Below are 576,716 nucleotides of genomic sequence, written 5' to 3'. Positions count from 1 at the left end.
CCTCCCTGCCCCTTCTGAAGGACATGCCACCTCTCCACGGTCCTGGTCCCATTTTGAGTAGCTGATTCTCTCACTTCGCCTGGGTGCCACTGGGCTTCCTACTGACTCTGTTCAGGGGAGCTTGCAGGTCCACGCCCTGCAAAAGGAGGAGGTTTGTGGGTGCTTGAACACCTGTTCACTGGGACTGCTAAAGTCCCTTCCAATCTAGTTTCCATGAGGAATACTTATTCTTCCTATTATGATGACTTTGACTTTACTCCTTGAGAAATAATGACCCTAGCCTTATCTTATCACAGTACACTCACCTTTTCCTGGCCTGGCTTCTTCGTGACAAAGGGTCTCACACTAACAGACAACACCTCTGCTTGAGCCATCCCAATGAGTGACACCGTTGTCACTTACTACCTTCCTACTGTCAAGTTTCTTCCTGGACTTTGAGGGTGAAGAGATATCTATGAAACACCTAGAATTCCAGAGGGAGCCACTTCCCTTACCATTGAAAAGCCAGCCATCTATTCTGGAATAGGAGTCCCGCAGCAGTAGACCTGGTGAAGGGCTTGACCTGACTGCTGGTAACAGGAGGACTGCTGCTCCCTAGGCAGGGAGGAAGAGGTGAGGGTAGCACTGCCACCTCTTGGAGACTTAGGTGGCCCCGAGAAGTCCTCACATAAGACATTGTGTTATCATAAAGTGGATGAAGAAAGACTGCTAGACCAGGCTGAAGAAGAAAAAGCATGATAAATCAGAAAATAATGATGCTAGGCCGGGCACAGTGGCTCATGCCTGTAATCCCAGCACTTTAGGAGACTGAGGCGGGTGGATCACCTGAGGTCAGGAGTTCGAGACCCACCTGGCCAACATGGTGAAACTCCATCTCTACTAAAAACACAAAAATTAGCCAGGTGTGATGGTGCACACCTGTAATCCCAGCTACTCAGGAGGCTGAGACAGGAAAATTGCTTGAACCTGGGAGGCAGAGGTTGCAATGAGCCGAGATTGTGCCACTGCACTCTAGCAGCCTGAGTGACAGAGTGAGACTCTGTCTCAAAAAAAAAAAGAGAAGAAAAGAATGATTGATTGAATGAGTTGAATGAGTATGACTATAAAAGGTCTAGAGTGAACAAAATAAAAGGCAAATCTTTTTTGTAATTATTTTTTTTGAAACAGGGTCTCTGTCACTCATGCTGGACCAGTGGTGAAATCACGGTTCACTGTGGCCTCAACCTCCCTGGCTCAAGGATTCCAGCACCTCCGCTTCCATAGTAGCTGGAACTATGGGCATGCACCACCACACCTGGATTTTTTTTTTTTTTTTTAAGTAGTAAAGATCTGGGACACCCTGTGTTGCCCAGGCTGGTCTCAAACCCCTGAGCTCAAGCGATCTTCCTGCCTCAGCATCCCAAAGTGCTGGAATTGAGCCACTGCACCCAGCTTAAAAGGCAAATCTATTGGGTGTTGCTTAAACAATCCTATTTAATTTATTCCACCAGTCAATCAATATGTATTAAGCACCGAGAATCAGTTCAGTGCTAGATGGTGAATCAGATAATAACAGTCCTGGCTCCCATGGGGATTATAGTGTTGGGAGAAAGAGACATTTAAAAATAATTATCCATGTACTTATACAACATTAAGTAGGAAAAGTGCAAGGTGCTATGCGCATGTGTAGCCTCAGTCATGGCCTGGGGAGGGGGCAAGGAAGGTGTCCCTGAGGAAGTGATGCTTCTACAAATGGGAAGCAGAAGGAGGCACTTAGCAGGTGTGGAGGGCGCAGGGGAGGAGCCTGTGGGAGGCTCTAAGAAGGAAGCAGGCTGGTGTGTTCTAGCAATTACAGCAAGGCCAGTGCTCTGTGGAGGGGTGAGCCAGAGAGACAGGGCCCTGCAGAAGAGACGAGCAGGAGAGACAGATAACCCTGGCCTCCCTTGCAGGACTCATGATGACTTAAGTCTTTACCCTAAAGATAATGGGAAGCCCGTCCAGATTCCAGCAGAGTGACTCCAGACTTGACCTCTAGTGCTGCTGTGTGGGGAAAAGGATTGCAGAGGGACACAGGTGGATGAGGGAAAACTCATTACAAGTAATTCCAGTGAGAGGTGAAGCTAGGTGGCTTGGGCTGGGAAAATGACTCTAGACTGATTCAAGAAACACTAGGTGCAAATGCAACCCAGATCATGTGCTTCCTCGCTTTCAGAACCATTCAATCAGTGGCTTTCCATCACGCTAGAATAAACATTCAAACTCCTTATCACAAGACACAGACCCTCGGATGATCTGGCCCCTGCATATCTCTCCAGCTTTACCGATACTGCTCCCCCACTGCTCACCACACTGTAGCAGTAGCCCATCGCTTGTTTCATTTCTTGAATTCTCCAAGTACCTTCCCTGTTATCCTTGTGGGGATTATAGTATTAGGAGAAACAGACAAGTTTGTTTGTTTGTTTTGAGACAGAGTTTCACTGTTGTTGCCCCAGGCTGGAGTGCAATGGTGCGATCTCAGCTCACTGCAACCTCTGCCTCCTGGGTTCAAGCGATGCTCCTGCCTCAGCCTCATGAGTAGCTGGGATTGCAGGCATGCGCCACCATGCCCGGCTAATTTTGTATTTTTAATAGAGTGGGGTTTCTCCATGTTGGTCAGGCTGGTCTCAAACTCCCAACTTCAGGTGATCCGCCAGCTTCGGCCTCCCAAAGTGCTGGGATTACAGGCATGAGCCCGGCCGAGACAGACATTAAAAATAATTATCCAAGTACCTACACCACACTAAGGAGGAAAACTGCAGGATGCTATGAGCGTGTGTAACTGCAGCCATGACCTGGGGAGGGGGCAAGGAAAGTGTCCCCAAGGAAGTGACGCTTCTACAAACTGGAAGCAGAAGGAAGCACTCCATGCATTTGTCTTCCACGTTTTCTCAAGGATGCATCCTCACTATTGATGTCCCACAATCTCATGTCCTCAAGGAGGTCACCTCTGTCCTCCATGTCCAAAGTACCCCCTTATCCCCTCTGTTCTCTGTTTCATTTATTCATTCATTCTATACCTATTTATTAAGCACCTACTATGTATGAAGCACTGGAAGATACATAGGTGAAAATAACAGTCTCTATTCTGGGAATCCTTCCTTGCCTGTACCAGGTGAAAAAAATTTCTGCCCTTAACAGGGTTTACATTCTAATAGAGGGGATGGCAGAGGGAGTGCACTTTAAAAACTGCAAACTTAAGGCCAGGTGAAGTAGTTCACACCTATAATCCAAGCACTTTGAGAGACTGAGATGGGAGGATTGCTTGAGTCCAGGAGTTCAAGACCAGCCTGGGCAACATAGCAAGACCCGCCCCCCGCCATCTCTACCAAAAAAAAAATTAATTAGCAGGCGTGGTTGTGCATACCTGCAGTCCCAGCTATTCAGGATGCTGAGGCAGGAGGATCGCTTGACCCCAGGAGTTTAAGGTTGCAGTGAGCTGTGATAGCACCACGGCACTCCAGCCTGGGTGACAGAGCAAGAGCCTGTCTCAAAACAAAACAAAACAAAAAAATGCAAACTTAATGTGTAAATTATAAATAGACTATGGGTACGTTAGAAGGTCAAAGGAGCTATGAACATAAGGGAGAAGGGGAAATGGGAGAGGCAGAATGGAGTGAGCTGTAATTTGAAACAGGAAAAATAGGGTAAGCTTCCTTAAAAAGAGGACACTGAGCAAAGACTTGATAGAAATGATAGTTACCCCCAAGTTGGCTTCCCTCACAGCATTTATTACAATTTCTAATGATCTATTGGTTTCTTTGTTTGGGTTTTGTCTACCTCCCTCACCCCACCTCACACACAATGGAATGTAAGTTCCATCAGGGCAGGGGCTATTGTGTGTCCTGTTCATTCTTGTATTCTTAGACCTTGGTGCAAACATTCTGTGTTAGAATGAGTCAATACATGAAAGAAGCAATGGTTAAAGTGTTCTCTCACTAGCTTCCATGCATTACTAAAAATACCGAGCAAGTGAAATCAAGGTGCTTGGTCAGAACCAACGCTGATGATTGATTGTCCCGGGTGCCCAGTATTTCTTTGGCACAGAATCATGGTAGCAAAGGCTTTTGTCTGCCTGCACATATTCTCCTTCTTCATCTTTCTGCTAACAAATTCTTCTTTGTTGTGGGAATCCTTCCTTACCTCCACCAGGTGAACATACTCCTTAGATTGGCCAAAGTTTTTCACTACTATGGCTACAAGAATGGACCCTAGCATGGGTATGTGGCCCAAACAGGGCTGGTGAGGAACTCCAGAAGCTGCACGGGATTCATAGGGGAAAGGCTCTCTTTTTTTTCCCTGGGAGTCCTCTTTACAAACAATGCAACCCGCCTGCTCTTCATTCTCTGCCTGAGAATGAACTCAATGCAGAAGATAACAGTGGCAAAAGAAGAACAAGAGAGATGGATTTATAATTGTCTGATATGAACTCCTGAATCCATTCTTTCCCAAAGCCAAGTTCACGCTTTTTTTTTTTTTTTTTTTTTGAGACAGAGTCTTGCTCTGTTGCCCAGGCTGGAGTGCAGTGATGCAATCTCGGCTCACTGAAACCTCTGCCTTCCGGGTTCAAGTGATTCTCCTGCCTCAGCGTCCCGAGTAGCCAGGACTATAGGCATGCGCCACGATGCCCGGCCTCTATTTTTAGTAGAGATGGGGTTTCACCATGTTGGCCAGGCTGGTCTCAAACTCCTGACCTCAAGTGATCTGCCTGCCTCGGCTTCCCAAAGTGCTGGGATTACAGGCCACTGCACCTGGCCCAAGTTCACACTTTGAACTTCTCAGCTAGGTGGGAACTTAGAGTCTTTATCAAATAAATAAAGTTGCCACTTACAACTAGAATCTTTATTAAATATATCTATCAACCAAAAGTTTAAGAAGATATAATCAGGAAACTAAGAGGGTATTTTTTTTTCTTCTTTAAACTATTCATCTTCTAATGAAACAAGTAAGTGCTGAGTTAACATCTGATGGCCTGGTTATAATGTGATCATGATGAATTCTGTACAAAATAAAGATCTGTGCATTCAATGCATTCTATTGTCTACTGTTCCCCAGTTCTGTGTTAGGAGCTGGGTATAGAATGTGGTGTGACAGACAAATCTTTGTCCTTGTTTGGCGAATATAAACAGTAATAAATTTCATGTGAGATGGTAGAAATGAAGCAGCTCCAGATGTACTGGCAGCTGAAGTAGGGAGCCCAGCCTAGCCAGCAGGGATCAGAGGGGGTGCTCAGGGGACCCCTCAAGGGGAAGGGATGGCCTAATGCAAGATCTGACTGAACTATTACTAGGATTTTCTCAGAGGAAGGCAGAGGAAAGTGGGTGGGGGAAGGGTTTTAGTCGGAGAGAAGGGCATCTCAAAGACATAGAGCCAGGAGGATCTTAGGTCAGTGGTGTTCATGTGTGATGATAACTGCAGAGTCTTGGGGAACATCACAGAACCACACAGACCTTGTAAAGGTCACATATTCAAGCTGCAGCATCTACACCTGGTTACACTTCACCTTGTCAAATCACACACTCACAATTTTATCCCACATTCTATCTTTTCCCATTTTTTTATTAAACATATATAATTAGGATGGGTCACTTATGAAGAATAGTATTTAGTAGTCTCATCACAGAATAATACAAATGAACACATTTCTATCAAAAGCTGTAAATGGCCAGGCACAGTGACTCACAGCTGTAATCCCAGCACTTTGGGAGGCCGAGGTGGGCAGGTCACTTGAGGTCAGGAGTTCAAGACCAGCCTGGCCAACATGGCGAAACCCCTTCTCTACTAAAAATACAAAAACTAGCCAGGCATGGTGGTGCGTGTCTGTAGTCCCAGCTACTCAGGAGGCTGAGGCAGGACAATCTCTTGAACCTGGAAAGCGGAGGTTGCAGTGAACCGAGATCATGTCACTGCACTCCAGCCAGGGTGACAGAGTGAGACCCTTTCTCAAAAGAAAAAAACAAAAATACAGATTCCTTGGTCCCATTCCTGACTTACTTAAAATCAGAATTTCTAGGGATGGGACTTTGGAATTTGTATTTTAAAAAAATAAATAAATAAAGCTGTAATGTCCTAACATACAAGCTGTGTTTATAACTTTATTGAAGTAATTCCTATATAATCTTTCTGAAGACAAGGCTTCAGCTGCATGGCATGTAATCTAAACTAGACAAAGGTTATACTTCCCACCCTCTATAGAAACTTACAATCATATATTCCAATAATAAGATTCTGTAGAGATGAAGTGGTTGTTTTGTATAACAAGATCGTATATCTTCCAGCTAGAATAAAATGAGGTTTTGAAAACAAAGTAATTACATTGTTAAATGGGACATAGAAAAGACATTTCGCCTCCTAAGAATGTTTGTTATGAATTTAAACAGAAAATATTTTTATGGGAACAGCAATAATAAGTTATGAACAATTCTATTTTGAAAAGTTTTTTTAATGAATCAATGTTTTTGCTTGCAAAGAACATTCTTCTAACTTGATATGTTAATGTTCTATAATATATCTTTTAGTTGAAATATTGCATCACTCACTACTTCTATTTTGCCTAGCAAAGGACAAATCATTTTAATTTTGTGCAAACCACACATCTGTTTTATATGAGAGATCACTATTTCTCACTTGCTAAAAATATATACAAGACAAAAACAGCCTCCCAAAAACTACCCGGCTACACATTTAGCCCTACTACAAACATTCTGTGGTCCTTGAATTGAGCAAATCACCAACTAAATTGGCAAATGTTAATATTGCTGTCTGCTTTTCATAGAAAGAAGTGCTCTGTTTCTGTTGGACACGTTTTCAGGAAAGTGAGGTAATCCTCAATTTTTCCCTAGGAAAGTAAGCCTGGGGCATGCTCAGAAGTGGCTTGGTGAGGCCATTGTTTGAAGGTAAAAGGAGGTGGTTAGTGGTATGATGAAACTGAGATAAGACTGAACGCAAAGGCAATCAGTAAGAATGTTCAAAGTCATTGACGTCAATTAGACTTTTACCGAAGAAATGACTATAGTATGTGGCCTCTGGATTAATAAATCATTATTGATCAAACAGCTCTTCCTTCCCCTTCTCACCACCTGGCCGTTCAAATAAAAAGTACCTTCTTCCTTATGCCCCAAGTCCAAAAAAAAAAAAAAAAAAAAAAAGGAAAGGGGAGTGTTTTAAAATACTTCCAATCTTTTCCTATACTGGTTGTAAAACATGATCTGAATGTCCTTCAATATCTACTTCTTGAAGGCAATCAAAAAATAAATTAAGTGAATTGACGGGATGTCTTTGCCAATGCTCACATTTCATGTCATATGTTTGTGATCACAATTATGCCGAAGACCAGTGCTCTCATTCCTTCCCTGAAGCTGTGGTTCCTCAAGTATGAAGGGAATGAGTTACATTCCTTGTAGGTTCTAGCCATTTCCCGTTTCTCAATTAAGAAACTTGCAGGTTACTGGGCCGGGCGCAGTGGCTCATGTCTGTAATCCCAGCACTGTAGGACGCCAAGGGAGGAGGACTGCTTGAGTCAATACTAGCCTGGGCAGCATAGTAAGACCTCATCTCTACAAAAGATAAAAAATTAACCAGGCATAGTGGCATACACCTGTGGTCCTAGCTACTCAGGAGGCTGAAGCAGGAGAACTGCTTGAGCCCAGGAGTTCGAGGCTGCAGTGAGCTGTGATTGTGCCACTGCAGTCCAGCCTACGCAACAGAGCAAGACCCTATCTCAAAAAAAGAAAAAAAAGAAAAGAAAAAGGAAAGAAAGAAACAGCGATTACTAACAACCTGGGCTTCTGGAACTTCCTGATCTTTCCCCTAGTACCTGACAGAGAAAGTAGCCCCCAAAGACATTAAATGAAAAGCGGGAAGAGCTGAGATCTTAGGAAAATCTTGGCTTAATGAAATCACTCTAGTATGCCAGAGATACATTGGAAAATATTTTGTTCTCTTTATCACTTATTCAGCAGCTTATTTGTTAATTATTTTGTAATTACTAATTAGTTCGTCCTCTCCCAATTTCACTTCACTGTTTTGCATTGACTAAGACGAGAAGATGCATTTTGTCTACTTTACATTAGTGAAACTGAGAGCCAAGAGATTTCACTGAAGTAGTCAATGCTATGACACTGGGGATGGAAGTAGCCCTAACCCCAATTCTGGTCATGCTTTCTATGTGGAATCTCTGAATTCATAATGGTAATACCTCATATTTACATAGCATTTTCATAGTTTCCAAATGCCTTCAGTGGGTTTGTCTTATTTAATCTGAACAATAGCCCCCTGAAAAATACAGCAGACACTATTCATTCCCATATTCGGAGGAGAAAAATGAGACTTCAGAGAGTCTATGTAAGAACCCAGATCTGGTTCCAAATCAAAAGATTTGAAGCTTTAGGTCTAAATAATGTCATGCCCTGAAAGAAAATTCAAATGAATCCACTTTTTGCCATCACCACAGCCCAAATTATGGCCCATATCATCATCATTTTGATTCTCACAGTTCTGACTTGTAATTACATCATCTCTTACATCGACTCTTTTTTTTTTTTTTTTTTTGAGACAGAGTCTCGCCCTGTCACCTAGGCTGAAATGCAGTGGTATGATCTTGGCTCACTGCAACGTCCGCCTCCCAGGTTCAAGTGATTCTCCTTCCCCAGCCTCCCGAGTAGCTGGGATTACAGGCGTGTGCCACTACACCCAGCTAATTTTTGTATTTTTAGTAGAGACGGGATTTCACTATGTTGGTCAGGCTGGTCTCGAACTCTTGATCTCGTAATCTGCCCTCCTCAGCCTCCCAAAGTGCTGGGATTACAGGCGTGAACCACCGCGCCCAGCCACATCGACTCTTACATAGTCATCTTTGACTCTTACAGTTCTGACATGATGCCCCTCCCTGTCTCCATTCTTCCCCTTAAGGCATGCACTGCCAGCTGATCTTTTGATGCTATTTGTCAGATCATATTACTGCCTTGCTTGGAACCCTCCAACAACTTCTTTCTTATTGCAGGTAGAATTAATCTAAGCTCCTCACCATGGCCTAAATGTCTTCCATGATCTACCTCCGGAGCACCTCTCCAATTTCAGGTGGTGCCTGCCGCATGGGTCCTCTCTGCTCTTGAGCACAGTAAACTAACTCATTCCACTTGAGAGCCAGTGCACGTGTTCTTCTGTTTGCCTAGAACATGAGTTCCTGGGTCCCAGGGCTCCTCATCATTCAGGCCAGTTCACATGTCATGTCCAGGCCTTCCTTGACTAAATCACTCTCCTTTACCCTATTACCTGGTAGGATTTCTTGATAGCATGGCTATCTGGAATTATCTTACTTGTTTATTTTCTCTTTCCCCTCTCCACACACATGTCCTATTTCCTAGTATCTTTTATTCCTAGCATCTTGACCTAGTATGTAATTGACATCCAATATAATCTTTTGAATGAATTTGTGAAAAACATATGGTATGCATTTTTATATCTATGCTATAGATGTACCTAACTATTTAATTGTATGGACACAAATCATGTATTTTATTAATTCCCAGCTTATGGACAATTGGGGTGTTTGTAATTTTTGCTACTATAAGCCACATAGAAACAGACAGCTTTGTTCTTACAACTTTGTGCATTTGTTCCATTCTGTAGGGTCAATAGGGACACAGGTTTTGAATCTTTTTTTTTTTTTTTTTTTTTTTTGAGATGGAGTCTCGCTCTGTCGCCCCAGGCTGGAATGCAGTGGTGCGATCTCAACTAACTGCAACTTCTGCCTCCCCCGTTCAAGCAATTCTCTTGCCTCACCCTCCCAAGTAGCTGGGAATACAGACACCCGCCACCACACCCAGCTAATCTTTTGTATTTTTAGTAGAGACAGGTTTTCACCATGTTAGCTAGGATGGTCTCGATCTCTTGACCTCATGATCCACCCGCCTCGGCCTCCCAAAGTGCTGGGATTACAGGTGTGAGCCACTGTGCTGGGCCAAGGTTTTGAGTTTTGACAGCTACTACCAAATAAGTAATATAGTTTTTCTTTTCAAATTGAATTCTTTCCTTCCTCTTCTAATATCGCCTATTAATACATACAAATAAGGCTTTCTTTATCAACAAAAATGATATATCAGCTTTCCATTTTATCATGTGGACAAAATTCCACAGTGTCAATTGATTTGTCACACGATTCCATGTCATGATCAGGAGTAATACATACATACTAAAAACTTTGTAAAACTTAACTTGTGAACTTTTTTATGAGAAATCGCTAAGCAAATTTACACATTTTCAATCGCCTATTGAGGCTCTAATTCTTCCTGGTTTTATTTTGCTGTGCCCAGTCATCTCTTAATAGTATTTAAATCACTTAGAAAGACTCTAGTCTGTAAATCTGATTTTTATTGCTTTTATAATTACCCCCCAAAATGACAGAAAAAGAAAAGAAACTGTAATACTTGAAGAATTAACAAAATTGACTGCATTATCTTGCCCAATTAACTCTTGTTTCTGAAGCCTGCGAGAACTCCTCAAGAGCTTTGTCAATCAGGTTTAAATCTCAGGTAAATCCAAATTCTCATTTAAAGTATTCAAAAGAAAATTAAGCATCAATATGGCCTCACACTTGCCCTGCTGGGAGAGCTGGCACTCTCCAATTTCAATTACTCAGTTTCTTTTCATGAAATGTGTTTTTAAATCTCAGGGGAATATAATCTTTTGTGGTTAGATTGATCTCACTTGTGAAGAAAGTTCTCTACAACTTTGCCGAGGTTGCTTGCTAGTGCCAAAACGACATTGCAACACCTTAACTCTCCTTCCCCTTAATGCAAGCCACCATTTGTTTTTTTGTTTTGTTTTGTTTTGAGACAGGGTATTGCTCTGTTGCCCAGGCTGGAGTGCAGTGGTCCCATCACAGCTCACTGCAGCCTCAACTTCCTGAGTTCAAACAATCCTCCCACCTCAGCCGCTCAAGTAGCTGGGACTACAGACATGTATACCAGGTCTGGCTAATTTTTTATTTTTTATAGAGATGAGATCTCACTATGTTACCCAGGCTGGTCTCAAACTCCTGGGTTCAAGTGATTCTCTCACCTGGGCCTCCCAAAATTCTGGGATTACAAGTGTGAGCCACCACACCCACAGACCGCCTTTTGATCACATGTTCATCATGCAAATGGATAAACAGCGCAATTTTGCACTGGTATTTGTGATATAAACATTATTGCTCACACTGAAAATTTGGAGTTAACCAAAGTTCCAATCAACTAGTTGTTTGCTCCTCCTTGAAACAGGTGGAAAAAAAAATAAAGACCAAGGTTTCAGTGCTAAATAGTTGGTTCCCATATGAGATATATTTTTGGTACTGAATTTTTTAAAATTTCTTGAAAAAACAGTTTTAGTCTTTTTTCTAAGTGACAGTTAATAAAACACAAATTCATATTACTAATAAGTAATTTAGTTATTTTTTAAATCTTCCTTTGGTATATCAGGGTCAAAATGTGATTGGTTGGTTGATTTCTTTGTTGTTTTTTCTAAATGTATATATTCTATACTAGAGGTACCCACTGAATTCAAATGGTTCTAAATTGCTGTGGTCTTTCCTAGTCATATGACTTGAACCTTAGTCTCTACTGTGAAGTGAAAACAAAATGGAAGTAAATGACCTCAAAACTGCCCCATGGGCCGGAAGCAGTGGCTCACGCCTGTAATCCCAGCTCTTTGGGAGGCTGAGGTGGGCAGATCACGAGGTCAGGATATCGAGACCATCCTGGCTAACATGGTGAAACCCCGTCTCTACTAAAAATACAAAAAATTAGCCAGTCGTGGTGGTGGGCGACTGTAGTCCCAGCTACTTGGGGGGCTGAGGCAGGAAAATTGCTCAAACCCAGGAGGCGGAGGCTGCAGTGAGCCGAGATCACGCCACTGCACTCCAGCCTGGTGATAGAGCGAGACTCTGTCTCAAAAAGGAAAACAAACAAACAAACAAACAAACAAACTTCCCCATGGCCAGGAGGGCTAACACTTGAGCAATCTCAGGAGCCCAGGACCAACCAGTGTTTAAAGACTTCCCCATGAGATGTGGGGCATTTGCCACAGCTGGGAAAGATGTGAGCTGAATTTCTCACTGTGATTCAGAACTTACTGGCCATTCCAGATTAGTACAAAAATTCAAAGGAACACGTCCTTTGAACATAAAAATCCCATCTTCCATTTGTAAAGAAAACCCCGAAATATGCTTTTTCTCTGCCATTAAAGTTCTGACTGTACTTAGAAAATGATCTTTACTCCTGGTCTATAGAGTTCTAGTTAAATTTTTAACAGTATCCCTAAAACACAAAAATTTGTATCTCTTATTTTGAAATCTTCTAAGAAAATCATTTTCATTCATTATGAAGGTGTTGGACTGGACACATGTAAAGTTCTTTCTTGCTCTAGTCTCTGCTGTTCCTTTGTGCTCATCCAATAAGCACTTACTAGGCATTTTTTGTGTACCAATAACATACAAGATGTCTTGAGATATTTAAAAGGATAAAGCCCTTGAGAAGCATACACTACCTGTTTTCACTCCAATTTTATTCCTACACACACAATGCAAGTATGTGCCTCTTAAACTTCCCCAGCCTTATCAGCTGTCAACCTTTCACCTAAAAGTTTTCAAACACATTTCCATTTTCCTGCGCCCAAGAACCCCTTATATCACTGAGTTCTAAGTCTTTATTTACTGCCAGAATTATATCAGAGAATCTTGACTCTTTCACTTTTGTTGCGAAACTTCAGGTTGACTCTTGAGGTAGGAAAATTACTGAGAACTTACCATTTGATCCTCATAATAGCACGGTGACCCTGGAGACACCAATCCAATGATTCAACACCACTGGGCGCTTTTTTCTGAACTTACAGTGCTCACAGAGATCACAGTCTAATGAGAGAGAGAGGCAGTTCAAATAAAATGGGAACAATAGGAGCTTTAGGAGCCAGAGGAGGAATCTCTGCTTCAGAGGGGATGCCACGATCTGGGGAGGCTTTTGGTGGAACAGGGCCCGAGCTGAGGTTGGAACAAGATGTATGTATTGATTGACTATAGGGAGAAAGGTAAGCAGAAAGAGTACAAATGCATTCCAAACAAGGGAAGCAACAGTCATTCAACAAATATTTGTATTAGACACTACAGACCTAGTGGTGCCAATATAATCCATTAATTACATTTATGTTTGGGGTTACAAAGGCACAGAACAGATTATAGCCAGGCTACCACACTTTCTGAACCCTACTCTGTTGCCAAGTGATGTTCTAAGCATTATATTTATAATTCCTCACAACTAATAAGGAAACAGGCACAGAGAGGCCAAGTTGCTTGCCTGCAGTTACACAGCTGGTAAAGAATAGAGCCAAATTCAAACCCAGACAGACTGACTCTTAACCATAAAAAACAGAAATCAGTAGTTGGAGGAGGAGTGGGATCTAGATGGACCAAGGAAAGTTTTGATAAAATGGTGATGGAATAATTAGTAGGACTTAACCAGATAAGGAGATGGAAGAAGAATGCGCCAAGGGAAGTACAGCCCTGGAGGGATTACTTCTTTTCTGACCACTGCACCCCACCACCAAGTCTGTTATAGATATGCTGCTGCTGAGCTCTTAGAGCAATGAGGCTGCAGAGCTTTGGAGATTTTATTCTAACAACAAAGAGCACCCAGTGAAAAGCTTTAAGAAGAACAAGATTAAATTTGTACTTTTAAGAGATCACTGTCGCTGTTGAATGGAGAACACATTGGATGGAGGCAAGATTAGGGGCAGGAAAACTAGTCAGAACGCTATTTTAGTTGAATTCGATTAAGATGTGGTGGTGGCTTCCATCGGAGTGGTGGCACAGAAAGGTATTAGACAGATTTGAAAAAAAAAAACATAGGAGGTAAAAAAAAATAGGAGGTGCACTAAAAAGGAAACACAGGAGAAGAAACAGGTTTGCAAGGAAGAGCATGACATGATCATATGGTTCTGTATGACCCCAGTGAAGGGTGAGTATCAGTGTGGATGCATTTTGGAGAGGTGAGACTAGAGAAAGGCAGTCCCTAGACCATGAAAGGCCTTGTGTGTTAAGCTAAGGAGTATAAATTTCCTCCTGAAAGCTAAGATCTGTGACGACACGTTTTCTTTTTCTGTGTAAATTGCATATATATATATATATTCTATATATATTCTATATATATATTCTATATATATTCTATATATATTCTATATATATATTCTATATATATTCTATATATATACTATATATATATTCTATATATATTCTATATATATTCTCTATATATATTCTATATATATTCTATATATATATTCTATATATATTCTATATATATATTCTATATATATTCTATATATATTCTATATATATATTCTATATATATTCTATATATATTCTATATATATATTCTATATATATTCTATATATATATTCTATATATATTCTATATATATATTCTATATATATTCTATATATATATTCTATATATATTCTATATATATATTCTATATATATTCTATATATATATTCTATATATATTCTATATATATATTCTATATATATTCTATATATATATTCTATATATATTCTATATATATATTCTATATATATTCTATATATATATTCTATATATATTCTATATATATATTCTATATATATTCTATATATATTCTATATATATTCTATATATATATATATATATATATATATATTCTGAACAATTTTAGATTTACAGATAAACTCTAAAAATGGTCTGGTCCAGATAGTTCCTGTGTATCCTTCACTCAGTTTTTCCTAATGTTAAGATCTTTTTTTGTTTTGTTTTGAGACAGGGTCTCTCTCTATCGCCCAAGCTGTAGTGCAGTGGCACGATCACAGCTACTGCAGCCTGGACCTGCCAGGCTCAAGCGATCCTTCCATTTCAGCCTCCCGAGCAGCTGGGACTACAGGCAGGTGCCACCATGCTAGGCTAATTTTCTTACTTTTTGTAGAGAGAGAATCTCTACACAGGAAGACTGACCTGAAGGCTCACCAGTGTCTTTATCCACCAGGTATCATGGGATATCACATTGTGTTAAAAGGGTGGTAAAACAACATCCATTCTGACCCTACTGTCTAATTGAGAATTTGTAAGTTTTTTACAGTGGCCAGATTTACCTGATCATTACCATTATAATGGTCAGATTAATCATGATCTCATAGCAATTTTTTGAATTCTACATTTTAAGTATTATTCCCAGTGAATGAAAAACCTCTATTTTCACTCAGCAAAGGTAATGTCTGGATCATAACAATTTCCCAATTCTATCTAAATATTAATTTTAGTAGACAATCTTATAACTTAAATCTATTTCTTAGGAGAGGAACAATAAGTACTTCTTTTTAGACATGGTTTCTTATGAGTATTAAAAATAAGATAAAATAACTTTTTCATCATTAGTTTTAGAAACCATATATGAAATGGCACATTTTCATAAGTAGAGTTCCTTTGCCAAGATGCCTTAGTCTTGCAGGGTGGAGGAACAGAGAATGAGCCAGAGGCTTAGAAACTACTGAAGCACTGAAGTTAAAATTTGGTTCATTGATACAGTCTGGTGATATCAATTGGTAATTACACTTTTTGGATAAATGTCAGAATAAAACATATAGATAATTGTATGTTTCCTGATCTAGTTAAAGTGTAATGTTCTAAAGAGCGCTCTTCCCAATAAACATTCTCTTATTACAATTACAAAAAAATCCAAAAGAAAAATAAAAAGGGAGAGGGGAAAAAAAAAATCCCAGAATAGGAACGCAGAGGACAAGATGGGCAGCAGCAGAGAGACCAGATTGGGGACTATTACAGGAAAGAGTTCAGGGGAAAGATGCTGGTGGCCTGAACTTGATAACAGAGAGATGTAAGAAGAGATCCTTGTGGATGGAATTCACAGGCCATGGAAACTGACTAGATAGAGGGCTCAAGAGGAGAGAAGAGTTTCTGGCTTCTGTCTTAGCAACTTGTGGGTGGTGGTACCATTCATAGAACCAGGGAGCCCCAAAGGAACAGCAGGTTTGAGGAGAGGGATGAATTTAGCTGTGGACTCACAGGCAATGGGATATTGCCTCTGATACTGCTGCTTCTCTTCAGTCCTTTCTAACCTTACGCTTTTAGGTGATCTTCCTCTTTTTGCTGTAATTCTCTGACCACTTATTCAACATTCTTTTCTAAAATTCTTAATTATGCCTCCTGTAGATCCTGTATTATCATGAAATAGTGAGTATTCAGATTGCCGCCTTTGTTTCTAGCTTCATGACCATGATACATTTGTTAAAACCAAAACCAACATTGGTACACTACTATTAAATAAACTCAGTTTTCACCAATTTTTTTCACAAATGTTGGGTTTTTCCTGTTCCAGGATCCAGTCCAGGATAGGTTTCTCTACTTTTCATGGGAAAAGCAGAGTGCAAAATTCTCAGCCTACCTTTGCCACTTCCCAGAAATATAAATTTAAAATTAAATAAAAAGCTCTGAAATGTATCTTCATTCATGAAATAAAAATAATATTAATACGACTTCTACTTTATCCAGATCATTTTGTAAGAATCACAAATGTAGTATATGGGTGCCCTGAAACACTTTGAAATATTTAAAGCTGTACAAACATAAGGCTGAATTTTTGTGAGTTAATTCTGATTCTATCATTTACTGCTGATAGGAGTAGAACTGGGATGTGGTTGAATAACACAACTAGATAATCAAAGCATTATGTATGTTTGGCTTAGAAATATACTTTTTGAGAACATTTATATTTAAATACAGGTTCAGTTATGCAGGATGAATAAGTTCTGGAGATGTAATGTATAGCCTGGTGACTATAGTCAATAATACTGTATCATGTACTTGAAATTTGCTAAGAGAGTTGATCTTAAGTGTAAAATAAACTATGTGAGGTGATGGGCAAGTTAATCAGCTTGATTGTGCTAATTATTTAACAATGTATACATCTATCAAAACATTATGTTTAATGCTTTAAATATATACAATTGGCTGCACGTGGTGTCTCACGCCTATAGTCCCAGCTACTCGGGAGGCTGAGACAGGAGGATCTCTTGAGCCCAGGAGTTCGAGGCAACAGTGAGCGATGATCATGCCACTACACTCCAACCTGGGCGACAGTAACACCCTGTCACTAAATAAATAAACAAATACAAGTTTTATTTGTTAAGTATACCTCAATAAAGCCACAAGTAGGGGAAGAAAGAAAAAAAATAAATAGGAGTATATGCAGTATCTATATTTATATAGATACATCCATATTTATATACAAATCCTGGCAATTTAGTTCAAACAAAATATTTATATGCATATATTCTTTGTGTGTGGTGTGTGTGTGTGTGTGTGTGTGTGTGTGTGTGTGTGTGTTTGTTTTTCTTTTTTCTTTTTTTTTTTGAGACTGAGTCTTGCTCTGTCACCCAGGCTGGAGTGCAATGACCCCATCTCGGCTCACTGCAACCTCTGCCTCCCAGATTCAAGCGATTCTCCTGTCTCAGCCTCCCACGTAGCTGGGACTACAAGCACACACCACCAAACATGGCTAATTTTGGTATTTTTTGTAGAGATGGGGTTTCACCATGTTGGCCAGGCTGGTCTCGAACTCCTGACCTCAGGTGATCCACCTGTCTCAGCTTCACAAATTGCTGGGATTACAGGCGTGAGTCTCCAAGCCCAGCCTCATATATTATTTTTTTAGAATAGCTAAGACCACAACACTATGCCCAACTAATTTTTTAATTTTTTTGTAGAAGCAGGGTCTCCCTATGTTTCCTAGGCCGGTCTCAAACTCCTGACCTTAAACAATCTCCTGCTTATGCCTCCCAAAGATATTTATAAATTCTAGCGATTTAGTTCAAAAAATATGGATGCCAAACTGAAGACACACCCAGAAGGTGCTAAGATGCCCATTCTCTTCCTTCTGATCCCACTCAGCTCCTTTCTATGAACAATTTCATCCTGGGAAAGAACAAGCCAATGCCCACCTTCATTCCCCAAGCCAAGGACACCCACCCTTTCTCCAAGGCTCCTTCAGATGGCTTCAGTATGTGGGTTTCAGAAAACCACTTAATGAGATGCAATGAGAAGAACAGCATGAAAGTTCATAAATCTTTACCTACTTGAGCACGCCCCTGAAAAACAAATTAAGCCAACTCTTATATGAGCTGTTAACAGATGTGACAGCAAGATGTGCTTGCAGCAATAAAGCAGAATGCCCATCAGAAGAAAACCATTTCACATCTATAACTAACTGCCACATCAGCCTCCTCACCTGCTTCCTTCCTCAGCCTTTGACCTGCTGGATAGCTCCTCTTAGATGACTATATCCAATGAAACAACAATATCTTCAATTTCAAGCCGAATATATAGTCTGTGTCTACAAGGGCGTAAAATTCATGTCACTTGCTTTCCGAGGCTTCTTATCTTCTTACTGTCATTTTCCCTTTGCTCACGTTTTTCTCAACCCTAATTTTTACTTATTTTTGATCTTATGATGTGTGTACCTTCATAAACCATCCTTGTAAACCATGTTTTTATGGTAGGCAGACTATCATAAAACAATCTTTGTGAACTATCTTCACAAATCCTTTTAGGAACAAGACAAAGTAAAATGTATAAGTGAACAAGAACAAATAAATAGATAAATAATTGGCACTATGTTCACTTTTCTTTCCCCAAGGTTCAGCCATTTTCCTTTCCCAAGGCATGAGCGCCACATAGAGTTTTCAGCATCCGTCTCTCCCTGCCCCGACCCTCCCCGCCCCGACCCTCCCCGCGAAAATACATATTCACCCCCCTCATGACAAATATATATGTAACTTCCTGCCTAAGTACTATCTATAATTCATCTTCACAAATGTCATCTTATTTCATCTTCCCCAGGCTCAGAAAAGTTAACGTATTTAAGTATATTCAGAATAAGTGGAGGAACCCAAATTTGAACCCTGGTCTATCTGACTCAAAATTTTATGGTCTTTCCACCGCTCCACCCAACTTTCTGATCTCAGGGGGTGTGACATGTACCAGGATTGAAACACTACACTGTGAGCCTCTCATCCTTGTTTATTTCCAGTGCCACCCTTGCTGGAATCAGCCTGGGTGACATTTCTGCAGCCTGTCTCCTCGTCTCCATAAATCCTCTGTCTCCAGCTTCCAACTTTCTCTTACTACAGGCAGTGTAAAACACTTTGCCAAAAAAGAAATTTATCCATGACATTCTGCGGAGTATTCAATTCCTGTGCCCAGGCTATTCTGTAATCTACCAATATCAGTTTGAATTTAAGAGATGACTTCATTTTTTTTTTACTCTAGACCTCAATTCTCAATTCTTCCTTGAATTTTCAGATCTCTGTGGAATATCTCTACTGGCTATTTTTATTATTACCCTAAACTTCAGTTTGTATTCCCTATAATTAATCTCCCTTTATCTATTCTATCAGTGAGATAAGATTTCCATTCTCCTAGAATAAACATTTTAGATTCCTTGTGTGTGTGTAGACAAAATGGAACTAGTGAGTTTAATGGTCACTCAATGCATCAAAACATATTTTAGATTAGCCACTTCAGCACATGCCTCCACATTAGTCAAAAACAGACTTCCAGAATATTATTCAGTCATTAAAATAATTAAGTACTGATATATGCTACACAGTGAATGAATCTTGAGAACATTATGCCAAATGAAAGAAGTCAGACACAAAAGGTCACAAGCTGTATGAGTCTATTTGTATGAAACATCCAGAATCCATGAATCCATAGAGACAGAACACAGATTGGTGATTTCCAGAGCTGGAGAGAGAGAACAGGGAGCAACTGCTTTTAATAGGTAAGGAGTTTGTGAACGTACTAAATACCACTGAATTGTTCACTTTAAAATGGTTCATTATGGCCAGGCATGGTGGCTCACGCCTGTAATCCCAACACTTTGGGAAGCTGAGGCGGGCAGATCGCTTGAACTCAGGAGCTCGAGACCAGCCTAAGAAACACAGTGAAACCTCATCTTATTGAAAAAATATATTTAATAAATAAATAAAATGGTTCATTTTATGTTATATAAATTTCACTTCAATAAACTATTTTTTTAAATAAGCTTCCAGCAAGTGCACGAACCTCCAATAGCTTCCTATTTCATTTTATTCTATCCTCGACTGACAGAGTCATAAATACCCCTACACATCAACACTCACCTCCTCAACAAACTTCACAAGTGCCCACCTGGCCTTATCTCTCGGGCCAGGAGTCTCAATGTCCACCTAAAATTCTCCAACGTCCATCCCAAGCCTCCTTCAGCTTGTTCTTGCTTCTCTATGCATCTCTCTTTTCTGAACTCTTTCTGCATTCAAAAGAAGACATACATGCAGCTTGCAACCATAGGAAAAAAAATCTCGACGTCACTGATCATTAGAGAATGCAAATCAAAACCTCAATGAGATACCATCTCACACGAGTCAGAATGGTGATTATTAAAAAGTCAAAACATAACAGGGCCAGGCACAATGGTTCACACCTGTAATCCCAGCACTTTGGGAGGCCAAGGCAGGCAGATCACTTGTGGCAAGGAGTTCAAGACCAGCCAGGGCAATGTGACGAACCCCTTCTCCACTAAAAATACCAAAATTAGCCGGACATGGTGGTGCACGCCTGTAGTCCTAGCTACTCAGGAGTCTGAGGCATGAGAATCACTTGAACCCAGGAGGTGGAGGCTGTAGTGAGCTGATACCATGCCAATGCACTCCAGCCTGGGCGACAGAGCAAGGCCCTGTCTCAAAAAATATATAAAAAATAAAAAAACATGCTGGCGAGATTGCAGAGAAAAGGGAATGCTTATACACTGTCGGTGGACGTGTAAGTCAGTTCAGCCTTTGTGGAAGACAGTGCGGTGATTCCTCAAAGACCTAAAAACAGAAATACCATTTGACCCAACAATCTCATTACTGGGAATACACCCAAAGGAATATAAATCTTTCTATCATAAAGATATGTGTATGGTCATTGCAGCAGTACTCACAAAAGCAAAGGCATGGAATCAACCTAAATGCCTATCAATGGCAGGCTGCATAAAGAAAATGTGGCACATATACACCGTGGAATACTATGCAGCCATTAGAAAGAACAAGATGGTGTCCTTTGCAGGGTCATGGACGGAGCTGTAGGCCATTGTCCTAAGCAAACCAATATAGGAACAGAAAACCAAATACAGCATGTTCTCACATATAAGTGAGAGCTAAATAATGAGAACACATGGACACATAGAGTGGAACAACACACACTGGGGACTATCAGAGGGTGGAGAGGGGGAGAAGGGAGTGGATCAGGAAAAGTAACTAAGGGATACTAGGCTTAATATTTGGGTGAAAAAATAATCTGTACAGCAAACCCCCATGACACAAGTTTACCCATATAACAAACTTGCACATGTACCACTGAACTTAAAATAAAAGTTAAAGATAAAAAATAGCATGTAGTGTTTTAATTTGATACACATTATATGTATTGCCTAACCAGATCATAAATTTCTTTTAAGGCAAAATACCATGTCAGATACGTCATTGATTCTCACACTGCCTATTTTACTCTTGGGAATACAGGAAGGACTTAATAAATGCTTCATTGATTACTCATTAACTACTACTCAGGAAAGTTAATCATCTGTTTCACCCACTTCTCCTGCTAAGCTATAGTTTACCCTTTGTTTGGTGCAATTCCCAACTCGCTCTTTTCACTCCCTTGTTTAGTAAGAAATCATTTCTCTAATTTATTAGGGAAATGGACTAACTACATGCCACTGAGAAAGAAACACCACTAATACACCCAGTCCCAGAATCTAGGAGATGGGGTAAGAATGGTGATTTGCAGTAGCCATCTTTCCTTCATAGGGAATTTCTGAAACTGCAGCCCTTGTATTTGTTGTGTTCTGTAGAAAGAACAGATAGTTACAAATGGAAAGACTAATACAGATCTATGAAACTAAGCTTAGGAAATAACACTTTAATATATGCCCCCTCAACTAAAGAACAAAAATAAATAAATAAATCATTAATTGAAAACAATCATTTGTCCTACCAACTTCCTTTCACAAACCTCTTCACCCTCCCTTGTCCCATATATTTATTGTGTGGCATAAGGGGGAAACATTACTATGCTGAAGCTTTTATATAAGTGGTTCTGCTTGAGTAAAAGGGGGACATATGGAAATCAGCTAACAGCAAGAGTTCAAAGAGGGAAGCTGGAGGAGGAGGAGACATATTGGCTCTGGATTTGGGACATCCCAATGCGTAAATGTTTATAAGCCCAATAAGAACAAAGACCTGAATACACCTTCCAGTTTTAAGTAGCTTTCTTTTTTGAGAAGCAAGAAGCGATCATGGCTGTTTGTGCTGGGCTATATAGCAAAGGTCGAGAATGTCAGTAGGAGCAAGATATAGACAATTACATGAAATAGACATAGATCCAAACACAGTGGGACTCTGATAAAGATTAAAATCAGCATAATAAAGAAAGCCTAATTATCTAATATCAGAGATTGCCATTTTCATGGCATCATGATTATGTCATTGTGTTTCTATAATACATGCTGGTAAAGTCCATAACTTTGTTGTTTTATATATTATATATGTATTTTCTTTCCAGGATCAAGCTTCTTCTTTTAAAAACGTATTTTTAATGTTATATTTCATGAACAATTCCAGTCTGGCTTCAGAGCAACATTTTTCCACCCACATGGGAAACTGTGCCAAACCTTCAAGGTTTTGCAATACTCTTTTGTAGTATTCCTTTTATCAGGAAATCAAGTAAATATTAATTTTTTTCAAAAGAGAGAAGTATGTTTCCCTGCCAAACACCCAAGTTACAGTGTGATATAATATGAGCTATCAACACATTCTGTATGTTTTCCAAAGACTTCAATCGAGATACCACGGTAGCCGTTTGCTTCAGTGAGGGCTCACAAGTCGAATTAAGGGCTGAATTTATTCCAGAACCCTTAAACTTTTTTTTTTTTTTCGGGGTGGGGGGATGGAGTTTTGCTCATTGCCTAGGCTGGAGTACAATGGCGCAATGTTAGCTCACCGCAACCTCCACCTCCCAGGTTCAAGCAATTCTCCTGCCTCAGCCTCCCGAGTAGCTGGGATTACAGGCATGTGCCACCACGCCCGGCTAGTTTTGTACTTCTAGTAGAGACAGGGTTTCTCCATGTTGGTCAGGCTGGTCTCAAACTCCCGACCTCAGGTGATTCAACTGCCTCAGCCACCCAAAGTGCTGGGATTACAGGCATGAGTCACTGCACCTGGCAACCCTTAAACCTTTTCATAAACAAATAAACACATAGTTTAAGACTCTTGATATCTTTTTTCCTAACCATTCATAGCGTCAATAATTTCATTTTTCACAATCCCCAGATTTCTAAAATGCAGTAGTTATTAGACATCCTGCAGTGGGCTAAGAACCCATCCTACAGTGGGGCCATTTTTTCAACACGGACTATCTATACCGTAAAAAAAAAAAAAAAAAAAAAAATACAGGTTTGAAAGTAGAAATGACCTGGTCTCAATTCACAGACAGGACATTACTTCTAAGAACTACAAAGTGCCTTTATTTTTTGAGGTTTAAATACATTTTAAAGGCACCATAGTGTTGGTTCAAAGAAGAAGAAAGAGAAGGAGATTATTAAAAGGACGTTGGGTGAAATAAGAAAAAAGTCAGAAAAGAAGGATTGCCAAGAAATTTAGTCTCTAGGACACACTGGAGGCTTGAGATTAAGTTTTATTTCTCTCCAAAATTTCCGGATGGAATTGCATCTGTAGGAATCCTGGCTCAGATGAGTCCTCTTGGAAAATCAATATATCATAAAATCCAGAATTATTTAAGTTTTAAACACCATCAACATCAAACCAACACCGACTAAAAACTAAATAAGTGGACATGCAATTCACTGGAGACAACCACAACCAACACCATGTGCAGCTCAACTCAGAACTCGCTGAGGGAAGAATTATTCTCCCACAATTTAGACTAACAAATCCACATTCTTAAAGTTTCTCAGACGTCTAATTAAAAGAAGCCCTCTTGGATGATAGAAATATGCCTATGCGTATAATGACTCATTCTATGGCATATCATTTTAAGCCTGTAACTCATTATCAGTTAAATAACATAGGGTCTGGAATGCAATGATAGATGTTAAGGCTGGCAAAGGAATGAGGCCTCACACTAGCAACTGTGTGTGTGCATGTGTATGTGTGCATATGTATGTGTGTGTTTGTCCCACCCATGAATATAGTAGTGTTGACAAATGAAACCATTTGGAGCATTCGTTTTCTGAAGTTCCTTGTTTGATCAGGCCACAGTAGCTATTTGATTAAGCCATTATAGGCCTCCCTATTTGCCAATGAGGAAATCGTGATGAACAATGAAGGCTTTTTCAAGACCACACATAGAAACATGTAACATCCCTGCAGAAACTGAGCTCAACCTTGGGAAAAAGAAATCATCCAACATTTGTCAGACTCATTTGTCCATTCACTACAAAATGCCTATTAAGCACAACCCCAGCAAGTTGTGTATTCAGCAAGTGTTGGGCATCCAGCCACTATGTAACCTGGCCCAAACTACTCAGAAGAAAACCATCCTGGGGGCTAAGAGGCAGAGCACCAATGCTTCTGATTGGTAGCTGCAGCTGTGAAACACCTTGTAAAAGAAACAGTGGGCAAACCTGAGAGCAATGCAATTTATTCCTTTCACAGCAAATAGTATGAATTACCACTTGATAGTCAATCATTTCCTTAGACTTACACAGTCTCCCAGGACAGGACAAGGTAGTGATCATGAACAGAGGACAGATGGCATCCTTCTCCATATGAAAATGGAGTCCAATCGGATGTTAATTTTTTTTTCTCTTTTCAGACAGAGTCTTACTCTTTTGCCCGGGCTGGAATACAGTGGTATCATCACAGCTCACCGTAACCTCAAACTCCTGAGCTCAAGTGATCCTCCAGCCTCAGCCTCCCAAGTAGCTGGGACTACAGGCATGTACCACCACACCTGATTTTTTTTTTATTTTTTTGTAGAGATGGGGTCTCACTATCTTGCCCAGGCTGGCCTTGAACTCCTGGGCTCAAGTGATCCTCTCAACTCAGCCTCCCAAAGTGTTGGGATTATAGGCATGAACCACAGCACCCAGCATTTTTTTTTTTTTTTTTGACAGAGTCTTGCTCTGTTACCAGGCTGGAATGCAGTGGCACGATCTCTGCTCACTGCAACCTCCCCCTCCTGAGTTCAAGCGATTCTCCTGCCTCATACTCCCGAGTAGCTGGGACTACAGGCGTGCACCAAACACCCAGTTAATTTTTGTATTTTTAGTAGAGATGGGGTTTTACCATGCTGGCCAGGCTGGTCTCGAACTCCTGACCTCGTGATCTGCCCGTCTTGGCCTCCCAAAGTGCTTTGATTACAGGCGTGAGCCACCGCACCTGGCCTGCACCCAGCCTTATGTTATTTTAGACGACTTGTTTGAACATCAGAAACTTATTTTCTTTAATCCTGAGGAGCAAATGAGTTTACAGTATTACACTCCGAAGAGATTGTAAATTCTACTTGGTAGATGAAGAGAAAGAGAGGAGTGACTTGTCTTTGGGCATAGTGTCAATTAACAGAAAACTCCATGCAAATAAAAAATACCCATAAGATTTTCATCCCACTCTTTCAGATGCAGAGGAAAAGTCTAAATCATAGTTGTAAGCTTGTAAATATTAAGGCTATGCATATGGCTGTAATAGTAGTTTCTATATGAGGTCAATTTGCCACATTCAAATTTTTATTAAGTACTGCATTGCTATCACATAAAGACAGAGCGTATGTAAAGAATCCATAGAATTGTAAATTTTAAATGAGTAGATTGTATGATATGTGAATTATATCTCACTGAAGACTGAGAACCAAAGTTGAAGAACCAATGCTTCCAGATTAAAAGGGCCCACCAAGTACCCAGTAAATAAATTTAAAATGTCCTCTCCTAAACCATCTCATTGGAAAATTTCCAAACCCTAAGGATAAAAAGAAGACTTGATAATCTTACAGAGGCTGGGTACGGTGGCTCATGCCTGTAATCCCAGCACTTTGGGAGGCTGCGGTGGGCAGATCACCTATGTCAGGAGTTGGAGACCAACCTGGCCAACATGGTGAAACCCCGTCTCTACTAAAAGTACAAAAATTACCCGGGCATGGTGGCAGGCACCTGTAATCTCCGCTACTCGGCAGGCTGAGACAGGAGAATCACATGAACCCGGGAGACAGATTTTGTAGTGATCCGAGATCATGCCACTGTACTCCAGCCTGAGTGATAGAGCGAGACCGCGTCTCAAAAAAAAAAAGAAAATCTTACAGAGATTCTCATCTGCAAAAGAATGAGAATCACGCTCATGTAGGATGGCTCACTGGCCCTGGACACCTGAAGACACTGGGACATGGTTTTCATTGCTTTGAGGGAAAATGATTTTTGACATAGAATTCTTTATCCAACAGAACTATAAACCAAATATAAATCAAGGAGGACTAAAAACATTTTCCTCTAAGGCAATGTTTGTTAGAAGGTTTCTTAAGGATTTACTACACAAAGTGTGGATGAAAAAAAAAGCAAGAAAAGAAGAAAATACAAGATTTAGAAAACAGTCAATTCAACCTAGCAGAACAAAAGAGAGAAGTCCCAAATGCCAGCTGGGGAACTGCCTTGGAGTGGGGTGGGGAGGACCAACCAGATTGCAGCCAAAGGACAGACGGCTCCTAGAAAGTATCTAAGAATATTCCCTTTATTCCATGAACTGGCTGCAATGTTTCAGAAATAAAAGCAAATTACATATGGGATAAAAGTAGATAAAGATGTAAGTTTTTTAAATCCTCACATCTCATAACAGGCATTTCCAATAATAGGAAGTCAGGCCAGGCATGGTGATTCACACCTACAATCCCAGCACTTTGGGTAGCCGATGCAGAGGATCACTTGGGCTCAGGAGTTTGAGACCACCCTAGGCAACAAGGTGAGACCCTCTATCTCTCCAAAAATATCAAAAAATTAGCCGAGTGTGGTGACACATGCCACCGCAGATACAAGGGACGTTGAGGCAGGAGGATCACTTGAGCCCAGGAGGTCAAGGCTACAGTGAGCCAAGATCACACCATTGCACCCCAGCCTGGGCAACCGAGTGAGACCCTGTTTCAAAAATAAATAAAGAAACAAAAGTAAAAATTAGAAAAAAATAAAACAAGATGAGGAGCTTGTAAACCCAAACTTAGGGGTGTAATCAAAATATACACATCAACTATGGAACTTGGTAAACTGAAATAAATGTTAAAAATGATATCTCCAGGCTGAGCATGGTGGCTCACGCCTGTAATTCCCAGCACTTTGGGAGGACAAGGCAGGCGGATCACGAGGTCAGGAGTTCGAGACCAGCCTGGCCAACACAGTGAAACCCTGTCTCTACTAAAAATACAAAAATTAGCCAGGTGTGGTGTGGGCACCTGTAGACCCAGCTACTCTGGAGGCTGAGGCAGGAGAATTGCTTGAACCAGGGAGGCAGAGGTTGCAAGTGAGCCAAGCTCATGCCATTGCATTCCAGCCTAGGCAACAAGAGCAAGACTCCATCTCAAAAAAAAAAAAAAAGATACATCCCTTCCCCTAAAAAAAGGTGTAGTGGGTGATTAATTTGATTCTAATTTGGTTAATTCTGCCTAAAAATAAAGCAAAGTTGTATAAAAGAGGTAATATTTGAGCTAAACCCTAAATTATTGGTAGGATTTTGATGGAGAAAGGAAAAGCTGTATTCTAGCTTATCCTAAAATGTATTCTACAAAAGGACAATCATTTGTAGGCATGCAAACCAAAAGCCAATTACACCTTCCAGAAAGGAACTATTATTTTTTAAATACTCATCTGAAAAGAAGAAATATTCAGAATATTTTATGCTAAGCTCAGACTTACTTGTACCAGAAAATACTTTCTGAGCTTGTGAGTCACTTAGTTACTTAAAGAATAAAATTCTGAAAGAAACAAGATTATATTGTGTGTCAGTGACCATGAAGGTTGAATTCATTTACCTAGAACAGTTTCTGTTGACTTAACTATGCTTTAAGTTTACTTCTCTAATTCTGTAATGAAAGTAGCAGAGCTGGTTACAGGGAAAATGTTCATAGTGAATCACAGTTTGAGTGCTTTTGTTCTTTTTATTATTTTTTTCTTAGAGCATGTCTTGGTAATTTCTAACTCCAAGCTTATTTTATTGAAGTCTTCAATTTATAACTAAATCTGTTATTATGCCAACAAACTTGATCTACATATTTTATTTATTTATCATTGATTTTTTAAAAGAAATGAGGTTTTTCTAACCAAAGTCAATTTGGAGTCAAAATAGATGATATACACTAAAATTTCATGAGGAGTTTTCTATGAAGTCATTTGAGGAAACAAAAATCACAAGAACTTTTGAATTAAAACAAGTTTATTTTTGTTGCCAAATATTTTTAAAATAATAATTCTGCTTTTTAGCACCTGTGTGCTTTTTAGTCAAACACACCAAAACGCCACCAGGTTGAGAGGAGCAATCTGAATACTTTAAAAGCTTTAAAAAATAGATTTAGCAGGTAATTATGATTTTTATATCATAAAATTTTATTAAAATCTCCTCTGTCTCTTGTTTATTCTTCCACTTTACATGTTTAATCTCAACTGCCTTCACATATCAACCTCATTTACTCAAGCAGAGATAAGACCAGCGGGAAAGAGAAAAACGTACCTTATTATTTCAAGTCGACAAATAGTTATTGAGTGCCTATCTTGTACAGAACTATGCTAGGTGCTCTGGAGAATATGAAAGTAGCATGATACCTGACCTTTGTCCTCATCCTTGTATAGAGAGATCAAATCAGTGGGGCATTGCAAAACAGTGCAATATGAGAATAAATGTTCATGGCATGGGAGGGGCACAGACAGGAACTCACAGATTCAGATAAGGAAGGGCTCAGGTTGAGCTACAGTGGAGGGAAATGATGGCCTCCAGAGAAGATCTCGGCCTTGGGGGATGAGTTTAAAGGGTCAGATGGGTAGAGAGGATAAGCAAGCCCAGGCAGTGACATGAGCACAGATGCAGAGACAGGAAGGGGTAGATTGTATTTGAAGTTCTAGTTTGGCCAAACTGAGATAAACTCACCATTAGGGAGAGTGGGATAAGGTTGGAGTAGTTAGGAGCAACTTTGCAGGCAGTCTTAGAAGTATTATGCAGGCAATAGAAAACCATTCAAATGTTGTGAGATGGAAGATGACCCAGCAAAACCAACTTTTGGGCACATTCCTACTGCAACTCTGTACAGAGGAATATTATAGAAGTGTAGGATAGAAGGGTATTTGACTTTCCAGATGTGAGGTGATGGGAATTTAAATCATTAAAAATACTTAACTAGGAGGCCATTGGGCTAAGATGGCTCCAGTGCCTTGGGTTCCGACATAAGCAAACCAAATCCCAATTTGATGTAAACAATAAAGCAAAATCTAAGCTTAACCAATTAGAAACCACCAAATAACCTTTAGCTAGAAATCTGACCAATCAGAAACCACCAACTGACCTCTAACTAGGGACTTTTCACATTGGCTAATCAAATGTTTTCTCTGTCTTGCTTCCAAGAATACTTGATGTTTCCTCTCTCACACACTTCCCACACCTCATGGAGTGCTGAACCACTTGAGGTCTGATGATGCTCAATTCATGAATTGCTGAATGCTTAAATTCATTAAAATTTTAATATGACTAAATGTATCTTTTAACACAATTATGGTTGGTGGTAGTAGAAAAAAATAGAAAAGAAAAAAATGGAAAAAAAGAAAAAACAAGAAAAGAAGCCAGGCATGGTGGCTCCTGCCTATAATAATTCCAATTCTTCAGAAGGACAAGACGGGAGGATTTCTTGAAGCCAGGAGTTTGAGACCAGCCTGGGCAACACAGTGAGATCCCGTCTCTACAAAAAATTTAAAAAAAATTAAAAATTAGCAAGGCATGGTGGCATGTGCCTATAGTCCTAGCTACTCAGGAGTCTGAGGCAAGAGGATCACTTGAGCCCAGGAGTTCAAGGCTGCAGTGAACTGTGATGGCACCACTGTACCCTAGCCTGGGCAACAGAGCAAGACCCTGTCTCTAAAAAAATAAAAGATACTAAAAAATAAAAAAACAAGGAAAGAATCAATTGGATCTGTGTATTGACTAATTTGAGACAGCTCTTAGATGTATTCATAAACGTAACTATAAACTCCAATCAATATGTCCAAAACTAAGCTCAGAATCTCCGTTCATCCAAACCTATTCTTCCTCTCGTTTCTCTATCTCAGTAAGTGGTACCTTTATTCTTCCAGTTGCCCAAACCAGAAACTAAAATGGAAGATGTTGCCTCGTCACTCTTCCCTTCCCACAGCCCCATCTCTAATATATCACCAGGTTATAATATTTCTCTATTATTTCTCAAGTCCACCCACTTCTTTCCAACTTTTTGCTATTTCCCTCATCAAGGCCACTGTCAGTTCTTGTGTGAATTATCACAGGACTCCTAAGACATCTCCCTGCCATTCACTATTATTAAAAAGACAACAACAACAAAAAAAAACAGATGATGGTGAGGATACTGAGAAAAGGGAACTCTTACACACTGTTGATCAGAATGTAAGTTAATACAATCACTGTGGAAAACAGTATGGGAATTTCTCAAAAAACTAAAAATATAACGACCATAAAATCCAACGTTTCCACTACTGGGTATCTACTCAAAGGAAAGGAAATCAGTTTATCAAAGGGATACCTAAACACACATGTTACATGTTTATCACAGCACTATTCATGATAGAAAAGATATGGAATCAACCTACATGTCCATCAATGGATGAGTGGATAAAGAAAATATGGTACATATACGCTATGGAATACTATTTGACCACAAAAAAGAATGACAACATGTCATCTACAGCAACATGGATGGAACTAGAGGCCATCATGTTAAGTAACATAAGCCAGGGTGGAAGGACAAACACTACATGCTCTCACTTATATATAAGAGCTAAAAACTTGATCCCATGAACATAGAGAATAAAATGATAGACACCGGAGAGTGAGAAGGAGGCAGGAATGAAGAAAGGTTGGTTATGGGTACACACATAGGGTTAGATAGAAAACTAAGTTCTAATGTTTGATAGCAACCTAGGGTAACTATACTTAGCAACAATATTATGTATATGTCAAAGAAACCAGAAGAGAGGACTCAAAATGATACCAACACAAAAATGATAAACACTCAGGTGATAGATGCCCCAAATACCCTGAAAACTCTCAGGTGATGACAGATACTCCAAATACCCTTACTTAATCATTACATAGTCTATGCATGTAACAAACACTCATATGTATCCCATAGATATGTACATTATTATATATCAATAAAGGGGAAAAAAATCTCCCTGCCTTATCCCACTGTTCCCCTACCCATTTTCAAAACCATAGCCAGAATTATATTTCTCAATAATGTCAATCTGATATCAGCAACATTGCAACTTAAGCTACTCACATGTGCAAATAAAATGTAGCTTCTTTATTTTCTTTAATCTTCATGGGTCCTCATCCAACAGAATAGTGGAAGAGAGTATAAAGCAGTTAAACCTGCCAATAGAGGGCACTTTCATTTCCTCTGTTTTTTTTAATACTGAAATATTCAGTCTCCATAGAGACTGTCAAAAATTGCCAATGCCAACTATATTGCAAGTTGTCACGGCCAGGTATTGGGAAAAGTTTTCAATTAGCAATAATTACTCCTGGATAAACCTCATTGGCTACAATACTGTCACTGCATGAAGCTCATTTCTTCTATTTTTAAGTCTTTTTAAAGTTGTTCTAACTTCCCTGGAATTTTGTTGTAACTCACAGCCTTCCTCTCTCTCATCCTTTCATCAACAATATCAATCCTATACCCTCTGGGAATCTTTATCCCACACATTGAAAAGATGAGGTTCCCCTAGGTGATGATTTCTCAGTAGTACTTCCCTATTCAATCATCAATCCACTAAATATACTTCATTTTGTGTGTAAAACTTGGCTTATTTGGAAATACCCAAGTCAAGACTGTTCCCTGTCATACAAGTTATGTAACTGATGCCTGGGTACTTTGTGACCTGGTGAAACCAGTAAATTAGCCCTTTAAAGATTCCAAAATCTTACCAGGGACAGCAATGAGATGGCCTCCAAGAATTCTGAACAAGAACGTTAAGATTATTCTGTGAATACTAGATTTTTTTTTTTTTTGAGACGGAGTCTCGCTGTGTCGTGAATACTAGATATTTTTTGGTGTTGCAGATTTTTGCTTTTTTCTGAAAAAAGTAATAAGCTTATTGTAAGATGAATCCTATATTTGAAAATCAACATGAATGGAGGCATAATAGCTATTAGTTTTGCCCATCTGCCACTCTTTCTCCGCTTTTCCTTCTGTGAACAGGCACCACCAACTTCACAACAGGGTTTTATGGGACTCATCTTGGAGTCTCATCTCTTCCTGGACACAGCAATTGGTTCAGGGGTGGACGCATGAACCAAAAAGAACTACTGGGAATCTTCCCAAAATGTCTCTGCCGGGCTGCCAAAAGAAGAAGAATCTCTTATTTCTCGAGTCACTAAATCAAGGGCTGCCTGCCAGACATGTCATCCTCTCCCTCACCTCCTCCACGAGGGAGAGAGTCAGGCTGCCATGGAAGAGAATGGAGCTGGCTTCAGAAGGAGGCAGAGACGAGACAGACAAATAGAGAGGCCAGACATCATTCAGGTTCTCAGTTCCAGTTGTCACTAAAGCCAGTGAGACATTTTAATCTGGTTCCATTTGTCAGTGCATTTCCTTTTGTTGTTTAAGCTAAGGTGGGCTTCTATCACCACAACCAAGAGTCTTAACAATTCAGGATGAAAGTGAGGATACACAAAATCAGAACCTTGGTAATACTAGTGTTTGTTTCTTTGGATAAACAAGCAAATGCTGCAAAAGAACTCTAGAACTTCTTCCCATTCACCACAAAATGTAAAGAGATACTTTCACTTTCTTATGAAGTTTCTCATTCACTTGTCATTATCTGATACCCACACAATATCAAAGACTTGCAGTGTCTTTCTTACATTGTTCCTATTATTACATATTCAAAAAAAATCTTGTTTTAACTTTTCTTAGTACATTATCGTATCAGTACCTTTGCATTTAAAAAAACAAACTTTAAGAAATGATTAACAATTTCTAATGCAAGATACCGGTTTCTCTCATTCCCAGGAGAAGGAGAAGATGAATGCCTCATAATAGGATTTAGAGAGAAAGAAAAAACAGCTTTCCTTAGGCTGTTTCGACACATTGACATGAGAGATCGCGCTGCCTGATCTCAGCAGGGAAGAGCTTGAGGAAGGCAGGAGATGGGCTAGGAAACAATGGAGACAAACGAGGTGCATTTGCGAAGACCCCCACCATGGGTTCTCCTTGCACAGTTTCTTCAGTTGATTTGGAATGCTATAAATTTCTGGAACACCAGACACACCCAGGTTCCAGTGCAAGTACAAAAACATATCCCACGCCAAATCCAAATTATTTTTGTATCATCTACCATTTGAGATTATGCCCTGTTCTTCCCCTTTCCCTCAGAGCAGATAAGCAAGAATCAACTGTGTAGTTATTAACTAAGAAAAAGAAAATGGGATGAATGGGTTGATGGGAGATGCTGCAGGGTCACAATGGACGACTGAGCAGAAGACTGTTTGGTATCACATCCCCAGCTCGATCAGTGGCTTATGCAAGAGACTGAGTAACTGCTTACCTAATTTTACTGCTAGGTGAGAACAACATGTCCTTCCTCCTTCCTAGCATGCTATGAAAACTAAAGAGATAACATCTTAAAATACTTAAATACTTGGAAAAAAATGATAGCATAGAAACATGATATTACCACCACACTCCAAGGTAGCATATATTTTCTTCATACACAGTACAAAAATTTTCCATAACAGACCCCCCAAAATTTGAAAAGCCAAGGAATTCCTACTTGCTTTGTGAGTAAATCTCTTATCAAGAGCTTAGAGAATGTAAAATTCATTGTGCACATGTACCCTAAAACTTAAAGTATAATAAAAAAAAAAATTACGGAATTTTTGTTAGTACTCTGTGTGTCATAATTGGGATTATATTTTTAAATAAGTTATCTTTTAGAGATATATTCAAAATACTTATAAGTGATATAATGTCTGGTGTTTTCTTCAAACTAATCCAGGAGAAAGGAAGAAAAACAGCATGGTAGTATAGATAAAATAATTGGACAGAGTTTATAATTATGGAAGCTGGGTGATGCATATCTGGGGATGAATTATATAATTTCTCATATTTTGTATATATTTAAATTTTTCATAATAAAAACATTTGAAATGCTAAAAAAGTTAAAGTAAAAAATAAAACAAAAAAAAGAGAATGTAAAATTTAACCCTCTGCTATGTGCACTTATTTGATTTCAATAAATGTTACACATATTCAAGTGAGAAGAATATTTGATCAAACACTTTAACCAAGGATTAAAATGAAGTCTTTATAAATTATATATGAACGTTCCCTTAGTTTTGGAGGAAATAAAAAAGTATAATTTCAGGGTTTTTTTATTCTAACTCTATTTTGGAATTTCAAAGTCACTGATACCTTTAAAAGATATATATTTTTTAAAACTTATCTAAAAGGCAAATATGACATGGTCCTTACTACATAAGATGAAGGACTTTAGTGGCTTCTAGACTTGTACATAAGAAATTGAAATTTTAACTTCTAAATTTCAAGTTCAGATCTATTAATCACAATTGCAAAGTTCCAGGAAGAATTTTATGCAAAGTGCTGTAGATACCTAAATATGGATTAGGTCGGAATTAAATCTATTTCAAGTTAAGTGCCAACTCTAATCACTTGTTAGTCATTTCTAGAACCCTGTATTTAAAAAATTCTGAGGTCACATCTAGTTTTAGCAATACAGAATACTGTGATCAATTGACAATGTCTGCCACAGGCTCAGAAATGGGACATGGTGAGCACGGTGACATCAATGCATTGTATGTGCCGTCTCTGGGGTATAAAGCAATTGTCCCTTAATATAGTAACACTTTCATTGTTAGTGATTACTGTCTAACTCAGAAGTTATTTGAATTAGTCACTGTTCTCCAAAAAAAAAAAAAAAAAAAAAAACAATATATAGGATGGAAGGAGAGAGAGAGAGAGAGAGAGAGAGAGAGAGAGAGAGATTTATTTTAAGGAATTAGCTCACACAATTCTGAGGGCTGGCAAGTCTGAAAATTTAGAGGGGAGCCCAGCAGGCTGGAGACCCAGAGAAAAGCTGATGTTGTAGTTTAAGTCCAAAGGCTGTCCAGAGGCAGAATCCCTTCTCCCCCAGGGGAACCTCAGTCTTTTCTCTTAAGGTCTTCAACTGATTGGATGAGGCCCCCCAACCTCACGGAGAGAAATCTGCCTTACTCAAAGTCCACTCATTTAAATGTTAATCACATCTTTAAAAAAATCTTCACAGCAACATCCAGACTCCTGTTTGACACAAATCTGGGTACCATGGCCTACCCATGTTGATATAAAAACTTAAACATCACAGCATTAAGAGTTATTTCTTGGCCGGGCACAGTGGCTCATGCCTGTAATCCTAGCACTTTGGGAGGCCGAGGTGGGCAGATCACCTGAGGTCAGGAGTTCAAGACCAGCCTGGCCAACATGGCAAAACCCCATCTCTACTAAAAATACAAAAATTAGCCTGGCATGGCGGTGGGCACCTGTAATCTCAGCTACTCGGGAGGCTGAGGTAGGAGAACGACTTGAACCCAGGAGGTGGAGGTTACAGTGAGCCGAGATCGCGCCATTGCACTCCAGCCTGGGCTACAAGAGCAAAAACTCTGTCTCAAAAGAAAAAAAAAAGAGTTATTTCTTTGTTGACAATGTACTAAGTGCAGATCTCATGTTCTTGACATTGCCCAAACAGAATCATCTCACTATTTCTCACGATGATCCTCTGATGAGTGTATTATTATCCACTCTTCATAGATAAGCAAAGCAAGCCAAGATGTTAAGCAACTTTTCCAAGGCCAAGAACTAATCAGTTGAGAGAAGTCTTGCTAAAATAATGCTGTTTCAATGTTTCTCCAACCTCACTGTTTTAAATAGCATTTCTCTACATATCTACATAGCCTACATATATATATATACACACACATATATATACACATATATACACACACATGTATACACACATATACACATGTATACACACACATACACATGTATACACACACATACACGTGTATACACACACATACACGTGTATACACACACATACACGTATATACACACACATACACATGTATATACATGTATACACATGTATATACACACGTATACACATGTATATACACACATGTATACACATGTGTATACACACATGTATATACACATATATACATATATACACATATATACACGTGTGTATATACACGTGTGTATATACACGTGTGTATATACACACATATATATATATACACACACATATATATACACATATATATATATTTTTTGGAGACAGGGTCTCACTTTGTCATGCAGGCTGGAGAGCAGTGGTGTGATCACAGCTCACTGAAGCCTCGACCTCCTGGGTTCAGGCTATCCTCCCATCTCAGCCCCACAAGCAGCTGAGACCACAGGCATGTACCACAACACCCGGCTAATATTTTTTTTTATTATTATTTTTGGTAGAGAAGGAATCCCCCTATGTTGTCCAGGCTGGTCTTGAACTCCTGGGCTCAAATGATCCTCCCATCTAAGCTTCCCAAAGTGCTAGGTTTACAGGTGTGAGCCACCGTGCCCGACCCTCTACATAACCTCTCCAAAACCTCCCTAATTGCTTTACTCTCCCTCTGCATATGAATATACATAGGTCTATTCCATTTCATACTGTACTTAAACAACATGGGTGTTTCCCTACTAAAACCTTTCTGATTGCACCCAATTTCTTAAACGCTGCCTCTGCTTCCCCATCTCTCACTCCCCTTCTGCCACAGGATTCAAAACTCAGGAGTGATGGCTGAAGGCGAAAGCTCAGATTCTCTCCTCAGTTGCACTTCTGCGCTCTCTCTTGGTACCACTTGGCACTACGGACGCCCTTTACCCCTTGAGACACTCTCTCTCCCCTCCATGGCTGCCAGGAAAGTCCCACACACTCCTTCTCTGTTTGTGACCATTTTCTGTTTCCTTCAATGGAGCCATTCTTAATCTTGGCTTTCTACACACCTGGAATGTCTCTGCATCCTCTTCTCCAGGGTTCAGCAAGCTTTCTGTAAAGGACCAAATGGTAAGCACTTTAGCCTTTGCAGGTCATAGGGTCTCTGCTACAAGTGCTCTCCTCTATTTTATCTCAAATGTATCTGACCCCAGACAATACTAAAAGGATGGGTGCGACTGTGTTTCAATAAAACTTTATTTATTGGCACTAAACTTGAATTTCATGTAATTTTTATGTGTCACAAAATATTATTCTCTTAAAACAATTTCTCCATGATTTAAAGGCCATTCTTAGCTCACAGGCCATATTAAAACAGATAATGTACTGGGCAGTAGATTGCCAACACCTACATTATAAACCCTAAATCATCTTTAAAATCTAGGTCAAATTCAACCTCCTCCCTAGAGCCTTCTGTAAGTACTCTAGGGTAAAGTGACATCTTCTGCCTCTAAGTAAACACATCTGATAACTCTCATTATTATCTGTTTCATATTCTCTATTGTCCCCTGACCTCTAAAACAAGGTTAGGTCGGGGCGCACAGTGGCTCACGCCCATAATGCCAGCACTTTGGGAGGCCAAGGCAGGCAGATTGCTTGAGATCAGGAGTTCGAGACCAGCCTGGCCAATATGGTGAAACCCTGTCTCTGCTAAAAATACAAAAAAAAAAATTAGCTAGGCATGGTGGTGGTCGCCTGTAATCCCAGCTACTCAGGAGGCTGAGGCAGGAGAATTGCTTGAACCTAGAAGGCAAAGGTTGCAGTGAGCTAGGATGGCGCCACTACACTCCAGCCCGGGTGACAGAACGAGACTCCTCTCAAAATAAAAATAAAATAAAATTAAAATTTAAAATAAAACAAGGTTAAATATTTTACTGATTTTACACTTTTCACGCATACAAATCCTCTCTCTCTCAGATTGCAAAAAACCTTAAGAACCGAAACAATGTCTTCCATTTATATATCCTTCATGGTGCCTTGCAGATTGTAAGTCTTCAATAAATTCTGGTTTGTAATACAATGTTAATATTAAAAATACATATAAATATATATGTAAATACATATAAATACGTGTGTGTATATATATATACGTGTGTGTGTGTGTGTATATATATATATATATATATATATATATATATATATACACATTTTTTTTTTTGAGACAGAGTCTCACTCTTGCCCAGGCTGGAGTGCGGTGGCACAATCTCGGCTCACTGCAACCTCTATCTCCTGGGTTTAAGCGATTCTCATGCCTCAGCCTCGTGAGTAGCTCACATTACAGGTGTGTGCCTCTATACCGGCTAATTTTTGTATTTTTGGTAGAGACGGTGTTTCGCCATGTTGGCCAGGCTGGTCTCCAACTCCTGGCCTCAAGTGATCCTCCCGCCTCAGCCTCCCGAAGTGCTGGGATTACAGGCATTGAGCCACTACACCAAAATACATATATTTTAAAAGACTATGTTGTCCAAATAAACTTCTCTCTTGCACAATACATTGAGTGAATGGAGGTCTAAATGCCCGCTTTATATCAGGTACTGATAAAAGCTTTTATATACATTAATACATTATTTCAATTAACTGTCATGACAGTCCAGTGATGTAGGCAGCATTATCTCCCTTTTACCAAAGAGGAAGCTGAGGCTCCAAGGCAATTGAATTGCCCATGTCATCGAGATCTTCTAACTTTGAACTCCACACCTCTACATTTGCTTCAGTTCAGAAGGAAGAATTAAAAAGACTTTTTTCTAATAATCGTAATTATTATCATCCCTTTAGGAAGCATATGGCCATGGATGAAGAGGATGAAAGCAAGTGTAAAGTTCAAAAATGCTCAAGGAACTTATTTTACCCAGGCTCCTCTACTCGAAATCACTTCCATCCTTGACCTCCCAATCCCATCTATCACCAATTGCTGATTCCAGCTCAGTGCTACCCACTTCACTCTGCTCTGCTAAATACTAATTTGTCTTCCCATCTCAAGTCATGCCTCCTTCCCATTCATTCTTCACTCTGTTATCAGAATGACCCTTCTAAAACACAAATTTGTTCATATTACTTTGCTGCTTAAGCCCTGCAAAGATGTCCTTTTGCCCGTAGAAGGAGTCTACACCACTTGAAACGGTACATAAAGCTCTCCACATCTGCCGGGTGCAGTGGCTCACGCCTGTAATCCCAGCACTTTGGGAGGCTGAGGCAGCAGGATCACCTGAAGTCAGGAGTTCAAGACCAGCCTGGACAACATGGAGAAACCCTGTCTCTACTAAAAATACAAAAAATTAGCTGGGCATGGTAGCACATGCCTGTAATCCCAGCTACTCCAGAGGCTGAGACAGGAGAATCACTTGAACCCTGGAGACAGAGGTTGCAGTGAGTCAAGATCACGCCACTGCACTCCAGTGAGGGTTACAGAGCAAGACTCTGTCTCCAAAAAAAAAAAAAAAAAAAAATTCTCCACATCTGGACCCTACCCCTGACCCCCACCTCACCTGACCCCTCATGTGCCTTCATGCTCGGTGCTCCAAGTTCTCACAGTTGCTCCATCAGGCCATAGACACTGTACTCAACCACCGCTCTCATGTCTGTTCTCTTCAGTAAATGGGAAGACAAAGGGAGACCTGGATATGAGTGGCAGCAAGAGCACCATGACAAAGGCACAGGGTCCCATGCCTTGGAGCCCATGGCTTAGAATTCTCTTCTCCTTCTTCTTTACCTGGCTAATCTTCACTCTGCAAGGCTCATCTTTTGAATAAATTAATGAAGACTTCCTCTTCTCTTCTGACCATAACACCATTCTCTGATAGACGTTTCTGCCTTTATATTATTTTACCAATCCACATCCATCTCTTTTATCTTGTTTTACAAAGAAATCTACCTCTACACATTTAGTCACCTGATTACTAATCTGCTCTCCCAATGTATATGCTGCTGCTGAAGGAGCTGTTAGTGTTTCCTTCATCTGCCCACTGTTTATGATCCAAGGTAACCAGGTGGAGCACATCAAAAAGTTCTAGAAGAAAAATTCTGTATTGACCAGGTGGGGTTTCTCACACCTGTAATCCTAGCACTTTGGGAGGCCGAGGCGGGTGGATCACTTGAGGTCAGGAGTTCAAGACCAGGCTAGCCAACATGGCAAAACCCCATCTCTACTGAAAAATACAAAAATTAGCCGGGCGTGGTGGTGCATGCCTCTAATCTCAGCTACTCAGGAGGCTGAGGCAGAAGAATGCTTGAACCCAGGAGGCAGATGTTGCAGTGAGCCAAGAACGTGCCACTGCACTCTAGCCTGGACAACAGAGCAAGACTCTGTAAAAACAAACAAACAAACAAACAAACAAACAAAAACCTCTCTGTATTTACATCTCCTACAGACAACATGACCAGTCTGCCTATCAAATGAGTATATTCTTTACTCAGAATACTCCCTTATGATTTCCCCACAACCCCCAACACCACCAACAATTCAATATTCTTCCAGGACCTTAGGGACCCAAGTCATTCAAGTGGACCACCACTTGTAGTAGACACAGAGGCACCACCGAATCTCCTTTCAAGAAAGGATTTACTGCCCAGCTATAGGGGTGTTATCAGCAGAATGACTACAGGTATCAGCTCCTCCAGGAGAGAACCCTTTTGACTGAGGTCAGGCCCTTCCCATGGCAGCCCACATGTGCTGACTAAGAAAGGCAGGGATGTAAAGACTCAGTCATTTGGGCCAAACATGGGACAACTCTGGTAGGCAGTGCTCACTCCAGAGCTTCCTGCTGGGTTGGCCAAGGCTTAATGGGGTCTATATTGCACAGTCATGCATCGCTTAAAGACGGGGATACATCCTGAGAAATACATCAAGTCATCAGGCTATTTCATTGTTATGCAAACATCACAGAGCAGGAGTCCCCAACCTCAGGGGCCATGGATCAGTACCAGTTCGTGGCCTGTTAGGAACCAGGCCACACGGCAGGTGGTGAGCAGCAGACAGGTGAGCATTACCGCCCGAGCTCCACCTCCTGTCAGACCAGCAGTGGCATTAGACTCTCATAGGAGCAGGAACCCTATTGTGAACTGCACATGCGAGGGATCTAGGTTGCATGTTCCTTATGAGAATCTAACTAATGCCTGATGATCTAAGGTGGAACAGTTTCATCCCAGTACCCTCTTCCCCACCATCTGTGGAAAAATTGTCTCCTACAAAACAGGTCCCTGGTGCCAAAAAGGTTGGGTTCCACTGTCATAGAGTGTACTTACACAAACCTAGATGGTATAGCCTATTGCTCCTAGGCTACAAACCTGTACAGCATGTTACTGTACTGAATACTGTAGGCAGTTATAAGACAATAGTAAGTATGTGTGTATCTAAACATAAAAGAGGTACAGACTGTGTACAGTGGCTCACACCTGTAATCCCAACACTTTGGGTAGCTGAGACAGAAGTATTGCTTGAGCACAGGAGTCTGAGACCAGCCTGAGCAACATAGTGAGACCCTGTCTCTACTTTAAAAAAAAGAAAAGAAAAGGTACAGTAAAAATATAGTATAAAAAAGATAAAAAATAGTACACCTATATAGGGCACTTACCATGAATGGAACTTGCAGGACTAGAAGTTGCTCTGGTTGAATCAGTGAGTGGTGAGTGAATGTGAAGGTCTAGGACTTTACTGTACACTACTGTAGATTTTATAAACACTGGACACTCAGGCTACACTAATTTTTTTTCTTTTTTTTTTTTTGAGACGGAGTCTCACCCTGTCACCCAGGCTGGAGTGCAGTGGCGTGATCTCGGCTCACTGCAACCTCCACCTCCTGGGTTCAAGCAATTCTCTGCCTCAGCCTCCCAAGTAGCTGGGATTACAAATGCCCACCACCACGCCTGGCTAATTTTTTGTATTTTTAGTAGAGATGGGGTTTCACCATCTTGGCCAGGCTGGTCTCGAACTCCTGACCTCATGATCCACCCCCTCCCTTGGCCTCCCAAAGTGCTGGGATTACAGGCATCAGCCACCATGCCCAGCCTACACTAAATTTATTTAAAAATATTTTCTTTCTTCAATAATAAATTAACCTAAGCTTACCATAACTTTTTCACTTTATAAACTTTTTAACTTTCTGACTCTTTTTAATAACACTTAGCTTAAAACACAAACACATTGCATAGCTATAAAAACTATTTTTTTCTTTATAGCTTTATTCTATAACCTTTTTTCTATTTAAAACTTTTTTCTTTTTACTTTTTAAATTTTTTGTTAAAAACTAAGACACTGGTCATGCGTAGTGGCTCATGCCTGTAATCCCAGCACTTTGGGAGGCTGAGGCAGGTAGATCACTTGAGGCCAGGAGTTCAAGACCAGCCTGGCCAACATAGGGAAACCCCATCTCTACTAAAAATACAAAAAATTAGTTGGGCATGGTGGTGCACACCTGTAATCCTAGCTACTTGGGAGGCTAAGGCACGAGAATCACTTGAACCCTGGAGGCAGAGGTTGCAGTGAGCTGAGATCGCACCACTGCACTTCAGCCTGGGCAATAGAGTAAGACTCTGTCTCAAAAATTAAAAAATAAGACACAAACACACACATTAGCCTAGGCCTACATAGGGCCAGGATCGTCAATATCACTGTCTTCCACCTCCATATCTTGTCCCACTGGAAGATCTTCAGGACAATAACACCAGTGGAGCTGTCATCTCCTATAATGGCAAAGCCTTCTTCTGGAATACCTCCTGAAAGACCAGTCAGAGGCTGTTTTATAGTTAACTTTTTTTTTTAAAAAAGTAGAAGGAGTACATTCTAAAATAATAATAAAAAACATAATATAGTAAATATATAAACCAGTAACATAGTCATTTATCTATAATTATCAAGTATTATGTACTGTACATAATTTTGTGTGCTATACTTTTACGTGCCTGGCAGAGCAGTAGGTTTGTTTATATCAGCATCAGCACAAACACATGAGTAATGCGTTACTCTACGACATTGGAATGGCTACAGCGTCACTAGGTAATAGGACTCTTTTAGCTTCATTATAACCTTACGGGACCACCATTGCATATGCAGTCCAATGTTAACCAAAATGTCATTATGCAGGGCATAACTGTAGTTTGATCTCTTCCTCTGCCCATTTCTGGTTTTTTCCACTATTCTTTCTCAAGTGTGAATTCCCGATAAACATCTTGCACATCTCAGTGGCTGTTTCCAGAAACCCTGAGCTGCAACAGCACTTCATCAAAAGGTGGCATGATAAGCATGGCAACTGGTTCTAAAGTCCCAGAAAAAAAAAAAAAAAAAAAAAAAAAAAAACATGCATCTTAGTGGAAGAGACCATTTGGCTCTCTTTCTGATATATACACCACTCATCCCTGCCAAAAGTGAGACAATCTCTTCAGATTACAGAGATCAATAGCCAGTAAGCCTTCTTTCTTTAGTCAATCAATCCACTGCACAATGCATTGTTATCACTCCCAACTACACCTATGTGGCCAAGACTTCTGCGACAATTCCCCACCCCCACCCTCTGCAAGTACGCCCATGCTCTACCTAATAACATCATATGCAGAAATGGTCCCCTGGGAGAGTGACGAGCCAGAACAGGGATCAGTGATCTTCCTCCCCATTCAGAAGGTTTTTACAAGTGTGTTAGGCAGATCCATCCTGCAAACTCAGAGAAAATTAAAAAAAAAATAAAAATAAAAATAAAATTCTCATTAGTTTGCATTTCAGGATTCACGCTGACAATTTCCCATTTTCCTATTCTGACTCAAAGCGCCTCACTGGGACATGATACTTGCATTCATTTCCTAGGGCTGCCATAGCAAAGGAGCACAGAGACCTGGCGCTATGGCTCATGCCTGTAATCCCAGCACATTGGGAGGCCAAGGTGGGCTGATGGCTTGAGCCCAGGAGTCCAAGACCAGTCTGGGCAACGTAGTGAGACCCCATCTCTACAAAAAATAAAAATAAAAAATCAGCCAGACGTAGTGGCATGTACTGGTAGTCCCAGCTACTCAGGAGGCTGAAGCAGGAGGATCAAGCCTGGGAGGTCAACAGTGCGGTGAGCCACAATTGCACCACTGCACTCCAGTCTGGGTGACAGAGTAAGACCCTGTTTCAAAAAATAATAATTATAAGCAGCACCAACTAGGTCACTTTAAACAACAGACATGTATTCTTTCACAGTTCTGGAGGCTAGACAGCCACATGTGTGGTGTCTGCAGGGTCATGCTTTCTACGAAGGCTCCAGGGGAGAATCTTCTTTGGCCTCTTCCTAATTTCTGGTGGTTACCAGCAAACCATGGTATTCCTTGGCTTACAGCTGTAGCATTATCCGTAATCAAGTGGCTGCCTCCTGTGTGTGTGTGGCAGAGGTGGATGCATACACCTCATCACATGATATTCTCTCTATGTGTGCCTAAGGTCTCTTTTCCTCAAAAGGACACCAGTCATATTGGATTTAGGGCTGACTGTACTCCAGTACAATCTCTGGGTTTTTGTTTTTGTTTTTGTTTTTGCTTTTTTCATATTTTTTAGAGACAGGTTCTCACTATGTTGTCCAGACTAGTCTTGGACTCCTGAGCTTAAGCAATCCTCCCACCTCAGCCTCACAAAGTGCTAGGATTACAGGGGTGAGCCACTGTGCCTGGCCTCCAATATGATCTCATTTTAACTTGATTACATCTTCTCAGCCTTATTTCCAAGTAAGGTCACAGTCACAGGTACTAGAAGTTAAAAATTAAACATACTTTATTCCCCCTGTCTGGAAACTGCCAATAAACATAACTTTTTGAGGGACACAAATTCAACCCACAACAATACTACATTAGCACAACCGTGAAATTCTTTATTGGATGCAATTCTCATATTTGCTATTTCCTGATACCATTAATAGGAGACTTCAGGAACTACACACATACATATGTGCATACACAAACACACACACACACACACACACACACAGACACTTTGGCCTCCACCCAAAAGACTGACCAGTTAGGCCTAGAACAAGGGAGGGGCCGATTTTAGAACAATTCTAACCTTAGTTTGTCAATACTACTAGCCTTGTACCCTGAAATGGTATAGTACCTGAAGTTTAAGAATCATGCCCATGACATTTTGTTGAAATTTATCACGCTTGTAGTTACAATCCATTAAATCTACTTATCTGACCTTGATAAAACTAAACCAAGGCCGAGCGTGGTGGCTCACGCCTGTAATCCCAACACTTTGGGAGGCTGAGGAGGGCTGATCACAAGGTCAAAAGTTCGAGACCATCCTGGCCAACTTGGTGTAACCCCTTCTCTACTAAAAATACAAAAATTAGCCAGGCATGGTGGTGGACACCTGTAATCCCAGCTGCTCAGGAGGCTGAGGCAGGAGAATCACTTGAACCGGGAGGCGGAGGTTGCAGTGAGCCGAGATCATGCCACTGCACTCCAGCCTGGCAACAGAGCAAGACTCCATCTCAAAAAAAAAGAAAAAAGAAAAAACTTTACTAAACTTTTACTAAACTTCACTAAAGCTTGTATTTGATTTGTTTTTCTAGTAGAGTGATGGATTTCCACTGATCATATTCATTTTCCTGGTTGGCCTGGATCAGGGCTGTCATGCCAGGCCATAGAATAAAGTTGACTGGCCCGTATGTGACCTCACCTGCTCCATCCTCCTACTGACTGAGCTATTTGTCATGAATTAAGTTGTGTTCTCCTTAAGGTTACATGCAAAACTGACTTTCATTTGAAAGCACTTTCAGTGTATAATACAAGTGACATATTTCCTTTAAAGGACATCACTGTGAACATTATTAACAAGAGCTGTTTTTTTGAAGCATTCCCCAGTTGTCTGTCAGGTCACTGAGTTTTCACATGCTGATCTAAAATTCAATCAAGCCATGACATGTTTCATTTTACAGAAGAAACTAGCCAGGACCGGTGGAGTGGTTCATGCCTGTAAATCCAGCACTTTGGAAGGTCAAGGCCAGAGAATCACTTGAGCCCAGGGGTTCAAGACCAGCCTAGGCAACAACTACTTCTTTCTATGAAATTTACTTCAGAGAGTTTGCTTTCCTCTGTAAAAAAACAACCATCACAGGTAGATATTTAAAATATATCTATCTAGCTAGTGTGTTAAATATAAACATCATAGGTACAAAAAATCATTACAATGGGAAAGATAAGGCTGAAGGCAGGAACATTAGAAAAATGCAAATAACGTTAACATAGGCACATAACAAAGAAAGGGGCCATTTTTAAAAAGGCTCATTTCAACCTCATCGCCATTCATCATGTGTTTATGTTCAGCATGTATTTTAGCGCCACATAATGTTAAGGACCGCTGAGACAATAACAGACGATTCTGAACTTCAGTCTTATTCACAGATTAAAAATGTAATGAATACCATGTCAGTCTGATTTCTGATACAATTTTTTTTATTATTTTTTATTTTTTGAGGCAGAATCTCACTCTGTTACCCAGGCTGGAGTGCAGTGGCTATTCACAGACACAATCACTACACGGTACAGATTCTAACTCCTGGGCTCAAGCAATCCTCCTGCTTCAGCCTTCCAAGTAGCTGGGACTACAGGCATGCCCCACGTACCCGGCTGTCTTTCTGATACAATCTTGATAGGTACATAATAAAATGCAAGCAAATCCATACGTGGATATTTTTTATATGAATCTTTTGACAAACCCCTAAATGTAGATACCTTATTTTATTTTATTTTGTTTTATTTTTGAGATGGAGTCTTGCTCTGTCACCCAGGCTGGAACACAGTGGCACAATCTCGGCTTACTGCAGCCTCTGTGGCCTCCCCGGTTCAAGCAATTCTCCTGCCTCAGCCTCCCAAGGTTCTGGGACTACAGGCACATACCACCATGCTCAACTAATTTTTGTATTTTTAGTAGAAATGGAGTTTTACCATGTTAGCCAGCTGGTCTCGAACTCCTGACCTCAAGTGATCCACCTGCCTCGGCCTCCCAAAGTGCTGGTATTATAGGCGTGAGCCACCACACCCAGCCCATAGATACCTAATTTTAAAAAGGGAGAAACGTGGCACTTAGAAGTCAAAACTTGGCCAGGCGCGGTGGCTCATGCCTATAATCCCAGCACTTTGGGAGGCTGAGGTGGGCAGATCACGAGATCAGGAGATCGAGACAATCCTGGGTAACACGGTGAAACCCCACCTCTACTAAAAATACAAAAAATTAGCCGGGTGTTGTGGCACATGCCTGTAATCCCAGCTACTCAGGAGGCTGAGGCAGGAGAATTGCTTGAACCCAGGAGGTGGAGGTTGCAGTGAGCCGAGATCATGCCACCGCCCTCCAGCCTGGGTGACAAGAGGGAAAATCTGTTTAAAAAAAAAAAAAAAAGTAAGTCAAAACTTAAACAGATTGTCGAATTAGCACACGGAAATATATTCATTCATTCATTCATTCATTCATTCAGTTGATGTGTTTATTAGCAAAGATTTTTTTTTGCCTTCTACTCTGTTCCAGCCACTGAGCTAAATACAATGGGAGAGGGGAGGCATGTCAAATAGAACACAGTCTTTATCCTTAAAGTGCCAGATGCTTTTCTAAGTTTTAAAATGTATTATCTTTTTCATTTTCGTACTAATTCTCATAGTAAATCAGGGGCAGGGCAGTTTTTGTGGAGCATGAAACTCATACAATTTGAGGAATACACTTCAAGGAAAAGAATAGCATTAACCACTGCAATGCAATGCATTCTGTGTACCATTTTTCCCACGGGGCTTACAGTCTAGGCAGGAAGACAGACTGAGTAAATAGCTAATACGTGCTTAGAAAGATATATTGGTTCATCCTCAAATATTTATGCACACACACTACGTACAAGACATTCTTTTAGGTGCTTGGGATAAACAAAGATCCCTGCCCTTGTGAAGTTTCCATTCTAGCAAGAGAGATTTCTTTTAATGTAGTGAATAAATTAATGATATAGTATTAGAGGTTAATAAGTGCAATTTTTTAAAACTACTAAAGGATAAGAGGGAGATATGGAAAACAGATTGTAGTTTTAAGTAGCATAATCAGGGGAGATCTCATTGCCAGGTGATATTTCAGCAAAGATTTGAAAGAGCCAAATGTCACAACATGGATATCTGGGGGAAGAAGTTTAGGCACAGGAATAGGCATGTGCTTAAGATACAGCAAGAAGGAGGTGAGCTGCTGAGGAACTGATGAAGAGAATGGCAGGAGATAAGTATGAAAGTTAAGGGAGTCAGGGGATTGTTGTAAAACCATGTGAAGAATTTGTTTTTTACTATGAGATAAGGAGATATTGGAGGCAAAAGAGTAACAAGATCTGACCTACAATTTCAAAATGTCACCCTGGCTACTGTGTTGAATTTCTGGTAGCTCAGACCAGAATGGCAACAATGCAGATGATGAGAAATGCTAAGATCCTAGATATGCTTTGAAAGTAAAGCCAACAAGATTTGTTGGGGAGAGATAATGGGGTGTGAGACAAAAGGAGGAGTCAAGAATGACTCCAGGGTTTTGATCTGAGCCACTGGAAGGATAGAATTGCCTTTAAACAGGCAGGTTTTGAGAAGAAGCAGGAAGTCATTCATCTTGGGATATGTTATGTTTGAGATGTCTCCAAGATACCCAAGTAGAAATATCAACTAGGCACTTGAGTACATGAGTCTGGAATACAGGAGATACTGATTTGACGGAGTATCATGGAAGAGATGAAAAGGTGTGCCTGCCCTGGCCCACTCTGGAGGAATCAGTAAAAGCTGCCTACAGTGGAGGATACTCAATCAGAGGCCTTTGGTATAAAGGTCTTCCAAAGAGAAGTTCCCTCAAATCCTCACCCTGGAAGTTTTAAGACTAGTGGTTAGTCATGAAGACTATGTTGAATACAAAATACTGTGTTACTCAAAAACAAAAGATATGAAGGAAAAGGGAAATAAAAGAGTCCTGAGGGGAGGAAAACTGAGCTGGCTGCTTTCATCCTTTACTTTGTCATCACTTGGTCAGACAGAGATTGGATGCTTATGTCTTTGCCATACCAAGCTCACCTCCCATCCTGGACTCACCAATGTCTCCCCTTGCTCCTCACTCCCCTTACTCCTCACAAGTCTTTCTAAGGAAGCAGAAGTTCCACAATTCAGGACTCAGCAATGCTGACCTGCTCCCCGGGAAGGAAGATACATAAACCCCTGGTTAAGACAAGATGCAAAGTTCAAGGGCAAGAGAGGTTGTCCAGTGAATAATTTTCACAGATGAGGACTATAAATTATCTTCAGTATAAGGACGGCTCCTGTCCTATTCCTTCTATGCACTCTCTCTTCAAAACCCTTCACTCTCTGGCAATAAACCTGAAAAACAGGCCTTGTGACATTTGTTGTTCTATTCTTTTCCCCATATGTTTGCTGCATGTGATCATCCTGGTATCCTTGGTTACTTCTGCAATATTCAAGAGGCCCTCAAATGAACACAATAAGCCAATAAGTGGGTACAGCTACAAATAAATAGCTGTTGTCCGTAAGATTTTTTTCTCTGAGCACAGGAGATAGACTCAGGGGGCTCTAAGCAAACATCCCATTTATTCAACAAACATTTATCAACCATTTCCTACATTTGAGGAACTGTGCTAGGCCCTGGGGAGAGGATTCAAAGATGAACAGACATATTTCTGACCCTGAGGTCCTTTCAGGGCAGAGACACCATCCTTTTTCAAGCTCCACACCTGCTGTGGTTGCCTTTTCTCAGGTCATAAATCTTCGCCCTGGCCCAGCAAGTTTCCAGGCATAAAGAAACCATGCATGTTACTAGGTCATGCTATCTACTATAAAGTGGTAGGTCTCAACTGGAGATGATTTTGCCCCCCACGGGGCACTGGGCAATCAATGTCTGGAGATGTTTTTGGTTTTCCCAACTCGGGGTACTGGTAGGATTAGGGGGTGGTGTTGCTACTGTCATCTAGTGGGTACTCAGTCAGGGTGCTGCTAAACATCCTACAATGCACAGAACAGTTCCTATCCCCCACAACAAAAAATATCCAGCCCAAATGTCAATAGTGTTGAGACTGAGGCTGCTCTTTAGGGTCTTCATTTTAGCTATTTTGTCCTTATAACATGTGCCACTTTATTCAGCTACTTATTCTCTTAGCAACAGCAGTGCTAAGAAAGGCTCATGCCTGGCATTAAGATGCGGAAAGTAGGAAAAAAAGGAAGGAAGTGTATCCTCCTCCCACCTCTTGCTAGTGGCCAGCTGGAGGTCTTCCCAGGATTTATTTTGTCCTCTCTAACCAGGCCTAGAAAACTGCAGAAGGCCAGGTGCGGTGGCTCATGCCTGTAATCCCAGCACTTCGGGAGGCTGAGGCGGGTGGATCACTTGCGGTCAGGAGTTCAAGACCAGCCTGGCCAACATGGTGAAACCTGTGGTGCACACTTGTAATCTTAGCTACTCCGAAGTCTAAGGCAGGAGAACCGCTTGAACCCGGGAGGCAGAGGTTGCAGTGAGCCAAGATCGTTCCACTGCACTCCAGCCTGGGATACAGAGTGAAACTCTGTCTCAAAAAAAAAAAAAAAAAAAAAAGAAGCATTTTTCCTTAGGCAAGGCTGAAAGAGAAAAGAAATATTCCTGCCTCTAGGCTGGTAGGTAAAGGAGTTTGAAAAAGTTTTATTTAAAATATAGGCAATTTAACTGATTTATTTAAAAGTAGGAGTGGGTTGTGTGAAAAACAATAGATTTTCCTGCACAGAAAAAGAAAGGATCATCTCTAACTTTAATAAAAGTAATGACTCACCATTGCTCAAATTTAGAGAAAAACAAGCTGTCTGTATGTCACACATTATTTCCTGTCTATCCAGATGAGAACAGAAGCTCTTCAGTTCAGCTGAGCCAACCAAGAACGTGTCAATTCTCAGCCTTATTACCAGCTCTTCTTTATCTTATCTTTGAAAAGTCAGGCCAAATCCAAAAAGATACATCTGTTCTTCTACCCTTGCAACAGTAAAGTCATGGGAGCAGGGATGTAGGAAGCCACGGCAAGGAGGTCTCCATCCAGTAGGTGGCCCGGGATGAAGGCCGTGTTGGGGCTAAACCACACTCTGGAATTCTGTCAGCAAATTCCTCGCTGTGTGAACTTGAGCAAGCCATTCACCTTTCTTAAGCCATTTTCTTGATATTTCACAGAGACTCACCAAGTATTCAACGAGAACATGTAAGTGAAATGCTTCACAAAATGCCTGGTAAATAATAGATGCTTAGAAAATGGTAGAGAGAGAAAAGAGCAGTCTCTGCCCTTTAATGTACCTGTTTTTGCCCTCAAATCTAGATGCCATTCCTATAATTTGATAACTTTTCCTCAGACTTTCCAGAAGTAGAATTCCTTCCAGTTCATTAACAACATCCTCTGTCTCTTATACTAAGGACATATTTGGCTTCCTTTTGATTGCATAAGTATTTCTTAAAAGACACCTTGGGAGAGATGACATGTTTAAAATGCAGTGGAGTAACCTGCTCATAAACTCTGAGGCCCTGAACAAGGTGAGAACATGACAAATGAACAGGGATTATGTGCTGCATCGCACGAGAGTTCCAAAACAGGAAAATTGACTTTACTGGGTGCGGCTCTACAGTCATATAACATGGTTTACAGTTTAAAATATCGACTATAAAAGCCAACTCAGAGTGAGTTTTGGGTTGGTCATAACCACTGCAAAAAAAAAAAAAAAAAAAAAAAAAACCATTCACACTGAGAGCGACCTTTATACCTGTTTGGGTTTCTTAGTAACTTATTTTAACAGATTGTCTATACAAGATGGAGTTTTATGACTGGTATCAGTTCAAAGGTGGAGAAAATGTGAACCAAGTGTGTTTAGCTATATTTTCCAGTGCATTTATTTCTCATGAAATGTAACAACAGATGGACTCCTGGAGTATGGAATTTCCTTTCTTTTCGAAAGGAATAAGTACCCAACAAGCAAAAACTATAAAATGAATGTCACTGTTCTTCCAATTGTCCCAATGGGGAAGATACTGTTTAAAAAGCATTCACTCCAGTTAGCGAACAAAAAATAACAACCTGTACCAAGCCATTTTCTTTCCCCCAAGCCCATTGTCTCTAAAGATGCTCATCTTTCGCCTTCAAGCCCTTTTCACAGGTGCAGAAACGTAAAATGCAGAAATGAAGTCTAGGACTATAGATTGTCAATCAGTAAACAAGGAGAGATGTGAGAAATTAGATTCTGTCATAGAAACAAATAATCACATTGGGAGAGTGGAAACGATGATTATTTCCTTGCTAATCATCCTCCTTGAAAAAGATACCTATAAATTAATATGCATTTGATATGGATTATTTTTGACCCGTATGCATTTCAGGAAATAAAAACTGGATTCAGAAAGGCCTGTGAGGCCCAGTGCGGTGGCTCTCACCTGTAATCCCAGCACTTTGGGAGGCCAAGGTGGGTGGATGACCTGAGGTCAGGAGTTTGAGACCAGCCTGGCCGACATGGTAAAACCCCGTCTCTACTAAAAATACAAAAATTTGCCAGGCGTGGTGGCACGCACCTATAGTCCCAGCTACTCGGGAGGCTGAGGCAGGAGAATCACTTGAACCTGGGAGGCGAAGGTTGCAGTGAACCGGGATCATGCCACTACACTCCAGCCTGGGCGACAGAGCAAGACTCTGTCTAAAAAAAAAAAAAGAAAGAAAGAAAAGCCTGTGAGTTGAGGGGAAGGGGTGGTAAATAAGGCTATCCTCTGGGTAAAAGCTCTCAAAGCAAAAAGCTGTCACAGGTCCTCTGCTACATGCTAGTCAAGAGCAACCCAAGATTGAGAGGAGAAATACCTCAACTCCTCCAAAGAACTGCTTCTCCCCACTAGCACCTTCATGGCTAGGAGGTGGGAGGGAGGGTGTTAAGTCAGCTCAGCTGGTATCTTGCTCGGTTTTGCATTTGCATGCATCTGTATCCTCTTTTGTTTCCCCGGAAGTGGAAGTTATTAAAGTATCACAAGAATGCTGGGTCTCACAATGTTCCTGTCTGCCCTGTTCAAGGAAGTAGGCAGAATAGTACACTGGTCCCTGTTCTTGGAAAATTTGCAGCACAAAGAAAAGAAAGAAAAAAAACAGAAAAGATGAGATAAACCCTGATTAAGCAGACAAGCTTCATAATGTTTATCCAAATTAAATCTCTTCACATTGGTGTTTACCCATCATTAATTCTTATGTAATCACATTAGAGGAAAAACGCCTTGCATTAGTGGATGCTGATATTGGCCTTATGAAAGCGAGTTACCTTTTCTTATAGCAAATCTGTAGCAAGCCAATACGGAGGCTCCAGTCAGTTTATCAAAAGTTATCAGTCAAATGGAGTCAGAGGACAGTTCTAATAGAGACTCAAGGATGAAAGAAGAAAATCTGAAAAGAATCACTTTGAAAAGCTTGAGAGCCATTAGATTTGTGAGACCCAGAGCTAGGAAGACAGTAAAAACTGGGAAAACCTGTGATTTTTTTTGATGGGGGACATTTCTTTTTCCTGCCTTTTGTCTGTGAAAATGGCACTTTTGGCTAACAGCTCCAGAACTGCAGGAGGAATGATACATGCAAATGGTTTGCTTCTCATCCCATCTCTCTCTCATGCTTCAGTTCAGCAAAGCAACCCAAGTATCGGCACGAAAATAAGACAACCTAGCCTCCCACTTTGCTTGAATGATTTCCATATCCAGTAGGACAAGTTCTCCTGGGACAGGCCTGTAACCACAGGCACATGTCTCACCCTGTTAAGACGCAACAGCAGGTAAAGCAACCTGAACTCCTCACAGTAGAATCGGGTACACAAACTCACACCCACGCGCAAAAGTGAGGGAAGGCAACCTGGACAAAACTTTCCATCATTTGCTTCCAAAGCAGATATTCCTCAGGGGGAAGGGCGCAGGGAGGGCAGCTCCACGGACAGAGGCGTGCCCAAACCTTTCCACTTGCTTTGTTGTTCTACCTCTGAGCATTCGAGCAGGAATCTGAACCAGATGTGGGGTTAAAAGCATCACTTTGGAAGTTTCTGGGAATGAAAAATGACCTCCTCTCAAAAGAATTTTTTTTTCTACTTTGCTCTTTGTTTAAGTTTCCCTTTTATGGTACTTTCTTTTCTCCCCTCTTTCTCTTAAACCCACTGCACTCCTCTCATTTGGAGCTATCCATTGACACAGGTCGTCCCTCAATCTCTTATTACCCACACTGAAAGTTTCTCTTCTACTGGTGAATAAAACTGGTTCATTCTAGGACATCACCATTGTCCAGTTCTGTTTGTCACATTTTAACTCTTTACTGAGTCACAGGGCCTGGGTAGGACAGGGGACCTTGGTTAACCACTCTGTCATTAATTCAGGCAACAAATATAGAGCATAGTAATAAACAACATGGGCTTGGGACAAAGAACAGAAATGGTTTTAGATTCCAGGTCCAACACTTCACTAGCTGTGTGACCATGGTCATGTCCATGAATATCTTTAAGCCTCAGTTTCCTCACAACATATGGACATAATATACTGTTTGTTACTTTCCACCTGGATTGTTATGAGAATTAAATAAGGTAATGTATGCAAAGCAGTTAGCATAGTGCCTGGCATACAGGAAGCTGAGTAATAGAGGCCATTATCAGCATCATCACAACCATCATTGTTACTAAGCTACACACAGTGCCATGCCAGACAATGGGAAAGAAACATGAATAAGGTTCTGCCACCAAGAAGCTCATAGTCTACTCTTAGACACACACACACATGCTCTAATCCCAGCACTTTGGGAGGCTGAGACAGGTGGATTGCTTGAGGCCAGGAGTTCAAGACCAGCCTGGGAAACATAGTGAGATCCTGTCTCTACAGGGGACAAAAAAAAAAAAAAAAAAAAAAAAAAAAAAAAAGTTTTTTTAAAGAAACAAACACATACTTATTACAGGTCTTTTAAAATTTGTCTAGCAGGTTTTCCAATATTTACTGGAAACCCTCCCCCACCTGCCACACACACAAAAGAAAGACACAGACATGTAAACAAATAATAATATAACAAACTCAATCTGACCTTCTGCCCCCATTTTTCTGAATTCCTTATATTCAAAAAGGTACAGAGCTATGCCTTTGGATCAATGAACTGAAGCTAATTTTTTTTTTTTTTTTTTTTTTTTTTTTTTACTCAACACACTCCCCAAACCACTATCTGTTATTATTTTATTTTTCTCATGAATAGGAACCACCCATGAGAAAATATGCTGCTTTGGAAATCATAAGAAGCTCATTCTCTGGGTTCAAATAAAACCACTACAAATCAGAACAGCAGATTTAGGACCTCCCACCCCAATTCAACATACCCACAATTCCATTAAACCTAGGCAGCTTCTAAAAATCTGATATTAGTGGCCAACATGGCTGGCTCTCAGAATTGTTAATCACGTTAGTAAATGAATCATTCACTAAAGAGATCAGGGCTGGTATTCTGACACTAATTCCCAAAATGCAGAATACAAAACTGAATCATATCTGCCATTTTTAGGTGACTCTGGCCGTGGGCTTAGATTACCAAGCTTTGACAAAATACTGAATTTTTTCTCTGTCGTGCCTTAAGCTTTTTATCATGATAACAAGGTATGCTTTTGTTGCAATGTAGCTGGAAAAAAAAAACAAAAAAAATCTTAAAAATTTTTCCACATCTACATGCTCCAAATTTTTGTAGAAGTCTTTATGACTGTTACTTTGATGTATATGCCAAACAGGATAAACCCATGAAAGGCAACACTGCTAATGAACACAAGGAACTTTATGTAATTGTAATAGCCCGTTTGGCTAGTTTTATGGGTGTGTGTACATTCAATTTTGAGTTGAGCAATATCCAATTTGGCAATGAGATAGAATAATATAAGTCTTTCTGCTTGTTTGTTTTAATTACTAACAACCAGAGAAAAACTATTCACAGCAGCCAAAAGAATTCAAATCAGAAATGAACTTTGCTACTTGCAGACTGCCATTAATATGCCTACAATGGATGTCATTTATTTGGGAATTGCAAAAGTCATAAGGGGCAAATGTGGAGATGCGATAAATGAGGAACACAAGTATAGGTAGATACTACATTTTTTTGAATAATGAAACCACTTTCTTTCCAAGTTGTAAAGGAAGTCCCAGTAATAGTCATCATTCATTCAGGGATACCTATTGCGTGCTATTGTCCAGGTGTGTTCTAGGTGCTGGAGATAGCACAATGAACAAGTAGGCAAAATACCCTTTACAGAACTTACATTTTAATGAGCAATACACAAAATAAACAAGACACCAGCCTATGCAACACAGCAAAATCCCTTCTCTACCAAAAAAAAAAAAAAAAAAAAAACCACTAGCTAGACATGGCGGCATGTGCCTGTAGTTCCAGCTACTCAGGAGGCTGAGGTGAGAGGATCACCGGAACCCAGGAGGTTGAGGCTACAGTGAGCCACGATCACACCACTGCACTCCAGCCTGGGCAATAGAGCAAGACTCTGTCTCAAGAAGAAAACAAAAAGCAAATAAATCATTAAAAGTTTAATTTCAGGTAGTAGAGTGCTGTCAAGACAGCTAGTTGGAGGGTGGCTCTGGAAGAGCTGACATTTGAGCAGGGATCTGAGTGGCATTGGGTGGGGGAGGGCACAGCCATGCTGGAATCTGGTAGGAGAACATTCCAAGTAGAGGAAACAGCAAGAGTAAAGGTCCAGGGGCAGGAATCCACTGAGTGTTCAAGGAATATCCAGGAGCCAGTGAGGATGGAGCATTGTGAATCGAGGAGAGAGGTAGGAAGTAAGATCAGAGGTCTTGACGGGGCTGGGAACACACAGGACATTGTGGGGGTGCAGAGACATTTGGATTTTAATCTAAGTGTAATGGAAGCCATGGAAGGGTTTTATGAAGATGAGGGATGAGATCAGATTTCTGCTCTCATGACATTGTTCTGGCTTCTGTGTGTGGATAGTCTCAAGAATAAAAGCCACAAGCCCAGTTAAGAGGTTATGAAAAGAGTTAGGCAAGAGATAATGACGGCTCAGACCAGGGGCTTTATAAGGAGCACTATAAAGGCATCAAATCCAAAAAGTTACACATTGAGGCAATAAGCGATGCAATAGAAGTTGAGTGCAGTGGCACACACTTATAGTCCAAGCTACTTGGGAGACTGAGAAAGGAGACTCACTGGAACCCAGGAGTTTGAAGCTGTAGTGAGCTATAAGCACGCCACTGCACTCCAGCCTGGGCAACAGACTGAGACCCTGTATCTAAAAATAAGGCTAGGAGAGGTGGCTCACGCCTGTAATCCCAGCGCTTTGGGAGGCCAAGGCAGGTAGATCACTTGAGGTCGAGACCAGCCTGGCTAACATGGCGAAACCCCATCTCTACTAAAAATACAAAAATTAGCCAGGCGTGGTGGTACACGCCTGTAGTCCCAACTACTCAGGAGGCTGAGGCAGGAGAATCACTTGAACCCCGGAGGCGAAGGCTGCAGTAAGCCAAGATCGCACCACTGCATTCCAGCCTGGGTGACAAGAGTGAGACTCTGTCTCAAAAAAAAAATAAGAAAAAAGATATACAGTAGATAAAAGTCAAGAACCAACGTTTCCCCTAAAACTGTATTCATTAATGGCTATATCTACTGTACCTAAAAAGGTGCTCAAAAATGTTTGTTAAATGAACCAACTGACCTCAGAGTTGGCAAACATAAACTCCACTCATTTATGTTGTACCTAACAGTTCTTTGCCTTGGTCTTACTTTCAGATACATAGCGGTGGTCAGTAAGAAAATAATGGGGATAAAATACCCTGCCACAGTCTTCAGTGGGCAATCACAAGTCATGCAGTTATAAATAGCTCCAGTTGACTTTATATGGAGGTGTGTGTAAGTGAAATAAAAGTTGTCCTCAGCCAGTCACAGTAGCTCACACCTATAATCCCAGCACTTTGGGAGGCCAAGGAGAGAGGATCACTTAAGCCCAGGAGTTCAAAACTAGCCTGGGCAACACAGGGATACCTCATCTTTACAAAAATAAAAAATAAAAATTAGCCAGGCATAGTGGTGCACCCTGTGATCCCAGGTACTTGGGAAGCTGAGGTGGGAGGATTGCTTGAGCCCAGGAGATCGAGTCTACAGTGAGCCACGATTGTGCCAATGCACTCCAGCCTGGGTGACAGAGTGGGACTCTATCTCAAAAAATAAAATAAAATAAAAGTTGTCCTCTCCTTCAGGGCTCCAATTTTTGCTTAGATTTTATTTAATAGGCTCCTCATTGCCTACTGAGTAGAATTCATACTCCTGGGCCTGGTATTTAAAGTCTTCCATATTCTATATACCCACCCCTCTTACTTCCACAACTTTCACTTTGAACGCCTTATATTCCAGTCAAATTGAATTGCTCATTGTTGATGCCCTGTAAGTTTCTTTTCTGCTTCCATATCTTTGCCAATGCTGGGGATTTCCTCCTCCACCATTCTCCAATTATCCTTCACAAGATCTGGTTCAATCTTCCTAACTTTTTGCTCAACAATATCCCCTCGCTTCAAATCTTTCCGTCAAGGTTGAATTTCTAAAAATTGACACCCTACAAACTGGAGGGGAGATCCACCCATCTGCCAGTTACTTTGTCGTGTGTGTGTTTTTAGGGCAAAGAGGAGCCTTGCACAAGTCATTGGCTAATGCGTGTCAGGAAAAGCCCAGACAGGGGTTCGTCTTCTTTTCCTGTCTCTATCATAGAAGGAAGAGTCTGGTTCCATGCTGCATTAAACTCCACTTCTTGATGCAAAAGTTAGACTGAAACAAGCTAAGAACAACCACAGACCAATTTTTCTAGCCTATCTGAACTCACAGGCCTTAGCATAAGTCAAGAGGCACAAGTTTAGACCTAGCCACATCTCCTTTCCAACACAACAGACATCTTTATGAACTTGTAAGTTTCTTGATCTCAGTTACCTCATCTGTAAAAATAGGGAGAATCATTCCACCTACCTCACAAGGCTTGTTTTGCAAATTAAGTTAGTTAACATAAGTAACAGTGTCTAGCATATGTGTTTGATTTACCATTCATATCAGGTCTTTTCTGGGAGGGACAGAAGCCATATAACTAACTACTCACAATTGTTGATACAGATAAATACCATCTTTTTGGTAGTCAGATGTTGTCCAGCCCTAGAGGAGGGTCAAAACTACTTAAATTTTGCATCTTTACAAGAACTTAAATTCCAGCCACTGATGAACGTAAATTCACACAGGCCTGTGAACTATGCTACATGCCAGTCAGTCCAAATACCCACCCTATCTAAAGCTACTGCTATATAAATGGGCACTGCAAATGGGCATCCCCAGTGACTCATAGAACACACAAACACAATCAAAGCAGGTCACAGAAGTTCAAAGGGAGAAGCTAATGCTCTATGGCTTCTGTGAGCAATGGTTCTCATAGACCTGTTGGACTCCTAGCAGAAGATGCATGACCAAAAGAATCCCACCCCACTCCTTGGAGCCCCATTACCAGCATTTCTCTCCTCCATCATCCATAGCCATACTGTGGTGTCCTATACTGTATGCCACCTTCTAGAAGGTAAGTTTAAGCCTTAAAGTAAGGCTTAAAATACACCCCCTGCATGTGAGTCACTCATACTCTGGTAGTAGGAAGTCCTTTCAGTAAAGGCAGCTCACCATCACTGTGGAGAATATATATTTCCTTGTTCATTGTCTTGCTTTTCCACATAACCTACTCTCATACCTCAGGCTCTGGTATTTATTTGTGCTGTACATCAGTTCTAATGCCTATACTTCAAACACCTCCTGTTTTGATGATGACCATAACAATGATGAGGATGATGATGATGATGGTGATGGTGAGGATGATGGTGGTGATGGTGATAATATTGAACACTTACTATGACCCAGAGACTATGCTCAGTGACTCATAAATATAGCTCCTCACAGCAACCTAATGAATAAGGTATTATTATTCTCACTTAACTCATGAAGAAACTGGGGCTTAGAAAGGTTATATAACTTGATGAAGTCACTTAGTCAGGAAGTGACAGAGCCAGAACTTAAGCTTAGAACAATCTGGTCCACAGCCCATAACCTTAACTGCTTTAGTTTCCTTTCTCTTTTTTTTTTTTTTTTAATTTATAGGTTTTTTCGTTTTTGTTGCTGTTGTTTGTTTGTTTGTTTGTTTTTTGAGACGGAGTCTTCCTCTTGTTGCCCAGGCAACAAGATCGTGCAATGGCACAATCTTGGTTCAATGCAACCTCCGTCTCCCAGGTGCAAGCAATTATCCTGCCTCAGCCTCTGGAGTAGCTGGGATTACAGGCGCCCACCACTACACTCGGCTAATTTTTGTATTTTTAGTAGGGGCAGGGCTTCGCCATGTCGGCCAGGCTAGTCTTAAACTCCTGACCTCGCGATCCGCCTGCCTCGGCCTCCCAAAGTGCTCGGATTACAGGTGTAAGCCACTGTACCCGGCTTTTTTTTTTTTTTTGAGACGGAGTCTCGCTTTGTTGCCAGGCTGGAGTGCAGTGGCACCATCCCCCTCACCACATCCTCCGTCTCCTGGATTCAAGTGATTCTCGTGCCTCAGCCTCAGGAGCAGCTGGGATTACAGGCATGCGCCACTACCGCCTGGCTAATTTTTGTATGTTTTGTACATGAGCCACCATGCCCGGCTTTTTTTTTTTTTTTTTTTTTTTTTTTTTTTTTTTTTTTTTTTTTTTGAGATGGAGTCTTGTTATGTCACCCAGGCTGGAGTGCAGTGGCACCATCTTGGCTCACTGCAACCTCTGCCTCCCGGGTTCAAGCGATTCTCTTGCCTCAGGCTTCCGAGTAGCTGGGATTACAGGCGTCAGCCACCAAGCCTAGCTCATTTTTTTGTATTTTTTGTAGAGACGGGGTTTCACCATATTGGCCAGGCTAGTCTCGAACTCCTGACCTTAAGTGATCCGCCCGCCTCCGCCTCCTAAAGTGCTGGGATTATAGGCGTGAGCTTACTGTACCCAGCCCTTTCTCCCTTTTAGATGACCCGTTTTCACCCACGTCTTGATCCCACCCTGCCTATTGACATGTCCCTCAGTTTGGACACATTTGCCACAGGCCAGTATATTTCTTGGGTCTAACCAGAGAGAGAAGCCTACCTCTGACTTCTCCATCAGGGAAGACGGACCAGGCAACGAAACAGAATTACATAGTTGTTGTATATGCTTATTCCTGGGAAACCTTATATTGGAGCATAGCTAACTCAATACTTATGGCCAGCATACTTCTTTTTCTGACATCTAATATAGACGTAAAAAAGCTATGTAACTCTTTCCAGCCCCCTTTAAGACAAGAATACCCATATGGAACACATCTAACCAATAAGAAGCAAGTGGAAGTCTAAAAGGAGTGAACAAGCTTCTAAAAAAACATCTATTATCTTCATAAAAAGGAAACAAGGTCAGGGCGAGGCACGGTGGCTCACTCCTGTAATCCCAGCACTTTGGGAGGCCAAGGTGGGCAGATTACTTGAGGTCTTGAGGTCAGGAGTTTAACACCAACCTGGCCAACATGGTGAAACCCCGTCTCTAAAAAAATTCAAAATTAGCTGGGCATGGTGGCCTGCACCTGTAATCCCAGCTGCTCAGGAGGCTGAGGCAGGAGAATCATTTGAACCTGGGAGGCAGAGGTTGCAGTGAACCAAGATCGTGCCACTGCACTCTAGCCTGAGCAACAGAGGGAGACTCCATCTCAAAAAAAAAAAAAAAAAGAAAAAAAAAAAAGCTTGGGAAACGGGGTCACTAGTTCTGACCCATTGCCCTTGTTGCCTTGAATACAGATGTGATACCCAGGAACAAAGCAACCATCTTTTTTTTTTTCTTTTTTCTAGGTTCAGGGGTACATGTGTAGGTTTGTTATATAGGTAAATTGTGTGTTGCAAAATAATCTGTATTACCATAATCTGCATTACTATGATTATTACCCCTGGTACACTGATAATATTAGCATAGTACTCAATAGGTAGTTGTTTTGATCCTCTCCCTCTGCCCTCAAGTAGGCCCAGAGATGTTCTTCCTTTCTTTATGTCCATATGTACTGAAAGTTTAGCTCCCACTTATAAGTCAGAACATGCAGTATTTGGTTTTCTGTCCCTATATTAGTTTGTGTAGGTTAATGGCCTCCAGTTCTATCCATGTTGCTGCAAAGGACACGATCTTATTCTTTTTTGTGGCTGCATAGTATTCCATGGTGTATATGTACCACATTTTTTTTATCCAGTCTACCACTAATGGGCATTTAGGTTGATCCCATGTCTTCGTTATTATGAATAATGCTGCAATGAACATATGCGTGCATGTATCTTTGTAGTAGGATGATTTATATTCCTTTGGGTATATACCCAGTAATGGGATTGCTGGGTTGAATGGTAATTCTATTTTAAGTTCTTTGAGAAATAGCCAAACTTCTCTCCACAATGGCTGAACTAATTTACATTCCTATCAGCAGTGTATAAGCATTCCCTTTTCTTCACAACCTCGCCAGCATTGTTATTTTTTGACGTTTTAATAATAGCCATTCTGACCTGTGTGAGATGGTATCTCATTGTGGTTTTGATTTGCATTTCTCTAATGATTAGTGAGGTTTAGAATTTTTTCATATGCTTATTGGCCACATGTATGTCTTCTTTTGAAAAGTGTCTGTTCATGTCCTTTGCCCACTTTTTATTGGGGTTCTTTGGGTTTTACTAGCAAATTTGTTTATGTTCCTTATAGGTTCGGATACTAGACCATTGTCAGATGCATAGTTTGCAGATATTTTCCCCCATTCCATAGGTTGTCGATTTACTATATTTATAGTTTCTTTTGCTGTGCAGAAGCTCTTTAATTTAATTAGGGCCCATTCATCAATTTTTGTTTTTGTTGCAATTGCTTTTGGCATCCTCGGCATGAAATATTTGCCAGATCCAATGTCCAGAATGGTATTTCCTAGGTTATTCTCCAGGGTTTTATAGTTTTAGGTTTTATATTCAAGTCTTTAATACTTTTTGGGTTGATTTTTACTTATAAGGAAGGGGTCCAGTTTCAATCTTCTGCATATGACTAGCCATTCGCCTGGCACCATTTATTGAATAGGAAGTCCATTCCCCATTGCTTGTTTTTGTCAGCATTGTCAAAGATCATAGTTGTAGGTGTGCAGCCTTATTTCTGGGCTCTCTATTCTTTCCATTGGTCTACGTGTCTGTTTTTGTACTCGGTACCATGCTGTTTTGGTTACCGTAGCCCCCTATAGTATAGTTTGAAGTTGGGTAACGTGATGTCTCCAGCTTTGTTCTTTTCGGTTAGGATTAACTTGGGGTCTTTTCTGGTTCCAAATGAATCTTAAAATAGTTTTTTCTAGTTCTGTGAAAAATATCACTGGTAATTCGATAGAAATAGCATTGAATCTGTAAATTGCTTTGGGCAGTATGGCCATTTTAACAATATTGAGTCTTCCTATCCATGAACATAGAATGTTTTTCCGTTTGTTTGTGTCGTCTCTGATTTCTTTGAGCAGTATTTTGTAATTCTCATTGCAGAGATCTTTTACCTCCTCCTTTAGCTGTATTTCTAGCTATTTTATTTTTCTTGTGGCTACCGTGAATGGGGTTGTGTTCTTGATTTGGCTCTCAGCATGGATGTTGTTAGTGTATAGAACTGCTATGGATTTTTGTACATTGATTTTGTATCCTGAAGCTTTGCTGAAGTTGTTTATCAGATCAAGGAGCTTTTGCGCAGAGACTGTGGGGTTTTCTAGGTACAGAGTCATATCATCTACAAACAGGGAGAGTTTGACTTCCTGTCTTCCTATTTAGATGCCTTTTATTTCTTTCTCTTGCCTGATTGCTCCAGCTAGGACTTCCAGTGCTATGTAGAATAGGAGTGGTGAGATGGGGCATTCTTCTCTTGTTCCAGTTTTCAAGGGAAATGCTTCCAGCTTTTGCCCATTCAGTATAATGTTAGTTGTGGCAACCATCTTGAGACAATGAGTCAGCATGCCAATATACTGAGGATGTTGGATCAGAAATTTACAAAGAATCTTGGATTTTGGCCAGGCATGGTAGCTCATGCCTGTAATCCCAACACTTTGAGGGGCTGAGGCAGGAGGATCACTTGAGCCTCACCAGCAAAGAGAGACCTCATCTCTACCAAAAAAAAATTTTTTTTTAATTAGCCAGGCACAGTGTGATCATGCCACTGCACTCCAGTCTTGGTGACAGAGTGATATCCTGTCTCAAAAAACCAAACCCAAAAAACGAAATGAAACAATCTTGGACTTTGAAGACATTGTTGCACTTTTGCTGACCTATTTGTTCTTTTGTTTGTTTTGTTTTATACAGACAGAGTCTCACTTTGTCGCCCAGGCTGGAGTGCAATGGTGCAATCTCAGCTCACTGTAACCTCAACCTTCCAGGTTCAAGTGATTCTCCTGCCTCAGCCTCCCGAGTAGCTGGAACTACAGGCATACACTACCACACCCGGCTACTTTTTGTATTTTTAGTAGAGATGGGGTTTCACCATATTGGCCAGGCTGGTCTCAAACTCCTGACCTCAAGTGATCCACCCACCTCAGCCTCCCAAAGTGCTGGGATTACAGACATGAGCCACCATGCCCAACCCTGCTCACCTATTTGTAAGTGAAATAATTAAACGTGTTTATGCTTAAACCAGTCAGGTTCACATACTTGCAACATAAACATTCCTTACTGATATGAGAGTAAAAAATAAATGGCTTGTATTATATATTAACAAGTCTTTCTAAGAAATCCTTTGCTAGCTTCTAAATGTACTAAGTTAAAACTTCTAGGGGTGGCCATATGGGTTCTGGGCTAAAAGGAGCCTAATACCCTTACTACAGTGACTCCAGTGCAATCTCAATAAAGTTCAATTGTATCAGGCCAGGGACTGTGGCTCACACCTGTAATCCCAGCACTTTGGGATGCCGATGCAGGCGGATCATTTGAGGCCAGAAGTTTGAGACCAGCCTAGTCAACATGGTAAAACCTTGTCTCTACTAAAAACACAAAAATTAGCAGGGGGCCGGGCATGCAGTGGCTCACGCCTGTAATCCCAGTACTCTGGGAAGCTGAGGTGGGCAGAACACTTGAGGTCAGGAGTTCAGGACCAGCCTGGGCAACATGGTAAAACCCTGTCTCCACCAAAAAATACAAAAATTAGCTGAGCATGGTGGTGTGTGCCTGTAGTCCAAGCTACTCGGGATGCTGAGGCAGGAGAATCACTTGAACCCAGGAGTTGGAGGTTGCAGTGAGCCAAGATCTTGCCACTGCATTTCAGCCTGGGTGACAGAGCAAAACCCTGTCAAAAAAAAAAAAGAAAAAAAAAAACAGAAAAAAGCTCAATTGTATCAAATTGTATATGGTACAATGAATGAAGGGAAATATAAGTTCAAACAAATATACTCACCTGTATGAATTTAAGCTACACAATACCACATAAAAATAGCAAGTAATATCCACATGGGGAAAAAATAGCAAGTAATATCCAGGACTCAGAGCCAGAAACCTGGGCTCTGATCCCTGTCTTGCTGTCTTGGGCATATTGTTTAAGCCTCTAGGCCTCCGTATCCTCATTTGTGAAATGAGACGGGGAACCAGGAAACTTCTTGAGGCAGAGGCAGATCTAGAACACTTCAGTTCTTTGATTCTGTGTATTTTCCCACTCTAAGATAAAAACACATGGCTTTGAGGTCAGTAAACTTTCCTTTACCCTAGCAAGAGCATGAAAATACAACCTTCTATCTCTACTTTCTGGATGCATTGAGTGCAAAGGTAAATATTCCTTAGCAAATTACATGGTAAAATTGCAGCAGAAGGATCTGCTGACAGTGTACATCATTATCCGAAGTTAGACCAAATCATAAGACAGACAGAATCAGTGTTTATTTCTTGAAACTTCTTTGTGACATAGGGCAGCCAGGGACCTCATCTGCTCCATATCAAGAGACTCACAGAGAGGACCTATCTGAGTCAGGGGTTACATAACCAGAATCGAAGCTGCCCCAGGGTCACCTCATAGAGCAAATTTTTCCTCTGCCACCTCTGCCATAGTACCTGTCATCTTCCATTCTAAATCTACCTAGCCATCCCTTGCCCCAAACAAAATTAATTTCATCTCATTTTCCCTTCTAGGTCACTGTTCTCTGCTTCCAAGTTGATATAACTAGATTACCACATAAACTAATCCCATGCCATTACATCAAAAGGAGAATTCTGGCCCCAAAGATAATGTTAAACCAAGAAAAACAAAACAAAAAAAAAAGGTGTAAAATATATCTGAGTGATAAATGCAAGAAAATCAAAAATCTCAAAATCGTAAAATCCTGTCACTCAATTCTTCCATATTCTTTCTTTATATAAAATAACATGATTTAGTTCTATAAGTAGTTGTTGAAGACTTTCTATATTGAAAGTTGTTTCTAGACACTTCAGGGAGCTTGCAGATAGATGAATAACATAGGTTCTCTAACATCGAGGAAATTAAACTTTATTATCAGGGTAATTATATAAATAGCTCTAATATATGACAATTCAGAAAGCAATATGGAAATATCAGGAGGAAGGAATTAATTTCCACTGAAAACATTTTAAAAGGCTTCAAAGAAGAACTAGAACCTAGGATGAGATGGCATAGGCTGGTAGTCCCAGCTACTCAGGAGGCTCAGACAGGAGGATTACTTGAGCCCAGGAGTTTGAGGCCAGGCTGGGTGACATAACAAGACCCCCATCTTGAAAAAAAAAATTAATTAACTTAAAAAAATAAAGCCTGGATGGATGTAGTCAATGGTTCATGTTTATGTTGTATTCTGAAATATGTTTTCCTGCTTCTCAAAAGTCCCAAATTGCCCAGAACATAACTTAGATCAACAAGTAAAGAAACTAAATTGGTATTTTGAATGAGCTCGCCAGGATCTCAGTGGCATAACAAGATTTAACTCTTAAGAAAGGGCTTTGTTGCCTACCCATCACATATGACAAAGGTAAGCAAGGAAAGAGAATGTTGAACCCAAAGCCCTTCCCAAATCCTACCAGCAAGAAAGACCTCCCAGAAGCTCAGGTCCCAAAGACCTCGACTCAACAGTCATTTCTTTCATTCCCAGATTTCTTCCTCCCTCAACTCACACCTCCTATCACCTCCTTCATACCCTTCCTAGCCAGTATTCTGGCTTTTGCTTTTTTTTTTTTTTTTCGATGGAGTCTCACTCTGTCACCCAGGCTGGAATGCAGTGGCATGATCTCGGCTCACTGCAACCTCCACCTCCCAGGTTCAAGCGATTCTCATGCCTCACCCTCCCAAGTAGCTGGGATTACAGATGTGCACCACCACGCCCGGCTAATTTTTGTATTTTTAGTAGAGATGGGGTTTCACCATGTTGGCCAGGCTGGTCTCAAATTCCCGACCTCAGGTGATCCACCTGCCTCAGCCTCCCAAAGTGCTGGGATTACAGGCCTGAGCCACTGCGCCCAGCCTGGCCTTTGCTTCTGATATGCTTCTTCCCATTGCTTCCATGTGTCATGTTGATTTAAAAAAAAAAAATCATGTTGTAAGGTGCTGTCCTTTATAGGAAACAATAATGAAAATTAAAAAATAAGAAAAAATAAATGGTTCTGTCTAATGCTAAAGCAGTGAGCGGCCAAGAAGCTATAAAGATCTGTTTAGAATCATGACCACTTAGCAGGCTCAAGGACACTAGGACTTTATGACCATTAATTAGTTTATCCTCCCTGAGTCCCTCTAAGGCATCTCTTATTATCTCCATTTGACAAATAGAACAAAACTAAAATGCAGAGAAATTGACTAATTGACTGAGTTGCAATAAGGGGAAGAAGATGCAGGAAGACTATTAAAAAGCAAGTCCTATAATGAAACTTGAAGATTCTGAATCCATGCCGGGATTTCTGCAACATATTAGCATCTAAGCTTTTTGAAGCTGGGAGATTCTTGGAGAGTCTCTCATTTACTTACCTCCATTTTCCAAACCAGAAAATTAAGGCCTGCAGAGATACAGATTAGCTGAAAGTCACACTGTGACTTAGAAGACTCCAACCCAGGCATCCTGGCCCCAGAGACAGTTCTCTTTTCTCCACATTGAGGAAACCCAGGGCTGGAGACATGAAGTCACACAAGTTGCTGATGGCAGAGCTATACAAGAGCCCCAGGAGAGACACAACAACAGATGTATGCTTTCCACACTGTACAAAGATGCCTGGCTAAGGAGGCCAGCTATGCCTAAAATCCAAACCACATGCTCTTGGTCAAGCTATATTCTCTGGAATAAGAATCCACCCGTCTGGGATATATCCATCTGTCTGCCCACAGGGCTGCCACCAAGAGAGAAGGTACCTTCTAATATGCACTAAGGCTCGGTAAAGACTAGCAGCAGCTCTGAGCCCAAGTCTCTTGTCTCTTTTTCTAGTGCTAAATAAGAAAATAAGTTGTCTTCAGAATATGGAAAAAGGAAAACTAAGAATGGTAGGTAGCTTCTAACTTGCCTGCCAAGTTAGGCTACTAAATTGCCTGGCTTTAAAACTTGAGGGATACTTTGTTTTCGGGGTTTTTTTGTTTGTTTGTTTGTTTTTTGTTTTGAGATGGAGTCTCGCTCTGTCACCCAGGCTGGAGTGCAGTGGCGTGATATCAGCTCACTACAACCTCCACCTCCCGGGTTCAAGTGATTCCCCTGCCTCAGCCTCCTGAGTAGCTGGGATTACAGGCGCCTGCCACCACGCCCGGCTAATTTTTGTATTTTTAGTGGAGACGGGATTTCACCATGTTGATCAGGCTGGTCTCAAACTCCTGACCTCATGATCCACCCGCCTCGGCCTCCCAAAGTGCTGGGATTACAGGCGTGAGCCACCACGCCTTGCCCAGGATACTTCATTCATGTTACGATATAACATACTCTAAATGTAGTACAGTTGAATTGACTGTATATAACTAAATCTGTCTGGGATGTTTTTAAACACTTTCTGGAAAGTGTGTGCAATTGGTCTCAATTTTACAGAAAAAAAGATGTCAGAATAAGTCTTTAACAATTGTAAGTGGGTGCAACCTCCTCTGCACCTACCCTGCCTGATTGCAACTGATCCTTGATCTAACTAAGACCAAAGGTGGGACAAAAGGAGAGAAACCTATACCCATTTGCTCTGGAGGCACAACTGACAGAAGAGATTTTTCCACCTTGACTAGAGGCCTGGCTACTCCCTCTTTTTTAGCACAGGCTCTCCTTGAAGGTGCCACCCTCCCGTGGCTACAGCCCCTATTATGGTTGTCTTGGATCTCCTGACATCCAGGCTCAACCCACTCCAGTGCAATCAGGCTGGTAGATGAACAGTATGAGAGTTTCAACACAAGGAGTGAGAGTGAAAGGAGAGTCAAAACAAATCTGAGATTTCTAACTTGAGCAACTGGGTATGGGGCGATGCCAATAACAAAAATGGAGGAAGGAGGAAGAGGAGAGTTTTGAAATGAAAGAAAATGAATTCTGCTTTGGGAAAATTAATATCCAACTGGAAATGAAAGTCTGAAGCTCAGAACAATGCAGGAGTTATCTCGCTCCCCTAGGACAGGGGCCATGAGGGTGTCTTCTCTCTATCTTTACATTGTACACAGGGCCCACTATCTCAGAATATTTGTTGAAAGAGAAGGAGGGAGGGAGGGAAGTAGGAAGACCACTTTCGATTGCTTCAATTATCTATGACTATATCACAAGCAATCCCCAAACTGAGTGGACTGGAACAACAATGTATTATTTCTCATGATTCTAAGGACTAGAGGAGGGGTTCTGCTTCATATTGTGATCACCAGGGCACTAGGATAGCTGGGACATCCAAAATGGCCTCGTTCATGTGCCTGGCAAAGGGTACAGATGCCAGCTGGGGGCCCAATGGGCCTGTCAGCTGGGAGACTACATTTCTCCCCCATGGGCCTTTCTATGTGGCAGCTTGGACATCTCCACATCTGGCAGCACAGTTCTAAGAAACAGTCTCCCAGCCAGGACAACATAGCAAGATCCCTTGTCTCTACAAAAAATTTCTAAAAATTAGCAAGGCGTAGTGGCACAGGCCTGTAGTCCCAGCTATTCGGGAGGCTGAGGAAGGAGAATCACTTGAGCCCAGGAAGTCGAGGCTGCAGTGAGCTAGGATCACACCACTGCACCCCAGCCTGGGTGACACAGTGAGACCCTGTCTCAAAATAAATAAATAAAAGTCTTCTAAGGGAATAAATCCAAAAGTGCAAGTGCTTACTGTGCTTCCTCTCACATTTTCTGCTAATGTACTATTGTCCAAGCTAGTTAAATGGCCATGCTGCAATCAGAGTGAGAGGGAAGTACACAAGGGCATGAATATCAGGAAGCATGGTTCACTGGGGGCCACCAAGACAACTCTTAGCTCACCTTCCAAAGGAATTAAGAGCTCTCCTCTGCCCATTAATAGCACATCCAGTCTTTTTTAAAAAGGGCCTCAGGCTGGGTGCAGTGGCTCATGCCTGTAATCCCAGCACTTTGGGAGACCAAGGCGGGAGGATCACTTGAGGTTGGGAGTTTGAGACCAGCCTGTCCAACATGGTGAAACCCCATCTCTACAAAAAATACAAAAATTAGCCAGACGTGGTAGTGCATGCCTGTAATCCCAGCTACTCAGGAGGCTGAAGCAGGTGAATCGCTTGAACCCGAGAGGCAGTGGTTGCAGTGAGCTGAGATCACCCCACTGCATTCCAGCCTGGGTGACAGAGTGAGACCCCATCTCAAAAATAAATAAATAAATAGGGGTTCAAAATCTGATCCAACCTCATCACTCACTTTCCCACATGAGCTCCTGGATGGACTAGACTTCTTAGAATCCTGGACTCTGTGACTGGAAAGAATCCCTAAATTTTCCCTGTGCATTCACACACACACCAGTCTCAGTCCCACCTTTGCTACTTTTCTCAGATCCTTCTTCTTAAGCCTTTAAGACCCGGCTTTTTGTTTCTTTGTATCCTCCTCTGAGATCAAAACCTTTAACTACCTTGCTCTTTAAAGAGGCTTATCATGACTTCACACAAAATGTATTTTGTACTTAAGGACTAAATAAAAGAAATTAAGAGTTATTGAAAGGCAAGTTGTTATGTAGCGGGCTCTGGAAACAGACAGACCTAGGATTGAGTCCTGGCTCTGCCACTTAACCAGCCACGTGACTCTGCACTAACATTGTGTTCTTGTCATTTTCCTGAGCCTCAATTTCCTCATGTGTAAAACGAGGGTTTTAAGAGTAGTTACTTCGAGGCTGGGTCTGGTGGCTCACACCTGTAATCCCAACACTTTGGGAGGCCGAGTGGGGAGGATAGTTTGAGTTCAGAAGTTTAAGACCAGTCTGGACAATATAGCAAAACCCCATCTCTACAAAAAATATATACAAAAACTAGCCAGGCATGGTGGCACCCACCTGTAGTCTTAGCTACTCAGGAGGCTGGGGTGGGAGGATGGCTTGAGCCCTGGGAGGTCAAAACTGCAGTGAGCCTTGATCACACCACATGCTCCAGCCTGGGCAACAGAGTGAGACCTTGTCTCAAAACAAAAACAAAAGAGTAGATACTTGAAATGATTATTGAAAGGACGGACTGTGATAACAAATGTCAAGTCTTTATCATGATGTCTGACATAGGCGAGCACCGAATACATGTTAGCTCTTAATATCCGAAGGAAATATGCACTGTGGAGTCAATCGCCTATGAACAAAGAGTTCACAATGGGACTGTCTCACTAACAGACCAAATTCTCAATGTAAAGAGACCTAAAAATAAGAGATGTGTATGTATGCGTGCATCTGTGTGTGTGTGCGTGTGTGTGTGTGTGTACTTGGAGGACCAGGTTAGGATTGAATGGTTCAACAAATAGAAAGTTCAGGTGCAGAACAGGCTGAAATAGTGCTCAAACGACCTCGTCAATACTCGGGTTTTGTTGGTTTGTGTTTGTCTTTGTTGTTTTCTCTTGTTTCTGTCTTTTGGTTCCGCTCTGCTTTGCTCATGGGTGGTCCCCCAGGAGGCTCCCCATAGCAGCAAGCCAGTCTTAGTAGTATTGTTTTTATGCTCCCTTATTTGTTTTTGTTGTTTGTTTGTTTGTTTGTTTGTCTTTTGAGATGGACTCTCACTCTATCGCCCAGGCTGGAGTGCAATGGCACGATCTTGGCTCACTGCAACTTCTGCCTCCCAGGTTCAAGCAATTCTCCTGCCTCAGCCTCCCAAGTAGCTGAGACTACAGGTGCATGCCACCACATCCGGCTAATTTTTGTGTTCTTAGTAGAGACGGGGTGTCACTGTTGGCCCGGCTGGTCTCAAACTCCCAACCTTAGGTGATCCACCTGCCTTGGCCTCCCAAAGTGCTAGGATTACAGACGTGAGCCACCACACCCGGCCAATGCCCCTTTATTTGTAAATCCTTTGAGGAAACAGTGTGAGTTTCTCAGAAGTCTCAGCCAGAGAATTATTGCATCAAGATGGCTATGTTTGGAACACAAGCCCATCACTGAGCCAGTCATTGTAGCCAGGGAAATTTTCTGATGAGGCCTGTGTGGAACAGCGCCTGAATCATGTTCTGAGCACACAAGATGAGAATGAGAGAATGTGATGGCCAGGAAAGAATCAGGCGACTACTACCAGAAGAATAATGCTTGAGTGGAGGTGAAATAACATGCTCCCCAACACTGTCTACAGTGTTCTCTAAGTAATTGCTTTTTTCTGTGAGTAATTCCTAAGTTTTCACTACTAGGAATAGTACTAATTAGTTCTATAATTCATTTACTCTTTTGTGTAAAATGAATTATGCACTAAAGAGTAATAATGCAAATTATTATATAAATAACACTATTATTATTTCTAATAGTGAAAACTTTGAAATTCCTCACAAAAGAGTAAAATGAATTATAGAATATGAATGTAATACAAAAAGAATAATTCTAAATAAAAATTTGAATTAATTGGGAAAATTAACACTATGCTAAGAGAAAGAAGCCAGAATATTAATACAAACACACATACACACGCATACACACACACACTACTGTCCTTAAATGCTAACAGTGAACAGAAACTATTGTGACAGTACCAGAAACTGTCTAGCCTGGTTGAACTAGAGAAGAGAGGAAAAGAAGAAAGCTACAAGAAAAAACATAAGAACACTGTTAATCACACCAGAAAAAAACACAGGGGCTGTTTAAAGGGAAGTAAGTCTTCTTTTGCCTATTTTTTTTTCTTTTTTCTTTTTTTTTTTTAAGAGACAGAGTCTAACAATGTTGGCCAGGCTGGTCTTGAACTCCTGGCCTCAAGCAATCCTCCCCTCCTGCCTCAGCCTCCTGAGTGGCTGGGATTACAGGCGGGAGTCACCACGCCCAGCTTGCCCGTCTATTAATATATTTTTAATGTTGTCATAGTCAAAGAAGACATGCCCTAAGCCTGTGTCGGCTTCTTTTTCCCTCATCTTCCAATAGGGAATGCATGGAAGACATCAAATTCCTGTCTCAGAAATAGCCTTCAGGTTGTTTTTGTTTTTTGGGTTTCTTTTAGTTTTAAATTTATGTGTACATGTGGTGAGGACACTTAAGATCTACTCTCAGCAAATTTCAAGTTTATAATACATTATTATTAACTATAGTCACCATGCTGCACATTAGATCTCCAGAATTCAGGGTTTTTTTGTAGGGTTTTTTTGAGACAGAGTCTTGCTGTGTCACCCAGGCTGGGATGCAGTGGTGCCATCACAGCCCACTGCATCCTGGACCTCCTGTGCTCAAGCGATCCTCCTGCCTCAGCCTCCCAAAGTGCTGAGATTATAGGCACGAGCCACCACACCCAACCTGAATTCAGGGGTTATTTTAAAAAGAAAATTGTTACATCAAAACAACAAGTTGCACACCTTAACTATACCATTTTTTAAATCAAAAGTGTCTCTATTTGAAGATTGCAAAATTATTATTTAGAAATGCTAAGAAAAACACACCAAATCTCTTATATTTAATAACTGAGTTTAAAAAGGTTACAGGACAATAAGTCAAATATCAATTTTAATTGTATTTATGAGCAGTAAGCAATGAAATAAATTTAAAAATTATAATAACATCAAAAACATAAAATATATAAGTTCTTTTTTTTTTTTTTTTAGTAACTTCACCTTTTGTTTTCAATTCAAGGGGTACATGTTCAGGTTTGGTACCTGGGTATATTGTGTGATGCTGAGGTTTGGGGAATGAATGATCCTATCACCCAGGGAGTGGGCATAGTACCCAAGTGAGTTTTTCAACCCTTCTCCACCTCCTTCCCCTCCCCCTCTAGCAGTCCCCGGTGTCTATTGCTGCCATCTTTATGTCCATGAATGGCCAATGTTTAGTTCCCACTTACAAATGAGAACATGCGGTATTTGGTTTTCTGTTCCTGCGTTAATTTGCTTAGAATAATGGCCTCCAGCTGCATCACGTTGCTGCAAAGGACGTAATTTTGTTCTTTTTATGATTGCATAGATACAATTTTTACTTGTCAATTGTACCTCCAAAAGCTGGTAAAATGGGAGCGTATATGCCGTTTCTACAGGAAGTTCAACACTATACATTGACGTGTGAAGCAATAAAGACATAGAAAGGTTAACAAAGAATTAAGGATGCCGCCTAGATCTGTGTTCACCATCCTTGCCCTTCTGAAACATTTAAGGACTCCTCCTCACACTCACACGCTAACGCTAATTATCTTTTTTTTTTTTTTTTTTTTTTTTTTTTTTTTTTTTTTGAGACTAGGTTTTGCTCTATTGCCCAGGCTGGAGTGCAGCAGTGCTATCACAGCACAGCTCACTGCAGCTTTGAAGTTCTCGGCTTAAAGAAACCTCCTGCCTCAGTCCCCTGAGTAGCTGGGACTACAGGCACACGCCACCATGGTGGGCTAATTTATTTATTTATTTTTTTATCTGTAGAGACAGACTCTTGCTATTTTTATTTTTTGTAGAGACAGTCTTGAACTCCTAGCCCTCAAGGGATCCTCCTACCTCAGACTCCCAAAGGGCTGAGATTATAGGCCTCACACATGAATTATATATTGATGTGAAAACATATTGAGAAGAACTTGTGACTTCAGTACTGCTTTGGTAGCCTGTATTTTATTAATCACATCCACAGTCTTTATTCTTCTTCTTTTTTTTTTTTTTTTTTTTTTTTTTGAGATGGCGTCTGACTGTGTCACCCAGGCTGGAGTGCAGTGGCACGATCTTGCTCACTGAAACCTCTGCCTCCCGGGTTCAAGTGATTCTCCCGCCTCAGCCACCCGAGTAGCTGGGATTACAGGTGCACGCCATCGTGCCTGGCTAATGTTTGAGTTTTTTTGTAGAGACGGGGTTTCACCATGTTGGTCAGTCTGGTCTCAAACTCCTGAACTCAGGTGATCCACCCGCCTCGGCTTCCCAAAATGCTGGGATTACAGGCGTGAGCCACTGCACCTAGACGATATTGTCTTTTTTTTTTTTTTTTTTTTTTTAGACGGAGTCTCGCTGTCTCGCAGGCTGGAGTGCAGTGGCACGATCTCGGCTCACTGCAAGCTCCACCTCCCGGGTTCACACCATTCTCCCGCCTCAGCCTCCCGAGTAGCTGGGACTGCAGGCGCCCGCCACCACGCTCGGCTAATTTTTTATATTTTCAGTAGAGACGGGGTTTCACTGTGTTAGCCAGGATGGTCTTGATCTCCTGACCTCGTGATCCGCCCGCCTCGGCCTCCCAAAGTGCTGGAATTACAGGCGTGAGCCACCGCGCCCAGCCGATGTTGTCAGTTTTTAACAAACTCCCCCAGGATCTACGCCTTCTTATGTTCTCCCTTTTATCTTTTTCATCCCGACCAAGGTGAAAACCAAGCAACCTCCAAACCCCATTGGCATTGGTGCTCATGAGCCAATAAGAAAACATTTTCAAGAATGGGGATGGAGATAGGTCTAGTCCTTCTCTGGCCACACTGCTTTTTTAATAGTGGCATTCTAAAGGCAAGGCTTTCCCCTTCCTGACTTCTTTTGTGTAGAAACCCAAGTGATGACTTTTACGGTAGATATTTCAAACCAAGTGAAAAAGAGATTGTGACATTGAAGATGATGTCATCTTAGACTCCTGACAGACAGTAGATCTTCCACCAGGAATTCAGCCACCAGTGAGACTCCTGTCAGCCAGCAGGCCTTCCTTTTAGAGATTTATTGAATGTGTTTGTGGTTTTGGGTTTGTTTGTTTGTTTCTCCCAGCAATTTCCTTGGATGAATTTCCTTGAGACAGCCCCAAGTCCCCGCCATGTATGCCTGCTGGCTCTGAATCCCATTTAAACCAATATCAAGACCAACCTTCTTTCTTGAGTTGAATTGAGATTTTTTTAATCCCCTAGGGGTAGTGTGATACTTAACATATTGTCCAGATCAGAATATGCTGGGACAAGAGGCATAAACCAGGCCTTTTCTGAGCAAATAAGGACATATGATCACTAACTGTAGGCCCTACCACAGAGCCTTGCCCATAATAGATGCTCAGTAAGTATGACATCACTGATTGGGCCTATATGCATTGTGTTATTTTCCTGATGTTCAGTGAATGCCACAGTGCACTTTAAAGTTCCTTTGTTGTTGTCGTTGTTTTGTTTTGCTTTCTTCTGTTTCGTAACTCCAGTTACACGCAGCCAGATATGATAGCAGGTTCTTTCTTGACCAATCTTAAACTGCCCCCACCAAACCTTTTTCCAAAAAGATACCTTTCTTTAAATACATCACCATCTGTGATGTTAAACTACAAGAATGCATTCATCCAGTCGATCATCATATAGTCAGCACTTATCATACACCAAGCCGTGTGCAAGGAAAGGGAATACAACCATGAACATGATAGATGGATGGTTAGTCCCTGTCCTCCCAGAACTTGCAGTGCAGGTCTGCTGTAGGGAACACATAGGTAAGTAGGTGATTACAATAGAGTGTAGGAATTGCTCAGATGGTAAACCATAGTGGACAATGCGATGTCCCAAAACTCTTTTTCCCAAGTTCCACACACACACACACCTACCACCTTGAGCCGGAAATGTCAGCATTGTCCATTACTGTCACTCTTCCTCACTCTATTCTCATCACAAAGTCCAATGTGGCACTAAGTTCATTCAATTCTACCTCCTAAATATTTCTCAAATCTCTTCACTTGACTTCTTCCTACTGTATTTTTCCCCATGAAAGGAATTTAGCTATTAAGCATCCCCAGACTTCTAAAATCTGATTGTAGGAGTATTACAGTAATCCACGCCCAAGATGGTATCCAGAATAGGGAAGTAGCAATGAGGATGAAGAGAAGTGAATAGACCCATAGAATGTTTAGGAAGCAGAATTGATTGACCATAATTATTAATTGAAAGGGATGGTGGGAAATAGAGACAGAGGGTGAGGATGATGCCCAGATTTCCAGCTTGAATTCCTCAGTGGGTAGTGACGAATACAGAAGAAAATATGATCCTGAAAAAAAAACAAAATGAATGTAATGAATTCAAGCTTTTGAACATATTGTGTATTTTAATGCCTTTGGTCATTCAAGTGGAGAAGGCCTACACTGGTCTAGTTCTCAAGAGAAAGATATCATTTGTAACTAGATTTTATTGAAGGCATAGAAATGGATGTCAAGGGAGTGAGTTGAGTAAAAAAAAAACAAAAAACAACAGCATTAGAATGAATCACAAAGAAAACCAACACTAAAGAAAAATCACAAAAAAAGACTAAGAAGTAGAGTAGATTCTCAGGAAAACCAAATGAAGCATTTCCAGAAGAAGAAAGTGGTCAACAGTGTCAACATTGCCAAGAAATCAAATAATGTAAGAGCAGAAAAGTGAACACTAGAGTCAGCAATGTTCATTATCTGAGATTGATTTTTCAAAATCAAATGATGGCAGGCCTATTAGGTCCAGAGCCTTCTTTGAAGGACATAGAGATTTGCAGCTCAGAGTCCCTGCTTATCAGGAACTAATCATCTAGTTTACATGCAAAACCACAGAAACAGAGGAAATTGTGGAAACTCTCCCTCCTTCCTCCTTGATTAAAAAAAAATTATATAAATTCTACAGTGTGTGAGCCTAATAAATGGTACAAATATCTCAAGTTCTCTAGAATTAATACTATAGATCAGGAAAGTCATTCCTTTTCTGGAATCTACATTTTAAAATTATTAACACTCTGGAGTATTTCCAGTTAACATGGTCAAGTTAGAGAATAATTTACCATGTTAATATAAGAAGTAATTTAAGAATCTGGGTTGTATGTGGGTTAGTCAAGATAGCTATGATAGTATACATCAAATATTTGAGGAGCTTTGGTATAGAAAGATGATATTTCTTTTGTATTGTTCCTGAGGACAGACCAAAAACAAAGGGGCAGAAATTATCTGGGAGAGAGAGAAAACAAAGGAATGGGTTGGGGCCAGAGAAGGAAAGAAATTCTTATCAATAATAGCTGTCTAAAAATGCAGTGAGTTACCATGTGTGTTTTCCAACTTGGAAACCACTGGGCCACTGAGGAGAGAACCCCCTGGCGCCCGGCAGCCACTATGACCAGGCCCTTGTGGTCTGGGCCCTTCAGCACTTTGGCCTTACACCCTTCCCCATAACCTTGTCCTGCCCCAATCTCATGGACAGCCTGTGCAAGGGGGCTGGGCTTCATCAGGGGGTACAGCGTGGAGGAAGAGGCTTTTTGTAAAAGAAATTTCTGCACTTTGAAACTGTCCTCTAAGAGAATAAGCACTTCCTGTTCTTCCAGGTCCAGGTCCACCTCCTGTCCTGTGCCAGCGCCTGGGTGCCTCCCGTCCTTACCCCTCTCAACGTTTCTACCATCCAGCGTTGAGTGTGTATGTGTGTGTGTAACTCATAAATATACTCATAAGGGACACCTTAAAAAAAAAAAAGGAGAGGTCAAAGCAGAGGTTGAAGGGTAAGCGGCAGGGTGAAAAGTTGGGCTTGGGATCCTGCAAGATGCCTTCTAACCGCAAGATTCTGTGATTCCAGTTTAAAATGGTCCCTTTCTTCCAACATGGTCAAAAAAGTCTTGAAGAAGGGTTGGCCGGGCCTGGTGGCTCACGTCTGTAATCCCAGCACTTTGAAAGGCCAAAGCAGGCTGATCACTTGAGGTCAGGAGTTCAAGACCAGCCTGGCCAACATAGTGAAACCCCATCTCTAGTAAAAATACAAAAATTAGCTAGGCATGGTGGCACGTGCCTGTAATCCCAGCTACTCGAGAAACTGAGGCACGAGAATCACTTGAACCCAGGAGGCAGAGGTTGCAGTGAGCCAAGATCACGCCACTGCTCTCCAGCCTGGGCGACAGAGCAAGACTCCGTCTCAAAAAAAAAAAAAAAGAAGAAGGGTGATGTCCAATCTAGCCTTGGAAAATGATGAGGATTTTGATGGGTGAACAAGAGGAGGAAGGGCATTTTATGTAAGAGGATAATAGGCCTGTCTTGCCAGAGCTGACTGTTCACTAGAGGCTGGAAATTCATCAGAACCACACTGACAAAAGCTTTCTTTTGTTTTCTTTTTTCTGTTTTTTTGTTTGTTTGTTTGTTTGTTTGTGATGGAGTGTCACTCTGTCGCCCAAGCTGGAGTGCAGTAGTATGATCTCGGCTCACTGCAACCTCCACCTCCCAGGTTCAAGCGATTCTCCTGCGTCAGCCTTCCAAGCAGCTGGAATTACAGGCATGCGCCACCATGCCCAGCTAATTTTTGTATTTTTAGTAGAGATGGGGTTTCACCATGTTGGCCAGGCTAGTCTCAAACTCCTGACCTCAAGTGATCCTCCTGCTTTGGCCTCCCAAAGTGGTGGGATTACAGGCGTAAGCCACCATGCCCAGCCGACAAAACTTTCAATGCCTGGATGAGAAATCTCAGCAAAATCTTTTAGGTGACAAGGAGTTATTGAAGACATTTGTGGAAGAAAATGTTAATACAATTCAATTATGCAGAGTTTCAAGGAAGATTGTTCTGGCATGTACATGGGAGGGACTAGCAATAAGTGAGACTGAAAAATAGCAGGGGATTATTAGGAGGGATAAGAAGATAAGACTGGCTGGGTGTGGTGGCTCACACCTGTAATCCCAGCACTTTGGGAGGCTGAGGCGAGTAGATCACCTGAGGTCGGGAGTTCAAGACCAGCCTGACCAACATGGAGAAACCCTGTCTCTACTAAAAACACAAAATTAGCCAGGCATAGTGGCGCATGCCTGTAATCCCAGCTACTCAGGAGACTGAGGCAGGAGAATTGCTTGAACCCAGGAGGCGGAGGTTGCAGTGAGCAGAGATCGCACCGTTGCACTACAGCCTGGGCAACAAGAGCAAAACTCCATCTCAAAAAAAAAAAAGAAAGAAAAGAAAAGAAGACCTCAAACTCAGGGAACGGGGAAAAATGAATAAAGCTTAAAATGAGGAAAACTTTGGGAAAGAGGAATCCACAGCACTCGGTGACTGGTTATATTGGGAAAGAGGCAGAGGGAAAAATCAGATGAGTGAATGAATGAAAAGATTTGAGTCCGAGTAAAAGGGACAGAGAGAGAAGTGCCATTAAAACAACAAGGTCGGGAGTCTAACCTGAGAGGCAAGTCATGCCCCTCGATGTGGGAAGCCAGGCTAAGGAGAACCCTGGCCAAGACACTGTCTCGGAGTCGCATAGTGTCTCACTAGCATCCAGTGGAATATTACCAGCTGCTATCTCGGAGGAAATTGGGCTCCTTGCTTTTCTAAATGAGCCAAGCTGTTGTGTTGGCAACCAACACACATGACAGGCACTTAGCCAAGCAGAAAGCAACAGGTTTAAAACATGTGAGTGTGTAGATAAACCATCTCCAGCCCTTAAATCCCTGCTAAAGGGAATTCACAGAGCCAGATGAAAAAGAAAACTCCCCATACTCCTAATGCTGTCTGATAGAAAAACATGTATAAATCTATGATGAGATTTACTTTCTGGCTGAGAAATAGGGCAGAGAGGAATACTTTAAAGCAAAGGCATTTTTTTTTTTTGAGGTAATACTTGAGATAATATTAGGGGAAAAACTCTTCAACAACTTAAGCCCAGGCTATGTAGAAAAAGTAAATATAGATGCAGAGCAGGTGAATTTGAACAATGTGGAGAACTAGACTGGATCATTCAAGCTCCTAAAGCTGCTTTTTTCTCTACAGTGGTTAGTTTCATTTTGTTTCAATTTGTTTTTGCTTGGATTATCCGGACAATTGCCTCAACTCTCCATTTCACTCTGTTTCTATAGACATAGTCCTCTAAGTGTTCTATTTTTATCTTGCTTGAATAAGGAATGAATACAATGGAGCTCATTGAAATGAACCTCACTGAAAGGATTAAGCCAGTTGAAAGGATTTGTTTCCTGCACATCCTATATTTTCCATGATGCAGAAAAATGAGCAATTCTCTGCCCTTGGTCTGCCCTCTCCATTAACAATGCTTCCCTCCTCGGAGGCAAGGGTAAAGCAGAAAGCAACATTTGGACAAATATTCATGTCGATAAGAACAAAATGAAACAACAGCAGCCTGGGAAAGCATATCTAATTGACTAAGTCATGCAACCCCAGTCCCTGGCTCTCGAAGTTCCCTGGAAGGCTGAGCAGGGTTTCCCCTGCATGGTAGCTTTTCCTAAACAAATCTGAAAATCAATGATTCCCTTCAGTTCTCTGGGTCAACACAGACTACAGCCAGAGGTTCTGAGCTGGAGGTGTTTGTGTCGTGAGCTCTGGATACAAATGGAGGTCAGTGGCTAGAAATGGCTAGAAGCTTTGGGAGGCAGTTTTCTTCCTTAGCTGTCTTTTGGCCTGGTGACCTTCGGCTTTGGTTTTCCTCTCCTTACAAAACCCACTCTTCCTTTTAAATAAGCTTAAGACAACCCAGGTGCTTCTTAAATATTGTTTCACAGAAAAGAAGCATTTTTCTATTTATAGGAAGAGAAAAGGTGTTGTGAAAGGACTGAACAGCTTCCAGCTGCTGTTGAGGAAGGGAGGCAAGGTGCAGGATGGGGACTTCCCCCCTCCAGACTCTCGTCCCTGGGACTGGACTCCTCCATGGAGCTGAAAATTCCAACTCAGAGAGAATGCTCTGTCCCTGCCTTACTGCCAGAGTGTGAACTGAGACTAAACACACACGAATCACTTTAAGATCTTGGAATCCCTGTTACTTAAAGATGGGAGAGACTGAGGCACTCTGGGTTTATGACCTCCCAGCTAAAAGACTTTCTGCCACAGATTTTATATCCAGCAGCCATTTCAGAATGGTTTAAAGCAGGCAATATGGTTGGGAGGTCAGGCACATGGCTTGTCCCAAAGCTGAGTTTTCACAGCAATCACACTGTTTTTATTTAGATTGGATTTTACAATCAACAAAACTTGCAAAAATCCCTAAAGATGCCTTTACTTAAAATTCATATAAGAGAATACTGCCGGGCACAGTGGCTCATGCCTGTATTCCCAATATTTTGGGAGGCCAAGGCAGGAGGATTGCTTGAGGCCAGGAGTTCAAGACCAGCCTGTCAAACATAGTAAGACCCCATCTCTATTTTAAAAAAGAAAAAAAGGCCAGGCACAGTGGCTCATGCCTGTAATCCCAGCACATTGGGAGGCCAAAGCGGGCAGATCACCTGAGGTCAGGAGTTCAAAACCAGCGTGACCAATATGATGAAACTCTGTCTTTACTAAAAATACAAAAATTAGCCTAGTGTAGTGGCATGTGCCTGTAATCCCAGCTACTCGAGAGGCTGAGACAGGAGAATAGCTTGAACCTGGGAGGCAGAGGTTGCAGTGAGCCAAGATTGAGCCATTGCATTCCAACCTGAGCAACAAGAGCAAAACTCCATCTCCAAAAAAAAAAAAAGGCCACATACAGTGGCTCATGCCTATTATCCCAGCACTTTGGGAGGCCAAGGCAGGAGGATCGATTGAGCCCAGGAGTTCAAGACCAGCCTGGGCATCATAGTGAGACACAGTCTCATTTAAAAAAAAAAAAAAAGAAAGAAAGAAAGAAAAAGAAAAAAAAGATCAAGAATATACCAATAGTCCATATTAGTAATTATGATGATTGTTGTTATTGTTATGACTACTATGGGGAGGGGGGTTACAAAGCTGACTGAGTACGGGTTAAAGCCTTCCCAAGCCACAGGTTATTACCCAAAAATAGAACATAAAGAAAAATCCTTATGAAATGGTGCCCAGATTCCATTTAAAGACGTGTAGGCCAGGTGCTGTGGCTCACGCCTGTAAATCCTAGCACTTTGGGAGGCCAAGGCAGGTGTATCACTCACGATCAGGAGTCTGAGACCAGCCTGGACAACATGGTGAAGCCCGTTTCCACTAAAAATACAAAAATTAGCCAGGCTTGGTGGTGCACACCTGTAATTCCAACTACTCAAGAGGCTGAGGTAGGAGAATTACTTGAACCCAAGAGGCAGAGGTTGCAATGAGCCGAGATCGCACCACTGCACTCCAGCCTGGACGACAGAACGAGATTCCGTCTCAAAAAAAAAAAAAAAAAGAATAAAAGAAAGACAGGTAAACCTCAGAGAAATGACTGGGCTGGGAAGGAAGCAGCCTATTTATGACAGCCACGCACTTTACAAAAGCTCTCAGTGGGGGACGACAAGGCAAGCAAAGAAAGAACTTTCTTAAGTAAATATGAAATCAATTAAAGGAACAGATCCCTGGAAATAAATCATTTACAGAAACAGGTCCCACCTGTGGTTTCTAACACAAAATACACTGAATGCTCTACCTCAAGTCACTAAATGAAAACGGATTCCAAAGTAATTCAGTCTCTATACATGGTGAGTAAGAGGCGAGCTGCTAAAGCAAACCCTGCAAAACAAAGGTTTTCAAGATATCAAATCCATAGCCTTTCTTATCACAAAAGAGGTGAATGAATATGATGGTATTCTTACAGCATGTTTGCCATAGCATTTGTCAGGGAGTTATCCTGTGCAAAGGTAAGGTTTGGTATGCAGTGTCATTATTTTCCCACCTACTTCTGTCACAAGGTCTACTTAAAGGGCAGTTTCTTTCCTTAGTTCTTTAAATGCTTCCAAAAAGATATCTTAAGGTCAAGAAACTCCAGCAATGTGCAAATATCTTTCGGGAGTCGTCGATTTCCCCCTAGTACCATTAGGGGAAATGTTATTGTAGGCAGTCTACAGCAAGTTAATGGAGGGTCAAGTTTCTGTTTACTTTGGGACAGTATTAGTAATCGGAACCAGGAGGAAGGAGGCCTGGCGGCACAGGAGCACAGCATTCTTGGTCAGGCTGCCTTCGTTTGCTAGTTCGGATTCCAGAGTATGTTGAAATGATATTTCACATTCAATATTTGGAGAAAAAAACATATATATATATATTTACATACACACATACACACACACGCACATACACACACACATATATATAGTATCTATTTTGCTCTCCTTTCAAGACTTTTAGCCTTTCCACATTGGCAAAGGCTGGATTATAAGATTTGGATTCATTAGTGTTGCAACAACTCTGAGATTTGGTAGCTGAGGATTTTTTGTATTCTTTGCAAATTAGTCATAACGAGATGGGGTTTGATGACATTTTTCTCCTCAAACAGCCTCTTAGTAACCAAAGTTCAATAACAGATTAATACTCCTTTATCCAAACAAATTAAACAAATTCCGGAATATTTGGCTACATACTGGTACGTTCAACAAATATTTATTTGGTGCCGATCATGTACCTGGCACTAAGCAAGGCACTGAGGGGACAAAAGTGAACAAGACAAACTAGTGCTTATGAAGAGGCAGCAAGAGGAGTGTCTTTGCAGAGATGGAACAGTTCTATGTCCCAATTGCGGTGGATACATGAACCTGTACAAGGGGTACAAGATCGTAGAACCACACATATGTGCACACACACACTCACACATACACACAAGTGTATGTAAACTGGTGAAACATCAGAAAGGTCCTATAAGTCTAAACAATGGTATTATATCAATGTCGGTTTCTGAATTTTGATAATGTACAATAGTTATATAAAAATGTAATTCTTTTGAGAAACTAGATAAAGGGTACATAGAGGTATTTATATTATCATTTTAATTTCTTTTTTTTTTTTTTTTTGAGATAGAGTTTTGCTTTTGTCGCCCATGGCAATGTGCGACAAAGTGCAATGGCACAATCTCAGGTCACTGCAACCTCTGCCTCCTGGGTTCAAGCAATTCTTCTGCCTCAGCCTCCCGAGTAGCTGGGATTACAGGTACCGGCCACCATGCCTGGCTAATTTTTTGTATTTTTAGTACAGATGGGGTTTCACCATGTCGGCTAGGCTGGTCTTGAACTCCTGACCTCACTTCATCCACCTGCCTCAGTCTCCCAAAGTGCTGGGATTACAGGCGTGAGCCACCGCGCCCAGCCTATCATTTCAATTTCTTATGACCCTGAAGTTATTTCAAAATAAACTATTAATTTTTAAAAAGACTAGTCTTTGCTCTCACGGAGCTTGCATTCTAGTGGGAGAAACAGATAACTAACAAGTAGACAAAATAATCCCCAAATTACTTTATGTAGTGTGAAGAACATTGTTTAACAAGTGCCATGATATGAAATAATAAAAGATCCCATCCTTATCAAAGGACAATCAGAGAAGAGCTCTGTGAGGATAAGACATTCAAGCTGAGACCTAAAAAATAAGAAAGAGCCAGCCAGGCTTAGAGAGACGACCAGGAAACACAGAAGAACCTATCTAGTTTAAATCGTTAGAATGACCTTTGAAATTGTGACTTTATTAAGACAAAGTCTTGAAGGGTAGCCAGAGTTTGATGAGACGACCTTAGATTATTGGGAGGGTTGTGGTCCTAACAGAAAGCAAGAATATAAAAAGAATGCAAATACCTCTCGAGTACAATTGTCTTTAGCTCCAATAGAGTGCAGGACATTTAAGTGTCTTAAGAGTCAACAACATGCAAAATTCAATCAAGTGCTGAAAGCAGGTGGAGTAGATGGAAGAATTAGGAAACAGCTCTTGAAATCAGAGTTTAGGAATCTGAAACCACTCCTACTACAAATAGGATCACAGAGTCTCAGAGTCTTCAAGAGTGCATTTAGCCACACACATGCAGCTATGACTGTAGAGGAAAAAATATTTTGAGATATAATCTTGTCCACAGAGCATAAGCACCTTCCAGCCCTAAAAAAGTCTCCAATTATGTAGAGAAATGACCAAGCACAGTGGCTCATTCCTGTAATCGCAGCAATTTGGGAGGCTGAGGTGGGCCGATCGCTTGAGCCCAGAAGTTCAAGACCAGCCTGGGCAACATGGCAAAACCCATCTCTACTAAAAATACAAAAATTACCAGACATGTTCCTGTGTGCCTGTAGTCCCAGCTACTTGGGAGGCTGAGGTGGGATCACCTGAGCCTGGAGAGGCTGAGGCTGCAGTGAGCCATGTTCGTGCCACTGCCCTCCAGCCTGGGCACAGAATGAGATCCTGTCTCTAAATAAATAAATAAATAAATCATGCAACTGTAGCATTTAATAGGAAAATCACAAATATTAAATTATTTTTGTTTTTGTTTTTGTTGTTGTTTTGTTTTTTGAGATGGAGTCTCGATCAGCCACACAGGCTAGAGTGCAGTGGCACGACCTCGGCTCACTGCAACCACCGTCTCCTGGGTTCAAGCAATTCTCCAATCCCAGCCTCCAGAGTAGCTGGGATTACAGGCACCCGCCATCATGCCTGACTAATTTTTGTATTTTAGTAGAGATGGGGTTTCTTCATGTTGGCCAGGCTGGTCATGAACTCCTGACCTCAAGTGATCTGCCCACCTCAGCCTCCCAAATTGCTAGGATTACAGGCGTGAGCCACCATGCCCAGCCCAAATATTAAATTATAAATGCAGTTTTAAATGTTTAAAAGTCTTCATTTAACAAGCTTCATTTAAATTTCTATAAAAGTTATATAAGGCCGGGCACGGTGGCTCACGCCTGTAATCCCAGCACTTTGGGAAGCCAAGGCGGGCAGATCACCTGAGGTCAGGAGATCAAGACCAGCCTGGCCAACATGATGAAACCCCATCTCTACCAAAAATACAAAAATTAGCTGGGCATAGTGGCGGGCACCTGTAATCCCAGCTACTCAGGAGGCTGAGGCCGGAGAATCACTTGAACCTGGGAGGCAGAGGTTGCAGTGACCAGAGATTGTGCCACTGCACTCCAGCCTGGGCGACAAGAGTGAAACTCCGTCTCAAAAAATAATAATAATAAAATAAAGTGATATAAAATTTGCTAGTCTTTTAGTAGAATAAGATTTAGAAAGTTACATTAGCAAGGTGGCCAACCAGAAGCCATTAGTGCTTATTCCCATAGCAAAGCCAAAACAAAACAACAAATAAGTAACTATATTTTGATGAAAATAACTAAAGGAGAGTACCAGAGTATATCAAAGGAGTGGCAGAAACCCTGTAGAGCACAGAAACTCAGGATAGCCACATAAAGAATAGAAGGAAAGGCCGGGCGCCGTGGCTTATGCCTGTAATCCCAACACTTTGCGAGGCCAAGGCGGGCAGATCACCTGAGGTCAGGAGTTTGAGACCAGCCTGGCCAATATAGTGAAACCCTGTCTCTACTAAAAATACAAAAATTAGCCAGGCGTAGTGGCACACTGCTGCAGACCCAGCTACTCAGGAGGCTGAGACAGGAGAATCGCTTGAACCCGGGAGGCAGAGGTTGTAGTGAGCCAAGATTGCACCACTGCACTCCAGCCTGGGCAACAGAGTGAGACTCCATCTCAAAAAAAAAAAAAAAAAAAGAGTGGAAGGAAACATCCGACCTTCACCACCTCATCTACACCACTGCATCTACTTGAAACCAGAGCCACCACACCCTTCCTAACCAGTGCACTGTGACCCATCTGCAGATGAAAGTCTTTCTCTATGAAAGCCTTTCTCTATGAAAGCCACTCTGTAACATTTGGAAGATGTGATCCTTCCAGCAATGCATGGACATCAAAACAGGACATAAGAAACGTGAAAAAGCAAGGAAATATGATACCACCAAAGGAACATAAAAACTCTACAGTAATTGACCCCAAAGTAAAAGAAATTTATGAAGTGCTTGAAAAGAAATTCAAAATAATGATCTTAAGGAAATTCAGCAAGATACAAGAGAATACAGATAATTCAACAAAACCAGGAAAACAACTCATAATCTGAATGAGGAATTTAACAAAGAGATAGATATTATTATAAAAAGAACTGAACAGAAATCTTGGAGCTAAAGAATTCAATGAACAAATATAGGAAAACTTCAACAGCAGACTAGATTAAGCAGAAGAAAAAATCTCTGAACTTGAAGATACATCATTTGAAATTACCCAGTAGGAAAGGGAAAAAAAAAGAAAAAAGAATGACAAACAGTGAAGTCAGCCTATGGAACTTACAGGACACCATTAAGTGAGCAAGTATTTACATTATGGGACTTACAGGAGGAAATGAGATAAAGATAGGGACAGAATGCTTATTTAATGAAACGATTACAGAAGTTAAACTAAGCTTAAGGAAAAAACAGGTACTTATAATTAATAATTTAAATGTATAGTTTATAAATTTAATTTTAATATATTAGATATTAATTTTCATATATCTGGAGTAAACTCTGAATAATCTTTTCTCTGCATAAAAACCACCCTCAAAAACAAACTTTCATATTTAAAGCTTTAGTATAAAGATACTGAAAAGATTTCCACAGAGTAGCAGAGTAGCAGGCCCTATGAGCCCTGGAAAAAAGTTGTGATGTGGATCCTTTTGGAATAATAGAACCATCCAACTTTTTTCTATGTATCAAAGGGTGTTATTTGTCCTGAGGACATCTGAGGAGCTGAAATGCCAAATTCGAGGTGTTCTCTTTTAAAAAACAAACAAAAACTTCCATAACCAGAATTTTTCCAAAGTCATCACAATTTATTCCAAGCAAATGTTGTATACGTTTGCTTTATTATGTCTCTTCTTACATCAAAGTGTAAGTTTTTTTTTTTTTAACCTATCTGTTTTCCCACAAAACCATGAGCTCCTATTCATCTTTGTATCCCAGGGACTATGACACTGTGAGCATCTTAAAGTGAATAAAAAACTGCCACAGATGTCTCTCATGGACCTGAGATTAAGTCTAAGATTTCCTTTCCACCAGCCTCTTCAAAAACACAGACACCAACCCAGTTGGCTTCATGCCTTAGCTTCCTAGATTCATCCAATCTTATTTGGATCTCTGACCTGCTTTTATATTGTTTACACTGGCCCTGACCTGGCACTCACTGCCTTAGGACACAGTTTCTGGCATTTTCCCACTGACTCCACCCATCCCAACCGCAGAACCAAATCTGTCAAGGAAGAGCATCAGACAGTCAGAGATTGAAAGAATGTCTGGAAATAATAGTGGTTTAATAAGTATTTAAAGACTAAGGTCAGCTGAGTGTGGTGGCTCACACCTGTAATTCCAACATTTTGGGAGGCCAAGGTGGGAGGATTGCTTGAGCCCAGGAGTTTGAGAGCAGCCCAAGCAACATAGGAAGACCCTGTCTCTATAAAAAATAAAAATTGTCTGGGTGTGGTGACAAGCACCTATAGTCCTAGCTACTTGAGAGGCTGAGGCGAGAGGATTGCTTGAGTCCAGAAGTTTGAAGTTGTAGTGAGCTATGATCCCACCACTGCACTCCAGCCTGAGTGACAGTGAGACCCTGTCTCTAAAAATAATAATAATAATAATAACTAAAGTCATTAAATACTCATCTAACATTTCTGGAACACCTACCATGTCCAAGGTACTCTGCTGGGAAGGGGAATTTTTTTTTTTTTTTTTTTTTTTTTGAGACAGAGTCTCACACTGTCGCCTAGGCTGGAGTGCAGTGGCACAATCTCGGCTCACTGCAACCTCTGCCTCCAGAGTTCAAGCAATTCTCCTGCCTCAGCCTCCTGTGTAGCTGGGATTACAGGTGCCCACCACTACGCCTGGCTAATGTTTGTATTTTTAGTAGAGACGGGGTTTCACCATGTTGACCAGACTGATCTCAAACTCCAGACCTCAAGTGATCTGCCCGCCTCAGCCTCCCAAAGTGCTGGGATTACAGGCGTGAGCCACCGCGCCCAGACAGAAAAGGAATTAAAAAAAAATAGTAAGATGAAATTCCTACAATCAAGAAAATAGTGAACAATAGTAGTGCTCTTATAGGCCCGGTGTGGTGGCTCATGCCTGTAATCCCAGCACTTTGGGAGGCAGAGGCGAGCAGATCTCTTTCAGCCCAGAAGTTTGAGAACAGCCTGAGAAACATGGCAAAACCCCATCTCTACAAAACAAATAAAAAAACATAAAAAAGAAGTGCTGTTATAGAGATATATATGAAGTATCATAACGTCACATAACACATCCTGAATTGGGGGGAGAGCATAATACAGAAAACATTTCTCATGGACTGTAGCCTTAAGCTAAATTGCAGTGGCTAGATCCACATGGTTTTGTGACTGCTTCCATGTCAGGGAAGAAAAGAGGTCTACAATGACCTAGGGAATCGTGTTTGATGATGCCATCCACTGAGATTGGGAATATAGAAGGATGTGCTGCTGGTCTTCAGGCCATATTGATGAATTTAGTTTGGGACATGATGAGTTTGAGATGCATATGGGATAATCCAGTGGAGATGTTCAATATGTGATTGGCTAAAAGAGTCTACTGTTTAGAAAAACTCTATGGACTGGGGTTATATATTTGGGAGTCATCGGCATACACAGCCTTGAGAGTGAATAAACTGTCCCAGGAATAACATGAACAACGGGAAGAGAAGAAAGCAAGAGTGGTACTCGGGGGCCCATCCACACGGAAGGGCTAAGCAGAGGAAGAGGAAGTTAGTAGGGGACCAAGAAGAGCAACCAGAGATGGAAAAAAAAAAAATCAGAAGAATGCTGTGGTGGACACTGTTGGTTTCCTAACAAGTGTCAATTCCCTGCACTCCTTCACATAATTCCTACCCACATGAAGTCCATGGGCCTCTAAGGAAGTTGAATGTCTCTAGTTCCAAGAGGTGACCTGATTTGTCTAAAAATAATCCCACCCCCTTTGCTGGTGACTGCAAGGAGCTGGTGACCTCATGAGATTCAAGAAAAGTTTGACGGGGATTCAGACAAATTCTTCATTACTTTGTTGGAAGAACTCTTAGCAATTATACTTTTCCTTCTTCAGATGTCATCCTAGATAAATACGAAGCCTAGACTTGCTGCAGCTCTCTCTCCCTGCCAATCAGAGAAGAAAGCCATACGAAGGAAGAAAGCCAAAACTGGAGAATCCCAGACATCTGGAGCTGGAGCCAAGCCTGATGCTTGCTCTACCTCTAGATTTCTATTTACATGAATCTATGAAGTTCCTTATTGCTTAAACCAATTTGGGTCGAGTTTTCTGTTACTTTCGTCCAAACCAGAGCTAACTGATACAGTAGTGTCACTGAAACCAAAGGAGGTGAGAGCTCCTGCAGGAAGTGATCAAGAGTGTTGAGCGGTGCCTAGAGGCCAGGTGATGAAGGGCCTGAAATGCATCCAAAGAATGTAGTAAGCAGAAGGCCTTGAAGGAGCAGTTTCAGAAGTGGAGGCTGTGGTGGGGTAGGGCCCACATAGCAGCGGGTGGAGAACTGAATGGGAAGTGAGCACTTAGCAATTTCTCTTTAGCAAAGCTTGACTGCAATGTGAAGAAAAGGAAGAAACCATAGCTATAAAGGAATATCATGTCAAGCAAGATTTTTGTTTGTTTATTTGGGAAATGAGAGCTAGTCAACACGTGGATCTCCAAGTTTCTTGCCATTACCATATTCTCTCCTTCCCCTCAAGTTCATGGGGAATCTCAGAGAAGAGAAAAGTTTACTTCTCACCCTAGATTCAGCTGGAAAACTTTGGAAAAGTCAAAAGTAGCACCTCCACATTTCATATTTCAATCTTTGCAGTCAATACCCAAGACCCCAAATACGAAGAACGAGTCTCCTAAGGCAATTCACTAGAAGAAAAGAAAGCAATTGAAGAAGCATGTATAAGAAAGTTCATGATAACATATTTTGTAGCTGAAATCTTGGAGGAGTTTCTAAATGATTTATTAATAGAGATATGATAAAACCAAAAAAAAGTGCAGTAGATAGTATTTTATTGATTACTTAATTTGCAGCATTTAAAATGAATGAGCAGCAGCCTGGGCAACAAAGAAAGACCCCATGTCTACAAAAAATACATGAGTGTAGTGGTGCATGCCTGTAGTCCCAGCTACTTGCGAGGCTAAGGCAGGAGGATTGCCCGAGCTTGGAAGGTTGAGGCTGCAGTGAGCCAAGGTCATGCCACTGCACTCCAGTCTGGGCAACAAATAGTGAGAGACCCTGTCTCAAAAAAAAAAAAAGGGATTAGCTGGATTTCTGTACACTGTTATGGAAAAAAACAAGTGAAAGCATTAAGTTATAGAAAAAATATGTGTGATATAATCCCATATATGAAATTCAAAAGATAGAATTGTTTGTACTTACACAGAGAGAAAATAGAAAATAGATCAGGAATGTAGAACAAAGTATTATCAGTGGTTACTTCTGGTGAGGAAAGTAGCATTTGAGGTACAGGGCAGAGAGTGAATTTTAGGAGGCAATTCCATAGGTGTCATATATTTTTTGTAAGTTAAATTTTTACAAAAAGTATTTTTAGTTATTTTTTACATGAAAAATGAAAAATAATTGCATGAAGAAAACTGAAGCAGTTGGAAAGCAGAAACTAAAGTTGTACCAACCAGGATCACATTCCTTTTCTTTTTTTTTTTTTTGAGGCTGAGTCTTGCTCTGTTGCCCAGGCTGGAGTGCAGTGGCATGATCTCCGCTCACTCGATCATCTGCCCCCCAGGTTCAAGCAATTTGGGAGTTTCTTTTTTTTTTCCAGAGTTCAAGTGATTCTCCTGCCTTAGCCTCCCAAGTAGCTGGGATTACAGGCACATGCCACCACACCCAGCTAGTATTTTATAATTTTGGTAGAGATGGGGTTTCATCAGGTTAGCCAGGCTGGTCTCGAACTCCTCCCCTCAAGTGATCTGCCCGCCTCAGTCTCCCAAAGTGCTGGGATTACAGGTATGAACCACCATGCCCAGCCACATTCTTCTTTAACAGTAAAAAAGTAAAGACTACAAAATTGATAATTTTTAATGTCTTTATTTTATGTTACTAATGCCAAAAAGGTACAGTTTTGTATGGTATTTTTCGGAACATTTTTAAATTAATTACTTGTTCGATATATGTAAAACTATTGGCATCAAGTTGAGTTTATATAAAGTAATTCCATACTCACCATCTGGTTAAATATGGCATCATTTATTTTCAAATGGTAAGGCCGCTCAAATGAAACTGGTTGCTGTTTCATAAAGTCTTATTCAAGGCGGGGCGCGGTGGCTCACCCTGTAATCCCACCACTTTGGGAAGCCGAGGCAGGCTGGTCACGAGGTCAGGAGTTCGAGACCAGCCTGGCCAACATGGTGAAACCCTGTCTCTACTAAAAATACAAAAATTAGCCAGGCACGGTGGCTCATGCCTGTAATCCCAGTTACTTGGGAGGCTGAGGCAGGAGAATCGCTTGAACCCAGGAGGCAGAGGTCGCAGTGAGCCGAGATCACGCCATTGCACTCCAGCCTGGGTGACAGAGCAAGACTCCATCTCAAAGAACAAGAAAAGAGTCTTATCTGAGCACTTTGGCATTTGTGAAATATATAATGTGAGGCTGGCTGGGGGACCAAGAGCCTCAACCTGGTCCTGAAATGAATCTATCTCATCAGTAGGTCAAATGATTCAGCTGCATTCTCCTATAACTTGGTCATTCACGCAGGAAGTAAGAGTAAGTCAAAATGTGAGTAGGACTTTCTGTGGGTTTGTTTTTTTTTTTTTTTGGTGGGGGGTGGTGGAGCGGGGGGAACAGGGTCTCACTGTGTTACCCAGGCTGGTCTGGAACTACTAGGCTGAAGCAGTCCTCCCATCTCTGCTTCACAAGTAGCTGGGATTACAGGTGCTCCACTATATCTGGATCTGTGATTTCTGAATCAAACATTGTCCAAATAGGCTGCACATTGTGGCTAATGCCTGTAATCCCAACACTTTGGGAGGCTGAGGTAGGAGGACTGCTTGAGGCCAGGCATTCAAGACCAGCCTGGGCGACAAAGAGAGGCCCCATCTCTAAAAAAAATTTTAAAAATTGGCTAGGCATAGTGACTCATGCCTGTAATCCCATCACTTTGGGAGGCTGAGGTGGGTGGATCACCTGAGGTCGGGAGTTCCAGACCAGCCTGGTCAACATGGTAAAACCCTGTCTCTACTAAAAATACAAAATTAGCCGGGCATGGTGGCACATGCCTGTAATCCCAGCTACTTGGGAGGCTGAAGCAGGAGAATCGCTTGAACCCGGGAGGTGGAGGTTGCAGTGAGTCAAGATCATGCCATTGCACTCCAGCCTTGGTAACAAGCGTGAAACTCCATCTCAAAAAAAAAAAAAATTAAAAATTAAAAATAAGCCAGGCATGGTGGAAAATGCTGGTAGTCCCAGCTACTCAGGAGACTGAGGTAGGAAGATCGTTTGAGCCCAAGAGTTCAAGGTTACAGTGAGCTATGATCACACCACTGCACTCCAGCCTGGGTCACAGAGTAAGGAGATGCTGTATCAACAAATAAATAAATAAATAAATAATTTTTAAAAAGGGCTCAAATAGGTGGTTTCAATCAACAAAAACCATCAAAACCATCAAACACCTAAGAAGTAAGACACTGAGGACCCGATGCTCAGATAAGCATTTGTGCACCTTTTGTATAAACATACAGCTACTTTATAAATATATTGTCAAGAAACCTTCTATTTATATGCAATGAACATATAGTGATTATTTTAAATCTAACATATCTTTTAAAAGCATATGCAGGCATACTTCAGAGATATTGTAGGTTTAGTTCCAGATCACTGCAATAAAACAAATATTGCAATAAAGCAAGTCACAGAAACTTTTTGGTTTCCCAGTGCATATAAAAGTTATGTTTCCATTATACCGTAGTCTATTAAGTGTGCAATAGCATTACGTCTATAAAAAACAACATACATACCTTAATTTAAAAATACTTTATTGCTAAGAAATGCTGATGATTATCTAATCTTCACAAGTTACAATATTTTTCCTGGTGGAGGGTCTTGCCTTAATGCTTAATGATCAGGGTGCTGGTTGCTTAAGGTTGGGGTGGCTGTGGCAATTTATTAAAATAAGACACATATGAAGTTTGCTGCACCAATTGACTGTTCCTTTCATGAAAGATTTCTCTGTAGCATGCAATCCTGTTTCATAGCATTAACCACAGAACAACTTCTTTCCAAGTTGCAGTCTATCCTCTCAAACCCTTCTGGCTGCTTTATCGACTAAGGTTATGTAATATTCTAAATCGTTTGTTGTCATTTCAAGAATGTTCACAGCATATTCACCAGGAGCAGATTTCATCTCAAGAAACCACTTTCTTTGCTCATCCATAAGAAGAAATTCCTTATCCATTCAAGTTTTATCATGAGATTTCAGCAATTCAGTCAGATTTTCAGGCTCCACTTCTAATTCCAGTTCTTTTGCTATTTCCATCACATCTGCAGTTCCCTCCTCCACTGAAAACTTTAATCTCCAAAGTCATTCAGGAGGATCAGGATTGATTTCTTCTGAACTTCTGTTAATGTTGATGTTTTTACCTCCTCCCATGAGTCATGAATATTGTGATAATAATAATAAATACTACTATTATATTATATTATTTATAAAATAATAATAATAGTCAAACATATATTGAGTATATACCACAAACAGAGCTGGTCATATAAAGTAAACAGAATCAATAAGACCTCTATCCTCTAGGAGCTTCTAAATTTTAGAAATTGACAAATATTATCTAAGAAAAATCAAGTCTCCTGTCTCAATACCAGATAGCTTTAATTTTCAATTTTTAGAGTTACTTCTACAAAGAAATAAACAAGTTGAATTTTAGGTTTTCCTATTAGAAACTAAATTGAAAAGTTTTTTTAAATCATTTTAAACATTTCTCCATATATATATATATTTTTTTTATTTATTTATTTTTTTTTTTTTAAGACAGAGCCTTGCTTTGTTGCCCAGGCTGGAGTGCAGTGGCATGATCTCGGCTCACTGCAACCTCCGACTCCTGGGCTCAAGCGATTCTCCCACCTCAGCCTCCTGAGTAGCAGAGACTACAGGCACATGCCACCATGCCTGGCTAGTTTTTGTATTTTTTGTAGAGACAGAGTTTCGCCATGTTGCCCAAGCTGGTCTCAGACTCCTGAGCTCAAGTGATCTGCCCACCTCGGCCTCCCAAAGTTCTGGGATTACCCCCAGTAAATTCTTTACACCTACATACACAGGGTTCAGTAAGATATTTTAAAAATCACTGTCTAATGTCACTACAGCATCATTTTTTGGTTTTGTCTTGTTGTTTGTGTTTTTTTAGAGACGGGGTCTCACTGTCACTCAGACTGAAGTGCAGTGACACTATTATAGCTCACTGCAGCCTCAAACTCCTGGGCTCAGGTGATCCTCCCACTTCAGCCTCTGGAGTGGCTGAATTACAGGCATGCACCACCACACCCAGCTACAGCATCATATTTAAAGGAAAATATAAAATTGACATGTTCCATAAGATCAAACAGAAGCAAACTCAATTTTTTTAAATATAAAATTCACATAATAGGCCAGGCATGGTGGCTTACATCTGTAATCCCAGCATTTTGGGAAGCCAAGGCAGGCAGATCACCCGAGGTCAGGCGTTTGAGACCAGCCTGGTGAAACCCCATCTCTACTAAATATACAAAATTAGCCTGGCTTGGTGGCGGGTGCCTGTAATCTCAGCTACTTAGGAGGCTGAGGCAGGAAGAATCCCTTGAACCCAGGAGATGGAGGTTGCAGTAAGCTGAGATCGTGTCATTGCATTCTAGCCTGGGTGACAGAGTGAGTCTCAAAAATAATAATAATAATAATAATAAAATAAAATTCACATAATAATACCATTCAGTCTATCCAAATTCTTAATAAAATGGTTCTGTGATTTTTTTCCACTGCTGCTATTACAAACTGGATGGTATTTATATAAATTTCTTTATTACTTTAGAAGTATATTTCTTATATTTATTCACTTATCATCATCATTCAAATTTAAGTTCTTTAAAACTAGAGAATTTTTCTTCTGATAGCTGTTAACTGCAGTACAGAAAACCATCATTGGCTATAAATTACATCTTACCCCCATAAAACCAGATTTTGTTGAAGAACTACAGGAAGAAAGACAATGTCACATATTCTCTCCACAAGCTCTGTATTTGGTGAATTTTGCTTTAAAATATTCTAATAATGCTGAATATTAACTATAGGTTGTAATTTGATATCCATGACTTTGTAACAATTGGCATAACAGTCAGAAGCTGTCTCCAAAGAAACCAACCAATGGTCCAAGAACAGGAACACAAAAACATGGGCTGAAATTCATGCTTAAGATACTTTCTTTGTAATACTTCCAAAGATTAGCATGAAGAAGTGACCCTGGAAGAGACAGATGGACAAGGAATTTACCCCTATTTAAGAGATGGAAAATACGTGGACTACAAAGTAGTCTCCTGACCACAGAGTCACATAAATTGTTGGATACATGACTGGGACAAGAACGCAATTCTCCATATTCCCAGCACCTGCCACAATAACACGCAGGGAAGGGACGTTAAAAAATAGAGATGGGCTCAATTGTCACTCGCACACACCCTCCGAGAAGCCAGTTGTGGTGGCTCACGCCTGTAATCCCAGCACTTTGGGAGGCTGAGATGGGCAGATCACTTGAGGTCAGGAGTCTGAGACCAGCCTGGCCAACATGGTGAAGCCCCGTCTCTACTAAAAATATAAAAATTAGCTAGGCATGGTGGCAGGCGCCTGTAATTCCAGCTACTTGGGAGGCTGAGGCAGGAGAATCACTTGAACCCGGGAGGTGGAAGTTGCAGTGAGCCAGAGGTTGCAGTGAGCTGAGATTGCACCATTGCACTCCAGCCTGGGTGACAAGACTGAAACTCTGTCTCAAAAAAAAATAAACATAAAAAATAAAAAGAAAAGAAAAAAAGACAAATTAGGCACGGCAGCACAAGCCTGTGGTCCCACCCAATAGGGAGGCTGAGGTGGGAGGATTGCTTGAGCCTGGAGGTCGAGGCTGCAGTGAGCCATGATCATGCCACTGCACTCCAGCCTGAGTGACAGAGCAAGACCCTGTCTCAAAAAAAAAAAAAAAGACATAAAGTGAACATTTTTTATTTATTCTATTTCTAATATTTATCCATATGTTTAGCCAGAATATATATATATATATTTTTTTTTTTTTTTTTTGAGACGGAGTCTCGCTCTGTCGCCCAGGCTGGAGTGCAGTGGCGGGATCTCGGCTCACTGCAAGCTCCGCCTCCCGGGTTCACGCCATTCTCCTGCCTCAGCCTCCCAAGTAGCTGGGACTACAGGCGCCCGCCACTACGCCCGGCTAATTTTTTTGTATTTTTAGTAGAGACGGGGTTTCACCGTTTTAGCCGGGATGGTCTCGATCTCCTGACCTCGTGATCCGCCCGCCCCGGCCTCCCAAAGTGCTGGGATTACAGGCGTGAGCCACCGCGCCCGGCCTAGCCAGAATATATTTATCTAAATCTGTTTGTCTTTTTAAAGTATGAACCTAAGAAATGCTTTTTTTACATAAAAGTAAAAAGTAACATTAATTCCTAAATGTAGTCAATTATTGGGGTTTTTGATTGATTGTACTCCATATAACATAAATTCTGTGTTTTAAAAAAAGAGTAAAACTAAGCAATACTTTGTTATAACAATAAAATAACTTTAGACAAAGCAGAGGCCACAATCATAACAATTTTTCAACCTTCTCTGTGCATTTCTTAGTATAACATTTAACTAGTTTATTCTCAGCATTTTTTTCCATTTGTTGTAATTCAATAATGGGCTGGGCTCTAGGAAAAATAGAAAATGAAATATGGTCCTAATAAATTTAAATTTGAAATACTAAAATGGAATGTCCCATGAGTACAGTTTTTGTCCCCTCAAAGCAGGGCTACTTTTGATGTCATGGGAGAGTTCAGACAGCGGGAATACAGGGGCAAGGAAGAAAAGGAGAAAGGACGGACAATGACTAGAAGTTGGCATCACATTTCAAAACTTGGGTGCTGAATTGCTCTTGCAGCCCTAAAATTATATTCTGAAATTCAAGAAGCTGCTGATTCTGAATATACTTGAAAGGAAAACAGCCAGGACCTCAAACCCTTGAGGACTTTCATTGATAATCAGTAGAAAGGGTTTAAAGGATCAGAGAGATCTAGAGATACGGGTAATATGTTGAATCATGTGAATTGTGATAAAAAATGTAAGAAGCCACTTCTATATAGACAACATTCCAGAAAAACAATAGAATTAGGCAGAGAGAACAGTGTAATGATCCAACTTTGGAAAAAAGTGAAAAGTGGCTTTTTCTAAACAAAATTTTTAGTATATCTGAAGCAGTTTTATTTTTAGCTGTAAACATATATAATAATAAACACCAGTGTTTGCTCCTCTGTCAATCAAGATAAAAAGTAGAAATTTATATTCTCGGCCTTTTGCTTCTAATTTTAAGCTTTCAGGAAATTATACAATTTGTCCCAGATTGATCCAAAAACGAGTGTCATGGAGCAAATTCGACATGGCAGGCTCATGACAAAATCACCAAATCTCAGGCTGTCATCTTTCCCACAACCATGGTTCCTCTTGGCTTGTCTAGTCTTTCCCAGGAAGACTTTGACAGGGCAGAGGGGATTTTTACTCTTGAATTGTGCCTTCCAGGGAGATCCAAGGGCTGCTCTAAAGACTATATTGTCTTCCCTGCATCTCATTCCCTGCCTGGATGATTAGATTCACTACAGCTCAAGGTTCGCAGAACCAAAACTTACAGTGAAAAATGTGCCTTGCAAGTTGGATTTAGGCTAGATCAACTCCAACTCCTGCCCGTAGGAGGTGTGTGAAAAGAATGCAGACCAAAGGCCGGGCACAGTGGCTCAAGCCTGTAATCCCAGCACTTTGGAAGGCCGAGGTGGGCGGATCACGACGTCAGGAGATCAAGACCATCCTGGCCAACATGGTGAAACCCCTGTCTCTACTGAAAATACAAAAAATTAGCCAGGCCTCGTGGCAGGCGCCTGTAGTCCCAGCTATGCGGGAGGCTGAGGCAGGAGAATGGCGTGAACTCGGGAGGTGGAGCTTGCGGTGAGCCAAGATCGCGCCACTGCACTCCAGCCTGGGTGACAGAGTGAGACTCTGTCTCAAAAAAAAAAAAAAAAAAAAAAAAAAAAAAAAAAAAAAAAAGAATGCAGACCGTAGAGTCAATCCTCAGGCAGCTGGACGCAATGCCAAGAGTTTCCCAAAACACTGGGAATTCAAAAGCATTCATTGGTGTCCCATATTGATAAGAAACCACGATAGTGACTGCATGTTAAGCTGTTGGGAGAGAATGAATGATTAAATCACACTAAACCATTTAAATGATAGGTTAGTAACAGGACAGGTATTTCTAGGTCCTGGCTGCACAGTGGAGTCATATAGGGAAGTTACAGCGAACTAAGCCAGGACGGTATTTCCATCTTGTCTAATTTGGCCATTTAAGGTCTTCCACCTTGTCACCACCTCAGGGGGTGGGGCAGTGGGGAGAGAGAGAGAATATAAAAGAAAAAAGAGGCTGGGTGCGATGGCTCACACCTGTAATCCTAGCACTTTGGGAGGCCGAGGCGGGCAGATCACCTGAGGTCAGGAGTTCGAGACTAGCCTGACCAACACAGTGAAACCCTGTCTCTACTAAAAGTACAGAATTAGCCGGGCGTAGTGGTATATGCCTGTAATCCCAGCTACTTGGGAGGCTGAGGCAGGCAAATCGCTTGAACTCAGGAGGCAGGTGAATTGCTTGAACTGCAATGAGCCGAGATCACGTCATTGCACTCCAGCCTGGAAACAGGAGTGAAACTAAGTCTCAAAAAAAATAAATAAATAAATAAAAATAAAATACAATAAAAAGAAGGAAAAGAAAAAAGAGAGATTGAAAGTAGAAACAAAGTAATCTAATTACATCAATCACTTTTCTCTGTTGAAGAAGTAAAAAAGTCAGCTTGTATATTTATATCTATTCCAGCACCTGTTTAATGTTTTATCATGCGGTGTTTCAATAAAAGTAAATACATCAGAAGACCATTTGAATACCAAAGGAGATCTGAAGAGCTACAGCATAACCCAAAACCCTTCAAAATTGGTTTGGCAGCTGGGCCTGGTGGCTCATGCCTATAATCCCAGCACTTTGGGGGGCCAAGGCCGGTGGATCGCTTGAGCACAGGAGTTCAAGACCACCCTGGGGAACATCACGAAACCCCATCTCTACAAATACTTTTTTGTATTTTTTGCCACCGGGCATGGTGGCACATGATTGTAATCGCAGCTACTCAGGAGACTGAAGTGAGAGGATCAATGAAGCCTGGCAGGTCGAGGCTGCAGTTAGATGGTACTGCTGTACTCCAGCCTGGGTTACAGAATGAGACCCTGTCTTTAAAAAAAAAAAAAAACATATATATATATATATATATATATATATATATATATATGTTTGGCACACTGCACTAACATTTTTTTATTTTAAAAAACCCTTACGTCTAGTCTTAATGAGTTTCATAAAGAATAACTAGAATTTTTTTTAACAATTTTTTTTTTTTTTTTTTTTTGAGACGGAGTCTCGCTCTCACCCAGGCTAGAGTGCAGTGGCGTGATCTCGGCTCACTGCAAGCTCCGCCCTCCCCCCGCCCCCCAACCCCGGGTTCATGCCATTCTCCTGCCTCAGCCTCCCAAGTAGCTGGGACTACAGGCGCCCGCCACCAAGCCCGGCTAATTTTTTTGTATTTTTAGTAGAGACGGGGTTTCACCGTGTTTGCTGAGATGGTCTCGATCTCCTGACCTCATGATCCGCCCGCCTTGGCCTCCCAAAGTGCTGAGATTACAGGCGTGAGCCACAGCGCCCAGCCAACAATTTGATTTTTTTAAGGATCGGGAGATTCTGGGGAAAATTGCATCTTTTAGGAGACTTCTTAACGTCTATCTCATAAAATAACCTCTTACGGGCTGCCAAATATATCACTACAGGTGTGACTCAAAGATCTTCTGTTGTCTAACACAAATAACTAGGAAATAATTGAACTTTTGGAATTGCAGATGACGTTAGAATCTCTATTTTGAAAGAGAGGAAGAGAGGTATGGTTAATATCCCAAAACAGGTTGAGTGCAGTGGCTGATGCCCGTAATCCCAGCACTTTGGGAGACTGAGGTGGGTGGATCACTTGAGGTCAGGAGTTCAAGACCAGCCTGGCCAACATGGTGAAATCCTGTCTCTGCTAAAAATAAAAAATTAGCCGGGTGTAGTGGTGGGTGCCTGTAATTCCAGCTGCTCGGGAGGTGGAGGCTGCAGTGAGCCGAGATCATGCCACTGCACTCCAGCCTGGACGACAGAGCAAGACTCCATCTTGGAAAAAAAATTATTTTTAATATATATATATATTTTAATATATATTAAATATATATTATATATATTAAAGATATATATATTAAATATATATTTAATATATATAATATATATTAAATATATATTTAATATATATTATATATATTATATATTTTTAATATATATTATATATATTTTTAATATATATATTATATATTTTTAAATATATTTAATATATATATTTTTAATATATATATTATATATTTTTTAATATATTTAATATATATATTTTTAATATATATAATATATATTTTTTATGTATATCTAAAATATATATAAATATATATCTAAACTATATATCTAAAATATATATATCTAAACTATATATATATCTAAAATATATATAAATATATATCTAAAAAAATATATATATATATATATATCCCAAAACAACCACAAATGGTAAGTGTATGTCAGGCCCAGTCACCATCCTAAGTGCTTTACGTATGTTATCACATTTAATCTTTACAGTTACCTGTAGGGCAGGTATTACTTTCCCCCCTCTACAGGTGAGAAAACAGGAGCTTATAAAGATTAAGTACCTTATGCAAGTCAATCCCATTAGTAAGTGGACTGAACTCAAATTTATGTGGCTGTGTTCTTAGCCACTATACTTCCTCATAAATCAGGTTCCGCAAGGGAAAAACACACTCACTCAGAGATGCGCTCTCAGACATGCATGTTATTCACAGAACCAAGGAATCTTGGAGTGATCATCCCTACTGTATTTTAATTACCCCAATATTCCAGACATTAATTCTATTAAATATCTAGTCTCAGCTTTCTGTTAGTAAGTTTAGTGAGAAAAAGAAAAGTGCAAAAATAAGTCTAGGTTATCACAGAATATCTTTTTGTGATATTCCTGGTACCTGTACACTTATCTGGAAGAAGGTAGGGGAGAGAATAACTAAGTAAGCATCTCATAAAGTAATATAAAATTAGTTCTATTCTTCAGCTGCAAATAAATCAGTTCTAAGACAAGGAGTTACCTCATAGTAATGGAATTACGCCTTTAGAGTTACTCCCCATACATGGAGAAAGAATAATCGTGCTTATGAGCCCCACACCACAGGAAATATTGGAATATGGTCAATAAAATAGTGATGTTTTTCTCATTTGCATACAGAGACTATAGGACCATACATCAAAATTTATGAGCCTCAATTACTCAACGTTGGAGAGGCAAGCAAGTTAATCTCAACTGGGAAACACAGTCCCACAAATTGTGTATTGTTAAACATATTTTCAAGGACACTAGGGACAACAGTCAGAAGCAGAAATTAAAGAACAAATTAGGGGCTGGGCACGGTGGCTCACACCTGTAATCCCAACACTTTGGGAGGCTGAGGCAGGTGGATCACTTGAGGTCACGAGTTCAAGACCAGACTGACCAACATAGCGAAACCCTGTCTCTGCTAAAAATACAAAATTAACCGGGCATGGTGGTGCATGCCTATAATCCCAGCTACTCAGGAGGCTGAGGCAGGAGACTCGCTTGAACCCAGTAGGTGGAGCTTGCAGTGAGCCGAGATTGTGCCACTGTACTCCTGCCTGGGCAATATAGTGAGACCCCAACTGTACAAAAAAAAAAAATCATAAAAAGAGAAAAAGAGAATATTACTAAAGAGCTAAATTCTCATCTTCCATATCAGGAAGTAAGTAGACAATATCTTAACTGAAAGCTCTTGATATAGCACTATAAGTAATAAGCAGTTGCTCAGTGACGTGGCTATAATTCTCAAAAGTAACAACTAAAAGTTTGAAAGAGGATGCTTCTAAAGAGCCTAAAAATGGAGAAGAGAGGCAGGCAGGTGAGAACTGGTTTTCTTACTTCTTGTAGGATTATTTAACTCTTTAAACTATAAGCATTAATAACTCTAATAAAAATAAAATGTTTTAAATTAAGGTGGATTTTCATCTTTTATACAAGGAAAAGTAAATGAAAGTCTAATGGCCTAAGAGGAGAAAAAAATTATCATAAACTGGGAAGTGTCTGAAAGTGAGCAAATAAGGGAAAGACCATTTTAACTTGAAGAAAGCATGTTTCAAAGCTGGTAGACTAATCCTTTCCTCAGATATCATCCAAAGCCAACAAGAAGAGCAAGAAGCAATAAAAACTTCCTCACCAGTGAAACCGATAGACATCTGTAGCCCGAAACAGTAAAATGCAAAGACCCAACACTCGTGGAGAAGCAGTAACTAGCGTGGCCCAGAGCACGAAGTGAAACCTAAGAGCCTAGACTAGAAGCTAGTATGTTGGCCCTCAGGCTCAAGAACTAGAAGCATCAGATACTGAAGATGGTGACAGAGAGGGTGTTGCTGAAAAGAGAGGGCTTCACTGAAAGTCTATACAAAGAGCATTTGGACTCCAGACCCCAACTCTCCCCTCTGCAGTCAAGGGTCTACCCCTCCCCACCTTCACAAGAGGTAGGAGGTTTATTCTCTGGAGCCACTGAACCAAGCTTGAGATGCCTAATCGTTGGGCAGTAGGCACTGTGTAGGGCAGAGCTCAGGTGCTGAAAGCAAAGTAGAGGCATTAAGTAAAACTCTGTGTACAGAACCACATGATACCAGCCCTGGTCCAGTGGCTCATGCCTGTAATCCCAGCACTTTGGGAGGCCGAGGTGGGAGGATCACCTGAGGCCAGGAGTTCAAGACCAGCCTGGCCAACATGGTGAAACCCCATCTTTACTAAAACTACAAAAATTAGCCAGACGTGGTGGCACGTAATCCCAGTGACTCAGGAGGCTGAGGCGGGGGAATCATTTGAATCCAGGAGGCGGAGGTTGCAGTGAGCCAAGATCACGCCATTGCACTCCAGCCTGTACAACAGAGCGAGACTCGGTATCAAAAAAAAAGAACCACATGATCCCAGCCCAGCTCCAAGGATATCTGCAAACCTCTATGAAAACCTCTACTCCCTTCAAAGAGGAGCACCCAAGAACAGTAAGCACTGTAAACACCCTTCCTATGGAGCCCAAGAAACAGTGAACATCTCAGGGCAACTATGATGCCCCAAAGACAAGAGGCCCATTCTCAAACTTTTTAGACTGCCTACATTAGCCCCTTTTGTCCCCACCCCAAAAAATGACACACTGCATTTCCTAACAAGAGATGAGTAGGGACCCTGGCCATTTTTCATTTAGTTTAGAAAAAAACAACACAGATGTATGTTTTTCTTGCATCCAAGCATTGTGGTTGTCACACTTGTCATTGTTCAAACTATTTCTTCTGCCACAAGTGCCCTCCAGCCCCTCATCTTCCTGGTAAAACCTTCATTCCAAGAACACCCAGAAAGTTGTCTTCTTTCTCTAGTTTTCCTTTTTTCTCTTCCACTTGGCAGAATTAATTACTCTTGCATGTTTATTCCCATAGATCTTTCAGCTTACCTTCAAGACAGCACTTTGTTCTACTGTACCCTTGTCATTACCTTGGGTGTGTGTATCTGTACTGGATTACGAACTCCTTGGTGAAAAAAAAAAATGTGTCCTATCCTTCCTTGAATCGCCAATATCTCCAATCTCTTGGATCAAAGTCTGATGAGAATCAGCTAGTGCCATCAAAGGACTCGCTATCATCTTCCAGGAATTCCACAAAGCCTGAGGAGCTGCCTAACACTAAATATATTTATTACTTTTGTGTAATAAAAACCATGAAAGTTTTTTTTTTTTGGAGACAGAGTTTTGCGCTTGTCACCCAGGCTGGAGTGATATGGCGCGATCTCAGCTCACTGCAACCTCTGCCTCCTGGGTTCAAGCGATTCTCCTGCCTCAGCCTCCCAAGTAGCTGCGACTATAGACACACGCCACCATGCCCGGCTAATTTTTGTACTTTTAGTAGAGACAGGGTTTCACCATGTTGGCCAGTCTGGTCTTGAACTCCTGACCTCAAGTGATCCACCTGCCTTGGCCTCCCAAAGTGCTGGGATTACAGGCATGAGCCACTGTGCCCAGCCTGAAAGTTTCTTTAAGCTAGAAATAACACCCTAGAAATATATGTACCCATGAGCTTCACTTTCATTCTTGGGGAAAAAATCACCACCCAATCAATTCAGGAAACACTTTTAAGAAAGCTTGGTCCTGAATAATAAGCAGCATGGTTCCTAATAACTAACCTGTTTGGATCATCTAGTTCCCCACATCAGAGGGACAGTTTTGGGAGAATAAGAAGGGGAATTTAACAAAGCCCCTGTCAGCATCTTAGAAAGTATGGGACATGCTTGTAACCACATGCTGGTTGTCTGACTACACAAGGAAGGCCTGGAAGAAGCGATCTATAGGACTTTCTCTATGGCCTATGCTCTAGACCTTATTGTGTTTTTTGTTTGTTTGTTTTGTTTTTTTTCACTTGCTCAATCTCTTTATTTAGTGGCACACATAGAATGAATGAATTAGCTCTTACTTGCAGCATACTTAATAAGTCTGATCTTGCTTATAGAAATTGGATCTTAATATTTCATTCTAGGCTGGGCGCGGTGACTCACGCCTGTAATCCCAGCACTTTGGGAGGCCGGGGCGGGCGGATCACGAGGTCAGGAGATCGAGACCATCCTGGCTAACGCGGTGAAACCCCATCTCTACTAAAAATACAAAAAATTAGCCGGGCGCGGTGGCGGGCGCCTGTAGTCCCAGCTACTCGGGAGGCTGAGGCAGGAGAATGGCGTGAACCCGGGAGGCGGAGCTTGCAGTGAGCCGAGATCGCGCCACCGCACTCCAGCCTGGGCGACAGAGTGAGACTCCGTCTCAAAAAAAAATAAATTAAAAAAAAAAATACATTTCATTCTCAGAATACTTCAAAACGTAAGCCACAGTTTTTCTTTCAAGGATGTGGAAAGCATTCCTCATTCAAATCTGATTAATGGTTTTATAAAGTATGTACCTCATTTTTATTAGACATTATCTTCATGCTGGATTCTAATATTCTTTTTGATGGTGATGTGTTCAACGACAGAAACTTATAGAGAGAAAATTCCTTCTCAATTTATAAACAAAAATTTTAAAAGCAGCATTTTTGATGTGGTAGGAAGATATTTATGACAAAAGCAGCTACTGCCCTAAACTGGCAAAAACAACAAAAGAACAAACTGTTATTTAACCTTTAAATAACGAGTCTCTATTTGCTATAAATCTACAAATATTTTAAATATATTTCCTCCTACTGCAATAAAAATTAAGATAACTCTCTGTTTAACAGTTTTTGAAGAGTTAATTTTATAAGGAAATAAAAAAGATTGACTTGCCTCCTGAATGTCCAGTGATAAACTGAACCCTAATTTCCCTACCTCAACAACATAAAAATGATGTAAAGTGGATCAAAGTACGTAACGTTAATATTAAAAATGCTTCTTCATATGGTCTTTCACTAAAATAATCAACGTAAAAATAATGTAAAAATGTGTTTTTGCTTGAAGATGTAGTGAACGTTCAAGGAATCACAATTTTTGAGCTTTTACATCCAGAGTACTATACTATGTGAAAATACTACAGTGTCTAGGCCTTATTGTTAACAGCAGAACTACTCTTAGTGTGTTTAGCCCTGGAGGATCACAGCAGAGGCCAATGAGAAACATCCCACTTGATATTGCCACAGTCCAGAGCAGTTGGACCCTTTCAAACAATTCCCTTTGACAATGAGCTCACCATTAAAAATCTTAACACAAGAGGTAACCAACATCCCTCCTGAGAGGGATGCATTAAATACACAGAAAGGAAGAATTTACAGTACAGGAACTAGGAGTAACAGAACAATCTGAAAGGGAGTTTAAAATAAGTTTGGAGCTGGGAGAGGTAGCAAGAAGCTGTAGTCCCAACTACTGGGAGGCTGAGGCAGGAGGATTGCTAGAGCCCAGAAGTGCAAATTCAGCCTGGACAACATAGCAAGACCCTGTCTCAATTTTAAAAAGAATACAAAGGCGTGCAGTGAAAAGAGCATTACATCATCCTGGACAAATCACTTTAAATGATAATATTAATAACTTTGTTTGAAATGTGTATAGAGCTTGAGAAAGAATAGAATCTACAAGGCAAGAACAGGACATTATTTTTTAAATTATCTCCATATTTTTAAATGGGCTAAATGAAATAGTAGAGATGAAAATATTGAGGCTGGGCACAGTGGCTCACACCTGTAATCCCAACACTTTTCAAGGCCAAGGTGGGTGGATCATGAAGTCAGGAGTTTGAGACCAGCCTGGCCAATGTGGAGAAACCCTGTCTCTACTAAAAATACAAAAATTAGCCGAGTGTGGTGGCGCGTGCCTGTAATCCCAGCTGCTTGGGAAGCTGAGACAGGAGAATCACTTGAACTCAGGAGGCAGAGGTTGCAGTGAACCAAGATTGCTCCAGTTCAGGCGACAGAGTGAGACTCTGACTCAAAAAAAAAAAAAAAAAAAAAAAAAAAAGAAAAGAAAAGAAAAAAGAAAGGAAAATATAGTCACTTGGATTTTCAAACTTTTCTATAGGTAGAACATTATTCTCGGGCCTGGTACAAAATATAGCTTTTGGACTCCATGTACATTCAGCTTTTTTTTTTTTTTTTTTTTTTGAGACAGGTTCTCACCCTGTCACCCAGGCTGGAGTTCAGTGGCACGATCATGGCTCACTGCAGCTTCAACCTCTTGGGCTCAGGCAATCCTCCCATTTCAGCCTCCCATGCAGCTGGGACTACAGGCATGAGCCACCTTAGTGTCATATTCAGCTAATTTTTTTTTTTCTTCAGTTGAGATGAAGTCTCACTTTGTCTCAAACTTCTGGTCTTGAACTCCTGAGCTCAAGCAAACCTCCCGCCTCAGCCTCCCAAAGTGCTGGGATTACAGGCATAAGCCACCACACCTAGACCCTGCATTCAGTTTCAAAGAATCTTTAACAGAGTTCTCCAGCCTGGATTCCTCACTAGGGTTCCTTCTCATACAACATTTCCAAGAAATTGTTGCATGCTACCATGTGACCAGCATTAAGCTGGAGGGGAGGGGAGTGGTAATAAAATGAAGGCCAGCCTCTGCCCTTGAAGAATTTACTGTCTAGTAAGAAAGTGATTTCTGTGAGAGAGGTACAAGAATCGAATATATTCTAATGATGAAACCTGTCATTGTAACAGTTACCACGTGCCCAGCTCTATATAAAATGCCCACTCTATTGCATTTTGTAATCCTCATAACACTATAAGATCCGTATTATCATCCCCATTTTACCATGGAGAAAACAGGTGCTCAGAATGTAATAGTAACTTTCCCAGGTCAAACGAACAGTAAATTTTAGAGTTAGAATTTCAACCCATGTCTTCTGACCCCAGCACCACCCACCCACCTCCTCTTTTTTTGCTATACTTGACTGCATTTGCACAAAATGCTTTCAGGTGCTCGCTTCAGCAGCACATCTACTTAAATTGGAACAATACAGAGATTAGCATGACCCCTGGGCAAGGATGACACACAAATTCATGAAGCATTCCATAAAAAGAAAACAAAAAGTAAAGATGCTTTTGGAGCTTGCAGGAAGGAGAAATGGTTTGACCTCATAAAAGTCTCTGTCTTCCTCTTAATAGGACCCCTTTTTTTCTACACCATAATAAAACAATCATCACTCAAAGCATAATGTTTTGTCTAAAAAGTCAATAAATTATGCATAAGTCATGGTTCCAACTTATAAGGAGCTTCTACTTTAGATAGAGAGAAAGTGAAGAGAAAACTGTATCTTGTGTAAATATTATAATATGTAAATAATATATGTGTAATGTATAAAAATGAATGCTAAGAAGAACAGTAAAGATAGTCAAATAGTCAAAGAAAGGAGCATGAAGGAAAGGACAGGAGAAGAAAAGCAAAGGAGCCAAAGAAGAATAGAAAGATCATAGTGGGCCAGGTGCAGTGGATCGCGCCTGTAATCCCAGCACTTTGGGAGGCAGAGGTGGGTGGATCACCTGAGGTCGGGAGTTTGAGACCAGCCTGGCTAACATGATGAAACCCCATCTCTACTGAAAATACAAAAATTACCCGGGCATGGTGGCAGGTGCCTGTAATCTCAGCTACTCGGGAGGCTGACACAGGAGAATCACTTGAACCTGGGAAGCAGAGATTGCAGTGAGCCGAGATTAAGCCACTGCACTCCAGCCTGGGCAACAAGAGTAAAACTCCATCTAAAAAAAAAAAAAATAGTCGTAGGGAAGTCGACTCAAAGGTTTGGGAAATTTAATCCCTGTGTTCACATGAACATCGGCAGTTTTTCAATCCTGGCTCTTCTATTTACCAACTGTTTGAAAGGTATTATTAACCTCTGAACCTCAAGTGTCAATTTCTTTATCTCTCAAATGGGGCTAAGAATTCCAGCTTACAAGGAGCCTCTACTTTAGATAGAAAGTGGGGGGGGGATCTATAATCATGTGTTATTATTATATTTATATAAAATTTATGCAATATAAATATTATGCAGGCTTTTGTCAGAACTAAATGAGATACTTTATGTGACACGCTCAGTGCCCTACACATCCCCAGAAGTCAACAAATGTCAGAAATACACATGTATATTATTCCATCAAAAGCTGAGAAAATTGAGGGAAATGTAATTATAGCCTTCTAGAATATGAAGGGTTTTGAAAGAAAAGATGATAACTGTTTTCCATGTTCACAGAGGAGATAACCAAAAAAAAAAAAAAAAAGGATTTAAATTAATGTGATAGGAGTATCAGAGGTTGGAATACATTTCAGAGAGTTGGAAGCGGGGGCAGGTTATTAAATGAGAAGAGATTGCTGTCTCTTTGGACACATTTTAGAGAAGGCCTTCGTAAGGCAGGGGGGATAGATTCCTTCTAGGACTAAGACGATAGGATTCTGTGAATATATAAGTTGGTATTTGCCAATAAAAACTTCCTCCTGTGTGGCCCTTTTTATCCAATAATGATTTCCTGGTCTACTTTGGCTGCCAAATGTATCCAAAATGTAATCAGTGTGTAGATTCATAAGTGAAATTGCAAGCTTTAGAAATCATGGCTAATGCTCTAATCATTTGTAGTAGAGTTTTAAAGCCAGCCAGTGTTTAAGGGGTATTGGGTTTTAAACTCAGCTGTAGTTTTGTTTTAACCTTTTCTCCTTCCAAAGCCTCAGATTTCAGCAAGAATCCTCTTCCTCAAGCACTTTCTTTTCTCATTAGAATTACTCCCAATTTCATCTTGAGTCAAAGTAAAATTTCACAACTCTGGGCCTCCAGGGTATCAACCAAATCAAACCACTCCCGCTACAACCTAATTCTCTTACACTTTTTCTAACCAGGAAAAACTACTAACCTCTGTTAATCCCCGCATCAAGAGCATCAGCTGCTCGGCCTTAACGCTTTGAGATGCCGAAGTAGAGACAGGCTGACCTGGCAGAGTCCAGCCAGGTGAGGCAAGGAAGGACCCAGCAGCAGGCAGCAGAAACTGGACTTCCAGGCACTAGGTTCTCTCTGGAACTAATTTGCCTGTGACCTAAACCTTCCCACTTTGAATGTGCAAGTCCCTGAATCTAGTTTGTCAGGCTGATAGCTGCCTCCTGTGTCTGCTTCTCTTATTTTCTGCTTTTGCTTAACCCCAGTCCTAACCTCTGGCTCTCTAGCAGTCCCTGGAATACCCTCACTTCCAGTCCTGATGGCCCCCTGGTATTCCTGATTTTGGAGCTTAGCATGGCTAGGAAGGAAGATTTCACGCCAGCATTTTCCAAATGCCTTCTGCACGACGCCAGTGTAGACATGCTCCTCAGACTAAATTCTCTTACAGATTCACTATGTGCAATAGCCCCATAAAGGTCTAGGACACCCTAGAGGACACCATAGAGGTCTAGAAATTAAGGGAGAGAAAATGACCTGTTTTTAAGTTTGTCTAACCCAGGGTTTTCCTGGCTAGATTGAATGGCTATTCTTTGGCCAAAATGTCTACTTCTCCCACATTAATCTCTTCCATCTAAATAGTGATTTAGGATTCATACGGGGCTCAAACCTTGGCTCTAAGACATACCACCTCTGGGTCCAAGTCACAAGTTCACCTCCTCAACCACAGTTTCCATATCAGAAAATCAATGCTAACATGAATTTATATCAGTATCACCTTGGGTTGTTATGAGAATAAGATGCCTTTCCAGCATGTAGTAAGCTCTCATTTAACGCTCTATTTTTACTTATTTCTCTCCATGACCACCACAATCCTTCTAGATAAAGTTCTACCCACTCTAGATTACTGTATCCAATTCCAGCCAGCCTCCCTGCTTCGGGTGTCTTTTCTGCTCCAGTGATTCCTGCATACTGTTGCCAAAGAATCATTACAAAATACTGCTTTTCTCAGGTCCTATGTTCTTTTCTTTTTTTGTTTTGTTTTGTTTTGTTTTGTTTTTGCTTTGTTTTGTTTTGTTTTTTTGAGATGGGTCTCGCTCTGTCACCCAGGCTGGAGTGCAGAGGCATGATCTCCACTCACTGCAACCTCTGCCTCCTGGGTTCAAGCAATTCTTGATTCCCAGGTCCAGCTACTCGTTTCTGCCTCCCGAGTAGCTAGGATGACAGGCACCCGCCACTATGTCCGGCTAATTTTTGTATTTTTAGTAGACACGGGGTTTCGCCATGTTGGTCAGGCTGGTCTCGAATTGCTGACCTCAGATGATCCTCCCACCTCAGCATCCCAAAATGCTGGGATTACAGGCATGAGTCACTGCACCCGGCTGAGTCCCTGTGTTCTGAAGTCTTTAAAAATAAGTGGGCCAGGTGCAGTGGCTCCATGCCTGTAATCCTAGCACTTTAGGAGGTCAAGGTGGCAAGATTGCTTGAGCACAGAAGTTTGAGATCAGCCTGGGCAACATAGCAAAGTGCATCTCTACAAAAAAATTTAAAAATTCACCAGGCATGATGACATATGCCTGCAATCCCCGCTACTGGGAGGCTGAGGTAGAAGGATCGCTTGAGCCTGGAGTTTGAGGTTACAGCGAGCCATGATTATACCACTGCACTCCAGCCTGGGTGACAAAGTAAGACCCTGTCTCTTTAAAAAAATAAATAAATGAAAGAAAATAAAAGAAAGTAAATTAAATTAGGTCCAGACTCCTCTGCCTGACTATGAAAGTTCTCTGAGTTCTCTGTTCTTCTTCCTCCCTGCCTGGCTACCAAAGCCCCGCATTACCAGAGTCAAGTCTCCCTCTCTGCCTTATCTTCCAACACAAGCACACTGTCCCTTCACATACCGGTCCTGTGGAAAACATGCTTTTTTTTTCCTTAATTTTTTTTTAATTTTTTTATTCTGGGCTGGGCACGGTGGATCACGCCTTTAATCCCAGCAATTTGGGAAGCCAAGAAGGACAGATCTTTTGAGCTCAGGAGTTCCAGACCAGGCTGGGCAACATGGTGAAACCCTGTCTCTACAAATAATGCAAAAATTAGACAGGTGTGGTGGCACGTGCCTGTAGTCCCAGCTATGCGGGAGGCTGAAGTGGGAGGATGGGTTGAGCCCAGGAGGTTGAGGTTGCGGTGAGATCATGCCACTGCGCTCCAGCCTGGGCTGGACCCTGTCTCAAAATATATATATATTTTATTTATTTATTTATTTATTTATTTATATTCTATATATATTCTGTATATATATTCTATATATATTCTGTATATATATTCTATATATATTCTGTATATATATTCTGTATATATTCTGTATATATATTCTGTATATATTCTGTATATATATTCTGTATATATTCTATATATTCTATATAGATTCTATATAGATTCTATATATTCTATATAGATATTCTATAGATATTCTATATAGATATTCTATAGATATTCTATATAGATATTCTATAGATATTCTATATAGATATTCTATATATTCTATATAGATATTCTATATATTCTATATAGATATTCTATATAGATATTCTATATATTCTATATAGATATTCTATATAGATATTCTATATATTCTATATAGATATTCTATATAGATATTCTATATAGATATATTCATTCAAACAAAAATTTGAATGTTTGTGGGTATATAGTAGGTCTATATATTTATGGAGTACATGGAAAATGTGCTTCTTTAATTCACGTGTTTGGTGAAGCATTCCTGAACTACACTGGTCCATACAGACCACTTCCTTCTTTCAACGTCCTGTGGTCTGTTCCACACAATTTAGCCCTTAATTATATGCTGTCTTCCATACTCCACTAATTGTTTCCTGTATCTTAGTTTCATCTTCTCAAATACGTTGTAAACAACTTGAGGGCAGGGACCACATCGCACACTTTTCTTCTTAATAACCCGAGACAGGCACACGAGTCAGGCACTTAATTCGTCTTTGTCAATTAACTGAAAGTTAGTCTAACCAGACTGCCAAGGAGAGATCACAGGACTTGTACGTAATTGGTCTACACAACTTGAAATACCCTCAGGTAACCCACGCTTCTTACATGTATGTTTTTGTTGAACCTAATTTACCTGTTGTCTAAATATTCCCATGCTTTAGCAACCTTTCAGCATATCGATTTAAGGGTTGAAAATATTGATATTCCAAGATCCACATCCCCTGTGACTTGTTTATAAATAGTAATGAGGGATGAGAGCCCAATTCAGCTTCTCCCAGCTCTTTCGGGAGCTGCACTTCTGTCTTGGGAAGTTTATGCAAATGATTCAATGAGTTGGTGGGAGACTTAATTACTCTCTAGTGAAAACCAGACTGCTCATTACCATCTGTTTCTTCAGGGAGAGCCAGCCACCACACAGTAATCTGCTGTAAAGCTGCAATCCCAGTGGTAAAGTACTTTGCCATCCTTGGATGAAAGGAAACGTACTGGTCGAGACACTATTATTATTGTCATAAATAATGGTGCTTTGTATTTTATCAAAGGAGCTCAGAGTGACTTGCAAACATCAACTAATTAATCCTTTAAAAAAAAACTGTGAAGTAGGTAAAAGGGAGATATTATTATCCCCATTACATGGCAAGGGAGACTGAGACACTGATGAATTCATCGACTTACCCAGTCACATGTCATAGTCAGAAATAGAACCCAGGTCTCCCGGCACCCCCTTTGAACAGACCACACTGCTTCTTGTAAAGTATTAAAAAAACAAAGCTTGATTTATGACATATAAAAATAAACCTTGAGAAATTAAACCACATCTAACCTTTCAATAACTGTCATGTAATAAAACAGTAGACGTGGGAAAAACAACATCTTGAAGGAAAGATGTGTGGGTAGAACAGTTTAATAAATACAATGCTTTAATCAAAACTTTCCAAAAGGAACTGGTGACTCTTTAAGGAATCTGATATTTAATCATTGCTGTTCTAATGGTTTAAAACAAAGAGGTATAATCCACCGAGTTTTAAACAGAAACTAGTCTAACAAGTTCTATACTTTATTTTTGAACTCTATTTCCTTATTTTCCCGTGTTCTCAAGAACATTTTTAAAGTTTATCCATGTGATGCAAATGTCACGTGGAAGATATAAATACTACTCTTCAGATATTTTGCATTCTTCCTGATTCAAAGTCATAGTTAATATTAATGCAATTCAAAAAATTGACAAAAAACTGTGTCTCCAAGGAAACTAGTGGAGGAGGGGGAGAGAGATATGAATCTGTGATTTGATTAATAATTAGACACTCAGCCATTTTGTCACTCTCCATATCATCCACGAATATGCCATCATGTCCATGGCAGAGCCAGCAAATCTCCAAATAACCAGAAACCTCTAGCAGGTGACTCTAAGCGAGTTGTATTTTTTTTTTTTTTTTTTTTTTTTTGAGAGAGTCTAACTCTGTTAACCAGGCCGAAGTGCAGTGGCCAGATCTTGGCTCCCCGCAACATACGCCTCCCGAGTTCAAGCGATTCTCCTGCCTCAACCACCCAGGTAGATGGGATTACAGGCGCCTGCCACTACACCTGGCTAATTTTTGTATTCTTAGTAGAGACTTTTTATAGAGAATTTGTAGTGACTTTTTATATAGAATTGCTTGGATTACTGTATCATCTTGTAAAAATTCTATGAAGCAAATACCAAGAAATAGAATTCTATGTAGGGCAATTCTGAAATTAAAAAATTACCAAAAGGGTATGGGAATTGATTAAATTAAAACAGGGGCCGGGCACGATGGCTCAAGCCTGTAAACCTAACCCTTTGGGAGTCCAAGATGGGTGGATCACCTGACGTCAGGAGTTTGAAACCAGCCTGGCCAACATGGTGAGCCCATCTCTATAAAAATATAAAAATTAGCCGGGCATGGTAGCGGGCACCTGTAATCCCAGCTACTCGGGAGGCCAAAGCAAGAGAATCGCTTGAACCTGGCAGGCAGAGGCTGCAGTGAGCTGAGATCGCACCACTGCACCCCAGCCTGGGCTACAAGAGTGAAACTCCTTCTCAAAAAAAAAAAAAAAGAAAAGGGAAATTAAGGTCCTGCAGGGTGCAGTGGCTCACACTGTAATCCCAGTGCTTTGGGGAGCAGAAACGAGAGGATCCCTTGAGCCCAGGAGTTCGAGACCAGCCTGGGCAACTTAGCAAGACCCTATCTAGGCTGGACGTGATGGCTCACACCTGTAATCCCAGCACTTTGGAAGGCCAAAGTGGGTGGATGACCTGATGTCAGAAGTTCAAGACCAGCCTGGCCAACATGGTGAAACACCACCTCTACTAAAAAAGTACAAAAAATGGCCAGGTGCAGTGGCTTGTGCCTGTAATCCCAACACTTTGGGAGGCCAAAGACAGCAGATCACCTGAGGTCAGGAGTTCAAGACAAGCCTGAACAACATGGAGAAACCCCATCTCTACTAAAAATACAAAAATTAGCTCAGTGTGGTGCCGCATGCCTATAATCCCAGCCACTCGGGAGGCTGAGACAGGAGAATCACCTGAACCCGCAAGGCAGAGGTTGCGGTGAACTGAGATCATGCCATTGCACTCCAGTCTGGGCAACAAGAGTGAAACTCTGTCTTAAAAAAAAAAAAAAAATTAGCCGGGCATGGTGGTGCATGCCTGTAATCCCAGCTATTTAGGAGGCTGAGGCAGGAGAACCGCTTGAACCTGGGAGGCAGAGGTTGCAATGAGCCAGGATCGCACCACTGCACTCCAGCCTGGGCAACAGAGTGAGAATCTATCTCAAAAAAAAAAAAAAAAAAAAAAAAGGCCTTATCGCTACAAAAAAAAAAATTAAAAATTAGTCAGTCATGGTGGCACATGCCTATACTATATTCCCAGCTGCTCAAAAGGCTGACATGAAAGGATCGCTTGAGCCCAGGAATTTGAGGTTACAGTGAGCTACAATCGAACCACTGCACTCCAGCCTAGGCAACAGAGCAAGATCCTGTCTCTAAAAAACTAATAATAATAATAGTAATGATAATAACAAATTGAGGTGCTGTGAAAAGTCCTGACATATCATCAGACACCTTTTGGAAGTTGAGGCATTATTCAACAGAATTTTCTTTTCTTTTCTTTTTTTCTTTTGAGATGGAGTTTCACTCTTGTTGCCCAGGCTGGAGTGCAATAGCACAATCTCCACTCACTGCAACCTCTGCCTCCCGGGTTCAAGCGATTCTCCTGCCTCAGCCTCCCAACTAGTTGGGATTACAGGCATGGACCACTATGCCCGGCTAATTCTGTATTTTTAGTAGAGACTGGAGTTTCACCATATTGGTCAGGCTGGTCTTGAACTCCTGACCTAAGGTGATCCCCCCCGGGGCCTCAGCCTCCAAAAGTGCTGGGATTACAGGCGTGAGCCACTGCACCCGGCTTCAACAGAATTTTCTAGGAACATTATTCAGTTTCCAATCAAGAAGAAATTTTCAGTCATTTCTTTTGACTAACCCATCATGTCCATATTTAGACCTTTCTCTAGTGCTTATCACTAAAGTACCTATGTCCTCAGGAAGAGATATTATAATGAAAATCACAGCCAGTTGTTAAGAAGCCCTGCTGGGCCTATGCACCAATGACCAGATTAAGGATGAGGACCTATGAACTTTAATCCTGTCACTCACCTATTGGATAGCCATCGGCAATTTACCTTACCCTATTGTGCTCATGTTTCCATTTAAAAAAAAAAAGAAGAAGGAGGAGGAGGAGAAGAAGAAGAAGCCAAGCGCAGTGGCTCAAGCCAGCACTTTGGGAGGCTGAGGCTGGCAGATTACCTGAGGTCAGGAGTTCAAAACCAGTCTGGCCAACACGGTGAAACCCCGTCTCTACTAAAAATACCAAAATTAGCCGGGCTTGGTGGCTCACTCCTGTAATCTCAGTACTTTGGTAGGCCGAGGCAGGCGGATTACGAGGTCAAGAGATCGAGACCATCCATCCTGGCCAACATGGTGAAATCCCATCTCTACTGAAAATACAAAAATTAGCTGGATGTGGTGGCACGTGCCTGTAATCCCAGCTAATTTGGAGGCTAAGGTAGGAGAATCGCTTGCACCCAGGAGGCGGAGGTTGCAGTGAGCCGAGATCGTGCCACTGCACTCCAGCGTGTCAACACAGAGAGACTCTGTCCCAAAAAAAAAAAAAAAAAAAAAAAAAAAAGAATCAAAACAGTACTTTTACCAGTGAAAAAAATGTTAGGCATTTGTGGGGCTAACTTAGTTCAAGTGCCTGAAAGCCTTTACAAAATGGACGTTTTATGCAAAAACAAAACAGAAAGAAGAAGGAAAGTCAGATTAGTGCCAACAGATACTTCATCACCTTCAGCTGCTTGATAATATTCTTTATAGGATACCTTCTCCAGTCAACAATAGAAAAGCAATACCTCCAAAATACATTTAAATCTATAAAAAGGAACTGATAGAATCTACTGCTTCAAGCAAAATCAAATATAAAGAACTGACAACATTCCACTTCGAAAATAAAATTTTTGTTACTATGGGCTTATCTGTGCTAATTCCCACTCTTTGCTGATAAAAAGGTAACCCATCAGGATTTAAACATTTCTTCAAACCAAGCAACCTGTTGAACAACTTCTTAATGTGCCTATCAATCATCTGGTGATAAGAAGAGTTTGCATTTATATTAGCTAGTTGCTAAAATAAATATGAGTTACTATAACTAATTCAATCAACAATGGGACTTCAGAGGTCAGCAGAGAAATAATCAAACAATAAGTATGAATAGGTTGTAATTTTTCTGATTAACAAATGTTCTCCTTGTCATAGGATGTTAAGAGCTGCTTAAAGCGCTCGGGTAAATTTAGAATGTATGTATTTACCTTGGAGGGGTCTGTGTGCACACTCCCAATTAGAAACCCATGAGCCTGTAAGTTTTGCAGACACCAGGTTTTGCTTTCGGAAAACGTGTCTCTATATGGTATTTATTTTTAACAGGCTCCAGTGCCACAATTGATAGAAACCAACAAAGATCAGATAAAATCCCAGCCCCACTTTTTAAAGACATTCATACTAGACTATTCCAAAAGTATTTTAGAAACCAGTTGATGTGTTAAAATTTGATAATTCTTTCTTCTTTTCCCAATTAGAATTACATTCTTTACCATGGAGGGGAAGAAAGATACTTGGATCCTGAGTCAGGATTTGTCCCCCTCCAAACAACCAATGTCAGTTGGAGAGCTGAAGGGTAAGGTCAAAAAGTTGATCATATCTTATTGTCATCACACGTTTACAATCTGACCAAAATGTAAGATCTAGGTTTCTACTGCTCTTGATTCCTCATATCTACTACTGTCCCGTTTTAAACCCAGAGAAGTACAGCAGCAGTAGCAAATAACGTTCAGATGCAAAATAGAGCAGTAAGGGTAAACGTTTGGGGGTTAGGCAGTGGAATTAACAAAAGCAAAAAATAAAGGAAACAAACAAATGGGAACTAAAGGTATCAGTGATTAATCAAATAAGAATAATTTCGGCCGGGCACGGTGGCTCACGCCTGTAATCCCAGCACTTTGGGAGGCAGAGGTGGGCGGATCACGAGGTCAGGAGATCGAGACCATCCTGGCTAACACGGTGAAACCTCGTCTCTACTAAAAATACAAAAAATTAGCCGGGCATGGTGGCAGGCGCCTGTAGTCCAAGCTACTTGGGAGGCTGAGGCAGGAGAATGGCGTGAACCCAGGAGGCGGAGCTTGCAGTAAGCCGAGATCGCACCACTGCACTCCAGCCTGGGCGACAGAGCGAGACTCCGTCTCAAAAAAATAAATAAATAAATAAATAAATAAAATAATAATAATTTCTGCCTTTAGTTTAGACACATAACTTCATTGCGATCCCAAATTCTAATGTTTTTAAACAGCTGGTTGGTTTAGCCTTCTCTTGGCCATAATAATTTACCATGGAGTTTTAGGGCTAACTAAAAGAATGAATGGAATGAATGAATTGGATGAATGACAGTGGTTGACTTCATATACTGATGCTTGAGGCATCATTGTAGATTCCTGCAGAGAAATTCAGGTGGACAAAAACCCCCTCCTTTTAGGAACATGGGCTCATTTCAAGCATTTAAGAGTGATTGGGATTAAGGTCTCAGAAATACAGAAAACTGAAAAATGTGCCACGTGACATGTATAAAGGAAGCAACTGACACAAAATGACTGTTAAATGCCTAGCTATGAAAGCATAAATGTCATTAGACAGTCAGCTTCTTCTCTGGAAACTAGATTTTAATAGGTTTTTGATTGACACCTTTCTTCTTGTTTCTTTATTACTCACACCTTGGAGGGATTTGCTTTCAAAAGGATTTGCTTAAATTTCCCCCTCAAAATCCAATTTGCAAATACACCTGCAATTGCATTTTCAATATGTACAGTCACACAGGTGCTATCTTTTGCATGCGAAAGAGTCCAAGCTAATAAGTCTGCCCAGGGCAACCCAGCCAACCCAGCCACACATCAGAGTCCAGGGGACTGATTCCTGCAGCAGGGAAAGGAGTGGAAGAATTGAGGCCATTAGTTAGCTCCCCTGGGCTGAAAGTCCACTTGGAGTGAATTTGGAATTATAGACATACCTTCCTATAATTTAAGTGTTGGGCCTGAACTCTGAATAAATAGATCAAATTTAGGTTTCAGTTTCACTGGAGAAAAATCTGTCCAGAAAATATTTTCCCGATACTTGGGAAAAAGATATGAGTTGAAATGACCATGGACTATTGAATCCACAGTTTTAAACTGTTTTCTGTAGCAGTTCAAAATGGTAAACTCTGATTGTGCATATTCAGTGACTTTTCATCAGTCAACAAATATTTTTGAATGCCTAGTGTGTGCCTAGCTTGCATCAGGAGCAGAAAGAAATAAAAGGAAGCACCGATCTCAGTGAAGAAGGCTGAATTATATCTATTAATAACCAAATCTGTGTAGCACAGATTCAACCTAGTTGTTAGAAATGAAAAGCTGTGACAGCACGCTGCCACGCCGACGCAGACCACTCTCTGCATGCCAGCCCGCCCGCACCCACCATGGCCACAGTTCAGCAGCTGGAAGGAAGATGGCGCCTGGTGGACAGCAAAGGCTTTGATGAATACATGAAGGAGCTAGGAGTGGGAATAGCTTTGCGAAAAATGGGCGCAATGGCCAAGCCAGATTGTATTGTCACTTGTGATGGCAAAAACCTCACCATAAAAACTGAGAGCACTTTGAAAACAACACAGTTTTCTTGTCCCCTGGGAGAGAAGTTTGAAGAAACCACAGCTGATGGCAGAAAAACTCAGACTGTCTGCAACTTTACAGATGGTGCATTGGTTCAGCATCAGGAGTGGGATGGGAAGGAAAGCACAATAACAAGAAAATTGAAAGATGGGAAATTAGTGGTGGAGTGTGTCATGAACCATGTCGCCTGTACTCGGATCTATGAAAAAGTAGAATAAAAATTCCATCATCACTTTGGACAGGAGTTAACTAAGAGAATGACCAAGCTCAGTTCAATGAGCAAATCTCCATACTGTTTCTTTTTTTTTTTTCCATTACTGCGTTCAATTATCTTTATCACGAACATTTTACATGCAGCTATTTCAAAGTGTGTTGGATTAATTAGGATCATCCCTTTGGTTAATAAATAAATGCGTTTGTGCTAATAAAAAAAGAAAAAGAAAAAGAAAAAAAGAAAAAAAGAAATGAAAAGCTGTATAAAACGACTTAGGATTCCATTGCAGTAAGAACCTTATATAATCTTAGAGGAAAACAGGGCCATCTTTTAAATTTTATTTAAAGCTAAGCATACAGTTGGCATTTACTAACTGAATTATAATAATTTTAAGCACTGGATTTTATTCCAACTAACTTTATTATTGACTAGGCCAGATTGACTATTAGTTTTCAATTAATCTAACAATTACAAGAGTAGATTATAAAAGTATAATATTCCTACCCTTGAAACTTCCTACAGCACTCCTGATTCAGAAGTTCTTTTTGCTGTTCGTTTGCTTTTTTGAGACAGAGTTTCGCTGTTGTTGCCCAGGCTGGAGTGCAATGGCATGATCTCAGCTCACCGCAAACTCCACCTCCCAGGTACAAGTGATTCTCCAGCCTCAGCCTCCCAAGTAGCTGGGATTACAGGTACGCACCACCACGCCTAGCTAATTTTGTATTTTTAGTAGAAACGGGGTTTCTCCATGTTGGTCAGGCTGGTCTCGAACTCCCAACCTCAGGTGATCTGCCCTGCTCGGCCTCCCAAAGTGCTGGGATTACGGGCGTGAGCCACCACGCCCAGCCTAGGAGTTCTTTATTAAAAGATGAAGATATATTTTTTTCCTTGCTAATCAATAAGATAATACACTTCGAATGTTTACTTTCCTCTGTATAGGTCTAAACTATAATGTCTGATATTTCCGAATTACAACCATTTCCATGTTTAGAATATTTTCTTTTTTTCCTTTCTCAGACTCCAAATAATTCCTACTTCCTTTCTCTGCACTATCCCTGCCCTGATACTAATAGTCTGGGGCACCTTCAGTTTTTGGTTTTTTTCTTCTCCTATCCAGTCTACCCCAAGAAGTTTTTTGTTTTGTTTTGTTTTGGAGATGGAGTCTTACTGTGTCACCCAGGCTGGAGTGCAATGGCATGATCTCAGCTCACTGCAAAGTCCACCTCCCAGATTCAAGGGATTCTCCAACCTCAGCCTCCCAAGTAGCTGGGATTACAGGTGTGCACCACCACGCCCAGCTAATTTTTGTATTCTTAGTAGAGATGGGGTTTCACCATGTTAGCCAGGCTGGTCTTGAACCCCTGACCTCAAGTGATCCACTCATCTTGACCTCCCAAAGTGCTGGGATTCAGGTATGAGCCACACACCCGGCTCCATCCCTGAGAAATCTTAAAATCTACATTCACACAATTGCCATTTTATATCACAGCAGTAAAATACCTTTGGTACCTAGCATTCAACAATAGCTTTGTGATTACAAGTGAGGGTGTGGGAGGGAGAGGAAGGCAAAGTGTATTCATTTGTCACATTATCCCAAAAAGAAATATTTACTTTTTTTTTTTTTTTTTTTTTGAGGCGGAGTCTCACTCTGTCGCCCAGGCTGGAGTGCAGTGGCGCGATCTCGGCTCACTGCAAGCTCCGCCTCCCGGGTTCATGCCATTCTCTTGCCTCAGCCTCCCAAGTAGCTGGGACTACAGGCGCCCGCCACAACGCCCGGCTAATTTTTTGTATTTTTAGTAGAGACGGGGTTTCACCGTGTAAGCCAGGATGGTCTCGATCTCCTGACCTCATGATCCGCCCGCCTCAGCCTTCCAAAGTGCTGGGATTACAAGCGTGAGCTACCAAGCCCAGCCTATTTACATTTTTAAAGAAAGCTGATTATTTCCAAAAAGAGAATAAGAAAGAGGAATTTAGCAAGTTCTCATTTTAGCTCAAGGTAATTTTTCTTTCTACAGGACGTTTGTCTCATGTGAACAATTCTTACATGAAATTTCTTTTAATACATTATAAAATTTCTATTTCTTCATTATATCCATGATAGCCATTTCTTTTTTGTTTGTTTTGAGACAGGGTCTCACTCTGTCACCCAGGCTGGGGTAAAGTGGTGTGATCAAGGCTCACTGCAGCCTCAGTGACGTGGGAGTGGGATTGGGAGGCTGAGGTGGGAGGTGGTCCTGGGATTACAGGCACACACCACCACGCCCAGCTAATTTTTGTATTTTTAGTAGAGACAGGGTTTCACCATGTTGGCCAGGCTGGTCTCAAACTCCTGACCTCAAGTGATCCACCCGCCTCAGCCTCCCAAAGTGTTGGGATTACAGTCATGAGCTACCGCACCCAGCCGATAGCCATTTCTTCATAACATCTGGTTCAAGTTCAGATATTACCAGAAAGTTGATTATTTTCTGTTTTTTGTTGTTGTTGCTGTTGTTTTTTTTGTTTGTTTGTTTTACTAGCAATGCTCTATTTAACATTTAAAAAGTTTAAAATAGGCCAGGCACAGTGGCTCACACCTGTAATCTCACCATTTGGGAGGCCAAGGCTGGAGGATCACTTGAGGTCAGGAGTTGGAGACCAGCCTGGCCAACATGATGAAACCCCATCTCTACTAAAAATACAAAAATTAGCCGGGCATGGTGGCACGCACTTGTAATCCCAGCTACTGGGGTGGCTGAGGCAGGAGAATCACTTGAACCTGGGAGGCGGAGGTTGTGGTGAGTCGAATCGAGCCACCATACTCCAGCCTGAGCAACAGGGAGAGACTCTGGCTGAAACAAACAAACAAAAAAGTTTAAAACGATTCTAAAAACAACTGGATATAGTCTTTCTGTTTAGCTCATGTATTTTATTTTGTATTTATTTTGTATTTATTTTGTTTTTTAGAGACAGGGTCTCACTCTGTTGCACAGGCTGGAGTGCAGTGGCCTGATCATAGATCATAATTCATTGCAGCCTCAAATTTCTGGGCCCACCTCAAACCTCCTGAGGTGGATTTGCCACCATGCCACGCTAATTTTTTTAGTTTTTGTAGAGACAGGGTCTCATTATGTTACTTAGGCTGATCTCAAACTCTTGGGCTCAAAGGATCCTTCTGGCTCAGCACCCCAAACTGCTGGGATTACAGGCATGAGCCACCTGTGCCTGGCTAGCTTGCATATTTTAATGTTGCCGTTATATCCAATACTGTAAATAAATTCTAAGGGCTCCACAAACCCTTGGGGCTGGTGTGTTTGCACATATTCTTACCTTACTCCTGGAGTCTGCCTCTATTGTTAGACTTATCACTCTCTATTGTCATGGGTATTTGTCTATCCCACTAGATTGAGAGCTCCTTGAGGGCAAGACCTGTGGTTAGCATCAGATCAGGTTCTAAGGAGATAATTCGCAGGTGTTTGGGGAGTAAGTAAGTGAATTCCTTTGTGTTTGAGTGCACTGGAAGATTGTTCTCACCCACATTCCTCTTCCACTCCCTCTTTGCTCTCCATATACCATCTGATCTCCCTTCATTTTCCTGTGCGCAGCCCCCTGCTTCTCTCCCAGCGTAGGCCTACTCCTGACTTTCTGATCTCTCCGCTCGCAGTGCTGGAGACTTCAGGCTGGAAGCCTCAGGGAAGGCCTGCCCTGGGTGGCTCACCACAATTATGTGAGTTGCTAATCTTGATGTCATTGCTTGTCCTTTGGATATCTAAGGTGTCCCACTAAATAAGATCACTAAGTGACCTTTAAGATTCCTAACAATTCCAGGATTGTAAGATAAAAGAATTCAGGTCTATTCATTTTCATAGAAATTCCTGCTTCTGATACCAATGAAGTAGCAAGTCCTTGTCCTTTAGAGTCAGTCTACAAGTCAACCGTGGAAGGCAGGGAGGAAAATGTAGGCTCTAAAGAGAAGAGTAAAAATACATAGACAACATGGACGGATAGTCAGACTCACTCCCAATCTCTGCCAAAATTTGAACTCATCCTTCTCCCTTGTCCCTTTGCCGACCCTGGAAGGAATTTACACTAAATGTTTGGACTATCTGCCCAGGTATCAGAATTGCCTGGAACACTTGTTAAAATTCAAATTCCTGAGGCTCCTGCTGTACTCTTTGGAGGCTGGGGGCAGCACACCCCAAATTCTGAGTCACCGAGGCTGGAATGGTGCCAGGAATGCAGATGTTTAACTAGTTCCTCCAATGATGACACCTGGCCAGATTTAGAAACCAGGGACCTAGGGCAAGACTCACTAAAAAAATGCCAAGACCTTACCTCCTCCAAGGCTCCTGCAATCTGCCAGTAAGTAGATTTTGAGTAACTGAGGAGCTTTAACACTTGGCTATTAGATTAAAGTGGGTTTTGGTAGAGTGGTCAGAAACAAATAGGAGACGGCAAAGAGTTGAACTCAGCTGGGAAAAATCTAATGAGCTTTTTTGTTGTTGTTTTAAAGAATATACAATATGGCCAGGTGTGGTGGCTCACCCCTGTAATCCCAGCACTTTGGGAGGCTGAGGCAGATGGATCACCTAAGGTCAGGAGTTTGAGACCAGCCTGACCAGTATGGTGAAACCCTGTCTCTACTAAAAATACAAAAGTTAGCTGGGAGTTGTGGCAGGCTTCTGTAGTCCCAGCTACTAGGGAGGCTGAGACAGGAGAATTGTTGAACCCGGGAGGCAGAGGTTGCAGTGAGCTGAGATCACACCACTGCACTCCAGCCTGGGCGACTGAGTGAGACTCCATCTCAAAAAGAAAAACAACAACAACAACAAAAAATTAGCCAAGTGTGGTGGTGCATGCCTGTAATCCCAGCTACATGGGAGGCTAAGGCAGGAGAATCACTTGAACCTGGAGGCAGAGGTTCCAGTGAGCTGAGATCATGCCACTGTACTCCAACCTGGGTGATGAGTGAAACTCTGTCTCAAAAAATATATAAAAATTAAAAAATAAAAAATATATATACAATATGATTTGGTGACACAAAGAGGCCTCCACAGGCTGGAGAAAGGACCCCATCCAAGCGTAAGCATCAGAAAAGCAGGTTGTGTTTGTCTGAATGAAGAGGATGAGAGGGGTTTAAGAACATGGGAGCAATTACAGCACAGCCATGAAATCAAACATGAAAAAATTGGAAGGCATTTTTTCAACAAAAATCTAATAAGCACCCATCTGCCACGTTCTAAGGTGCTAAGCTTAGGTGCTCAGGGCTCAAGGCCCTCCACGCATGGTCCTTGCCTTAAAGAAACATAACCCAGTGAAAACCTCTGATATCAGCCAAAAGCAATTAAAGCACTTAAGGCCAACTTCATTTTACAGAAGAACATCAGGAATGGAGCATCTAGGAATTTCTCATTTAAGCTCCAGGATTCTGATTCCCCGACGGGGAGATGAAGTAGTTGCTTTGGCCGGGCACGGTGGCTCACGCCTGTAATCCCAGCACTTTGGGAGGCCAAGGCAGGCGGATCATGAGGTCAGGAGATGGAGACCACCCTGGCTAACACGGTGAAACCCTGTCTCTATTAAAAATACAAAAAATTAGCCGGGCGAGGTGGCGGGCCCCTGTAGTCCCAGCTACGCGGGAGGCTGAGGCAGGAGAATGGCGTGAACCCCGGGGGGCAGAGCCTCCAGTGAGCCAAGATTGTGCCACTGTACTCCAGCCTTGGTGACAGCGAGACTCTGTCTCAAAAAAAAAAAAAAAAAAAAAGAAAAGGTAAGCTAAATGAAAAGTTCAGACTGGGTAGAATGGCTCACACTTGTAATCTCAGCCCTTTGGAAGGCCCAGGTGGGAGGATCACTTGAGCCCAGGAGTTCAACACCAGCCTGGGCAACTTAGTGAAAACCTGTTTGTACAAAAAAAAAAAAAAATAGTTGATTTTAAATTTAAAAATGTTATCCACTGTCTTGTCCTTTAAATAAATAAATAAATAAATAAATAATATAAAAATTTTAGCTGGACATCATGGCCATGTTGATAGTCCTAGCTGCTCAGGAGGCTGAGCTGGGAGGATCCCTTGACCCCAGGAAGTCAAGGCTCTAGTGACCCGAGTACACCACTGCACTCCAGCCTGGGTGACAGAAGGAGACCCTGTTTCAAAAAGAAAAGAAAAGTTCACTTAGTTTCTCTTGGTCAAAGAGGTAAAGGGAAATGTTTTTTTCACGATGCGTCAATTCATGTCTTTTTTTCTTTTTTGAGATGGAGTCTCGCTCTGTTGCCCAGGCTGGATACAGTGGTGCAATCTCAGCTCACTGCAACCTCCACCTCCCGGGTTCAAACTATTCTCCTGCCTCAGCCTCCTAGGTAGCTGGGATTACAGGTGCCCACCACCACGCCCAGCTTTTTTTTTTTTTTTTTTTTTTTTTGTATTTTTAGCAGAGACGGGGTTTCACCATGTTGGTCAGGCAGGTCTTGAACTCCTGACCTCAGGATCCACCCACCTCAGCCTCCCAAAGTGCTGGGATTACAGACGTGAGCCACGTCGCCCGGCCCAATTCATGTCTTTATCACCTTTCCCCCTTTTATTTTTTTTCCTTTTGGTGGAGATGGTTTCCTCTTGTTGCTCCAGTCGATCTCAAGGGATCCGCCAGCTTGGGCCTCCCAAAATGCCAAGGGATCAGCCAACCAGCCTGGGCCTCTCACCACACCCAGCTCTCTCACGTTTTTCAATAGGCTCCTGGTTTCCCTGACTCTGGCCCTTCCTGTAAACCTAACATAGTAATCCAACATTAATTGTCCTTGTTCAAAAACGTTCCCTTGCTACCCAGTACAGAACAAAATGAAACAAGTAAAAAAAACTGAAAAAATTAAACTTGTGGCCAGATGCAGTGGCTCATGCCTGTAATCCCAGCACTTTGGGAGGCCGAGGCAGACGAATCACTTGATGTCGGGAGTTCGAGACCAGCCTGACCAACATGGAGAAACCCCGTCTCTACTAAAACTACAAAAACTAGCCGGGCGCGGTGGTGTGCGCCTGTAATCTTAGCTACTCAGGAGGCTGAGGCAGGAGAGTCGCTTGAACCCGGGAGGCAGAGGTTGCAGTGAGCAGAGATTGCACCATTACACTCTAGCCTGGGCAACAAGAGTAAAACTCGTCTAAAAAATAATAATAAAATAAAATAAATAAAATAAAAATCAAGTTTAAGGTGTTTTAATTAACTTTCGCATCTACAACATCAATGACGTTCACTGTACACAGGCAAATTCTAAATAATTAAGTAGTATTGAATAATGAAAACAATTGAGAGGGTCTCTCCTTATAAGTGACAATGCCATCAGTCAGATTTCCGTAATAACTAACATTTTACTGTGGGCTGTGTGCAAATGATTTGAACATAACATTTATGTCTGAAATAAAACTCTTCAATTGCTTCTTCCACCAAGAAAAAAAAAAAGGCTGGGGAAAGAAAACATCTAATTTTAATGCAACACTAAATCCAAAGGCAGTACAGCTGTTTGGTTTTGGTTGTTTAGCTCAGCTGTTTTATTCTGAGAAAAGCACAGCTGCCCTTTGATGTTGTCTGTTATTCAAGACTGTACTTTAGGAGGGTTAAATGTATGAGAGCTCACAGACCATTGGTAGGTTTAGTTTCTCCTCTTGCTATAGTGCTATTTATTGGTCTTCCTTCTTTAAGTTTTAACATAGCCTAACATAGGCTATGTTAAAACTTAAAGGCAAACTCTTTCCCTTGAATTTTGCCTTTCTCTTCAGAATTCTGCTCCCAAGAGCAGCACTGTGGGTGGAAGGATAAGTTAGTACTTTTTTTTAAGAACAATTTTGAGAACCTATTCAGATTTAAAATGACCTTTTTTTTATTATTTATTTATTTATTTATTTATTTTAGAGACGGGGTTTCGCTCTTGTTGCCCAGGCTGGAGTGCAATGGCGAGATCTCGGCTCACCGCAAACTCCGCCTCCCAGGTTCAAGCAATTCTCCAGCCTCACCCTCCCAAGTAGCTGGGATTACAGGCACACACCACCACGCCTGGCTAATTTTTTTGTATTTTTAGTAGAGACAGGGTCTCACCATGTTGGCCAGGCTGGTCTCAAACTCCTGACCTCAAGTGATCCACCCGCCTCAGCTCCCAATGTTCTGGGATTACAGGCATTAGCCACCATGCCTGGCTAAAATATATCATCCATATTTGGATGATATTTAAAAACTATTAGCTGGGCATGGTGGCACATGGCTGTAATTCTAGCCACTCAGGAGGCTAAGGCAGGAGGATCCCTTGTGCCCAGGAGTTTGAGGCTGCAGTCATCTTTAAGTGGTACATACTAAAATGTATATATTCTTTTCTTTTTTTTTTTTTTTTTCCGAGATGGAGTCTCACTCTGTCACCCTGGTTGGAGTGCAATGGTACGATATCTGCTCACCGCAACCTCCACCTCCCGGGTTCAAGCAATTCTCCTGCCTCAGCTCCTGAGAAGCTGGGATTACAAGCGCCCACCACCACTCCTGGCTTATTTTTGTATTTTTAGTAGAGATGGGGTTTCACCATGTTGGCCAAGCTGGTTTTGAACTCCTGACCTCAAATGACCCGCCCTCCTTGGCCTCCCAAAGTGCTGGGATTATAGGCGTGAGCCACTGCACCTGGCCTACATACTAAAATATTTACAAATGAAATTATATGGTGTCTGAGGTTTGCTTTCAAATAATCTAGGGGAGGGAAGACAGGGAAGAGTTGAGAGTACAGGTAGATTAAAGTTGGCTGAGAGTTGATCATTGTAAAAGCTGGGTAAAGAGGGTGAGTATTCATTATACTTTTCTATTTTTATATTTGTTGCAAACTTCCATAATAAAGAGGTTTGGTTTTTGTTGTTGTTTTGTTTTTTGAGACAGAGTCTCATTCTGTCACCCAGGCTGGAGTGTAGTGTCGTGATCTCAACTCACTGCAACCTCTGCCTCCTGGGCTCAAGTGATCCTCCCACCTTAGCCTCCCCAGTAGCTGGGATTTACAGGCACCAAGTCACCACACCTGGCTACTTTCTGTATTTTTGTAGAGACAGGGTTTCGCCATGTGGCCCAGGGTGGTCTCCAACTCCTGGGCTGAAGGGATCTGCCTCGGCCTCTCAAAGTGCTGGGATTACAGGTGTGAGTCACCATGCTCAACCCATAAAAAAGGTTTTAAATATGATAAATTTAAAAACATGAATGTTTAAATACCTTGATCCCTGGTTCCTCATTTAGCGATCTATCCTACAGAAATACTCAAACACAGGCCAGGCTGCAGTGGCTCACACCTATAATCCCAGCACTTTGGGAGGCTGAGGTGGGTGGATCACTTGAGCCCAGGAGTTCAAGACCAGCCTGGGCAACATGGCAAAACCCTGTCTGTACAAAAATGCAAAAATTAGTCAGGCACTGTGGTGTGCACCTGTAGTCCTAGCTACTCAGGAGGCTGAGGTAGGAGGATCACTTGAGTCTAGGATTTTGAGGCTGCAGTGAACCATGATCACACCACTGCACTCCAGCCTGAGGGACAGAACGAAAGCCCATTTCAAAAAAAAAAAACACATGCACACATTGTGGAAAAAGATGTTTCCTTTGACATTGTCTGTAACAGCAAATAACTGGAAACTGGATTCATGTCCAACAATGGAGGAATGGTTAAAATTAACTGTAATTCATTCAACTGGGTATTTTTATGACCTCCCACCCCCAACTTAGAGTTGGTTAATAAAGGATAATGCTAATAAAAGTTAGAAGATACTACCTATGAGGACACCGAATGACATCCCAAGGAGGAAATCTCTAACTGAAGAGAGGTCTGACAGTACACTGAGGGAAGGTGCAATACCAAGCCCCTAAAAGGGGAGTAAATAATCTACTTGGAAATCTTATGGATCACTATGCCAGCAATCCTGATGACTCAGAACAGGAGAGTGCTGACAAACGCAGGGTGATGTCACCATTTCCTGCCTCAGGAAGTCGGCTAGAAGGGGAGGAGAGGCCTGTGGCAGGTAAAGATCAAAGGCCTGGAAGCATTGTTCTCTCCCTTTATTCCTGCCTCTCTGTAGGTATAATCACCAGAAATGTACTTATTACCTTCTCACAGTCACTTGTCTTATTTGGCTTGGATGAAGGCTTTTTCGAGTGGACAAAGCACTTGCTTGAAATCCTCCCAAGCTCCAGGGTTTTATCTTGGCAGCTCTGATCCTCCACTATCCCTCAAGAGACAGTCAAGATCGGCGCATCTCTCTCTGGGCAGGTGAATCCACTTACCATGGTCTTAACAGGGCTCACCTGCTACTCTTGGCAGGCTCAGGCTGGCTGCACCTTGGAACAGACTCCCGCCCTAAAGGGAGCCTGGGGAGCCCTCTAGATGAGCTGAGAGTTCCCTTCATGTCTTGTTTCCTTAATTCCCGGATTCTGATGGGCTTCCCTATATAGAGCATGCCTCTTGAAACAGGTATGCTACTGTAGAAAGAGTCAATGAGGGCCGGGCTTGGTGGCTCACGCCTGTTATCCCAACACTTTGGGAGGCTGAGGTGGGCAGATCACCTGAAGTCGGGAGTTCAAGACCAGCCTGGCCAACATGGTGAAACCCCATCTCTACTAAAAATACAAAAGTTAGCTGGGCATGGTGGCGCACACCTGTAGTCCCAGCTACTCGGGAGGCTGAGGGAGGAGAATCGCTTGAACCAGGGGGGCAGAGGCTGCAGTGAGCTGCGATGGTGCCACTGCACTCCAGCCTGGGTGACAGAATGAGACTCCGACTCAAAAAACAAAAAAAGAGTCAATGAGTTCAAATCAGAACAGCCTGCTCTGTCTCTTACTGGCTGTGTTTCCATGAGGAAAATGAGTTCCTTAACCTTCCTGGGCGTTATTGTTCTCATCTATAAATTTGCTACAGTAAGAAGTGAATTATAGGATTATAGTAAGGGAAGTCATGTGTGTTAAAGGGCTCAAGGGCCTGACACAGTACCCTGGCAAATCGTATGTTAGTTATGTCAGGAAAAACTGCCTGCGTTTCAGCACCCTGTGACCACCAACCTTACAAGATTACATCTAGTCACCTGACTAGTGACCCCAAATTCATTTGACTACCACTTTCCCCCAAAACAGCCCCTTGCTGTTTATTACGACAGTTCTTCTCTTGGTCACTGTTTATTGTGTCATTATTGTGTCATCTTTGATTAATGGTGTCTATAGCCATGCTATGATGGCTACACCTCTCAAAGTAATTATAGAGGTACAGTGGCCAGGCACCACGGCTCATGCCTTGTAATCTCAGCACTTTGGAAGGGCAAGGTGGGAGGATTGCTTGAGCCAAGGAGTTTGAGACCAGCCTGGGCTAGTGAGACCCTCATCTCTATTATTAAAAAAGAGAAAAAGAAAAAAATAAAAATGACATATAGTTATGGAAAACAAATTGTTGATTTTTTCAAAAAGAAAGACAGTATCACTTTCCTCTTAGCTAACACTCAATCCAGGAAGACCTGAGACAAGGATGCAGGCCCCTGAGTGTTCCAGCTCTTTGTTGCTTCAGATCTTCCCAGTTACTGGGCCACACACATCTACTCAGGGAATAAGCCACTTGCCAAGGTCCAGTTTCCACTGGGCCAGAGTCAGATTATCAGTAATGGCTACATACGAAACTTACCTCCAGAAAAATGTGTAGATCCTTGCTTTACATCTGTGTAATTAAATGTGCCATCCAGGGAAGGTTTTTTCCCCTAAAAATAACAAACAGGCACCTCCAAAAATGAACTTAGGCCTTTAACGCTTAACAGAAAAAAAAGTCTACCTTTTTTTTGAGACATGGTCTTGCTCTGTGACCCAGGCTGGCATACAGTGGTACCATCACGGCTCACTGAAGGCTCAACTTCCAGGGCTCAAGCAATCCTCCCACCTCAGCACCCCCAGTAGCTGGGACTACAGGCGTGTCCTACAATACTGGGCTAATTTTTTTACTTTTTTGTAGAGACAGGGTCTCCCTATGTTGCCTAGGCTGGTCTTGAACCCTTGAGCTCAAGGGATCCTCCTGCTGTGGCCTCCCTAAGTGCCAGGATTGCAGGTGTGAGCCACCACACCCAGCCAAAAGTCTACTTTTTTTAGTCCATTCACGTTTAGTGTAACAATTGATATGGTAGGATTTAGGTTAACCATTTTACTATTTTTTTCTCTTTTTTCCCACTGATGTTTTGTATCTCTCTTCTTACTTCCCTGCTTTCTAAGTATTTGAATATTTCTTTAAAATTCTATTTTATCTATCTGCTTTTTAGTTATGTCTCATTGTATTTTTTTACTGTTTTCTTGGAGATTACTATAAAAATATATATGTATATATGTGTATATATATGTATATATATGTGTATATATATGTGTATATATATATGTATATATATGTGTATATATATGTGTATATATATGTGTATATATATGTGTATATATATGTATATATATGTGTATATATATGTGTATATATATGTGTATATATATATTTTTTTAAATATATATTTTTTTAAGACAAAGTCACTCTGTCACCCAAGCTGGAGTGTAGTGGTGTGGTCACGTCTCACTGCAACCTCCACCTCTGGGCTCAATGGATCCTGCCACCCCAGCATCCTGAGTAGCTGGGACTACAGGCTCATGCCACCATGCCCAGCTAATTTTCTTATTTTTTGTAGAAATGAGGTCTATGTTGCCCAGGCTGGTCTCGGACTCCTGGACTCAAGCAACCCTCCTGCCTTGACCTCCCAAAGTGCTGGGATTACAGGTGTGAGCCACTGCATCCAGCCTATAACTTTACAGAAAGTTTACCTTTTATTTAACTTTTCACAATGTAAAGTTAATACCGAACTACTTCATGTAAAATCTGGAAACCTTCGAAACATACAAGTCCATTCACCATCTCTCTGCTTTTTTGCTATGGTTGTCAAATGTATTACATCTATTAGAACCCCCACAGACAATGTTATCATTTTTTCTTTAAACACTCATAAAAAGTTTAAATAAATTAGCTCAAAAAAGTAACATTCATAAAATATCTCTAATTTTCTTAAAGGAAAATATTCTTAGTAAAATGCCTGGAAGATCTAAGTACTTTGTATCTATCTATCACAATATTTAGTTCCTTCTTATTACCCCCAAGTAACTGGCTCTGCTTTTATTATTTTTAATTTTCAGTCTTTTAGACCTTGTTTATCTGATGCCATTCCAGGATTATACGTAGTTGAAAAAAGAAAAACAAAACAAAACATAAAATCTCTTCATTTGTTTCGCTTTTGGTCAAAACATTTGCATTGTCAGTAATGTCATAACAATCACGTTTTCAAGGCAGGAAACTAAACACATCTTTCAACAAAGAAATACCTCACATTCTGATAGGTAAGCCTTACGGGGAGAGTCTTTGATGGTCTATTGGCCCTTCCCATTTTTATAACAATCTACTCATTTGGTGGACATTTTTATGACAACCAAGACAGCATTCAAGACATCTGGAGTATAGAATGCTACAATTATAAAAGTACTCAATTAAAATTCTTATTTATGTTCGTGTAAAATGTATGAAATGTTCTGGAGAAACAGGCTGGGAAGATAACTATCTTCGCAAGCTCCTATTACAGTGATGACAAGTGTAATTTGGTACTGCAGTTCTATAAAAGCTTTGCTTCTCCGCCACCTCTTACAAGCCCTGCATAAGGTGAGGCAGAAAAAGGAGCCCCATCACTCACTCTGGCTCTATCACCTGGGTTTTTACCCACAGGTGAACAAAAGCTCCACAATTCACTTGAAGTCATGTAAGTCCAGGTGAATCCGGAACCCAAGAAAAATTAATAGTCAAAGAGGAATCAGTGACATTTTCAACAAAATGTACACTCCCAAAGCCTTTTGTGTTTGGGGGGGAATTATTGCGCTTGTTTTAGTTTTTTTGTTTCTGGTTTTGTGTCATTTTTAAGAGATGGGGAAGGAAAACCCTTTTCTCTGGAGAAATAAAGAAATTCTGTCCAGATGGGGTGGCTCATGCCTGTAATCCTAGCACTTTGGGAGGCCGAGGCAGGCGGATCACCTGAGATTGGGAGTTTGAGAGCAGCCTGGCCAACACGGTGAAACTCCGTCTCTACTAAAAATACAAAAATTAGCTGGGCATGGTGGCGTGCACCTGTAATCCCAGCTACTCGGAAGCCTAAGGCAGGAGAATCACTTGAACCCTGGAGGTGAAGTTTGCAGTGAACCAAGATCACGCTATTGCACTCCAGCCTGGACGGCAAGAGTGAGACTCTGTCTCAAAAAAAAGTAAAGCTCTATATCCTTGACCACACAGTTTCTATATCCACACAGAAACTGGGCAGGCATGGTGGCTCACACCTGTAATCCCAACACTTTGGGAGGCCGAGGCAGGCTGATTATGAGGTCAAGAGATGGAGACCATCCTGGCCAACATGGTGAAGCCCCATCTCTACTAAAAATACAAAAAATTAACTGGGTGTGGTGGTGGGCACCTGTAGTCCCAGCTACTTGGGAGGCTGAGGCAGGAGAATCACTGGAACCCGGGAGTCAGAGGTTGCAGTGAGCCGAGATCATGCCACTGCACTCCATTTTGGTAACAGAGTGAGACTCTGTCTCAAAAAAAAAAAAGAAAAGAAAAAGAAAATTTGCTGTACTTACCATCTTTTTTCATTTAGTGCTTTCACGTAGATGTCTCCTCAGGTAGACACAGGGATAAGATACTAATCTAATACACAATGATATGAGGGCCAATTAATCATTCCATTTTGTTTCAGAGTTGTGACTTCTTAGATAAAATATTCTATGTAAACACACAAAATATATGATTAACTTTGCTCATTTTAGGGTCAAAGAGGAAAAAAATCACTTTATTTCTTTTTTAAGTCTTCATTCCTTTCACGCACATAAGAAACTGATGTACTTAGCAAGGTGTGTTCATTTAGGTCCAGAAGATTTCAGAGGTGGCCTTGAATCCTATTATATAGATCCTAGTGTAACCATTATTCAGCAAAGCAGTATTGTCAAAAACATTTTTCAATTTATTTATATCCAAACTTTAAAATGCTCTCATATTGATTTTAAGGCATTTCCAACTGCAACACAGAACAATAGATTTTCAATAGCTTCTGGTGAGAATTCATGAACAGTGTTTACATTTTTTCACTCAGATGACCCTAATTTGCTGAGGTACCTAAGATTATGAGCTGTTTTTACAGATCCCTTTATTTAGTCAACATGTACTTACTGAACATTTACTGTGTGCCAAGTCCAGTGTGGAAAATACAGAAACACAGAGACAAATGATTCTTTCCCGTGCTTTTATTTCTTTTTTCTTTTCTTTTTTTTTTTTTAATCTTTTTTTTTTTTTTTTTGAGACAGAGTCTCACTCTGTCACCCAGGCTGGAGGGCAGTGGTGAGATCTTGGCCCACCTCCACCTCCTGAGTTGAAGCGATTCTTCTGCCTCAGACCCCCGAGTAGCTGGGATTACAGGCGCCCGCCACCACAGCTGGCTAATTTTTGTATTTTTACTAGAGACAAGGTTTCACCATGTTGGTCAGGCTGGTCTCAAACTCCTGACCTTGTGATCTGCCCGCCTCGGCCTCCCAAAGTGCTGGGATTATAGGCGTGAGCCACCGCACCCAGCCCTCTGTTTTATCTCTATCTTTCATGTTAAATGTTTTGTTCAGATATCTGTTATTTCTTAGTTGTCTGTTAATATTTATTTTTATTTTTATTTATTTATTTATTTGTGAGATGGAGTTTCACTCTTGTTGCCCAAGCTGGAGTGCAATGGCACGATCTCGGCTCACTGCAACCTCTGCCTCCCAGGTTCAAGCGATTCTCCTGCCTCAGCCTCCGGAGTACCTGGGATTACATGCGCCCACCACCACGCCCAGCTAATTTTTGTATTTTTAGTAGAGACAAGGTTTCACCATGTTGGCCAGGCTGGTCTCGAACTCCTGACCTCAGGTGATCCACCCACCTCAGCCTCCCAAAGTTCTGGGATTACAGGTGTGAGCCACTGTGGCCTGCCATCTGTTAATATTTAATAGTGAAGGACCAAAGAGTTGATTGGAAGCGCTGGACACATGTGTGGGTCTAGTCATCTGTGGGTTTCTCTGTGAATGATCTGGCTGGGCCATTTTATTGGAGAACTTGGGATTTTCCATATATTTAGTTATTTCTCTTGGACTGGTCCATTCCAAAGACTCTTTCAGCCTCCTACCTTGATAAAGACTTGGTCTCCAGCACTCTGGGAACCAAGGGAAGAAGAGAAAAAATCTCAGCCTCCTAAACAATTTAAAGAGCCTTACCAGTTATCTTAAATTGCACTAATGCTATAGTTTCTTTTTTGAGGCCTAACAAATACACTGTATTTTACATTATCAGAATGTAATTTACATTAATTACTATGTTAATGAGTACATAAAACATTCTTTTGCATAAAAAAGCTTAGCCTCCAATATGCATACATTCATTTAATCCTCCTAATTTTCTGTTTGGCATTCCTGCCCTCAACTGGGGCTTGTTTTTTTTTTTTTTTTTTTGGAGGCGGAGTCTCACTCTGTTGCCTAGGCTGGAGTGCAGTGGCGCAATCTCGGCTCGCTGCAACCTCCACACCTCCCAGGTTCAAGCGATTTCTCCTGCCTCAGCCTCCTGAATAGCTGGGACCGCAGGCGCCTGCCACCACGCCTGGCTAATTTTTGTATTTTTAGTAGAGACGGGGTTTCATCATGTTGGCCAGGCTGGTCTTGAACACCTGGCCTCATGTGATCCTCCTGACTTGGCCTCCCAAAGTGCTGGAATTACAGGCATGAGCCACCGTACTAGAAACTGGGGCTTGTTTACTCTGTTTAGAAATACTGTATCTTTCCCCTCTCCAGAAAATAAGCCTATAAATCCTCACTTTTCCACTGGGTGGGGACTGATTATTCCCTATCCAAAGTGTGTTTTTGTTGGGGTTCGAAGAGAAGTGGGGAACTAAGGAATGAACAACTTAGACAAACTGTTAACAGTCTTTTGGTTTTTTTTTTGTTTAAATTTATTTATTGCAGAACACCTCAGAGACTTTATTATTCCAGCATGTGTTGTGAATCTTCTAGATTTGGCAGGTCCTTGTTTAACCATAGGGCCCTTTTCCTACAGGTGTGTCCGAGGAATTCATCTGAGAGAAATACTGCATTAGATGCTTAAAATAGGTGAAGATCTCTTGAAACTTTAGATAGGAAGAGGTGCCACCACTTGACTCCATGGCATGTCTTTGGAGGTTCCTGGGACAGTACTCAGGAGTTTGGACACTGTCATCTTTATTCATCCAATTTTGTCCTGGGCAAGATCTTGCTGGTTGAAACGAAGTGATTTGGGGGTTGTTTCCTTCATCAAAGAAGCTGTTGAATAGTTCTGAAGGCTAGATCTTTACCTAGAAGTCTATGCGAGTTTCTATTCAATATCTATCTACTCCTACTGTTTCTTTGTAAACAAACTATAGCGATTAGACAAAAATTGGGCAGTACGCCAAGTTCCAATTGGCAAGATTATGTGAGTGGATATATACATATACATATATACATATATATATATGTATATATAGTCATTCAAATGTCTTTGGGTACCAAATAGCATTAAGCTTTAACCTTCATATTTAAGAATATTACCATTTATATGACACCAAATGCCTTCATGGGGTGACATGCACTGAGAGGGTCAGATGGAATAAAGATTGCTGATTTACAAACAAAAATGAAACTTCTGAGTTTTCATGTAACAAACTCTTCCAATCGTATATAGCTTTTATGGGATTTATTGTGCTTTTCTTCTTTTTATTTTTTTGAGACGAGGTCTCATTCTGTTGCTCAGGCTGGAGTGCAGTGGTGTGAATACAGCTCCCTGCAATCTCAGCCTCCTGGGCTCAAACGATCCTCCCACTCAGTCTCCAGGTAGCTGAGTCAACAAGCACGAGGCACGCACCAACCTAATTTTTTTAGTTTTTATAGAGACAGGGTCTCCTGGGCCCAAGCAGTCCTCCTGCCTTGACTTCCCAAAGTGCTGGGATTACAGGCATGAGCCACCATATTTTTTGTCTTAATAGTCACTGTTAAAACAGTTACAAATTTCCAGGTTTTGTCACCTATAACTTCAGTATGAGTAATTTTTAAAAAAGTCTCCCATTGATTAGTTTCACACTGTAGTCAAGAATCTAACCAAAGATGGAATTTGGTTAACTTCAAAGTAGGGACCAGATTTAGTAATAGAGAATAAAGCCCTTCTTTGTTACATTACAGCCCACGAGTTAATCCAAAAAGTTCTGGTGGGCTTAATTACAGATAGGAAAAGGAATTTAGCTAGATTTTTAAAAATATTTTTATGTAGGCAGGCCAGGTCATGTTTATCTAAGGATTCTCTAATTGGATGCCATGAAGTGACATGCTTAATGTGAGCTGCAATATAAGAATGAAATGACAACATGAAGTAGAACAAGATAACTTAGTAGTGGGGAGAATAAAAATTAACTGAAGATAGTTAACCCCAAAACATTACTTATTTGAAATCAAGTCACATAATTGCACTTGGAACCTGGTATATTGCTCAATTTTTGTCTAATTGCTGTAGCTCGTTTACAGATAAACAGTCAGAATATGTTTGAACCCAGATAGTCATTAAATGAGCATAACAATGATAAGCAATTAAATTATTTGCAACTTTGAAAAGTTGGTTAGGCATAGTTGCCTTTTGAAAATCATTTTCCCTTGAAAACTCACTAATACTGTTTAAAAATACACAAGGTATTACATGTTTGCTTGCATTATAATCACAGTTTCATGTTCACATACCTTATCAAAAATCCAACACCAACACTGTATCAACAGTGCAACATGAAGAGGAAATTTGGCAAACATTAGATGTATTCAATTGCTGCAGTGGCTTAAGTCAATTCACACAGAAATAGGAGGTAATTTTTTGACATCTCCTTATCAATCAATTAGAGCTGAATCACAAAAAGAATCTAAGAAGTTTCAGGGCAGGGGTGGACACAGTAGCTCACGCCTGTAATCACAAGTTGGGAAGTCAAGGTGGAGGGATCCCTTGATCCCAGGAGTTCAAGACCAGCCTGGGCAACACAGGGAGGCTCCCGTCTTCAGACACACACAAAATTAGCCAGGCATGATGACTCACACCTGTAGTCCCAGGTACTTGGGAGACTTAGATGGCCGGATTGCTTGAACCTGGGAGGTCAAGGCTGGAGTGAGCCACGGTCATGCCATGCACTCCAGCCTGGGTGACAGAGCAAGACCCTGTCTCAAAAAGAAAAAGAAATAAAAGAGAAGAAAAGAAAGAAAAGACAAAGGGAGGAAAGAGGGAAGGAAGGAAGGAAGAAAGCGAGGAAGGGAGGGAGGGAGGGAGGGAAAAAGCTGTGGCAAAGGAATGAAGTGTGTAATATTCTTGAGCTAGATATTACTCCAATGATTAGGAAGAGTGAGGAGTCAAATAATGAGGCTAAATAAACATGTTGCCAAAATACATAACTGCAGTTTTTTACTTCAGATCTGAGAACATTGGGGATCCCTCCCCCATACCATTTATTGTGGGAATATGTAATAGTGATACTGATTTTTCTTCACTTTTTTGGAGTGCAGTGGTGCGATCTCGGCTCACTGCAACCTCCACCTCCCAGGTTCAAGTGATTCTCCTGCCTCAGCCTCCCAAGTAGCTGGGATTACAGGTGCATGCCACCATGCCCAGCTAATTTTTGTATTTTTAGTAGAGATAGGGTTTTGTCATGTTGGCCAGGCTGGTCTCGAACTCCGACCTCAGGTAATCCACTTGCCTCAGCCTCCCAAAGTGCTGGGAATACAGGCATGAGCCACCATGCCTGGCTTTTCTTCACTTTTTTTAAACTAACGCTTTTCTTTTAGTAGTTGTAGATTTACTGAAGTATTGCAGATAATAGAATTCCTCTAACCCCATTCCCAGTTTCCCAGGGGGAAACAGCTTACATTAGTATGATATTAACAGCTTACATTAGTATGATACATTTGTCACAATCAATGAATTAATATGGACACATTACAGCCGAAAAGGGCATGGTGGCTCACACCTATAATCCCAGGATTTTAGGAGGGGAAGGTGGGTAGATCACTTGAGGTCAGGAGTTTGAGACCAGCCTGGCCAACATGGTATAAAACCCTGTCTCTACAAAAAATACAAAACTTGCCGGGCGCAGTAGCTCACTCCTGTAATCCCAGTACTTTGGGAGGCTGAGGCGGGCAGATCATGAGGTCATGAGATCGAGACCATCCTGGCTAACACGGTGAAACCCCGTCTCTACTAAAAATACAAAAATTAGCTAGCTGTGGTGGCGGGCACCTGTAGTTCCAGCTACTCGGGAGGCTGAGGCAGGAGAATGGCGTGAACCCAGGAGGCGGAGCTTGCAGTGAGCCAAGATCGCGCCACTGCACTCCAGCCTGGGCGACAGAGCGAGACTCCATCTCAAAAAAAAAATAAATAAATACAAAAATTAGCCGGGTGGCACACACTTGTAATCCCAGCTACTTCGACGGGCAGGCAGGGAGGTGCTGAGGTGAAAGTATCACTTGAACCCAGGAGGCAGAGGTTGCAGTGAGCCAAGATCACGCCACTGCATTCCAGCCTGGGCTACAGAGCGAGACTCCATCTCAAAAAAAAAAAAAAAAAAGATACATTAGTGAAATTCTATACTTTATTCAAATTTCCTCCATTCTCCCCCAGTGCCCTCCTTCTGTGCTAGAATCCCATCCACATGCCACATGACATTGTATCGTCATGTCTCTTGACTTTGACAATCTGTCAGACTTTGTGTTTGATGGCCTGATAGTTTGAGGAATACTTATCAGGTATTTTGTAGAATATCCCTCAATTGCAGTTTGTCTGATGTGTTTCTCATGATCACGCTGGGGTACATGTTTTCAGAAGGAGAAGCAAAGTTCCATTTTCATCACATCATATCAAGGGTACACACTATCAGCGTGACTTATCACTGCTGAGGTGGACCTTGATCAACTGGTTGAGGTGGTGAGGGCAGACTTACCCACTGTAAAGCTACTCTTCCTCCTCTCCTCCTTTCCACAAGGTAATCTTTGGAAGGAAGTCACTATATGTAGCCCACACTGAAGAGTAGACAGTTTTCTTCCACTCTTTGAGGGTGAGGTATCTAAAAAACTTACTTGGAGTCATTCGGCACAGATCTCTCTCTTCTGTTTATGCAACCATTTATATCAGTACAGACAAAGGGATAGTTTATACTGTATTATAATGCAATCCTGCTTTACTTTGTTGCTGACATACCCCGATTATTGTAGGGTTCTTTTTTTTTTTTTGACAGGAAGTCTCACTCTTGTCCCCCAGGCTGGAGTGCAATGGCACAATCTTGGCTCACTGCAACCTCTGCCTCCTGGGTTCAAGCGATTCTCCTGCCTCAGCCTCCCGAGTAGCTGGGATTACAGACACCTGCCACCACGCCCGGCTACTTTTTGTATTTTTAGTAGAGACGGGGTTTCACCATGTTGGCCAGGCTAGTCTTGAACTCCTGACCTCAGGTGATCTGCCCGCCTCAGCCTCCCAAAGTGCTGGGATTACAGGCATGAGCCACCGCGCCCGGCCGGGTTTTTTCATCGCTTCCTATATTCCTTCTGATATACCACTTTCTCACACTACAGGATGCTCCGGACTTGCATGTTTCCCACTCCAATCTTAGAATCAGCTGTTTCTCTAAGGAGCTCATTTTTTAAAAATTGGACAATGGTATTAGAAACCAAGATCTAGGAAACCGTCATTCTCAGCAAACTAACACAAGAACAGAAAACCAAACACCGCATGTTCTCACTCGTAAGTGGGAATTGAACAATGAGAACACATGGAGATAGGGAGGGGAACATCACACACTGGGGCCTGTCATGGGGTTGGGGGCTAGAGGACGGGTAGCATTAGAAGAAATACCTAATGTAGATGACGGGTTGATGGGTGCAGCAAACCACCACAGCACGTGTATACCTATGTAACAAACCTGCACATTCTGCACATGTACCCCAGAACTTAAAGCATAATTAAAAATAATAATAATAAACAAATAAAAACAAAACCTAGGCCTGGCGCAGTGGCTCACGCCTGTAATCCCAGTGCTTTGGGAGACCAAGGCTGGTGGATCACTTGAAGCCAGGAGTTTGAGACCAGCCTGGCCAACATGGTGAAATCCCATCACTACAAAAAACACAAAAATTAGCCGGGCATGGTGGCACGTGCCTGTAATCCCAGCTACTCAGAAGGCTGAAGCAGGACAATCCCTTGAACCCAAGGCAGAGGTTGCTGTGAGCCACGATTACGCCACTGCACTCCAGCCTGTGTGATAGTGTCAAAAAAAAAAAAAACACAAGATGTAGGTTCTAGGTGTACTTGTTGCTGCGGAATAAAACCAAATCCTAATGATTTTTTTAAGTGTTACACCAATTCTTCTTGTTTGCCTCTGATGACACAGCCTCCAGACTAGCACATGCAAGTTAACTCTCTATGGTGTTTTCAACTAAGGATGCTTAAGGTCTCGTGCATTACGTGGCCAGATAAGTATTCGTGAATTATGACTCCCTTTATGCTAATTTAAAAAATAAATCCCCCAGCTGGGCGCAGTGGCTCACGCCTGTAATCCTAGCACTTTGGGAGGCTGAGGTGGGTGGATCACGAGGTCAGTTCACAAGACCAGCCTGGCCAATATGGTGAAAGCCCACCTCTACTAAAAATACAAAAATTAGCCAGGCGTGGTGACGTGCGCCCGTAATCTCAACCACTCGGGATGCTGAGACAGGATAATCACTTGAACCTGGGAGGCAGAGGTTGCAGTGAGCCGATATTGCGCCACTGCACTCCAGCCTGGGTGACAGAGCGAGACTCCGTCTCAAAAAATAAATCCCCGTCTTATGTAGGTACGGGTTCAATGTGGCTCCTCTACAAATGTGTGGAATTGATTTCTCACTAACCGCCCTGATCAGACTCTTTATTGCAGGTAAAGAAGAAAAGCACCACATACATCTTTTAGGCACTTTTTATTTTCCAAAAAAAAAATTGTCGTTAATATATAAACATCTCATTCTCTCAAAAAATTCTACAACTATACAGCTGTTTGCTCCATTATTTGCATAGGAAATGACCACAATACAAAAATAAGAGGGAAAAAGAAGCAAAACAGCAACCGATTTCTGCTTTTCATGTAGGTGTGTTTCCACGTATAAACATTTTGAAGCCTCTTACAAAATTATTTACATCGTTTGTCATCTATTTACATCTTTTAAGAGCAACTTTTCTAACAAACAAAACTATAATTTATCAAGTTATGAAAATTGTCTTCTAAAAAAACTTACTATATTACCACAAAATAAATAAAGATAAACAATATTTTAAAAACAAAATTAAATTTTCATTTCAATTAAGACCCCTTTTGGCATTTTGCTTATTTATTCTGCCCTTTGGTTAACAGCATCAGCATCACATTACTATTTTATATTGCATATATGTAGCATTTGCTTCCTTAAGTTTTCAACATATCATTTATATTTAAAGGCAGACACTGAGTCAGTATTAATAGATTAACTAAACTGCACTGTAATTTAGATAAAATTACTGTGTCTCACTGTGTATTACATGCAAAATCCACATAAATTGTCATTTAACCAACAGTACTGCACGAGCGAACATCTCGATATATGAAAACTGCATCATCAATTCAACGTTTTGGTACTTGAAACTGCATCATAAATGCAACATTGTCATATGTGAAAACGACACCCTAAGTCCTTCTTTTTAAAAATGACATTGCGTTTAGCTTATTGTAAGAGGTTGAACTTTTGTATTTTGTAACTATCTTTAAGCTCTTCAGTTTATAATTCATATAAAATGCCTTTTGTATTTAAAATAATCCTATTTTAATCAGTGCATGAAATTTGCTTTTTTAAAGTTCATTTGAATGATTATTCCTTCCCTCTAAAGAAATGATTTTGGTAATGTTGAGAGGTACCTTACCACAAATCCTAACTGTAAGTGTATTCATGGTTATTTTCAAAAGAATTATGACTCTTCCCCAAAAGAATCCTAAAAAACTTGTAATAAACCTATAAAGCTGATTTGCATATTTACAAAATTTTGAATAGCAAATATAGGCAACTCATATATGTATATAATTTTTAAAAACCCACACATTTGTTCAATGGCTATTTGTGAATTGCCAGGTATACTGTATCTCTAAGGAATTACCTACTATTGAAAAAAACTACTCAATGCCAAGTAAAATCTTGACATACAATCCATTCTTCTTCTGGTGCCTGCCAACTGATTTGTTTACTGAACACTGTCACATTAAATGATGGTGCCTAGGTAAAAACGCTGCACACACTCCCCTCCACCCCCACCCCTTACCCATGTTGAGACGTGGCTGCCTGTCATGAGATGAGATCTGCTTGAGTAAAGCCATATACATTACAGCAAGCATTCCAGATTCTTAAAATGACCAAACACTTTGGTATTAATACAATGTATTCCCTGTTTTCTCAAATATACAAAATATACATTTCCAGTTTTAGTTGTGGTTTTCTTGCTTTTGTTTGTTTTTGTTGTTTTTACACAGGAATAGTTAGGTCTGTCATTTGAGGGAGCCCAGGGGACCTGGAACGGGTCACACGGGCAGTGCTCAGTTCTGGTGCCTCTTCATATGCAGGGCCAGGTGGTCAGAGCGCGAGAAGCTGCGGTTGCACACCCCGCACTGGAAGGGCTTGGCGCCTGTGTGCTTCCGGTAGTGGCGGGTCAGCTCATCCGATCGCGCGAACCTCCAGTCGCAGCCTTCCCAGGTACACTTGTATGGCTTTTCACCTGTGACAACGAACAAAGGAGGTAAAGCGGCCTGCTTGTAATGCAAACATCCTAGATAACACCGGAGAAGGAATTTCAAAGAAAAAAAAAATCTTGGCCAAGCGAAAGAAGGAAAGCTCATGAATTCCATTATGAGTAAATACATATCAAAGCCACTCAAAGTAAGCTAGTTAAGAGTTATTTCTTATAACCTCCAAGTATTTTTTACCTCATAAAGAAAAAAGCATTTTGTGTACCTTTGAACAACTGAAGAATAACAATTTTAGACAAGTACAAAACGAATCAGTGCCCTTATTTTTATGTACTCCTACACACATAAATCCAGGAAATGACTAGATGAGCCTGAGTGGCTTTATCATTATTGTGCAAATACAGTTTCTATACCAACAAACCCAAATTAAATTATTATAGGACTAATGGCTGTAAGGTGGGTGAGGGAGGAAAAAATTCAGAAGCTGTTGCACGAATCACCTATACATTGAATTTCATGTACCACAACTGCTTAACCAGAAACTGGTCCTAGATGTTTCTAAATTAGCCAGACAGAAGCTTGCAGCTCATCAATCAGTTCACTTGAAAACATGGCCTCCAAAATGGACTATTAGGGCATTCACTCTTTGAGAGTCACACACACCTTCACACACCTTCCTTTTGCAGATTGAAGCAAAATAGTCTGGTACTGATAACTTCACATTGGTAAAAAAAAAAGACCATGAAACAACTGTAAAAACTGACATTTGTTGACTTGTATTTAGTTTTTCTTTGTCATGTGTTACACCCAAAATTCATTCCATAAACAATTCGCCAAGCATCTATTATAGGCCAGGAACTGTCCCAAATACTTGTGATACAATGGCTAACAAAATAAAAACAGTTGGCCTCATGGAGCTTACATGTGTAATATACATCTAAAAGTCTGAAATTGTTCAACCTACCCATTCCATTCTTTCACAGTTCTCTTCCCTTGAGTATTGAGTTGGTATGTTCCTCCCTCCCATCCTGTAATGTATATTATTCCTAATGCTCCCCAAAGCTTGCCAGCTGTTTAACTTTCAAAACCACTAAATATTCATAATGTAGTCTTAATTCTCTGTTTGTGAAGAATCCTACTGGAGATCATATATTCCAGTAGGAATAAATGCCAAAACGTTCTTTCAGTGAGCATTAACTAGCAGTTCCTACATTTATGATTTTATAATTTTCTATGAATTTTTTATAAGAATTCGTGAGATAAATTTGTATATTAAAGTATTACTGGCTTACTGCTGAGTTTTATATAGATACTTTTTCACCTCTTAAATTCCCTTAAAAAAATGTTTCCTTCTGAAAGGGAGGAACCTCAGAGTTGCTTTGAACACTTGTTTAGTTCTGACGAAACAGAAACTGCACAACCTTTCTGCCTAATTTAGCAGTATCATGTTCAGGAAGTTGTAGGATTAACCAAGTCAGTCTAAACTTTAAAAGACCCTGTCCTCATCAACTGAGATTTCTACAATTTGTGGTTAATATATTTTTGTTGTCATGATAACCACTCTGACTCTCAGACAAAGAAGAAAGTGCCAAAACAGACGACATGAAAGTGGTCCCAATTTTTTTTCCCTTGAGAGTTCACCTACATTTCCCATGGTATGGATTGCTGTGCCATACTTCCTCTCTTCTCTCCTCTGCCTCTGACCCAGACAGTTTTTGTTTTAATTCCCTTTCTGGTTCCTATCAATCCACTTTAAAAATGAACATCTCAATTCTAGAAGTTTTTTCTCCCCTCATAGTAGATTCTAACCAGAAATTTAACCTAAGACACTCAAGCCATTTACAAAACAAAGTATAAATCACGTTCTGTCACTTACAATCACATAAAATGTCTGATATATAGAAATATTTTAACACCAGTAGTAAATATAGCTATCACATTTGTAGATGTAAATTGATCACAAAAAAAATTTTTGCACAGTACTATTAGTTTTTGTTCCCTGTGAAAAATAAACCACAGAAACAAACATATTGGTTAAATACTTTACTGTCATTTAATGGAAAGAAAAAGTTATTTCTGATGTCTGAGACAAGGAAAAAAATTCCTATAGTGCTCCCAATTTTAAAAGAAATCATTCTAGTCTTTTGAATTTAATAATTAAATAGCAGAACTGAATTTTCAGAGTTTATGTAAGAAACAAGGGACACTAGACTCTTTTTGTTCACTATTTTTATTGGCTATGAAGCAATAAACTGCACCAGTATTTTTTAAAGTTTACTTTACTGATTGCTTGAAATACGGTAGCCATTAAAGTTTCTAAAACATTTGGGGTTTTGCTCTCAATTTATGCACATCTATAGAGTATTCAGCCAAGAATACTACCAGTGTCTGGAATGTTAGTTACTGGGGCCAAGTCTTACCATAAAAGTAAGGACAACTATCCCCCCACTTGGGGCAGTTTCTATGGGATTTGTTCAAGTGTCAACACCGTTCAAGTAAAACATCGTAGAGGAAACTGGTACCCAATTTCTGGCCAAACAGCAGACTTGGGCCTTTCTTCCTCAGCCAGAAACACTATGCACAGTACTTCTGGGAAACCAAACTGACTTCCTTTAAGTTATATTTCAACAGGATAGAGCTTTCAAAAGTTTAATTGGATTTTTACAGAATCTCTTTCCAATACCACCAATTTAAAATATTTAGTTAAGCTCTTTCAACATCAACTGTATTTTTAAGTTCTCATGCTGTTAACGTGAAACTTTCCAAAGGCAAAAAGAAAAAAGTGACAAGTTTGTACAGCACAGAAAACAAGCTCCCACTTTATCTCAAAGTATGTGTTTTCTCATTCTGTTTTTAAATTACAGGAGTATTTTGCTAGAATCTCTAATCTTTGAAAACTATGTTCAAGTTAAACATGCATACTATCCACGCTGATAAAGTCATTAACATACTTTACAAAAATGTTAAGCAGAAACATTACCGGTAAAAGGAAAAGGGAGCAGGCACCAGCAGCCATGGAGCACATACTCCAGAGCGAGGTACTTCTCATTATCTCGCTTCCTCACAATAACCCCGTAGAGTTAGAAGCAAAACGATGAGCTCCACATTAAGAATCCTGGTCTGCCACTTTTCCTTAATGTCTCACTTAAATCTTCCATTAGCAAACACTAATACACTCTCTTTGAACGATTTAAGGAACACATACATATTGTTCAAATTCATTTCCAGATTCTAAAGCCACTTGCGAAGGTCAGCTAAGGAATGGCTTAATGGACTCACAGCAAGCCTTGAACCCCAGACGATCTGAAACAGAGAGCACAACCTGGCAGTGCCAGCCTCTGTGGGGCCTGTGGGGTCCTGAGCACTGTTCAGGTATTGCCAATTCCCAGGTATCACCTAACGATAGCTCCTTTCCCCCAGGGTAAGTGAATTTCAGTGGGTTAGTGGAACATGTTTGTAAGCCATTTTAAAAATCCTCAGCAACAAACTGAAAATTGTCCTTTTTTTTCCCCCCTCTGAATGACTTCTGAACCTATCACAATGGAATGGGAAGTTTCTCTGCTCTGCTGAACACATTCAATAGACATACCAAGGCCTTTCCCTAAAATGTTCTACATAGATTCTTCTAACAAAAGAATAAAAATCACTGATAAAATATTTATCTTAAAATAGTTATTTTAGATAATGTTTTAAAAGTTTATTGCAGCAAATTTACACATCGGTTTCCTTCCTGGTGACTAAAAGACAACTCAATCAATATCTGATAAAGCTAAAATATCATGAGAATTAAAGTCACTGTTTATTAGTGAAGGTGTAACCTGTACTAAATGCCTTGCAAAACTCAAATAAGACTTGGTTTCTGGCCTCAAAGAACTTAAAATCTTGTATCTTGTTCTGCGAACCTAAACAATCCAAACTTTTAAAGTAGAATAAATTATTTCAACCTAATCTAAACTCTTAGAACTTAAGAGTCCTTGAAGCTCAAAATGGGCTCTTATTTCAAGAGGAAAATATTTTCATGCAATTCAATAATAATTAGATTTTTCCCATCATTTGAGACTTACGAAATTTAGTCTCTGAAATAGGCTCATATTAGATTTGCTTCTAAAAATCAAAAGGGAGAAAAATAGGAAACACTTATTAAAGAAATTCATAGGAAAATGATTTAGATATCTAAGAAAAGAGATAAAGTAGGAGGATGATTTTAGCTCACTAATTCATATTTTTACGTCTATGCCAGTAATTTTCCATCAAAAACCTTTCTATTAAAACTCATTGTCACACATTTCCTATACTTGGAACAGAAGGTCCATATCAAAGATTAGTATTATTAGCATTTGTAAATGCATCTAATTATTTACCAGATAACACCATCAATATTGTGCCCATTCAACCTAAGGAAGCTGATTGCCAAAAACAAAAACAAAAGCAACAAAAGAGAAATTCCTTTCTCTCCTCAATTTATATTTATCACTTTCTTTAAAATCCGATACCTCACTCCTTCTAGAAAGCCTCTGAACAGACCAGGAGAGATCATTTCACTTCTCTGTATCCCCATCACTGAAATTTCTGTTGAGCTATCAATTTGCACTTGCACATATACTGCTTTAGGAAGGCTTCAAATAGTTGTATTTTGCCTCCTTAACTAGCTTTTAAAGTTCCTCAAGGGCAGAGACTATCTTCTATTCCTGCTGTAATGCCACACTTTCCCTAATGCATCTTGAAAACAACTCAGTTATTCTGATTAAAGAAAAGGAGGGAAGGCATAAAAGGTTCTTGTGAGGCTGTCAGCTTTTTATTCTTCTGTGGACCCTCCTGCAGCAGGGCTTTTGCCTGGCTTTGCCCTGCCCAGGACCACTGAGAGTAATCTGGTAATACGCATTTAGGTGAGAACCATGTTTTGAGCCACTTCCAGAGAAAATAATCGAATGAGTTATTGTCCATTCTGAAGTTATACAGGGATAAACTCTGTTTAAACAAATTGTCTTAGGTAGAACTGGACTGGACTTCAGGAAAGCCAAGACATACTAGAGCCCCTAGCACTGGTCAAAGGCAGCGAGGGGACTTCTCCCAGGGCCAGAAAGCACTGATCTGCCAAACCCAGAGAGGGAATGGGTGGGATCACGATGTCAGGGGTTACACTTACAGTCTACATCCTAGCAGAGATTTGGAATCTCTGGGCTCCTAAACTACTGCTACTTCTCCTCTGGGTTCCCAGTAAACATTATGAAGACTATCCCCTGTCATTAATAGAGTTAATGAAATCAAATACCAATTCTTCCGTCTCCTGATAACGAGACAACACTCGGATTCACTTTCTTATAATGGGAGTTCGCACTGACGTTAAAGTGTCAATGAGGAATTTCACCTTTTCTTTTTGTAAGCAAAACAGAAAAATCCTCTATTTTCATTTTTTCCCAGTATGGAATGAGTACTAGATAACCTTCCCTTTAATTTGCACTTCACATGGTGACCCTGACCAGTAGGTCTCCTCCCAACTCGTAAAGGTTTACCTTTTCATAAAGTAGCCAAAAATAAATTTATTCTTCTATATAGATATTTTTAGGTAAAAGTTACCTACTGTGCACTTCTAAAACTGTAACTTATCCTTAATAAGAGTTGTTGTTTGAGATCCTTGAATATAAATAATACTGGCTAACAGACTAGGAATGCTGCTACGGAGATACTTTTACTAAAGTAGGACATTATTTCTAATCTTTCACTAGAAACGATGTAGGCCATCAAGTAAACAGCTACTACATTCTATAGAACCAAAAATATCTGCCAAATTCTTGGGTGACTGTATTATTATTTTTTAAAAACATTACTCTCTACTTTCAAGACTAATTATTTCTATCTCCACTCCAGCAATTCTATTTAGTCTATGAACAAAAGGGCAAGAAGAGATTATTCATCTTTGGATTCTCCACAAAACCAGTAAAAAATATTTGCTGAATCAAATTATACTTAACTTTTGATAAGCTTTATCATCTCTAAACAATGTTTAATCAATTTCCTATGTAAATGTTTCTCAGAAGAAAGAACAAGTCCTAGAAGCAAAGTTTAATCTTCCCAGTGAGTCATTAAAAAGAAATTGCTTCTAAGCTTTCATGCTCATAAATACCTTTCCTGGGGTCTGAACCAGCAAGTCTCTTAAGCTACTACTTTAAAAAAAAATTGTTTGAAATTATCAATACACAAAATAAATTTCAAAGCTGCAAATGAAAAAAAAATGGAAAAGAATGAAAAGAATGTTTAATAAAATCTAATACTAAAGGCTAATAAATGTGATACTTCCTCTGCAATAGTTTTCAAATAGAGACTCAAAAAACCACTGAGTCCTAAATCTCTTCCTGCAAAAAAGATTTTGCCTGTGTTATCTCTACCAATAAAACAGGTTACACATTTAACCACTATTATTTCTCGATTCACATTGTAAGATCTCCATCCATTAAGGCCCAGAGTGAAAACCTTTGTATACAGTTTTCCTAAAAAGCCTTTTACCCTTTTCCCACAGTTCCACAAAAAGAAGAGTAACTTATGTTCAGAACACTGAATGTTGCTTTTAGTAAGTACCTGCAATGAAAATATCTTTATTGTCAATATTATCGATTTTTTATTTTTTATTATTATTATTTTTTCAGATGGAGTCTTGCTCTGTTGTCCGGGCTGGAGTGTGGTGGCATGATCTTGGCTCACCACAACCTCTGCCTCCCAGGTTCAAGCAATTCTCCTGCATCAGGCTCCCAAGTAGCTGGGACTATAGGCATGTGCCACCATGCCCAGCTAATTTTTGTATTTTTAGTAGAGACAGGGTTTCACTATGTTGGCCAGGCTGGTCTCGAACCCCTGAACTCAGGTGATCCACCTGCCTCCGCCTCCCAAAGAGCTGGGATTACAGGCGTGAGCCGCCACCGCGCCCAGCCAAATATTATCGAGATTTTAAAACCAAAAGCTATGTTTAATATATTCCATGAAAAATGACTTTGGAGCAAAGACCTAGAAAGGAATTTTTTTTTTTTTTTTTTTTTTTGAGATGGAGTCTCACTCTGTTGCCCAGGCTGGAGTGCAGTGGCACGATCTCAGCTCACTGCAACCTCCGCCTCGTGGGTTCAAACGAGTCTCTTGCCTCAGCCTCCTGAGTAACTGGGACTACAGGCATGTGCCACCACGCCTGACTAATTTTTGTATTTTTAGTGGAGATGGGGTTTTGCCTTGTTGGCCAGGCTGGTCTCGAACCCCTAAACTCAGGTGATCCACCTGCTTCGGCCTCCCAAGTGCCAGAATTACAGGTGTGGGCCACTGTGCCAGGCCCTAGAAAAGAAATTCATATCTAAGGATCTTTTAGTACCCAAACTGAAAGTCAATATATTCAGCAGCAAATCTCAAGTACAGATTATACGAAGTATAACTAATAACATCTTACTACACATGTCAGTAGGCAATAAAGTCTTCTGCAAAAGACAGTAAGGCAGAAAATGGGAATGTAACCCCTTTACAAACTAGGCTTCCACTAAAAATCTTTCCAGGACTTAATGTGGAAATCTTTCCTAAACAGGGAATCTTGAACACAGTGCTTTAAGAGTCCATTTTGTGAGTCTGGCGTGGTGGCTCACGCCTGTAATCCCAGCACTTTGGGAGGCTGGGGCGGGTGGATCATCTGAGGTCAGGAGTTCGAGACCAGCCTGGCCAACATGGTGAAACCCCGTCTCCACTAAAAATACAAAAATTAGCCGGGCGTGGTGGCAGGCGCCTGTAATCCCAGCTACTTGAGAGGCTGAGGCAGGAGAATCGCTTGAACCTGGGAGGTGGAGGTTGCAGTGAGCCGAGATCGCACCATTGCACTCCAGCCTGGGGACGAAAGCGAGACTTCATCTCAAAAAAAAAAAAAAAAGAAGAGTGAATTTTGTGTTCCTATGTTATTTGTACAATGTTTCCATTTTCTCCTACGGGCGTGTTTCAAATTGTCCTTTTCCATTGTCAATCTCCAGTAAGCCACTCTGGGATCACTTAGTACACACAGAGTCCAATGCATGGAGTCTGGGTCTGAGGAATACTTGAGCCAAGTGTGTGTTGTTCAAAGACTTTCTTTGTACAAATGCTAATTTCTTGCCCTGTTCCAGATAGCTGAAACGGGGGAAAAAAAAGAAAGAAAAAATCTAGAAACGTTACCGTACCCTGATTTCCCAACAGCTTTTCCATATTCTCTAAGGTTAAGTGTATATCCACGCACATGAAGGGAACCGCTAGGACTTCAAACATCTGTGTTGAGTTCATGGTTTACTTTTTCAGAACTTTTTCTCTGGTAAGAACTTTTTAAATTTCTACAAATTTTTGTTTGAAGATACAGTCAATATATTTTCCTACTGATTTCAACTTGCCTCAAACCTTTGCAAACTTAGACATTATTTTAAATGTTCATTATATTAAAGAAAAAAGTAAGGTATGTGAGCATATAATACTGGTTGCAATAGACAGTTTATCAGTCATGTTGATTTATAAAGACAAAACAGTATACTTGGGAGCAACTTTAGAGTAATAGCAATGTGTTCCGCCCCTTGTAGACATCATGAGGCATACAAATTTCAGTACAATGTTCATTTAAATGCTGTTAAAAGTACAAATATTTTGAATTGGAAATACACCACTCATTGACATTGTTACCTAGAAGCAGCCATAATTATTTCTCACCAAAGGCATGATAAATGTATACACACACATACTACAAATAATACATGCGAACATCCACATCTATAAGGGGTGCTTCTACAGGCCTTATGCTATACTATGTATGTACAGATATAAATAAAATATAATTATTCCCTAGAATAGAAGCAAATGTTTCCAGTATTGTCTAATCACACAAAGAAGACAGAACTTTGTATTATTTATATGCGATTTCCTGATAAAGAAATCAAAGTATATGAACTTAGAAGACTTGAATGCTATACTTCTGGTTTAAGAAACTGATATATCATCTACTCTGTCATCTCAGATTACTTAAAAAGTTCTATTTTGTTAAGACTATTATTTGCTTAGGTTCAATTTGCAACCCAAGTTAAAGAAGCACTTCCAATCTAAAAATCCAGAAGAAGTAATTAAACTCAGATGTAGGCTGTTTTCATTGCCTAAATTATTTTTAAAACATAAGGTAACTTGACATTTTAAAGCAATTACAATTATTTTCCAAAGAAATGCTAGGGTGCTTCACATTCTGCCTGTAAAACGACAATCATTTAAAGAGTATTTTATGTCATCAACTGTTGTGTGGTTTTTAAAGTCCTCTGATCAACGGTCCGAGAGGGAGGAGGAGGACAGAAAGAAAACCAAAAAAAGCTATTACATAAGAGAAGTAATTTAGAAAAACTGTCCTAACTGTTCTACCTGGGCCTTAAAGGGAAAGAAAAAAAAAAAACACCTTTGCTGGCTTCAGATACATTCATTTAAAAACAACAGGCGGGCAGGGTGGGGAGGATGCAATGAGAGAACAGGTAATTTTAAAAGGCATTGTCTAGAAATGAGAAATGAGGAGAAAACAACCTCAATGCTCTATGATTACCCAAGAACAGGTTTAGCCAGATGAACAAGTCTGCTACAAACCCTCCCCAAGGCATTTGAAAGACTATCAAACAAAACTTTATTAAACTGGATTACATGTTCTCATTCATTAGATGTTGAAGGCCACAATGTTTATGGTCAGGTGAAAAAGCTGATGCAAGGGACCCAAACCAGGTCTCGGTCTTCTTTTCAGTCTGTTTTTATTAGTACAAGCATTGTTAAGACAACCCACGATTAAATGTATTTGCCGGCAGGTCAAGTTCCTGAATCGCAGGTATAAGCATTCAGGGCACTAAACCCTGACGGGGTGAAAGGCTATTCAGATATGGGTTTGACTACATCCCTGCAATAAGTAGTTGATTACATCGTTATATGCAATTGTGCTCTTTTATTAGGAGACTTTAAACCCAGGAAAATGTGTTCCCTCCTATCTCTCAAGGACTTCCAAAAGTGAAAAAAACAATAGTTCAAATGTCTTTATATTTCCATTTATATTCTGTAAAAGGACATTTTGGTATTTCTACATGGAATATTTTCCTGGCACTTGTCATTTGTATTTTGAAAACTTTAAGTTGGAGTTTTTATAACATGCTTAATTCATTTGTGTTTAACTATAAAAATTTCTACCTTGGGCTGCCTATGAAGGATCCTTCCTCTTATGTAATCAGTTTGTCTCCATGCAAAAACCTCAGGCCAAAACAGCCCGCTCATTTCATAGATAAATACATAAGATGCCTTCTCCTTAAAAGCAGTTTCTCAAAAAGCCCTGGAATCTACAACATTGTCATCGGATTTTAGTAAGTAGTGTTTATCACTGGGATATCAAGCAATGCTTCCTAACATGCATACAAAATGTCTGCAACCATATTCCTCTTAGGGCTCTACCTCAGCACTGACCTTTGTTCAAAGGCTTTTACTTTTTAATGCAGCAGTTAGAGATAACTACTTCATTTATCAAAACTCAATTTCCATAGTAACATCTAGCCTCGGGAGATTCAAGTCCTCACACTAATCCAACAACCCATTCAAAGGAACTGTTGAATACTTTGGTTTCCATAGCAATGATGGAATAATACATTTTGCTAGGTCATTGCTTTTATTAGCAAACTTATTCTCTGAACTTTAGGTAAGGCTGTATTTATTGAGGGAAAAAAACACAATCACTTTATATAAGTTCTTTTCTTTAGGGCTGCTCTTTTAAGAAAATCGCAAATAGTAACCATCTATATATTTGACAATATTTGGAGTATTTGGGGGGCCTTTAAAGTATGCCACCTGGTTTCATCTTAAAATGGCTTCTGATATAATTTTAAAGTTTAAAAGCTCTTAAAAGTGCTGGTCGGGCGCGGTGGCTCACGCCTGTAATCCCAGCACTTTGGGAGGCCGAGGCAGGTGGATAAAGATGTCAGGAGTTGGAGACCAGCCTGGCCAACATGGTGAAACCCCATCTCTACTAGAGATACAAAAATCAACTGGGCATGGTGGTGGGGGCCTGTAATCCCAGCTACTCGGGAGGCTGAAGCAGGAGAATCGCTTGAACCTGGGAGGCAGAGGTTGCAGTGAACTGAGATCACACCACTGCACTACAGCCTGGCAACAGAGCAAGACTCCATCTCAAAAAAAGTGACTGCTATAGATTGAACAAAGCAAATACAAAAGTAGAGGAGCTAAACTTAAAAGCATATGTAAACAAGAATGAATGTAAGCTAGAATAAAGATCAAGTCTCTCACACATACCAAGTTTAGGCTGGGGCTTGTAACCCATTTCTGACCACCTGATTTTAACACTGCAATTTCAGCACTACCTTTCATCAAGCACAGAAAACATACTAAACACAGATATTTTAACCTAGAGGTGAAACTAACGTTTTCACCAATTATGCAGTACACTCCAAATGGGAAAGTTTTTAAGAGTTTAAAATGGCTTTCTCAGAGCAAAATTATTTGCTATGGAAGAAAATGAGTTTTGTTTTGTTTTTTTTCCTTCAAAACACTGCCAGTATAAGTTTTAAAATCCATTAGTAAACATCGCTGTTTACATTTTTGGGTAATCAACTCTGAGCGGTGACAGGGCAAGAAGGCCTTAGTGAGGGAACATCACCGGCCTTCCTGGAACCAGATTTCTCATGGAACTGAATTCTGAACCAAGCCTGTGCTGAAAAGGTAGGCTATTTAAAAAAAAAAAAAAAAACAAAGTTGACAGGAGAAGAGATCAAACACGTGTTAGCTTTTAAAAGGATGAATACCACTTACACTATTTACACAACTCACAGAATTAACAAGAAAATTACATACCAGTGTGAGTCCTCAGGTGAGCTTTTAAATGAGAAGACTTGGTATAAACTTTTGTGCAACCTAAAATAAAGGAGAACAGCATGTCATTTTGGAGATCCTTTTGAAATCTTTACATTTGATGATTCAGTGTTTAAAATCTGGCTTTAAAGAAGAAATCTCTCATGCTAGATGAGATTATTTGAAGCTTCAGTTTTAAAAGTTTTAAAGAGCCCTCCCCCATTACCTTATTAAAGGCATGAAGTGATTTGTTTTATGTATCACTTTAACAGGAAAGAATACAGATAATCAAGCCAAACTACAAATGGAAAATTTGTGTTTATATTCCAGTAGGTGCTGTACTTCCGTATTAAGAGCTGCTATATGTTTTTTTAAAAATTTTAATGGCTCTAGAGCTGACAGTACTAAGCCATTATCCAAGATGACTGTAATTTTCTGTACTCCCACATTTCTTCTTTTTTCATTTAGCACGTCATGCCATATCATGTATCAGAGTCAATAAATTTTGCCATGTATTAATCATAAACTAGCTTTCCCAGTAACTTGTAAATATATTCCATGTATTGTCTTCAACTTATACTTTGGGCCATGTATGTCATTCAAAACTGAGCATATGCTCACGTGCCATCAAAACCATTCTTAAATCTGTCTTGTAGACAGTCTTGTACCTAACATCAAGCTAGCTGCCTGCAACCTCCACTTCACCACCAAACCTTATTTTCCCCCACCCTACTTTAATCTCTTTCTGGGGCACTTAATTTAGAATTAAAAACTGCAATTTATTCAATTGCCATTTTAAAGTAACTCTGGCCTAACTCGAAATAATATGTATTAGAAATTCAAATCTGTTTTAATATTAAAGAAAAAAAAATCCAAGGGAACTTTTTCCAGAATATTCTAGCCAAGTTTTTGATGCATAACATAAGCAACAGACAACTAACTGGTTTACATACCAAAGTTAAAGCACAGAGATAGGATAGAGAAAAAAAAAAAGGTAATTTTTTTTTTTTTTACTGTCAAGTACAACTTTCCTATTTAAAGCCATGAGGTTGAAAAGGGCACGCGCGTGCACACACGCACACGCGCGCGCACACAGACACACACACACACACACTACATCTATTGATGCTTCAACCAGGTAAGAGCACATACCAGGGTAATCGCAGTAGTGGATGCGTCGTTTCTCCAAATCGGGGTTACTCCTTCTATTGTATCTGACAGGTTGGATGTTTTGTGAGTTAACTGGCAGGGTGGTGGGTAAATTTGGATTGTGAATTGCCAGTTTAGAAGCAATTGTAGCAGCATAGGATGGAGGTGGGGTTAAATTCTGGAGCATCTCTGCTTGTCTATCTGGACTTCCAGGCTCTGAGCTTGGTGGTGACGGGGGAAAGTAAGTGGCCTGTTGTGGAAGAAACTGACTTGGCATTGTGTATGTGCAAGGGGGCATGCCCTGGAATTGTTTCACTGCAGTCTGCGGAACAGCAGAGGTGTGTGTGTTAAGGCCTGCCATGGCAGCTGACATAGAAACATTAAGAGTGTCCATTGCTGCTGTCTGATTTGTAGAACTGGGCATATCTAGATCCGGTGTATTCAGTAGCTGGTACAGGTGGCCCTGCTGGGTAGGGACAGAAAGATGAAGATCTGGTGTAGGAAGTTCTTGTTTGATGAAAATATTGTTCACCTCTGGAGCTGCGGTCTGGTGTGAGCTGAATATACTGGTGAACTCAGGGAGGGCCTGGGTCGGGGCCGGAGGAGGGGCAGTCGTTTCACTCTGGTGGCTGAAAATGGCAACAGGTTCTGTCTTGATGTGTGTTACGCACGGTCTCTGGGATTTGTAGAGGCCAGTTCTCAGGTGAGTGATGTCAGGGAGGAAGACGTTCATGTTGATACTGTAAGGTAACCCTTCAGTGTCAGTGAAGAACTGGTCTACGACTGAGGCACTGTCTCGTCTATACTTTTTATGCTCTGGAATTATAGGAACTGGAGGAAGCTGAGGTGTCAGATACTTCTCCATTTCACATCTTGTCTAAAAAAGAAGAGATATAAAATGCATAATCCACCTGATTCACCATCTCGGGAAGAACGAACAATCGGCGCCTACTAAAAATTCCCCCAATCCCTGTGTAAGGTACTAGGGCAAACTCCTCAGTGTTGCTTATAAACATATCAGGCTTATTTTGTCGATTGTGTAATAACTGGTTGACCAAAACCTTATGAAACTCTGTGTAACTGGTAAAACTGCTCCCCCAATCACCCCCAAAAGTGAAAGACGCAAATCAAGAATAAAAAAGAAAGCAAACTTAAAACATTCCATTCTGATGCAATAACAAGGTACCATCACCCCTGTACAAGCAGGATTCCCTGCCCCATTACACAGTTAAGTTTGCAATTAGAGTACAGTATTGAAATGTTGCCAAACTACCTCAATTCTGTTTAAGTCACAAACATTAAAAAGCGTGGTTTTTTTTAATAGAAAAAACGATGCAAACCTTTAAAATATTGCACAGGTTTCTTTTCTTGACTAGATACTTCAAAAGTAATATAAAAATATTATTTGGCTATTTCAGTGTCTTTTCTTGTTTACAGTTCAATGAGAAATTAAACACAACGTTCTAAGCAAAACCTTGTATCCACTGAAACAAAACAATTTCACATTCAATATTTGATCTAAATGTTGATTTTCATCAGCAGATCCTGTAATTGGTTAATATGATAATGAAATGTTCCTATTCATATCCCTATCTAAAACAGATCTTTAATTACCTAGGGGAAAATCACTCCCTTGGTAGAGTGCTGCTAAGGAGCCCGTGGGTGGGGAGGCTGCTGTATCCCTAGCACAGTCATCAGCAAAACATTTATCATGTCCTTCTCAGTGGGCCAATGCTACATTCCCCCCTACTCTGTAAAAAGCTCAGTCATCCCTTATCTTCTTAGTGCCTCCAGAGCAGAAAATTGACAAACTGAAATAACCAAATACTTTTCAAACGGTGATCTCTTTTCTAGGCTATAAACCAGCTTGTAACAAGTCGCCTCAAGCCTTTTCCAGCTATCTTCTCTCCTAGTATAACTTAAGCCTACATTTTTTAACACTGAAAAGGAAATTTCGAAAGATAAGAAAACCAACTAGATGGAATGGCGCATATATTAGCTGTGGCACCTTAACAGGTAAATAAGACAGTCATTTTCTGCTACTACTTCATTTCAAATGCGTTTCATCTCGGACCTTGGTGTGGATGCGGACGGGGTTTCCCGGATAGACATGATTTAAAAATAAAAATTAACGCTCTCATCATGTGAGTCACATCTCTGACAAACGCCACTGCCCTCTCACAGCAAGACCCTGGCAGACCCCACGGAGTAGGCGCTGGGTAGCAAATATACGACACGCCAAAGAGCTACTAAATGAAGTGTCTTGAAATAAACTGAACTAAACCCTTTCGTGCACTGCGCTCCCGCGGCGGTTAGTGGTTTCTGATTTTAGCTCTTCCAGCTGTTTGCATGTGGGTATGTTTCCAATTTTTTTTTCCTTGGGACAGGCTAAAAGTCCCGGGAAGTTTTTTCTGGGCTATATGACTCCCTGCGTGGGCGAAAGAAACAGGCGGTTGCTCTAATTCGGCTGCTGGGCAAGTGTAAAAGCCAACTGCCAGCTTTCAACGCGGCTCCGGGAGGAAATTTACGTGCACACGAAGAAAACAACACCCCCGGTCTTTTTTTTTTTTTTTTTTTTTTAAGGAAAAATAAGCGCTCCGACACAACCTTAGCTTTCCTAACTCTCATTTTCCAAACGCGGCCCGCAATCGCTTCTAAAGCAGGTTGAGCCACCGGGTATGAAACCTTGGGGAACCTCTCCCCAGCACCCCAATTTGCGTTTCTACTTAACCCGAGACGATGGGGATGGGGGGGAGGGCTCCAATGCCTTGGCATTGGAGAGCGGTACAGGCGAAGGCGTAATTTAAGTAAAACTGAGCGTAAGGTACAAGGTTTCGTCCCTCAAGTGTAAGAAAAACAACTAAGGTGCGCGTGAGCACCCAGTTCCCTCCCTCTTACCTCTCCCAGGCCGACCCGCCGGGGCAGATTCCCCTCCATCCTTCCCACCCCCGGCCCCCCCCCCCATTTACTCTCAGCGAAACGCGGGGCCCCGGCCAGGCGTGCAGGGCGGGGCTGCCCACCCAGCACCGGCTCCGGTGCGCCCCGACGCACGCCCCAGCCTGGAGCGGCCCCTGTCGCCCGCGAGTCGCAGCAACGGGACACGCCCGAGCCCGGGAGTGCTGCGGTGGGAGGGGAGCGGCTCTTCCTACCTGGACCAGGTCCTCTGGAGGCAGCCGCGGGCCGGTGGCGGGCGGCTGGGCCGGCTGCGGGGCCTGCGCGGGCGCGGGCTGCGCCTGCGGGCGGTGGTGCGCGTGCTTCAGCTCCTCGCCGGGGAAGAGCGCCGCGTCGCGGGCCGGATTCGCGGCGCCCAGCACCGGCTTGAGCTGCGCGAACACCGGCTCGTCCTGCGGCGCCGGCGGCTGGGGCACGGGTCCCAGGCGGGCGCTCATGCTCAGCACCCTTGTAGCCATGGGCACTCGGGGGCGCAGCTCCAGGCGCGGGTCGGGCGCACTTCCCACCTCGCCCACGCTGGCTTGGGTCGGCGAGCTCAGCGCGGGGCTGCCGGCGGAGGAGGGGAGGTTTCGGGTGGACTCCTCAGACAGCGGCAGGCAGTTTTCGAAGGCGCGCACGAAAAGCAAAACTCTTCCGCTCTTCCACACGTAAACGCCAACGTCCTCCGGGCGGCCACTTTCTCCCGCCCCGCCCCACCGTGCTCTCAGGCTCTCCGGAGCCCGCTCCCGCCACCGCCGACCTCCGCGAGAGAACCGCGAGCGCACGTACCTGCCCCGCGACTACTGACACTTGACGCCCGCCTCTATTTCACCCAACTCCGGGGGGGCGGGGCCCGATCGCCTGATTGGCAGCGCCGCCGCGAATCCCGAGGCCCCGAGGCCGGCCAGGCCTGAGCGGCCAGCCTATGAGCAGGGAGAGAGGCAGCCAGGGCCCCGCCTCCGTCGGCCCGACCGCACCCCTCTCGGGCCACGAGCTTCGCGCGCAGGGCGGCCGCGCAGTTTGTACACAACTTCTCTGACAGATTGGGCTGGCGGAGCCGGGGGCGGAGGGAAGTAGCGGAGCGGGTGGAATCTGGGAAGAGGGGGAATTAGGGTGGAGACGCGGAGGGAGATCTCTTCGCACTGTTCTCTGCCAGGATTAGGAAGAAAAAGAGTATTGCACGTCTTAGGTGTTGTGCAAGGACCTGAAACTCAAAAGCTGAAACCCAGAAGGCAGCTAGGTAGGGGCGCTGAGGCTTTTAGAGATTTGTCTAATGAGTGTGTACTTTTAAATATCCAAAATGTACTTCTCTTTAGCAGAAAACTAGGGGCGGTGTGATAAACAAATTTAAAACAGCTCTTGTCCCTGTGTATCTTTAGCAGTGAGTGTATCCGTTTAACAAGGCAAATTCAGAATGCCTGAATAAAAGATTTGATGGCAAGCGTTTTTTCAGATCCTTGCATAAAAGCCTGGGTTTTTCCCACTCCTTCAGGATTTTAATTGCTAGACGTTTTCCCACACATTTCTACTTCCCATCCGTGTGTGGGGAGGAGGGCTTGGGCCATATGAATTTTGAAGTTTCTAATATTTAAGCCGTGTTGATTCTAGCCGAAGCATGGAATCTAATTTAAGCACGACTAGCTCAAACGTGTATTTAAATAGACATTACATCTTTGACTTATTTTTGCTAGCACTGTATGTTCAAAAAATGGACTTTAATATTTACAAAGCAGAAACCTAGCACATTTACCTCACATTGTGGCACCTTTTCCTACGAAGAGACAATCAAAAAGCCGCAAACATAGACACAGAGCAGCTCTGAAAACTGGGAATCCAAATTTGTTGGAAAGTAATAGCCAAATATATTACCATCCATTTACTATGTTGTTATAATGGGAGGGTGAATTTTTGCCAGCAATCACCTAAGGAAACCACTTCCCTTAATCCTTAATGTTCTTGTACATGATTTTATCTGGCTTATTGGGAGGACGGAACAATAAACTGCAATAAAAATGCCTGTGATATTACTACAAATGTACATATGTTGACACACAATATACCATTAGACAGTTTTACATATACCACAGCCTATTCATCACTTCAGAGTAAAACAGCTTTAAAAAAAAGTCTTGGATAAAAACGTTCACTTCAAAGAGTGTATCTATCAAAGGTATGGATCTCATTTTCAATGGGTAGAAAATTAATATGCACATAAAGAAATGTATTTATTATTAGAAAATATAAAATTATGCTGTAAACTGGGTTTTTCTCCTTTTCCTTCTCTTCCTGTTGACACATGATTCATTTTTATAGCTGTGATCACTGCCTTCAGAGAATGGCTGATGACTACTTTCATGTTATCAAAGTATTATTTAATAAGTGCTTTTGCAAGTTTTTCTCTAACCAAGCAGCCCCATGCTGTCCATCTTCATCTTTAAAAAGCTGTCCTGCTTTTCTCTAATGTAAAACCTATCATGTAATTAATTAGCTTAGAAACAGATTATAGAATTAGGATGGGATTTAATGTAACTCTTTTAAAAAATTGAGCTTTGAAAGATTTTTAGTTACTTAATTCTGATAACATCAAACCTAAATGTGATGTAGATAATTCTTAATAGAACTTTTGTGCTCTTGTAACTTTAAGCTAAATCTAACTTAGATTTAATACATTCGGTAGCTGTATCTTAATGTGCTTTTAAACCTATCTAGACCTTTCCTTTTGTCTTTTTACGAGAGCTTCAGTGGCCCGGTCTTTCAACCTAAGTTTTCACTGCAATAAAATCCATGTATTTTACTGGAAATGCTTCTATAATTTCACACCACTTTTTAACATGCTTTCATTTACAAAAGCTTTTTCATTGCAAAAAAAAAACCATACAACTAAGTTTTTAATATTTTTAGTCTTGTTAATTTTTCATATTTCCACTTTTCATAATATAGATATGAAGCTAGCGTTGGGGTTCTTATAGTAACTGAATATATTCCTTTTTGCTCCAATACAGTAGCAGGTTTTAAAATTCCATTTTGGGCATAAAGATTCATGAAATAGGGCTGCCACTTTTAAGTAATAGTTTCTCTGAAATGCCCTGCTCTGCAGTCTCACAGAAAATAACTAGCTTAGCACTGTACAATAGTACGGAAATTGGAAAGTAATCCTTTTCGGAGACATTTGCCATGTGATTCTGAACATATAAAGAACATGTTCGACCAAGTTTCCTTGCTGTTGCTTTTAACATAAATGCTACAGCTGCAAACCTGTTTCACCGACTTAGTAAAAAGGGTTAAAACTTGATAAATATTTTTCAAATGTTCCAGGTTCTACATTGGCTTGAAGCCAGACAGTGTGAATGGACAGATCCTCAATTACTTTGAACTTTCTAGTTCTTTGCATTCCTTCCCGCTTAGTAGTGCTGTACCATTAGGGAAGATAGGAGAAAACAAAAAACAAATGTCAGGTTTCAGAAATCAATTAGTGGCCTGGCAGTGGTGTGTTAACTGAACTGTGCCAAAACAGGGGATTCTGAGGGAATGAAATAAAAATGTTGAGTAGTCAAGTTAGGTAGGAGGGTAAGCATAGAAGCAGTGTGCATGCTTAAGTCCTTAGTCACTGGGCAACACAGATTTAGTCTTAGAATAAACCATAAGTGTCACTATCTTTACGGGAATAAATACGGATGAATATGCGGGGGCTGAACAGGCATTCAATGTTGGGGGAGGGGGTTTGAAGGAGGCAGTGGAAAAAAATAGATAAATAGCTTCTGAATGATGAGATGAGGGAAATATGAAGCTATCACTAGGGCAATGTTCACACAACGACACGGCAAAAGGAATATCTAAATTCAGTTGTTTGGCAAATCTAAATTCAGTTGTTTGGCAAAAACGTCACAGCTTGAAATTAAGAGGTATAGAGTATCACAGCCAACAAAACTGTATTCACTTTGAGTAGAAAAATATTCATAGAATATTTATTTCTGCCAAATCAGTATCAAATTGCCAAGTGATCTTGGGCCACAGAAAAAAGAACAAGAATAAAAATGAAAAATAAAGCTTTATACGGGAGCACACTCTTCTCTAGGGTAAGATTATTTAATTAAAGTGACTTTTTGGTAGTCATTGATTGCACACCCCTGTTAGAATCTGTATCAGTGAAAACTTAAAACTATTGTAATTATTGTCCTCTCCAACATTTCACATCTGTAGTCTTTGTATTTTTTCATTAATGGCAACCACCTAAAGCCACACATCAGAAAAAAAGTCATTAAGGAAATAGCCTGATAAATAGAAGCTTCAACTGAGATTAGTTGGAATTTAAAGCATTTTGACTCAAAAGATTACGAGACAAGAGAGAAGATGCTCTGTTCATTGCTTTTGTGATGAAAAAATATGCAGTTTAAATAAGACTAAATACTTCTATTTATATTAATTAAAATTATGTCTTAAGACAACAATTTAATATTTTATTTTTGTAATGTCTCTTGCCTCCAGTTCTTAAGAAATTACATTTTATATTTCAGTTTGGATTTTTAAATGTGTTCTTCTTAAAATATTTCATAAAACTCCCTTTATGCACTTATTCCTAAGGGTACTATAATTTATCTAGCCTAATTTTAAAACTCTAATAATATCCAAAAAAACAGGAGAGTTTTACCTTTTGGAGAGACTGGGATTGCTTTTTCCACCTTGTTAGTATAATAAGTAGACAAAAGTGACATAAATATAAATGCCTGGAACCAAGTTATAGGCCAAGCGTATTGTAGCTTAAACTGCACAGTATTTAAATTCTGACTCGAAACATGATAGGCAAGGTTAAAAGAAAGGTCTGAGCTAAAGTGGTTACACCAAACAATCTTTTAGAACATTAGGGAGGTCTCATCATCAGCATCACAATGGGCAGTGTTTTGAGCCGATTGCTGTTCATGTTATGACAAAAGCTGTAATGTACCAGGCTGTGGGGAACACCCTGTGAATGCTCAAATGAACCGTGCATGGGTCACACGGAAATACTCTTTTAGATGTTGATTTATAGATGAAGTGTGTAAAAGTAGTGCTAAAAGCAATGTGAGTTCTTCATGCCTTAACTTCCATACACTGTTGATGGTTGTGTAAACTTTAAAACTTTGGGGAAGGACAATTTGACAATAAGTATGAAAAAGGCTAAAATGTAAATAACTTTGAAAATGATAGATAATTCCTCTTCTAGGAAAGGTGTATGTGTATATATATACACACACACACATATATATACACATATATATATATATATACACACACACATATATCTTTATATATAAAATTGGGCCAGGCATGGTGGCTCACACCTATAATCCCAGCCCTTTGGGAGACTAAGATGGGAGGATTGCTTGAGGCCAGGAGCTGGAGACCAGCTTGAGCAACATAGTGAGACCCTATCTCTACAAAAATGTTTAATATTAACCAGGCATGGTGATGTATGCCGGTAGTCCCAGCTACTTGGAAGGCTGAGGCAGGAGGATTACTTGAGCCCAGGAGTTCAAGGTTACTGTGAGCTATGATCACACCACTGCACTCCAGCCTGGGTGACAGAGCAAGACCCTGTCTCAAATAATAATAATTAATTTAAATTAAAATAAAATTGGAAATAACCTAGGTTAGGTGTCCAACATTAGGGGAGTAGTTAAGCAATACATCCATACCATGGCTACTGTTATGCCACCAAAAAGTTGAGTAGTTGGAAAAAAAGGGGAAAAATTCTTATTATTAAGGAACATTTAGTGACATGGGAAAACATTCATGCTATGTATAGTCAAAGAAAGGGGTTTTATAAATATGTACCCACAAAGATGAAAAGAAAATACCAAACATGGATGTATTTTGGTGGCCCTCGTTAGATGGTTATATTATAGGTTACTGCTGGGCGCGGTGGCTCACGCCTGTAATCCCAACACTTTGGGAGGCCAACACGGGTAGATCACCTGAGGTCAAGAGTTCGAGACCAGCCTGGCCAACATGGGGAAACCCTGTCCCTACTAAAAGTAAAAAAATTAGCCGGGCATGGTGACGTGCGCCTGTAATCCCAGCTACTCAGGCGCCTGAGACAGGAGAATCACTTGAGCCCGGGAGGCAGAGGTTGCGGTGAGCTGAGATTGCACCACTGCATTCCATCCTGGGTGACAGAGCAAGACTCCATCTCAAAAAAAAAAAAAAAAAAATTATGGGTCATTATTCACTTCTGGATACTTTTCAGTATTTTCTAGATTTTCTACAATTGCTATGTATTCCATTTGTAATCAGAATAAATAGTTTAAATGAAAACATAAATAAATATTACCTTTCTACAGCTAAGGGTTAGTTGGAACTGAAGTAGTTGATGATCAAATGATTTTCCATTTGAAGCCAGTAAAGTGTACCTACAACTTGCCAATACTCTGTACTGGGAAAACATGTAAACTTTCTTAACCAAGCTGCTAGATTTTCAGGAATTTCACTGCAGAATGAAGAAGCTGAAGAGAGATTACAAAGGGGAGTTTGAAGTTCAAAAGGGATAATATAGGGAATGTCTGAAATATAAATATGCTTTAATTCATTTCCTAAGTGATCAGCAAGACTTCCTCTACACTTATTTTTACTCTGTTATTTTGGGTATCTCATTTTACTTTGTTGCTCTGTTTTCTCATATTAAATAAAATAGGCTGCTTACACTGATTTGACAAAATGCATAGACTCTTAAAACCAGGTAAAGTTTATATGCATCTTTAAAGAGGTGTTTGTGTTTGGGTTTTTAAATTCTAAAATACTCACATAGAAGATTTGGCATGAAATAGTTTCAAATGGGATGTTATCTTTCTTTCTCTCTCGCTTTTTTTTTTTTTTTTTTTGAGACAGGGTCTTGCTGTGTTGCTCAGGCTGCAGTGCAGTGACACAAACATGGCTCACTGCAGCTCCAGCCTCCTGGGTTCAAGTGATCCTCCCACCTCAGTTTCTCCAGTAGGTGGGACCACAGGCCCCACCACGTCAAGCTAAATTTTTTTATTTTTTGTGGAAACGGGGTTTCTCTGTGTGGCCCAGGATGGTCTCGAACTCCTGAGCTCAAGCAATCCTCCTGCCTCAGCCTCTCAAAGTTCTGAGATTACAGGCTTGAGCCACCATGCCCAGCTCATACTATTGTTTCTCTAAGAGCCTTGTTCTCTTTTCCGGAACATAAAGTTGTTCAAAAGTTATTCCCAAATTTGGTTACTGAGATTTCAGAAATTAAAGTGGAAGGAGGGTGGGGATGGTAGTCTACAAACTTGATATTTAAAACATATTCTAGAGGCGCAGCAAGATGGCTCACACCTATTATCCCAATGCTTTGAAAGGCTGAAGTGGGAGGATTGCTTAAAGCCAGGAGTTCAAGACCAGCCTATGCAACATAGCAAGACCCCAGTCTCTGCAACGAGTAAAAAGAAGAAACTAGCCAGGTGTGGTGGCACACGCCTGTAGTCCCAGCTACTTGGGAAGCTGAGGCAAGAAGATTGCTTGAACTCAAGAGTTTGAGGTTACAGTGAGCCATGATTGTGCCACTGCATTCCAGCCTGGGCAACAGAGCAAGACCCTGTCTCAAAAATAAAACATTTTCTATTAAATATTCAGTAGACGGCTGAATTTCTAAGGACCCGTTCCCACCCCCCAGCTCCCCACTGTCGTGACCACAACTCACACATAAAACATACATATACACCAGTCTTTATTCTAAATTATTCGGAGCATTGGTGCCTGCAAACATTTTTTGAACACTCTGTTCAACAGTGCTCTATGCAGAGCACTGTTGCAGGTCTTAGAAATAAAAAGATGAGCTGGGCACGGTGGCTCACGCCTGTAATCCCAGCACTTTGGGAGGCTGAGGTGGGTGAATCACAAGGTCCGGAGATCGAAACCATCCTGGCTAACACCGTGAAACCCCGTCTCTACTAAAAATACAAAAAATTAGCCGGGCGTGGTGATGGGCGCCTGTAATCCCAGCTACTCGGGAGGCTAAGGCAGGAGAATGGCGTGAACCCGGGAGGCGGAGCTTGCAGTGAGCTGAGATCACGCCAGTGCACTCCAGCCTGGGCGGCAGAGAGAGACTCCATCTCAGAAAAAAAAAAAAAAAGAAATACAAGGATGAATAAGATATAGTCCCTGCCCTAAGCACTGTAAGCATCGCCTGATAGGTAACCTTGCTTCTCAGATGATAGGTAACCTTGCTTCTCAGATATGTTTCATTATTTTCCTCAGTGAGGAAGGAAGTTCAAACTCCTCAGCCTGGGACCTTGTGCTGACCCCAGCCTATCTTCCCAACTTCGTATCTCACTATCCCTCCCCTGCTCTTCTCCCATGAACCTTAGGCTCTAACCGTTTGGATTATTTGTAATTTCCCAAAAGCCCCTTCGGTTCCCTCCAACTCTAATGCCTTTCTTTGAATACATACATCATTGATATTATTTGGCTGTGTCCCCACCTAAATCTCATGTTGAATTGTAGCTCCCATAATTCCCACGTGTCGTGGGAGAAACTCGGTGGGAGGTAATTGAATCATGGGAACGGGTCTTTCCCGTGCTGTTTTTTGTAATAGTGAATAAGTCTCATGAGATCTGATGGTTTTATAAAGGGGAGTTCCCCCTGCACCAGCTCTCTCTTGCCCGCCACCGTGTAAGAAGTCTCTTTGCTCCTCCTTCATCTTCTGCCATGACTGTGAGGCCTTCCCAGCCATGTGGAATTCTGAGTCCATTAAACCTTTTTCCTTTATCAATTACCCAGTCTCAGGCTGGGCCTGGTGACTCTCGCCCGTAATCCCAGCACTTTGGGAGGCCGAGGTGGGTGGATCACTTGAGGTCAGGAGTTTAAGACCAGCCTGGCAAACTTGGCAAAACCCCGTCTCTACTAAAAATACAAAAATTAGCTGGGTGCGGTGGCACGCACCTTTGGTCCCAGCTACTCGGGAGGCTGAAGCAGGAGAATTGCTTGAGCCTGGGAGGCAGAGGCTGCAGTGAACCGAAGTCGCGCCACTGCACTCCAACCTGGGAGACAGAGTGAGACCATATATATACCACAAGGCACGGCTGTAAGCCTACCTTTCTCCCAGGGTCACACCAGCTCTCCCAGAAAGAATTACCCTCTCTGTTGGTTTCTTCTCTTTCCCTTTGTATCCCCAGTAAAGCACTTCTCACCATCTGCCTTATGCCTGTTGCCCCCAACAAATCGAGTGGCCCTGTAGGGAACAAATGATCTTATCTTTGTGTTCCTCCTGATGCTTCCTAGGGTCCCACACAAAATAGACAAGCAATACTTGGTGAACCCCATCTTATTCGTAATAGACATAAGAGGTAAAATTAAAAATAAAAGTTTGAGGTTATGCACAATGGCTCATGCCTGTGATCCCAGCATTTTGGGAGGCCCAGGTGGGAGGGTGGCTTGAGCTCAAAAGTTCAAGACCAGCCTGGGCAATATAGTGAGACCCCATCTCTCCAAAATAAAAATAAATAAATAAATTAGTTGGGCTGGTGGCATTTGCCTATAGTCCCAGCTACTCAGGAGGTGAAGGTTGGGAGGATCGCTTGAGTTTGGGAGGTCAACACTTCAGTGAGCTATGATGATCGCACCACTGCACTCCAGCCTGGGTGACAGAACAAGACCCTGTTTCAAAGTAAATAAATTAAAAAATAAAAATGTGATAGAATGTCAACTAACAATAGAAGAAGAAATAGTAGAGTTAGAAAAATGACTCACGCCTGTAATCCCAGCACTTTGGGAGGCCAAGGCAGGCGGATCACGAGGTCAGGAGATCGAGACCATCCTGGCCAACATGGTAAAACCCTGTCTCTACTAAAAATACAAAAACTAGCTGGTCATGGTGGCATGTGCCTGTAATCCCAGCTAATCAGGAGGCTGAGGCAGGAGAATTACTTGAACCAGGGAGTCGGAGGTTGCAGTGAGCCGAGATTGCGCCATTGCACTCCAGCCTGGCAACAGAGCAAGACCCCATCTCAAAAAAAAAAAAAAAAAAAAGAGAAAAGAAAAAAGAAAAAGAAAAAGAAAAGAAAAGAAAAAGAAAAATCACCATTTTGTAGCCATCGTAGTATTAATTAATTAATTAATTCAAGCAAGAATCAATGGATACTAAAATGACTGGATGAAATTCAGAAGAGGAACAGGCTACATTTACATAGTCTTAAGGTATTTCCCCCACAGATGAGGTATTAATTTCAATGGAAACCAATGATAACAATGGAAGAGCCTGGCCTACACTACCTTAAACAAGTGATCAAAATCAAGATCACCACCAATAGGACAAACTGGCTGGGTGCAGTAGCTCATGCCTGTAATCTTAATGCTTTGAGAGGCTGAGGCAGGAGGATTGCTTGAGCCTAGGAGTTCAAGACCAGCCTGGGCAACATGCTGAGATCTCATCTCTACAAAAAATAAACCAAAAAAAAAAAATTGCCAGGCATGGTAGTGTGCACCTGTAGTCCGAGCTACTTGGGAGGCTAAGGCAGGAGGTTCACTTAAGCCCAGAAGTTCAAGGCTGCAGTGAGCTTAGATCACACCACTGTGCTCTAGCCTAGGCAACAGAGTGAAATACTATCTCTCTAATGAAAGTTTTTTTTTTAAAAAAAACGACAAAATGAGTTTGTCATTGTCACATTATGAGTTTGCCACATTATGAGTTTCCCAGTGTGAACTGAGAAGGATGCAAAATCAATATCCTGATGTGAACTGAGAAATAATGAGGAATTTATGTACATAAATTTCTACAAAAAATTCGTAACGTGAATCTAATCATGAAGAGAGATAAGACAAACCCCAATTGAGGAACATTCTATAAACGAGTGGCTTCCACTCTTTGAAAAAATGTAGATGTCGTAAGAGAAAAAGAAAAGTTCAGGGACTGTTTTGTTTTGTTTGTTTTTGTGAGACAGAGTCTCCCTCTGTCACCCAAGCTGGAGTGCAGTGGAGTGATCTCAGCTCACTGCAACCTCTGCCTCCTGGGTTCAAGTGATTCTCCTGCCTCAGCCTCCCAAGTAGTTGGGATTACAGGCATGCACCACCACACCTGGCTAACTTTTGTATTTTTTAGTAAAGACAGAGTTTCACCATGTTAGTCAGGCTGGTCTTGAACTCCTAACCTCAAGTGATCCACCTGCCCCCAAAGTGCTAGGATTACAGGTATAAGCCACCATGCCCAGTCAGGCACTGTTCCTTTTTAAAGAAATGGGTAATCCTGGGTTTGGTTTAGATGAAGGGCACAATAAATATTTTGGGGTTATTAGCAAAATTTGAGTATGAACTGTATATTAGACAATAAACCAATGCTACATGACTGAACTTGACAATATAACTAGTGTGTAAGAGGGCTGGGCACGGTGGCTCATGCCTGTAATCTAGGCACTTTGGGAGTCTGAGGTGAGTGGATCACTTGAGGTCAGGAGTCAAGAACAGCCTGGCCAACATGGTGAAACCCCGCCTCTACTAAAAAATACAAAAATTAGCCAGGAGTAGGGGTAGGTGCCTGTAATCCCAGCTACTCCAGAGGCTGAAACAGGAGAATTGCTTGAAGTTGGGAGGCAGAGCTTGCAGTGAGCAGAAATCATGCCACTGCGCTCCAGCCTGGGCGACAGTGAGACTCTGTCTCAAAAAAAAAAAAAAAAACAAACAAAAAACCACCAAACAAACAAACAAAATAAAAATAACTAGTTATATAAGAGAATATCCTTTTTTTAAGGATACACACCCTGATTATTCAAAGGAGGTAAAGGCCATGATGTGAGCAATTAACTGTAAATCAGGAGAAAAAAGTCTGTGTGTGTATGTGTGTCTGTGAGAGTGTATTATATGCATACTGAGAGATATAAACAGACATAGAAACAGATATACAGAGAGAGAGGCAGATGTGGCAAAATATTAATGATTAGCAAATCAGGATGAAAGTATATGGGAATTCTTAAAAAAAAAAAAAGTTTAGCCAGACATGGTAGTGTGTGCCTGTAATCCCAGCTACTCGGGAGGCTGAGGCCGGAGAATCCCTTGAACCTGGGAAGCAGAGGTTGCAGTGAGCCAAGATCGTGCCACTGCACTCCAGTGTGGGCGACAGAGCAAGACTCCGTCTCAAAAAAAAAAAAAAAAAAAAAAGAATGGGAATTCTTTGTATTATTCTTGCAACTTTTTCTGTAGGTTTGAAATCATTGTGAAATAAAACTAAAAACAATAAAAGGAATAACGTTTGAAGACTTTATTTTAACAGATGAAATTCTGCTGTCTAGGACTGGTCTTCGAGGATTTGTATTTATAGAAGGTTGAAAGTTAACTTGAAGAAAACCCAGCACTAATCCACACAAGCAATTCCATCTCAGTTCAAACACATCCCTTTCCTCTGTCTTCATGGACTAGTCATTTCTCTGTCATGATGGCCTCGATGTCTTAGGTGCCACCACAGTTACCACAGTTATCAAACTTGTTTTTATTCTACACCCATGGTGCAGTTTCTGCCGTGTAGCACACTAAATGCTTTGAATGTATGAGAATGAAGACAACACACACACACACACACACACACACACACACACACACACACGAGGCTCCAGAGCTTTAAATGAAAATGTCAGAAAGAACATTACTGCCGTTATGTCTTTAAAAAATATTAGGATAGGCCGGGGGCGGTGGCTCATGCCTATAATCCCAGCACTTTGGGAGGCCAAGGCAGGTGGCTCACTTGAGGTCAGGAGTTTGAGACCAGCCTGGCCAACATGGTGAAACCCCATCTCCACTAAAAATACAAAAAAATTAGCTGGGAGTGGTAGTGGGCACTTGTAATCCCAGCTACTAAGGAAGCTGAGGCAGGGGAATCTCTTGAACCCGGGAGGCAGAGGTTGCAGTGAGCCAAAGTCATGCCATTGCACTCCAGCCTGGGCAACAAGAGTGATACTCCGTCACAAGAAAAAAAAAAAAAAGGCCGGGCGCGGTGGGTCACACCTGTAATCCCAGCACTTTAGGAGGCCAAGGCAGGCAGATCACGAGGTCATGAGATCGAGACCATCCTGGCTAACACAGTGAAACTGTGTCTGTACTAAAAATACAAAAAATTAGCCAGGTGTGGTGGCGGGAGCCTGTAGTCCCAGCTACTTGGGAGGCTGAGGCAGGAGAATTGCTTGAACCCGGGAGGCGGAGCTTGCAGTGAGCCGAGATGGCGCCACTGCACTCCAGCCTGGGCGACAGAGCAAGACTCTGTCTCAAAAAAAAAAAAAAAAAAAGGTAAACATAGTAGAGGCAGTGGTAATAATATGCACAATTCAAACAATAAAATATCAATTTTATTTTAATGTAGTTTTGATTAGGTGTTTTTTGTTTTTGTTTTTGTTTTTGTTTTTGAGATGAAGTCTCACTCTGTTGCCCAAGCTGGAGTGCAATGGTGCGATCTCGGCTCACTGCAACCTCCACCTCCCGGGTTCAAGCGATTCTCCTGCCTCAGCCTCCCAAGTAGCTGGGACTACAGGCATGTGCCACCATGACTGGGTAATTTTTGTATTTTTAGTAGAGACGAGGTTTCACTATGTTGGCCAGGCTGGTCTTGAACTCCTGACGTCGTGATCCGCCCGCCTTGGCCTCCCAAAGTGCTGGAATTACAGGCGTGAGCCACCGTGCCCAACCTGGGTTTAATTTTGAAAAGCCAAAAAACCTGCTGTCAAGGACCATGGGGTTTGATCTTAGTGGGGCCATCCCGACATCGCGCTCTGCAATGTGTTTGAGAAGGCAGATCTGAGGTAGCATGAAATAAAGACCCATGCCAGGCACCAGTTGGACTTTAAAGATATATCTTTCAAATGTGAAAAATACTAGATTCTTCTTTTTATGCCACCAGAACGTTTTGAGGAAATGGGATCCTTTTTTTTTTTTTTTTTTGTTTGAGACAGAGTCTTGCTCTGTCGCCCAGGCTGCAGTGCAGTGGTGCGATCTCGACTCACTGCAAGCTCCACCTCCTGGGTTCACGCCATTCTCCTGCCTCAGCCTCCCGAGTAGCTGGGACTACAGGCGTCTGCCACCACCCCCGGCTAATTTTTTTTTTTTTTTGTATTTTTAGTAGAGATGGGGTTTCACCATGTTCGGCAGGATGGTCTCGAACTCCTGACCTTGTGATCCGCCCCCCTCGGCCTCCCAAAGTGCTGGGATTACAGGTGTGAGCCACCGCGCCCGGCAGAAATGAGATCCTTAACACTGTTCACAACATTATTGTTGAGGTTTGGAATCCCAGACATAATGAGCAGGGTGGCCTAATGGCACGTGGCAACAGAAGACAGAGCACACACAAAGGATGATTGAAGAGATGCCGATGCAAATTGCCCACAGCGTGTATGTATGAGGGAGAAAGGAGTCATTGAAGATTTTCCTATGATAAAGTATTTTTAAAACAACCAACAGATACGTACTGGACTCCTATGAGTAAAAACACTGAGAGTCCAGACAAAAGCGAAGCTGCTTCAGTTGAATAGAATCCCATCTAGTTTAAGTTACAATATATACACATGCAAAATACAAAACTTTATCATGTCCCAAATGCATGGTGAACCAGGAAGAGAGAGATCACTGTGGACTTTGATACTTGGATTAACCCTTAAAGAAAGCGCAAGTCTCTGCAAACTGCAAAACGGTAGATAGGAGGAAAGCGGAGGGAATTCCGGGCAAGAACTAGCTTGGTGCTTAGGGTTCAACACAGATTACATAAATTGATGAGAACAATTAGCCCCTAAATGGATCAAATCAGATTTCTCCATGATGTGTAAATAATTTATGTAATAAAGTCCAGGAGAATTTCTAACATAATGGAAAGTCTTGTGAATCAGTGTGATCATAAAGTTAAAAGACATAGCCAGGTGCAGTGGCTCATGCTTGTAGTCCTGGCTACTTGGGAGGCTGAGGCAGGAGGATTGCTTGAGCCTATCAGGTTGAGGCTACAGTGAGCTGTGATCTCACCATTCTCTCCAGCCTGGGTGACAGAGTGAGACTCTATCCCCTGACAAAAAAAAAAAAGTTAAATGATAAGTGACCCCTCTACCCTCAAGTTCCCAAAATAGTAAGTGACTAGGAGAAATTATTTGCAGCAAAAGATTAATATTCACAATCACAAAAGACATTCTTTAAAAAGCTATTTAAAGAAAAAGATAAACTGGCCAGGCATAGTGGCTCACGCATGTAATCCCAGCACTTTGGGAGGCTGAGGCAGGTGGATCACCTGAGGTCAGGAGTTCGAGACCCGCCTGACCAACATGGAGAAACCCTGTCTCTACTAAAAATACAAAAATTAGCCGGGCGCAGTGGCTCACGCCTGTAATCCCAACACTTTGGGAGACTGAGGTGGGCAGATCACAAGGTCAAGAGATTGAAACCATCCTGGCCAACACGGTGAAACACCGTCTCTACTAAAAATACAAAAAAATTAGCTGGGTGTGGTGGCACATGCCTGTAATCCCAGCTACTAGGGAGGCTGAGGCAGGAGAATCACCTAAACCCAGGAGGTGGAGGTTGCAGTGAGCTGAGATCACGCCACTGCACTCCAGCCTGGTGACAGAACGAGACTCCATCTCAGGAAGAAAAAAAAAAATTAGCCAGGTGTGGTGGTGGGTGCCTGTAATCCCAGCTACTTGGGAGGCTGAGGCAGGAGAATTGTTTGAACCCAGGAGGCGGAGGCTGTGGTCAGCCAAGATCGTGCCATTGCACTCCAGCCTGGGCAACGAGCAAAACTCCATCTCAAAAAAAAAAAAAAAAAAAAAGATAATGCGACAAACAAAAAATTAGGCAATAGGAGTAAATAGGCAATTCACAAAAAAGACATACAAATGGCCAATAAACATAGGAAAAGATTTCCAACCCCCTGACTATGAGGAAAATGCAAATTAAAACAGTAATGGAATAGCATTTTGTTCAACTGATGTACAAAAATGAGAAAGATTCCAGGAGGATGTAGAGGAAACTGAAAGTCTCATAATGTCAGTAAAAATATAACTTCTTGTGGACTTTGTAAAATATATATCTGTACAGAGGGCAATTTCATGGATCTGTTAAATATAAAATTTCGGCTGGGTGTGGCGACTCACACCTTTAATCCTAGCACTTTGGGAGGCTGAGGTGGGTGAACTGCTTGAGCTCAGGAGTTTGAGACCAGCCTGAGCAACATGGGCAAAACCCCATCTTTACAAAAATAAAAAATAAAAAAATATATATATGCATACACACACACACACATAAAAGTGTCATACACTTTGACATTCCATTTTTAAGAATTTGTTCCTCAAAATTATTCAAATGTGCACAAAGATAGGCATAGCAGAATGTTTATTGCAGCACTGTTTGTCATAATGAAAAATCAGCAGCCATCTAAATATCCAACAGTAAGTATGTAATGATCAAGTAAATGATTAAGTAAACTCTAGTACATCCACACCATGTACTACTATTCAGCAATTTTTTTTTTGTTGGAGATGGAGTCTGGCTCTGTCACCAGGCTGGAGTGCAGTGGCGCGGTCTCGGCTCACTGCAACCCCCACCAGGCTGGAGTGCAGTGGTACACTCTTGGCTCACTGCAACCTCCGCCTCCCAGGTTCAAGCGATTCTCCTGCCTCTGCCTCCCAAGTAGCTGGGATTACGGGCACGCGCCACCACGCCCAGCTAATTTTTGTATTTTTAGTAGAGATGGAGTTTCACCATGTTGGCCAGGTTGGTCTTGAACTCCTGACCTCATGATCTGCCTGCCTCGGCCTCCCAAAGTGTTGGGATTACAGGCGTGAGCCACCGCACCTGGCCTATTCAGCAATTTTAACAGAATAAAGTGTCTATATCTGTACTGACACAAGAAGATCTCTAGGCTGGGCATGGTGGCTCACGCCTGTAATCCCAGCAGTTTCGGTGGCTGAGGCAAGAGGATTGCTTGAGGCCACAAGTTTGAGACCAGCCAGGCCAACATAGCAAGACCTTGTCTCTATTTTAAAAAATGAATAATAAGGCCAGGCGCGGTGGCTCACGCCTGTAATCCCAGCACTTTGGGAGGCCGAGGTGGGTGGATCACGAGATCAGGAGATCGAGACCATCCTGGCTAACATGGTGAAACTCTGTCTCTACTGAAAATACAAAAAATTAGCCAGGCGTGGTGGCAGGCGCCTGTAGTCCCAGCTACTCGGGAGGCTGAGGCAGGAGAATGGCATGAACCCGGGAGGCAGAGCTTGCAATGAGCAGAGACTGCGCCACTGCACTCCAGCCTGGGCGACAGAGCGAGACTCCATCTCAAAAAAAAAAAAAAAAAAAAAAGAATAATAAATTTTAAAACAATAATACAAATAAAATAAAATAAAGATACAAAGAGAAAGAGAGGCCTTGTGTTTACCTGTTTAAAAAATGTTAGAACCTCACAATAACTGAGTTTAGTTTCTTAATCTACTCCACATATGCTGTAAGATACAAAGCACTGGCAGCAGCTCCTGAAAAGGAACCAGCAGAATGATCAATGTGATGCTTGCTATGTAGCATTTTACAAAGTCAACTTATGAAAGAAAGTCTGATCCTTTCAATTTTCCTGCCCAATTATTTTCGGTTGATATGTCTCTGGAAAATCTCTATCCCTCTCACCATGAATATTTGATTAAGTCTATTCATTTTTTTCCTCCATAAAGCATCCTGGTTTACACTTCGCCTTGTTTGTTTGGTGAGGTGGTTGAATGCATTTGTTTGTATGATCCTGGTAATATGTCATCATTGGAGTTATAATATGTTAATTTTTCAGAAATTTACAAAAACTAAAGAGAGGATACTTAATACCAGTGCCACCTCAATTCAGTGATATCAGTATACAAACACACTGGCCATTGTGACATGTAGCAACAATCCAGTATGTTTAATGTTTAAGAAGCCAAGTCGGCTGGGTGCGGTGGCTCACACCTGTAATCCCAGCACTTTGGGAGGCTGAGGCAGGTAGATCACAAAGTCATGAGTTCGAGACCAGCCTGGCCAATATGGTAAAACCCTGTCTCTACTAAAAATACAAAAATTAGCCGGACGTGGTGTTGGACTCTTGTGGTCTCAGCTACTCGGGAGGCTGAGGCAGGAGAAGCGCTTGAACCTGGGAGGCGGAGATTGCAGTGAGCCAAGATCGTGCCACTGTACTCCAGCTTGGGTGACAGAGCAAGACTCCGTCAAAAAAAAAAAAAAAAAAAAAAAAAGAAGCCAAGTCACATTTTTTTTAAGATGGGATCTTTCTTTGGTATCTAAGCTGGCGTGCAGTGGCGCAATCATAGCTCACTGCAGCCTGGAACTCCTGGGCTCAAGCAATCCTCTTGCCTCAGCCTCCTGAGTGTAGCAAGGACTACAGGCGCATACCACTGCGTCTGGCTAATTTTTAAATTTTTTTGTAGAGACAAGGTCTGTCTTTGTTGCCCAGGCTGGCAAGTCACTTCATAGGAACTCATGTTTTGCAAAGATACAGGCAATAACACATTTTTTATGATAGCTTGGTAAATCTCTTAAAAGGGAGAGGTTTATGGCAGAAATGATAACGCTCTAACTACATGTGTGTGGTTAACTCTGTTTCAGCCATTCAAGTTAACTTCTACCTATATTTATGGGCTTGATTGCATAATGTATGAAGTTTGCAGGAAGTACCTGGAAGATAAGGTTACATAGACAAGTTATTTAAGTTTGAAAATAAACCACAGCTCATGCTGGGAAACTAGTTTATAGACAATTTTGTAACACAAGTGAATACGTCATTCATTTTCTTTTAATATTTTTCTTATCGCATAGTTAACATTAGGAGATTAATCATTGTTTGACTGTGCAGCATAGTAAGTTAACAGAAAAATGTAGCATCAGGGATTGATTAGCTGAAAAGTCAGTGAGTTACATTATAGAAGCGAAGATAAAGACTTGATGATATTTAAACCATCCAAACAAATGGATGATTTGCATATATGATGATGTCCCACTGGACAATGGTTTTCTTCATGAGCGTCATTCAGTAGTAAGACTCAGGTCTACTGACAAATATTGCTTGATCAACATATCATTTGCCGCAAGAAATGACCTTTTATGGTTAATGTGTAACTGATTACTGTTCTTCCTCTATAGTAGCCTACATTTTACAGCAGAGAAATACACTGTGTACACTTAGTGCCCTACAACACTAAAACATGTCAAATGGTGGTGGTATACCTTCATATATTATGATATTTGGCATTGTGCAATGGTTATGACACATTTGCAGTGCGTTCACCCTGTGTTTCAGCTCTTGTTATATGCAATAAAACTTTTGCCACAATATTTAGATACTTAGAAAAATCAAGACTATTTTTCTTACAAATTAAGAAAAGAAGAACTAAAATCTCTCATGGAGGCAATAGAGGTTTGAAAGATAATGTATGTAGAGGAAAAACTACTCCATTCTAATGAAAGCAAATTACCCTACAATCTTTGGTGTGGAAAATTAAAACTAATGACATGTTCACATTATAATGCAAAATTGCCTGTAACCTATTTTCCTAGCATGAGATGCAGCTTTTTTTCAAACGTAAATAATGTGTCCATTTAATAATTTACTCTTCTCCATTACTGCAAAGACAAAAAAAAAAAAAAAGCATTTACAATCGCCACCTTTCTATTCCATTAATTGTCAAGAACAATCCAAGAGAGTTCTGTTATTTTCCCTGTGATAATTTTAACAGATCGAACGATTTTTTTAAAACAGGTATTCATATATCTGAGGGCTCTATCTTTTTAAGTGAATGTAAGTAAAATGTGCCACCTTATTAAGTTGGAAATGACCTGTTATCTGTTATTTCTTGACCTTGCAGAGGTTTACAGTGACAAGTGAATTAACCAGGTGAGGGAGAGGGTTTGCTAGTGACTCAGTCACAGTCTATTGTGTGGGATGGCACCTAGCAAAGCATTTAGATTAGGCTGGGGAGGGAACAAAGCTAGGTACACTCTCTCCAGCTTCAGGTAAACAGGATTATTGTTTTCCATCCCTGCTGTTTGGAATGAATGCAATGCTGCAAAGCTAATTGCTGCCATAATTAGGAAAAAAAAACAAGAAGAAGAAGAAATGACTTGGAATGTGTTAATTCAGTATGCTTTAAACCTCAGAGATATCATTTTTCCTCATACACAGGCGAGGCTGGCTCTATTCATAGCTTTTTAAATGATAAGTTTAAATGTTAACATAATATTGAAAAAAATCCTTGGAAGGTAGCAGTTGGTAAGTACTTGGTGTATACAATGCTGAATGGTGGTCATTATTAGCATTGCAACCAGGTGAGTAGAAAAATCCCATTCTGGGACTTAATACCATGTACAGTAACAAATGCAATCAATTGAAATGTTCCTCTTAGAACAGGCCTTGCTGTGTGCCCAGTCTTTGCCACATACTATTTCATAAAGTATGCAACTTTCAAACCACCTCCACATAAGATTTCACTCTGCTGTTGAGAAATTCTTCCTCATGTCTAAGTAAATCACCCTATCTGCAGTTTAGCAATTCTGTTTCCTCACATCTTCAGCAACATCTAACATTCTGTATTAACATATGTCTTCAGCCGGGTAAAGTGGCTCACACCTGTAATCCCAGCACTTTGGGGGGCTGAGGCAGGTGGATCACAAGGTCAAGAGATCAAGACCATCCTGGCCAACATGGTGAAACCCCATCTGTACTAAAAATACAAAAATTAGCTGGGTGTGGTGGCATATGCCTGTTGTCCCAACTACTCAGGAGGCTGAGGCAGGAGAATCACCTGAACCTGGGAGCCGGAGGTTGCAGTGAGCCGAGGTCGCACCACTGTACTCCAGTCTGGTGACAGAGCAAGACTCCTTCTCAAAACAGAACAAAACAAAAAAACAAAAAACAAACAAAAACAAAAACAAACAAACAAAAACATATATATATATATATATATATATATATATACATGTAAGAAGAGAGATATATATATCTCTCTTCTTACGACAAAAAACTCAGCCTAATACCACAAAATGAACATAGCAGAACTGAAAAAAAATTTCTGTCTCCATATGGTACTCATGTACTCTAATTGGACTGTTGGTTGCAAATTTAAAAATAAAATTTGGGAATCAGAAATTGTTTGAGTTGTGGATTCCTACGTGCTGTTTCTAAATGTAAAGTCTTCGTAAAACGGCCTCCTGAGCTGCCAGCATAATTATGGTGAACAGGTTAGTAAGGACATCTCAGTTAAGGCTCTGCATGTTGTTCTGTGCTTTATAGGGAAAATTAAGCATTTTTGAGATTTAAATCTTATTCTTCATAAGATAACTTTTTTGACCTACATGAACATTAATGAAAGCACTAATAATTATAGCTTTTTGCTGCTTGGCCTAAAACAATCTTTCTACTATAATTAGATTTGAAGGGGAACTAGGAAAGACTTTCCATAAAATGCTGTCACAAATTCCCTCCAAAACTGCTTGCCTGTAATTAAGGTGCATTTACAGATCTGATATTCCTTAAAAGAAACATTAACATCACAAAGACCAATCATTCATGGTCAACAAAGGGGATTCAGATTCTCTGATCAAAGCAGTAATCTCTTTTACAGTTGTTACTTTTGAAGTATCTTCAAACAGAACAAACACACATTGACTAGGTAAACAGGTATAGCTGTGGGCTAATTTGCTGTTTCCAGGATTAGACTGTTTTCCCACAAGACCCAAACATAGTAAGGTATAGCCTGTTTTCCATTCCAAACCCTAAACTGCTGATGCTAAGGAGTAATGTTAAAAGGGAAAAGTCCCAAATATGGTTTTTACTATTAAAACTATAAGGTCATCATATATATCATATATTTATTTCTTTATTTTTATTTATTTATTTTTTTGAGACGGAATTTCGCTCTTGTTGCCCAGGCTGGAGTGCAATGGCATGATCTTCATTCACTGTAACCTCTGCCTCCCAGGTTCAAGCGATTCTCCTGCCTCAGCTTCCCAAGTAGGTGGGATTACAGGCATATGCCACCACGCCTGGCTAATTTTGTATTTTTACTAGAGATGGGGTTTCACTGTGTTGGTCGGGCTGTCTCAAACTCCTGACCTCAGGTGAGATCCACCCACCTTGGCCTCCCAAAGTGCTGGGATTACAGGCGTGAGCCACCGCGCCCGGCTGGTCATCTTATATTTTTAATATAACCTTTCCTTTTTCTCAAAATTGCTTGTTTTAAAAAATGTCAGCAAGCTTTTAAAATGATAAACGGCAGAAAAATACACATTACAGGTGGTTAAGTGAAAGAGTACTGAATTTGGATTGCGAAAATTTGAATTTGAGTTTCACCTTTCTCTAGCTGTAAGGCATTGAGTACATTCCTTAACAACTCAAGACCTTTCCCTGAAAATGTAAAATCGGGATAATAGCACATCCCTAACTAGGCTGTTTGTGAAGGTCACATAATGGACACACCAGGACAGGAGTAGGCCCATTTTAAAAATTAAAGCATTATCCAAATAGGCAGTTTGGAGATTTAAATAAGAATATATGGGTTTTTTTATTTTTGTTTTTGTTTTATTGTTGTTGGTTGGTTTTTTGTTGATGTTGGTTGGTTGGTTGTCGTTGTTGCTGTTTTTGAGACAGGGTCTTACTCCATCCCCTAGGCTGGAGCGCAGGGGTCAGGTGTGATCATGGCTCACTGCAGCCTTGACCTCCTGGGCTCAAGTGATTCTCCTGCCTCAGCCTCCTGAGTAGCTGGGACTATAGGCATGTGCCACTATGACCAGCTAATTTTTTTGTTTTTGGGTTTGTGTGTGTTTTTTTTCTTGTTTACCAGTTTATTATAAAGGACATTATAAAGGTATAGATGAATGGGCAGCTGAAGAGGTACATAGGGTGAGGTCCAGAAGGGTCCCGAGCATAGGAGCTTCTGTTCCCATGAAGTTGGGGTGCACCACTCTTCTGGCATGTGGATGTGTCACCAACCTAGATGCTCACAAAACCCCTTGGCTGCTGCCTAGTGCAATGCTGTAGCCTCATAATGTCCTTAGCATGAGGATTAGCCCTGCCTTCTAGTAACATGACAGCAATCTCATGCCTATTTTTGGAAGCTGCATAATGTAGGGGAGTACAGTCATTTTGATGGACAGCATTCACTTGAGCACCTTTTCCCAGAAGGGCTTTTACAATCTCATCCCGGCCAGCAGAAGCCGCAATTTGAGAGGAGACCAACTTGCATCGTCTTTATCATTCACTGGCACTCCAAGTTGCAACAAAAATTCATCAATTCCTTTATGTCCAGCTGAGCATGCCTAGTGCAATGCTGTTCTGCTGTCCTGGTCAGTTCTAGTAGCTAGGGATTTATCGGCCAGAATACCCTCCTTGAACTCTTCCAGCTTCCTGCTGTAGGCCAGATTGCAGACCATTAGGTTAGACACACACCCCTCCATTTTGCTTTCCCAGGAACTCGTGTGTGTGTGTGTTTTGAGACAGGTTCTCACTCTGTCACCTAGGCTGGGGTGCAATGGCACCATCATGGCTCATCACAGCCTTGACCTCCCGGGCTCAGGTGATCCTTCCACCTCAGCCTCCCGAGTAGCTGGAACTACAGGTGTGTGCCACCATGCCTGCCTGATTTTTTTATTTTTGGTAGAGATGGGGTTTTGCCATGTTGCCTAGGATGGTCTCGAACTCCTGGGCTCGAGCGATCCGCCCACCTCAGTCTCCCAAAGTGCTGGGATTACAGGCATGAGCCAATGAGCCCAGCTAAGAATACACATTTTTAAATCTTATTGTTTCTCTGGATAAACATTCTTGAAGTCCTAATGAGTAAAAAGAAAAAAAAAAACAAAACAAAAAACTTTACCACCTTGTAACAGCTTATATGTTAAACGTGCTTCAGGAAACTCAAGCTCTGTGACTCAAGAATGTTAAACAAGTTTCTTTTCTAAAGTGCTTTGCAGAGCCCTTTAAATCTCCAAAAGAATCACAGTAGTATGAAATGTATGTCAAACATTTGACAGTACAGCTGTTTTATCCTGAGGCTATTGGCGGAACTAGTGTTCCTTCAAAAACACTTTGGGAATTGCTGTCTTTTAGTTGAGTAGTGAGCACTTAGATCCTCAAGCAAATCTATTTTTTTTTTTTAATTCTAAAAAAGCAAGTCTATTTTTTAAGGCTGTACCATTTGGTATAAGATTACAGTTAATGGCCATAGAGTGTCCTAAAGTCAATCGCAGCATAAGGAGTTTGTAAAAATTTGCCACTGTGAGTCTATATATCTAGCAGCTCCACCACTTATAATGAGTGACTTTAGGTAAGGTTTTAAATGTATCTAAGCCTCGGTATTCTCATCTGTAAAACAGGGAGAATATTTACTGCATAGATCGTGGCAAAAATCAAATAAAGGTAGTTGGCACAGTGAGCTTAATAAGTGGTAGATCAAATTTTCTCATTGTTTTAAAGGAAATGTCTAGGTTAAAAGAGTGACCTTCCCTAGGTCACATAGCAACTCAGTGACATTGTTAGAAAGAGACCAGGATTTTGGAAGCTTCTCACTATTGCTTGAATCTACCTCTATTAAGATACTAGAATAGATTATTAAACAAGTGATTTGTAAGAAGAAAAGTAATAACCACTTGAGACCAATGTTATTTCAATACAAATGAGTTGGGCTAAACTAAGACAAGCACTTAAAAAAGAAACAGTGCTATTAAATTGGTAGCCTGGGGGGATGCCAGAGGCATAAGAAAAAAATCTTTGGTGATTCTTTTTCTCCTCCCACCCCCTCCAGGGATGGGGGAGGAATGGAGATTGCTAAGGGAAGGGGGTTTCATCTTTAGTTATTCTGTGGAGTAAGACGGTGAAAGGTGAATTAGCTCACAAGCCTGTACAATTTATTTCTTTTTCTCTTTTGTTGTTGTTTATTTATTTATTTTTTTATGGTGGCGTGGTGGGCGCGAGGGCTCCGAGAATCACTTTTTAAAATCTAGCTGGATGTTCCTAACAATTTATTTATAGCTATTTGAAATAACTGACCCAGAGAGTGATTGATTTCAACTTATAAAGAAATGTTTCACATTTGTCACAAGGCTTCCTATTGGGTTCTCTCTTGACAATTTTTTTTTTTTGAGATGGAGTTTCACTCTTTTTGCCCAAGCTGGACTGCAGTGGCACGATCTCGGCTCACTGCAGCCTCTACGTTCCATCTCAGCCTCCCAAGTAGCTGGGACTACAGGTGCATGCCACCACTTGCGGCTATAGAACCCCATTTTTAGAGATACATGGGGCAAACTAGAACGCATCTATGTAAGGGTGGCCAAGTAGTGAGGAGTTGAGAAGCCAAAGCACACAAAAAGCAAATGATTTTGTGCCATGCATTGGATAAATTCCTATTTATTTATTTATTTTTGAGACGGAGTTTCAATCTTGTTGCCCAGGCTGGAGAGTGCAGTGGCGCGATCTCGGCTCACCGCAACCTCTGCCTCCCGGGTTCAAGTACTTCTCCTGCCTTAGCCTCCTGGGTAGCTGGGATTACAGGCATGTGCCACCACGCCCGGCTAATTTTGTATTTTTCGTAGAGACGGGGGTTTCTCCATGTTGGTCAGGCTGGTCTCGAAGTCCCGCCCTCAGGTGATCTGCCCGCCTAGGCCTCTCACAGTGCTGGGATTACAGGTGTGAGCCACCACGTGCCTGGCCTTGTTTTTTCTTAATTTTTATTTATTTATTTATTTTGAGACAGAGTCTTCTCTGTCGCCCAGGCTGGAGTGCAATGGCGAGATCTTCTTGGCTCACTGCAACCTCCACCTCCCAGCTCAAGTGACTCTCCTGCCTCAGCCTCCCAAGTAGCTGGGATTACAGGCGTGTGCCAACATGCCCGGCTAATTTTTTGTATTTTTTAGTAGAGACAGGTTTAGCCAGGATGGTCTTGATCTCCTGACCTCGTGATCCACCCGGCTCGGCCTCCCAAAGTACTGGGGTTACAGGTGTGAGCCACCAAGCCCGGCTGGATAACTTCTTTCATATGTCTCTGCCTTTAATGCTCTCTATAACCTATTAGGCAGGTACAATTATTACAATTTTCCTCCCCTCCCCCCAAGACAGAATGGGTTCTGGCACCCTGCCTGGAGTGCAGTGACCCAATCACAGCTCACTACAGCCTCCAACTCCTAGGCTCAAGCCATCCTCTGACCTCAGCCTTCCGTGTAGCTGGGATTATAGGAGTACACCACCACACCTGGCTAATTTTAATTTTTTAATAGAGACAGGGTCTTACTGTGTTTGCTCAGGCTGGTCTTCAAATCCTGGGCTCAAGGGATCCTCCTGTCTCAGCCCTGCAAGGTGTTGGAATTACAGTCGTGACCCACAAAGTCTAGCCTAATTCTTTGAATTTTAAAGATGAGTAACTATGGCTTAGAGAGGTTAAGTGGTCACACATGTAGTAAGAGGTGGTGCTGGAATGTAAAACTGGAAATATGAAGACACAGAAAAGGGATTACTTTTAATCACCATAGCTTCTAGAGACACATTAATGCCAATGGATATAGGATCAAAGGAATACTTAGCTGATGGATAGTCCACAAAATAACTGACATGTACTCCAAAAATATCAGTGTTATAAAAGACAGATTGAAGAACTATTCTAGATTAAAGAAGGTATAAGAGGCATGACCACTGAATGCAATGAGTAATCTGAGATTGACTTCTCAACAGAGGGCATATTAGGGCAACTGGGGAAATCTCAATAACATCTTTAGATTAGATAATAGTATTGTATCAATGTTAATTTCCTGATTTTGATCATTGTACTATGCTTATGTAAAAGAATGTTCTTATTCTTAGGAAATGCTCATGAAACATTATCAGTAAAGCAAAATCGTATCTGCAAAGTACTCTTAAAAGGCTCAGGGGAATAAACAAAAGAGACAAGGAAAAGGATAAAGTGATACAATGCAAATATTTGGAGAATCTCAGTAAAGAGCAAATGGTAATTATTTGCATGATTCTTGCAACTTTTTTGTAACTCTGATATTAAGTCAAAATTAGAAGTTTCTAGGCTGGGCTCTGTGGCTCATGCCGGTAATCCCAACACTTTGGGAGGCCAAGGTAGGAGGATCGCTTGAGCCGAGGAGTTTATTACCAGCCTGGACAACGTAGTAAGACCTCGTCTCTACAAAAAACTTAAAAAATTAGCTGGCATGGTGGCATGTACTTGTGGTTCCAGCTACTCGGGAGACTGAGGTGGGAGGACTGTTTGAGCCCAGGACTTAGACCAGGCTGGGCAACATGGTGAGACCCTGTTTTTACTAAAAAAAAAAAAAATTAGCCAGATGTGGTGGCACATGCCTATAGTCCCAGCTTGTTGGGAGTCTGAGGCGAGAGGATCACTTAAGCCCAGGAAGTTGAGGCTGCAGTGAGCCATGATCACGCCACTGTACTCCAGCCTCGGCAACAGAGTAAGACCCTGTCTCAAAATAAAAAAAAGTTTTTAGGGGGCCCCACCTACAGTCCCAGATACTCGGAGGCTGAGGCAGGAGGATCTCTTGATCCCAGGAGTTCAAGTCCACCCTGGGAAGAATAGTGAGACTCCCATCACTCTTTTAAAAAAAAAGTTAGCTGGCTCACACCTGTAATCTCAGCACTTTGGGAGGCCGAAGTGGGCAGATCACCTGAGGTCGGGAGTTCAAGACAAGCCTGGCCAACATGGTGAAACCCTGTTTCTACTAAAAATACAAAAATCAGCTGGGTGTGGTGGTGGGTGCCTGTAATCCCAGCTACTCGGGAGGCTGAGGCAGGAGAATAGCTTCAAGCCAGGAGGCAGAGGTTGCAGTGAGCCAAGATCGTGCCACCGCACTCCAGCCTGGGTGACAGAGTGAGACTTGGTCTCAAAAAAATAAAAATAACAATAAAAATAACAATAAAAAATGTTTAAAAAAACATTAAAAAATATGTAGGGCAGTAGAGCAATGAAAAAAGTTAAGAGGAAATATTCTGTAAACAATGAGTAACACAGGAACTGAGGTAGGAGAGACTTCAGGGATTGTAAAGGCTACAGAGGAAGATTTGCAAATCATTCATGAAAATGCATGACAGCCGGGCACGGTGGCTCATGCCTGTAATCCCAGCACTTTGGGAGGCCGAGGTGGGTGAATCACCTGAGGTCAGGAGTTCAAGACCAGCCTGGCCAATATGGTGAAACCCCATCTCTACTAAAAATACAAAAAAATTAGCTGGGTGTGGTGGCGGGCAGCTGTAATCCCAGCTACTCCAGAGGCTGAGGCAGGAAAATCACTTGAACCCGGGAGGCGGAGGTTGTGGTGAGCCAAGATTGTGCCATTGCACTCCAACCTGGGCAACAAGAGCAAAACTGCGTCTCAAAAGAAAAAAGAAAAGAAAACGCATGACAGTAATTGATGGATTAATCTCTCATTCATTCAGAAAAATACTTTCATCACTTAAATCTTAAAAAAAAAATACAGTTAAGCTTGGGCAACATGGTGAGATGCTGTCTCTACTAAAAGATACCAAAAAAATAGCTGGGTGTGGTGGTTCGTGCTTGTGGTCTCAGCTCCTTGGAGGCTGAGGCAGGAGGATCACTTGAACCCAGGAAGTTGAGGCTGCAGTGAGCCGAGATCATGCCAGTGCACTACAGCCTGGGAAACAGAGTGAGACTCTGTCTCAAAAAAAAAAAAAAAAAAAAAAGGAAAAGAAAAAACAAAATTAAAAAATACAGTTGTACAACAATTAGAATTTATTGATACCTGTTTTTCCAAACTGATGGAGACTTTTTGGTTACATAAATTAGTCTTTACTGACTCTTGGGAGGAACAGTATGTTTGAACAGAGACTAGACAGGTATCTTGAGAAAAGGAAGGGTGAAAAGAACATATTACAATAAATCAAGATATGAGGACAGGCGAGGTGGCTCATGTTTATAATCCCAGCACTTTGGGAGGCTGAGGTAGGAAGATTGCTTAAGCCCAGGAGTTCAAGACCAGCCTAGGCAACACAGTGAGACCCCAGCCCCGCAAAAAAACAAAACAAACAAAAAAAAACAAAAAAAAAAAACAAAAAAAAAACAAATTAGCCAGGCATGGTGGCTTATGCCTGTAGTCCCAGCTACTTGGGAGGCTGAAGCAGGAGAATGGCTTGAGCTGAGGAGCTGGAGGCCACAGTGAGCCATGATCACACCACTGTACTCCAGCCTGGGGGACAGAGACCCAGTATAGAGATTTCATTTTTTTCAAATTATGTTTACTGTTGTAGAGATGTCAAGAGTTCAATAAATAGCACCTCTCTTTTCAGGCAGTGGAAGACAAAAGAGAGATTTAAAATATTACTTTTAAATTTAAAATGTTGGAAGTCATAGTTTATTGTGAAGGCCAAATGGGCTTGAAGCATCCCCACTCCCACCCCCACTGTGTCCTCGACTTACCCACCAGTCACATGGGACGATGAAGACCTGCAACATGGGGAACAAAGAACTGCCCCAGGAATAGACTAGGCTGGTGGCTGGTTCTTTTGTAGAGAAAAACGGACAGGAAAAAGAAGAACTACACAAGTCAGTCCCTCAAAGGAAATGTAGCAATCAGACAGTCAGGAGACAGAAAGAGGCAGGAATATGTGGAAAAATCCACCCTTATGGAAAACAGGTAGAGTTTGGGGGCAGGGGAGAGAGGACACATTTATTTCCCTCTAATATTTTTTTCCTTTCTTTCTATTTTTTTTTTTTTAATTTTACTTTAAGTAAAATAAAAACTTTACTGAAGTTCTGGGATCCATGTGCAGAACGTGCAGGTTTGTTGCATACGTATACACGTGCCATACCGGCTTGCTGCACCTTTTCCTTTCTTTCTTTTCTCTTTCCCACTTCTCCTTCCCCTTCCCTTCCCTTCTCCTCTTCTTTTCTCTTTTCTTTTCCTTTTTAGAGACAAGGTTTCCCTCTGTTGCCCAGGCTGGAGTGCAGTCATAGGATCATAGCTCACTGCATCCTCTACCACCTGGCTCAAGCAATCCTCTCCCCTCAGCCTCCCAAGTATCTGAGACTACATGCACACACCACCAAATCTGGCTAATTTTTAAAATTTTTTGTAGAGATGGGGTCTTGCTACATTGCCCAGGCTGGCCTCAAACTCCTGGCCTCAAGAGATCCTCCGACCTAGGCCTCCCAAAGCACTGGGATTACAGGCATGAGCCACCGTGCCTGGCTTTCCCTCTAATACTTTCTATCTCAAAGAAGAGTAGAGAAAAACAAGACAAAACATGGGACTCAGCTGAACACTGAAGAATGACTTTACGGGAAGGGCTGAGGGAAAAGAGCATTTACACTGGAAGAAGAGAGAGACAAAGGCTTAGGGACTCAGTCGTAGCAGGTGGAGCCAGCGCGCTTTGGGAGATAGTTTTACTTCAGTAATTGAGGAAGGAACCAGGTTGTAATGGGTACATGAGAGTGAAGGAGGGTCTCCTTTCTGTGTTTTCTCTTTTGTCCTTTCCTCAGCTGTTGGTATCTGTTGGGATTTTGTCTTGGGTCTCCTGCATTTCTCAGTCCACATTCTTCAGGGATCATCTCATTGCTGCTCGTGCATCTCAATATAAAGAGTGCAACAAGCACAAAGGGGCTAATCTTGGAAGGAAGAAACTTGTTGTTTTCTGAGATCAGAGAAAAAATATGTTAAGATACTGAGCTGTTTCAGTGCCTAGCAATAACGAGATAGACAATGACCTTCCTTGCTTTTCTGGGTAATGTGGGAGGAGAAAGGATGATCTAATTAGTTTTTAAAATTTGTTTCCAACAAAAATTCAATACAAAAAAATTAAAAGTAAATGTCACTTCCCTTCTTTTCTTTCTTTCTTCCTACCATTGAACAAAATTTGACAGGGGAGTCAATTGTTCTGTGTGCTGGGGATACAGCAGCGACACAGATAAGACTGTTGGCTTTCATGGAATGTATTATATTCTATTTAGATAGGATAGGCAATAAGCAAATAGAAAAGAAAGAAGAAAATTACAGATACTGCTCTAAAGAAAATAAAGAGAGAAATGGACTATAGAGTGATGTGGAGGTATAGGGAGACAGGCTGAACACTAAGCCTCAGAATATTAATTTAAGAAATTATATATCTACATATTGAACACATTATACAATTGAGGTATTTAAAAAACAAATCTAGGGCCGGGCATGATGGCTGATGCCTGTAATCTCAGCACTTTGGGAGGCCGAGGTGGGCAGATCACTTGAGGTCAGGAGCTTGACATGAGACTGGCCAACATGGTGAAACCCCATCTCTACTAAAAATACAAAAATTGGCCAGGCCTGGTGGCATGCACCTGTAATCCCAGCTACTCGGGAGGCTGAGGCAGGAGAATCGCTTGAACCTGGGAGGCAGAGGTTGCAGTGAGCCAAGATCGTGCCACTGCACTCCAGCCTGGGTGACAGAGCGAGACTCCATCTCAAAAAACAAACAAACAAACAAACAACAACAACAACAACAACCCCAACAAATTTAAGATTATTTAGATGACAAAAAAATAATACCAACATTCTATAATTCTGTATATTTCTGCCTAAGGCCATTTACCCCTGATCGTATGAAACCAAAGCAAATAAGAATCAATTTTTTTGGCTGGGTGCTGTGGCTCACACCTGTCATCCCAGCACTTTGGGAGGCTGAGGCAGGTTGATTACGAGGTCAGGAGTTCGAGACCAGCCTGGGCAACATGGTGAAACTCCGTCTCTACTAAAAATACAAAAATTAGCTGGGCGTGGTGGCACGTGCCTGTAGTCCCAGCTACTCGGGAGGCTGAGGCAGGAGGATTACTTGAACCACGGAGTCGGAGGTTGCAGTGAGCTGAGATCACGACACTGCACTCCAGCCTGGTAACAGAGTGAGACTCCATCTCAAAAAAAAAAAAAAAATCAAAAAACATTTTAAGCTCAATTCACCTATCTGTATGACTGTTTGCTAGAACACTCACATGCTAAATTTTATTACACTTTTTTTGAAAGAACAGGCCCATAAAGAATCTGTGACTAAAGACCCCACATGGAGCCAGGTGTGGTGGCTCACTTCTGTAATCCCGGCACTTTAGGAGGCCAAGGCAGGAGGATCCCTTGAGCCCAGGAGTTCAAGACCAGCCTGGGCAACATAGGGAGACTCTGTTTCTATTAAAAAAAAATGAAGATGAAAAAAGTAAAAAAGATAAAAGATTCCACATGGACTGGGTGGAGTGGCTCATGCCTATAATCCCAGCCCTTTGGGAGGCCAAGGCAGGAGGATCCCATGAAGGCAGGAATTTGAGACCAGCCTGGGCAACATAGTGAGACCCGTCTGTACAAAAAATAAAAAAATCAGCTGGGAGTGGTGGCATGGGCCTGTAGTCCTAGCTACTTGGGAGGCTTAAGGCAGGAGGGTTGCTTGAGCCCAGGAGTTCAAGGCTGCAGTGAGCCATGACTGCACTACTGCACTCCAGCCTGGGTGACGGAGCAAGACCCTGTCTCTATTTAAAAACATAAAAATAAAGAAAAGATCCTACAAGGACAAACATTTTCTGGTGTATTTGGCCATATAATTAATTTTGGTTAACTGGATGGACACACCAATTAATTCTATGATTAACAAAAATTCGTAGCTGTGGACATCAGTGCCGCACAAGTAAAGACCTGGCTGCAGTTCCTGCTTGCCCACTGATTCATTGATTCGGCCATCTTGTAGTGTATATTTGTTGTTCTAAGCTCTGAGGATACCAGCAGTCAATATCACAGACGTGTTCTTTGCTCTCCTAGAGTTTGATCTAATGGACACAGCATTTTATCTTTCTTTTAGTCACCAAAGGTAATAGGAATTAGATAAATGTTTTCATTATTTATTTGAGGTCCCTAGCATCATAGCTTTGTTCTTTGCTCTAGCTTCTGGTATTAATGAAAGCGTCACCCCCCCAACCTTTTTTTTTTTTTTTTTGTGATGGAGTCTCGCTCCGTCTCCGAGGCTGGAGTGCAGTGGTGTGATTTTGGCTCACTGCAACCTCTGCATCCCGGGTTCAAGCAATTCTCCTGCCTCAGCCTCCTGAGTAGCTGGGACCATAGGCGCATGCCACCAAGCCCAGGTAATTTTTGTATTTTTAGTAGAGATGGGGTTTCACTGTGTTGGCCAGGTTGGTCTTGAACTCCTGACCTCAGGTGATCCGCCCGCCTTGGCCTCCCAAAGTGCTGGGATTACAGGTGTGAGCCACTGCGCCCGGCTGAGCCTTTTGAATATATCTTTATGTATAAGCATTTGAATATCTATGTAAATAGACTATATATATATTTTTAGAAAATGCCAAAAGAAAGAAATTAACATTTTATAGAGTGTATAGTACATTCCTGGAACTGTGCTAGTAACAGGTAATGATAATGACCCAATCATACTAATAATAGTAAATCAAGATGATCATACCAGAAATAAATGGCAGGAACTGAAAGTAAAAGAGACACATTACGACTCTGATTGCAGTATTAGAAATAAGTGAGGACAGTAATGAGAAAGAAGACATCACTAGTTTATAATGCCTACACATATTTTAGAGCACAATTTAAAATGTTAGTGACATTTCTGCTACATGTTTGCTACATAACATTAACAACTTGCTTAATAAAGCCCTAACAGATGGCATTCAGAAAATTACATATGCTGTGAACTTTGAAAGTTTAGGGGATAAAAATTTAATTTTAGATCCTCTAATTGTTCTATAGTTGTTAAAGAGAAGATAAAGCATGATTAGATATAGAAAAGATATTCAGTATTCAATAATTACATGACATAAAGTAACAAAGTTAAAGAGGAAACAAAAACAGATCCATTATTCTGATTCAGGTACCAATTTGTTAATTAAAGAAATTTTAAAAAGCTTTTTCAAAAATAGAAAGAGAGAGGGAGAGAGGAGAGATAAGAGCAAGAGAGAAAGAGAAATAGGTATCTGAAAAGTACATGGCCTTGGAGAATTTCATAGTGCTTTCTTGAAAATGATGTCAATGGAAATAAATACCAACGATATAAATAAACCCTGTTATTTAAAGACAATGTTTGTAAGGTGATTAGAATGACTTTAATGACGCTTTAAAATGGAATTTCAATTGTATTTCAATGACTTGGTTGAGATATGAGGTACATTCTTTTTAAAAATTTCTTTCATTTTTTTCTTTTTTTTTTTTTTCTGACCAATGGATTCATGTCCTAAGTACATTCTTTTTTCAGAGGGATGTTAAAGTATTCGAAGTCTGAATGATTACTGAATGATTACTCCAGATCACGTTACAATAGCAACACTGGAAATAAATGAAATATAATTTGTGTTGCTGGTATGAGGCTTGAAGGTATTGCGTATAACATGTAAGAACTGGGGAAAAACAACCCTCTGTGAGTGAAACTATGAAGTCATCATTTCCTGGTTTAGAGCAGAGGTATGTAGTCATCAGGAAAGCAGGTTCACTGGCTTCCAGGTCTAGAATAAATTAGCACATGTGAGACAATGTGGTAATGACAGAGGTGGATGGGGATTGCCAATCTGAAATCCATAAAATCAAAGTCTGGAGGAGAATGCATATCTTGGCAGTGTCTAGGGCAGTGGTCTTTAAAAGCTTGTTTTTGGCCATGAACTATAATAAATGCTTTTATTTTATTTAATTATTTTTATAGAGATGAGGTCTTGCTATGTTGTGCAGGCTGGAACTCCTGGGCTCAAGGAATTCTCCTGCCTCAGCCTCCCAAGTAGCTGGGACTACAAGTGTGCCACTGCATCTGGTTAAGAAATACATTTTAGATGGGGCTTGGTGGCTCACACCTGTTAGCTCAACACTTTGGGAGGCTGAGGTGGGAGGATCACTTGAGTCTAGGAATTCGAGACCAGCCTGGGTATCATAATGAGGCCGTGTTTCTACAAAAACAAACAAAAACTTAGCTGGGCATGGTGGCATGCACCTGTGATCCCAGCTACTTGAAAGGCTGAAGTGGGAGGATTGCTTGAGACCCAGAGGTTAAGGTTGCAGTGCGCCATAATTGTACCACTGCACTGCAGCCTGGGCAACAGAGTGAGACCCTGTCTCAAAAACAAAACACCCCCAAAAACCCCTAACATCTTATATTGCGATCTGCTTTCTCGCTTTGTGTGTGTGTATATCAGAAACCTGAGATCTAGAGGATGAGGAGGACTTAGGGGAGGTTAGTATTCTAGGTAGGCAGTATTCTAAGTAGAGAAGGCAGAATGTGGTGAAGAGCCTGAGAAAAGAAACAGCTGGAAGAGTTTAAGGAATTCAAAAAAGGCCACTGAATACCATGGAGGAGCTCAAAAGAAGTTTGGGTTTGGATCAGGCAGGGCCTGTACCCTGTGGCCTGGGCAGTGTTTGCTGGAATGGTGTAGCCCAGTGAGCTGAGTGTAAGCACCTCTTCCTAGCCCCATTTTGGTAGCTCTACGCTGGCCATAGTGGGAGTATTCATTCATTCCATCCTGCCATGAAAATCTAGGCCCCACTATGAAAATCAGGGTCTTTTTTCCTGGGAGCTGATGGTTAAACATTCATGAACACACCTTTGGGGTTATTCTACTACTTTTTAGATTTGTTGCATTTCCCTCCAGGGTTCAGGAGACAGAAACTATCCCCACAAACTAAACACCAGCCCCAAAGTTAATATTATGTCCCTTTTTCTTTTCTTTTCTTTTCTTTTTTTCTCCCTATATCACCTAGGCTAGAGTGCAGTGGCACCATCTTGGCTTACTGCAGCCTCCGCCTTCTGGGTTCAAGTGATTCTCCTGCCTCAGCCTCCCAAGTAGCTGGAACTATTTATATTTTCAGTAGAGATGGGGTTTTGCCATGTTGGCCAGGCTGGTCTCAAACTCCTGATCTCAAGCAATCTTCCCACTCGGACTCCCAAAGTGCTGGGATTACAGGCATGAGCCACTGCTCCCAGCCATTTTTTTTTTTTTTCATTTTTGTCAGCTAACATTCCTTCTCATTTATTGGAATTAAGTTTTGATTTTTTTGAAGGAAAAAATTGTAATGAAATTTTTTTCCTCTGTTTTTGATCTCTTTATTTTACATGACTGGACATTTTAGAAAATTAAGATAAAATTGTGCTTTTACTATGCATTTGAAACTACTTAGTAGTTTTTATGAAGCTATCAACAAGGAACGTAACTGCTGTATTATAAGCTGTGGAACTGAATAATTTAAATGTTTAGAGCTTAAGACTTTTTTTCTTTTCTTATCAAGGGATATGTATGCATTTCCATTATTAGAAGAAAAGTGCATGGATATTTTGTATTGCTTCTGGGTTAAGAAGACAGTCATTTTTATTCTGTTCTATTCATTGCATTTCATTCTATTTGTGACAAAAAAAAATCTGGGAAACTTTTTCTCAACTATAGATGCCCTCCTTAAATATAAAGGAAGTGCCGGACATGGTGACTTATGCCTATAATCCCAGCACTTCGGGAGGCTGAGGCGGGTGGGGTGGATCACCTGAGGTCAGGAGTTCGAGAGCAGCCTGGCCAACATGGTGAAACCCTGTCTCTACTAAAAATTAGCTGGGCGTGCTGGTGGGCGCCTGTAATCCCAGCTACTCAGGAGGCTGAGGCAGGAGAATCACTTGAACCTGGGAGGTGGAGGTTGCAGTGAGTGGAGATTGTGCCACTGAACTCCTGCCTGGGTGACAGAGTGAGACTCCATCTCAAAAAATAAATAAATAAATAAATAAAAATAAAGGAAGCATAGCATATTTAAAATGCAAGAGCTAAAAGGATTGGCTAAATTTAAGATACCTTTAGGAGCTACGGGCTGAGGACAATAAAATATATGTTTTTATGCATCTATTTAGGAAATATTTGTTTATCTTGATGATGTTATGCCAATACGGTAGCTTTTAAGTTATTTCTGAACTTAATAGTCTGTGAAGGCAGTAAGTGAAATATCTTTCTGCAACTATTGCAAACACTCATTATGATCAAAATAGTTAATACTTTAAAAATTTGTTGGTGATGTACAATGTTATGATAAACATTGTGGTGATTGCATTAAGGAATACAGTTTTTCTCTACCTCCCATGCAAGAAACAAATATTTCACATGGGTTTAGTAAAACGCAAGGCTCATCTATTTGATCATTTAAAAATTTTGAATTATATTTATTGAAACATGACATACTGTGCTCTTATACCTCAATTACATTTTGTTCTGTTTTCCAAGTTCATGTCTTATAAATCTCTTGTATAAACTGTAGGTTAAATTCAAAATAAAAAATCACAGTGTAAAAAAAATCCATTCTTTGCTGCGGAGAATGGCATGAGTAAATTTAGGAAGGCCAGTTAGGAGACTACCGAAGAATCCTAGGGAGGAGGACATGATGGCTTGAGCTAAGGTTGTGTTAACAATTCACACACAGGAAATGAAACACACATGTAAAATCAGAGAATTGAAATCTTTAAATTTCAAATTAGAATTGGATATATCAGTGGGAACTCATGAGTTTTTCCCTCTCTTTAAAAACGTATTATTTTACAGCTTTATTAAAAATGCCTCAAAATAAGGAAGGCCTAAAAGCAATTGTCCTTCCCAGTGCCCAGAATGTTCCGTGTTCTGGATTTAGTCAATTGCTTCCTCCTGGCGTCTTTTAGCTTGATTTTCTCTTTCTTGTTTTGCCTGTAGATTGGAAGTTGGATCTGAAGACTCAATTTGATTCAGCTAAAATCTTAAAATTTTTGACAAAAATACTATACATGTATTGCTTTATACTTCACATCACATCACATCACATCAGGAAGCACATAATGTCTGGTTGTCTCATTTTAATGATACTAAGGTTGACTAGTGATTATAGGTGGTTATGGCCTGATATAATATTCCCTATTATCCTTTATCTAATTGTTTTAGCATTCATTGATGTTTGTTAAGTCATTGGCTTCATCAGGGCTTTCTAGATGGTGCCTGCCTGACTGCCTGCCCACCCGCCTACCGTCCTCCTTCTCTCCCTCTTTCCTCCTTTCAAAAAACATCTTTACTGAGGTGCAACTGACATATAATAAACTTCACATTTTGGCCAGGTGAGGTGGCTCACACCTGTAATCCTAGCACTTTGGGAGGCTGAAGTGGATAGATCACTTAAGGCCATGAGTTCGAGACCAGCCTGGCCAACATGGTGAAACCCCGTCTCTACCAAAATACAAAAATTAGCCAGGCGTGGTGGCGGGTGCCTGTAATCCCAGCTACTCAGGAGGCTGAGGCAGGAGAATTGCTTGAACCCAGGAGGCAGAGCTTGCAGTGAGCCGAGATCACGCCATTGCACTCCAGCCTGGGTGACAGAGTGAGACTCCACCTCAAAAAAACAAAACAAAACTGTACATTTTAAAATGTACAATTTGATAAATATTGACAAAGGTATATATCTGTTAAACCATTGCCACAATCAAGACAATGAATATATCCTGTCTTGACATTTCCTTTGCCGTTTTGTGTATTTGAAAATTTTTTTTCTTTTCTGTTTTTTTTTTTTTTTTTTTTGAGACAGAGTCTCACTCTGTCGCCCAGGCTGGAGTGCAGTGGCACGACCTGGGCTCACAGCAGCCTCCGCCTCCCGGTTTCAAGCAATTCTCCTGCCTCAACCTCCCGAGTAGCTGGGATTACAGGCATGCGCCACCACACCCAGCTAATTTTTGTATTTTCAGTAGAGACGGGGTTTTGCCATGTTGGCCAGGCTGGTCTCGAATTCCTGACCTCAGGTGATCCTCCTGCCTAGGCCTCCCAAAGTGCTGGGATTACAGGCGTGAGCCACCATGCCCGGCCGGAAATTTTCACAATCAAAAGTAAAAAAAAATATGAGGCAGATCAACAGGGCTTGGTAATTGAATGCTGGTAGTTAACAAGAGAAGGGTCTTGGATGACTCCTGGTTTTGTGGTATAAGTCACTGAGTAAATAAATGGTAGTACCATTTATTGAAATTGAAAACACTGGAGGAGAAAGTTGGTGAGTTCAGTTTAATACATGTTAAGTTTGAGGTCACAATGGGACATCCAAGTAGAAATGTCAAGTAGGCAGGTGGTTAAAAGGAACCGTCTGAACTGGAGACGTACGTTTGCAAATATTGGCATTTAGTAGCTGAAGCCAGGGTGTAGAAATTATCTGAGAGTAAGTACAGAATGGAATGAATAGGCTTAGAGGGAAAAAAGCTCTGAAAAATTCAGTGTTTTATGATCAGGTAATAGAGGAGGATGAAGGAGAAAAATATGAGTGTATAGTATGGCAGAAGCTAGGAGGAAATAGGGAGAGAAGATGCCAGGTGTGCTGATTCCAATAAGTCATATTCTGTATATCAGTTTTACTTTTCTCTCAGAAGTAATACATAAACATTATGATCTATGCACCAGTAAATATGGGCACACTCCTGAAAGACGTGTCATCTTTAGTGCACTAACAAAATTAAATTTCTGAGCCTGTAAAGCTGAGGACTGGACTGTGAGCTCTGTAAATCAACCAAAGTAAATGATACCACGGGATACTCTTGGTACTAGTTGGCTAGCTTTGTTGGTGACCTCTAAGCCTTAGGAAGTCTTTCTTTAGAGCATTTATAGTATTTATTAATTTTTAAAATGAGTTATATGAAAATAAAATATATTTCTCACTGATATTGGATAGGCTAATATCCACTGCTAGCCTATCCAGTATCAGCGGGAAAGTTGCAATAACCCCAATTTTTTTTTTTTTTTTGAGACAGAGTCTCACTCTGTTGCCCAGGCTGGAGTGCAGTGGTACGATCTCGGTTCACTGCAAGATCCGCCTCCTGGGTTCACTCCATTCTCTTGCCTCAGCCTCCCAAGTAGCTGGGACTTCAGGCACCCGCCACCATGCCTGGCTAATTTTTTGTATTTTTAGTAGAGACGGGGTTTCACTGTGTTAGCCAGGATGGTCTGGCTCTCCTGACCTCGTGATCCACCCGCCTCAGCCTCCCAAAGTGCTGGGATTACAGGCGTGAGCCACCACGCCCAGCCAATAACCCAAATTTTAATCCTGTAAGATTAGGCAAGGGAAAATAAATTCCTGACATCAGTTTCACTTGAGAACATTTCAGATATGAGCAGCAGCTTTTTATTTATTTGTTGTACATGAGAGAGTATTTATTGAAAACATGGTTACTGACAGGAAGCTCCTGGCTGCTCTCTAGTTACAATCTTGGCTCACAACTGGAAGTGCTACGTACTTTTTACCTTCACCCTATTTTATTTTCACCCGAGTTTCCATCCTAGATAGGTAGATCTTATATAAATATATATACACGTGTTCATAAGTATGGCCTATAAATATATAGTACAGTCTTCATTGGGTAGTACCCACCATGCCAGGCCACCAATACTGAATGCCACTGGAGAAGCACCTTTTTCAAACAGCAGTATTTTTAATAAAAGTGAAATGTTTTTTCAAATAATTAAGTGGGAATTCTTACCTTTGTTAAATCTAAGAGGCCCACAGGAGTCTACCACAAAGCTATATAATATAGTAGCCTTTCTGGCTGGGCACGGTGGCTCACATCTGTAATCCAAGCACTTTGGGAGGCCGAGGTGGGTGGATCACTTGAGGTCAGGAGTTCGAGACCGGCCTGGCCAATGTGAAACTCCATCTCTACTAAAAATACAAAAAAATTAGTGAGACATGGTGGCACGTGCCTGTAGTCCCAGCAACTCAGGAGGCTGAGGCAGGAGAATTGCTTGAACCCAGGAGGCAGAGGTTGCAGTGAGCCGAGATCGCGCCACTGCACTCCAGCCTGGGTGACAGAGCGAGACTCCAACTCAAAGAAAAAAAAATACATATATATATATATAGAGAGAGAGAGAGAGAAAGAGAAAGAGAGAGAGAGAGAGACTGAGATAGAGTAGCCTTTCTGTCTCAGGATCTTAGCATAAAAGCGAATCTGGTTCATTAACAACTTCAACCTCCCTAAAGTGTGGGAATCTTCCTTAACATTCCTGATGTATGATTATCCAAGTATGACTTACTGAAATCAGCAAAAGTGGCATCTTCTTTATATATATAGTGCATTTGGAGTACTTGGGTCACTAGCTGATACTTCTTTTTGGAAATTTCTATACTGAGGATGATGAAAGTAAACTTCCTTTGGTGCTTGAGGTATCATAGAATTCTTTTTCAGGGCCCTTTGAGAAGAAGACAAACAATACATAGTTTGAATGCCTTACACATTTTAGATTTTTCTTGTTTGTTCAATGAAAGAATGTATGAATCAATAAAGTGAATACAAGCCATTTAGTTGGTTCTGAAAGCTGAGTATATCCTGTTAACCTGGTAAGAACTATTATAAGAGTCATGGAATTCTTTAGGAGTTAGAGTCATCTCCCACATGGTCTTAGGATTCCTGGTTTTTCACCCAGGTGGCCTGGGTTCAACTACGAGTATGGGAATGCTAAGCTTCTGCAAAAAAAAAAAAACAAAAAAACAAACAAACAAAAAAACAAAGTTTCAGAACCATGAACTTATCTTGAGCAAAAACAATGCAACTATGCTAAGTCCCATAGCCCCCCTACCCACAAAGAAAAGGTGATAGAACAAAATTTTCGCTGGGAGGGTGGCTTGCGCCTCCAATCCCAGCTACTCACTCTGGAGGCTGAAGTGGGAGGATTGCTCAAGGCCAGTAGTTTGATACTAGACTGGGCAACAAAGTGAGACCATATCTAAAAAAAATTAAAAATTTCCCCTGCATTTCTTGCTATTGAAGTGAGCTTGGGAGCCAGGGATAGGAAGCAAGCAATGAGAAGCAGTGTCGTGTACTGGAAAGAGCGTAGCAACTTGGTTCAAATCCACTTCTATTTATCGTGTGTGTGATCTTGGGCCATTTAGTTACCCTTACTGAGTCTCGGTTTTTTTCATTTTAAAAATGAAGATAATGCTTACTTGACAGAGTTACTGTGAAGATTAAATAAAGAGTAGAAAGCATGTAACACAGCAACTGGCTGACAGAATGAGCTTGATAATGGTGGCTATTACACTTGCATTTGGGCAACATTTCATAAAACATTTATCAAGAAAAAATAATGTTATGATTAATTTTTGTTTTTATTATTTTTAAGTAAGAGCCAGGTGTGGTGACTCACACCTGTAATCTCAGCTACTGGGGAGGCTGAGGTGGGAAAATCACTTGAGCCCAGCCTGACCAACATACTGAGACCCCTGTCTCTAAAAAAGTTTAAAAGAAACTAGCCAGGTGTAGTGGTATGCACCTGTAGTTCCAGCTATTTGGGAGGCTAAGGTGGGAGGATCCCTTTTGCCCAGGAGTTTGAGGCTGCATTGAGCTATGATCATGCCACTGCACTCCAGCCTGGGTGACAGTGCAAGACCCTGTTTCTAGATAGATAGATAGATAGATAGATAGATAGATAGATAGATAGATAAACAGATAGATAAATAGAAAATCCATGACCAGGAGAAGATGAGGTAAGGGTTAAAAAGTAAGACAATTCACAATGGCCAAGAGGTAGAAGGAACCCTAGTCTTCATCCAGGACATTTTTGGCTTGTTAAAACTGGGGGTGGGACCAGGTGAGGTGGCTCACGCCTGTCATCCCAGCACTTTTGAGAAGCTGAGGAGGGAGGACTGCTTGAGCCCAGAGTTCAAGACCAGCTTGAGCAACATAGAGAGACTCTGTCTCTAAAAGAAAAAAAACCCAAAAACCAAAAAACTAGGGTTGCGGTGGGGGTGTAACTGGTAGCTAGTGCTGAAGGCCAGGGATGCTGGTATATATTATGACATGCATAGGATTTACCCTATGTCCACCCTTAAGAAAGAATTATCCAGCCCAAAATGTCAATAGTGGGCAGGGTGTGGTGGCTCATGCCTGTAATTCCAGCACTTTGGGAGGCCGAGGCAGGTGGATCACCTGAGGTCAGGAGTTCGAGACCAGCCTGGCCAACATGGTGAAACCCTGTCTCTACTAAAAATACAAAAATCAGCTGGGCGTGGTGGCGGGTGCCTGTAATCCCAGCTACTCGGGAGGCTGAGACAGAAGAACTGTCTGAACCTGGAAGGCGGAGGCTGCAGTGAGCAGAGATTACGCCACTGCACTCCAGCCTGGGCAACAAAGCAAGACTCCGTCTCAAAAAAACAAACAAACAAAATGTCAATAGTGGTTGAAAAACCTGGACATACATATATATGTGTGTGTGTATATATATATTTCTTTCCTTTTTTCCTCTCTCTTGCCTCCTTCCGTTCTTTTAAAGTATACAACTTCAATGAGAAATGGAGCATATTTTATGACAAAAGAAAATCCTATTGATTTTTTTTCTGACTAGAAATCTGATCCATATTGCATCTGGTCCAACAATGTTATGACTGATGTAGCAACAGACTTTCCACCAAATTTTCACTTTACCAATGGAATAGCAGACTTTCTGCCAGATTTTATTGGTTAATGGTAATATAAAATATAAGAAAAAAACAACTTCAAAAGAGTCAACAATCTGTATCCATCTACATGGTATCTGACCACCATTACTGGGCTTTTGAAGTACCTCGTAGTGGACTTCACAAATGATTCTTAATTTTTAAAAATGCAAAGTGTCTTAGTATTTGTGTATGACATTTAAACTCAGAATTTACGTAGTATAGAAAAATACCAAAATATTTATAAGCCACACACTTAAAATGCATTGAACATTTATGAAAGCTCCAAAATTTAAAGCATAGCATATATATTTATTTTATAAAATAGAAAAAAAAATAAAGTATATTGATTGTTCTTTACACATTTTGATTACACTGAATTTGTTAATTTAATATTAGTTCAAATAAACATTGTTATTTAAAAAATGCTGAGTACACGATTAAGCTGAATTTTGTTTTCCATCAGAAAAAGAACTTCAGGAGTATATAATGGTCTACAGGTGCTTCCCATCCAAAACACTAGGTCTTCATCTTTTGTTTCTTAGACCACTCAGGTGCTTCTTTTTTAGTCTGTTTAAAAAAAGAAAAAGAAAATCCAATAAAATGCTTACAAGGAGGACAAGAGAGGCAACTCAGAGAACTATATACATTGAGGTTTTTTTATGTAAGCTATACTAAAAAATTGCTTTTCTTAATTCAGAAAGGATACTTAAGGGCGAAGACTTTGTCTTTTGCCATAAATAATCTCCCACCTGGTAGGTATATGATAGAAAAAACTGTGTTTTCTTGCTCAAAGCCTATACTTAAGATTTTCTGGGGATGCAATTATTTTACGAATTGATTTTATTTTCAAAGAGAATTATAAAAAAATCAAGGACATGACTTCTTTTCAGTTGTCTCATCTATATAGATAATAGATATTCATTCACTCAATAGATATTTATTAAATAATTACTGTATCCAAATTATTGTGTTTTAGATCTTATGAATTTCTAAGTATTTACCAGAGTACTTCTTGGGTTTATTACTCAATCATTTCAGCCTAAAAGGCGACAGGCTGTACAGAATAGAAAGAAAAAGGCAGGGGAGGTGAATTACAGAATAAAACATTCAGAACTTCACTGATTCCAGTCAAAGTTCCTATTTTGGCTGGGCGCGGTGGCTCATGCCTGTAATCCCAGGACTTTGGGAGGTTGAGGTGGGAGGACTGCTTGAGCCCAGGAGTTCGAGACTAGCCTGGGCAACATAGTGAGACCCCATCTCCACGAAAAGAAAAAACAAGTTAGCCAGGCATGGTGGCATGCACCTGTAGTCTCAGTTAACACGGGAGATGGAGGTGAGAAGATCACTTGACGATGGGCGCGGTGGCCCATGCCTGTAATACCAGTACTTTGGGAGGCCAAGGACAGTGGATCACTTGAGGTCAGGAGTTTGAGATCAGCCTGGCCAACATGGTGAAACCCTGTTTCTACTAAAAATACAAAAAATTAGCCAGGCATGGTAGTGCACACCTGTAATCCAAGCTACTCGGGAGGCTGAGACAGGAGAATTGAACCTGGGAGGTGGAGGTTGCAGTGAGCTGAGATTGTGGTATTGCACTCCAGTCTGAGTGACAGAGCAAGACATCATGTAAAAAAAAATCACTTGGGCCCAGGAGGTCAAGGCGGCTGAAGTGAGCTGTGATCATGCCACTACACTCAAGCCTGGACAACAGAGCAAGACTGTCTTAAAAAACAATTGAGAGGAAGGTACAGAGATATCCCATATACTCTCCGGCTCCACACATGCACAGACTCTTCCATTATTAATATCCCTTAGCACAATGGTACATTTGTTACCACTGATGAACCTACACTGACATATTATCACCCTAGGTCCACAGTTTACATTTGGGTTCACTCTTGGTACTATGCATTTTATGGGTTTGGACAAATGTCTATAGACAGGCATCCACCATTATAGTATCATAATAATATATAGTATCACATAATATTTTCACTGCCCTAGAAATCCTCATAGATTTTTGCATCTACATTCATGAGAGATATTGGTCTGTAGTTTTGTTTTCCTCTAATATCTTTGATTTTGGAATTAGGGCAATGCTGGCCTTGCAAAATGAGCTGGGAAGTATTCTCTCTGCTTCTATCTAATGAAAGAGATTGTAGAGAATAGGTACAATTTTAGCTGGGTGCTGTGGCTCACACCGGGAGGCCAAGGCAGGCAGATCACTTGAGTTCAGGAGTTCAAGACCAGTCTGTGCAACATGGCAAAACTCCATCTCTACAAACAATACACAAATTAGCTGGGCATGGTGGCATGCGCCTGTAGTCCCAGCTACTAGGGAGGAAAAAGGGGGAGGGGAGGAGAGGGGAGTGGAGGGGAGGGGAGGGAAGGGAAGGGAAGGGAAGGGATTCAACAGTGAACCCATCTGGGCCTAGTGCTTTCTGTTTTGAAAAGTTATGGAATAAATTCCTTCAATTTTTGTTTTTTCACTTCTGAAAAGAATAATTTTGCAGGGTACAGAATTTTAGGTTGGTGGTTTTGTTCTTTCATAACGTTAAATGTTTCACTCCACTCTTTCCTTGCTTGCATTGTTTCTGAGAAGTCAGATGTAATCCTTACCTTTGCTTCTCTATAGGTAAGGTGTTATTTTCCTCGGGCTTCTTTCAGGATTTTTTCTTTTTCTTTTTTTTTTTTTTTTTTTTTTGAGATAGGCTCTTGCTCTGTTACCCAGGCTGGAGTGGTATGATCATGGCTAACTGTAGCCTCAACCTCTCGGGCTCAAGTGATAGTCCTGCCTCAGCCTTCCGAGTACCTGGGAATATGGGTGCATGCCATCACTCTCAGCTAATTTTTATATTTTTTATAGAGATGGGGTTTTGCCATGTTGCCCAGGCTAGGATTTTGTCTTTATCTCAATTTTCTGTAGTTTGAAAATGATATGCAAATGATATGCCTAAGTATAGTTTTTCGTTTTTTGTTTTTTTCTTTTTGCATTTATCTTTCTCTGGGTCTGTGGTTTGGTGTCTAACATTAGTTTGGGGGAAATTCTGTCACCGTTTCAAATATTTCTTCTCTTCCTTTCTTTCTTCCATCTCCTTCTAATATTTTCTTTTTTTTTTTTTTTTTTTTTTTTTTGAGACAGAGTCTCGCTCTGTCGCCCAGGCTGGAGTGCAGTGGCGCGATCTCGGCTCACTGCAAGCTCCGCCTCCCGGGTTCACGCCATTCTCCTGCCTCAGCCTCCCGAGTAGCTGGGACTACAGGTGCCCGCCACCACGCCCGGCTAATTTTTTGTATTTTTAGTAGAGACGGGGTTTCACCGTGTTAGCCAGGATGGTCTCGATCTCCTGACCTCGTGATCCGCCCGCCTCGGCCTCCCAAAGTGCTGGGATTACAGGCGTGAGCCACCGCGCCCGGCCCTTCTAATATTTTCATTAAATATATGCTATAGCTTTTGTAGTCATCCTTTAGTCCTTGGATATTTGGTGTCTGACATTAGTTTGGGGGAAATTCTGTCATTATTGTTTCAAATATTTCTTCTCTTCCTTTCTTACTTCTCTTTCTAATATTCTCATTAAATATATGCTATAGCTTTTGTAGTCATCCTTTAGTCCTTGGATATTCTCTTTTTTAGAGGTTTCTGTTACAATACCCTTATTATTATTATTATTATTATTATTGGTGGAGACAGGGTCTTGCTCTGTTGCCTAGACTACAGTGCAGTGGCATGATCATGGCTCACTGCAGCCTTGACCTTCTGGGCTCAAGCGATCCTCCCACTTCAGCTCTTCGAGTTGCTGGGACCACAGGTGTGCACCACAGTGCCTGGCTAAGTGTTTTTTTTGTTTTTTTTTGTTTTTTTTGGTGTGTGTGTGTGTGTAGACAGGGTCTCTTATGTTGCCAAGGTTGGTCTGGAACTCGAACTCCTGGGTTCAAGTGATCCTCTCACACTCCCAAAGTGCTGGGATTATAGGCATGAACCACTGTGCCTGGCCTGAAATATTCTCAAGGTTAGAGATTCTTTCTTCAGCAATGTCCACTGTACTAATCAGGTTATCAAATGCATTTGTCATTTATTTTTTTTTCTGAGACAGAGTCTCACTTTGTTGTCCAGGCTGCAGTGCAGTGGCACAATCTCGGCTCACTGCAACCTTGGCCTCCCAGGTTCAAGCAACTCTCCTGCCTCAGCCTCCCAAGTAGCTGGGATTACAGGTGCCTGCCACTACACCCAGCTAGTTTTTGTACTTTTAGTAGAGATGGGGTTTCACCATGTTGGTCAGGCTGGTCTCGACCTCCTGATCTCAGGTGATCTGCTCGCCTCGGCCTCCCAAAGCATTGGGATTACAGGTGTGAGCCACTGCACCCGGCCAGCATTTGTCGTTTCTGTTATAAGCAGTTTTGATCTCTAGTATTTCTCCTTTTTGGGGGGGTTCTTTCTTAGGATTTTCATCTTTCTGCTCACAGTGCCCATCTGTTCTTGCAAGCTGTCTACTTTATCTGTTGCAGCCCTTGGCATACTAATCATAGTTGTTTTAGGTTCTCTGTCTGTTAATTCCAACATTTATGGCACAATTGACTCTGGTTCTGATGCTTGCACTGTCTCTTCAAACTGTGTTTTTTGGTTTTTAGTCTACCTGGTTAAGTTTTTCCTGATAACTGGACATACTGTACTGGGAAAAAGAAACTGCCGTAAATGGGCCTTTGGTAATGTGGTGGTAAGGTGTGGGGGTAGGGAAGTCATCCTATGGTCCTATGATTAGGTCTCAGTCTTTCAGTTAGAGTGTGCCTCTGGAATATGAACTTTACACACGTTTCTCAGTTTTTTTTCCCTTCTTAGGTGGGCCATGATGGCTAGGTGGGCTGGATTGGGTATTGAGTTTTTCCCAGGTCAGTTAGGCTTTGATAAAGCCCCAGCAGGGTAGCTTCTAGTTAAAATAGCTTCTCCTGAAGGGAGACCTTGTTGAGAACTGAGTTCTCTAACATATTTCAAAATGTTCTTTTTTCCCTCCCACTGCTGGAAACGGAAGGGGATTTTTCTCCCAATATTTACTGTAAGAACTAGGTCAAGCTTCTAAAGTTAAAATTCACAAGAGTGTGGGGGTTCCTTCTATGACTGGAGTTTTTAACTTTCAGACTTGTCCATACCTAACTTCTAGCAGTTACATTCAGGTTTTCCTACCCCAGCACTGGTTCCCATCCATGGGATTTTTTGCTCTGATACATCATCATTCTCTGTATTGGCCTATCTGTCCAATTTTGGGGGCAGCAGTTTGCTTTGTGACCTCACTTCTCTTATGTATTTAAGAAAAGTTGGCTGGGTGTGGTGGCTCACGCCTGTAATCCCAGCACTTTGGGAGGCCAAGGTGGGGGGGATCACCTGAGGTCAGGAGTTCGAGACCAGCCTGGCCAACATGGTGAAACCCTTCTCTACTAAAAATACAAAAATTAGCCGGGTGTGGTGGCAGGCACCTGTAATCCCATCTACTTGGGAGGCTGAGGCAGGAGAATCGCTTGAACCTGGGAGGTGGAGGTTGCAGTGAGCTGAGATCACACCATTGCACTCCACCCTGGACAACAAAGAGTGAAAAACTCTGTCTCAAAAAAAAAAAAAAAAAAAAAAAAAAAAAAGAAAAGTTAATGATTTTCCAGCTCAGCTTTTTATTTGTTGTTAAGATAAGGAAAAGTCAGAGTAAAACTAGGGAATTGCATGATTCTTATACAATCAGATAGATTTGGGTGACTGGGAAAGGTGAGCCAGCTAAAAGTCTAGGGCTGTCACTATTCTTGGTCATAGAAGAACATGTATGCCATTGTTCTTTATTTATTTATTTATTTTCAGATGAAGTCTCATTCCGTTGCCCAGGCTGGAGTGCAGTCACGCAATCTCGGCCCACTGCAACCTCCGCCTCCCAGGTTCAAGCAATTCTCCTGCCTCAGCCTCCCGAGTAGCTGGGACTACAGGCATGCACCACCACCCCTGGCTAATTTTTGTATTTTTAATAGAGATGGGGTTTCACCATGTTAGCCAGGCTGGTCTGGAACTCCTGACCTCAGGTGATTCGCCTGCCTCGGCCTCCCAAAGTGCTAGGATTACAGGTGTGAGCCACAGCACCCGGCCACCATTGTTCTTTAAATTGCAGGTCCCAACCCACGGGTAATGAACTCTAGTAGGTAAAAGAACAGAATTTAGAAAAAAAAAAAAAAAAAAACTAGCATAGAAAATATTAGAGTATTGGCCATAGTGGGGGTAAGTTCTGTTTTGAGAAACTGTGTGATCATTACTAGGTCATAACGTAAATTGTTTTCTCAACTGTGACTCCTGGCCAAAAAGGTGAAAGCAACTGCTATAAACTAAGCTACAGATCCTCGGGATTATACCAAAGGATGCAGAATTGGTTTGTACATTTGCATTTCCTCAATGAACTGATACTAAACTTTTTACTACTACTATGTGTTTACAGGGAGAAGGTAAATAAAAACTTTGGCATTAAAAAGGAATCTTAATACTCAAAAAGGACGGTATAAGAATTTCAATGGCAGACAGTTCTTTCTGACTCTCCTTTTATCTGTGTCTGCTACACTGCAGACCATTACTCCCACCCCTAATATGTTTTCTCCTCCTGTTAATGAGACAGATTTGCCACAGTCAAGTGTACCTTGTCTTGGGGATTAACTGCCTTGCTACTTCATAGGGTGACTTTTCAGATGTCTTATCACAACCATTTTAATTTCAAAGTCTGTTCCCATAGGACTAAGATATGTTCCTTATTCCCAGGTTATTTTGGGTGAACTTCACCATCACTGTCATGTTCTAACCACATTTCACTTAGAAGACTGGCCCCTTTAGGATCTGGCCCATACTTACATATCTAATCCTATTTCTTGACACTCTCCAACATGAACTCAATTATTTGTACTTGGGATTAGTTTAATAGCATTTATTTGACTAACTACTCTGTGCCAGTCCTTGTGTTAGGTTCTGGGGATATAAAAATGAATCAAACCCTGTTACAGAGGCTGCTGGGATCACGCCTCGACCTTTTGGCTGAGATCAAGTGCAGAGGTTGCTGGCTGTCTAGCCTATATCTATTTCACCCTTCTTAATAACAGAACTCTGATTTTATCAGTAAAGCAATAGATTCACCCTGTATAAAACATTTATCAGCCTTCCTTGCTGCTAGGTGTGGCCACACGACTAAGTTCTGGCCAATGGGATATAAGCTGAAGATGTTGGGTAGGACTTAGGGAAAAACTCCTTTGGAAAGGGAGACTATTTTCCTCCCTTTTTCTCGCTTCCCGCTTAAAATGCAGACATGATGGCTGAGGCCAGAGCAACCATATTGTGATTCTAAGAACAGATGCCACACTCTAAGGATGGTTGAAGAGAAAGGAAGAGGGAATCTAGGTTCCTGATGACTTCATAGGGCCACATACTTGTCCTGAAATAGTTATCTCCAGGCCTGTATGTGAGAGACTGAACAATTTGCTAAAGCTGCTGAACTAGCAGTGGGACACAATTCCTAAAGATGCTGACTCTTATACTCTTAGTTTATACCATTTATCTTATCTCATGTTGTATCTTCAGCATGCAGGGAAGTGTCTCGCCAGCAGTAGGTGTTCGATGTCATGCCTTCTTTGATTTTTGTGGTTTGAGCACCGTATAGTACAGTGGTTAAAGCACAGGTTCTAGCCATTTATTAATTTTGCAAAGTGGGCAAATCGAGGACTTCTCAGTTACCTCATACATTTTCTCCATAGCATTTGTCATGTTTTCACATCTTATTCAATTTATTTTTTTGTTTGTCGGTTTATAGTCTATCTCTATCCATGAATGTAAGATCCACAGAGGCAGGAATTATTTATATCTCTACTGCTTGGAATAGTACTTGGCACAAAGTAAGTGCTCAATAAACATTTTTCAATGAATGAATGAATGTTTGGGTCTGCTGTGACAGAAGCCTTTCAGTTCTATTTAAGTCTGGGCATAAAGTTTCATGTGAGTCTATTCAAGCCTTTCTACTATGCAAGACAAAAGAGAATTCTACTACAGTAATGCAATAATATGCTTTTAACTAATCAGGCAACATCACCCTTTACAAGCATCAGGGGTAGTACTTGTGATTCTAAGCAACAGCCTGATTTTTGAGTGGAAATGGTAAATAACCAGTAAGGCATGGAAACAGCATATTTTGCTGTATGAACTCAAATTTACTTATATCATTCAAAGATATTTTCAATCCTTCGATTGGTGAACTTTTTCCTTCGGTTATATTATTCTCTGAAATTCAGGTTCTCTGTTAATTACATTAGCATAGAGTATGTCAGAGTGATTTCTCACCTACATTAGTATGTAAGTCTCATCACTACCAAAATTTGAACAGATTCCAAGTAGATAATACTGCTTCTGAAAAGTTTATTTCTGATTTTCATAAAATGTATATTCTTCATTTCCAGATATTTTAGTCAGTAATGTGCTAGCCATTAGTGATAGCCCTGTTCCAAACACTGGAAGTTTCTAAGCTTTTATCAACTCCTGAGATAGATCATGGATCAGTAAACTATGGTCCATGGTCTGTTCTTGTATGGGGTGCATGCTAAGAATGGTTTTGACATTTTTTTTTTTTTTTTTGAGATGGAGTTTGGCTCTTGTTGCCCAGGCTGGAGTGCAACAGTGCGATCTTGTCTCACTGCAACCTCTGCCTCTTGGGTTCAAGCGATTCTCCTGCCTCAGCCTCCCGAGTAGCTAGGATTACAGGCGTGCGCCACCACGCCCGGCTAATTTTGTATTTTTAGTAGAGATGGGGTTTCTCCATGTTGGTCAGGCTGGTCTTGAACTCTCGACCTGAGGTGATCTGCCCGCCTTGGCCTCCCAAAGTGCTGGGATTACAGGCGTGAGCCACTGCGCCTGGCCTAGTTTAAAAGGTAAAAAACAAACGAACAAAGAATATACAATAGAGTTTGCTGGCTCTTGGTAACTGATTGTTAAAATGGGCACAGCAAAATAATTCAGATGTATAATTAACTGATTTTTGGAGAACTGCTTGAACCCAGGAGGTGGAGGCTGCAGTCAGCCAAGATTGCGCCACTGCACTCCAGCCTGGGTGACAGAGTGAGACTCCATCTCAAAAAAAAAAAAAAACAAAAACAAAAATTAACTGCTTTTTATTTTGATAATTCCATTCTTTTAGCTCTTTGATCAGCAGTGTTTCTTTTTTCTATTTTATTAAAGTTACTTCCCTTTATATCCATAAGATGGTGCTTTATATGACAAAATTTGACATTCTGCTTCAGGTATTAATGGGATTAACCATTTAACTGAGTAGGGTCCTTATTTTAAATATAAGGCTTATAGGCTTCATAATATGAAGTGCTTTACAGATATATATAAACTATATATGCATATATATTTTACATACACATTATATATATATATATGTATACAAATTAATAAAAACCTTAAATTGTTAGTGGAGTATTAACAGGCCCTAAAGTATACTATATTCCAGATTTAGGAAAGAGAGCACAAAGCCATTGCAGAAACAAATGACAAGACTAACTGGAAACTTACCAGAAGTAATTTACTATGTTACAAGGTGATTTTGGAAACAAATAACTGATAAGATAGATACTTCTGTGTCACCCAGAATTAGCCAGCTAAAACGTTAATATATAACATGGGGATTATAACCCATTGAGAGGGTTAGTTAAAATTAGAAAGAATGATGACTGATAAATGCAGACATAGTAAGCCTGGCAGATTACTCCTGTAATCTAAAAAAAGAGCTAGAAATTAAGAATCTATTAGTGTTTAACCAGTACCACTTCTCTAAGGAAAAAAAATCTATGTCTGGTAGATATCATTACTTTGTTTTCCAAATAAGATATAAACTGGAAATCAAATAAGTAAATATTGAGAAGTCCTCATAGGCAGGGCCCAACTTAAGTGAGTTTAAGACAGTTGATCTGGCTTTATCACTAACAAAATGTGAAGCTGTCTGAGATCAGTCAGCTTCGTTCCATGCTCACCAAAAAATTCCTGATTTCTAGTTTAGCTCACCAGCTAAATTAAATAACATCAGGAAGAGGTTACAATTAGTGTTCCTGACACTAGAAATTAAAAAATGAATATTTAAAAATGTATATGTAAACAGCTAGATATTTTGAGGTCCGGTCATACTTTGGTGAGATGAGTCTACATTCAACATAAAAAAGTGAGACCGGGCCAGGCGTGGTGGCTTATGCCTGTAATCCCAGCACTTTGGGAGGCCGAGGTGGGCAGATCACTTGAGGTCAAGAGTTCGAGACCAGCATGGCCAATATGGTGAAACCCCGTCTTTACTAAAAACACAAAAATTATTGGGCATGGTGGTGCGTCCCTGTAATCCCAGCTACTCAGGAGGCTGAGGTGGGAGAATTGCTTGAACCCAGGAGACGGAGGTTGCAGTGAGCCGAGTTTGCACCATTGCACTCCAGCCTGGGCGACAGAGCAAGACTCCATTTCAAAAAAAAAAAAAAAAAAGTGAAACCAGAACTTCTAAACACAAATATGACACAGAAGTGTTACAGGTATGTGGAGCTTTTGTTCTCCTCAGTCCCCAGTGCCTGGGGTGGCTGGAGTCCCTTCAATCTACCAGCAAGTTCAGTTATCCTGTTGTGCCATAGAAATATTATAATTTTCCATGTGTGTTATAAAAAATGTTGGGAGGCACAGTGTTAGGACATGATTCTGTGATGACGCTACCCTAGTGTGGCATCCTTGTCACTTGTCTAAACACAACCAATTGTACTCATTATATTACTATATTATAAATAACTGCTACGTTCCATTTTTGATAAAATTATAAACTTTCCCTCATGAATAAATGAGAAAAATTATTTTTGTAACCTACTTACAATTTTTAAATTAAATTAAAAATTTAAATTTATTTTTTATTTTATATTTCATCATTTTATATATATTATTTTGAGACAGGGTCTTGTTCTGCCATCCAGGGTTGAGGGCAGTGGCGTGAACATGGCTCACTGCAGCCCCAACCTCCTGGGCTCATGTGATCCTCCCACCTCAGACTCCCAAGTAGCTTAGCATCATAGGCACATACCACCATGCCTGGCTAATTTAAAAAAAAAATTTTTTTTTTTTTTTTGGTAAAGGTAGGATCTCACAAAAGTTTTTGCCCAGGCTTTAAAAAGTTTTTAAAAAGAAGATTGTGGTAAAATACATATAACATAAGATTTATCCCATTAACTATTTTTATTTTTATTTGAGATGGAGTTTCACTCTTGTTGCCCAGGCTAGAGTGCAACGACGTGATCTCGGCTCATCACAACCTCCCCCTCCCAGGTTCAAGTGATTCTCCTGCCTCAGCCTCGGGATTACAGGCATGCACCACCACGCTTGGCTAATTTTTGTATTTTTAGTAGAGACGGGATTTCTCCATGTTGGTCAGGCTGGTCTCCAACTCCTGATCTCAGGTGATCCCCACACCTTGGCCTCCCAAAGTGCTGGGATTACAGGTGTGAGCCACAGTGCCCGGCCAACCATTTTTAAATGTACATATCAGTGGTATTACTTACATTCACATTACGATGCAACTATCACTACTGTCCATCCATAGAACTCTTTTCATCTTGCTTGACTGAAACTCTCTACTTGTTAAACAATAAATCCCCATACCCCCTAGCCCCTGACAACCACCACTCTACTTTCTGTCTCTATTAATATGACTAGGTATAACCTATCTACTTTTATTTCCCTTTTGTACTATGGGAAAGGATTAACAGATAGTGAATTGGCCAAAGTCAGACGTAAGAATATAGTAAGAAAGGAATAAAGTCTAGATATAGAAAATACATATTAGACATCCTATTCTTCAACAATTAAAAAGGAGCACAAGTTAGAAAATATTTTGTGAATATCACATTTTCTTTTCTTTCTTTTTTTTTTTTTTTGAGACAGAATCTCGCTCTTCACACAGGCTGCAGTGCAGTGGCACAATCTCGGCTCAATGCAACCTCCGCCTCCTGGGTTCAAGTGATTCACTTGTCTCAGCCTCCTGAGTAGCTGGGATTACGGGTGCCTGCCACCACACCTGGCTAATTTTTGTATTTTTAGTAGAGATGAGGTTTCACCATGTTGGCCAGGATGGTCTCAAACTCCTGATCTCAGGTGAGCCGCCCACCTCGGCCTCCCAAAGTGTTGGGAGTACAGGCGTGAGCCACCGCGCCTGGCCAATATCATATTTTCTTTGCTCTTGGAATTTCTAAATAATGCTCATCTTCACTTGTCAAAATCCATGCATTCTTTAAAGCCAAGCTCAAATACTTCCTTTCTGACAAGGCAACCTAGAGTCCTCCAAAACCACAGTGTCTATTCTTTCTCTGAATTTTCATAGCAATTTGTATTTCCTTTAAAGTAGGATACCCAGGCCAGGTGCAGTGGCTGATGACTATAATCCCAGCACTTTGAGATTATAGCCATGGTGGGAGGATTGCTTGAGCCCAGGAGTTCAAGACCAGCCTGAGCAATGCAGTGAGACCCTGTCTCTACAAAAAATAAAGAAAAATAGCTGGGTGTGGTGGTGTGCACATGTGGTCTCAGCTATTTGGGAGGCTGAGTTGGGAGGATCACTTGAGCCTGGGAGATTGAGGCTGCAGTGAGCCGTGTTCATGCCACTGCACTCCAGCCTAGGTGACAGAGCAAGACCGTGTCTCAAAAATAAAACAAAAAAAGTAGGCTAACTGATTTTGCCTTATATTATTGTTTACTAAGCTTGATCCTATAGGAGCAGCAGTTTTAATGCTGATGCTGTCTTAATGATCATCACAGGCTCTTGCATATAGTCAGTAAATGCTTCTTGAATTGACTACACTAATTTTCCTTCCAGGCCAGGTGCGGTGGCTCACACCTGTAATCCCAGCACTTTGGGAGGCCAAGGTGGGTGAATCATCTGAGGTCAGGAGTTTGGAGACCAGCCTGGCCAACATGGTGAAACCCCGTCTCTACAAAAAAATACAAAAAATTAGCGGGGCATGGTGGCATGTGCCTGTAATCCCAACTGCTCAGGAGGCTGAGGCAAGAGAACTGCTTGAACCCAGGAGGCGGAGGTTGCAGTGAGCCAAGACTATGCCACTGCCCTCTAGCTTGGGCGACAGCGTGAGACTCTGTCTCAAAAAAAAAAAAAATTTTTTTTTCTTTCCAGATGACATATAGCTTTCCAAAGCTCTTCTAGGGAATCATGTCGTTCATATAACCACTTATGTATCAATTATATAAACTTAATCTATCTATACAACATATGCTAGCCAATGAGATAACAAATGTAAGTCAAGGCCTGAACTACGTCGTAAACTCACCAAAAATCAGACACTTCACACACTATACACTGGAGGTGCACAATCGTATTGTTTGCTACCATACTTAGAGCCTAAGGCTTTTTTTTTTTTTTTTTTTTTTTTGAGACCAGAGTCTTGCTGTGTCGTCCAGGCTGGAGTGTGGAGGCATGATCTTGGCTCATGCAACCTCCACCTCCCAGGTCCAAGTGATTCTCCTGCCTCAGCCTCCCAGGTAGCTGGGACTACAGGCATGCACCACCACACCTGAATAATTTTGGTATTTTTAGTAGAGACGGGATTTCAGTATGTTGGCCAGGCTGGTCTCGAACTCCTTACCTCAGGTGATCCGTCTGCCTCGGCCTCTCAAAGTGCTGGGATTACAGGTGTGAGCCACTGCGCCCAAGCTCTTTTTTGTTTTAATGCTTACAATCTACTTGGTGAAAAGACTAAAAGTAGAGTTGCTAGTATCTGCATTTTTAATAAGGTATTGAGAAAATAATGACAATGATGTGAATCCTGAGTATAAATTCTATTTTCGAATAGGATGGCAGCAGAAAAGCAGCAAAAGAGTCCCATACTGCTCAGGAAGGAAAGAGGAAAGTTGTTCTAAATCAGATTAGAATAGCTCTAGGTTTTTCTAAGAAAGAGATAAGTGAGGCTGGGAAAAAAGGGATAGCACAGCAAAAAGCTACCTTAAGAGTGAAAGTAGGTGATTAGTGGGAATGAACTGGGTGTTTCTGAATAAAGAAGACTTAAGTTGCCTGTTGCAGAAGTAGCACTAACTAGAGTCATGGGAGGTGAAGCTTTCATTCTCCCTGTAGTTTACTTTAACATTAAAGTTCCCCACCCAGTTTAGAGTTTTAACAGCTAAGAACATAACTAAACTGGGGAGACAAATAACTCCTTTTTTTCTCTTCAGCAAATATTTATTGAGTATCTGCTTTGTTCAGATGCTATGCAAAACAAAAGGAATACAGTTTCTGTCCTTAAGGCACTTACATTCTGTGGTTCAATTAGTTTTTGTTGGTACACTAAGTGCCTGAACAATGACTCTGTCACATATGTCATTTCAAAGGCCAGAGCTTTTCTAAAAAAGGGAATTTTGAGGTTGCCTTCAGATGTAAATATCACTTGTACACTGTAAAACATTTGTATACATATAAAAAAGCACATTAAAAAAAGTCTTGTCAGGTGCTGTGGCTCACGCCTGTAATCCCAACACTTTGGGAAGCCGAGGTGGGCAGATCACGAGGTCAGGAGTTTGAGACCAGCCTGACCAACATGGTGAAACCTTGCCTCTACTGAAAATACAAAAATCAGCTGGGCGTTGTGGCACATGCCTGTAATCCCAGCTACTCAGGAGGATGAGGCAGGAGAATCACTTGAACCTGGGAGGCAGAGGTTGCAGTAAGCTGAGATCACGCCACTGCACTCCAGCCTGGGCGACAGAGTGAGAGACTCCATCTCCAAAAAAAAAAAAAGTCTTCAGAAGAAGACCTAAGTGTCAAAAAAAAAAAAAAAAAAGTCAAGCTCTTATTTCTCCTCCTCTGCGTCACAGCACTGCTCCCACTCCATTACCCAGTTAACAGTAGTTTTGTGTGGCTCGCCTCATATTGTCAATGCATATGGAAACGCTCATCCATCCACCCATCCATCACTGAATTTACTATCAGGGGAAAATACCTATAGCAAATACTTTCAGCCAAAGGATCTGGATTTAGAAATGTTTTCATTTTAGGTATAAAACCATGAGATTATAAAATGATTAGCTCTTACTTCAAATATTAGCGTGGTAAATTCCTTATCAACAAGTTCAGAGAAAATATAAAAAAGTATTCTTATGGAAAATTGAAAATATTCAAAAGAATAACTAAAAATTATGATGCCTGAAGAGAATCATAGCATGCTAGAATAAAAGGAGTCCAGAACTCATTTCATTATAACCTCCCACTTAATTTTATAGATAAGAACACATTGAGAACATTTAATGATTTGCCCCAGGTTATCTAGTCGGTTCACCTTACTAATTCTGCATTAGCTTACAGTCTTTGATTTGACTTGTTTGTAGTATTACCTCTCAGTTTTCATTAGGACATAGCTGAGCTTGTACCTCTTTTGAAAAAAATTTCCCTTATTATTATTTAAAAAGAATTTTATTGTAGAATAAAATAGAAAATCCAGATAAGCAAAAATAAGGAAGGAAGAACTACCCAACTAATATTGAATCTTCTTAATTTTATCATCACTGCATAACCTTATCTGGAGGTACTGGGGAAATCTTATTGTTACTCATGTACTGATTGATTATAGCCGGTATTCCAGAAAATCACAATCAGGTTACCAAGCTAAAGCTAGAAATGCAGAAGGTCAGGGTCAGAAGGAATAGTGCCACTGCCTGGAGCAGAGTAGGATCAGAAAGGCAGATCAGAGAGTGCTGACAGGCTTTAAGTATTCAGCTGTATCTTGTGGTTTTCATCTGACCCTATTTCCCATTAATGTGTATGTATTCAATCTGCTTTCTTCCTATAGATTATAATAGACACAGCATAGTGTCTGCCACAATCTCTGCCCACTCTCTGAGCAAAACCTGCCTAGCCATAGCCCTTAATAAACAGTCCTCGGCAGCTGTATTTGGAACTGTGTGACTCCTGCTCACCATTAAGGGCAGCCATTCTGTAGGCTGGGTAATAAGCTTAGGAAGTCTTGCCAAAAAGGGGTATCACCCAACAAGAATTAGCTATGCCAATTAGATTGTTAGTCTTGGAAAATACAGGGAGAACTACATTATAAGAGAGTAGATGCAGAAAGGATGTACAGAAACCTGTTTCAAGACAAAGGGCTGTGAGCAAGTTAATGAGGAAGTGGAAAACATGAGTAAGCAGAAACTAGAGGAGAAACAAAGAGAAGCTGATGTACTACAGAGGAAAAGATGCATGGACTCAGCCGCCTTGTGTCCAGGCTAGTCAACTGAGCCATCCTGTTTTCTCCCGCCTGTCAGCTTAGTCTACATTACTGCCACACGTATCCTTAAAATAATTGTCCCTTATTTTATTTTATTTTATTTTTTGAGGCAGAGTTTCACTCTCTCGCCAAGGTGGTGAATGCAGTGGTGCCATCGCACCGACAATTCTCCTGCCTGTCTCCCAAGTAGCTGGGACTACAGGCGTGTGCCACCACACCCGGGTAATTTTTGTATTTTTAGTAGGGATAGGGTTTCACCATGTTGGCCAGCCTGGTCTTGAACTCCTGACCTCAGGTGATCCTCCCACTTTGGCCTCCCAAAGTGCTGGGATTAGAGGTGTGAGCCACCATGTCTGCCCAATTGTCTCTTATTTGATCTAAACTGCAACTTTCATTTTTTTAAAAAGGGAGGTTGAATTATATAATCACTAAAAAATCTCTTTCATCCTATTAATCTTCAGTAGCATTATCTGCATGTATAATAAAATGACTGAGATCAGAAGTTCTCATATTTGACTATTATATTCAACTTGGGAGTTAAAAAAATTAAGATTCTGGGGACTCACTGAATCAGAATATCAGAGAAAATCTTTCTGGTTTTGAGTCTCTATGTTTAGCAGATAAAAATCATGTTTCTCCTGAGAAATGAAAGCATGATTGAGAAACCATTTGAAGTAAAATGGAATATTTAATAATGTTACTCCTATTTTAATTCTCTTGCCTTTTAATCTTGATTCTTATTATTTGTTAAAATATATAGTTTTCAATATTTCCTAATTTATTTTCTCTATTTTTAAAAATTGGCACATAATAACTGTACATATTTTTGGTATTTTACCTTTTAATCCAAATTTTTCTTATTTCTTTTTCTTTAATTTCTGTGCACATATATTTTTAGCTAACAATGCATTTCAGTTTATGTTAATTGATTTCACACTTTATGAGGAATTACAGTAAAATATACTATCATCTATAAGATAGGTAATATACACATTTAGAAAATGGATTAATGCAAATCCTTCAAGGTCTTTTCATGAAACATATTTGTGGAATCTACTCATTTCATAAATGTAAAAGGAAAAAATTAACTAAAATACATTTAGTAAGAATCAGGAATATTAAAATTATGAGTTTTAAAAATTGTACTTACAAAGAGTGTTGGTTTAGGTGTAAATATATTGTCTTCATGCTCTTTAGGCACATTCAAAGTCTTTGATTTCTGATTTTCTGTCACATGTTTTGGTTCTGTTTTAGTGAGAAGTAAGCTGTTCTCAGAATGTTTACTATGCATCTTAACGAGAATCTGTTTCATTGCTGCCAATTCCTGTTGATATATGAAAACAGAAGAAAGTAGCAAGAGTGATTTTAGCAAGCAGACTAATAATGATTAATATTAAAATATTTTTAAGTAGAAGAAACAATTATACTACACACATAAGTTGTGAAAATAAAATAGTAATTAGAATCATGCACATGAATCTTTTGATCATTAATACTCATTTAATATAACTGACAATTACAACATTCTATAGTCTAGTGGTTTCCACGTTTTTCTGCACACTGAAATCACCTGTGGAGCTTCAAATATTGCCAGTGATGACTGTGTCCCAACCCCAGAGACTGTGAGATAATTGATGTGGTGTGGCCTGGGCTTTGGAATTTTTTTTTTTTTTTAGATAGGATCTCACTGTCACCCAGGCTGGAGTGCAGTGGTGTGGTCTCGGCTCACTGCAGCCTCTACCTCCTGGGCTCAAGCCATCCTCCTGCCTCAGTGCCTGAGTAGCTGGGACTACAGGCGCATGCCACCACGCCCAGCTAATTTTTTTGTATTTTGGAATTTTTGAAGATCTCAAGTGATTCTAATAGACAGACAAATTTGGGAACCACTGGCATAGCTACCTTCCACTGTAGATGCTCCACATATATTCGCTGAGTAGACTATTTAAGCATTTAACTTTTTCTCTTCTTCTTTTAAACTGTCGCATTTCCTTTGAATTCTTATATAAAGATGGTAGAGAAAAAGAATCCAATCTTGGCTACTAGTCAGCAGTTAAACAGTAAGTTTAATACAGATTCAGGATTTCTTTAGCTGTATTATCCCTTATCCTTTTACAAATGATAAGTGGGGTTGGCTTCAGTTGCCCTTTGAACTAAGAATTAATTGTGATGAACTTTTTGAAGAGATCAAAAATTTCACCCGTTCTTGCTCCCAAGTGTATTTGTCTTTCATATCCATAGACAAATCTTTAGTACATAACACTAGTGGGTATTTATGATTAATTACTAAATTGATACATCATATACAAGTATATGGAGAGATGACAGGCTAAACTCTTCTTAATCTTTATTTATCAGAACAGAACAGTGGTAGGCTATGTAACAGGTAATTTTTTCCTATTATCTTATTGTATCTTCATGCCAAAACACGAAAGTTATGGTGATAGAACAATGTTCTGCTCTCTTCTACTAATCTGTTTATAGACACCAGCTCTGTGTCACAGCAAGTTCCTACAGGCCTTTCTCTTCTGGCTGTCATTAGTTCTATTTAGAACCATCTAACTTGAGTGAGTATTTTAAAGCAGTGTTGCTGAGTTTAAGCCATATAACCTTAATAGATTTTAGGGTTGCGAGACGTGTCAGAAGAAATGGTGTCAGAATCCTTTCTCCTTTCTGCAGTAGTGGGCCTGGCTTGGCCAATGTACATGAGAATGCATATACTTGCAGACATTGCCAATCTGATATATGATTATCTGGGCCATTTGGGGACTCTTTTTGCTTTCAAGATTATGTTGTTTCATTTATATGCTCCACTATGGTGAAGTATATAATTATTGATTTGATGTCAAATGGGTATGGTGTTATGGTAGATTTCAGCTCCTGTTCTACTTACCAAGATAAGTAGAAGGGAAAGCCTATGAAAAGAAAAACTTTCTATCTGAAAGAACATCTCTTTATTAGCCACAACTTTTCTATCTTTGGCATGAAGATAAAATAAGAGCAAAAATCCCCTCCAAAACAATCTAGCACTATTCTACAGATAAATAAGGTAAAGGGGGGTTTAGTGGTCAGGAGATTAGAAGGGAAATTCACATCTTTGCTTTATCCTAAGATCACCCCAGTTTGGGGTGTTGTCACAGTACCACTTTCGTTAATGTGACTGTACAAAAAATATTAGCAGTTTCTGAAATCCAGGCAAAGAACACTTTAAGATCAGCAAAATTCTGTAAAATTCTTATTAGGATAATACAGCTACAGTGGGTACCCAAATAACATTTAGAACACATTTTCAATTTTATTATGTTTGGCTTATATAATGATCCAACTTATATCGATGGTAAATTTGAACCAAGAAAATTCCACTTCAATTTTTTTTTTTTTAGAGACAGGGTCTTGCTCTGTTGTCCATGCTAGAGTGCTATGGTGTGATCACAGTTCATTCAAACCATCCTACCGCCTCAGCCTCCTGAGTAGCTAGGACTACAGGGGCATTCCCCCACACCCAGCTAATTTTTAAATTTTTGGTAGAGATGAGGTCTTACTATGTTGCTCAGGCTGGTCTCTCACTCCTGGCCTTAAGTGATTCTCCAGCCTTGGCCTCCCAAAGTGCTGGGATTATAGGCATGAGCCACTGCACCTGGCTAAGCACATGTAGTGGTACTATTTTAGTATAAAGCTATTAGCAAACGACACATCTATTCTTGACATTATTATTGTTTAAACTTAGGCTGCCTAATCTAGTTCAATGAGCTTTAGTTTTATAATTGATAAAATGTAAGCTTCTGTTACCTTTTAGGATTTTTGCCAGTCTGATAAGGGTTTGTGTATGTTTATTTTGCATTCCTTTTACAGTGAAGTTGAGCAGTTTTTTTTTTTTTTTAATATATTGAAGGTTTTTTTTCAGTTGATTGCCTTGGCCCATTTTTCTACTGAGTGGTCATTTTCTTATACATTTCAAGGAGCTCTTTATATGTTAGGGAAATTAGCCCTTTGTCTTTAATATGAGTGGCAATTTTTCCAGTTTACCTCTTACTTGACTTTGTTTATGACCCCCCCCCCCCGCTTTTTTTTTTTTGTTATGAAGAACATTTGATTGTGATGTAGCAGAATATGTCAATCTTTTCTTCTGTGGTCTTCTCCATGTTTTTTTCCTATATTTTCTTAAGTTACTTTTGTGGTTTTTCTTTTCTTTTTTTTTTTGAGATGGAGTCTCGCTCTGTCATCCAGGCTGGAGTGCAGTGGCAAGATCTCGGCTCACTGCAATCTCCGCCTCCCAGGTTCAAGCAATTCTCTGCCTCAGCCTCCAGAGTAGCTAGGATTACAAGCACCCACAACCACGCTCAGCTAATTTTTGTATTTTTAATAGAGACGGGGTTTCACCATCTTGGCCAGGCTGGTCTTGAAGTCCTGACCTCGTGATCCACTCGCCTCGGCCTCCCAAAGTGCTGGGATTACAGGCGTGAGTCACTGTGCCCAGCCTCTTTTCTTTTTCAAACATATAGATCTTTGATTGGTTTAAAGTTTATCCTGGCTTATGGTAAAACATATGAATACAACATCTGTCCCCTCAAGATGGCTCTCCTATAACAACATCATGTACTGAAGAGACCATTTTTTCCCCCACTGATGCCATCTTTATAATGTACTAAACTGCTGTAAGTATATTATTTATTTATGGACTTTAAAACTCTGTTTCTACAGTCTGTCTATTTATGCACCCATGTCGCACTGTTTTAATGTTTTACTCTTTAATGAATGATGTATTTTTCTGGCTGTATTCTTGGAGATAGGCGTGGGATCATGCTGAAGGGAAAACAAAATTAGAAAGAACTTTTTTTTTTTTTTTTTGAGACGGAGTCTCATTCTGTCGCCCAGGTTGGAGTGCAGTGGTGTGATCTCGGCTCACTGCAACCTCTGCCTCCCAGGTTCAAGCAATTCTCTGCTTCAGTCTCCCAAGTAGCTGGGATTACAGGTGCCCACTACCATGCCCGGCTAATTTTTTGTTATTTTTAGTAGAGACGGGGTTTCACCATCTTGGCCAGGCTGGTCTTGAACTCCTGACCTCATGATTCACCCACCTCAGCCTCCCAAAATGCTGGGATTACAGGTGTGAGCCACCGCACCTGTCCGCAAGAACCTCTTTATTATATTAAGTGTTCACAGCCATGAAAGTATTTGAATATGTCTTACACCGACCTTTTTGACATAAATTGTCCTATCCTAGTTGATGCTACTATTACAATGAAATGATCATGATTCATGAGATCCCAATTCACAAACTGACAAAGCAAACAGGAAACAATCCAACATAACAGGCAATAATTAGAAAACATTTTTGTCACTACGAAGAGAAATCCTTTGGTAAGATGAAATCATTTTGAAGCCCTCTGCTTTGCTTCTAACCTGGTTCGGTTCTTATCCTGTGTCTGGCTTCTGGGTATTGGCTTCATCTCGTATTTCAGATTCCGCTCTCATTGTTTGCATTTGAGTTTGGCATCTCATCTCCCTGCCTTTTGATTCTACTTTCCTCTTCTATAACTATCATTTTTCTGATTGGTCAGTGGGTTTATTTGCAGCATTGCCTCATTATTTGTAAATATTGTTTATTGCAGAGAATGTGACTACAGAAAAGGAAACTGTGATGCTCAAAGAAGAATGTTTTAAGTACTAAGTTTGACTGGATTCTTTTTCTTATACTGTATCTACTGCTCAAAAATCATGCCATTGATTTAGGTTCCTATTTGTACTTCAACTTTCCAACAAATATTTTTTTCCCCTCTTTTCAGAGTTTCTGCCCTTTTGTTTTCTCATTGATAGAAACAATGTACGCCTTTTTCCTTATTACCTAATATTATCTAGCTTCTTAATCGTGTTGTTTGCTGAGATTAATTCTGTACTGACTGCTTTTAAGACTGAAATTTCTTTTTATTGTACACTTTGGCAAGTTCCACTATTTCTTCCACTTCCCTCTCTTTCTCTCCCTTCCCCGCCTCCGGCCTCTACCTCCCTTTCTCCCTTTTTTTTTCTTTTTTTTTTGAGACAGGTTCTTGCTCTGTTGCTCAGGCTGTAGTGCGGTGGTGCAAATATGGCTCACCACAGTGCCTTCACTCTGGGGCTCAAGGGATCCTACTGCTTTAGCCTCCTGAGCCGCTGGCACCACATGCACCTACCACTGTCCCCAGTTAACTTTTTAACTTTTTGTAGAGACTGTGTTACCCAGGCTAGTCTTGAACTCCTTCCTCCCTCATTCTGTTTGTTATTTGATGGCATACAATTTATTAATGTTCTGAGAGGGTGCTGGTGCTGTAAAAGAAACATGCTTTCATGGTATTACTGCTCTGTCTTCTAAAATCAAATTTCTGAAAACTCTGATGCCATCCTGATTCTTTTTTTTTTTTTTTTTGAAATGGAGTCTCGCTCTGTCGCCCAGGCTAGAGTGCAATGCCGTGATCTTGGCTCACTGCAAGCTCTGCCTCCTGGGTTCACGCCATTCCCCTGCCTCAGCCTCCCGAGTAGCTGGGACTACAGGCGCCCGTCACCATGCCCACCTAATTTTTTGTATTTTTAGTAGAGTCAGGGTTTCACTGTGTTAGCCAGGATGCCATCCTGATTCTTTATTTCCTTGTAGGTATTTTCTTTCTTGCGAGAATCTTCTATGTCCTTTGGCTTTCCATCTTTTTACCTTTTTCTAAGTTTTTGGAGGGTTTAACTTTTCCTATATCCCTCTATTGGCAGTTTTACTTATACTTTATTTACTTCATGATTTTGACTTTCGCAATTCTTCAAAATATCACAATTTATTTTTATTTTTATTTTTATTTTCTGGAGACAGGTCTTGCTCTGTCGCCCAGGCTGGAGTGCAGTGGCACAATCTTGGCTTACTACAACCTCCGCCTCCTGGGCTCAAGCGATCCTCCCACCTTAGCCTCCTGAGTAGCTGGGTCTACAGGCATGCACCAACCATGCCCGGCTAATTATTTTTGTATTTTTTTGTATAAATGGGGTTTCGCCATGTTGCCCAGGCTGGACTCAAGCAATCCACTTGCCTTGGCCTCTCAAAATGTGGGGATTACAGGCGTGAGCCACTGCATCTGGCCTACTGATTTTTATATTAGGGAAATATTACTTTTCCAAATCTTTCTGAAGAAATTAATTATAACAATGTGGAAGTTCTTTTCTGCTCCAGAATTTGTTTTTCCCCCAGTTTATCTGTTTATTGCTATTTTTTTCCTTCTATGCTTTTTCTTCCAGTTTCTGATAGTTTTTGGTTGTGTGATCCCATTTATGAATAAAGGACCAGCTCACATGTTTTCTTTCTGCCTTATGGCCTTTTTTATTTTTTCTGAGACAAGGTCTGGCTCTATCACCCAGGCTGGAGTGCAATGGTGCGATTTTGGCTCACCTCTGCCTCCCAGGCTCAAGCAATGGTCCCACCTCAGCCTCCTTGGCAGCTGGAACTCCAGGCATGTACCACCATGCCTGGCTAATTATTTTTTTATTTTTTTATCTTTCATTTTTGTGGAGATGGGGTTTCACCATGTTGCGCAGGCTGGTCTCAAACTTGTGAGTTCAAGTGATCTGCCTGCCTCGGCATCCCAAAGTGGGGCTATTCATCTTAATGACACCATTGAGTACAATCTCTGTGTACGTGGATGCGATAATTTGTGTAGCAGGATTTACCCTAAGGTTCTCAGGCAGAAAGGAAGCTCCCTTCTCAAAATGACAAAATGTAGAGTATTCTAATCTAGAGCTTCGTTTCATTCTGGCAGTTCTAGCCTAGGCCTGGCAGATGCTTCATTAATTTAGAAAGTTATTTTCAAAATATTTTTTAAATTCTGTTTTAAATTTATAGAAATATTATTTGTTCATTGTAAAATTCAAAAACTGTAAAAGTGCCTTCCCTCAATCCTCTTTTCCTTTTACCACTTGTTTAAGACATTGATTGATCGATTGACTGAGACAGGGTCTCACTCTTATGTCCAGGCTGGACTGCAGTGATGCGACTGTAGCTCACTGCAGCCTCAAACTCCCCAGCTTAAGCTATCTTCCCATCTTGGCTTACCAAAGCTCTGGGATTTAAAGTGTGAGCCACTGTGCCCAGCTGAGACAGTTTTAAAAAAATTGAGACGGGGGCTGGGCACGGTGGCTGACGCCTGTAATCCCAGCACTTTGGGAGGCCAAGGTGGGTGGATCACGAGGTCAGGAGATCAAGACCATCCTGGCTAACATGGTGAAACCCCATCTCTACTAAAAACACAAAAAATTAGCCAGGCGAGGTGGCGGGCGCCTGTAGTCCCAACTACTCGGGAGGCTGAGGCAGGAGAATGGCATGAATCCGGGAGGTGGAGGTTGCAGTGAGCCGAGATCGTGCCACTGCACTCCAGCCTGGGCGACAGAGCGAGACTCCATCTAAAAAAAAAAAAAAAAAATTGAGATGGGGGTGTGTTGCCCAGGCTGGTCTTGAATTCCTAGGCTCAAGTGATCCACCTGCCTCAGGCTCCCAAAGTGCTGGGATTACAGGTGTGAGCCACCAAATCTGGCCAGCTGAAACGTTTCAATACTATTCTATAACGTAGTCTGATAAAATCTGATATGCTTTTATACTAACTTGCAGAAAGTTAACAGTACATGTTGTAATTCTAGTATATCAAATACATAATAAAATTACCATTACTATATGAATGAACGAACCATTCATTAACATTAACAAATGAAGAATTGCATCTGATTATACAACTGAAACTTGGACTAAAACTAAAAACTAAATAACAAAAACTATGTTGCAGTATAATAATTACTTTTCAAAATTGAAGAGTTAAGGGCAAGGATGTTCTTGTGAAATTTCCAGATGATGATGATGATGATGACGACTGCATAAACAATCTCTATGAGAGAGATAAACTGTTCTTTTGAATCCAAAAGCATGCATCTTGGCCATTTAATATTAACTATTTGCATAAGTGGTGGCATATTAAAACAGCTCAGCTGTACAGCAGCTGCTTAACAGTATTGCATAGTTGATGCCAATAAATTGCTGAAAGTTGTAAACTCTGCAAAGATGTTGGCAAGGAGACACATAGATAGCATTTCTTGATGAAAATAGCTTTGACAAGCATAATGCAAACTATGTGCTCCACTGGTAAATGGAAGTGCTTTCATATGGGAGTAACAACGCATCGTGACTAGTAAGTCATATAACTCTGTGCATCTCTCTTGAAGTAACACAAGGTAAAAACCAGTCTTGTTTTAAACCAAATACATATATATTTTGGATATTTAAAATTAATTAATTAATTTATTTGAGATGGAGTCTCGCTCTGTCACTCAGGCTGGAGTGCAGTGGCATGATCTTGGCTCACTGCAACCTCCACCTCCCGGGTTCAAACGATTCTCCTACCTCAGTCTCCTGAGTAGCTGGGATTACAGGCATGTGCCACCACACCTGGCTAATTTTTGTGTTTTCAGTAGAGATGGGGTTTCACCAAGTTGGCCAGGCTGGTCTCAAACTCCTGACCTTGGGTGATCCACCCACCTTGGCCTTCCAAAGTGCTGGTATTACAGGTGTGAGCCACCATGCCCAGCTTTAAACTTCATTTAAAAGGTTTTTTTTTTTTTTTTTTGAGATGGAGAGATGGAGTCTTGCTCTGTCACACAGGCTGGAGTGTAGTGGCACGATCTTGGCTCACTGCAACCTCTGCCTCCCAAGTTCAAGCGATTCTCCTGCCTCAGCCTCCTGAGTAGCTGGGACTACAGGTGCACACCACCATACCTGGCTAATTTTTGTATTTTTAGTAGAGACGGGGTTTTCACCATGTTGGCCAGGCTGGTCTCGAACTCCTGGTCTCAGGTGATCCACCTGCCTCGGCCTCCCAAAGTGCTGGGATTACAGGCGTGAGCCACTGTACCTGGCATTTTTTTTTTTTTTTTTTTTTTTTGAGACAGAGTCTTGCTTTGTTGCCCAGGCTGGAATGCAGTGGTGCAATCTCAGCTCACTGCAACCTCTGTCTCCTGGGTTCAAATGATTCTCCTGCCTCAGCCTCCAGAGTAGCTGAGACTACAGGTGTGCACCACCACGCCCAGCTAATTTTTATATTTTTAGTGTACACGGAGTTTCACCATATTGGCCAGTCTGATCTCGAACTCCTGACCTCAAGTGATCCACCTGTGTCAGCCTCCCAAAGTGCTGAGATTACAGGCATGAGCCTCAGTGCCTGGTCGGGCATTTTTTAATAAAGCATTTTATGACGGAAATTTTCAATGACACAAAAATGGAGGGGATAGAATACTGAGTCCCCACTTTCCACTGCGCAACTTCAATTATCAACATTTTGTCAATATTTTCTTTCTCAAATAGCGTTCCTGAGATATAATTCACATACCACACAGTTCATCCATTTGAAGTGTATAATTCAATGGTTTTTAGTATATTCACAGACACATGCAACAATTACCAGTCAATTTTAAAATATTTCCATCATCTCAAAAGAAACAAAAAACAAAAACAAACCAAAACCTAAGAAACTCTGATTGCTTTAACTATACCCTCCTATCCTGCCATGCCCCCATCACTCTAATTCTAAGCTGTCACTAATCAATCTACTTTTTGTCCTTGTAGAATTCCCAGTTCTAGACAGTTCACATCAGTGGAATCATATACCGTCTGCTTTTTTTGTGACTGGCTTCTTTCACTTAGTATAATGTTTTTAAAGTTCATCCATGTTGTACCATCTATCAGTACTTCCTTCCTTTCATGGCAAAATCATATTCCACTGCATGGATATACCAAATTTTGTTTACTCATCAGCTGAAGGACATCTGGGTTATTTCCACTTTTTGGTTACTATGAATAATGTTGCACTCATAAACACTGACACATTTTGAAACAGTGAAAAGTTTTGTGTGTAAATTTTTGTGTGGATATGTTTCAATTTCTTTTGTTTATATACCTGGGCATAGAGCTGCTGGGTTGTATGTAACTCTATGTTTAACTGTTTGAGGAACTACCAGGATTGTTTTGTCAACACTGTTTTATCTATTTCCTTACCAGATTTTCCCCCTGATATATATTAACACATATTCCAGATCTCAGATAATTTCTTTTTCTTTTTTTTGAGATGGAGACTCACTCTGTCACCCAGGCTGGAGTGCAGTGGCATGATTTCCGCTCAGTGCAACCTTCCCCTCCTGGGTTCAAGTGATTCTCCTGCCTCAGCCTCCTGAGTACCTGGGATTACAAGGGTGTGCCACCACTTCTGGCTAATTTTTTGTATTTTTAGTAGAGACAGGGTTTCACCATGTTGGCCAGGTTGGTCTTGAACTCCTGACCTCAAGCAATCTGCCCGCCTCAGCCTCCCAAAGTGCTGGGATTATGGGTGTGAACCACTGTGCCCAGCCTCAGATAATTTCACTTGTAAATACTTCAGTGGGAATTTTTAACAGATAAAAATTTTTTAAAATAGCAAAATATCATTATCCTATTTAACATGATTAAAAATAGTTTAAAAGAAAATATAACTTTAATTCAAAGTCATCCATTCTACACTCTAAATGCTCAACAAGAATTTTAAACTACTATTAAAGCAAATATAATGTATTATTTTTAAAAAGTTACTTTGAATGCAATACCACTATACACTACATAAAGGACAAAACAGATTTTGTACTGCAAATTGTAGAATAGTATTAATATCTGCAACTGCAAACTGCTGTTATCTACAGCCCCTCGATCTCCCTATCTAGATACTTGCTTCCACTTGTAGGGTAACATCACCCTGGGATTGTCTCTTTGCCTCAAAAGAAGTATATACAAATTTTAGGTCTGGAGGGAGGAAGAGAGGGGACAGAAGTGAATGTTCACTGAGTATCTACAATGTACCAGGCTTTGTGCTGAGTATCTTACATAATAATTTAATTCACACTCAAATACCAAGAAGTAGATATTACTTTAATTTTGAAGAGAAGAAACTGAGGCTTCAAAGACTCAAGAAGGGCCAGGTGCGGTGGCTCATGCCTGTAATCTCAGCATTTTAGGAGGCAGAGGCGGGTGGATCACGAGGTCAAGAGATTGAGACCATCCTGGCCAGCATGGTGAAACCCCGTCTCTACTAAAAATACAAAAATTAGCCGGGCCTGGTGGCATGCGCCTGTAGTCCCAGTTACTTGGGAGGCTGAGGCAGGAGAATCACATAAACCCGGGGGGCGGAGGTTGCAGTGAGCCGAGATCACACCACTGCACTCCAGTCTGGCGACAGAGCGAGACTCTGCCTCAAAAAAAAAAAAAAAAAAAAAAATAAATAAATAAATAAATAAATTACAAAAAATAAAAAAAACTCAAGAAGGCCAGGCATGGTGGCTCATGCTTATAATCCCAGCACTTTGGGAGGCCAAGGCAGGTGGATTGCTTGAGTCCAGGAGTTTGAGACCAGCCTGGGCAACATAGCAAGACCCCTTCTCAAAAAAAAAAACAACAAAGGAAAATAAAAAAATTCTAAATAAAAATAAATAAATAAAAAGAAGGCTCAAGAAAATTAACCATGTTCATTTAGCTACTAAGAAGTGAAACAGCATTCAAATTAAGTAAGGCCTTTCTGGGGTCAAAGCTATCATTATACAATAATGCAGATGCCTTCCATCAATGTCTGTGATACACACAATTTCAGGTTTGGAAGAGATCTTCAAGTTATTTAGCCCAGTCTCTCTATACAATTAAGAAATCCCCTCTGACTATATGGCCACCTAGCCCAGGCTTTAAAAATGAAGACACATTAGGTATTAATCTAGGTTTTCCTTACTCAACTATAAAACCAAAACACTCCCGTTTCAAAAAGAAAAAAAAAAAAAAGTAGAACAACAAAACAGGATGTGTCTCCTCATAGCATCTAGCCTTTGGTTTAATTCTGGACTTTGGAGACATGTGTAACAAATCTCTTACTGCCTGTTTTACGTGCCTACTTTGAATTTCTTATCTTTCACTAAGTCTTATCTTCTCTAAACATCCCCAGTTTCATTCATCTCTCTTATGACTGAAAAGAATTCTTTCATCATCCTGTTTTCCTTACATTGAAAATTTTTGGGCCTAGAACAGAATAAAGAAAGAAGTACTGACTAGAGCAGAGCAGGTTTATCTACTTCTTATTCTAATACATTTAAGATGACAGAGGCCGGGCGCGGTGGCTCACGCCTGTAATCCCAGCACTTTGGGAGGCCGAGGCAGGTGGATCAGGAGGTCAGGAGATCGAGACCATCCTGGCTAACAAGGTGAAACCCTGTCTCTACTAAAAATACAAAAAAATTAGCCGGGCGCGGTGGCGGGCGCCTGTAGTCCCAGCTACTCGGGAGGCTGAGGCAGGAGAATGGCGTGAACCCGGGAAGCGGAGCTTGCAGTGAGCCGAGATTGCGCCACTGCAGTCCGCAGTCCGGCCTGGGCGACAGAGCGAGACTCTGTCTCAAAAAAAAAAAAAAAAAAAAAAAAAGATGACAGAAACATTTTTGGAGCTATACCCTATCTATGACTGAAGGCTTAGTGAGAGCTCATGCTTTTATACGAATGATAGCAAATGAGAGACAATTGGGCTGTTACAGCCTCCGGGACATAACTAATCACCTGAAACATTCTTTCACAATCATGGATATGATCTTAGGGTAATTCTCAACAGTGATCCAGATAAGAAGCTATTATTAACACACTGAAGTAGGTTCCTGAATTAAAATCTACTGCTATTGTTGACTTAAAACAGGAGTGTGGGAACCTTAATTCTATTCTGATTGGTTTGCTCAGACCCTTTTGTGCATCTCATTACTGATTACCCTGGACTTCTCACTACTTTCCCCACTCTGCTTTCTGACATTCATGTTTTCTTGATGCCTGGCTTTGTGACCAAGTGCAATTGCTTTCCCTTCTATTAACAGTAGTCATCTGGCTGCTGTCTAGTTTCTGGTCTTAACTTTTTCATCAAAATTTTTTTTTCCTTCTTTTTTGTTTTGTTTTTGAGATAGGGTCTCACTCTTGCCCAGGCTGGAGTGCAGTGGTGCAAGCACAGCTCACTACAGCCTTGAAGTCCCGGGGTCAAGTGGTCCTCCCACCTCAGCCTCCCATGAAGCTGGGACTATAGGCACGAGCCACCACATCTAGCTAATTATTTATTTTAAAAAATTTTTTTTTCTAGAGATGGAGTCTCATTATGTTGACCAGGCTAGTACACAACTCCTGGGCTCCAAGCAATCCTTCTGCCTCAGCCTCCCAAAGTCCTGGGATTATAGGTGTGACCCACTGTGCTGGACCCTGGCCTTTACTATTTCAGTAGTGTTTGATGGGTTTTGTTGCATATTCTTGTTGATTTTCAGCATCAACTTCAGACTTTAAACCCTATCCTCCACTTAGAGCACTGGTTTTCAGAGTATGACTCACTCCAGTGCCTGTACCTTCTCCATGTTGTATTCCAGCCTTCTCTTAGTGTCAGCTCCTTGATACGGGATCAGTGACTTAAGTTTACAACAAGATATTGCCAATATGGTGTCTAACAGAATTATGACTATAATTATCTCATATAATTGTTAATATTGTCTCCTGGCCACCAAATATTTTCTTTTTCTTTTTCTGTTTTTTGAGACGGAGTCTCACCCTGTTGCCCACGCTGGAGTGCAGTAGTGTGATCTTGGCTCACTGCACTGCAAGCTCTGCCTCCCGGGTTCAGCCATTCTCCTGCCTCAGCCTCCCAAGTAGCTGGGACTACAAGGCACCCGCCACCGCCCTGGCTTTTTTTTTTTTTTTTTTTTTTGTATTTTTAGTAGAGACAGGGTTTCACCGTGTTAGCCAGGATGGTCTTGATCTCCTGACCTCGTGATCCCCCTGCTTCGGCCTCCCGAAGTGTTGGGATTACAGGCGTGAGCCACTGCGCCCGGCCTGGCCACCAAATATTTTCAGAGATTATACAGTTTCAGAGATTTTACAGTTTTGTAGTTTTTTTTTGTGTGTGTGTCTCCTTATGTCTCAGAATTGTTTGGTTTGTTATAAGCTGCTACTATTCTAAGATAGTCATATAAGCACAGGGTTAGAAATGATAGCAAGAGAAGTCATTTACTTGCTCCTTACTGACAAAAAAAGGTCAGAGAAATGTACTTTTAATTTAACCGAAAACATATCACAAGCTTCTAAAATGCAGTGGGAAAATACACATTTCATTCTTAAAAAAAGAAACCTAAAAATTGCTAGGTCTATATGTTACATAATAGATGTGAAAATGTGATATAAAAAATTAAAAGGGTATATATGCACAGATAAAATATTTTTATGATGAGATATTAATATATTGGGTCACACAAGACTGAACTGACTTGTAGGATACAACAAAGATATTTATAATTTAAAAGAAGATAATGAAAAGATTAAAGAAGAAATCAAAATACTTACAAAAACCAAAACAATTTTGACATAGTTCTATTAGGTTCTATACAAGCCTATATAAACACAGTGGTCCAGAGAGTACAATCTAAAGGAAATTCAAATGTCTTTTACACAACTCAAAACTGAGGAGAATTAACATTTTACAGAATGAACAACTGTGATTCAGTTGTTGCCTCTGTGAAATGGGTGTAAGAATGAGCTGTTGTGAGGCTTAAATAAAATAAATGAATATAAAAAACTACAAGATAATATATCAATATTAAACACACTTATTATTTACTGAAAAGTATGTATTTTGGGTAAAAAGCCTAATTCCCTCTTGAATCCTAGAAAACATAAGCAAAAGGCCAATTCTCAGCAGAGAAGACTAATTTAAAACTTTTCCTTTCTCTGATTCCTCATTCCCAGATACACTTACTTGAAAGTAATTTGTAACTGGTTCCTAAGTAGGGTAGTATAACATAATTCATCTGAAAGCATTTTAGAGTTTGATAGAAAAAGATTATAAAAATTCAAGATATATTCTCACTGTTAATACAATAGCTTTAGCTTTCTCATAAAGTATGTGTGTAAATTCAACATTTGCAGTATTTTTTGCAACATTTTAGTCCCTAAATTTCTTCAGACCTGAAGTCACACACCCTTACATGGAAAAAAAAAATCTTTCTAAAACTTTATAGGGAAAATATGACTTGTATCATACATGTGTTTTTGGTTTTCACTATAATAATTATCTTTCTCTTTAAAAACACTCATTTATATCCAACAAATCGAAAACAGTTTAACTTGAAGAGCACCACTATGATGAGAAATGTATGTGTGAATCTGAGAAACAAGTATATTTTCATTTAAAGAAAAATTAATTTACCCGCTCAGTAGTTTTTTTTTAGCATGCTGACTGTAAAATTTAACTACATAGGTGCATAAGAAAAACATGTAAAAAGATACTCTTAAGAAAATTTCAAAACAGTTAAGTATGAACCGAAAGAGTGACACACATAAAGAAAAATGCAATTTGTTGGAACTTCTTATGAAGTGGATTGCCTAAGGGGCACTTGGGATGCTGAAATGTCCCTGAAATCTTCCGAGAAATCGCAAAGAACATATGAGTTAGAATCTGGGAACACAAACATACCATAAAAGAATGATAATTATACTGTGATTTCACTTTCAAGAAACCTGGCTAACTGCAGGGTTTGTTTTCTTTTCATTATCTGACATACACTGCTGTAAGAAGAAAGTTATCCAGGATAATAAGAATTAGTCCAATGTTCAGGTAAGTGTGGGGCCTTGTACATTCTAAGTACTTAGTAAGGAGTGGTTGATTAATTCTGGTTAAATACTAACTGAAATGACTGTGGGCCCTGAGAAGTGTTATTGGCAAAAACACTGCAATGAGAGGATAGAAGATATCCCAGGTCTCAGAAACAAATTTTTCTTTTTTCTTTGATACAGTCTCGCTCTGTTGCCCAGGCTGGAGTGCAGTGGTGCAATCATGACTCACTGCAGCCTTGACCTCCTGGGCTTAAAGGATCCTCCCACAACAGCCAACCGAGTAGCTGGTACTACAGGTTTGTGCCACCATGCTAGGGGTCTTGCTGTGTTGCCCAGGCTGGTCTCAAATTCCTAGACTCAAGTAATCCTCCCACCTTGGCCTCCCAAAGTGATGGGATCAGAGGCCTGAGCTACCCTGCCCAGCCAAAACAGATGTTTTATATTCCACAAATATATATGATTCTGTATAAGTGTGATAACCATAGAGGTTGCTGTGCCTACAACTACCATCTCCAAGGTTTTAGGAAGTAGCTCTCCTGTAGACAAACCTTTGGGATATGACTTCCTATGGCCTACTTTCAGTAGTATGTATCTAAAATTGTATGTAAAAGTAGTATGTAAGTAAAATTTCAGTAGTAGTATCTAAAATTGTCCTTGGATACAGGAGAGCTTCTGTGCTTTCTTCAGCTAAAATATTTCAGTATCAGAGTGACACTTATTTTTTGATGACAGTTTCTAAAGCTTTCTATTTGACAGCTTTATATTATTGAAGATTGAAAAGAACAATTAGTTTAAGAAACATCTGAATGAGTACTTATTATCTGCTAAATATTGTGCTAAAGGCTAAAGTACAAAAAGGAATTTGTCAATCTAATGGGTAAGACAGATGCTTAATTACATAGTAATATGAACATTAACAGAAATATTTAAAAAGTTATAGGAATGAGGTAGAAAAGGGTATGTTTTTCTTTGTTGAGGTAGGGAGGGCTTCAAAGGATAGATAATATTTTTTTATTTTTATTTTTTGTGTTTTTTTAGATAGGGTCTAGCTCTGTTACCCAGGCTGGACTGTAGTGGCACGATCACTGCTCACTGCAGCCTCAACCTCTCAGGCCCAAGCAATCCTCTCACCTCAGCTTCCTGAGAAGCTGGGACTACAGACATGTGCCACCATCCCTGGATAATTTTCATATTTTTTGTAGAGACAGTTTCACCATGTTGCCCAGGCTGATCTTGAACTCTTGAGCTCAAGCGATCTGCCTGCCTTGGCCTTCCTAAGTGCTGGGTACAGGTAGGAGCCACCGTGCCCAGTCTCAAATGATAGATAATATTTAAAAAGACCCTTGACACAGAAGGAAATGAGGAAAGGGAACTACATTCATTGAGTTCTGTTATATTCCAGGAACACTGCTATATTAATTCTCACAGAACCTTGCAAAGTAGATATTACCTTTATTTACAGATGAGATAACTGAGTTTAGAGGGGTGAAATTATTGTCTCAAAAATGCACTGCTATTAAGTAGCAGAGCTGGGATATGAATACAAGTCTTGTCTGTCTGACTGCTGGCTTTTTCCATAGTATTTCAAAATGTAGAAGATGTAAGGAATATAAAGGTAATGCCAGTCTTACAATTTAATGAGAGAGTTGAACATATTTATATGTACATATAGTAGAAAGTAGAATGTAATTCTGGATCAGTCTAGTTTCCATCTTCTATGTTTACACCTGGGGTGCTAAGTGCTGCTAAAGAAAAATTACACAGAATGGTACTACTATAAGTACATAACATTTCAACTTGGCAATTCTTTTATGTACATCATTCATTTATTACACAGCTACTTCAAAATTCATTTTTCTCAAAACACTGACTGTACCACATCTCTTTCTATTAGAAAACATCCATTAGATGGGAACTCTCTAAATACTTACCACTAAACCTATAAACTTACTTCTATTTTCACATAATTCTTTTTTCTATTCTTCAAAATGGAAAAGGTAACACTGGTGGTCTAAAGCTGATTCCCATGACTCTGCTATGGATCTCCTTTCCTATCACTTTTGCTCAATTGATTATCTCTTTCTTTTGTGTACTTTTAATGTCTATTTTGCTTCTTCCTGTCACCATTTAAATTGTGTAATCTCTAGCTTTGAGAGGCAAAAGCTTTTTTTTATTTTTATTTTATTTATTTATTTATTTTATTTTATTTTATTTTTTTTGAGACAGAGTCTTGCTCTGTCACCCAGGCTGGAGTGCAGTGGCATGATCTCAGTTCACTGCAACCTCCAACCTCCACCTCCTGGGTTCAAGTGATTCTCCTGCCGCAGGCTCCCGAGTAGCTGGGACTACGGGTGTCTGCCACCACGCCCGGCGAATTTTTGTGTTTTTAGTAGAGACAGGGTTTCACCATGTTGGCCAGGCTGGTCTCGAACTCCTGGCCTCAAGGGATCCACCCACTTCCGCCTCCCAAAGTGTTGGAATTACAAGCGTGAGCCACCGTGCCTGGCTCAGCAAAAGCTCTTGATCTCATGCCCCTTCCTCAATTGTCCTATCTTTTCTTCTTCAAATATTCTAAGGATTGCCTATTTTTCACTGGTATCTGCTTTTTAGCTCCAGCTCCATTGAAACTGCTTTAGCATCTTTTTCTTTTTCTTTTTTTTTTTTGGAGATAGGGCTCTGACTCTGTCACCCAGGGTGGAGTGCAGTGGTACTATCTTGGCTCACTGCAACCTCCACCTCCTGGGCTCAAGCAATTCTCCCAGATCCTCCCACCTCAGCCTCCCAAGTAGCTGGGACTACAGGTGCATGCCCCCAGGCCTGGCTAATTTATGTATCTTTTGTAGAGATGGGGTTTCGCCATGTTGGCCAGGCTGGTCTTGAACTCCTGAGCTCAAGTGATCTGTCTGCCTCAGCCTCCTCAAGTGCTGGGATTACAGGCATGAGCCACCGTGCCGGCCCTTTAGCATCTTATTAAATCCAAATGACTCTTTTTTAAAAATCTTTCTTTGGCCTGACCTCTTGAGAGCACGTCACTGCGTACAACTGGCTCTGTTATGAATGGTTCTCCCTGGGCTTTAGGGACTCTACTCTCTTCCTGATGCTCGTCACTGATGCTGGTCACTCTTCACTCTTCTTTGTGTAAGCACTTTTTCCTATGCCCTTCCCTTAAATGCTGGTACTCATTAAGATTCTGTCACAGGCCTTTTTCTGTTCTTACTCTATATAGTCTCACTAGTTCATTTACTCTATTTCCATGTAAAGTAACATCTTTATGTTGTGACTTTCAAATTTCTATTAACAGATGAATTCTCTTTCTTGGGCACAAGAACCTACATTTCCAACTCTCTAGTGTATATATCCACTTAGATATTTTCTTGAACTTTTCTTCCCCAAACCTCTTTCTTCTAGGTTCTTTGTAGCACCACTAAAGACACAAGCCAAAAACCTAGGCATCAATTCTCATCCCTCCTCTCTTCATCAGTCCCTAATGTACTCAAATCACCAAGGACCGTGATTATGCTTCTTAATTTTCTTTTTTCTTTTTTTGAGACAGAGTCTTGCTCTGTCGTTGCCAAGGCTGCAGTGCAGTGGCACAATCTCAGCTCACTGCAACCTTCGCCTCCCGGGTTCATGCCATTCTCCTGCCTCAGCCTCCCGAGTAGCTGGAACTACAGGCGCCCACCACCATGCCTGGCTAAATTTTTCTATTTTTAGTAGGGACAGGTTTCACTGTGTTAGCCAGGATGGTCTCGATCTCCTGATCTTGTGATCTGCCCGCCTCGGCCTCCGAAAGTGCTGGGATTACAGGCTTGAGCCACCACGCCCGGCCAATTATGCTTCTTAAATAGCTTTCAAATCGGTCCATTTTTGTTTCACCTCATCATCACCAATCTAGTTCAAGACACCACCTTCACTCACTGAAATACTGGAATAGCTTCCTAAGAGGTGTTCTTCCCACTGCCCTTCTACAGCTCCAAGAGCCATGAGAAAAGGGCTTCTACATCAGCTTCTAACGACTGAGCTCAGTATTCTATTAGGCATTTGGCTGATGAAAGATACTTTTCCTACTCTCAAAAGCTTATATTCTAAGGACACGTGGATAAAATATATACAAAGAAAAGCAGAATTAGAATTTCCAAAGGTGATCAGTAAATCTTGTTTCGTTAAGGCAAAGATGAGTGGATAAAAACAGATGAAAACTAAATGCAATTAATGACGATTACTGAGTGATAAGCTCAAGAAAGAAGCCATTTTAAGGAGTCACATTTCTCTTTTTCTAAAAGACAGTGTTGCTGTCACCCAAGCTGGAGGGCAGTGGTGTGATTATGATTCACTGCAGCCTTAACCTCCTGGGCTCAAGCTATCTTTCTGCTTCGACTTCCCCAGTAGCTGGGAACACAGATGTGCACCACCATGCCCAGCTAAATTTTGATTTTTTTGTGAAGATGAGGTCTTCCTAGGTTGTCCAGGCTGGTGCTGAACACCTAGCCTCAAGCGTTCCTCCCACCTTGGCCTTTTTGAGTGCTGGGATTACAAGTGTGAACCACTGCATCGGGCCTGAAATCACATTTCTTATACTCAAATCTTTTCAAAATGAATGTTTTATTTGAAGTCCTGCTACTGTTATCTAAAAGTGAGTTCCTATCAGTTTATCTTTTCCTTTTACCTCTTTTCAATATCTAATTATTTAGGTTTATATTTTATTTACACCTAAGAGGTCTTAATCCGAGTACAAGTGAAGACATTTTAGAGTAAGATAGATTACAACCCACCTGAAGGAAACAGATAAAGTTATTCTGAGGTATCAAAAGTGAAAGAGGAAAAAAAAGATTATAACACCTGGATAAGATATTCAGCTCTGAGTTTTCTGGCAATGAAGACAAAAAGGAAACACATTAAATTACAAAGTTTTCATTTTATGAAAAAAAGAAAGAGGAATATAACTTCACGCCCAGAGGCAAAAATTTTCCTGGAATATACGCAATAATTCATCATGAGTTTTTTTCTGTCTAAATGAGACTAAGGAAAAAGAACCTTAGTTTTGTTTCAGGGAAAAAATGAATTACTTTTAGTTTTGACTACGTAATCACAGTTGAGTTATTTAACTCTTATCAGCATCAGTTTCATCTCTAACAATGAGGACAATGATATTTATCAGTGGACTGTAGTAAAGATTAGATTATGTCATTTATGTGGATGTACTTAGTAGACTGCCTTAGTTTTACAAAACCAAGAGAGATCACACTTTGTTTTGATCTTCTACAAAAGCAGAAGGCATGACATTAAACTGTTCTTTAATAAAATAAATTCTGTGAGGAGAGATATTTTGCCCTTTCCCCCTCTGCTTTATGAACATTTTACTGAATATAGGGACAAAACCTGGAGAATTTAGAATGGAGAAGTGTGGGCAGGTATAAGCTCTCAATTCAATTTATGCACATTTTTAAGTTAGTATTTGTTGTGTAAATCCTTTAACCTAATATATTTACCCAACCCAGTTGAGCTTTGTAGTCTGAAAAGTCAACCTAAAATATCCTATTTCTCTCTACGGCCACCTGCTCTTCACGTTATATCATTCTGAAATTAGTTGTTGAATATATTTTCTCGCAAAAAAAGTTAGGACTAAACATCACCTAATATTCCACTCATAGTTCAAGAAATACTCAATTGTAAGAGATCAATACACATTCCTGGAAATTGTCACACCACACCCTAACTCTTAACATGAGAGAAGATACTTTTAAGCTAATATTTTTGAGCTAACACTAATATAGAAAATAAAAACTCTCTGTGGTCATGCCCCAAATGTTTCTGAATTGTCAACCTAGAATTGTCCTACTTGCTTTTTCTGTTTAACACATATTTTGGAATTATGTAAATGAACTGGTGATCTTACTTCACATTACATGAACACATACAGCCTAATCAGAACTAAGTGACACTGCTAAAAAAAGTTAGAGCTAGGCTGGGTGCAGTGGCTCATGCCTGTAATCCCAGCACTTTGGGAGGCTGAGGCAGGTGGATTGCCTGAGGTCAGGAGTTTGAGACCAGTCTAGCCAACGTGGTGAAACCCCATCTCTACTAAAAATACAAAAAAATTAGCCAGGTGTGGTGGCATGCGCCTGTTAATCCCAGCTACTTGGGGGGCTGAGGCAGGGGAATTGCTTGAACCAGGGAGGTGGAGGTTGCGCTGAGCCGAAATAGCGCCACTGCACTCCAGCCTGGGTGACAGAGCAAGACTCCATCTCAAAACAAAACAAGACAAAACAAAACAAAACAAAACAAAACAACACAACATTAAAGCAAGAGCTGTCCAATGCAAAAAAGAAAATAAGAAACTTTAAAAAGTTCATTTGGTCTCTTTTTGAATCACTCATTTACACTGTCCAAATTTAACTGATTAAAACCAGACTGGTATCAGATAATTTTCCCAGGGTATTGACCAGGGTGAGACAAGCTAGCGGCCTTAGGTAAAGAAGCAGTGGCTCCCAGGGGCCGTCCATGTTCTTTGCCCACTCTGAGAGTAGGCACCTCCTTACATCATGTGTCCTAGATGCCTTGCTTGCCTCACCCTAGTCCCAGCCCTGATTTTCATTTTCAAAAAAAAATCAGAATTATTCTTAACCAATGTTATCTATTGACTATTATGAGGACATGATCCTCTGAACAATCAAGTGAATAAATCAATCCTGTTTCATCAGGTAAATGTTCAAGTGAATGGCCAAGCATTTCTAGGGGGTCACACCAGCTGTTTTCTTTCCATATATGCAATTTGCGGAGGCCTTTGCATGTGTATATATGATGTAAGTTGGTAGTAAATGGTTTCTTAGAAAATGATTAATAACATTAGATTTGTTTTACTAAGCTTTAATTTTTACTTTGCTTTAAAACAAAAAAAGTTGCTTTTCTTTAGATGTTTGGTATCATCAAAAGCTATACAATGTTAAATTATTAAAACATACTTGCCAAAATAAAGATATACTGTCAAATACATAAAAACTGACAATTATCTAAATATGCATCCATACAAATACCAGTAATAACATGTAGTAGTAGGCAATTAATGAGTAGTTTCATCTTGCTAGTGTTTAAATTTCTCCCTCCTTCCCTCCCCTCCTTCGCTTCCTTTCTTCCTTCTTCTTCTTCCTCTCCTTCCCTCTAACCCTCCCTCCCTCTTTCTCTTTCTTTCTTTTTTAAAAGATAGGGTTGCACTACATTGCTCAGGCTGGAGTGCAGTGGCTATTCACAGGTGAGATCAGAGTGCACTATAGTCTCAAACTCCTGTGCTCAAGTGATCCTCCTGCCTTAGCCTCCAGAGTACCTGGGACTACAGGTGTGTGACACTGTGCCCAGCTCTGCTAGAATTTAATTTGCATGCTTAAACGTATTTTCTTCTCAATCCACCACGCAAAGTTTTTTGGTTTTTATTTGGACTCATGAGTAATGTGATTCCAAGTGTTGGAACTGCTCATATATTTTTCAGTGTAGCACATCCCCTTAAAATCAAATGAGAATTGCCATTCTGAAAAAAAAATTAATATCTAGCTTTAAAAAAATGTAGTTGATATGGCTGAATGGTCATCTGTAGTTACTACTCTTAAATATTTAATTTCAAAAACACTTGCGAAAATTCCACATAGTGAATGAATCAGGTTTCCACAGTGAAGAAACAATTACTTGAAAGCAGAATCCTAGGACATAAGTGACAGCAGCGGTGATGGATAAGGTCTAGAATGTCCGAACTCAGAAGAAAGAATAAATATCTTCAGAGAAGCTTTTCCTAGCTCTGTAACCTGTTGTTAGATTGACTTACCTTCCTAAATGTTATCATTACAATCTAGTCCTGGGACACTTTCTCATCCTTTTCACCCATCACATAGAAGACACCTTTAAGAGAACTCACTCCAATGCCATTTCTCAGATACAGACAATCCTCCAATTCTTCTGACACCATCTCTAGGATACGTACCTTTGAACTGCTTCCAGTAATAGTTTCCAGTTCCCCTCTCTCAACAATATTCTCCCAATAATTTCTTCCCAACATCTGGTATACCTCTCCCAGACTAGTATCAGGATACTCATAAACCAATGATATGTTTTAAATGTTTTGTTTTCTGGTCGGGCGCGGTGGCTCACACCTGTAATCCCAGCACTTTGAGGATTGAGGCGGGCAGATCACTTGAGGTCAGGAGTTTAAGATCAGCCTGGCCAACCATGCCGAAACCCAGTCTCTATTAAAAACACAAAAGTTAGATGGCATGGTGGCATGCACCTGTAATCCCGGGTACTCAGGAGGTTAAGCCAAGAGATTCGCTTGAACTCGGAAGGCAGAGGTTGCCGTGAGCCGAGATCATGCCACTGCACTCCAGCCTGGGTGACAGAGCAAGATCCTGTCTCCAAAAAAAAAAAAAAAAAAGTTTCTTTTTCTATTAGAATAACAAAATGGTAAAAAGATGGCTAAGATGAGGCAGTGATAGTTCAGTAGAAAAAAGGCTTTGTGTTAAAAATACCAATGGTTGGTGACGATGCAGAGAAACTGGAACTCTCATTCATCGTAGAGGGGGAATGCAAAAGTATAGTAACTTTGGAAAATTTTGACAGTTGCTTATAAACTTAAACATACACCTGCCATACAATGCAGTAATCATGTTCCTGGGTATTTACCCAAGAGAAATGGAAACTTTTGTTTATATTAAAATGTGTACATTAATTGTTTACAGATATTTTATTCGGAGATGTCCTCAAATGGAAACAACTCAAATGTCCATAAACTGTGAATGAATTAACAAACTGGGTTACATCCATATAATGGCTTATTACTCAGCAATAAAAAGGAAACATATGACTAATGTAGATGTATGTACAGGCTCACACCTGTAATCCCAGCACTTTGGGAGGCTGATGCAGGCGGATCACTTGAGGTCAATATATTATACATCTGTATTGCAACAATATATATGAATTGCAAATGTATTATTGTAACTGAGAAAAGCCAGACTCAAAAGGCTATATACTGATAATTTCACTTTTATAGCATTTTGTAAAAGGTAAACAATAGTTACAGAAAATACACCCGTGGTTGATAGGGCTGGGGGTTGAGGAAAAGGGTCAGCTAAAAAGGGGTAATGAGGGAATTTTGTGGAGTAATAGAACTATTCTATATATTGATTGTGGTGGTGCTGACACAACTGTGTGCATTTGTCAAAAATCACAGACATGTCTGCTAAAAAAGGTTAATTTTATTCTTTGTAGATTATAACTCAATAAACCTTAAAGGAAAAAAACAAAACAAAACAGAACTTATCTCTTAGTTACTAACTGCCATGGGCAAGCCACTTAAAACTCATTTCTCCATCTATAAAATAGGAATTATATTTACTCTAAAAGAATTTTGGTAGGGAACAAATGAAGAAAAGAAAATAATTTTATGAACTTTAAAGCTCAACACAAATTATCTACACTACAGGCACTGGGCATACATTGATAAAGAAGACGAGAGGCACACTAAGGAAATTAACTGTCTAGTTGCAGAATAAGATAAAACAGATTATTATTAAATAATATGGGGAAATTCAGTGACAGATATCAACACAACAAGAAGGGGTTATTCTAGGAATAAGAATTAACTCTAAGAAGTATATCAAAAGTTGAATAAAAAAGGACAAAATTACAGTGAGACATAAATAAGAGAAGTCATTAATGAACATGCACAACTGGGATCCAATAATTTTAACCTGATAGCAGTTTTTAAAAAAGCCTAAAATGATTACAATTATGACAAAATAGGAAAAATACCTCACGATGATTTAGAAGTTGTTCTAAATCTAATGCCATTTGATTCTTCGTCTGTAGTAAAGCTGACTTTTCTTTATTTAAGTTGCTGAAAAAAAAAACCCCAGTTTTAAAAAGTCATTATGTTAGTATAAATATAGTTAATAAATGGTAAATATTAAAAGAATAAACATGAATCTGATGGTTTGAACTAAAGATAAATTTATAGTCCATAAATATTCCAGACCAGCCACTAAAATGTTTGGCCCAATGAATGGCCTATTTTGTCAGAAGATCTTTTTCTTTTCTTTTCCTTTCTTTTTTCTTTTCTTTCTTCCCTCTCCTCTTTTCTTTTCCTTTCTTTTTTCTTTTCTTTCTTCCCTCTCCTCTTTTCTTTCTCTTTCTCTTTTTTTTAAAGAGATGGAGTCTTGCTGTGTTGCCCAGGCTGGAGTGCAGTGGCTACTCACAGACATGGTAACAATGAACTACAGCCTCAAACTCCTGGGCTCAAGCAATCTTCCTGCTTCAGTCTCCTAAGTATCTGGGACTACAGGCATACATCACTGCACCCAGCTTTTCTTCTCTTAAGAATCCATTTGACAACGTAACTGAGATGCTGTCTGAGAATAATTTCCTGCCTAGTATAGGCATAAAATTAATGTTTTAAAGATGACTATTTACTACTAAAATGTAAAAAGATAAAGAAACTCACATAAAAGGTAAGAAGTACTATGTCAGCAAACTATTACAACACAAGATACTAGAAGACAAATTAAAACATCCTTAAAACTGAAAGTAATATTTTACAAACTAAATTATCAGGTATATAATTGAGTTAAGTAAGTGAATCAGGTATTTAGTCTGTGATAAACTTGAAAAAAGAACGTTTGTCTCCAAATTATTAGTTTGATTTTCAATTTCTGGCCTGGCATGGTGGCAATTATCTAATGAATGATTACAATAAAAAAGACAAAATTTGTGAGGGTAAAACTAACAAGAATTGTTTTAAATAGGTAAAAACATTTTTTTTTTTTTTGAGACGGAGTCTCGCTCTGTCACCCAGGCTGGAGTGCAGTGGCGCGATCTCGGCTCACTGCAACCTCTGCCTCCTGGGTTCAACTCATTTTTCTGCCTCAGCTGTCTGAGTGGCTGGGACTACAGGTGTGTGCCACCATGCCCGGCTAATTTTTGTATTTTTAGTAGAGATGGGGTTTCACCATGCTGGCCAGGCTGGTCTCGAATTCCTGACCTCACGTGATCTGCCCACCTCGGCCTCCCGAAGTGCTGGGATTATAGGCGTGAGCCACCGCACCTGGCCGGTAAAAACATTTTTAAAGTTCTACTTAAGTTCTACTTTAAGAAAATGGAGGCAGGGCACACTGGCTCATGCCTGTAATCCTAGCACTTTGGGAGATCGAGGTTGGAGAACTGCATGAGCCCAGGAGTTCGAGCCTAGTCTGGGCAACACAGAGAGACCCCCATCTCTTAAAAAAAAAATGTTAGCCAGGTGTGGAGACATGCACCTTTAGTCCCAGCTACATCAAAGCATGAGGTAGGAGGATCGCTCGAGCCCAGGAGTTTGAGGCTGCAGTGAGCTATGATGCTCCACTGTATTCCAGCCTGGGAGACAGAGTGAGGCTCTCTCAAAAAATAAATAAATAAATAAATAAATAAATAAATAAATAAATAAATAAATGAAAGCCACTAATCTTTAGAATAATATTTGGCAGACTTTTTTTTTTTTTTAATTCAAGAAACAGTAGTAGGCAATCTGCAGCAACTGCTAATTCAAAGGACTTAAGAGGGAAAGCCCACATTCTTCTCCTTCCAAGTAATCGAGAAGGAAGCATCATAGTTTGTCCTCTGAGGAGACGGACTAGATGCAATTTTGACTTCTGTTCCCAACTGTGCCACTGACTCAGACTCAAATGTGTGCTGTAAAGCATAACACATACCACCCCACTGAACCTCAGTTTTTATATCTGTAAAAGTAGAACATAATACTCATGTATGTCAAAGGACTATGTGAATGATTATATAAAGTGTTGAACTCATAAAACTATATAAATGTTATACAGTGTTACTAATTTAGATAAAAAAATAGGCATCAGAGTAAAACAGTAATTAAATGCCAATAAAGGTAAGCAGCTCAGCTGAAAAACAAACTGACTTTTAGAGTTAGGCGCCAGAGATCCCACAAGAGCTGAGGAGTTGAAAAGAACAAAACAGTATAAAGGAAACTGAGTGCCATGTTCTGCTAGAGTCTCCAAAGCATGGTAAGGATCACATGTTTCTCTAACTCTAGAATTCTAACCACCTCTTTAGCTGGAATCACTTTGAAGGCAAAATATTTTTCAAATTTAAATATCCAGTAAATAGGACTAGGAACTTTTAAGGAACATGTATGTGTCTATGTTCATATACATGTATACACTTATAACCACGGTATATAAGCATATACTCACATTCAGTGCATACACACACACACACACATACACACACACACACACACACTCACTCTCTGTTTCAAATACCAACTGGCTCTTCTAAAGAATATGTAGTGTAATCGGAATGGAATGTCGAGGTAATTAAAGGATTTTGACTGGATAATTCTTCACAAATGCTTTTATATTGTCGTGTTTTAACTTTTCAAAAATAAAGTATTCTATAATTAAATAGCAAAACAACCGTATATACATGGAATAAATGGTGGGGGGATAAACTGGCTTACAGAACAATTATGTTGCACCTGTAAGACATGAGTTTATTACAAACAATGTGGACTTCCCAGACAATATTGCTGTGATTACAATATCTGGGCATATATTTTGTCTTCTTTATAATATACTCGAACCACAGGGAGACAACCTTTAACATGTGGGTCTCTAAAACTGAATATGATGATTATTATATTCACTCTTCTTCTAGTATGTATTTACTCAATAGAATTTTAGTCTTCATAAGACATATTTCATAACAGTGGAAACTTACCTTTGAAAATACAAAGCTTCTATGAGTGACTCATAAAACAACTACAAAACAAATCTCCTTGTAAGCACATCTATCTTGAATGGTATATTACACCCATAATTGTTAAATTCACTGTTAATTATTACTTAGAAATTCATGTTTATGGCTCTGTTTCACCTGCAATACGAAAACATTCCTGATATATTGTTCCTTAACTTCCTGGATCAATACACTCTGGGATAGCTTTGTAAGGGAAGTTGGCAATGTAGTCTTATCTTTAACTACCAGTTAAGAATAAACTGAGAACTGACAACAGGCAAAGAAAATTATGCTAATTATTCTCTTTCCAAGCTTCCTTCCTTTCTGAAGTAGAGATCAAACTGTATTACACAGAGTGTCTCTTGTGGCTTGGTGGAAGAAAGTTAACAGTACTATTTTTATAATAAAGTATTACTTTAATGATAGGAGAATTTAAAGCAGTTAATAGTGACATCTCAAATGTTAGCTTTTAATGTGTTTATGATGATTTCATTTTAGTGAATATTTACTCTAGCCTTTCTAGAAATTGAATATATTGTATAAATAGTTGATTTTCAAGGGGTAAGTATGGTATAGTGGTATTGTTTAATTTTCTAAGAAAAGCATACAATTATTCAGTTCTTCAAAGAGTTTTTATTGAATTAGAAAAACATTTAAAAATCATCAATTGATGTAAATATTTTTACAACTAACATCAACACCTAGCAATGAGGAATAGGAATTTTCCTGTTTATGTTTTCTAAGGAACATAATAACTTGATAACGCTTTTGGATGGGCCATCATTAATGTTTAAATTTCAAATAAAAGACAAGGGGAGGGAAGTAACATTTACTGAGATTCTCCTACATGCCAAAGCTTTATATATGCCCCTAAATTTAATTTTCACAACTACCCCTTCGGGTTCATATTAATATCTAATTTTACAGACACATTTACCATAAGGAGAGAAACCAGCCTGATGTGTATTTAAAGCCCAGGATAATTCCACTCTAGGATTTGAAATGCCATTTGCTTCGAGTAGGGATGAAGGAATGTGGGTATACAGAACTGTGATCTATCCTACCATATCTGAATTACTGGCTGAGCTGACTTTTTAATGGCATTGTTACATCACAGCATTTCATTCATGTCACCAGGGTACACCTATAGCAACATCTCAAGTGTTGTAATTAAACTACTGAAAGTATTAATAACTTTTCACTTTAGAAGGTAGTTGCTTCAATTAAGAATAAGATTTCATATCCTGTGAATTATCAGTTCAGAATGTACTAAAATATCACACAATTAATTTATGAAACACAAGACAACATTAAAGGACTCATGTTTAGTACAAAATTTTTCTTGGTAATTAATTCCATAAATGACATGGCCTTTATGAAAACCGTTGCTGTTATTAAGGGAGTCTTAATTTTTGTTGAAATTCAACATATTTTGAGAAATGTTATTTCTCATTTTTAATATAATTTTCAACCAAAAATTTGTTACATGTATGGTAAGTACTAAGAATGGCAAACATTTATTGAACACTGTTGAATATAATGTTTAGGCACTATTATATCTGTGTATATTATGAAGATTATATCATTTATTCCTCAGAACAACCCTATCAATCGGGTGCTGTTAGGACCACTCTCATTATTTTTATTTTTATTTTTTTTTTGAGACAGAGTTTTGCTTTGTCACCCAGGCTGGAGTGCAGTTGCTCATTGCAACCTCCACCTCCCAGGCTCAACTCATCCTCCCACCTCAGCCTCCTGAGTAGCCAGGACTACAGAAGCGTGCCATCACACTGGCAAATTTTTCTGTATTTTTTGTAGAGACAAAACCAAACATGGTTTTGCCATGTTGTCCAGGCTGGTCTCGAACTCCTGGGCTCAGGCAATCTGTCTGCCTCGGCACCACTCTCATTTCACATATGAGGAAACTGGCTGTACTGTGCAATACCACAGCCATTGGCCACTAGGGCAATTAAAATTATCTTTAATTTTAATAAAATTAAAAATAAAATTAAAGATAATTTAAACAATTTAATTTTAATAGAATTAAAAATTTAGTTCCTCAGTAACAGTAGCCACATTTCAAATGCTCAGGTTGGGTGTGGTGGCTCATGCCTGTAATCCCAGCACTTTGGGAGGCCAAGGCCAGCGGATCATTTGAGGTCAGGAGTTCAAGAACACCCTGGCTAACAGGGTGAAACCTCATCTTTACTAAAAACACAAAAATTAGCCGGCTGTGGTGGTGGGTGCTTGTTATCCCAGCTACTCGGGAGGCTGAGACAGGAGAATCGCTTGAACCTGGGAGGTGGAGGTTGCAGTGAGCCGAGATCGCGCCATTGCACTCCAGTCTGGGTGACAAGAGTGAAACTCCGTCTCAAAGAAAAGAAAAGAAAAAAAAGAACAACAACAACAACAACAACAAAACCCCAAAACAAATGCTCAACATCTATATGTGGCTAGCTAGTGGCTACCATACTGGACAGCACTGATGTAGAATTTTTCTTTTTTTGGAGACGGAGTCTGGCTCTGTCGCCCAGGTTGGAGTGCAGTGGCGCAATCTCGGCTCACTGCAAGCTCTGCCTCCCAGGTTCACGCCATTCTCCTGCCTCAGCCTCCCGAGTAGCTGGGACTACAGGCGCCCGCCACTACGCCCGGCTAATTTTTGTATTTTTAGTAGAGACAGGGTTTCACCGTGTTAGCCAGGATGGTCTCGATCTCCTGACCTCGTGATCCGCCCGCCTCGGCCTCCCAAAGTGCTGGGATTACAGACTTGAGCTACCGTGCCCAGCCAGATATGGAATATTTTTATCATTATAGAAAGTTCTATTGGACAACAGAGGTATTAGAGAGTTTAAATTACTTGCCCTAACTCAAAACTAAGTACTGAGTTGAATTTGAAAACTTCCTTTTAAAATCTGTTTTTTAAAAAATTTTATTATAGAATATTTCAGAAGAGAAAATATGTAATAGCAAACCCTGATATATCTATCACCCCGCTTCAACAACGATCAACTCATTAAAGTGCTACTTTTAATCACTATGATACACTACTTTTTTGTTCTCTTCCTTAATTATTTTAGCTAAAGAAATATTATCCCTTATTCAGAATAGAACATAGAGGGGCAGTATAACCTAATGGTTAGGAGAATAGAATTAGCAAGCAGACAGATATAAAATTGAATTCTTACTCTATCACAATGTTGCATGTTCTTAGAGGACAAGTTGCTTAATTTCTCTATGGCTGAATTTGTTCATCTTTATAATTTTCTCCTACAGCTAGCTATTATTTTCTCTATATTAAACATTTTAAGCTACCTTAATTCTTAGTAAAATAAATAATCAAATAAATTTGTTTGGAGATAACTGTGAAAGGAGTAATTTTTTTCCTCAGGATTTTTATATACCTCCTCATCACAAGAAATAATGGTAAAATAAGACATATAAAAGATTCAAATTTTAAGGCCGGGCATGGTGTCTCATGCCTTTAATCCTAGCACTTCGGGAGGCCGAGGAGGGCAGATCATGAGGTCAGGAGTTCAAGACCAGCCTGACCAACATGGTGAAACCCTGTCTCCACTAAAAATACAAAAATTAGCTGGGCGTGGCAGCGTGTGCCTGTAATCCTAGCTACTCAGGAGGCTGAGGCAGGAGAATCACTTGAACCCGGGAGGCAGAGGTTATAGTGAGCAGAGATCACATCATTGCACTCCAGCCTGGGTGACAGTGAGACTCCGTTTCAAAAAAAAAAAAAAGATTCAAAATTTAATTTTAATTTTAATTTTTTTGAGACAGAGTCTCACTCTGTTGCCCAAGCTGGAGTGCAGTGAAATGATCTCAGCTCACTGCAACCTCCGTCTCCCCGGTTCAAGCGATTCTCCTGTCTCAGCCTCCAGAGTGGCTGGGACTACAGGCATGCATCACCATGCTCAGCTAACTTTTGTATTTGTAGTCGAGACAGGGTTTCACTATGTTGGCCAGGCTGGTCTAGAATTCCTGACCTCAGGTGATCTGCCTGCCTCAGCCTCCCAAAGTGCTGGGATTACAGGTGTGAGCCACTGCGCCTGGCCAAAAAATATTCAAATTTAACAGAAATATGTAACATAGGAGGAAAAAATTCTATTTGGGGTTCTTTCTTCAATTTCCCTAAGATAATCAGGTGCCCAGTGAATTGTGAAAGACATAATTTCTATTGTCCCCAAGAACTATTTATAGAACAATTAATTTATTATTGTAGGTTGTATACAGAATTTTTAACTTTAAAATTAATCTAGAAACAAACTTATTTATTTTGACACATTTAAGGTATAAATGTGCTCCTAAATTATTTAAACAAATCATAAAAAATTAAGAACAGGAATAAAGTTCTAGACCAATTATTTTGGTGGGGTAGAAATGAAAGAAGGTAATTACTGTGATTCATTAAAAATAACATTTATACTTTGGAATTAGTTACCAATAGGTTTATATTTTTGTTTGCATACTTTAAGAAACCTGGATTTAACAACCATCTTCTCCTTATTGTTTTCCAATTCCTTGATTTAACCATTTCTATTCCCACTTAATTCTCTGCTTTTACATTGATAATCAGTTAATAATTTACCCATAAAAATCTAAATTATTCTTATAATCTTGGAAATCTAGTAACTAAGCAAACTAACCATCTATCCACAAGTAAAACTGTTTCATTTACACATATCTTCATTCTTTAATTTCAGTTTAAAAAACCAAACTGGTCATAGCAAATTTTTTTTGGATAAGATCTCATACAGAAACAATTACAAATTAAGGAAGTGAAAGAAATTTATTTATTTACACTTAAAAGTTACTTTCATGTAAAAGGTCAGAAGAAAAGCCTAAAAATTCCTTGGAAAAATCAACATAAATCTAAGTAAATGTAAATTTTTTGTTGTTGTTGTTTAAAAAGCCATTTTAACGACACAAATGGCATCTGGTTTTATTCCTCCTCTCCCTCTGGTCAATCTACACCACACTAAAGAGTTCTAGGGAAACAAGGACCAATAGCGGTTGTGTCCTCTAGGATAGATGGAATGTTATGCTCATAAGTGTAACATTGTTATTTCCATGCTAAGACATCTGATCACAGGTGGAATGTGAACACCTGATGTGATGTGACCTTAGTTTTTCTAAGAAAAGTTTAATATTCATTACATTTAAGACACCTTCATTATTTAAATTTTCTGTTCATGATTTACAACCCAAATTCACCTACAGCAGCAATATGGTAACAATGTCTTTATTATTCAAATAAAAGATTTGTAGATGGTTTACCTGACATCTTTCTCAAGTTGTGCAATAGATTCCGTCAGTGAATCAATCTTAGAATCTCTCTGACGCACTGATTCAATGAGATACCTGTAAGGCTGTTGAGTCTGGTTTAATAGCGAATTGGCTCTGTCAAGCTAAAGAAACACAGGTTTCATTAAAATCTAGAAAATGTGACAACAAAATAAAATCATTCAAAATGCTCTAGCACAAATATAGTACAGAAATTCCTTTGACATGAATTATTCTGAAAAGCTTTTCCTGTGTAAATTTGAAGGTTTTAAGAGTGAATCAATATAGCTATTCTTAATAGCAACTATAAACAATAATTTTTTTTGTTTTCTTTTTTTTGAGACAGTCTCGCTCTGTCGCCCAGGCTAGAGTGCAGTGGCGCGATCTCGGCTCACTGCAACCTCCGCCTTCCAGGTTCAAGTGATTCTCCTGCCTCAGCTTTCCGAGTAGCTGGGATTACAGGTGCCTGCTACCATGCCCCACTAATTTTTGTAATTTTAGTAGAGATGGGGTTTCAGCATGTTGGCCAGGCTGGTCTTGAACTCCTGACCTCAGGTGATCGCCCACCTCAGCCTCCCAAAGTGCGGGGACTACGGGTGTGAGCCACCTCGCCTGGCTGAAAAAATTTTAAATAAAATATTAATAGCAATTTTGAGAATGCATAAACTTAAATTTTCTTAGTATTTGTCTTGGTCTGAAAAGCTATATGACATAAAATATATCTTTTTAAAATGGAAACACTTAGCTAAAAGTTAAACTCTTTTATTTCAGCTTTACTTCTACTAAAAATATTCACACCATAATTCAATAATTTTTTCATTTCTTCATATTCCCTTGTTTTAAAAATACATAATTTATATATCCAAATCATTATGTATAAATTTTTGACAAATGTGTTTTAAAATATAATGTAAAATTTACCATTTTAATCATGTGAAAAGTGTACAATTCAGTGGCATTAAGTACATTCATAATGTTGAATAGCTACCACTTCTATTTCCAGAACACTTCCATCAGCCCATATGGAAACTCTGTACCCATTAAACAAAAACTCCCCATTTTCTCCTCCCTCCTGGCCCTAGAAACCTGTATCTTACTTTCTGTCTCTGTGAATTTGCCTATTCCAGATACCTCACATAAGTGGAATAACACAATATTTGTCCTTTGCTGTCTGCTTATTTCACTTAGTGTGACGTTTTCAAAGTTCATCTATGTTGTATCATGTATCAGAACTTCATTCCTTTTAATGGTAAATAATAGTCCACTGTATGTTTATAGTACATTTTGTTTATCCATTGATCTCTTGATGAATACTTGGGTTTCCACTGTTTGGCTATTGTGAATAATGCTGCTATGAACATTGGTGGACAAATACTGTATATCTTGAGTTCTTGTTTCACTTCTGTTGGGTAGCTACCTAGAAGTGGAGTAGAACTGTTAGGTCATATGGTAATTCTATATTTAACTTTTTGAGGAACTGCAACGGTTCCACAGTGGTGATACCATTTTACATTCCTACCAGCAAGAAATTTGATTACAATTTCTCCACATCCTGGCCAAAGCACATTATTTCATGTGCATACTGGGCATTTGTATATCTTCTTTGGAGAGAAGTCTTCCCAAGTCTTTTGCTTGTATTTTAATTGTGATTTTTCTTGTTGTTGTTGCTGAGTTGTAGGAGTTCTCTATATATTCTTAATAATATAGTCTTATTAGATATGTAATTTGCAAATATTTTCTTCCATTTTGTGGGTTGTCTTTTCACTTTCTTGATAATCTTATTTATTTACTTACTTACTTATTTTGAGATGGAGTCTTGCTCTGTCACCCAGGCTGGAGTGCAGTGGTGCGATCTCAGCTCACTGCAACCTCCGCCTCCTGGATTCAAGAAATTCTCTTGCCTCAGCCTTCTGAGTAGCTGGGATTAGAGGCGTGCGCCACCATGCCTGGCTAATTTTCATATTTTTAGTAGATACGGGGTTTCACCATGTTGGCCAGGCTGGTCTCGGATTCCTGACTTCAAGTGATCTGCCTGCCTTGGCCTCCCAAAGTGCTGGGATTACAGGCATGAGCCATTGGGTCCGGCTGATAATCTCCTTTAACTCACAATTTTTTATAATTAGGAAATTCAATTTATCTATTTTATGTTTTTGTGCTTGTCCTTTTGCAGAAATTGCCAAATCCAAGGTTATGATTTTCTCCTATGTTTTCTTCTATGCATTTTATACCTTTAATGCTTAAATTTAGGTCTCTGATCCAGTCTGAGTTAGCTTTTGAATATGGTGTAAGGTAAGGGTCCAACTTCATTCTTTTGCATGTAGATACTCAGTTTTACCAGCCCCATTTGTTGAAAAGACTGGCTTTTCTCCATGAAATGGTCCTAGCACTCTTGTTGAAAACGACTGGCCATATAGGCAAGTGTTTACTTCTGGGCTCTATTCTATTAATATTCCGTGGGTTTTTATGTCCATCCTTATTCTAGTTGCACACTGTTTTGCTGACTGTAACTTTACAGTAAGTTCAGAAATCTGGAAATCTGAGCCCTACAACTTTGTTTTTCCTTTTAAAGATTGTTTTGGCCATTTAGGGTTCCTTGAAATTCCATATGAATTTTAGGATCAGTTTTTCCATTTCTGTAAAAAATGCCATTGGGATTTTGACAGGGACTGAATCTAATTTGTAGAATGTTTTGGGTAGTATTATCATCCTAACAACATTAAATCTTCTAATCCATGAATATGGGATGTCTTGTGTCCATTTGGTTAATTTATTCCTAAATGTTTTCTTCCTTTTTTTTTTTTTGAGACAGGGACTCACTCTGTCACCTAGTCTGGAGTGCAGTGGCAACATCATGGCTCACTGCAGCCTACCTCCTGGGCTCAAGTAATCCTCCCACCTCAGCCTCCTGAGTAGCTGGGACTACAAGCATGAGCCACCATGCCCGGCTAATTTTATTTTATTTTTTATAGAGACAGAGTCTCCCTATGCTGCCCAGGATGGGCTTGAACTCCTGAGCTCAAGCAATTCTTCTGGCCTTGGCCTTTCAAAGTCCAGAGCCATCATGCCTGGCTGTATTTTTTTCTTTTTGATGCTATTGTACATGGAATTGTTTTCTTAATTTCCTTTGTCAGACTGTTCATTGCTAGTGTACTATATACAATTTTATTTTGTGCCTTTTCACATAACCTATACCAGAATCATTTTTCTAGATTGTTAATAGTATGGTATTTATATTATTAGCGGTTACAAAACTGCCTACCAAAGCCAATGTATCATAATTTACACTATGTATAGTAATAAATTATAAGTCAGTATAAACAATATATAAAAATTTACATAATTTATGTTAGCATAAACAATATTACAACAAATCTTTTCAGTGCTGTAGTTTTTTTTCTTAAGTTAGTATTTGCTTTGTTAATTTTTTTTCAGGATAGAAGACACACTAGGCTAAGGGGTATGACTATTTAATGCTCTTAACACACAAGACAAAAGTTTTCTCCCAAAGGATTTTTATCAACTTATATATACACAACCATAGTTTTAAAAAATTTACTTGTTTTTGTTCTTTATTTTTTTTCCTAAGCAAATGGTAATTGTATGTCACTACAAAACTAAATAAAGCATTATCAGTGTCAGCAAGCTCCTACTTTGGTATATAATGAGTTCTTGAAAAAGGTACTCTATAGTTGGATAATCACAACAAAATGGTGGATATCTATTATTAGGGTGAAAGGGTAAGGAAGGGGGTATTTATTACACAAAACAAAATGACAGAATTCCTAACTATTCTATGACCTTTAGATACTATTTGGCGATAAACGTCTAGCCTTTTATATATGTTTAAACATTTTTCCATTCTTTTTGTCATAATTGCTAAAAAGTTCCATTAAAGATTTACTGTTTTCCTGGGACAAGAAATGATTTGTATTTTTTTCCTCAAATGAATTATGTTCATGAGATCTATATACTTTTAAAGTATTAAGACCTTTAAGAGTATACTTTAGCATATCAATTTTTTGGTTTTCCACTCATTTTAATAAAATAATGAGTGATTAGAAGCCCAGGAGCTGAAGAAGCAGGGAACAGTGGGATGGATATAGTGGAAAGCATGGTGGGAGGCAGAAAGAATCAAGGATAGTAATGAGAACATTGTTAAAATGATCAGCCATGAGGTTGGCTGGGTAAGGAGGACACTGAAGCCAAAAGGGGGCTGACCAACTGTTAGAGGATGTCTGCTTGCACATAGAGAACTATTCTGTAAAAGCATTTATTCATCTAAATTGTACAGGAAATTTTCTGATAGTTATATTAACTACAGCCCAGGAAAAAAAATCTTCAAAAAAAAATTAAAAAAAAAAAAAGAAGGAAATGAATAGTGAAAGAAAAGAAGGCTACTTTTTTGGGGGAACACATTTCATTATAGTGAAAGTGGAGCCATAAAGAAAAAAATACCATGAATAGCTTCTATAGTTTGGGTTTTAGAATGTTTTTTTTCTTTGCTTTGGTAATTATTCTTTAAAATATATTACAATGTCACTGGAATCTTATTATTTTACTAAGTTACTTTATGAACATTCAAATATGCAGCTGGACAAAAATAAAACTAAGTTCTACTAACCTGTATAACCAGTTTGTCTAGTCAATTAAATCAAACAATTGCCTTGGCTTTGTTTTCACAGAACTGACCCTGACTGAATAAACTGAACTGACAAGTTGCTTTGTGTTTCAAAGTGCAGAACAGTTCAAGTGTGTGTGTGGGGAAAGGGTGGCAGGGAATAACTAAGAACATTTATGAATTTCAGTTAACTTCTGTCTAGAATGAGCTGTTTAAAACATACCAAATCTAATTTCAATTGCACAAAACATAACAGCAGCAGTCTCAATTATTTTAGTTGCACAAAATATACAGCAGCAGTCTCAATTATTTTAGTTCAATTTTTTCATGAAAGTAGTTACATATATTAGGTTTTAATATATACATATATTTTTTTGAGACAGGATCTCACTCTGTTGCCTAGGCTAGAGTGCAGAGCCACAGCTCACTGCAGCCTCGACCTCCCAGACTCAAGTGATCCTCCTACTTCAGCCTCTTGAGTCGCCAGGACCACAGGCATGCACCACCATGCCCGGCTAAAGGTTTTAGTATTATAAACAAAGTTAAGGGCCAGAAGCCTTACTTTCAAAAGGTATCTTTAACATAAAACCTATAACCGCCTTACTCTGGATAATAAATACTATAATAATGCTGTTAGTGTTACAGATACATTTCTTTATAAACCTGTTTGTAGGCTTCTAAATCCCCAAAGTTGATTTTCATTTGTCAGGAAAAAAGTACATATCTCTGAATAAAAAGTGATGCTAATTCCATGTTTGAAATAAACATAATTTATTAGAATTTAATTCCTTCAATAGAGTTTTCAAAAATCTTTCTGTACCTATAATAATTACTATTCAAAAAGTTTTGCAATTGCTCACATTGCCTATTGTTAGTAATCTTTTTCTTATAGGAAAGCCTTAGTAATTAGTGACTCAGGAATCATATACGTAATAAGTGACTCTAGATAAAACCCATGACACAACATTTTACAGAAGTGTTATTCTTCCTTTGTTTCAATAACCTGTACATATGATTCAGAGAAAAGTAACCCCTGATTAAAACATCATTATATCTTTTGATTCAAGTACTAATTTAACTTAGATGAGAATCTAAAATTACAATTTTTCTCTTAAAATTCAAATAAACTAATATAAAGGTGACTACATTTTGCTGCATGTTTTTCCTACATGTGGAGTTTTTTTCCTTGGGGAGTTTACTTTCACAGAAACTAGAAATGAAGTTCTTTATTGCCAGGAATAAAATGAATACTGCTGAGTGGAATTTAACATTGAGTTGCTTTCTGTCTATAAAATATATGCAAGTGATACTTTCTAGCAGTGGTGGTAGTTTGTACAGAATCAGTCACATATCCTTGCTTAATCTTTTTAATCGTGCTAGGAATGAAAAAGGCCTGCTTGAGGTCCGATAGGGGGGCAACACTTTGGTACAACTTCTCTATGTTCTCAATTGCTGGGGAAAATGTAAAAAAAAATAGTGATTTCTGGCTGGGCGTGGTGGCTCATGCCTGTAATCCCAGCACTTTGGGAAGCCAAGGTGGGTGGATTGCTTGAGGTCAGGAATTTGAGACCAGCCTGGCCAACATGGCAAAACCCCGTCTCTACTAAAAATACAAAAATTAGCCTGGTGTGGTGGCGCATGCCTGTAATCCCAGCTTCTTGGGAGGCTGAGGCACAAGAGCTGCTTGAATCCAGGAGGTGGTTGCAGTGAGCCGAGATCACGCCACTGCACTCCAGCCCGGGTGACAGAGGAAGACTCTGTCTCAAAAAACCCAGAAAAACAAACCAAAAAATAAGTGATTTTTGGGTCCTACTAGTGATTCTGGTGGGCCCCAGTCCTACTGAATCAAAATTTCTCAGGGTTGGGTCTCAGATTCTGATAATCAGCCAGATTTGAAGAATACAGTCCTAGTGATCTTGGACTTGATGTAGGCCACTCCATCCAAATTAGTACGTAAATCATTTTACGTCTTGAACTTGTAATCCTCCCTACTAATACCAGTTCCTTCTCTCATGTTCCCACGTGATTAACATTATCATCTTTAACAGCGGTAATATTTAACTGATACATTTCAACCAATTAAAATATTGGTGAAACTCTGTGTCTCAGGTATGACCTCTTTGTCGCTGGATTACAGGCAGGTCTCAGGAGAGGGGCCACAGGACAGATGAGACTGTGGTGGAACGGACAGTGGGATCTTAGTGTAGAGCTATTTACCAGTGTTTCTGCTAGTATTTTATTATGTCAATAATTAAAGCAAGGACATGGTAGTTGATTATCAGCTCCGCTTTTGGTCTTAAGATCCACAAAGTATGGTCCAAGTAAGGAAAATTCATGAATGGGATGTTAAAATACTTGAGAGTAACCAGCATGGAAGTGATGACTGAAGTCATTGAAGTAGATAGAACTATAGAACATTACTACTTCAAATTGTGGCCCTGCATTCCTTTTTTTTTTTTTTTTTTTTTTTTGAGATAGGGTCTTGCTTTGTCATCCAGGTTGGAGTGCAGTGGCGGAATCATAGTTCACTGCAGAGCTTGTTAAAAATCCAGATTTCTGGACTTCATTCTAGACTTACTTAATCACAACCTCTGAGGGCAGGATCTAGAAGCCTGTTTTACATTTTAAACAAGAATCTTACGTGATTCTTTTTTTTTTTAAGAGGCAAGGTCTTACTCTGTTGCCCAGGCTGAAGTGTGGTGGCATTTCAGCCTCAAACTCCTCGGCTCAAGAGATTTTCCCACTTCAGTCTCTCAGGTGGCTAAAACTATAGTGCATGCCACAACAACTGGCTAATTGTTTTTTTCTTTCTTTCTTTCCCCCCTGCCCGAGATAGGATCTCACTCTGTTGCTCAGGCTGGAGTGCAGTGGCGCAATCACGGCTCACTGCAACCTCTGCCTCCCAGGTTCAAGCAATCCTCCTTCCACTTCAGCCTCCCAAGTAGTTGGGACTATAGGTGTGCGCCACTGCATTCAGCTAAGTTTTGTAGTTTTTTTTTCTTTTTTTAGAGATAGGGTCTTGCTATATTGCCCAGGCTGCTCTTGAACTACTGGCCTCCAGTGATCCATCCTGGCCTCCCAAGTAGCTGGGCTTAGAATTTTATTATTATTTTTTTATTTCAAGAGTTTTTGGAGAACAGGTGGTATTTGGTTACATGATTAAGATCTTTAGTGGTGATTTCTGAGATTTCGGTGCACCCATCACCTGAGCAGTGTACACTGTACCCAATGTGTACCCTTGTATCCTCCACCCTGCTCCCACCCTTCCCCATGAGTCCCCAAAGTCCACTGTATCATTCTTATGCCTTTGCATTCTCATAGCTTAGCTGTGACTTGTAAGTGAGAGCGTATGATGTTTGGTTTTCCATTCCTGAGTTACTTCACTTAGAATAATGGTCTCCAACTCCATCCAGGTTGTGTGAATGCCGTTATTTCATTCCTTTTTATGGCTGAGTAATATTCCATGGTATATATACATACCACATTTTCTTTATCCACTCATTGACTGATGGGCATTTGAGCTGGTTCCATATTTTTGCAATTGTGAATTGTGCTGCTATGAATATGAGTGTGCAAGTATCTTTTTCGTATAATATCTTCTTTTTCTCTGGGCAGATACCCAGTAGTGGGATTGCTGGATCAAATGGTAGATCTACTTTTAGTTCTTTAAGGAAGCTACACAGTTTTCCATATTGGTTGTACTAGTTTACATTCTCACCAGCAGTGAAAAAGTTTTCCCTTTTCACCACATCCATGCCAATATCTATTTTTTAAAAATTTTTTTCATTACGCCATTCTTGCAGGAGTGAGGTGGTATCACTTTGCAGTTTTGATTTGCATCTCCCTGATAATTAGTGATGTTGAGCATTTTTTACATGTTTGTTTGCCATTTGTATATCTTCTTTTGAGAACTGTCTATTCATGTCCTTAGCCCACTTTTTGATGGGGTTTTTTTCTTCCAGCTAGAATTTTTGATGATTCTTATACTCACTGGGCTTGATTCTAGACTTCGTCTAATGTTTTAGAATCTCTCCTGAGGTGTAAGAACAGAGAAAAGGGCAGGCACCCGAGGGACACCTACATTTAAGGGCTAGAAGATGAAGACATCAGCTAAATAGACTAAAGAGCCATCAGAGTTACAGGACGAGAGCCAGGGAGAATTGTGTTGTAATGCCAAAACAGGACAGAATTTCTAGAATATCCATAATGCCATGCCACAGATAGATCAAATTGTATAGGCTCTGAGAAGAAAATGCTGGCCATTCAGAGGTCATTAATGACCACTGAGGAGAGTGTAGCTGACATGGGAGGAGAGAAGAATAAATTAAGCACAAAGATAGGGTATTAACTTTTGAAAGTTGCCTATGCCAATACCACTTCCCCCATGTATGTATGTGTGTCAGTGGTGGTTGGCATTTGGTCACACACACACATACACACACATACTTTGAAGGGGGTACTAAAGAGGAGAAAAAGGGTAAGGAGAGATACTGAAAAAAGGAGACAGATAATAGAATTGATAGCTTTGGGATTAGAAGTGATCTGCAATGGAGATAATGGGAAATAGGATGGAGACAGAAAAATAAAAACACTGGGCAACAGTAGTTAAGGGCCTAGTTGATATTCAATAACATGAATTCATAATGCTTCCAAGCAGGACGAGTCACACAGATTTCCACAAGAATTTTTCAGTATTGTTACTGCAAAACCTAAGAATTTTCTCTCTCTTGCCTTTCTTCCATTAAATATTTATAGGCTAATTATCAGATTGTAAGATAATATGCTAAAGGTAGAAATTGTCAAGAAAAGCCTGCTGTATAAATTTGGCCACAAAGCAATCTAGAGAGATGGTGAATTCTAGTACTCAGATGGCTGACAAAGTCCAAGGATAGGCAGGAAGAAAAGTAAAACGAGGAGGGGCTTGACAGATTGGAAAAATATGGAAGGGCTTTATGAGACAGGGACTTGTAATGAGTCCAAATAAAGTACAAATTTAGTGGGAATGAAAGAACTAGGAGAGCTGGAAGGAAAGGAGATTAGGGTTAGAGAACAGAATTTGAGTTCAAGTGTTTGCAACTTCTTTCTCCTTCAAAGCTACCTTTGAGAAATTAATTTTAATGTGGTTCAACTGTATAACATTGCTGATTGGGATGTGTGTGTGTGTGTATGTATGTGTGTGTATAAAGAATTTGCATTGTGATTTTCAAATAGCTCTGAAACGAAAAAAATTATAGTCACTCATGAGTTTTCGAGGAACAACCGGCAGGTAAAAAATTTAAACAATTACCTTATTTGTTTGACGTATAAACAGAATATAATTTATAAATAAGTCATTGTTTTTCCCACTTCAGTGGTGGTTGGCATTTGGTAATGTGCACATACACACACACACACACACACACACACAAACACACACATTTATATGACCTGGTGTTTGCACCTATACAAGCATGATTTAAATAACAAATACTAGCATACTGTCTGGATCCATATTAACTGAATTTTTTCCCAGAATGAACCATAACCAAGACTTCCTGGATTAAGCACTTGGCAAGGTTAGACACAGAGCTACTACTACAATGAAAGTGAAATGTTTTGTCCATGTAATGAATCAGCCATTCATATGGAAGATAAATGTTATGTCCAACATAATTAAAATATTACTTTATATGTAATTCCATATCAGAACAACCTCAAAAATAAGTAACAGAGTGATAACAGTTAATAATAATTTCTGAGCATCTGCCCTCCCAACTCCAGGTCCTATCTCCATTGCTCTGTTTCCTCCAATCCTAGAGGATCCAGGTGGCTCTGCCACAGCCTCTGTGGCTCTGTGACCTGCAGATACTGGGAGTACTGTAGGGAGGATACCAAGACATGATGGTGGACTGGAGACAGTGTTAGCATACCTCTCCTACTTGGAAAAACAAAGTATGTGTAGAGATTCACACTGTGAACTTTTTTTCACAAGAAGCAACACAAGAATTTAACAGAAGAACTGAAAAAAACCACAGATCCTTTAAAAGAAGTGGTGGCAGCAGCCTACACTGTGAACCAGATGGAAAACTCTGAATCTCCAGAGCATAAGATGGGGAGACTCAGCCACCAGAACACACACTCCCACAGCAAAGCTGGGCAGCCCAGGCCACAGGGGAAGGCCTTAACCCTACTCAGTATGGGAGCCAATTTAGTGAGCGTGGAGAATACATGAGAAGGAGTGGCATCAGGATGTGCTTTGCACGCACTACCAGATTCCAGCGGGGATGGAGGAAAGCCATTCCTGATCCTACCTCACAGAAGTCTGCTCAGTAACTCAGGCTGTAGTAACAGGTTGAAAAGAGCTCCTGAGATTCGCAATATGATTTTAAGTGGAGACTAACCCTGTCGGCCAGAACCAGGGGGCTGGCATGAAGTGTGCTATAGTGCAGAAGTTGGGCGCCCCTGCTTCGCAGGTGGATAGGGAGGGGCATGGCCTGAAAGCCTGGTTTCTATCGCTGGCAGGAAGGCTTACTGCTTGGGGCAGTTTTGTGTTCTAAGTGTAGACTGCCTGGAACACAGCTAGTTGCTGTTAGCAGAATACTGAGGGTATGGGACTTGCTGTGCCAAGTGCATGGGAGCTGAGTGGGCCTTACTGCCTTCTACTACTCCCTCCTGCTCCCACTCCCTGTGTGGATTCTTCTGTGCACCAGAGGCAGCTCTGCTCCCCTCTGGAACATTACCCCAGTGGCCAGAAAGCTGTTCTCTGATCCCCACTGGGGACACTGCTTGTGCTTGTACCTGGAGAGCCTGAGTGAGGACTTGCCTGGTCCAGTCCTCACCAGGCTTTGCCACTTTATGAGCCCTGGTAGCATAACACAATGGACAGGGATATTTGGAGGCTCCATAGCCCCGCCCATTGCCTGAGACCCCAGAGTGCCTGCCCTGGGTAACATAAGGCAAGCACAAATTCCACTACTACCACCGCACCTGGTACTCTTTTGCAAGCACCACCTCCTGGCTGGTAGCCAGGCACAGCCCATTATGACACCTGAAGGCAGAATAACACAGCACTCAGGAAGGAGAAAACTTCTGCATGCCCTCAGCTGTTGCCATTGCCTGCATTGCCTCGGCTAACCAGGAGGTCTTGAGTCTGTCCATGTGCCCAGTACATTACTGCTACTGCTGGCATCTGAGAAAGCCAACACTAAGGTTATTTGTAACTAAGGAAATCTCAGAGTCTACGTCACTCCTCTCCTACCCCCATCAGAACTGGTGCTGGTACCCGCTGCTGGGAGAGTAGAGGACAGGTCACATCACTGGATCCTTGGCGGATATTCTCCAGTACCATCCTGGAGTGTGGGAGTCCCACTGAGCAGCTAGACCCAGAGGAGTAGCAGGATTCACAGTAGTCTGGCCCTCCAGGTAAAGGGGGAGTGCCGCACATTACGGAGGCACCGTGTGGGACAAAAGAAACCAGTCTGCAGGCCTTGAGTCCCTGAACTTTCCACTTGTGGGAAGTTGTTTTTCATCAGAGGCACAGGTGCAGTGCTGGGCTCATAGGGGGAAAGTCTACATGGAACATCAGTATTCCTGCAGATGAAAAGAGATGCCTTTCTGATTTGAACAGCTGGAACAGCAGGTCAGGAGTGTGCCTGGGAGGTGTATTACTTTCCTGTTGGCCTGGAAGGAGAGCTGTGGTGGCTCCCTCCCTTCTCCCTGAAAAGACCTCAGTGCATTTCATACACCTTCCCCAGCTGCTTCTGTCAAGGCTGGGAGCTCTGCTCACTATTAAGTATGGCATTTATCCACCTGCTTTAGTAGAAGCTGGTTTTTACCTATGGGCACCTCCTACTGGCCTCAAGCTTGCACTGTTCAACCATGTGAATAAAATACTGGGGATTTTTTTTTTTTTTCTTAAGGGCACATCACTAGGGAATGAGAGAAGCTTCATGAGACCTCTGCCATTCCAGCCCCACAGGAGACAGTGAACCTGCTCACAAATCCAGCACATCACTACTATCATCAGCATCTGAGAAAGCCATCACACAAAGATTCTCTACAACTAAGGAACTCAGAGTCTTCACACTGAAAATGCTGAGTCAAAGCTAGCTAAGAAACCATAAAGTCACATCCCCAACGAGTAAAAAAAAACTAAAAAAAAAAAAAACTCAGTTGAATTAGAAATAAATAAGTTCCTTCTCACTGGGGTAGACAAAATAGTCTACCCCAATAAGAAGAAACCAGAAAAATAATTCTGGCAATATGAAAAAAACGGGATTATATAACACCCCCAAAAGATCACAACAGCTCTCCAGCAGTGGATCCAAACCAAGATAATACTAGATAAATAATTTGAAATACTAGACAAATAATTTAAAAGGCTGACTAATAAGTTACTCAAGGAGATATGAGAGAAAGGTGAAAACCAACATAAAGAAATTAAAGCTGGGCCGGGCATGGTGGTTCACGCCTGTAATCTCAGCACTTTGGGAGGCCAAGGCAGGTGGATCACCTGAGGTCAGGAGCTTGAGACCAGGTTGGCCAACATGGCAAAACCCTGTCTCTACTAAAAATACAAAAATTAGCTGGGCATGGTGGTGTGTGCCTGTAATCCCAGCCATTTGGGAGACTGAGGTGGGATAATCGCTTGAACCTGGCAGAACAGCTTGAACTGAGGAGACAGAGGTTGCAGTGAGCCGCGATTGTGTCACCGCACTCCAGACGAGGCAACAGAGCAAGACTCCATCTCAAAAAAAAAAAAAAAAAGAGAAAAGAAAAGAAAGAAAGAAATTAAAAGAAATTAAAGCTGGATGCAGTGGCTCATGCACCTGGGGAGGCCGAGGCAAGCGGCTCACTTGAGGCCTGGCCAACATGGCCAACAAGACCAGCCTGGCCAATATGGTGAAACCCCGTCTCTACTAAAAATACTAAAATTAGCCAGGTTTGGTGGTGCACGCCTGTAGTCCCAGCTACTTGGAAGGCTGATGCATGAGAATTGCTTGAGCCTGGGAGGCAGAACACGGGATTTTTAGGGCAGTGAAACTACTCTGTGTGATAATATAATGACAGACACATGTCATTATGCATCTGTCTAAACCCCATAGAATGCACGACACCAGCCAGGCATGGTGGAGTCTTCCTAACTTTTGGCAACTGCTGTTTTACTGACTCCATAGTTTTGTCTTTTCCAGCATGTTACATAGTTGGAATCATACCGTACGTAGCCCTTTCAGATTGTCTTTGCCTATTTTTAAACGTTACCTTTTCTCTTCTGTCCTGTTTTTCCACCCCTTAGATATTATAAGACACAATCTGTTTTTAAAAAAATAAACCCCTGCATTTTCTGAGGAAATATTTCAATGAAAGTTGCTTTATTTGGAACTTAACATTTTACAAATGAGGACACTGAAACCAAAGAAGTTAAAAAACTTTTCCAAATTTACATAGCTAGTAATTGCCAAAGCTGAGATTTGAATCCAGTGAGTCTGGTTCCAGAATCATGTTCAGGCAATACTTGTTACTGCTTCCCAATAACAAAAAATAAGGCAATTATTAAAAATAACCCAGAATGTGAACACAAAAGAATCCCTCTCCCCTACGACCCGAAGATAAATAAGGTGTATTAAAGGCACACGCATGTGTGCACTGATGTGTGTGTACACAGGCACACACACAAATGATAAATAAATGTGACTAATTATCCACAAAGAAATATGCTTCACAACCATTCTTCCATACTAGAGATATCTGATTGCTTTTTGCCTGAATACCTACATTCATGCAGCATCTATAGGTCTGATGCCTTTTTCCTTGCTGATTGGCCACTTTCAGAAGAAACTTAAAAACCACGGCACTCACTTTGAGCCTCCTACATGCCCAGTGGGCTGGGAACTACAGGCAGGATGAACTGTCCGCAATCTTCTTCATTGCTTGTTTTTCTTCATATAACCCGTTAGGTTCTAAATGAGTATATATTTCACTTGACAAAAAATCTCTGTTTCTCCCCAACTCCAGTATGAGCACCAAAGGGCAGGAATTTCTGTGTCTTATTCACTAATCATCCCCAGAACCTAGAACAAATGCCTGGCCCATAATAGGTACTCAATAAATATTTGTTGAAAGAATGAATTTGATATTAGTACTGCTTAACACTTAACAAACATTATTACTAAACATACTTTATTTCTTATGATGAGCTAAATGGCATGACGGGCTAGAACAGTTTACGGTAACACTACTTTTATAAGTTATTCTAAGGCAAGTGCTCTGTGTATAAAAAGCCATAAATAAACAAATTTATTTGAGAAAAAGTAACACGGTTTCTGCAGTGGGAATTCTTGCTATTTATTGCAGTTCCTCAAGAACTATGTAACTGAGTGATTAAAATGTTAACACATAAATAGGAGGCCTTCAAAAAAGTCAACAAAGTTCAAAATAAGATTTTTCAAAGGAAATCACTATTGAATTGGAGGGGTACCTTTTTTTGAAGACGTGGTCTAAACACCTCTCTAGATAAAGAATGAAAGTATTGGGGTTCTCTGAGTCTTAGCCATATAGCTGTATTATAAATAATTCGGAGGAATAGAGTACAGACTAGAATTATTCAAATTTGTAAATGATACTAATTCCAACCAACTAAGAAAACCACAGCCAATTTGTTCAAGATTGCTCAAAGGGGCAGAAAAGGGACAGGACAAAAATATGGGGATACATAACAATTATTTCAGCAGTACGCAGTATTAATTCAAAATGATATAGAGGTTGGATTAGCTTGCTCCTACACATAGTAGACAAACACGTCTAGGAAGCATTCTGGATATTTATACAACAGTCACACCCGATGACTCCATATTTCTCTAGTATCCTTTATAATCATTCTTACTTTTTCACCTTTCTTTTTCAATTCTAAAACTGATTTTTCATGAAGGCTTCCATAAGATGAAAATATTACACATTTATCCAAATGAGTGTTTTCACACATAGGTTGCAAACAGTGTTAAAAAAATAATAATAAAAAAAGAAACAGAACAGAATAGCAACTAATAGAATGTACTGTACATAGTAAGGATATTGTTTCAGATACACACACACACAAATACACAACATATATTTGGGCACTGGGTTGCTATGTAAGGTACACTTCATACTACAGGTCATGGTCAAAAAAGTATGAAAGCTATTCGTTAGCTGGGTGCCGTGGCTCACGCCTGTAATCCCAGCACTTTGGGAGGCCGAGGCGGGCAGATCACCTGAGGTCAGGAGTTCAAGACCAGCCTGGCCAACAGGGTGAAACCCTGTCTCTACTAAAAATACAAAAAATTAGCTGGGTGTGGTGGCACACACCTGTAATCCCAGCTACTGGGGAGGATGAGGCAGGAGAATTGCTTGAGCCCAGGAGGCAGAGGTTGCAGTGAGCCGAGATTGTGCCAGTGCACTCTAGCCTGGCTGACAGAGCGAGACTCTGTCTCAAAAAAAAAAAAAAAAAAAAAAAAAAAAAAAAAGACAGCTATTTGTCTAGGTAGTAGTTACATTTTTAATTATAAAGGATTATATTTACATACAAATCAGCCCCAATCTTCCAAATCAGTCTCAGGTCAACTTTGTGGCCAGTTTTCCAAAAGCTTAATCACTTAGTGAAAATGTGATTTCAAGAATGGTCATATCATATATTACAGTATTCAGTATGTTCTCTGTTTTTCTTCTTCAATATGTTAAATATAGCTAATAACACATCCATCAGGAACCTAAGAGTAGACTGATTGTATTTGAATCATTTTTGTGAATTCTTTGATTCTTCTTTGATATACTTGTTGATATGGTTAGGCTTTGTGTTCCCATCCAAAGTTCATCCTCAACTGTAGTTCCCATAATCCCCACATGTCATCAGAAGAACCTGGTGGGAGGTATTAATCATGGGCGTGGTTACGCTCATGCTGTTCTCGTGACAGTGAGTTCTCACAAAATCTGATGGTTTTATAAGGGGCTTTCCCCCCTTTGTTCTGCACTTCTCCTTGCTGCCGCCATGTGAAGAAAGACATGTTGTTTGCTTACCCTTCCACCATGATTGTAAGTTTCCTGAGGCCTCCCCAGCTCTGTGGATCTGTGAATCAATTAAACCTCTTTCTTTTATAGATAGCAGTCTCAGGTATGTCTTTATTAGCAGCATGAGAATGGCTTAATACAGTAAATCAGTACTGGGTAGTGGGGCACTGATGTGAAGATACTTGAAAATGTGTAAGTGACTTTGGAACCGAGTAACAGGCAGAGATTAGAACAATTTGGAGGGCTCAGAAGAAGACAGGAAAATGTGTGAAAATTTGGAGCCTCCTAGAGACTGGTTGAACTTCCTAGAGCTTTGACCAAAATGCCAATGGTCATATGGACAAAAAGGTCCAGGCTGACTGAGGTAGTTTCAGATGGAGATGAGGAACTTCTTGGGAACTGGAGTAAAGGTCACTCTTGCTATGCAAAGACACTGGTGGCATTTTGCTGCTGCCTTAGAGATCTGTGGAACTTTGAACTTGAGAGAGATGATTTAGGGTATCTGGGGGAAGAAATTTCTTTTTCTTTTTTTTAAATTATACTTTCAGTTTTGGGATACATGTGCAGAACGTGCAGGTTTGTTACACAGGTATACATGTGCCATGGTGGTTTGCTGCACCCATCAACTCGTCTACACTAGGTACTTCTCCTAATGCTATACCTCCCCTAGCTCCCCACCCCGAGACAGGCCCTGGTGTGTGATGTTCCCCTCCCTGTGTCCATGTGTTCTCATTGTTTAACTCCCACTTATGAGTGAGAACACGTGGTGTTTGGTTTTCTGTTCCTGTGTTAGTTTGCTGAGAATGATGGTTTCCAGCTTCATCCATGTTCCTGCAAAGGACATGAACTTTTTTATGGCTACATAGTATTCCATGGTGTATGTGCCTCATTTTCTTTATCCAGCCTATCATTGATGAGCATTTGGGTTGGTTCCAAGTCTTTGCTATTGTGAATAGTGCTGCAATAAATATATGCGTACACGTGTTTTTATATTAGAATGATTTATAATCCTTTGGGTATATACCCAATGATGGGATTGCTGGGTCAAATGGTATTTCTGGTTCTAGATCCTTGAGGAATCGCCACACTATCTTCCACAATGGTTGAACTAATTTACACTCTGGGGGAAAAATTTCTAAGAGGCAAAGCATTCAAGAGGAAGTAGAGCATAAAATTTGGAAAATTTGCAGCCTGCCAATATGATAGAAAAGAAAACCTCATTTTCTGGGGAGAAATTTGAGCCTCTTGCAGAAATTTGCCTATGTAACAAGGAGCAAAATGTTAATTGCCAAGACAATGGTGAAAATGTCTCCAGGGTATGTCAGAGACCTTCACAGCAGCCCCTCCAATCACAGGCCTGGAGCCCTAGGAGAGAAAAATGGTTTCCTGGGGCCAGGCCCAGGGCCCCCCTGCTCTATGCAGCTTCGGGACATGGTGCCCTGCATCCCAGCTGCTTCAGCTCCAGCCATGACTAGAAGGGGCCAATGTACAGCTCGGGCCAATGTACAGCTCAGGCCATTGCTTCAGATGGTGCAAGTCTCAAGCTTTGGCAGCTTCCACGTGGTGTTGGGCATGCAGGTAGGGGTACAGAAGTTAAGAACTGAGGTTTGGAAACCACTGACTAGATTTCAGAGGATGTATGAAAACTCCTGGATGTTCAGGCAGAAGTTTGCTGCAGGGGCAGAGCCCTCATGGAGAACCTCTGCTAGGGCAGTGCGGAAGGGAAATGTGGGGTTGGAGCACCCACAAAAAGTCCACACTAGGACACTGCCTAGTGGAGCCGTGAGAAGACGGCCACCGTCTTCCAGACCCCAGAACTGTAGATCTACTAACACCTTGCACTGTCTGCCTGAAAAGTTGTAGACACTGCCAGCCCATGAAAGCAGCTGGGAGCAGGGCTGAACCATGCAAAGCCACAAGGGCAGAGCTGCCCAAGACCGTGGGAGCCCACCTCTTGCATCAATGTGACCTGGATGTGAGACGTGGAGTCAAAGGAGGTCATTTCGGAGCTTTAAGATTTGACTGTCCTGTTGGATTTTGGACTTAACATGGGGCCTGTAGCCCCTCCATTTTGGCCAGTTTCTCCCACTTGAAATGGGTGTATTTACCCAATGCCTGTACCCCCACTGTATCTAGGAAGTAACTAACTTGCTTTTAATTTTGCAGGCTCATAGGCGGAAGGGACTTGCCTTGTCTCAGATAAGACTTTGGCCTTGGACTTTTGGGTTAATGTTGGAAAGAGTTAAGACTTTGGGGAACTGTTGGAAAGGCATGATTGTGTTTTGAAATATGAGGACATGAGATTTGGGAGGGTCCAGGTGCAGAATGATATGGTTAGGTTTTGTGTCCCCATCCAGATCTCACCCTGAATTGTAGTTCCTAAAATCCCCATGTGTTGTGGGAGGGACCCAGTGGGAAGTAATTAATCATGCGGGCAGTTACCCTCATGCTGTTCTCATGATAGTGAGTGAGTTCTCACAAGGTCTGATGGTTTTTGTAAGGGGCTTTTCCCCCTTTGCTTGGCAGTTCTTGCTGCCACCATGTGAAGAAGGACGTGTTTGCTTCCCCTTTCACCATGACTGTAAGTTTCCTGAGGCCTCCTCAGCCCTGCAGAACTGTGAGTCAATGAAACCTCTTTCCTTCATTGATTACAGTCTCAGGTATGTCTTCATTGGCAGTGTGAGAACGGACTAATACACTTGCCAACCTAATGGAAGCTCACTCAGTTGGAGAGCTTCTTTCAGGCCTCAAGAAGTCTGGACACACTGGCCAACTCAGGGGTTTCATGTTCTGGAAAGTCCAGTTAACCCAAGCAGAACTTATGTGGTTTCATAAAGTGCTATGACTGGCATTAAGTAGGCTCTCAAAATTACTAGCTATTCTTATTTATACATATATATTCGTATAATCATTTTTGTTATATTTACTGAAAATTGATAATAGACTATGATATCATTACTCTTAAATGTTTATATTCATTTTTGTCTTATTATTATTGCTTAGCTTTGGCTTTTTGATTCAACAAATTTATTTTGTCAGTAATTCATATTCTCTAATTTGAATATAACAATTCTGGTTAATTTGAAGCTTTTCTTTGTTTTAAAAAACAGTTTTTCAAAAAATGATCATCACTAATCACCAGAAAAATGCATATCAAAACTACAATGAGGTACCATCTCATACCAATCAGAATAGCTTTTATTAAAAAGTCAAAACTGGTGAGGCTGAGGAGAAAAGGGAATGCTTGTATATTGTTGGTAGGAATGTAAGTCAGTTCAGCCATTGTGGAAAGCAGTTTGGAGATTTCTCAAAGAACTTGAAACACAGCTATCATTCAACCTAGCAATCTCATTACTGGGTATAAACCCAAAGGAACATAAATCATCTACCAAACACATGCACTCACATGCCCATCACAGCACCATTTACAATAATGAAGACATGGAATCAACCTACGTGCCCATAACAATGGATTGGATAAAGAAATTATCATACATATACACCATGGGATACTATGCAGCAATAAAAAAGAATGAAATTGTGTCCTTGCAGCAACACAGATGCAGCTGGAGGCCACTACCCTAAGTGATTTAATGCACAAACAGAAAGCCAAATACTCCATATTTTTACTTATAAGTGGGAACTAAACATTGCATACATATGGACATAAAGATGGGAACAACAGACTCTGGGAACTAGCAATGGGGAGAGGGAGAGGGGGCCAAGGGTTGAAAAACTATTGGGTATGATGCTCACTACCTGGGTGACAGTAGCAATTAAACTCCAAACCTTACCATCACATAATATACCCAGAGAAATACAAAAATCAGCCGGGCACTGTAGCAGGAGCCTGTAATTCCAGCTACTCAGGAGGCTGAGGCAGGAGAATCGCTTGAACCAGGGAGGCAGAGGTTGCAGTGAACCGAGATTATGCCACTGCACTCCAGCCTGGGCAAGAGAGTAAGACTCCATCTCAAAAAAACCAACCAACAAAAAACCCAGATAATAAACCTGCCCATGTACCCCTGAATCTAAAATAAAAGTTGAAATTAAAAAACAAGAACATTCACTGTTTATGTTTTGATCATATAAACACTATTCATCAATGAATACTTGTCTTAATTAAAAAAAATAAAACAAAAATGCAGCTTTTCACTTTTCTCCTAAAATGCTTAGTTTGTATGCAATTAAATACACTTCTGCATTTGATAAGAGCAGAAATTATTTAAATTATTATTAAACATTTTGCTATTGTGTTAAAATTGATTTTATTGTTTATTCTGAATACTTCTTTTTCTTCTTTTTTTTTTTTTAGACAGTCTTGCTCTGTCACCTAGGCTAGAGTCCTGCGGTGGTGCAATCTCAGCTCACTACAACCTCTGCCTCCTGGGTTCAACCGATTCTCATGCCTCAGTCTCCCAAGTAGCTGGGATTACAGGTGCCCACAACCACGCCCAGCTAATTTTTGTATTTTCAGTAGAGACAGGGTTTCACCATGTTGGCCAGGCTGGTCTTCAACTCCTGACCTCAGGTGATCACCCCGCCTCAGCCTCCCAAAGTGCTGGGATTACAGGCATTAGCCACCACACCCGGCTTATTCTGAATACTCCTATATAGGCAAAATCATTATTTACTCCAATTCTGGACCTATTATTTCCTTTAAAAATTGCCAGATTTACAAGAAAAATACTTATTTTATTAATATTATGGCCAGCAAGAGAAAAATAAATGAAACTCTAGAACAGAAATAAGATCCTACATTTACCGAGTGATTAACATATGCCAGTTAGTGTGCTAAGTGCTCATCTTAGATTGAACCCTCTCTCATTTTGGAGCAAACATGCAATATAGTATTATTATTTCCACTTACACTTTGGAAAACTGAGGCTTACAAAAAGATAACTTGCCTAAAGTCATATAACCAGTCTGCCTAACTTGAAAGTTCTTGGCTTTTTCCCCTTTTCCCCTAAACAAACAAGGTAGAACCCTGGGGCATGTCAACACTTAAGACATAATCAGAGAAAAAGAAGTCAACAAAGGAGACTGAGGAGTACGAAGGTAACAAAGTGGTGGGAGGAGACAGCAAGTGAAGATTTGGGAAGAGGGGAGATGACAGAAGATGAGGATGAGAAGTAGATTAGAATCAAATTGGCCATCTATGCCACGCTAAAGAATCTGGACATTGTCTTGTAGGCCATGGGCCTTTAAAAATAAGTCATGATTGACAGCACAGAGGACAGTTTTGGATAGGGAACTTTTAAAAAATTATTAATTTTTAAATTGATACATAATTATATGCATAGGGTATATGTGATATTTTGATACATGCATATGTGAAAATCAAATAGGGATATTTAGGACATCAATAACCTTAAACATTTGTCATTTCTTTGTATTAGGAACATTTCAAATCTTCTAGCTATTTTGAAATATACAATAAATTATTGTAAACTACAGTCATCCTATTGTGCAATTAAACACTACAACTCATTCCTTCTATCTAACTTTATGTTTGCATCCATTAACCACCCTCTCTTCATTCCCCATCTTCACCTTCCCAGGTTCTGGTGACTATTATTCTACTATTATTCTAGTAAGGTAAAGACTTTTGATAGGCTGATGAATTAAAGTTCACTTGCTAAATTAAAAAAAAATTCAGGCAATGTAGTATCTCATCTAAGTGTTATTTTTTAAGCCTTGTATTTCTAGTAATGAAATAAATGCCACTGTTCTTTACTAAACGATATTTTTCTTTTTTTGAGACAGAGTCTTGCTCTGTCACCTGGGCTGGAGTGCAGTGACACAATCTTGGCTCACTGCAACCTCTGCCTCCCAGGCTCAAGCAATTCTCTTGCCTCAGACTCCCAAGTAGCTGGGACTATATGTGCACACCACCACACCCGGATGATTTTTGTATTTTTAGTAGAGACAGGGTTTCATCATGTTGGTCAGGCAGGTCTCGAACTCCTGGCCTCAAGTTATCTGCCTGCCTTGACCTCCCAAAGTGCTGGGATTACAGGTGTGACCCACTGTGCCCAGCCTACTAAAGGATTTTTAATATCAACAAACAGACAAACATTTTGAAAGGCAAAGGAACCCTATAAATCATACTGTTTTTAATCTCTTCTATGAAAATAGCATACATCTTATAATTGCTGTTGATAAAGCCCATGCATGAAAAAATTGGTCTTGGCTGTTCATATTATTACTTCAATTGAGTTTTGAGTATGGCTAGTCCTTCATAGGCTGAGTACAATTGTCATTTAAGTATCTAAAAAGATCACAAGGGATTCGGCATTGAAACAGAAGAAAAACACAGAAACAGAGTTGTGCAATATAGGACAAAAATCACTGCCTAAAGTCTAAAAGAAAGTATGTCTAAAATGAAAAAAATTAAAGTAATAGCAAAGCATTGTATCACAGTTTAATCAGCAGCATCCTCCACTCTTCCTCACAGTGGTACACAAAACAGTGGGTTTTTTTTTTTTTTTTTTACATCATTGAAGTCTTAGAAATATGGTTGACCTTGAAATTTAATCAGATCTAGATTGTTTAGGGCCACATGGTAGGTATGTGAGTCTCCTCCTTTATAATGTTGAGGTGTGGTCCTGTGAGTTGTATGTGCCACAGACTCTTTCCAAGAGACTGAGCTCACTGGGGATGCTGGAAGAACACTCCTAGCAGTTGTTAGAGGCAGAAGAATGGGTCAGGCAACTCAAGGGGCAGAGATAAATGTTTTATTACTTCAAGTACTTACTTTATACCAATAAAGCTCATTTCATATTGCTAATCCATGACTAGTGGTATTTGTGTCCCCTTTGCATGACATATTTTCAGATTTTTTTCATTTTCTGTATGTTTAAACAGAAACACAATCCCATCCTCTCTGTATATGCTGGGTACATGCACACACACAAATATATTAAAACCCAAACAGAGAAACAGAAATTATTCTGCAATTTGTTTTTTGAAAAATCATCAATACAGTATAAATTTCTTTCAAAGTTAATACATATAGGTCTACTTTATTTTACCTATGCACCTTGACGCCTCTTTCAAATCTAGCAATGCCTTCTAGGTACAAAATTCCAGGTAGCTAAACCTTGCCATGTGGTTACTGATGACTGTGCATGTCCCACTTTCTAGACAAGCTTCCTGAAATTAAGTCAGTTGTAAAAGATAAATCTCTGCGTGCTTACAGTAGAAAATAAGGCCTTTGTGAATAAGGTTGGTTATGTTAGAAGTGAAAAACCATGTCTATTTTGTCATCAGTTGTTGAATATAGTGGGAAATTGATAAATATTTACTGAATAACTAGAAGGAGAGCATATATCAAGGTTTGAGGCAGCTAAGAAAGACCAATTCTTAGCTGCCTTACTGTTGGCAGTAATGTGGCACACTTTATGATTCTGGATTTTCTACTGTTTAACAAACTCCACACTGACACTTGACTCTTAACTAAACTTGGCAGTTTCTTGAGAATTAGTGGGTATACACAAATACACAAAAAAGAATAACTTGTTTTCTCTGTTATACTGGACCAACTAATAAAACAACGGTCGAAAGACATTGGACATCATGCAATGAAGGAGATCCCTGACACACAGGAAACAAACAAGGTAAACTCTATGACTGCCTTAGTTTATTGACTAGAGACAGCTTTCAAGCTGTGGTGCTGGGAAGGAGAATTAAGGCAGAGCCTGTCAAATTCCCTGAGTTAAGGAGCTGTTGATAGAAGTAATAACCAAGGTGGTTACAGTTCATATGGGAGACTACTGAAGAAAAGGGAGCTGCAAAGAGACAGAACTCTGACAATTTACAGATAGTGCCCCTTAAGTATTTACCTGGCACAGAACAGTGCATATGTATAAAGACAGGAGACAGAACTACAGACAAGATTGGTAGGAGCAATCTCTGAAGTGAACATGGGCAAGGCATAGTGCTTATTTCCATCAGCCAAAGTAGAAAACCTTACAATTTACAGGACATGGAATACTCAAAGAGTTTGGTTGTAGTAATGGGGGAGAAATTGGCCTTACGATAAACCCTTCTCTGCCTAAAAAAGCTTAAAAGCAAGATTTGGAAGAATCAAACTGTTTCCAAGAAACCTAACTATGTCCCAGAACAAAGCTAACAAAAACATATAGGAATACAAAATATATAGCATCAAGGTAAAATTTACAAGGTCTGGCATCCAGTAAATAATTACTACATATGCAAAGAAGCTGAACAATGTGATATATAATGAGAAAATTCAAATTTATTGAAGGCAGCCATGAAATGACAAAATAATAGAATTAGTAGGCAAGAATATAAAAAAGTTATTGAAATTATATTTCACATATTCCAGAAAATAAAGTTTGAGAATGTTAAGGAGAGACCTAAAAGACACAAAGAAGATCCAATTTGAACTTCTAGAAATGAAAACTACAATATCTGAGATAAAAACTGGATTGAACTGAAAGCAGATTATACAGTGGTGAAAAAAAGATTAGTGAACTGGAAGACACAGTAAAAGAAGCTATTCAAAAGAAAAGCAGAAAAAAGACTGAAAAAAACTGAAGAGAACATCATTTGTTCTGTTGTAGAATAACTTTAAGCAACCTAATATATATCTCATTGAAGTCCTCAAAGGAAGGTGAGAGGATTGAAGTATTTAAAAATTTAAGAAATTTATAAATTTGATAAACTCACATATGTAAGATGTTCAACAAAACCCAAGCATAGGAAACATGAAGAAAACTCCAGAAAGCCAAATGATAATCAAATTGCTTACAGCCAGTGACTAAAAATCTCTTAAAAGCAGCTAAAGAAATACACATTACCTAGAGAGGAACAAAGATAAGGATGACGGCAATATCTTGGCAGAAACGATGCAAACTAGAAGGGAGTGAAGCAGTATCTTTCAACTACTGAAAAAGAGAGAGAGGGAGAGAAAAGTCAACCTCAAATTCCTTACCCAGGGAAAATATCTTTCTAAAAAACAAAGGTGAACCCAGCAAATCCATTCCCAGGTATACACTTAAAAGAAATGAAAACAGGTACTCATACATTTGCTTGTATTTGCGTGTTCATAGCAGCGCTTTTTACAATAGTCAGAAGGTGGAAATAACCTAAATGTTCATCAAAGGATAAATGAATAAACAAATTAAGGTAAATATACACAACAGAATATTATTCGGCCATAAAAAGGGTTAAAGTACTGGATACATGCTACAATATGGATGAACATCAAAAACAGTATGCTCAGTGAAAGAAACCAGACACAAAACGTCACATATTGTATGATTCCATTTATATGAAACATATCCAGATGAAGTAAATCCACAGAAATAAAGTGATTTGGCAGTTGTCAGAGGGTGGGGGCAAAGAGGAGTGGGTATTAAGTGCTTAATGGGTACAAGGTTTTATTCTGGGGTGATGAACATGTTTTAGGACTAGATAGAGATAGTGATTGTACAACACTGTGAATGAATATTAAACGGTTTACTTTAAAATGGTTAATCTTATGTCATGTGAATTTCACCTCAATAAAAAACCCACAAAACCAAAGGTGAAGCACAAGACACCTAAGATAAAGTAGATTTTATCAAAATTAAAGACTTTTGTGCCTTGAAGGACACTAACAAGTGGAGGAAAGACAACCCACACAGAATGGGAGAAAATATTCGCAAATCATGTATTGGATAAAGGTCTAGTGTCCAGAATATATAAAGAACTCTTACAACTCAACAACAGAAAGACAACCCAATTCAAAAGTGGGCAAATGACTCGAACAGACATCTTTCTAAAGAAGATATATAAATGGCCAATAAGAACCCAAAATGATAGTTAACATTATTAACCTAATTAGAGAAATGCAAAGCAAAATCATTAGAAGATACTACTTTGTAATTGCCAGGATGGCTAGAGTTAAAAAAATGAAAAATAAGCATTGGTGAGGATGTGGAAAAATTGGAACCCCTGAAATGGCTGGTGGGAATGTAAAATGGCATAGTCACTACGAAAAACAGTTTTGCAGTTTCTTGAAAAGTGAATCATAGAATTACCATTTCATCTTGAATTCCACTTAACGAGAATTGAAAACAGGTGTTCAAACAAAAAATTTGAACATGAAATGTTCACAGCAGCACTATTCAAAACAGACAAAAATCCATTAACTGATGGATAAACAAAATGTAGTTAATCTGCAAAATGGAATATTATTCAGTCATAAAAAGGAACTGAGCACTGATAGATGGCAAAATACGAACCCTGAAAACATTATGCTAAGTGAAAGGAGCCAGACACAAAAGGCCAAATATTGCATGATTTCATTTATATAACATATCCAGAACAGGCAAATCCATAGAGAGAGAGAGAGCACATTATTGCTTGTGGGGGACTGAGGTGGAGGCGGGAATGGGGAGTCACTGCTTAATGGGTACAGGGTTTCCTTCCCAGGTGATGGAAATGCTCTTTTACTAGATAGTGGTGCTGTGTATGAAACACCATACACATACCATGAGCTACTAAATCGTATACTTTAAAATGGTTAAAATGGTAAATTTTGTTATCTGAATTTTACCACAATAAAAAAAGTAAACTCTTAAATGGCTACTTTCAGTTAATTTGGCCTTATTCCATATCTGTGAGAATTGCATTTTAACCTAGACTTTTGTCAAAAATAGTCAGAAATGTAAAAACAAAAAAACTAAAAATAGGCAAAATAGCAACTTTTTGCTATATACAGAAACAGAATTCATCACCATAGACCTGCTCTATAAAAATTGTTAAAGGAAGTGCATCAACCAGAAGGAATAGATAACAGTTTGAAATTTAGGCCTACAAAAAGGAATAAAGAGCACAAGGTATGGTAACTATTTAAATTTAACATATTTCCCTCATATTATTATATCTCTTTATAAGATTATCACTGTTTATTTCATTTCATTTATTTTTTTTTGAGATGGAGTTTCACTCTTTCGCCCAGGCTGGAGTGAAGTGGCGCGATCTCGGCTCACTGCAACCTCGAACCCCTAGGTTCAAGCTATTCTCCTGCCTCAGCCTCCCGAGTAGCTGGGATTACAGGTGCCTGCTACCACACTAAATTTTGTATTTTTAGTAGAGACAGGGTTTTGCCATGTTGGCCAGGCTGGTTTCAAACTACTGACCTCAGGTGATCCACCTGTCTCAGCCTCTCAAAGTGCTAGGATTACAGGCATGAGCCACTGTGCCCAGCCTGATTATCACTGTTTAAGTAATAATAGCAGTAATGTAGTATGGGAGTTTATATGTGTATAAATAAAATGTACGACAACAAGAACACAAAGGCTGGGGGAACAAATAGAAGAATACTGTTGTAAGGTTCTTATACCATATGTTTTACTAAATATCACTTGGAGCTACATGGTGATAAGTTAAAGATACATATACACTATAATCTAAATCAACCACTGAAATAACAAAGTTATAGCCAATAAGCAACAATAAGATAAAATGAAATAAAAAAATTCAATTAATCCAAAAGAAGACAAGAAAAATAAAGTGAATAAAAAGTAGATGGGCCAAACAGAAAACATTAGCAAGATGAAAAACTTGAACATAACCATATCAATAAATATACTAGATGTTAAGTGTTCTAAAAAAATCTCCAATTGAAAATCATATTTTGTCAGACGGGTTAAAAGAAGAAGGCTGGAAAAACATACACTTTGCTAATGCTAATGTTTTAGTAGTTTTCACTGTAAAAGTTTGACAATAAAAGATGTCAAACAGTTGACAGTTTTTAGTTATACAGTGAAAACTAAAAAATAATAGTATTAAGATAAATTAAAGAAGACGTAAATAAGGGTAAAGATACAGTATGTTCATGGGTCAGAATATTCAATATTAAGATGTCAATTTTCTCTGCTTCATCTATATATTCAACTTACGTAATGTCAACCAAAATCACAGCTAGTTTTTGAAAAAAAAATTAACAAACTGATGATAGAATTCATATAGAAATGCAAAAAAAACACCCAGCTAAACAACTTTGAAAATGAACAGCATTGGAGGACCAATACTATCTGATTTCCAGATATTATAAAGCTACAGCAATCAAGATAGTGTGGTATTGACATAAAGACAGATAACTGGAACAGAGAGTCGAGAACAGTCTCACACATAAATGATTGTTTCTCAACAAATGATGCTACAACAGTTGTGTTTCAATTATGCAAACATATCAATTTCAATCTATATCTTCCACTCAGTATAAAAATTAAACTAAAAATGAATCACAGACCTAAAACTATGAAACATCTAGAATTAAAAATAGACAAAACCCCTTATGACCCTAGGTTAGGCAAAGATATTTAAAATACAACACCAAAGCACAATCCATAAAAGAACAAAGTGATGAACTGTACTTGATAAAAGCATCTCTTCAAAAGACATTGTTGGCTGGGTGGGATGGCTCACACCTGCAATCCCAGCACTTTGGGAAGCCAAGGTGGGAAGATCACTTGAGCCCAGGAGTTCGAGACAACCTGAGCAACATAGTGAGACCTCATCTCTACAAAAAAATAAAAAAAATTAGCCAGGTGTGGTTGCAGGTAACTGCAGTCCTAGTATTTGGGAGGCTAAGGCTCCCAATAGTTTGAGGCTCTTGAGTCCAAGAGTTCGAGGCTGCAATGAGCTATGATTACACCACTGCGCTCCAACCTGGGCAACAGAGTGAGACTCTGTCTCTAAAAATAAATAATAAATAAATAAATAAATAAATAAAAAGACATCATTAAGAGGTGAAAAGATAAGCCACAGGGTGGGAAAAAATATTTGTAAATCATATATCTGATAAATGACTTGTATTTAGGATATATAAATAATACTCAAAACTCAAGAATAAGAGGACAAACAACCTGATAAAACAGACAAAAAATGTGAGGAGACACTTCTCCCAAGAAGATAAACAGAGGGCAAAGAAACTCAAATGAGAAGATCCTCAAAATCATTCGTCATTAGAGAAATGCAAATTAAAACCACACTAATATGCCACTACACACCCATTATAGTGGATAAAAAAACTAACCATATCAAGGCAAGGATGTAGAAAAATTGGAACTTTCATACATTATTGGTGGAAATGTAAAATGGTACAAACATCTGGGAAACAGTTTAGCAGTTTCTTAAGATGTCAAATAGACACCTACGATATGATCCGGCCAGTCTACTCCTAGATATTTACCCAAGAGAAATGAAAGCATACGTCCATACAAAGACTTGTATGTGAATGTTCATCTGAGCTTTATTCAGAAAACTGGAAATGACTCCAATGTCCATCAACAAGTGAATGGATAAACAAACTGTGGTACTTCCACACAACGAAATGTTACTCAGTAATGAAAAAAATGAACTACAAATAAATCTTGAAATAATTATGCAGAGTGAAAGGAGACATTAAAAAAAGCATATACATACTATATGATTCCTCTTATATAAAAGTCTAGGAAATACAAGCTAGGCTTGCTCACGCCTGTAATCCCAGCACTTTGAGAGGCTGAGACAGGTGGATCACAAGGTCAGGAGTTCGAGACCAGCCTGGCCAACATAGTGAAACCCCGCCTCTACTAAAAATACAAAAATTATCCGGGAATGGTGGCACATGGCTGTAGTCCCAGCTACTTGGGAGGCTGAGGCAGGAGAATTGCTTGAACCCAGGAGGCAGAGGTTGTGGTGAGCCAAGATTGCACAACTGCATTCCAGCCTGGGCAACAGAGTGAGGCTCTGTCTCAATAAACAAACAAACAAACAAACAGACAGACAAACAAACTAACTAACTAACTAACCTACAGTAACTGAAAGTAAATCAGTAATTGCTTAGGGACTGAGATGGGGAAGGTTGGGAGGCAAGAATTCCAAAGGGGCATATGGAAACTTTTGGGGAGATATATGTGTTTATTACCTTCATTTTGGTGATAGTTTCATAGGTATATTCATGTGCCAAATGTCAAACTGCACTATACCTTAAATATGTGCAATTTACTGTATATCAATTATACTTCAATAAAGCTGCTAAAAAGGGGAGTATTTGTTTTTATTTTGGGTATTACTTAGCATTGTCATTTTGTCAGTTCACTTATGTACAATCTCAGACATAATCTGAATAGTGTTTAACTCAATGGTAATTCTAACATTAGTTATCAGTATTTCATCTGTGTATTATCAAAAAGGCCAAACTGATTTAAATATTTAACCTGATCCAAAGAATAGAGATCCTGAACCAGCCTAGCCAACATGGTGAAACCTTATCTCTACTAAAAATACAAAAAATTAGCCCAGCGTGGTGGCGTGCACCTGTAATACCAGCTACTCGGGAGGCTGATGCAGGAGAATCACTTGAAACTGGGAGGCAGAGTTGCAGTGAGCCAAGAATGCACCACTGCACTCTAGCCTGGGCGAGAGAGCGAGACTCTGTCTCAAAAATAAATAAATAATAAAATAAAATAAAGAATAAAGATCCTGAGATAATTTCCATCTGTATTATTTCACCATCTATTATGAATAGTCTATTGTTATAACAGCAATCTAATACTAATCATTCATCTAGTTTATATAATTATTTTCAGTGTAAGCAATATAATTTTTGTAAAGCAGAAAAAAGTAAAGTCCATAGAATACTTTAAATATTTTATTTTCAATCTTAAGGGAAAAGTTATATACTGAAGTTGGCATAGATCCTTTAATATAGGGTTACTGATTCTTTCTCCAAATGTCTTATGAAATTTTTTCAAACATACACAAAAGTCCAGAACTCACTACTAAACCTATATGTAAACGTCATCCAACTTCAAACATTATTAACATTTTGTGATTCTTGTTTTATTTGTTAAGCCCTTCCTCCTTTTCTCATGAAATATTTTAAAGCAAATTCCAGGCACCATACCATTTCACATCATAAATATTTCAGCATTTAAGTCTTTTTCTCAATATAAGCCATAGCTTATTTAAAAATGGTTTCATACAAAGTTAATTATACTTAATTATAGGAGCATTTAACACTTAATTTCTTACATTTTCTCCCAACAATTTATAGACGTGTGTTCACATTTAGAAATTCTTTCTTTTTATTTTTGAGACTAGAGTTTCCCTCTGTTGCCCAGGCTGGAGTACGATGGCACGATCTCAGCTCACTGCAACCTCCGCCTCCCAGGCTCAAGTGATTCTCGTGCCTCAGCTTCCCAGGTAGCTGGGATTACAGGCATGTGCCATCATGCCCAGCTAATTTTTGTATTTTTAGTAGAGACAGGGTTCCACCATGTTGGCCAGGCTGGTCTTGAACTCTTGACCTCAAGTGATCCCCCTGCCTTGGCTTCCCAAAGTGCTGGGATTACAGGCATGAGCCAGTGCACCCGGCTTCTTTATTTTTAGAGATGGTGGATCTTGCTTTGTAGCCAAGGCTCAAACTCCTCAGCTCATGTGACTCTCCTGCCTTGGCCTCCGAAAGTGCTGGGATAATAGGCATGAGCCACTGCATCCAGCCCACATTTAGAAATTCTTATTTCAATTAACTGAAATGCTCAGGAAGGCATGTATTTTAATATTTTACTTTTAAAAAATATTTTTGAAAATTACTGTGAAATTAAAGGCAACATGAGGGATCTACAATATATTAGCAAACAGAGGTTTGTTTGTTTGTTTATTATCTTTTCTGCTTCCACCTAGCAGTGTGCTGGACTTGGCTTGCAGCAGCTTGTAGGAGTTCTCTATTATTTCATACAAAGACTTGTACATGAATGTTCATATGAGCTTTATTCCAAAAACTGGAAATGACTCCAATGTCCATCAACAAGTAAATGGATAAACAAACTGGTACATCCACACAAAGAAATTACTCAGCAATGAAAAGAATGAAGTACAAATGAATCCTGAAAATTTTTAGGAATTTTGTGGGCTGGCTATCAAACACAACTAGCATTAAAAACTAAACTAAATTATTTAAATTTATAGTAAAATACATTTTATTAAAAACAAAGGTAAAAACAATCAAATTTGTCAATTTAAAATTATTTTACTATTATCTGTGCTCTTGAGTTTACCTATGTCTGTTGTATCTGTATGGTGCAAACATTAAGTACTGGTATGCTGCTGACAATCTTTACTCCATCTTCAGTAACCTTAGGTTGGTAGTTTGAAGTCAGCCATGGTGGGAGTATTTATAAAAGAGATACAAGCCAATGTTACAAATCAAGCTCTCCCTCATATCCCTCTTGGAAAGCTGGCTGTTAACATTTACCAACACACCACTGTGTCAACCCCAAGCATTAACTATGTGTCAGGAACTGCAATAAAATGAAGTATTTCTGGTCTTTCGAAATTTGAGGATAAAGATCCTCCTAATGTTATAGTATGAAAAGACACTCTAAAGAATATAAACAGATCCTTAAGAAAACAAATAATAAACAACATATATTAATGTTATTTAATGTATGACTTGAAAAAACCCTTTGTTATAAGAGAAATAGTTTTTAAAACTTTTAAAATATTAACTTCTTGGCTGGGTGCAGTGGCACATCTCCAATCCCAGTACTTTCAGAGGCCCTAGGCAGGTGGATCGCTTGAGCCCAGAAGTTCTAGACTAGCCTGGGCAACATGGTGAAACCCTGTCTCTACCAAAAAAATACAAAAATTAGCCAGGCACAGTAGTGCGTAGCTACAGTTCCAGCTACTTGGGAGGCTGAGGAGGGAGGAGTCCTTGACCCTGGGAGGCAGAGGTTGCAATGAACTGTGATCATGCCACTGCACTCCAGTCTGGGCGATAAAGCCAGACCCTGTCTCAGAAAAAAAAAAAAAAAAAAAGAAAGAAACAAAGAAAAAAACGGAAAAACTTCTTATGTTGACACTCAGGAATATTAAATAAATAAATAAAAGGAACATTAGCAAAGTAGTACCTCCGGTTTAAATTGTTTTATGACTCGCATTTCAAAAGTACAGAAAAATAAAATTAGATCTTGACATCAGAAGATGATTAAAAATGCTATGTAAAATGCATACATATATATATATATATATATATATACGTAGTTTAAATGACATAAGGCTAAGAAAAAGAAGCAATATGAGCCTGATTTTCTAAGTGTAAACAAAGTTAAATTTAACAGAGGAGTGATTTCTCATTAAACACAGAGGTAAAAACCAAATCTATCTTAAAAATGATTAGTAAAAAACTTAAAATGTCACCAAAGTTTGCCAAACCTGTTTTACCAGTTGATATTCTCAGAAATCAAAGCTCTGTCTGTCTAGTCTGCATTTATACTTAGTCTGGGCATTTAATCTCCCTTTTGTTCTCAGTTTTGCCATACACTGTAAGTTGTTTTTTATGGCCTTAACATTCAGTTAGTTTCATAAATTGTGAAATCATTTTGTACTAGCAAACAGCTTATTTTAAAACTGCTTAGAAAAATAAAAGAGTTACAAACAATTAAAATGAATACTGTGATTCTTCATATGGGTTTCTTTAAGTTATTTACCTCTTGTGAAAGCTGTGTTACTTGGTCCTTTCGATGTTCCAGATCTTTTAAAATCAGCGAGTTTTGTTTTTCTAATTGAAGCACTCTTCTTGCCAAGTGAACACTAGGCAAATGAAATAAGAAAATTAATGCTTAAAAGTGAAATACTGCCCAAAATATTCAAAATGTGTTTGTGTACTTGAAAATAGACATCATTTCCTAATTATACTTAAATATTAACAGAAAAAATATAGAGTCAAATAATATTTTCAGGCACCAGTAGTGGAAGACCAATACCCCACAACTCAGAATTATGAGAGTAACAACATTAAAACATAACCGTGATAGACTGATTACTGCAGTAACGGTTTTTAGCCCTTGCTATAAAAGTGGAGAGGTAACATTATAACACTTGCTTGAAAAGACCACAATACAGCAATTTACAGCTTGTCTCCACTTTTATAAATATTTTCCAATTACAAATCAGAAAATTAGTTGAAATATTACAAACAATAATTAGCTTATCACTTTGAGAAGTATCAGAGTTTACTTTAAACAACATAATGCATGTTATAATATAAAACAAAAATGAGGTTTTTAATTGAAAGTGGAGATGAAAAAGATATATAAAACTTAGAGAATGTCTATAGTAAAGGCTAAGCTTCTGTACTAAAAGAAAAAAATCACTCCCTCTGATGCTCTGCATTACCATAACTTATTGCACTGACCTTTAGTATTTAAAATTACATATGAAACATCTCAATTCTACTTTTAAGAAACAATTTTAAGAATAAAATCTATTCCTTCTAACTATGGTGGGAGGAAGTGGTATATTTCTTTAAAGAACTGCTAATAATTTTGAGAAGACATATTGCTCCAAAGAACCTCTCTGCATTTCCAGTAACTTAACATTTTCATATTTATCATATTTTCATATTTTATACTAGTTAACCTATTAATCTGTGAATTGCAGAATCCATGGAATCCTAGATGGAATGTTTTATAATGACAAAAAGTAAGATAACTGTGCTTTAAATAAAATCATAGGGCAGAAAAAATTCTATTGTATTTTAATATTTCCCAATATCAGATAAAGAAATGCAGACAACATTCTAAAAAATAATGTTAAGGCCAGGCGCGGTGGCTCATGCCTGCAACCCCAGCACTCTGGGAGGCTGAGGCAGGAGGATCACTTGAGGCCAGGAATTCAAGACCAGTATGGGCAACAGGGTGAGACCCTGCCTCTGCAAAAAATACAAAAATTAGCTGGGCATGATGGTGCATGCCTGTGGTTCCAGCTACTTGGGAGGCTGAGATGGGGGGATCACGTGAGCCCAGGAGTTCGAGGTTACAGTGAGCTAGGATTGTGCCACTGCAATCCAGCCTGGGGTGACACAGAGACCCTGTCTCTAAAAATAATAATAATAATAAATAGTGTTAAATATCATTCTATATATCTATTTCTAAGAACTCATACCAAATAAAAAAGATGAGTTCTGGCAAAAGTTTATAAAGTGATTTGAGTTGCTTGTTTAGATCTAAAATTCTTTCAACTGGCATTAGAGATGGAAAAAGCATACAGTCCTCATTTTTTGACAACCACTTTTTTTTTAAACTTTACTGACATACAATTTTACTGATATGCAACTTAAATATCATAAAGTCCACCAATTTAAAGTGTACAATTCAATGATTTTTAGTATATTTAGAGTTGTGCCACTATCACTATAATCTAATTTTAGAGCATTTTCATTATCTCAAGAAGAATTTCTGTGTCCATTACCAGTCACTCTCCATCCTCCCCACATTCCAACTTCCTCCTTTGCTCCTCAAATTCAACCTTAGGGAACCATTAATCTTTCTCTCTTTATAAATTTTTAAGGAGTTTACAGTTTATGACTATATTGTTCTTCATTTCCCAATAAAAATATACTAAGTTCTCTCTAATTTGACCCTAAAATAACAAGATTTCTACAAATAAAATAAGCCTTAATGTGAATTTTGCATTTAAAATCCGTTGATTCCATTATACGTTTGCAAGCATCAGTTTATCATTAGCTCTATTTTTATTAGGTTAATTAAAAAATCTTGGAGCTATCTTTATTCACATTTTTATTCTTGCTTTCTTACTCTTCATACATGTTAGGTGTTAACTTTTTTTTATCTTTTTGTGTCCCACAGAACTTCACACTAGGGTCACTTAAACATGGTAATTTTTCAATAAATATGTTGAAGGTGTAGAACAAGTATGTGTATACTCAGTATAGAACAATAAACACAATCAAATGCAATTACACAGAACTAGAGTTACAAATGAATGAAATGGAAGACAAAGACATGCAAGAAAATGAGATGCAGAGGTCACATATTACCAACAATCTGAACAAGATAATGACTTGAAGACATCAAGTTTAATAATGTTAAATTGTTCATTTGGTTTGAGTGCTTTTATTTTGTTTGGGAATTCTATAATGTTCTTATACAGATAGGGTGATACCGCTTACCAATAAAAATATCATAAGTCATAAAACACTGACTCAAGAAATTCTTGCCGGGTGAGGTGGCTCACGCCTATAATCCCAGCACTTTGGGAGACTGAGGCAGGCAGATCACCTGAGGTCAGGAGTTCAAGACCAGCCTGGCCAACATGGTGAAACCCTGTCTCTACTAAAAATACAAAAATTAGCTGGGCGTGGTGGCAGGCGCCTGTAATCCCAGCAACTGAGGAGGCTGAGGCAGGAGAATCGCTTGAACCTGGGAGGCGGAGGTTGCAATGAGCTGAGATGGTGCCATCACACTCCAGCCTGGGGGACAAGAGCAAGACTTCATCTCAAAAAAAAGAAATTCTTGGTATGCTAGTGCTTAAGCCTTAACACCAGGACTACTTTCTTCAAAAAGGAATTTCCCTGATTTTGACTGGGAGATTCCAAGTAAGGAAAATCAACTCTAAATAGAAGGAAAGTATCTAAGGTATCTTCAAATTGCTTACAAATATACTCTACAGTGCTTTGATTACTAGTTTATAGTACAATTTTACTGAGAAAAACTTTCTGAGAATTGATGGTGACGGGAAGGACCGTGAGTATTAGTATGACTGTTGATGTCATTTATGATGCATAATGATAATAATGTAGAAGACAACATGGTACAATTGGTCTCCAGTATATATGGGGTTCACATTTTAAAAACTCACCTCTAAGTCAGTTGTAAGAACAGTAAAACACATTTCCTCATATATATATGTATATATATATATATATATGTATATATATGTATATATATGTATATATATGTGTGTGTATATATATATGTATATATATATATATGTGTATATATATATATACACACATATATTAGAAATGGTATTAAAGTTCTCAGTTGCCCTAAAAGACCCATTTAGCCCACTAATGTAGTACAAACACACATACACAGAAAAGAACAAAAGATAATATAAAATCTTTCATTAAAAGATTATACTCAGATTTATTAAGATTGTATTATTAAGGATATAAGAGATTATATTAAGATTTAATGAAAAGAAATATAAAGATATATTTAAGCAAAAGAACACAGCAGAAACAAGAAATATAACTGTTTTTCATCATTATAATACTTACAGTAAAACAAAAACAGTAAAAAAAAATTAGGCCAAGGCAGGCAGATCACTTGAGGCCAGGAGTTTGAGACCAGCCTGGCCAACATGGCAAAACCCCACCTCTACTAAAAACACGAAAATTATCTGGGTGTGGTGGCACACATCTTTTTTTTATTTTAATTTTTATTTTTGAGTTGGAGTCTTGCTCTGTCACCAGGCTGGAGTGCAGTGACGCGATCTCGGCTCACTGCAAGTTCCGCCTCCCGGGTTCGCGCCATTCTCCTGTCTCAGCCTCCTCAGTAGCTGGGACCACAGGTGCCCGCCACTAGGCCCGGCTAATTTTTTGTACTTTTAGTAGAGACAGGGTTTCACCATGTTAGCCAGATGGTCTCGATCTCCTGACCTCGTGATCCGCCCACCTCGGCCTCCCATAGTGCTGGGATTACAGGCGTGAGCCACCACGCCCGGACAGTGGCACACATCTTTAATCCCAGCTACTTGGAACGCTGAGGCACAACAATCTATTGAACCCGGGAGGCAGAGGTTGCAGTAAGCAGTGAGCCAAGATCGTGCCACTGCACTACAGCCTAGGCAACTGAGTGAGACTCTGTTTCAAAAAAAAAAAAAAAGGAAATTACTATTTTTTCTTGGTGATGAATATCAATGACTGCAGAAAAGCAGGGTGAATTAGAAGAAACACACTCATTAATTCATTCGAAAAATATTCATGAACACTTCCTTTGAAGAAACATGTATTAAAAACCTATAATCTGCATAGGCACTGAGAATACATAATATCTACTGGGAAGATCTAATAGTCTACTGAGGAAGACAGGCAAATTTAAAAATTACTGTAGTATGCTAAATGCTAAGAAAAGGCATACCACTAAGGAATAAAAACTATACTAACTAATCTGGTGAAGAAGCAGAGAAACAGCATTTTAGGTAGAGGGAAATGCCTATGTAGAGGATGAAGTGCTAGGGAAAATTCTAAGTAGTAGAGTATAGATCAATAATATATGGTGCATGGTGAGGGTTGAAGCTAGAGAGATATAGGCAGAGATATTTTATGAAAAGCCTTGTATGTTTGGATTTTATCCTGAAGTTGGTTAGACATAACACGATCTGGCCCGCACTTTAGAAAGAGTGCTCTATCAGTAGTGTGCAGGATGGCCTGCAGAAGGAAGAAGACTACAGTCATTTAGAAGGTTATGATCATAATCTAGACCAGTGGTCTTTAAAAGTAGTTATGTGCAAAATTATTTCTTGAACTGTGGGAACTTTTACTTACATTTATTTTAATGTTAAATTATCTTAAGTTTTCATTTGCTGTGTAGGTTTTATATCATTATGTGCATACTATTCATATGATAGCACATGCGTACATAATCTATAAATAAATATGAATACATATGCATATATTGCTGAGTGTGTACTCAAATTTTTTCCCAATAAAAATTCGTATCAAAAAGTTTGGAGACCACTGGTCTAGGTCAGCTTTGTCCAATGGAAATATAATGCAAGCCACATATGCAATTTAAAATTTTCTAGTAGCCACATTAATAAACAGTACAAAGCCCTTACCTCATATGATACCAAAAAATTAATTAGAATGGATCAAAGACCTAAATACAGAAGCTAAAACTATAAACTTTTAGAAGAAAACATATGAGTAAATCCTCACAAAATTAGATTTAGCAAAAGATTCTCAGGGCAGCAAAAGCATAAGTAACAAAAAAAATTGGATAAACTGGACTGCATCAAAATTTTAAAATTCTGGGCTTCAAAATGCACCATTAAGAAAGTAAAAAGATTTTAACCATTTCAGTTTTGTCATGAAAAAGAAAAACAGGGCCGGGTGCGGTGGCTCATGCCTATAATCCCAGCACTTTGGGAGGCTGAGGTGGGCAGATCACTTGAGGTCAGGAGTTCGAGACCAGCCTGGCCAACATGGTGAAACCCCGTCTCTCCTAAAAATACAAAAATTAGCTGGGTGTGGTGGCAGGCGCCTGTAATCCCAGCTACTTAGGAGGCTGAGGCAGGAGAATCACTTGAACCCGGGAGGCGGAGCTTGCAGTGAGCTGAGATTCCACCACTGCACTCCAGCCTGGGCAACAGAGACTCCGTCTCAAAAAAAAAAAAAAAAAAAAAGAGAGAGAAAGAAAAAAGGAAAAAAACAGTGAAAAGACAATCTGCAGAATGGAAGAAAAAATTTCTTATCACATATCAGTTAAGAGACTTGAATCCAGAAAATATAAAAACCTGTTACAGTTCAACAATAAATACCTGGTACAAAGGAGGTACTTAGAAATTATCTATTGAATGAATGAATTCCTGTTCATTCATATCTCCTGTTTCTTCATAACCCAACCAATACTGAGCATTGTCAATCTTTGGAAGTTTTGCTAACCTTATAGATAAACATAAAATCCTGTTTTAAATTAAATTTATTTGTGAGATTAAGCATTGTTTCATGTTTGTCAGACATCTGTATTTCTTACATAGTGAACTGATGTCTATATCCTGTTCCCACTCACTTTCAAATCTGACCTTCATGGTTAGTTTTACTCTATCTCTAAATTATTTAAAAATATCAAGACCCTCTATAATCTCACTGGAACTAACCTTATTTGCCCTTCATGTCTACTCTACTTAACGTCTCACAAATATGTTTTCTGTATTCCTTCCACTGCCTTTTCTTGGTCCTCCAGTCTGAAGATTTTCTTTAAAGGCTCCCGTCGAGTTCCACTTCCTCCATTTTTGACTGTGCCAGCCTTCACAGATCTCTATTCCTCTGACTGACATAGCCTAACCCAACATATGATATAGTACTAAAGTTTATATATTCTTTCATGTATGTTAATCATTTCTCCCTAAACAGATGCAACTCATAAAATGACAGGAGTCTTATCCCCTGTGGTATCTAACTGTAGAGCTTATCAGAGTAGGTACTTAATAAATCTTCTTTTTTTTTTTTCTGGCAGGGTCTCACTCTATTGCCCAGGCCAGGAAGTGCAATGGTGCAAACATGGCTACTGCAGTCTTGACCTCCTGCGCTCAAGTGACCCAGCTCATCCTCCCACATAGCTGGGACCACAGGTGCATTAGGGTGATTGGCTCATTTTTAAAATTTTTGTAGAGGCTGTGTTTCACATTGTTACCCAGGCTAGTCTCAAACTCCTGGGCTCAGGTGATCCTTCCACCTCAGCCTCCTACAGTGCTGGGATTATAGGCGTGAGACATGTGCATAGCGATAAGTACCTCTGGACTGATCTTGTTGTAAGTGCATTTTGTTCAAATGAACACACTGTTAGAAACCATACTCCGAAGTTGCAGCACCTCAACATTAAGGTACACCTATTGCCAATAATGGGCAATTAAAGAAAAAAAATAAAGTACAACTAATGCTCAGTATTAAGCATTGAACTAGCAATTAAAAAGTGCACAAAGAAGAAGGCAAATGTCTTAGATACCAATTCACCACTTCTATATTCAACCTCCTAAAACTTTAAGTGGGCATATTGCTTTGGTGAGTGATTTGGTGCTATAGGTGGATCCTCTTTAGAAGTCTGGGATCTTACAAGTGGGAAGAAAGAAGAGTGTTTAAATGAAATTCAAAACAAGACAAATGAAGAACTGCTCAACTACAGCTGAGTTTATGCCTCCTTAACACAATAAACATACAATGAAAACAAGTCCTAAGATCTTTATTTAAAAAAATTTTTTTTTGAGTTAGAGTTTCGCTCTTGTCGCCCAAGCTGGAGTGCAATGGCGTGACCTGGGCTGACTGCAACCTCTGCCTCCCAGGTTCAAGCAATTCTCCTGCCTCAGTCTCTGGAACAGCTGGGATTACAGGCGCCCACCACTATGCCAACTAATTTTTGTCTTTTTAGTAGAGGTGGGGTTTTGCCATGTTGGCCAGGCTAGTCTCGAACTCCTGACCTCAGGTGATTCACCTGCCTCAGCATCCCAAAGTGCTGGGATTATAGGCGTGAGCCACCGTGCCTGGCCCTGCTAAGATCTTCAAGAAGAATAACTATAAACATGGTCAGGAAAAATGACTCTTGCTAAATGTTATTTTTGGTGTAGAATGTACTGAATTTCTCAAGAAAGCAATGCTTTTTATAAGCTATCTATTGGGACACTTAAATAGATACAATACTTCTTTGTAATTAATACATTAATTGCTTAAATGATTTTCACTTATACCAAGATTAAGTTTGATATCAGCTAGAAACTACCACCACCAGTATATTGGTTGTACACCTAAATATTAAACCAAAATTTCACCTGTTACTTGGTCAAATTAGTATTCCTCCAAGGGTTATCTTTTAGCTCTCTTAGCACTTCTTGATGCCAAATACAGGTTATTGGTTTTGGCTCTGTCCATGGCAGTCTGTATTTCTGATTACTACATACAATTTCCTAACATTTTTAGCCTAGCAAATGTGGACATGACAGAGTTTTGTTTATATCTGAGATATCAAAGCACAATGGAGGATTGACGCTCTGTTCTGGGTTCTTCAGTATTGGTACGGTGTCTTACTATTACCAAAACTCGAAATGAGCAAGAATATGTGAGGCATGCTTATTAGCTATATTAGTTATTTGATCTTTCTCAGTTTTCAGTAGATCAGAGTCCTGTCTCTACTAGCATGGCATCAAAGATGGTTGCAAAGAAGGGGACATGTGCCAGAAGGATCCCACTTTCAAAAAGCTTAAGGCTGGTCCTTATACTATCTACTCAGCTGGAAATGACTAAGGACTAAACAGTGATCTCATGCTGATTATCTGTAGTTACATGAGACTGTCGCTAGTTTCTTCTATAGGCTTACACTTCCAAATTTATCATGAATAGAAAAGCAGCAACTTTTTAAAGAACTATTCCTAAAGCCATCCCAAATGAAATGAGTACAAGTTTCCCCAAGGACAAAAATGAGAACTCATATATATGAGAATAAAGGAAAGGAAAACATGTTTGTCATACACAAAATTTTGCTAGTTTCCTCTGCTTTATTTTTTTTTATTATGAAGTTCAGTAAACTGAAAGTTTTAACTTAAAGCTTTTTATAAAACGAGAGAAACTATAGTACGCAGTAATCTCACAATTTGAAAGGTTTAAGAACGTCAGAACAGTCTCCACATTCAGATTAGCCAAAACAAACACAGAGGCATATACAAAGACCATGTTAGTGCCTGGGTGTCACCATTTAGTGTGGCAGGTTAAAGGGCTTAACCAAAACATGTAACTAGAAAATCATGTTTGCTATTTTCAAAACAATCACAACTGAAAGGAAAACATTACTTCAGATTTTCAAGTTTAGTCAAGGAGAGCCCATTTTATTTTAATCTACTTTAATTGTATAAGCCCTTGTAACTTTCTATAATTGTGTCCCAGAAAGAGTTTTAAAAAATAGGCTGGGTGTGGTGACTCATGCCTATAATTCCAGGACTTTGGGAGGCTGAGGTGGGATGATTGCTTGAGGCCAGGAGCTCCAGACCAGCCTGGGCAACACAGCAAGACCCTGTCTCTACAAAAAAATAAAAAATAAAAAAATTAGCCAGGTACAGCGTGCATGCCTAGCTACTCAGGAAGATAGAAAGGAGGATCACTTCAGCCCAGGAGTTTGAGATGAGAGTGAACTATGATGGTGCCACTGCATTCCGACCTGAGTAACAGAGTGAGACTCTTAAAAATGGACTGATACTAAAGAAAGTTTCATGTTTGGGGGGTATCCCTGCTAATTATTTCAAGAGGCTTCTGTATAATTTTAAAACAATATCGTCTTAAATGAAAACTCAAATTGTGCCTAGTAAAAGATTTCAGAACCCTGGCTTTTCCTCTAAAATTAACTATGTAATTTACTTTAAGAACAAACACATCAAGGTGTAACGACCTAGCACTTACTAAAGATCTACTCTATGTCAGGAACTTCACATCCATTTTCTCATTTTAATTTTGTGGTATTGCCTGGGTTGCAATAGGCAACTAATGATATTTTTCAGTAACTATACAATTAAGTAATGAAAATATAGCACTCAAAAATGGAAGTACTAAAAATTAACGTTTTGGATAACCATTAAAAATGACCTTTCTGAAGAATATCCAATGACATAAGAAAATGTTTACAATGGAATTCTATGACAATAAATTAAACTATTAAATTACAAGCAATAATATCTTAAATAAGAAAGTATATATATATATCTGTATACATTTCCGAGTGGTTATTTTGGATGGTAGGATTACCAGTAATTTTCCAATTTTATGAAATAAACATGGCTTGGTGTGGTGGCTCATGCCTGTAATCCTTGTAGTTTGGGAGGCCGTGGTGGGCAGATTGCCTGAGCTTAGGAGTTTGAGATCACTCGAGACCAGCCTGGACAATATGGTGAAACCCTGTCTCTACTAAAATACAAACAATTAGCCAGGCGTGGTGGCATGCACCTGTAGTCCCAGCTACTTGGGAGGCTGAGGCAGGAGAATTGCTTGAACCTGAGAGGCAGAGGTTATAGTGAGCCGAGATCATGCCACTGCACTCCAGCCTGGGTGACAGAGTGAGTGAGACTCCAACTCCAAAAAATAAAAATAAAAATAAAATAAAATAAACATTACTGTTATAACAAATCAGAAATCTCCTTCCAATTAAATGCTACCCTAAAATATCTAATTCTGGTTGTTGAACATATAAGATTTTAAATCAAATTTAATATGAATGGAATCTATTGTGTAGTAGTTGGAAAATAGGTTCCTTTGAAACTTTAATATATTTTGGTATAGGCTGATGTACAATGAAAACTTTATTTTGCATATAGTTCATTTACTGTTTTGACTGAGTTGTTTTATCATTCGCCTTAAGTTTCCACTGATTTTTTTTTTCTTTTCTTTTTTTGAGAGATGGGAGTCTCTCTATGTTGCCCAGACTGGAGTGCAGTGACTAGTCACAGGTGCAATTATAGTGTACTACAGCTTCAAACTGCTGGTCTCAAGTGATCCTTCTGCCTCAGGCTCCCCAGAAGCTGGGATTACAGGTACATGCCAGTGCGTCTGGCTCCAATCCTTTAATTTCAAATGTGAAGGATTACATATAATTCTCTCAAAGGTTATACTGCTTTTATCTTAAATAAACATAAAAAGAGCGCAAAGCCACCGCTTTCTTTACAAATATCCATTATGAACTCAAATGTGGACTTTGCAAACTTCAGAAATGTATCAGACCCTAACCTGGGATCTTTAGTGCCATTGATCAATTTTGTGCATACAGTAAGCACTCAATAAAAGTTGTTGAATGCATGAAGGAATGCATAAATGTTCTCTTTGGATATCTAGCCTTACTTTCCCGTCATTCAGCTTAGATGACCTGAGAAGCACTTCCTCAAAATAACCCTCTGGCTCACCATGAGAAGAATGCCTGGCACCAGCTGGCAGGAGATATTAATAGCATGCCCATTAGGCACATGTTCAAGGCACATAGATAGCTCAGTGATAGAATCTTTAGAATATTTGGACAGTTAACATTATTTCGAGTATGAATCAGTTGTGGTTCCTTAAATCCTCACTTTAAATATTAAAAACCAACCTCTATTTTTAAAAATTCTTAAAAAAATAGTAATGTGCAACAGCAATAATTGTTTGTGATTCTGAAGAACTCAGCATTTGGGGCTAAGAAAAGCAAAGTTCTAACAGCAGAATTCTTTCTTTTCTGTTTTTCTTTTTTTGGAGACAGAGTCTTACTCTGTCACCCAGGCTGAAGAGTAAGTGGACAATCACGGTTCACTGCTGCCTCGACCTCTTGAGCTCAGGTAATCCTCCCACCTCAGCCTCCTGAGCAGGGTAGCTGGGACTACAGGCAGATGTCCCCATGCCCAGCTAAGTTTTTGTATTTTTTGTAGAGATGGGGTTTTGCCATGTTGCCCAGGCTGTTCTCAAACTCCTGGACTCAAGCAATTTGCCTGCATTGGCCTCTCAAAGTGTTGGGAATACAGGTGTGAGTCACTGCACCCAGCCCTATTTTTTCTTGTAACAAAGATTCTTTTGAAGGATTCAGAGGCCAAAATAGAGAAAAGAATATGACCTTTCCCTTTAAATTTCAAGTTTTAGTATTTTACCTATCATTTACTACTGATAAGTCTCTTACCCACAAAACTATGTTCTATTCTTCCTTAGGCAACATTGGACTAAGAAACAGATATGCTGAAAATTACAAAATATCCTAGGTTACCCATTGTGACTTTTAGAGGAAATGGGAATGGGACTGATTTTTTAAAAATACATAATTCTGAAATATCTGAATCCTCACCAGACAGAATTAAACATTCCAGCTACAAATATATACTTTCTATTCAGCTCGCCTTGATCAAAATTTGGCATATATTTAGTTTAACTGGTAAGAGCCATAAGTTCTAACTATCCTTTTCTTGCTTTCTATAAAGTGCTCTATATTCTACATCACTTTATTTTTTTATTCACCACTATATTAATGAGGATACATCATTTTAGATAGCCATATAGATGTTCTATTTTCTGAGTCATTTTCTTAGTGTACAATGTCTCTAAATGTCTAAATCAGTTCACATAAAAAAAAGCAACTCTGAATTCTCAAACGCTCTGATGAAGAAACAATTTTACTAGGTATCCTGCACTGAGTTAGATAGAGAAAGTGAAAAATAAACAAGAATAAGATGTAGTTGGCACGGCGTGGTAGCTCATGCCTGTAATCCCAGCACTTTGGGAGGCCGAGGTGGGTGGATCACTTGAGGTCAGGAGTTTGAGACCAGCCTGGCCAATACAGTGAAACCCTGTCGCTATTAAAAATACAAAAATTAGCCAGGCATGGTGGCACATGCCTGTAATCCCAGCTACTCGGGAGGCTGAGACAGGAGAATTGCTTGAACCTGGGAGGTGGAGGTTGCAGTGAGCTGAGATCGTGCCACTGCCTCTAGCCTGGGTGACACAGTGAGTCTCTGTCTCAAAAAAAAAAAAAAAAGATGTAGTTGCTAGACTGGGCATGGTGGATCTCTCCTGTGTTTCCAGCACTTTGGAAGGCCGAGGCAGGTGGATCACTTGAGGCCAAGGCCAGGAGTTCAAGACCAGCCTGACCAACATGGTGAAACCCCATCTCTACTAAAAATACAAAAATTAGCAGGGTGTGGTGGTGCACGCCTGTAGTCCCAGCTACTTGGGAGACTGAGGCAGGAGAACTGCTTGAACCTGGAAGGTGGAGGTTGCAGTGAGCTGAGACTGTGCCATTGCACTCCAGGCCTGGGTGACAGAATGAGACTCCATCTCAAAAAAAAAAAAAAAAAAAAATAGGTAGTTGCTGACCTCGAAGAACTTTCCATCTAGATGGGTAAATTACACAGGAAATGATAGCTAATGAGATAAGAGAAATGCTCTGCTGTGTGGTACAGAGAAAACAGTTGCTTTATAGGCAGAGAAATAGGTATATCCACTGCACTTTGGGTAGAGAGGCAAATAAGGCTGGAGAGATAGAGCTACATTATAGAGGCGCGTGGAAGTCTGAAAGAAACATTTAGATTTGATGGATTTGATGTGGTAGTGAATGGGGCCGTGAGATGTTTTTGCAAAGCAGGATAAATTTTCGTGCAAGAGAGGAGTTAGGAATAAAAATCAGGCAGGTCAACTGGAAACCTGATTAATGTAGGTATAATTTTCTGTTAGCATACAGTTGTCTGTTGGTATCCACGGGATGCATGGTTCCAGTGTACATTCTCCACCTCCTGTGGATACCAAAATCCATGAGTGCTCAAGTCCCTTACATACAATTGGTATAATATTTGCATACAACCTACGCATATCCTCCCATATACTTTAAATCATCTCTAGATTACTTATAATACCTAACAAAATGTAAATGCTATGTGAATAACTGTATTAAGGAATAATGACAAGAAAAAAAGTCGGCACATACTCAGCATAGATGCAATCATCCATTCTTTTCGCGAATATTTTTGATAAGCGGTTGGTTGAATTCACACATGTGAAACCCATGGATATAGAGGGCTGACTGTACTTTTAAACATTATCTCACAAGATAACTAGTGGGTCTTCTAAATATTCTCTTGGTTTTGTAAAGCCTTTCATAGTTTCAATTACAATATATGCATTAATTCCAAATCACTCTCCCTAACATGTATGTGAAGGAATGTAGGCAGTTGAATAAAAATGAGAGAAAGAAAAAAAAAAAGCACAATGAATTTTAATCTGAATATTCTTGATACAAAGCATTTGTAGCTCATCTGAAATTAATGTGAAAATAAAAACAAGGTCCTTATCATCGAATCTAATTCTACATAAATTCTTATGCACACTTCTACAAACCACTAAATTTATTTAAATATATATGAAATACATGATTATTAGTGTTTTATTTTGTGAGAAATTTAATATTTATGCAGAGTAAGAATAAAGGACTTTGTCACTGAACTCAGCACATTATCAGAAAGCACAAATGTAATTACATTCATCTTGAGTAGATAAATAAAATAAATATATATTGATTTTACCTTTGCTTTAGTCGTCTTTTGGCTGTTGTGGGAACATTAGCACCATAGCCGTAGGAAAAAAGAACCCTTTCAGCCTCATCTTCATTTTCAACTGGAAAATATTAAAGTGTATAATGTGAAATAACTTTATTTTTCCTTTAAAAAAGATGGCAGAAGTGAAAATAAAGGAGGTTATAACAAATTAGGGAGGATAAAAACATTAGAAAGGGCTAATATGTAATCTTAAACAGCCCATTTGTAAGTAGAAACATATTTCTTAAAGTATATCCTTGCTTGAATTTGCTCCATTTATTTTTGAAATGTATAAGGGATTGCATCATATCATGTTAGGTTTTCTTGTTAAAAAGTATAATAATACATGTATTATTCTGAAGGACTCAAAGGCTTTTTGCATGAAATATGCTATGTAATATAACAAATAATGATAACATATCAAAGTCATCAATTCTGTTCTTGATAAATGATTTTTAAATTAGGACAAATATTATTTTATCAGAACAACTTTATTTTAATTTGCAACAATAAAATTATGTACTTATGTAGGTTACTCTATTAAAAACTGTGCAGCTCTAAGCATGTATTGATGGCCTTACTTTTTTTAAATGTAAAAAAATTATGTGAAAATAATTTACTTTTAAATTCTGCTATTGTCACACTACTTCCCAAAAGGAATTTTAACTAACAGGTTAACATCTTCTGGGTAAAAAACTTGAAATGCAATGACATTTTACTGCAAGTTGGGATTAAAAAAATATATATATATATATATTTTTTGAGATGGAGTTTCGCTCTTGTTGCCCAGGCTGGAGTGTAATGGCGTGATCTCTGCTCACAGCGACCTCTGCCTCCCAGGTTCAAGCGATTCTCCTGCCTCAGCCTCCCCAGTAGCTGGGATTGCAGGTGCCCACCACCAAGCCCGGCTAATTTTTTTTGTATTTTTAGTAGAGACAGGGTTTCGCCATGTTGGCCAGGCTGGTCTCAAACTCCCAACCTCAGGTGATCTGCCTGCCTCAGCCTCCCAAAGTGCTGGGATTACACGTGTGAGCCACCGCACCTGGCCAAAAAACATTTCATCATCAAAAAAAACCCCCAAAACACCAAAAAAAGTATTTCATCAAAGGCTATAGTTTTAATAGCTCAAGTAAAAGCAGTCATTGACATATAAAAACTTTCATAATATTATTTATCACCAGCCATTATTTTAATGTTAAAAAGATATTCACTTTCAGGAATATTTCAGAATTAAAACAAAGCCACATATTTTACAACCATCATGATGTTTCATCTTCTGCATGCCTATCAATGTAATAGGGATACATTTGTTGATTGGCCCTTCTGTAGTAAAGATTTTAGAAACATTTATTAACTGTTTTCTTTTAATTTTGTCCCTATCTTTCATGGTGAATCAGGATTAGCTTTCTGAGGAAGAATTATTAGTTGAGAGAGACACATGGAAGAGATGATACATGCCATTACCAATACTATGATCAGCTAGCAGGTAAGTCCAGATCCAAGATGAGTTCTCCAAATAAGCTCTACTGGAACTAGAGCTAACATTTAGATATGTAACTGACTCTTGTTTCTCCTTAATAGTTCTAAATTCAGAGGAGAGAGGGGTAAATTTAGTTCACATCTCAAAAACCCATAAGTTAGATATTAATGGACATGCTAAATGTGAGTTTAATACTTAATGGATTAATAAATCATGGGATAACTATTCTAGCAGGGATTAATTACAGAAACAATGTATTATACAACTTGGTCAATGCTACTAAAGGGATCTGAACAATGCTATTAAAGAGATCTGAACAATGTGTCTTAGAAGCAGAGCGCAGGGCAACTGCATCTGAGTGCCACTATTTCCCATGCTACAAGGTATAGGGTAGATATGGGGAGACTGAGATTCAGTGAAGGAATAGGAGAGAAGTCCATGTGCAGAAGCATAGACTTGTAAGGTATGTGAAGTTTTAATCCACAGGATTAAGTCCCTTATATAAAATGGTATATATATATATATCTGCATATAACATATCTACACCTTCACATACACTTTAAACCATGTCTGCATCACTTACAATACCTAACACAATGTACATGCTATATATAATAGTTGTTATATTGTATTTTTAAAAATGTATTATTTTTTATTATTGTCTTTTCCCCAATATTTTCAATCCACAGGTGATTAAATCTGAGATGCAGTATCTGCTAATAGAGAGAGCAACTGTACAGAAAAATTAGGAAGTTTCAGGGAAGAAAGAGGAAATGCAAATAATGTTAAATTTTCAGCTGTGCATGGTGGCTTATGCCTATAATCCCAGCGTTTTGGGAGGCCCAGGCAGGGGGATCCCTTGAGGCCAGGAGTTTGAGATCACTCTAGGCAACATAGTGAGACCGTGTCTCTACAAAAAATAATTAGTTGGGCATGATGGCATGTGTCTGTAGTCTCAGCTACTTGGGAGGATGAGGCAGGGGGAATCACTTGAGCCCAGGAGTTTGAGACTGCAGTGAGCTATGATTGTACCACTGCACTCCAGCCTGGGCAACACAGTGAGACCCTGTGTCTAACTATAGAAATTACTAGCCTATTGATAGTAACTGAAGTTGCGGAAAGGGAAAAGATTATCCAGAAGTTAAGTGATGGAAAATAAACAAAGGCAGGTGATTCAAGAAGCAAAGAGAAGGGAGTTCTGAGAAATTCGACAAATGCCTAGTGAAGGTTATAAGTATGATGAGGATGTGTGGCAGGTAACTGAATTTAACAACTAGAAATCTAGGTTGTTTTTTTTTTCTAATATGAGTTTATTTAGCTTTTAGACAATACTTATACTTTTAACAACTTGATGAAATCTTTGAAAACTAAACTCAAATATCCAAATAATACTTATTTGATTACAGAAAGCAATACAAGTATAAATAAGATACTTTAATTTGCTATGGTTACACCTTAATAAATGAAGGCTAATCACCTTCATGTCGGCTAAAATTACCCGAATTAAATGGCAAGCCTTTGAAAATTGTATACAATGTAGTACTAAAAATAGTCTGTTGAAAAAAGTCAGCCGAAATTACCTGAATTAAATGGCAAGCCTTTGAAAATTGTACACAATGTAGTACTAAAAAAAGTCTGTGCTCACTTCTTTGAAATTTTAGTTAATCGATAAGTATTCATTAAATAAGGACAAGGTATATTTTAATTTCCAATGTGAACTGATAGAGAACCTAGTTACTGATCTTCTAGTACAGGTAAATCTATTTTATTTGAAGTTGGTTTAGATAGTATCATAACAAAAATTAATTTCTATTTTTCTGCAGCTTTTAAGAAAATATTTATACATGTGGACACACTGAAAAAATGTACAGTATACATCCATATACTCAACATCTGCAATTTTTTTTTTTTTTGAGACAGAGTCTCATTCTGTCACCCAGACTGGAGTGCAGTGGCGTGAACACAGTCACTGCAGCCTTGACGTTCAGGGCTCAGGCGATCATCCCACCTCACCCTCCCATGTAGCTGGCACCACCATGCCTGGTTCATTTTTTATTTTTTTGTAGAGATGGTCTTGCCAGGTTGCCCCGGCTGGCCTTGAACTTCTGGGCTCAAGCAATCGTCCTGCCTTGGTCTCCCAAAATGCTGGGGTTAAAGGCATGAGCCACTGTGCCTGGCTCCAACATCTGGATTCTAAATCAAACATACTATGTGTTTATTATACATATATCCACCCGTTTCCATGAATGTTTTTTTGATGCATTTCAAAGAAAGTTGTGGACATTTGCACACTTCACTCCTCAACAGTTTAACATGCAAATCATCAATTATAATTCAATATGTATTTACAGTTATTTTCTAAAAAATAAGATTTGTAACTTTCACCATGTATAAATTTTATTTTTATTTTTTAAGTCTACCATTCAACGAGTTTTGAAATGTAAAAGTTTTGAAATGTACAGACATGTGTTTAACACAAACCCTATCAAGATATATAGAACATCTGAATACCCTGGAAAGTTCCATGTCACTTTTCTCAGTTAATTTTTGGTGACAATCATCTTTAGAGACAACTACAGTTCTGATTTTTGTCTTTTTAAAAATAAAAAAAAAAATTTTTACCCCCACCCCTTGATTTTTTTCATCATAGATTACTTCTGTCTCTTCTAGAACTTTATATAATCATATAGTATAATCATACTATATACTATAATCATACAGTATAATCATACTATATACTATAATCATATAGTATAATCATACCATATACTATAATCATATAGTATAATCATACCACATACTATAATCATACAGTATAATCATACTATATTATATAAAGTACACTTTATGTTTTTCAGATTCATCCATGTTGTTAAGTAAGTCAATTGTTTCCTTCCAGTGAGGAGAAGTATTCTACTACATGAATGTATAATGGTTTGATTAACCATTTTCCTTTGAGATACACACCTGGGCTGTTGTCAGTTTTTGACTATTATGAATACATTTCCTATGAACATTCTAGAGGAAATCTTTTAAGGTGCATATGCTTTCTTCTCTCTTGGGTAAGTAACGGAAATGCTGGATCACTGATTAGGTTGTTTAATTATTTTGTAAGAAACTGCCAGTTGCTCCACTTCTCACCAACATTTGGTATAGTCAGTCTTTCTAATTTCAGCCATTCTTGTGGGTATACAGTGGTATCTCACTGGGCTTTTAATCTGCTTTTCCCTCATGACTAGTAATGTTGAATACTTTTATTATGCTTACTTGTCATTCACATGTCTTCCTTTGTGAAGTGTTTAAACCTTTTGCCCATGTTTTAAACAGGACTATTTTTTTTTTAATCACTGAGTTACATGAATTTTTAAATATATATTCTGGTACATTAATTTCCTACTGCTAACGTTAACAGATTGCCAGACTTTATGGTTTAAACAATACAAATTTATTATTTTATAGCTCTACAGGTAGTAAGTCCAAAAATCAGCCTCACTGACCTGAAGTCAATGCTTTGTAGGGCTGGTTCTGTGTGAAGGCTCTATGGTGAAATCTGTTTCCTTGCCTTTTCCAGCTTTTTCAGAGGTTCCAAAGATGAGGACATGGACATCTTTCTTTTCTTTTCTCTTTTCTTTCCTTCCTTCCTTTTCCTTTCTCTTTCCTTCCTTCCTTCCTTCTTCCCTTCCTTTCTTTCCTTCTCTCTTTCTCTTTTTTTCTAGAGATGGGGTCTCACCATGTCAGGCTAATCTTGAACTCCTGAGCTCAAGTGATCCACCTGCCTCAGCCTCCCAAAGTGTTGGAATTACAGGCATGAGTCACTATGCCCAACAGGACATGGACATCTCTAGAAGGATGTTTTTCAGCCCACCACATTTGGGTATCATTTTCTTTTGTTTAATCTATGTTTTGTGAATATTTTCTCCTCAATATTTTCTTATTTTGGGTATCATTCTTTTGTCAGATATAAAATTGTGGTTATTTTCTTTGAGTCTGTGGCTTGGCTATTCATTTCTTAATGGTGTCTTTTGAAGAACAGAAGTTTTAAATTTTGATGACATCTACTTTATCAGTTTTTCTTTTATGATAATTACATTCAAGGGCCATGTCAAAAAAAGTCTTAATGTACTCCACGTTGTAAAGATAACTCACCTATGTTTTCTGTTACATATTTATAGTTTTAGCTATTCCATTTAGGTATCGTCTCAGATTAATATTGGTGTATGGAAGTTTACTTCCATAAAGATGTCCAATTTTTTTTTAGCACCATTTATTGAACAAACTTTCCTTTCTCCATTTGTTTGCTTTGCTGCCTTTGTTAAAAATGAAATTATTATTTAAGTATGGATCTGTTTCTGGGTTTTCTAGTCTGTTTCATTGCTGTATTTGTCTTTCCTTAAGCCAGTACTGTATTATCCTGATATTGAAGCTTTATAGTAAATCTTGAAAACAGGTAGTGCAATTCTTCCAATTTGTTCTTTTTTTTGTGGAGGAGAGGAGGTCACGCTATGTTGCCCAGGCTGGAGTGCAGTGGGTATTCACAGGCATGATCATCGCACCCTACAGGCTTTAACCTCTAAGCTCAAGCAATCCTCCTGCCTCAGCCTCCTAGGTAGCTGGGACTGCAGGAGTGCACCACCACACAGGGCTTCAACTTTTTTCAAGATTGCTTTGGATATTCCAGTCCTCTGCACTCCATATGAATGAAATACAAAAAAGCCTCCTGCCACTGTGACTAGAAGAACACTGAATTGATAGAATTCACAATATATTTCGTGATTTTGGGGGGAGTGGTTCTTTAATTTCTCTTAGCAATGATCTGTAGGGTTTTTTGGCTTAAATTTATTCCTAAGTATTTTGTGTTTTTTGTTGCTACTTACTTCTCCAATTGTTTACTTCTAGTATATTTTTGGGTAATGACTATATATTCTGCTATATTCACTTATCAGGTTTAGTAGTTGTTTGGTAATCTGAAAATAGATTCTTACTATTCCTTTCTGATTTTTATATATATCTTCTCTTATCCTTATCTCACAGGTTAGGAATTCAAATACAGCACTTAATATGTCATATAAATCATGAAAATAGGAAACCCTGTTTTACTCTCCCCCTCAATGGGGAAAGTATTCAATATTTCACCATTAAGTACAATTTTAGCTGTTGGTTTTTATAAATGCCCTTTTTCAGATCGAGGAAGTTCCCTTCTATTCCTAATTTGTTTAGACAAAGGGAAATATGCAAAGTTACGGAGGTAAGAAAGAGTATGAAACTTTCAAAACAATAATATGATATGGAGGGGAATGGCAAGATATGAAAGCAGAAAGATAAACATGAGTCTAATCATGAAGTCATGTAAAGAAATTTGACTTTATTGTCTTAATGAAGACAATAAAAGTCATTAAAGCCAGCATATGATATGAAAATTTGAATGTTACAAAGATTACTTTGACTCCAGTGAAGAAATTGAAGATAAATTTAAAATCTATTGCAGTTATCAGACATTGACCTTGGAAATGGGAAATAGGACAATGATAGGAAAGAAATAAGTTTTTCTTACATTTGGCCTACAAGTAAATACAGTCCTTATGCAAAAATGTGCCTAAAATAATTAGAACCCTACCTAGATTCAAATTCAACTTCAACTGAAGTTTAAACCCATTTTTATAAGAATGCCATGGTTATCTGACTTTTGAACACAAATAATGTACTGTAGCAAACATCACAGCCAATGGTGAAATGTTAATTTAAAATATTTATTAACGTTAGGGATAAGACAGGAAGATAACAAGAGGGGAAAACAAGAAAAAAGGAAAACAGAAATTAAAGATCAAAGATTATAACACAGTACCCTCAAATGAATTTTTATTTGTACTTCAAGACTCATTCCAAGGCTGGGCACAGTGGCTCACGTCTGTAATCCCAGCATTTTGGGAGGTCGAGGCGGGCAGATCACCTGAGGTCGGGAGTTTGAGACCGCCTAACCAACATGGAGAAACCCCGTCTCTACTAAAAATACAAAATGAGCTGGGTGTGGTGGCGCATGCCTGTAATCCCAGCTACCCGGAGGCTGAGGCAGAAGAATCGCTTGAAACCGGGAGGCAGAGGTTGAGGTGAGCTGAGATCACACCGTTGCAATCCAGCCTGGGCAACAAGAGTGAAACTCCGTCTCAAAAAAAAAAAAAAGAAAAAAGAAAAGACTAATTGCAGTGTCATCTCCTCTCTTAGATATGCCTCACCTCCTTTAAAGGTGGGATTAATTAATGATCTCTTTTGTATTTCCACTGAGAACTGCATATTTTTTGCTTATAGCATTTATCTTGCTACTCTAATTATTTGTTATTATGTTCACCTCTCTCAGTAGATTAGAAACCCCTTGAGACGGGAATTATTTCCATGAACTCCTAATCCCCAGTTCCTGACAGATGTAAATACTTAACAATTCTGGAGTAAGTGAATTTGATAAAAAATTGAACAGATAAAAGCTATCATATTTAACCTGTTTCTTTTTTGACTGCAATTTCTAAGATGAAGATGAACAAATATTTGAAATACAGAATTTTATTTAGAAATAGTCACCAATTATATTTTAAGAAAATATACCGAAGTAGTTTTATTTTTTTCTTTTCTTTTTTTTTTGAGACAGTATTACTCTGTTGCCTGAGCTGGAGTACAGTGGCATGATTTCGGCTCAACGCGACCTCTGCCTTCCGGGTTCAAGCAATTCTCCTGCCTCAGCCTCTGGAGTAGCTGGGATTCCCCAGTATCACTCCTGGGTAATTTTTTTTTGTATTTTTAGTAGAGATGGGGTTTTGTCACGTTGGCCAGGCTGGTCTCGAACTCCTGACCTCAAGTGATTTGCCCACCTTGGCCGCCCAAAGTGCTAAGATTACAGGCATGAGCCACCGTGCCTGATCCCAAAGTAGTTTTAGAAATAAGGTCAGGCGTCTTTTGTTGCCAGAAAAAAAAAAGTTGTGCATGTGTGTGTGGGGGAAGACTTACTTTCTGCAGTTTGCATTATTATTTCATCAAGCTCTTTTTCCAGTTTCTCATAAATGTCTAGCCTTGCTTGATGCTCTGAGTTCTGTGCTTGAAGTTCAGTAATGCGTTTTTCAGAAGAGGCTTGGAGACTATAAAATTCTTTGGTTAAAACCTAATAGTGAAAGAGAAGAATTACAAAGGCAGAATTAAACAGGTGCACAGTTAAGACAAAAACATGATGCAAAGACATTCATAGGGCTTTTTTTGTTATTTAAATATTAAGAGAAAGTAGCTCAATTAAGATGACTAATGAGGAAATTAAATATATTTATTTCTAAGGTAAATAATTCAGTTGTTTTTAACTGAAAATTATGAAGTACCTTATCCTTATTTTATAAGCTGAATAAAAAATGAATTTAAAATTAGGAATAATTATAGGAGTAATATTAGCATTTGCTTGTTAGAATTTAAAAAAATACAATGTCATATTTACATAGAGGTCATTTATCTGGCAATCAAAGCCATTTGACAGAGGCTTACAAAGCTGTTTGTAAAAACGATATACTGACAATAAATCCTTCAATTTTCCATCAGAGCTTATTGAATTACCCTTACTATGATCTTAATAACATTTTTGGTTTTCTGAACAGTCATAAATTCAAAGCAGGAAATCAAAAGGTAAATGTGAAGTACTGCTTGAGGCAGTATCAGAAAATGCCTTTGTGAACAACTAAAACACATTAAAAATGAGATGCAAAGGGCATGGAAATTGGAGTCATTTTGTATACAAGCAAAAAATCCTACACTCCAATGGTAATTCATTGAAGGAAACACCATGATGACAACAATAAATTAACTAAAAAAAGAGATGCCTCTAGTGATACGGAAATGTTTTAATGCTTAAATTCCAATTATCTAGAATGCTTACTTATTTTTACAGACTAAATTATGGAGTGGTATTACACCTGCTTTCTAATACAACATAATATACTGTTTCCTGAGAGGCAACAGACTACTACAGTGAAGAATATGGTTTGGAGCCAGAAAAATTTGGATTTCAATATGGCTTTGACACTTACTAGCTGTGATCTTAGGCAATTACTTATTCTTTATAGGCCTACCTTAAAACACTGTTGAAAGAAATTAAATGAGATGATAAATTTACAGTGCTTAGCAGAGTACCTAGAACATAGTGTTGAAAAGTACTATTGCTACTGTAAGAAATATAACTATATGACAATTCTGCATGAAATAGTTCATGCAAATAGAGTTCCACTAATTTAATTATCTTGAATTCTCTACAATTAAACACTTTTAAAGACAACTATTTTCTCTAATGACATAAAGTTCACAATACAAAATGTGTATGATTATATGTTTTCTGTGATGTGGAAAAAGGGAGAAGGAAGACCTATTTACAGTTCTCAATGAGCAGAAATTATAATTTTCCTTAACTTATTTCAGATCATTTCCTTCAATTTTCAGCAAAACTTTCCCCCAAAGTAAACAAAACATTATCCCTCACTCTCCATATACATTCCTTTGGAGAGTGGAGAAGGAATAAAATGGGAACAGCATTTTTATGGTGATTTCCAGTGGCTCTGGTTGGGTCAGAAAAAACAAAATGTGTGTTTTAGCATTATTTCTTCTTTATTCTTGCTTGTTGGGAATGTGTTTTCTAGAAACTTGTTAATTCATTATAAAAAAATCATTACTCAGTGACATTATCTGGGGCTTACATGGAGTTCATTACATTGGGATGTAATTCATTAAGAATCTGGTGGCTGATGAAACTAATTCCACTGTCAAAAGAGAGAATCAGTAAAGGCAGTGTTAAATGACTATTCCCACAGCAGAGCTGATACTTTTTCATTTGTACCCCACCTCCCCCTGCAAAACCACCACACGAAGAAAAACAGGAGAAATGATTAGAGATAAGGAATCAAAATGTTGAAGATGGGATATTTTATAAGATATTATTTTAAGGAGAGATTTAAAAACCATTACGAGAGATGTAATTTAAAAAATATCTTCATAATGTGAAAGAGAGGTCCTGAAAAACTACTGATGTGGGCTATCTCCCAATACCTCTAGTACCCCATATTAGAGAATTTTCTGTTTCTGTGGATTTGTCTGAGTGGTTGTTATAAGTAAACCTATTACTGCTTCTGAAATGCCAAAGAGAACTTGACTGTTGGACCCATGGTAGGCTATAATATTAAGGATTTGTTTTAATAAAAATCAATACATGAACATTTCAGTTTAAATATGGATACATAAAATAAGCCCATTAATTTTAGGAATCCATTAAATATAAAGTTCTCACAGTAAAATTTTCCTTCCTTTGAATAATACATGTATTAACTGAATAATACAAAGATTAAATAATGATAATACAAAATTATAATTTTGCCTTAAACAGAGACAAATATATAAAGCCAACGCTTCTGGGAGCCTTTGCCAATTAATAATTAAGCAAAAATAAATAATCTCCAAATTAACAATCAATGAGAATACTGGGTAAAAGCCCAGAAAAGTCCATTATCTTTACCATGATGAAATTATTTCTCTATAAATTAATTATAAATAAGAATTGTCTTAAAAATACTTTGTAGAATCCCCCCCACCAAAAGATTCAAACTATGATACTACATTATTCTTAATCAAACCATTCATTCATCAAGTATTTATTGAGGATTCATTATGAGAGAGGCACTGTGTTAAGCACTGCTGACACAATGATAAATGAATAATCTCTCTGCTTTCTCAAGGCTTCAGTTTAATAGGGGCACACAACGTTAAGAAATGCCCTCAAGCCTCAGTTTTAACAACCAGAATCTTTAGAACCACAACATTTTTTAGAAAGGTGTTTTTCCATATATGACCTTTAAACAAAGCATAATAATTACTAGTCACCTGCATCCAGAGACCAAGTTGACAGGTCTATGAGAGTCCTTTGCAAACTGCAAGTTGCAATTTTTTGGAGGTTATAAAATCAATTTTGTTTGTAACCAGCTAAAGGCAATAAAAAAAGGATGTGTGGGAGAATCACCTGCAACAGATTATGACTCTACAGCATTTTCCTGAAGAAAGTATAGGAAAAAAGTTTTAAATACTGAACATTGATTTGCTTTATAAGTAGACACCATCTACAAATTTTGCTTGTCTTTTTAAACATACATATATATTTAATATATTTTTATGTTTTTCACTAAGGCTTTATTTTCTGAGGCCCTTTAATTAGTTTCACTAATCAGAGTAATTTCCAGAAGTGTAATCTTGGAGAGATTACTGTAATAAATATTAAATATTGTGGTGGTTAAAAGTATGGGATTTACGCTGGGTGTGGTGGCTCACGCCGGTAATCCCAGCACTTTGGGAGGCTGAGATGTGCGGATCACGAGGTCAGCAGTTCAAGACCACCCTGGCCAACGTGGTGAAACCCTGTCTCCACTAAAAATACAAAAATTAGCCGGGTGTTGTGGTGCGTGCATGTAATCCCAGCTACTCAGGAGACTGAGGCAGGAGAATTGCTTCAACCTGGGAGACAGAGGTTGCGGTGAGCTGAGATCATGCCATCACACTACAGCTTGGGTGACAGATAGAGTGAGACTCTGTCTCCAAAAAAAAAAAAAAGTATGGGATTTAAAGTGAGGTTGGTCAGGTGTTAAGGTCTAATCACAGTTCAGTCACTTACTAGTTGTGCGATATTAAATAATATAACCTCTCTAGAACAAAAAAGTAGAAATAAAACATTAAAATGAGTCAAGGCTGATTTGTTAGTTAACAACCCCCCTTTATGGTGTATTTCTTCAAAATCTTTTATTCTCACCTTAGACATTAAAAAAAAATCCAGTGCATACAGCTGTGTAAAGGAATATTGTCACCTAGTATTATAAGTGTATTTTCTATATTATGTGGTCTTAAAATATCAAATGAATGCCATTAAAAAAGAAATATTTTGCCAGGCATGGTGGCTCACACTTGTAATCCCAGCACTTTGGGAGGACAAGGCAAGTGGATCACCTGAGGTCAGGAGTTTGAGATCAGCATGGCCAACACGGCAAAACCCTGTCTCTACTAAAAATACAAAAATTAGCTGGGTGTGGTAGCGTGCGCCTGTAGTCTCAGTTACTTCAAAGGCTGAGGCACAAGAATCGCTTGAACCTGGGAGGTGGAGGTTGTAGTGAGCCGAGACGGTGCCACTGCACTCCAGCCAGGGTGACAGAGCAGGACTCCTCCTCAAAAAAAAAAAAAAAAAAAAAAAAAGAAATATTTTGATATTTTGGATAAATGACAAATGTATGCAACACATGTATTTCCAAAATAAAGACAAACCAGTTCTATTTTATGATATTTATCCTGTAACTGAATTGCATTATAATTTGGGGGAAACTACTTTAATATCTGATTTTCAATTGAGAAAGGCTTCTAATTGAATAACTTTCAGTTTCTTTGCATTGTAGTTTCTGTTTAATGACCTATAATTTCATATTTTTGTAACTGTAAAATAAACCTTCATATGCAGAAAGGAAAATTGGAAGATTAAAATGCTTGAGTTTATTAGTGGGCACACTATTATGGGATCTGAAAAGTGAAAAAAAAAAAATCTTTTACCCAACAAATAATTATCTTTTGGGAAAGGATACTTCCATTTTCCCGTCATTTCCCAACTTAACTAAAACAAAATTCTATAGCATCAAAACAATATTTTGAGGATTTCTATGAATTGGTACTGAGCATAAATGGTTGTTTTATATGAGCCAAACAGATATAACAACATTATGAAACAGTTGCTATTATTATTCCCAAAGAAAATGAGTATTTTATCCAGAGAGTGGTGAGTAACTGGGTTCAAATCTTAGGTCTGTTGAGCCTAAAGCCCACAGGCCAATCCCTACCCAATACTGCCAGAAGAAATTCTATTTGGGCAGAAAATACCTTACATTTTTCTTTTATGATAAAACTAAGGAGAAAAGTTTTCAAATCCTACCACTGCCTAATAGTAAGGATGTGTATGCTCTGGTTAATTGTCTAGAGCATGCAGTCTAATACCAGAGTCATTAAATACATGTAGCTAATTTTAGATTTAATTTAATTAAGATTAACTAAAGAAGCTTGGTTCCTCAGTGAAGTAGCCATATTTCAAGTGCTAAATGATCACACGTGGCAAGTGGCTACTGAACTGGATATTGCAGATATAGAATATTTGCATCATTACAGAAAGCTCTATTCAAAGCCCTGTTCAAAATTCTTAGTTTCCTGAAGATAGGAATCATTTCTTAAAATTTGTGTAACTGGGCCCAGCACAGTGCTTACTGCCTAATAGACACTCAGTTACAAAGTACTGCATACTATCAATTCAATTAACTATGTGCCAGGTTCTGGCTGAGACCTAGAAGCATATTTTTAAAAAGGTCTTAGTCTAGGGGGGGAGAATGAAGATATAAAAATCACCCATAATTATACCATTTATAGATAAACTTTAATATCTGGATATATTTGGCTGGGCGCGGTGGCTCACGCCTGTAATCCTAGCACTTTGGGAGGCTGAGGCAGGGGGAATCACTTGAGGTCAGGAGCTTGAGATGAGCCTGGCCAACATGGTGAAACCTCGTCTCTACGAAAAACATAAAAACATTAGCTGGGCGTGGTGGTGCACGCCTGTAATCTTAGCTACTCGGGAGGCTGAGGTGGGAGGATGGCTTAAACTGGGGAAGCAGAGGTCGCAGTGAGCCGAGATTGTGACACTGCATTCCAGCCTGGGAGACAGAGTGAGACTGTCTCAAAAAAAAAAAAAAGATTTATTTCCTTCAAATGTTTTTCTATGTATATTGATGATTTTTACTGAACATGTAAACCATAGTCAAGACCATACTAATTTCCTAACTGCATCCTTCATTCCATGTTTTTAATTAGCCTTTTCCCCAAATCTAAAATACCCAAGAACATGCAGTGCATGGACACAGCAAAATACACAATTTATAATATGCTAATTGAAAACTTTATCTACTGTTGGACACTTAAGTTACTTCTAATTTTTACATAATAAATAATGCTGCGACATGCATCATTTATATAAACCTTTATACGTATCTCTATTTCCTTAGATAAAATTCCTTTAAGTAAAATTACTGGATCAGCTTTTTTTCTTTCCATTTTATTTTGGGGGTTTACTTAATATTTAAAAGCTGAGGAAAGATTAATACCACCCACTTGGTATATTGCCTACTGATGCAGAGACTATAGGCTCAGATGCCAACAATCAATTCTTTTTTTTTTTTTTAAAGCCACACAGCCCTTATTTATTAATTATTTTTCCGTAAGTTATTGGGGTACAGGTGGTATTTGGTTACACAAGTTAAGTTCTTTAGCGGTAATTTGTGAGATCCTGGTGCACCCATCAACCGGGGCAGTATACACTGCACTATATTTGTAGTCTTTTACCCTTTCCCTGTTCCACTCTTCCCCCCAAGTACCCAAAGTCCATTGTATCATTCTCATGCCTTTGCGTCCTCATAGCATAGCTCCCACATATCAGTAGAACATGTGACATTTGGTTTTCCATTCCTGAGTTACTTCCCTTAGAATAATAGTCTCCAATCTCATTTAGGTCACTGCAAATGCTGTTAATTCATTCCTTTTTATGGCTGAGCAGTATTCCATCATGTGTGTGTATACACACACACACACACATATACATACACACTACAGTTTCTTTATCCATTCGATTGATAGGCATTTGGGTTGGTTCCACGATTTTGCAATTGTGAATTGTGCTGCTATAAACATGTGTGTGCAAGTATCTTTTTCAAATAATGACTTATTTTCCTTTGGGTAGATGCCCAGTAATGGGATTGCTGGATCAAATGGTAGTTCTACTTTTAGTTCTTTAAGGAATTTCCACACTGTTTTCCATAGCAGCTGTACTAGATTACTTTCCCACCAGAAACGTAGAAGTGTTCCCTGATCGCCGCATCCATGCCAACATCTACTGGTTGGTTTTTTTTTTTTCTTGAGAAGGAGTCTCGCTCTTGTCACCCAGGCTGGAGTGTAGTGGCATGATCTTTGCTCACCGCAACCTCTTCTTCCCGGGTTCCAGTGATTCTCCTGCCTCAGTCTCTCGAGTAGCTTAGATTACAGGCACCTGCCACCATGCCTGGCTAATTTTTTATTTTTAGTAGACAGGGTTTCACATGTTGGCCAGGCTGATCTCGAACTCCTGTCCTCAGGTGATCCGCCTGCCTCGGTCTCCCAAAGTGTTGGGATTACAGGCGTGAGCCACCGTGCCCAGCCTACTGCTTTTTGATTCTTTGATTGTGGCCATTCTTGCAGGAGTAAGGGGGTACTGTATCGTGGTTTTGTTTTGCATTTCCCCAATCATTAGCAATGTTGAGCATTTTTTCATGTTTACTTGCCATTTGTATATCTTCTTTTGAGAATTGTCTATTCATGTCCTAAGCCCACTTTTTGATGGGATTGTTTTTTTTACTGATTTGAGTTCACTGTAGATTCCGGATATTCATCCTTTGTCAGATATATAGATTGTGAAGATTTTTCTCCCACTTTGTGGGTTGTCTGTTTACTCTGTTGACTGTTCCTTTTGCTGTGCGAAAGCTCTTTAATCAGGTCCCAGCTATTTAGCTTTTGTTTGTTTGTTTGTTTTTTGCTTTTTGTTTTGAGACGGAGTTTTGCTCTGGTTGCCCAGGGTGCAGCGGAATGGCGCAATCTCGGTTCACTGCAATGTACGCCTCCCGGGTTCAAGAGATTCTCCTGCCTCAGCCTCCCCAGTAGCTGGGATTACAGGCATGCACCACCACACCTGGCTAATTTTGTCTTTTTAGTAGAGACGGTGTTTCACCATGTTGGTCAGGCTGGTCTTGAACTCCCAACCTCATGTAATCTGCCTGCCTTGGCCTCCCAAAGTGCTGGAATTACAGGCATGAGCCACTGCACCTGGCCAGCTTTGTTTTTATTGCAATTGCTTTTGGGTTTCTGGTCATGGAATCCTTGCCTAAGCCAATGCCTAGAAGGGTTTTCTGATGTTAGGTTCCAGAATTTTTATAGTTTTGGGTCTTAGGTTTAAGTCCTTTATCCATCTTGAGTTGACTTTTGTATAAGGTGAGAGATGAGGATCCAGTTTCATTCTCCCACATGTGGCTAGCTAATTATCCCAGCACCATTTATTGAAAAGGGTGTCCTTTCCCCACTTTGTTTTTGTTTGCTTTGTCAAAGGTCAGTTGGCTGTAAGTATTTGGGTTTATTTCTGGTTCTCTATTCTGTTCCATTGGTCTATGTGCCTATTTTTATACCAGTACCACACTGTTTTGGTGACTATGGCCTTATAGTATAGTTTGACATCAGGTAGTGTGATACCTCCAGATTTGTTCTTTTTGCTTAGTCTTGCTTTGGCTATGCGGGTTCTTTTTTGATTCCACATGAATTTTAGAATTTTTTTTTCTAACTCTGGGAAGAATGATGGTGGTATTTTGATGGGGGTTGCATTAAATTTGTAGATTCTTTTGGCAGTATGGTCATTTTCATAATATTGATTCTACACATCCGTGAGCATGGGATGTGTTTCCATTTGTTTGTGTCATCTATGATTTCTTTCAGCAGTGTTTTGTAGTTTTCCTTGTAAAGGTCTTTCAACTCCTTTGTTAGGAATATTCTTAAGTATTTAATTTTTTGCAGCTATAGTAAAAGGGGTTGAGTTCTTGATTTGACTCTCTGCCTGGTCGCTGTTGGTGTATAGAAGTGCTACTGATTTGTGTACATCAATCTTGTATCCGGAAACTTTGCTGAATTGTTTAATCAGTTCTAGGAGCTTTCTGGAGTAGTACTTAGGGTTTTCAAGGTAAACGATCATATGGTCAGCAAACAGGGACAGTTTGACTTCCTCTTTACTGATTTGGATGCCCTTTATTTCTTTCTCTTGTTTGATTGCTTTGGCTAGGACTTCCAGTACTATATTGAAGAGGAGTGGTGAGAATGGGCATCCTTGCCTTGTTTCAGTTCTCAGCAGGGATGCTTTCAATTTTTCCCCATTCAGTATTATGTTGGCTGTAGGTCTGTTATAGATGGCTTTTATGATGTTAAGGTATGCCGATTTTGCTGAGGGTTTCAATCATAAAGCGATGCTGGATTTTGTCTAACGCTGTTTCTGCATCTATTGAGGTGTAATTTTTGTTTTTAATTCTGTTTATGTGGTTATCACATTTATTGACTTGCATACGTTAAACCATCCAGCATCCCTGGTATGAAACCTACTTGGTCGTGATGGATTATCTTTTTGATATGTTGTTGGATTTGGTTAGCTAGTATTTTGTTAAGGATTTTAGCATTTATGTTCATCAAAGATATCAGTCTGTAGTTTTCTTTTTTGGTTGTATCCTTTCCTGGTTTGGTATTAGGGTGATGCTGGCTTTATAGAATGAATTAGGGAGGGTTCCTTCTTTCTCTATCTTGTGAAATAGTGTCAAAAGGATTGGTACCAATTCTTCTTTGAATGTCTGGTGGAATTCTGCTGTGAATCCATCTGGTCCTGGACTTTATTTTTGGTAATTTTTAAATTACCGTTTCAATCTCGCTGCTTGTTATTGGTCTTTTTAGGGTATCTAATTCTTCTTGATTTAAGCTAGGAGGGTTGTATTTTTTCAAGGAATTTATCCATCTCTTTTAGGTTTTCTAGTTTATGTGTGTAATGATATTCACAGTAGACTTGAATAATCTTTTGTATTTCAGTGGTGTCAGTTGTAATATCTCCTGTTTCATTTCTCAGTGAGGTTATTTGGATTTTCTTCTTTTCTTGGTTAATCTTGTTAATGGTCTATCAATTTTTTTTTTTTTTTTCTGAGATGGAGTTTCGCTCTTGTTGCTCAGGCTGGAATGCAATGGTACGATCTCTGCTTACTGCAACCTCTGCCTCCCAAGCTCCAACAATTCTCCTACCTCAGCCTCCTGAGTAGCTGGGATTACAGGCATGAGCCACATGCCCGGCTTTATTTTTTTTTTTTTTTTGCATTTTTAGTATAGACAGGGTTTCTCCATGTTGGTCAGGCTGGACTCGAACTCCCAACCTCAGGTGATCCGCCCACCTCAGCCTCCCAAAGTGCTGGGATTACAGGCGTGAGCCACCGTGCCTGGCCTGATCTATCAATTTTATTTATCTTTTCAAAGAACCAGCTTTTTGTTTCATTTACCTTGTGTATTTCTTTTTGTTCAAATTTCATTTAGTTCTGCTCTGATCTCGGTTATTTCCTTTCTTCTGCTGGGTTTGGTTTATTCTTGTTTCTCTAGTTCCTTGAGGTGTGACCTTAGATTGTCTGTTTGTGCTCTTTCAGACTTTTTGATGTAGGTGTTTAGGGCCATCAACTTTCCTCTTGGCACTGCCTTAGCTGTATTCCAGAGGTTTGGGTAGGTTGTGTCATTACTGTCATTCAGTTCAAACAATTTTTAAATTTCCATCTTGATTTCATTTTTGACCTGATGCTCATTCAGGAGCAGGTTATTTAACTTCCATGTATTTGTGTGATTCTGAAGGTTCCTTTTGGAGTTGATTTCCAGTTTTATTCCACTGCAGTCTGACAGAGGGCTTGATATAATTTCAATTTTCTTAAATTTATTCAGGCTCATTTTATGGCCTATCAGATGGTCTATCTTGGAGAAAGTTCCATGTGCTGTTGAATAGGATGTGTATTCTGCAGTTGTTCGATGAAATGTTCTGTTTACATCTGTTAAGTCCATTTGTTCCAAGGTACAGTTTAAATCCAGTTAAATCCATTGTTTCTTTGTTGACTTTCTGTCTTAAAGACCTCTCTAGTGCTGTCAGTGGAGTACTGAAGTCCCCCACTATTACTGTGTTGCTGATTATCTCATTTCTTAGGTCTATTAGTAATTGTTTTATAAATTTGGGAGCTCCAGTGTTAGGTCCATTGTGATATTTTCCTGTTGGACAAGGCCTTTTACCATTATATAATGTCCCTCTTTGTCTCTTTTAACCACTGTTGCTTTAAAGTTTTTTTTGTCTGATGTAAGAATAGCTACCCCTGCTCGCTTTTGGTGTTCATTGCATGAAATGCCTTTTTCCACCCCTTTAAGTTTATGTGAGTCCTTATGTGTTAGGTGTGTCTCCTGAAGGCAGCAGATGGTTAGTTTGCAAGTTCTCATCCATTCTGTAGTTCTGCACCTTTTTTAAGTGGAGCATTTAGGCCATTTACATCTAATGTTAGTACTGAAATGTGAGGTACCATTGCATTCATCATGCTTTCTGTTGCATGTGTACTTTTTTTGTTGTTGTTTTTGATTTTTAACTTGTATTTTTGTTTTATAGGTCCTGTGTGATTTATGCTTTGAAGCAATTTTGTTTTGATGTTTCCAGGATTTGTTTCAAGATTTAGAGCTCCTTTGAGCTGTTCTTATAGTGGTGGCTTGGTAATGGTGAATTCTCTCAGCATGTATTTATCTGAAAATGACTGTATCTTTCCTTTATTTATGATGCTTAGTTTCACTAGATACAAAGTTATTGGCTTATAATTGTTTTGTTTGAGGATGCTGAAGATGGGATCCCCAATCCTTTCTAGCTTGTAGGCTTTCTGCTGAGGAATCTGCTGTTAATCTTATAGGTTTTCCTCTATAGGAAAACCTGGTGCTTCTGTCTCACAGCTCTTAAGATTCTTTCCTTCGTCTTAACTTTGGATAACCTGACGACAATGTGCCTAGGCGAAAATCTTTTTGCAATGAATTCCCCAGGTGTTCTTGGTGCTTCTCGTATTTGGATGTCTAGGTCTCTAGCAAGGCCAGGGAAGTTTTCCTCAATTATTCCCCCAAATATGTTTTCCAAGCTTTTAGAATTGTCTTCTTCCTCAGGAACACTGATTACTCTTAGGTTTGGTTGTTTAACATAATCCCAAATTTCTTGGAGGCTTTAGTCATATTTTCATATTCTTTTTTCTTTGTCTTTTTTGGATTGGGTTAATTCGAAGACCTTGTCTTCAAGCTCTGAGTTTCTTTCTTCTACTTGTTCAATTCTATTGCTGAGACTTTCCAGAACATTTCGCATTTTTAAAAGCATGTCCAAAGTTCACTGAATTTTTGATTTTTTTTCTTTTAGCTATTTCCTTGAATATTTCTCCCTTCACTTCTTGTACCATTTTTTGGATTTCCTTGCACTGGGCTTCACCTTTCTCTGGTTCCTCCCTTACTAGCTCAATAACTAACCTCCTAAATTCTTTTTCAGGTAAATTAGGGATTTCTTGGTTTGGATCCACTGCTGGTGAACTAGTGTGATTTTTGGAGGGTCATGAAGAGCCTTGTTTTGTTATATTACCAGGGTTGGTTTTCTGGTTCCTTCTCATTTGGGTAGGCTCTCTCAGAGGGCAAGTCAAGGGCTGAAGGCTGTTGTTCAGGTTCTTTTGTTCCTCACGAAGTGTTCCCTTGATGTAGTACCCTACCCCTTTTCCTGTGGATGTGGCTTCCCGTGAGCCAAAATGCAGTGATTGTTGTCGCTCTTCTGGGTATAGCTACCCAGTGAGTCTACCCAGCTCCAGGCTGGTACTGGGGTTTTCTGCACAGTCTTGTGATGTGAACTGTCTATGGGTCTCTCCATCATGGATACCAGCACCTATTCTGGTGGAGGTGGCCTAGGAGGATTATGGCTGCCTCTGCTGAGTCATGCAGGTTGTCAGGGAAATGGGGGAAAGCCAACAGTCACAGGCCTCACCCAGTTCCCACGAAAACTGAAGGGCTGGTCTCGCTCCCACTGGCTCCCCCCAACACAACAGCCCAAGAGTCTGTTTCCAGGCCCAGAGTGAGTTGGGCTTGAAAACTTGCCCGAGGCTTTCCACCTCCCAGAGTATTTGGGGTGTCTTCCGGGTCCTGCAGGAGCAGTCCGCTTCCTTCAGAGGGTCTGTGGGTCCTCTCAGGATTGCTGGTTTGTTCTTGCAGTCGATCTGGAGCTAAAATTCACAATCTGGATCAACCTTCTAAGGCTTTTAACACAGATTACCATAATGTCCAGAAGGGCTGTTTCATTTTCTAACTCATGAGATTTCCCACTTAAGGGTACTCTTGCCAGCATTTTAAAAACAACACACAGACCTATCTAAAGGTAAAAAAAAAAGTTTAAATTTATAAATTTATATTTTGGTACTTATCAGTGAGAATTCATATTTTCATTTATTTATTTATTAGCAATTTGCATTTCATTTCTTGGAAATGGTCCATTCCTTTTTTTTCCCACTTATTTATGTAGAAGGCGAAGGCATGTCCTCTTGATAAAATATCTTTTAAACTTAAGGACATAAGCCCTTTGTCATATATAACACAAATACTGTTTTTCAGTTTCTATTTTGCCTTTAATATTATATATATTATTTTAAATATTATTTAAGTTTAAATATAAATTTAAAAATTTATGAATTTTATGAATTTATGAATTTTAAAATTTATGAATTTTAAAAACAAATTCAGGTTTTATTTTTCCTATATAATTTCTTTCCTGGCTTTCATCAGATTAACAGATTAATTCCCAAAGTAAACATAAGATATAATTTCATCTGTATTTACTTTAAAAAATTTTTTTGATGTAGTCTTGCTCTGTTGCCAGGCCAGAGTGCAGTGATGTGATCTCAGCTCACTGTGGCCTCGACCTCCTGGGCTTAAGCAATCCTCCCTGTCTCAACCCCCAAGTAGCTGGGACTACAGGTGCATGCCACCACACCTAACTTTTACATTTTTTTAGTAGTAGACGAGGTTTCACCATGTTGGCCAGGCTGGTCTAGAACTCCTGACCTCAGGTGATCCACCTACCTCAGCCTCCAAAAGTGCTGGGATTACAGGCGTGAGTCACTCACTGCCCCTGGATCATCTGTATTTACTTCTAATACCTTTATAGCTACACACACACACACACACACACACACACACACACTATATATATATATAATATATATATTATATATTGTACATATATGCAGCCTAGTAATCCATCTGAGTTTAATTTTGCTATACGGTATGAGGTATTGAGTCAACTATTTTCTCTAAATATTCAAATGATTATCACAGCATCATTTATTGTCCAATCCATACTTTCCCTACTGATTTGAAATATGACCTTTACCATGTATAAATTCTTAAATTTATGTAAATATGTTTTGGGGCTTTACATTTTATACCATTTGTGAACTAATTTTGTGTGCAGTTTAATTATTCTTGCCTCAGAACACACTTTAAAATGTGATATATATTTCCATTATTTCTTTTTAAAAAGTACTTTTAAAAATATTGACTATTCTGTATGTTTTTCCTTCCAGTTGTTCTATAGAATTATTTTCAGTTAAAAAATATGCTGGCATTTGATTAGATAGAAACATATCATATTATTTGATGAAAACTGAAAAAATGTATACTTCATTCCCTCCCAGAAACATGGTGTTTCATTTCACATGTCAGTGAAGTTCTATAGTTTTCTTCGTATACATTCTGCACTGTTCTTATTTAAAATATTCCAAGTCATTATATATTTTTGGTTGCTATTGTGAATGACATCTTTTCTTGCTTTTTTTGTTTCTCAACAATTCTAGTCCTTTTCAGTATACATCTTTCTGAAATACGTATTTCCTTGTTTTTTTTTTTTTTTTTTTTTTGTGCAGGATAGTGATACATCCTATAGGAGAAATAAAGCTCAATATAAATCTTGTACTTAGGGAGTTTACATGCCATGCTAATGTTGAAAGAAAAGCTTGTACATGTACCTCCAATTTTTTCTGATATTTTTCACATTCCAATTGACACTGTGTGAGATTTCTTGCTGTTTCCTCTTGCAGAAGTTGAACACGCTCACTTTCAAAAGATTTTAATTTACTTTGATGGAGAAATTCTGTTACTTTGCTTTCTGTACTAAGTTGTAGTTCTCTGTACCTGAAAGAAGCAGAATGGTTATGACACTCTAAAGAAAGCAGTCTCAATGATTTAAGTAATCATAAACCTTACTTCTATGTTTTCTACTCCCCCATATTTGTGGAGTTAATAATTTATATTTATTCAGCAAAGCTTTTATAAATAATTTAGGTAGGTATATGTATGAAAATAAGTAATTACAGTGAACATATCAATTAACTTTCACCATTCTACCCTTATTTTCATTCTTTCTAGCCAAAATAATTATTTCCTATCATTTTGTAAATGGCAAGAGCAAATTTCAGTTACATTGCTTAGAATGATTTAATTTCTATACTTCTCATAGGCCTTTTTAAATCTATGGCATTGTTTCCCAGCTTGCTATTTCATCCTAAGTCTAAATAATGTCAGATGGAGAAGAAAGCAATGAAATATGCATATTAAACTACAAATTCTTGAAACACTTGCAAAATAAACTTAGTACATATACATATATTTTGATATTACAAGAAAAAAATGTACAAACTGTGAAGATAAATATAGACCTACAAGTAGGCTATTACAACTCAGATAAGGAACATTCTCTTCATTCCATAGGTATAACCGGTAATAAAAACATTTCCACTTAACATATAAATCACCACATACTATAAATTTGAAAATACTTAAGGTTGATTGTGTTCTAACAGAAAAGCAAAATACACATACACTGTATCTTTTCAGGGAGTTATTATGAACCAAGTATAATGCTGGGTATGATATTAAAATTCATTTATTCAAATATTTATTAAGCTAGTCAGTATGCTAGGTAAGGTGTATACATTGGTAGATAAAATATTGTTTTTTAAAAGAACTTATAGTTTTCTGGGGAAAACAGGCAAATAAACACGAAAATTCAATGGTAAGTGCTTCAATAGGGTAATCCCTAGGTTCAGTGGGAACACATATGAAGGAGACCTAACTTGGTTTGTATAGAGGGGTGTGTGTGCGTGTGCGTGTGTGTGTGTGTGTGTGTGTGTAAGGCAGGAGGAGGTAAGGGGTGGGAAGTATTCTAGGGAGAAGAAATGTGAGTTATATGCAGGGCAGTGAAGCAGAGAGCATAGTCTGTTTTATCTATGGTATCTCATTTAATTCTTATAACGGATCTACTAGGTATTTTGCAGATGAAGAACCTGAGGCTCAGAGATGTCAAATAATTTCTTTAATAGGAACACACTGCTAGTAAATTTCAGGATGAAGCCCAATTTTATATTAGACTTCACAGCGATAGTCTTTCTGCTATTACATAATATTCATAACTGACATTTCTGAGGTAAGATAAACTTTAAAATGCTTTTTAAAGGCTATTTCACTCCTGTCAGTGAGTGAAAATACCATTCAAAATATAATCAGAGAAGATAGGCATTAGATATACACCATGGGCTACTTCAAGTCTCAGATCGGTGGAAGTTCCATACAATGCACATTACACATTAATATACAGTAAAGTTTTAAAGTGAATGTCAGTTTTTGTGACTAACTTTTTTGGAAAATCCTGGCATTAATTATATAAAACTTTTTACAATTTTATTAAAAAATACCTTTTTATATAGAAAAACAAACACTGATAAATTTTTTACTGAGACATAATTCATATACCATAAAATTCACTCTTTTAACATACACAGTTCTGTGGTTTTTAGCTTATTTACAAATTTGCACATCATTATCTAATTAAAAGCATTTTAATTACCCTACAAAGTCCCCATGTTCATTAGTCACTCCCTATTCTTCTCTTCATCCAGGCCTGGCAACCACTGATCTACTTTTTGTCTCTAAAAGTTTGCTTACTCTGAACATTTCGTATTAATGGAATCATATAATATGTGGCCTTCTGATGTTTTCAAGGTTCATTCATGTTGTAGAATGAATCAACATTTCATTACTTTTTATAACCGAATAACATTCAAATGTTTAACTACATCACATTTTGCTTATCCATCATCAGTTGATGGACATTTGGGTTGTTTCTGATTTTCGGCTATGATGAATAATGCTACCATGAACATTTATGTACAAGTTTTTGTGTAAACATGAATTCATTTCTCTTGGTTATATACCTAGGAACACAATTGCTATGTCATATGTCACTCTATTTTTAACTTTTTGAGAAACTGCCCAACTTTTTTCCAACAGGGTTGCACCATTTTACATTCCCATCAGCAGTAACGAGGGTGCCAATTTCTCCACATTCTTAACAACACTTATCATTGTCTGCCTTTTGATTATGCATTCTAGTGTGCGTGAAGTGGTAAAAAAAATACCTTTTACTAAAAAAAAGTATTAATTCAACATTTTATGACATACAAATGTCCCTGTACTCTTTGAGGCAAGTTGTTTTATAAATATAAATGAATTAAATGTGTGAAATCAATACTTTCTTTGTATGTGAGACTAGGACATACAGAGACCATATTATGAAATAAATTCTGGATAAGTAATTTAGAATGTGATATTGATCTTTAAGATAATTTATCCTAAAAGATTAAACTGCAAATTTTGCCTTTTTATGGATTCGGGATGTTGCTTCGGATATCACTGCCAACTCCAAATAGGTAATTAAAGACTTAGCTTTTAGCATCACCTGTTTTTATTCATTACATGGCACCTGAAAGTTACTTTTGGCACTAATATTATTTCCTTATATTGAAAAGTTAAACAGTAAACAATATTTAGACATGTAGAATACAGAAAATTTAACAGAAGTTAAACAATAAACCATCTAGGTGGTAACAAGAATTATCTCCTAAAAATTTGAATATAGTCTAAGTTTCATAAACTGAAGCTTTGTAAAATGAAATGGTAATTCTAAAGGACTAGTCTATTTCCATGTTGTTTATGTAAGTGAAAGGATCTGCCTCAAATTATTAAGCCTGTGTAAGTATTTTGTTAAACTGAACTCTGAAAATGTTGAACAAACATAGCTACAAAAGTAGCTCCAACAGTGAGGAACTGATGATGCCCAGGAGCTAGTTTCAGGTAACTCCCACTTAACTTGTTTTGCTAATATAACCCATCACATTTTACTTTGTTGACTCAGACTTCTCATCTCGTACTCTCAATCTGAACATCTTATTTGAGGTAAGTCAGTATTATTCATACATTAACAACTTCACGTTTGATATTCTAATTTATTAGCATAGTAACCTTAAGAGGTAAAATTTTCCACAGAGAATCTCCACCTATTCTCACAACCATCTCATCCCCAGGCCTAAAATTTGGCTCCATTTGTCCTTATGCTACATTTGTAACCGGGTTTTTAGTTTTCATAAGACCCAACCATATACCAAATACTACTTTAAAAATAACAGAAAGGACTAGAACTGATGGTTTGCTCTGAAGGAATATTCACTGCAACAGCACTTCCGGGTTTGGAAGTACAGGGAGAAAAAATGTTAAAGGGTGAAAATCAGCTATTACACAGGGAGCTACAAAGAAAGTAATCCATAAGAAGTGCTCTCAGGCTAGGATGAATTAAACTCCCAGTAGCAGGACATGTTCTGGGATGCTGAGAAATAACCACAGGAGAGACATCAATGTGACAGTGGAGTCTCAGAAACAGGAAAACATATTTGGTAATAAAAGTACTGGATAAAACATCAAATAACAGGTTTTCATAACAAAATTTACATTGGCAGTCTTTACATGTAGACTCTACAGGGGAAGTTTTACTTGTTAGACTCTGATGTATTAAGCCACGCATGTATATGGTTTATTCCCAACTCTTATTAACAAGGTCATCATTGGGTAACACAGTGAAAGACCCATATTTAACCCATTTTAACTGCTTATTTAATCTTTTTTATTTCAATGAGAAACAACTGATTTTTGAATTCTGTACACAAAATGTTCATGGCTTGTATTACATTAAAAATTTTGAACCCAGTTATCAAATCTCATTCGGTAAACAGGTTTTCTAAGGCAGAATACCTAAAAAGTACTAAAACTCAGTGGTGAGGTTCATGTAATGACCAGGGCCAGAATATGGTACTTGCATTAAGAAATTTAACAACTGATCCAGGTTGAAAGTAAGATAGTGCAGCAGCTGAGGCAAAGCATTTATCTGTATGTGGCAGGACAACTGTGTACAGATAAAGAGTATGGGAAGTAAGACCCTGCCCCAAGGTAGACTGGCAAGAGAAGTTAAGCAAAGTCACAAGATCTCCAGTACCAGTAAGGGTTCAGGGAAGGATTTTTAGTATTCAGTTATTAGGCAAATTAACTAATAACAAAGCACTGAAAGATATTTTCAACTTTATGTTGAAATATGGGGAGATGGGTCAATAAAGAAAGAATACTGGAGCTTAGAAGAATACACAGAAGTAGGTAGTCAGAGATAGACTGCTAAGTCTTTTGTGTGGGCAGGAAAGTTTAGTTTTAAACTCCACAAGCAAGTGGGGCAGAGGTTGACAAACTTTCTACACTTGAAAGAACTGTGAAACAAAGATGGGCCTAAATCTCCAGATACATTCAGTCTTTGGTAGATTCAGCTATAAGAAATTGGAGTCGACAAGGACAGAAGCTGATGTGTCTAGTCAACTGAGAATTCAATCTTGCTTATAAGGATAAGCTGTTTATATTTTCATAAATTTTCTTCTCTGCACAAGTAAATATTTTCAAATTTATTTTCAATTCTATAAATAATTTATCAAATCCACTGTGAGGCTAAAAACTCCAAACATTACAAATAAATATTACAGACTTCTTTTCTTTTTTTTTTGTATTTTTTGTAGATACAGGGTCTCACTATGTCGCCCAGGCTGGTGTCGAAATCCTGGGCTCAAGCCATCCTCCTATCTCAGCCTTCCAAAGTGCTGGGATTACAGGTGTGGGTCACTGCACCCAGCCCAGACCTCTATCACTACTCTCAATTCCATTTCTCCTTTGAGAGATAATCACTGTGACTAGTTTTCTGTGTATCTAAGAGGTTTGTTTTTTTTTAAACATGTATGTATATCACATATGAATTGATATATCAGTTTTTTTTTTTTAAACAAATGGCATATCACACATATTCTTCTCTGTAACTTCCTTTTTTCATGTAGACTGTCTTGGGATCCGTTTTTTCCATGTCTATACCTCATTCTTTTCATTTGCTATATAATAGACCACAATGTGGACATAATCATTTAATTAATTCCAATTTATTTAATTCTAAACGGATTAACATTTAGATTGTTTCAAAATGCTTCAAAGCATTATACACAGTGCTTCAAAGATCATCCTAAGAATTGCCTCCCATGCACAAGCAAACATTTAAGAAAGATACCATGAAGTGAAATTGTTGGGTCAAAAGATTTTAAATTTTGATACTGCCATTTTTCCTCTCAAATGGCTACATCAATTTAAAATGCAACTCTAAGTGTATGAAATATGGTTTCTCCATCTCCTCACCAATATTTGATATTATTCTCTATAAATGTTTGCTATGCATATTACATATGAATTATGCTTTCATATAAAATTTGCTCTCCTTCCCCCAATATTATCTTAAAAATCTTCTTATGTTATTAAACCTCCTTCAAAAATAAGATTTTCAATTGGCCTCATAATTTTCCATTCTCAACAATTCTTTCATTGTTAAATAGTTAACCTCTCCCCAATTTCTCACCCATTGTTCACAACAAACAGTATACCTAGTTTATTCACCCACCAAATTCAATGGGCTTTACTCTGAATGGTTGAATTTCCAAAAACAAAAACTTCTCTTTGAAGGAAGAAGACTGTTAAAATGAAAAGTTATTCCAAGAACTGTGCTGTAAAATAACTGAATTGAGCAATACCAACACGGTCGGAAAAAGCATACGGGCTTCTACTGTATTGACCTTGGTGGAGGGTATTCTTATTTGTGTCCATATATTCTGATGTGTTTCTTTTAAAAATAAAAACTTGACTCATTATATACATATTTAGACGTGAATCATGGATATATCTAAAATCACACAAGGACACTGAGTTATATAAAAAGAAAGGAAGTGTACATCCTGAAGAAATAAGAAATAATATCCCATACAGGTAAAGATATCTGGGAAAAGAGAGGTGAGAGGAGAAAATTACATTTTTACATTACATGGTTCAACTTAAAAATTAATTTTACTGAAGGCAACTCAAAAAATTTTTATATGAGAAATTTAAAAATAAAAAATTAAGTACTTTCCATTTAAATAATTTTGGCTTAGATATATCCTTTACTTCTCAAAACAAAGTGTTATTAGCTAAACAGAGATGAAGTATTACTACATCAGTGGCTAGTATATGGTATAGGTCTTTGGTTAGTTATTTTTTATACCCTGAAAATATTTGAAAGATCTCAGAATACAAAAATAAGCACACTTACCCTATTATACCCAATCTATAACTTCTAATTTTTTTACTTTAAGAAAACAAAAAGTATACAAGTTTTATGTAAACTATATTCACACACATATATATCCATATCATAACTTACAGAGAACATATCTGAAATTACTTTCCTTTCATGTTATTAAAATACAAAATGTTATCTTAGAGATTTTACTTTTGTGCATTACTGCTACCTATTGTTCTACCAACTGTTTTCTTTTGCTTTTTAGTTATCTGTATATTTAAAAATTTTAAATATATACCTGGATACTGAATCAAAATTATTTTTGATGAAAATTAGGGGAGCAATTACATTAGTTCAAAATGTACATATAAAATTATAGAGCCCACAGATTTCCAGTGAGTTGGAAAAAAAAAAAAAAAGAAAAACTATAGAGTAACACAGTTCTATTAACTCAGGTGTTTTCAATGTGAAATTTTCCAAATTGTAAAGAAACAAACTAGGAAAAACTTTTAAAGCCAACATTAATGTCGCAACAATGATGACTAAAGAACGTGAGAAAGGAATTTAAAAGAAGTTTGGGTATTTCTCCAAACGTTTCTGCCATTTAGATGATTTCTTCAACCAGTTCACTTCTCAGCTGCAATACTACATCTGTCATTTTTGGCTTACAAGCTAATTCTTAAATGAATGTGAGAGGTCTTTTTTTGCTGAGTTAAAAATGCTGAGTATGTTTGACAACTGTACCATGGATTTATAAGAATTTCAAGCATGTATTTGGAGTAATTCAATGCATCTATCATATCATGATCAAATAAAATATGTAATGCCATTAATAAAATAAACAACATGTAGTAATATCTGGCCATCTTATAAAGTCAAAAAAATAGGTACTACAGGTATGTGAAGAGTACTTAACTGAAACAAATGTAAGGAAAGGAATGTTGCCATAAAATAAAAGCATGTATGAGATAAAATTAGAGTGAAACATTTTATAACACTGTTATAAAATTTTTATAACAGTGTTATAAAAACTTTATAACACTAGGTCTGATTGGGTCTGTTTTCCCTTTTGTGTCAACATGACAACAAACCCTTAAAATTCAGCTTGAATTATCCTCCGAACCAAGAGTATTTATTATATTAGTGCTTCATAGCACTCAAAACTCTATTTCATGCAGCTTTTAACGTATATCTCAGTGTTGATCTACACTAAAGAAAAAAATTCAGAACATATAAACTGAATCTTAAAAAGTCATTAGAAAAAGCACTTTTAGGGGGATGCTTTTATGAAGAATAGTGTAAAGTATTAATAGTAGCACGATGGAGGCTAATCATGCTTTTGTCCTATTTTTCAGTAATATATAGCTCAAGAAAAGAAATGAATTTACTATGGTTAACATACATATTGTAAAAGGCAAAAAGGGATGTAAAAGTCATTTATTTAGATCTGCTTCCTAACAATAGGGAAGCCCTATAAATGTTAATTTATCCAAATTAGTGTTCTGAAATGGGCTAAGGAATACTCCAAAAAACTCCTGAATACAGCAACCAGAGTCATGGGTCTTTAAGCCTAGATGGTCTGGTAGTAAAGATGGATCATTAGCAACACTTTTTTCTTTTCTAAGGATGCGGATGACTCCTGAGGTTGACTTTACCTAGCCTAACCAGGGAGGACCATCAGAATCACTTGTGGAACTTCTAAGAACTCTAGATGCCACGGTTCTGCCTGAGACTTTCTGAATCAAAATTCTTGGGGGAAAACTTGGGCATGTTGAGTTCTGGATGATAATGTGAGCTAACAAAAGTAAAATGCTCACAACAACACACTGTACAATTAAAATACAAGTTACTTCAGTGCAGGAATCTTGTCTAATCCATCTTTGGATTCCTAGGATCTAGTAAATATTCTGGCATATTATAAGCTCTTAATGAGATAATGGTATATCCAGAATATTACTAACTCTTAATGCTTACTGAGTGAATGAATGGAGTCATAGTAACCATGAGGTTTTTAGGTGTTATAAAATTAGAATGCTAAATAGGTTCAAGCCAGGATAGAAAACATTAAAATATTAAATACTAATTTGATGAGGGGCAGTCTCTTCTGAAGTATGAAAAAACCAGTGAATTAAGATTATTGTTTCCAGGTTTAGGTGTCCGTAAAAGATGAAAACAAATTACAGAGAGTGAAGAAAAGAGAAGCCAAAATGATTATAGGTTAGGTATGTCCAAACTACAAAAAAGATTAAACTTCCAAAAAATATACAGTGTGGATAATGGCTAAGGTGGTAGAAGGAGACATGACAACATTCTAAAAATACTTACAAAAAAGAAATGCAAAAAAGGGAGCAAAAGTAGTGTGATATGACAGGCTCTATCTGAGTTCTGTAACAAGTTAAAATTATTACAAATTTTATACACAATTTTAGGAATCTATGCGTGACTCACTAGCCTACCTACAAGAATGTAATAAAGTTTATCATGAGGGCATACAAAACAGAAGTAAAGAAGACATAAATAGAAGACATAATAAGAACTAAATCACATAATAAGAACTAAATCACTATTTCCCCACCTCTTATTTCTCTCATTAGACTTAATGGACCAAATAATTACTTGTTAGTATTTCTGTTAAATTCTATCTTGGGATGTTCAAACAAATAGATAGTAAATATAATCTTATGTTAGGCACTCAGTAAACACATATTATGTTATAATTATATTTTTATTTTCTACAGCTGTTTATAAAATGAGAAAGTTTAAAAGTTCCAGAAAATGTCTACATACCTTGGTATTTATTTAACCATCTCCAACACTTCAGGATAAAAATGAAATAATAAAGAGCCTAATATAATCAAAGCAACTCAGTATTAATTTAATTAAACAAACTCTAATTTTTAACATCTTACATTATTATTTTGAAGAAATGTCTTCTCTCAAACATTTTCCTGGGCCTTGCTTTTCTCCCTACACTTTTCTTATGTCCTCCCCTTGCAGAAAGTGTTGCTTTTCCTCTCTAGGTTGGCTGAAATTTGGTGCTTTTATTATTGCTCTGTCACTTATTCCTTTTATCTCACTTTCCATTGTAACCATGACTAAGTGGGTTGTGAGAGGCTTGCGATATTAATAAAAAGCCAGTGATGAACTTTAAAGGCATTTATTATACTAAGAGGAAACTTGAATTGGCATGATGCCTATCAGGGTGTGTAGAGACCAATACGAAGGAAAGGAGTCTAACATTTGAGTGCTTTTATTTACTGTCATATACAGGTATAAACAGTTTTTTCATTTAATCATCTCCAAACTGCTAATACAAAATTTAGGATTATTCTTTTTAAAAAATCTTTAATTTTTATAGGTACGTAGTACGTATATGGGATATTTTGATACAGGCATACAATGTGTAATAATTCCATCAGGGTAAATGAGGTATCCATTACTTCAAGGATTTATCTTTTGTGTTACAAACAATCCAATTATACTCTTTTAGTTATTTTATGCATGTATGTATGTATGTGTGTACGTATATATCTGTATATTTAATAGAGACGGGGTTTTGCAATGTTGGCCAGGCTGACCTCAAGTGATCCTCCCGCCCCAGCCTCCCAAAGTGCTGGGATTACAGATGTGATCCACCACACCTGGTCTAGTTATTTTAAAATGTACAATTAGGCCAGGCGTGGTGACTCACGCTTGTAATTCCAGAAGTTTGGGAGGCTGAGGTGGGCGGATTATTTGAGGTCAGGAGTTTGAGGCCAGCCTGGTCAAAATGGTGAAAGCCCCTCTCTACTAAGAATAGAAAAAATTAGCTGGTGTGGTGGCACATGCCTGTGATCCCAGCTACTCAGGAGGCTGAGGCAGGACAATCACTTGAACCTGGGAGGCGGAGGTTTGCAGTGGGCAGAGATCATGTCACTACACTCCAGCCAGGGCTAGAGCTACCATCTGATCCAGCAATCACTGATCCAGTATAAAGCCAGAGAGAGACTCTGTCTAAAAAAAATGTACAATTAAATTCTTACTGACTATAGTCACCATGTTGTGCTTCCAAATAAATCTTATTCAACCTCCCTATTATTTTTGTACCCATTACCCATGCCCCATTCTCCCAACTACCCTTCCCAGTCTCTGGTTACCATCATTCTACTTTCTATCTCTATGAGTTCAGCTGTTTTAATTTTTAGCTCCCACAAACAAGTGAGAACATGCAAAGTTTGTCTTATTGTGCCTCGCTTATTTTACTTAATATAATGACCTCCAGTTCCATTCATGTTGTTGCAAATGACAGAATTTCATTCTTTTTTATGGCCGAAGAATACTCCATTATGTATATGTACCACATTTTCTTTATCCGGTATCTGTTGATGGACACTTGGGTTGCTCCCAAGTCTTGGCTACTGTAAACAGTGCTGCAATAAGTATGGAAGTGCAGATATTTCTTTGATATACTGATTTCCTTTCTTTTGGGATATACACAAAAACTAAAAATAGAGCTACCATATGATCCAGCAATCATTGATCAAGCATAAAGCTACCATATGATCCAGCATAAATCTACTTTTAGTTTTTTGAGGAACCTCCAAACTGTTCTCCATAGTGGTTGTACTAAGTTACATTCCCACCAACAGTGTAGGAGGGTTCTCTTTACTCCACATCCTCATCAGCATTTGTTATTGCTTGTCTTTTGGATAAATGCCCTTTTAACTGGGGTGAGACGATGTCTCATTGTAGTTTTGATTTGCATTTCTCTGATGATCAGTGATATTGAGCACCTTTTCATAACCCTGTTTACCATACGTATGCCTTCTTCTGAGAAATGTCTATTCAGATCTTTTGCCCATTTAAAAATTGGATTATTAGATTTTTTTCCTACTGAGTTGTTTGAACTCTTTATATATTCTGGTTATTAATTCCTTGTCAGATGGATTGTTCGCAAATCTTTTCTCCCATTTTGTGGGTTGTCTCTTCACTTTGTTGACTGTTTCCTTTGCTATGCAGGAGGTTTTCTACTTGATGATATCCCATTTGTCCATTTTTGCTTTGGCTGCCTGTGCTTGTGCGGTATCACTCAAGAAATCTTTGCTCAGAACAATGTCCTAGAGCGTTTCTCCAATGTTTTAGTAGTTTTATAGTTTGAGGTCTTAGATTTAAGTCTTTAACCCATTTTGATTTTACCCTTGTATATGGCAAGAGATAGGGGTCTAATTTTATTCTTCTGCATATGGACATGCAGTTTCCCAGTATAATCTATAGAAGAGACTGTCCTTTCCCCAATGTATGTTGTTGGCAGCTTTCTCAAAAATAAGTTTGCTGGAGATGTATGGATTTGTTTCTGATTTCTCTATTTTTTTTTTCCATTGGTCTGTGTGTCTGTTTTTATGCTGGTACCATGCTGTTTTGGTTACTATAGCACTGTAGTATATTTTGAAGTCAGGCAATGTGATTCCTCAGTTTTGCTCTTTTTGCGTAGGATAGCTTTGGCTATTCTGGGTCTATTGTGGTTCCATATACATTTTAGGATTTTTTTTTCTACTCTTGTGAAGAATGTCATTGGTATACTAAGAGGGATTGCATTGAATCTGTAGACTGCTCTGGGTAAGTATGGACATTTTAACAACATTGATTCTTCCAATCCATGAACATGGAATATATCTTTCCATCTTTTGTATGTTCTCCTCAATTTCTTGCATCAGTGTTTTATAGTTTTCATTGTAGAGATCTTTTACTTTTTTTTTTTTTTTTCAAGATGGAGTCTTGCTCTGTCACTGACGCTGGAGTGAAATGGCATTAGCTCGGCTCACTGCAACCTCCACCTCATGGGTTCAAGTGACTCTCCTGCCTCAGCCTCCCAAGTAGCTAGGATTACAGGTGCACACCACCACGCCTGGCTAATTTTTGTATTTTTAGTAGAAACGGGGTTTCACCATGTTGGCCAGGCTGGTCTCAAACTCCTGACCTCGTGATCCACCCGCCTTGGCCTCCCAAAGTGCTGGGATTACAGGCATGAGCCACTGCACCCGGCCACTTCTTTGTTTAATTCCTAGGTATTTAATTTTATTTGTAGCTATTGTAAATGGGAATACTTTCTTAATTTATTTTTCGGATTGTTCATTGTTGGCATATAGAAGTGCTACTGATTTTGGTACACTGATTTTGTATCCTGCAACTTTACTGAATTTGCCCATCAATTCTAATAGTTTTTTGGTGGAGTCTTTAGGTTTTCCAAATAGAAGATCCTATCATTGTGCTCATTTCAGCAGCACATATATTCAAATTGGAATGATACAGAGAAAATTAGCATGGTTCCTGCACACGGATGACATACAAAATCATGAAGCATTTTGTTTTCAAAAAAAAAAAAAAAATCCTATCATCTAATAACAAGGATAATTTGACTACTCCCTTAACAATTTGACTGCCCTTTATTTCTTTTCCTTGTCTAGTTGCTTTAGCTGGGAATTCTAGTACAATGTTGAATAACAGTGGTGAAAGTGGGCAAGCAGTTATTCTCTTTTTAGAGATAAAGATTCTGAGACTCAGAGAAGTTAACAACTTGCCCAAGTAAGTAGCAAAGCTGAAATCTGCATTCAAGTCTGCCTCAAATTTCTGGGCTAAGTAACAAATCTGCACATATATCCCCTGAACCTAAAAGTTGAATACATACATATATAATAAGGGATCTAGAACAAAAAAGGTCTCAAATAATCTTGAAGCTTCATGAGATTGAAGTATTTTTCAATGTAATGTGACTTTAAGTATTTATTTTTATAGTTTCAAATTTTATTTTAGATTCAGAGGGTTAAATATTCACAAGTAACTATATTAAGCAAGGGTTCTGAAGCCAGACTGCATCAGTTCAAACTCCATACCACTCTTTACTACCTGTGTCTCAGCTTTCATAATTATAAAATGAGCATAACAGTGATAATCTCATTAGGTAATTAGGATAATTAAATGAGTTAATATTGGTAAAATGCTTAAAACTGTATTGGTACAGTAAGCACTATGTGTTAAACATTCAAGTTTGCCAAAGCACTTTGTTTTAAAGCTTGTCATAAGAAAAATAACAGGTGACTTTGTATGTTTCCTGGCTGCAGAGTTCCAATTTTTAGTCTGGCCAAGATGTCTTGTCATGTTCCATGTTTTTCTATAAACCATGAGATGTTCTAATACTTTAAAATATTGGAATTTTGGAAGCACAGAATTTGATTTTTCTTCCATTCAGTGGAATGTAACATCTTATCCTTACCAAGAAACAGAGTTACCCGTTCAAAGTCATAATTTTCCTACCCTGCTAAAGAGATGCATGGGAAAGATATGCATGCTGATATCTCGAAAGCATTGATAAATGGTGACCCATCTATTCAGGCTTGTGAATGATCTCCAAGAAACAGACAGACAATTATCACTGCTGCTTAACTGATGCTGCTGAAAGCTGGCATGCAGACATGTTTTGTAAAGGACCAAAGAGTAAGTATTTTAGGCTTTGTGGGCCAAAAAGTTTCTGTTGCAACAACTCAAATGTGCGGTTGTAGCATAAAAGCAGCCATAGACAATATGTAAACAAATGAGTTTGTGTTCCAATAAAACTTTATATACACTAACATCTACATTTCATATAATTTTCATGTGTCATTAAATATTTATTTTTATTTTTATTTCCCCCTCATAATTAAAAAAAACCACACAAACCAATCTTAGCTTGCAGGCTGTCCAAAAACAGATGGTAGGCTGGATTTGGCCTATCGGCCATAGTTTGTCGACCTCTGACTTGAATTAAGAGAAGCTGTGGAAAATTAGGGATGCCATACTGACCAAGTCCATGACCTAGCTCTTATTGCTGCTTGGAATTCTTTTATTCCCAAGGTATTACATTATTGTATTCTCTATAGTTGTCATTCTAAAAACTGCCTTCTTTTATTAAGACTCTCAGGTCATTTGGAGCCCTCTCCATTGTCATTTGATGACTTCCTTTTACTAAGGTCAAGATCTATCCAACAAGGGTTTATTTCAATTCCCTCCTCTCTACCTTAAAATTGCTTATATTCTAATTTTCTTTCTTTCCCTACACTCCTAACTCAGAACATTCCTTCTCTGGTTGGGAGGATTGTAGATCTCCTTGACTTCCTGATACTAAAAACACTTTAACCTCCTGAAATCTCACATTTAGCTTACATTTGCAAACTTTCCTTTTTGAAGTTCTTCCTCCCAGAAAATATATAATTCCTAACATTTATGTGCCCAACAACATAATGCCAATTAAAACCAAAAAAGAAAAAGAGTGAAAAATAGAAACAAAGAATGAGGGAAAAAATAGAAAACAGTAATAAATATGGTAGCTGCAAATCTACCTACAGTGTATCAATAATCACATTGTATGTAAATGCTCTAAATTCACCAATTAATAGATTAAAAACACACCCAACTATATACTGCCTACAAGAAATGCACTTTAAATATAAAGATACATACAGATTAAAAGTAGATAGAGAAAAATATACCATTATAACACTACTCAAAAGAAACTGGGAGTAGCTTGCATTAATTTCAGACAGAACAGACTTCAGAGCAAGAAAAGTTATCAAGGATAAAGAGGGGCACTACATGATAAAGGGGTCCATTTTCCAAGTAGATATAATAATCCTTAACATTTATATGTCCAAGAACAGATGTCAAAATACACGATAGAACTGCAAGAAGAAATACATGAATCTACTACTATAGTTGAAGACTTCAACACGCTAGTATTAGAAATGGACATATCCAGTAGGCAGAAAATCATTAAAGACATAGTAGAATTCAACACCACCAATCAACAGGTTATAATCACAATTTATCAACAATAGCAGAATACATATTCTTTTAAAGCTCACACGAAATACAGATATGCAGAAGACAGACTGCATCCCAGGCTATAAACACACATGAACAAAGTTAAAAGAATAAAAATCATATGCTCTCTACTCTCAAACCATAATGTAATTAAACTAGAAATCAACAATAAAAAGATAACTGGAAGATTCTAAAATATGTGGATATTAAACAATACACTTCTAAATGACACATACATCAAAGAAGAAAATGCAAGAGAAATTAGAAAATATTTTAAACTAAATAAAAATACAACTTGTGGAACGCAGAAGTGCTTGGAAAATTCACAGCATTAAATACGTATATTAGAAAAGAAGAAAGATCTAAAATCAATCATCTAAACTTCTATCTTAGGAAACTAGAAAAAAAAGAGTAAATTAAATCCAAAGTAAGCACTAAGAAAATAATTACCACAAAAATCAAGATAAAAACCAATGAAATCTAAAGTGGTTCTTTGAAAAAAAAAATCAATAAAACCAGTAAAACTTTAGCTACACTAAGAAAAAGAGAGGACCTAAATTACTAATAGCAGAAATGAAGGCCGGGCATGGTGACTTACACCTGTAATCCCAGCACTTTGGGAGGCCGAGGTGGGCGGATCACCTGAGGTTGGGAGTTCAAGACCAGCCTGACCAACATGGAGAAACCCCATCTCTACTAAAAATACAAAATTAACCAGGCGTGGTGGTGCATGCCTGTAATCCCAGCTACTCGGGAGGCTGAGGCAGGAGAATTGCTTGAACCAGAGAGGCGGAGGTTGAGGTGAGCTGAGATTGTGCCACTGTACTCCAGCCTGCACAACAAGAGCAAAACTCTGTCTCAAAAAAAAAAAAAGAAAAGAAAAGAAAAAAAAGAAATGAAACAGTGGTCATTATTACAGATCCCATGGACACTAAACAAAAGAATACTATGAACAACTCTGTGCTCTCAAACTTCATAAATTAGACAAAATGGACCAATTCCTTGAAAGACACAATCTGCTAAAACTGACACAAGAAGAAACAGAGAATCTGAAGAGGCCTACATGTGTTTTAAAATATTTAATCAATAATTTAAACCTTCCAAAGCAGAAGGACAGGCCCAGATGGGTTCACTGGTAAATTCTACCAATTACTTAAGGAAGAAAGTATACCAGTTCTCTACAGTATCCACCAGAGGCTAGAAGCAGAAGGAATACTTTCTAATTTATTATATGAGGCCAGCATCACTCAAATACCAAAACCAGACAACGACATTACAAGAAAAGAAACCAAGAGACCAACATCTCTCATTAATATAGATGCAAAAACCCTCAACAAATTATTAACAAATCGAAACCATTCATGCATAAAAAGAACTATACACCACAACCAAGTGGGATTTATCCCAGTTATGCAAGGCTGGTTCAAAATTTGAAAATCAATTAATGTGATCCATCACATCAACAAGCTGAGGAAGAAAAAAACCACATGATCCTGTCAATAGATGTAGAGAAAGCATTTCACAAAATCTAACATCTACTGATGATACAAACTCTTAGTAAACTAGGAATAGCGGGAAGTTCCTCAACTTGATAAAAAATAACACAAAAATCCTACAAGTAACATCTTAATGGTAAGAAACCTGAAGTTGTCCTACTAAGATCAGGAACTTTTCAACATCATATTCGAAGTTGATGCTAATTGCAATAAGAAAAGAAAAGAAAAAGTATATAGATTGGGAAGGAAGAAATAAAACTGTGTATGCAGATGATATGACTGTTTATGTAGAAAATCTGAAAGAATTGGCTGAAAACTACTGGAACTAGTAAGTGATTATAGCAATGTTGCAGGATACAAGGGCAATATACAAAGGCCAATCACTTTCCTGTATATCTGCATGGAACAAGTGGAATTTCCAGTTAAAAACACAGTAACATTTATATTAACACCCCTTAAAATGAAATATTTAGGTATAAGTCTAAAATAATATGTACAAGATCTATATGAGGAAAACTAAAAACTCCGATAAGACAATCAAAGAATAATGTAAAAATACTCTACATATATGGGTAAGAAGACGCAATATTGTGAAGATGTCAGTTCTTGCAAGATTGATTTATAGATTCAACGTAATCCCAATCAAAATCCCAACAATCTATTTTGTGGATATAGACAAACGGATTCTAAAGTTAATATAGACAGGCAAAAGACCCAGAATAGCCAATATTATATGGAAAGAGAAGAATAAAACTAGCAGACTGACACTATCCAACTTTGAGACTTACTATAAAGTTACAGGAACAGGACAGTGTGGTATTGGCAAAAGAAGGGACAAATAGATCAGTGGAACAGAATAGAGAGCCCTGAAATAGACCCGCACAGTCAACTGATGTTTGACAAAAAGACAAAGGGAATACTGGTGGAAAGATAGTCTTTTCAAGATATGTTGCTAGAGCAATAGGACATTCACATGCAAAAAAAAAAAAAAAAAAAGAATCTGAACACAGACTTACACCTTTGCAAAAATTAACTCAAAATAAATCATATACCTAAATGTAAAATGCAAAATTATAAAACTCCTAAGGATAACACATAAGACAATCTAGATAACCTTGGTCTGGGCCATGACTTTTTAGACAAAACAACAAACACATAATCCATGAAAAAAAGAATAAACTGGACTTCATTAAAGTTAAAAGTTTCTGCACTGTGAAAGACACCATCAAGAGAAGGAAAATAAAAACCCCAGACTGGGAGAAGATACTTGCAAAATACTTATCTCACGAAGGGTTGTTATCCAAAATATACAAAGAACTTTTAAAACTCAACAAGATAACAAACAACCCTATTAAAAAATGGGCTAAAGACCTTAATAGCCACATCACCAAAGAAGATACAGTGATGGCCAATAAACACGTGAAAAGATGCTCTGCATCATATGTCATCAGGAAAATGTAAGTTAAAACAACAATGAGATACCACTATACATGTATTAGAAAGGCCCAAATCCAGAACACTGGCAATGCCAAATGCTGGCAAAGATATGGAGTAACAGGAATTCTCATTCACTGCTGGTGGAGATGCATACCGATATAGCCACTTTGGAAAACAGTTTGGTGGTTTCTTCTTTTTTTTTTCCCCCACACTACACTGACACATTTCGTGGTTTCTTACAAAACTAAGCACTCTTACCATAAGATCACACTCTTTGCATATTTGCCCAAAGGAATTAAACACTTATCTACCCAAACAACTGCACAAGGATGTTTATAGCAGATTTATTCATAACTGCCATAACCTGGAAGCAAACAAGATGTCCTTCAGTAGGTGAACAGATGAACTGTGATACACCTCAGCAATAGAATACTATTCAGCACTGAAAGATATGAGCTATGAAGTCATGAAAAGACAGGGAGAAACCTTAAATGCACACTACTAAGTAAAAAAAGACAGTATGAAAAGACTACAAACTGTATGATTATGACATTTTGAAAAAGATAAAACCATGGAGACAGTAAAATAATATAGTAATGAAACTATTCTGAATGATACTACATTGATAGATATATACATTACAGATTTGTCCAAACATACAGAATGTACAACCCTTAAGAGTGAACTTGGACCAGAAATGAAAGTATTAAAAAGTAGCCGGACCAAGAGTGAACCCTAATGAAAACTATAGAGTTTGGGTGATAATGATTTGTCAGTGTAGATTCATCAATTGTAACAAATGTAGCACTCTGGTGGGGATGTTCATAATGGGGTAGGCTATACATGTGTAGGGGTAGGGGTTATATGAGCAATCTGTACCTCCTTTCAATTTTGCAGTGAACCCAAAACTGCTCTAAAAAATAAACAGCCACTTAAGCCATTTAAAAAACCAGTTTTATTGGAGCATAATTTACCTACAAAATTAACTAATTTTAAGTGTGCAAGTTCATAAGTTTCAACAACTGTTTTGGCCATGCAACTGTGACTATGATCTTAACATCATTCCCATCACTCCCAAAAACTCTCTGTGCTGCTGCTTTTCAGTCAGTTCTCTCATTCCACCCCTGGCTCTTGGCAACTATTGATTGGATTTGTGTCATTAGTTTTGCCTTTTCTATTATGTCACATAAATGGAATCAAACACTATGTAGTCTTTTGTGTTTGTCTTCTTTCAACATAGAACTTTTATAATAAAAATATTTTCCACATATAAGTAGTTTCCTCCTTTTTTATTGCTATGTAGTATTCCATGGCATGTGTAAACTCAAATTTAGTTTGATGCACTAGTTGTTTCAGCTTGGGGACATTAGAAATATAGCAGCTATAAACATTTACACAGAAGTCTTTATATGTATATAGGTTTTTCATTTCTCTTGAGTAAATAACTAGAAATAGGAATGCTGGGTCTTATACTAAGTTTATGTTTAACCTTCTTAAAAACTGTCAAACTGTTTGACACAGTCACACAAAGTGACTGTGATTCTGCATTCACATAAGCACTGTGTGGACATTTGAGTTAACTGACAACCTTACCAACACTTGGTAATATCCGTGTTTTAAAATCTAGCCATTCTAGTGGTTGTAGTGGTAATGAATTTTGGTATAATTTCCATTTTCCTGGTGATTAATAATGTTTAGCATCTTTTCTTGTGCTTATTGGTCATCTGTATTTCTACTTTCATGAAGTGGCTGTTCAAATCCTTTGGCCATTTTAAAAAATGTTAAATTGAGTAGCTTGTCTTCTTAAGTTGCAAGAGTTCTGGATGTAAGCCCTTTATTAGATATGTGGTTTTCAAATATTTTCCTCAAGACTATGGCTTGTCTTTCTCCTTTATTAACAGAAGAGCAATTTTTTTTTTTATTTTGAGTAAAGTCCAATTTAACGAGTTTTTCTTTTTGTCCCCCAACTACCAGCCAAGTTGGAATATCAAGTTTTTCTTAGGCCAGGTGTGGTGGCTCATGCCTGTAATCCCAGCACTTTGGGAGGCTAAGGTGGGTGGAGTGCCTGAGGTCAGACCAGCCTGACCAACATGGTGAAACCTCGCCTCTACTAAAAATACAAAATTAGCCGGGCGTGGCGACGCATGCCTGAAATCCCAGCTACTTGGGAGGCTGAGGCAGGAGAATCACTTGAACTGGGGAGGTGGAGGTTGCAGTGAGCAGAGATCGTGCCCACTGCAGCACTCCAGCCTGGGCAACAAGAGCAAAACTCCAGCTCAAAAAAAAAGAAAACAAGTTTTTCTTAATGGTTCACGTTCTTTATGTCCTATTTATGCAACCTTTGATAACTCAAGGTTTCTAAGGTTTTCCCTTTTTTTCTAGTTTTTGATCTTACATTTAGATGTATGAATTACAAATTAATTTTTGTATGTATGAAGTAGGGGTGGAGGTGCACTTTTTTGTATATGGTATCTAAATGGTTTAGCAAGATTTGTTGAAAAGATTATCATTTCCTCACTGAACTATCTAGGCACCTTCATCTCCCTTTTTCAAAATTGTTTTGGATGTTCTGGTCCTTTCGATTTCCATGTAAATTTTAGGTTAGCTGATTAGACTACAAAAAAAGTCTGCTGAGTTTTTGATCAGAATTGCACTGACTCTGTAAGTCGGTTTGGGAAAATTTGACACTACAGCAAAATTAAGTGTTCAAATCTATGAACATGATATCTTACTCCACTTATTTAGGTTTTTGTTTTTCCTCAGCAATATTTACTAGTTTTCAGTGTACAGGTCCTGTACTTGCTTCATATTTTGTTAATTTTATCCCTAAGTATTTGATGTTTTTCTGCTGTTGTAAAGGTTTATTTTAGAAAATTTCCAAGTTTTAAATGTATAGCGCTAACATACAGAAATACAATTAAATTTTTTCATAGTAACTTGTATCCTATAATCTTGCTAAAGTTACTTAAAGTTTTTGTAATTTATTTGTAAATTCTAGCCATGGCATTTTCAGAAAACCTCCTGGAGCCTTAATTTCCTCATACAAAGCAATTATGAGAAATAAAAACTGAGAATAAAATTAATTAAACAAAACTCCTAAAACATTTAGCACAATATTACTCCACAGCAATTATTAAATCTCTTCCCAAATTTCAGGGCACTTACTACAGGTTTCAGCATTCTTGATATATCCCAAATCTTTATGTATAGGCTTGTTCTTTCTCCCAGGTTCGAGATCCTTATTCTTATATGTCAACTCTATTTCTATACCTAAATGGTGCTTTAGCATTTCAAGTACAATTCCTAAATCAAAATTATAGCCTTCATTAACACATGAATCACTTCTGTTTTCTCAAAGTCCTATTTCTGATAATGAAATCACTATCATCTCAAACTACCCAGAAAATTCTGCAGGAATCATTGATAACTCTCCAAGATACTTTCAATTATTGTCAGTTACTGAATCCCGTAATAATCACAATAGCTAATATTTAACACATTATGTAACAAACACTATCTCTAACACTCATTTAATCCTCACAATTCTATAAGTTACTATTATTATATTTTATACATGAGGAAACTGAGACATAGAGGTTAAGTAACTTCCCTGAAGTCATGCACCCAGGAACAATAGAGCCAGTATCATAACCTCCTAGGCTATTTACCCTCCAGAAACTGTACTCTTAAACGTAACTTATATTGCCTCTATTGTAAGAGGATCCATCTGTTAGTGGTGATACAGGGACTGGGTGCTATTAAATGATATTAGGGTGAATTCAAAAAATGTCTAAATGCTTTATTAAAATAAGCATTCCCTTACCATGAGGCTTCTGAAAAAGGGGCTAGTAGCTAACAGGAAATAAAATTATGACTATGTTATTAGTTGGGCTTGCAGTAAAAACTCCAACTAAGAGTTCTTGCGTAGAACTCTGATAAGGTTTAAGAGAGGATATTAGCATGTATATATGGCAGAAGACTGACAAGTGGTGCAAGTGAGCTCCAACCTATTTTTCCAGAGCTAGGAAAAGATGATGTGGAAGGGGAAGCTCTAATCATGACTGCAATCTTTTAGAGAAAGATCACTTGAGGCTGGTCGCGGAGGCTCACGTCTGTAATCTCAGCACTTTAGGAGGCCGAGGCAGGTGGATCACAAGGTCAGGAGTTCAAGACCAGCCTGGCCAACATGGGGAAACCCTATCTCTACTAAAAATACAAAAATTAGCCAAGTGAGGTGGTGGGCACCTGTAATCCCAGCTACTCAGGAGGCTGAGGCAGGAGAATTGCTCGAACCCGGGAGGTGGAGGTTGCAGTGAGCCAAGATTGCGCCATTGCACTCCAGCCTGGGCGACAGAGCAAGACTCCATCTCAAAAGAGAGAGAGAAAGAGAGACAGAGAGACAGACAGACAGACACCACTTGACTAGAAACATGGCCCAAACTATATTTTGGAATATGATCTAAATGCATTAAAAATTTTTTTCTTTGTGAGGGATGGAGGATGGCAATAGAGAACAGGTGGAAAAATCTCTACCACCCATCACGTCCAAGTTGTATTTCTAAAACCAATTTTCCCATCTTTATTATCTATGCCACCATCCAATTCAGGCCATAGTTACCAATCATCTGGACTTCAGGAACTCCTATTCAGGGCATCTTGAATTACCATAAATATATATACATATATTACTGCCAAGCTAATTCTCTAAAATGTAAATCTCATCATGTCAGCCCTCACTGCACACTGAAGTAAATAAAAGCTCTTTATTCTGACATTCTACCAAAAAATGAAACTGTCTATCCTTATCTCCTATCTACTTGTACACTCTGAATCAGGTGAATGAATTATCTGTTTTTTTTTTTTTTGAAAATTCTTTTGTTTCTTCTATATTTAGGTTTACAAAATTTTTGGAATAGTCTTCTCTTATATCTGCATGTCAAATTTCACACTTCAAATGCTTGTTTCATGTACCACCTCTTCTAAAAGGCCATTTCCAAAACAGATAGGGACATTCACAGCCTACAACAGACTTCTTAACATATATAAAATTTTGCTTTAAAATATAAATATGTATATATGTATTTCAGCTCTTTCAAAACTGAAATTGTTTTAATTTTTAAAATTCTCTACAGTGTGTCATGCACAAAGGTTCAATAAATATTGACTTGAACAATTTCTAGCCCACCATAGGAAAGTTTAGAGAGATACTTTGGCATTTTATTTCTCTTTCCATAGTCCATACTCCAACAAAGAGAAATCTGAGCACACGTACATATTTTTCTCCAGATTCTCATCTGAAACCATGGGGAGAGATACGTTTCTCTTTTGCCTTTTGATGTACTCAGTAAAGTGCTGAGTTCATAATGTTGGCTCTCATTTAAAATAAAAGGAAACAAGGCAAGCAACATTAAACATTTGAAATCGACAGGAAGGGAATGTTAGGTTCATCTATACATTAAAGAATTAAGGAAGGCAGAGAACAGTTCATAGAATGGGCTATGGAGACTTAATTCTCACAGGAAAAAGGCAGTCATGGTAATTAATTTCCATTAGGTTCTATTATAAAATGGTAATGGAAAATGAGTTTAGCTATATGGAATTGTATGTCATGTACAATTATGTGGGAACAAATTTATAACATTTATCAGATGGTATCTGCAATTAAAAATTCATAAAAGTGCTTATACAATTAAATTATAATTTTTACAAACAAAATTAATAAAAAGAAAAAAGATAACTTTTTCATAATTCTACCTAAATAAACTCAAAAGAATTACTATTGCTAGTCTTTTTTATTGAAAACTCATGAAATATTTGAGCCATTTAAGTCAATACTGCTCTAGTGGTCTCTATCATTAAAGATATATATATATGTGTGTGTGTGTGGAGGTGGGGGGTTAAGTAGCCACAACCTTTAGCTATGCCTTGGTATACCTTATACTTTATAAACAGTGTCTAAAACTTGTGGAATGAAAACTCATACATAAGAATAAAGAGAGGCGATCAGAGCTAATAACTTTCTTATAAGTGGAATGCTTTATTTTTTATTTTTTTATTATTTATTTTTTATTATTATTATTATACTTTAAGTTTTAGGGTACATGTGCACAATGTGCAGGTTAGTTACACATGTATATATGTGCCATGCTGGTGTGCTGCACCCATTAACTCGTCATTTAGCATTACGTATATCTCCTAATGCTATCCCTTCCCCCTCCCCCCACCCCACAACAGTCCCCAGAGTGTGATGTTCCCCTTCCTGTGTCCATGTGCTCTCATTGTTCAATTCCCATCCATGAGTGAGAACATGCAGTGCTTGGTTTTTTGTCCTTGCAATAGTTTACTGAGAATGATGATTTCCAATTTCATCCATGTCCCTACAAAGGACATGAACTCATCATTTTTTATGGCTGCATAGTATCCCATGGTGTACACGTGCCACACTTTCTCAATCCAGTCTACCATTGTTGGACATTTGGGTTGGTTCCAAGTCTTTGCTATTGTGAATAATGCCGTGATAAACATACGTGTGCATGTGTCTTTATAGCAGCATGAATTATAGTCCTTTGGGTATATACCCAGTAATGGGATGGCTGGGTCAAATGGTATTTCTACTTCTAGATCCCTGAGGAATCGCCACACTGACTTCCACAATGGTTGAACTAGTTTACAGTCCCACCAACAGTGTAAAAGTGTTCCTATTTCTCCACATCCTCTCCAGCACCTGTTGTTTCCTGACTTTTTAATGATTGCCATTCTAACTGGTGTGAGATGGTATCTCAAGTGGAATGCTTAATATTTAGTTAGGGTACAGACAATAATGGGGAAGAAGTAGTTTCATCTTTTTTTTTTTTTTTTTTTTTTTACTTTTTGGGAGAGCTGGGGTCTCACTATGTTGCCCAGCCTGGTTTCAAACTCGTAGCCTCTAGTGATCCTCCCACCATGGCCTCCCAAAGTGTAGGGATTACAGGAATGAATCACTGCACCCAGCCATGGAAGAGGTTGTTTCTATAATGAAGAGGTGATATTGGTTATACTGGATACCAAGTTGAAGTATCTGCTGACTTACTTCTTAATCAAATGTATGGCTTAACCAATGGCAAAACATGACACAAAAGAATAGACATGTTTTGTTACACCAACATACAGAACATTCCATTCTTATAAATGACAGGTTATTTATCATACCTTGACTTTCCTGTAAACTACTTATATAAACTATTTTGAAGCTAACATTTCATTGTCATTTACAGGTACGTGAGTACCTTTACAGGTATGTGAGTTCCTTTACAGGTTTGCATATGGATAGCCTATCAGACTAGGATGATCTGGGTGCATTCTTGCCTGAAGGCAAGGAGAAATAGTCTTTTTTTTTTTTTTCTTTTTTAATAAAGAGACAGGGTTTTATTCTGTTGCTCAGGCAGGGGCATAGTGGCACCATCTTAGCTCAGTGCAGCCTTAAAGTCCAAGGCTCAAGGGATCCTTCAACCTCAGCCTCCTGAGGAGCTGAGATTATAGGCACATGCCCACTCTGCGTGGTTAATTTTTTTGTATGTGTGCAGAGATGGGGTCTCACTTTGTTGCCAGGCTGTTCCTGAACTCCTGGCCTCCAGTAATCCTCCTGCCTCAGCCTCCTAAAGTGTTGGGATTACAGGTGTGAACCACCACACACAGCCCAGAGATGTTATTATTTTGTGCATCTGCCATCTTCATGATTTTAGACAAAAAGAATTTTAGAAACCATAGGCATCATTACATGCAGAGAATCTATGAATAATCTAGCCAAGAGAAATTCACATTTGGGGTCCAAGTGAATTAAAACATTTGAATTTTAATGATAGATATGCGACTGTCTAATTAAGCTTTGCTATTTGAAGACGCATAAACTAATTTTCTACTTTTTACAAAAAATACCGACACTTTCCATTTGTAAAATGAAAACACACTACCTTGGAGTTTTAAAAAGCACATCAATTTTAAAACACATGGATCTTCTTTATAATTTACAAAAAGATGCAAGAAAAATCCCAATTGAATGAGTTGCTAACAATTAGAATATACAGTAAGTTGAGGAAAGGGGACTCTTTCTTTAGAGAGCTCATTGTAATAGTGAAGTTTACTCATCTGCATAAAATATTTTTTTACCAGATCTAGTCAGAGACTGCTCTACCTTTATGGTGCTGAAAAGAGAACATAGACACATCTTACTTTAAAAATCAACTAACTAGATGATGGTAATAATAATAGTTAATATTTTTTGAGTACTTTAAATAAAGAATTTCATTTAATTCTATTAATAACTGTATTAGTCCATTTTCATGTGGCTGATAAAGACATACCTGAGACTGGATAATTTACAAAAAAAGAGGTTTAATGGACTTACAGTTCCACATGGCTGAGGAGGCCTCCTTGTGAAGGCAAGGAGGAGCAAGTCACATCTTTTGTGGATGGTGGCAGACAAAGAGAGAGAGCTTGTGCAGGGAAGCTCCCATTTTTAAAACCACCAGATCTTGTTAGACTTATTTACTATCACAAGAACAGCATGGGAAAGATCTGCCCCCGTGATTCAATTATCTTCCACCTGGTCCCTCCCACAACACATAAGAATTATGGGAGCTACAAGGTGAGATTTGGGTGGGGACACAGACCCAAACCATATCAATAACTGTATGAAGCACAGACTTATATATTGGTTGTTTTTCCTTTCATTTACAGTAATATACTTTCAATGGCTAAAATGAATTCAGCATATCTTCACATCTAGCAATAATTTCTACAGAAGCAGAAACTAAGTGATCATACATCTGGGATATATAATACAAAGATACACATTATGCATAAACATTTATTAAAATCAGGAATCACTTGAATGAAAAAAATAAGGAACGAAAATAAAACATGAAATAGTCATTATAAGAGCATCCCAAATCTAAAGGATCTCAAACACAGTAGAGCAAAATTTAATTGCTAGCAATTAAATGGCCTAAATGAAGCTAACATAGCTTGTCTAAAGCTAGGTTTTTATACTGTATCTGTTAAAAATGTATAACTACTGTTTCTTTAATCTTAATGTCACTGTCATGATGTTCTTAAAGAATGTTATTAAAAGTCACACAGGAAGACTTTTAAGTCATAATAAATGTATGTCATAGATCAAATGGCAGATTCTAGAATCTCTAAGGTATGATTTTGTTCAACAGCTAGTAGGTTGAAAGATAGTCCATAGAAATATCATAGAATTTCAGTAACTCCTAAAATTAGAAAATTTTAGTTAAATCATTTCAAAATAAAATGTTACCTTTATTGAAGAACTCAAGTAAATATAATTCACATGAATTAAAAGGTATATGTGGTAGGTTGAATGGTGCCCCCAACCCTGCCAAAAAAGAGAAGTCCATGTCCTAACTCCCAAAAGCTGTGACTATTACCTTATTTGGAAAAAGAGTCTTTGTAGATGTGATTAAGTTAAGCATCTTGAGATGAGAGACCTGTCCTGAATTATCTGAGTGTGCCGTACATGCAATCAGATATATCCATATAAGAGGCACACAAAGGAGAAAGCCACATGAAGACAGAGGCAGAGACTAGAGTGATACGGTTACAAGCCAAGGAAGCCAAGGAATGCCTGGAGGCCCCCAGAAGCTGGAAGAAGCAAGCAAAGGATTACCCCTAGAGCCTTAGGAGACAGTAAAGCCATGTCAACATCTTAGTTTCAGAGTTCTGGCCTCTAGAATGGAGAATAAATTTCTGTTGTTTTGCCACCAAGTTTTGGCAATTTATCATTGCAACCCTATGAAATTAATACAGTATAGTTTTAAATTGTGTTGTTTTTGATGTGTATATTTGAGAACAAAAATATACCTACTGATGTTCAACTTCACACATATTATGCTTCATATACTGTTTACTAAGTATAACATACTGGTGTGGCAGAAAGAACAACTGGGATGGGAACAAAGAGAACAGATGTGTAATTATGGCTCCGTTTCTAGTAACAGTGTAACTGAGGACAAGCCATATTACTTCTTTAGACTTGTTTCCTCATTTGCAAAATGAATGCAATGCTTGCAATCATCTTGAAGCATTTTTCAAACTAAATTTTTATGAACTTTTAAAGTGTTAAAAATAATAAGACACAGTGTAAAAATTATAGTAACAAAAATCAAGCATATTTAAAAGATAACAGTAGATAGATTGGCCACTGAAATTTGCCAGAAGATTCACAGGATTGCATAAATTTATACAAGGTAATTATTAAATACTTATTCAGAGCTGGCAACTATGTAAAATTCTCTATATAAATTGCTAGTTTTTACAAACATAAAGTTTTAGTCAAACGGCCAGAACTGTGCCGGGCTTCATGTTTTCTAATAGAAACACGGCCTGAATGGCTTACAGAAAACATACTACTGCCTATTATGCAGGCATTAAAATAGCTAATACGTATAGAACAGTTAAACAATGCTAGGCATAGTAAAAGTTTAATAAATATTAACTTTATTATTATCTAGGATACATCATATATTCTCTTCTCTAAAGTATCTTCTATCCATAAAAGGACCTCACATCTACAACTTTTTAAGATAATGTTAACAGGGTTTATGTAGTAACAAAATTTAAAAATGGTAACCATTTTTTTGCTCCTCCAAAACATACATTTCCAATCAATCCTGTTTCCTTTTACTGAAAGAACTTTTCATGATGACTACACCACTGAAGTATAATTTAGAAGCAGTCTCTAAAACTGGAAGTAATGTTCATCTAAATTTGCCTGCCAAGTTTAAAAATGTATTAGAAGTTAAACTGAAACATGTTGAAAATGACTCATTGTGGACCAGAATATACACTGTAGGAAATAAGAGCTCATTTACAAGTGGGAGAAATACACTCACACTTCATCTGTGGTAATTCTCTGGACTTTCCTTCCAGTAAACATCATATTTTAAAATAATCGTGGAAAATAATCTTACCCTTAACTTTAGTTTTTATGAGTTGATTTAGTTAGCTGGCATCCCAATTTTTCATACGTCTTTTTTTGGATGTGGGTATATTTACCAAATGTAAATCTATAAAAAGTTCCCCCTATGGCAACAGAGCAGCAGCCTATAAAGAAAGCTGTATGAACACACACACATGCACGCACATGCGCACACACACAACTCACTCTTACTTTCTCTGGTTTTCAGTTCACAAGCATAATGACCAACTATGACGCTAGATTTCTAAGAAACATCCTAAAAAATGTGCACACATATAATGTTTCCTTCATCCACATCATTTCCTTTTGATGCTATTGATGAATAATCGGAAGAACATGTACTTGAGTTCTTTTTCTAGTAACACTTACATATTTGTATTGATTCAGTCTACTCTCTCAACGTGTAACCCCGAATTACACATTTGGGAGGCAGCTGGCTAGACTTAGAAAAGACCATGGAACACCCCATCCTCCTCACTCTCAAGCAAGGTCTGTAAGATGAATGAACCTGATTTTTAAGCTAATTTATGAGTCACACACTTAAATATATATCCGTAATTGTAACTTTAATGTGGCCTTAAGCAGGATTTAGTTAATAAGTGCTTATGAATTAACAACATGATTCCAACTTGTTTATATTTTCTGAGTTTAGTTTCCTTGCTTCATCAAATGTGTTTTGAAGCAGGAACCATAATAAGCAATTAACTGAATTATCTGTTCAGCATGCTTTTTATTTAGAACTTTATCTAGACAGTATACATACCCCTAAACCATGTTTTTAAAATGTGATCATTGCCTCTGGCAACAGTTGAGCTGCCTAGGCTGGGCATGGAACCCAGAATGGGAAAATAAGCACTTTCCCTCTTGGAAATCTCACACGTAAAGATTTTTGAGTATATCTTTATTGTGTACATAGTGTCATTACAGAGGGATTCTCAAGGTTCTGAATTATTTTAAGACAATCCTTAATAAATTATTGCAGAATAGTTTTAATTCTGTATTACTTTGTCTTTTTTCCATCTTTAAAAATCCTCAGTCCCTTTTTTTTTTTTTTTTTTGAGACGGAGTCTCACTCTGTCGCCCAGGCTGGAGTGCATTGGCGAGATCTCTGCTCATTGCAAGCTCCGCTTCCTGGGTTCACGCCATTCTCCTGCCTCAGCCTCCTCAGCAGCTAGGACTACAGGTGCCCACCACCACGCCTGGATAATTTTTTTTTTTTTTCATTTTTAGTAGAGATGGGGTTTCACCGTGTTAGCCAGGATGGTCTCAATCTCCTGACCTCGTGATCCGCCCACCTTGGCCTCCCAAAGTGCTGGGATTACAGGCGTGAGCCACCGCGCCCTGGCCCTGAGTCACTTATTAATGTGGAAAAAATTTTATTTTTTAATCCAAACTGTATTTCTTTTCCTATATACATGGTGTGTTTGTCACATTTACAATTGCTATTAGAAAAGATGGGTGTAGCCTTCTTCCATCTTAATTTATGGTCTCTGTTTTTTTACTTCTTTGGTGTTTGCTTTGCTGTCTGTCCTTTGTTATATAGCCTGTGATTGATCTTTTTCCTCCCTCTGGTAGTATGCAAAATATATAGTCTGTTCCATTTATAGTTTTAAATTATATATTAAAACATGTATTTCTTCATAAAACTATTGATTCTTTCATGAAATCTGAGAACATTATATATGTACAAACACTATTTCTCTTACCATCAATTCCCTAATTTTAGTTGCAAGTTTCTGCTATTTCGCCTCTACTTCTATTATTTTTATGTTATAATTTCTTGTTAACAATTATGATTACAATCTTTTGTAACCAAAATGACAAAGGTCATTAAGATTACATTTTACACTAAACGTTCACTTCCAGTTCTTCTTTACCCTGACATCTCAGTCCATGAGTTCTTTGATTCTTTCCTTCTTTGGTGAAGTTACAATTTCCAGTAGGTTTTTCAGGAAGGCCTTATAGGTAATATGTTTCATGGGACCTCACATGACTGATTCCTTCTCATCTTTCAGACTGCAAACCTCCCTGAATCATACTCAATTTCATATATTTCAAATAACTGCTACTCTCTAAAAATTATTGTTATTTGTATATTTTCTGATTTACATCACAGAAATACAAGTTCCATTAAGACAGAGAGCCTTTCATCTTGTCAAACCCTTAATCACAGTGCCTGAAAATGGTGCTTGGTGGTTAATAAATATTGCTAAATAAATAAAGTATTATTATGGAAGAAAACCTTGAGCTCAACCAAATTAATTAATTTATTTATTTGAGATGGGCATCCCACTATGTCACCTAGGCTGGTCCTCAACTCCTGGACTTTAGCGATTCTCTTGCCTCAGCCTCCCAAGTACCTGGGTCTATAGGCATGCCACTGCATGCAGCTTAGATTTATTTTTTCCTTAGTAAATGACTTACTTATTTTGCGCAGATACTTCTAATTCTATTCCTTTAACATTCATGTTCTGTAACTTCACTTAGATTTACAACATTGCTGTTTCCCATCCTCTTCCCACTACCCAGAATGTGATGAGTTCTTCTAAATTGCAGATTCCTTATTTCAGAAAATGTTTTCTTCTATTGAATCTCTAAATGTTTTTTTTCCTGGTCCATTTTGTTTTCTTCCCTTGGCACACTGAAGATGAATATATACTGTCTGTCCTCCCTGTCAATTACTTTTTCTCTAACTGTTTTCATCACTTTATTCTTTTTTCTGCTCTAGAAACCTCCAGCCTCAAATTACCAACATGGTTTTCTGGAACTCCCCTGACCCTAAATACTATTTCTCTTCCATTCCTTTTTATTTCTATACTATCATTTTCATATATAGTTTCTCTCATTAGTTTCTACCATCTTATTCTGTTGCCATATTTTTCGCTTCAAAGATTGCTGTGTTTTTTCTGATCACTTGAGGTCAGGAGTTTGAGGCCAGCCTGGCCAACATGGCGAAACCCCATACCTACTAAAAATACAAAAATTAGCCAGGTGTGGTGGCACACACCTGTAGTCCCAGCGACTCAGTAGGCTGAAGCATGAGAACTGCTTGAACTCTGGGAGGTGGAGGCTGCAGTGAGCCGAGATCATGCCACTGCACTCTGGCCTAGTAGCAGATTAAAATATAAAGATAAAAGTATATAGAAATATGAAAAAAAGCACTGAAAGGAAATTTAGGACAGCTGATTTCTTTATCAAGCTTTAAACTAGCCCAATATGACATAAAAATCACTTACTCTGCTTATCTGATTTCCCATGCCTTCTTATTTTGGCCTTGTACTAATACAAAATGAGGACAAAAATCCTACCATTACCAGAGAAGTTGGGATTGAAAACATAATTTCAAACAATATTAATTTAAAAATACTTGCAATGAAAATTCTTTTAAAATACATAATATATGTACATAATATATATTCTTATATGTAATAATTATTACATTTTTTGTAGAGATGAGGTTTCACTATGTTGCCCAGGCTGGTCTGAAACTCCTGGGCTCAAGTAATCCTCTCACCTTGGCCTCCCAAAGTGCCTGGATTACAAGTGTGAGCCACTGTACCTTGCATAGAATATATTTTTTTAAATAAAACAAACCATAACTGAAAAAAGTTCACTATTAAAATTAATTTTGAATTGCAACCTTACATTTTAGATCCCAATATAGTATTCTATGTAGTAGCCCACGAATGTAACAGTGTATTCAATTTATTCTACTACAAACACTGAATTTTAAAATTTCTACTTTTTGGAAGAAAGAATCTTAGGAGTACATGCAGGGATTCAAAGCAACAGAATACGACATAATAACTGTTCATGTTCATGAAAACTGGGTATTTGTTACTTATCAAATTGTTGAGCTTGAATTGGGACATACATGAGTCTTTTATTTGCCTGAGAAAAGTCCTTTCCTTTGTAGAAAAGAAAAGTCTTTGAGTAAAAAGCCATTTTCACTCGTTTGAAAAATGGCACACCGTTTCCATACATTTCTCTTTATAACACAGGTTGTTTAATCATAAAAATGTGGCATTTGATAAATAAAAACTTCTAACATAAATGAAAAAGATGAGACAAATTATACCTGACTAGAAAATTATGTATAGGCATGCCAGAGGCTTTACTTAAGCATGATTCAGGGAAATCACATTCCGCATAAAGATTAAAACATAGGAAGTGACAAAGGAAGCCAGAATCACATATTTGAATATTAAAAATTTAACCTCTGAAGAATAAAATATTTTTCCTTAAGCTTCACTATATACAAAATATATACGATATTCCCAAAATATATGAGTTTAAACACATAGGCAACATAGGCACTCTATACTCAAAATAACTTCAGTAGATTCTCTGTCTCTCTACTGTCACACACACACACACACACACACACACACACACACACACACACACCCCTAAAAAAACACAGGGAAAGCGAACTACAGAAATCTTTTAAATAATATCCTCAAAATTAGCTTGTGTTCACCATTTCTTTTGCATGGTAATTTAATGAGTGCGTCAACTCTTTTACACGGTTGTCACATCAGGATGAAAGGGGGCTTTAAACTCATCAAGCTACCCACTTGATGCTTCAACCTTTACAAGCACATTTCTACTGAATTTGGCTTATGCCTGAATACTTCTACTGATAGAGAATGTATCAGATGCTAAGGCATTGTGAAAAGTCCTACTATCTTTACGCTTTCTTGTAGTGATTACCCAGTGGTCCCAATTCTACTACTTTATGTCTTGCCAAGTAAGAAATCCAGCTTTTTCATATGTGAACGCTTAAAATACTTGTAGGTAGTTACAGCCTAGCACTAATAGGGCACTTTTGAATCTTTTTGCAGTTATGGCCATATTCCTCTGAAGACCTTTTAGTTTAAAGCTTGGGTGCCCAGTTATCAGCATAATTCTATAGGTAAGGTAATTACAGATCACATTCTACATATAACTTCTATTACTGTAGGATAATATCTCCATATTGAAACCATGCAGGTCATTTTCACATTTCACATCTAAGCCTATAAACCTATAAACCATAGGTTTTCTGGACCCAACTGCATGATCTTACATTTATTCCTATTAAAATTCATTCAGTTAATTACTTCTGCCTGAAAAGATCTATTAGATCCTTACTTCATTATTCAATTAATTTGTTGTTATTGTTTTATATCAAATTTGTTAAATATGGTTTTAATTTTTCCTGAAATCACTGACAAAAATGCAGAAATATAGTACTGCAGGATATTATAGATGAGTACCATATACCCATTTTTTAATTAATAATTCTCTAACAACATTTGGATAAAGCCCTTCAGTAGTTACTAATCCATTTACCTGGCCTTGAATTGCTCCCATATTTTCCCCATATTGTTTAAAAGGATGTCATGGAAAGTCTTATCAAATCCCTTGTTCCCTATCTAACTCATTTCCATGCTTTACCCCTGCAATATATCTCTTAAAAATTGAAATGTAGTCTTCTTTATTTTTAGAGAACCCATCCTAACTCTTGGTGATACTTGCTTCTTTCAGCAGCAATCTTAAAAACCATTGCAAGCATGGCTGCTTACTGAGCATAATCTATGCCATACACTTAAAATATATTATATCTAAGGCTCAAAGCAATCCTAAATGGTTAGAAACATCACGTCTGACAATGAAAAAAGCAAAGGTTTATCAAAGTACTTACATCCATTATAGTTAAAAAAAGTCAAGTAATTTGCTTAAAGTTTATGTAAGATTGCATCAAATTATTAGAGTATAATTTATCAAAATATGTTATGTAATGTAATCTACTAATATGTTCCTTAATAGTTGCAAGAATCTACTACCTTCTTCCCTTTTATGAAAACAAGATGGTATTTGTTGACTCCCTTTATTCACTCCCATTGTTCACCAGGAGTATTAAAAACATAATTTCTGAAGTTTCTCAGTAACTATGATTTGAAACTTGTATATAAGTATTCTTAATAACCACTCTTTGTTTAAATTTAATTAAAAACACACAAAAAAGAAAAAAACACATTGTAAGTTTCAATATGTATGAGGTACAAAAGAGGGTACATATTTATGAGGTACAAAATCTCTATCTGTCCACCAACCATGCAACACCTAATTTCCTTCTCCAGAAGCAATAAATGTTAATAGATTTTTCCTGGTCCTGATATAAAGAGCCACTTACTTCCTTTTGTACAACTACATTGTTGTATTCTGTAAGAGTATTCATGAATTACAATTCTTTTAACTACTGCTTAAATGTCAACTATGCTACAGTAAATAAGGTGGTATATATAGCATTTTGAACCTAGCAAGTATACCTGCAGGATAACGTACTAGAAATAAAATTCCTTGATCAAGAGCAATGTATGGCTGGGCGTAGTGGCTCACGCCTGTAATCCCAGCACTTTGGGAGGCTGTGGCGGGCAGATTACTTGAGGTCACGAATTCGAGACCAGACTGGGCAACATGGCAAAACCCCATCTTTACTAAAAATACATAAATTAGCCGGGTGTGGTGGCACGTGCCTGTAATCCCAGCTACTCAGGGGGCTGAAGCACGAGAATCACTTGAACCCGGGAGGCAGAGGCTGCAGCGAGCAGAGATTGTGCCACTGCACTCCAGACTGGGCAACAGAGTGAGACTCCATCTCACATAATACATACACACACACACACACACACACACACACACACACAATGTACATTTGTACTTCTGATAGGTATTATCGAATTACTCTTCATATTAGTTGTACCAATTTAAACTCCCACTAATGTTAAGATTGCCTGTTTTTCCATACCCACGCAAACACAATGTATTATCAACCTTTTGGTTTTTAGTGGAAAACAGGCATAGTTTGTTTTTGTTTTTGTTTTTGTTTTGAGACAGAGTTTCACTCTTGTAGCCCAGGCTGGAGTGCAATGGTGCAATCTCGGCTCACTGCAACCTCTGCCTCCCAGGTTCAAGCGATTCTCCTGCCTCCACCTCCCAAGTAGCTGGGATTACAGGCACGTGCCACTATGCCAGGCTAATATTTTGCATTTTTAGTAGAGACAGGGTTTTGCCATATTGGCCAGGCTGGTTTTGAACTCCTGACCTCAGGTGATCCAACCAACTCGGCCTCCCAAAATGTTGGGATTACAGGCATGAGCCACCATGTCCAGCTGAAAATAGGTATAATTTTAATATGAATTTAATGTTGACTTATTGATTTGGAGAAGGGAAAATCAGTCACATGACTGTGACAGACGTTGCAAATATTTTTTCCAAGATTACATTTGCATTTGTTTTTTGACTTTCCTTATGGCAGTAATGCCACACCAACATTTTTCATTTGTAGGGAATCAAGTTTATCAATTTATTACTTCTATAACTCCTAAGTTGCAAAGGCCTTTTGTAATTCAAGATTATAAAAACATTCTCCTATGGCTTCTTAGGTTTTTAATGGTTTTACATTTAAATCTCTGATCCATATGAAATTTATCTTGGTGTAAGTTATGAGGTATGGATCTCAATTTTCTTTTCCCCTTAGCTGGCTACCCTAGTGACCTGTCACAATTCATTGTTCTTATTTAGAAATGCACTTACTTAATTTTTCCATATAAGCCACAGAACTTATTTGTCTGGTTTCAAAAAAATATTTTTGGTATTCTATTTGGCTTACATTAAATGCATAGTTTAACTTAAGGAAACTGACATTTTCATGAAAAATAAAATTAGTTCTCTATGTACACTACCCCAAAATTGAACTTCACATGAAGGCATAACGTAAAAACTGTAACTATAAAAATTTATATGGAAGAGTAAATGTACAAGAATGGGCATAATAATTGTGAAAAAGAATTTTTAGTGTTGGTTTGTCAAGTTTCAAAGTCATTTGAAAATTTTGACATGAACTGCACTGAATTTATATATTAATTAAGAAAGAATTAAACTGATGGTACATCTAGAATTCTACTTTTAAAAATGTCATTTATCAACATTACAGTCCTAACCAGGGATACTTTTCCCTTCATTTATTGATATTATATCTTAAAAAACAGATAAGTAACTTTAGCTATTTTAAGCATTTTGTTAAAGCCTAAGCTTATTTTGAGTTTTACATTCCCAGATATTATTCTCATTCATTCACTCATTTATTCATAAGTCTCTGGTTCTGTAATGTCCTTTACAGTCCTGAGCATTAGCTCTATTTGCTGCTCAAGGGTTATTTTTAGTGGTGTCTAGAAACACCTTTTTTTCCTTGTCTTGATTTTAAAACTATCACAAATATTTAAGGTTGGCTGAAAATTGGGCTCTGAATAAGCAAGGCTTTACTATGACTTCAAAGAATTATTAAAAATAAGCCTCCTCCTATCTGGCAGTTTGAAAATGAGGTTTTCCAGTTTATCTAAAATTTTAGTGAAAAATTCGTTGGAAAGATATCAACTTGTGAAGAACAAAATTCAGTTAGTAAAGTTTCACAACAACACTAAATTGGACAAATTATTCTATGATAATAGTAGTTATCATAGGAAGGCACTGTTCTAAGTGCTATACAAACATTAAATAATTGAATCCTCTATTGTTTAATAGATACTTTTAGGTATTAGAGTATCGCATGGCCTTCGGATGAACATCAGTTGCAAATGTACATACAAGTAGGATAAGAAGGATTTAGGTTAAGAGTGTAGCTTACGATAAATATAAATTGGTCAGTTTTATGATCAGATATATTATTCTCTCCAACTTTACAAAACCACACAGTAGCTATCAAGTGATGAATGTAAGTTCTGATTTACTAGGTAATATCTTACGTTTTCTTTTAAACCTTATTAGTTTGCCCATAAATCTTATTCTAGAGCCATCCCTAAAAATATACATCCCTAAAACTACACATTAAAAACTGACATCAACACAAAGTCAAATGAATCTTTAGGGGACATCATATAGTTTTGTAAGTGGAAGCGTTACACGTAATAAAATATAAAACAAACGCTTTATAGGAACTCTAATGAAAGGAGCTGATTTACATACCATGATCTTTTACACCATGATCTTTATTTTTTTTAGATAAACTAAAAAAATTTTTTTTGAGACAGAGTCTCACTCTGTCGCCCAGGCTGGAGTGCTGTGGCATGATCTCTGCTCACTGCAATCTCTGCCTCCTGGGTTCAAGTGACTCTCGTGCCTCAGCCTTCTGAGTAGCTGGGATCACAGGCATGCATCACCACACACTACTAATTTTTGCATTTTTAGTAGAGACGGGGTTTTACCATGTTGCCCAACCTGGTCTCAAACTCCTAGCCTCAAGTTATCCACCTGCCTCAGCCTTCCAGTGCCTAGCCCGATAGCATGATATTTAGAATAAGACATACTTCCACATTATAGGAATGACTTCTTCAATATAACATTTATTAAAATTCTTCCATAGGCCAAGTTTATAAAGTTGATGTGAATTCAGAAGTATGACAATTTGAGCCATTCTAAAAGATTTTTACAATAGGTTAATTATATGAAGACTTGCCTCAAATTTTAGTTTTATGTATTGCTTATACCTCAAATTAATCTGGTCTTCATTTAACAATTAAAAGACCCATTGAACTTAATTTCAAAAGTTTATTAGTATGTGAACGGTACGCAGAAATTTTACCATTTTAGCAACTTTTCTGAAATAATTTTAAAATGAAAAGTTAAAAAAATAAGGTAGCCACTGTTTACTCTCTATGCAGTCAAACAATTGAAAGTGTAGAATGTTTAATGAAGTAATGATATTTACCATAATGCCCATCAGTTATTTTCCTTTTAACAAGGCTATTAAAATAAATATCATTTTCTATTGGTAAATTAAAGATATATCATTCTCTCTGATATCCTCCTTCCAAAACACATACTTTAGAACATATAGATTTTGAAAAAAAAAAAACTAGGGAGTATACAATGGTAGAATCACTTTGGTGTTACCATTGGCAGGTTTTTTAAAAGTAAAACATTTATCTACCCAATGATGAACAATGCCACTCCTAGGTATTTAGCCAAGATAAATAAAAACACACACTTTCAAAAAATTATATGGCAGCTTTATTCACGATAGTAACAAACTGGAAACCACCAAAATGACCATTGACAGGTGAATAAAATATATTCATACTCAGCAACAACAAGGAATGAACTACTGATACAACAACAAAGTGGAATGAAAGAACCTGGACACAAGAGTATTTTTAGTCTAAGAGAAGCAAAACTAATCTATTGTGACAGAAATCAGAAAGTGGTGCCTCTTGAGTAGTAGCAGTTAAGAAGGACTGAAGGGCCATAAGGAAACTCTCTGGAGTAACTGAACTGTTCTATACCACATTTTCAATATCCACAATAATTGTATATTGTAAAAATAAAGCAATTGCAATGAAAATTATTGAAATGAAATTGAAATGAAATGAAAATTGAAATGAAAATTATTGAAATGAAAATTAGTCTCTCCTCAATTGAAATGAAAATTATTCTCTCCTTAAAATACATTTTCTAAAAGAATATGTAACAGAAACAATAATGGAAGAGTTTTAACATTTCTATTTTTATGATGCTTACCTGTCTAAGAGCTGATCGTGTTTTTCTAAAGCATCCTTTTCAGCCATCACTGCTCGTTCCTTTTCAGCCACAGCATTATCCCTTGCTTCTCGGAGATTTCTAAATTTTAAACATGGATTTCAGTTATTTCAAATGCGTGATTTATCTATGTTCTTTCTTAAAGATGGACTATCTGACAATCTTAAGGACCCATCTGAGAAGTTGGGGACCCAAAGTGTACACTATATAAACCTGCTTGGCTTGGTTGAGTATCTAAGAGCAGGATACACCAGTGTAGGTGCCAGTATGGTCTATCTCTATGTCACACCACCCTTCTCCGCATGGGTCAAAGGGTTGGCTAACCAGTTTGTATATATAGTAATTTATGTATTCCTTACGAGAATCCAATGAGATAGGTGTAATTATTCATATATTATCCACTAGAAAACTGAGGTTTGGGGAGGTTAATAAATGTCCCATAAAATATTTTAAGTGAAAGATATATTGTGGAGAATCAAAATAAAAGTGCGGTTTGGGATACGAGCAAGAGAATCATTGAAATGAAGAACCTTGAAGTCTCAGTTATATAGGAAGGAATGGGAAGGAAACACAGGTTGACAGACAGGAGAAAGTAGAAGGGACAAAGAATTAGAGGTCCTGATAAGATATGACAGATTAAGTCAAAGTGTAATAGTTGTACAAGCAAGATGGAAGACTGGAGAATGGTGATTTGGAGGTAGAACAGCACTTTTCAGTGGCAGAATTTTGGTGGCTAACAAGATCGGGTATGAAAATTAGTATGACTAAATTAAGTAGATCTGAGATGAAGGTCAATATTCATGTAGGGCTCAAAGAAGTATGAAGTTAGGGTACTGGAAAAGTCATCTACTTAACAGTTGTGAGGACAGTAGGAAGGAACTGAAATTGATAGAAAGAATACATTTAGTGTCAGTTAAGGGGAGCTGGAAGATAACAACAATGACTAACTGGGAGATTACACAACTAGCCATGAGCTTCCAAAGATCAAAACTTTTGCCTTTTAATCAAGATGAAACTTTGAATAAAAAAAAAATACCAACAGTAAGTTTCTTTCAGATAGTCACCTATTTTTTTTTTTAAATCTCCTTCTCTAGCAGTTACAACATAAATAAAAAGAATGTAATATAAATGATTTTGCTCACTTAATCCCTACAAAGCCCTTTATGTTATAACCTACTTTTTAGCTGAGTAAACTGAAGTTTAGAGAGCTCATATACCTAGCCTCAAGTCACACAGCCTAAGAGGACCATAAGTTGAATCCAGTTATTTCTTACTCCAAAGCCAGGGCTTTTTACATCATGCCACACTATCTCTCATGAAAAACTGGGTTGGAAATTATTATTTTTTATTATTCATACAGAATATGAGTAGGGAGTCATGAAAGCCATAAAGTTTGAATAAACCTATCTATTGAATATTGGATAGAAATGCTTAGTAGTCATATTTGCTGTACCAGTACTCAATCTAGTCTTTTGCATGGTGGTGCTGTCACAGGATCCTTGGGGCGTCACTTTGTCAGCTGGAAACCTTTGTGGCCAGTGGCGCCTTTGCCCGAGTTATGCTCAGGCCCACTGGGCTTGTTCCACCCACTCGGCCTCACAGGCTGTACTCGGCTCAAGCTATACTGGCCGGGATCTCACACCTGCTGAGGGCAAGCCAAGTGCAGAGCAGCAAGGGGTGTGTGAGCAAGGGGTGCGTGAGCAAGTCAGTGAGTACAGGGTTCAACCACTGCACACAGCAGGGCACACCGGCTGCCGTGGGGTAGGCGGCTCCAGGCTTCCTGTGAGGCTGCGACTGGACAGGCATACTGAAAGCAGCTTCCACTGCTGGCACCGGGGAATGCAGTGGTGTCCGGAAGCTTGGAGATGCCAGGAACTGCAGAGCCCCAAACAGGTGTCAGAGCCCTTGCTCAGGGAGCTCCTAGGTCTGGGCTCCCCAAAGGGCTGCAGCAATTCTCTCCTTGTTGCAATGTGGCGAGTGAGGGGCATGTTTCAGCTCTTTTTGTGTTACAGCTCTTTCAGTCCCACCATTAAGCAGGTCCCAAGTTCTCATCCTGTGTCCAGGAAGAATGAAGTACACAGACAACCGGAGCATGAATAAGACAAAGAGGTGCTTCCCTGAGCAGCAGTACAGCTCTCAAGAGATCTGGAATGGGTAGCTCCTAACTGCAGGCAGGCCATCCCACTGTCTGCTCAGCTCTTGGCTGAGAGGAGACCCACAGTGGGTAGATTCTCTCTGCAGGCAGGTTGTCTCTACATCTGCTCAGCTCTCAGCTGAGAGGAGACCCACAGTTGGTAGCTCCTCTCTGCAGGCAGATCGTCCAGAGGTCTGCCAGAGTCTGGGGTTTTTGTGGGCTTCAGTGGGGAGGAAGTATATGCTGATTGGTCCATAGGTGGCAATGGGTGGGCCAGAGGAAAAAAGTACTGTAAGTTCTCACTCCGTTCTGTGAAACTGGTGGCGCAGCTCCCATGCTCCAGGCTATCCCTGGCTTGAGGGTGGGGCTTCACCAGGGACCCACCCCTTTCCGCCCAGAAGCCAGCCTGCCTCCTGCCGCCATCAACCAGCTGTAACCTGGCGCCCAGCCTGGAGTGCCAAAGGGCACCTGCAGGCCTGCACCAAGACACCCTCATCCCCCACTTTGGCCAGCCTCCCTTCCGTGCTTGTCAGTGTCCAAAGTCCAGAGGAGGCCGAGGTGGCAGGGGGCTGGGGTGTCAGCAATGCCCCAAGAGCGGGCACACCTGCAACAGTGCCCAGGCTTGGCCTCAACTTTGCTCTGAAATCAGAGTGGGTGCTGGGAGTAGGGAGAGGTCAGGCAGCGGGAACAGGCATTTCTGAACCCGTGGGGGAAGGGGGCTCCCTAGGCCGAAGATAGTGAGGGAATGCCTGGGTCCGCAGCTGCGACTGGGCCACTGCAGCTGCGCCTGGGAGGGCTCCCGCCCCTCCAACTCGGAAGGGGTCTGGGTTTCTGCCTGTTTCCGGCTCCTGCTGGCTCAGTGGAGCATGCAGCCCTGGACGCGCCTCCCCCACTGCAGCTGGCATCTTTACAACAGCTGCTCCAGATGGGCCGCTGCTGCCATCAATATTAACAACAAATTTAAAATTTTAAAAATGTCAACCATTAGAGATTTGTCAGTAAAATAGTTGATAAGCCAGAAATAAAATAGTTTCTTCAGAAATGCTGGAGTATAGATAACTCTTATTGAAAAGAAAAGAAACTACTTTTGTGGGTTACTAAGTGGAAGTGCATTCTAAAGTAGCTATCAAAAAATGGCATATTATTATTTTCAGATGTCATCCTGATTGCAACAACCTTCAAAAATATTCTATTCTCAAACAAACTGAAACATAAAAAATTAATGTTATAGATAAAGTTCTCAAACTATATTAAACATTTATATATTTTTCATTTCGAAATGATGTAAATATTTTAGTCAGTAAATCACCACAAATTGGTTTCAATGTTCATTTCTCAAATACAGCTTCATTATTCTATATGTTATTTCGGCAGCACAATTACAAGTAGAGCACATTTACAGGACTAATGAATCACGAATGCTCAATTGGTAGATGGAGAAGCTTCAGTCCCTAATAACATTTCCTTTCTTGCAACAATGGACATGAGAAATGAAAACAAGACAAAGGGAATGAAATAAAACCTAGAACAAGCTAACATCAGGGCTTGTGAAAGGAGGTATGATTAGCGGGTACTATGTTAAGTACTATGTTAAGGCATAAACAAAATTCTATGGCCACAAAGAGAAGGAGTTGATTATTCTTTACTGGAGTAAGAGAGGTAGGTGAATAAAGTGAAACATTTTTTAAAAGTGACATGTAAGTTGGGTCTTGAAGGACAAATAGGTAAAGCAATTCAGAAAGAGAAAACAGAAATGAACTGGGGAATGGACCAGAAGAAGCTAAGGCTTCTACCAAGAGGTCCTCTCACAGGTGTTTGTGGGTAACATTTCTGTGTAAACCCAATCTCCTTATCAAGTACCACACCTTCCATATCCAGTCCACAACCTGCATTCTTTAGCAAAACGCAGCATAATTCCTTATAAGAAATAGATACTTTATTTAATATTACCAATTCACAGGTTTCATATGAAGTCTGAGAGAGAAAAACTCAATGTATTCTTCTACTGACAATAAATAGCAATAGCATACTGTTTACCATGTGCCAGAAGCCGTCCTAAGCACTTTACATATCACAACTCATTTAATTGTCACAACAATCCCACAAAGCAGTTGTATCATTACCTCCATTTTACAAATGATAAGACTAAAACACAAAGAGGTTAAGTATTAGCTTAAAGTCACACAGGAAGTATGCTACAGAGTCCAAATGTGCACCCAAACAATTTGGCTCCAGAGTCTGTGCTGTGAATCATACTATGCTGCCTCTTAAAATTTCCTTTGCTTCACAGATGTTTTCTCCTTGAGAAATTCTGACATTATGAGATTTATATTACATGACCACCTCAAGGCACCAATAGATGGGAAATCAAAATAAGCCTTGAAAGAATTGTGAATATACTATACATTAGCTTTTATGGCCCACAGTATATAACATGCTCTTTCAAAAATAAACTGTTTGATAAAATGCTAGATGTATTCCTTCCACAGATAAGACAATAACTTTCATATAATAAGTAATCCATTTCAAATGTTAAATGCATTAGAAAATATAACAGAAATACAATTACAAAACAAATTACAGGAATTCAAATGTTCTTCAAAAGAGAAACTTCAAAAATTGATAGAAGCTATCCGTAGCATGTACAAGCTAACGAAGCTCAAGTTTTAGAAGTCCAAACCAAGCGTATAATCAAATGTAATTATAACAAAGAAAGATAAGTGTTTTAAAATACAAAAATCTGAATATGTCATCCTTAAAATACTTGTATAAAGTTAACGTTAGATTCCAACACTGTGTTTTTCATGATTCTTTCATGTTGTTTCCTAGCAATTCTATGTATCTCCCATATACACATATGTATTTTTCCCATTCACCCTATGTTGTGGGATGGAGACATACTGAGAGGAAAGATTGAAGAAAATAAATCTTAAATAAATACTATGTGAAATGCAAAGGGTAAGTGAGTATCCTACTTTTATAACTAGAGTATTCAAATAATGTATTTTTCAACCTGGTGCACTTTTTAGAATAAAAGAGGGTGCTATTAAAAATTATGCCAAAGAAACACACACAAACCACTACTTTCTTAGACAAACCAAGAGGTATGGTTACTTAAATTATAACATTCAAATGAGAAACTTAAAGAGTTAAGTTCTTTTTTTTTTTTTTTGAGACGGAGTCTCACTCTGTCACCCAAGCTGGAGTGCAGTGGCGCGATCTCAGCTCACTGCAAGCTCCGCTTCCCGGGTTCATGCCATTCTCCTGGCTCAGCCTCCTGAGTAGCTGGGACTACAGGCACCCGCCACCATGCCGGCTAATTTTTTGTATTTTTAGTAGAGACGGGGTTTCACTGTGGTCTCGATCTCCTGACCTCGTGATCCGCCCGCCTCGGCCTCCCAAAGTGCTGGGACTACAGGCGTGAGCCACCGCGCCCGGCCAAGAGTTAAGTTCTTAATCATTTACTTAAATAAAAGGGTTTTAATATTATAACAAAATAGACATAATTCATATGCAATATAGTGCCATTTGTGCAGCAGATAATTTAATACACAGAAGTTTATTCAACAGTAGCTCACAACTGAAACTTGAAAACCTCATTATAAAACATTCGTAACAATAGACTAACGTACAGGGTAGAATGTATTTGCCTACTACTAGATGATAAATTTCACAGTACCAATAGGCTGAATCTACATTTATATCTGAAAAGTGGTAAGAAAAATGTCAGAAGAATGAGAAAAACTTTAGGACCCTTCGAAATTCAAACAGTATCAAATCAGAGTTTGGCAATGCAAGGAATACGTCTGAGCCTGAATAAACATCCCTAATGCCTCAGAACTTAAAATTTACCAAGCATAAATAGTGAAAAAACAAAAACAAAAACAAACAAAAATAACCATGGCTATCAGAAGAGCTCAGCAGGCGCAACTAAGCAATCCAAACTCTTCCCTCTGTCTTCATGTAAAAATATTTTTGGCTAATAGAAGTAAATATATTTTTCTAGTTAGAACAACAAAGGATTAAAATAGGCTGTTTTATATGACAGGCTTATTTATAGGAAAAGTGTTTGAATTTATCATCTCTACCTCCAGCGTCTTCCTGGACACAACATAAAACTGCTCATTTCCATATCTGATGCCTTTGTTTTTAAGATGGCATAAAATAGAAGGGTTGCATGTAGATTATCTTGTTTCTATTCAATGACTGTAGTTTTACCTTTATCATAGATGACTGAAAAGTTAATGAGCAGGACATAAAAACGAAATAAGCAAAGTGGAAATCTTATTTAATAAATTTCTTGGGAGAAGCTATACATTTTAAGAGTAGAAACTTTTTGAGATCATTGTTGACTGAAAATGCTACACTTTCCTAACCTTTTATTATAGTTGGTGCCTTGGTTTAAAAGTTTTTGTCCTCCAAAACTCATGTTGAAATTTAACTTCCATTCTAACAGTATTAAGAAGTGGGACCTGATAATGGTGATTAGGCCATGAGAGTGGGAATGGTGCCATTATAAAAGGGTGAGTTTGGCTCCCCCTTGCTCTGTCTCCTACCTTCTTGCCTTATGCCATATGATAATGTAGTGAGAAGGCTCTTGCCAGATGCCAGTACGTAGATATTGGACTTCCCAGCCTCCAGACCTGTGAGCCAATAAACTTCTGTTCATTATAAATTATCCAGTCTCAGGTATCCTGTTATAGCAGCATAAAATGGACTGAAGACAATTGGTGCTCAAGCAGATTTTTGTTTGTTTCTAGATATGAAAACTTAAGCACAAAGTAGATAAACATTGAACCCAAATTATGGTTGAAAAATTATAAAAAATTGAAGTACCAAAATGCAAAATATTTGCTTAAATCCATTAATGTGTTAAGATTTACAAAGTAGCTGACAGGATAAAAGGTAACATATCAAAATGAAACAGAATGAATCTGGTAGATGGTTAACTGAGTAACTACTATATATCTTCAAACGACACTCAGTCCTGATCAAATCCATTATAAACCTTTGAGTAGGTTTTCATCTAAACCAACAGCCACCTAATTTCTAAAAAGTAGTACCAATTCATTCTTTCATTCAATAAATATTACGTATATTGAGTGTTTACTGCGTACCAGGCACTGGTACCTGGGAGTCCAGGACTGAACGATACATGAAAACTCCTACTCTCATGGAGATCACATTCTAGTAGGAAAAAAACCCAAAGTAAATAAATATGTAGTATGTTGATAGATTAAAAACAAAGACAACATAGAACAAAGTCAGAAAAGACCACAAGAACAGGTGTATCATCAGGAGTAGATGGTTATGCAGTGGAAACTGAATACAAAGGACCTGAGGTAGGAGCACACCTACAGGTAAAAGAACAGGAGGCCAGCATAACTATGCGAGTGACCAGAAGAAAATCCTAAATGAGGATAGGATAACTGAATACTGATCAGGTAGGATCACAGGCCACTGTAATCATTTAAAGTTTTACTAAGTTTAATGATGGGGAGCCTTTTTATTTGAGTAGAGGAGTGATCCAACTTAACATTTAACAAGAACTGTGCTAAGAGACTGGAGAGGGCGAGGAAGAAAGCTGGGGACCACTTAAGAGGCTACTGCAGTAATTTTTAGGCAAGAGATAATGGTGACTTGAAGCAAGGTAATATACGTGAGATAGAGATCATAAATCCAAAAGGATTTGCTAATGAATAGAATATGGAATGTGAAAAAAGATGACTTCAGGTTTTTGGTCTGGGCAAGTGGAAGAATAGAGTTGTCTTTAATCGAACTGGGTAAGACTGAAGGTGGAGCAGAATTGGGAGGTAGAATGGAACAGAAATTTGCTTCTGAACACATTAGGATAAATATTATTAATAGATAACCAAGTGGAAATGCCATGGAGGCAGCTGCAAAAGTTGTCAAGAAGATGAGGAGGAACCAACAAAGAGAATGAGTAGGTGCAGCTAATGAGGAAGAGAAAAATTTAATAGTGTGTGACACTATGGAAGCTAAAGATTGTGTTCCCAGGAGTAGGGAGTGATCAACTGTGTTACATACTGCTAGTAAGGTGAAGCATGGTAAGAACTGAGAAAATGACTACTGGATTTGGGCAACATGAAGGTCTTAGGGGCTTTGGTATAAAAACATCTTTGTTGGAGTAGTATGGGGGTGCCAAAGGCTTGATAGTGGATATGAACACACACTTCTCAAAAGAAGACATTTATGTGGCCAAGAAACATGAAAAAAAGCTCATCATCACTGATAATTAGAGAAATGCAAATCAAAACCACAATGATACCATCTCATGCCAGTCAAAATGGCAATTATTAAAAGCCAAGAAACAACAGATGCTGGTGAGAAGCAGGAATGCTTCTACACTGTTAGTGGGAGTGTAAATTACTTCAACAGTTGTGGAAGACAGTGTAGCGATTCCTCAAGGATCTACAAGAAGAAATAACATTTGACCCAGCAATCCCATTACTAGGTATATACCAAAAGGACTATAAATCACTCTACTATAAAAGGAATATAAATCACTCTACTATAAAAAGACACATGGACACATATATTTATTGCAGCACTATTTATAGTAGCAAAGGCATGGAACCAACCCAAATGCCCATCAATGATAGACTGGATAAAGAAAATGTGGTACATATACACCATGGAATACTACACAGCCATAAAAAGGAATGAGATCATGTCCTTTGCAGGGACATGGATACGAAGCTAGAAACCATCATCCTCAGCAAACACAGGAACAGAAAACCAAACACCACATATTCTCACTCATAAGTGGGAGCTGAACAATGAGAACACACGGAAACAGGGAGGGGAACAACACACACTGGAGCCAACTTGGGGGTGGGGGGCAAGGGGAGGGAGAGCATTAGGACAAACAGCTAATGCATGTGGGGCTTAAAACCTAGATGGACCCGTTGATAGGTGCAGCAAACCACCATGGCACATGTATACCTATGCAACAAACCTACATGTTCTGCATTTGTATCATAGAACTTAAAATAAAATAAAATAAAATAAAAAAGAAAAGAAAAAGTCCTCTTTGCTAACTTCAAAAATTATAAATGCTTGTCTGGGAATGGTGGCTCACACCTGTAATCCTAGCACTTTGGGAGGCTGAGGTCGGCGGGGAGGATCACTTGAGCTCAGGAGTTCAAGACCCAGCCTGGGCAAAACAGTAAGACTTCATCCGTGTGTGTGTGTGTGTGTGTGTGTGTGTGTGTGTGTGTGTGTGTGTGTGTGTGTGTGTGTGTGTGTGTGTGTAAATAAAATTACAGATGCTTTTATAAAGCTCTAATGATCCATACTCAGCCCTCAAGCATGGAATGTCGTTTGCAAATTCTCTTAAAAGACAGAGTTTCTCCATCATTCTCAGCAAACTAACACAGGAACAGAAAACCGAAACACTGAATGTTCTCACTCATAAGTGGGAGTTGAACAATGAGAACACATGGAAACAGGGAGGGAAACATCATACACTGGGGCCTGTTGGGGTGAAGGGCTAGGGGACGGAGAGCATTAGGAGAAATACCTAATGTAGATGACGGGTTGATGGGTGCAGCAAACCACCATGGCATGTGTATACCTATGTAACAAACCTGCACGTTCTGCACATGTATCCCAGAACCTAAAGTATAATAATAAAAAAAGACAGAATTTCTATTTTAAGTAAATTAACTTCAAAATTGTAGTTTTGATAGGAAATCTTTGATCAGTTTACATAGCACTGACCAGTTAAATGGGAGTGTGCACTGCATTGCAGAGTCAGATGTATCTAGTTTTTACCAACAAATGTTTATAATAATCACAGGCAAGTCACAGTTGATGTCTCAATTACCTTACTTGTAAAATACGGTTATTAATACCTAAACTTCATAAAATGTGTTTCTTTTTCTACAACGTATGTAAAGTGTTGAGTACAATGCTTGACGCATAATAGGTACTCAATAAATAGTAACTATGCTTACTATGCTACCTAAATATGAAAATGTAAATTAAAACGTGATGTTAATTTAAAGGTTGATAATTACAGCAATGTTTCCTCAAAGTTTTTATTGTATAAAATGAAAGTGATACTATTTTTAATGGCATCCTAGGGAAAACAGAGAAGACTGTTGGAGGGGCTTTAGCAGCTTAGGGTTCCTTCTACTAATCTGAGGGCTAAGTGGAGTGAAATCTGGGGCACAGCAGAGAAACATCTCTAGTAAAAAGCTGTGTGATCTCAGATAAGCACTTTTGAGCTTGGTCAGGGCTGCCACATCTGTAAAAGATCAGAAATTAGGCCAGGCGCGGTGGCTCATGCCTGTAACCCCAGCACTTTGGGAGGCCGAGGTGGGTAGATCACCTGAGGTCAGGAGTTCCAGACCAGCCTGACCAACATGGCGAAACCCCGTCTCTACTAAAAGTACAAAAATTAGCTGGGCATAGTGGCACATGCCTATAATCCCAGCTACCTGGGAGGCTGAGGCAGGATAATCACTTAAACCCGGGAGGCAGAGGTTGCAGTGAGCCAAGACTGTGCCACTGCACTCCAGCCTGGACGACAAGAGCAAAACTCTGTCTCAAAAAGTCTGCATTCTGGAGCTAATGGCCATGCCTTATCACCAATCACTCTGACACTACTGAGGTAGAAAAGTTGGGGTCGTTCCTGAGGTTCACTTCCTGTCAATCACCAGATCTTGCCAATTCTCCTACGTATTCTTTAAATTCATCCATCATTTTCTCTTTCTACTTATTTTCATCACCTAAGCTGTGCAACAGCCTCCTACGTGATCTCCCTGCTTCTAGGCTTTCTTCAACTATAATCCACCCCGCATTGCAACCGTAGTTATAAAAAATGAGTAAGTCATGTTTCTTTCCTACTATAAAACCTCTGGAAATTCCCCACTGACAACAGAACCTTTAAAATCTGGCCCAATCTTACTTTACCAGCCTCTCCTAACACACAACGAATTACACCACAAAGGTATATCTAAATTCCTATGCAACCTGAACTTACCTTGCTTCATATCTGGAACACCCTACAGAGCTTGAAATTTTTAAGTATTATTAATGAAGCAGTGAACACACGTTGTAAACATCTAAGGAGTAAAGAATATAGTTAACAATAAAAGATAACTGATAATAAAAATTAATTTAAAATATTTGAGAAGATGCTGAGAGAGTTATCTGCAGAGCCATATACTTCAAGAATTATCTAACTGAAAAGACAAAGTAATTACTATTAAATTTTTCCATGGAAGAACTTAAAACATTATACAGATACCTGGTAAGATATGAACAAAAGAAGTTTGTTTGTTTGCTTAAGCACTAATGAGGACATACACTTTTAAAATGATGACTGGAACCTCTGTACACTAGTTAAATTCACCATTGTAATACAATACATATACTCAACTAACCTTTGTAAATAGATTCAAGATTCAAAGTTGTTTAATATCACTCTAAGATTCTACATAAATTTCAAGTTTATATCATTAAAGTTTCTTCTTGAGTACTTTTGGAAGATAAATTGTGGTCAAGATGGTTTTTATTGATTCGGCAGGAAAATAAAATCACTAAAGCAATACTAATTGTTGCACTTAAAAGCATCTTTTCAATCTCTTTTTCTCTACTGCCTACCCCCTTTCAAACAATTGTAAAGCTATTTCAATTTCCAGATTCTGTACTGCATCAAGAGCATCATGAATACCTCTATTATCTTTTGTAGAGCACCACTCAGAATAGCTCTGTGTTTACAGTTAACAAGACCACCTTAAATAAAGGTAGTTTTACTTTATGGAAAAACTTAATCAGCTGAATTTATCTCCCTTTACCTTATTATCTCATAACCTAATTAGGAAACATAAGCTAGCCATCTTATGCAGAAATTTAGACAGAAAAGAATGGCATGTAGACCCTCTACGTCTGTATTACGTCATTTAAGAAAACTGGTTAAATGCTATGGAGATAAACACTTAAGAATATATATTTTGTATTAGTATCTTCTAATGATAAATAATCCCATAATATTATCAGATGACTTTTATATAATGGTGATTTTCCTTAAACTGTCAACATAACAGATGAAAATATTTTCTTCAAGTATTCTACATAGGCACAAGGTACCAAAATAACTCATCTACATCTATAATTTATAATGTACTTTTTGCATATATTATTTCATTTAGACCTCACGGGCCACCCTAAAAAGTATTATTAGTTAGTTATTATTATTTTTTGAGACAGGGTCTCACTCCATTTGCCCAGGGTGGAGTGCAAATGGCATGATCTTGGCTCAGTGCAGCCTTGACCTCCCAGGCTCAGGTGATCCTCCCACCTCAGCCTCCTTAATAGGACTACAGGCCTGTGCCACCACGCCTGGCTAATTTTTTTTGTATTTTCACTAGAGACGGGGTTCTGCCATGTTGCCCAGGCTGGTCTCGAACTCCTAGACTTAAGCAATCCATCTGCCTCAGTCTCCCAAAGTGTTGGTATTACAGGTGTTAGCCACCACACCTAGCCTATTAGCCCATTTTATAAAAGAAGAAATTAAACTTCAGGGATATTAAGTGACTTATCTGCTGAGCTAGTAAGTGGTAGAACCAGGATCAAGTTCAGTCTTTTGATCCAAATCTCTTTCATAATATACTCCCACTCACAGAATGTCTTATTTCCAAATGCATAAGAGGGTCCATAACATTTCTGTCACATAATACCTACTAAGCAAGAAGTTATTTATATAATACATCTCAGCACTGTAGTACCTTTCACTCATTTCCTACAGCTCCAAAGTGGAATTTTAAGTAACTAGAAAATACAGAAAAGACAAAAAAGCTTAATTCACAAACTGGACCAAAGCATACATACATATTATAATTTCAACTACAGTATGTTTGATGTATCTAAATATCCAAGTTCTCTCTTCATTTATAATTGCCCTTTTCTTAAGTCTTTATATCTTCTACTCTCTTTCTTTTCTCTCAATACTTTAACTTCAAGAACTAGTGGAATGACTGCAGGTCAGATACCAAGATTGGACAGAGTAAGTTCCATGTGCCTTTTCCATATTAAAGAAGAGAAAAGAAAAAGTATCCTTTTAATATCCTCCAATGTATAGACAACAAATTAAAGGCAAAATATATTTCATTAATCATCATTTCAGTTTCTTTAGAAAATGTTTATTGGGGCCGGGCATGGTGGCTCACGCCTGTAATCCCAGCACTTTGGGAGGCCGAGGCAGGCAGACTACCTGAGGTCAGGAGTTTGAGAACAGCCTGGCCAACAGATGGTGAAACCCCATCCGTACTAAAAATATGAAAATTAGCCGGGCGTGGTGGCGCGAACCTGTAATCCCAGCTACTCAGAAGGCTGAGACAGGAGAATCGCTTGGACTCGGGAGGTGGAGGTTGCAGTGAGCTGAGATCACGCCACTGCACTCCAGTCTGGGTGACAGAGCAAGACTCCGTCAAAAAAAAAAAAAAAAAAAGTTTATTGGGGGAGAGATAAGGAGACCAAATATAAATATGCAAGTGTAAGTACTTCATCCATTTCAACTTATTGTAACAGCACACTTTGATAAAATACTAGTAATTAACATAATTACACATCTCAGGCCAAAGCAAAAGATTAATTTACCTAAACACACACACACAACCTTAAATGTGTAAACTTATTATGAATTTCATGTTTTATAACAGGAAATATTAAAATTCTTTCTTTAGCCATTTTAAGTTCTAAGATTTCAAAAGAAGTAATTTATAATTTACTTTTTACTGTGTGGAAGATTAGTATGATACAAGCTCTAACTACAGTTAAATCTGCCATAATGAAGAAACTATGATCCCCAAAGATTACATAAAACATAGAGTTGGATTACTGTGAGATTAAAATGATAAAGGCAAGCCTGTACACCTAGCTAGTTAGGTGTCCTGTGAAATTCAAATTCATCTGGGCTCAGGCTGCAATTTGGCACCACCTGGTGGCAATTGTCCACTCTAGCCTCAGTATACATCCAATCAATTCTGAGCCCTGTGGCTGGCTGGGGCATCCACAGGGCAGCCCCAATCCCAGGAATCCCCTGGTTAGGTAGTGTCCATTTTGATGTGGATAGGGGGTCAGAAGAACACTGGAGACAAGGAGACAAGGACATCTGCTTTCAGTTTTCCTACTTCCAGAAACGGCTCTGTTGGTTGTTTCCCCACACAGCCTTACCTACCAACCTACCCCTACCAACCACATTTATGTTACAATGGGATAAACTTTAAAGATTTTTTTTTAAAAAACAGCAAAAACCTAAAAAATGAGGAAATTTTCAAGATGATTACATACCAAAGTTTATATGGCTATGTGGATTGCTTAGGAATAACCATAGGAAGTTCCCATATATTTTAAAGTTATTATATCAGTCAACAAAAGCCTATTAAATCCACAACAGAATTGAACCACAGAACCAACAGTACTTATTTGTAAAATAGTAATAATACTATCTATACCACAGGCCTCTCTAATTCCCAGATCTTTCTCTTGAGGTTCAGATTCTTCTACAGTCAACTCTTTTATTTGTAGATGCCACAGACACTTCAAGTGAAACAACTAAATTTATCATGTTTTCCTATTAAAGCTTTGTATTTTCTAATGTTTTAAAAACTATATCACTATTTATGCAGCTGTTTAATTCAGAAACCTTGCTGACATCCTTAACGAGTTCTCATCCAACCAATCCAATCTAGTCACTGAGTCCTGTCGGCTCTGTCTCCTAAATACTTTTCCAACCTGGCCCATTTCTCTCATCTTTACTGATACTAATCCAGTTCCATTATCACCTCTCATCTGGATAATGGAAATAACCTCTAAAAGTAGACCCTCTCTGTCTAACAGGCTTATGCCATTCCAATCTATTCTCTACATTACAGTGATCTTTTGATATAAAATCAGATCAATTCATGCCTCTTCTTAAAATCTTTCAATTGTTCCCCACAGGTCTTACATAATGGTCCAAATGCATTCTTTGGGCCCATTTCCTGCTTCTGTTTCATCTCTTTTAACTCCCTGCCTCTCAGTCTATCCTTCAGCCATACCGAATTAGTTTGTTCAAAAAGCTTCATTTTGTCCTTTTTGTCCTACTTTCAGGCTTTTATATATGCTATATATTCATTCCCCCAATTTCCTTTCCTTCCTTAGTTCATAGTGTTAATGCAAACTAAATATGGCCTTAAGAAGGACTCCGTACTTCTATATTTGAGTCCGTATTGACAAACTGCAACCTAACTTAATAGGCAGACAAGATAGAAAACCTAACTTGGGGGTATGTGCCTGTAACAACAGCTGAGTCTGGGCCAACCCCAGCAGCCATACTTCAACCATTCATACACTGCTGAGTGTTCAAATAAGTTAAACACCAACCTATAACAAATCCAGCTGTTTCTGTATCTCACTTCTGATTTCTGTATGCCACTTTACTTTTTTTGTCTATAAATTTGTTCTGACCATGAGGGACCCCTGGAGTCTCTCTGAATCTGCTGTGATTCTGGAAGCTGCCTGATTTGCGAATTGTTCATTGCTCAATTAAACTTTAAATTTAATGTGTCTGAAGTTTTACTTTTAATAGTAGTTTTAGTCAAAAGGGGCAGTTCTTCATTTATGAAGTCTTCCCCAATTCCTCCCAAGGCTAGGTTAGATACACAGGTGGTCTCATCTTTTATCCTATCATTTTGTCCATCATCATCATACTTATGATAATTGTTTCTCTATTTGTCTTTACCCTCCATTAGACTACCAGCTTTGTGAAGACAAAGGTCACCACTACCTATGATGTCTAGCATTTAGCTGGCAAATGGTACATTTCAATAAATATTTGCTAAATTCATTAATTTATTGCTCTGAAAATTACATGAGGGTGCAAATGTAAAACTTTCCAACATAAAGCTTAGCATTTAATAGGTGTATACCTCTTCTTTTAGTCTGCATTTTGAACTTTCAGAGCAAGTAATCACAAGGTACAGGATCCTCCTTTCTAATGTAGGGCTGGGACGAAGTAAAATTTTGCCAAAGATAGAGAATGTCTTTGGAATTCTCTCTCCAATCTCTTAATAACTCTGCTGCCCTAAGCATGTACATTCATAAAACTGTTATACTTTTGTAATGAACATGAAGGGACAACTAAGTGCAAAAGCAAATGAATCTTAAAATCATAAGGTTATGTGAAGAAGCCACAAAAATATATGTGTATACAGCATAATTCCATTTATATGATACTAATATAATATGAAAAACTAAACTATATTGTGCAGAGATGTTTATATACTGGAAACATAGATAATAAAAGTCTAAGGAGAAGCAAGGAAGTTATTAGCATAACAGAATAGCAGTTATGGAAGACAGGAGTTAAGCAGAAAGAGTCTCAAGGACATTTCTGTAGTGCTGCATTATTCTACTTCTTTATAATTATTTATTTAATGAAAACTAGGAAATTTTCTCTTAACATCTGTTATTTTATACACATACATGCAAACATATATGGTCAAAAAAGAGAACAATCATAACATAGTAATTAAAATAAAAAATAATGCTATTTAAAGAGTGGTCCAATATTTCTTTGAGCTACTTGGAACAAAATTTTCTCAGGATTCAACATATGAAGGCTAGCTTAGGACTTCAAAAGCCTTATTCACATAAAAGATTATGGTGCTCCTACTAGTAATTCGATACTCAAATATTAAAATATAAACTAAGTGTAAACAAATGCAGAGGTGTTTTTATTTTTCCCAAGATAAAAAATGTTATTTTAAAAATTAATATGTCAAAACATTTTTTAAGAATACGTATAATTTCTTCTGGCATGCACACGTATTTGCTGGTGCCTAAAGCATATTTTTAGTTTGTCTACTGCTAAGATAGTACTGAATGATCACTTAGAATTTTTATATTTTGAAATTCTTTGCCATTTTCATTGAAAATATAATACTAGATTATAAATATGACATAATTATTTTAAAGCTCAAATAAGAGAAGAACAAGAAAAAATAGGCAGAAGAGTATAATCACAAAGTATCTGTTGAATACACAAATGAATGATTTCTTTTGTGTTCAGTGTTTGAAGTTCATATTAATTTCCTTTGGCGTATACTTCTAATGCAGACTTTCAAAAAAGATCAAACAGGTAGATAAAGATCTATGCAAGCCAAATTTATGAGGAAAATAATAATCTGATTTTCATGAGAGTCATTTTATGACTTTCTACTAAGTCATATTTAGCAAAAATCCTAAAAAAGTTCTATCATAAATTGTATATCTACTCTCTTATTACCACAAATATTTTTACCCAAGAACAAAGAAACCTGAGAATAAAATCATACCCCTCAGAGGCATTAGCATAAAAATCTCTACCAACCTGCTATATTAAATAACAATTTAACAGTAATTTAAAAATATCTTTGTTAATTTACTACCAAAGGATAATTCTACATATATAGTTTTTATAGTAGTGGCTAACTTATAAATACAGCAACTTATAAATAAGCAACTATAATACAGCAGCTTTTTTTTCCTGGAATTGAGGGGTGGACATACCAAATTTTCTGCTACTATATTCCTAGTAGAAATGACATGGTACAATGCTATTATAGATTAAGTCTGATTTAAAGCCTTGCTGACAACAATCAAAATATCATATAAGCAAATCAGTGCTGATAAACTAGTATCACAAGTCAATTTCAAAATAATTTTCTCATTAAAATATAAACTTTCAAAAACCACACTGACTATAATAACGGTATAAAAATATCTGCCATTGAAATAAATAGTATTTATTTTCCCTGAATTCTGCCAATCACTAACTAGGTGAGCCTAATATTTACTGATCTAAAAGTAACTGCATGAATAAAAATGATATTTCTTTTTTCTTTTTTTTTTTTGAGATGGTGTCTCGCACTTTCGCCAAGGCTGGAGTGTAGTGGTGCGATCTCGGCTCACTGCAAGCTCTGTGTCCCCGGTTCATGCCATTCTCCTGCCTCAGCCTCCCGAGTAGCTGGGATTACAGGCGCCCGCCACCATGCCTGGCTAATTTTTTGTATTTTTAGTAGAGATGGGGTTTCACCATGTTAGCCAGGATAGTCTCGATCTCCTGACCTCGTGATCTGCCCACCTCGGCCTCCCAAAGTGCTGGGATTACAGGCGTGAGCCACCACGCCCAGCCAAAAATGATATTTCTTCAGGATTACCTAATACGACATCTTTCGGAGCCAGCAGCTAAATGAGGCATATGTATATTTGAAATTACTATTCTAGTTTTAACAAGTTTCCAGGAGAAATCGTTGCTATAATACAGGAAGAACTGATATCTCAGCACTCTTTACTTTTTATCTGTCCTCAATCTGAACTGAAGCAAATGCAAAAAGAGAAGTCACTAGGGTAAAAAAAAAAGACATAACAGGAATAACAGAGCAAAAAGGTTAAAGTCTAGTAAATCTTGTTCTAAGACTTTAGAACTTTCATGTTCTCATTATACTTAGATTTCAATTTATGACAAGTTTTCTCTAATGTATTAAAAAAGACATTATATAATAAATAGCATTTAATTTCAATAAAGCTTCTAAAACCTCCAAAGATAAATAAAATACCATACAAGCATTTTTTTTTTTTTACCTGTTTTCTCGTTCATACATTTCCCTAGAGGCATTTCGAAGTTGATCAATTTCTTGGTTGGTTTTCAATCTGATTTGTTCTAGTTCATCATGTAGTTTATTTTCATATTCTGTTTTATAATGGTCTCTGCAAGGAGTGAAAAGGAACAACCATAAATTTTCTTTTGAAACAAATAGGCTTTTGCACTGTACGTAAGATTTTAATACCTTTTATCAAGTATGCTCTATAAACTGTGTTACCTGAAAAACTTAACTATTAATAGTATAAAGTTTTATAATTCCTAAAAATACTGTTCCTAACTAGTATGATCTAAGATTTCAACCTGTTAAACATTATTTTCCAAAAGACTTAATTACTATATAAAATCTTAGTAATTCATGTGGGATAATTATTCATCTTCCAAAACACTTTTCTAGTAGTTTTAATGCATATGGTTGAGGCTTCAAAATTGAGAATGTCCTTCATTTAAAAATAATAATGTGGTAGGATGATGTTGAGAGATGAATAATATTAACAAAAATATAAAAATGAAATGACTCGGAGTCTATGAATCCTTTGCTTCCAAGCATGACAACCACAGCCACACCGTGATCTTTTAGCCAAGTCGAAGTATTATATAGGGTATGAAAAACTACTACAGGCTAGGAAAAATTATGAATGTGTGAACTCTTTAAGAGTAAAATTTACCTTTACCTTTACCTTTAAGGTAAAATTTGTTTTGTTTTAGTATTTTTTTCTTTTTTTCTTAAAGAGATAATGCCTTGCTCTCTCACCCAGGATGAAGTACAGTGGCACAATCATGTAACCCCGAACTCCTGGGCTCAAGCCATCTTCCTGCCCCAGCCTCCTGAGTAGGCAGGACTACATGTGCTTGACATTGTGCCTTGCTAATTTAAAAACTTTTTTTTATAGAGACAGGGTTTTCGATGTTGCCCAGGCTGGTCTCAAACTTCTGGCCTCAAGCAATCCTCCTGCCTTGGCCTCCCAAAATGCTGGGATTACAGGTGTGAGCCACTGCACCCAGCATGTTTGTTTTGGTATGTCGATATAATTCAAGGGTTATAAAAGCGATTGATATTAAGGTACTTCAGTAACTTCTACACATCCAGTAGAAGAAAGAAGGCAGGACCAAAACATAGGGAGTCTGATTGAAGGGCATATAAGTTAAAACACAATGCGATACCATCTCCTCATAATTCTTTTACATTTCACACAGGAAATCGTTAGCATACTGAGATTTTCTTCCAAAATATACTTCTATAGAGATACTTTCATACTTTCTTTAAAAAAATACTTCTATAGAGATATTAGTCATAGGAATTTAAAAAATTATGCCACAAATGAAAAAACTGTCATAGCATATATCTATCTATCTAAAAGAAATAGGCTTTTGATATTGCTGAAAAAAACCACAGTGTCTTTTTAAAAACCAACTAGAAAGTAATATTGTGTAAGAAAATAAAATTGATAGATAAAACTCCTAGCTCCCTGGGACAGAGCACCTGGGGAAAGGGGTGCCTGTGGGTGCAGCTTCAGCAGACTTAAACGTCCCTGCCTAACAGCTCTGAAGAGAGCAGTGGGTCTCCCAGCACAGCGTTTGAACTCTGCTAAGGGTCAGACTGCCTCCTCAAGTGGGTCCCTGACCCCCGTGTATCCTGACTGGGAGACACCTCCCAGTAGGGACCGACAGACACCTCATACAGGAGAGCTCTGGTTGGCATCTGGCAGGTGCCCCTCTGGGAAGAAGCTTCCAGAGCAAAGATCAGGCAGCAATCTTTGCTGTTCTGCAGCCTCCGCTGGTGATATCCAGGCAAACAGGGTCGGGAGGGGACCTCCAGCAAACTCCAGCAGGCCAGCAGCAAAGGGGCCTGTCAGATGGAAAATTAACAAACACAAAGGAATAGCACGTCCACTCAAAGACCCCATCTGAAGGTCACCAACATCAAAGACCAAAGGTAGATAAATCCACAAAGATGAGGAGACACCAGTGCAAAAAGGCTGAAAGTTCCAAAACTCAGAACGCCTCTTTTCCTCCAAAGGATCACAACTCCTCGCCAACAAGAGAACAAAACTGGACGGTGAATGAGTTTCATGAATTGACAGAAGTAGGCTTCAGAAGGTGGGTAATAACAAACTCCTCCAAGCTAAAGGAGCATGTTCTAACCCAATGCAAGGAAGCTAAGAACCTTGAAAAAAGGTTAGACAAATTGCTAACTAGAATAACCAGTGTAGAGAAGAATATAAATAACCTGATGGAGCTGAAAAACACAGCATGAGAACTTCAAGAAGCATACACAAGTTTCAAAAGCCAAATCGATCAAGTGGAAGAAAAGATAACAATGACTGAAGATCAACTTAATGAAATAAGGAGAGAAGACAAGATTAGAGACAAAAGAATAAAAAGGAATGAATAAAGCCTCCAAGAAATACGGGACTACGTGAAAAGACAAAAATACGTTTGATTGGTGTACCTGAAAGTGATGGGGACAATGGAACCAAGTTGGAAAACACTTCAGGATATTATCCAGGAGAACTTCCCCAACCTAGCAAGACAGGCCAACATTCAAATCTAGGAAATACAGAGAACACGACAAAGATACTTGTTGAGAAGAGCAACACTAACACACATAATTGTCAGATTCGCCAAGGTTGAAATGAAGGAAAAAATCTTAAGGGCAGCCAGAGAAAAAGGTCAGGTTATGCACAAAGGGAAGGACGCCCATCAGACTAACAGCGGATCTCTCTGCAGAAACCCTACAAGGCAGAAAGAGTGGGGGCCAATATTCAACATTCTTAAAGAAAAGAATTTTCAACCCAGAATTTCATATCCAGCCAAACTAAGCTTTGTAAGCAAAGGAGAAATAAAATCCTTTACAGACAAGCAAATCCTGAGAGATTTTGTCACCAACAGGCCTGCCCTAAAAGAGCTCCTGAAGGAAGCACTAAACATGGGAAGGAACAACTGGTACCAGCCACTGCAAAAACATAACCAAATTGTAAAGACCATCGACACTATGAAGAAACTGCATCAACTAACGGGCAATACAACCAGCTAGCATCATAATGACCGGATCAAATTCACACATAACAATATTAACCTTAAATGTAAACAGGCTAAATGCCCCAATTAAAAGACAGACTGGCAAATCGGATGAAGAGTCAAGACCCATGAGTGTGCTGTATTCAGGAGACACATCTCATTTGCAAAGACACATATAGGCTCAAAATAAAGGGATGGAGGAATATTTACCAACCAAATGGAAAGCAAAAAAAAAAAAAAAAAAAAAAAAAAAAAAGGCCGGAATTGCAATTCTAATCTCTGATAAAACAGACTTTAAACCAACAAAGATCAAAGGAGAATAAAGGGCATTACATAATAGTAAAGGGATCAATGCGGCAGGAAGAGCTAACTATCCTAAATATATATGCACCCATTACAGGAACACCCAGATTCATAAAGGAAGTTCTTAGAGACCTACAAACAGACTTAGACTCTCATACAATAATGGTGGGAAACTTTAACACCCCGCTGTCAATATTAGATAGATCAATGAGACAGAAAATTAACAAGGATATTCAGGACTTGAACTCAGATCTGGACCAAGCAGACCTAATAGACATTACAGAACTCTCCACCCAAATCAACAGCACCTCATCACACTCACTCTAAAACTGACCACATAATAGGAAGTAAAACACCCCTCAGCAAATGCAAAAGAACAGAAATCATAACAAACTGTCTCTCAGAACACAGTGCAATCAAACTAGAACTCAGGATTAATAAACTCACTCAGAAGCGTACAACTACATGGAAAATGAACAACCTGCTCCTGAATGACTACTGGGTAAACAACGAAATGAAGGCAGAAATAAAGATGTTCTTTGAAACCAATGAGAATGAAGACACAACATACCAGAATCTCTGGGCCACATTTAAAGCAGTGTGTAGAGGGAAATTTATAGCACTAAATGCCCACAAGAGAAGTCAGGAAAGATCTAAAACTGACACCCTAACATCAAAATTAAAAGAACTAGAGAAGCAACAGCAAACAAATTCAAAATCTAGCAGAAGACAAGAAATAATTAAGATCAGAGCAGAACTGAAGGAGACAGAAACACAAAAAACCCTTCAAAAAATCAATGAATCCAGGAGCTGTTTTTTTTTGTAAAGATCAACAAAATAGATAGACTGCTAGCCAGACTAATAAAGAAGAGAGGAAGAACCAAACAGACACAATAAAAAATGATAAAGGGGAGCTCACCAACGATCCCACAGAAATAAAAACTACCATCAGAGAATACTATAAACACCTCTATGCAAATAAGCTAGAAAATCTAAAAGAAATGGATAAATTCCTGGACATACACCCTCCCAAGTCTAAACCAGGAAGAAGTCGAATCCCTGAATAAACCAATAACAAGTTCTGAAATTGAGGCAGTAATAGCCTACCAACCAAAAAAAAATCCAGGATGAGATGGATTCCCAGCTGAATTCTACCAGAGGTACAAAGAGGAGCTGGTACCATTCCTTCTGAAACTATTCCAAACAACAGAAAAAGAGGTCCTCCCTAACTCATTTTATGAGGCCAGCATCATCCTAATACCAAAACCTGGCAGACACACAACAAAAAAACAAAATTTCAGGCCAATATCCCTGATGAACATCAATGTAAAAATCCTCAATAAAATACTGGCAAACCAAATCCAGCAGCACATGAAAAAGCTTATCCACCATGATCAAGTTGGCTTCATACCAGGGAGGCAAGGCTGGTTCAACACATACAAATCAATAAACGTAATCCATCACATAAACAGAACCAATCACAAAAACCACGATTATCTCAATAGATGAAGAAAAGGCCTTTGACAAAATTCAACACCCCTTCATGCTAAAAACTCTCAATAAACTGGGTATTGATGGAACGTATCTCAAAATAATAAGAGCTAGTTATGACAAACCCACAGCCAATATCATACTAAACAGGCAAAAACTGGAAGCGTTCCCTTTGAAAACTGGCACAAGACAAGGATGCCCTCTCTCACCCCTCCTATTCAACATGGTATTGGAAGTTCTGGCCAGGGCAATCAGGAAAGAGAAAGAAATAAAGAGTATTCAACTAGGAAGAGAGAAAGTCAAATTGTCTCAGTTCGTTGATGACATGATTGTATATTTAGAAAACCCCATTGTCTCAGCCCAAAATCTCCTTAAGCTGATAAGCAACTTCAGCAAAGTCTCAGGATACAAAATTGATGTGCAAAAATCACAAGCATTCCTGCACACCAATGACAGACAAAGAGCCAAATCATGAGTGAACTCCCATTCACAACTGCTACTAAGAGAATAAAATATCTAGGAATATAACTTACAAGGGATGTGAAGGACCTCTTCAAGGAGAACTACAAACCACTGCTCAAAGAAATAAGCGAGGACATAAACAAATGGAAAAACATTCCATGCTCACGGATAGGAAGATTCAATATCGTGAAAATGGCCATACTGCCCAAAGTAATTTATACATTCAATGCTACCCCCATCAAGCTACCACTGACCTTCTTCACGGAATTGGAAAAAACTACTTTAAACTTCATATGGAACCAAAAAAGAGCCCACATAGCCAAGACAATTCTGGGCAAGAAGAAGAAAGCTGGAGGCATCATGCTACCTGACTTCAAACTATACTACAAGGCTACAGTAATAAAAACAGCACAGTACTGGTACCAAAACAGATACATAGACCAATGGAACAGAACAGAGGCCTCAGAAATAACACCACACATCTACAACCATCTGATCTTTGACAAACCTGACACAAACAAGCAATGGGGAAAAGATTCCCTATTTAATAAATGTTGTTTGGAAAACTAGGTAGCCATATGCAGAAAACTGAAACTGGACCCCTTCCTTATACCTTATACAAAAATCAACTCAAGATGAATCAAAGACTTAAATGTAAGACCTAGGATCATAAAAATCCTACAAGAAAACCTGGGCAATATCATTCAGGATGTAGGCATGGGCAAAGACTTCATGTCTAAAACACCAAAAGCAATGGCAGCAAAAGCCAAAATTGACAAATGGAATCTAATTAAACTAAAGAGCTTCTGCACAGCAAAAGAAACTATCATTAGGGTGGATAGGCAAACTCCAGAACAGGAGAAAATTTTTGCAATCTATCCATCTGACAAAGGGCTAATATCCAGAATCTACAAAGAACTTAAACAAATTTACAAGAAAAAACCAAACAACCCCATCAAAAAGTGGGCAAAGGATATAGACACTTCTCAAAAGAAGACATTTATGCAGCCAACAGATATATGAACAAATGCTCATCATCACTGGTCATTAAAGAAATGCAAATCAAAACCACAATGAGATACCATCTCACGCCAGTTAGACTGGCAATCATTAAAAAGTCAGGAAACAACAAGCTGGAGAGGATGTGGAGAAATAGGAATGCTTTTACAGTGTTGGTGGGAGTGTAAATTAGTTCAACCATTGTGGAAGACAGTGTGGCAATTCCTCAAGGATCTAGAACTAGAAATACCATTTGACCCAGCAATCCCATTACTGGGTATATATCCAAAGGATTATAAATCATTCTAACATAAAAGACACATGCACACGTATGTTTACTGCAGCACTGTTCACAATAGCAAAGACTTGGAACCGACCCAAATGTCCTTCAATAACAGACTGGATAGAGAAAATGTGGCACATATGTACCATGGAATATATATGCTATGCAGCCATTAAAAAGGATGAGTTCATGTCCTTTGCAGGGACATGGATGAAGCTGGAAACCATCATTCTCAGCAAACTATCACAAGAACAGAAAACCAAACACCGTATGTTCTCACTCATAAGCGGGAGTTGAACAATGAGAACACGTGGACACAGGGAGGGGAACATCACACACCGGCGCCTGTCGGGGAGTGGGGGGCTAGGGGAGGGATAACATTAGGAGAAATATCTAATGTAGGTGACGGGTTGATGGGTGCAGCAAACCACCATGGCATGTGTATACCTATGTAACAAAACTGCATATTCTGCACATGTACCCCAGAACGTAAAGTATAATTTATAAAAAAAAAAAAAAAAAAGCAAACATATCTCACTTCATTTTTTAAACCCTTCTGCATTATTTGCAACCCAAATTATCCTAATGGATACATCAGCTCATTACTGTATTCAAGAAACGTACCTAAAACCAAATGACAAAGTTTTAAAATAAAGGCACATGGGAAAATTACACCACTTAAATGTATGCAAACAGAAAGCAGAAATGTCAAAATCAAAAAATAAAATAAAATAAAATAAAATAAGGTATTATCTTAGTATTATCATATAGAATAGACCTTAAAAAAATCACTAAATCTTCCCCAAAGCCAAGAGTTCCCTCAAAGAAAATCTGTTAATTGGTATCTATTTACGTGGGAAATAATGCAAATCTTGCCTGGATGCTACATATTTTTCATACATCTCTTCTCTAGCCTTTTTGCTTTCTTCCAGTTGAGCTTGAAGTCTTTCAAGGCGATCCTCTTCATGAGCACAGCGAACACTAAGCTCCATGTTTTGGCGATTAAGATATTCTTTATCCTTTTGCAGTAAAGTAACAGTTTGCTCTAAGGTGACTACCTACATACATGTAGAAACAAAAAGTATCCACAGTGATGCCATCTTACTTTTCAAGCTTGACTGTATTAATTTCTTTCCTTCATGTTTTCATTCACCACATGAAAATTTTCCTTTTAAAAAGGGCTAATTCTTAGCATGCAACTTTTTTAAAATCTAAAAATAGCTACTAAAAGTCTCTTTTTGGGGCTGGGCATGGTTGCTCACACCTGTAATCCCAGCACTTTGGGAGGCCAAGGCAGGTGGATCATTTGAGGTCAGGAGTTTGCGACCAGCCTGGCCAACATGGTGAAACCCTGTTTCTACTAAAAATGTAAAAATTAGTAGGGCATGGTGGCACACGCCTGTAATCCCAGCTATTCAGGAGGCTGAGGCAGGAGAATCGTTTGAACCTGGGAGGCGGAAGTTGCAGTGAGCCAAGATCGCACCACTGCACTATAGCCTGGTCAACAGGGAAAGACTCCTGTCTCAAAAAAAAAAAAAAAAAAAAAAAAAAATTTATCTTTTTGGGAGGAACTACATAACAAAAAAAATGTCTCTCCTTCAAATCTACTCTGGGCTATTTTTTTCACTAATACTATGCTATATAATATAAGTGACTCTAATTATAAGCTTACCTCTTTTGATAATTCACTTCGTTCTTTTGTTTGAATCATGTGAGAGGCTTCAAGTATTTCATGTTTTCTCCTAAGCTCAATTACTTCCTGTTCAAGTGCATCACGTTCACTGTTAAAATAAAATTCAAAGAGACATGTAAATTTTACATCCCCTTGTACAGCGTACACTTTAAAAGGGTTGACTATGTATTAGGACGCTGAATAGAGACACTAGCAATGGGGCTTCAGTGTAATTCCATGAACTATAAAGTACCTACTTTTCAGATTTAGAAGGGACTCTGTTTCAGACCTTGTTCAAATACATACATATCAATTTATTACCTTTAAGGAATATACAAACTACATAAGCCAGTACAGTAAATAATAAAACTTACTAACATACATTTGGTATTTTTTCATTAGTCATCTTCAATCTTATCTTGAGGTTAAAACTTTTAAAGAATGTATACATGGCTCTAGGCTTTCAGTTCAGTTAAGGTAAAAAAAAAAATACAACTTATCATTTAGATTGCATAGTAGATACGTAGGCAGGCATTCTTGTGACTATTTCATTCACAAATTGTTTATGATTACCCAGATTTTAATTTCCATTTTAAGACAAGTTCCCCAAAAAAGTTATACCAAGAATTGGACTAAAACCTACAACACACATTTTTTAAAATGAGCAGAGAAACAGATTTACTAACTCTTAACTACTTCCCTGCAGTCAGAAGCAGTGCCTTTGCACTTTATTTCACTGACCCACCTGGTATTTCCACAGAGAGGGCTGTTAGGAATTGTTTTCCTTTGCATCAGTTTTTCAAAAACGTTTAGAAAGCCTTTTTTCTTCTAGTTAACAAAATATTATGTTTATTGAAGAAAAACTGAGCAAAGCACAAAATAACAATCACCTACAAACCCAATAAGTAAAGATGACTATCAGTATTACTATTCTGATACATATTACTATACGTATTTTGTGCTTTTTTATTTTTAGAATGTTTAGATTATTTTTAATTAAAAAAATTTTTAAATTTTATTTTGTGCTTTCACATGCAATTTTTTAAAAAATCTTTTTTTTAAATTTTTTTTTTTTTTTATGAGATGGGGGTCTTGCTATGTCACCCAGACTGGACTTGAACTACTGCACTCAAGTGATCCTCCAGCCTCAGCCTGCCAGAGAGTTAGGACTACAGGTGCATGCCACCATGTGCCTAATTTAATTTTTTTTTTTTTTTTGTAAAGACGGTCTTGCTATATTGCCCTGGCTAGTCTTAAAGTCCTGGGCTCAAGTGATCCTCCTGCCTGTGCTTCTGAAAGCACTAGGATTACAGACATGACACGCTGTAACCAGCTTGGTTCTTTTTAATGCTTTTACTTACCAATCATTAACACTGTTGTATTTGTTTTGTAATATTAAATAAATATTACTTTGTCATATTTATTCAAACCCTCTCTCTTGTTAATATATGTGAATATATGCAGGTGTCTTAACGGTATATGTGGAGAATGGGTTCCAGACCCACCCCCACAACCTGAATATGCAAATCTGTACATGCTGAAGTCCTGCAGTTGTTGCAGATCCCACCAAACAGTCAGTCCTCTGTATACTCAGGTTTCACATCCCGTGAAAATTGTATTTTCGATTGGTGTTAGGTTGATAAAAACCTGAATATAAGTGGACCCCATGTTGGTCAAGGGTCATGTATCTATATGTGTATACACACCTACACACACATACTCATACATGTGCATTTGTTTCCTCAACTGAGACATTAGGTCCCTTTATCCCTAAATAATTAGTGTGAATTTACTAAGATTAAAGATAGTCTCTTATATAATCACAGTATAATTATCATATTCAGGAGACTTAGCCCTAATATAATATTATCTAACATACAATCCATTTTCAAATTTTGTCAACTGTCTCCCAAAACACCCTTTGTGAATTTTTTTTTCCCTGAGCCAAGGCTCTATTACCATAATGGTAATCCAAGGATCTATTATCATCATATTATAATCTATTACCATGCATCTAGATGTCATGGGGTTTTAGTCTCCTTTAACCTTGAAGATTTCTTAGTTTTCCTTGTGTTTTATGACTTTTTATAGAGCAGAGGCTAGCTGCATCATAGAATGCTCCTCAATTTTCACTTGTCTGAAGTTTCTTCATTATTAGATTCAGGTTAGGCACTTGGGCAGGAATACTACAGAAATGATTCTCAGAAATGATTCTCTGATACAGAAACGCATTCTCAGTATGTTATGTGAAGATGTACTGAGGTATGTGACGTCAGTTTATCCCATTATTGGTGATAGTAACTTTGATCACTAGGTTAAGGTAGCATCTGCCAGAGTTTAACTATAAAGGTATCCTTTTGCCCTTTAAAATTAGTAAGTAATTGTGAAGAGATGCTTTGTGTAAATATCCTATTCCCTAACATACTTATACTTCATGGTTTTATATTCCAATGATGATTCTGAATCAATATTATTATGCGGCTACAAAATGGTCATTCTTACATGCATATACATTTATTGCTTGGATTTCAACCATAAAGATCCTCTTTCCCAAAAAGGATATATTTATTACCACTGAACTGTACACTTAAAAATGGTAAAGATGATGTATTAAAAAAATTTTAAGATCCTCTTTCTGTATTTATTATTAGCCTGCACTTATAAACTCTTATTCTATTCAATGGACTGTAATTCATTATTGCCAATATTTATTGTGATATTCAAGTTTGCTATATTTAGCCAGTTGGCACCTCATCCAAGTGGCTGTTGCAGTGTTGAATTGGAATTAGAAGTATCAACGTGGGCTGGGTGCAGAGGCTCACACCTGTCATCTCAGCACTTTGGGAGGCCAAGGTGGGCAGATCACCTGAGGTCAGGAGTTCAAGGCCAGTCTGGTCAACCATGGAACCATGTCTCTACTTAAAAAAAAAAAAAAAAATTAGCTGGGCATGGTGGCGCACACCTGTAGTCCCAGCTACTTGGGAGGCTGAGGCAGGAGAATTGTTTGAACCTGGGAGGCAGAGGTTGCAGTGAGCCGAGATCGTGCCATTGCACTCCAGCCTGGGTGACAAAGTGAGACTCTGTCTCAAAAAAAAGAAGTATCAGTATGATCTCATCCATAGTGTGTTAAGCCTCCTCCTCATTCTCCCTCTACTTTCTCTGCCTACTCAAAGGGCCTAGAAATAATGACCAATGTAGCCATGACCATAGCACCCAAATCCTAAATTTCTAAATAGCATTCCCCACTAAGAGATCAAGACTTCTTAGACAAAGAGCTGAGGCAATGAAATTACAAAACCAACAAACGAAAACCAAAACTAGGAACATTATGTTATGCCAGAAAATAAGGAACTTTTAGTAAAAAAAAGTGATACATTCAGATCTAATTTAATGATTTTAACTGCTACATAAAATTATATTGCAGAGTAAATCTCAATTTATTTTCCATTCTGCTACTGAAAAGCATTTGAATTTCTTTTAATAATGACACAATTAACATCCATACACCTGTTTCCTTTTGTACATTTGTGAGAATTTACCCGGGGCATAAAAGGGCTTTTTTTTCTTCCCCAGTTTATCTTATATTTTATGACCGATGTTTTTAAACTCATTCATTCTGCTGAGTGAACTAAAAAGGGTCATAGTTTGAGTCCTTTCTTGTTTTACTATTCCATTTCTACCATAAAGATGCTTATCATGCTTTTTGATCAAGGTTATATTTTTCTTTCCTAGGTTTTTATTATAGTAAATGAAAACATATGTAAAAATAGAGGTGATATAATGAACACCCATGCTCCCATCACCCAAATTCAGTAATTATCAACTCATGACTCATCTTGTTTCAATGATCATCCGTGGCCCCGATGGATTATTCTGATGACTGTGCTTTTTAGTTTTCTCTTTTTATATTGTATCTGTCATTGCTATAGACTGATAGTGGCAGAGGGGACATGAAAATACCAACTGGTATCATCTTAGCATCATAATCTATTTCATTTTTATTCTTTTTTATTTTATATTTTTAAGAGATGAAGTTTCACTCTGCCACCAGGCTGGAGTGCAGTGGCATGATCATAGTTCACTGCAGCCTCGAATTCCTGGGCTTAAGCAGTCCTCCCACCTCAATCTCCCAAGTAGCTGGGACTAAAGGCATGTGCCACTATGCCCTCTACTTCATTTTTAAATGCTTCTTTTGAACTCCAGCTTTATTCCAGAGCCCACTGAGCACAGCTCTCATGGATTTAAAGCTCCAATAATTATCATATTTTGGCATAATGCCATATACATAAGAAATACCATGTGTCAGTCATAATGGGAGTAGAAATGACAATCTTCTATCCACAAATCTTTGCAAATTCACATACGGTATTATGCAATTTGTAATTTAAATTACACAATTTAAATCATTCATTCATTTAACAAATATTCACTGACTACTACATTTTAAGAATTATTTCAAGTGGAGTGAACAATTAAGATAAGGTCATTCCATTTATATTACATATGCAGTACATATATATTTAAAGGCTTTCATATTTATTTGATCTTAGTTTATATAGTGCAGTTATCCGTATTAGCAACATCTCATAAATGATGAAACTTAGGCTCAGAATGAAAAGAGATGTACTGAGGGACATACAGCTAAGTAGCAGCTCATTAAATTACTGAACAAACAACAGAAAAGAATATTCCAGTTAAAAAAAGGTATTTGCTATAAGTAGCAAATATTAGGAAACATATTTTCAGAAAGTGTCATTTTTTTTTTGAAAGAGTGTGTGTCTTTTGTCAGGAAGAAACAGCTGAAAAAAACTTCAGGGAAAACTGTTAAGTATTTAAATTGATTCCACTACATAAAAATAATCATCAAATAACACTGAAAAAATATTTACACACGTGTGATTTTACTGGGTTTCTATCTCTGTTTACATTTTAAGACAGCAGTGACATCTAAATAAAACAAAAACAACCAATATAAAAATACAATATAAACCCAACAAACTGCCAAAACTGCATGCATTTGTGCAAAGAAGAATAAGGTAAAAGTAAAATTAACAACTGATTGTTGGTAAAAACTCAGGTGACTTTGATGCACCCTAAAAATAGAGAACTACTACTGCAGCCATTTTAACTACTTACCTCTTGACTTTATCATAGTTCTCTTGACGGTAGTCACCTTGCTGAATTAACTGTTTTGTGTCTGCTAATTCTAAGGCCAAACGTTGACATCTAATTTGAACTTCAGAGTAGTTTTTTCGATCTTCCTCATATGTCTATAAACCAAAGGAATAATAACACATTTCAGACTAAACACTTAACATAGTTGCCCAAATTCTGTATTGAAGTCTTCTGTTAAGCTGTGATTGTCCTTGTAATTAAACAGTAAAAAAAATTCCTCAATTTTTAAATTTAGTAATTTTTCCCTATTCAAAGGCAAGTAATCTTAAGTTCACAGAGTGGTCTGTAAACTCAGTTGTTTAAAACTTAAACTGTTTTTCAAATAAATAACACAACAACTATGTTTTAGTTACTAGGCTAAAACATAAAATGACTACAAATGTTAAATGACTTTTTAAAAACATTTACTGAGTTACTATCAGATGCTGAAGATACAGAAGTGAATAAAACACACTTCCTGTTCTTGAGGATTTTACAGTTTAGAGATGAAAAGTCATATGGATATCAGTATCTACAATGAAAAATAATTAATGAAGAGATTAAACATGCAGTTCCAATTGTGTTACTCAGAAAAAAAGGAATCGTGTGACCCTCGAAACACATCTTTACATTGTTCTTCCCTCTACTCTCCCCATGTCAGTAGCATGTTAAGAAAGGCATTGCTGATATGGGAAGAGCAATGGAAGTAAAAACCTTAAAGTTGGTCACAAGGTTCTTTACAATCTGGTGCTGCTTCCTACAAGCCCCATTTCTCACCATTCCTAACATTCACACTTCACCCTCCAACCCTAATGGAGATCTGAAATTGTCTGAACCCACTAATGCTGCTTCTAACCTGTTCCCACTGCCTGAATACCTGCATATAATCTAAATGCTTGTCTCCTTCAGAGCACTGATCTCACTGTATCATTACCATCACATTAGTTTTCTCTTTATCTCACCAGAGTGTAAACATCTTAAGGGTGGGGATTTTGTCTTGCTCAACGCTGGACCTCCACCACTTTAAACACTGCCAGGTATATAATAAGAATTAAATAAAAGCTAAAAAAGAAATGATTAAATATGGGAAGCTGGGAGGGGAAGCAGACGGGACTAAATTCCTACTTATTTTCCTTCTTTGAACTCATCAAATCTTGCAACCAATCATCAACTCCACCTTCAGAAGCTGGCATGTTAAATGCATCCTGTGTTAAGTCATTACTGCTTAAGTAGCTGGCCAGCTAAATGAGGTCATGTTCACTCCACACATACTGACTGGATCATTTCTGTGTGACTGGTCACGGATTAGGCACTACAGATACAAAGATGAGTAAGACGATTTTGTCCTTTTTAAACTACTAAATGTAACTTTGATTATTTTAGTCCCCAAATTTCTATCAAAGGGCTATTTGAGAGAAGTAATTATGGAAAAACTACATTCAGTGTGTTTTGCTTTGGTATGGTATTATGTTCTTGTTCTACGCTGAAGTTTTCCATGAGAATGGAATGTTACTATGGTACTTATTATGGGATTACAGCTGAGGATACGCTATCACCTCCCGAAAGATCATCACATATATCATTTCGGACCTAAGTCCTACAAGAATCTTTAGTTCTTCTGAAGAATGCTTTATCCTTCTAAACATCATTAATCATGTCACTGTTTTGGAAGAGAGTATAGTGTTATGGCTAGGAAGGCAAGCTCCAGAATTCAACTGTCTAAAACTGAATTCCTGCAGTAAGACTCTGTGCACGTTAGTTTACCTCTCTATTCTGGTGTCCTACCTCAGAGTTCTTGTGAAGCATATATCAAGTAATACATGTAAAGTGCTTATAAAAATGTCTAACGTAGTAAATGCTGATTAACTATAAATTAATATTGTTATAATGCTTCCTCTTTGCTTTGGCTTCCAAAGAGATCATAGCCAAATTAACAGCTTAATAACTGTGCAAACGCCATGACAGAATTTGGAGGAACATAAATACAAGGAATATAAACATTAAAGGATGGGCAAAAAACAGGGATCCCAAAAAACCCAAAGGAGTATTCGCAGAAACAATGGGTAAACCAGGGGTGTGTGTCAGGAAAAACAGTGGAAGACAGTGCTTTGAAGCAGTCAATAATATTGAGAAACACTACTGATTGGTACTAAGAAATATTACCGAGAACCAACAAAAAGCCTTTAAAGTATTTAGCGGTAGGGGCAGAAGGTAGAGTGTTAGGGACTAAAACAAATATATCTAAATACTCAGTATGTCCTCTTTTTTGGCTATTTTATATACATTGTCGACTTAACACTTATGATGGGATCTAAAAATTATCCCCAGTTTCACAGATGAAAAAAACTGAGGCTTGGAAAGTCTCAGAGCTCGTAAGTAGTAGAGTGAGGACTCCAATCTAAGTTTGTCAAATCCAAATCAGTCGGCAACTCTTTCTACAGTTTAATAGTAAAAGTGGAGAAAGTATAGTAGCTAGAGAAGAAAACAGGGCCAATGAAGGTTTTAAAAAATGAAACAAGCTTGACAATATTCAAATATTGGTGAGAAACAACAGCAAAAGATGAATTACTGTTGGAGAAAAGGGGGCATACTCAGGGGAATGAAGCATACTCCTGAAAAGGGCTTTAGGAGATGGGATCCACAGCTTAGATGTGCAGATTAGTCTTAGATCAGAGGCCATGTTCATCAAGGCAGGCTTTTTTCCAGCTGATACAGAGTATTAACAACTTGAATAATTTAGATAGCTCTTATCAATTTGCTACAGGCCACAGCCTAATCTTACCCTACGGCTTCACAAATTTATATTATCCACCTGGTTTCTAGAGGCATATGATTTTCCCATCCCTTGAGGGCGAGACTCTTTCCATTATAAACACTAAGAACAAACAAACCAGAATGAGTGCAGATGTGAGTAGATTTGTTGGAAGGACACTGTGGGAGTTCTCATCTGAAGATTTCCATTTTCTCTGTGAAATGAAATACCAAGTCATCTGCTGAATGCGACAAGAAACGTGGAAAACTGGAGATGTAAGAAGAGTGGCTGGTTGCCTTAAGTAATCTCTGCGAAAAATGAGAGAACTAGAAATAATAGAATTACGACCAATTGTGTGGGTCCATTTGAGGCTGATAACAATAAACTGACAGTGCTTGTTACTGCTTGTGTGATTTTTGCCAGTAGTGCTCAGCTAGAAAAATAAAGAGTTGAGAGTTTTTCAGTCTGGTTTGATAAAAAGAAAGCTGGGAGAGGAATTAGATGATACTGGCAAAAAAAAAAAAAAAAAAAAAAGTTTAAGACTGATAACATGGTGGCAAGGGAAGAAAATAAATTTAGGAAAGGATTGATAAAGAAACAAATTATATGGATTGGAAATTCTGTTAAAGACAAGTTGAAAGCAGACAATGGTAAAACATAAAAAATATAGGAAATAAGATGTTTAGTGGATGAAAGTGAATTGGTAACTTCAGAAGTAAATCAGTTCTGGATGGCAAGGAACCAAATGTGGGCTATAAGACTGAGTGTTAAAATGGAGAAAAGGCAATCACTAGAGATGAGATCAATAAAATTCAAGGCCAAGGCTATAGATGAATTAATCACATAAGTAACCTAGGTAGCAGCTGAAGTGGAAAGGAAGACTAAATCTAGAGCAAGGCTTTCATTAAACAAAGAGGAATGTCCCAGTGGTCTGCAAATGAAGAATACTGTAAGTTGGGGTATCCAGATGATGAGTTCCAAAGAAGCAGTGTTTTCTGTGAGTGCAACTGCAAAGATCTAAAAAGGTAAAGATCATCTGACTCTGAAATATGCAGAGTATTTTAGGATATTCAGAGAGTAGTTCCATGGAAGAATAAATATACAGAGTATATTATTAATGTTATATACATAGTGTATATATATGTATATATTTATAAATTTCCTTTAAATATAAACACCATATGCAAGTATAAACAGAAGCAAGTCTAAGTGCAGTATAAGAATGCACATATTCGACCAGCACTTTATTTACAATTTTTCAATTGGACAATTTCCCCTTAAACGAAATTATTACTTTCGTATTTTGAATTTAAAAATCTCCTGCATTTATTGTTAGCAATTAAAATAGAGTAAGCCATAGCATTGGAAACAGGAAAAATAGCATCTTCCCTCAAAATAAACCCCATGACTATGTAGAACCATTGTTAAAGCTATAGAGAGTAGAAAAGACTATTTTGTATTCTCCTCTGCATCCTTCCATGTCTTGAGCTTAGCATCAACCTTTGTGGGAAGACTAAGCTCCAGCAATAACCTAGAGTTTATCCTATTTTTTCACAACACCTGATTCTTATCTGTCAGAAAATGTATCACATGTGCTGTGGGCAGCCATTACTTGTCTCCCACATCATAAGGAAAACTCTAAGGAAGTTTTCTGTAATCCTAGTAACTAATACTCTGCCTATTATATAGAAGGTTTGCAATTAATGTCTGTGGAAGAGGAGGAACAAAAGAGGACATTAAATAGACTAAAACAAAAGAAGCAAAAAAAGTAAACTTTTCAAACATAAAGAAATGGACACATAAAATTTCCAGTCATCAGCCCTTACTAACAGAAAATTTCTACATCACAGTAAATGGGATAATAATAGCCAAGCCTCAATTTCTGTTCTCAATAAAAGGCAATTACTATGGATGTAATGAATTTCTAAACTCCATTTAAGTCTTTTGTCTCTCCCATGATGTAAACTGAGAAAAAAGCAGCAACCTATGTTTCAAAATAAATCTTTAATAAATGAACAACTCCTGTCTGTGTGGAGGACAACTAAGGAAATTGGAAATAGAATATAATGACATTTACCTTAAGGTTCAAATCTGAAGCAGTTTACATTGGACAGCAGTTCAGTGAATGGTAAGAAATAGTTGGTTAGCTATTCTGGAAAACTAAGAATTCACTTGTCAGAATTCCCACAAGTTTCACATTATCAATAATCTAATCCAGGCAACTAAATACTGAAAAGAACAAGAAACCTAATTAAGCTTTGACTGCTATAGGCTGTCCCTTTATAAGCCACAATGAAGTCTGTTTTGCTGCCAGAGACAACTCTTGTCATTGTTAAGATCTTCAAGAAATTTTTCAAAAAAAAAATTGATTCTAAAGACAGACAAAATCTGAAGTGGTAAAGTCTGCTATGCATTAAAACAAAAATCTTAATAATTTCTATTACATGCTAAATTTTCAATTATATCTATTTGAATACATGTGAATTCAAATAAAAACTTAAGGCTTTTTTTTTTTTAAAGAAAAAAATAACTCAGTAATTTTTTTTTTTTTTGAGACAGGGTCTCACTCTGTTGCCCAGGCTGGAGTGCAGTGGTGCAATCTTGGCTCACTGCAGCCTCAACCTCCCGACCTCAGATGATCCTCCCACCTCAGCCTCCCAAGTAGCTGGGTCTACAGGCATGCCACCATGCTCAGTTAGTTTTTTGTATTTTAGTAGAGAAAGGGTTTTGCCATGGTGTCCAGAGCAGTCTTGAACTCCTGGACTCAAGGAATCCACCCGCCTCAGCCCCAAAAGTGCTGCGATTATAGCCTCCCAAAGTGGGATTACAGGCGTGAGCCACTATGCCCAGCAAAACTCAAGAATGAGGAAAGGTAACTTTCATCACATGTGGTGGACCCTAGATTGGAATAACAAACATGGGTTCAGATTCTGTCTCTCCTACTTTTTGCTCTAGCAAGTCAACTTTTCTGGACTTACCTGATGCTTCTGCAGAGTGTGTATACTAACTGATTCATTGGCTCATTTATTTTTATGTGGTTATTATTGTAGTATAACACTCTATTACTAGTATTAAGACATCACCCACTAGCTAATGGGTCTAGCAGACCCCACCATTGCAAAATGCTACACTGATGTATTAGGAGGCAATTTTTATACCCAACATTTTATTCAGCAAACTACTGTAACAAATTTGAAATACTGGCTTCTCAACAGGCATTGACCCAAATATGATTGAACCAAACAAATTTGAATCTTAATGTTAAAGAGACCAAGTTGCTAAATTATCTTAAAAGTATCACATATTAACCCCCAAATTTATCAATGCAAGAAAAGTATGGATTCTCATGCCTTTTGAATAATTGAGATAAGCCTTAACAGTATTAACAGTGTGATGGTGCATGCCTGTACTCCCAGCTACTCAAGCGGCTGATGTGGGAGAATGGCTTAAGCCTAGGACTTCAAGGCTGCAGTGAGGTGTGATCATGCCACTGCACTCCAGCCTGAATGACAGACTGAGACCTTGTCTGGAAATATAGATCAATAACAATTAAAAAGTATTAACACAGGTGATGGAAAGGATAAAGTCCTGTACCACACTTCCTCCCTCCAACAACCCCTGCAAATTATCAGGAAAAAAAGGAGACTATAACTGAACTACATTTGATTAATATGTTAATCATAAAAATTGCTATTTTAATGAGCTTGTCTTACTTAAGGTACGATGCTTCCATGTTCCAAGATTTTATAGTTTTCTTCAAATGAATCAATTTCTTTTCTTGCTAGAGATGAACGGTGGGGGAACATATTTCATTCACAAGGTAACAAACTCATATGAAGAAAGCGATAAAATCTTAAGTGTTCAACACTAATTGCTGTTGCATCTGATACGTTAATGTGTTCATGAAGCTATTCTCCATGAATTTGCTGATGCAATGGATTATTCTTTCTGTGCTGGAATATACTCTGTTTAATCATAAAGTATTATTCTTTTGATACAATGGTAAAATTCATTTAACATTTTATTTCAAATTTTTACATCTGTAGTAATAAGCAAAATTGGCCTAAATGTTTTATTTTGCTTTTGTAGTCTCTTTCTCAGAACTTTCTTTTTCAATAGTGGGTATAGTATAAGTAAGTGGAACTAGCTGTCTTTTTCTAAATCAACTGTGAACCCATTTGCAGTAATCTATCTGTGAACCTGTTGGTAATTTTATCAGTTGTACACTTTTACTTATTTTTGTAATACCTCTATGGTAACTGTTCTAAATCAAGTTCTCACTTCTGTCAATTTTAGTAATCTATATTTTGTTGGCACAGTTCACTTTCCTTTTTGTTTTCAAGCTTACTGCCATAGAACTGTATGTATTTTCCCTTACTTCATGTCAGTTAATTCCAAACACCTTATTTCTACTCATCTTTTTCCAGCTTTCTCAAGATGAGTACTACATGTATTTATTTTTCATCTTTTTTTTTAAATAATAAAGGCATTTCCGGCTACAGATTTTCCTTTGGCATAGCTTTAAATGTGTCTAAGAATTTTGATATAAAAATGTTCTCATTTTCATTGTTTTATTTCAGTTTTTCTTTGCTCTTTAATCCAAAAGATACGTTTCTAATTGCCAAGTAAGTTTATTCCTCCTCATCTTTAATCTCTGGTTTCACTAAATTATGATAAAAAATAGAAACTATATAATCTGTACTTAAAATTTATTATATAATTTTTTACTTAAAAATTATTTAAGTAATTATTTTTCAATCTTTTTTTTTTTTTTTTTGAGACGAAGTCTTGCTTTGTCACCTAGGCTGGAGTGCAATGGCGCAATCTCGGCTCACTGCAACCTCCGCCTCCTGGGTTCAAGCAATTCTACTGCCTCAGCCTCCTGAGTAGCTGGGATTACAGATGCCTGCCACTATGCCCGGCTAATTTTTGTATTTTTAGTAGAGACAGGTTCACCATGTTGGCCATGCTGGTCTTGAACTTCTGACCTCAGGTGATCCACCCGCCTCAGCCTCCTAGAGCGCTGGGATTACAGGCGTGAGCCACTGCACCCGGCCCATTTTTCAATCTTTATCAATTTTCATTAAGCATATTTCCTATAAACAAATAGAGCTGGGCTTGGTTTGAAGGTCATAATAAGAGTCTTTCTTTTAACAGAACACTGTACATCGATTCCCTCACCTAGTGGAGGCAAAGGAGACTTTATCCACCTTATTTGGGGTGAGGAGTGAAGGGAGTAATCCATAGATTTTTATAGGCCGAGCTCTGCCGACAATCTGTTCTGCTCTTGCTCAGGGTTCTCTCACACTATTTCTAGGCTTTCACTCAAGTCAGGGGAGAGAAATCTCAAATTTTGTAGCTTATCTCCAAGACGGTCTCTATCAATTTCTTCCCTTGTATGCAGGAAGCTATTTTCTGATTAAGAAGTGGGTCCATTCCTCTTAATGATCTGCTTAACCAAAAGCATGTGGGAGAAGCAATTTTCTGGGATTTTGAAGTTACATCCTAAGAAGTCTTTAAGTTTCGCCTGAGTTTCTTGAATATTTGCTTTGGAGGTGGCCAGCTGCCATGCTGTGAGACTGCCATGTTGAAGGATGCCTAAACTAATCACATGAAGAGGCCAAGTGCAAAAGGGAGTAATGTTTTGGTCATATCATCCTGGCTCCAAACTGGTGACTAAAGAAGACTTCAGATGACCCCAGCCTCAGTGAGGTAAGAAAAACTCAGCTGAACCTATCAACCTTCAGAGCTGTGACAAATAATAAATTATTGTGAGACAGCAAGTTTTAGGGTGATTTGTTATGCAGCAATACGTAACTGGAACACTAGCTTTCCCAAAGCTCAAGACTTCCACTCAGATCCAGCTGCCTGCCAGAAGACAGCTGAGAGAGGGATACTTTGAACTGGAAAAGAAAGGAAAAATGACATGCATTCACATTTTCATCTCCTAGAATCCCTTTACTTCCTCCTTTCAACTAAGCCTAAACAGCAATGCTTATTCTATTCAGTAGTTAATGTTGACTATATAATTTAACCTTAAAATAGTAAAATAAGTAGGAGTTCATTTAGCTTTGAGTTTGGCATGACTATGCTCAGTAGTGTGACAACTCTATATTGTCATCATTTTTCTCTATTTGAACTGTGAAACTTTTATTCATACAGTGATGCATGATAGCACCTGGCCTTTATTTGGCTGAAATACCTATCTTACAAATTAAGTTGATGGCTATTTCTTTCTTTTCTTTTTTCTTTCTTTTTTTTGAGGCGGAGTCTCACTCTTACACAGGCTGGAATACAGTGGTGCGATCTTGGCTCACTGCAAACTCTGCTCCCCTACCCCTACCCCGGGCTCAAGCAATCCTCCTACCTGGGACCACAGATGTGTGCCACGACACCTGGCTAAGTTTTTGTTTTGGGGTTTTTTTTTTGTAGTTTTTTGAGACAGGGTCTCATTCTGTCTTCCAGGCTGGACACAATCTTGGCTCACTGCAACCTCTGGCTCCCAGGTTCAAGCAATTCTCTCATCTCAGCCTCCCGAGTAGCTGGGACTACAGGCCTGCACCACCACACCCAGCTAATTTTTGTATTTTTTGGTAGAGATAGGGTTTCACCATGTTGGCCAGGCTGGAGTTTTTGTATTTTTGGTAGAGACAGGGTTTCACCAGGTTGGCCAGGGTGGTCTCGAACTCCTGAGCTCAAGCAATCCTCCTGCCTTGGCCTCCCAAAGTGCTGGGATTACAGCCGTGAGCCACTGTGCCTGGACAGTTGACTACTGTTTTTTTAAACTGTGATCTGTGGTGCTAATGCCATGACAAAATTAAATGCAAACATGGGCAATGACATCATAGTGATAGTACTCTATTATAAATTATTCATTCAGATGAACCATCATATGCATCTGTTAATTTCTGAGGTCATTAAAAAAATTAAATCATAAAGTTAAAAATTATCAAAAAGAACTCTTAGATACTCCAAAACATATCTGTGGAATCTGGCTTAGAAACACTATGCAGATCAAGAGAACGAAGTTATCATGGTATCTCTGGATTTAAACCAAAGTATTTGGTAAGGTCCCTCCTGAGTTTTCCCGTGCCATCATGTAGTGATACATCCTTTTGGCCACTGGGTTCAAAATTTCATCTCAAAACCCAATAAGCCCCTCAAAACTTGCCCCTAAAATTTACAAGTTCCTAGATTTACTAAAGATTATACACACAGTAGCAAAGGGAAAAAAAAGTCTTATGACTCTTTAAAAGATTATGTCTCTTCATACAGCATGTATAAAACAATCAGCTAAATGAAACTTCTTCCCAATTATGTCGTACTTAAAATTGCATTCATTTTAGCTTTCCCATGAATTTTTTTTCCCTCATGCACTTTTATCGTAAGCCATTTGTATTATTTGTAAAAACTTAACAGGTTTGTGAAGGAGCAATTTTTTAGAGGTTTTAGAGGTATAGGCAAGAGAGGGATTTTAGTAAGTCCAAGTTGTAACGTAATAGTGTATGACTTCAATTATATTCTTGAATATGTTAAATATATTAAAACATATTAACTTTATATTGGCGGCAAGAAATGGCATTAATATATACATTTCTCTCTCTTTTTTTTTTTTTTGAGACGGAGTTTTGTTCTGTCACCCAGGCTAGAGAGCAACGGCGCGATCTCCGCTCACTGCAACCTCCACCTCCTGGGTTCAAGTGATTCTCCTGCCTCAGCCTCCCAAGTAGCTGGGATTACAGGTGCCTACCACCACACCCAGCTGATTTTTGTATTTTTAGTAGAGATGGGGTTTCCCGATGTTCAGGTCTTGAACTCCTGACCTCAGGTGATCCATCCACATTGGGCTCCCAGAGTGCTGGTATTATAGCAGTGAGTCATGGTGCCCAGCCAATATATAAATTTCAAATCAGGAAATGTAATTAAAAATTCAAAGTTATTTTTAAATCTCAATTAATAAGTTAACAAAAATAGCTTAAAAAATGATTTGTGGTCAGTGTCCATGAACCCGCCACATTAGAATCTTGGGTTGTTTATTAAAAATTGAGGTTCTGGCTGGGTGCGGTGGCTCACGCCTATAATCCCAGCACTTTGGGAAGCCAAGGTGGGCAGATCACGAGGTCAGGAGATCAAGACCATCCTGGCTAACACAGTGAAACCCTGTCTCTACTAAAAAGATATACAAAAAATTAGCCGGGAGTGGCAGCGTGCACCTGTAGTCCCAGCTACTCGGGAGGCTGAGGCAGGAGAATGGTGTGAACCTGGGGGGCGGAGCTTGCAGTAAGCCTATATTGTGCCAAGGCACTCCAGCCTGGGCAACAGAACGAGACTCCGTCTCAAAAAAAAAAAAAAAAATTGAGGTTCTTAGTTCCACCTCAGACCAAAATAGAACCCATGCAGGTGGCTATGAATCTAAATTTTAAGCAATGCTTATACATTTTAAATTTAATATAAAGAGGCAAATCTATCACTGTTTACTAATTTGTTAAGCATTCTAGGATAATTATAACTGATGGGTATCATCATAAATATGTACCTTACAAAGAAACTTTAAGCTCATCACTTGGATAAGATAAAAAGAAATCTCAGAAAACAGTTAACACTCCCTAAAATATAAAAACTTTAATAAACAAATATGTTTCATCAATGAAATAACTCATTTTCATACAAATAAAATTAACTGAATTACTTACATATGAATACTTAAGATGAACCTCAAGATAATCTTGCAGAATTTTTTAAAGAATGTAACTATGTTTCTAAACAAGGAAGTACTCTTGACAAAATTCTTCTTGCTTCCTAGTTACCAAAGTTCTCATAAGAGAAAAATATTTCACCATTTCCTCATGAAATTTAATAGTTTTATTAAGTGCAGATTCACTAATGCCTTACACTGTATCTCTAACATCACATCCTTTTGATATGAAAAAGCATGCTGAACTAACTCTATAATAGCAAAACAGCAACATATAGCTGAGTTGCATGTGATCAACCAAAATTTTGACCTGCTAATAGAGAAAATTCATAAATAGGAAATAAAGTTATCTATAAGCACTTTTATAAACATAAAGTACCATACACAAGATCATATACATAATGTAACTCAAAATAAGCCAGAATTAGACTACATTACTGACACTTTTAAATAAACTCCGGACTTGAAGTAAAAGATGAGCCCTATTTTCCAGTGTTATAATAGTATCTAGATGTTATTTGCAAATAACTAAAGATCTGGAAAAAATTACAAAAGGAAATCCCAGAAATCCACTAAAACTGCCACTTCAGAAAGAGTAATTTCCTTTTAAAGGTCAAGAATCACATTCTGGCCAAGCGCAGTGGCTCATGCCTGTAATTCCAGCACTTAGAGAGGCCAGGGCAGGCAGATCGCTTGAGGTCAGGAGTTCGAGACCAGCCTGATCAACATGGTGAAACCCCTCTCTACTAAAAATACAAAAATTAGCCAGGCATGGTGGCGCATGCCTGTACTCCCGGCTACTCGGGAGGCTGAGGCAGGAGAATTGCTTGAACCCAGGAGGCAGAGGTTGCAGTGAGCCAAAATCATGCCATTGCACTCCAGCCTGGGCAAGAGCAAAACTCCATCTCCAAAAAAAAAAAAAAAAAAACCAAAAAAAAACCTTCTATTAAATTTCTTAAACAGTTTTAATCTCATACAAACAAAAGCAGAGTCAAATTAACTGTGTAATTGTGTGGCTTTAATGATTTCATGTGGCTTTAACAGAATTTAAAACCCTGAATGTTTTTGGTTTTAACAGAATTAAAAATTCTCAATATTTCTGGTAGGCATAATTATGAAATTAGTGCAATAACTGAGACATCTCTGAATACATATTATGGAACACAAATTTTTGTTTTGATACTCCATTCTCCAAGTTCTAAATATATTAAATTTTACTAGAAAAAGATACTATGTGATTGATTGCAGGCATTTTATATGAAATAATGAATATAAATGAAAATAAGGTAACTAAATGTAAAGCTTTGGGTCTCTAGCTCAAAAATAATCACATTTTCCAAATAGCCCCCAACAGGTTTAATTAAAAAAAAAAAAAAAAAAAAAAAGGGACATATACTGCCCCCAAGTGGTGAAAAAAATTAAGACCATTTTGGATAAGAAAGATCCATAAAGTAAAACGGAAAGACTGAGAGTAATTTTATTTTCTCCAGATTCATGAACTCTCTGTAGAGAATAAACTTTTTAAGTAAAATGGAAAATTTGTTTTCTTAATTGCTGGTCTCAAAACTCAGAGATATGCCTAACAAATACCTTAGTTTCTCTTAGTAAACCACTATGGAGTTGTCATTATTGCTATCATTTTCAGCATTTAGGTGAGTTTCCTGGTATTTTTTGTTTTTGTTTAGTAGCCCTTAGCCTGAGGCCAGTCCCATTCTGTGCCAGGTTGGATGGATCAAGGTGCATGAGAAAATCTTTGGTATTTATGGGAACTGCAGCTGCTCTAAATGAGGAGGAAATTTCAGAGATAGCCAGAGAGGGGAAACTGAATTCTCTGGGTAATTTCTGCTTAAGTATCTGGCTACCCTCTAAACAACATATGTGTAGGACAGACTCTGAGCAGCCCCAATAATACCAAAAAAAATTGAACTGAAATTTGAACACCTGCCCAATAGACAGAGTATGCTGTTTGAGTACAACCAAGTAATTTCCTGCTAAAACAAGAACATCACCACCGTTTAGAGGTACATAAAATGCAGAGTCTCAACAACATAATACTCACAATGTTCTCATCTACACTTACTCGATGGTCTAAACAATTTTAAGTTACTTGACATCTGAAGAAAGAGGAACATGTGACCCATTTCTAAAAGAAAAGACAATCAACAGAGATCAACTCCAAGGTGACCCAGTGTTTGGAATTAGCAGACAAGAATTTTAAAGCTCCTATTTTAACAATTCTCAGTGGTGTAAAGGAAAATATGTTCATAATAAGTAAACAAATAGAGAAATAAAAGCTATAATAAATAACCAAACTGAAATTCTAGAAGTAAAAAATTCCACACTTAAGTACTTACTCAAGAGAAAAAACATGTCCACACAAAAAACCATACTCAAATGTTCTCAGAGCTTTGTTTGTAAAGTCTCTGAATCGGAAATAACTCAAATGCCCATTAAATGGTAAATAACTAGAGCCATTCAATGTAATACCACTCAGTAATGAAAAGGAAGAAATTACTGACAAATGGAAAAAAAAGTTCAGCATTTTCCCATAAAATTAAATGTGACTGGCAGATGGATAGATGGAGAGGTATTTGATAAGACAAATACAATAAAAATGTTAATGGCAGAAATTTACTGATAAATATACTGGTGTCATTGTGAAATTCAAGTTACGTTTGAAAATTTCTATAATAAAATGGCAAAAAATTACACTCTGGGGCAGGTGATCAATTTTGAACATGCTAATTTTGGGAATATAAGCTGATTGATAGTTATTAAAAAGAAAACACATTCATTTATAATCAGTCCACTTACCTTTTGAGACCTTCCTCCAATCTGCCCTACTAGTTTGGTGTTCCACTGCTCAGAAAAACTTTACTGTCTACAAACTTGAGATTATACTTTGTGCTTCCTCATCAATAAATGTATTAAATTTTTTTTTTTGAGACAAACTCTTGCTCTGTTGCCCAGGTTGGAGTGCAGTGGCACAATCTTGGCTCACTACAACCTCCACCTCTCAGGTTCAAGCGATTCTCCTGCCTCAGCCTCCTGAGTAGCTGGGACTACATGTGTTTGCCACCACACCTGACTAATTTATGTATTTTTAATAGAGACGGAGTTTTGCCATATTAACCAGGCTGGTCTCAAACTCTTGACATCAGGTGATCTGCCCACCTCGACCTCTCAAAGTGCTGAGATTACAGGCGAGAGCCACTGTGCCCAGCCCAATAAATGTATTAAAATGTTAAATAATGAATAAGATTGGATTTAACAGTTGTATCTGAAGAATACTTCTATTTTTGTTTTTCATTTAGTTCTTTTTATTCCTTTTTTTTTTTTGGCTCTTATCCTTCACCTACTAAAGAGAAAACAATTTCCTGAGAATTCATGATAACACTTCTTACAAAGTCTGCCCATTTCTCCCAAGAGGTAGAAGCAATTCAGGTATCTATTTATAGATGAATGGATAAAGCAAATGTGGTATATACACACAATGGAATATTATGTAACCTTAAAATAGAAAAAAAAAAAAGCGTAAATTAGTTCAACCTGACTGTGAAAGACAATTGTGGAAGACAGTGTGGTGATTCCTCAAGGATCTAGAACTAGAAATACCATCTGACCCAGCAATTCCATTACTGGGTATATACCCAAAGGATTATAAATCATGCTACTATAAAAACATGCACACATGTTTATTGTGGCACTGTTCACAATAGCAAAGACTTGGAACCAACCCAAATGCCCATCAATGATAGACTAGATACTGTGGCACATATACACCATGGAATACTATGCAGCCATAAAAAAGGAAGAGTTAATGTCCTTTGCAGGGACATGGATGAAACTGGAAACCATCATTCTCCGCAAACCATCACAAGGACAGAAAACCAAACACCACATGTTTTCACTCATAAGTGGGAGGTGAACAATGAGAACACTTGGACCAGGGAGAGGAACATCACACACTGGGGCCTATCAGGGGGTGGGGGACTAGGGGAGGGATAGCATTAGGTGAAATACCTAATGTAGATACGGGTTGATGGGTGCAGCAAACCACCATGGCAGGAGTATACCTACGTAACACTACCTGCACGTTGTGCCTATGTACCCCAGAACTTAAAGTACAATAAAAAAAAAAAAGAAAATTCTGTCACATGCTACAACATGGATAAACCCTGAGGGCATTATGCTAATTGAAACCAATCACAAAGGGGCAAATACTGTAGGACTCTACTCATATGACGAATCTAAACTAATCAAAATCATAGAAACAAAGTTAAAAAATGGTTACCAATGACTGGGGGAGGGGAGAGGGAGAATCAGTGTCTAGTGGGTAGTTTTCAGTGTTGCAACATACAAAAGTACTAGAGATCTGTTGCACAATGTGAGTATTCTTTACTGAATTGTATACATGAAAATAAAGTCTTAAATTTAATGTTATGTTATTCACTGTAATTTTTTAAAAGCCTGCCAATTTTTAAAAGCTAGAATTTAAAACCTGTCAATGGCTTTTTGAAAGTCTATATAATTTGTTCTCTATTTTCTCTTTATATATATGTGAAATATAATTTGTCCATTTGTACCACTCTGTTGACCTTCCCCCATAAGGGGAAGTATTTAACTTGCCTAAGTATTCACTGATCCTAATCTTCATGCATTACACAAGCTCAGTAAGCATAAAAGAGTGCTTTATCAGTTTTAAGTGTGGAGGTCTTTAGTTTCTAGACTCAGGCAGGCAATTTACCAGCTTTCAAGCAATTACACCTACTTCAAGTGCTCTGTTTGATAGCAATATTATACATGTGCTGCAGTTTCAGGTTCATCCTTTAAGTCCCTTAAAATTCTTGGGTGAATACCATCTAGTCATGTTTTTTTCCCCAAAGCTTATATTGTATCCAACTTTAAAATTACATAAAGTCATTAATAAGACTAATGTTGTTTATCTTAAAATATCCAACCTTAAATAAGTATGAGTTGAAGAATAAAATATTTGTTGAATCACTTTATGAAGATCTTTTGAATAATGTCATATGAAAAATTTGGATCATGTCTTATTAAAAGTTAGTAACTTCAGGCCAGGTGTGGTGGCTCATACCTGTAATCCCAACACTTTGGGAGGTCAAGGCGGGCGGATGACGAGGTCAGGAGATCGAGACCATCCTGGCTAACATGGTGAAACCCCGTCTCTACTAAAAATACAAAAAATTAGCCAGGCGTCGTGGCGTGTGCCTGTAGTCCCAGCTACTCGGGAGGTTGAGGCAGGAGAATGGCGTAAACCCAGAAGGCGGAGCTTGCAGTGAACCGAGATCGTGCCACTGCATGCCAGCCTGGGCGACAAAGCGAGACTCCATCTCAAAAAACAAACAAACAAAAATTAGCTGAGTGTGGTGGTGGGTGCCTGTAATCCCAGCTACTTGGGAGGCTGAGGCAGGAGAATCGCTTGAACCCGGGAGGCAAAGGTTCCAGTGAGCCGAGACTGTACCACTGCACTGCAGCCTAGGTGACAAGAGTGTGACTCTGGCTCAAAAAAGAAAAAATTTAGTAACTTTATGGTGGTTGCAGCTATATATCATGGACCTTGTCCTGAAACTTACTATGGCAGTGTATCTTACTTATTGAACACTTATTGAACAAAGTAACACTTCCTTTTATTTGTCAAATTTAGGAAAACAGAATCAGTGTACACACTTTTACTGGATATATTTTCAATTTGTTCACTACAAAATAAAATATTAATTCCTCTGTTAGGACTTAGAACAGACACCTCGAAACATGGCACCCTGGCATACTGAGTATTTTAACCTGAAGGAAATTAAGAAAACTGCAGAAACAGGGGGGTCTCCCTGACCTTCTCCCAACCCATCTCTCTTGAAGTGGGCCACATAAATGAAAATTCCCCTTGCCTCTTTCTCCCTTGAAGCAGGTCATCAAACCTAGGAAGGCCACTCTCTTTCTCCCTCCCCTCTCCCCTAAGGTGACAGGCGTCCTGCCCTATACCTAATGGGAAGGAATGTCACAGACAGCCCAAGAAGAATGTGAACAAACAAGCCTTGCTAAATTCTCCCAGTTGATTACCATCAGATCATACACTTTTGTCTTCCAATCATACTTATGCATGACAATCCACAAAAATACATTTTCCCTGGGTCTTTTAGTCTTCATTTCTGAAGGTTCCCATGTCACATAAAATTTATATTAAATTATACATATAAATTATACATAAATTTGTTATGCTTTTCTCTTATTACTCTTTTATTATTGGAGTCTCAGCCATAAACCTTGCAATGGGTGAGGAAAATATATTATTTTTTCTCCCACTATAGTTAAGAGGAAAATTTACTCTTTTGGGTCAAGAAACTTAAAATTAATGACACCATTGGAAAAGTCGAAATTTTCTTGCTACTTCCTTTGGATATGATGGGCATTTCTCTGTTTTTATTGTCTGCTTCAGGCCAACAATAAGTATATATATGCAGCCCACAGACTGAAGAGGAAAGAAACATGAAATACCACTGGGCAAAAAACACTCAGATAAGAACATTCCAAGTAACAGAAGAAAAAACAGAAAACTTCAAATGAAAAACTGACAATTTCATTTAGCACTTTCATAAATTAGGGGTTTGTGATTAGTTTTAAAAGTCTAGAGACAATGGTTCTCACTGATGACAATTGAACCTCAGTAACCTGACAGTGTCCAATCACCTCTTCAACCTCCCCCAGCCTCATTTAAATAACCCAGATCTTTTTGTAAACCCTCCTCTAGTGGTCATAACATTCTCTATCTTCCTTACTCACTTATAAATATATTCTTCAGTTGTTTTTTAAATCGAAACTCAACTTTTTGTGACATAATTAAAACTCTAGCTATTAAGAGATAAATTATCTCACTTTACTAAATTATTATTCTTTAAACCACTATTTAGATATTAAGAAAGTCCCACAGAACTAATCAGGAGTAATTCAATCAACAAACACCCCTCTGTTCTAGTAGTTTCCCCAAATATCATAATCACAGAAACACATACTATTGGCAATACCCCAAATATACATGACTCTTTTTATTACACGGATAGCACTAAAGTGGGGAGCCTTAAACATAACTATAACTGGGTATCCAACAGTACTACCTACACTGTTGGTTAACAATTACATGAATGTCCTTCTACCGTTGTCGACAATGAGAAAATTTTTATGGTTACAATGTGATTTTAAATACAACAGCTGTCATCTCTCTTAAGGAAAAAAACAAAAAACAAAAAACAAAACAAAAAAACAAAAAAAAAACAAGCCTTCCCTGGCTCCATGTTTCCTGTAATTGCCAACTCTCTTTGTTCCTCTATACAGTAGTATTACTCAGAAAGAGTTGTCTATACTCTATGTCCAGTTTATTTCCTCCATTCACTCTCAAACACTGTAATCAAACTGCTGACCCTATCCCTCCTCCAGAACTACTCTTGACAAGGTTTTCAATGACCTTGTTAAATACAATGTCAATTCTTAGTCTTCATCTAACTGTACCTATCAACAGCATTTGAAACAGCTGATCACTCTCTTTTCCTTGACAAACTTTTGCCCTTTGATTTCCTGGACATAAAATTCTCTTAATTTCCCTATTTCACTGGTAACTCCTCCTTCTCTCTCCCACATTTCAATGTTGAAGTGCCCTGGAGCTCAAGCTGTGGTCTTCCTTCTCTTCCCTACACTCACTCTCCTTTGGTAATCTCATCCTGGCTTTAAATATCGTCTTTATGCTGATGACTCTTGAATGCTTATCTTCTAAAGTTCACACCTGTATATCCACATACCTTTGACTGTACATCTAACAGATCTCTCAAACTCAACATGTCTAAGATCCACACTCTTTTGCACTCAAGTCGGCCTCATTCACAACCTACCTATCTCAGCTGAACAGAAATCTATCCTTCCAGTTATTCAAACTAACATTTTTTAGAGTTAATTTGACTCCTATCTTTCTTTAACATCCTCCATCCAATTCATGACTCTACCTTTTTTCTATTGGCTCTACTTTAAAATAAATCCAGAATCTACCACTTCCCCTGCTACCATCTAGATCTGAAACACAATAATCTCTCCCCTAGATTACAACAGCCTCTTAACAAGTCTCTTTGTTTCCATCCTTATAGCTCTACAGTCTGTTCTCAGGAGAGAACTTTCTTTAAAAAACATTATCCAGGACAACAGGAAGGTTTTAAAATACTCATTAAAAAGAAATTCAATAAAGAAAACATTTGTTGACGGTCTACTATGTACCAGCCAGAATGATACCTTAAATAGACTTGACCCTTGGACGATACAGGGGTTGGGGTACCAACTCCCATACAGTCAAAAAAAAAATCCATGTGTAACTTTTGACTCACTGAAAACTTAACTACAGATAGCCTACTGTTGACTGGAAGCCTTAGTATAACATAGTCTATTAGTACATATTTTGTATGTTATATGTATTATATACTGTATTCTTACAATAAAAGCTAGAGAAAACATTTTTTAAAAATCCTAAGAAAATACATTTACATAACTGTACTGTATTATGGATGCTCTAAGTTTTACATAATTTGTTTACAAAATTAATGGTCTCTCCAAAATGGTAGGCAACCCATTAACTTTTTCTTACAATGTCATAAATTTTCTCTGCTGCTTGAGAGCTCTTCCAGCATCACTGGTGACACTTCATATGGTTCCCATGGTGTTATTCAAGGCTTACAGTTCTGCACTAAACATGATGAAAAATAATATGCCAGAACTGCGAGAAATCACTTTTTATTGTGATTCACATTTTACTGGAGAACTGCTCATGTGGGGATGATTAGCATCATACAGCGTTTTAAGCAGATATCCCAAACACTTGAGTTTACCAGAATAGCCAGGAGGAGGCTAAGAAATTATTACAGTAGTAAAGTATGTACTACAGCTAATTTTATGCAGTTATGATTTAATACTGCATCTTTACGTTTGTTTACATTTCTCTCTACTGAAAATAGCACCATGTAAGGTCTGTGTATGCATGCTTTGATAAATTTTAACTTTTGATAATAGATTTGTGTACATTTTATGGTAGTAAATGATAAAATATAGTACCTACATATATTTTATGCATTCATTACATAACTTTTTCTTGATTTTTTCTATATTTCTAGGCTACATAGTTCATCTGCGAGTGTCACAAACCTCCAAAAAATTTTCCAGTATATCTACTGAAAAAAAAAATCTATGTGTAAATAAACCTACACAGTTCAAACCCATGTTGTTCAACAGTCAACTGTACATGTCAGATCATGTCAGACCTCTTTCCAAAATCCTGCAACTTTTCATTTCACTTAAGGTTAAAATCAAAGTCTGTATGATGACCTCAACAGACTCATTACCTCTCTGATCTTAACTACAACTATCCTCCTCCACCCTTCAAGCATACCAGTCATATTGCCCTCCTCACTGTTCCACAAATACCAAAGTACCCCCCTGCCTTTGCATTGGCTGTTCTTGCTACCTAGAAGCTCTTCCCTGAGCTGTCTCAAGGAAGACAGCCTTGTTCTCTCTCTCACTTCCTCAAGGCTTTGTAAACTTCTAAGCTGTTTAATGAGACCTACTAGCCAACCTTACAGAATTCTGACAATGCTCTCTTCCCTGCTCTCCATATAGCACTCAATTCACCTTATCTTGAACTATTTTTTTCTTTTTTCTATTACAATTATCAACTTTTGTCACACTACATGATTTGCTATTGTTTTCCCTTTTAAAATACAATATACATCTCACAGATATCCTTTAAAAATATAAACTCCATGATGGCAGGGATTACTGTTTTGTTTAACAAGGTATCCCAAGTACCAAGAATAATGCATGCCGTATATAGTAAATGCAGGATACACATTTATTGAATGAATTTCATTCTTTATAATATGACCACGTGTGGTAGGTGTTACATGTTATCGTCCCTATTTTACGGACGGAGAAGCTGTTAAGATAGGAGACAGACTGTTTTTTATCCAAGATCATCACATTGTTATCAAGTCGCAGAGATGAGAAACTATGTCTTTTAATTCCTCAAATAAATAGCAGTAAATAATTTAATGAACCATTTCAAAAAATAAACTCCAGAATATGTGACATTTATTTGAATATTGAGTAGTACTATTTATTGTTTACTACATCCTGTTTGGCCAGGTGCAGTGGCTCACGCCTGTAATCCCAGCACTTTGGGAGGCCAAGGCAGGTGGATCTCTTGAGGCCAGGAGTTCCAGACCAGTCTGGCCAAAATGGCGAAATTCTATCTCTACTAAAAATACATAAATTAGCCAGGTGTGGTAGCGCATGCCTGTAAGCCCAGCTACTGGGGAGGCTAAAGCACGAGAATCACTTGAACGCAGGAGGTGGAGGTTGCAATGAGCAGACATGGCACCACTGCACTCCAGCTGGGGCGACTGAGCAAGGCTCTGTTTAAATAAATAAATAAAGCTGTTTAATGATATTGGTTTTGCTTTTTATTTAAAAATATTTACTTTTTTCCTAGTGTTTGGCAAGTTGACCTGTACCAGGTCCTTGACAGGGCAGAAAAACCACAAACTCTAAGAATGGCCTGAGGAATCTGTGTTCAAGAGAAATCATGCTGAGAAGTCCCAAATATTAAGGTTATTTTAAAAAGGGTGGCTTGATAAAAACAAGGATAGGGAGCTCCTCCAGCCCTCCTACTACACAGTAAGAAGTCCTTGAGGGATGCTGAGGTACCATAAGGTGTATAGAACCAACGCTAAGACCTTGTCTAACTGCCTCTTCCCCAATAACCCCTGTACCACCAAAACCATCCTGGGCATTTTACAGAAACAATAGAGTATAAATGATTTGCCCAAGGCTGCAAAATTAGAAAGTGGCCAAACAGTGGCCTTCTCTGTTCTCTACTATTTTGACTACAGTTGAATTTTTTTTTTAATTGAACTATCTTTCTAAATGTGCAAAACAGTTTACCTGCACAATATGACATGCTAGGAGAAGAAAAGAAAACAACTGAAGTTTGGAGTGGGGGCACATCTGCCCCTCTAATTGCTCCTGCTGATGTCACTGCTCCTCAGAGGAGAGGAAGCTAAGCCTTCTTATTTTGTCTGAAATATTGGTTCTATGGCAAGACTTAAGTAAATTATCTCTAAGACTAATAGTACAGCAAAGTAGAGCATTAAAAATACAAATTAAATTATAATTATTTATTTCTGGATAATATCATTGACAAAAACTGCCCTTAAAATAGGACATAAATGTTTGTATGCAACTTTGCTAAAATCATGTTTTTACTCTGAAACAGAAATATAGGCAATGCAATTAAATAAATGAACAAACAGTATTATTTTCTCCATTTGACAGAACAGGAAACATTAAATGACCTGGTCATGGTCACACAGTAAATGAGAGTGTCAAAATATCACCTAACGTTCTAATCCTAACCTGCTAGAAAGTAAACTCTAGAAGGGCAGGCATTGCCTCTCTTGGGTTCACTGCCAGCACCTAGCACAGCACCATGCACACCACTGGGGTTAATGCTAGTATCAGTACACATGCTCAGAATAAATATTATGAGAGTTAACTGCACTTCACAAAGAAGCCACGTAAGTAATAAATGGACAGTAGCTCCATCTCATATCACGAACAAGGCTAACTTGTAATGAAGAACTGCAGCAGCCCCCATTTGTAAACTAGAAGTGTTTTCCTTTTAGAATAACGAAATATTTGAAGAAAAACAGCCACCCATTTCCAACTGTTACATGGTAGAATGAATCAATCTACCATTATTTTTTTGTTAGTAGACTATAACTACAAGATAGTATTCTAGGATATCTGGTCAATAATACAACCAAGTTAATGATTAGTCCACCCTTCTATATAAATGTTGATTTATGATTACTATATTCATCGTCTAGGCTGAGATAATTTTGAAAATAAAGGGGTGCTATTAATATTTATTCACAGGAATAATGGCAACAGTCTTAGGCAAACCAGAACCTACGAGTCAACTTAGTTCAAAGTAAAAATATTCTCCTTTTCTTCTTTCTTATGGCACCTGCAAGAGATCCCCTGCATAGCTTGGCCTACATTTCTTGTTTCTTGCTTAAATTTCCTGACAAAGTGATGTTAAAAATAGAGACAAATTACTAAATAAATACATGCATATGCGTCATCTAAGGATACACAGCAATTTTCAGATATAGCCCATATTAGGATTTCAAAAGCAGTTGATTATAAAATTGACTTGCAACAATAAAAGCTCAACTATAGGATACGTCAATAACACAGACTTGTCTTGTCAATGTTTAAGATGACTACTTCCAATTTAACCTCCTTCCCATTATTGAACTGTAGCAGTCACCATCCCATAGTCCCATTTTTCAATCACTGACTTTTATATGCCTTATCACAAATCCTGAGGGACTCTACAGAAAAAGCCGAAGCTTCTTCCCACCAGCAATCAAAACCATACAAACCTCTGTCAGCTGCTTCAGTTGGTTTTTGTTTGTACTTAATTCTTCTGCTAGGATATTCTTTTTCACTTGTAGTTCACAGATTTCCTTTCTTAATGGATTCACTAGCTCATAGAAGCGAACCTTGAAAAAAATTAAATTAATAAGCAGTCTTAAATCCAAATTACAATTAAAATTTGTAATTTGTAGTGCTCTCACTTATCAGTAATAAAGATAAATATTTACAAAACTACAACAAGACAGTCATTAATGGACCCTAGCCACTAATACTTTCTATCAAGCCTTAATGTTCAATTAACTTCCCTCAAGGGCCAGATGATTTATAACCTCTTACCTTTGACAGTATTTCCTCCCTTCTACTGACACTCCATTACTACTCATCTACTACTGCTCACTCCACACTAGGTGCTTGTAAACTTCTGGAACATATCACAAATGTTCAGGAGTCTTGCTCTTGCTGTTTCTTCTGCTAGAGAAGTTCTTCCCCCATATAAATGCATGGCTCATGCCTTGTCTCCCTATAGGTCTCTGACCAAATATTACCTTGTTAGTAAAGCCCTCCCTGATTTCTTTACCTAATTTTAAGTAGCACTCCCTATTTTTCACCCCTGCTCTTTTCTCTGTAGCACCTTTGACAAACAGATATTCTACATATTTAATTTTTAAGTTATTGCCTGTGTTGCTCCACTTTCACAACCTGAGGGCAGGGATTTTTGTCTGGTTTATACACCGCTGTATTTCCAATGCCTAAATATATGATAAGCACTCAATAAATACTTGATGAAGAGGTAAAGTGTATTCTTTATTTTCATCCCAGGCTCTTGGCAAAGCTTTATTTACTGCTGTCCCTACAGTGGAAGTCTAATCAGAATGAATCAAGAGGTATCTTTCACATCATTACTTCCATTTAGTTCAGGTCTCTCTTTCCACTCATACTTGTCTCAGAGAAATTTTCCTACCCTAGCTCAGTAAAGTGTTCCATCTGACAAGGTCCCATAAAACTAAGAAATCATCACAGCAAATTAGGAGAGAGTAATTAGGGGCTATCATATAGGCATGCAATCTGAAACTCCTTAACATATGACGGTATTACAAGAATACCATTATTTGGTAAGAGGCAAATCTTAATACTAGCCCTCAACAAAAAGAATCTGCATATAATTAATTAGTTAAGGATAATATTGTCTGTGAAAACAAAAGATGTAAGAAGGAATATTAAGAAAACAAACAGCAAAAATATGTGTAACTGCCACCAGTGTGATACTTTATATCTACTGTAAATGAAGCCTCAAAAACAGAATTTGAGATATTTAATTTGTTTTGGACAGTATACTTTGGACAGAAAAGCTGTATTTGAGCCTTTTAAAAAAAAAAAAAAAACAGCTGAACAAAAAAGTAACTTCATTTTATCAGACATCACTAATCTGCAAATCTTTTCCCAATGAGAACCAAGAATAGCAACCACCACTCCAGCAAAAACAATAGACAACATTTTTATGTGTTTACTATCTTCTAAGCACTATGCTCACAAGCATTTTACATACATAGTTATAGTCTTTACAATTATCCCCAATAGAAACGCACCGTTACTATTAACCCTTTTTAGGGATTAAAAAATTCAAGCCTCTCAGGGTAAAATGACATCTACATATTAAAAAGCAGCAGTTCTCAACATATGGTTTTGGGACTCCTGGACTCTGCCCCACTCGCCACTCTGAGATCCTTTCAGGGAATTCACAAGATCAAAACGACTTTCCTAGTAATTATTAAGATTTTTTTTCCCCGTTTCATTCTCATTCTCTCATGACTGTTCAGTGGAGTTTGCCAGTGGCTACATGACATATGACATTATCACTCTTAAGGCCAATGGAATTGTGTGCTTATTCTTGTGTTTAAAAAAGTTGTTAGTTTAAAATTCTAGTATGGTAAATATTAATAGATACAGCCCATATAAACAAACACTCATTGGGGTCCTCAATAACTTTTAGAATGTAAATGAATGCTGACACCAAAATATTTGAGACCACTGCCATAGATTAATCCTAGGTGTTCTAGATTTGTGTAACCAGCACTGCAATCAAGATCTTGCGCCAATCTCTCACCACAAAGTTCTTTCTCATCCTATCCCTTTATAACCACGCTGACTCCTCTCTCCCACTATCCCCAACCAACCCCTGGCAACAACTACTCTGTTGTTTATAATTTTTCATTTTGAGAATGTAAGAAACCACCAGTTTACGATAATTCATTTCTATGGACTATGCAGTCATTAACTTCAGAAACCTATTTATTGCTTGACTTTGGAGATCAATGGTCATGATCCTTTAAAATTTGGATCTCAACACCATTCACCATCCATAGCCATAAAATAATGTATCAATTGGGTACTTCAAAAGTAATTGCTACTATATAAATGGTAAATTTTAGTCTGAAAATATATGTCATAGTTAAAAATAGATATAAGATACTTACAGATACATATTCAGGAATAGAAAGCTGATCTTCAGGAAAAGCTTTTAATTTAATATATTGCTCTTCTGTCAACTCAAAGTCACGCAGGTTTCGACGAACATCTCCAGCTTTTTCTCTTAGCTGAAGATTTGTCTCTTCTAGTTGTTTCTGTCTCAACAAAATGGTTTCCATTTCTTGTTTCATTAATTCTTGATATTTGCTACATTAGAAGAGAATTTATGGCAGGCTTTAAAAAAGTATTTGAGATCTAATTTTCTCACAGTTTCCTATTTATATCAACATAAAGTTAGGAAATCAGAAACCTGACAGTATTATTTACTTACTCCAGCTAAATACTTATTTACTCATATTAATCAGTTAAATATGAAATGACAATTCCATACTAATTATTAAATGTGTAACCATATAAATTATTAAACAGAGAATTGATATTCTTAAAGAATAATTTTAGAAATTCAAATTATAAAATTATATATTTCTTCTGCTTAAGGTTTAATGTTAAACATCAAGGACTCTACTTATTAAAGTAATTTTCATTTCCCTTTTATCCTGATACTTCAAGGATATCTCTTTAAGATGGTAACACTGAACCACCATAAGGTATTCACTCAACCAATGAGGTAATGAAAACAGTAATCTGCACATACTCATCATTCTCAAAGAATACATGTAGCAGACATTATTGTTAGTTGCCTACTGAAAGATTCTGATCAGGAAGGGACAATCTGATGTTATTAGTCTGCTCTCATGCTACTAATAAAGACATACCCAAGACTGGGTAATTTATAAAGGAAAGAGGTTTACTGGACTCAGACTTCCACATGGCAGGGGAGGCCTCACAATCATGGCGGAAGGCAAAAGAGAAGCAAAGGCATGTCTTACATGGTGGCAGACAAGAGTGCTTGTGCAGGGGAACTCCCATTTATAAAACCATCAGATCTTGTGAGACTTATTCACTATCATGAGAACAGCATGGGAAAGACCACCTCCATGATTCAGTTACCTCCCATCAGGTCCCTCCCATGACATGTAGGAATTATGGGAGCTATAATTCAAGATGAGATTTGGGTGGGGACACAGCCAAATCATATTACTGATTTTCCCCTTCCCTACTATATCAATCCCATTAACAGACACACATGCTGTTATTTCAATCTTACAACAAATGAACAAACAAAACCACAACTCTGGACTTCACTGCACTTCCCCCTTTGTTAGCCACCCCTTTGGAGCAAGCTTGCTCAAAAGTTGTCTATAATTATTGTCTCCAAATCCTTTCCTCTTAAACCCATGGCGATCATATTTTTACTGTCTCCAATGAAATCTCAATGACATCTAAATTGCAAATGATCAATTCTTAGTTCTTTTCCTCCATGATCTAATGATAGAGCTTGACACAAGTCACTTTCTTTCCTTGATACATTTTCATCACCTGGCTTCCAAGACATCATACTGTTCATTTTTCTTCTATTTTACTGTGGTTCCTTCTCAGTCTCCTTTTCTGCTTTGTCTTAATGTTGGAGTACTTGGTCCTCTTCTGTCTGTACGCACTCCTTGGGGAATTCATCTAGTCTCATGACTTGAATACTGTCTATAGCCTAATGATCCCCAGATTTGTACCTCTACACGAGACTTTTCGTATACCTCCACATGGATTTCTAACTAGAAAACTCCAACTTAACATGTCCCAAATTGAACTCAGGCTTTTTACTCACAAAACCTTTGCTACCATGATTTCTTTCTTCTTAGCTGACAGAAATTCCATTTTTTCATTTGTTCAGGCCAAAACTTTTGATGTAATCCTTGACTCCCCTTTTTCTCTTAAGCCCCACATTGAATCCATCAGCCCTCCAAAAAATATTCAGAATCCAACCATTTTTTATGACCATCAGCTATCAAGAGTTTTATTACAATAGACTCGTGACTGCCCTCTCAGCAGCATCATTCAATCTGATATATGTCTTACAGAATTAGCATAGAAGACCTATTATCAAATGCAGTGGTTCTCAAAGTATTGTTTCTGGACCAGCAGCATCTGCATCACCTGCGAACCCAGTAAAAATGCACATTCTCAGGACCCCACCCCCACAAGTCAGAAACTCTGAGGGTGGGATCCAGTAGGCTTCTTTAACAAGCCCTTCAACTGTTCCTGATACATGCTAAAGTTTGAGGTCCACTAATCTAGTGTGATAGTGGCTGATAAAAAGGTCCGATAATTTTTTACAATATCAGTTAAGTAGTAAAATCTTAAAAAGGGAAAATTTACCTGTTTTACACTTTTACCTGTAATTAAAACATAGAACTAAACATTCACATTTTTATATAGGATCCAGATATTTTGAATACAGAGGTATGATTTGATTTTGTGTAAATCATCATGTATGATTTCCAAGTTCAATTTCTTTACAATGGCATGAGATCCTAAAAGACATTTAGGAAGAAACCAATGAAGGTATCTTATATGGATTTCATGTTTGCCCTCAATCTTTAAACTTGTGTTGCTTATATTTAATTTCATAATTTTTTTAGTTCCTTTTATTGAATCGTTCCAAAGAATTTATTTCATTGTTTGTATTATTTTTAATTAAGTTACATAAGTATAATTGCCATAGGCATATTTAAGCATGATAAGCCCACAACTGAGCTAGAGAAAGTACACAGGAATAATAGAAAGTACTTCAGGCCAGGAAAGTCCAATGGGTCATGAGAATCAATCAATATGTTGCGTAAAAGAAGAAAGGTTAATGGTGGTCAGTTTAGAGAGCTTCCTTTATCATATATGGTTTACACTGACCAATGTTTGTTGAATGAATGTTGAATTTTGACTTTCTGTATTTTATGTACCATATCAAGTATCCTACTTTTTTTGTGGTCTAGGTGTAAAAATTATTGCTATCTCTGACTTAAAATTTCTCTATTTTAGCTTACAGTCACAAACATGAACAGGCAATAAAATTACTTTTAATTGCTAAATAGATGTTGTTTTTTTTTTAAAAAAAACTTTTCTTACCTGGCATCTTTCTGTTGAAAAGCCAATTGGTTGTCTAATCTCAATGTTAGTAGCTGCTTCTGGTGAAGTGCATCATTAAGTTTCTCCTCCAATTCTTCAATCTTCGTAAAGAGAAAAAGATAAATTATATGATTTGTCATAAAGAAAAACTTTCAGTTTCATAATAAACATATTTTAAAAACACTTGAAAGAAACAGGCTAAAAATGGATAGAGGGACCAGGCACAGGGGCTCACGCCTATAATTCCAGCACTTTGGAAGGCCAAGTGCTGTTGCCCAGGCTAGAGTGCAGTGGCGCAACCTTGGCTCACTGCCACCTCCTCCTGCCAGGTTCAAGTGATTCTACTGCCCCAGCCTCCTGAGTAGCTGGGATTACAGCCAAGTGCCACCACACCCGGTTAATTTTTGTATTTTTAGTAGAGACAGGGTTTCACCATGTTGGTCAGGGTGTTCTTGAACTCCTGACCTCAAGTGATCAGTCCACCTTGCCCTCCCAAAATGCTGGGATTACAGGCATGAGCCACCGCGCCTGGCCTCCTGCCTCCAGTTTTGCCAACCTCCAAATTTATATTCCTCTATCTTACCTTTAAAAAATGCTATCAAAAATTTATTTTCAGCTGGGTGCGGTGGCTCACGCCTGTAATCCCAGCACTTTGGGAGGCCGAGGCGGGCAGACAACTTGAGGTCGGGAGTTCAAGATAAGCCTGGCCAGCATGGTGAAACTCCATCTTTACTAAAAAATACAAAAATTAGCCAGGCATGGTGGCGGGCGCCTGTAGTCACAGCTACTCAGGAGGCTGAGGCAGGAGAATCACTTGAACCTGGAAGGCGGAGGCTGCAGTAAGCCAAGATTGCACCACTGTACTCCAGCCTGGGAGACAGAGCGAGACTCCGTCTCAAAAAAAAAAAAATTATTTTCCTAGTTTTACATTCTTCAGAGGATCCTCACTGTCCTCAGAATAAATTCTAAACACTGTGGCATAATACAGTGGTATTTCTTGATCTAGCCAACTACTTTTGTCATTAGCTTAAAAGGAAACTCCATTTCAGCCAATATTAAGTGCTTGCCATCCCCCAAGTATGCTGTGCTTTCTCAAGCACTTGGATTTTGCTCTTAGTCTATTTAGAAAATTCTTTATTCCCTTTGCTTTAACCAAGACGATTCCTGTTTGCCCCTTAAAATACATGAATTTCAGGCAGGGCGTGGTGATTCACACCTGTAATCCCAGCACTTTGGGAGGATGAGGCGGGTGTATCACAAGGTCAGGAGATGGAGACCATACTGGCTAACATAGTAAAACTCTGTCTCTACTAAAAATACAAAAAATTAGCCGGGTGTGGTGGCATGTGCCTGTAGTCCCAGCTACTCGGGAGGCTGAGGCAGGAGAATCGCGTGAACCCGGGAGGCGGAGGTTGCAGTGAGCTGAGATCATGCCACTGCACTCCAGCCTGGGCGACAGAGTGAGACTCCATCTAAAACAAACAAACAAACAAACAAACAAACAAACAAAAATACATGAATTTCACAGCCAATCCATAACATATGCAAGTAAATCCCTCCTCTTGCATCGTCAAGTCCCTCTTCTCTACTGAATCATTCTATCATCAAGCAAATGGTCCCTTGATCACATCATTCTCTTTGCTATAGCACCATTTCTCTGTTGGTCTTCAGAGCAAAACTTCAATATAGTTTTTGCCCCATACTATTCCAGTGAAACTATTCTTGTTAAAGTCCATAATGTCCTGTGCATTGTTTTTTTCTGCCTATTTATCTTATTTGACAGCATGACTTGATACAGCTAACCACTTCATTCTCTTTTAGCTTCCATGATACTCTTCTCTAGTTTTCTTAACTCACTAAATACTCTTAAGCTTTCTAGGCTCCTCAGCTGGACTACCCCTTTGACTTACTTTATAGCCCTCTGTTCTCCCTAGGAAATACCATACAATCCCATGGCTTTAGGTGCCACCTATATGCTGATTTATCTATCTATCTATCTATCTATCTATCTATCTATCTATCTATCTATCTATCTATGTGTGTGTGTGATCTATCTATAAGGGTGTGTGTGATCTATCTATAAGTGTGTGTGTGTGTGTGTGTGTGTGTGTGTGTGTGTGTGTGTGATGGACTCCTCCTAAACTCTAACTGACAATTACATTTAGGAATCTATAAGTTACACCTTCAAAACTGAACTTATTAATATATTTTACCTCCCAGATCAGTTTTCTCCCAGCCTTCCATTCTTATAAATGGCCCCAGTTAAATAAGCCAAAAACTTAGGAATGTAACTCTTCTGTTTCTGTCTTGTCTGCCCTTAGTCTATTATTTTAGTGCCATTTTGAATACAGAAATCAGGACATGTAACTCTTAACTGCTAAACTTTGCCAATAGCTTTTCTGACTACATAGTCTAAAGCAAGAATTAAAAAATGGTGATGGGCTAAATCCAGCCCATAAGAAAAATCTGATAGAGCATAGGTGGCCTACAAAGCATAAAATATTTTCTGTCTTGGCCATAAGAAGGGGGACCTCTGTCATATCCATTGGCATATATCCAGCAACATCTCAATAAATAAATCAATATAAAATGTAAAATAAACACATTCCTTATAATTACTGTTTCCCAAATCAAGAATACTGTTACATGTTGAGCATCCCAAACCCTAAAATCTGAAATTCAAAATGCTCTGAAGTCTGAAACTTTTTGAGAGTCACTATGACACTCAAAGGAAATGCTCAGTTGACCCTTTTGGATTTCAGACTTTCAGATCTGGGATGCTCAACTGGTCTAACACAAATATTCCCAAATTAAAAAAAAAATCAAAAATCTGAAATATTTCTGGTCCCAAGCATTTTAGATAAGAAACAACCTGTATCACGAGGAAAAAAAAAACATTTTTTTCAGGGTTTCAATGTTTATAATTTCAATTAACTTCTAAATTGAGTCTCTTAACTCAAGGACAAGCTGGGAAATGTATTCATTTCCCAGGTAATAAGGAACCCACAGATCTCTAATGAGAGATAAATAAAAAGAGTTTGGGGCATTTAAAAATTTTAAAGAGCTCAATTCTGTGGCTCAGGCTGTAAACCCAGCACTTTGGGGGGCCAAGGTGGGAGGATTGCTTGAAGCCAGGAGTTTGAGACTAGCCTGGACAACATAGTGAGACCCTGTTTCTACAAAAAAATTAAAAAAATTAGCTGGGTGTGGTGGTACACGCCTGTAGTCTCAGCTGCTCAAGAGGCTGAGATGAGAGGATTGCTTGAGCCCAGTAATTTGAGGCTGCAGAGAGCTGTGATCAAGCCACTGCACTCCAGCCTGGGCAAGAGAGTGAGACCCTGTCTAAAAATTTGAAAGGCAAGAACAGAGAAGAGGAAAGGAATAAAGAAGTACAGTAAGGAAGGGAATCTAGGCAGCAATAGATGGAAATAAAAGTGTAAAGCTAACAATGCTCTACTATCAGGAAGTTTGGCCTGAATAGCTACTCTTCTGAGTAGCTTTTCTACATTCTTTCAGTTAACAAGCAGCTGAGTGGGAAGTGCTTTTAAAGTGTTCTTGGACCTGCTTGTTCCTGTTTTTAGACATGGAGAATTCAAATCAATACGGCCAAGACTATTCCTAGTAACAAACTATAATAAAGCCATGTATCCATAACCATTTGTATTGGTGCCACAATGGAGTGGGACATGTTAGATTCAAATATTTTCTAACTAAAAAAAGATTTTGATGGGTAGAAGAAAAAACTTACTTGCCTCCCAACATCAAACCTTCCCTTCTTTCTGACATACTCTGGTTTTTATTAGTAACAACATGTCCAGTTAGCTTCCCATCCCTTGTAGGTAGGGGTGGTCATGCTATACAATGTTAGTCAATTGAGGCCACTGGCTTGAACTTCTGGAAGAACTCTTTAAAGAGGACTGACTCATTTGGCACATGCCCCCTTTTCCACTATCCTTCTCCTTATTACCACCTTTTACATGTACACAATACTGGAGGCAGATAAGCTATCTTATGATTTCAGGTGAAAAGCATATGTTGAAAATAGCTAAGGTTAAAAGGAGCCTGGGTTCCTAATGCGATCAAGGAGTAATCACTTGAGGTCTACTAAAATACCTATTTTTGGATTTTTGTTATACCAAAGAAACAAAATCCTTCTCTTGCTTAAGCCATGGTTTCCAGGTCTCTGTTACCAGAAACCACCATTTTTCAAGTCTCTGGTATTAACTGCTGAACTTAATCCTTGAAACCCTGGGCAGTTGGTTCAATCTCTTTCCAAAATAGAAATACCTATAATATTTATTAACAGTTGACTATTCAGGACTACTTAAATGCTTCCAATGACAGGAAGCTCAGAAACTTAAGATCAGGCCATTTCAATGTTAATAGCAATAACAGGCTTACACTGAGCAGAAATCTACCTTTCCTGTGACTTCCAACCATTATCATGGAGCTATAGTCTAGTGAGGAAAATTTATTTTTCATAACGTTAGCATACGATGCTCAATAAGCTTTGGAGAATGAATGACCAATTAAAAATACCTTTCTTTCAAGACCTAGGCTTTAAGTTTCCTGCCCAGGCTAAAAAGTGTATGGCATGGCTGGGTGCAGTGGCTTCACACCTGCACTTTGGGAGGCTGAAATGGGTGGATTGCTTGAGGCCAGGAGTTCGAGACCAGCCTGGCCAACATAGTGAAACCCCCATCTCTACCAAAAATACAAAACTTAGCTGGGCGTTGTGGCACGGGCCTACAGTCCCAGCTACTCGGGAGGCTGAGGCACAAGAATCGCTTGAACACAGGAAGTGAAGGTTGTAGTGAGCTGAGATCATGCCACTGCACTCCAGCCTGGGCAACAGAGTGAGACTCTGTCTCAAAAAAATTAAAAGAAAAAAAAAGTATATGGCAGCACTACCAAATTGAGCCCCTTTCTTCTTCACTTAAAAATTCAGAGAGGATGCTACCAGATAGATTTGAATCAAATACCGCGTGGTGTTACCAGATCCATCAGGCTTTTGGGGACCCTGTTCATTTCAAAATACCCCATGAACCTTCTTTGCTTTCTTCTAGAGCTGGACCTCATTGAAACACCAAGAAAACAAACAGCTCTAACACCAGGAGTCCAATATACTTCTGAGTCCTCACAATCGACCAGAGGGACAAAATTCAGTGGGGTGTACTAGCTTTAGAATCACTGCTCACAAGAAACAGTGTAGCACTTTGTTCATCTGGAGTGCTTCACACATAAAGACAAAAATAAAGACATAACTAAACATATAATAACACATACAAATAAAGGTGTTATTTTAAAACATATAAAGAAATATGTCACATACCAATTTATACATAAACAAATAAGTGAAAAAATATATATCATGTGTGTAGTGCTGTTTGCCTGTCTAAGGTGTTATTCCCAGGGCATGTAAGAAGTAAACATATATATACACACATACACACATTAACATACATATACATATTCTTTAATAAAAATATTTTTTAAATATTCTTTCATCAACTCCAGACTCACACTTTCTCACATTTTAACATCTCTAAAATTGGAATGCATTTTACAATCTAAGGCACTTAACAATTCAACTGGAAGTGTTTAACCTTAGCAATGTATGTAATGATGCATCTTACAACAGAGGTGCTTTAGGTTCAATAAATTATGGAAGGCTAACTCTACAATAGGTATTTCTTCATATATTTGAGAGCAAACATCTTATTCCTAAAGAGTCTTCAAGCAGAGAATCCTGAGTGCTCGTATGATAGAGAAAAAAACTCTACTAATATACAGCAGGGCAGCTATTTTGGAGATAACCTGGCAGTACACTTAGTTAAATGAAGGAGACATTTATATATGTCAAAGACATGCTCACAGAGGTCCAGAAGAGAAATGTCTAATGCTGCATGTGTTGCAAGGAGCTGGAGGCAATCTGGATGCCTAGCAATGTAGGAGTAGAAAGACTGGTAGACGCACACAAAGAATTACATAAGAGTTGGAAGCAAAGGACTAGATGTATACAAAGTAATAGATAACTTCAAAAACAGTGCTGAGTAGGAAAAAAGAGATGAGAACTAAAACAAAGCATATAATTTACATTTCTGTAAAGTTAAAAGATACACATTCTCAAGAATACATGTAAACAAAACATTAAAATGTTTGCATTAAGAAATGGAATGAGCTATAGGAATGAAAAGAATAAATACATTAGAAAAACAGCAGCCTTTCAGGGATCAATGATGATTATGTGTCAAACTCAGGAACACGACTATTGCAATCTTCTACATTTTCAGTCAAACTAGAAAACCACAACAAAAACTACACTAAGCACCATGGAAGTAGAAAAATAATAATATTGTGCTGAGTAAGTATAGCTACAAATAAAATAATATGTAAATAATAAGTTTATTATTAGTATACACCAAGCATCTATGAGCTTACATACATTGATTAATCCTCCCGATAATTCCACGGAATAAATACTATTATCATTTTATAGGAAATCACGGAATAAAAACATTAAGGAATTTAGTAAGGCTGGAATTCAAAACCCAAACTGTGTGCATCTAGAACTGTAATTTGGATTTGTTACACTAGAGAGCCTGTCATGAATCAACCAACATTTCTATAATATAAAGCTTACACCTAAAAAGAAGCAAAGCCATTGACAACCAAGGACAATGCAAGTTGAAAACAAATAATACAAGAGGTGGCTGAACAAAATGTAAGTCTGGATATGGTATACAGGTGGCACTTAAAAAAATACTTGTTGACTGAGTGGGTGAATTAATGAATGGGAGATAACCTCAGGTTTCTTCAATGAGTTGCACTAAGGTCTGGAGAGGTGAAGGTAGATGGAGTTCATGTGAAATGCAAAAAGAGTAAGGGAATAGGGATGGGAAACCACTGGATGCATGGATAAACTACCAAGTGACCTAGACTAGGTAGGTGACTGTATAGGGTACCTAAAAGAAAGTGTTTGGAGCTTCACTTGTGTAGAGTATAGGCTTTAGACTTCCTAGGTTTGAATCCTATCTGGCTCTATCACTTTCATCTGAATGGCCTTGGGTATGCTATTAACCACCTAGTGGCTTTGTTTAATCAGAGCAAAATGGGGTTCAGTCATTCATTTAAGAAATAGCTGGGCACTTAATTTGTGTCAGGCACCGTTCTAAGTGCTGGAAATACAACCATGAATACAAAAACATCCCCGTCCTCATGGACCTCATAGTCTATTCACAGACAAATAACAAACAAATTCAGTCCGATGGCCATAAAAGGCACAGAAAATGAAAGGGATGAAACAGATAAGGATGCTATGTTAGTTGAAAACAACAACGGCTAATACGTCTTGTGTGCTTATTTTTTTTTCTCCCCTCAAAATTTGTATATTGAAACCTAATCACCAATGTGAGTAGCAGGAAGTTGGGGCCTTTGGGGTGATTAGGTTATAAGGGTAGAACCCTCACTGTTGGGATTGGTGCCCTTATAAAAGTGATCCCAGAGAGCTAGCTGGGCATGGTGGGGAGCACTTGTAATCCCAGCTACGTGGGAGACTGAGGCAGGAGAATTGCTTGAACCCAAGAGGTGGAGGTTGCAGTGAGCCAAGATTGTGCCACTGAACTCCAGCCTGGGTGACAGAGCAAGACTGTCTCCAACAACAACAACAAAAAACAACAAAATACCTCATATGTTAGATTTTTTAAATTGAGCCTACAAAAGTAATTTATCCATATCTACGTTTAAATCACTCCATATTTCAATACTTAAATTATTATTATTATTTTTTTGAGATAGGGTCTCACTCTGTTACCCAGGCTGGAGTGCAGTGGTACGATCTCAGCTCACTGCAATGTCTGCCCCCGGATTCAAGTGATTCTCCCGCCTCAGCCTCGGAAGTAGCTGGGCCTGCAGGCGCAGCACCACTACGCGGGGCTATTTTATTTTTTTAGTAGCAAGGGTGGTCTCACCATGTTGCTCAGGGTAGTCTCGAACTCCTGAGCTTGGAGCAATCCACTGGCCTCAGCATCCAAAGTGCTGGAATTACAGGTGTGAGCCACCGCACTTGGCCTCCAATTATTATTATTATTATTATTACTAGTTTTTGAGAGTCTTGCTGTGTTGCCCAGGCTGGAGTGCAGTGGCACGATTGTGGCTCACTGCAAACTCTGCCTCCTGGGTTCAAGCAATTCTCCTGCCTCAGCCTCCCGAGCAGCTGGGATTACAGGCACCCACCATCATGGCTGGCTAATTTTTTTTTTTTTTTTTTTTTAAGTAGAGCTGGGGTTTCACAATGTTGGCCAGGTTGGTCTCAAACTCCTGACCTCAGGTGATCCCAACTGACAGATAAAACTGTGTGTATATGTCATGTACAACATAATGTTTTGAAGTATACGTACATTGTGAAATGGTTAACTCTAGCTAATTAAAAAATGTTTTACCTCACATAGTTATTTTAGTAATGAGAACACTTAACATCTGCTGTGTTTTTCAAAAACACAATGTTTTCCAAGATTACAATGTCATTAACTATAGCCACCATGCTGTCCAATAGATCTCTTGAATGTATTCCTCCTATTCAACTGTAATTATGTATCCTTTGACCAACATCTCCCCAACCCTCCTTCACCCCTAACCATGCCAGCCCTTGGTAACCACCATTCTATTCTCTACTTCTATGAACACCAAAATTATTTAAAGGCTGTACTTGTCAAGAAATATAAATGTATCATTTCAAGTTCAGATAATGTGTGTATTTAATTCTTATTTACCTGCCGTTTGAAGACAATAAAGCATATAGAACACAAAATTTAAACCTGATCTTACCTTTGTAAGATAATCCACTTTCAAATTGTCGATCATCATAGTTTTCTGGGATAGCTCAATTTTTAGTAACTGAATATTATGAAGTAGTTCTTTTCGTTCAATTAGCTGCCTGGTGATTCTGACTTTGCCCTCTCGCTCTTCTGATGAGGAAATATCATCCGTAGGAACTGTTGTTTCTAAACTAATATCTTCAGATTCCAGAGAACTAGAGATGTTCACTTTTTTTGACTCCTTTGAAATTTTTCGAGACATTTTTATTATTATGGATCAGTTTTCTTCTCTAATTTGATTTTAATATTCTGTAGGTTAAAAAACATTAATTCAAATGTACTATAAAATTAACTACAGAAATCATGGACTGTATTAAAGAGAGACTAAGGATTCCTTAAATAAATATTAGGCAATTTAGTGCATCCCAAATCTAGAACAGATTATTGCAGTTAAGTTAATGCTCAAATCAAACACATTAATTCCTAATATGAAGTCAGCCTTCGAGAAACTTAAAAAAACAGTTCCTGCGGGGAGGAATCTTACTTGGAGGAAACAAAGAAATGTACAAGATGAAGAAAAAAGCCCATTATAATCAAGAATGGCACCACTAAAACCAACACATGCTCAAAGATAACAGAAATCACGTCTGAGTTGGTCAGGGAAACGTTACACAGAGGTAGCACTTAGAATCTTTAAAGATTTGGACAGGCATGGTAAAAAGGAGAAATCATGCAGTTATTAATGATACGTAAGTGGAAGTAAAAAAACAAAGCCAAGTCTTGGAATAGTTACTCCTTTCACCGCCCCCCCAACACAAACACAAACACACACACACACACACACACACACACACACGCCCTTAACGATCAAGACTGGAAGGCCTTAAATGTCAAAATAGGGTTGGATTTTATTCTACAGGCAATGAGGCATCATTGAAGATGTTTTAAATAGGGAAAACGGGGACAAAAACATTTTTTATAGATAGCAGAATGAAAACAACAGGATATAAGAAAAATTCAAGAAATTCTAAATAGAACTTACTTCTAACTCTCTCATAAGAATGTTAGCAACTACCTTGTTTTAATACCTCATGATATAACAAATTATGCTATTAAATATTTCAGTTTTTCTAAACTGAATGATAAGGAAAGGTGTGTGGAGGGGAAACAGCGAGAACTATACTAAGATCGGCCTCCCTCCTTCTTTTTGAAGGGAAATAGGTAAGAAAAAGTGAATTCAAAGACAAATTCTCTCCTCGATTACAAAGGGCCCGAGACGGGGACTGCCTATACACTCGGCGTGAAAATTAAGCCCCAAACTTGGCAGCTCGGGGGATTCCTTGCCCCACGCGGGAAAGAAAGCGATGATAGTCGCAAGTTACCTCGAAAGTGTCAATTACTCCACACTGAAGCCTTGACCAGCAGCCAGTGCAGACACCGAGGGACCAAAGGCGTCTCCGGTCGGAAGCACAAGGTTGCAGGCCCTCAACAAGGGATTTCAAGGCAGGGGACCGTTAGGACCCGTAACCAAGACAACCATCTCCGCACCCGCAAGGAGGACAGAACCAGCACTCCCACAAGCCGCCGGAAGTCAACTCTCCCGGATGTTCCGAGGAGCGGAAAGCAACACACGTTGTGAGGTGGCGTCCAGAAGGAAGCCCCGCCTAGGCCACGGGCGGAAATGGCTCCTCGCCTTGCTTTGCCGCCCCTCCCCACTCTCGCCCAATCCCCGCGGCCGTCAGAGAGCCAACCAATGTTTATCTCGGCATTTTCCCGCGAGAAGTGTTACTAATATCCGGGAATGGAAAGGGAAGAACCTCCGGGGTTAGGCGTATTCTAGATTGACGCCTTTTGCTGGAAGAGCGCTGCTGGGGTTAGGATTCTGCGCGGCGAGGCAAGATGCTCAAGTCCAAGACGTTCTTAAAAAAGACCCGGGCGGGCGGCGTGATGAAGATCGTGCGCGAGCACTACCTGCGAGACGACATCGGCTGCGGTGCGCCCGGGTGCGCAGCGTGTGGAGGGGCGCACGAGGGGCCGGCCCTGGAGCCGCAGCCCCAGGACCCGGCGAGCAGCGTCTGCCCGCAACCGCACTACTTGCTGCCCGACACTAATGTGTTACTGCACCAGGTGCGTGGGCGGGCGAACCGCGGACAGCGCGGCCCCACGGGGACAAGGGGGTATGACAGGGAAACTGAGGCCCAGGGAGGCGGGTCTTTGGCAGTGTCACATACCTAGCGAAAGGGAAACCCCCTCGGGACCGAAGCTTCCTGTTCCCCAGGCCGAGGTTCTTTTCCTTGTGCTTTAAAAAATTTAGTTCTTGGAGTCGTAGTTCAGACACGTTATTTTTCTAACTCCTGGTGTCTCTTCTGCCTTAGATTGTAAGTGCCTGGAGGCCGGGGACCTGGGCTTCTGTGGCCTCCAGCCTGCGACTCCCAGGCAGCTTGTAAGTGCCTAGGAACAAAAAACTATGTGGGCCAACGTATTCCTTTATTAATACCCTTAATTCTACGAAGTCTTGTGATTGGTCTGTTTAAGTGTGCTTTTTTTAATAGATCTGAAGGGTTTAGTGACTATTGTCTCGTTTTCTATAGCCAAATAGCTTCTTGGCTTAACTTATTCAGTGTTTTTAAAACATAAAGTATTTATGCCCAACATAAAACAGGATTTTATGTTTGACAGAGCTATTTACAAATGAATATAGGAAAAATTAACTTTATCTTTCTTTAAGATTGATGTTCTTGAGGACCCTGCCATCAGGAATGTAATTGTGCTACAAACAGTTCTTCAAGAAGTGAGAAATCGCAGTGCCCCCGTATATAAACGCATCCGAGATGTGACTAATAACCAAGAGAAGCATTTCTATACTTTCACTAATGAGCACCATAGGTAGGAGGAATATTACGTTAAATATCAGAAAACCACAGGATTAGCAAAATTCGGGAGAGGGTTCCTGTGAGTAATTTATGACATTGTCAGAAGATAAGTGATAGATTTCATACCTTATTTAATTCTTACATGGCTGTGCAGAAGATAATGCTAAGTGGATCTCTCTAAGGTCACACAGGCATTGATGGGCTCAAGCCTAAAACCAAGGTCTGCTGACTCCTAGACTACAATAGGTACTTTAATTTCCAAAATGTTTTCATTTTGAATTGGTTTTAGCATGAGTTGGACCATAGAATCTTGGAAGATGAGATTTGCTTAAGTTCCTGGAATACCATATTATGTGAACAACTAACAGAGGGTAATAAAATATATGAGTTTGTGAAGTTTCTATTTTGTTTAAAAATAGAAAGTAGATTTATTCTTAATGGTCTTTTTAAAAGTTTAATACTTTGCAGCTGATTACATTGAGCAAGATTAGGTTAAGGAATAGAATTCTTTTTTTTTTTTTTTTTTTTTTTTTGAGATGGAGTCTCACTCTGTCACCCAGGCTGGAGTGCAGTGGTGTGATCTCTGCTCACTGCAACCTCCACCTCCCAAGTTCAAGCGATTCTTCTGCCTCAGCCTCCTGAGTAGCTGGGATTACAGTCACGCACCACTATGCCAGGCTAATTTTTGTATTTTTAGTAGAGACAGGGTTTCACCATGTTGGTCAGGCTGGTCTCGAATTCCTGACCTCGTGATCCACCTGCCTCAGCCTCTCAAAGTGGTGGGATTACAGGCATGAGCTACCGTGCCTGGCCAGGAATATAATTCTTTGTTGTGCTTTTAGATTCAAGACCTTTGAACTCAGTGTGTGGTCTCAAAAATATGATATTGCCTATTACGTTATATTACATAAATAATCTATGATGAGTATGGTACTTTTATTGGATTAGATCAGGGCTTCTCAATCTTGGCATTATAGATATTTTGAACTGAATAATTTTTTTGTGGTGGAAAGGCTGTTTTATACATTGTAGTATGTTTAACAGTGTTCCTAGCCTATTTGGCAGGATCACCACCCCTTACCCCCCCCACCACCACCACCACCACCACCACTCAGTTGTAATGATACAAAATGCCCTGAGGGGTGAATTCACTCAATTGAGAACCATTGGATTAGAGTGTAGACTTCTGGTAATGAAATTCCATCAGATTATGCACATTTTTAAAAACCTTAATATCTCAACTTTCTTGATTCTTATATCTCAAACTTCAATGTTCTTGTAAAGAATACCAGTAAAGCCCTTGTAGGCTTCTTATTGTTAGTACCTCCTTGAAATCCAGAAATAGCAACATCACTTGTTTTTCAGTGCAGAAAGACCCAAGTTTAAAACCAATTCAAAAATTTATGACTGTGTCTTTCACTGATGAGCTTAAAACATTAGCAGCTGGGCGTGGTGGCTTATGTCTGTAATCCTGGCACTTTGGGAGGTTGAGGTGGGCAGATCACTTGAGGCCAGGAGTTCCAGACCAGCTTAGCCAACCTGGAAAATCCCTGTCTCTTAAAAATACAAAAATTAGCTGGTTATGGTGGTACATGCCTCTAGTCCCAGCTACTTGCGAGGCTGAGTTGGGAGGATCACTTGAACCCGGAGGTAGAGGTTGCAGTAAGCTGAGATCATGCCACTGCACTCCAGCCTGAGCTACAGAGCAAGACTCTGTTTCAAAAAAAAAAAAAAAGCATTAGCAAGTGCATTCAACGATGAGGAATAAAATAATTCTAAAACTATTAATATAAATCAAATTATTAAATTGAATCTATTACCATTAAGTACTGGAAGCTATTGTAGTGAACTTTGCTGTTGTACTTAAACCTGGCTTTGATGAACAGATTTAAAGAAATAGATGAATGTGTTGACATACTTGGGAGTTTAGATAGAAGAAATACGTAATATCTATTAATATACCTGACTTTTCAGTCTCTACATAGCTTCAGCTATTAGTGTTTACCATGGATAATTTATATGCATTATTTATTAATGACTGTAGAATTCTGATTATAAATGATCTAATTATACTATTTGTAGCTTTTAGGAATTGCTATTAACCTACAGTTTGAATGAAATCTGATTATCATACCTGTGAAATTGTATTATAATTTGTCAACAAACTATTATTTAGTGTCTCAACCTAAAGTATAAATTCTGATCTTGAATTTTTCTTTTTAGGAAATAAAATTGTATTAGCCTTTTTCTTGTCCCCTTAATAACATAATTTTCTTCTTTTCCAAGCAAATTGTTTCTTAAAAACTTAATTATAAGAATCTTGATTTCTTCTCTGAGGTGTACATCTGAATACATTCAAGAGAAAAGATATACCATTGACTTTTTCTAGTTTAGTGGTTAAGCATTTATGTGCTAAGAGTTTTCACATATCCTTGTTTCTACTGATTTCCTTTTATTTCGTTTTTTCTTTCCATTTAGAGAAACCTATGTAGAACAAGAACAGGGAGAAAATGCTAATGACAGGAATGATAGAGCGATTCGAGTAGCAGCAAAATGGTACAATGAACATTTGAAAAAAATGTCAGCAGACAACCAGCTGCAAGTTATCTTCATAACAAATGACAGGAGAAACAAAGAGAAAGCCATAGAAGAAGGAATACCAGCTTTCACTTGTAAGTCTAAATGTAGAAGTACTTAGTGCATGTTTGCAAATGCGTGTAAAAATAATCATTAGGCCTATAGTCAGATGTTCACTTTACTATTTAGTATTTTCGTAGTCCTATATAACTTCATGTGATATTTTTGTATTTTTAAATTTCACATAGTTTTTAACCTAAATATGTTGTGCCCAGTGGCTGTTAATTTTCCCCTCACTATTTGCAACTGGTTTAGCAATGAAATCTCATAAATATACTGGAACCCCTGCTTCTGCTTAGGTATGATCACATCAACAGATTTTTGGGTTTTGTTTTTTAAATAAATTGAGGCCAGGTGCTGTAATCCCAGCACTTTGGGAGGTCAGGGCAAGAGGCTTGCTTGAGACCAGGAGTTCAGGACCAGCCTGGGCAACATAGGGAGACTATAGCTCTACAGGAAAAAAAAAAAAAGCCGTGCATGGTAGTATGTAACTATAGTCCCAGCTACTCGGGAGGCTAAGGCAGGAAGGTAGCTTGAGCCCAGGGATTCTAGGCTGTAGTGATGTGTAATTGCGCCGCTGCACTCCAGCCTGAGAGACAGAGTGAGACTCTCAGTGTGTCTCAATGAATGAAAGAATGACGTGTATACTGTCGCAAACAAGACTATCCATTTTTTTCATATCTAAGGAAAAAACACTTATCAAAAACAACATAAACTTATTTTTTCAGGTGAAGAATATGTAAAGAGCCTAACTGCTAACCCCGAACTCATAGATCGTCTTGCTTGTTTGTCTGAAGAAGGGGTATGTTTTTGTTTTGTTTTTGAAAAGTAAAAATATTAAAATAGCCACTTTGGAATATTAGGCATATAGTTACCAAATTTAAAAATTGGAATGTCGGTGGGTAAGCTGGATTTGGAATAGTTGTGTTATAAACAGGAGTGGATGTCATAGGCTTATTGAAATGCCATTCCTAAAGGAGTTAACTTTCTAAAATAGATATATTCCCATTAACCTGAGTAGGGCCTGGTACCTGGTAGCACTGTTTGGTTGAGGAAAAAATGAACGGAGTCCATGGCTGATTTGTGAATAAAGAGTAGCTGCTGACAAATGAAGTGGCAGGCACTGCAGACAGAGGAAAGAAGAGGGAGGGGAGTGTCCAGATAGTAAAGACCTAGAACTTATTCTGTAGGTTAGTAATTTTTCAATTGATTTATAAAGATCTCCCTGAAGGGCTGCTATGAAGAGGAAAGGATTCTGAGATCCCTTCCTTATATGTCAGGCTAAGAAAAAGTAATGGTATATGAATGTGGATTGGTGGAGCAGGAGAGAATGATTGGAAATGGTATTTGTTTGTAAGACCACTCTCATGTCAGTGTGTAACATTAAGCATTTTATCCAGGAAAGATTAGAGGCAGAGAGGTGAGTAAAGGAGTCATTACAATAGCTGATGTGAGAAGGAGTGCTAAGGGAATAATTAAATTCTGAGCATTCATTTTCTTATATATAAATATATAATGTTTAGCAATAATAACTTCATAGTGTTGTTATAAGGATCAAATAAGATGATAACTGTAGCATTAATACAATTTTCATCCTAGTGCCTGGCACATAGGTATGGTAAATATAAATGGTAGCCCTTGTTATAGAAATAGGTTTTAAGTGATAGGACATTATACATAAATCCAGTCTTTACACTTCTGTCATCCCTTCTTACCTTTATGATACTTTATGAAACCAAAAGGAAATGAGAAGATAAAAGTTGGGTTTGATTTTTGAAATACAGATTTAGTATTGCCCTAATATGTAGCCACTTAGTTATATATGACTATTTAAATTTAATATGTATTAAAAATTCAGTTTCTTGGTGGTACTATCTGTCTTTCAAGTGCCCAAGAGAAACTTGTGTCTAGTGGCTACCATATTAGAGATCGCAAAATGAATACTTCCTTCATCATAGAAAGCTGTTTTTGTTAGCACTGGCCTATAAGAAACACTGCTATCTTCTCTCCTATTCAGAGTTGTGTATATCATAATGTAGATTTCAAAAATTCTCTGATATTAATAATAGTTGTGTATTGAGTGAACAGAAGACTTATTAGCGGCATCTTTTGGTTTGCTTCTTTCATAGAATGAAATAGAAAGTGGAAAAATAATATTTTCAGAGCATCTTCCCTTAAGTAAGCTACAGCAAGGCATAAAATCTGGTACATACCTTCAAGGAACATTTAGAGCTAGCAGGGAAAATTACTTGGAAGCTACAGTATGGATTCATGGCGACAATGAAGAAAATAAAGAGGCAAGTATATAAATAAATTCCTTATACACTAAAATAAAGATGATATTTTATATATTATGAACACTTAATGGTAAATACTATTTGTGTAACATATGAGGCTTCACATACTTTAAAGCAAATAGTAACTTTTTTCTTTTTTTTTTTGCAGTGCTCACAATTTGTCAGGTAGTTTTTTAAATCTTTGCGCATGGCATTTCATTTAATATTCAACCCAACCTATAAAAACTAGGTAGTGTACTCTTATTTGACCAATCAGGACTTGAGATTTAGAGAGCATAAATAATTTTTCCAAAGTCTCTTGTTACCAGTGTAAGTTATGATGGAGCCATGAACACAGCCTGTGTTTTCTGACTTACATTTTTTCTACCTGGTATTGAGAAATTAAAGTTGTGGAATTAGGGACACAATAGAGAAAGAAAATCTATAAAGGAGAAATAGAGATTCCATAGAGATATTCAGAGTGTATGTAAATATCTGTTAGATGATCTTCCCTTTATTATATTGCCATTAAAAATAATTTGGGCACGTGCCCTCTGTTGTTTTAAACAGATAATCTTACAGGGACTTAAACATTTAAACAGAGCTGTTCACGAAGATATTGTGGCTGTGGAGCTTCTCCCCAAGAGTCAGTGGGTAGCACCATCTTCTGTGGTTTTACATGATGAAGGTCAAAATGAAGAAGATGTGGAGAAAGAAGAAGAGACAGAACGAATGGTATGAATCTAAGCAGGATTTTTTTTTGTCTGTGTAGCTTTGTATTATTAATATGTCAGCTTTGGAAAACAAGTTTCATTGCTTTCAGATTTATTGCATAAAATCATAGTTCTGTATATTTAACGCATGTCATACACATGGTTTTTTTCTCTTCTATGTAGTTTTCTTTTATTGTCTTAATTTGCTCAAATAAATGGGTTTAAATGCAAACAGACTGTTAGTATGAGTTAATACAAGTATGAAACTGAAAATCTGTGACAGTCAAGTATATTATTAGACTTAGTGAGATTTAAGTAAATATGTGTTTAACATTTTCTGAAATGCTTTAAGTAATGTTTTAGGAAATGTTTTAGAAAATGCTTTAGGTAAAATTCCCTTAACATAATAGACGTAATTCTGGGCCATTATATTTGGGCAACTTATCTGATACCATATTTATTATGAAGAGAATACTTTCAGTTATTTCTTATGATATGCGCTAAGTCTACTTGATATGGCCTATTTCTGTATTTTATAATTACAATATTATAAATAGTTGGAATGCATGTAACAGTTTTTTATTCTTCTTTTTCCATCATTTATATTCATTGCTCTGGAGTCTCACTATAAAATTATCCATGGAGAGTCCAGGCCTTTGGATAGTGTTAAGAGGTGAAATACCATAGGAACTTTTGTAATTTCTAATAGCAGACCCTCTTTATTTGGGTTTTTATTTTTTATAAGGAAGAACCTTTAGAATTAATAAATAAAGGTCCAAAGGGAACTAGTCACCATACCACATAGCTAATTTGTACAAACTAGTACTAAAACCCTAATCTAATTCCCAGACCTGTGTGTGTATTTTAGTCAGTAAATCCTCATGTTAATCCTGAAAAGTGTTGAGTTCTAACATACGTATTCAGTTATATTTATTTATTTGTTTTTGCTTTTTGATTGTTTTGTAGTACTTTATTATCAAGAGAGAATGTCTGTGGTTTGGTTTGGCATGCATGTTCTTGTCTAGAATGTTGAAACATCAACATTCTGTAGTCTTATGTCATAATTTACTGCCTGAATGGATTAGTATCCATGTATGCATTTTGATTTTGAAAGGAAATTGCCTGATAATACTTAGAGGAATATAACTGAACATTTTAATTTTTATATCTCAGCTTAAGACTGCTGTAAGCGAGAAAATGTTGAAGCCTACAGGTAGAGTTGTAGGAATAATAAAAAGGAATTGGAGACCATATTGTGGCATGCTTTCCAAGTCTGACATTAAGGAGGTGAGTAAAGAGCATTTACTATGTAATAAAAAAATGATAAACATTTAATAGAACTTATAGCCTTTCTTTTGCCTCCATCCTCAGATTTTTTTTGTGTAAAATCTTTATTCCTAATTTTTGCTAGTCAAGAAGACATCTCTTTACACCTGCTGATAAGAGAATCCCTCGAATTCGCATAGAAACCAGACAGGCTTCCACATTAGAAGGACGGAGAATTATTGTTGCTATTGATGGTTGGCCCAGAAATTCCAGATATCCAAATGTAAGCTTAAAGTATTAATTTTATGTGGGGATGTTTAATTAAAATTTTGTGAATAGTATTTCTGCTTTTAATAAAAACAATCTACTTTTATGTAGAATTTGTACTGAAATTTAGAGATATTTCACAAAGTGACCTGGTAAGTAGCATGTCTACTTTGAAAATTAATTTTATGAAATTCCAGTGTAAATCATTTGGTTACTTTTATGTAAATTTCTTCTTTTTGAGAGAGAGTCTCACCCTGTTGCCCCGGCTGGAGTGCAGTTCTGTGATTTCGGCCCACTGCACCCTCAGCCTCCCAGGTTCAAGCGATTCTTGTGTCTCAGCCTCCCGATTAGCTGGGACTACAGGCGTGCACTACCGTGCCCAGCTAATTTTTAGTAGACATAGGGTTTCGCTGTGTTGGCCAGGCTGGTCTTGAACTGGCCTCAAGTGATCCACCCACCTCAGCCTCCCAAAATGCTGAGATTACAGGCATGAGCCAATGTGCCTGGCCTCTTTTATGTAAGTTTTTAAACCTATAAGTTTTATTGATCATGACTATGAAAAGTGAGTTCTATATAGATTCTAATCAACAAATTTTGAAAAGATTATATTGGAAGCACATTTTAAACTTGAACATTAATAAGAAATAGATGCTTTAGAATGTAAGAGCTGGACCCTTACAAAGTTTCCATCATAAATCAGTTGAGAAGTCTTGTCTAATTTACTAAAGGGTCATTTTTCAGAAATCGTTATGGGAATATTTAGGAATACTGAGAAGATATGTAAATGCTGAAGAATTTAATATGATAAGATGTAAATTTGCTATAAAATAGGCGTTTCTAATAATGCCTCTTGGTTTCAGGGACACTTTGTGAGAAATTTAGGTGATGTTGGAGAGAAAGAGACTGAAACAGAAGTTTTGTTACTTGAACACGATGTTCCCCATCAGCCTTTTTCACAGGCTGTTCTTAGTTTTCTGCCAAAGATGCCCTGGAGCATTACTGAAAAGGTAAGTTGAAAGTAATTTGTAGTGACTTTATAAATTATTATATCCTGCCTAGTTTTGTTTAATTTCTATATGTGTTTTTAAATATGTAGACACCACGGGCCCTCTTTTCCTGCATTTTGTTGGGTATAGCATTCTTAGGAATTATAGAAGAAGTCATTTGCTTCTTCATTGAAGGGTAAGTTTTTCTATGTGGCAGACACTTTCATATGTTAAATGTTTCAAAGGGAAGGAAACCATTAGTTACAAATCATACGTGGTGTCTCTCTGCTCCAGTGCAGGAAAAAGAAATGTGGTTGTCATCAAGAAAATACAGCTAAATTGTTTTTGTATACATATTACTGATTTCACAAGAGCTATTAATATGTTGTAGTTGTGCTTTGGAAATAATTTATTTGTTTATCATTTCATGTCTTCTAGGACATGAAAAACCGAGAAGACCTGAGGCATCTGTGTATTTGTAGTGTAGACCCACCAGGATGTACTGATATAGACGATGCTCTACATTGTCGAGAACTCGAAAATGGAAATTTGGAGGTATTCATATGTAATAGTGTTCTTACCTAAATATAGTTCTGTTCTGAGTTCATTTTCTTTTGAACTAGAATAGAATTTGCTTGTTAATTACTCTTGTGAAGTATAATTGTAGCTGCACGCTATTGGCCATATGTCAGAAGTTGAAATGGTAGAGGTGACTGAGTCTTTTTTAAATTTAGCTAAACTTTATCTTATTAAAACTCCATTAGGTACATTTACCCAGTCAAGCATATTGACATCCTTTTATTTTTATCTTTTTAAGGTTGGTGTTCATATTGCTGATGTGAGCCATTTTATTAGGCCAGGAAATGCCTTGGATCAAGAATCAGCCAGAAGAGGAACAACTGTGTATCTTTGTGAAAAGGTAAATGTATTGAATTTAAAAATTTAACAGTCATGGACACTTAAGGATTCTTAAACGGCCATGAATTAGCTAAGAAAAATACATGGAATAATGTGGCTTTAAATCACTAAATATATTGCAAATTTTTGTTATCGAGTGGTTCAAATAACAAGTAAAGTATTGTGAAAGTCAAGGGGAAGATTAAACTTAGTCTATTAGTGATTTATTGTCAGAGTTCTTCTGTATACTTTTTTCCATAAAAATTTAGTTTCTCTTTTCTTTTTTTAGTATTTTAAAAACACCTTGTAGTTTATATTAAGCATTGGAGAAAGGTCCAGTCATAGAGTGTGTCAGGTATCAAGTATAAACTTATACAGACCAGAGATTTAAAACTTTCAGAGGACAGCTAGGTCGTTAGTGTAGAGGGCTTAAACTTAGATTAATTGGCATGAAGTCCAGTTTTCCTTCATAGCTTTCCTTCTTTAACAATTTTGTATAAGTGCTTTTATAGAAACAAACCTTTTATTTGACCTTTTCTCAATTCTCCTATTTACAAAAAGCAGAACACTCTTTTCTTTCCTTGTTTAATTAATGTTATTTGAGAATAGAACCTCACATAAATGTATGGTTATGGCTAAGTAATCTGTGGTTCTATTTTTATCTTTTGCAGAGGATTGACATGGTTCCAGAGTTGCTTAGCTCTAACTTGTGTTCCTTAAAATGTGACGTGGACAGGTATTTCTGCATGGTTTTTTTTCCTTGAAGACATTGTATTTACTACTTTAACCTGATTCCCATTAACAAATACTCTGTATTTTCCTTCACAGGCTGGCATTTTCATGTATTTGGGAAATGAATCACAATGCTGAAATCTTAAAAACGAAGTTTACCAAAAGTGTTATTAATTCAAAGGTTCGTTTCATGGCTATTAATCTCTAATTTTTAAACTTTTTGGTACTTTTTTGAAAAAAGCTAAATAAATTTTTTAAAGATTCACATGTACGTATATATACACATATATAAAAATATTTATATATTTGAAAAGAGATGTTATGTATAATTATATGTATATTTACTTAACCTAAAATAGAAAAAACATATACATGTAAGTACCTGAGATATAAACATAGTCTAAAAAAGTCCCCAGCTGCGGGCACGTGCTTAAACATGTACAGATGCACTTAAATTTACACTAAAACTCATTTGGCCCTTTTGCTACCTACTCTCAGAGAAGAATGCAGAACAGGCCACCAGAGTCTTATTGCCAGCTTTCTTGACCCAGCTAGTACCAAGCCAAAGTAACCAGCCCCAGCCCTACTGCCATCACCTAAATTTGAGATTCCTGCCCACTTCTTGAGAATTTTTCAGTCAAGCTAGATGCTCTTTTGAACATGTAAAGTGGATACAGACAAATGTATTTCAGTTTGGGTGGGAGGGGAAGAGTCTTTCTAGGCAGAAAAACAAGGGCTAGGTCTGTGCCCTCAGGATAGAATGGGGGCACTGTTATAGCAAAATTTTGAGGGTTTTTTTTTTCCAATTATAAGCAGATAATTTTTGATGTGATTCAGAAATTAGTTCATGTTGCAGTTGTCCTGTATTCAGAAACTTACAAAGAATATATACTTGAAAAGACCAACTAGTGGTTTTATGCCCTAACTCAAGAACCCTAGTAATTGAAGCTGTTCCTACTTATAAATGGTTAGTGTTTTAAAAGTCAGCAGGTACACCACTTCTTTCTTCACATTTTCTCACAGAAATGATGTTTAAGTCACCATTGGATTTTAGTAGAACTAGCCTGAGATCATGTTTATTCATAATGGAGCCAGGTTATCTTTCTTGTCCTTTTCCTGTTTCTTTGTACTTCTCCCAAAAATCCCTTATGTTCTCTCTTATTTTGCCCTACATCTTTCTTCAAGATTTGCCAAACCCCTTATCTTCTAATGATCTGTTTTCCAAGCTTAACCTGTTTTTTCTGGCCCTTTGGCATCCTTCTTGCTGTTCTGCTAACCAGTGGTTGCAAAGAAAACAGTGTTAGACTGGTAAATAATGATGTGTGAATTATTTAAGCCATCACAGTTTGTACTTTAAAATAAGAATGACTTTTAATTCTTTAAGACTTGGTCAGTATAACAAAATTATATGAAAACAAACCTAGTGAATATATAACATAAAACCTTTTTCAGAGGGGAAACTCTTAGCCTTTAGTAGATGAGTTGGCTCTCCCAGGAATCCGACCTGACCTGCGTTATCTAACTCTGTTATGCTCTTTCTTATTTTCACTTGTGAAGCTACTCCTTAGACAAACAAAAAAAAAAAAAAGGAAAAAAAATGATGGATTTCTCTGAGAGAAATAGGAACAGAAGTAGTTATTTGTATATTTTGGTTATTTTTCATTGGGGATTACTTTAACTCTTTTCTACTATCATTTGTCTGGTTTTTACATGCTTAATTTTGGGTATTTACTGGATTTCCTGCAAAACATGGTGTCTCGACTCCTGCAGTCTTAATTATTTGCAGGGGAATAATGATCATCTGGAAAGGATTTCATATTTGTTATCAGAGAAGGAATCGATCTAACCTACCTTTGTGTTTTATTTTAGCATTATCTGGGTATTTATACAGTAATTGGAATATACAAGTAAAGTTTAAAGTTTATTTGCTAACAACATTGCCATTTTACCTTTTAAAATATGTTTGTTTATGTTGTATAATGCCTCAGATAAGAATTAATGAACCAGAAATCATAGATGTGAAGTATAATATCATAGCTAAGAATTTCTATTTTGTTACTGATTTTAGGTTTTCTGAAATCATGGATTTTATGTAGTGAAAGTAGGAGGACATATTGAAAACCATTTTTCTATCATTTATAAGAATTATATAACATACATTTTCTTTTTTAGGCATCTCTGACGTATGCTGAAGCTCAGTTGAGAATTGATTCAGCAAACATGAATGATGATATTACCACTAGTCTCCGTGGACTGAATAAACTAGCCAAAATTCTGAAGAAAAGAAGGATTGAAAAAGGGTATATTTTGTTTTTCATAGTATTAAGATAATTTTTATACTCTTTACATTGTTTGATCATAGGCAATGATGAATTATTTAAAAGGGTGAATAGAGACTCCTGTTTCTTCTAGCTTCCATTTATGTATGTATGTATGTATTTGAAACGGAGTTTTACTCTGTCACCCACGCTGGAGTGCAATGGCACAATCTCGGCTGACTGTAACCTCTGCCTCCCGAATTCGAACAATTCTCCTGTCGTTCAAGTAGCTGGGATTACAGGTGCCCACCACCACGCCCAGCTAATTTTTGTATTTTTAGTAGATATGGAGTTTCACCTTGTTGGCCAGGCTGGTCTTGAACTCCTGACCTCAGGTGATCCAGCCGCCTCGGCCTCCCAAAGTGTTGGGATTACAGGTGTGAGCCACCATGCCCAGCCTCTAGCTTCCTTTTAAATGTTAGCAACTTGATTCTGGACTGATGTTTGTTCAGGAGTTCCATCCTTGTAATTTGTTGTGTTAAAAAATTGTGTTTGAGTTAAAGATCTTGAAGAAATTCCAGGAAGGCAAGAACACCCTAAGATTTCTGGAAATTGTTTCTAATTTTAATTAGAAATGAGTTTCCAGATTGGACATTAGGTTTCAGAGGTTTAAATAAACGTAGATTAGGTCCTCCTTGCACTTTAAATTTTGGAGATTATTTAATTCAACCTCCTCATTTTTTAGGCAATTAAAAGTTGCATAAAAGGAGTCTTCCCAAAGATCTGACTAGTAACAGATCTGAGTCTTTTAGCTGTTATGTCATGGCTTTTGCCTAACTACAAAAGGCGTAAGGTATAGAGTATTAACTCAGGCATGTTGAAGGAAACCAGTTAAGAGAAATTTGACTCTTAAAAGACGTTGTTGACTATCAGAGGAAACCAAGTACATGAACCTTCCAGATGTTGGTCTCAGAGTTCCCAAGCCCCTCTAGGATAGGGTCACAAGCAGTTACTAAAGGTGTGGTGAGTGCGGATTGTACATTTGTGTCATTTCATAAGATGCGCCTATTTAAATTCATTAAAATTAATAAAATTAACAACTTAGTTCCTCAGCCTTACTAGCCATATTTCAAGTGCTCAATAGCCACATGTGACTAATGACTATCACATTGGACAGGGCACACATAGAACATTTCCATCACTGCAGAACGTTCTGTTGGACAGTGTTTGAGGTAGTTATGTACCTATGTCTACTAACACCTCAGTTTTCAGGGAATTTTTTATGTGATCTTAAATATGAAACTTGAAACAGAAAGGATCATTTGGGCATGCTAAAACCCAGTGGATACTATTAAACTTGAGCAAAACTTTCACTCAAGCTTGTCACTTGTATATAAGAAGAAGATAATTGAATTTTTTTGTGTGACACAAAACACCACAAAGTTTTTTTTTTAAGCAATGTAAATAAAATGCAAATTGAAGCTGTATTTATTTTAATAGTTTTAAAGTAAGAATTCGCATTTGTAACATAGCTTTTTAAAACTGAGGATATTTTTTAATTTCAGCAGTCTGTATTTTTAATTTGGTAAGTAGATGGTTGCCTCCTGGGAAAACATCATTGAATCATTTTAGTCTTAGGGAGAATTGAAAAAGCAATCAGAAAAAAAAACCGTCTTTTGCCTTCTAAAGTATTAATACTCATGGGTAGACATAACATTTTAGGTGTTCTATGAGGAAAAATGATCAAAATGTGATAAGTATACCTTGCTTTTTATGTCAAAATCCATTAATAAATACATATCAGACCTGAAGTAGAGCCTTGTTTTAAGTGCACACTACAAGGCAAGAAAGGAATATTTTTGAGATTCTCTTTTTAGTATGTGTTCCTACTATAGTTCTTTTAATAAAGGTGAGGAATTGAAGAAGACAAGGACTTAGACTTAGTGTTTCTTTTAACTTGCTCCATCTTATTTTAATTTTTCTCTTCCCCTTCTTTTCCTTCTCCATGATTGTTCAAGGTTGCCCAGTCTCATTAAAATTTTTAGTTTTAGGTTGATTTGGAGCTGACCTCATGAAAGTTATGTCAAGGTGTAAGAAACATTAGACTTGCCTTGCCTTGTGGGAATTTACTTTCCAAAGGGGAACTTGCCAGCTCATTAAATGAACCATGTGTGTAAAGTCCTGAGCATGGATTGTTTATCTGACACTTAGCAATCAAATATTAATAGCCATCACTACTTGTAACCTATTAGTGATACTAGGTTATCAGTTGCTTCTCTTTTGGTTCAGTCTTTGTGGAAGATACTTTTGAACTGTGGATCTTCTGGTGTTACTAAGCTACCCACAGCAGCTTCCCCTTTTGCCCCTCTTTATTGTCCCCTGCCCCAATAACTGTTTTCTGTAGTAAATTAAATACAATCAATCCCCTTCTTTATTTGTAAAAGTGATTAAAAACCTGTGTAGCTCAATAAAAACTCATCGTTTGGGTACAGAAGATATAACCCTCAGAAGCACAGGGATTCAGATTTCCTTGTGTTGCTATCGTCCTCTCTTGTTAAATGCATTTTAAATCTACTGAGCTGTTCATGAAAGCTCTACTGAGCTGTTTATGAAAATAGAACATGAAACAGCAGATGGTCATAAAGCCTTCAGAAGAGCAACTATTACACACTTGCTGTAGTCATTGTCTTTTTTAAAAGAATAATTTCTATACTTTTGTCTTTTATTGGCTTGCTTGACTATAATTTTTCTCTTTAATTTTTATGTAGGGCTTTGACTCTATCCTCTCCTGAAGTTCGATTCCACATGGACAGTGAAACTCACGATCCTATAGATCTGCAGACCAAGGAACTTAGGTTTGTAATTTTTTTGATGGGCATTAGATAAGATTTTTTTATTTTAATTGTCATGTCTACTGTAAGTACAAATAATGAAAACGTTTATATACAAAATAATGATTAGGGTCATGATTTCTACTTTATTTGGCTTGCAAAGGACAGAAAAGTAAATTTAAGCTCAGTTTTTCTTCTATAAAACTGCGTTTAGTCGCATAATAGAAAAACTTTCAATTTGAATTTGTTTGCTTTGATGTGTGATGTATTAGAACTTGACTAGTAATAGTTAGAGTAAGATAAAAAAAATTACCCCAATTAATTTCTAAAGTAGAATATACTGTAGTGCAGGGGTTCCCAGCCCCTGGGCTGTGAGCTTTACTACCTGAGCTCTGCCTTCTGTCAGATCGGTGGCAGCATTAGATTCCCATTGGAGCGCCAGTCCTATTGTGAACTGTGTGTAGGAGGGATCTAAGTTGTGCACTTCTTATGATAATCTAATGCCTGATGAAACCATCCCTCCCTCCCCTTGTCGCATAGAAGAGTTGTTTTCCATGAAACCCGTCCCTGGTGCCAGAAAGATGGGGGTAGGATAGAATAATAGATAGTAGGATAGATAGTAGGGTAGAATAATGGTGAAGATCATGGGTTATGAAGCCAGACTCCCTAGGTTTGGATCCCTCTGCTGTTATTACTATTATATTTCCCACTAAAGTAGTTATTTGACTTCTCCATGCCTCAATTTATTTGTCTGTAAATTGCCTATGATTGATAATGGCACCTACCTCATAGGGTGCTGTGAGGGTGATATTAGCTATTGTTGTTTATTGATTTAGTTAAGATGTAGGAAACAAGAATTTTTTTGTTAAATCAGGGTTTAGGCCTCTTTCCCTGCCTCTTATTTACATTAAGGTAATTTTGGAATTCAACATGCATATGCACTTTTCTAATAGATGACCAAGGGTTAAAAATGGGAATATACTCAAATTTTTTACTTAGAGTAAATATGTGCTTGCGTGCTATTATAATATCTAACAATCCCTTATAGTAGAACTTCTGTGTAAGTATGTTTAATATTAATGCTAATAATGAGCCCAGTACTAAGAGCTTTTATGAGCAACAGGTTGACACTAGCTTTGCCAAAGTAAAATATCAGCCATTTCTTCTTACCAAGAAGAAGAAAGAACACATTTCTGAGATGTCCCCATGTGATTGGAGGTCTTTCTAATATTTTTAAAATGAATATACTTTAGAAATATTGTCAAGAAGTTACAAGATGAAACTTAAATGGAAGGTTAATAATATGTGTTCATTGACTTGCAAGACAGAAAGCACTGTATCAACAGAAGGTGGATCATTTACTAAACTAACCGAAAAATGTATGTGAATAACTATATAGAGAATCACAGCAGTATCAGATTGGTTAAGAGTTTTGAAGTCAGATTGTGTGGACTCAAATTCTCATACTGCTAGTAACTCTCACCTTGAGCAAGAGAATAATGAATATATCCTCAATTTTCTCATCTGTAAAACAGAGTTTGTGGGTGTGTGTGTTGAGGGCAGGATGTACTTATAGCACAATGACTGACCCATTGTAAGTATCCAAATTAGCTATTATAAATATGGTCTCTTCATTTGAGTAATTTATTGTTAAAAATTTTGGTTTTTAAGCCAAAATTTGTATGATCTAAATAGCTTTTAGTTCTTGTAAACTTTATTGATTTACAATTAAATAAAAATATTTTTGGACCTGGTAAAATCAAGTAAAAATGCTTGTTTTCATTTCATTTATAAATAGAGTAGTAAAGCTTCTGTTTTTGAGTGCAATTTTGTTGTTGTTTTTTGACACAGAGTCTTGCTCTGTCACCCAGCCTGGAGTGCAGTGATGCGATCTCGGCTCACTGCAACCTCCACCTCCCGGGTTCAAGTGATTCTCATGCCTCAGCCTCTCAAGTAGCCGGGACTACAGGAGTGTGCCACCAGACCTGGCTAATTTTTTTATATTTTTAGTAGAGTCAGGGTTTCGTCATGTTGGCCAGACTGGTCCTCGAACTCCTGGGCTCAAATGATTTGCCTGCCTCGGCCTCCCAAAGTGCTGGGATTACAGGTGTGAGCCACTGCAACTGGCTGAGTGCAATTTGTAAAGTTTCCTCTAGCATGTAAGATTTACTCATGCAGTAGTTGCATAATAAGAGATTGTTAGCGGAGTAACTGAGAGATGAAAGAATCATAAGTTATTTAAAATACAAATGTACACACACATATGAATGTTTACATAGGAAATGCTCTTATTATCTTCTTGGTAACAAAGGTAACCTGTGAAAAAATATGATATATAGAAGTCTCAGATTCTCTTTTTTGTTTGTTTAATGCTTTTTCCATTGGCAGGGAAACAAATTCCATGGTTGAAGAATTTATGTTACTTGCCAATATTTCTGTTGCAAAAAAAATTCATGAGGAATTTTCTGAACATGCTCTGCTTCGAAAACATCCTGCTCCACCTCCATCAAATTATGAAATTCTTGTTAAGGCAGCCAGGTCAAGGGTAAGGTCCTACAGTTTGAAAAATCATCTATTTGTGTTTTGATCTACCTGTTGTTCTAAATAATTTATATTCATATTTCCATAAAGGTTTTATTGTTTGTTAATACAAGAATATGCCAATAGTTCTTTTTTCTTTTGGTTTTTTTTTTGAGACAGGGTCTCACTGTCACCCAGACTGGAGTGCAGTGGCACGATCTCGGCTCACTGCACCCTCCACCTCCCACCCAGTCTCAAGCCATCCTCCCGCCTCAGCCTCCTGAGGAGCTGGGACTGCAGGCGCACACCACCATGAGTGGCTAATTTTTTGTATTTTTTTGGTAGAGGTAGATTTTCACTATGTTGCCCAGGCTGGTCTCAAACTCCTGGACTCAAGTAATTATCTCATCTCGGCCTCCCAAAGTGCTGTGCTGGGATTACAGGTGTGAGCCACCGCACCCAGCCTAATGTTTTTAAAGAGCACCCTATGCTAAAGCTGGATGTTTAGACTAAGATCTATGCAGCATCCTGGTCATATAAAACTCTTCCATGTTTCCTTGTCTTTATGCATGTTTCATATGTCTATGTTGCTTCATGGCTCCTGTCAACTGCCTGACTTTACAAATAATGTATTTTTTTTTTTTATTTATTTACTTCAACTCAGTTAAATCCTTTCCATTTCTTGTTCGTAAGAAAAGTATATTTATTGCATACATGGAAAAGAGGAAACTATAGAAAGGGCACATTTTTTCAGCCCTGTATACCCACTACTTCTTGTTAGTAGATTTTCATTTAGGGGTGCTTACCCCTTGGGTGACTATGGCCTACATTGCTTTTCCTTGGATTACCTGGTTAGGCCCTATCCTTCCCATCTAGAAGAGAGCTGGGAGCAGTAATGTTGGACTGCAGGGCATTATTCGATCATGATGGCATTGGTTTCTGATTTTGGATCAGACCTTTACGGCATGCATGCCCAGCTTCTCCAGATTCATAGGAATTGAATCAGCTTCTCACTCCTCTGCTCCAAGCCTTAATCTGTAAATAGGGATTTTTTCCTTCATTGTCTTATTTCTTCCAAAGACCTAAGAGAAGAGATGTATATTTGACTCATCTCCCTAGGGTAGAACAAAGCAGCTAAATTTGATGAATCCGAACATTGTTCTGACAGAACTGTAGTGACCAGTACAGTTTTGTTTCTGGCTACTACTTCTACTTTGAAGGGAAGGAAAATAACAAAAACATGATGTTTGTTCAGTCAGATCAGTTATATTTTGAAGACATAATGGTACTGACTTAGAAATGTTTAATATGGTGCTCTTCCCTCCTTTTTGTTTACAGAATTTGGAAATTAAGACTGATACAGCCAAGTCTTTGGCTGAGTCTTTGGATCAGGCCGAATCTCCTACTTTTCCATATCTAAACACTCTGTTGAGAATATTAGCCACTCGCTGTATGATGCAAGCTGTGTACTTCTGTTCTGGAATGGATAATGATTTTCATCACTATGGCTTAGCGTCTCCAATATACACACATTTTACTTCACCCATTAGAAGGTATTTTTTCCTTATGAAATTAAAGGAGATAGAAAATGGTTAATTTTGAATTTTAAAAGCACATATTAGTACTGACATACCATGGTTCTTATTTTTCCATCTATCTAGATACGCAGATGTCATTGTTCATCGGCTTTTGGCTGTGGCTATTGGGGCTGACTGTACTTATCCAGAGTTGACAGACAAACACAAGCTTGCAGATATATGTAAAAATCTAAATTTCCGGCACAAAATGGCTCAATATGCCCAACGTGCATCAGTGGCTTTTCATACCCAGGTATTTGCCTTTTGTCGATACTGCTAGAAAAAATGAAGTTTTGTTCATTTTTAATTTAATTTCAATTTTTTGTTTATTTAAAAATTTTTAAGACAATTTAAATAAGTTGTATGTTATTTTACAGTTATTCTTCAAAAGCAAAGGAATAGTAAGTGAAGAAGCCTATATTTTATTTGTAAGAAAGAATGCCATTGTGGTATTAATTCCAAAGTATGGTTTAGAAGGGACAGTCTTTTTTGAAGAAAAGGACAAACCAAACCCACAGCTTATTTATGATGATGAGGTACGGTATTTCTCATGTTTGTTTTCTTTTCCGGGGGGCACTTTTTCTTTGAGAGTTCATAAATGGTACCTATAAAGCATAAAATTATTTTTTGTACCCTGAAGAATTTATCCTGATCTCCAAATACATGCCAGAAAATCTACATTTAATTTTGCCAACTAAACTATGGTTTTACTCACAATTTCTCACCACTATATGTCTTCTCATATGCAATTGTTGTCTTTGATTTCTTTCTTTTATACCATGTAAAGTTTTGCCCTACATGGAACAATAAATGACTCTTTATAACTCGGGGAAGGAACTTTTTTTTTAAACTTACTTCTAGTGTTTCTTATTTGACACACATACTCCCTATTCTCCTTAGGAGAACCACAGCCCTGAGAGAATATTTGAACAATAAACTGGCCAAAATACCTTTGTGTTCCTCTACTAGACTAAAAATTTCCTATTTATTAGTGGGGTGATTAATTAATCACCAAGAATTTAATGAACATATATATTAGAAATACCTTAATGAAGGAGAAAGTAAGCACATAAGTAGGTCATATTTATATGAGACTACTAGGTTTGTGGCCTTTGTTATGTTGAACACGTAGATGCTTACTAATTTTTATATTTAAACTTCTACTATGTAAGATAAATTGTAAAGGATTAGAACAAAGCCTCAAATGTAAGGAAGCAATTAAGAATGATAAAATGTGTTTTGTTTAGATACCCTCACTTAAAATAGAAGATACAGTGTTCCATGTATTTGATAAAGTTAAAGTGAAAATCATGTTAGACTCATCTAATCTTCAACATCAGAAGATCCGAATGTCCCTGGTAGAACCACAGGTAAGGCCAAACTTAAAATTTCCTTGTTGTGATGGAACAAACAGTACATATTTTGTCAAAGAAGGGACGTAGTTATTTCTGTTTAATGTTAGAGGGAACCCTGTAAGTAGTGTAGAAACCAAATATTTGCATAGCAAATCCTGTTTTCTCACTGATTTCTTTAGGCCACGGGATTCTAGACATCTGAGATTCTGTTCAGGTCTTTGGTGCTAAAATAAAAAGGTCTTCCATTCTCCTGCCTAGTCTTTTCTATCTAGAAGTTTTGAACTCTGCATTTTGAAGATGAAGTGTAGGTGTTTCACCTAAGATACTGGTTCTTAACTTTTGTCCTTCCCCAACACACTTGAAATCAACTCTGATTCTGTCAATCACAGTGGCTCCCCATTGGGAAGGCTGTTTTGTAGTTAAAAAGAACACTTCCTAAATGACATGCTTCTCACCTGTTGAGACCATGTCTAGCTTTTACATTTTTGAACCACTGCTACTTTGTAAAATACCTTCTGTGTATAAAACCTTTAATTAGCCCCCTTTCCCCTCCCTACCACTACATCCTTTTAAATTTGAAGCTGGCAGTGGGGAAGGGGAGGATGAGGTTGAGATGTATTCTATCCTTTAAATCACCTTATTTCCCCCCATTTGCATTACTTTAGATACCAGGAATAAGCATTCCTACTGATACTTCAAACATGGACCTTAATGGACCAAAGAAAAAGAAGATGAAGCTTGGAAAATAGCTATATTCAACAAAAATCTTCAAAGACTGGTTTCTTTTTTAAAAGAAAAAACTTGAAAGAACACTTCTAAGCCTAAGTGTGTGATACAGTTTGTTACTTTTAAGTACATTTTAATAATTTCAGACATCTGCATTTTTATTGAACAGTTGACTGTATCTGACCCATCATACTACTATACTTCTGGGTTGAACAGAATTATTTATGCAGAATAATTCAATTGAATATCCATCACTTAAATACAGTGACAGGACAGCAACTTCAGGGATCTGTAAAGATCATTTAAATGGAGTGCTCATCTCATTGAGGAGCAGATTAATTTTGCGTAAGTACTTTGATTATTTAATATTTGTAAGAAAAAACTTTCATTTTCCTACAGAGGAAAATAGAACAATTTTAGAAGCAAGGAACAATCTCTTTTCTAAGTCTTGGAAGCTGTCAGTGTTGAGGATGTAATCTCCTTTGCCATCTTTAATTCACCTAACTTACACTAGGTGTTCTCTTACTGTCTTTAAAAGCTTCCTGTATTTTATTAGTGGTCCTTGAAAAACTGTGAATGTTTGGGAATTGGTAGAAAGGCAAAAAGTAGGATATTTTGACCTGACTGGAAAGATGGTTGTGTTTTTATTGCCAGGTAATAAGTGTGATCATTGTTGAACTTCAGCTCCAGTGTCTCTCCAGAATAAGACATTGGCATTCAAATGTCTATATCTTGTTACTTACAAAATAAAAAACAGATTAATTAGTGGCTTTTAAATTGTAGTTATATCAGTGTATATACACGAGGGGAACTGTATAAAGACATACTAAAGGGAACAGATTAAAATAAGTATTATTAATAAAATTTGGTGTGCCAGACTGACTACTTCCCTTGCTAATCACAGAGATTAGTAATGATTAAATTAATATCTTCAGGAATATTTTGGGATAGGGTTGCCTTAAAACATTTTACTTGGCTTATTCAATTTCTAAAGCACTTACGTTGTGCCAGGTTCCACTCAAGTAAATTATCTCTGCCTTCAAGGAGCTTGCAGTATAGTGAGAAAAGCCTGCCAAGTAAATCAGCAGGTATACTAAATAGGTAGTCATTTAGGCACTCAATAAATGTTGACTAATTTTTCCAGTTTCCTATTACTGAGGAAAACCTCCATACACTGAGGCAGAAACTTGTGTCAGTTGGAGGAAAATAGACTTGAGTAGTCTTTGGTCCAGGTAAAATGGGTCAGTGACACTGAAACAGTAGAGTAGGAGTCAAAAAACCTTTTCTGTGAAGTGCTAGAACATTTTAGACTTTGTTGGCTATGGTCTGTATTGCAACTATAGTACACAACTCTGCCGTTGATAGTGTGTAAGGAGCCATATACAATATGTAAACAAATCAACATGACTGTGTTTCAACAAGGCCTGATTTGTTAAGTTTCATATATAGTCATATGTCACTTAATGACAGGGATATGTTCTGAGACATGTCACTTGGCAATTTCATCATTGTGTGAAAATCATGATGTAGTTACACAAACCTAGATGGTATACCCTATGGTATCCTATATGGGATAGCCTATTGCTCCTAACCTACAAACCTGTATGGCATATTACTGTACTGATTACTGTAGGCGGTTGTAACACAGTGCTAAGTATTTGTGTATCTAAACATATCTAAACATAGAAAAGGTACAGTAAAAATATATATATAGATATATATAAGATATAAAATGGTACACCTATTTAGGACATTTACCATGAACAAGTTGGCAGGACTGGAAGCTGGCTCTGGGTGAGTCAGTAAGTGGTTAGTGAATGTGAAGGCCATGATATTACTGTGCACTACTGTAGACTTTTATAAACACTATATACTTAGGCTACATAAAGTAATTTCACTATGATGTTACCATGGCTGTGTCCCCAGGCAATAGGAATTTTTCAGCTCCATTGTAATCTTACGGGATCATCATCGTATATTTGGCCATTGTTGACCAAAAGTTATGCAGCACATCATTATAATTTTGATGTGTCACAAAACATTACTCATTTGATTTCCCCCACCCCCGCCAACCATTTAAAAAAGTTTGCCGGCTAGGTGCGGTGGCTCATGCCTGTAATCCTAGCATTTTGGGAGGACGAGGCGGGTGGATCACTCGATGTCAGGAGTTTGAGACCAGCCTGGCCAACATGGTAAAACGCCGTCTCTACTAAAAATACAAAAACTTAGCTGGGTGTAACGGCGGATGCCTGTAATCCCAGCTACTTGGGAGGCTGAGGCAGGAGAATCGCTTGAACCTGGGAGGCGGAAGTTGCAGTGAGCCGAGATTGCACCACTGCAGTTCAGCCTGGATGATGAGAGTGAGACTCCATCGCAAAAAAAAAAAAAAAAAAAGAAAAGAAAATTAGCCAGGTGTGGTGGCAAGTGCCTTTAATCCCACCTCAGGAGGCTGAGGCAGGAGAATCGCTTGAACCTGGGAGGCAGAGGTTGCAGTGAGCCAAGATCGCGCCACTGCACTCCAGCCTGGGTGACAGAACAAGACTGTCTCAAAAAAAAAAAAAGAGAAGAAAAACTGCCTACAGGCCATAGTTAACCTGCAATAGAGAAGAAAGGGAAGTAGGGCAGTGCATGACTGGCCTTAGGTTTTTTCTTTCCAAGTTTATTTTCTTGTGCTTCAGCTACTAGAAAGGTTTAATTCAGGGATAAGTCCCAATTGAGTAGTTCAAGATGATCAGAGACTTTGCTATTTTCCCCTAAGTTCTATTCCATAATCTAAAATGTTCTGTTTCTAGTGCCAGTTCTTATGCTAAGCAGGTTACGTGGAATATATCACTTAACTCAAAAAGCCCTGTTAAGCCAGGACTGTTATCTCCATTTAACAGATGAGAAAATGGAGGTTTATGGTCTGTTCTCACACTGCTACGAAGAAATACCCCAAACTGGGTAATTATTATAAAGGAAAGAGGTTTAATGGACTCAGTTCCGCATTGCTGGTGAGGCCTCAGGACACTTACACAATCATGGCAGAAAAAGGAGAAGCAGGCACCTTTTTCACAGGGCGGCAGGATGAAAATGACTGCCAGCAGTGGAAATGCCAGACGCTTATAAAACCTTCAGATCTCATGAGACCGGCTCACTATCACAGGAACAGCATGGAGGAAACCGCCCCCATGATCCAGTTACCTCCACCTGGTCCCACCCTTGACACGTGGGGATTGCTACAATTCAAGGTTAGATTTGGGTGAGGACACAGAGCCATACCATATCAGCCCAGATCAAGTAGTGACAGAGTAGGGATTTGAATACAGGTTATAGTCACTATTGTGTTATTTCTTGACTTTTGTACTATTAAAAAACTGTAGCCAGTGAGGCTTCTACCCTTAGTACCCAGAACTCCTTTTAGGTATAGCAATTGTTTTTAGGTAAATTTATATTGAGTTTAACACCTGTGTGATTAAAGACAACTTTCCAATGTAGTATCTGTAGCCATGTCCCCTAATGGCTATTAGTGTTCATGGTTAGTGTGTTGAAGATGAGCCAGGTACATAACGCGGCACATTTTCTGCAGGTCAGCAGTAAGGTTTCAAGGTACAGTTATGGAGGAAAGAAGAAAATGACACATTGATAACACAGGTCTTTATTCCCTTTTGAATGAGACAGTTTTTAAAAGTTGATTTATAAATACAAAAATACATTCTCCAAAGATAGTATTTCCAAACTGTTATATACCCATCTACTCCCAACATGGATATAAGTTTTTTAAAAAAATAGTTGTATATAACATACATATCTGCCCCAGTGTTACTTCACAGGCCTATGCCCTACGGGAACTCCACTCTCCCAGCCCCACTTTTTCTCTTGGTTCTCCCACATTCTTATTCTCCCACATCCCTACCCACGTTTGAGCTGGAAAGGATGTCCCTACCCTAGGCATGAGGTATATTTTATTCTGGGCACCACACATTTGCCCCATAGATAACAATACACGTGATGATGTCACTAGTACTACCTTTCTAGTATTTACATACTTAAAAGTAGTAACTAGAACAGTTATCACTGGAACTAAGAATTTTCCCCACAGAGGTGAACAGACCAAGAACTAAAATTTCAGGAAACCTGTTTAATTTCTTTTGTATCTTTGAAAAGTTAGTTTTATATCTAAGATTTCTTCACATAGGTTATAATTCATCTGTATGTTCAAGCTTTTATGTAAAAATATATAGTGCCTTCAGTTTTAACATAGTTTCACATGTTCTCAGAACTGCTAAATTCAGTGCTACCAGTAAGGCTTAATAAGTAGTTCATTGACCCTGTAAGATAGGAGCACTCAGCTCTGTCACAATTTGTTGTTAAACACATCACTCAATGTAAGTATAAAAATATTTATTGATAAAAAATAAACTTATAATTCAGCAACTTGAAGTTCCAGGAGCATTTCTGTTGTTCCTATGTCAGTAAGCCCTTGATTTTTCACATTAAGGAGGGAAAGCTAAGCATGTTACTTGAAGTAATTTTTTCCCAGTCACCATCATGTTGATCCTGTGCACAACGATATATGCGAGGAACTCTTAAGCTTAGTCTTTGATTCTGACAGAGGCATTCTATGGACTGCTGCATTGAAAAGGGCTTGCTGTTTTCATCCAACACCTCTGTGTTGTGTGGTCTTGCTGTGAAAAAGAAGACAATACCTTGTTTTCAGTTTAAGTAGGACCACTGGAGGATGCAATTATCGGGACTGTTTTTAAAACCTAAAAGCACGTTTCTTTAGCTGAACTCTGAAGGGACAGTAAAGATACAGTATTTTATAAATCAATATTCTGCATCAAAAAGCATCCCAACACTTTGAGAGGCCAAGGTGGGAGGATCGCACGAGCCCAGGAGTTTGGGACTAGCCCTGGCAACATAGTGAGACCCTGTCTCTACCAAAAATTTTAAAAAGCTGGGTGTGGTGGCACATGCCTGTAGCCCTAGCTACTCAGGAGGCTGAGGTGGTAAGACTGCTTGAGTCTGGGAGGTGAAGGCTACAGTGAGCTGTGGTCGTGCCACTACACTCTAGCCTGGGTGACAGAATGAGACCTTGTCTCAAAAAAAATAAAATAATAAAATTTAAAAAAATCCTTCATTTATCTCTACTTATGTTTAGATAGACAACTGCATCCTGAAATAGGATGGATTTTGTTCAGGTTAATATTAGAAGAGACCTGCTCTGATACTACATACAACAGAAAGGCAGTTTGCTCCTACTACATACAACAGAAAGGAAAACTAAGGTGGCCTCCCTATTAAACATTTGTTGCACATTTGCTGATATTTATAGTATTTTATAAGAAACTGGCATATAACAGCAGGGCAAGGTGGTTCACACCTGTAGTTCTAGCTACTCAGGAGGGTGAGGCAGGAGGATTGCTTGAGCCCAGCAGTTAAAGGCTGTAGTGATCTGATTCTACGACTGCACTCCAGCCCGGGTGACAGAGTAAGACCCTGTCTCAAAAAAAAAAAAAAAGAAAAAAAAGAAACGGCATACAAGGCTGGGCATGTTGGCTCATGCCTGTAATCGCGCAGCACTTTGCGAGGCTGAGGCAGAAAGACTGCTTGACACCAGGAGTTTGAGACCAGCCTGGGCAACACAGCAGGCCCTGTCTCTACAAAAAAATAAAATGCAAAAAAAATTGGCACATAAAATTAAAGACTGTCCTGACTAGTGCCTGAAATTATGATGAGTTTCTTCAAGTATGAATATATAACCACCACCTGGAAGGTTCAGTAAATGCCCTCATCAAATACACGCTACCTTTGCACACTTTGTAGTATGTAAGATACTTGTGTATTCAGAGTAACCAAAATATTTAAAGGTTATTGGATGTTAAGAAAACAGGCTTACCTTTTAGTGTTTTAAATTTCATATAGTTTCTCAATAGTACTATTGTCTAATAATCAAAATTATTTTATATTTCTAATCTAAACAATATTAAGCTTTCACTATATTTTCTCCGTACCTTCATATTAAATGCTTGAGATTTACTCTCAACTTCACATGTTTGTGCATCACTTTCTTTGCAGTAACTTTCTGCCCCAACTGTATCCATAATATTGCTTCCACAATTCTGCGTATTATAGCCACTATCCATCTGACAGGAGAAAAAAGAAAAAAATATATTGTGAGGAACTTAAAAGTCAAATATTTAAATAAGTAAACCACTATAAACTCTCATTCACTACATCTGAATGATCCTAACATGTAATATTGATCATGTTGAACAAAATTCAAAAGTAATGCACAAATATAAAAGGTAGTCCTGCATAGTACTGATTATTGTAGTCATTTTACAATTCCTTCCAATGAAATATATCTTGTAACTTCCTTAAGAATCAGTGAACAGCCTACTGACACAATGCTTTCCTGTTATTTTGTGATCGTACCTAGTAGACAAAAATGAGTATTACAACTAACTTCACCTTCCAACGCATTTTCCAGGCTTGTCTCTAAATGGCTTGAGGCATGCTGCCTTTAAAAAAGTGGATTATATTATATTTACACCTAGTTGTTCACAATAATGCCACATATATAATGGCTCTAGATGTTAGTTCAGCTTTTCATGTTAATAAAAATTGTAGCATCCTAAGATACACTGTTTCAGTGCAAAAGAGCAAAAAAGAAAGATTCTAGCGAACTTCCAGCTTGGAAACATTTATTGAGTGTCTAAAAAGGCCAGGCACTATCTCTATATATTTAATATTTTTTTCTCCTTTCAACAACCCTAATACTTTACTAGAGAAGGAAATTAAGGCTTAAAAAGCTTAACTTTCACAATGTCATCCAGTGATGAGGTGATGAAGATGTGAGACCTAAGTCCAGGTTCTGTTCACTGCACAACGCTCCATTTACCTGTATAATGCTGAGCACCAAAGAAAGCAATCCACAAGGGAATCATTTTGCATTTAAGCCCTCCCTGCAAGTTAGGATCAGAGGGAAGGAAAAAGCTGACTGTCATTTTGTTTCCCTCACAAAGGTACAGACTAGCCTAGAAACGGCACTCTTTATCACTTAATAATCCTGAAAAAATGTTCCCAGATTTCAAGGCTGGATACATATCTGCTTACTACTAGAGGTCATGTTCCAATTAGAACAAAAGCCTTGTGATGTGTAACATTTTTGGGGAAAAGCCTTGTTCTGCTATCATTCAATAGCTACTTGATCAAAAATATAAATGTCAGATTGCTCCCAGAGATTCTGCCAATAGCTCTTCCTTCTAATATTCATCACTGCCAAATAGCTGGCTTATAATGCAATACTAATATGTAACTGGATATATATGGAGGGAAGAGTTACTCATTAGTACAGCAGGAAGTAAGGCATGCGGGGAGTTTGTCCCACACTATGGGAAGAGCAGGATTGATGAGAGCCAAGTTGAGATGGTGGCTGACTTCACTGTCTCTCATCTAGACTTCTGCTAATGTCAATGCCTAATATGTACCAACCAGGCAACAGATACCTTGTTATCCCCCACAGGCATCAAGGCAGGCATCAATCTCACTTTATAGCTAAGAAGGATGAGGGGACAAAAATTAAAAAGTCATGTTCTATTCACTGCTATGTAAATCTTGCCTTAAGATCCCACAGCCTGGAAATAAAAGAACTCTAATTCAAACTTGGTTCTAATTGCAAACTTTATATTCCAGTTGGGTCATGGTGCCTTTAAATGGTGTCTCTATGTCAGTCATTTAACATGCACTTTGTTACTAAATTTATTTTTCTACCACATAAATCAGATGTCATTGTCTTTTAAAACTTTCAATTGGCAACAGTTGTGCCCTGTGATAACATTCCTTGACATCTGGGCCCAGCACTTTAGCCCTTCCCTCATCATTCTCAGTCCCCCTTGTTTGTTACCATTCAAAGGACCTTGCCTTCCATTACTACTTATGTTTTTGCTTTTATTATTATTTTAAACTGACACACAATTACACATATTTATGATGTACATGATATTTTGATATGTTTACAATATGTAATGATCAAATTGGGGTAATTAGCATATCCATTAACTCAAACATTTATCATTGCGTTGGGAACTTTCAAAATCTGCTCTTCAAGCTATTTGAAAATATACGATAAATTGTTAATTACACTCACCGTATAGAGCTATAGAACACTAGAATTACTCCTATCGAGCTGTACTTTTGTATCCATTAACCAACCTCTCCCTATCCCTGCTCCCCCTACCCTTCCCATCCTCTACTACCTACCACTATTCTATACTCTTCTATGAAATCAACCTTTTTAGCTTCCACATGAGGGAGTACATGTGGTATTTATCTTTCTGTGCCTGGCTTATTTCACTTAATGTCCTCCAGTTCATCCATGTTGCTGCAAATGTAAGGACTTCATTATTTTTTATGGCTGAATAGTATTCCATTGTGTATATATACCACATTTTCTTTATCCATTCATCTATTAGTGGACACTTAGGGTGATTCCATATTCTGGCTATTATGAATAGTGCAGCAATAAACACTGGAGTACAGGTATCTCTTTGACATACTGATTTCCTTTCCTTTGGATATATACCTACTAGTGGGATTGCTGGATCACATGGTAGTTCTATTTTTAGTTTTTTGAGGAACTTCCATAATAGCTGTACTAATTCATATTCCCACCAACAGTGTTCAGGCACTGTTTACTTATATTAATCACAATGATCATGCTAATATCCTGTAATCCTATTATTATCCCCATTTAAAGAAGAGGAAACAAGCTGAAAGAAACTGTCACTTTCTGGGATTTATAAAGCTAACAGAGCTGGGCTATAAACTGAAATCTGCCATTACGGTTTCCCAAGCCCATGTTCTTTAATGCCATGCTCGCGCCTCAACTAAATACATTTGCACCCACACCCATCCTGGCACCCTGCCCTCCTTTAAACATGGAGGAGTTACTGCGGCTACTCCTATCAGGGTTCTAGATTCTACCCCCTCTTGCATGCCTCAGTTCCCTCATTTATAAAACAGATCACCATTTGACAGATGACGATATCTATTATATCTGTAAGGTATTACAGGGATTAGCTTCTGACTGTAAAATGCTTGGCATGGTCTCTGGTACTTGAAAAGGACATGTGACTGATACCTATTAATAATTATATTAATAATTATGCTGCCCAACTCCTAGTTTTTAAAAATCTTCTCTCTCTTCATTTAAATGCTGTATGCTGTTTCTTCTGTGTTCCATTACTGGAACACTAAGCATGTGGGAGTTACTTATACCCTGTTGTTCAAGGTCATCGCCAAGGTCTGATTGCAAAAATTCAAAAAATTGCAACCTTAGGCATAAATGGGTTAAGTAAAAACAAAGTAAAAAAGCAAACTACAAAAAGATCTGACTTTGATGCTCTTCTCTAGGTATCATTTTCTTTCCCTTCACAACTAAACTCCAGAGTTATCTACACACGTTATTTCATTACTTCTTCTTTAACCTTCCTTCCATTCACCTTGAGGCTGTTCAGTTATTAATTACTTTTCTTATTAGTCCATTAGCCCCTTTTCAAGCCCAATGTTGCTTGCTCCTATTTTGGCAATGCTAACCATTCTTTCCTGCTTAAAATGCTTCATGACACTGTGCTTTCTAAGTGTCCCTTTCTCCTCTTTGGCTGGTTCTTTTCAGTCTCCTTCAGGGGCTGTACTTCCTTTACCTGATCCCTCTCAATTCTTCCTCAGAGTTCCAAATCCTGGCTCCCCGTTACTCTCAGTAAATACCATCCCTCTGGTTGAACTTAACCTACGTATTCGTTCTGTTTTTGTTACACAAATATTTAATGAGCGGCTATTACGTGACGGGTTCTTTTTAATAAGCACTGGGGATAAAAACATGCATGACTGCTGCATTAGTGGTCTGATTGGAAAGAATGCAAAATGTGCATGGAATCATGAAAGCATATAATGAGGTCTGGCCTGGCTAATGTGATCTGGGAAGGCTTGAGGATGTAATCAATAAGTTGTCAATGAAAAAAATAAATAGGAGTTAACTAAGTAAAATGGGATAGAAATGCTACATAGCATGTGCAAAAAGGCCCTGTAACAAGAGAAAACGTGGCTTTTTAAAACTTTGGAAAGCTAGTGGGACCTAAACAGAGAATGAAGGAAACAAGCTGGAGAGTAGAAAGACCAGCCTTGCCAGCCACATTGCAGACTTTTAAAATTAGTACCGAACGCATTTCAAAAGTGTAGAAAATAAAAAACTCAATAGAAAGGTTATTATATAAACTGGAGGAAATTGCCCAAAAATTCAAAAAAGGAGATTTAAAAAAAAAAAGATTTTTAGAAATTGGAGAATCAAAAGTTGCTCCAGAGAGAACACTAGAAGCAGCAGAGGAGAAATCTAAGATATTATTCAAGAAAAGATCCAAGAAGTGAGGGGAGTAAGTTTACAGACTGTAAGGGCATTCTGAGTGAAGAGTATAATGGATGGAAAGAAACCCGCATTAAAGGACATCACTGAAATTTCAGAACCCTGTAGACAAAGAAAAATGCCTATCCATGTCCAGGGAGTTGGGGATAAAAAGAGATCATAAACAAAAGATTAAGCACTGAAATAGCTTCAGATCTCTCACTGAAATGGAAGCAATGCCTTCAAACTCTGAAGGACATTTCTGAACTCTCAAATGTGAGAGACGGACACATGATCACACATGCAATGTCTTTAGAAATGTACTCTTCCTCAGAAAGCTAGCAGAAAGCTAACCATGTGGCAGAAATGTAATGTATGAAACATTTTTAGTAGACATTATGATGTTATGGCCCAGAGAGTAAAACTGAGACTGCTTGGGGGGTATCACATAACATATTTTTACCCAATAGAAGGAAGAGGTTGTAATAGTAAGAGAAGTTAAAAAATGAATGGAATAGCCCTGCAAGTGTAATTAAGCATAGATAGTTTGACAAGTTAGTAGTGACTACAATTATGGGAGAATATGCTACCCACGGCTTCCAAAGGTTAGTTGGATTAGATGATGATTAAGGTGTATTTCAACAAAAGTATTTTGTAATTCCTCTATATAAAAAAGAGAGAGAGAGAGAGAGAGAGAGAGAGAGAAAGTGAAAAAAGGCAGAGAGTAAAAGCAGCAAACAATGCCTTTAAGGCATATACTTTTAAGCCTATATGTGCTTTTTTCTATTTATGAAACCAACTTTAGAGAAGCTAAAATATGTAAAAGTGATTCTAGTATAATCTTTTTTGAGCAATGAAGCTGTAAGTCAGGATAGGCAACAGAAGCATAAAAATATGAGCAAAATACTATATTTAATTTTGGGTCATTTAGAATCCTTCCCTGAGTTTTAACTTCAGCATGCCAAAACTGACAACACTAAAGCCTTATAGAGTTGGTGTGAGAATTAAATGAATTAATAAAGTGGTTAGAAGAGTGCCTGGTATATCAAAACACTATGTGCGTATTAGCTATTATTATAAGTCAGTATTAACTTTTGGATTAAAGAACATGGACTCTAAAGCCAGACTGCTGGGATCAAATCTCAGCTCTTCCACTTACTAGTTGTATAGAAACTTTAGGTAATTTACTTAACCTCTCTGACCCTCAGTTTCCTCATCTGTAAAACAGGGATAACAGTACACATACCTCACAGGATTGCTGTAAAAATTCAACAAAGTAAAACATGTAAAGGTCTCAGAATAGGACTTGGCACATAGTAATGCTACGTTAGTGTTAGATGTTATTGCTATCCCCTTCTGACTAAAGTCAGAACTTCTAAAGAAGTTCCTTCAAAATTCTCAGCTCAAAGAACACAACAATGAATGGAACAAATGCCTTTCCAAAGTGCTAATTATGAAGTATACGTATCTGTTAAATGAATCAGGTTTTCCTGTTGTCAGAGACATTGCAAAATTGGAAATGTATAATTTCATGAAAAATGTTGCTATAAATCATGTTTCTAAAAGAAAAGCACAAAAATGCATACATAAAAGAACTCTAAGGCCAGGCGCGGTGGCTCATGCCTATAATCCCAGCACTTTGGGAGGCTGAGGTGGGCGGATCAACTGAGGTCATGAGTTCGAGACCAGCCTGGCCAACATAGCTAAATCCTATCTCTACAAAAATACAAAAATTAGCCAGGTGTGGTGACGCACACCTGTAGTCCCAGCTACTCAGGAGGCTGAGGCAGGAGAATTGCTTGAACCCAGAAGGTGGAGGTTGCACTGAGCCAAGATCACACCACTGCACTCCAGCCTGGGTGACAGAGTGAGACCCCATCTCAAAAAAAAAACCAGTGCTCTAAACTCTTTTTATCCCCCCTAAATCACATAAAGGAAAAACAAAAATGATTTTATTTTTAGAATGCAAATACTATACCAGACCTTGCATGTTTTGGGGGACTGGATCCACATGAAACAGTGATGAATCCTGCCTGACTCTAGCAGGATTGATTTCTCTAGAGCAGGCTAATTTCTTTTCTGCTCTTACCTTTTCCTACTCCATACAAATATCAGTTAATGTGAATATAAAATATGCCTTATCTGTCATAATTAAAATAAATTTACTCTTCTCATATCACTTGGTATTAATATTTTTAAAAAATATTATATAATACTGTAGTCCTCATGTTTAATCCATTATCTTTCTTATACTATAATCTTAGAAAGGATAAAGAACACCAAGGCAGTGAGGAAGGGGCTATAGAATATTAAATACCTTACCTGAATGTTACTGCTTTCACAAGGAATGACACTGCTTTCAGCAAGAGGTGACATGCACATATGAGAGTTTTCAATACTGAAGGCAATGCCACTTACAAAATCAGTCATGGGTAAACTGCCATTATCAACCGGCTCCTTAATCCAAGTGGTCTCATCTGCTATCTCTATAGGATCAACCATATCCACAGTGTTATTGTCTTTCTCCCTTTCAACATCCTGCAACAGTGCTAATTCTTTCTCAGAAGCACTGGACTGATTTTGTGTAACAGACATGGCAGTCACAACCAAATGTGTACCATGGGTAGAAGCCTCATTACTAAACTGCCGTAGGTGTATTCCAGCAGCATCCATGGCGGGTGATGAGACATCTGTGGAAGGAATATTCTCTTTATCTTCCTCATCTTCACCTTGAGTCTCAAGAGTAAAAGGTATCTGAATCACTGAGGTCCGATACTGAGTACCACCACTATACATCTGAAGTCTCATAGGAGACCAATTTTTAATTGGCGAGCAGCCATCTATATAAGGACTTCTGATACACGGATTAGTTATCCCATTAGAATTTGTTCCAGATGAAGCATCAGGAGAATGAACAGTAAACTTCCTTTGTTCTGAAAGGTGGGAAGGGAAAAAAAATCACATCATAAAAACATGAAAATGGAAAAGTCACTACTAAATGGTAATCATGTTTCATGCCAGGAAAAACTGCATTTCTGTAACAGTTGTGTTGTTTACCAAAGTGAAATTGTGATGTCAAAAACAATAGCACAAATGGAAATTGCTAAATTTCCTTTGATAGTGTTTGATGTAAATATTGCTAATTAAAGTAACTATATTTAACACTACAGTACAAACTGGTGAGAATTCCAGCCTTTGAAGGTAAACTGTTCTTTTATTTAAAAATCAAAGTTCCTAAATGTTAGAAGGTTAGTGATCATTTTGAGCTCTATCATTAAGACAAATTAAAAGAACCTCTCTAATAACAAATATTGATAGTATAAAACTTTTAACTAGGTATTTTATTATGAGACATACCTGAGAGTGGAGTCTCTCCTATCTGAAATTCAATTGGTGAGAAAGTGGGTGAAGAAATAGGCGAAGGACTAGTTATGCTTCCCAAGCTGTATTTTTTTGCACTAGCCTGAATAGGGCTAGAAGAAAACTGCCCCTGTAATAAAATTAAATAGTAAATAAATGTATATGGTTCTCTTCCTTAACTCTTATGCTGCATGCTATTTATCATGGTCTTCAAAACACACTTATAAACTAGTAATAGTTCACGAGAACCACCAAAAGACACCTTGCAACAAAGACAACTAAGAAGATTGCTACAAAAATTCTGAAATAGTATCAAATATGTTAGTCAAAATATAAACACATTGTATTTGAACAAACCATTAAGTTTCACACTAAGCAACCATCTGTGAAAAATTTTTAAATTTATTAATGCCAAGCCAGTTGTATTATACTGTAAATCTCACACACTTTAGTAAATAACCTATGCTGAATTTCCTTGAGACTCATGATAAATCTGGTCATCCTGTACATATCTAAATACAAAATTGAAGAGTCTGACCTAAAACATCCCTATGACTAATGATAACATACGAACTAGAGTTAGTTTCTGTGAAGCATAATACTCAAAAGACAACCATCCCTCCTTCTGAAAGCAATCTGGGCAGCTCACAGGGGTGTCCAAGGGAGAGAATACAGTCATGAGTTCTTAGTTTCTGTTTCTGGTTAGGCCAGTAAAGGCCCTTCCTCATCCCTCTTTTCCACTTATTTACTAGAGACAGAAAGCAACCATGGCTTCAGGCTGCTGAAAGCCTAAGATAGAACAACAACAAAATGTGGGTTCAAGCTTGACAGCATATTAGCCAACTGCTTTTTAGTATACTTCTCACCGAACTTGGTGTCTGCAAGGGGCTCCTACACTTTACAGGAGACAAATCTATTGAATAAAACATCTCTAGTGATGTTTGAACACCACTGTGAGGACTTCCGGGAGAAGCCGAAGGTAAGGAGTCGGAGATGCTTCCGTTCCCATCTAAAAACAGCTTTCTTCTGAGGGATGAAGAACTGAGGTTTCCAGGAGATTGATCTGCAAATTCATCAGCTCTAAAATAGTCACCTATATTTAATAATAGGAGAAAAGGCAAAGCTAGTCATTTTAAAGGGCAATTATACTTCTGTTACTCAACTTTTAAGAAGCCAGCATGCACTATGTTTGAATTTTTTCCCAAAAAGAGGGCAAAGTTTAATTGCATATTTGATGTTTTACATCTTAAATTATTCCTTAGTTTTTAAGTGCTACATTGTTAGTATAATATCAATAAAATGTTTATAGTTTCTGTCTATAGTAATAAAGTTCACTATGATAATAAGGCTAGTTCAAACCATGTTCAAGAAAAAGAGAAATTTCAGGGCAGTTTCCCCACTTCTTTAGAAAGAGGCACTGCCACATATTTCCCATGTTACCATTTACAAAAAGCCAGCCAAACAAAACCTTTGGTTCAAGTTATTAAAAGTTTAAACAAATACAGTATTTACCTAATATATTTTCTAAATTAAAATCCACAGGAAGAGACAGCAATGTCTGACAAGCAGCTGGAAACAAGCAAATAAATAAACAAATTCAAACATGGGATAAATCAATGAAAGTATACACTATACAATTCAGCATGTGCTGCCCAGTCAATCATCTCCCCGTGATGTTCCAGCCAAATGGAATTATTCATTTCTGCATTCTATCACATACCCTGCCACCTTTCTAGAAGTGGTTTCCCACACTCTCCGCAACTGGTGTAAACGTGTTAATAGTAAAAGTTAACTCCTGGCTCTGGTACTGGCACTTGAAAAGGAAGCCAGCCTATATCTGGGGGGAGATTTCTCACATTAACCAATTTTCAAAAGAATGCTTTCCAAGACCAGAAATCAATTCACATGCTTTGAACAAGAAAACAAAACACTAGTGCTATTTCTAAAACATGGCTGGATGCATCTGTTCTACTATACTTGTTTTTAAAGGTCAGCTCTCATATGGTTATTATGTAGCTCATTGAAAAAATCCAAACAGGCCAGGCTTGGTGGCTCATGCCTGTAATCCTAGCACTTTGGGGGGCCAAAGTGGGCAGATCGCTTGAGCCCAGGAGTTCGAGACCAGCCTGGGCAACATGGCGAAATGCTGTCTCTACAAAAAAATACAAAAATTAGCCAGGTGTGGTGGCGGGTGCCTGTAGTCCTAGCTACTGAGGAGGCTGCGGTGGGAGGATCACTGGAGCTCGGGAAGTCAACGGGAAGTCAAGGTTGCAATGAGCTCTTGATTGTGCCACTGCACTCCAGCCTGGGTGACAGAGTGTGACCCTGTCTCAAAAAAACAAAAATAAATTAAAAAAAAAAAAAGGAAACAATTTCAATTCCAGAGTAAAGTGTTACTACCTGAACTGGGTTTAGAATTCAATGTAGCTTAATATGGAACATCCTTCTTTTCAAATTGTGTTCATACTCACCATCGCTTTTCTCAGAATGAATGGTCAGCTTTTTTCCAACTGGAGAGTCACTATTTATGTTAGTGCCTGTAAGACATTTTAAGTGAAAAATCCTATGTTTTATACTCTTCATTTGCTTTAGCATTACTTTTTCCAAAGTAAAAAATTAAGAAAGTGGAAACTTATTTTGCAACATTAAAAAAAATCTGCATATATAAGTATATATTTTGGTATGTTTCTATTATTTTTTTACCTTTGAGGGAATACAAGGATAAAACTAAAGGATTACCACAGCAAATAAGGAGTCACCAAGCAATATTTTTTTTACATTTTTCTTTAAATAATTGTATACATTTATGGGGTACAATGTGATGTTTCAATATATGTATACACTATGACAAGAGCAAATCAAGCTAATTAACATATCCATTGCCTCAAATACTTTTCTTTGTGGTGGGAACATTTAAAATCCACTTTCAGCAATTTTGAACTATATGATACCTCATTATCAGCTATAGTTACCTGGCTGTGCAACAGATCACCAGAACTTATTCCTCCTGTCTAACTGAAACTTTGTACCCTTTGACCAACATCTCCCCCACCACCCCTCCTCCCTACCGTCTGGTAACCACCACTCTATTCTCTACTTCTAAGAGTCTGACTTTTTTAGATTCTACATATAAGTGAAATCATTCAGTATTTGTCTTTCTGTGGCTGGCTTTTTTCACTTAGCATAATGTCCTCTAGATTCATATATGTTGTCACAAATGACAAAATTTCCTCTTTTTTAAGGCTGAATAGTATTCCATTTTGTGTGTGTGTGTGTGTGTGTGTGTGTGTGTGTGTGTGTGTGTGTATATATATATATATCACATTTTAAAAAGTCCATTCATCTGTTGATGGACACTTAGGTTGACTCCATATCTTGGCTGTTGTGATTAACGATGCAGCAATAAATATGAGAGTGCAGGTATCTCTTTGAAATAGTAATTTTGGTTCCTTTGGATAAATACCCAGTAGTAGGACTGATGAATCCCAAAGTAATGTTTTTTTTTTAAGGAAATGATGATTACTCTTCATGACGTCAACCTTAAAAGGTTAGGGATACCTTTTAGCTACCCTCAATGTCCTCAACAGATTAAAATGCCAGATTATTTTGACAAAACCTGAAATTTGATCAATAAAACCATATAGTTTCTTTCACAAGAAGAGTTAAAAATATGGGTGCAAATTATTTTAACTCTAAAGTTTTATAAATTGAAAAATCACCAGATTAAAAAAACTCAAAAACCAAAACCATCTCAAAAAGACTAATATAAGTAAGATAAAAGGAAGAAAAAGCAAGGGGACCAAACAAACCCCCCCTCCCCCCAAAACCAGAAACAACTCAGGAATTCTAAAATAAAATGACAAAATAGAGTGTAGTAACCTAACAATTCTAAATTTTAAAATGGGTAAGTGGGTTGCTGAATAAATTAAATTTCCCTGTGAAATACTATCAAAACGGGTAAATAAAGAAAATTTTGGATGCAGATGACTTTGTCACTGCATGCAGAGTGACCTTCTATAAGGCAGATGTAATCAATACTCTCTCTGCCTAAAACCCTGCAATAGTCTTTAGGATAAAATCCAAACACCTCAATGGCTTACAAAGCCTTTCAAAACCATGTCTATTTCTCTAGCATGGTTGCCATCTAATTAAATATTATTTGAGTACCTAAAACAAACAAACAAGAAACAGGTATCTCTCTCATCTCTAGGTATTATCTTATGCTCTCTCCTCCCTGCCTTTTCTCCCCTGCATTCCAAGAGTCTAACTCAAATCTCAGCTTAAATTTTATCTTCTGCCAGCATGCCTTCCTTGCCTTCCTCAGACCAGAAAGACACCTACAGCAACATTATCACATCACTTTTCAACTCTATTCCAAGTGTTTTGGTTGCTTCCCCTAGAAGGGCTTAGACAAGTTTAAGACCACAATCAAATGAGGAAAAAAAAAAATCGATGGATTTGACTGCACCAAAATAAAAATTTCTATGCAACCCAGGATATCAAGAACAAAGAGTAACATACATATGACAGAATGGGAGATAACATTTGAAATGTTTAAGACCAATATAACCACAATATGTAAGGTATCTTAGAAATTAACAGGAAAAAAAAGGTTAGCAACTCCAATTGAAACATATCAATGAATTACAAATAGACATTTTCTATGAAATGTAAAAGGTCATTAGTCTATGAAGACAAAAAGAAAACTGAAACAATCATTTAGAATGTCAAATAACCTATAGGAAAGGCAAAGATGTAAAAGCTGGATAATGCCAAGGGCAGGCAGGGATGCTGGGACACAGGAACCCTAGGGACTGCTGGGGCTGTGCAGACTGTGCAGATATTCTAGAGAGCACTCTAATACTGTGTAGTCAGATTAGGTAACGATATATTCTATAACTCAGAAATCCTCTACCTGCGTATATATCCCAGGGAAATTCTCACTCAAGTCCATAAATAAAAACACATGAGGATATGCACTGAAGCACCTTGCTGCATAAATATTAATAATAGTAAATGCTACCAGCACAAGCTAACATGTATAAACAAAACCACTTTTCCCCTCATTCACCATTTTATTTGTTAATCTTTAGGTAGATAACCAAACACCATGTGCTAGGTACATTATCTTAGAGGTACCACAATAACCATCATTTTATAGATAAGGAAACTGAGGCACAGAAAAGCTAAGTAACTCATCTAAAGTCACACAGCTAGTGAGCTTTACTGGGTACAATTCAAACCTAGATAATATTACACTAGAGTAAGGGTCAGCAAACTATTGTTCATGGTGCAAATCTGGCCTTTCACCTATTTTTTTAAATACAGTTTTACTGGTACACACTCACATTCATTTACATATTGTCAGCGGCTACTTTTGTGGTACAGCAGTAGAGTGGAGTGGTTCCAACAGAGGTTGTGTGGTCAGTAAAGGCTTAAGTATTTATTATTGAATCCTTTACACTTAAGGGCTGCCAACCTTGGCCCTAAAGTAGCATCCAATAGAACATTTTCTGTGATGATGGGAATGTTCTCTATCTATACTACTCGATATCCACATGGCTATTGAGCACCTGAAATGTGAATATTGTGAATGGGGAACTCCATTTTTAAATTTAACTTTAAATTTAAATAGTCACACGTGGCCACAACTGTCAAGAACTATAAAGGGTCTAAGATTCTACCCAACTTGGCAACTAACAGGTGAACATGTCAAAGTTCCATTGGTGCTGGCTAAAGACATGAGGCTTCTGGGGGCAGAGATAAAGGACTTTATTATTTTCAGCACAGCAGGCAGCATGAACTTAACATTCCTATTAATTCCCTTTGCTCCCAAGTGCCAAGAAGATGACATGAAACAGTCCAGTGCAGTGAATTCTTATAATTCTGCATACAAGCTGGACTTTCTCATACAAAAAGCAGGGCTCATTCACCCGACACAGTTTCCAGTTCTATACCTCAATGTGGTTGATCCAGATATCTGCCTTATATAAATTCCTCCTGGTAACCACCTCCCTATGGGCCATCTACATATGGCCTACCTGACTGACCCCCCAACCCTCATACCGCACATGGACTACACAGACATGCCACAGTGACTATCTCTCAGTCACTGTGTGACCTCCTCAATGCATGCCTGCTTGCTTTAAACCCACCAACTAAAACTCTGTTTGGATAATGCCCTGGACCCAATAAAGGCGTTGGCCCATGGGTCCCTTTCTCTCTCTTCCTGACCTCCCTGTGTGGTGTTCAGGTATGCTGTGTACCCCTAGGACTTGTAAGTAATAAAATTTTTATTTCCATCTTGTGTCTCTCCTAATCATGGGAGGAGTGCTCTCTATCTTAAAAGATTCTAAATTAAAATACCCAGGTGGCTGGTGGACACACAATGGGTTTTCACCATAGCTAAGGAACCCCAAGCTTAGGAAATCCCATTCTTTTAAGAGAGACTGCAAACAAATCTGCTCCAGAGGGAGACATCATCTTTACTATACTGGACAGCAAAACAAACTTACCCTCTGCTCTGGTGGGACACACTATCTCTACCTTCCAAGACAAACACCCTAGAAAAGATAGTTTGGAACAGAACTTGTCCATGCCACTTCATGAAAGGTGTGCAGAAATGTGAGGCCTATGGAGAATTGTCTCCCAACAACACAGTAAACAGCACAGCTCTGGAGCCTATCCTATTAACCACTGCACTGTTATCGTGGGCTTGATTAGATTTCAAAGAGTCTAAAGTGTTTTTAAGCATCTTCTTGATCCTGCATCACTTGAACTAAAACAGGATACTTGGAATACAAAAATGTTATTTAAAAAATCACTTAAGAAGGTTGATTCATCTGTTGAAAAAATCCAACAGTAAAGAATCTGGGGGTGAAAAACTAGTATCTATGAGAATGCCACCTTGGACACACAATTTTAGAGCTGGGGGGATGTAAATGGACAACTCTAGTTCAATCCTTTTATTTCACAAATAAAAGACTGAGGTACAAAGAGAATAATTTGATCAAGGTCACCTCTCTGGTTTATAAAAGTAGGAGGTTTTACAATCCAGATTTCCATCTACTATTGCGTGCTACCACTAATTCATAATGGCTAAGAATACAGCATCTGATTTGAGAATTTTGAATTCAGGTTTTCCCACTTTTATCATCTCTGTAACCCTGGACAAATGCTCTCATCTTTCTAAAACTAGGTTTTCTTACCTATAAAATGGGGCCAATAATTACACCTACTTCATATGAGTTATAAGAAATTACTGAAAGCACTTAGCACTGTCCTGGCATAGAGAAAGTACTAACCCAGCTTACCTATTATTGTTGTATTATTATGTTGTGTTTTTTGATAAAGAATGGAACAAACATTCCCTCTTATACTGAGAGCATAATTAAGGTATACTACAATAGACAGTGTAATTCCACTGTGATGAGGGATGCATATATACAAGTGATTCCTGAATACTGCCTCACAACCCAAAGAGCAGTGAGAACAAATATATGACAACCATTGCCTGGAGGTAGAAAGATAATTGTTAGCTTACTGGCTTGCCCTTTAATTTCCTTATTAATTTTGCAGATACTCAGCAATAATACACTGTCCCAGAGGTCATATTAAGTCTTCATCCTTTCTTTACCTTTATAAGAAATCAGCAAATTAGCAAAAGGCAACACAATTTACGGTTTTATCTAAAATATTAACCTTCAAAATACTGCTAAAGTCATTAACAACTCATCTCTATATTCAATACCAACTATTTCTTCATCTATGGATCCTCTATAACCATCATTATAACTGACATTCACAATAGTCATGAAGAAAAAGTTAAATTCAGAGTATAACAGCTAAAAAACAATTCAATAAATTTTAGTCAAATTTTTAATTCTAACCCTAAAAGGAGTTAAATTCTATGTTATCCAGAATTTTAAAGCAAGCTTCTTACAAAGCAGATATACTGGCACTTCATGATATGTTGCTTTATATTCACCGACTTTTTTGATTTTTATTCATATCATTTTTAGTACACTCACATTTACTGGAATGACATTGTGAAAGCTGTTTCCCTTCATGATCAGTCCAAGGAGAGGGTACGATGACATCTTTAGTGAAAAACTAGGAAAATTAAAGTCATACAATTAGGCATAAATTCCACCCAAAATGTGAGACGGTACCTGTGTTTTTCCAAGTAATTATTAAACATGTCATATACTAACTTTATAACTGTATGCAAAAATTTTAATACAAATGACCAAAGGAAAAATGGAAGAAATTTAAAGTATATATAAAGAGGAATCTTAATACTTCAAATCAACCAGTTAAATTTGAAACTTGCAAACTAAACTAAGAGGATTAATCATAGACAAAGTATTTTAAATTTCTTTCCCAGGTTTTTTTGATGGGGTTACAAAAAAAAGGATGAAAAGGGAAGGAATATATTAAGACAGAGACATGCAAGTAGGCCAGTATGAATGACGGCACTGAAGCTGGCTTGTTTGTTCTGGCTCTCAAGATCTGATTATTAAATTTTCAAGAATTCTGTGCACCAGTTGTTAAAACCAATATTAAAAATAAAATTATGTAAACTTACAATTAAATATATTAAAAATAAAGGTAACAAATATCCAAAACTCACCACTTGCTAATTATTTTATATATTTATCAATGTCTATGCTCTTGAGGTTAATAATGTATTTTGTATCTGTATGGTGGAATTCCTACATATAATGGTGTGCCACTATTCTTCCTTTCCCATTCAGTGATGTCACATCAGTAGCTTGAAACTGGCCATGGTTGGAGTACTTACACTATGGATAGCAGGAATCGCTATAAATCGTACTCCTTCCACGACCAGAGAGCAAGTTGTTAAACATTCACCAGCACACTACTGGCCAGTATATTCAAATGAGATAGAGCATTTGTATACTTTTCTTTCCTCTTTCATTTCTACCACAGTGTTTTCCCTTCCCTAGGTTTTGCAAGTAACCAAACATATTTTCTTCATATTTTGCTATACATATGACAAAGAGCTAATTTTCTTAACTAAATTACCCATGAATCTAAGAGGAAAAGATTCTTTTTTTTTTTTTTTTTAAAGGTGGACTGGGGCAGATATAGACAATTACCAGAAAAAAAATTAAAGGACCTATAAACTTACAAAGTGATGTATAAGTTCACTCAAAAGTAAAGAAATACAAAAAAAAAAAGTCATTTTTAAAGTAATAGGAGTAGAACAAATTAAGAATTCTGATAATAATCAATATTGGAGATATGGAAAATCAAGCAGTGTCACACTGTAATCAGGAGTATAAACTGGTATAACCTTTTAGGAGGGCAATATGGTAAAATCTACCAAAACTGAAAATTCACAAAGCCTCTGACTTACTAGGTCCATTTCAAGAATATAAAGATATATATACAAATCACTGCAGCATTATTTGTGACAGAAAAATAATAAACACAATTTAAACATCTGTCAACAGGGGCTAGGTAACTATGCTGTTGCTAAGAGAATGTAAAAATCTGTATATGCTGGTTATCAAAAATTTCTAAGAAAAATCATGAAGCAAAAAAAGGAGGATGCAGTATGAGAACGATAATAGTATGAGAATGATAATCCTATTTGTCGAAAATATTTTAAGGACATATGCTATTAAATAAGTAAAATTAATCTGAAAGTACACATAAGAAATGTTATAGTCATTACCTTCATGAAGTGGGATGGGGAAACAGGAGGCTTTTTATTTTATATTTTTTCTTTTTGTTTTTACTATATGTATATGTTTCTTCTATTTTCAAAAATATATATTGAAAAGAAACAAATTTTCTTAAGTTTACCTGCTGGGTTTCTCTTTAAAATTAAGGATTCTTAAAGAAAGTATTTTTTCAAAATGTTGGAAATTTTGAGAGTCTGAGAATATTCAGGTGGGGAAGAACCAAGTGACTGAGTCAGAATGAAAACTGTGCAGTTACTAGATAGAAGAAGAAGTAGGTAATGTTTAGCAGGAGTAAACATAGTCTTTTGTGGTACGGAAGAGCCAAGTACGGCTAAGGAACAGAGGAGGGTTGAGGGGGCTAGAGGGGCAGAAAAGTAAAAATCAGAAATGCTGCCATCACATAAAGACTTTCTGAGGAAAGAACAAGGTAAGTAACCCTTACTTAGATGCTGGGCCAGGCGCAGTGGCTCACGCCTGTAATCCCAGCACTTTGGGAGGCCAAGGTAGGCGGATCATCTGAGGTCGGGAGTTCGAGACCAGCTTGACCAAGATGGAGAAATCCCGTCTCTACTAAAAATACAAAATTAGCTGCGTGTGGTGGCGCATGCCTGTAATCCCAGCTACTCGGGAGACTGAGGCAGGAGAATCACTTGAACCTGGGAGGCGGAGACTGCAGTGGGCTGAGATCATGCCATTGCACTCCAGCCTGGGCAACAAGAACGAAACGCCGTCTCAAAAAACAAAAAATAATAATAATAATAACCTTATTTAGATGCTAAGAAAGGCAATTCAACAGACATAAAAAAGCAAAAAACTTAATTATTTTTATTTTTTAGAAAGCCTACATTATGATATACCTTTCCTGTTTAACAGTAAGAGATTTTATTTCATGAATATCTTAAAAATCCAAAGTATTAACAAAAAAAGACAAAGCCATTCCCAATGCCAATCTAGACTCTGAAGGCCTGAGAATATTCGACTTCCTCTACATAAACTCCAACTTGAAACAAAGTTTGTGCTAATCAACATTTTGAAGGCACAAGGAAGACAAATTGTGCTAGGTCCTGAGAATGAAAGGATGAAGTACAGTATTGGCCAAAAAAGATTGCGTCTAGGGGACAGAAACACTAAACTGATCATTACAACAGTATGCAAGTGCTATGCAAGGTACTGGGATAGCTGGAAATTATTGGTCTTAGGACAGTACAGAAGGGTGCTTTATATAGATGGGACTGTGAAGGGCTTGGAGGGGAGATAGGACAGTGAAGGAATTGAAGAAAGTCTTCCTAAAAGAAGTGATGTACATGCAGAATTGATCCTTAACTGATTTAATGATCAGTAACAGTTTAAGTTACCTCTTCAATGGCTTTTTGTCTTTTGTCTTCCACATCTTTATCTATTCTATACAAAGATAAAGAAGAAAAATAACCATGCTATTACTTAAGCTTATTGAACATTTTAAAAAATAACCTTTCAAATAAATAATCTCCCTTCATTGAAAACTGGCAAATGTTAAGCTCACTTTATAATTAATACTAGTGGTATCTTGTAACATTTAGTAACATTTAGGCAGTATTCTGAAATTCAGCAGTTAGCTGTTAGGCTTACCTCCCTCTTTTCCATTCAAAGTTTGAATGCAATGATACTTTATTTCAAAAGACTTACATTGATATTAAATTGCTTTTAACAATATAAATTTGATAAACTTTGTCCCTTAATACAAATTAAGAAGTATTTAATTCAACATACATCTAAAAATTGTCCAAAGTTTTTCTCTTCAATTATAACAAGTTTATCATGGCAATAATTTTAGAATCAACTTTTACTGTAAAATAGATGAGGATAGTTCACAGTTCTAAACAGTCAAAAATATTAACTCTGAAATAAAACACTGACAATATAACATTTTTTCCAAATGAATTTTTTTTTCACTTTGATACAATCTGCAATTACTGTTATATAAACTTCTCAGCTACAAGATTTAATATAAAATTTTGGGTCCAAGCACAAAGCATATACTTGCCAAGGACTCAGCAGTTAGCTTTCTAGGACCACTTCTTTATTCCATTACAGGAAAGAATCCTTGCCTTCCATCAGTAAATTGGTAAGACATATTTTTTTTTACAATTTAAAATTATTTTGTCTCAGAATTTTTTCTTTAACTTTTATTTTAAGTTCAGGGGTACAAATGCAGGTTACACAGGTAACTTGTGTCACTGGGGTTTGTTGTACAGATTATTTAATCATCCAGGTATTAAGTCTAGAATCCATCAGTTATTTTTCCTGATCTCCCTCCTCTCACCCTCCACCAGGCCCCAGTGTGTGCTGTTCCCCTCTATATGTCCACATGCTCTCATCATTTAGCTCCCACTTATAAGTGAGAACATGAGGGGTTTGGTTTTCTGTTCCTGTATTAGTTTGCTAAGAATAATGGCCTCCAGCTGCATCCATGTCCATGCAAAGGACGCGATCTCATGCTTTTTGTGGCTGCATAGTATTCCATGGTGTGAATTTTTTTCACATATAGACTTGCTCATGGCTTAATAAAGCTTATATGAGAATGTATACATTTCAGAAATTAAGTAGATTTTTCAAGTGGGAGAAGTATGAGAAAATAAACTACAGTGTCAACCCACATATCCCAGCTTGAACAGTAGCCATTTTGAGGATAACAAAATGGCCTTCATCTTATCAATGGTTCTCTTCATCTTATCATGGTCAAAATGGCAGCACATAACAAGCTTAGCAAATAGCAAGTAAGCTCTGAACTAGGATTACTGCATTCAGAAACCTTTTGCTACTTCATCAGAGGGACTTCAAGAACATGAAATACTCAGGTGATTGCTGGAAACTGTAAAAATCACTGTGGCCAAATACTCTAGAGTCAGATCAAACAAGATTCTAAGAAGTCATACAGGGGAGAGCATCCTGACCAGCATACCACTGAACACCAGTATGATGCATATAGGTATAGGTGTGGCCTGAATGTTGAGCCTTTGCAGGGTGGCAAAGGAGAGGGGACCTCAGGACTGGTCACCTACATGGCCAAGACTCACCTGCTTACACTGGTATGCTTTTCAGTTACAATTTTCTGTGTGGATGGTGGCATGAAAAGGATGGGAAGAATTGAAGTAGAGGGCTAATATGTAAGAAGAGATACTGAAAGACACTGCTTGTTTCTAAGGATGAAACGAGATGCTCTGTGAAGAATATATTGACTATCCTTGGTAGAAGCCATAACCATTCATTGAATTATATTATTAAATTAAATTATAATATTTTCCCACTCTTTTCCATTCTTCTATATGATAAATCTATGTACTAAGAGACACCAAGATTATCTTTATAAACCTTTGCAGACAATATATCATTTAGTAGTAAGAACAGAAGCACTGTGTTACAACTTTGGTCTAATTATATTTTTGACTCTTGACTCTTAGTATCTTGTACTTCTTCAGTGTTTCTTACAGTCCCTCACAGTACTCAATAAGTATCTCTTGACTGATCAATATAATAATTGTCCATCATTCAATATATTGAAGAAATGAGACAAAATAATTAAGCATAATTAAGTTCGTGTGAAACAAAAAATTAGTCACTGTGACTCATTTGCTTTTAGATATTCATCTCACCTTCTCTTTCAAAGGTATTATTTATTTACTTATTTATTTATTTTATTTTTTTGAGATGGAGTCTTGCTCTGTCCCCCAGGCTAGAGTGCAATGGCATGATCTCAGCTCACTGCAACCTTTGCCTCCTGGGTTCAAGCGATTCTCCTGTCTCGGCCTCCCGAGTAGCTGGGATTACAGGTGTGCACCACCATGCCCGGCTAATGTTTTTGTATGTTTAGTAGAGATGGGGTTTCACTATGTTGGCCAGCCTGGTCTTGAACTCATGACCTCAAGTGATCTGCCCGCCTCAGCCTCCCAAAATGCTGGGATTACAGGTGTGAGCCACCACACCTGGCCTCAAAGGTATTATTTAAATTTAAGTTAAAATCCTTTCATGCTTCATCCTCATTCTATTCCCTTCCTATTAACACTCTGGGTGGACATTAATTTTATGATTGAATGGTCATCATGTTACCAAGCAAAGAGAAGATGGAGGAGAAAAGCCAGTAAGTATTTACCAGAATATCTCAATATGTGTGCAACGTTGTGTGACTGAATTCTTAAGTCAAAGGGAAAAGGATTATCCTTTGTTTTGGACTAACAACATGTCTACCTTAGGACAGCAAATTAAAATCTGGTCATACCATGTATTTGATTTTTTTCAAATATTAAAAAATCAGACTATAAAACATATAAACAAGAGTCCCTAAAACTACAAAAGAATAATAGGACCTTACACTTTGTAATAAAAAACTAAATCTGCAGTACATTAGTGCCTTGAAACCTAAACAACACATCAACAAATAAGACTGCACTGGGTGATATGTAGAATTCTAGAAAATGTAATTCAGATTCCAAGTGAATTGTTACAGTTGGATGATGTCTAAAAAACCGCTCTGTTGCTAATGGATACCCTTCCATTCAGTGCATACGTAACTCTTTGAGGGGGTTTTAGGTTTCCCCAAACATAGATAACAATGAAACAGCATTTTGCTTTACCCCAAATCATCAAAAAGACAAACTGAAACAAGTTAATGGCAGAAGCCACAACCATGTAGAAAAGTGCAAATTTCAAAATGTTCTTCTCTTAACTGAGTGCTAGGGGTACAGAGCTGTCACCTCAGTAGCAGAGGGAAAAGGTTACTTGTAAAAGAAAAAGGTATCTACTCAGGTCTGGAACTGTTGGCAAGAAAATCTTTCTGAATGTAGTTCTTTGAACTCATTCATTTAGATAGAAAAAATCTGCATCAAAATTTTTTCTCCCTGATACCTTTACATAGAAAAATACTCAACATTTAGAATTTCCTACCTCTCTTCACTTGAGAGTGTTATTAGACTTAGGTGCAAGAAAGGAAAACTTACCGAGAATGACTTAAGTATAAAGCTTGACGATGAATATCTTCTGGGTCTATTTCTACAGGATTTATTACAGCTAGTTGATCAATAGACCATCTAAATTTCCCTGGAGTCTTAACAAAAGAAAGTGAGCTTATGAGTAAAGGCAAACTAAAATAGTTCATCAAAATGCTAACCTATGTGAGAAATAATATGAATGGTTATAATATGAAAATATTTTAAAGCTTGTATTTTAAAATTTGACTTTACCATGAAATTAAATGGCAAAGGGTAATCATATCACATTCGATCAACTGACTTAATTGTATCTCTCTCTCTCTTTGTTTAAGACAGAGTCTCGTTCTGTCACCGAGGCTGGAGTGCACTGGTGTAATCTCAGCTCACTGCAACCTCCACCTCCCCGGTTCAAGCGATTCTCCTGCCTCAGCCTCCTGAGTAGCTGGGATTACAGGCACCCGCCACCACACCCAGCTAATTTTTGTATTTTTTTTTTTTTTTTTTTTTTAGTAGAGATGGGGTTTCACCATGTTGGCCAGGCTGGTCTCAAACTCCTGACTTCAAGTCATCAGCCCACCTTGGCAGTGCTGGGATTACAGGCATGAGCCACAGCGCCCAGCCTGTATCTCTTTTAAAATATCAGAATCTTTCACCTGGGTTGGAATTACGTAATACGAGAAAAATCACAACAGAGTAATAAAGATATAAAACTTTCACAATTAACACTCATCAGTGTGATAAACTAAGCCCATGTAAAAGTAAAAATCTCTCACAGTTAACAAACGTCTTTACTTTCACTAAGAAGGAACTGAAATTAAAGTCCTTAGTCACTTTGGAGGTGGCTGCAAAAGCTCACAACATAGTTGATCCTTAAAATAATTATGAATGGCAACCAGTGCTGCCTTTCTGTACTCAACCATGCAACTGAATTAAAGGTTTATCCAAATCCTAATCTGTAATTAGAAATATATTCTAGGCAAATTCAGTCCTAAAAACGCAAGATGCCATACATTCCAACTTTGAGGATTAAGCTGCCGTCAATCTATTATTTATTTTTAGTAAGACCAAGAGATAAATTTTAATGATTCAATTAAAAATCATAAGGTCAGATTGATGAAATGACTCAATATAAACTGCTCGACCTTCCACTAGTACATACTTGCTCATTGTAAAACCTGTATGAAAGTGTAGCAGAAACAGCCACCCTATTTGCAGTTTTTCTAAGTAACTTGGTAGGTTGAAAGATCCAAGGTCAAAAGAACTTATCCAGTGTAGCAAATAACAGTAAAATAAGATAAAGTGGCCCGGGCATGGTGGCTCATGCCTGTAATCCCAGCACTTTGGGAGGCTGAAGTGGGTGCATCACATGAGGTCAGGAGTTCGAGATCAGCCTGGCCAACATGGTGAAATCCCATCTCTACCAAAAAAAAAAAAAAGATAAAGTGATGAAGCCTTTTCTAATATCCTGAAGAACACTTTTCCTTCATATTACTATTGTCCTAAGTACTAATCATATCACCTATCACACTGCCTTGATATTACTCATCTAGTTCTGTTTAACACATTAAAATAGGGGTTAGTTTCTTTTTATAATAGATTGCAAGCTAAGAATTATTTTGACAGTTTCAAATGGTTGGGAAAACAAACAAAAAAATATCTTGTGACATGTGAAAATTATATGAAATTCAAATGTGTCCATAAATAAAGCTGTATTGGAACAGAGTAACATTTATCTCTTTACACATTGCCTATGGCTGCTTTTGTGATACAAGACAGAAGTGAGTAGTTGTGACAGAGACCAAATGACCTGTAAAGCTTAAATATTTACTGTCTGGCCCCTAACAGAAAGTTTGTGACCCATACATCGGAGTATAACCTCCTTAAGGATTTGTGCCTAATGATCCTAACTTGTTCACAGTGTAATCCCTGCTTAGCACTGTATCTGACACATAGCAACACTCAAATAATGTTTGCCAAATAAGTGAGAACAGAATATTAGATGATGCAGCTTCTTCTCTAATGTATTAGTAGCTATATCGTCAACCACAGAATGTAGCTACACCCACAACTGCAGGAAGCTAACGTATGTTCTTGAACTTAAAAAAAAAAAAATCTTCTAGCTAACTTATTAACCTAACCACTAGATTATAATGAACACTACAATTTAAAAAAGTATATTGCAGCTATATATGCTCCATAATGTATTTCCTCCTTACCTTGTAAAGACAGATGTTTACATTTAAAATTATTTGTAATTACTTACATTTAAAATTAGTTGTAAACACTAGTCAGGAATAACTTACTGGTAATTTTGTTGATTTAAAAACAGAAGGACTGGCGAGAGTTTGTTCATGGAGATTAGAATAATCACTAGGACTTTCAAAAGGATTTAAAACAGGGATCCTTCCTGGAGTTTCTGGTGTTATTTGCATCTTTGATTCCTTGACATCTCCCATAGCACAGAGAGAAAACTAAAAAGAAATCAAGAGTATGCATGTTAAAATTACAAAGTCCCATAGATATTAATTTTAACTATTAAAATGTACTCGACAAATGTGTCACAAAAAACAACTCAAAACCTCACACTCTTGGGGCTATGATACAGCTTACAAAAAAAGTATCACATATAAATGTTCTCAACTGATCCTCGAAACAACCTTGAAAGCTATAGCAGTAACTTACTAGTGATATTATTTTGCGAAAGTATTAAGCTCAGAGAAGTGAAGTGGCTTATACGCAGCAATCAAATATGAATGAATTCAGATCTGCCTCTGAGGAAACTAAAGGTTACAACAGGCCCAGATCTCTTCTCAACTAAAGGACTTATAGCTACAATTTTTTTTAAATTCATCATCTCATGTCTCAACACTATGAACATTCTTCGGATACCCTATCCAACTACAGTTGCTATTAAACAATTCTTTGTAGCAAGCAGGTAAGAGATGAGGAAGCTTGTGCCTTTCTTGCACATGAGTCCTAGCCAGAGAAGTATGATTGACAGGGGCTAGGAAATTAACTGCCTGGGGTCCCCTTTCCTCCAAAAATCCTCCTTTCGCCAAGACCTCCCCTCCACCCCTCCCGGGATAGAAAGGGAGACTGCATTACTTGCAATCAAAGGAGGCTACAGAGGCTACACCTTGGCGGGGTGGGGTGGAAAAGAGTCTACTTCTGGAAGGTTGAGATGCAGCCGGCTTCCCTGGATGGAGTGCGAAGGAGGCGTCGCCCCCAACCCTACGTGGCCACTCTTTCTGGTGCCCCTCTCTTCCACACCTACTCCCTGACTGCTCCCATTCACCAGGGGCGAGCGGGCAGGCAAGTCAGGAGCTGGGAAAAGAAACCTCTCCATTCAGACAGGAGGAAAGGCCAGGGACCACAAAGAGCGTACCTACCGGTGCGTACAAAACGAAGCCCCCAGTACCGACTCCAGGGAGCTCCGGGGGCCAGGCCAGCTTCCACGACAGGCATAGACTCTTTAACTCCCCGCTTCCGCGCTGTCTTGGGCCAACCAGGGCACGGGGCTTGTGAGCGACTAGCCAATCGTGTCGTCCCGCCATCCGCGAACCAGCCAATCGCACGGAGGCCGCGTAGGAAATTCGAATGGCAACTCCTCGCTCCACGTTCCGCGCAGAGGAACGTGGCTCCAAATTCAAATCAACGCAGCCTCACGCCGGCGGCGAGCGCGAGGGGCGGAGCCTGCCCGGCGTGGGCCGAGACGCGCTGTGTGATTGCCTCGGAGAGAGGAAGGCGCTCCAGTTCCGGGTCAGGCCCTTCTCCCGCCTCCCTCGGCCTTAGCCATGGCGAGTAGCAGCGGTGCTGGGGCGGCGGCGGCGGCCGCGGCGGCGAATCTGAATGCGGTGCGGGAGACCATGGACGGTGAGTTTCCGTTGCGCTCCCTTTACCTTGCGTGCCTTCCCAGAGCCAAGGCCCCCAGGCGGGAATGAGCCTGGGGAGGACTTCAGGTCCCCTTAGTGCCCCAAACGGCATCTTCCAAGATCTTTGGTAGGGACCTGCCAGGGCCGCAGGGCTGATGGCCCTATCCCTTGAGAGTTGTCTCCGCCGCTGCGTAGTTTGTCGCGCGCGCTAGGCGTTGCGGCCCCTAGTCAGCCGGTTGCGCACCGCGTCCCTCTCGCGCGAATGCCGCGCCCCCTCTATCCCGCATCCCAGGTCCGCCCTACCCGCCCGATCTCCTGCGGTGACAGCGTCACGCCCACCCCACCCAGTACACCCGTTCCCTCCTGCGTGCCGCGTCCCACCCGATTCCCGCCCGGGGCGCTTCGGGGGTCCCCAAGGTTGGGATCCCGGCGGGGACAGGGGCCAGGTGTTTGGTCACCGCTATGCCTCCTGTTCTTCGCACTTAAGTAGGCACCTTTAATATCCGGCGAATGAACAAGTTCCCCTTTGGTCATAATTATCCTAGTTTCCTCTTGAAGCGGGTGACACCAGTGCCCAAGTGCTATGGTGTCGCCTGTTTTCGGCCCCGGAGGCACGTGTGTGTGAAGCCTACACAAGTGTTGCAGAACACGAAATTTGTGTCTTGCGGTTACCCTCTGTCTACCCTCTAATGTCGGTTCTGCCACTTTATGCCCCTGTGGTGAGCTTGGACTAGATACTTAAACATCATTGAGCCTGTTTAGTTTTTTTTTTTTTTTTTTCTGTAAAATAAAACCCTACCTCCAGGAGTTGTGAATATTTAAATAAGACAACCATGTAAAAACATATCAAAGATGATCAATTATTTTTATATTATTTCAGATGGCCTCTCTCTTGTAGTCTTCTTTCTTTGTCTCCTTTTTACTCACATCCACCTGTATTATGAGTGTTTGATCGATGTTGTTATTTGCAGTGGGCCTAGACGTTTTCCAGGGTCTACTCACGTCAGCTTCCGTCTCTGTTAAAAGATAACCCTATGAAATTCTCACTGCTGTATCTCTCTCTCCTTCACCGTAGGCTCTTTTTTTCTTTTTTGAGACACAGTCTTGCTGTAGTTGCCCAGGGTGGAGTGCAATGGCGCAACCTCGGCTCACTGCAACCTCCGCCTCCCGGGTTCAGGCGATTCTCCTGCCTCAGCCTCTGGAGTAGCTGGGATTACAGGTGCCCGCCAGAACACCCGGCTAATTTTTTGTATTTTTAGTAGAGACGGAGTTTCCCCATGTTGGCCAGGTTGGTCTCGAACTCCTGACTTCAGGTGATCCACATGCCTCGGCCTCCCAAAATGCTAGGATTACAGGCGTGAGCCACCATGCCCGGCCTCATTTTCTTATGTAGCACTTGCAGAGGGGCTGCTGGCTTTTTCTGCACTGGTCCTGGTTTTCTTTTCAAAGAATTACACTTTTAGAGCCTTTGCATCTAATTTTTCACTTGTTCAGTATCTACCTTGCTGTTTTTCTGAGAATGTTACTCTTAATATTCAGCTTATTTTTCTATCCTTTTCGATGTATCAACACTTAATAGTTTTATTTTGTAAGTGGATTTATGTATGAATATATATATGTGTGTGTATATAAATATAAATTTACTGTCTTGTATATTTCCTTGGAAAAAGGTAGAGTATAAGACCTCACTTCTAGCCTATTTTCTTAGGTTAGCTGTACTTAGGTTCCTTATGTATATGGCCACAGGATCCCATTTGAACAGAAAACTCACATTTTCTCTGGTGGAATCACTGATGTACAATTGAGAACTGATGGTTTGTGTTGGCTGCATCATCAAGATCTCTTCTGAGAAAACTTGGTGTGAAATGAAGATTATAAAGAGAGTAAGAACACAAAAAAGTGAAGTAAAACAAAAAATGAAGGAGAGGGGATGTGGTGTTACACAGTATTTAAATCAACCCGTGAGATCAAAAATAAAATTTTCAAAACTTTTTGAATACCATTTCTCCCCTCAATGGTAGCATTTGTGAACCTCCCTTTAAGTCATGTGAATTGCAGAACTCTTGGCTACATTTGCATTTTGATCATGAAATGAAAGGATTTTGTTAAAGACATGGAAGGAAGCAGGCTAACTTTCTATTAATAAATTATCTGTGCACCTCACTCTGAAAAGAACTATCTCTGCCAATTTAGAATAAGGTCTGCATGAGATCTCTGCTTTCATCCTTATATCCCTAAAATTCTACACGCTTAAAATAGTCGTGCCTTTTCAACAACACCCCCCTCGCAACCCACTGTGTATGGTTGCCTCTTTTGCTTTTCAACTTTTTGGTATGTTAGGTACTCTCTATTGATTGCTTTTTATACCTTAATTTTTATTTTCCTCTAAAATCGTCCTGTGCATCTGAATTTTAATTTTGATAATTATTCCTTATGAGAGGCTTTATCATAGCACTATTTTTTTTTTTTTTTTGAGACCGAGTCTGGCTGGAGTGCAGTGGCGCGACCTTGGCTCACTGCAACCTCCGCCTCCCAGGTTGAAGCTGGGGATGGGAACCAATTCTCCTGCCTTGGCCTCTGGAGTAACTAGGATTATAGGCGCCCGCCACCACGCCCAGCTAATTTTTGTATTTTTAGTAGAGACAGGGTTTCACCATGTTGGCCAGTCTGGTCTGGAACTCCTGACCTCAGGTGATCCACCCGCCTCAGCCTCCCAAAGTGCTGGGATTATAGGCGTGAGCCACTGTGCCCGGCCTGTAGCACCACTTTACATATATATATGTGTATATATATATATATATATATGTATATATATATATATATTTAGTAGTAAGTACGGGTGCCTGTAATCCCAGCTACTTGGGAGGCTGAGGCAGGAGAATCGCTTGAACCTGGGAGGCGAAGGTTGTCGTGAGCTGAGATTGCGCCACTGCACTGCAGACTGGGTGACAGAGCTAGACTCCATCTCAAAAAAAAAAAAAAAAACACGTTATAGAGAAAGGAGTTAAGAGAATCTATGGTATATAGATTCCATTTGACTAGCACTGCAAGGCAGTACCAGCGAAACAGTCCATGCTACCACCATCAATCCAGTTGCACATTTGAGAAAGAAATCTAGAAGTCAGTCTTGCTTTCTCACCTCCTCTGCCTCCTGTTCTTCACTAAGCCCTTTCAATTCTTGACTCATTTCAGGTTGGCTAAATATCTCCTGTTCATCCTACCCACCAGTCTTTTATCAAAATTGTGATATAACTGGACTTTTTAAAGATTCATTTGATACTCAGCCAAAAAGTCCTTAAAATGCAAGTTTGATTTTTTTATGTTCCTATTTTATATCATCCAGTAGCTTTCCACAGTTCTAAGATCTTCACTAGGACTTACCTCATATTTTATACCCATTCACCCCGTTAATTACATTGCCTTCACAATAGCAGTTCAGGTCTGAATTTACCAAGTTCCCTCTAGTGTAGGGACCATCACACAAGCTGTTTTCTTTGCTCTCAACCATCACCCTTCCTCCTGCCTCTGTATTAGTCTGGTTGATTTCTACTCACTTTTGATGTCTAAGTGTAATTGTCACTTCTTCAGACAAGTCTTTGCTAAACACTGTGTCCTTCCAAACTTGGTAAGATGCCCTTGTAATTTGTTTCAGAAGTATTCCACTCTTTATTTATTTTACTTATATCTGGAATCAGTTATTACTTTAATATCTATCTCTCCTCCTGGACTAATATCTGTGAGGAGTGGGACCATATATACCTTGTTCATAACTGTATTTGCAGCAGTAGCATAATAGGCACAAAATACATATAGTTAGAGGTTGATTATCTCTCATCCAAAAACCTTGGGACCATGTTTTGGATTTCAGATTTTTTTTTTTGTAATATTTTCACATACATAATGAGATATCTTGGGGATGGGACCCAAGTCCAAACACAGAATTCTTGTATGTTTTATATATACCTTATACACATAGCCTGAAGGTAATTTTGGTTTTTTCCCTCAGGGATGCTGAATGAACTGTGTATTGTGCACCTGCATTTTGACTTTGATCCATTATATGAGGTGTGGAATTTTCCACTACGGTGTTATGTCAGTACTTAATAAGTTTTGGATTTTGCGGCATTTCACATTTCAGATTTTGGAATTAGGAGTGTTCAACCTGTACTGATCATATGGTAGGCACTAAAGAAATAGTTTTTGATTACAGGCGATTTGTGAAAATAGGAAGTAAAAATAGGTGTCCATTTGAAAAGAAGGCTTAAAGAAGAAACCACAAATGAGATGGACTAAGAAAACAGCATTGAGTTATATGAAGGGAGGATAAAAGGCAGAGGAGAAAAGCAAGAACAAAGGCATGAAGTCAGGAATAAGCATAGCCTTTATACGTGGGGGGGTCTACCATGAAGAGAACAAACTGGAAACTGGAGAGAGAAGGGAGAGAATCAACTGAAAAACTGTTAGAAGCATCATAGAATTCATCAAGGTGACTGGTGATTAAAAAGTTTAATATGTAGTGTTCCAGTATACTGATGGTAACCACTTAGAATGTACAAGGGCTAAGTAGAATCCATTTGTGAAGACAGTCAAAAATAAAGTGAAGATTCAATATGGTAGATTGAGCACTTGCTGAAACTCTAAGCATATAAAAAAATAGGAAATAGTAAGAAAATATAATTATCAGGATAGACCTGTTCAAAAGCAAGAAGGGAAGTCTCCATTGATTAGGAAGAGAGAGGTTTCCCCCCAAAAGAAAGGAGCAGATGGGAACCACAGCAGGGGATTGTCGGGAATAGAATCTGACAAAGCATGCTACCCTGCCTCACTGAAGTTGGGAGTCAGAAATGTGCCATTTGTCACAGCCAGAGATTGAGAAGCACCATCCATGTGTTTTTTGGATCTGGACCAAAAATACTACAAGGCCTGATCTAGAGGCCTAAAGCTAGGGTACGGCTTCCTATCTTAGAATGGGCCACCAGTCCAGGACACCTAAAATAAATCTATGGAAGATGAGTTTTCAGCCAAGAATGACAAAGCACCTAAGGTAGATGAAAAACATGAGCAACTAACATGGAAAAGGAAAAAGAGGGAAAGTGGTAGTAACAGGGAACTCTTTTTTATTGAGCCCTACCGTATGCCAAGCACCATTCCAAAGGACTGCAAGGCAGTGTCAGCAAAACAAATGGATACCATTCTAAGTGTATCCTTTAATTCTCACACTAATCCTTTAAAACAGGTACTCTTATTATCCTCACTTTCGAGAATGGTGAAATAAGGCACAGAGAGAGTAACTTGCCTACTAAATACTACAGCTAGAATTTGAACACAGGTAGTCTGGCTCTAGAGATCACACTCCTAACCACTGTCTTTTGCTGCTTGCTTATACTCCAAGAAATAGAGATAATAGAGCAATCTCAAATACAGTTTAAGAATATAGCCTTAAATAGACGAAGGCAGGAACAACAGCTGTGAAATTTGTCACTATAAATAAGCATTTAGTTATAAAACAAGTGTTTATGGTGAGAAATTAGAAATTAGAAATCTTGAAAGCTACTGAAATAAATTTGAAATAAATTCAGCAGATAATATGAATAACAGGCTGGATACAGCTGAAGAGCAAAGTATCAGTAAATTGGAATATCAAAACTGAAGAAATGAAAATGGGAAGAGCTGTCATCTTCCAGCCAAGATGGAGTAACAGAGATTAGATTTATGCTTCTACTTGAAACAACCAAGAAAACTCAGGTAAAGCATACAGAACAATGGTTTTCAAGACACTGGACATCAGGCATCAGAGTACAGTGATCCCTTAGAGACAGGAAACAAGCAAAGTGATTTCTTGGGTTGCCCCAGCTCACTGCCTTCAGAGAGTTCCAGGCCTCAGTATAGCAGGGAGAACCCAGTGGACACACTGAAGTGAGTAGGAGGAGTTTAGAAGACCTGGGAGACCAAGGCAGGTAGAGTTTGAATAACAGTACCTGAGAGGGGAGAACTGCACAGAAAGAATGCTGGAGATCTGTAGAAGTGTCCCCCTTAAGTATTCAGAGCATTGATTAGCAGATGTGTGAGGAAAGTACTCAGAAAGCTGGGAGGGAACCATCTAGAAGGATTAGAGTGAACCGTGCACCGTGCTTACACAGGGCTGAGGATAGTGCCTGTAACTACCAGCCAGAATGGAAATCTTTGTAATTCATAAGACATTGGATACAGTACTCAGAATTCTTACCTCAATCATAAGGGGAATAATTAGCCCTATCCTAAACAGGGCTCTGGTCCTGCCTAACAGATCTAAGAAGTAATATCCGAAAGGATCAAACCATTTCCAGATAACGGTATCTCATTATAAAGCTCAAGAATTAGAAATACAAAACTATCCGGTACCTAAGTAAAATTCTAAGTACATGGCATCCAATCAAAGATTACCAGATATGCAAGGCAGAACAGTATGACCCATGATGTGAAAAATTCAGTCAATTGTAACGAACACCCCCCCGATCACACAGATGTTAGAATTAGCAGACAAGGGCATCAGAACTATACTCCATATCTCCAAAAAGTTTAGTAGAGGCATGAAAGACATTTTTTTTTTTAAGACTCAAATTGAACTGCTATTTTTGTTTGTTTGTTTTTTCTTTTGAGACAGAGTTTTGCTCTTGTTGCCCAGGCTGGAGTGCAATGGCGCAATCTCGGCTCACCGCAACCTTTACTTCCCGGGTTCAAGCGATTCTCCTGCCTCAGTCTTCCAAGTAGCTGGGATTACAGGCATGCGCCACCTTGCCTGGCTAATTTTGTATTTTTAGTAGAGACGGGGTTTCTCCATGTTGGTCAGGCTGGTCTCGAACTCCCGACCTCAGGTGATCTGTCCACCTTGCTCTCCCAAAGTGTTGGGATTACAGGCGTGAGCCACTGCGCCCGGCTCAAATTGAACTTCTAGGGATGAAAGTGAATATCTGATATGGAAGAAATGGGAGGGACCTATCTCATGAACATGATAAATACTATAAGAATTTTCAGAAAGACTTAGACTTAAATTAATGGGTGACTAAATATTGATAACTTGTCCATTCTTCCCAAAATAATAATGTAGTTTTTATACAGTTAATCAGAATCCAGTTGGAATTTGTTTTTAGAATTGATGAAAAATGTTCAGTTCATCCGAAGAATAAAATGGCTTATATAAATGAAAGATGACAACGGAATGTTTACCCTACTACATGCAATATAAAGTTAGAAATTAAATGGTTGCCCTTACAAAAGATAGACATGTAACAAATTTGTAAGTATATGGGAATTTACTATGAATAAAGGTGGCATCTCAACTGGGTGGGGAAAACTTAGGTCATTCAATAAATTTTACTGGGGCAACTGGCTCATTTCTGGGAGGAAAAGTTAGATCCTATTTTCCACCCAAACTCTAGGGAGATAAATACTTATGGGGGGTTTTGGGAAATAAACTTCAAAGTGCTGGAAGAGAATACTGGTGGATATAATCTTTTCATGGGGAATAATTTTCTAAGCATAATGCCAAGGGGAAATGATATAGGAAACAATAGATAATATGTTGACAGTTGACTTAAAATATTCTAAATACTCTCTGGGAAGCAATCTTAAAACAAAATTCAGTGGAACCGGTGTACTTACAACCTGTAATGGAAGGGATTCTGAAAATCACTTTGGAAACCAAGTTTCTCTGTTTGTGCTTCTCATGTTAAAGACAATGAGTTCTATCAACTACAATAAAATGCAGTACTATACAAATGAAGTTTAAAAAATATAAGGTTTCATTTTTATTATTAGATTCAACAGACATGATTACGCTGTCAAATTGTTATAAAAGTTTCTAAACACTTTTAAAGCCTTAAATATGTACATTACCTTTTTTTGACTATTGTATGTCAATTCAGCAAATTAAATATGTATATTACTGACTGAGCAGTTCTACTTCTAGAAATTTATCCTAATGAAATAAAATTTAGTATGTACAGATTCTTACCAATATTATTTTAATGAGAGAAACATGAGAGCAGCCTAACTTTTAAAGTAACAGAGTAGTTAAGTATAGTGTTTCCATAAAATGGAATAATATGCGACTAGTTAAACTGCATTTTAAAAGAATACTAAAAAATAAGCAAGTGTTCAGAATTATCCTAAGTATGGTGGATACATGTTAGATATTAAACAAGTGCTAGAATATATAGCAAGATGTAAAAGGCAGTTATGTGAAGGGAAGGTGTAAGTTTATATTTATATTTAAGTTTCTAAAACTAAGTAAAGGCAAGAAAGTATTACATGCAGATTTCCAAAACCTGGGATGCTATGCTAATTCCTTGGTATTGTGCAGTGATATATAAATTAATGAAAGTACTATATGCATATTTTTAAATGCTGTAAGCCTTAAGTTTTTTTTTTTTTTGTATCTTTTTTCAGTTCTGCTTGAGATTTCAAGAATTTTGAATACTGGCTTAGATATGGAAACTCTGTCTATTTGTGTACGGCTTTGTGAACAAGGAATTAACCCAGAAGCTTTATCATCGGTTATTAAGGAGCTTCGCAAGGCTACTGAAGCACTGAAGGTTGGAGATTCCTATTAGTTCATTCTAAATAAAGATGCTTTTATTTAGAAAAATGATTAATGATGAAGTTATGGGAAACATCCTGGTTAAACAAGGTTAAACTAACATGCAACACCACTAGAAGACCAGGAGCTCAATAGTGTATGTTCATATCATAAAAATTACTACTACTAGGCCGGGCGCAGTGGCTCACACCTGTAATCCCAGCACTTTGGGAGGCTGAGTTGGGCGGATCATGAGGTCAGGAGATCGAAACCATCCTGGCTAACACAGTAAAGCCCCATTCTCTACTAAAAATACAAAAAAATTAGCCAGGCGTGGTGGTGGGCACCTGTAGTCCCAGCTACTTGGGAGGCTGAGGCAGGAGAATGGCGTGAACCCAGGAGGCGCGGAGCTTGCAGTGAGCCAAGTTGGCGACACTGCACTCCAGACTGGGTGACAGAGTGAGACTCCGTCTAAAAAAAAAAAAAAGAAAAATTACTACTACCATGGACCATGTTATGTTTTCCCAGAAGTCTGTTTTTAGAATTGTGCTATTTGGTGAGTAAAATTGTGCCTGCTCCAGAAGAGGCATGTTGAGGTCCTAACCCCTGGTCCCAATGAATATGACCTTATTTAGAAATAATGCCTTTGCAGATATAATCAAATTAAGATGAGGTCATCCTGGATTAGGGTAGATCCTAACCCAATAATTGGTGGCCTTAGAAGAGAAATTTGGACACAAATAGCCAAGGAAAGTTAAGGATTTTCTGTGGCCATAAGAAGCTAGAAAGAGGCAAGGAAGGATATTCCCCTAGAGCTGTCAGAGAGCATGACCCAGCTAACGCCTTGGTTAAATATGTATAGTAGGTATGGATTTCTGGCCTTCAAACTGTAAATAGATTTTTGTTGTTTTAACCCACCTAATATGTGGTTACTTTATTATGGCAGTCCCAGAAATCTGATACAGATTTTGGTACTGGGAAGTGGGGTGTTGCTGTAACAAATACTTAAAAGTGAGGATGTGGCTTTGGAATTGGGTATTGGATAGAGACTGGAAAGTTTTAAGGTGCTTGATAGAAAAAGACTAGATTTCCTTGAAGAGGAACTGTTAGTAGAACTGTGAATGTTGAGGCAATTCTGGTGAGGGCTCAGAAAGAAGAGAAAAGAACTGTAGAGAAAGCTTCAGAGTTTTTTCGAGACTAACATTAGGATCAGAATGTTGCTAGAAATGTAAATGTTAAAAGCACTTTTAGTGAAGACCCAGATGGAAATGGGGAACATTTATTGGACACTAAAAGAAAGGTGGTCTTTGTTAGAAAGTGACAGAATGGGCCAGGCACAGTGGCTTAATGCCTGTAATCCCAACACTATGGGACACCAAGGTGGGTGGATCACCTGATGTCAGGAGTTCAAAACCAGCCTGACCAACATAATGAAACTCCATCTCTACTAAAAATACAAAATTAGCCAGGCGTGGTGGCACATGCCTGTAATCCCAGCTACTTGGGTGGCTGAGGCAGGAGAATTGCTTGAACCCAGGAGGCAGAGGTTGCAGTGAGCCAAGATTGCGATATTGCACTCCAGCCTGGGCAACAGGAGCGAAACTCCATCTAAAAAAAAAAAAAAAAAAAAGAAAGTGACAGATTGTGGCTGAATTGTGTTCTATTGTTGGAAGGAAAATAGAATATGTAAGCAATGAACTTGGATATTTCATTGAGGAAATTTCCAAGCAAATTGTGGAAGGTGTAGCCTGATTTCTTTTTGCTGCTTAATAATGTGACACAAATGAGCAATCGAGTAAGGACCTGCTAAGAGAAAAGGAACTAGCATCTGAGAATTTAGAAAATTCTCAGCCTGTCTGAATAACATGTTCTGGAGACAGGGCTAAGAGTGTGGCTACACTTTTGTGAAGACATTAGGTATGTGATAGAGCCAGTCAACCATCTCAACACAAACACTGCCAGCTTGGACAGGATGAAGTGAAAGAAGGCTATCAGATTAGTGGGATTGTTTAGACAGGAAACTGGCTGATAGAGCTGCTCAGCTGAGGGCCCATGTGTTATCCTTCAAGAAAAGGAAAAAGTGACTCCAAGAGCGCCTCAGAGACCATGGGACTGCTGCTGCCACCAGGTTCCCAGAGGGCCACCTTTTTTCCAATTCAAATTAACCACGTTTTAATTGCTCAGATTGGCAACTAAAAACATGTCCTATTCTGTCTTCCACAGACTTTCTGATTTAAAAGCTTGTGATTTTATTTCCCTTTTTATATAGCACTAACTCACTTTGAATACTGAAACTTTAAGTTAGTTCATCTTAAAACTTGTCCAAAACATGGGCTCATAGAGACGGTCAATGGGGGGAAAAACAAACAAACAAATAAAACCTTCTGATACCTGATACAAAGTGACTTCTCTTTTTTCTTACCTTTAAGAAATCAACTATTTAAAACATGCAATTTACATATCTTTCAGATTATTTTCCAATGAGTTCTTATTCTTTAGGTTTGTTTTTGTGCTTTTTAAAATCTCTTGATTATTAAATCTAACTAAAAAGGGTAAACCACATTTGTAGAGCTAAAATGTATCATAAAGAGAATATCCATGCAACCATCACTGCCAGCACCAGATAATCCCCCTTCTGCCCTCTCCCCAGTCACTAACCCCTCTCTCTTGCTCTCCTCTCCAGTAACTACTATCCTCACTTTTATGGTAGACTCTGTATTAGTCCATTCTTGAATTGATATAAAGAAATACCTGCCGGGCATGATAGCTTAAGCCAGTAATCCCAGTACTTTGGGAGGCTGAGGTGGGCAGAGCACTTGAAGTCAGGAGTTCAAGACCAGCCTGGCCAACATAGTGAAACCCATCTCTACTAAAAATAAAAAAATTAGCCAGGCATTATGGCAGGCACTGTAATCCCAGCTGCTCGGGAGGCTGAGGCAAGAGAATCACTTGAACCCAAGAGGCGGAGGTGGCAGTGAGCCAAGATTCACACCACTGTACTCTAGCCTGGGCAACAGAGGAAGACTTCCTCTTAAAAAAAAACAAAAACAAAAAAACCGGAGACCAGATAATTTGTAAAGAAAAGAGGTTTAATTGGCTCATAGTTCTGCAGGCTGTATAGAAAGCATAGTGGCATCTGCTTCTGGAGAGGCCTTAGGAAGGTTACAATCATTATGGAAACAAAGGGGGAGAAGGCATGTCACATGGCAAAAACAGGAGCAAGAGAGGGAGAGAGTGAGGTGCCACAGTTTTATGTAACCATAACTCTTAAGAATTCACTCACTTTAGCGAGTACAGCACCAAGAGGATGGTGCTAAACCATTCATGAGGGATGAATTCAGTCAACTCCCACCAGGCCCCACCTCCAACATTGGAGATTACAATGGAGATTACAACATTGGAAATTACATTTCAAGGTGAAATTTGGGTGGGGATGCACATCCAAACTATCATTCCCTCGCTGGCCCTTCCCAGATCTCATGTGTTCTTCTCACATTGCAACATACAATCATGCCTTCCCAACAGTCCCCAAAAGTCTTAACTCATTCCAGCAATAACTCAAAAGTCCAAAGTTCTGAGACAAGGCAAGTCCCTTCCACCTATGAGCCTGTAAAATCTAAAACAAGTTATTTACTTCCAAGACACAATGGGATTATAGACATTGGGTAAACATTCCCATCCCAAAATGGGTAAATCAGCCAAATGAAAGAGGCTACAGGCCCCATACAAGTTCCAAACCCAGCAGGGTAGTCATTAAATCTTAAAGCTCCAAAAAAATCTCCTTTGACTCTGTGTCCCACATGCAGGACACACTGGTGGGAGGGGTATGCTCCCAAGGCCTTGAGCAACTCTGCCCCTGTGGCTTTACAGGGTTAAGCCCCCATGGCTGCTTTCGTGGGCTGGCATTGTTGAGTGTCTGCAGCTTTTCAAGGCTCAGGGTACAAGCTGTCAGTGGATCTACCATTCTGGGGTTGGAGAACGGTGGCCCTCTTCTCACAGCTCCATTCGGCAGTTCCCCAGTGAGGACATTGTGTAGGGGCTCCAACCCCATATTTCCCCTCTGCACTACTCTAGTAGAGATTCTCCATGAGGGCTCCACCCCTGAAGCAGGCTTCTGCCTAGATACCCAGGCTTTTCCATATATCCTCTGAAATCTAGATGGAGGCTGCCAAGCCTCAGCCATTGTACTCTGTGCACCCACAGGCTTGACACCACATGAAAGTCACCAAGGCTTATGTCTTGGATCCTCTGAAGCCGTGTCCCAAGCTATACCTGGGCCACTTTGAGTCATGGCTGGAGCCAGAGTGGCTGGGATGCAAGAAGCAATGTCCCAAGGCTGTGGAGGGCTGCGGGGCCCTGAGCCTGGCCCATAAAACCATTCTATCCTAGTTCTCAGGGCCTGTAATGGGAAGGGCTGCCTCTTAGATCTCTGAAATGTTGTCTAGGCCTTTTACCCATTATCTTGGCTATCAGCACTTGCCTTCTATTTAGATTCAGAAATTTCTCTAGCAAGTGGTTGCTTTGCAGCCCCCTTGAATTCTCCTGAAAATGGGCTTTTCTTTTCTACCACATGGACAGGTTGCACATTTTCTAAACTTTTATGCTCTGCCTCCCCTTTAAGTATAAGTTCCAGCCTTAGGTTATTTCTTTGCTCATGCATCTGAGCATATGCTGTTAGAAGGAGCCATGCAACATGTTGAACACTTGGCTGCTTAGAAATTTCTTCCACCAGATACCCTAAATCACTCTCAAGTCCAAACTTCCACAGATCCCTAGGACATGGGCACAATGCAGCCAAATTTTTTGCTAAAGCATAACATGCATGACCTTTGCTCCAGGTCCTGATCCTGGGCCTCGGAGACTGTCATGGGAAGGGCCGTGTCTTAGATCTCTGAAATGCTGTCTAGGCCTTTTACCCATTATCTTGGCTATCAGCACTTGTCTCCTATTTAGATAGGGAAGTTTCTTTTTTACCTCAAACCTTTGGCTTTCATATGGCAGAAAGAAAAATAACTGAATAACAAGAATAGCTAATATTTATATGAATACTTTTCTCATGCCAGACCGTATGTTCTACAGGCTTTACTGGCATTATTTCCTCTATCATTATAACAGTGATAACTACTACAGTTTGAGCATTCCAAATCTGAAAATCCAACATGCTCCAAAATCTGAAATACTTTGAGTACCAACATGACACTCAAAGGAAATCCTCACTGGAACATTTCAGATTTTCTAATTAGGGATGCTCAGTCAGCAAGTACAGTCAGTCCTCTGTATTTGTGGGTTCTGCATCCATGGATTCAACCAGCTGTGGATCAAAAATATTTGGGGAACAGGGGGAAGGATGGTTATGTCTGTACTAAGAATGTACAGACTTTTTTTCTTCTCATGATTCCCTAAACAATACAGGATAACAACTATTTACATAGCGTTTACATCGTGTTAGGTATCACAACGAATCCAGAGATGATGTAAAGTATGTGGGAGGATACATGTAGGTTATATGCAAATACTATACCCTTTTATATAAGGCATTTGAGCATCTGTGGACCTTCGTATCTGTGAGGTGGGGAAGATGGGGAGTCCTGGAACTAACAATTCACCATGGATACCAAGGGACAACTTCAATGCAAATTTTCCAAAATTTTAGGACATCTGAAATCAGAAACAGTTCTGGTCCCAAGCATTTCCGACAAGGGATACTTATCCTATGCTACTATTAGTAGTTTACTGCTAAGGAAACTGAAGCTTATGGTGACTAATTTACTTACCTTAAGAACTTTACAGTTAGTGATTGACCTGAGATTTGAACTTGGGCTCTCTGACTTCAGAGTTGTTTACTTAACTACTAAGTTTTCTCCTCCAGTAAAATCTCAAGAATTCCTGAGCCAGCAGTTTAGGAAAAGATGAAGTCGTTATTAGAAACAAGAGTCCTTGGGCTTTAGCATGGGCACATTCCCTGACTTAATATTATCTAATAACTTTTAATAAAAATAAAAATGAGTATTATAGTATTTTATCAGTGTATTTCTGAAATTTTTGAGGGAAAGATTTATTTAGTACACATCTGCCACAACTGCAAGAGTTTTTGTTTTACTGTGCTTGAATTTGAAAGGGAATTAACATAATAGGAAGATATTTTTGTTTTGTACTACAGTTTGAGTGCATATAAGAGAACCAGAGTCAAATAAACCTAGCTGAGGCAGGTGACTGACAAGTGCTTTGGCATAGCATTTTCTTAGGCAAAATATAAGCTACGATATTAGGATAGGCAGTTCAGAAATGCCAATTTAACATAGCTTTTTCAGCTTTTAGCATACTAGTTATTCTGCATCCAGTGGGCCATAGTGAGATGTGGGAGGTAAAATCAGTAATTAAGATACACTGAATCAGAAAGTGTTGACTATTTGAATGGAAAATCTGTCTCTCACATACACAAAGCCTCTTAAAATGCATTTCTCCTATGATCTAGAAACAGTATACTAGCATCACATTAAAACTAGGGTGTTTCAGCTAGGCGTGCTGGCTCACGCCTGTAATACCAGCACTTTGGGAGGCCAAAGCAGAAGGATCACTTCAGGCCAGGAGTTTAAGACTGCCTTGGGCAACATAGTGAGACCCCATCTCTACAAAATATTTATTTTAGTTAGCTGGGTATGGTGGTACACACCTGTAGTTCTGGTTATTCAGGAGGATGGCCTGAGCTCAGGCATTTGAGGCTGCAGTAAGCTGTGATTGTGCCACTGCACTCCAGCCTGGGCAACAGAGTGAAAACAACAACAGCAACAACTAGGGAGTTTCTAGCAAACAAGTATTTATTACAACTTGTTTTTTTGAAGTAATTGACATAATCTCTATAATTTTTATGAAAGTAATGCATCCTTATACTTTTAAGATATTTAATTCAGAAAATACAAAAAATTTAAAAAAAAATCACTCAAGATTACCAAAGAGATTGCCTGCAATAATGTTTGGTGAACATCATTCCAGATAGTATCATGCTATTTTAAAAATAAAAGTGTTATACTTGATTTCAGTGAATTGAAAAAGAATAACTCATCGGTTTGCTTCTCCCTGGATTAAAGTCTTGTTCTCTCTTATTGCCATTTGGGACAGAGTTGGGGAGCTGGTGGGTTTAGAGATACACTGAGCCACACCTGCCTTTCCTTGACCACCCTTTTATTGGCTTTACAAGCATAAGGTTCTTCTCCCTGCCTTGTGTGGTTGCTGCTCATGAATTTTTTTCTCATTTTTTTTTTTTGTTAATTTCTTTCAGTTTTAAAATTAAGGTAAAGAGAAATTGTTCCTGCTGTGTTCTATCTTTATCTAGAATTCCTGGTATTTAGAATTTAACTGTATGGTATTTATTGTCTCTTTTTTTGGAATATGTAGGATAACAAATCAAGGGTATCTTGAAATGTTGCAAAAAACTGTTGGTCTGAGACATTCCTTTTTTCTTTTGCTCTTTGGTTGACTATTTAGAAAACAGTAACTATTTTTTGTGAATTTTTTTGCTTTTTACTTTCACAGATTTGTATATTGATGTGGTCTAAGTCATTTATAGTAAAAGTAGCTAGCTATGTATCTCCCTAATTACATAAGTTACTCAACAGCCATAAATAGGCCACTTTATACATATCTCCCACAGCATAAATAGGATTGTTAATTAAGTGCATTTGATTAGTGATTCTTTATTGACATTGAATTTTTATATTATCTCCTTAGTTCTAGGATTTATGTGTAAGCAGTCATCTACATATTGTAATTTGAGAAGTTCTGAGCAAAACCTACTTTCCTGTATCTTCTATTTTAGTACCCCAGTGTCTTAAGTTATACCATTATGGTGGAGTCCTGTGGACTAAGGCTTGCCCTTTCTCTTACAGATGTCCTGTACTGTTACTAATACTTTAGTGTAAATCTGCGATGTGTCCCTGTGTAGGTAGGTCTTATAAAAAGGAGTTAGAAAGGTAAATGAATTAAAATACTAACACATATTTCTAAAATTAAACTTATTTAAAATTATATCTTTTTATATTGATGTTAAGAAATTTTTTAGGTAGGATAATAGTATGGTGATTTGTTTAAGTCTCTAGAAATAATGTATCAAAGTATTTATTGATGATATGGTATCTTGGAATTTCTTCAGAATCACCTGGGAAAGAGTAGTAGTTAGGGATGTAGATGAGACAGGATTAGATAAGATGTTCATTATTCATCTTTTGCTCTTGTTCTCTCTGCCTTGTAGCATGAAAGGTCTTTTTCATTTTTAATCCCTATTACTAGAATAAAACACAGAAACAGACAAACTAATGAAGTCTGTGGCAACAGGTCTGCCATAGGTTAATGTTTCAAGTAGCAGTATGTTTTTTGTGCTCTTAACTATTATTTTAGGTGATATAACTATTTTCCACTGTTAGCCTGTGGACTGTTAACTGTACATTCAAAAGGTAGTCCTGATGTATAGCAAAACATGAAAAGCACTGCATTACTGTGATAAAAGTGGTTCTGTTTTATGGGGAATAGTTGTTTGTTAATGACAGTGCAGTATTGACAAATTTATCTTCATGATGCCTCTTTTTCCATGGTTTTATTGTAATGAATCTTACTTTCTTGTTCTAGGCTGCTGAAAATATGACAAGCTGACTTTCTGGAGAAATTCTGATGAGATATGTCAAGCTCTGCAAGAGGGTTTGAAGATTGCATTGTAGTTGAGAATGTACAATGAAATTACTGCATGCAGCAGTGTAGAAAAATTTTACTTTTTAAAAGAATTATAAAACCATAGCTTTATAAATCAGTGGAAAGTGGCTTACAGAGAGAACTATCAGATGTGTTTACATCACATCTTATTCACTTTTTTTAACAGCTCTAATGCTTTGGCATTGCTATGTTCATATTTATGTATTCCTTATTTATAGCTCTGATAGCTTTAATTTTCTAAGCAGTCTGTCTATCAGATGTGCACATCTGCTGTGCCAGGTTGAAGTATAGTGGAACCCATCAGTAGTAATGTGTAGTAGTTATGACTTGTTGACATTTCCATTATAAACTTTAATTTTGAATTGTTTATGCATTATAACTGTGGATTTATATTGTATTGGGCTGAAAGTTGACAGGATTTCAGCCACCACTTGTGAATTTTTATTTAGATTCATTATGTATATCAGAATCTTGTTTTTTGAAATAAGAGCATGGAAAACATTTCTTGTAATCTACTCTTGAACAAAGAATATTTAGTTTTTCAAACAGTTTGTTGGGCAGCTAATAGTGTGAACCAGGTCATTTTTGTATTGAGTAAAAAAATCAAACTTTGAGAAACTTGGATTTTAAAAGTAATGACAATGCTTAGGTTAGTATTATTTGTAATTTGAATCATTTACATCTAATGAGAATGTTAGTTGAGAATGTTTTCTTAAAGTTTTATATCCTATAAATAACGGAATAAAAAAATTTGTAAAATGAAACAACAAACATGCAAAATTCCTATTTACTTTTATTACATAAAAGTAATTTTAGTGCTTACCTAATAAATCTTGAATGGTTATTTAATAAATTATTAGATGGGTGATGTGTTTCAAAAGATACTTGCTATTTTTTGAAGAAATAAGGATTTCCAGTCATTAAACAAAACTAAACAATCTTATTAGATGGGTGATGTGTTTCAAAGGATACTTGCTATTTTTTGAAGAAATAAGGATTTCCAGTCATTAAACAAAACTAAACAATCAAATGTTCTATATTAGGAATCTCAAGTATGGCTTTTTTTAAAAAACCTTTTTAACATCTTGATGTCAAGGATTATAAGTATGGCTTTTCAGAATTGTTTTGTTTGTCATTATTCTTGCCTTTAAAATTTTAACTCATCAAAGTGAAGATTAGAAATAAATTTTAGAAAATGTAGAATAGTATTGATTCTGTTCCTGTAATAGAATCTCAGTGGAGTTTTTTTGCAAAACTAATATGGATTTCATCTGATTTTATTATTTCTTAAATTTTAGATTTTATTGAGTACCATTTATATGATTGTACAAGCATTCACTCTTTACTAGCATTTTTTGTTTTTCAGACAAGCTGAAGTGGTTTTATTAAGATTTGGTAATATTTAAATAGCAACCTTCTCTGCCTTTTTTTTTTTTTAATATAGAATTTTGACCATTTTGACTTTTTAAATGCCTGGCATCTTTACCAACCAAGTAAACTGGAAGATCTGTTACTGGTAGAACAGGTTGAGGAGACAGTAGGAATTTGTAAAAAGTCATTTGATTTATAATCAACACTACAAATACTATGTGTTATTTATAAAATCATAAAGAACACTTTTGTCAGACTCCAAAATTTGTATATACTTCCAGGCCATAAGAGTTGATAGTATTATTTATGACTTTGTAGATTAAGTTATTTATGTATGAAACAAAGCAGGAAAATATATTGAGAAGGGATCGTGTTTACAGAGGACTTCTTTAAAGTGTCACATTTTTAAAATGTAAACATATTTTTAATGCATACTTAAGTAATATTTAAGAAACTAAACAAAATAATGATACAATTGCAGTGTTGTGCTTGTTGTCAATGACAAAAATAAAACCATTTTGGTGGTATTGGCCTGTACTTTTGTTTTAATATATGCTTTTGTTAATTCAACTTGTGTTTCTATAGGACAAAAGATACAGAACATAAAATTTACCATTTTAACCTTTTTTTTTTTTTTTTTTTGAGATGGAGTCTCACTCTGTCACCCAGGCTGGAGTGCATTGGCATGATCTTGGCTCAATGCAGCCTCCGCCTCCTGGGTTCAAATGATTCTCCTGCCTCAGCCTCCCGAGTAGCTGGGATTACAGGCACCTGCCACCATACCTGGCTAATTTTTTGTATTTTTAGTAGAGGCGGGGCTTCACCATGTTGGCCAGGCTGGTCTCAAACTCCTGACCTCAGATGATCTGCCTGCCTCAACCTCCCAAAGTGCTGGGATTATAGGCATGAGCTACAATGCCCTGCCCTTTTTAACCATTTTTAAGTTTCATAGTTCAGTGACATTCAGAATATTCTTATTGTATTGTAACTATCACTATTGTCCATCTCTTGAACTTTCTTATCCCAAACTGAAACTCTGTACCTGTTTAGCAGTAACTCCCCATTGCTTCCTCCTCCCAGCCCCTGGTAAACAGTTTCCTACTTTTTTGTCAATGAATTTGACTATTCTGGATACCTCATATAAGTGGAATCATATTTGTCCTTTTGTGTTCGTCTTATTTTACACAGCACGTCTCCAAGATCTATCCATGTTATAACATGTATCCAGATTTCCTCTTTAAGGATGAATATGTCTCATATATACATGGGAGACAGGTATTCTTTTATATATATGGTGGACATTTGGGTTGTTTCTACCTTTTGTCTATTCTGAAAAGGCTATTCACAATAGCCACAATGTTATGGGCATTGGTATACAAATAACTGTTCAGGTCCTTGTCAGTTCTTTGGAGTGTATACCCAGCAGTGGAATTGCCAGCTTTTAAACATTTTTTTTTAAGTTTAACTTTAATTCCATAGGCATTAGAGAAAGAAGGGGACATGGTCAAGCTTTTTTTGGGAGTTGCTTTGCTAGTGACATGTAGGCTTGATTTGAGCAGGGAGAGGTTAGAAGCAGAGACTAGTTAGAACACTACTGAGTAACCCAGGCCTCAATGCTCACATCTGGGTAGATTCAAGAGACATTACAAAAAATAAACATAGGACTTAATGGCAGGTTATGGGGAAAATAGAAAAGAAAATAAGGTGACTGAGTTTCTAAGCCTGGGTAACAAAGATATTATCAGCAAATGGAAATCAAGAAGGGAATATAATTTTCCTGGAAAAAAATGATTTTTATTTAAAGAGTATTGTGTTTAACATATATATTAAATCTTAAACCTTGCCAATCTTCCAAAGACCATTGCCCATCTCCATTTTTTTTTGTCCTACAGCATTACCACTCTCTAACATAGTATACAATTTACTTAGTTTTATCTATTAATATAAACAAATATACCTCTACCTGAAAGTCCCACAGGGGCGGGGATATTTCTGTGTTGCCACTGGTGTATCTTAAGTGTCTTGAACAGTGCCTAGCACATAAGAAATGCTCAATAAATACATGTTGGCTGAATGAATGGATAGACTGGGCATCCAGGAAACAACATGTACCACGTGGTTGAAAATAACTAACATTGAGAACTTGCTGCATGCAAGGCACTGGTTTTGGTGCTTTTAATAGATCAAATTGTTTAACCTTTAGGCTTACAGCAACCACGAGAGATAGATAGCATCATCCTATTATAGGTCAGGAAGCTGAGGCACAAAGTGGTATACAACTTAAATCTCAGAAGTGGTAGAGCCAGGATTTGAACCCTGGTAAATTGAGTCTGGAGCCCACACACCTTAGTGCCTGTTACTATACATCATCTCATGGGATGAAGAGGCACAACTGGAGAGGAAGATGAAGGAGATTGAAAATCAGATGGCCAAAGTGGTAGTCGAAGCTCTGGATGTAGATGCTGAGAATTTAATAGAAGACTAGTGACAGATGCTTCTCTTTCCCAGGATTGTCCCATTCTTAGGGAATATACCATTGATGATGGTAGGTTGGTGAAGTTTTGTAGCATCTCAGCAGATCTATATTACTGCTTTTTAATTACAACAATGTAAATAAATAACAGGTTAAAGTCATTCCCTTTCCAGAGGTGCTATACTTGAGAAACCCAGTTCTAACAACAAAAAGATCTCTCTTTTATGAAGTTCACTGTTGGGCTCATATATACCAGACTGGAGTATTGTAAATGTTGTAAAAAAGATGGTGCATGTGGTACTCACTTTGGCAGCACATACACTAAAATTGGAACGATACAGCAAAGATTAGCATGGCCCCTGCACAAGGATGACACACAAATTCGTGAAGTGTTCCATATTTTTAATTGCTTCAAAGAGAATAAAATACCTAGGAATCCAACTTAGAAGGGATGTGAAGGACCTCTTCAAGGAGAACTACAAATCACTGCTCAACGAAATAAAAGAGGACACAAACAAATGGAAGGACATTCCATGCTCATGGAAGAATCATGAAAATGGCCATACTGCCCAAGGTAATTTATAGATTCAATGCCATCCCCATCAAGCTACCAATGACTTTCTTCACAGAATTGGAAAAAACTACCTTAAAGTTCATATGGAACCAAAAAAGAGCACACATTGCCAAGACAATCCTCAGCCAAAGGAACAAAGCTGGAGGCATCACGCTACCTGACTTCAAACTACACTACAAGCCTACAGTAACCAAAACAGCATGGTACTGGTACCAAAACAGAGATATAGACCAATGGAACAGAACAGAGCCCTCAGAAATAATGCTGCATATCTACAACCATCTGATCTTTGACAAACCTGACAAAAACAAGAAATGGGGAAAGGATTCCCTGTTTAATAAATGGTGCTGGGAAAACTGGCTAGCCATATGTAGAAAGCTAAACTGGATCCCTTCCTTACACCTTATAGAAAAATTAATTCAAGATGGATTAAAGACTTAAATGTTAGACCTAAAACCATAAAAACCCTAGAAGAAAACCTAGGCAATACCATTCAGGACATAGGCATGGGCAAGGACTTCATGTCTAAAACACCAAAAGCAATGGCAGCAAAAGCCAAAATTGACAAATGGGATCTAATTAAACTAAAGAACTTCTGCACGGTAAAAGAAACTACCATACAGTGAACAGGCAACCTACAGAATGAGAGAAAATTTTTGCAATCTACTCATCTGACAAAGGGCTAATATCCAGAATCTACAAAAAACTCAAACAAATTTACAAGAAAAAACAACCCCATCAAAAAGTGGGCAAAGGATATGAACAGACACTTCTCAAAAGAAGACATTTATGCAGCCAACAGCCACATGAAAAAATGCTCATCATCACTGGCCATCAAAGAAATGCGAATCAAAACCACAATGAGATACCATCTCACACCAGTTAGAATGGCGATCATTAAAAAGTCAGGAAACAACAGGTGCTGGAGAGGATGTGGAGAAATAGGAACACTTTTACACTGTTGGTGGGACTGTAAACTAGTTCAACCATTGTGGAAGACAGTGTGGTGATTCCTCAAGGATCTAGAACTAGAAATCCCATTTGACCCAGTCATCTTTACTGGGTATATACCCAAAGGATTTTAAATCATGCTACTATAAAGATGCATGCACACATATGTTTATTGCGGCACTATTCACAATAGCAAAGACTTGGAACCAACCCAAATGTCCATCAATGATAGACCGGATTAAGAAAATGTGGCACATACACACCATGGAATATTATGCAGCCATTAAAAAGGATGAGTTCATGTCCATTGTAGGTACATGGATGAAGCTGGAAACCATCATTCTCAGCAAACTATCTCAAGGACAGAAAACCAAACACCGCATGTTCTCACTCATAGGTGGGAACTGAACAATGAGAACACTTGGACACAGGAAGGGGAACATCACACACTGGGGCCTGTCCTGGGGTGGGGGGAGGGGGTCGGGTAAAGCATTAGGAGATATACCTAATGTAAATGACGAGTTAATGGGTGCAGCACACCAACATGGCACATGTATACATATATAACAAACGTGCATGTTGTGCACATGTACCCTAGAACTTTAATTAAAAAAAAAAAAAAAAAAAAAGATGGTGCATGTGACAGCCCTAAATAGCAGTCTCAGGAAATCTGTTAACAAGTGACACTGTCCATTAGAATAGGGCAGAATTTTTTTTTTTTTAGCAGTCCAGAGGTCTTTTATTTTAACACCTATTGTGCCATGAACTTATAGGGAATAGGCTCCAGCAGCTCAGACTCCTTCCCATTGGTTCTCACAAAGTGTGCTTCTCTGGGTGGAGCAGGCTGGCACTTCAGTTGCACCCAGGTACCTTTCTCTTTGGCTTCTTTTTCTGATAATTTTCCTTCACATGTTTCAAGAAGCTGTCTCAACTCTTAGAGTACTTAATGTGTTCTTAGTTCTCTTGGCAAGAATCTTGCCCTTAACTTGTTGACAACACTGCCAGCAGCCTGCTGGATAACGTTGTAGACTCTTCCAGTTTCGCCATGGTAACACCTGAAGAGTAACCATTCCCTTGATGTCTACAATATCACCTTTCTTGTAGATTTCGCATATACGTGGCCAAAGGGACAACTCCATGTTTTCTAAAAGGCCTGGAGAACGTATATCAGGTGCCTCTCTTCTTTCCCTTTGTGTTTGTCATTTTGGCGAATTATTGGAAGATGGCGGTTCCGGCCGAAAGGCCAGAATATTGAGGTATCTTATGGCTCCCCAGAAGCTGAGTGAACATGCATGCATGTTATATCAGAAGCGGTCCACACTATGACCTCTGATTACCTAAAGCAGTAAATCGCCAGATGTACACTTGGAGAATTATATCAAAAGCCTTTAAAGAGGTCGTTCAGATAATTTTACTTTCACATATGTGGGAAAACTATTTCACCTGTTTTTTTAGAGGTGAATCTACCTACTCTCCTACCAGCAAATCGCCTTTTTATTGTAACAGCAATACCTTTATTTTGCATGTACTTTGAGAATTAAAATATCCATGACTTCTTAAGTGGAAAAACCAGCATTATTTTCCCATAGCTATAAAAATAATTAAAATTAAATATGGAATTATATCTTTGCTAGGTATTGTCTTTTAAAACTATGATTCTAACACCTACTTTTCCTTCTGTAGAAAAGCAGATGAGCACCGGGCGCGGTGGTTCATGCCTGTAATCCCATCACTTTGGGAGGCTGAGGCGGGCGGATCACCTGAGGTCAGGAGTTCGAGACCAGCCTGACCAACATGGTGAAACCCCATCTACTAAAAATACAAAAATTAGCCAGGCATCGTGGTGCGCAGCTGTAATCCTAGCTACTCGGGAGGCTGAGGCAGGAGAATCACTTGAACCTGGGAAGTGGAGGTTGCAGTGATCTGAGATCATACCACTGCACTCCAGCCTGGGTGACAGAGCAAGACTCCGTCTCAAAAAAAATAAAAATAAAAATAAAAAAGTAAAGCAGATGAGCAAGTGTCAGAACACGGAACTGCATTTCCTCTAGATGTCGCCAGAAGGATTAGAACAGTATTGAAATCAACTTCTTCACTGTGGTATTTAATGCATTTTAAATGCAATGTCCCTGTGTACCACCTCATTTCATCCCATACTTTGGAAAACCACTATCTTAGATAATCCCCAAGATTCCTGTTGGCTCTAATATAATTTAGTAGGCAGCTCAGGCTTTGGTGTCAGACAGGAGGCTTGGACTCGTTGTGCCCTCTCCAAGTCTGACAATAACAACACAACAGCTCACAGCACTGTGAGGATTAAATGGCGATGATGGATATAAAATCCATAGCATTCCACTTGGCACATAGTAGGAGCTTCATAAATGTTCAACTCCATTTTCTTTTGTATAAATTAGACCTACCTAGTAACTTCATTTCAGGAGTGGCTCAGTGGTTGTGAAGTGACATATTTAAGATGTATTTTTTTTTCTCACCAATAGAATTAGACTGAATGTTTTTATAAGTTGTCATTTTAATGTACTCATTTTTGGAAACATATAATGTATTTAAATATAAGCATATACTGTGCTTATATAGGAAGGAAGATAAAGACACCATACTAATAAAAATGAAAGATTAACATGTAGCTAAATTTTAGTGTCAAGACTTGCATAGCTAATTAGAGAAAGGAGCCCATGGGGATGAGAATGTGTTGGGAGAAGAAGTAAAGATTATGAATAAATTTTAAATCTCTATTTTCAACATAAAAAGAGCTCGTTGTTCTCAGTTGCTTCTGATAAACCCAAATGGGAATATCCGTGATCTTTGTTCCTGCTGAACACCGAGAACCATCATGTAAAATAGGAGCAAACAGCTGGCTAAATGAAAGCTTCCTTGGAAGTCTACTGACGGAAAACTGTAGGGAGCTAGGGGCAGTCAGAGAAAAAGCTCTGTAAGATTTAATTTAAGCCCTGGATAAACACCATTCCTGCTTTCACCAGCTTTACCTAATAGAAATGGATTTTGTCAATCAAGGCCAAGTTCAGAGACAATGAGCGAGAGGGAGGGAGGGAGGCGTTTTGCATGGAACAAAGACAAAAGTGTTTTAATTTCACAAAAATACCACTCATGTTAAAATGCAAGACCCTGGGAGCCCTAGGATTTTAGGAAAAACTGGTATTAACCTGACCTTTCAATGTACCAGACATTAGCATGACTTAGATACAAATAATTGTGATAAATTATGATGATCCCTGCATTGTCACTTTCATCAGTTTTGGAAAGGTTTGAGAATCTATGTTAAGATTTAGCAGTAAATGTGGTTAACTAGGGAACCCCTAGGGGAACTAACGTGGGAGAGAGAAAAAGCTTTTTTTTTTTTTTGAGAGGAGTCTTGCTCTGTCGCCCAGGCTAGAGTGCAGTGGCGCAATCTTGGCTCACTGCAACCTCTGCCTCCCAGGTTCACGCGATGTTTTCTCTTTTCTTTTTTTTTTTGAGACAGTGTCTCACTCTGTCGCCCAGGCTGGAGTGCAATGGCACGATCTTGGCTCACTGCAAACTCTGCCTCCTGGGTTCAAGTGATTCTCCTGGCTTAGCCTCCCAAGTAGCTGGGATTACAGGTGTGAGCCACCACACCTGGCTAATTTTTGTATTTTTAGTAGAGATGGAGTTTTAGCATGTTGGCCAGTGTGGTCTTGAACTCCTGACCACAGGTGATCCGCCTGCCTTGGCCTCCCAAGTGCTGGGATTACAGGCATGAGCCACCATGCTCAGCCAGAAGATGCTTTCTCACTTGGGATTTCTCAGGTCTTCTCCCACTTTCAGCACTATGTGCCAAGCTTTGTTTCTCATAAATGCAGATCAGACATACTGAGACGTTACTTCCCCTTCTGGTTAGCCCCCATCACTCTGGAGAGATGCAAGTCCCAGAGGTATCATTTAACTTGAAGGAATGCAGCCCACTAGACAGCACAGGGCGGTAGGGGAGGCGGTGAGAGCAATGGTAGTGGGGTGGGGGGTGAGGTCCTTTGAATTGTTTGCTGGTCCTATCACTCCTTTAAGCCACCGAACAAGATGCCAGATCTTAGCATTGACTAAAGCCCATCTCATGATCCCTGAATAATAGGAACTATAGAGGAAGCACTCCTCTCTTTGGTTTTGCTTGCAGCTTGTCTTCAGCTTCCCATTTCAAAGGTTATTCACTTCCCCTCCTGGTTAGCCTCCATCACTCAGCTGTCAGGCAGCCTGTGCATTTTTCACAATCTAGCCCAGTAGGTAGATTCTAGACAAATAATGAATTCAGTCTGCACTATGCTGGAAACAAGGTAGGAAAAGGGTGCTATTACCATAGTTCTTCCAGAAAACCCAACTAGAATTGGCTTTTCATATACTATTCTAATGCATCTAATTTAACACAGCAGTCATGTGATCAAGTCTCACCCTCAAAGCAGGTATAATCTTTATAACTATTTTCTCTCAGAAAAATTACAGGCTGAATGGGGTGGCTCACGCCTGTAATCCCAACACTTGGGAGGCCAAGATGGGAGGATTGCTTTAAGCCAGTTCAAACCAGCCTGCACAACAAAGTGAGAATCCATCTCTACAAAAAGTTCAAAAAAATTAGCTGGGCACAGTGGTGTGTGTCTGTAGTCCCAGCTACTTGAGAGACTGAAGCATAAGGATTGCTTGAGCCTAGGAGTTGGAGGGTGCAGTGAGCTATGATCATGCCACTGCACTCCAGCCTGGGCAACAGAGCAAGAACCTGTCTCCAAAACAAAACAAATTGCTATTTTATTTCCATAAAATATTTGAAGCGTAAACATAGTCTATAATAAAACAAATAATTGTGTACCTTCTTCACAAATAAAAAATTGTAACAACTTTCCTTATTCACGGTCTAATTTAGGATCATCCCATAAATCAATATTCTAATCATCTTGAAATCTCACATCTTATTCACAGTATCTCCCAGATTCTCACACCTCTCTTCATCCATATAAAGATGAACATTGACACCAACTTTTGCAAAATCAAGTCCTTATCCCTGGAGCCAGCTCACCCTCAAGGGAATTCCAGCACCTATCACTATGCACAACATCCTTAAAAAAGACATATTGAGTATTCACTACAACAAAGTACAACATGTCGTAATAATAAATATTTATCAAATGGATGGCTAAAAAATCATATATTGGTAGCAATAATGCTCACATGAACATTTCCTGCTGCAATTACTAGTATCCTTTTTCTCAGTGTGATCTGGGAGAGCATATTGTTGACTGTTATTATTTTAGGTTAATGCTCTGCCTATGTCTTCATAATTCCCTAGCTTTCTATCACATGGATTGCCATAAAACTTTGGAGGCGTGCCCTCTACAAGTTTATGTGATAGAAGCAAGACAAATCTACTCTCCTCTATTTCTCCCATGAAGCATACTATAAGCTTCAAGAGGACAGTCATGGTGTCTAGCCTGGTGCTTGGCACATAGTAGATGCTCAGTTAAAACATTTGTGAAAGGTCTAGTTAAATGTCTCTCATTTCCCCCTTTTTATTAATATCAGGGAAGTCTGCAGAGCCACATTCCATATGTTCAGGGAAAAATGGAAAAGAACTAAACCTGCTACATGCCAGACATGGGGCTGGATGCCATATGGACGTTACACACATTACCTCATATAGTTTTCATAGCAGCCTTATAAAGTAGGTATTAATATTCTAGTTCTACAGATGAAGAAATTGAGGTCCAAAGAGATCTGTCGTGAAATAAATATGCGCACATAAAATTCTTCCAGCTGGGTGCAGAGGCTCACACCTGTAATCCTAGCACTTTGGGAGGCTGAGGCAGATGGATCATTTGAGGTCAAAAGTTCGAGACCAGCCTGGCCAACATGGTGAAACTCCGTCTATACTAAAAATACAAAAAAATTACCTGGGTGTGGTGGTGCATGCCTGTAGGCTGAGGCAGAAGAATAGCTTGAACCCAGGAGACAGAGGTTGCAGTGAGCTGAGAGTGCGCCACTAGACTCCAAACTAGGCAACAGAGTGAAACTCCTTCTCAAAAAAAAGAAAAAAAAAATCTTCCTCTTGGAACATCTGTTCTTTTCCTCTTACTTGACCAAATCAAACTCAGCCTTCGAGAACCAAATTAAAACTGTCAAGAGAAAGTTCTCCATGGAGCTCTTGTATTTCTATCCATCTTCTGAGAAGATGTTGATAGCTTTTGTCCTGGGCTGTCTTTTCAAGGATGTTTGTGTAGCAAACAACCTTGAAACACAGAGATAGTGTCTTTCACCAGGGCATCGGGCAGATTTGTTTTCTGACCAGGATAATGAGTATAATGGCTCCCTCCAGGACAAAGATTGGACAGGTTTGCTAAAAGCCCCCTTTAGAGAATTGGGGTTTCCTTGGCATGGGGTTCCTCTGCTCTGATACAAACTCACAGCGTGTGCAACATCTTGGAGGCTGCTTTTTATCACCCCTATGGGACTTGGAGGACAAGGAGAAAAAAATGCAAACATGAAGCTCATGGTGCTTGCTGTGCTGTGAGTAATAAAGTCTTTTGTTTCTGACCCAGGAATCTCTCCTTCTTTGCCAGCATCTATGAAAATGTGGCAATCTAACCTTTCAGCTTACAACTCGGGTAAAATCTCAGACTTTTCCACACTTTTCAGATCTTTGTTCTTGACAAAGATCTTCCTTCTTTGGGAAGCCATTTCTAACTACACCAGTTTATGGTGGGATGTCTAATACTTTGGCAGGAAACACAACGTGCTTAATAATGTAAGTATTGGTGAACATTTTTATTGCTTCACACTTGATTATGCTCTTCCAGAGGATAGAGCATAAGTGTTTAGCATTTTTCCTGGAAATAGAAGTTGACTCTCATTTCATTAATTTAACAAAAATATATTTAATATCTATTAACTATAGAACATTCTGGTCAGAATATATAAGTAATTATTTCCCTAAATGATGCCTAAGCTCCTTTAAGACAACACACTATCTAATACTTCTTTTTTATCCTTTGCAATTCTTTGTATCTTTCATGATTCTTTATTCAACAAATATTTACTCAGCCTCTGCTATATGCAGACAGTATATTAGTTGCTGAAAATACAAATGGATAAGACAGTCTTCTCATCCTCAAGGAGTTCATGGAGACAATACATGCAGTACAGGAATAAGCACTATGATAGAAGAAAGTACAGATCATTCCAGGAACACAGAGAGAAAGGCACCCAACAGGGCCTTCATACATAAGGATGGCAGCTAGCTTTTCCACTTCTTGGAATTGTCAGCAGCATATTTTACCTAGTACATGCTGGGGAAAAAAAAGGGTTGATAAAATGAATCAATAATCCGAGCTAGGAAGTTTAGTCAAATCCCAGCTCTGAAATCTATGTATATACCCCAGAATAGCCCATGTAAGACCTGGCTGCCCTATATTAGAAATGGCTTTTAGTAGGCTCCAGTTCTACATATTTAAAATGATACATGCAGCAAGTGTGTTCATATATTCATTGTCTGGAATAGTACCACAGACTAGACAGATGAACAGCACATGTTCCCTGTCCTCAAGATGTTCACAATCAAGTGAGACAGACTCACCGAATTACAACATAGAACTTGGCAGGATGGTGTAATCATTGAACAGGAACTGGAGTTATAGTTAGCAAGCCATGGGAGTTCATTCCACCAGGAACCAAGCAAGTTTTTTGCAAGGGAATTGCCTTTGAGCTGGTATTTAAATGGTTAAGAAAAATACTTCCACAAGCAAAAACCAGACAGTAAGGCAGCCCTTGAAAAAGCTTGGGCAAATGGATAGTCTTTAAAAATAAACAACTCACCTCCCCCCAACTAATTAATTAAGAGAGTTCCCTCTACCTTTTTCTGTATTTAGTTTCTTTGGCAACATGAGGAATGCTTAAGGTGATCCACAGCTGGTCTACCTGCAGACCAAATCAGAAATAGGGAGGGAATGCAACGTTTTGTTTTCTTTTCTTGAGATTTCCAATAAGCCTTTCCTAAATAGTTTAAAAGACAATAGAATTAAAACATATAAATTATGAATCCTCATGGATTTCATTTTTCCACTAGATGGCAGAAAAAGCACTTGTAATGGAAATTACATTGTCATCTATTTAATCAATTCTGCAGACTTTTTTAAATAAAGGGAGGTATATTTCATTCAGTTTGAACAGTACAATATGATTATAGTACAACTGATTATTCCATAACTAATTTAATCATATTAAGCTTAAAATTAAAAAGAAAACTTTAAATTAGTTTGTGTTTATATAAGTACATCTATGTCCAAACATCTCAATTAAGATATAAATGATGGAGTTTCATTGGCTTTAGAATACTACTATACTCTCTTTTAATGCAGACCTTTACATAAAAGGCAGCATTCAATATACTTAAAATTAATACAGAGTAATTTTTTATGTTACACATGGATTTAATTGGGGGTACAAATGAAGTATACTTAATTATGATATAGTGCAGGTAGGGATAATAATATAAGTTTAAAAAGTGATAAAATCACGGCTGTAAACTCAAAATGTTCTCTTAAAAAAAAAAGATAAAAGCTGTGAGGACTAGGTAAATATAGCACAAAAGTTAAATACAGTATATAGCTTTTCTTAGCATGCCAGTAATTCTAATGTGCTTTTTTCCATTGTATTTGTGTGCCATTGTCATTTATCTACAGTCATTCTTCAGAGACATTTGTGATTACACTACTTTACTAGGCACTTGAGTAGAGCTGCATAGACAGTTGTACCCTTACTCTAGTTCATTACAATCAAAGAGAAAATTATTTTATGCACCTACAAGGAGCCAAATGGTGATAAGTGAGTTACACAAAGGAAAATGTGTTAGGAAACAGTAACATAATTTAATAATGTAATATCAAATTGTAAAATAAAAACAGTTCAAAGAAACTAAGTCTTTTGTCTTTATTTCAGCTATTGCTTTTGCTACTGTTTATCTTAGAACTGGCTTTCCAAAAAAATAAAGAGTGAACCATCAGCAAAAAAGGAGGAAAAATAGAGAATGGAAAATGGGAAGTGATGAAATGGAGTAAAGTCCCATCATTCATTCAGTCCACAAACGTTTGTTGAATGTTCGCTCCAGGTCAGGAATGGTGGTGGGAACAGAGACATGGCTTCTTCTCTTACAATGAAAGTACAACAGAGAGAGTCGGGGAGGGGTGAGCAAACAGAAAGCAGTGAAAGAATTGATGAAATTTCATGACAGTTATCATGGTGGTGGTGTTACCCGAGCTCACTTCTCTCCCACCTTTGCATAACTGCCTCCTCACCAACAAAACAAAAAAGTAAAACTCTGGAGTGTGCTAGGAATGCCCACAATCCTCAGGGATCTAGGGAGGGTCTTGTGTTCTGAGAAGGGTGGATGTAAAGCACATCCGTAGTGACTTCCAAGTGGCTTGCTATCTTAGAGAGTAAGTTATACACAGTCCTGGGGTCTCTGGCTTAGAAAACTCTGTGCTGTGGATGGCAAAGATACTTGATCTTATTTTGAGTCAAGGTGAGTCAATAACTTTCTGGGAATAAGCTGCTCACATTTAAGCTGTGCAGTAAATTAGTTTCCAGGACAATGTAATTTCTGAGTAAATTATCTTCCTTGGCATATTGAGTGGAAGGCTATTTTTCATGCCTGTTTCTTTGTAAAGGCAACTGTGGGTTAAAAACAAATATAAATGTTAGAATGAAAGAGAATCTGATCTGGGGTACTTTGTATGAAGAAACATTACATTGGATTTGCAGAAGCATTATTTCCTTGCAGAACCAAATTTTAGAAAGTCCTATTGGTCTTACTTCTGGCACCTCAGGTCCTACTGGATGCTAAATGTGGGACCCCAGTCAGTCTGTGCTCCAGTTTCTTAAATGACATATCATCAAGGATTAGACTTTCAGCTTTTTACTGTAAAGAATAGAGGTTGAAGCAGCTCACTATTCAACTAAAACAAACTGAGAAGAACTCTGGTGCAAAGTCTCAAGGCCGACGCCCTCACCCCAATGTTTTAGGTCTTCAGCTCTCCTTTTGCTCTCCAAATAAAGAAATAAAAATCTGGGCTTTTTGCATAAATTCTTTCTTGTGTTCTGCCCATCTCAATGGTGTCACTGCAAGTGTCTTTCTATATCTATAACCCGAGCCATAGAGTAACTTCTTTAGGACTGTACGAATGGCTCTCTCGTGCTGACCCAGCTCTGAGGAGACTCTGCCCCCAGCACACCGAGTGGTTTTTGTCTTTCTGCTGAAACCTGGGAAGAATGTGTAGCAGGGCTCCTCCGAGCACAGGACCCTGTGGATCTACACTCAGCACATCTTTAATGGGCTCAGAGCAGTGACAGCTGTGACGAATACCACGGCAATTTCCCAGATAAGATTGTATCCGAGTAGGGGCTACATTTCCTTCAGAGCTGCAGAGGCCATTATTATTCTTTGGAGAGGAATTCTGAGGAGGAAATAGCTGATTTAAATGCCTGCTGTCAGTTGCCAAAGAAATTGTTACAAAATACGGCTATAATGATGTGGAAAACTGCCCATTGCTTTGGATCCCACTTTTTTTTGTGTGTTCCCCTCCATTCATCATCTAAGATTTCCCTCTTAGCCAACCAGGTGCATGAAAACTGGTGCGCTAGACAAGCCTTCTAACTTGGAGTCTCAGTTTGGGGTTCTGTCGTGTTTTTTTGTTTTTGTTTTTGTTTTTTTTATGGTTAGCCAGTCATTTCTCGTGACCTCTTAAACACTTGTGTGGTCTTCTGAGAAACTGTGTTTAGCTCAGAAATACTAACCCAGCTTGCCTGGGTTAAATTTCACTTATTCAACAAGTACTTGTTGAGCGCCCACACATGAGAGGGCAGCATAAGGTAGTGGTTTGGAGCCAGGTTTCTGGAGTCGAACTGCCTAGATAATAGCCCTGGCTCCACCAGGATGACTAGTTGTGTGATTTTGTTGTGTGATGTTAATATGAATAAAAATAATAATGGCTCACAGTAGGTGTTCATTAATACGTTCACTACATCTGTAAATAAGAACATTATTACCATCAAGAAATTTAGGCCAGATGCAGTGGCTCATGCCTGTAATCTTAGCACTTTGGGAGGCTGAGGCAGGCGGATCACTTGAGGCCAGGAATTCGAGACCAGCCTGGCCAACATGGTGAAACCCTGTCTTTACTAAAAATACAAAAATTAGCCAACTGTGGTGGCACGTGCCTATAACCCCAGCTACTTGGGAGGCTGAGGCATGAGAATTGCTTGAACCCAGGAGGTGGAGGCTGCAGTGAGCTGAGATAACCCCACTGCACTCCAGCCTGGGTGACAGAGGAAGACACTGTTTCCAAAAAAAAAAAAAAAAGAAAATAAAAAGAAAAGGAAAAAAAAGAAAGGTATCATCTAAGGTCTAAGACAGGACATGTACAAGAATAATATAAAACAAGATAACATTCTGTGTGGGGTCTCCATTTCCCCTCCACAGTGCCCTAGTGGAGGTTCTCTATGAGGGCTGTGCCCCTGCAGCAGGCTTCTGCTTGGGCACCTAGCCTTTTTCATACATCTTCTGAAATGTACATGGAGGCTGCCAAGCCTCATTCAGTCTTGCACTGTATGCCTACAGACTTAACATCACATGGAAGCCGTCAAGGCGAAGAGCTCACACCCTCTGAAGCAGCAGCCTGAGCTGTATCCGGGAACTTTGAGCCACAAATCGAGCCAAGGGGTCAGGATGCAGGGAGCAATTTCCCAAGGCTGCGCAGGGCAGTGAGGCCCTGGGTCTGGCCCACAAAACCATTCTTTCCTCCTAGACCTCAGGGCCTGTGATGGGAGGGGCTGCCACTTAAATCTCCAAAATGCCTTCCAGACATTTTCCCCATTCTCTTGGCTATTAGCAGTTGGCTCTCTTTTAGTTATGCAGATTTCTGTAGCAAGTACTTGCTTCACAGCCAGCTTGAATTCCTCTCCCCAGAAAGCTTTTTCTTTATCTGCCATGTGACCAGGCTGCAAATTTTCTAAGCTTTTATGCTCTGCTTTCTGTTTAACTATAAATTCCAACTTTAAGTCATTTCTTTGCTCCCACATCTGAGTGTAGGTTATTAGAAGGAGCCGGGCCTCATGTTAAATATTTTGCTGCTTGGGAATTTCTTCTGCCAGATGCTATAAATCATCACTCTTTAGTTCAAACTTCCACAGATCCCTAGGGCATGAACACAACACAGCCAGGTTCTTTGCTAAGGCATAACAAGGGTGACCTTTGTTCTAGTTCCCAATAAGTTCCTCAGCTTCTGCAGAGGCCTCAGGAAGCTTACAATTATAGAAGAAGGTAAAAGGGAGGCAGGCACATCACATGGCCAGAGCAGGAGCAAGAGAGTTGGAAGGAAGTGCCACACACTTTTAAACAACAAGATCTCTCAAGAACTCACTATCATGAGGACAGCACCAAGGAGATGGTACTAAACCATTCATGAGAAATCCACAGCCATGGTTCAATCACTCCCAGAAGACCCCACCTACAATACTGGGGATTACAATTCAACATGAGATTTGGGCAGGGACAAATATACAAACTATATCAACCAGTATTCTTAGCAATGGTTTTGTGGTGTGTTAGTTATACGGTTTGGCTCTGTGTCCCCACCCAAATTTTACCTTGAATTGTAATAATTCCCACATGTCAAGGGCAGGACCAGGTGGAGATAATTGAATCATAGGGCTGGTTTTCCCCATACTGTTCTCATTCTAGTGAGTGAGTTCTCACAAGATCTGATGTTTTTATAAAGGGCTTCCTCCTTCACTCAGCACCCATTCTCTCTACTGCTGCCCTGTGAAGAGGTGCCTCTGCCATAATTATAAGTTTCCTGAGGACTCCCCAGGCATGAGGAACTGTAAGTCAACTAAACCTCTTTCCCTTAAAATTACCCAGTCTCGGTTATTTCTTCATAGAAGAGTGAGAATGGACTAATAGAGTTAGGCTCTGCTACAGTTTGGTTTGTTTGACCCTGCCAAACCTCATGTTGAAATTTGATCCCAATGTTGGAGGTGGGGACCTATTGGGAGGTGTTTCAATCATGGGGGCAGATTTCTCATAAATGGCTGGTGCAGTCCTTATGGTAAAAATTGAGTTCTTACTCTATTAGTTCACTCAAGAACTGGTTGTTAATAAGAGCCTGTTACCTCCCACCTCTCTCTCTCTACATGATCTCTGCAAACACTGGCTCCCTTCTGCTGTGAGTGGTTGCAGCCTGAAGCCCTCACCAGAGGCTGAGCAGATGCCATTGCTGTGCTTCTTGTATAGCCTGCAGAACAGTGAGCCAAATAAACCTCTTTTCTTTATAAATTATGCAGCCTCAGGTATTTCTTTATAGCAGCACAAATAGACTAAGATAGGCTCTCAATGCAAATAGACATGTAATATTATTTTTGAAATTTGACCTACCCATTTGTAATTAAATAATTTGAAGAAATGATTCTGAAGTTTTTTGATTTTTGTTTTTTAAAGAAAAGAGCTCATAATTTAGCTCACAATTCTGGAAGTCCAATACCATGGCACCAGCATCTGGTGAGGAACTTCATGTTGCATCATAACGTGTCAGAGGGCATCACATGATGAGAGGGCAAGAGCCTGAAGTTTTTTGGATACATGATTAATGGCTATCATAACTGAAATCACTCACAAAGATACTAGCTGGTAATTGCAGACGTGTAGTGCTTATTTAAAATAATGGTATATGTTTTTAAATCCCAATAAAAATGATGTAGAGGTTGTACTAAAATTTTGCTAGAAATATCTACCTTTTCTATTATTAATACACTGCTTTTGCAAACATGGATCAAACTGGGCTAAAATCAAGGTGCTAACAGAGCTGCAGCTTTTCTAGAAGGTCTAGGAGAGACTTGTTTCCCTGCCTTTTACAGCTTCTAGAGACCACCTGTATTTCTTGGCTTGTGGCTTCTTCTTCTGTCTTTAAAGGATATCACTCCAATTTCCACTTCCACTGTCACCGTTCTTTCCTGATTCTGTATCCTCCTGCACCCTTTTTACAATGAATTGTGATTACATTGGGCTTATCCAAATAATGCAGGAAAATCTCCCCATTTCAAAAAATTTAACTCAATCATATCTCCAAAATTCATTTTGCCATGTGTGATAGTTAATTTTAGGTACCAACTTAACTGGGCCATGGGGTGCCCAGATTGAATATTATTTCTGGGTGTTTCTATGAAAGTGTTTCCAAATAAGGTTGACATTTGAATTGGCGGACTGGGTAAGGTAGATTGTCCTCCTCAATGCGGGTGTCATCATCCACTCTATTGAGGGCCTGAAAAAAACAAAAGATGGAAGATCAACGAATCTGCCCCCTTTTTTCTGCCTAAACACTTGAGATAGGACATCTCATTTCAACTTCTCCTGCTCTCAGACTGGGATTTCTACCATCAACTACCCTGGTTCTCAAGCCTTGGGACTCAGACTGAATTATACCACTGGCTTTCCTGGGTCTCCAGCTTGCAGATGGCAGATCATAGAACTTCTCAGCCTCCATAACCTCTAGACTGCTTTCAGACTGAAGACTTCAACTCCTACTAGAATCTGCAGCCAGCCAGCCTGATTTGAGGACTTCTGGCTTCCCAGCCTCCACAATTTCTTGAGCTAATTTCTTAAAATCTCTGTTCTTCTCTCTCTCTGCTTCTCTATCTCTGTCTCTGTCTCACTGTCTACACATGCAGGCGGACACACACACACACACACACACACACACACACACACGATGACTAATATGAGTTAGGGAGCACTTTCAACCTCTGGGAAGGCATGATTTCAGGCATTATAATAAATTCCAGGTTCATGCGTGATATTAATAAATTTAGCAACCCAAAGTAAAATAAAATCTAGGCTCACTCATTCTTGCTCTAAAGTGTTTCTATCTTTAATCAAGTGAACCTGAAATCTAGATTAAGCAGTAAGTCTTGTTTAGAGAAGCCTCAATGCTGGCAAAAACTATTTAAAATATCATAAGTGATGGAATTGCAGTAGAACTAGGAGGTTTCCTAATTTGCCTCTTTTACTGATCTTACTGACTTTAAGTATTATAAAATCAGTTGATATCAATGTTATAAATACTGTATTTCCTTTCATACGATTGCTTTATAATGATTAGTTAATTAAAACTCTAAAAGCCTTGGTATTAAGAAAAGAGAAACCATGGCTCACTGACTTTGGAAGTGAATTAGGCATTCATAGTAATGTCACATTGTTTCAAGGAAGAAAGCAAGAAGAATGACATTGAAATCATGGGAGGAGCATAAACAGGTATGATATCATTTCTTAGCTTGGAATTTTGCCAAAAGACAAGTGCTAATAATTTTTGCCATAAAAAGTGCCAAGAATGCTCTTTAATGAAAACCACTATTGTGAATTTCTGGGTTCCTATCCCATCAGAAAGTGATGCTGCTATCAAAAAGAATCCACTTACATTTGAACATTTGTAAAATACTGACTCATAAGTGGTTTTCTGGATCCTTGCAACCAGTGGAAATATGTGCAGAAGTATTCTTTAATCCTTTAAAGTGAAAGATGAAAAAAATATGCAAAATAGTAACTCCAGGATTTTTCTAGAGCAGTGTGCTTTCCTTGGGCCAGAACCAATATATATTGGTTCTGTCCTCTCTGTGGTATCCACAGGTGCAGGTTGGGTCAGCAGTGTGGAAGAAGGGGTGTGGGTGTGAAGTCTGAACATGGGAGGCCCTTTGTCATAGATATTATCTCCTTTCCCCAGATGCTTTTAAGGCCCTGATCTTCCCTATTCATTGTCTTGGGTTATGTTCCTTTTTACTATTAAAAATCACTTAACCTATAATCCTCAGACTTTGAAGCTATACATCTTGTGTTCAATCCCTTATTCTATCAATTCACACATAGGCAGTATCAAGTAAGATGTGAGTGCTTCCATTTTGGCATCTGATAGATATAGGTTTGCATCCCTGCTCTACAACTTACTATCTAATATCTCCTCAATAATGCTGCACCACTAGTGTTTTAGTCAGTTTGGGCTGTTATAACAAAATACCATAGACTGCAGCTTAAGCAACAGAGATTTATTTCTCATGGTCCTGAAGGCTGGGAAGTCCAAGATCAAGGTGTGGACCAATGTGGTTCCTGGTGAGGGCTCTCTTCCTGGTTTGCAGATAGCGGCCTTCTTGCTATATCATCACATGGTGGAGAGAGAGAGATCGCTTTACTTGTGTTGTTATAAATGCATAAATCCCATTCATGAGGGCTGCCCCGTCATCACCGAGTCATCTCCAAAAGCCCCCACATCCAAATACCATCACATTGGAGATTAAGACTTTCACATATGAACATATGAATTTCATGGGTAGACAAACATTCAGTTCCTAGCAACAAAATGACCCTAATTTTAGTGACATCAAACAACTGACACTGATTCCCTTGCTCATGGGACTGCAAGTCAGTGGCGACTTGGCTCAGCTAGGCTCTGGTTTCTAGGCTACAGGTTTAACTCAGGTTTATACCATGAGTCTTGATACTCCTGGGACCATTGACTTCCTAGGGAAGGAGTTCTGCTGTCTATATTTCATTATGTGGCTTACAATGAAGAAGGAGCGTTCACATGAAACATACTCCTCTCATGACAGATCACCAGAATGAAAGAGACAAGCCAAATTCATGATGCATATTTAAGGCCTCTGCTCACATCATGTCTGCTAATATTGGATGGACCCAAGCAAATCCTATGGTCAAGTACAACATCAATAATGCAGAGATGTCTACTATGCAACGGTGGGAAGGGAAGAGAGTTTTGCTGAACAATAATCTAAACACCCTGCCTGTGTGAACTTGAATAAATAGCTAAACCTTAGTCAGCCCTAGTGTCCTCATGTCTTATATAGATATGATAATAATAGTAGCTCTCTTTAGCGCTACTGGGAAAAAAGATATGGTCTATAAAGAAAGTAACAGTTCCTGTAGCATAAAGTGCATAAATGCTGGCTCTTACTATGAATTTCTTTTGCATGCATGTAGGCAAGTGAGAAAATGGGAAAAGCAAGATGATGTGGACTAGAGAAGACTAGAGGAGAAATTAAGGGTTGACATCAAAGGAAGTAAAATTGAATCATACATTCATAAAATGGGAACAGGAAAATGGACAGTCTGTTTATTTATGTGGTCAATTCATAACTATGGACATGTTATTAGTTGTTGGACATTTGTTTCTACTGTTATGCTATGTGTGAGAACTGTATGTTCATCATGCTATATAAAAAGGTAGGCAAATGTTGCCAAAACCCATTTTGCTTATGAGGCAATTTGACAAACATGATGAAACTATATACTCAAAGAAAAATACATAACATAAGAAAAGTTCAGTAATTAAAACAAAAATGTGAACCTTAATGAGTATGTTTAAGTAAGCAGTCATTTCTGGAAAGCATCTGTAGTTTGCAGAAATCCTGTATTTGAAGTTAGTTTTCAGTCTTCAAGAGATTTGGTCATTTTAACTGAATTGTGTTTCCTTATGAAGTTTTAAAGGAAGACAAAAGACAACAAATTTAGGATTATAACCAAAGTCACTGGATTACTACAGAGCTGACTGGATTGTTTCTAAGAGACTAAGTTGGATCAATGAACAGTTGACATGGTTGATGACTGCACAGCTTCATCATGGAAACAACAAAGCATATTGAGTTCACTCCACTTTGGCTAACTTGATTGCTGTATGTAGATATGGCCTTAGTCCTGACATTTAATCTCCTCTATTCTCCAATATTACTTCCTTCCATCTGATAAAACCGAGTTTAAAAGCTAAGAATTCCTTAGATCTATTGAGCTAGAAAATGGTCTCTTTCAGTGCATTTAACTACTCAGCTCTGATTTCCATAAATGGAATATAGTGGTATTTGCTTATCTCTAATTCGGAAACCAACTCCTTCCATAAAAATGCTGAATTTTTAACAGCAATAACAATGATAACAAGGGATGGACAGCTTCTCTACCATTTCGCCTGTGTATTTTCAGACTGGTCTCACAGATGGCCTGCTTGGCAGGCAGGAAGAGAACTTACCCAGTGGACAGCCCAACTTTCTTTCTGCTCTTAAGATTGCTTCTTTCTTATTCCTAATTTGCCCTTATCCACTGTGGCTGTAGAGGACAGATCTTCTCTCTGTAAAAGTGAACTTTAATTGAGTGTGCATGTTTGGGGTTTTCATTCCTCTATTTGATCTATATCTGTTCGCCTGCTGTCTTAGTCTGTTTGGGATGCTACAACAGAATACCACAGACTTGGTGACTTATACACAACAGAAATGTATTTCTCACAGCTCTAGAGGCTGGAAGTCTGAGATCAGGGTGCCAGCATGGTTGGGTTCTGCTGAGAACTCTCTTCCAGGTTGCCTGGACCAGAAGGGCTCTTTGCAGCCAGCTTCGTACCATCTTTTTCTCTGGACTTAACATTAGCTCTATTTCTAAGGGACAAAGGACCAGGGTGTGCTCAGTTCCAAGTCAAAGCAAAACAAAGAGAACAAGAAAGGACTGAAGAATCATCTTTTTGCCTCCTCAAAGTCCTTGCTTTTGTTCATTCATTCATTTGACCAGTATTTATTGAGTACCTCCAGTGTGCAAGGCATGAAAGATGTCAGTGCAGATACAAAGAGGAGTAGAAACTTTTATTCTGGAGGAGCTCACAAACTAGTAAAGACTAAAAATAAGCTATTCCAATTCAGTGTGTGCTATAGTTTGGATGTCTGTCCCCCGAAACCTCATGTTGAAATTTGATCTCCAATATTGGAGGTGGGGCCTGTTGGGAGGTGATGGAGACATGGAGGCAGATCTTTCATGAATGTCTTTGTGCCATCCTCATAGCAATGAGTTAAGTTCTCACTCTATTAGTTCCTGTGAGAACTGGTTGTTAAAAAGAGCTTGGCATCTCCTCATCTCTCTCACTTCCTTTCTCGTAATGTGATCTCTGTACATGCTGCCTCCCCTTCACCGTCTTCTGTGAGTGAAAGCAGCTGAAGCCCTCATCAGAAGCACATGCCAGCACCATGCTTCTTGTATAGTCTGCAGAACCATGAGTCAAATAAGCCTCTTTTTTTTTTTTAAATAAATTACCCCACCTCAGGCATTCTTTATAGCAACACAAAATGGACTAAGTGTGTAACTGCCTAAGGGAAGGGAACACATATCTATTTTGGAGGGATCTGGAAAGTTGTTTTCTGGAGTCCGTGAATTTTAAATAAGACCTGAAAATCAAGTTTGCCATATACATAGAGGTTTGGTTAAAAAAAGAAAAGAGTCCAAACAGAGGAAACAACATGTGTAAAGGCCCATATGCCTTTTCATCTCTAAACTGCATTGTATTTCCTTTCAGTCTGTGAAACGTCCTTCCTCAAAATGTTGGAGAAAAATGGAGAAGACAATAGGTACAATGTCCAGGGCACATCAACTTGTAATCAAAAGAGGCGGAGTGCCAAACCTAAAAGCTGGTTGGACTCTCCCTCCTTTTACTTCGATTCATAACACTGTTTCAAGACATCTGTTGTCAAAAGAGGTTTAATTGACTCACAGTTTTGCATGACTGGAAAGGCCTCAGGAAACTTACAATCATGGCAGAAAGCAAAGAGGAAGCGAGGCACTTCTTACACAGCAGCAGGAGAGAGAGAGAGCGTAGGGGAAACTGCCACTTTTAAACCATCAGATCTCGTGAGAACTCCCTCACTATCATGCAACTGCCCCCATGATCCAATCACCTCCCACCAGGACCCTCCCTTGACATGTGGAGATTACAATTCGAGATGAGATTTGGGTGAGGACACAGAGTAAACCATACCAGGGGACATGCTTCTAATTTGTAACAAAGTGTTTTCATATTAAATCTGCTTATGTTAACCCTTCTTGTAAGTTAGATATAAGTAATAATTATAATTATAATGTCTGACAACTATTGAGTTACAACTATAGCAAGGTATTATTGTAAGAGTTTTGGGTATATTAAATCATTTAGTCCTTTAAAAAATCTTACAAGAGTATATATTATTACTATAATTCCCCCATGTTTATGAATGAGAAAACTGACATAGGCAGGTTAAGTAACTTGCCTAAGGGAAATGACCAGGCTGGGATTTAAACTCAAGCAATCTGGCTCCAGAGTCTATGCTTTTAAGCACCACTTTGAACTGCCCCTCCAGGAAAGCCATTGCTGACTAAAGAATAGTACTGTGACAAAATATTATATTGATGAAAACACCAAGTATAAAGAGTAAACTCTAGTAGACACAGGGAGGATTGGATATTAAATGTTTCTAAGTTCCCAGAAAGATGAAAACTTCTGTTTGTGTGTTGTTATATCCCTAATAATGATCGCTAATAATGACATAAATTTCTTGCAATAGTTAAAATGATTAAAAAGTCTCTCCTGAATTGATTTATGCATATACATCACTCATTACTTAGTAGATGTTCATTCATCTCAATTTGCCCTGGAGTAATGAAAACTGCTAACTAAAAATATTATCAATTGAACTATTTGCGAATTACACAAAATATTTGCATCAGATTCCTTTCAACTGGTGTTGAATTTTTTAAAAATCCTGTATAAATATATAAGGCTAGTTGGCCATATAAATGCAAAGTGTTACAGACACTTTGGAAGGAAGTTTCTTACAAAACTAAACATATGTATACCATATATACAATCCAGCAATCTTCCTCCTTTTTATTTACCCTACAACATTGAAAATGTATGTATACACAAAAAAACTACACACAGATGTTTATAGCAGCTTTATTCATAATTCCCAAAACTTGGAAACAACTGAGATGACCTTCAGGAGGTGAATGGACAAATAGTGGAATGTTGTTCAGTGCTGAAAAGGAATGAGCTATCAAGCCATGAAAGATGGAGGAAACTTAAATGCCTATTATAAGTAAAAGTAAAAGTCTGGCTCTGATCTGAAAAGTCTACATACTTAGGATTCCAACTATATGGCATTCTGGAAAAGGCAAAACTATGGAGCCAGTAGAAAAGATCAGTGACTGTTGGAAATTAGGAAGAAGGGGCTGGATGCAGTGGCTCACGCCTGTAATCCCAGCACTTTGGGAGGCTGAGGCAGGCAGATCACCAGAGGTCACGAGTTTGAGACCAGCCTGCCCAACATGATGAAAACCCGTGTCTACTAAAAATACAAAAATTAGCCAGGCGTGGTGGTGTGCACCTGTGGTTCCAGCTATTAGGGAGGCTGAGGCAGGAGAATCGCTTGAACTTGGGAGGCAGAGGTTGCAGTGAGCTTGCGATCACGCCACTGCACTCCATCCTGGGTGACAGAGTGAGAATCTACCTCAAAACAAAACAAAAAAACAAAGAAATTAGAAAGAAGGGAAGGGGATTTTTAGGACACTGAAACTATTCTGTATGATACTGTACTGCTGGATACATGTGGTACATTTGTCCAAATCCATAAAATGTACAGCCCCAAGGGTGAAGTATAATATAAACTATGGATTTGGGGTGATGACGTTGTGTCAATATAGGTTCATCAGTTATAGCAAATGTATCACTTTGGTGGGGGATGTTAAAGTGGATTCTCCTGCCTCAGCCTCCTGAGTAGCTGGGACTACACATGAAGGGCTAATTTTTGTGTTTTCAGTAGAGACGGGGTTTTGTCATGTTTCCCAGGCTGGTCTCGAACTCCTGGCCTCAAGTTACCTGCCCGCCTTGGCATCCCAAAGTGTTGGGATTACAGACGTGAGCCACCACACCTGGCTCTCACTATGCTCTGAAGAGTCCACATGGAGAAGAGAGATCCTGGGAGATGAGGGGCCACGTGGAGAACTGAGGTAGCCCTGGGGAATGAGCTTGAAAGCAGATCTTCTGAAGCTGACCAACAGTGGGGTCTCCCCTGGGAGAGGGAGCTTTGAAGTGACCCAGGCAACACCTTGTATGCATTCTGTGAGCAACTCTGTCTAGAACTACCCAGCTAAGCTGCTCCCTGGTTTCTGATCCACAGAAACTGTGAGATAATAAATGTTTGTTGTTTTTAGCTACAGTGTTTTGGGATAATTTTTTTACAGCAATCAATAACTAATGTACTCTCCAATTTCAATGCACAGAGGTAATCAATGTTAACAACAGGGTGCTTGTCATTCTGCCCTTTTTTCTACTCATATGCCATAATTATATGTATATGTGTACAAATACACACATATCATAAAATCCTATTTTTTCTTGCAAGAATAGGATTATATGATACATATTATTGAACAAATTGTGTTTAGTCCTGTAACAAGCCATGGACATCTCTCCATGTTAATAAGTGTATGTGGAACTTTTTATTTCTAAACTGCTAAACAATATTCTATCCACTTTGATGGACATTTAGGTTGATTATAATTTTTCTACATTGCAAATAATGGTGCATTAAATATTGTGGTAATAATATGGTTTGCAATTTTTGGTTCTAGTTTGCACATCATTGGACTTTGTTCTTTTTCTTATGGAAACTGATAATTAGTCCTTCACTGATTTTTTTTCCCAAAGAAAATATAAACAAAAAAATTTAGAGTTTAAAGAATTAAAAAATGAACTGCACTGTATTACTTATTTAATTCACTGCCAATGATACTACTATCTGTGAATTTGTTTTCTAGTTGTGTTTGGGGTGATTCTTTTGGCTGTAGTATCTTATAGGCACTCTCATGTGGAGACTGGGAAGTCTTTAGATGAATTTGCTAATCTTTTATATTGCAAAATCCTCTTAGAGTTCTTTGAGAGTTTCATTCTTTTTCATTGTGCCACTCCTTCCTCATTCTTTATGCTGTGTTAGATTTTCCTTCTTATTTTTAATATTAAATTATTTTAAAAGTTCTCATACAATTATATAATTTAGAATTTTTAAGGGATTATTAGCTTTTTGAAAGAAGAGTAATTAGAGAAATTTAATAAAGAAAGTAAATATTACTAAGTAGATGGTACAGAAGGTTTTGGTATAACTAATGTGATTAAAAAAATAAAGCATACCTTTTCATAGGAAAGTGGTATTTCAGTTTGGTAGCTATGCAAATATTAAAAATACCTAATTTCTTGGATGGAAGTCTTCACATGGTTTAGACTTAAGGGAAATATGGAGGGTAGAGCCAAGGGTAAATCACAGACAACAAGTTGTCTCAGCATAATTAATTTTGTTACAGGAAGTCCCTGTACTGCAGAGTTGAGACCTTTAAGACCTTAATACTGAAATTGTCCAAAGGGCTAGCCTATAGGTTACCTGTAGCATAGGAATGGGGATACACATAGTGAATGATATAGCAGTCCTTATTTTCAAAGATCTTGAAGGGTTTCCGGGACCCACAGAGTCACCATTTATCCTCTGGCTCTGATTCTTTACATCTTCCCCTCAGGATGCCTGGAGGAGCTGAGAAAATGAAGACAGTAAGCAAAGCATTTTGAGACAGTAAGCAAAGCATTTAGACTCATTAAAAAGTGAGCTGTCATTTCCTTGCCTTGTGGAATTTTTTTTTCTTACCTTTTATTGTGAAAAAATTACAGATTCACAAGAAGTTGCAAAGATAGTACAGAGTTGCTATAGTCTGAAAGTTTGTGTTCTCCGAATTCATATGTTGAAATCTTAACCCCCAAGATGATGGCATTAGGGGGTGGGGCCTTTGGGAGGTGATTAGGTCGTGGGGGCAGAGCCTTCATGAATAGGATTAATGCCCTTTTAAAAGAGTCCCCAGAGGCTGGGCGCGGTGGCTCACACCTGTAATCCCAGCACTTTGGGAGGCCGAGGCAGGTGGATCATGAGGTCAGGGGTTCGAGACTACCCTGACCAACATGGTGAATCCCCGTCTCTACTAAAAACACAAAAATTAGCTGGGCATGGTGGCGGGTGCCTGCAATCCCAGCTACTCAGGAGGCTGAGGCAGGAGAATTGCTTGAACCTGGGAGGCGGACGTTGCTGTGAGCCGAGATTGCACCATTGCACTCCAGCCTAGGCGACAGAGCGAGACTCCGTCTCAAAAAAAAAAAAAAAGAGTCCCCAGAAAGCTTGTTCACCCCTTCTGCCACATGAAAACGCAGTAAAGGTACCATCTACAGACCAGAAAGCAGACCCTCACTAGATGCCACATCTACTGTGCCTTGATTTTGGATTTGCCAGCCTCCAGAATGGTGAGAAATAAATAACTTTTGTTTATAAGCCTCCCAGTTTATGATATTTTGTTATAGAAGCCCAAATGGACTAAGACAAGAGTGTTCCTATGCATCCTTCATCCAGTTTCCCCCAATGTTTACATCTTATATATCTATAGTTCAATATCAAAACCAGGAAACTGACATTGGTACTATGTGTGTGTGTAGTTCTATTTCATCTATAGATAGTTTTATAGCCATTTTATCACATGTGTAGGTTCTTGTAACCACCACCAAAAGGAAGGTAAAGAACTCTTCCATCACCACAAGGACCTTCCTCTTGCTACCCCTATAGAAACATACGCACCTTCTCCTCCATCATCTCTAATAACTTTCCTGAGACAGTCAGTGAAATATTTAGTAACTGTCATTTCCTTGCCAAGTTGAATTTTTAAAACCTTTAGGGAAAATGATCCCTCCAGGATGGTATTACAGTTTGGGGGAAAAATATTTTTGCCATGATAAATGGTGATTTTAACCAGTGGAGAGCACAAAACTTCTACATGTTCAAAATCTTTTGTGCTTTGGAATTCTGAACATTTTAAATTGTAGAAAGGTAAAAAGGAATATATGCCATATATTATAAAACATCCCAGTGGGATCCAGGATAGCATCCTGTGATCAAATGTGTTAATATTTATGGAGCAAAACAAATGGATATTAGCACCAAGTACAATAAAATGACACTAAATAGACTCACTTCAACGTAGGTCATGTTTTTCAGCCAAATGAATTCAGACCAAGTCCAATTCTGCCATCAAATGAGTTCCAAAAAACAAGTCTGTGATTTCAGAACTTTTTAGATTTTAGAATTGTGGATAAGTAATTGTGGACTGCACTTGTTTTTAATTTTTTTTTTCTCAGGCTGGCGTGTAATGGCGTGACCTTGGCTCACCACAACCTCTGCCTCCCAGGTTCAAGCAACTCTCTTGCCTCAGCCTCCCAAGTAGCCGGGATTACAGGTGCGTGCCAGCACATCTGGCTAATTTTGTATTTTTAGTAGAGATGAGGTTTCTCCATGTTGGTCAGGTTGGTCTCGAACTCCTGACTTCAGGTGATCTGCCCGCCTTGGCCTCCTAAATTGCTGGGATTACAGGCGTGAGCCACTGCGCCTCGACTTTAAATTTTTATTGTGATAAAATATATACAACAAAATATTCCACTTGAATCACTTTTAAGTGTACAATTCCCTGGCATTAATTACATTCACAACTTTGTGCAGTCATTATCACTAATTATTTCCAGATGTTTCCATCTTTTCAAACAGAAATTCTGTAGCCATTAAACAATAACTCCCCATTATTGCCTATTCCAATCAATAGTCTCTGATAACTATTCTCCCCTCCTGTGTAGTCCTTGATAACTTCTAATCTATTTTTTTGCTCTATGAATATTTCATATAAGTGGAATAGATATTTCATATAAGTGGAATCATACAATGTGTATCTTTTTGTGTCTGGCTTATTTTACTTAGCATAAGCTTTTCCAGGTTCACCTGTATTGTAGCATGTGTCAGAACTTCATTCCTTTTTATGCTGAATAATATTGTACTTATGCGTTTTTGGCTGGGTGCGGTGGCTCACACCTGTAATCCCAGCAGTTTAGGAGGCCGAGGCAGATGGATCATTTGATGTCAGGAGTTCAAGACCAGCCTGGCTAACATGGTGAAACCCCATCTCTACTAAAAATACAAATAAATTAGCTGGGCATGGTGGCGCAACTACTGAAGTCCGAGCTACTCAAGGCTGAGGTAGGAGAATCGCTTGAACCTGGGAGGCGGAGGTTGCAGTGAGCTGAGATCGTGCCACTGCACTCCAGCCTGGGCGACAGAGGGAGACTCTGTCATAAATAAATAAATAAATGAATAAACTAAATTGTGAAGATACATTACTAAGAACCAGCATTTATTTCAAAATGGACATTCTTTTACAGTTCTGAGAATTGTATAAATCACAATTGAAGTAAAAGTAGAAGTGGATACATTTACAAGGGGTAATAGCATCTGAAAACCTATCTTTTATAAGTACTATGGCACACTGAAGTTAGTTAAATATTTCTGAGTGGTTGACTTAGAGACTTAAATAAAGAGGAAACCACTAATCTAGCCAATAATTCAGAAATGAAGCTATGTAGATTTTGTAATGGAAACAGCACTGAAACTTAATTTGCTTTTCCTGGATTTTTTCCCAGTTTTATTTTGTTTGAGAGGAAATGACATTTTTCTTAATACTAACCATTTTTTTTAACTAACAAAGACAATAATAAATAAATGTCAGAACTGTTTGTTGATTTAAAAATCTCGTGGATGGAAAACATGTGGATTTTTATAAGGTTACTTTGTACCCCAGATACATGAAAACTTTTCTGTTCATGAACTTCTTCAGAGAGTTTACACATCACAATATTTCAGTTTATAAAAATAATCTTGGTTCCATCCATTAATTTATTTCAAAATATTAATTTTGTTTTTGAAGTGGGGGAAATATCACCTGTGTACTTTTAGCTCCAAATAAAAATTGTGCTTGTAAATTATGGAAACATCATAATCTCCTTGATATTTTCTTCTGATAATATCTCATTTGGAAATATTTAGAGAAAAATTAGAAACTAAAACAAATTAAAAACCCTCCTTCCACAAAGAAACAGAACAAGTGAAAACCCTGAAACTATCTCATTATTCAGCCAATGTTCCAAATTAAATTAAATATGCAATGTGAGAAAGAAGGTGGGGAAATGTACTTGGAAGATGAATGAAATGACACTGAAAAATTTAAAGATGAAGTAAAATGGAAAATTCTTAATTGTTGATGTTGTTTCTGAATGTTCCTCAATAAGGGGTTACATAACTGTGTTTTTCTAGCCCTCTCTTCCTTCTTCTGATCTTTGAAGTGTGTCACTCTTTCATTTTGCCATTCAATAGTCTGACATGCAAAAGCTTTGTTCAGACAGTTTAATTTAATCACTGCCACTGGTTCAACAAGATGATAAAATCCTCTGTGCTGTACAACATCCAACATCCAGCTCACTGTTATCTGATACTGTTTGAAGCTTCTCTCATGAATGCATGCTGATAACACAAGAACTCCAAACATGTCATAAACAATATATTAATGCCCCAGTTGGAATTCCATTAGAATAAGAAATAGATGAAGTTTAGGCCATTCAAGTGGGCCAAGGTAATAAAATGTAATTTGGACTAATCTTCCCAAAGAATGTCCTGTGTTTGAAGCTGACAGTCTCCTATCACATGCAAAAGTAATTGCTTGTTGACTGCACTGCAGACTTTTGAATCATGGCCTTTGTACTTCATCCACCTTCCAGGTGTCTCAGCTAGAAGACAATCTGCCTCTTTGTTTGAACGGAAAGACACTAAATTATAAATAATAAAACAAGCAGTGGGTACTTTAATGAATATTGCTAATCGAGATTGGAATTTGTGGAAATCTGAGACAAAAGTAAAGTCAAAACACAACAGAATACTTACTCTTTGAAGTGTTAGTTTCCATAATAGTGTCTTTAAGTTTTGCTAATTTAAAAGATATGAAAATACCACAAATACTTAAGCATAGAATGCTGACTCAATTTAGAAAATTCAAAACTATTGGAGGAAAGATGCAATTATATTTTTACAAAAAAATCCTTTATAAAAGATCTATGAATTTTTTTTCTTTTTTTAAACTTTAACTCTGCCAACATTTTTGTCTTTTTTTATTATTTTTTTTAAATTTTATTATTATTATACTTTAAGTTTTAGGGTACATGTGCACAACATGCAGGTTTGTTACATATGTATACATGTGCCATGTTGGTGTGCTGCACCCATTAACTCGTCATTTAGCATTAGGTATATCTCCTAATGCTATCCCTCCCCCTACCCCACAACAGTCCCCGGAGTGTGTTGTTCCCCTTCCTGTGTCCATGTGTTCTCATTGTTCAATTCCCACCTATGAGTGAGAACATGCTGTGTTTGGTTTTTTTGTTCTTGCGATCGTTTGCTGAGAATGATGGTTTCCAGTTTCATCCATGTCCCTACAAAGGACATCAACTCATCATTTTTTATGGCTGCATAGTATTCCATGGTGTATATGTGCCACATTTTCTTAATCCAGTCTATCGTTGTTGGACATTTGGGTTGGTTCCAAGTCTTTGCTATTGTGAATAATGCCACAATAAACATACGTGTGCATGTGTCTTTATCGCAGCATGATTTATAATCCTTTGGGTATATACCCAGTAATGGGATGGCTGGGTCAAATGGTATTTCTAGTTCTAGATCCCTGAGGAATCGCCACACTGACTTCCACAATGGTTGAACTAGTTTACAGTCCCACCAACAGTGTAAAAGTGTTCCTATTTCTCCACATCCTCTCCAGCACCTGTTGTTTCCTGACTTTTTAATGATTGCCATTCTAACTGGTGTGAGATGGTATCTCATTGTGGTTTTGATTTGCATTTCTCTGATGGCCAGTGATGATGAGCATTTTCTCATGTGGTTTTTGGCTGCATAAATGGCTTCTTTTGAGAAGTGTCTGTTCATGTCCTTTGCCCACTTTTTGATGGGGTTGTTTGTTTTTTTCTTGTAAATTTGTTTGAGTTCATTGTAGATTCTGGATATTAGCCCTTTGTCAGATGAGTAGCTTGCAAAAATTTTCTCCCATTCTGTAGGTTGCCTGTTCACTGTATGGTAGTTTCCTTTGCTGTGCAGAAGCTCTTTAGTTTAATTAGATCCCATTTGTCAATTTTGGCTTTTGTTGCCATTGCTTTTGGTGTTTTAGACATGAAGTCCTTGCCCATGCCTATGTCCTGAATGGTATTGCCTAGGTTTTCTTCTAGGGTTTTTATGGTTTTAGGTCTAACATTTAAGTCTTTAATCCATCTTGAATTGATTTTTGTATAAGGTGTAAGGAAGGGATCCAGTTTCAGCTTTCCACATATGGCTAGTCAGTTTTCCCAGCACCATTTATTAAATAGGGAATCCTTTCCCCATTTCTTGTTTTTGTCAGGTTTGTCAAAGATCAGATAGTTGTAGATATGTGGCATTATTTCTGAGGGCTCTGTTCTGTTCCATTGGTCTATATCTCCATTTTGGTACCAGTACCACGCTGTTTTGGTTTTAGTATTAAAAAATATTATCTATGAGAGGATTGCTGGCCTGATTAACTTAAATATTACTTCTTGTAGAGACTATTGAGAGAACAAAAATCTTGCTTATAGCCACTGAACAGTAATACTATGTTAAAAAATAATTATACAGTTCTTACTCTGTCCAGGTTACTGTTCTAAGAGTTTTACTCTTTAAGCCTTAAAACAGCCCATTTTATTTACAGATGAGGCAAAAAGAAGCTGAGTAATTTGCTGCAGGTCCTATAGCTATTGGTGGAAATGGATTTAAACTCAGGCGGTCTGTTCCAGGGTGTGTACTCTGAAGAATTACGCTTCTATTGCACTCAGAAAGGGTCAGGTTTATGATACCATAAAAACCATTTTAGAAATTTGATTTTGGTGAACATTGAAAGTGGGGGATGGTTAATTTACATGATTGTCAGAGTGATATAATATGCAAATATGAGCATGTTCATTCTCTGTATAAATCTAATCAATGGTTCTTGTTAACAGAGCACGGAAGGATCCTCTGCAAATCCAATTTTCCCTTCTGCACTTATCCTGCATGCTCCTAATGCTCTGGCGACAACAATTATTTGCAGTCAATGGAATTCCTTTTTTTCTGACTTCAATGAGCTTTTCATTTATTTTGAAAAAGGTGAATATTATGTAACAGCCTCTGTATCTAGAAGAGATCTATGAAGAGAACAAAGACCTCTACCCTTATGGGGCTTATATTCTGCTGAAGGAAGATTGACTAGAAATGAGCATCATTGATAAGTAAATTACAGCATGTTAGAAGGAGGCTGGGTGCGGTGGCTCATGCCTGTAATTTCAGCACTTTGGGAGGCCGAGGTGGGCAGGTCATCTGAGGTCAGGAGTTTGAGAGCAGCCTGGCCAACATGGAGAAACCCCGTCTCTACTAAATTAGCTGGGAGTGGTGGCATGCAAAATTAGTGGTGGCATACAAAAATTAGCTGGGAGTGGTGGCATGCGCCTGTAATCCCAGCTACTTAGGAGGCTGAGGTGGGAGAATCGCTTGAACCTGAGGATTGGAAGTTACAGTGAGCTGAGATCACGCCACTACACTCCAGCCTGGGTGACAGAGTGAGACTCAGTCTTAAGAAAAAAAAAAGATAATAAGCACTATGATGAGGTTAAAGCAGGAATTGAGAATGTGAGGTGGTAGTTTGGTGGTAAAGGTGAGATGCAATTTCATATAGGGTATTTGGGGTAGGTGACATTTGAGTAAGACTTGAAGGAGAGGGAATTAGCCACGTGGGTATCTGGAAGAAAAATATTCCAGCAGAGAAACAGCCAGTGCACACACCCTGGTATGGGAATGTGCTTGTCCTGTCTTAGGAATAGCAAGGAGACCAGTGTGACTGGATAGAAATGAGTAGGATGAAGGAGTCTAAGAGATAATGGTGGCAGGGAAGGGAGAGAGGGAGGTTGAAGGGCTTAATCTTGAAAGTCTTCTAGACCATTGTAAAGGCTTCGGCTTTTAGTTTCAGTGAAATGGAGAGTCATTGCAGAGGACCACCATGATCTGACTTACATTTTGAAGTGATAATGCTGGATGCTATGTTGAGAAAGGACTATAGAGGGTGGCAAAACTAGAAGCAGCAAGGCTAGGAAGGCTTCAATTCCACATGCGAGATGATGGTAGCTTTGAACAGCAGTGGTGGTGAAAAGTTGTCAGATTGTGGATAAATTTTGAAGGCAGAAACAACCGTCTTTCTGGACAGTTTGGATAAAGGTATGAGAAAAGGAGAGGAGGCAAAAATGAGTCCAAGTCTTCTGTTCTGAGCAATTGGAAAGATGGAGTTGCTATTGACTGATGTGGGGAGGGTTTGGGGGAACAACAGGGGTTGTTTGGGCCATGTTAACTTTATGCATTCTGAAATGCCCCTTCCAACTTTTGCTGCCTGCCAGGCTGCTCCGAGTCTTTTAAAAATTGTCGCAGGTTTTCCTTGATCATTAATTACCTCCTTTTCGAGTAGAGTAATTTGTTTTCTTTTGGACCCAATAGCATACTATGTAAACCTCTATGAAGGCCTTTTTCACACTATTGCACTTGATAAACTTATCTGCCTTTCTGCTAGACTCTGATGTTTCAACTCTATCCCCAGTAGCCAGCACTATTCCTGGCATATAATAGAGGGCTCAATTACTATTTACAGAATTAATAAAAGAGTGAAGCCATTATATGCCCAACTAGTGATATTATAATTTGTAAAAATCAGAACATTGTACAGAAAACTAGGGCTTTAAGTAAGAAAGCCGCCTATGATGCATTCTTTTCCTACAAATTTCCAGGTAGCTGATTGATCGCAAACTCATACTTACAGTTTTATGGATCCACAATAGGTTCTACCAATGTTTAAGATCAGGAATTGATTCATCATTATAAAGCAAATCTTACAGTTTTCTCACATCCTTTAGCTCTATTTCCTGTTACCTCTTGTTATAGGTTGAAGTATGTTCTCCCAGATAGAAATGTTGAAGTCCTAATACTCAGTAGCTCAGAATATGACCTTATTCGGAAATAGGGTCTTTGCAGAGGTAATCAAAATGAGGTTATTAGGGTGGGTCCTAATCCTCTACGACTAAGGTCCTTAAAAAGGGGGAAATTTGGACTCGGAAAGAGATATTGCATAGAGAGAAGATGATGTGAAGAGGCACAAGGAGAAGATGCCTATATGACTGGAATAATGAGTTTACATGCCAAAGAATGTTAAGGATTGCCAGCAAACTCCAGAAAGTAGAGGAGGCAAGGAAAGATCTTCCCTAGACCCATCAGAAACAGAGCGTGCTGGGCTAACACCTTCGTTTCAGACTTCTAGCCTCCAGAACTGTGAGAAAATAAATTTCTATTGTTTTAAGGTAACTAGTTTTTCTTATTTTATTATGGCAGATCTAGGAAATTAATATTCCTTTTCTCTATTTCTTCCTAGTGGCAAATCAATGATCACATGACCACACAGTCTTGTACTACATTGAAGCAACATAGCATTGTGTTTAGGCACATGCCGTCTAGTTTCTGATGGCTTGAATTCAAATCCTGGCTCTAGGAATTACTGGCTATGTGACCTTAAGCAATTAACTTATGAGCCCCAATTTCCTGTACTGTAAAATAGAAATAATAATGATGATGTCTACCTCATGGCATTATCATGAGACTTAAATGAAATAGTGCATATCAAACATTTAAATTAGCTTTAAAGATTAGCTTTTAAAAGCCAGTTAAGATTCCTAGGTGCACAAACAAGAACTGTAAAATTCACTTGAGAATGTGAGATCAGTAATGGGGGTGCCACATGCACCAAGAAGTTTGAAAGTAAGATGCTGTGAATTCGGACTCCATTAAACAGACTAAACTCAGTAGTTTATGATGAAAATATTTTCTACTTATTTGTATTTTCCTTGGTCTGAAAGATTCCAGTAAAGCAAAAAAGGAATTAGAGCTTCATTAAAAAATGGCTTTATTGGCCGGGTGCGGTGGCTCACGCCTGTAATCCCAGCACTTTGGGAGGCTGAGGCGGGTGGATCACGAGGTCAGGAGATCGAGACCATCCTGGCTAACATGGTGAAATCTTGTCTCTACTAAAAATATAAAAATAAAATAAAATAAAATTAGCCAGGCAAGGTGGCGGGTGCCTGTAGTCCCAGCTACTCGGGAGGCTGAGGCAAGAGAAGGGCGTGAACCCAGGAGGCGGAGCTTGCAGTGAGCCGAGATTGCGCCACTACGTCCAGCCTGGGCGACAGAGCAAGACTGTCAAAAAAAAAAAAAAAAAAAAAAGTCTTTATTGAGATATAATTAGTATACAATACACTACATATATTTAAAGTTTACTACTGGAAAAGTTTTGACCTGTGGAGTCATCATCACAATCAAGATGATGATCATGTCAATCACACCCAAATATTACCTTATCCCCTTTTGTACTTCCTCCTCATACCTTTTCTCCCAAACTCTCCTACTGTCTTCAGCCCTGTCCCAGAAACTGCTGATCTACCTTCTGTTACTGTAGATTAGCTTGCATTTTCTAGAGTTTTATATAAATGGAATCACACACAGCATGTACTCTTTTTTTATCTGGGTTCTTTGACACAACATAATCATTTTGAGATTTATCCATGTCATTCTGTGCATCAGCAGTATATCCCTTTGTGGCTCGTTTGTATTGTATGAATATATTACCCTGTTGGGGGACATTTGGGTTGTTTTGAATTCTGAGCACTTTACTTAATCCATATGAATTCAAGTTTCCTCTATGGTAAAATAGAAATGATAATAATGACATATTTGCAATTACAAATGAAACTATGAACACTCATGTGCAAGTTTTTGTATAGACATAAGTTTTAATTTCTCTTTGGTAAATAGAAGGATACAATGGCTAGATCATATGGCAGGTGTCTATTTAACATTTTAACAGACTGCCAAACTGTATCTGAAGTGGTTGTACCATTTTCCACTCCTGTTGGCAGTGTATGAAAGTTCCAGTTACTCCACATTTTTGTTGACACTTGGTATGGTCTGTATTTAAAATTTTAGACATTCTAATAGGTATCTAGTGGTATCTCATTGTGGTTTTAGTTTGGAGTTCTCTAGAGACTAATAATAATTACCATCTTTTTATGTGCTTATTTGCAGTAAGTGTATCTTCTCTGGTGGATGTCTGTTCAAATCTTTTGCCCATTTAAAAATTACATTGTTTTCCATTTTTAAGAGTTTTTATATATCTAGAAATGAGTTCTTCTTTATCAAATTATGTTTTGCAAATATTTTCTCCAGATCAATGTTGATCCGTCTTTTCCTTCTCTTTACAGCATCTTTCAAAGAGCAGAAGATTTTAATATTAATGAAGTCTGATTTATCATTTTTATTTTTCTTTTACAGATCCTGCTTTTTGTGTCATATCTAAAAAATCTTTCCTTAAGCTAGGGTGACAGAGATTTTTCCCCCTAAATTTTCTTTTGGATATTTTATAGTTTTAGTTTTTACATTTTAGTTCTATGCTCCATTTTGAGTTAAAATTTTTTTTTAACATGGTGATGGAAAAGATTTACTAACTTGGATTTTCCCTTTTTTTGGAAGACTCCAATAAATCAAGAAGGGGCTAGATCTTCCTTTTTCTTTTAAGTCCTATTGTTCCATAGATGAGCCAACTCTAATTTTTTAAAATTAGTTTTTTTACCTAAGTTACTATTCTGCTTAACATTCCAGCTCTCTAAACATCATAGTTAATCTCACACTGTGGACAAACAGTATTTTCTCCAGAAAATGTGTGCCTCAGAGGAATTCTCATCATCTAAGGAACTCCTGGGCTGCAAGTTTGTGGGTTTAAGAGGCAACTTAACTGTTACTTTAATGTTTCTACTATAGCCTAAGTGGATTATCTGTGTCTTGAAAGGGTTAACATGCCTTTCTAAGAATTTGAATGATGACTAGAAAATAACAGGCACCAGGGAGAATCAGGTTCAGAATTATTTTCTTAAGATACGTTGTTTGTATTTTCTTGTGCAAACTAGTTACTGCAAATCTCGTTGGCGTATTGAGTAAACCTAAGTCCTTGATTCATTGCATTCTCATAATGGATGAACAGCAAAATTGGATTAGATGGAAAATAGTTCATATTTGCTCTGTATTTTTTTTTTTAATCTAAGACTTCACTTGGCTATCTCACTGCTCAGTTATTTTTTTCCTTACAAGCATCCCTTGAGTACAAGAAAACAGCTTTAGTGTTACTAATTTCAGCAATTTTGAGTTAATAGAATTAGTAGTGTTACATATAAAGTCATTACAATGGCACTGCTTTGCATATTTTTAGCTTCCTTGGACTTTATTTGCAACACCATTACTCTATTATATCTTAGGGAACAAACAAACTACTTAATATATGTGGCTTTGGTCCTCTGAAATTCATCGCATATATCAACGGCTATAAAAACGCTTTTCAGGAAGGAATTCCAAGAGATTAATTATTTCACGTTCTGTCTTAGGAAAGTGACCCAAAAAATCAATCACAATTGTTTTATAAATATGCCTACTATGCACCAAGTTTGTGCTTCCTCTTTTAACAAAATTTATCCATCCATTAAGTCATAGACAAGTAAACAAAAATGAATTGTCATTTTCATTATTTTATTAGTGTCATAGGAAATTATGGCATATTATTGACTTCTTCAAGAATATTTTACTTGAGAGGCACAGTTTAACATGCACAATTCAAGATCAATATTGAATATGCATTAATTTTTTTCAAAAATGCTGCAAGGCAATTTTTCTCTACAAATTCCCTGTTGGTATTTACAGTTCTATAAAAAATTATCAATGTGACCAAATGATAGTTTAGCTAAGCTTTAATTATAAAAAATGGATTGTTATTTGCATTGCTGCTTTGCATCCCAGATGTATTTACTAACCACTTAATTTATTTGTTCACCCTTTGCCAAAATAAGTCTAGAAAGTTGGAAGCATTTTTCTGACTTGATTCATTTCAATACCACCAATTTTTTTTTTCATTAGGGATCCCTAGTAATTGAGGGATTATTACTTTTTACCTCCAGTGGATATGCGAGCTTCATTGACACATTCTAAAACCTAGTCAATTGTGTAATATGAGCAGTCACAACTAGCGTATAGACTAAATCATTTGCAGAGGATTGTACTTTAAATATAAAGATCCTAACATTCCAAAATCATATTTTAGGTTTTATGACATTTAATGTTCAGTTAGTTAATTATGTCACATACCAAGTGCCCTTGTGACAGTAGTGGTAGGTGCTCATGCTATTGTTTTTGCTGTTAATGAGGACAATATGATAACATGGTAACTCAAGATAATATGGCATATCTATCTTTTAAAATTCCTTTATGCATGTTATCTATCCGGCTCAAGTTACTTTTTTTTTTTTTTTTTTTTTTTTTTTTTTTTGAGACGGAGTCTCGCTTTGTCGCCCAGGCTGGAGTGCGGTGGTGTGATCTCGGCTCACTGCAACTTCTGCCTCCCAGGTTCAAGCCATTCTCCTGGCTCACCCTCCCGAGTAGCTGGGACTACAGGTGCGTGCCTCCATGCCTGGCTAAGTTTTTGAATTTTTAGTAGAGACGGGGTTTCACTGTGTTAGCCAGGATGGTCTTGATCTCCCATCCTCCTGATCTGCCTGCCTCGGCCTCCCAAAGTGCTGGAATTACAGGCGTGAGCCACCATGCCCTGGGGGGCCTGCTCATTTTTCTCTGAAATATGTTCTTTAATTCTGCTTGGATGATTTTGAAATTCTTAAATAATTTTTAAGCCGGGTGCGGTGGCTTTGGGAGGCCCAGGTGGACAGATCACCTGAGGTTGGGAGTTCGAGACCAGCCTGACCAACATAGAGAAACCCTGTCTCTACTAAAAATACAAAATTAGCCAGGCATGGTGGCGCATGCCTGTAATCCCAGCTACTCCAGAGGCTGAGGCAGGAGAATTGCTTGAACCCGGGAGGCGGAGGTTGTGGTGAGCTGAGATCATGCCATTGCACTCTAGCCTGGGCAACAAGAGCGAAACTCTGTCTCAAAAAAAAAAAAAATAAAATAAAAACTCTCTTTTTTCTTTAATTCATTTTCTATATTGATTTTAGGTTTCTGAATCTTATTTAAAGGACTCTTATATTTCTAACTATAAGCACATTCTTTCCCTAAATAGGTAATGAGTTCTCCAAGGGCAGAGACCACTTTTTATTCTAATTTGTATCATCTACCATCTTATGTAGGACAACCACTCAATAAATTCCTGTTGAAGGGATATATTTCTTATTTTCTTTTTCTTTTAAAAAGTAGTTCATATCAATTTCTTAGTCTTTATCTTATTTTTCGGTTTCCAGATCTTCATCTTCTTTGAGGGACGTGAAATGGGAGAGCTCTGCAAGAGAGTCTGGACACGCAGCGCTGCCATGAGACATTGCACTTAGGTTGATTTTGTCAAGTTGAAAATTTCTTGAAATTCACCAATTACTTGTTCAATTATAATAAGGCTGACCCTATGTCTTGGTTTGCCCAGGGCAGGCCCAGATTATGTGTTGTCCTCATGTTCCATCTGATCAGCACTTCATTTCACTGTCATCTTCCTTATAATTCTCCCCAGGTGTTTTTGCAAAATTTAACTCTCTTATGTAAACTTTCTCAAACTCCTGGACTCAAGTGCTCTGCCCAACTCAGCCTCCCAAAGTGCTAGGATTACAGGTGTTAGCCACGGTGCCCTGGTTGCTCTTATGTAAACTTTCTACTTCCTTGTTTTCTGTGACTCTGTTCCTTTCATTTTAGTCTTCTCCCTGCTGCCTGCTCTTTTTCTGGAGGCTTCTTCGTCACTTCCTTAACGTTTGCATTCTATCAGCCGCCTTTTCCTTATTGGGCATCTGTTAGAATCTTGTGGGTTCAAGTCACTTCCTAGAAACATATATTTTCAGCACAGACTCTCTTCTGAAGTCTGGTCCTGCCACTTAGGCATCTCCACTGGACAGTCCCACAGAATATAACACGTCCGGATATGAAAGTCATCCTTCACTTGGAGCTTTTTTCTGCTGTTGTGTTTTCTATTCTGAATAAAGCCCTCAATAGTCCCAAGATCAACAAGACTTGAAACTTTGAGTGTTCTCTCTCACACACGATTTGTTACAAGGCCTATAGCTTCTATTTTTACACCATCTTGTAAATTTGATTATTCTCCCCATCTCCTTTAAGTCCTTATTATCGAACAATTTGATGTATTGCAATAGCCTCATAATTTCTAGTCTCTGGCTTCTCTCTTTTCTCTTCTATTAGATAGTTTTGCCAGAAAATATCTTTCTGAAACCTCCGTCAACTTTCCAATTCCTAAAGAGTTCCATTAACTTCTTAGCTTCTTATTCAAGGCCCTGTATAATGGGTTTCAAAGATCTTCCCTTTTTGCTTTCCAATCTTTCCCTTCACATACTCCATTTGCCAGCCCATCTGTTCTCTGGCTGTGCCCCAAGTGTCTAGCTTCCACCTTATTGCCCTTGGCCAGATTTATATTCCTTATGATCACTTGTTGAAATTTTTCTTCTACTTGAAGTGCTAACTCAAATTCTATTTGTACCATAATACCTTTTAGTGTCTTGCATTCCAGTTATTTATTTTTCATGCTAGATCATAAGATCTTCAAAGACAGGATCAGAGGCAGTATTTGTATACAATGCACGATCAGCAAGTCACCATAATTTTAAGTGATCCACAAAATAATAAAATTAATCGTAAGGTTTTAGTCCTCCTGAACCTCTATATACGAGCTCTATCAACTCAGCCAAATAGTCAAAAGCTTCAGTAATGTGAATATTGAGGCCGGAACAAGAAAGAAATCTCTTTACAAATCTATCTTCTTATATGTGTACTGTAGGAGAAGGGAGTTCATGGAGTATACTACACCAAGACATCATAGGATATGCAATCAGGATCAAATGCAATATGTGAGAATCTTTTATCTATCTCCCCTATAATTTTCTCATAGCTTAAATATGGGCTACTTACATTTTATCATTCTTACTAGTTTGGAAGTATAGGTATTAACATGAAAAACTTCATCTTCCCTTGAAATACTCATATAAGATGACTTTGAGTTTGAAAATAGCCTTCACATTCTGTTTTCACTAGCTGTGTGACATTAAATTAGTTACTTAATCTCAAAGTTTCTCAGTTTCTTCATCTGTAAAATGGAGATAATAATAATATCAATCTTGTAGAGTTGCTATGGGGAATATATGAACTACTTAATGTAAAACATGAAAACGGAGATTGTCACATAAAATAAGCTCAATACTTTTAGACCATGATTATTATTGTTTTCTCAGGTGACTATTAGATCCTTCGGGAAACTACAAGAGAAATGATAAAATTGAAAATGTTACATTTTAAGATTTAAGTTTTGAAATTTAAGTTTTTCTAATAAAAAGTTTAGGAGAAAATTTCAGTTTAATTCTCACTATAGGGCTTTAATTATCTGTAATATGTATCTGCTCATTCATATATGAGTGAAATAAATAATGAATCAAGAAATACAATATAAAATGGAATTGTAATATAACTCACAAATGGAATCTTTCATCAGGAAGTTGTTTAAAAGGGACAAAAAAGTCCTTTATTCAAAAATAAAAAGTTAACAACTTGGAAGACCAAGTTTTTAATAATGATAAAATGTGAATATTAAAATCTACATCATTCATTCATTCACTCATTCACTCACTCAGACACACTTATTGAGAGCTTGGTGCAAGCCAGACAGGCAGGTGCTGGGGTTAGAGACTAAGCATAATGTCAGGCCTCAAGTAGCTCTTTGGTTTCAGAGCAAAAGAGAAAATTGCACCAGTGGTTAGGGCACAGGGTAGTCCAGGCTACAACAGATGTGTGTAGGAAGCAGTGAGGGAGGCATTCATTCAACATGGGGAATTAAGAAAAGGGGATGAGGAAATAACATGCTAAGCACATGTCTGCCTAATACAGCTAAGTTGCTGAGTATACGGGAGGAAAGGTAGGAAAAGAGATTAGAGGCAGTGTACTGGGCCAAGACATTTAGGTCTTGAATGGAGACCAAGAAGCATAGTGGTTACGTGCATAAATCTGATATTCATGTGTCCAACTGAGATAAGTTCTTATGCCGGTTCTATCACCTACCAGCTGTGTAAAAACATGGGTTGGCTACTCAACCCAATCCTTAGTTTCCTCATTTGTAAAATGGGCATAATAGTAACAGCCACCTCATAGACTTTTTGTGAGAATTAAATGGAACAATCTATGTAGAAAGTGTTTAAGTGCCTGATAAAAAGTAAGTCTTCAATAAATATTAGTTATTACTATTGTTATAGCAGAGCAATTTGCAGAGCACACGCACAAGGTGTGATTCATTCCACCGATTTGTGCCAGCAAGTGCTTTATCATGGGAGGCTGCCAAGCTGAGAAAGGGAGAGCGAGGTGGGCCATCAGGTTAGAGGGAGTAGACAGTAAGCAAAGAAGTGTGAAAAGTTTGGGGTGTTCATGGAAGATGAGGAGTTTTCCATGGTAAGCACAAATGGCAATATTGTAGGAAATGAGGTAGAAAGGTAAACTCTGGAATGTTTTTAAGCAGGTGAATGGCTCAATTAGTTTTGAACTTTAGAAGGGTAACCTAGGTGACACTTAAAGGGATTGATATGGAGGGTAATGGAGGGCAAGAGATGTCTGCAAGCAGAGAAACCAATTAGGAGGCTATTATAACAGATCTTAGTATTATAATAGCAACTTAGAAATAAAGAAAATTTCTTAAAAATTAAAAATAAAGCATATTTTTTGAGACAGGGTCTTTCTCTTGGAGGTCAGTGGCAAGATCATAGCTCACTGCAGGCTTAAACTCCTTAGCTCAGGTGATCCTCCCACCTCAGCCTCCCAACTAGCTAGGACTACAGGCATGTACCTCCATGCCTGGCTAATTTTTAATTATTTGTAGCAATGGGGTCTTGCTATGTTATCCAGGTTTATAATAGCAATAGTTGAACTTAGCTCAGTAGTTAGAGAAGCTAAATAAATGTGTGGACTGATGTGATGTAGTGAGTGAATAAGGGAGAAATTGAAGATGGTGTTATCTAGCTTGTAAGAGAGTATTGTCAAGATAAACTAGGCTTTGTAGCAGAAACAAATCCTGAACTACTAGTGATTTAATATAACAGGGTTTATTTCTTCCTCATGCAAATTGCAAAGCAGGTCAGGTTACTCTTCTGAGCAGCTCTTCCCCAAGGAACCAGAGTTCTTCCATTGGTTGGCTCTACCATACCAACTGTGGCTTCTAAAAACTGCTGATGGGGAATGGCCACATAGGATCACATATCTGCTCCTGCTGCCTCCAGTTGAAATTATCACAGGTCTCTTGGAGCCACCCTACTCATAATTTTAAAATCCAGTGGCAGCAAGCAGTAGCCATATAAAAATATCCTAAAAGAAGAAATATATATATAATAGCTACTGAATCATTAAGATATGATTTTGAGAAAATATCATCTGTTTGGAAATTGTTTTTCAAAAAGTTAGCTTTTTAATTTATTTAGCTTATTCTTTTTCATTTCTAAATTAGCAATGTTTGATGGCTCTAAAAATGTCTTTAATATGTCTGAAACTTGTAATGTCTCCTCCCTGCCCCCTTTGGCTTGCTTAAAGTTCTATCCATGTACCTCAGAAGCTTCTCTCCCTCTGGACAGCTTTCTCATGGTTTCTTGAGTGTCAGGAAGGATTTTTGCTTGTTAGCTCTTGGCTTTAGTGGACTAAGTATTTTGAATTTTATATTGCGCATCTCTAGGGCAATAGACAGAAAGGAATATTCAGAGATCGTACAGTATAGAAATCATCTGGCAATTTAGTAAACGTTTATTAATTTAGAATAAATGAGAGAACAGCAAATCTGTCTTAATGTATAGTCTTAATGCAGAATATTCTAGCTGAAATGCGGTTTTAATATCTTACAGACACAGTACATATAATAAACTAGGCTACAAATGGATAATACATAAAATCATGTAAGTTAATGAAAAAATAGGTCTTTAATGCACTATATAGTAATGTATCAAAAATATGTCTTTCAATAATTTTTGAAGTACACTAAAAGTATTGTAAAATTTGTGAGCCTTTGGTTTTAAATATCTATTGCTAAGATATAGAAAGAAAGAAATTATTTTATAAATGTTGCTAAATTAGAATCACATGCTTCATATTAGAAACATCACAGATTACAAAGAAGTAGACATTTTTATTATATTTGGTCATTCTTTTGGTTACATTCAGGATATTAAGTTATGACTCATTTTGAGAAATCCAATGTCTAGTCCTTTTCATATTAAAATAATTCTGAAATAAGAAAGGGATTTTAAAATCAAAACAAACAGATGAATTATGAATAATGGATATGGCACAGATATTTTATTTCAGTCTTTTAGTGTAGACCATTGATGTCTGATGTTGGGGAGGGCACATAGATTACTATTAGCAAATATGAAGTGTGAAGGATTACCATGCCTTGATCCTTGTTTCTTTCATGTTCGACACTGTTTATTTCTATCATTGCAATCTTGTTTTGGTGAACTGTGGAACTACTATTGCTGTCTAGAGTTTCTATGGTATGGACTTATTCAACACCATACTTTTTTCATTCTTTTCTATATATTCAAGCTCTTGCCTAAGTGACCTTTACAGTACAATATCAACAGATAGAACCTGGGGGTTTCTGTGATTCCTTTAGGAAATTAACCAACAAGGATGGTGTCTATATGTACAAAATGATGGGTTATGTTGAGTCCTACTCCAGATAATTTAAGCCAAGCATATTACTCTGAAGTCTAATCTAAATGATCAAAATCAACTTCTTATAGTGATTTGATTCATCCATATTGTTCTATTCTTCTCTTAACACAAACCACCACTGTGGCTTTTGAAACAGTAATTTTTCAATCAGTCTTGGAAAATTAAGGTGAGTCATAAGAAATTGAAGGTTTTAATTGTTTTAACTAGAAAATGGCAACTTCATTTGGTTAAATACAATGCTTTAAATGAACAGAACATGGTAAATTTGTCTTCTGTACTGGACCAGTCAGTACCTTGACTTGAAACTCCCAAAGGTAGAGCCAAACTTAATTTCTATTCATTATTCTAATGGGACAGACAGCAATATTGGTTCTGTATTTCATCAAGACAACATTACAATGATAGCAGTAAATAGTGTACAGAATTAAAGAAACAAGGATCAAGGCATGGTCATCCTTCACACTTCATATTTGCTAATAGCAATCTACGTGCCCTCCCCAAAATTAATACTAAATTTAGGTAGGAGGGAATCTGTTAAGCAGGCTCACTCCTCTGTTCTACAAAAGCAAGTGGGTGTTAATCAGTTGTGGGCGGTGGGTCCTAGAGCAAACCCCTCATGGCCAGTCAGAGCTCATCTAGAAAGCGAGCCCAGGCAGTTCCAGCCTGATTCCTTTTAATGTCACAGTTCATTTGCAGAACCATAACTGGAATCAAGAATTAAAAAGCCTTGTATAAAAGTCAGTAACATTAAACCTTTAAGACTCATGTTTCATGTGTCATAAAAAGTCTATGAAAGGATTTTATATTCTGTACAGTGTTTTAGCACTTTCAATCACTTTTTTTCAACATAACTTTTGTGAACACTTTTATAGCCTCTAAATGAAAAACTAAACTATGTGTCATTCAAAAAAACGTTTTATGGATCACAGAATTTAATAAAAGTTCTGCACCATAACAAGCGCCTGATAAACCTTTATTAAAATTCATTAAAAATATTGAAAAATATTTTAACAGAAATTAGACCTCACGTTTTGGTAAACATGACAAATCACTCTTCAAAGAGTCTGCTTGTTTATCACATATGCAGATCCTTTAGCAGTGAAATAATGAAATATAGGAATAATAGTCTGCTATCCGACATTAGGAAAATATTTCTTTGTATCTGATAGGCATGATCCTCTTAGTTTTCTGTCTGCAAAAATCGTCAATAATTAGGAAATATGTAGTAGATTACTATATACAAATAAAAAGAAAACAATGGAAAATGTTTCTGAAAATATATAATATATAGCCTAGTGTTTTCTTATATTGGAACCACACCAGAGTGATTGTCCTATTGCAGTTCTCAGAGAGCAGAGGAGACTTGGTCTTGCTAATATATTTAGGAATGCATGCTCTTAGATACATTTTCTTTGTATAATTTTATTTTTCTATAGGATTGTATGTAGATAAAAGCTCTGAAACATTGATCAGTCAGTGTGCATAATTTTATTTTATATATCTATATATCTATTTATACATATAGATGTATAATTAAAGTACTCAAAAATCTAGAAGTCATATGGCTATATATGTCCATACATGTATTTACCTAAATATAGATATGTAGATATAGATACAAACACACACATACACACACAAGAAAACATTGAAGTTTTGGGAAGGAAGGTTATTTTGGAGTGTCGACGTTTTCAGGGTGTGTATGTGTGTGTGTTTTCTATAGATTTGGAAACCTCTAGTGGTAGGTAATCTTTGAGCTCATCTATTCTAGCCCCTTGAATTAATTATAGATTTCCACTCCAATATCCCCAGTAAAATGGCCAAGCACCCTCTATTTGTACACAACTCTCTCCTGGATCTCCGTCTCTGAGGCCCATCATTCCAGGCAAAAACATGTCTGTTAGAGATTCCCAGGACTAAAATTGTACCCAATTAAAAAGTTGATATAGTTGTAATTTTACCTAGCAGATGGAAGTTAAAACGTCATATTTCTTAGATGTTGGATAAGTTTTCTTGGTCTTTTTACAAGGTTAAAGATTTCTATTAGTGTATATATTTATAATTGCTTTGGTTTTTTATGCAATCTAGTTTATACTAAAATCTCTTTCAGTGGCCTTCAATAATTCTCATAACATCTTTTAATATCAGTGTGGCATGTATTAGGAGGAGAAAAGACCTGAAAAAGAGGCAATGTAGGGTGATTCACCCAGTTTCATTGTTTAAAAAGATGAAATAACTTTTGGGTGAGTTATTTGTAGACAAAACATTCAAGGTTCACAATGACTTCAGGTAGCATGAACCTAACCTATTTCTGCATTATGTTCTAAGTTTCAGTGTTAATGTCTGTTGTGTTGACAGCAGCCATAATTTATGCTTTTAATTATATATTTTTTGAGCTGTAAACTCATATTGTTTCTTTACAGTAATGAAGTCACTGTGTAGCAATGTCATTGTCGTAAAGTGAAGAGATATAATGAGAACATGATTGGAAAGAAATCACAGGCAGAGAATGATAGCATATTTAAAGGTGAATGGGAAAAGTTCTGTAAGTAAATACAAACAATATATGGAGATGTAAAGACAAAATGTGTATATCATTAAAACTTTACAAATACTACACATTATTTCTATACACTGTTATATCTGCTTTTTGATTTTTTTGTTGAAATCATAGCATCAAAAGAGTGGATCAATTTTGGATCAAGCTCAAGCCTTCAGGTACCAAAGAAAGATGGCTTCATCTTATTTTTAAAGAACTTCAGGAAAGAAGATTGCATGAGCTTTCTTGGTAAACCATTTATATATTTGTAGGAAATTCTCTTTCTCTTTTTGTTCTGGAGATGGAGTCTCACTCTGTCGTCCAGACTGGAGTGCAGTGGTGCAATCTCGATTCACTGCAACCTCCACCTCCCGGATTCAAGCGATTCTCCTGTCTCAGCCTCCCAGAAATTCTCTTTTAAGCCTGAAGTACTCATGCTGCATTTTCTCTCACTGAGCCTTTTTTCTTCTTTTCTTTGAAATGCTTAACAACGCCTGCTGATTTTACCTCCCCAATACCTCTCCAATCTGCTGTCTTCTATTGTTCTGACTTTTCAAAATTCCACTTCGGTTTGGTCTTCATATTGCTACAAGAAAAGTTGCCTTAAAATGTAACTCATACCATGTATTCCTTCGCTTAAAGTTCTCTGAAACTTACATGTTGCCTTTAGATAAAATTTAAACATCTTATACAGAGACCCCTCATAATCTGGCCCCTACTATATTCCTAGCAACTTAATATTTTGTTTTCCAGATTTTATTTTTCTTTACATAAGTAAAAACAGCTGGCATTTGCTGATACCTTACCATGTGCCAGGCACTCTGTTAAGCAATTTTACATCTTCTGGGCTTCCCTATGTGTGATAAGTAGTTATTGATATCCAACATAAAAGGAGACTGAGCTCACTTTTATTTTCTTTTGTCTTCGCAATATTTCTTGTCTGTCTACTCTCTGTCAAGAACCAGGGGTAAAATAGTGAGCAGCAGAAAACAAAATCCCTGCCCTGATGCCCACACCTTTAATCCCAGCACTTTGGGAGGCCAAGGTGGGCAGATCACCTGAGGTCGGGAGTTCGAGACCAACCTGACCAACATGGTGCTTACATTCTACTTTTGTTTCCAATCAAACACATTTGGTAATTACTGGTCTGCAAATGAATACAGAAATTTTCTCTGGGAGGAGGATGAAATTAAGGAATACAAATTTGCAGTGAAGGGATAGGGAGAGTGGTGGGTGGAAGGAGAGGGAAGGAAGAATCAGTGTAGTTCATTGATTCAATCTGAAAAAGATGGATATGGTTTGGCTGTGTCCTCACCTAGATCTCATCTTGAATTCCTATGTGTTGTGGGAGGGGCCTGGTGGGAGGTAATTGAATTATGGCAGCAAGTCTTTCCCATGCCGTACTCGTGATAGTGAATAAGTCTCATGACATCTGTTGGTTTTAAAAAGAGGAGTTCCCCTGCACAAGCTCTCTCTCTCTGTGCCTGCTGTCATCCACGTAAGACATGACTTGCTTCTCCTTGCCTTCTGCCATGATTGTGAGGCTTCCCCAGCCACATGGAAATGTAAGTCCAATAAACCTCTTTCTTTTGTAAATTGTCCAGTCTCAGGTATATTTTATCAGCAGCATGAAAATGGACTAATACAAACACTCAATCTGAAAAGGTCTACAAACCCAGAAAAGCAATGACTGTCACTCAACCTTCACTCCCCTGCATGTTCCATGCTCAAGTTCCCCAGAATTACATGCAGTTGTCCAAACTCCAAAGGCCTCTCAGGGCACCTTGACTTTGCTCCACACTGTGCATGAGTCCATCAAAACAGGCATCACAGGTCAAGTGTGGTAGCTCATGCCTGTAATTGCAAGGCTTTGGGAAGCTGAGATTGGAGGACTACTTGTGGCCAAGAGTTTGAGACCAGCCTGGACAATACAGCAAGACCCTGTCTCTACAAAAAAAAAAATAATTAGCTGAGAGTGGTGGCACACATCTGTAGTCCTGGCTACTCAGGAGGCTGAAGTGGGAAGATTACTTGAGCCCAAAAGGTTGAGGCTGCAGTGAGCCATGATTATGCCACTGCACTCTAGCCTGGGTGACAGAGCAAGACCGTGACTCAAGAAAACCGAAACCAACCAAACAAACGAAACCCCCATGACAAAACAAAATAAGACAAAACAAAAACAGGTATCATAGAGTGCTCTATCACCAAAGTTTTCTAAGCCTATGTGTACTAATGGGGTGATAGGAGCATTAAACCAACCCCAAATCCCTAATAACCTCCATACAGGCTCAACAGTTGTGGAGATTTTCCAGGTAAGTCTGACATATGCTCATGTTCAGTAACCTCCCATCTGATCTCAGCCACGTCTGTTGCTCATACCCCTATTTGACACTCATTTGAGGCCCCACTGGTACTATTGTGAGAATGCAGTGAGTATTGTTTCCTAAACCTCCCTAAGCTGTAAGCCCTTAAGACCTAAAAGTGGTTTAGGTCTTTGGAACCTTCACCATGGGAGCTGAAGCAAGGCCCCCCCAGGTTCCCCTTCTGCATGACATGGACCTCTGTTCACCAAAGCGGCGTGGCTGGTGCTGTGGCGGGTCATGGAATGCCTTCTGGAGACGGGGCTTTCTGCTTTTGCCTGCAGCACAAGATCAGGGATTAGATTATGGCCTCCTTGTTGCTCTTCCCAGCTTCTCCCCCACCCACCATCTCCCCTCACCTCTAAGCTAAACCCTCAAGCCAATTCCCCAGGCTGCCTGTCCACCCACTGACTACCTATACTCAGATGTGTCCACATCCCAGTTCAGAGTAGACCGCATGACCCCACCTACAGCTGTACCTTTTCTGCCAGCTTGTCTGTTCCTCCTAACAGACTGTAGACTCCTTGAGGGAAGAGGAGTATGCATTTCTTTTCTGAATCCCACATTGCACTGCAGCTGTCTGCCTTTGTCCTCTTTCTTTTCTTTCCCTTCTTCTGGTTTCTTTACCCAGATGTGATGGTTACTTTTGTATAAGCTTAGCTAGGTCATGGCAGGCAGATATTTGGTCGAACATCAGTCTAGGTGTTACTGTGAAGGTATTTTTTTTACATGAAATTAACACATAAATCAATAGACTTTACTAAAGCAGACTACCCTGCATCATATGGTGGGCCTTGTCCAATCAGTTGAAGGCCCTAAGAAAAAAAGCCTGAGGTCACTGGAGAAAGAAGCAATTCTGCCTCCAGATTGCCTTTGGATTCAAGCTGCATCAGCTTTTCCCTGGGTTTCTGGTCTGCTGGCCTACCCTGTAGAATTCAGACCTGACAGTCTCCATAATCGTATGAGTTAATTCCTTCATTTCTCTCTCTCTCTCTGTATCTCTCTTTTTCTGTCTCTCCACACATATCCTATTGGTTCTTTTCCTTTAGAGAACCCTTACTGATATAGCAGACTCCTTTTCGTGACCTATCTTTTAAAAATAGTCTGAACTGGCCAGGTGTGGTGGCTCACGCCTGTAATCCCAGTACTTTGGGAGGCCGAGGCAGGTGGATCAGCTGAGGTCAGGAGTTCGAGACCAGCCTGACCAACATGGAGAAACCCCATCTCTACTAAAATACAAAATTAGCCAGGCGTGGTGGCGCATGCCTGTAATCCCAGCTACTTGGGAGACTGAGGCAGGAGAATCTCTTGAATCCGGGAGGTGGAGGTTACTGTGAGCCGAGATCATGCCATTGCACTCCAGCCTGGGCAACAAGAGCAAAACTCCATCTCAAAAAAAAAAAAAAAAAAAGTCTGAACTATGAAAATTTAATCCCCTACATTCTTCCTTCTGTTCTCTGTCCCACCTACCTCTTCCCCCTTTCAGCCTCGGCAAAAGTTTTTGTACTTTAGCTATTAACTCGAGAAAACTAATTTTTACCCTAAACAAAAAACATCTTCCTCGTAAGAAAGTGATGCAAGAATTAAACAGTCACAATGAATAGTGTAGACTTGGCTCCAGATGGCTTGGATTTGAACACTGGCTCTAATGAATGAGTGTGTGCTCTGTGTCCAGGGGTGAATTATTGAGCTCCCCTGTTTTTCAGTTTCCTCATCTGTGAGCGAGGATAATAATAATTTCTATCTCACAGAATTGTTATGAGGATTGGATGAGTTTACAGTTGTAAGGCACTTAGAGCAGTGCCTGAAAGGTAGTAACGCTAACAACAAATGTCTGTGACATGAATGGTAATTTTATAGCCCCCATTATGAGCTATTTAACTATGGCTGATGACCAGACTGGATTTGATAGTAACCATTCATTCTTTAATAGCATATTCCCAGAACAATGGAAATGAACAAAATTATTTATATACCTTTTGTTTCTGACTATAACCATCATATATTTTTATCTGTAGAGAAGACAGAAAAGACAGAGACATAGGGAGGAAATCAAAATGTCTGTAATCCAAATCTACAGACCAGGGACCTGCAAGCTTTTTTGAGGCCAGATAGTATTTTAGGCTTGGTAGGCCATATGGTCTCGGCTGCAACGATTCAGCTCTGTGGTTGTGTGAAAGCATTTACATGAATGGGCTGTCTTTCAATAAAACTTTATGCACAAAAACAGACATTGGGTCAGATTTGGTGCCTTGGGCCATAGTTTGCTGACCCTCGCTTCATAACTATTGCTCACACATTAGTGTCATTCTCGTGTATCTTTTTTCCATGCACAACCATATATGTAAAAATTGTAAATACAAATTCCAATCCTGCCTTTTCACTGAATATTTCCATTACAGTATAAATAACTGATTAATAACTTCAAACATATTTGGTTTTGATTCCTGCTTAATTCCCTAGGATAGATGAAGAGCACTAATGTGAGTTTTCTCTGAGAGCACTTGGATCCATGATAGGAAGAGGGAGGACAGGTTGCAGTCTCATGGGGATGTCATTGTGGGCAGGGCTCCCTTTGCCCAGAGGCTTACAAATGGCTAGCCATGTCCTGCTGTCTGCCCCAGCACTGTGGCCTGGCTACCTGTCAGCACTGAGGATTGCTCATCAAGGGTTGGACATCCCCGGGGGCAGGATGCCTGCCCCACTGAGGTGGGATTGGGTTCCCTAGTAGAGGGACATTTAAGGTAGCAGATCTGCCATATGGTCATCAGAGCAGAAAGCATGCTGCTAGGGGGTCCCTGTGACAATACTGACTAGCAATAAGTCCAGCTGATTGTGTGGAGTATGGTCTAGGTAGGGTTCTGAGATCAACCATAGCTGGGGCTCCTCCCCTCAGTAACCTTCACTTCTTTCTAGTCTTTGCTCAGATTACACTTTTTCGGTTGACTCTACCCTTAATCATTCTATTTGAAGTAGCCAGACACCTATGCCACCTCCCCTGCAAATACAAATAATTTCTCCATACCTCTTACCAACATCTGGCATGCTGGCTATTCAATTATTTGCTTGTTAATTGTGTGCGTCTCCTCATCAGAATATCAGCTCCACGAGGGCAGGAGTTTTTGCCTGTTTTCTTCACTGTCAGGCACAAATCAAGCACTCAATAATCCTTTGTTGAATGAAAGAATGAATGGGTCTTACTGACAAATTGCCTAGCAGATACCTACTACTAAATCATTTTCCAGAAACGCAAAGAAATGTACACTTCTACCAGCAGAGTATGAGCACGTCCCTCTTACTACAGCTTCATGAGCATTATGTGTTATGGTCTAAAACATTTTTGGGGGGGTCAACGTACTTTAAATTGCCTTCCTGTGATTACTGTACGTTTCTTTTCCTTAAATTGCTCCTTTGTTCTTTGCCCATTTTGAACAAATTAATTAAAACACTGAAAGGTTCACTCTTGATCTCTTTACTTCCTTCAGTTTGTCTAATGAGCTTTACGCTGGGTTTGTTTGGAGCAAGAAAACAGGTGTTCAGCTGTTTGTTGGGGGAGTTCATGCCAACACATTTGCCCCAGCTCAGAAAGTCCATTTTAGATTTGGCAATAAAGATTATGAATATTTTGGCTAACTTTATGTATATGCACTAAAAAGGGTGGGATTTTGGCAATTTTCCAGAACTTTCAAATACTAAAACTATGCTGGTTTCAATTTTTTTTTTTTTTTTTTTTTTTTTTACTTATGGGGTGCTTGTTAATGATCTTGACAACATTTCCACTTCATTTTGTGACTATTGACTGATACCATGTGTACATGCTAACAAAACCATTATCGAATATAATGGAATAAATGAAACTGGTTGTTAAAGTGGTCACGGTCTTTCCCTAAGCGTATTTAAGTTTAAAGCACACATATTATTTAAATTGATAAATATATTCAGTGGTTTCTCGAATACAGTTTTAATCCCTATCTAAAAACTTATTGCCAAACCAGAGGGTATATGTAAAATAACCACTTACAATGTATATTTTAAGGACATACCTTCAATAACATTAAAAATAACATATCAGAGTCCTCTCTGGATCCACTCTAGAAATTAAAGCTTGCAAATAGCGTTATAAAAGAAATAAATATTTTTATTTTAATAGCAACTATCAAATTTCTATAACTCAGATAGCTATATCATTTTTATAATAGCTCACTCACCCATCCATGCTTAAATTTCCATGCCTGTTAAATTTTTCCTTAAGGATAATCAAATAAGGCTCTTTGCCTCTGAATTATACGTTATTCTGTAAGTAATTAAAACCATTTTATCATCTATCTCAGATTGTTATTTATTTATTTTTCTTTTCGCATATCAGGAGATAATTTTAGTTAAGTATTAATGTGTTTTTCTTTGTTTAACCACAAAACAGTCATTTGGAAAGCTATTTCTAACCTGAGCATTACTTTTAAAGTGACTTGTACACATGCCAGTTTTTCTGCATGTTTTGACAAATGACACATTTCCTTTGGTGCTTCCTTGTGGGTAACAGTGTGTGAGGATGTGGTGTTGGAAAAATTTATTACAGTTATTTTGTAGTTGATATTAAAGAATGTGATGTATTATACCAGGTGTCTGACCTTTAAAGATCTTAGGACCTAATTCATTACAACATAAAATTTACATATTATTCAACTTTGCTGCAGAGCTTTTATGAACAAGTCACGGTGTGTATGTATATCAGGGTGGAAAAGAAAAAGTCAAAGCTCAGGCAAGGAATTGAGGTCTGAACCCTAAGTTTGGATCTGTTTGTGGTGCTTCTGTGGATTTAAGTGAGAATCAGGTAAATACCTAATGGTCTGAATTGAATCAGGGGAAGGAAAGGCAATGAATACAAAGTGAAAATTTTGTGAACTAGTTAAGTATGTATTTTTATATACACCTAACCCGGTGTGCTTTAATCTGTAGTGCAATGTAAACTACATCTCAGACAGACAGGAGAAAGACATGGTCCCATATTGTATCTTTAAGTAGTTAAGTGTGTTATACAGCCAACAAAATAATACTAACAGCGATTTTCACATTTAATTTAAAAATATAAGATGAGAAGTTAAAATAAAAAGTTACCAGGAAATGCTAAAAAAACTGCATTTGAAATAGCATATATATAAATATATAAACAGTTTTTAAAAGAACTAAAATTTGCTACACACTGTAGCAAATTAGATCTGAACGTTAAAAGATTATGTGCTATTGGAAATCAGACAAGGCTATTTTAATTCATTTAAATATGTTCAATACTTCCTTTTCAATAGCTGCTATAATATTCTTTTTCTCATAATTTACTTTCACCTTATTTGAGGTTGGGATCAAATAAATATCTATTAAACAAAAAAGCCTACTTTAAAAATGCATAATGATATTCTACATGATGGCAGAAGAAATGTCCATTTGTAAGGTTTTGGTCCACTATGATTTCATATCACTCAAGGATCCACAAAGCTCTGATTGGTAATAGTATCTTTCCCTGAGGAGTCCACAATATTATGGCAGAAAAATAAGTCTAAATCTTTCTTTATATAGAGACTATAAAACAACTTGAGTTAATGCAAACGGGTTATTAATATCAATATAATCCAAACACTGTTTAAAGATTCAGTTTGCTATCAAAGATAATGTTTCCTTATTCTGCAGTTTAATTAGCAAGGAGGAAGCATTTTATCTCAAATACTGATTTTCTAAATTAGTTTGCTGGAAGGTATAGAAATATGCTTGAAGTTTTTTTGGATTTTACTAATTTTTAATAAATGTGTGGAGGCAATTGAAACAGGACAAAAATTTAAAAGCCATAATTATCGTAAGGATAAGTTGTTTCTAGCAAATGCAAACCAATCACTCGGACTAATGGCACACTAAGAGGAAGTGCTGTGTATTCGCAGTAGAGGGTGCTGTCTTCTAGTTCTATCACAAGCTAAAATAGAAGGTCACTCAGTCTATTGATAAATCACACTGCCGTGATTCCTAACTGACAGCTCAAACTAACATCAAGCTGGATGAGGGAGAACAAAAGGCCATCAAGCAGCCATTTTCTTGACACTTTTATTCAATCACCAGCAGATTGCTTACGACAGCAATAGCAGCTGTTTTGTCTTCATCTTTCCACATTTGATAAAAGGTGTCAACTCAAATTTTTGTAAATAATTCACTTACCCCTACTGCACACACGAGCACTGCTCAGCATATGTATTTTGTGTGAACAGATCACTGAGGCAGGTCAGAGCTCAATGATACCAGCTGAAGGTCATCTATGATCTAAAAGGAAGCCTCGATAAAACTACACAGTCCCTCAAGGTCAGAGATAAAACTACGTGTAGATATTTGTGATGGGAACAAAAGGTTAAACAATAGGGAGTAAAAGTATGAAAATGCTTCCTTTAATAGACGAATGCTTTTCTATGTTTAAGAAACCTCATTCATAGCTCCTTGGTTGGTTATCGACATAGGGTGCTTGTAAACCCACCTAAGAGATTAAAAATCTAAGTTGTTCTTTCAAAAGTTTGAAAAAAATATTATTTGTAGCATGCTATTCATCATGACTGTACAGCAGCCCGAGCTGCAATTCGTTTCTATGTTCTTTTTAAAAGAATCATAAAAAGAGTGTCAAAAATTAATACAGTTAGGTAGAATTTCATTTATCTAGTTCATTTAAAATTCTACCCTGAAATGCATTTAGGCTTGAGAGCTGAGAAAAAAAAATAGAGAAAGAAGGTGTTTTATATCATAAGAGCCTTCATTTGCTTTAAGGGCTTAGAGAAACTAATAGAGAAATCCTTGAATTATTGCAATAAGATACTCTATCTGGTGTTGGCAGTAGCTAAAAGTGCTGAGATTAAAAATGATACATCCTTCAATGCCGGGTTGTTTTTTCAGTTACATTACTCACAAAATAAATCTAAACAACAAATAGTCACTATTTGGTTTATATTTTCTAATAGGAAAAGTCCACGTGCTTTTGAGATTCTGTCTTAGCTTCAACTGCCAGGGGATTTATTACCTGTAATTGATGTACACGGAGATCAAAGAGCAGCTTCCTTACATTTTCTCCTATTCTTTCCACTTCGGAAGTCCAGGGGGACAATAACTCTTGCAATTCCATTGGAATAGGTGTAGAAGAATGAAATGAGCCTGGGTGAAGTACTACCGCAGTAATACAGGGTATTAGAAACATTTAAAAAATCCAAATAGATAATCTTATTTCTGGTTGACAGTTAATTCCCACAAGAAGAATTAATATTTTCATGATTTAAACATTAATAAAATGGAGGACAAACTAAGATTTGGAAAAATGTTTTAATCTTCCGAATTTAAAGGCACAGTGTTACCTTATTTTCTAAGTTGTGATATATTTACACCTTCCACCACTCTAAGTTATTAAACATTTGCACAGGCCATTTTATGTTGTAACTTGTCTTCTTAGGTACATGTCTTGTCATCTCAACTGGATTTTTGGGTCACAGAGGAAGAACCATGTCACAACAAATGCATAACATTGATACTATTATATTTTATAAAGTGTATAAAGAACTTGCATACCTTATTTAATCTTCATAATAATCTTGCAATGTAGTCAGATCAGAGATTATTATCTTCATATTGTAGATGAGGAAATTGAGGTCCAGAAATGAACAAGGGAAGTCTGCATGTATGTCAGAGAGGCAGTAGTTGACTTTGGTTCTTTTAGCATGTAATCCAGTACTCTTTCACATAACCTGAAGATAGGCACACTAACAAACCCCTAGCACACACAGATGGAATGCAGTGCTTGGCACATAGTAGACATTTAACATCTTGTTAAATAAATAAATGATAACCATCTCTGTTTAGCCCAGAGATACGTAGGAGGCACGAAAAATTTGCTATTTGTATTCATAACAATTACTTGAGTAGTAGATCATCAATTCCTGAGTAAATATGTCTTGTGGTCAAGAAAACGAAGAGAAACATAATGTCTTCAGTCTGGAGGAACTTTCATTCTAGGTGGGGACTGGAGGTGTTTTCATGACCAAGAGTCAATTTCCTTGATGCTAAATGAGGATAATAATCACAGCTTTATTTATCCCATCAGATTGTTGGGCAGATCAAAAGAGACACTGTATGTGAAGGTGTTTTATAAGTGCCAAATACACATGTGAACTGCTACGATATTAATACGGCAGTGCATGGTGATTGCCAACTGGGGGCAATACTAAATTCAGAGGCGAGAGGAAGCTCTACCTCAAGGGATGTGGGGAGTTTGGAAAGCATGATAGGAAAAGGTATTTCCGGGAAGCAGGGAGATAGAAGTCCCAAAAGCCAGAGATGGAAAAGAACAAGACGTATTTAAAGGTAAGTGAGCAGCTTGATTTAGGAGTGCTTATAGAAGGGAGCAAAAGGATTTATGCTTGGAAAGATGGGTTAGGGTGTATTTGGGGCTGCTTTGCAGTCTTGGTACCGGGTGAGGGCGTCTGAACTCAAATGTAAACATGAGGCTTATCCTGAGATCACGATTGCTTTCCATTTAGCTAATTGCAGATGAGGAAAGCAGAGAAGTTATTTAGGGAGCTAACCAAATTCCTAAAGAAAAAAATGACTCTCACGCACATGAGGGAAAGTTTAATTATTGTGAGAAAAAGTTCTCCAGATATTGCACAATATTAATAATTACTCTCCTTATTGTATGTGTGCTATATGTCTCACATTATTTTAAGGAAATTATTTACATTCACTCATTTAATCTTCATAATGGGCGAAACGATGATTATTCAACAGATGAGGTAACAGAGACCTAAAACAGTTAAATAATGTGTCCTAGGTCACATCACTAGGAAATTGCTGGGCGGTATTCAACCTCAGGCAGTATGGCTTCAGAGCCTGGCTCCAACCCTCTACTACACCGTCATGGTCCCCATGCATTAAGTCCAAAAGCACATCAAAAACTAGTGATATTGGGTGTGTTCACTGTGAAAAGTCATTGCTTTATTCACTTTTCATATGTATGTTATACTTTAATAATGACTTAAGGTAGTGATAATAAAAAAGTAAGTACTATATGTACCTGTAGAAGAAAAGATTGGAAAGATATACCCAATCTGTTAACCTGATTATCTTTGGTTATTAGGAATATTAATAATTTAAATTTTATTCATTTTACTTATTTTTATTTTCTAGATTTCTGACAATTATAATACTTTTGTAACAAGAAACATTGTTTTAAGCAAACGAGGCAAATTTTTGGTGAGAAAGAAACTAACATTGATTTAACAATTACTGTCAGTAATATCATATTTATTATCTGATTCTCAAAATAACCATCCAAAGAGTTTTTGTACTGTTTGTGGCTATTTTAGCAGAAAGTAAGTTTCAGAGAGGTAAATAACTGGCTCAAATAACACACAGCACCCAGCACATAACTAAAGAAGACAGGGTTTGAATCCAGGACTAGTTCTAAAAAACCAGGAAAAAATAAAGGACAGAATTTTGGACTGGAGAAAGAACTCTAGAAGTAAGGTTCTAATTTGGTGTAGTAAGACAATGAGACAATTAGGAGTCAGAAGCAATCATTTTGAAAAACTGTTAAATAGAAAGAAAGCAAAAAATAAGATTTTCTATTGCACAGAAGCCAGTACAGTTTGAAGTTTTTTGGCTCATCACTAGAAATCTTCTCCAAACAAAGCTACGTCATCAAATTTTGTGTAAATCCCTGGGAAATCTGACTCAAAGATACTGTTTATTCTGCAGGAAGTTTTTATTTTATTTTTTTTGGTTTTACCAAGCATCCCCACAGCATTCCCCGCCCCCCTTTTTTTTGGAAACAATGATGCTTCATTTTTGTAAACATTTTATAGTGACTAAATGATATTAGATGTCAAGCAATTTGTGTTACTGACAAATTTGGAAGAACTAAAATGACCAAAACAGTTAAAGCAGTTAAAGATTTCAAGACTTTTTTTTTTTTTTTCTGTAAAATTGGGCAGAGAAGTAAAGAGAAAGATGATGGACTCTGGTGAGTACAATAAAAAGAAGAAACCATTAAGTTCTCCCGTTTTAAAATAGACAAAACCAGAAACTCTCAGCATATGACCTTGGCCAGATTACTTGAACTCATTGTTCCTGTGTGAACCAAGCCATAAAACGGCATAAAAAGGTATCTCCCGGACAATGCAGACACTATATCTGACTTGAGGTGCTCCAGATAAATAAATTATGCCTTTACTAGTTGAGGCTGGGACAAAAAGGTGAATACAGCTCTCTGTAAAGGATGTTATAAAGGTTCAGCCTGTTTTCCTCCCACAATTTTTCTCTCCTATCCATGTGGCCATTTCAGTTTATTGCTGAGTTTTTAGTAGATTGTGAAGCTGGCTATGATAATAATAATAAACACTGATATTTTTTCTTTCAGTAGATAAGGGCATAGAAGGGCAAAACATGTTTTCTAAACGGTAACTTCATGGCATTTTTCTGCATTGGGGAACAAATAGTTCTGAAGTGACACTACATGTTCTATCTATTTTTATATGCCAGTAGTTGTGTTTTCTTACTGGAATCGCTGATATTACCAATGATGCTGAGAAAATAAAGGGCAAATTCA

At 38.6% G+C, this 576,716-nt stretch overlaps 5 protein-coding genes and 8 pseudogenes across 28 annotated transcripts, besides 28 other annotated features; 7 read left to right on the top strand and 6 right to left on the bottom strand.

Moving 5' to 3' along the window:
* RNU4-10P (RNA, U4 small nuclear 10, pseudogene) lies at positions 31,786-31,925 on the bottom strand (annotated as a pseudogene).
* Positions 53,035-53,606: an enhancer, noted in NCBI's record as "OCT4-NANOG hESC enhancer chr13:73743984-73744555 (GRCh37/hg19 assembly coordinates)". NCBI's record gives its function as "activates a minimal SCP1, AML or CMV promoter by ChIP-STARR-seq in primed H9 embryonic stem cells {active_cell/tissue: H9 hESC(primed)}" and the evidence as "EXISTENCE:reporter gene assay evidence [ECO:0000049][PMID:30033119]".
* RNU7-89P (RNA, U7 small nuclear 89 pseudogene) lies at positions 55,303-55,364 on the top strand (annotated as a pseudogene).
* On the top strand, positions 110,435-110,538 carry RNU6-66P (RNA, U6 small nuclear 66, pseudogene; annotated as a pseudogene).
* Positions 122,408-123,082, top strand: FABP5P1 (fatty acid binding protein 5 pseudogene 1; annotated as a pseudogene).
* Positions 132,251-132,804: an enhancer, noted in NCBI's record as "OCT4-NANOG-H3K27ac-H3K4me1 hESC enhancer chr13:73664787-73665340 (GRCh37/hg19 assembly coordinates)". NCBI's record gives its function as "activates a minimal SCP1, AML or CMV promoter by ChIP-STARR-seq in primed H9 embryonic stem cells {active_cell/tissue: H9 hESC(primed)}" and the evidence as "EXISTENCE:reporter gene assay evidence [ECO:0000049][PMID:30033119]".
* Positions 132,251-133,913: a biological region, named in NCBI's record as "P300/CBP strongly-dependent group 1 enhancer GRCh37_chr13:73663997-73665196".
* Positions 132,395-133,594: an enhancer, noted in NCBI's record as "P300/CBP strongly-dependent group 1 enhancer chr13:73663997-73665196 (GRCh37/hg19 assembly coordinates)". NCBI's record gives its function as "activates an origin of replication core promoter dependent on BRD2, BRD4, P300/CBP, MED14 and CDK7 cofactors, with strong dependence on P300/CBP, by STARR-seq in HCT116 cells {active_cell/tissue: HCT116}" and the evidence as "EXISTENCE:reporter gene assay evidence [ECO:0000049][PMID:35650434]".
* Positions 132,688-132,982: an enhancer, noted in NCBI's record as "tiled region #2769; HepG2 Activating DNase matched - State 5:Enh, and K562 Activating DNase unmatched - State 6:EnhF". NCBI's record gives its function as "activates a minimal TATA promoter and a strong SV40 promoter by Sharpr-MPRA in HepG2 and K562 cells {active_cell/tissue: HepG2 | K562}" and the evidence as "EXISTENCE:reporter gene assay evidence [ECO:0000049][PMID:27701403]".
* Positions 132,805-133,358: an enhancer, noted in NCBI's record as "OCT4-NANOG-H3K27ac-H3K4me1 hESC enhancer chr13:73664233-73664786 (GRCh37/hg19 assembly coordinates)". NCBI's record gives its function as "activates a minimal SCP1, AML or CMV promoter by ChIP-STARR-seq in primed H9 embryonic stem cells {active_cell/tissue: H9 hESC(primed)}" and the evidence as "EXISTENCE:reporter gene assay evidence [ECO:0000049][PMID:30033119]".
* Positions 133,359-133,913: an enhancer, noted in NCBI's record as "NANOG-H3K27ac-H3K4me1 hESC enhancer chr13:73663678-73664232 (GRCh37/hg19 assembly coordinates)". NCBI's record gives its function as "activates a minimal SCP1, AML or CMV promoter by ChIP-STARR-seq in naive H9 embryonic stem cells {active_cell/tissue: H9 hESC(naive)}" and the evidence as "EXISTENCE:reporter gene assay evidence [ECO:0000049][PMID:30033119]".
* On the bottom strand, positions 145,915-168,477 carry KLF5 (KLF transcription factor 5). 3 transcript variants are annotated; one of them, NM_001286818.2, is made up of 4 exons: positions 168,295-168,477; positions 160,719-161,592; positions 159,570-159,629; positions 145,915-147,745 (listed from the first exon to the last, which is right to left on the bottom strand). In NM_001286818.2, the coding sequence occupies exons 2-4, from the start codon at positions 161,578-161,580 to the stop codon at positions 147,567-147,569; spliced, it is 1,101 nt and encodes a 366-aa protein (NP_001273747.1). In that variant the 5' UTR covers positions 161,581-161,592; positions 168,295-168,477; the 3' UTR covers positions 145,915-147,566. The 3 variants fall into 3 exon arrangements, with proteins under 3 accessions (NP_001273747.1, NP_001721.2, XP_047286509.1); NM_001730.5 differs by lacking the exon at positions 168,295-168,477 and adding an exon at positions 163,865-164,448; XM_047430553.1 differs by lacking the exon at positions 168,295-168,477 and adding an exon at positions 163,614-163,771.
* Positions 147,113-147,918: an enhancer, noted in NCBI's record as "OCT4-NANOG-H3K27ac-H3K4me1 hESC enhancer chr13:73649673-73650478 (GRCh37/hg19 assembly coordinates)". NCBI's record gives its function as "activates a minimal SCP1, AML or CMV promoter by ChIP-STARR-seq in naive and primed H9 embryonic stem cells {active_cell/tissue: H9 hESC(naive and primed)}" and the evidence as "EXISTENCE:reporter gene assay evidence [ECO:0000049][PMID:30033119]".
* Positions 147,919-148,725: an enhancer, noted in NCBI's record as "OCT4-NANOG-H3K27ac-H3K4me1 hESC enhancer chr13:73648866-73649672 (GRCh37/hg19 assembly coordinates)". NCBI's record gives its function as "activates a minimal SCP1, AML or CMV promoter by ChIP-STARR-seq in primed H9 embryonic stem cells {active_cell/tissue: H9 hESC(primed)}" and the evidence as "EXISTENCE:reporter gene assay evidence [ECO:0000049][PMID:30033119]".
* Positions 163,685-163,774: a silencer, noted in NCBI's record as "silent region_5398". NCBI's record gives its function as "represses an Ori minimal core promoter by ATAC-STARR-seq in GM12878 lymphoblastoid cells {active_cell/tissue: GM12878}" and the evidence as "EXISTENCE:reporter gene assay evidence [ECO:0000049][PMID:35858748]".
* Positions 164,095-164,704: a silencer, noted in NCBI's record as "silent region_5397". NCBI's record gives its function as "represses an Ori minimal core promoter by ATAC-STARR-seq in GM12878 lymphoblastoid cells {active_cell/tissue: GM12878}" and the evidence as "EXISTENCE:reporter gene assay evidence [ECO:0000049][PMID:35858748]".
* Positions 184,695-185,525: an enhancer, noted in NCBI's record as "NANOG-H3K27ac hESC enhancer chr13:73612066-73612896 (GRCh37/hg19 assembly coordinates)". NCBI's record gives its function as "activates a minimal SCP1, AML or CMV promoter by ChIP-STARR-seq in primed H9 embryonic stem cells {active_cell/tissue: H9 hESC(primed)}" and the evidence as "EXISTENCE:reporter gene assay evidence [ECO:0000049][PMID:30033119]".
* Positions 186,576-187,252: an enhancer, noted in NCBI's record as "H3K27ac-H3K4me1 hESC enhancer chr13:73610339-73611015 (GRCh37/hg19 assembly coordinates)". NCBI's record gives its function as "activates a minimal SCP1, AML or CMV promoter by ChIP-STARR-seq in primed H9 embryonic stem cells {active_cell/tissue: H9 hESC(primed)}" and the evidence as "EXISTENCE:reporter gene assay evidence [ECO:0000049][PMID:30033119]".
* PSMD10P3 (proteasome 26S subunit, non-ATPase, 10 pseudogene 3) lies at positions 186,606-187,070 on the bottom strand (annotated as a pseudogene).
* On the bottom strand, positions 206,992-441,320 carry PIBF1 (progesterone immunomodulatory binding factor 1). Of its 16 annotated transcripts, NM_001349655.2 has the most exons (19): positions 441,104-441,320; positions 439,732-440,030; positions 430,906-431,006; positions 427,896-428,094; positions 425,427-425,546; positions 401,471-401,604; positions 396,335-396,443; positions 395,539-395,720; positions 388,085-388,210; positions 376,006-376,092; positions 369,298-369,396; positions 329,504-329,669; positions 314,772-314,922; positions 306,287-306,377; positions 292,186-292,288; positions 258,049-258,179; positions 249,778-249,862; positions 224,458-224,631; positions 206,992-207,584 (listed from the first exon to the last, which is right to left on the bottom strand). In NM_001349655.2, exons 2-19 carry the CDS (start codon positions 439,981-439,983, stop codon positions 207,534-207,536), a joined length of 2,361 nt encoding a protein of 786 aa, NP_001336584.1. In that variant the 5' UTR covers positions 439,984-440,030; positions 441,104-441,320; the 3' UTR covers positions 206,992-207,533. The 16 variants fall into 16 exon arrangements, 14 of the variants coding, with proteins under 14 accessions (NP_001336584.1, NP_006337.2, XP_011533187.1 ...); NR_146205.2 differs by lacking the exon at positions 376,006-376,092 and having other exon boundaries at positions 395,516-395,720; NM_006346.4 differs by lacking the exon at positions 376,006-376,092.
* Positions 262,468-262,969: an enhancer, noted in NCBI's record as "NANOG hESC enhancer chr13:73534622-73535123 (GRCh37/hg19 assembly coordinates)". NCBI's record gives its function as "activates a minimal SCP1, AML or CMV promoter by ChIP-STARR-seq in primed H9 embryonic stem cells {active_cell/tissue: H9 hESC(primed)}" and the evidence as "EXISTENCE:reporter gene assay evidence [ECO:0000049][PMID:30033119]".
* Positions 288,148-288,342: a silencer, noted in NCBI's record as "fragment chr13:73509249-73509443 (GRCh37/hg19 assembly coordinates)". NCBI's record gives its function as "represses an EF-1alpha promoter that drives an FKBP-Casp9 reporter gene in an ReSE screen in K562 erythroleukemia cells {active_cell/tissue: K562}" and the evidence as "EXISTENCE:reporter gene assay evidence [ECO:0000049][PMID:32094911]".
* Positions 342,239-342,345, top strand: RNU6-79P (RNA, U6 small nuclear 79, pseudogene; annotated as a pseudogene).
* Positions 358,428-358,597: an enhancer, noted in NCBI's record as "active region_7816". NCBI's record gives its function as "activates an Ori minimal core promoter by ATAC-STARR-seq in GM12878 lymphoblastoid cells {active_cell/tissue: GM12878}" and the evidence as "EXISTENCE:reporter gene assay evidence [ECO:0000049][PMID:35858748]".
* Positions 370,513-371,042: an enhancer, noted in NCBI's record as "H3K4me1 hESC enhancer chr13:73426549-73427078 (GRCh37/hg19 assembly coordinates)". NCBI's record gives its function as "activates a minimal SCP1, AML or CMV promoter by ChIP-STARR-seq in primed H9 embryonic stem cells {active_cell/tissue: H9 hESC(primed)}" and the evidence as "EXISTENCE:reporter gene assay evidence [ECO:0000049][PMID:30033119]".
* Positions 371,043-371,574: an enhancer, noted in NCBI's record as "H3K27ac-H3K4me1 hESC enhancer chr13:73426017-73426548 (GRCh37/hg19 assembly coordinates)". NCBI's record gives its function as "activates a minimal SCP1, AML or CMV promoter by ChIP-STARR-seq in primed H9 embryonic stem cells {active_cell/tissue: H9 hESC(primed)}" and the evidence as "EXISTENCE:reporter gene assay evidence [ECO:0000049][PMID:30033119]".
* Positions 441,420-441,529: an enhancer, noted in NCBI's record as "active region_7815". NCBI's record gives its function as "activates an Ori minimal core promoter by ATAC-STARR-seq in GM12878 lymphoblastoid cells {active_cell/tissue: GM12878}" and the evidence as "EXISTENCE:reporter gene assay evidence [ECO:0000049][PMID:35858748]".
* Positions 441,420-442,361: a biological region, named in NCBI's record as "H3K27ac hESC enhancer GRCh37_chr13:73355230-73356144".
* Positions 441,447-442,361: an enhancer, noted in NCBI's record as "H3K27ac hESC enhancer chr13:73355230-73356144 (GRCh37/hg19 assembly coordinates)". NCBI's record gives its function as "activates a minimal SCP1, AML or CMV promoter by ChIP-STARR-seq in primed H9 embryonic stem cells {active_cell/tissue: H9 hESC(primed)}" and the evidence as "EXISTENCE:reporter gene assay evidence [ECO:0000049][PMID:30033119]".
* DIS3 (DIS3 exosome endoribonuclease and 3''-5'' exoribonuclease) lies at positions 441,553-471,284 on the top strand. Of its 4 annotated transcripts, NM_001322349.2 has the most exons (22): positions 441,553-441,848; positions 442,097-442,164; positions 442,450-442,607; positions 445,073-445,266; positions 445,960-446,033; positions 447,361-447,528; positions 448,078-448,242; positions 449,394-449,507; positions 449,632-449,769; positions 450,614-450,760; positions 451,178-451,294; positions 451,557-451,658; positions 452,308-452,372; positions 452,465-452,549; positions 454,541-454,668; positions 457,395-457,481; positions 459,846-460,002; positions 461,316-461,530; positions 461,639-461,807; positions 461,932-462,090; positions 462,802-462,924; positions 463,575-471,284. In NM_001322349.2, the coding sequence occupies exons 4-22, from the start codon at positions 445,173-445,175 to the stop codon at positions 463,656-463,658; spliced, it is 2,391 nt and encodes a 796-aa protein (NP_001309278.1). In that variant the 5' UTR covers positions 441,553-441,848; positions 442,097-442,164; positions 442,450-442,607; positions 445,073-445,172; the 3' UTR covers positions 463,659-471,284. The 4 variants fall into 4 exon arrangements, with proteins under 4 accessions (NP_001309278.1, NP_055768.3, NP_001121698.1 ...); NM_014953.5 differs by lacking the exon at positions 442,097-442,164; NM_001128226.3 differs by lacking the exon at positions 442,450-442,607.
* Positions 441,810-441,859: a silencer, noted in NCBI's record as "silent region_5396". NCBI's record gives its function as "represses an Ori minimal core promoter by ATAC-STARR-seq in GM12878 lymphoblastoid cells {active_cell/tissue: GM12878}" and the evidence as "EXISTENCE:reporter gene assay evidence [ECO:0000049][PMID:35858748]".
* BORA (BORA aurora kinase A activator) lies at positions 467,257-495,530 on the bottom strand. Of its 4 annotated transcripts, none has more exons than NM_001286746.3 (12): positions 495,193-495,530; positions 494,360-494,527; positions 492,066-492,172; positions 488,448-488,493; positions 485,410-485,491; positions 479,851-479,916; positions 478,892-478,948; positions 478,246-478,472; positions 477,377-477,509; positions 476,342-476,952; positions 469,632-469,763; positions 467,257-468,302 (listed from the first exon to the last, which is right to left on the bottom strand). In NM_001286746.3, the coding sequence occupies exons 2-12, from the start codon at positions 494,510-494,512 to the stop codon at positions 468,237-468,239; spliced, it is 1,680 nt and encodes a 559-aa protein (NP_001273675.2). In that variant the 5' UTR covers positions 494,513-494,527; positions 495,193-495,530; the 3' UTR covers positions 467,257-468,236. The 4 variants fall into 4 exon arrangements, with proteins under 4 accessions (NP_001273675.2, NP_079084.4, NP_001273676.1 ...); NM_024808.5 differs by having other exon boundaries at positions 495,446-495,530; NM_001286747.2 differs by lacking the exon at positions 492,066-492,172 and having other exon boundaries at positions 495,446-495,530.
* Positions 495,249-495,298: an enhancer, noted in NCBI's record as "active region_7814". NCBI's record gives its function as "activates an Ori minimal core promoter by ATAC-STARR-seq in GM12878 lymphoblastoid cells {active_cell/tissue: GM12878}" and the evidence as "EXISTENCE:reporter gene assay evidence [ECO:0000049][PMID:35858748]".
* Positions 495,509-495,658: a silencer, noted in NCBI's record as "silent region_5395". NCBI's record gives its function as "represses an Ori minimal core promoter by ATAC-STARR-seq in GM12878 lymphoblastoid cells {active_cell/tissue: GM12878}" and the evidence as "EXISTENCE:reporter gene assay evidence [ECO:0000049][PMID:35858748]".
* MZT1 (mitotic spindle organizing protein 1) lies at positions 495,824-515,086 on the top strand. Its single transcript, NM_001071775.3, has 3 exons — positions 495,824-495,929; positions 504,356-504,501; positions 513,108-515,086. The coding sequence occupies exons 1-3, from the start codon at positions 495,851-495,853 to the stop codon at positions 513,129-513,131; spliced, it is 249 nt and encodes an 82-aa protein (NP_001065243.1). The 5' UTR covers positions 495,824-495,850; the 3' UTR covers positions 513,132-515,086.
* Positions 496,019-496,088: an enhancer, noted in NCBI's record as "active region_7813". NCBI's record gives its function as "activates an Ori minimal core promoter by ATAC-STARR-seq in GM12878 lymphoblastoid cells {active_cell/tissue: GM12878}" and the evidence as "EXISTENCE:reporter gene assay evidence [ECO:0000049][PMID:35858748]".
* Positions 496,182-496,363: a silencer, noted in NCBI's record as "fragment chr13:73301228-73301409 (GRCh37/hg19 assembly coordinates)". NCBI's record gives its function as "represses an EF-1alpha promoter that drives an FKBP-Casp9 reporter gene in an ReSE screen in HepG2 liver carcinoma cells {active_cell/tissue: HepG2}" and the evidence as "EXISTENCE:reporter gene assay evidence [ECO:0000049][PMID:32094911]".
* Positions 496,182-496,378: a biological region, named in NCBI's record as "ReSE screen-validated silencer GRCh37_chr13:73301228-73301409".
* Positions 496,319-496,378: a silencer, noted in NCBI's record as "silent region_5394". NCBI's record gives its function as "represses an Ori minimal core promoter by ATAC-STARR-seq in GM12878 lymphoblastoid cells {active_cell/tissue: GM12878}" and the evidence as "EXISTENCE:reporter gene assay evidence [ECO:0000049][PMID:35858748]".
* RNU6-80P (RNA, U6 small nuclear 80, pseudogene) lies at positions 517,330-517,436 on the top strand (annotated as a pseudogene).
* On the bottom strand, positions 519,283-519,800 carry RPL21P110 (ribosomal protein L21 pseudogene 110; annotated as a pseudogene).

This window comes from Homo sapiens, chromosome 13, assembly GCF_000001405.40.
Source record: "Homo sapiens chromosome 13, GRCh38.p14 Primary Assembly".
NCBI classification, from domain to species: domain Eukaryota; kingdom Metazoa; phylum Chordata; class Mammalia; order Primates; family Hominidae; genus Homo; species Homo sapiens.
Note: the sequence above shows the minus strand (reverse complement) of the source record. Positions and strands in the feature narration are given on the sequence as shown.

Bases quoted from the DNA above. Each gene is read 5' to 3' on its own strand.
- PIBF1 (NM_001349655.2), bottom strand. From the start codon at position 439,983: ATGTCTCGAAAAATTTCAAAGGAGTCAAAAAAAGTGAACATCTCTAGT. The intron at 258,180-292,185 runs GTAAATAACTTA...GTGTTTCTTTAG, and splicing joins TAACACAGCTTTCACAAGAG to CTTGACAGAGCCAATTCGCT. The intron at 224,632-249,777 runs GTATTTTTCCTA...ATATATCAACAG, and splicing joins AACTTCTAAATCATCGTGAG to GAATTGGCAGCAATGAAACA.
- DIS3 (NM_014953.5), top strand. From the start codon at position 441,621: ATGCTCAAGTCCAAGACGTTCTTAAAAAAGACCCGGGCGGGCGGCGTG. The intron at 462,091-462,801 runs GTACGGTATTTC...TGTTTTGTTTAG, and splicing joins AGCTTATTTATGATGATGAG to ATACCCTCACTTAAAATAGA. The intron at 462,925-463,574 runs GTAAGGCCAAAC...GCATTACTTTAG, and splicing joins TGTCCCTGGTAGAACCACAG to ATACCAGGAATAAGCATTCC.
- KLF5 (NM_001730.5), bottom strand. From the start codon at position 164,125: ATGGCTACAAGGGTGCTGAGCATGAGCGCCCGCCTGGGACCCGTGCCC. The intron at 159,630-160,718 runs GTATGTGCTCTT...CCTTTATTTTAG, and splicing joins CCACTACTGCGATTACCCTG to GTTGCACAAAAGTTTATACC. The intron at 147,746-159,569 runs GTATGTAATTTT...TCGTTGTCACAG, and splicing joins TCACCTGAGGACTCACACTG to GTGAAAAGCCATACAAGTGT.
- BORA (NM_001286746.3), bottom strand. From the start codon at position 494,512: ATGGGAGATGTCAAGGAATCAAAGATGCAAATAACACCAGAAACTCCA. The intron at 478,949-479,850 runs GTGAGTATGAAC...GCTTGTTTCCAG, and splicing joins TCATTCTGAGAAAAGCGATG to CTGCTTGTCAGACATTGCTG. The intron at 468,303-469,631 runs GTACGGAGAAAA...TCTTTTTCACAG, and splicing joins CTCAAGCATTTAATATGAAG to CAAGACCACACAACACAGAG.
- MZT1 (NM_001071775.3), top strand. From the start codon at position 495,851: ATGGCGAGTAGCAGCGGTGCTGGGGCGGCGGCGGCGGCCGCGGCGGCG. The intron at 495,930-504,355 runs GTGAGTTTCCGT...ATCTTTTTTCAG, and splicing joins GGTGCGGGAGACCATGGACG to TTCTGCTTGAGATTTCAAGA. The intron at 504,502-513,107 runs GTTGGAGATTCC...TTCTTGTTCTAG, and splicing joins AGGCTACTGAAGCACTGAAG to GCTGCTGAAAATATGACAAG.